This window comes from Heloderma suspectum, chromosome 4, assembly GCF_057233095.1.
Source record: "Heloderma suspectum isolate Gila_16-S chromosome 4, 16-S_ref, whole genome shotgun sequence".
NCBI lineage: Eukaryota > Metazoa > Chordata > Lepidosauria > Squamata > Helodermatidae > Heloderma > Heloderma suspectum.
Genome location: NC_139461.1, coordinates 14,556,867 through 15,030,276, shown reverse-complemented (window position 1 = coordinate 15,030,276; position 473,410 = coordinate 14,556,867). Strand labels below are relative to the sequence as shown.

At 46.6% G+C, this 473,410-nt stretch overlaps 2 protein-coding genes across 2 annotated transcripts; both read right to left on the bottom strand.

Moving 5' to 3' along the window:
• Positions 1-210,726: 210,726 nt before the first annotated feature.
• On the bottom strand, positions 210,727-211,515 carry LOC146346570 (uncharacterized). Its single transcript, XM_084847961.1, has one exon. The coding sequence runs from the start codon at positions 211,513-211,515 to the stop codon at positions 210,727-210,729; it is 789 nt and encodes a 262-aa protein (XP_084704087.1).
• Positions 211,516-219,965: 8,450 nt separating this feature from the next.
• COL22A1 (collagen type XXII alpha 1 chain) lies at positions 219,966-444,703 on the bottom strand. The gene is made up of 61 exons (XM_084847960.1): positions 444,598-444,703; positions 440,722-440,845; positions 439,073-439,348; positions 437,887-437,967; positions 432,985-433,098; positions 429,337-429,381; positions 426,075-426,119; positions 425,653-425,691; positions 396,213-396,266; positions 395,160-395,213; positions 384,679-384,732; positions 383,149-383,202; positions 379,684-379,728; positions 377,221-377,274; positions 374,738-374,791; positions 369,834-369,869; positions 367,491-367,520; positions 366,483-366,536; positions 363,373-363,426; positions 345,354-345,407; positions 338,318-338,371; positions 336,854-336,898; positions 332,152-332,205; positions 329,646-329,699; positions 326,069-326,113; positions 325,624-325,686; positions 324,675-324,728; positions 320,313-320,354; positions 319,238-319,270; positions 313,877-313,930; positions 311,773-311,826; positions 308,266-308,319; positions 303,004-303,057; positions 301,506-301,559; positions 298,569-298,673; positions 295,897-295,941; positions 286,567-286,644; positions 285,259-285,294; positions 281,833-281,886; positions 276,030-276,074; positions 275,577-275,624; positions 272,281-272,394; positions 271,755-271,808; positions 270,174-270,227; positions 265,403-265,456; positions 264,228-264,281; positions 263,049-263,102; positions 259,375-259,428; positions 258,119-258,172; positions 255,765-255,809; positions 253,427-253,480; positions 252,358-252,411; positions 250,797-250,850; positions 248,573-248,644; positions 246,901-246,936; positions 240,125-240,169; positions 234,068-234,247; positions 226,245-226,311; positions 225,672-225,854; positions 222,538-222,615; positions 219,966-221,033 (listed from the first exon to the last, which is right to left on the bottom strand). The coding sequence occupies exons 1-61, from the start codon at positions 444,696-444,698 to the stop codon at positions 220,846-220,848; spliced, it is 4,095 nt and encodes a 1,364-aa protein (XP_084704086.1). The 5' UTR covers positions 444,699-444,703; the 3' UTR covers positions 219,966-220,845.
• Positions 444,704-473,410: the final 28,707 nt, after the last annotated feature.

Here is a 473,410-nt window from a genome sequence, read left to right as displayed (position 1 = left end):
GATCTTAGCATTCACCAGGCACCAGTTGAAGGATCTCATTGAACTAGTATAACATACATACGCGTGTGCGCGCGTGCACACACACACACACACAGAGTAGATCCTGCAACTCTGATGTCTGCCCATCCCTGCCTTATGTGGCCCCAATGGCTGCTGTTTTCATCCATACATAACTGTTCCTTTGCTGAATCAGACCACCTAGCAGCCAGCCAATGACTCTTGGAGCTCATCAGAAGAACTTGAAGGCAAGGCAATGGGCATGTCTTGTCTGCCCTAGGTTCTGAGGCTGGAGTGATATGCTCTTGTTAGGGATGGGGGAGAAATTCATTCAGTTCACATTTTAATGCAAACTTATCTAATTTTGCACTTTCAGACCGCTATGTGAAGTGAAACTCAGTTATCCTTTGAAACGTTGCAGGTCTCCAAATTTCTCCATCGGGTTCTCCAATAACAGCAGCAGCAGCAACAACAACAACAACAACAACATTAATGATACGTACAAAAGATGTGTATATTAGGGAAAAAAGAATGTTCTAAAAAGTCTTATATTAGGAAAATTGCTTGAAGTAGTGCATGCATTGGGAGAAATGCTTATGAATCTCAAAGTACGAGACAGACCGAACTTAAGGTGTGGAAAAAAATGGGAAGTGAGAGAACTCAAAATTGGCAGATATGTCCATCTGTAGCTCCTCTATGTGTGCATAAAACCTGGGTGAGCCCAACTCAACTGAACCAAACATATGACTAGCAAGAAAACCATGCAGCTCATTCGTTATCAAGGTTCTGCCCATTCTCCCTTTCTACCCTTATACATGCAATTCCCTACCTGAACAGGTACTGCTGCCATCTCTCCCACTCTTCTTTCAAGTCCATCCTCAAAACTCACCTTTTCTATGTGGCCTTTGGCTTAAATGGAACCAAGTTTTAAGTTCATGCAATAGCATTTGCCCACATTCCCCCACTCCCTCTCTCTGTCATGTCCTCACTGTGTCTGTGTATTTAGTTAGATTGTGAGCTCTTTGGGGCCAGTGACCTCTCTCTTTGATTATGCCTCTCTGTATATTTGTCTGTATCATGTATGTATGTATGTATGTATGTATAAGTAAGTAAGTAAGTAAGTAGTAGTTAAGAACATATGTAGAATACAGGAGTTAAAAATAAACAAATAGCAAAGTTCTGTCTTAACAATGTCCCATGCAGACAAGCTGAGCAGTTTTCATTTGCCAAAGGCAATACATTCTGTCTAAAGAATGGGCCTAGCTGTCAGTGAAAAGCACGTGTGTGTGCGAGATGGATAAAAATGAATGCCAGTTCATACACCTGGTCTGGAACAACCTGCAAGATGCCAGTGCCAGACCAGGTTCAAGGATATGGGAGCTCATTTGGGGGCTGCCACACATTTCACTACATTTGCTTTGCCTCCACAAGCCTGCACAAGTGTTGGTGTGCATAAAACAAGCAGCTTGATTCGATGGTCATAGAAATTCCAAAGGTTGTAAAATACACATGTCCCTCCTGACACTCCCCCTTCCTCGAATGAAAACAATCAAGCAAACAAAATGGAACAAACACCATCCACTCTTGGAACGGTTTCGCGTTTGAGTTTTATGCATTTTCCCCAAATTACCCTGTCCACAGTACACCTGGAGTGAATGCGGGTTCTAGGTTTTTGAGGGACCTTGGGCAAAACACCCTCAGTGGTCCCTCTCCCTTAGTGAGTCTACCTTCTCACCAGCACTGTCACCAGCTGCTATGGCTCCCCATCTTCTTTCTCATCATTCACACCACTTGCTTGCTTGGCAGGCCTGAGAATCAGTGAGCAAGTAGGCAGAGACATCTAAGGACGCACGGGCTGTGTAAAACCTACTCAGTCTGTGTTTTGTGGATTGCCAGGTGCCTTTTGTTCCATCGTCCGCCCACAGATGGATGTGAATATGTTTTCCGTCATGCAGAAAAATATGCAAACACTTACATAACTATGCACATAAGTAGTTACATAATTTAGCTCAGTACGTAACATTTAGCGTATTGTCCCCCATTCGATTCAACGTTTCCTCAGCAGAAACTTAAGTATTTTCCTATGCATATATATGCGTAAATTTCAGGAAATTAAAAAAAAAAAAATCATTCAGAAGTCTGCAGACTCCATGCAGCCTGAGGGGGGCGCTCCGCAGAGGATTCCACAGGTCGGATTCTTAGAAACCCGAGCTCCTTTTAGTCCATCTTGAATTTCTCCAGCATCCCTAGTGGCATCTACTGCTTCTCCTCCACACTACCACTGTTGTTTGGGCCAGACTGAGAGGCAAGTGAACAAGCAAGTTGCAATCATGAAGAAGAAGAGAAAAAGTCCAGAGGGCTCTTGTCATTGGGCCCCTGCTCCAATGTGGGCCCTCAGCAGGTTTCCAACCATTTGTACTCTTGACGCTGGAGCTACAGTCTCGGTAATGCTTGGGAATGTTGTATCACTAAGGCCTACCTCACAGTGAAGTGGGAAACCAGTGTCAAGCTGTAACATTTGAGATGACAACAAGCATGGGCTCATAGGACTCCATCTCCCCTACACAGAAGGGGGGGAAATCTTCATTTGGAAATCTAACGTCTCAAGAATTCTAGGCAAGAACACTTCTCCATAATATCTAGCAGGGGAACTTTGGGCTTGAAGAATATTCCATTGTATCTACCTCACCTGTAGACTAAACTGGTACAATCCAATTTACCACCACAGTGAGAAGTAGGCTAGGGATGTGCGAACTCACCCCTGTCCAGGTTCTCTGGATGCCCGCTCAGACCCTGCCCCCTCTCACTGGTCTCTGGACTGCGCTCAAGCCCCTGCCATGCTGGGCAAGCAGCCCACACTCACCCCAGTGGCCTCGTTGAGCTCTGTGTTCATCATCTTTTTGAAAAATGAAATGGCAATTGCAAAAATGCATGTTTTTTATGCGCGCAAATGTGTATTTCTGTGAATGTGCATATTCCCATGTGTGAAATGCACATTTTGTGAAGGCTCACATTTTTGTGTGTGCAATAATGCACTTTTTTAAAAAAAATGCGCATTTTGTGCATATGCAAATACATGCATTTGCAAAAATGTGCATTTTTGCATTCACAAATATGTGCATTTTTGTGATTTCTCAAAAAATGGAAGCAGAGAAGCTCGATGAAGCCTCCCGAGTGAGTGCAGGGCATTTGCTGAGTGCAGGCAGGGGGCAAGCAGGGGCAGGGGCTTGGCAAGCGGGGCTCAGGGGCAGTGGTAGAGGCGGTTCCTCCAGATTCCAGTACTGAATCGGGCACCCATGCCATCCCTAAAGTAGGCCCATGGAAGAAGTGTCATATAAAAAGAACAGCCATGAATTATATCAGGGATGGCAGGGTCGGAATCCTCAGGGGCTGCTCTAGGCATTGATCAGGGGAGATACACGCCAGTGTTTTCTAGGCATTGATCAGGGGAGATAGATGCCAGCTTGACCAAATATGGTGTAGTGCAGGGGTAGTTGACCTTTTGGGCACATTTGAGAAACTGTCATAGGCACCACCAAAATTGACTGCCATGCGAGGGTGTGGCAAAGGACAAGTAACCTGCCCAGAAGACTGAGTACAAGGCCGAGGTGGGGTCTGAGCCCCAACAGACTAAACAACGTGTTTAAACCCAGTTTTTGGCAACAACCAAAAGGCATTTCACAGCAACCCTATCTACAGATAAGAAAATGTGTTAACTTTCTTTTAAAAAGTGGGAGGGTAGAATACCTGTCAGTATTCTCTGGAAGAAGTAAGGGAGAGGGACTCCTTCAGAAAAGTCTCTAAGAGTTCACAATTCCCTTGCTAAAGACCTGTGTTGAAACGTGTTGGGAATTCAATTGGCGCAGCTGTTCCTTTTTTAAATTTTGGTTTCCATCCTTACAACTGTCCCCCCCCCAATCCCTATTAGTACTGCATGTTGGCAGGTGCAAAGAAAGGTGTCTAAGAGCGAGGGATGGCAAGGGCACCCAATTCCATCTGGGAATCTGGAGGAATCCCCCCTGCCTGCACCAGTGAGCCCCATTCGCTGTGAGCCCCTGCTCACCCCTTACCTATGCTGGCGGCCTCATCAAGCTCTGCCATCGACATTTTTTGAAAAATAAAATGGTGATCGAAAGAATGTACATATATTCATACGCGCAAAAATGCACATTTTGTGAATGCGCATATTTGCGTATGAAACAGGCATATGAGAGTCTTCAGAAAGAGCTTCCAAGGTGGCTAACGAAAATAAAATGCCAGTACAATTAAAAAGAGCACCCCATATCAAAATAAAGCAGAAAGACAACCCCATTAGGTAAACTTCAAACACATTAAAAGCCTGTCAGAACAAGCTTGTCTTAACCATCCACCGAAAGGACAACAGTCAGAGCTACTCACAAAATATTGAACTTAATGCATGGCTTAATGCAGTACAGAAGTCAGACTTTGCCCACCCCTGCATCTGCAGCATCTCCCTCTCTCTTGGGAGGAGAGTAAGCAATGGCTTCCATAAAAATGGATTAGAGGGAAGGCTGGTTAGCTGGCGAAGACCATATCCTTAGTAATTTTGCTTATGATGCTAAAATGAGGAAACCTTTCAGATTTGGGGCGGCAGGGGGGTAGTTAATCAAGGAACAACTCCAAAGGCACTGGGATCAAAAGAAGGAAACTTAACTATCATCTAAGATCAGGAGACTTGTTTCTGGTACATAGAAGAAATGTTTTGATTGGAAATTTTGATCAAAAAGGAAGTAAACATAATTTCTAAGGTATAATGAACTGTAAACTAAAGATTCCATTCAACTATGATCAGTTAGAGTGCTGACTGATTATAGACTTGTTTTAAGTTCTGCAGTTAGGCAATCCTTGCAAACTCTTGAAAGATCACTGTATAAATATGCCCATTGAGTCAGAAGAAGAACACCTGCCCTCATCTTGATTTATCTGCTCCTCCCTTTGGGTCAGCCAGAAAGATCCTCTCTCTCTCTCTCTCTCTCTCTCTCTCACTCGCACTCTCACTCTCTCTCACACACACATTTAAAGCCGTAGTCCTTAAGAATCCTTAGAAAGTTTTTGAAATGTGTTTTTGCTTGTCACCATTAAGCTTTTCAGAAAGAGCATGTGTATGTGTCTCAGCTTAGTCTGATATACCAACAACATCCTCATCTGGACAGGGATAGCCTAGCTTCAGTTGTCCATGTTCTGATAACCTCTTGTCTGGATTATTGTAATGCATTATACAAAGGGCTGCCTTGAAAAACAGTCCAGAAATTTCAGCTGGTCCAAAACAGGGCAGCGAGACTCTTAATGGGGACTGGCCAATGTGATCACATGCCAGTACTTTTCCATCTGCAATGGCTGCCGGTCCATTTCCAGGCATGATTCAAAGTACTGATATTAACATTCAAAGCCCTTAACAGCTGTGGCCCAGGTTATCTTAAGGATCGTCTCCTCCAATACATACCTGTCCAGGGGCCCCAGCCAAAGGAAGTGAGGCGGCGGGTGTCTATCAAGAAGAGGGCCTTTTCTGCCCTCAGAATACTGTAATGTTGGAAACTGAAGATTCTGATTATGTTGTTGGTATTGTTTATTTCATTTATAAAAATAAAATAAAAATAGATTCAAAAAAAAGAAGAAAAAGAAGTCCTTTTCTGCTGTGGCACCCTGGTTGTGGAATGAACTTCCCAGAGAAGGTTGCCTGGCGCCTACATTGTGCTCTTTCTGGTACCAGATGAAGAGCCCCCCCCCCCCCAGGATTTTAGCCTTTTAGCTCTGTTGCTCTAAATTTGTTCTTGTATTTTAGATCTTTGCATTGCTGCTAGATTTTATTTTGGTTTGTATTTTTATATCGTAGTTTTACGCTTTTATATTTCATATTGTATTGTATGATGCATTTTGTGGTTTGAATTGTTGTAAACAGCCCAGAGAGCTTCAACTATTGGGTGGTATAGAAATGTAATCAGTTGATCAGTCAGTCAGTCAATATGTTCCATCCTCTTATGAGATATTCTATATAATATGTAAATATTCTGTTTGATTTGTTTGGGAGAATATATATATATTAGGGATGGACGAAAGTCACTTACCTGTCCTCAAAGCTTGTTCGCGGTGGGGGGGAGGCACTTCGCTGCTCCCCCCGCGAAGTTCAGGCCGGGGGGGGAGGCTTCCCGCCTCGCCCAGACGAAATTCAGGCCAGGGAGGAAGCGCCTCGCCTCACCCGGCCGCGAACTCAAAAGTTTAAAAAAAAAAAAAAACCACCCCCGTGATAGGCTACGTGATGATTAACGTAGCCTATCATGGCTAGATCTGCAAAGTCAGCCGTGATAGGCTACGTTAATCGTCACGTAGCCTATCACGGGTGACTTAAAAAAAAAAAAAGCGCGTACGCGAATGGCGGCCCCCATAGGGAGCCGCCATTTGAGTTCCTTATTTGGTCGCTGTAGTCTACGTAAATCTTTACGTAGACTACGGCGACCAAATAAGGAACGCGAATGGCGGCTCCCTATGGGGGCCGCCATTTGCGTACACGCATTTTATTTTTTTTTAAGTCACCCGTGATAGGCTACGTGACGATTAACGTAGCCTATCACGGCTGACTTTGCAGATCTAGCCATGATAGGCTACGTTAATCGTCACGTAGCCTATCATGGGGGCGTTTTTGTTTTCTTTCTTTGATTGGAATGGTGGCGGCGGCGGCAGCCGGTCGAAAGACCGGCTGCCGCTCCCGCCCCGGACGAACACCCGCCGAACCGCCGGCCGGACCCACGGCCTGGAGGGACATTCGCCAAAGGTAAGTCCCGTCCCAGGGGGGGTGCGGGGTGCGGGGGGGTGCAGATAATTTCTCCCCGAAACTTGTTCGGGGGGCCGAAGACGTTGGCGCTCAGCCCCCCGAAGTTTTGGGGAGAAATTCTCCGCCATCCCTAATATATATATATATATATATATATATATATATATGTACATATGTGTGTGTATATATATATATATATACGTATATATGTATGTATATATGTACATATATATATTGTGTGTATGTATGTGTATACATATATATATATGTGTGTGTTTATATATATATATATATATATATATATATATACACACACACACGCTGTGCACCGCTGCGGCCTGAGGCCTGAAAGGTCCTGAGTCAAAGAGGGCTGCTTCAGGCCACTTGGTGCCCCTTCTGAGGTGAAGCAGAGGGGATACGAAGCAGCCTGGAGCCGTTTGGAGGCTCGTTTGCTTTGGCCCGTGGCCCAGCCCCCCTGGCGCCTCCAGGTCCTTACCTGAGCCACCTTCTCCTTGGTGCTGCTGCGCCACCTCCTGAGGCCTAGATGCATGGCAACTCTTGTAGGGAGTTGCCCTTTTTAAAATGGCACCTTCCTGCAAGAAGATCCGCCACGCATCCCGGCCTCAGGAGGTGGCGGTGGCGGTGGCGGCGGCAGCAGCAAAGACAGCAGCAGCGGGTGGCAGCAGTGGCAAAGGTGGTGGCAGTGAAGGCAGCGCAAGAGAGAAGGCGGCGGGGGCAGAGGAGGAGGCAGCAGCCAGGTAAGATGGGGGGGTTGCATAGGGGTGTCGGGGGGGACCACCTTCGGGTTTGGGGCCGAGGCAGGTTGGGGTCCCCCCAAATCTGCCCGAGCTGGATCAGGCCCACCTTGGAAGCTGCAAAGTGGCTTCCAGGTCAGATTGGGAGGTCCCTGCACAGCCCTAATACACACGCACACACACCATCCATCCATCCATCCATCTCTATTTTTTTTTCCAACTCTTTTGGTCAGTGCAATCCTGTCAAACAACCCACAAGAAGGCAGGTGCACTGTCATAGTAGGAGATTTCATATTGTCTGTGGAGGGAGTAATCCTATGGCTGCCAGACTGCAGCTAGACAGCCATAGGATATGTTGTTTTCTGGGAACTGACCTCGGAGCCTGCGCTCAAAGTTTGGTTCCCAGAGAAATGACCTCCCCCCACTTCCCCGCTGCCTCAGAGGCAGCGCAGAACAGCCCCGTCCTCCGCACTCTCAAGAGGAGCGTGGAGTGGCTGGAAAGGGATGTGGCTGGGGGCGTTCTGGGATGGGGAGAGCATAACTGCCTGTACAGTGCATCCTATGTGTTGTATAGCAACCTCCTCCCCTGCTCTCCCCTCCTGTGGCTAGACAGCTGCAATTGGCTTTGGCTGTCTACCTGAAAATGCAGGGTAGGAGAAGTGCAGGGCAGGGAACGATCCCCTCCGTGCTTCTCCTGCCCTGCTTTGGATAGGCGGTTGCCTCCGAGTTGGGAGGCAGCTGCCTATCTGGATAGGATTATGCCCTTAGCTGAGCAATGTAGGGTTGTCTAAATTACCAGGAGTGTGAAAATTTCTCTTCAAGGGGCAAAACACGACAACTAGGAATAGGTGAGAATTTTGTTTCAGTTTAGTTTTGGTAAGAATTTACCAAAAATCCACAAATTTCATCATATTTAGGACAGCAAAAACCATGACTTCTCTTTTTTTTTAATTGAATGTGGGAGAAACCAAAACTGACAGATCCGTCCATCCAGGTCCAGGGCTTTGAGTGCTTTGCCCTTAAAAGTCTGGGGAAGAGTCCTTGTGTATTCAGTTGTGTTAGTGCTGAATGTCTTTTCTGACAGGGCTCCCATCTTTAACAGCTACATGGCAGAAAGGGACAGCATGGTCCTCTGTGCTGTGAATAGCTGCACCTCTTCAATTTGGCTGGTGCAGATGGGTGAGAATCCTATTCCAGTTCATTTTGAGGAGGATTAACCAAAATTAGCAAAGTTCTTCATATCTGAGAGAGAAAGAACTTGAAATTCAGAAAATTCAAATGTGGGAGAAAGAGAAACCGACCGATTTGTCCATCCCTAGAGACAACTAGCTTTTATTTATTCATGCAATTTTTATACCACCCAACAGACAAATGCTCTTAGTGCAATTTACATGCATAAAACCTCAAAGCAAGAATAGAATAACCACTGATACAGTAACACAACTAAAACATTAAAATATTAAAGAGCCAGCAATAAAGTTAACAACCAGAGCATCAGATTAACAATTAAATGACCGCTGGAACAGGAAGGTCTTAGCCAGTCATCTAAATGTGTTCAGTGAGGATGCCAGCTGGATCTTCCTCGGACAGGAATTCCACAGGCATGGGACCACTACGAAGAAGGCTCTTTCCCAGTTGCTACCCATTGCACCATTGTAGGCTGTGGCATGCAGAGAAGAGATTCTGAAGATGATCTTAACAGTCAGGCAGCAGGAACATTAGTGTTTCCTCATAGGAAAGGTACTGCAGCCCCTTGATCATTTTGATTTTCCTTTTCAGTATCTTTTTCGATAAAAAATCAACCCACACACCCACCTCAAATAACCTAGGAATTCTTTGGATTCCTAGGTTATTCATTAATGCTCTGTTCATAGCACACTTAGATCACCTGGGGCAGGCTGTGGTCACTGATGGACACTGCTGACAGTTCTCAAGCAATGACTTGCATGTGTGAATGAGTGTTGACACAGACACACATAACAGCTGGTCCTGGCCCAAAATGCCATCACCCTTTCCAACTCCATTCACAGGTCACAGTAAGGACGAAGGGGCACTTCATCTATTTTCGGAGGCATTCAGAGTGGGTGAAGGCAAACCTCACCAGTCCAGGCTGGTGCTTCTCCTGGCCATCGATAGCTGGTATTCACCATCCTGTCTTCCAAATTCACTGAGAATGGTACTGAAGCAGGACTTAGCATCACTCTGATGGGGGCTTCTGTGTAGAAAAAGGCTTCTGCTATCTGGCAGCCACCACACCAGACCAGTGAGTTTCATTCCCCCCATGTCCCCATCTCCAAAAGCTGGCAGGGAGGCACCTGCCTCTAATGGTGCAGTCGAGGCTGGACTTCCGAGTCAAAGTCCAGGACTCCACACCACAGGGAAGGCCAAGGGAGTGCCAGGTGATGAGGTGGTAGCAGACAGGCCCAACGTCAACTCCTGGATTGGCATGGACATCCTGGGACACAATGGCCCAGTTCACATGACCACGGTGGGGGAAATAAGCCATGGTGGTTTGCAGGCTGGGGAGGATTTGCATAATTATCCTCACTGACTCGGCTTGCTGTATCATGTGAACCTGGCAAGATTGGCTTGTTGTCATGATTAACTAGCTAGCTACCCCAGAACCCAACAACTGTCCATGGGTTCTGGATGACTTGTTAAACATGGCAACAAGCCACACTCGCTGGGTTCACATGACATGGCAAGCCACACTGGTGAGGGCAATTCTGCAGCTCCCCCTGGTATGTGACTAGCACATGTGATGGGGTGGGGGAGATATGCTACTGCAGGTTATTTCCCCCAGCAAACTGGGCCAATGGGTCTGATGCTGCTCATTGCAGCATCCTCCTTCTCTCTGTCTGTCTGTCTCTCTTTTAATGTTATAGTAAATGCTCATTTTGTAATTTTGTTTTTTACTTTAAAAATATGTTATCCTTTCCTAAAAAAATTCAAAACTGCACATGCTCAGTGTATTTTTCTTTTAAGTCCTGGCTGTCAAACAGTTTTTGTCTGCTCTAGCATATTAATAATATATAACCAGTTGTAATGTATGGGGTGGAGGGTGGAGGTGAGAAACATGAATTGTGTTTCATAACGGAAGTAGTGCACATAGCCATCTAACCCCCACCCCCACCGCAGTAAGACTATTATGTCCTGGGTCTAAAATTACCTCGCTCCATCACTGTTTGCCTCACTTTTGCTATTGAACTCCACTGCCCTTCAAATTTGGCCTGAAGTTGTCATTTCACCTTGCATCTCTTCAAATGTAAGATCTGTCTGTGGTGTGAGTCCATACACTCAGTTCCTAGTTATCAAGTGTAGAAAGATCAAATGCTTGCACACAGTGTGTGAACCTGGACAAGCAAACCCACCAACACACAACAAGAACCGGAAAACTGAACAAGAAACACACAATACCATTTACATTCCAAAAATCATCATAGAGCAACAGATGGCAAACCTGCTTACCAACCTGACTGTTAATCAATCCCTCCAGCATAGTGGAGTTACTCTTGAGCAAAAGTAAGAAGCCTTGCTATTTCTGTCACACTGTCTGTTTCCATCACCAAATTCAGCCCCCCAAAAGAAAGGAAAAATGGCAAGGACAAAGGGGCAAAACAAAACACCCCATGATCTGAGTAAATGACTCAAAAGGGGGTGGGGGGAGAGAGATTTGTTGCCTGCTTAGTAAGCACACAGGTCTTCATAATATATTTGGCAGTAACTGTGTTATGTTCAGATTTCCTAGGAGGCTGGAATTTGCTCTTTGGTGGAATATATATATATATATATATATATATATATATAATCGGGGGTCACGGTGGCTTAGTGGTTAAGAAGCTGAACAGCAGACCGGAGGGTCAGCAGGACAGCAGTTCGAGACCCGAGTGCTGCGTGACAGAGTGAGCTCCCATCTTCAGTCCCAGCTCCTGCCAACCTAGCAGTTTGAAGGCAAGAAATTGCAAGTAGATAAACAGGTACCGCTTCAGCAGGAAAGGCAACAGTGTTCCGTGCACCTCAGTGTTGAGTCATGCCAGCCATATCACCACGGAAGCATCTTCGGACAGCGCTGGCTCTTCGGCTTAGAAACGGGGCTGAGCACCGCACCCTAGAGTCGGACACGACTGGTTGGGGACACCTTTAACTTTATATATATAAAATCAACCCCCACCCCCCCATTACAATTATGAAATATGATCCTGGAAAAAAGAAAGAAAAAAGATTTCTCTGTTTCTCACTCTCTCTTTCTGACTGTGTGTTGCTAGCTCAGAAATCAATGAAGTCAGATCCAAAGGACCAAAATAATAAGCAGCCTCTGAAACAAAGGGCAACAGTGACTCATGCACTGAGACGTGCTCAGTTACAATAAAGTGTCTGAAAAACCAACCTGAGCTGGATACATAAGATGTTGCTGTTGTTATCATTAGCATTAATATTATGTTCTTATATCTCCTGTTTGTTAATCCTCCACAGAGGCCATAAATAGCTCTGCTGGTGGCCAGGCCAGCAAGGGCGGCCTCATTCTTCATAGAAGACAATTATGGCTCATAGCCACGTAGAGATCCAAAGTGATCTTCCATGTGCTATGGCACTGTACCACTGAACTCGAAATGTCAGGAACAAACCATGTCAGAGAAGCATGACGGAAGTAAGGTGGGGTGTGTGTGTGTGTGTGTGTGTGTGTACTACATAAATAAAGGTTAAAGAAATAAAATAAACGGCCTTTAAGAGTTTCTCGCTGCTGTTAACTGCCCATTTATTTAGGTTCCACTTATGAACAGCCTGTCGTGCCATGTCTGCTTCTGAAGACATCTCTAATTTTTCACTGTCATGTCCATTCCATGCCAATTTCTAGCATTTGGGGGTTTATTTGTTTTTGCAGACATAAATCTGTATAGATTTTTTTGGGGGGAGCACTTTATAACAATGCACATTTTTCAAATTGTACACTTTTTTGTACCAATCCACCAATTGGCTAAAGCATGCTTATGTACATTTTGAAATGTACACATTTTTCCTGGTTTTGTTCCATGAAATGCATCGCAAGTCCTGACATGTATGGGATTTTGAAAGCAAAATGCACCTGGTCTGTGTTGGTTTCTGGAGGCTGCAGAGAAAAGAAATCCATCTCTAAAAATCCATCAGAGTGGATTCCTCCCACATCCCCAGTTCCACCACCCTGAAAACAGAAGGCATTTCCTCCATCTTCTGTGAAGGAAACCCTTAACTGTATGTAAACTGTTGCTTAGGCAATTCAGGGCTTCATTAAGATGCTGCGGAACCTGTACAATCCATGTGCCAATGAATTATTTTTAGCCCAAGCAATCACGGGGGTTAGCAAGCACTTCTGTTACCCTATTGTTGAGCTGCTCATTTTGTTCTGTGAAGGAGAAAGGTAAAGGCTGCATGACATGAACAATTTCCTAACTCCCAAATCTCATTAATGTTTTCTCATCCTTCCAAGTTGCAGTATACTGCAAGCTTTGCCACAGCAGGGAGATCTTGAATAAGGAGATTAAAAATGCTAAGGGTTTTAGACAATTCCACTTCTCCTTCTCAGCTGCTCCATACGTTTTCAGAATGTGTGGAGGGAGGATCAGAGCCCCAGTGTCCCCGTCCGCCCCAGTTACAGACTCAGGGTCATGCCCCCTGCTGGAGGAATCTTTCTCAGAGGAATAAATAAAATAGATTACACAGAATAATTCCAAAAAATATAAATAAACCTCCCTAGCTTTGGGGGTGCCTTTTGATGCACTCTTCCTTGGGAGTGAGTCCCAAGGCTATTTTTGAGTAAGGATGCATACGGTGGATCTATAGACATGCGAACTCACCCCTGTCCAGGTTCTCCAGACACCCACCCAGCCCCTGCCCCAATTGCTGCTTCCCGGATCGTGCTTGAGCCCCCCACACACACACACACTGGGCAAGCAGCCCACATTCACCCCAGCAGACTTGTCGAGCTCCGCGGTCACCATTTTCTTGAAAAATAAAACGGTGATCGCAAAAATGTGCATGTTTTTGTATGCACAAAATTTTTTGCAAATGTGCATATTCTCATGTGTGCAATGCACATATGTTTGCAAAGGTGCATATTTTGTTGTTGTTCAGTCATCCAGTCGTGTCCGACTCTTCGTGACCCCATGGACCATAGCACACCAGGCCTTCCTGTCCTGCGCTCTCTCCCGGAGTGTGCTCAAGTTCATATTCATTGCATCGGTGATGCTATCTAGCCATCTCATCCTCTGTCGTCCCCTTCTCCTTTTGCCTTCAGTCTTTCCCAGCATCAGGGTCTTTTCCAGAGAGTTTTCTCTTCGCATTAGGTGGCCCAAATATTTCAGCTTCAGCTTCAGCATCTGTCCTTCCATGAGAACTCAGGGTTGATTTCCTTTAGGATTGACTGATTTGACCTCCTTGCAGTCAAGGGGACTCGTAAGAGTCTTCTCCAGCATATTAGGTGCATATTAGCTGTGTGCAAAAGTGTGCATATGAGAATATGCACGCTCGCAAAAGTGTGTGCTTTCGTACGTGCACAAATATGCACATTTCTGCGATCACCATTTTATTTCTAAAAAAAGGGTGACTGTGAAGCTCGATGAGGCTTCCAGGGTGAGTGCAGTCCATTCACCGAGCATGGGCAGGAGGTGAGCAACTGCAGGGGCTTGATGAGCGGGGCTTAGGAGTAGGGATGTACAAAAGTGACTTACCTGTTCGCGGATTATGTTTATGGTAGGGGGGAGGCGTTCCGTCCCTCCCCCCGGAATCCTCGGCGGGGGGGGAGGCGCTCCGTTCCTCCCCCCCGGAATCCTCGATGGCCGGCTGTGCTCCACGGCGGCTCCGTGGAGCAGCCAGCCAGGCCCAGGCCAGAGCTGTCCACAGCTGGATTTCCGGCCACAGAGGGCTCTGGGTAAAACAAACAAACCGCGTACGCAAATGGTGGTGGCTACGGCCGCCGCCATTTGCATTCCTTATTTTTGGCCATCTTAGTCTACATAAATATTTACGTAGACTATGACGGTGAAAATAACGGGAACGCAAATAGCGTAGCGTGCACTATTTGCGTCCCTTTTTGATTCGCCATTTTAGCCTATGTAAATAGTTACGTAGACTTACGTATAAACATTTACGTAGACTAAGACACCAAAAATAAGGAACGCAAATGGCGGCAGCCATAGCCGCTGCCATTTGCATACACAGTGTTGTTGTTGTTGTTTTTAAACCTAGCCATGATAGGCTACGTAAATCTTTACATTGCCGATCACGTCTTGGGGGGGGGGGAAAGATCACGTCTTGGGGGGCGGCTGCTGCCGCCCGGAAGATCCACTCCAGGGAAGTCTCACCCCAGGGGGGATCTGCGGGGGGGCGGGGGGGGCAGGCCGTTCCGCCACAGATTTCGGGGGGCCGAATGCACTGGCATTCGGCCTCACCGAGACCCGTGGCGGAATTCTCTGCCATCCCTACTTGGGAGCGTGGGCAGGAGTGGGTCACATCGGGAGCCCATACCATCCCTAGGCGGATCTGTAATTCATCTGGAGATGTGACATTTGCTGTAGTGGGTTTCATTCAGTGGAGTTTTATCTCCTGCCAAGGCTGGTTTTCTTCTTCCAACCTCACCTTTAAAAAGCATGGGATCACTTACAAAGAAAAAAATCTCCTGGGAATGAATGATTGTCTAAGGGCAAGCACAGCAGCAGCTGAAGGAAAGGCAATCGCCTTGTTCAGGTATTGGTTGAGGTCAAAAAGAATGCATGGGAGGGGCTGATTGGGGTCGCCCCTTCTGGGCCTGCTCCTACACACGTCCAAGTGTTCTGTTTGGACAGAGCCTGCACGTGTATGCTCAGCCAATTGTTGGTGAAGAGCAAATGCCAGCTGTCTCGGTGGTATGTTCATGGGGACAAAGGGATTTCCTCCCTTGATAGGCATGAGTGAGAATTTGGTTTGTATTTATTTATTAGATTATTTATTTATTAGTTTTATTAGCCACCCATCTGGCGAGGCCTAGCTACCTGGCTGCTCTAGGTGGCATACAATACGAATAACAACACAAAATACACCATAATCAACTGAACAAAACAGCATTGCTCTAAAAATCCCTAACCCACCCCAAATGCCTGAAAGGTTTTCAAAGCCCGGCAAAAGGTCATCAAAGAGGGAGCTTGGTGGAGGTCACTAGGGAGGGAATTCCACAAAGTGGGGGCCACCACAGAAAAGTTGTCCTCACCAGCCTAGCTGTCCTGGCTGATGGGACAGACAGAAGGCCTTCCAAGCCAATCTCATTGAGCAGCATCCCTGGTGTTGTTGGAGGCACTCCTTAAGATGGAGTGGACTGGAACCATATAGCATTTTAAATTTGGTTCAATTCAGTTTAATAAGAAATTACCAAAATTTGCACATTTCTTCATAAACAATATGGAAATATCTATGTATCCATGTATCCATGTATCTATCTAATCTCCTTCTCTATTCATCTAATGTTGTGGTGCTGAATTAGGGCTGCCACTTTTTCTTTTCTGGTGGGCTTCTTGCCTTTAACTGCTTGATGACAGGCAGTTTCTGCTACATGCTAGAATAGCAGAGCCTGTTGAATTTGGCTTGTGCAAGTGGGTGAGCATTTCATTCCATTCATTTGTATGATGCTTTAGCATCATTCACATGCGTCTTCATAAACTGCATGGAAATAATTTGAGGTGGGGAGGGTTAGAGATGTGTGCAAATGGCCTCTCAAAATTCCCCACCCTATCTGTGGGATGGGAAATTGGGAGGGGGGATTTCACCCAATTTCTCCAGGAGGAGGAGAAATTCTCAACAATTTCTCACAGGTAGGGCTCACCATTGGCAGGGGATGTAGCACAGCTTCTTCTTTTTACCTAGGAGGGGGTTTTTTTGCAGGGGGGTGGAGAGTTGTGCTTCTACTTCAAGTGGCAACAGCATCAACTGTGTTGGCAGGCTGGCTCCCATTTTGCATCCACCAGAATGCAGGTGTGAGGGTGTGTGTGTTGTGTCTAGCTCCAAGGAAGAGGTGAAGCTAGTGCTGTGCCAAAATCTGTCCTCACATTTGATTTCCTGAAAGTTTTCTCCTCCCATGAAAGATGCTTCCATTGATCTGCCTGATTCTCAGGCTGTTCTTGAATGTATTTTTGTGGTGTTTTTGAGCCTATCTAATCACTGCAAGGCAGCCAAGTGTGCACTGTGTGTTTTCTTTCTATTACACATCTCTCCACTGCTCTGCAGCCCTCCAGGCTTCCTGCTCTTCCTGAGCTAAAAAAGCCCTTTGGGAGGCCTTAGCTCATGATGTCTTCCCATGGGCTTTAATTGAAGTGTGGGAAGCTGAGGAGACTACAGGCTACCAGAGAGATGATTGTACAATGAAAAAAACAGGGCATTCATGAACACGCCTTGGCCACCTCCTAAGTAAGGTAAGCACAAGAGTCCTGAATCCAACCTATGAGAAATTCTCCAAAATGTTCTTCTCCATTGAATTTCTTTTCTAAAGCAATTTCTTTTCTATAAAATATAATGAGAATGGTCTAAAAAGATGTGTGGGAGCAATTTTCAGCACAGTGCTGGGTTTTTGGTTTTCTTTTCTTTTTTTTAAGCAAGCAAACATGGTAAGGCAAAACTGACAGATTCATCCATTCTGATAACCAGCAGTAGGCAATAGTGACATTTATTTATTTATTTATTTATTTATTTATTTACTATTACATTTATATCCCACCTTTATTCCATCATGGAACTCAAGGTGGCTACATGTGGTTCCCAGGTGGTCTCCCTTCCAAGCACTGACCAGACCCAAATCTGCTTAGCTTCAGCAAGGTGGCTGTCTCAAGTGCCTTCAGACTACGCCCTGGACCAGGGCATCAACAGCTTCACCCCACGTTAACAGCAGCTAGCCATTCAACAACTGAAGACTTGCTGGATGAAACCAAGCCTGCTTCCACCACTTCCTCCCAACAATTACCAACAAGGGCAGGAATTACTATTCGGCAAGGACAAATCTGTCAATTTGGGTTTCTGTTTCTCTCACTTTCTCATTTTTCCAGTCTTAGGTTCGCTTTGTCATGAACCCTGGGAATTTCTCCAGTCTTAAATTCAGTTCATCCCAAACTTTTACATTTTAAAAAAGTTTGCATGACTGTTCATAAGCATTTTTTGTGCACCTATCTTGTAATACATGCATTTTTGCCTAACACATGTTTTTGCAAACAAATTTCTGAATATAATGCATTTTAATGTTATTTACCCTAAAGTATGTGTTTTTGATCAGATAACTCCTTTGCCAAATTTTAGAAATACGAATTTCAAAGGCTAACTGAGTTTTGGTTCACATAGTGGTTTGAAAGCGCAAAATTAGGTAAGTTCACACTAAAATTGTGCCACCCCCTTTGATTTCCCAACACCAGTGATGATCAGTAGTTCTTTCCCCCTCATGAACCACTATTTATTTATATATCTATTTATTTATTTACTTTTAATTGAATTTATATCCCACCTGTTTTCCTCTTGCAAGGAAGCCAAGGCGGCTTACATTACCCTCTTCTCTCCATTTTATCCTCACAACAACAACCCTGTGAGGTAGGTTGGGCTGAGAGTCTGTGACTGGCCCAAAGTCACCCAGTGAGCTTCCATGGCCAAGTGGGGACTAGAACTCAGATCTCCTGGCTCCCAGTCCAACACTCTCACCACTACACTACACTGGCTCACCACTACGCTTTCCCACCACAGCAGCTCCATACATGATGGGGTATCCAATATCCTGGAAATTTCAGAATCCCAGATTAGGCAGATAGGAGTATTTCTGTATATGTGGACACATGGCATTGGGCCTGGCACCATGGAGGTGTGACTGGTGTCAGTACCATTGCTGTTTTGGCACCAGCCCAAATAATTTTTGTTTACCCAGGTATTTTTAATTGATTGATTTTGTCTTTTCAGTTGTATTTGCTCTCTTTATCATGATGTGGTGATCTTGAGTGTGTGTGTGTGTGTGTGTGTGTGTTAAAAAACATGTACTATTTAAACTTATATTTGTACAGTGTTCCAGGTTCCACAAGGATGAAGGGAAGTTTTTTAAAAAATATTTTAATAAGCGCTGCCAAATGCCTTCTCTCAGGCATTTGGCATTTTATAATGAGTCTCTTGATTGTCTCTGGCTTATTGTTTTAAATTGTTTTAGTTATATGTTATTGCTATGTGTGTTAATTATTTTATGTCACTATGTGAATGGTTTTTATATTTTATAAAATGTATTTTCATGGTTTTTAATTTTTGTGAATCGCCTTCGGCTACGGGGAGGTATGTAAATATATTAAATGAATGAACGGAATGAAATGAAATGAAATGAAATGAAATGAACAAAGTGGAGGTCTGTGGCAAGGCCAGCTGGTGCAATCATGATCACATGATTCAATGTCTTCACTTGTATCCCGATGGATGTCTGAGCAGGAGTATCTTTTATTTTTGATGCATTTCTTCCTTCCACCAATCTAGTCAAGCTTTTAAAGTTTGATTAGGTTTTCCTTGCTGGATTATATTCTTTCTTTCTTTCTTTCTTTCTTTCTTTCTTTCTTTCTTTCTTTCTTTCTTGATTTATGTTTTTCTTGTGAACTCCTTTAAGCACAATACATGCCTAAAAGTGATACACAAATGCAGTGACTAGGACTATGATGTGTTTGTGTGTGTGTGTTTGCTTGTTGTATCTTTAATTGTTGTAGTGTTGTTTCTCCTTCTCCTGTTGTAAGATGCCTTGGAACAGTCTTAATTTTTAAAGACTGATAAAAATCATAGAAGCATAGAATCATAGAATAGTAGGGTTGGAAGGTGCCTATAAGCCCATCGAGTCCAACCCCCAGCTCAATGCAGGAATCCAAGTCAAAGCATCCCTGACCAGTGGCTGTCCAGCTTCATCTTGAATGCCTCCAGTGTGGGAGAGCCCACTACCTCCCTAGGTCATTGGTTCCATTGTCGTATTGCTCTAAAAGTCAGGACGTTTTTCCTACTGTTCAGCCAGAATCTGGCTTCCTGTCACTTGAACCCATTATTCCGTGTCCTGCACGGAATAATGATCCTTGGGATGATCGAGAAGAGATCCTGGCCTTCCTCTCTGTGACAACCTTTCAAGTACTTGAAGAGCACTATCCTATCTCCCCTCAGTCTTCTCTTCTCAAGGCTAAACATGCACAGTTCTTTCAGTCTCTCTTCATAGGGCTTTGTTTCCAGTCCCCTGATCATCTCTGTTGCCCTCCTCTGAACCCTCTCCAGTTTGTCTGCATCCTTCTTAATATGTGGTGCCCAGAATTGGACACAGTACTCAAGATGAAGCCTAACCAGTGCTGAGTAGAGGGGAACTAGTACATCCCAGGATTTGGAAGCTATACTTCTATTAATGTAGCCCAAAATAGCATTTGCCTTTTTTGCAGCCACATCACATTGTTGGCTCATATTCAGCTTGTGATCTACAATAATTCCAAGATCCTTCTTGCTTCAAATCTAAAATAAAATAAAAAATGAGTGTAAAAAAAAAGCAAATAAACTAATGTGGAGGAACATACCTTTTTTTCCCCTTCCTTCAAGGGGAACTGAGTTTCCAGTGAAGTAAAGAAGTTCCATTACTCATAGAAGCAATACTCATGGTTAAATAACTCCATGATATCTCAGAATATAAGGTAGTAGGGATGTCCAAAACTTTTTCAATGGTGGCTTGAAATTATGTTTTTAAAGGACTGTTGACACTCAACATTCAGCTGGTGCAACTTTGTCTGCCCCCACCATAGTAATGAGTGCAATTGTTCTGGCCCACATGACAGAGCCTAGCCCATAGGGAGGAAAGAGCAGGGTGCTATAAAAACCAGCTGTGAGCCCTCCAAGACCTCTTTTTCCTGGTGCAGTTCTCCCACAGCCTGACCTTGGCTACAATAAGAAATTAGCCAGTCATCCATGTGGAGACTAAGTAGAAATTTGGGGGGCATTTCTGGACTAGCTATAGAAATGGCTACTCTTTATTTTCTTGACATGGGTGGTGGTTGCTTATTCGTAACAATGGGCAGGTAATGGTCACAAAGGGCAGGTAATGCTGGCCCCCAGTCAGCTGAATGGATTTTACCCTGGTGAGCAAACTGAGAGTAGGGATGTACGAAAGGCACTTATTTTTCACGGATTATGTTGATGGTGGGGGGGAGGCGCTCCGTCCCTCCCCTCAGAATCCTGGACGGGGGGGAGGTGCTCCGTTCCTCCCCCCCCGGAGTCCTGGCCGGCCGGCTGTGGTCCGCAGGGATTCTGCGGAGCCGCTGGCCGGCTCCGCCAGCAGCTGGACATCCGGCTGCTGGCTAGCAGGGACGCAAAGGGCGGCGGCCGTAGCCGCTGCCGTTTGCATCCCTGCAGTCAGCCGTGATAGGCTATGTAAATGTTTACATAGCCTATCATGGCTGACTTAAAAAACAACAACAACAACATGCGTACGCAAATGGCAGTGGCCACAGCCGCCATTTGCATATGTGCATTTGTTTTTTTTTAAGTCAGCCGTGATATGCTAAGTAAACATTTACATAGCCTATCACGTTTTGTTTTGTTTTTTTAACTGGAAATGGCGGCAGCGGCAGCCTGTTGGAAGACTGGCTGCCGCAGCCGCTGCCGCCAAACCGCCACTGCAGCCTCTGCTGGAGCGACCGCCGCCAGGAAGATGCGCCCCAGGGGGGTGGGGGGTGGCAGACCATTCCGGCACTGATTTCGGGGGGCTGAATGCACTGGCATTCGGCCTTCCCAAGATCCATGGCAGAATTCTCTGACATCCCTACCTGAGAGTATGGGTTGGCTTGGCCACCCTACACAATATTGCTGACTAGGGATGTCAGAGAATTCTGCCACAGATCTTGGTGAGGCCGATTGCCAGTGCATTCAGCCCCCCAAAATCCATGGCGGAATGAAGCCCCCACCCCCCAACCCATGAATGGCATGCAAAATGGAGCACTTACCTGCTGCCATCAGCACTGACTTGCGAATGGTGGCCACCCTGTGACCACCATTCGCTTCTTCATCATAGCCATGATAGGCTACCTAACTATTTATGCAGCCTATCAAGGCAAGCCAAAAAAAACACACACAACAGCGTACACAAATAGCATTGCCCTTATTTTCGCCGTAGTCTACGTAAACTTTACGTAGACTACAGCGACCAAATAAGGAATGTGAATGGCGGCTCCCTATGGGGGCCGCCATTAGCCGTACGCGCTTTTTTTTTTTTTTTTTAAGTCACCCGTGATAGGCTACGTGACGATTTACGTAGCCTATCACGGCTGACTTTGCAAATCTAGCCGTGATAGGCTACGTTAATCGTCACATAGCCTATCACGGGGGCGTTTTTTTTTCTTTTACTTTTATTGGAATGGCGGCGGCGGCAGCCAGTCAAAAGATCGGCTGCCGCCCCTGCCCCTGACGAAGACCCGACGAACCGCCGCCGGGACCCGCCGCTGGGAGCGACATTCGGGAAAGGTAAGTCCCGTCCCGGGGGGGGTGCAGGGGGGCGCGGAGAATTTCTCCCTGAAACTTCTTCGGGGGGCCGAACACGTTGGCGCTCGGCCCCCTGAAGTTTCGGGGAGAAATTCTCTGCCAACCCTATAGCCGCTTTTATAGCAAATTTAGCTGTATTAAACATCACAGGCTTCACCGTGCTAGACAACAGATATTTAATTTTATCCATGTCGCAAGGACTTTGTCTGTCATCTTCCTTCGTGGGAGTGGCAATGAATACAGTGCTATATGCTATATAAGTGCTGACATAACAGAATATTTGTGGCTGTGTGATAACGGTACTCCTACCACAGCCAACCTCCCTGTCCTCTTTGCTGAATTTTGCAATTTTGCTTACCTGACCAAGTCAGGAAGCAAAACATTTTCTGGCATGTATCATCGCATCTGTTGTGCCATCTGTTTGGAGGAACAAGGTGAGAAATGGTTTCAGGTAGCTGATCACTGGGGAGTTGGTTATGAAGAAAATGAAATTCCTGAGCTGGAACAGGTCCCAACCTCCAGGGTTGCAATGTGCAGTGGCTAAATACGCCAGAGATTTCAGTTCCGATTCTGAAGTGCAGTGATCAGGAGGCATAGGCAAGGCTAACTAGGGTGTACTCGCCAGATGTGATGCAAAATCAGATCCAGATATATGCTACACAGCCTACTAGAAGTGCGGAAACTGCTGTCTAGATGCACAAAAGGGCAGAAACTTTACCTGACATAACCGAATGACAGGAAGTGGGTGGGGAACCAGGTCATTAAGCAAAGCATGGAAGACCCCCAAATCGAATTGAATTTATCATTAACTTCAGCAGCCCATTTCCACCTTTGTGCTGAAAGCACAAATAAAATGTTTTCCTTGTAAGCAATCAATTTACTTTGTGCTCCAAATCATTGGACAGAAGCAAACACAGTAACCTATAGCTCTGGAAGAGATAAATTTTGAAGTCGCAAGAAAACCAAGCGTATCTATCTGCACTGTGGTATGTAACCCAATCCTACAGAGCAACGTAACTTCTGTGGTGCGAACAGTAGCAACTGAAGCCACTGTAGATATAGATACACTCTTATAAATGAACAAACAGAGTGATGTGAAGGCATGAAATGAAGCTGGCAAAATAATCTGCATTCTGGAAGTCTCATGTTTTATTTTAAGAATGTTTCTAGTAGGGATACGTGAGAAATTTGCTCCATCAAGTGTGTGTTTGTTTTTAATAGATTTATTAGGGATGGCGGAGAATTTCTCCCCGAAACTTCAGGGGGCCGAGCGCCAACGTGTTCGGCCCCCCGAACAAGTTTCAGGGAGAAATCCTCCGCCCCCCCGCCCCCCCCCCGGGACGGGACTTACCTTCCCTGAATGTCCCTCCCGGCGGCGGGTCCGGCTGGCGGTTCGTCCGGTGTTCGAGCGGGGCGGGAGCGGCAGCCGGTCTTTCGACCGGCTGCCGCCCCCGCCATTGCAATGAAAGAAAAAAAAAAACACGTCCCCTGATAGGCTACGTGACGATTCACGTAGCCTATCACGGCAAGATTTGCAAAGTCAGCCGTGATAGGCTACGTGAATCGTCACGTAGCCTATCACGGGTGACTTAAAAAAAAAAAAAAAAGTGTGTATCGATAATGGCGGCCCCCATAGGGAGCCGCCATTCCCGTTCCTTATTTGGTCGCTGTAGTCTACGTCAATGTTTACATAGACTACGGCGAAAATAAGGGCAACGCTATTTGCGTTGCCCTTATTTTCACCGTAGTCTACGTAAACATTGACGTAGACTACAGCAACTAAATAAGGAACGCGAATGGCGGCTCCCTATGGGGGCCGCCATTCGCGTACGCGCTTTTTTTTTTTTTTAAAGTCACCCGTGATAGGCTACGTGACGATTCACGTAGCCTATCACGGCTGACTTTCCAGATCTAGCCGTGATAGGCTACGTGAATCGTCACGTAGCCTATCAGGGGACGTTTTTTTTTTTTACTTTCGTGTTCGCGGCCGGGCGAGGTGGGAAGCCTCCTCCCCGGCCTGAATTTCGGCCGGGCGAGGCGGGAAGCCTCCCCCCCCAGCCTGAATTTCGGCCGGGCGAGGCGGGAAGCCTCCCCCCCCGGCCTGAACTTCGCGGGGGGAGCAGCGAAGCGCTCCCCCCCACCGCGAAAAAGCTGCGAGAAAAGGTAAGTGACTTTCGTTCACCCCTAGGATTTATCCAATTCACATCTCATGGACTTGAATGTGGAACTGGATGCAATTTCTGGTTCAAAATTTCTGAACTTATGATGCATTCCACACACAAAAAATGTTTTCGATAACACGCGCACGTTCAAAGAATATGCAAAGAGAAATACACATATTTCCGAAACACACACAAACACACTGTCGTCGTTGGGTGCATCCATACAAAAATGCATACACTTAAAAGTGTGTACATTTAAATTGCATACATTACAAAAATCCATACAAATTTCCCTATGGACTTAATAATAATAATAATAATAATAATAATAATAATAGCAAGTTCATGTGAGAATGGGAAAAGACAGAAACTGACAGATCAGTTCATCCCTAGTTTCTAATCTTTAGGAACGTAAACCTGAAGGAATTTAGAATACCGCTGTTTTATGGTGATAGTGTGATGTTAACTGTTGTAAGCTGCCCTTAGTGATGCATATGCATTAGAAGGGCAGGGGAGAAATTCTTACAGAATTAAAATAAAACAAGAATAATCTTGAAAACTTGTGAACTATGCTTGGTGAGGTCTTAGAATCTCATTTTCAGGCCTGCCTCCAAGACATTTTGCTGTGTGAAGCAGAGCACCCTTCATAATAGGGCCAACAGTCTCATCATTCAGAGATCAGTTCCTGATGCCATCTGTCCCACTGAAGTCTACCCAAAGTGGCCTGCTACACCTTGCTGCATTGTAGGAGTTAGTCATGCTCATTTTTTGTTGTTGTGTTTGTTCGTTTGAGAAAATCTCTCTAAGTGAGCCATCTGATGGCTGCTAGAGAGTGTCTGGGGTGCCATAGGATGCTGTGGATCTCCTCCTCTGTGCCCGTAGACAGGGTTATGAGCACGGAGGGAGGGGATCCAATCATGGATCTTCCCTCCCCCCTGCAGCCACTGAAGAAAGCTTCTCTTATGAAGCTGCAACTGTGACCTCATAAGAGAAGTTGGAGAGGCAGAAAAGGGGGTGGACAGGGGAGGGGAGGGGGGCAGCTGTGTTGTGCAGTATCCTCTGTCCTCTCCTGTCCCCTCTCCACCCACAGAAAGGTAAGTTAGTCAGCTATATGAGCTCAGAGGCCTATCCAGCTGCTTTTTATATGTTAAACAGAGAAGCAGAGGCAAAATCTTTTCCGACCTCCTTCTGCCCAGCTTGACTCTTGCTGGCAGGGAATAGGGTAGGGAGAGGACTTCAAGGTCTCTATCAGACAGATACCCTAAATGCCTAAAATGAATTCAAGGCAATTGGGGTGGGGACAGGTTTCTAATCCTCAGGCAAAAAACTGAAAAACATTGAGGGTGGCAAGAATAATTTTTGACTAGCAAACTGTGTGTGTGTGCTGAGGGAGGAGGGTTTCTGCCTACTAGACTACCACTGGATTGCACTTAAAGCAAAATTTGAGAAACATTTAGCAGAGACCAAACAGAACAATTTTCTACGGAGACGAAAAAAATATTCTTAACTTTTTCTTTCTTTTTTTTCAGGTAGGTCCTCTATATCCCTAGTTGGGACTGAGATTAATTTTCCAATAATAATAGATTCTGTGCACATGCACGCACACACGCGCGCACACGCACACACACACTTGACTTAAATGCTTTTAGGTTTACATACAAGGCATAAAACAAATAAAAGACACATTGAACCCAATATGATTTACTTCTGAGCAGACACATACAGGACTGCACTGTTAGTTCATCACTTCTTATTTTGTTACATTTTGAAAGTGTTGTGTGTGTTTTTTCAAAAAAAAATATCGTCCAAACAATGACCCAGCAAGAAAGAAAGCAACTGAGACATCAATTAACACCACAGGAAGTCAGGATACAAAGGAATTAGGAGAAACAATAACAACATGGAAAACAAAGCAGCATCACAAACCATCATCAGATAAAAATAAAACAAAAGAACTGCTTTAAGCCTCATAAGCCTTGTGTCTGACTGTCTGGTAGAATCAACATAATGCTGAAAAGGTAGCACTTTTCCAGAAAGAGGGGATTCAGCAATAGGATTTGCTTGATTTGTGACATTCAAACCTCTCTGTTACTTAAAAACAGCAACAGCGACAGACTTCCTCCAGGCCACCAGACATAATAAACCAGCAAATGCAAATGTCCACTTACAATTATCCAGCACTTGAAAAGTCCAGAAATGGTAGCTGAATGTTTATAATGCTGTGTGCAGTGAAACAACATTTCTCACAGCAGTTGGAGAAATACCTTGACTTTCCTGTTCCTCGAAGTCACCAACATTTATTGCCTCACTTTGCATAACAAACGATCAGTTGTCTTTGGAGTACCCATAACTATCTTGAACAAGCTGTACAATCCCACTGAGGTTCCTGTAGAGAGAGTATGCTGAGGGAGTGAGCCAAGATAGTTCAATTGATTAAGTCATGTTTCCCCCCTCTACAGCTTGCAGTGATGAGGCTGGGAAAATACACCACTGCGATGGAACCAACCAGCTTCTGGACAGGGAGCACTGATTTAGTGCATATTGAACTAGCATTGCCGAAGACAACTCTGCCAGCCAGCAATTGCCAAGCCTTTTAGCTAAGGCATGTCACAAAACTGCAAGATTTACATCTAAGCAACATTCCAGGTCCGAGCTATCTAGACAGGTAGAAAGACATGCATTACAGGTAGAAATTCAGGCAGGCAGAAAGTGATGTGGTACAGTAGTCCCCTATGACTGTACCATTTCAGATTTCATGTTTATGTAAAGAGTCACTTATTAGAAAAAGTACCCCAACTTTACACACAAAAGATAGAAATCACTGCAGGTCAACCAGGCTTCTAACCTAGACTTAAAGAATATAAGAAGAGCCCTGGTTGATTATAATACCCCCTTTCCCAACTGGTGAACCACATGCCTCTGGAAAGCCCACAAGCAGTGCACAAAGGCAACAGCCCTCAATGAGCAAAGGGCTGGATGTGCCTGATCTCATCTGATCTCGGAAGCTAAGCAGGGTCAGCCCTGGTTAGTACTTGGATGGGAGACCGCATTGGAATCAGGCTTCCTGGACTCGATGGTCTTGTAGGCCCCTTCCAACCCTAGGATTCTATGATTCTATGACTTCTATTGTTCCCCAGCAACTGGTGTTCAGAGGCATGCTGCATCTGATCTTGCAGGTAGTATATTATACAGTGGATCTGAATGAATGACTCCCCTAAATTTCTTAACATTCAGGGAGTTATTTGAGGGTGAACTCTCTCAAATATTGGGAGGGAATGGATGTTCGGGGAGGGCAACTTTCAAGTGGGGGTGTACTAATACTTGCAAATTCAGTACTATGTGGTCTGAGGGCTTCTTCCATTCCTGCCTTTTGTAAAAGCATAACAGGAGCTTGGATGAGCGCCCAGCAACAGTACAGCTCCTGAACACTTTGGAGATGGGGAGGCAAATGCCATTCACTGGCAAGACACAAGGTGATGACATTGTATCATTACCATGACATTGTACGGGGGCGGGGGGGAATGGTGGCTGTCCTGATGGTTTTCCTATGGGGAGTAGCTCTCTCTTTTTTCATATGATGCTGTGGTAACATGATTATCCCTGTCTTGCTTTAGGTGGTGCAAAGACAGATAAGCTAGAAACTAGGAATACAAGAAGCAAGGGCCCAAGGCAGTCCAAATAAACAGGGTCCTACAGAGAAGACAATAGCCAGGGAATGGAAGTCTGGGACCTGGGCTGGCAAACAGATAATTCTCCAGCAACTCTCTGCCTGGAGCGGACGGCACTTTAAGCTTTCAGAGCCCCACCCAGGGCATAGCCACAGAACATCAGAGTCACCTTAGGAAAGGTCCACTCATGAGGAAAGCCTGTAATCCAAAATCTATCATCATGCCACTGAGTCCAATTGGAACACATGGGACACACCCCTGGGTTGAAGTGGCCAGTTTATGTACCCACCTAGCAAAGAATCCTCTTCATATGGTGAGTCATCTTCATACCTGCCCTTATCATGCACATAAAGGATGTGTGGCACAGCCACTCCTTTCACAAGACTGGATATCAGTAGCTACAGTTGGTCCACTTCTTCACCCTCAAAAAGGAAAGGGAGATTCCACAAAGCAAGGCCATGTGGTTGTAGACCTACATATGGAATGTTATGCGCAGTGTGTACGGTGTGGGCATATAATAATTGGCCAGGTGAGTGTCTGTATACATCCTTGTAAATGTCACCACCTTCAGCCGTTCCACCAGTCCTGCTGAAAGGCTACTTAATGGGGGGTTGTTTTCCCTCTTCCCTCCCCATCCTTTTTTCCTTGTGTGTTGTGTCTTTTTTAAATTGGAAGGCTGCTGGCAGAGCCCATCTCATTTCACTAATTCTATGTAAGCTGCCCAGGAGCCATTTTGGTTGAGGATTAAAAATGTTTCAAACACTGGATCTGTACTTATGTCAGAACATAATTCAGAAAATGTAATATGGTGTGCTATAAACAGAGAAAATACATGCTGCAATCCAGATAAGAATGTTACCATAGCAAAACAGTGGCCGGAAAATCTCTCTCTTTAAACGGGAAAGTTTGTTGAATTTTGAAATCAATGAGCATTCTGATTGGGTCTCTCCTGTTGCTTGAAAAGATGTGCGCTGTTGACTCCCATGGTAAGTCCTTACCATTTAGGTAAATGCTTGCTTCCTTTCCATTAAAATTTAAACAGTATCCATATCCCTGTCATTCAAAATGTGATCTGCAAATTGGGGTCATTGCATCACTTGAAAAGTCAGCATTAGGCATTCATGATTAATCCCAGCACGTTCTAGCTTTTACTCAAGATGGAAGCTCAGTTTCTTTTGCCTTGCTGTGATTCCTGCTTATGCAGGAAGACTGAGAAAGGAAAAGCAGTTGGCTTTGATAATGTTGGAGTGTTGGACTTTCAACTTAATCTTTCTACATTTACGTCAATATGTAGACGTAAATATAAGACCCATGCAGCTGTAATAAAGGTTTCTTCACTAAGAAAAAAATATTTTCCCAAGAATCCTTTGCTCCAACATATATTTGCATTTGATGTTATATATAAGATCCATGTCCTTTTATTTATCTGCCCTGTTAAATTCAGATGAGTGTACCATGGATATGTCAACACCCAGTGGTATGCAAGGGGTGGGAAACTTGAGGCCCTTGGGCCCAATGTGGACCTCAGCCTAATTTCAGAAGCAACTCAAACAAGCAATTAGTTCAGAGTAGAGGTGGGTGAGAGTTTTACTTAGGTTTGGTTTTGATAAGAATTTACTTCAATTTGCACATTTCTCCATATGCAAGAACATGATATTTTGTGTTGTTGTTGTTGTTGTTGTTTTAAAAAAATGAATGTGATGTGGAGAAACTGAAACTGGCAGATTTGCCTGTCCAGAGCCAGGGCTTTGATTGTTTAACTCTTAAAAGCATGGGTTTGAATCCCAGGGTATTCAACCAGATCAGTGGTGAGGAATTATGGTTGTCATCTGTTCTTTTCTTTTTCCTGATAGGCTCCTCATCTTTAACAGCTTCATGGCAGGCAGGTACAAGACGGTCCTCTCCGTCCTGGAGCTGCACTTATTGAATGTGGCTAGTGCAGATGGGTGAGAATTTTATTTATTTCATTTTTGTGGGTTTGTAATAAGAATTTACCAAAATTCAAAAATTTCTTCATATTTGGAATGGAAAAAAAAGATACAGATACAGATGTATAGATATATGGGACAAAGCAAAAGTGACAGATTTGACCATTCCCAGTTCCAACCTTTAGCAACAGTGATCTGTAACTCCCCTGGCAGCCTTCTTGGTTCAGTGGGAGGGAGAGAGCGAGCAAGGGAGGGAGGGGGAGAGAGAGAGAGAGAGAGAGAGAGAGAGAGAAGGTAAGAAGGAAAGAAGGAAAGAAAGAAAGAGAATGCAGTAAGCATCCCTAATGTGATTTTCTCCAGTCTTCTAAAACTGAACTTTCAGATGTTGCAATGTAGATATTCACTGACATTCATAGGATGCTTATTGATATAGATGAGATATTCAGCACCCCTTCATGTTACTTGTACCTGACCTGTATGCCATGTCTATTAATAACATCTTTGCGCACCAAACTGCAAATAGTCTATGTTTCGACTGCCTGTTTTTATGTTGGTGTGCCACCTGTGTCCACTCTCCCACCCAACTATCAAACAGCTAGTGTTTGCTGAGCAAATATCAAAAACAAAGGATAGTCCACTGCACAGCAAAGCATGATGGGGGACTAGAGGGGGTTAACGTTTTAGGCCTGGTAGGTCCATCTGGCTGCTTGAAATTAAAACTCTGCAGAGACTGTTTCCACAGGATGACCTTGGAGAATTCAAGAAAGACATTGCAAGATTCAGAGCAAAGATAACCCTCTTCTGTGATGTGTAGATGTGTCTTTATTTGAAGATAATGGTGTGGTACCTGGGTTAGGTACAGTAATTTCTTGCATGTAACACTAGGGAGCACAGCTCAGTGCTAGAGTGCATAGGTTGGATCCAATCCTCACACAAGTGGAAGTCCTCTTGTGCAATGGGACTTCTACTCATGTGACAGGGATTCCTCTCCTCCTGGTGGATGTCCCAAATCATCTGGAACAGATTTCAGGTGAGCACTGAGGGCTCTAGGAGGTAGAGAAAATCGGTTCCAGCAGTGGTTCCCTCCCACTGGCAGAACAACACCATTGGATACAACCCCATGTTTGCATGCATAAGGTCTCCAGTCCAGTGCACAAAGTTTGAGAGGATCTCAGGCAGCAGATCTGGGAAGGACCTCTGCCTGAGACCTGGAAGAGCTACTGCCAATGGTGTAGTGGTGGAGGGGGGACACAGGAGAATGGAGCTCTGTGAGTCTTTCTCTCTCTCTCTCTCTCTCTCTCTCTCTCTCTCTCTTTTTTCACAGCAGGAACAATGCCATCATTTGCTGGAGGCATCCAGATCATTGGCTCCAGGTTTCTGCGGGCACTTGGACAAGATAGCTTCAACGGGCCCACACCCTCAGTGAGCATGGCTTCTCATCGCCATTGTCACCAGCTGCTATTGCTTCTCATTCCTTTTCTCCTCATTGCTACCACTTGCTTGCTGGACAGGTCTGAGGTCTGGCAATCAGTGAGCACCTAGGTTGGGAGCAGCATTTGCTTCTCTTCCTCCTCATCAACACCATTGTCTGGGCCAGACCGACTGACACACAGGTGAACAATCAGGTTGCAATGGTGAAGAGCAGGAGCAACTCCAGGGCCTCTTGTCACAGGGCTCCCATGGGACCTTGTCAGGGGCCCAAGCATGCCTACCTGGCTGGAGTGCCAGGGCAATTTGTGGACCAGACCCTTCTTGTTCTGTCAAGGGAATGACGTGATCATCAGACTTCCAAGTTTTACTATTGTTTGTGGCACATTAGGAAGTCAAACAATGAGAAAAATAAATAGAGGCTGGGTACTTCTTTCCTTGGGGGTGGGGGGAATGTGTTTCTACTCCATGCAAGCAATTTTAATGGTAACACTTCTTTGCAAGATTGGTTGCATTGTTAATTACAAGCTAAAGCTCGCATTTCAACTAGGGATGTAAGAACTCACTTGAGCCCACTGAGTGCGGGCACTTGCAGAGTTCTTGCTGCCACCCACCCCCATGAGCATTGGAGGGCTCGGCGAGCAGTCTGGGAATGTCCCGCAAGTTCTGCTCCTCAATGCGAGCCTCCTTTTTGCCTCGCATCGAGGCATCGAGCCGCAGGGGGGTCCCCGCTGCGGCTTCCACCACTGTAGTGGTGGGGGAGGAGAGGATAGGTGTTCCCTTCTTCTCTCCCCCCCTCCACCTCAGCAGCTGTGGCAGGGAGGGACAGGCTGGTGGTTTTATGTAAATGCAAGAGACTTGTGTAAATCGACCAGCCTGTCCCACGCTGCTGCCGCTGTAGGCAGGGAGTGCTCCTTTCTTTCCCTCTCAGCTATAAGCGGCTCGTTGAGGGACTGGGTGCCCACATGCTTGCCCAACTCAGCATGCAGCAAGTCGTTAAAGAGCGCCGGTCTGCAAACAGGCATCTAGGGGGCCAAAACCGGCAATTTCTCACCAGGCTTTGAGCCCCAACCTGATGCTCATGCCATCCCTAATTTCAACTGTCTGGTTGAAAGGTCTTTTGTTAAAGCTTAATGTGTTTTACAAGTTGAACCTATGCTGCCTGTTGGAAGTAAGCACCGTAGAGTCCAGTGGAGCTCATGCCGGGGGAATTATGCATAGGACTGCAATCATGCCCTGTAATATTAATTGTGAGATTTCATTAGGGTTTTGTTTGGTTTCAATGTTAATGTTTTATGATAACAAGACAATTCTTGTCACCATGGCTATTTGAGCTGTAGGGATGTACGGACTGTGTAAAATCCATTCTGTCTGTGTTTCGAGGATTGGCAGGTGCTTTTCATTCTGCCATCTGCCCACTGCCAGAATTGGGTGTTTTTTGTTTCCAAATTGTACAAATTCGTATTTGCACAAATGCACACGTGTGAAAATGTGCAAATTCCTCCAAAGTGTGCATTTTCACGCTTTAGCTTATGGAGGAAATGCACATTTGGGGGTGCTTTTTCTTTTAATTGCATATTTGTCTATGATTAGATTTGTACAAGATTTGGGAAAGTTGGAAAAACTGGTCCGCAAGTCTGCGGAATATGCCCAACAGGGAAAAAGCCAGTCCGGTGTGGACTATGAAATTTTCATGAAAATCTGAACTCATTTAATTCCATTGCAGATTTGTCCAACATCCCTAGTGAGCTGTCATGACGAGCTCCTGTATTTCAACATTTAGTGCTACATCAGACTGGGCAAGACTGGTCCAGAGGTCCAATAGACTTACTCACTTTGTAATTAGGGATGGCAGAGAATTCCACCACGGACTCCAGAATCTGGCCCCCCAGAGTCCATGGCAGAATGGAACAATCCCCTCCGCTACCCCATGAAACCTCCATGGGATGGACCCTACCTTTTGTCGGCCATCTGTGGGTGCGAATGGCGGCTCCGGTCTGCAGCCGCCATTTCCCTTGCTCCGTTAGCCATGATAGGCTACCTAAGTATTTATGTAGCCTATCACGGCAAAGAGCAGGGACGCAAATGGCATAGTGGATGCCATTTGTGTCCCTGCTCTTTGCCGTGATAGGCTACGTAAATATATACGTAACCTATCACGGCAACACAGGGATGCAAATGGTGCCCGCTATGGCAATCGCCATTTGTGGCCACGGCCCAGCAGCGGATGGAGGCCCAGCTGCAGGTGGCCCTGCCTGATGGCTCCATGGACTTACCACAGAGCAGAGCCGGCCGGGGAGGATTCTGGGGGGAGGGACAGATCGCCTCCCCCCCACCAAGGATCCCTGGAATGGAGCCAGGTAAGTGATCCGCCCACCCCTATTTGTAATGCCGTCCCACAGAAAAGTTGCAGCAATAGATCTGAATAACCTCTGCTTCTCTGAGTCATTGGGGAAACATCCATTAAATGTTTCTGAAGATATTAAATACTTAGCATTCATGTAGCACTTTAGAGTAACTAAACTTATGTGCTGCCTTGATCTCTTTGAAATAAATGTGGGATATAAATAATAAAGATAAAAAATATATAGAAATAATTGCAATCAAACACATCCTGCAAGATTAACTGTAGATGTTTGGATGTGAGGGAGGGCAGGGGATAGGGGTGTATGGATTCCCTACCATCTGTTCCAGTGGGGAATCCATGGGGGGAGGGGAGGCGATCTGTTCCTCCCCCCCCCGGAACCCTCCAGAGCAGCCCCGCTCCACTCAGATTTGTGGGAGGAAACTGGCTTGGGGGCCACTTACCTTCCCTCCTGCCAGCCAGAGCCGTTCGCCTCCTCCCTGTCCCTGCCGATTGCCATGTCTTTTCTTTAAAAATAAAAATGGTGATGGGGAGGATGTGCCCATAGACTTAGATGCAAATAGAGTCATGAAACTTGCATCTAAGTCTATATGTCCATGGCTTATATGCAAGATTCACAGCTCTATTTTGCATATAAGTCTATAGGCACATCCTCCCCATCGCCCCCCCCCTTTTTTTTTAGAAAAAACATGGCAATCAGCAGGGACAGGGAGGAGGTGAATGGCTCTGGCTGGCAAGAATCAGCCGAGTGCCATTCCACCTCCAGTCCTCCTGGAGTGGAGGTAAGTGGTCCCGATCCACTGAGGATTCCTGAGGCCGGATTCCAAAGAATCCAGCCTCATTTGAATCCACAGTGGATTTCTCTGATATCCCTAGCAGAGGATGAAAGGAAAAGGAATACATCTTTTGATTAAAAATAATAATGAATGCCCAAGGTAAACATAAGAACAAACTAAGGACAGTGAATTACTATGGATGGGTATTGTTACAAAGTAGCTCTCTTTTGCCCCTTCATGGATCACTGCCTTGTTGTGGCGAAGGGGCTTGCATAACTCAGTGAAGCCATAAGCTATGCCGTGCAGGGCCACCCAAGACGGACAGGTCATGGCAGAGAGTTCTGACAAAATGTGGTCCACTGGAGAAGGAAATGGCAACCCACTCCAGTATTCTGGCCAAGAAAACCCCATGGAACGTATCAGAAGGCTAAAAGAGATGACGCCGGAAGATGAGCCCCTCAGGTCGGAAGGTGTCCAATATGCTACTGGGGAAGAGCAGAGGGTATTTCCAAGTAGCGCCAGAAAGAGTGAAATGGCTGGGCCAAACCCGAAAGGACACTCAGCTGTGGATGTGTCTGGTGGTGAAAAGAAAATCCGATGCTGTAAAGAACAATATTGTTTAGGAACCTGGAATGTCAGATCAATGAATCAAGGTAAGCTGGAGGTGGTCAAACATGAGATGGCGAGATTGAACATCGACATCTTTGGAATCAGCGAACTCAAATGGACAGGCATGGGCGAATTTAATTCAGGTGACCATCATATCTACTATTGTGGGCAAGAATCCCTTAGAAGAAATGGAGTAGCACTCATAGTCAACAAAAGGGTGGGAAAAGCAGTACTGGGGTACAATCTTAAAAATGATAGAATGATCTCAGTACGAATCCAAGGCAAACCATTCAACATCACAGTAATTCAAGTCTATGCCCCAACCACTGAGGCCGAAGAAGCTGAGGTTGATTGGTTCTATGAAGACCTACAACACCCTCTAGAGCTAACACCAAAAAAAGATGTCCTCTTTATCATAGGTGATTGGAATGCTAAAGTAGGAAGTCAAGAAATCACCGGGATAACAGGCAGGCATGGCCTTGGTGTACAAAATGAAGCAGGACAAAAGCTAATAGAGTTTTGCCAAGAGAACATGCTGATCATAGCAAACACTCTTTTCCAACAGCACAAGAGGCGACTCTACACATGGACGTCACCAGATGGTCAATATCGAAATCAGATTGATTATGTCCTTTGCAGCCAAAGATGGAGAAGCTCCATACAGTCAGTAAAAACAAGACCTGGAGCTGACTGTGGCTCAGATCATGAGCTGCTTCTTGCAAAATTTCGGCTTCAATTGAAGAACGTCGGGAAAACCACTAAACCGTTCAGGTATGACCTAAATCATATCCCTGATGAATATACAGTGGAGGTGAGGAATAGATTTCAGGGATTAGACCTGATAGACAGAGTGCCTGAGGAACTATGGACGGAGGTCCGTAACATTGTTCAGGAGGCAGCAACGAAATCCGTCCCAAAGAAAAAGAAATGCAAGAAAGCCAAGTGGCTGTCTGATGAGGCTTTACAAGTAGCTGAGGAAAGAAGGGAAGCGAAAAGCAAGGGAGAAAGGGGAAGATATACCCAACTGAATGCAGAGTTCCAGAGAATAGCAAGGAGAGACAAGAAGGCCTTCTTAAATGAACAATGCAAAGAAATCGAGGAAAACAACAGAATGGGAAAGACTAGAGATCTCTTCAAGAAAATTGGAGATCTCAAGGGAACGTTTTGTGCAAAGATGGGCATGATAAAGGACAAAGAAGGCAGGGACCTAACAGAAGCAGATGAGATTAAGAAGAGGTGGCAAGAATACACAGAAGAACTATACAGGAAAGATCTGAATGTCCCTGATAGCCATGATAGTGCGGTCACTGAACTTGAGCCGGACATCCTCGAGAGTGAAGTCAAGTGGGCCTTAGGAAGCATTAGTAACAACAAAGCTAGCGGAGATGACAGTATTCACAGTATACACCTAAAAGATGATGCTGTTAAAGTGCTGCATTCAATGTGCCAACAAATCTGGAACACTCAACAGTGGCCACAAGGCTGGAAAAGGTCAGTTTACATTCCAATTCCAAAGAAGGGCAATGCCAAAGAGTGTTCAAACTACCGCACCATTGCGCTCATTTCACATGCCAGCAAGGTGATGCTCAAAATCCTACAAGCTAGGCTTCAGCAGTATGCGAACCGAGAACTACCGGAAGTACAAGCTGGGTTTCGAAGAGGCAGAGGAACTAGAGATCAAATCGCCAACATTCGCTGCATCATGGAGAAAGCAAGAGAATTCCAGAAAAACGTCTATTTCTGCTTCATTGACTATGCTAAAGCCTTTGATTGTGTGGATCACAACAAAGTGTGGCAAATTCTTAAAGTGATGGGAGTACCAGACCACCTTACCTGTCTCCTGAGAAACCTGTACGAGGGTCAAGAAGCAACAGTAAGAACCAGAGATGGAACAACCGATTGGTTCAAAATTGGGAAAGGAGTACGACAAGGCTGCATATTGTCACCCTGCTTTTTTAACTTCTATGCAGAGTACATCATGAGAAATGCCGGGTTGGATGAATCAGAGGTCGGAATTAAGATTGCCGGGAGAATTATCAACAACCTCCGATATGCAGACGATACCACCCTAATGGCAGAAAGCGAAGAGGATCTCAAGAGCCTCTTGTTGAGGGTGAAAGAGGAGAGTGGAAAAGCTGGTTTGAAACTCAACATTAAAAAAACTAAGATAATGTCATCTGGCCCCATCACTTCCTGGCATATAGAAGGGGAAGAAATGGAAGCAGTGACAGATTTTACTTTCTTGGGCTCCAAGATCACCGCAGACGGTGACTGTAGCCATGAAATTAAAAGACGCTTGCTCCTTGGGAGGAAAGCTATGGCAAACCTAGACAGCATAGTAAGAAGCAGAGACATCACCTTGCCAACAAAGGTCTGTCTAATCAAAGCTATGGTTTTCCCAGTAGTAATGTATGGCTGTGAGAGCTGGACTATAAGGAAGGCTGAGCGCCGAAGAATTGATGCTTTCGAACTGTGGTGCTGGAGAAGACTCTTACGAGTCCCCTGGACTGCAAGGAGGTCCAATCAGTCCATCCTAAAGGAAATCAACCCTGACTGCTCATTGGAAGGACAGATCCTGAAGCTGAAGCTCCAATATTTTGGCCACCTAATGTGAAGAGAAAACTCCCTGGAAAAGACCCTGATGCTGGGAAAGACTGAAGGCAAAAGGAGAAGGGGACGGCAGAGGATGAGATGGCTAGATAGTATCACCGATGCAATGAATATGAACTTGAGCACGCTCCGGGAGAGAACACAGGACAGGAAGGCCTGTCGTGCTATGGTCCATGGGGTCATGAAGAGTCGGACACGACTGAACGACTGAACATCAACAACAACAACAAGCTCTCTTTTGAGTGAACAGCACTGACTCCATTTTGAATGGAGCTGACTCCAAAGAGCTACGTGTCTTCATCCCCAACCTCAGGAAAGGTGGGAGAAAGGCACAGGAATGGGGCTGAGAGCAACTTGCAGGACCAGATGAAGCAATTCAGTTTCTGATGGACTTCTTAAAATGCCTTCCCCAAAGGCAAAGGCGGGGGGTCAAAATTCAGCAAAACATGGATGTGCTGAACAGCAAGAGTGATATCTGACAAGTTACCTAGTCAGCCACCAGCAATATGCTCCTATTGTTGAACTCCAGTCTTGACACCTGTCTTTAAGAAAGTCACTAAGATGCAAGGTCATCTCTTGTTATGTGACTAAGAGATAGTAAGTAGGACTTTTGTTTTTGTCAAGTACACCCATCAGCCCCAAGCACCCTCCTTTGTTATACAAGATGGGAGGCCCACTGAGTCCCATAACAAGCAGCACCATTTCCAGTGCCAATGAGCAGTGTCTGGCTCATCAGAGTTGTGATGTCACTGCCTTTCTCTGAACTGTATAAGAAGCCTCAAGCTGGGGCAGTCCTGAGTCCTCCTCGTCCCAGAGGTGGAGGAGCCATGCTGCTGAAATCACTACGTGATTGATTTTGATTTATTACATTTATATCCCACCTTTTTTCCTCTTTAAGGAACCCAAGGTGGTGTACATAATCTTCCTTCTCATCATTTTACCCTCACAACAACAACCCTGTGAGGTAGGTTGGGCTGAGAGTTTGTGATTGGCCCAAAATCACCCAGTGAGCTTCCATGGCCGAATGGGGACTAGAACCCGGGTTTCTTGACTCCCAGTCCAACACTCTAGCCACTACACCACACTGGCTCTCGTGCCTTGCCCCTACAGGGGTACGGTGCCACAGTGCTGCTGAAATCACTCAGAGTCTCTCCTTCCAGAGGAAAGGCTCCATGCTGAAATCACTGAAATTGCTAAGGTCCTTGCTTGCCAGAGCAAGGCACCAACAGTGGGTGCTTTGCCTCCCCTAGTCAAGGTTCTCTGCTTTCCTTCCTCTTCACTTGAGACTAGGGATGGGCAGATTCTGTACCTGTCATTCCACAGGGGGATCTGCCCGCAGGGGGAGGCAATCCATCTCTCCCCCTGGAATCCATCCAGGCCAGTTCTGCTCCACATCAATCCTGTGGAGCCAGCTGCCAGCTCAGCATCGCTGGCGCATTTCGTCGATATGGGCGGCCGGCAGCCATTGCCATGCCGTATCGCTGTATAACTAAGTCTCCGGATGCAAATGGTGTAGTGGGCACCATTTGTGGCTGTAAAGCTGGTAGATTAGCCTAACTGCAGCCATTTAAGATGGCATTTAGGCTAATCTACCAGCTTGACAGCTGCAAATGCATCCGGAGCCTTACTTATACAGTGATACGGCATGGCAATGGCTACCGGCTGTATTGACATTTCCCAGTGATGAGGAGCAGATGGCCTCATAGAATCATAGAATAGTAGGGTTGGAAGGGGCCTACAAGGCCATCGAGTCCAACCCCCTGCTCAATGCAGGAATCCAAGTCAGACCATCCCTGACAAATGGCTGTCCAGCCTCGTCTTGAAGGCCTCCAGTGTGGGAGAGCCCACCACCTCTCCAGGTAATTGGTTCCATTGCCGTATTGCTCTGACACTCAGGAAGTTTTTCCTGATGTTCAGTCGGAATCTGGCTTCCTGTAACTTGAGCCCATTATTCCGTGTCCTGCACTCTGGGATGATCAAGAAGAGATCCTGGCCTTCTTCTCTGTGACAACCTTTCAAGTACTTGAAGAGTGCTATCATATCTCCCCTCAGTCTTCTCTTCTCAAGGCTAAACATGCCCAGTTCTTTCAGTCTCTCTTCATAGGGCTTTGTTTCCAGTCCCCTGATCATCTTTGTTGCCCTCCTTTGAACCCTCTCCAGCTTGTCTGCATCCTTCTTAAAGTGTGGTGCCCAGAACTGGACACAGTACTCCAGATGAGGCCTAACCAGTGCTGAGTAGAGGGGAACTAGTACTTCCCGGGATTTGGAAGCGATGCTTCTATGAATGCAGCCCAAAACAGCATTTGCCTTTTTTGCAGCCACATCACATTGTTGGCTCATATTCAGCTTGTGATCGACGACAATTCCAAGATCCTTCTCGCTCGTAGTGTGGTTGAGCCACGTATCCCCCATCTTGTAACTGTGCATTTGGTTTCTTTTTCCTAGGTGCAGAACTTGGCATTTGTCCCTATTAAATGCCATTCTGTTGTTTTCTGCCCAGCACTCCAGTCTATCCAGATCACTTTGAATTTTGTTTCTGTCTTCCAAAGGATTAGCTATCCCTCCCAGTTTTGTGTCATCTGCAAATTTGATCAGCATTCCCTGCACCTCCTCCTCCAAGTCATTCATAAAAATGTTGAAGAGCACTGGGCCCAGGACTGAGCCCTGCGGTACCCCACTCGTTACCTCTCCCCAGCTTGAGAAGGTCCCATTGATAAGCACTCTTTGAGTCCGATTCTGTAGCCAACTGTGGATCCACCGGATCATTGTTTCATTTAGCCCACTTCGAGCTAGTTTGCTCATCAGGATATCATGGGGCACTTTGTCGAAAGCTTTGCTGAAGTCGAGGTATATGATGTCTACAGCATTCCCACGGTCTACAAGGGAGGTGACTTGATCAAAAAATGAGATCAGATTTGTCTGGCAGGACTTGTTTTTGACAAATCCATGTTGGCTTCGAGTAATCACGGCATTGTTGTCAAGGTGCTTCCAGATGGATTGCTTTATGATCTGCTCCAGAATTTTCCCAGGGATTGATGTCAGACTGACTGGTCTGTAGTTCCCAGGTTCCTCCTTTTTACCCTTTTTGAAGATAGGGACAACGTTAGCCCTCCTCCAGTCATCTGGCACTTCCCCCGTCCTCCATGATTTCTCGAAGAGAATAGACAGCAGTTCTGAGAGTTCTTCTGCCAGTTCCTTTATGACTCTAGGATGCAGTTCATCTGGCCCTGGAGATTTGAACTCATTCAAAGTAATGAGGTGTTCCTTGACCATATGCCTGTCGATCTCAAGCTGCAATCCTGCCCCTTCAGCCTGTACTTCGCCTTTGCCAGGGGGGTCATAGACCCTCTTTTGGGAGAAGACTGAGCCAAAGTAGGAATTGAGCACCCCTGCCTTTTCTTTGTCCTCTGTTATCATTTTGCCATCCTTATTTAATAGCTGAACAACCATTTCTTTCCTCTGCCTTTTACTATGCACGTAGCTGAAGAAAGCCTTTTTGTTGTTTTTAGCATCCCTTGCTAACCTCAGCTCATTCTCCGCTTTAGCCTTCCTGACGCCATCCCTGCAATTCTGTGCTACCTGCCTGTACTCTTCCTTTGTTACTTGGCCTTCTTTCCACTTCCTATATGTGTCCTTTTTTGTTTTCAGGTCATCCCTAAGCTTTTTGTGAAGCCACATTGGCTTCTTCTGTTGTCTTCCACCTTTTCTTCTTGTTGGAATTGTTTGTGATTGTGCCTTGAGAATTTCCTTTTTTAAAAGTTCCCACCCATCTTGGACTCCTTTTCTCGCTAGCATTGCTTGCCATGGGACCTTACTGATCATTGTTCTGAGTTTATGAAAATCAGCTTTCCTAAAATCCAGGGTACGCGTTTGAGTACACTCGGCTTTTGCTTCCCTTAGAACCAAGAACTCAAGTACAACATGGTCGCTTTCCCCCAGAGTTCCTGTAACTGCTACTTTATCCACTAAGTCATCTCTGTTGGTTAGGATCAAGTCAAGGATAGCCGATCCTCTAGTTCCTTCCTCTACTTTCTGTAGGAGGAAGTTATCCACCACACAAGTCAGGAATTTCCTGGAGGGGCCATGTTTTGCAGAATTTGTCTCCCAACAAATATCGGGGTAATTGAAGTCCCCCATTACTAATACATCATGCTTCCTTAAAACATTGGCTATTTGCTTTTCAAAAGTTTCATCCTTGTCTTCTCCTTGATTGGGTGGCCGGTAGTAGACTCCGACCACCAGGTTCCTTTTATTCTTTGCTCCATTTATTTCAACCCAGATGCTCTCGATGGGGCTACCAAGCTCCTCCTCCTGTATTTCTGTGCAGAGATATGTATTTTTCACATACAGTGCAACCCCGCCTCCCTTTCTGTTCCTCCTGTTCTTTTTGAACAAGTTATATCCTTCAACTGCTGTATTCCAGTCATGAGAGTCATCCCACCAAGTCTCAGTTATACCTATCAAGTCATAATTTCCCTCCTGTATTAAGAGTTCAAGTTCGTTCTGTTTGTTCCCCATACTCTGGGCATTAGTATATAGACATCGAAGACCATGTGCTTCATAGTCTGGCTTTCTTCCTACCTGTGTCTGAAGACTATTATTGGGCGCTATCAGAGCTGTTCTCTCCATTGCAGTGCATGCGCCTACGTCCATTCTAACCCCCAACATTACATCTCCCTTCCCCGTAGGATTCAGTTTAAAGCCCTCCTGATGAAGTTCTTCATGCTGTGGCCAAACACATTCTTCCCAGCCTTTGTGAGGTGCAACCCATCCCTAGCCAACAGCCCATCTTCCAGGAAGTATAGCCCGTGGTCCCAGAATCCAAATCTCTCTCGTCGGCACCACCTTCGTAGCCAGTCATTCACCCGGAGTATTTTTCGTTCCCTTTCTATCCCTCTTCTAACTACTGGAAGGATGGATGAGAAAACTATCTGGGCCCCAAAGTTCTTGAGTTTCCTTCCCAAAGCTTCAAAGTCTGACGTGATCTCTTCGTAGCTCCGCTTGGCGGTATCATTTGTTCCCACATGGATGAGAAGAAAGGGATACCTGTCAGTGGGCTTTATGAGTGCAGGCAACCTTTCAGTCACGTCTCTAATCTGTCCTCCCGGGAGACAACATACCTGGCGAGTCCACGGGTCTTCGCGACATACTTGGGTCTCGATCCCACGCAGCAAGGAGTCTCCCACTACTACCACTCTTCTCTTCTTCTTCTTGTAGGCCTGGGTTTCATCGCCTCTGTTTGACTGACCTTTAGCCTCTTGCTCACTCTGATTCCACAGGATCAACGTTGAGATGGATCCGACCCGGACAGATTCTGCAGGAAGGCGGAGGTGAGTGCTCCATTCTGCCACAGACTCCGGGGTAGGGATGGCAGGGAATTCCGCCACGGATCTCGGGGAGGCCAAATGCCAGTGCATTCGGCCCCCTGAAATCTGTGGCAGAATGGCCTGCCCCCCCATGCCCCCCCCCATGGATCACCCCAGGACGAGACTTACCTGGGGCGGATCTTCCGGACAATGGCGGCGGAAGCTGCGGCGGCTGGTCTTCCGACCGGCTGCTGCCACCAGCATTTGCAGGGGTTTTTTGGTTTTTTTGCACCGATGTGATAAGCTACGTAAGTTTTTACGTAGCCTAAAATGTCTGGGTAAAAAAAAAAAGGTGTACGCAAATGGTGGCGGCAAATGGCCTTTTTTTTTTTTAACCCAGACGTTTTAGGCTACGTAAAAACTTACGTAGCCTAAAACGACTGGTTTAAAAAAAAAAAAAAAGTGTACGCAAATGGCAGCTATGGCCGCTGCCATTTGCATACGCGTTTTTTGTTTTTTTTCCCCAGAGCCCTCCGCGGCCGGAAATCTGGCTGCAGACGGCTCTGGCCTGGCTGGGCCTGGCTGGCTGCTCCGCAGAGCCGCCACGGAGCACAGCTGGCCAAGGAGGATTCTGGGGGGGGAGGAACGGAGCGCCTCCCCCCGCCTAGGATTCCGGGGGAGGGACGGAGCGCCTCCCCCCCATCCAGGATTCTGGGGGGAGGGACTGAGTGCCTCCCCCCCCACCATCAGCATAATCTACAAACAGGTAAGTGATTTTCATACATCCCTACTCCGGGGGGGGGGGATTCTTTAGAATTCGGCCTATTGGAGTCTGTGGCAGAATTCTCCGCCATCCCTACTTGAGTACAGGAATTGCAATGCGCACTAGTTCCTGTCTGCAGGAAAGGGCTTCAGCCCAAGGAAAGCTATATCGCTTTTAGAGGTTCTTCATAAAAATTGTAGCTTCCACCCTCTCTTTCCCTTCTCTCTCTCTCTCTCTCTCTCTCTCTCTCTGTGTGTGTGTGTGTGTGTGTGTGTGTGTGTGTGTGTGTTTCAAGCCTTCGGAAGGCTCCTTCCCACAGTCTTGAAAACTACCTTTAGGCCTGGAGCTCAGCTTCACCAAGAGTGCAGCTAATTTCCCCACCAAAGCATAACTTGGTGAAGGCTGGAGCATCCCCAGTCAGTCCTAATCCATTTGCTGAGCTAATTCCCCCCAGACTAGCTTGTACATCTGAATCTTTGTAAACCCCAGTAAATGCTCCATTGTGGCATTATCCTCTCCAACAGCATCTGAGTGTGAATCTCTTTGGGTGGGAATCGCCACAGACGCTCTATTGCCAATGTCTAAAGATTCCTTATAAGTGGGTGAGCGAGTCTCATTAGAATGTGTGCAAAATTGTACAGAGGTCTAACTAGAGCACATCATGTACCAGTATCCCCCACCCCCCAAAAAGGACTGTCCCTGGAAAATAGGACACTTCGTGGGTATGGAGTACAAGAATTTAGGGATAGGTGAAAAATATATTAGGTTCACATTTTAATGTGAGATTACACCAATCGAGCTCCCAGAACCAAACATAGACCCAAACACAATTTGCTGTTGCAAATGTATACAATTCCAAGGTGACATTTCACAAGCCACACAAGTGTATTTGAGGAAAAAAAAGTGCTAATTTGGAAAATGTGGACAAAAAAATGCACTCAGACATGCTATACTGAATAGATCCATACCTACACAGATGCATACTTTTGAAAAATGCATACGAACATGTGCACATCTTAAAGAGAGAGGGAAAAAAAGATCAATAAGGCATAAACATTTCTGTGTGGGGGGAAGAAATCCAATACGAAACCTGGATGGAATGGGCTGAGTGCTGGAAAACTGAGATCCTGAATGAGCTTGATCTTGACAGATTGGCTCATCCCTCCTAGCCTTAGGGATGGGTGTGACAATTTGGTTTTTGCTTGCAAAACTTTTGACCATGCCCTGTTTGACACTCTGAAAGTGTACATGAGCACATGTCCACTGAAAATATTTGCACATTGTTGAACATGTGCTTGCATTTATCTTGTTCCCTTTTCCCAGTTGGATTTGTGCAAATTTCCTATTTTGTGCAAGTTTCCTCAGTGGGCTGAATCAGTCCCACTTTAGTCTATGGAGGAAATTTGCACAAATTAGGAAATTTGGGGAGATTTGTGCAAATCTCCCATTCAATTGCTGCTCGATTTACGCAAGTTTCCCATTTGTGCAGATGGCAAAAACAAAAGGAAATTGGGCACAAGATGATGTCTAGAGAACCCTCTACTTAACTAGGTCTATCACACAGAAAATGGCTGTAGTCTCAAAAGCTCCTTGAAGCTGAATAATAGAAACAGTTTTGACAGAGTAAGGTCTGCGTTTCATATCTGACACCAGCTTGGCATGTTTTCATGCACCTTCTTTCAACAGGCATATAGGGGAATCTCATAAAAAGATTTGTGGAATGTGCTCCAGGCAGAAAGGTGAGACAGAGACAGACTCCTTTCATCCCTTTCTGGGATGCTTCGGCTGGAATGACATGTTACTAAAAACACAGAGGTAGTCTGAAAGGTATGTTGGACCCACAAGACTTTGAGCTTGAGAGATTAATGCTGAATTGTGCTAACATGTTTTGGGATTTGGTGCTCCTGAATCACTGTTATAACATGTTCTTTGTGACTCATCCACATTGGGAAATGGGGGGGGGGTCATTTTCCATGCCAGCTGAAGCTTCCAACCAACCTTCAAGGACAGTCTCACATTGAGAGAATTTAACATTCCAGAATGTATAGCTGTATTTCTGAACATTTTGTCCTACCTACCCTGTCTGGATTTGTGCAAACAGCACGTGAGATAAAGGGCACATATTATGTACAGATTAACATGCATGCACACTGCCACCAGTACCTCCGCTGACCCACATTCTATGCTAATTAACAGAATTAATGTCCGCTGCAGAAATATAAAACACACGAAGCAACGAATGGCTGGAACACAGCCCAGCAGAAGGCTTATACAAAGAGGATGTTCTGAACCTTGCAGTCAACAAATTCTGCTCTGATGCCCAGAAAAAACAGGATTGGGGTGGAGGGAGGGAGAAGCAGAAATATCCTCAGCATTGTATATTGTTTTCAGATTCCCTCCTGAGGGTGATATATAAAAATGGAAGCTATTATCTCAACTATACACAGGGGCAGTTCTCTCTGCTGAGGCATGAGATGGACAAAACTGTCAGTTTCACTTTCTCCCACATTCAGATGTTTTGAATCTCAAGTTCTTTCCATCCCAGATATGAAGAAATCTGCAAATTTGGGGGAATATTTATCAACAACAAACGAAAACAAAACTCTCACCTCTCTGCACTGGCCACATTCAGTACATACATGAAAAGGACAGAATGAACCTGCCTGCCACATAGCTGCTAAAGATGAGGAGCCTGTCAGAAAAAAAGAGGTGGCAACCTGAATGAAGCACTAATGAAGTTGAATACACAGGGATTAAAACCTAGACTTTTGAGAATGAAGGACTCTGGGGAGAAGGAAATCCACACATCAGGTACCCCATAAGTCACCAACAAATGCCAATCAAGCTGGGCTATGGATCTGATATATCACTCATCACCACAGGCTATCCTGTAAGTCTAGCAAAGAAATTCCTCATGCAGAGGGCAAAACTGGTAAGACTTGTAAGTGGGGAAACCATTAATTTTTTACCTCGAGGAGAATTATGAGATGAATTTGGAAAAGCAAAATTATGGGGTAATCTGGAGTAAGAGGTGAGCAGTGAGGTGGCCAAGATTCCTGATAACACCATATTATGGGGGGGGGGTCAAAACAAAATAGGGTCACAAGGAGCTCCAAAAGGATTTCTCCAAACTGGGAGATTAGGCATCAAAATGGCAAATGTGGTTCAATGTAAGCAAGCGTAAGGTGATGCACACTGGGGCAAAATATGTAAACTTCACATGTAAGCTGATAAGATTTGAGCTGGCAGTAATTGACCAAGAAAGAGGCCTCAGGATTGTATTGGACAGCTTGAAGAAAATGTCATCCCAATGTGTGGGTGCTGGGAAAAGGCAAATCCCATGCATGATTGGGAAATAAACGAATAATACAACTGATAATAACATACTGCCCTTATACTCGCCTTACTAGGCGAGTTCCAGTCACCACACCTGAAAAGGGATATTTAGGGATGGAAAAAGTGCAGAAAAAAGCAATTACAATGATCAAGAGGTTGGAGCAACTCCCCTAGGAGGGTGAGGAAAGGTTACAAAATCCTTAATGTTTAGCTTAGGAAAATGTGAGTAAGTGAAGGCATAATAGAGATGTACAGAATTATGCATGGTGTGAAGAAAGTGGATAGGGAGACAGTTTTCTCCCTCTCTCATAGTACAAGCACCTGGTGGGGTCATCTCATGAAGCTGTTTGGTGGGAAAGCCAGGAGAGATAAAAGGAAGTACTTCTTCATGCAGCACATAGTTAAACTATGGAATTCACTACCACAAGATGTGGTGAAGGCCACTAGTCTGGATGGTTTTAAAAGGGGATTAGCCAAATTCATGGAGGAGAAGGCTATTGATAGCTACTAGTCATTATGGCTAAATAGGGATGGCGGAGAATTTCTCCCCAAAACTTCGAGGGGCCGAGCGCCAATGTGTTCGGCCCCCCGAAGAAGTTTCGGGAGAAATTCTCCGCCCCCCCCGCCCCCCGCACCCCCCCCCGGGATGGGACTTACCTTTCCCGAATGTCCCTCCCGGTGGCGGGTCCAGGCGGCAGTTTGTCGGGTCTTCGTCAGGGGCGGGGGCGGCAGCCGGTCTTTCGACTGGCTGCCGCCGCTGCCATTCCAATAAAAGTAAAAAACAAAAAACAAACGCCCCCGTGATAGGCTACGTGACGATTCACGTAGCCTATCATGGCTAGGTTTGCAAAGTCAGCCGTGATAGGCTATGTAAATCGTCACGTAGCCTATCATGGGTGACTTAAAAAAAAAAAAAAGCACGTACGGCTAATGGCGGCCCCCATAGGGAGCCGCCATTCACGTTCCTTATTTGGTCGCTGTAATCTACATAAAGATTACGTAGACTTAGGGATGGCGGAGAATTTCTCCCCGAAACTTCGGGGGGCCGAGCGCCAACGTGTTCGGCCCCCCGAACAAGTTTCGGGGAGAAATCCTCCGCCCCCCCGCCCCCCGCCCCCCCCCCGGGACAGGACTTACCTCCCCTGAATGTCCCTCCCGGCGGCGGGTCCGGCTGGCGGTTCGTCCGGTGTTCGAGCGGGGCGGGAGTGGCAGCCGGTCTTTCGACCGGCTGCCGCCCCCGCCATTGCAATGAAAGAAAAAAAAAAAACACGTCCCCTGATAGGCTACGTGACGATTCACGTAGCCTATCACGGCAAGATTTGCAAAGTCAGCCGTGATAGGCTACGTGAATCATCACGTAGCCTATCACGGGTGACTTTAAAAAAAAAAAAAAAAAGCACGTACGCGAATGGCGGCCCCCATAGGGAGCCGCCATTCGCGTTCCTTATTTAGTTGCTGTAGTCTACGTCAATGTTTACGTCAATGTCTGACTTTCCAGATCTAGCCGTGATAGGCTACGTGAATCGTCACGTAGCCTATCAGGGGATGTGTTTTTTTTGTTTTTTTTTACTTTCGAGTTCGCGGCCGGGCGAGGCGGGTAGCCTCCTCCCCGGCCTGAATTTCAGCCGGGCGAGGCGGGAAGCCTCCCCCCCCGGCCTGAATTTCGGCTGGGCGAGGCGGGAAGCCTCCCCCCCCGGCCTGAACTTCGCGGGGGGAGCAGTGAAGTGCTCCCCCCCACCGCGAAAAAGCTTCGGCGAAAGGTAAGGGACTTTCGTCCACCCCTACGTAGACTACGGTGAAAATAAGGGCAATGCTATTTGCGTTGCCCTTATTTTCACCGTAGTCTACGTAAAGATTTACGTAGACTACAGCGACCAAATAAGGAACGCGAATGGCGGCTCCCTATGGGGGCCGCCATTTGCGTACGTGCTTTTTTTTTTTTTAAGTCACCCGTGATAGGCTATGTGACGATTAACGTAGCCTATCACGGCTGTCTTTGCAGATCTAGCTGTGATAGGCTACGTTAATCATCACGTAGCCTATTGCGGGGGCGTTTTTTTAAAAAACTTTTTATTTCGCGGCCGGGTGAGGCGAGGCGCCTCCTCCCCGGCCTGAATTTCGGCCGGGTGAGGTGGGAAGCCTCCCCCCCGGCCTGAATTTCGGCCAGGCGAGGCGGGAAGCCTCCCCCCCAGCCTGAACTTCGGGGGGAGAGCAGCGAAGCGCCTCCCCCCCACCGCGAAAAGCTGCGAGACCAGGTAAGTGGCTTTCGTGCACTCCTAAATATTACCTCCAGAATCAGAGGCAGTACACCAGTTCCTGGGGAACGTATGTAGGCGCGGAGGGTACTGTTACACGGACTTCTCTCTGGTTGGTCACTATGGAAACTGTGCACTGTGCACTGTGCGCTATGACTAGATAAGCTTTTGATCTGATTGTGCATGGGACTTCTTATGTTTGTATGTTATGAGGAGGAGGAGAAGGAAGAGGTGGAGAAGGAGAAGGAATGAAATTCATTTTACTGCTCCCTTTCTTCAGGACTATACCACATAACATCTTAAGAATGTGATGGACTTAGGACTTAGAGGTTTTAACATCCACATAGTAGAAATTGTTGCAGTATATGCCCTGTCAGTTATCACCCCCATTGGTACAAGTGCAAACAGCTGGAAGATGGCGAGATGTTTGTAAAGCTTCAAGCTGTTGTAACTTCCAGACCTGGACTGGATATGTCAATGGCCTCAGATCTGGATCACCAAGATAGAAATTCTCAGACATAGAGGGAATCTCTCCAGTTTATTGTGCATTCATGGTTGCTCACTCACTGAATTGTGGGGGTCCATTGCATGATGTTGTTGTTGTCCAGTCATTATTCCACTACTTCCTCCCACCTATCCCATGTTTTCCTCTAACAGAAAAAATGGGGTATTTTTCCAGATATGTGCAAATGGAGCGCCATGTCCTCCCCGTGTACTTCTCCCCTAACGTGCATGAAGCACTGAGTGTGGTCGTTGGGGGCGTGGTCATGATGTCCAAGGTGGTGACGAAGGTCTGATGGGCGTTCAGCCTTCCCGTTCCTGCGCCATTTTGGCTCCTCCTCATTTTCAGCCTGCCTGTTCAAATCAGAGCGGTAGAACTGCAGAGTGGCAGAGCGGCAGAGTGGCAGAGCGGCAGAGTGGCAGCGAGTGGGGGTGGCAGAGCGGAGGAGCAGCAGAGGGGCTGAGTGGCAGAAACTGGCCAAAAGCATGGAAGTGGGAGGCGAGACCCGGGGAGATCAGTGAGGGGGCTGTCCATGTGTCAGTCCCCATCCACCAATAATGTGCAAGGGGAGGGAAAGGGGCAGGAACCCAGGGACAAGTATCACTGAACCTGGAGCGTGTGTAATGCCTCTTCACGGAAACATAACATTATGGGAATGGCCATCTACAGAGAAGGAAGCGCGTGTAAAGGGAATCAGTGGTGACCCTGCATGTAAAATGGAAAGCCCCATTTTAAATGCAGGATTTTAGGCTGATGTAGAAATCCCCTTAGACTGTTACAGATATTCTCTGCAATTCTTAGCAGTGCTGAAACACACACCTAAAAAAAGGAGCTAAAGTATCCATGGGAAAACTCTGAAGAAATAGAAACATGTCAAATATGTTTAAACATCATCAACAGTTACAATTTACAATGTTTCTTTGTAGGCAAGAGGCAAAAATTGGCTACAAGTGAAAATCCCTAGACTACATTTGCAGTCTGAAGTGCAATTATCAGAGAGTAGACCCCACTCAAACCGGTAAGGGTCTCTTCTGAATAACGATACTTAGGATCAGGCTGTTTGGATCACTCTGTACATAGCGTTGGGCAGATTATCCCAAGTGTCAAAACTTCAACATTAATTTTGAGGGGAGGGCAAGGGTGAATTAGAGGGAAACCACCTCCCCTCTTTCATATTTTGGGTAAGGGGTGTATATTAGAGTGGTGAAACTCACTGTATCCCTCTGATAGCTCCAGCTGGCTAACTATTGCCACCCCTCCATGCCCTATTTCAAGGGGCATTCTGGGACAAATGGTGGATACTACCCCAAAATGCCATCCCCCACTGTTGGATATCTTTATGCCTGGTGGTCACCACTTTTCCACCAAAATGCTCCTAAGAAAGTGCATTTTCCTCTTATCACTGGAGACAGAGAAGGCCTTCAATTGTGCCCCTCTCTCATAATACTAGACCCCAGGGCTACCCCATGAGGCATAATGGTAAGAGATTCAGAATTAATAAAAGGAAGTACTTCTTCACACAGCACATCGTTATACTATGGATATAACTACCACAAGATGTGGTGATGGCCACAATTTGGATGGCTTTAAGAGGGGATTAGAAAAATCAGTGGAGGAGAAGGCTATCCATGGCTGGTGGCTATATGCTATCTCCAGGATCAGAGGTAGTATACTTATATACAGTTGTTGGGGAACATGACCAAAAAGCTGTGGTTGCTTTCATGTCCTAGTTATGGGTTTCCCACAGGGAGCTGGCTGGCCACTCTGTGAACACAATGTTGGACTAGATGGACCCATGGTGTGATCCAGAATGGCTGTTCCTGTGTTCTTATGTGCCCATTGGAACTTTTCATTTGCTACCCTGCACAAATTAAACTTCCCTCTCCAATTCATAAATTGGATCTTAGCAGTGCACCCACGGTCTGAGCCCTGGCCAATGATCACTGGACAAAACCCATCCAATTGTGATGTCATGTACGTCAGAGATGCGTGGTGTCTCCAGTGCTCTTTGACTGATCCCTTGAGCTACTGGTGTGTGCCATTAGTCATACAGGGAGGATTAGGGATATAAGCATTACAGACCAGGAGCATCTCTACACCAGCCTAAAATCCCGCATTTAAAATGAGGCATTCCATTTGAAATGCAGGATCACGATGGACTCCGTTTACCCATGCTTCTCTCCCCTGCCCCCCCAATCTGAGTCTTCCATATGTTTCATTGGTCTAGTAGGAGTGCACGAAAGCCACTTACCTGGTCTCGCAGCTTTTCACGGTGGGGGGGAGGCACTTCGCTGCTCTCCCCCCGAAATTCAGGCCGGGGGGGAGGCTTCCCGCCTCGCCCGGCTGAAATTCAGGCTGGGGAGGAGGCGCCTCGCCTCGCCTGGCTGTGAAATAAAAAGTTTTTTTTAAAAAAAACACCCCTGTGATAGGCTACGTGACGATTAACGTAGCCTATCATGGCTAGATCTGCAAAGTCAGCCGTGATAGGCTACGTAAATCGTCACGTAGACTATCACGGGTGACGTAAAAAAAAAAAAGCGCGTACGCAAATGGCGGCCCCCATAGGGAGCCGCCATTCGCGTTCCTTATTTGGTCGCTGTAGTCTACATAAATCTTTATGTAGACTACGGCGAAAGTAAGGGCAACGCAAATAGCGTTGCCCTTATTTTCGCCGTAGTCTACGTAATCTTTACGTAGACTACAGTGACCAAATAAGGAACCTGAATGGCGGCTCCCTATGGGGGCCGCCATTAGCCGTACACGCTTTTTTCTTTTTTTTTTAAGTCACCCGTGATAGGCTACGTGACGATTTACGTAGCCTATCATGGCTGACTTTGCAAATCTAGCCATGATAGGCTACGTTAATCGTCACGTAGCCTATCATGGGGGCATTTTTTTTTTAACTTCTATTGGAATGGCGGCGGCGGCAGCTGGTCGAAAAACCAGCTGCTGCCCCTGCCCCTGACGAAGACCCGATGAACCGCCGCCGGGATCCGCTGCCGGGAGGGACATTTGGGAAAGGTAAGTCCCATCCCGGGGGGGGTGCGTGGGGCAGGGGGGCGCAGACAATTTCTCCCCGAAACTTCTTCGGGGGGCTGAACACATTGGCACTCGGCCCCCCGAAGTTTCGAGGACAAATTCTCCGCCATCCCTATGGTCTAGCTATTTTTATTGTGGCTTTTCCTTTTTCATGGCGGGAACTCCAGCGGAAATCAAGTGCTGTAATTTGATAGCTCATTATGTCCGATCTTTAAAAAAAAAAAAAGAAGAAAGGTCATTTAGTGCAGAAGACACCCTGGATGTTGAAAACGTCAAGTAAAGGATCCACAAACTTCCATGAGTAACCAATCTCAATAGCAGGATAAAAGGTCCATGTGAAGAACACCCAGGAAATTAGAAGTGCATTTGATGCTACTCCTTTCAAGCTCACAAAAATCCATCCCAAAAGTAATATATCTGAGGGACCATTTTAATCAGCTACCAGGCTACAAAATTAACTGGGAAAAGTCAGGGATTACATTGATAAAGGAAGCCCCATTCAGGGAGGATGCTGTTTCACTTATATCCTGCTCATGGGTTTCCTGAGGGGAAGCTGGTTGGCCACTGTGTGAACAGAATACAGGACTAGATGGACCCAGCAGAATGCTGGACTAGGTGGTCTGATCCAGTAGGGCTCTTCTTATGTTCTTAGCCATCTTACAAACTGACTTTTCATCTGGGAAAAAAGAGAACTTGAAGTACCTAGGTTTCCTCCTACCCAAGCAAACAAGTCAGGCTGTCAAAATCAACCTGGGGGAAAAATACTCCCTCAACCAGGGTTGCTGATTGCATGTACTGGAGGTTGGGCCCGAAGGATAGTCTGCTCATGTACCATCCACCCCTCTGCACAACAGACCCCCTTGCCAAGGTGCTTAAGGTGGTCTCTGATGTATGTGTGCCATCCCCTAACTTGTTGGTGCTGGGGGACTTCAATGTACATTCAGAGGCTATCCTTCTGGGGGCACCTCAGGACTTCATGGAGACCATGACTTCCTGGGAGCTGCACCCTATTCCAACTGGCCCACCCATGTAGCCGATCATGTGTTAGACCTTGCGTTTGTTTCCGAAGAGGCAGGGAGTGATCTCAAAATCGGGGCTATATCCATCACCCCCTTGTCATGGTCAGATAACTACTTGGTGGGGTTGGGCTTCTTGGTTCCAAAACCCCTATGCAGGTGTGGATGACCCATTAAGATCTTATGGATCCAAATGGATTTCTGACTGCACTTGGGGATTCTTTGGAGCACGCAAATGGCCGCTTGGTCAAGACCCTGGTGGATGGCTGGAATGCTGCAATCACCGGGGCATTAGACTGAGTGGCTCTGAAATGCCCTCTCCCCCTGAACAGAGCTCAGACTGCACCATGGTTTGCCCTACAGTTGCAAGCTCTGAAGTGGGAGATGAGACGCTTCTGCACCGGTGGTGGAAATCTCACTCCGAAGATGATCGGACATGGCTTAGACCTGTAGCTTCAGCCTACCATGTGGCGATAAGAGCAGCAAAAAAGAATTGTTATGCTGCCTCTATCACAACTGCAGAGTGCTGTCCCAGGAGGCTGTTCCAAGTGGTCTGGAACCTGGTCAGTCCAGTTGTTCCGGAACCAATGGAGCATTCTAGGGCCTCCTGTGATGAGTTTGCAAAGCACTTTGCGGATAAAATTGACTGGATCAGGAGTGCTATTCCATGTGCTGTGGATACAGTTAGTAAGCGAGGGGTGGCCAGTGGCAGACCAGTTGTGTGGGATCAGTTCCAGCTTCTTCCTTCAGAGGAAGTGGACAAGGTGTTTTCATCTTTAAGGCCGACCACCTGCTTACTCGATCCTTGCCCATCTTGGCTCAGTATGAGCTACAGGGAGAGACTCAGGGAGGGGATCAGGGTGGTGATGAATGCCTCCCTCAAGGAGGGAGCAATGCCATCAGCCCTCAAGGAGGCAGTGATAAGACCACTGTTAAAGAAGCCCTCCTTGGATCCCCGAGACTTGAACAACTTTCATCCGGTCTCAAATCTGCTGTTTGGGGGCAAGGTGATTAAGTGGGTGGTGGCGTCACAGTTGCAGGCATACTTGGAACAAGCCAATTACCTGGTTCCATTTCAGTTGGCCCTTCTCACTGTCCTGCCACCATAACAGGCACGTCTGGTGGGAACGAGGGAGAGGGCCTTCTCAGTGGCTGCACCAAGGCTCTGGAACTCCCTTCCCAGGCAGACAAGAGTGGCACCCTCCTTGGTATGCTTTTGCAGGCATGTAAAAACGTTTTTGTTCCAGCAGGCCTTTGGGGATAGTTAGTCTGGACCTGTGAGAATATGATGGATGGACACTATATATTTCTTGTTGTCTTTTAACGTTTTGATATTTTATACAATTTTAATATTATTGATGATTTAATAATTATATTGTTAACTTTTGTATACTTCTATTTATACTTCTACTTATACATTTTAATTGTACAAGTTTTAATGTTGTAAAGCCGCCTTGAGTCCCAGTATTGGGGAAAAGGCGGGACATAAATAAATATCTTCATCATCATCATCATCATCATCATCATCATCGGGCTTCAGGCCTGGACATGGGAGAGAAATATCCTTGGTCGCCTTGGTGGATGATATCAGGAAGGCTCTGGAAAGGAGTGAATGCTCATTCCTTATTCTCTTTGATCTCTCAGCGGTTTTTGATACCATTGACCATGGTATCCTCCTTGACCACCTGGAAGGGTTGGGCATAGGGGACATCGTATTATGGTGGTTCCATTCCTTCCTCTCTGGCAGGTACCAGAAGGTAGCTCTGTGGGAGGAGACTCCAGACCCTTTGCTGCTCACTTGCAGGGTGCCACAGGGTTCTATTCTCTCCCTGATGTTATTTAACATCTATGTGAAGCCACTGGGGGCTATCAGGGGGTTTGGGATGCAGTGTCACCACTATGCGGATGACACACAATTCTACCTCTCATTTAAATCCTCACCAAGGGTTTAAACTCTGTCCAAGTGTCTGAAGTCAGTGAGTGGCTGGATGGGAAGAAATAAGCTGAAACTGAACCCCAACAAAACCAAAGTACTTTTGGTGGGAGACAAGGGGAGGTTGGGGGATGTTGACCTGGTGTTGAATGGGGTGTGGCTGCCCTTGAAGGACCAGGTCCACAGCCTGGGGGTCCTTTTAGACTCCCAGCTGTCCATGGAGGCTCAGGTGTCAGCTGTGAGCTGGGCAGCACTGTACCAAGTCCAACTCCATCTGATATGGCGGCTGCACCCCTACCTCCCTAACCATCTGCTCCCATCAGTAGTTTATGCCCTGGTCTTCTCAAGCCTAGACTACTGTAATACGCTTTATGGGGGGGGGGGTTACCCTTGAAGATGGTTCAGAAGTTGCAGCTGGTGCAGAATGTGGTGGGCCCACCTGATTAAAAACAGCCATCTGCAAGATCACATCACCAGTACTGAAGGAGTTGTACTGGTTACCAGTTGTTTTCTGGGCCCAATTCAAGATGTTGGTATTGACCTTTAAAACCATATGCAGTTCCAGCCCAGTCTATCTTAAGGAGTGTCTCTAGCAACACCAGGGATGCCGCTCAATGAGATCGGCCTCGGAAGGCCTTCTGTCCGTCCCATCAGCCAGGACAGCTAGGCTGGTGAGGACTAGGGAGAGGGCCTTTTCTGTGGTGGCCCCCACTTTGTAGAATTCCCTCCCTAGTGATCTCTGCCATGCCCCCTCTTTGATGAACTTCTGCCAGGCTTTGAAAACCTGGCTGTTCAGGCAGGCATTTGGGGTGGGGTAGGGTTTTTTTAGAGCAATGTTGTTCTGTTCATGTTGTACTTTGTTTTGTTATTTGTATTGTATGACACCTAGAGTGTCCAGGTAGCTGGCCAGATGGGCAGCTAATAAATGTAATAAATCTAATCTAATCTAATTCCTCAAAGAAAGACAGACCTGTCCCATTGGTCAGGGCTACTAGTCCCTGGCGGAAAATAAACATCCTCAAAATGAACATCCTACCAAGATTGATGTACATCTGAAGGGTCCTCCCCCTCACAATCTCCCATAAATACTTTACACAAATCGACCAACTCCTTAGGAAATTCTTATGGGGCCCAGGGTAGAAGCTGCACATTGCTTACATTAAAGTACAACAGCCATCACAAGACAAGTTCAGTCTCCCAAACTTGCTTACTGACTATAATGCATTGCATACTGAATAGCACAAGTGAAATACTGGTGGGCAGAAGGAGAAGAAATGGGTCCAAATCAAGTAGTCTTCTAAATCAGTAGCTAACGAAGCCAACAGAAGGGGTATAGGTACCCCACAACACACACACACACACACACACACACACCCATTCCACCTATAATTAGAGGTCTGGAGTGAGTTCCTTTGAAAGTGGGTCATTCTGACTTTTATATACACACAAACCACTTCGAGAGTATCAGAATGAGGTGCATCCCATTTTGGTTCAGAAAACAACTGTGATTCCACTACCAGGAGTCAGGGTAATGCTGGTCTAACCATTGCTGGCATATAGTATTGAGGTGTCAAAATTTTATTATATTACACTTAATCAACTGGAAAAGGAATATAAATTTGCATCAGACACATCAATTTCCTGAGATGCTGTGTGTATATATATATATATATATATATATATATATATATATATATATATTTCATTTAATAATGACTCATGCAACACTCAGATTCACTTCTCAGCATAATCAATCTTGGCATTGTTTTTTTTTTTTTTTTTACTTTTTATTCTAAAGCATTTTTTTAAGGAAGCACACGCAAATGATATTCCGTTATATAAGACCTCACAAAATCCTCTGGAAAGTCTTTGAAGAGAAGAGATATAAAGAAGTTAAAATGTTATTCAATGTATGTTTACCAGACTAATGTATATTAGTACTGGAGTGAAAAAGTGAGGCTGAGCCAAAGCTTCCCCCCTGGGGGGGGCACTCTCAATTAGGCAATTTTTCATGGGGCTCAGAAATGGGTGAAAAGTGGTGGAAAATATTATCTGCTGCCCCAGATGGCAGGGCTAGATGAAACTGGTTTCAATGACAGGAAGGTAGATTTGGGTTGAGCATTAGGGGAAATGTTATGGTGGTAAGAGCAGTTTGACGAGGGATCCAATTATTTTGGGATTGTGTGGACCCTCCCTCATTGGAAAGGCCATACAGAGGCTGGTCAGCCATCTGTTGGGGTTACTCCAGCTCTGGATTTCTTTCACTGAGAAGAGGATTGGACTAGATTGCCTTCCAAGGTATCTGCAACTCTGTGATAGAGCAGGGGCAGCAACTGACAAGGGTACTGGAGATGGATAGAATCATTGTACCATCCATTCATTGATTGCCATATTCCTGTACTTCCTCCCTCTGACACCCATTAAGAATGAGGGGAATATCATAGAGGAAGGTCACCTTCACTCTGAATTGGCTTCAGTTGCCTTTGGTGATGTCAGGAGCAGCCCAGAAAAGTATTGAATAATACAGGAATAATAAATAGTGAAAAATGCACAATAGCAGTGCATAATGCGTATGAACCTATGGTCAATGAAGAGTTAATATTTGGAGGAAAGGCCACCTGCTTCCCAGGGACAGTGTGGGAAGAAGAACCATTGTGTGGTGATGGTGGTGGTGAAGATTCGGGGCAGTAGTTAGAGGCTCTGGGCCTCAATTGTGTTTTGTCCCAAAATAAACAGTTTAAGTTTGCTCATGAGAAGCTGCAACTGTTCTTGATGGAAGCTAGAGAACAACTCTGGATCTCTATTACAACAAATAGCTTCCAACTACACTAAAAATAAAATAGTATGCAAAAGAAGGACTACAAGGAGGCAGTTTGAGCTTTCTCAGAACAAACTTTCTATCCCAAAAAAACATTTGTGGGTGAACAACACTCAGCAGAGCTCTAGGTACAAGACTTTGAGATTCACTCAACTATTTACTGGGCAAAATATTAGGGTTAAAGTTAGAGAGCTGCATTCTTTAACATCATCGTCTTGTCATGGCCTGGGACTGAGAGCACTCTGACTGAGGTTTCTGGTTGCAGTAACTCCAAGGAGGGGACAGAACCACTTCCTGGGCCTTCGCAAGTGGCGAAGTGGCTTCCACCCTGCTCCCTCAATCCCTATGAGGCAGTGCTGCTCTCTGACTCCAACGAGTGGACCTCAGACTCCTCCACTGAGCAGGGAGGCTCCAGGGAGCACTCTCCAACCATCTCCTTGGTCCCCAACCAGAAGAAACCAGTGACTGGGGAAAAGGACATTGGCCCTTTAAGAAAACCAGAGGCAGTGCCTGAAGAATTGGAGCTCCCCGAAAGGTTCCCCTGCTCTGGCTCTAAAACCTAGGGATGGCAGAGAATTTCTCCCCAAATCTTCGGGGGGCCAAGCGCCAACGCATTTGGCCCCCTGAAATCAGCGGGGAAATTCTCCGCCAACCCCCCACCACCCCCCCGGGATGGGACTTACCGTAGCCGAATGTCCCTCCTGGCAGCGGGTCCCAGCGGCGGGTCGGTGGACTTTCGGCGGGGGTGGGGGCGGCAGACGGTCTTTCGACCGGCTGCCACCGCCGCCATTACAGCTGAAGCAAAGAAAAAAAACAACCCCGTGATAGCCTACATAACGATTAACGTAGCCTATCACGGCTAGATCTCCAAAGTCAGCCGTGATAGGCTACGTTAATCGTTACGTAGCCTATCATGAGTGACTTTGAAAAAAAAAAGCGCGTACGCAAATGGCGGCCCCCATGGGGCGCCGCCATTTGCGTTCCTTATTTGGTCCCGGTAGTCTATGTAAAGATTTACATAGACTACGGCATAGTCTATGTAAATCTTTACGTAGAGTACTGGGACCAAATAAGGAACGCAAATGGCGGCGCCCATAGGCCGCCGCCATTTGCGTACGTGCTTTTTTTTTTTTCCAAAGTCACCCGTGATAGGCTACGTAATGATTTATGTAGCCTATCACGGCTGACTTTGGAAATCTAGCCATGATAGGCTACGTTAATCATTACATAGCCTATCATGGCGGGGGGGTTTACACTTTTGCGGCCGGGGAGACAGGGCGCTTCTCCCCGGCCTGAATTTTGGCTGGGCGAGGCGGGAAGCCTCCCCCCCGGCCTGAATTTCGTCCGGGCAAGGCGGGACGGCTCCCCCCCTCACCTGAACTTTGGGGGGAGAAGCGAAGCGCCTCCCCCCCACCACGAAGCACCCCTGCGAAAAGGTAAGTGACTTTCCTACATCCCTGCTAAAACCCTGTCAATTGCACCAAGCTAATGCTGGGGTAACTTCTCAGTACTCTAGCTGCAGGAGTGCTCTCCATGGTGCTGAACTCACTAAAAGTCCCAGGCTGGCATGGTAGTGTTGACCGTGGTGCTAAAATTGCTCCTGTCCCAGCAGCCTGTCCCATGCTGTGCCTCCTTGCTTGAGCTCTAGCCTCTTGCCCAGCGCAGATGATGGAGTCCCAGATAGAGCAGGAAACAACCTAAGCTGGCAGGTAACGATTAACAAGGCTAATAGTACACAGTCAAACTATGCTTTGTGTCTCAGATCCATGATTGATATTCCAACGGTTTTTCTTATTCTTTTTTTAAAGAAAAACTGAAATGCAGCTACTGAGTCTACTTTTTTTTTTTCAGAGCAAAGGCAGAGGAGAAAAAAGATATTTAGTCTTGTCCTTGATGTGCCGTTTTCCCAGAGTCCCTCCGAAGCTCCCGTTTGCCCCACAGGGGAAATTACAGGCTATCTATCTATCTATCTATCTATCTATCTATCTATCTATCTATCTTTCACATTTGGTCAAATATCACCCCACATAGAACTATGGCATCTATGGAAAGGGTTAAATATACCCTGCTAAATGTCAATCAAATTGGCACACACACCCATTTGCAATGGTGCAAATTGGCAGCCTTCTACTGTATTTCATTTAGGGATGTACGAAAGTTCCGCCACAGATCTCGGCGAGGCCGAATGCCAGCGCATTCGGCCCCCCGAAATTGGTGGTGGAACAGCCTGCCCCCCGCCCCCCCAGGACGGGACTTACCTGGGGCGGATCTTCCTGGTGGTGGTGGCGGTGGCAGCTCCGGCGGCGGCTCCAGCAGCAGTTCGGTGGCGGCGGTGGCTGTGGCGGCTGCGGTGGCCAGTCTTCCAACCAGCTGCCGCCGCTGCCATTTCCAAGTTAAAAAAAAAACACATGATAGGCTATGTAAATGTTTACGTGGCCTATCACGGCTGATTAAAAAAAACAAAAAAAATGCACGTACGCAAATGGCGGCGCCCATGGGCGCCGCCATTTGCATTCCTTATTTTGGCACATCTTAGTCTACGTAAATATTTACGTAGACTACGGTGAAAATAAGGGGAACGCAAATAGCATCTACGCTATTTGCATTCCCCTTATTTTTGCCGTAGTCTACGTAAATGTTTACGTAGACTAAGAGTGCCAAAATAAGGAACGGAAATGGCGGTGCCCATGAGCGCCGCCATTTGCGTACGCGCGTTTGTTTTTTTTTGTTTTTAATCAGCTGTGATAGGCTACGTAAACATTTACGTAACCTATCATGGCTGACTGCAGGGACGCAAACGGCAGCAGCTACGGCTGTTGCCATTTGCGTCCCTGTTAGCCAGCGGCCAGATGTCTGGCTGCTGCCGGAGCCAGCCGGCGGCTCTGCAGAATCCCTGCAGAGCGGAGCCGGCTGGCCAGGATTCGGGGGGGGGAGGGACGGAGCACCTCCTCCCCCCCGGCCAGAATTTCAGGGGGAGGGACGGAGCGCCTCCCCCCCAGCATCAGCATAATCTGCGAACAGGTAAGTGACTTTCGTACATCCCTAATTTCATTTAAAAATCAAACCAGTCATGGGTCTCCTGTATAACTTCCAGTTTGGTCCTTAATGATTAGGGATGTGCAACAATTTTGTTCTATCCTTTTGCTTAGATGAGTTGACCTGCTCTGTCCTTCCTGAACTAATGCATTGTTTGCAACATTGTTAACCTTTGGGTTTTGCACTTTTCTGAATTTTTGTGATATGGTTCTTGGCTCAAATAACATACCAAATTGCATACAAACTGGATATTTTAGTTTGAAATGCACACAGAACTTCGTATTTTAGAGTAAAATGTGTACAAAAATGTATATTCCTTGGAGAGGAGGGAAACCCATTCAAAACACATTAGATAAAATGTAATTTTTTAGCTCTTTTTTTAATTACAGTTTCATGTGGAAGCAAGAGAGCATAAACTCATGAATGAACATATGCAAAACTGTCATGGACTGGAAATTAGAGCTGTGTGCAGATGGCCTCTCAAAATTCTCTTAAACAAAACCCAGGAATGCTAAACTGCATACAACTGGAACACACAAGTTGTTATATTTCTTGTCAAAATTTGTATGGTATTAAGTAATTTTTGTTTTTTAGTCAGCATTCTTTGGAAGAACTGGGTGATAATTGCATGCAAAGTCTTCTATTGGATAAACAATGTTCCAGTTGGGTATAGAGATTATTTTCACTCCCACATATTTATCTCGGCCATGATGGTGAATTTATTAAAGAAAAACTGAAGGAGGACAGATAGATTAGAGATGTGACAGAAAGGTTGCCTGCACTCATAAAGCCCACTGACAGGTATCCCTTTCTTCTCATCTATGTGGGAACAAATGATACTGCCAAGCGGAGCTACAAAGAAATCCCATCAGACTTTGAAGCTTTGGGAACGAAACTCAAGAACTTTGGGGCCCAGATAGTTTTCTCATCCATACTTCTGGTAGTTAGAAGAGGGATAGAAAGGGAATGAAAAATACCCAGAGTGAATGACTGGCTACGAAGGTGGTGCCAATGAGAGGGATTTGGATTCTGGGACCACAGGCTATACTTCCTTGAAGATGGGCTGTTGGCAAGGGACGGGTTGCACTTCGCAAAGGATGGGAAGAATGTGTGTGGCCACAGCGTGAAGAACTTCATCAGGAGGACTTTAAACTGAATCCTGAAGCAAAAAATAAAAGGAACCTGATGGTCGGAGTCTACTACCGACCACCCAGTCAAGGAGAAGATGAGGATGAAACTTTTGAAAAGCAAATAGCCAGTGTTTTAAGGAAGCATGATGTAGTAGTAATGGGGGAATTCAATTTCTCTGATATTTGTTGGGAGACAAATTCTGCAAAACATGCCCCCCCCAGGAAATTCCTGACTTGTTTGGCAGATAACTTCCTCCTACAGAAAGTAGAGGAAGGAACTAGAGGATCGGCTATCCTTGACTTGATCCTAACCAACAGAGATGACTTAGTGGATAAAGTAGCAGTTATAGGAACTCTGGGGGAAAGCAACCATGTTGTATTTGAGTTCTTGGTTCTAAGGGAAGCAAAAGCCGAGTGTAGTCAATCGCGTACCCTGGATTTTAGGAACGCTGATTTTAATATACTCAGAACAATTATCAGTAAGGTCCCATGGCAAGTGACAATAATGAGAAATGGAGTCCAAGATGGGTGGGAGCTTTTAAAAAAGGAAATTCTCAAGGCACAATTACTAGGGATGGACAAAAGTCCCTTGCCTGATCCTGACGCTTGCTTCGTGGTGGGGGGGAGGTGCCCCATCCCTCCCCACTGAAATTCTGTACTGGGGGGAGGCACCCCATCCCTCCCTGCTGAAATTCTGGCCTAGGGGAGGCGCCCCATCCCTCTGGCCGTGAAACCTTGTCTCCTGCCGGGACACAAATGGTGGCGGCCGTAGCCGCCGCCGTTTGCATCCCTGCAGTCAGCCGTGATAGGCTACGTAAATGTTTACGTAGCCTATCACGGCTGACTTTAAAAAAAAAAAGGCACGTATGCAAATGGCGGCGCCCATGGGCGCCGCCATTTCCGTATGCGCTTTTTTTTTTTTTCCAAAGTCAGCCATGATAGGCTACGTAAAGATTTACATAGCCTATCACGGTGTTTTTTAAAAATCTAGCCATGATAGGCTACATAAATCTTTACATAGCTTATCACGTTTGTTTGTTTTTGCTTTTGTTTTACTTGGAAATGGCAGCGGCGGCAGCCGGTCGCAAGACCGGCCGCTGCTGCTGCCACCGCCGAACCATCGCCGAACCGCCGCTGGAGCTGCTGCCGCCAGGGACATTCAAGCAAGGTAAGTCCCATCCTGGGGGGGCGGGGGGGCAGACGGTTTCTCCACTAATTTTGGGGGGCCGAATGCACTGGCATTCAGCCTCCCTGAGATTCGTGGAGAAATTCTCTGACATCCCTAACAGTTACAAACAATTCCCACAAGAAGAAAAGGTGCAAGACAACAGAAGAAGCTAATGTGGCTTCACAAAAACCTTAGAGATGACCAGAAAACAAAAAAAGGACACATCTAGGAAGTGGAAAGAAGGCCAAGTAACAAAGGAAGAGTACAGGCAGGTAGCACAGAATTGCAGTGATGGCGTCAGGAAGGCTAAAGCTGAGAATGAGCTGCGGTTAGAAAGGGATGCTAAAAACAACAAAAAGGCTTTCTTCAGCTACGTGCATAGTAAAAGGCAGAGGAAAGAAATGGTTGTTCAGCTATTAAATAAGGATGGCAAAACGATAACACATGACAAAGAAAAGGCAGACGTGCTCAATTCCTACTTTGGTTCAGTCTTCTCCCAAAAGAGGGTCTATGAGCCCCCTGGCAAAGGCGAAGTACAGGCTGAAGGGGCAGGATTGCAGCTTGAGATTGATAGGCATATGGTCAAGGAACACTGAATTACTTTGAATGAGTTCAAATCTCCAGGACCAGATGAACTGCATCCTAGAGTAATAAAGGAACTGCCAGAAGAACTCTCAGAACCGCTGTCTATTCTCTTTGAGAAATCATGGGGGATGGGGGAAGTGCCAGATGACTGGAGGAGGGCTAATGTTGTCCCTCTCTTCAAAAAGGGTGAAAAGGAGGAACCTGGGAACTACAGACGAGTCAGTCTGACATCAACCCTGAGAAAATTCTGGAGCAGATGATAAATCAATCCATCTGTAAGCACCTTGAAAACAATGCAGTGAAGACTCGAAGCCAATGTGGATTTGTCAAGAACAAGTACTGCCAGATGAATCTGATCTCATTTTTTGATCAAGTAACCTCCCTTGTGGACTGTGGGAATGCTGTAGACATCATATACCTCGACTTTCGACAAAGCTTTCGACAAAGTGCCCCATGATCTCCTGATGAGCAAACTAGCTCAAAATGGGCTAGATGAAACAATGATCCAGTGGATCCACAGTTGGCTACAGAATCGGACCCAAAGAGTGCTTATCAATGGGACCTTCTCAAACTGGGGAGAGGTAATGAGTGGTGTACAGCAGGGCTACGTATGTACGAAATTGCCCTTACCTGGCTCTGCCAGGTTCTGCTGGGCGGGGAGGCGCTCCGTCCTCTGCGGAACTCGGATTCCGTGGAACCGCCAGCCGGCTCCGCCAGCAGCCGGACATCCAGCTGCTGGATAGCAGGGACACAAATGGTGGCAGCCGTAGCTGCCGCCGTTTGCGTCCCTGTAGTCAGCTGTGATAGGCTATGTAAATCTTTACGTAGCCAATCACATCTGACTTAAAAAAAACGCTCTTACACAAATGGCGGCAGCGATGGCTGCCGCCATTTGCGTTCCTTATTTTGGGCTGTCTTAGTCTACGTAAATATTTACATAGACTAAGACAGCGAAAATAAGGGGAACACAAATAGTGTAGTGGAAGACCAGCCACCGCAGCCACAGCCATCACCAAAGCCGCCGCCGCAGCCGCTGCCGCCCGGAGGATCCACCCAGGTAAGTCTCGTCCTGGGGGGGATCTGCAGGGGGGCAGCAGGCCGTTCTACCACAAAGTTCCGGGGGCCGAATGCACTGGCATTCGGCCTCACCAAGATCCGTGGCAAAATTCTCTGACATCCCTACGCAGGGCTCAGTCCTGGGCTCAGTGCTCTTCAACCTTTTTATTAACGACTTGGAGGAGGAGGTGCAGGTAATGCTGATCAAATTTGCAGATGACACAAAATTGGGTGAGATAGCTAGGGATGGCGGAGAATTTCTCCTTGAAACTTCGGGGGGCCGAGCGCCAACATGTTCAGCCCCCCGAACAAGTTTCGGGGAGAAATTCTCTGCACCCCCCCGCACCCCGCACCCCCCCCGGGACGGGACCTACCTTTGCCGAATGTCCCTCCTGGCGGTGGGTCCGGCCGGCGGTTCGGCGGGTGTTCGTCTGGGGCAGGAGCGGCAGCCGGTCTTTCAACCAGCTGCCGCCCCCGCCATTGCAATAAAAGAAAAAAAAAACGCCTCCGTGATAGGCTACGTGACGATTAACGTAGCCTATCACGGCTAGATCTGCAAAGTCAGCCGTGATAGGCTACGTTAATCGTCACGTAGCCTATCACGGGTGACTTAAAAAAAAAAAGCGCGTACGGAAAATGGCGGCCCCAATAGGGAGCCACCATTCCCGTTCCTTATTTGGTCGCTGTAGTCTACGTAAATGTTTACGTAGACTACAGCGACCAAATAAGGAACGCAAATGGCGGCTCCCTATGGGGGCCGCCATTTGCGTAAGCGCTTTTTTTTTTTTAAGTCACCCGTGATAGGCTACGTGACGATTAACGTAGCCTATCACGGCTGACTTTGCAGATCTAGCCGTGATAGGCTACGTTAATCGTCACGTAGCCTATCACGGAGGCGTTTTTTTTAAAAAAACTTTGGAGTTCGCAGCCGGGCGAGGCGAGGCGCCTCCTCCCCAGCCTGAATTTCGGCCGGGCGAGGCGGGAAGGCTCCCCCCCGGCCTGAATTTCGGCCGGGCGAGGCGGGAATCCTCCCCCCTGGCCTGAACTTTGCGGGGGGAGCAGCGAAGTGCCTCCCCCCCACCGCGAACAAGCTTCGAGGACAGGTAAGTGACTTTCGTCCACCCCTAGAAATAGCTAATATTTTGGAAGACAGAAACAAAATTCAAAGTGATCTGGATAGACTGGAGCACTGGGCAGAAAACAACAGAATGGCATTTAATAGGGATAAATTGATCAATGCCAATTTCTGCACCTAGGAAAAAGAAACCAAATGCACAGTTACAAGATGGGGGATATGTGGCTCAACAACACTACAAGCGAGAAGGATCTTGGAATTGTTGTAGGTCACAAGCTGAATATGAGCCAACAATGTGATGTGGCTGCAAAAAAAGGCAAATGCTCCTTTGGGCTGCATTAATAGAAGCATTGTTTCCAAATCCCAGGAAGTCGTAGTTCCCTTCTACTCAGCACTGTTTAGGCCTCATCTGGAGTACTGTGTCCAGTTCTGGGTACCACACTTCAAGAAGGATGCAGACCAACTGGAGAGGGTTCAGAGGAGGGCAACAAAGATGATGAGGGGACTGGAAACAAAGCCCTATGAAGAGAGACTGAAAGAACTGGGCATGTTTATCCTGGAGAAGAGAAGACTGAGGGGAGATATGACAGCGCTCTTCAAGTACTTGAAAGGTTGTTGTCACAGAGCAGAAGGCCAGGCTTCTCGATCATGCCAGAGTGCAGGACACGGAATAATGGGCTCAAGTTACAGGAAGCCAGATTCCGGCTGAACATCAGGAAAAACATCCTGACTGTTAGAGCAATACGACAATGGAAGCAATGACCTAGGGAGGTGGTGGGCTCTCCCACACTGGAGGCATTCAAGATGAGGCTGGACAGCCATCTGTCAGGGATGCTCTGACTTGGATTCCTGCATTGAGCAGGGGGTTGGACTCGATGGCCTTGTAGGCCCCTTCCAACCCTACTATTCTATGATTCTGTGATTCTGTGATTATGACTATTAGGTTTATCCAGATTGCAACACTGTTATGTATTGATGTGCAACCTTACATGGGGATAATACTATTTACAGTGCACAGGGAACTGATATGGATATGTGATGTCTTTATTCTCAGTTTGAAATTTGAATGAGTTTCTGAGGAAGCCTGTTGCGAAAGAGGAGTATGTCAGATTCCTGTAAAAATTGAAGGGCACAACTTCCACGGCATGGTTTTTCTAGCTGTAATTAATTACTGTTTGCCAGTTTTATTTACATTGTGCAGTTCTCTCCTTTGTATCATGCTGTTATTTTTGTGGTCCTTTTTGTACACACACTGTTTTTTTGTCCCCTTATATTACAATATTATATAATTTATACTTCTGTGTTGTATGCAGTTTGGCATTCCTGGGTTTGGTTTGGTTGGGTTGGGTTTTGTGCCCTTTGGAGTAGGCACTCTCAAAATTCTTCACCTTATTTGTGGGCAGAGAAATTTGGGAGACAATTTCACCAAATTTATCCAGGGGAAGGAGAAATTCTCACCAGTTTCTCACAGATAGGGCTCCCCATTGGAAGGGATTGTAGTACCGCTTCTTTCACTTTTAGTAAGGGGCTTGGGGTTTCTCATGCTGCAATAGCATCAACTGTCTTGGCAGGCTGGCCCACAGTTTGCATCCATCACAATGCAGGTGTGTGTGTGGGGGGGGGCAGCGTTGCGTCCCCTTTTGATTCGTCATTTTAGACTACGTAAAGATTTATGTAGGCTAAAATGGTGAATGAAAAAGGGATGCAAAGGGATGCATTTGCGTACGCGGTTGTTTGTTTGTTTGTTTTTTACCCAGAGCCCTCTGTGGCCGGAAATCCAGCTGAGGACAGCTCTGGCCTGGCTGGGCTGGGCCTGGCCAGCTGCTCCGCGGAGCTGCCGCGGAGCACAGCCGGCTGTTCGAGGATTCTGGGGGGAGGAACGGAGCACCTCCCCCCCGGCCAGGATTCCGGGGGGAGGGACGGAATGCCTCCCCCCCACCATCAACATAATCCATGAAAGGTAAGTCACTTTCGTATATCCCTACCCAGGCTGCCTGCACTTCCTGATCAGAAAAAAACCCTAAGGGAGGAATTAGCTCATGATGGGCTTCAATTGCAGTGTGAGGAGGCTACAGGCTGCTGGAGAGATGATAGTGCAATGAAAGACAGGGCACTTGTGTTCAGTTGTGTTCGGCCACCTCCTAAGTAAGGTAAGCCCAAAAAACCCAAACCCAGCCCTTGAGAATTTCTCCAAAATTTCTTCAGTACTGAATTTCTTTTCAAAAACAATTTCTCTTCTATCAAATTGAATGAGAATGCTTGAAAAGAACTGTGGGAGAATTTTTTGGCACAGCACTACCCCTGTTGCATTAGAGCAGAGACATTAATAGATTGAGCTACGGTAGTGCAATTAACATGTCCTTTAGTTCAAGACAGTGAATTTCACACTTTGAAAACCAGACTTCAAACAGGTGAAGTGATATCTGGGTGTTTTTTTAGACTAGTAGAACAATGGATGTAGGTAGGTACAATATATTGTGATCCATCTATCTATCATCTATCTATCTATCTATCTATCTATCTATCTATCTATCTATCTATCATCTTCCTACACTTGATGCTCCACTTTCATTTCTAGCTTTCATACTCCTTTCCCTGATGTCCCTGAAAATGAAAATGGTTGCCTTAGTTCAGGGGTCCCCCAACCTTTTTAGACCTGTGGGCACATTTGATTCGAAAAACTGTTGTTGGCATTACCACAAAATGTTTCCCATGGAGGATGTGGCTAGTCACATAATGGCTGTCATGGGGTCCCTGTCAGAAGGACCTGAGTCAGAATGAGCTTCGAGATGGAATTCAGAGAACTTTGGCAAACTTGAGTTTTGCTGATCTGCACATCCCCAGCTGCAGCACGATGCATTGTTTTACAGCCTATCACAGTTGCAACAAATAAAATATACCAACTACGCCCTTATCTAGCCAGAGATAACCTCTTGTCTGGATTACTGCAATGTTTTATATGTGGGGATGCCTTTGAAAACAGTCCGGAAACTTCAACTAGTCCAAAATAGGGCAGAAAGATTGTTAACAGGGACTGGCCAACAAGATCACATTAAGTGAATACCTTTTCCTGCTGCACTTGCTGCCTGCATGTCTGGGCACAATTCAAAGTGCTGGTATTAACATTCAAAGCCATTAACATCTTGGGGCCAGGTTACCTGAAAGATCACCTCCTCCCATATGTGCTGCCCAGACCCTAAGATCATCCTCAGCAGTCCTTCGCCATGAGCCCCTGCCAAAGGAAGTGAGGCAGATGGCTACCAGGAAGCGGGCCTTTTCTGCTGTGGCACCCCAGCTGTGGAATGAGCTTTCTAGAGAGGTTCATCTGGCACCTACATTTAGGGATGTACGAGACCACTTACCTGTTCCATAAGTGGCATCCGCGGTGGGGGGGAGGAGCTCCATCCCTCCCCCTGGAATCCTCCCTGTTCCTGACATCCGGCTGCAGCAGGTCTGCGGACACAAATGGTGGCCTGCGTAGCAGCCGCTGCACTATTTGCGACCCCACTTTTGCCATGATAGGCTATGTAAATATTTATGTAGCCTATCACGGCTCAGCGAAGGGATGCAAATGGCGGCCAGTGTAGCGGCTGCCATTTGCAGCTGCAGCCCAGCAGCGGCCAGAGCTGCTGCTGCCGCCAGAGCAGCTGCCAGAGCCGCAGCCAGGTAGGCTCCGTTCCAGGGGGTGGGCACAGGGTGGTGGGGTGGGTTGCTCCATTCTGCCACAGATTCTGGGGGGCCAAATTCACTGGAATTCTGCCTCCCTGGGATCCGTGGAGGAATTCTCTGACATCCCCACCCACACTGTACTCCTTCCAGCACCAGGTGAAGACCTTTCTATCCTCCCAGCATTTTAGTATTTTAGCTTCCTAGTCTTTTAGCTTTGGTGTTTTAAATCTGTATTTTAAATCTCTGCATTGCCACTAGGTTTTTTTCTGGTTGTATTGTTATATTGTGGTTTTAATGCTTTCATATTTTATATTCTTTTATCCTGGGCTTTGGGTTTTAATTTTTGTGAACTACCCAGATAGCTTTGGGTATTGGGTGGTATAGAAATGAAAGAAAGAAAGAAAGAAAGAAAGAAAGAAAGACTCCCCCCATCTCAGAGCTAAGGAATAGGATGTTCCTGAATCTGGATCCTCTTAGCCACACCTCCTAGGACACCCTTCCCCAACCTGATGCCCTCTGGATGTTTTGGATGACCACTCTGAGCATTCCTCACCATTAGCCAGGGGGCAAAAGCAGCTTTGGGGTGGAGGGTAAGATCTGCTGGATCAGAGCAAAGGTCTATCTAATCCAGCATCCTGCTCTGCGGTCACCATTTATTTTTATTTTTTTGTGTGCAAAATAAAATGCTGATCACAAAGATGTGCCTGTTTTTGTATGTGGGAAAATGTACATTTTTGCAAATGTGCATATCTTCATGTACAAAATACACATTTTTGAAATATGTGCATTTTCATGCATACGCAAAAATGTGCATTCGCAAAAAATGTGTGTTTCGCAGGTGCGAAAATATGCACATTTTTGCGATCACCATTTTTTCCCTCAAAAACAGGTGACCACGAAGCTCAACAAGGCCACCGGGCTGAGTACAAGCCATTCACTGAGCACTGGCAGGGGGCAAGCAGGGGCAGGGGCTTGGCGAGTGGGGCTCGAGGTTGTGGACAGGGGTGGATCTGCTGGATTCCTGGACTGAATCAGGTGCCTGTGCCATCCCTACTCCTTAGTAGCTGGTATTCAGTTATGTTGACCTGGGAAACAAAGGAATGGAGTGATTAAACAACCCTCCTCTGCTCCCCATCAAGGCAACTTTGAATACACATAAACATGAGATCCAGCACTGGATTTCCCAGAATCTCATCTCTGGATGGGGGTTGTGATGGTGGTGGAGTGAGGGAGGGCACAGTATGTATATCAGATGAAGTTGCCAGGCCATCAGCTCCCTGACCCTAAGAGAGCCAGAAAAGAACATCTGGTTAGGCCTGTTGGAGGAGTCCAGTTGGGGCTCAAGCTCGGTGATTTCTTGCTGGTCCCCCCCCCCAACACCAGTCTATGGATCCCTTTGCTTGCCCAACTCGATGTGCGTTGAGATGGGCAAGCTGAGGGATCCCCACATGTCCACGAGCTGCCATTTTTCATAAAAATGGTGGCTCGGCTGTTTACGTAAATCATCATTTATGTAAAATGGCAGTTGTAAATAGCACCATTTATGCAAAATTACAGGTGTACATGATCTAATTGGACCATTTATACCTGTAATTTTGTGTAAGTGGTACTATACAGCTGCCATTTTATATAAATGATGATTTACAGTCACCATTTACATTATGTAAGTGATCATTTACAGCCTCCATTTATGTAAAGTATGATTTACAGCTGTCATTCATGTAAGCTCTGATTTACAGCCATCATTTACATTATGATTTACAGCCACCATTTTATGTAAATGATGATTACATCAACAGCTGAGCCACCATTTTTATGCAACATGATGGTTTGTGGGATGGAGGGTCACTGGGCACCAAGTGCCTGTGGGCCATCCAGCAGCTTGCCCAAACATGCCAAACAGGGGTGGGTAAGTGGTGGGTGGGTAAGTGGTGGGTGGGTGGCAAGTGGTGCATGAGATGGGCGTGGGGTGGTTCGTCCATCCCTACATCTGGGTTGCACAGAAACACAGAGAGTTTTGTATATCTTCTTCAGGTTGACATTACATTCTAATGAATCTCCTTTTTCACTTAACACTTACTTTGATCTGTCTCGTCACCCACATTGGTGTGACCTGTCCCTGTCTCTGCTTACTATAGTGTGAATGCACTGCTTTGCATAATTTTATATTTTTAGTAAACAAATTGCATCCCATTGTTTCCCCAAGTAATTGATTGCATTGTTAAATGGAGCAATTGCTGCTTCCTCCTAACACATGGCACATTGCTAATTCTCAAGTAACTCTTCCTTGGGTCAGATTAAAAACAGTCAAATTTGGGTTTCAGTATTAGACTCTCTGACTCACAACAATGTTTTCATGATTTTCTGGGGTTAGAAAAGGCTCATAACACCAAAGTTACAGACAACAGAAGACTAGAGACGGACAGATTTCTAGGGATGGCGGAGAATTTCTCCACGAATCTTCGGGAGGCCGAGCGCCGAGGCATTCGGCTCCCCGAAAGTGTTGGGGAAATTCTCTTCTGGCCCCCCGCCCCCCCCGGGATGGGACTTACCATGGCCGAATGTCCCTCTCGGCGGCAGGTCCCAGCGGCGGTTCGGTGGCAGTTTGGTGGGGGCGGGGGCGGTGGCCGGTCTCCCAACCGGCTGCCACCACCACCATTACAAAATAAAAAAGTAAAAACACACACACACACCCGTGATAGGCTACGTGACAATTTATGTAGCCTATCATGGCTAGATTTCCAAAGTCAGCCGTGATAGGCTACGTAAATCGTCACGTAGCCTATCACGGGTGACTTTGGAAAAAAACAAAAGAAGTGCGTACACAAATGGCAGCGGCCCATGGGCACCGCCATTTGCATTCCTTATTTTGGCACGTCTAGTCTACGTAAAGATTTACGTAGACTACGGCGAAAATAAGGGCAACACAAATAGCTTTCCCTTATTTTCACCGTAATCTACGTAAATCTTTACGTAGACTAGACGTGCCAAAATAAGGAATGCAAATGGCAGCGCCCATGGGCCGCCGCCATTTGCTTACGTGCTTTTTTTTTCCAAACTCACCCGTGATAGGCTACGTGACAATTAACGTAGCCTATCATGGCTGACTTTGGAAATCTAGCCGTGATAGGCTATGTTAATCATTACGTAGCCTATCACGGGGTTTTGTGTGTTTTTTTTCACTTTTTCTTTCGTGGCTGGGGAAACGGGGCGTTTCTCCCCGGCCTGAATTTCGGCCGGGCGAGGTGGGGCGCCTCCCCCGCCAGCCTGAATTTTGGCTGGGCGAGGTGGGGTGCCTCCCCCCCTCGCCTGAACTTCAGGGGGAGAAGTGAAGCACCTCCCCCCCACCGCGAATCACCCCTGCAAAAAGGTAAGTGACTTTCGTACATCCCTACAGATTTCTCTATTTCTGGCCCTTGCCTGTTTCAGATGTGTTAAGTCATAAGGCCATTCTATCCCAATGTTCTGCATTTTAAAAATAATAATAATGAAAATTCACATTTTCCACAATGATACACATTTTCCCCAAATTACAAATTTCCGCATGCATTATTTCCTATAATACGTATTTTGTATTCATTTCCCCCTAAGATACACATTTTGTATGCATATTTTGAGTCAAGAACTGCATTGCAAGTGTCAGGGAAGTGTGCAATCCAAAGGATAACTATGTTCCAATCGACATTTTATTCCTGGAAGTGAGAATTGGTTGTTTATGTGGACTGATGGCATCCCTAAAGAAGGGAAGATTGGTCTCCACAAAGGATATATCAGAAGTCCATTTCAGTTTAGTTTTGAACAGAATTTACCTATTCTGCACCTCCCCAAACCAAACATAGACCTGAACACAATCTGCGGTCCAAGTCTCTGCATTTCCAAGCTTGCAGTGTGATGCACAGAACAAAAAATACATTTAAAATGTGCATCCTTTTGAAAAATGCACATGAACAAATCAGCCTGGGTTTTAGGGGTGAACGAAAGTCACTTACCTTTTCTCGCAGCTTTTTCGCGGTGGGGGGGAGCGCTTCGCTGCTCCCCCCGCGAAGTTCAGGCCGGGGGGGGGAAGCTTCCCGCCTCGCCCGGCCGAAATTCAGGCCTGGGAGGAGGCTTCCCGCCTCACCCGGCCGCGAACACGAAAGTAAAAAAAAAAAAAGTCCCCTGATAGGCTACGTGACGATTCACGTAGCCTGTCACGGCTGACTTTGCAAATCTAGCCATGATAGGCTACGTGAATCATCACGTAGCCTATCAGGGGACGGTTTTTTTTTTTTCTTTGATTGCAATGGCGGGGGCGGCAGCCGGTCGAAAGACTGGCTGCCGCTCCCACCCCGCTCGAACACCGGACGAACCGCCAGCCGGACCCGCCGCCGGGAGGGATATTCAGGGAAGGTAAGTCCCGTCCCGGGGGGGGTGGGGGGGTGCAGAGGATTTCTCCCCGAAACTTGTTCGGGGGGCCGAACACGTTGGCGCTCGGCCCCCCGAAGTTTCGGGGAGAAATTCTCCGCCATCCCTACTGGGTTTTGCTGATTTGCACATCCCTAGTCACCAATGAAATTAATGGGAAATAGAAAACAACAGTAAAAAAAAACAAGTGTGGTGCTGAAAACATAAAGAAAAAATTCCCCCCCACCCCCGCTATTGGACATCTCTACTTAGAACAAGCTCATAAACCTGACACAAGCCTTCCCCAACCTGCTGCCCTCCAGATGTGTCAGACTGCAAGTCTCATCGTTTGCATTTGGAGGGGACCAAAGCAGAGAACTCTGCCTTACAGAATAGGCCTATTCAGGTGGCATATGTGGCTCTGTTAATATGTGGATGGGGGCCTGGGATTGTAGATGTTTAGGGATGTCAGAGAAATCCACCACAGACCCCAGTGAGGCTGGCTTCTATTGATAGGCTAGCCTATTGCAGGGAAAACCACAGTCGCAAATGGTGTAGCGCACGCCATTTGCAGCCGTAAAGCCCTTTGCTGTTGTTGTTCAGTCATTAAGTCATTTCTGACTCTTCGTGACCCCATGGACCATAGCACGCCAGGCCTTCCTGTCCTCCGCTCTCTCCCATTTACAGCTGCATTTAGCTTATTCTAAGAGCTTCACGGCTGCAAATGGCGTAGCGGACACCATTTGCGTCTGGAGTGAGCCCTCAGCCAGCGATACAGCATGGCAATGGCGGCCATATCGCTGGTGATATGGAGCTGGCCGGCAGCTCCATGGAATCGCTGCGGAGTGGAGCCAGCCGAAGAGGATTCTGGGGGAGGACCGGATTGCCTCCCCCCATGGGCGGATTCCCCCTGGGAGCAGCAGGTAGGGAATCCGCCTATCCCTATGCTGCTCCCATCCCATCATCCACATATTTATCCTAAACTGAAAGTCAACATGGGTTCAAATCCTTACTAAGACATAACACTCGCAGCACCCATAACAAGCCATAAGAGAATAACCCTATGGGTTGGCAAAAATTCCCAGGTCTGGGAACTGGACTGCTTACCTGTTCTGGATGGGGTTGCACTCCCTCTGAAGGAGCAGGTATGTAGTTTGGGGTGCTCCTGGATCCATCTTTGTCACTGGAGGCCCAGGCGACCTCGGTGGCCCGGAGCGCCCATTACCCATTTTGGTTGGTACACCAACTATGCTCATTCCTGGATGGGGATAGCCTAGCCATGGAGGCCCATGCACTGGTAACCTCACAATTCGACTGCTGCAATGCACTCCATTTGGGTCTGCCCTTGAGTGTAGTTCAGAAGCTGCAGCTAGTGCAGAATGTAGCAGTTAGGATGCTCACTGGGACACCCAAATACACTAACATATCACCTGTGTTAGAAGAACTGCACTGACTGCCTATATCTACCGAGCAACATACAAGGCTATGTTAATGTCATACAAAGCCCTAGGGATGTCAGAGAATTTCTCCACGAATCTTGGGGAGGCCGAATGCCAGCGCATTCGGCCCCATGAAATTGGTGGAGAAACGGTCAACCACCCCCCGCCCCCCCGGGACAGGACTTACGTTGTGCGAATGTCCCTGGCAGCGGCGGCTCCGGCAGCGGTTCGGCGGCGGCCGGTCTTCCGACCGGCTGTCGCCGCCGCCATTTCCAAGTAAAAAAAAAAAAAAAGTGATAGGCTACGTAAAGATTTACGTAGCCTATCACAGCTAGATTTTAAAAAAACACCATGATAGGCTACGTAAATCTTTACGTAGCCTATCATGGCTGAGTGAAAAAAAGAAAAAAACCCGTGCGTACGCAAATGGCGGTGCCCATGGGCGCCGCCATTTGCGTACACGCGGTTGTTGTTGTTGTTTTCCCACTCAGCCGTGATAGGCTACATAAACATTTACGTAGCCTATCACGGCTGACTGCAGGGACGCAAATGGCGGCAGCTACGGCCGCCGCCATTTGCATCCCGGCAGGACAGGATTCGCAGCGGGAGGGACGGGGCGCCTACTCCCGGCCAGAATTTCGGGGGGAGGGATGGAGCGCCTCCCCCTCACCGCGAATCAACTTTCGGGTTCAGGTAAGGGACTTTTGTACATCCCTACAAAGCCCTAAACAACTTGGGACCAGGATTCCTAGCAGGTGACATTTAAGATAGTCAGAGGAGGCCTTGCTGGTCATTCCGAAACTAACAGAACGTCACCATGTAGTACCTTGATAGCAGGCCTTCTTAGAAGCAGCACCCATCCTTTCGAAAACTTTCCCTCGTGAGTTCGAGAGGCAGAAAATGTGGCATCTTACAAAAATCTCCTAAAAATTAGAGCTGTGCACAAATGCCCTCTCAGAATTCTCCAGCCTATCTGTGGGAAGAGAAATTGGGGGAAAAATTCCTCCTAAGGGAGGAGAAATTCTCCCACAGTTTCTCACAAATAGGGCTCACTATTGGCAGGGGTTGTAGCACAGATGCTTTATTTTTTTCCTAAGGGTTTTTGGTTTACCGCACTGCTTCTGTAGGCAGCAATGGCATCAACTGTCTTGAGGCTTCCACTTTTTTGAGGTAGAATTTTGAATTTATTTTGCTGGTATTTTTAAGTTTACCTAATCCCTGTGAGGTGGCCAAGGGTGCTGTGTGTGTTTTCTCTCTCTATTTCACATCTTTCCATTGCTCTGGAGCCTCCCAGCCACCTGCAGTTTGTGACCTGAAAAAGCCCCAGGGGAGGAATTGCCTCAGTCATGAGTCACTAGGGGTGCACGAAAGTCCCTTACCTGGTCCCGCAGCTTGCTTCGCAGTGGGGGGGAAGCGCTTCGGTTCTTCCCCCCGAAGTTCAGGCCTCGGGGGGAGGCGTCCCACCTCTCCCAGCTGAAATTCAGGCCGGGGAGAAGCGCCCCGTCTCCCCGGCCGCGAAATAAAAAAGTAAATGTAAAACACACACAGATACACACACACACACACGTGATAGGCTACGTAACGATTTACGTAGCCTATCACGGCTGACTTTGGAAATCTAGCCGTGATAGGCTATGTAAATCATTACGTAGCCTATCACGTGTGTGTTTTGTTTTTGTTTTTACATTTACTTTGTAATGGCGGTGGCGGCAGCCTTTCGGAAGACCGGCCGCCGCCCCCGCCCCCGCCGAAACACTGCCGAAACGCCGCCGGGACCTGCCGCCGAGAGGGACATTAGAAGGAGGTAAGTCCCATCCTGGGGGGGGGGGCGGAGAATTTCACCACCAATTTTGGGGGGCCAAATGCGTTGGCATTCGGCCTCCCCGAGGTTCGTGGAGAAATTCTCCGCCATCCCTAGTCATGACGTCTTCCTCATGATGGCTTTAACTGAAGTGCGGGAAGCCGAGGAGGCTGCAGGCTGCCACTGAGATTACTATACAATGACAGGCAGGTCACTCATGCATCCTCCTCAGCCACCTCACAAGTAAAGTAAGCACAAGACCCCCAAACCCAACCCATGAGAATTTCTCTGAAATTTTTCATCTTTAGAATTTATCTTCAAAAGCATTTTCTTTTCTATCGAATTAGTTGAGAATGGTAAAAAAGAAAAAAAAATGGAGAAAATTTCAGCACAGCACTACTGAAAATACCCTTGCTTACCCAGGGTTTCCCTGGGCTGCAATTCGATGATGGTGCTCCATCTTGCTGCTCTTTGCATTGGTTTAATTGTTATTGGAATTGGTTTTAATGTTGTGTTTTTAATAGGGGTGTCAGAGAATTTCTCGCCAAAACTTCTGGGGGCCGAGTGCCAACGTATTCGGACCCCCGAAGTAGTTTTGGGGAGAAATTCTCCACACACCCCTGCCCCCCGCCCCCCCCGGGATGGGACTTACCTTTCCCGAATGTCGCTCCCGGTGGCGGGTCACGTTGGCGGTTCGGCAGGGCTGGGACAGGGGCAGGGGCGGCAGCTGGTCTTTCGACCGGCTGCCACCGCCGCCATTCCAAGAAAAGTAAAAAAAAACAAACATGCCCCCATGATAGGCTACGTGCCGATTAACGTAGCCTATCATGGCTAGATTTGCAAAGTCAGCCATGATAGATAATGTAAATCGGCACGTAGCCTATCACGGGTGACTTAAAAAAAAAAAAAAAAGCACGTACGGCTAATGGCGGCACCCATAGGGATCCACCATTCGCGTTCCTTATTTGGTCGCTGTAGTCTACGTAAAGATTACGTAGACTATGGCGAAAATAAGGGCAACACTTAGAAGGATGGCTACAGGGGTGTACACAGAATCAAGGTGAGAGGGATACTCAAGGTGAGTTTGATTCCCTGTGCAGCAATTTGAGCAAGGGTGTGTGTGTCAGGCATCCCCTGCATCAAACCACAGGAAAGCAGATTCAGCAGCTGACCTCAGGGACCATGGATGGAGAACATAGGTTTAGATTTGAGTCCAACCACTTACCTTCTAGCCATTACTGCCCATTGAGCTCCAGTGTCCACTGAGCTCCACATCTTTAGCTTTTATATCTCTCCATTTGGCTTGGGATATTACTCCAGCTAACTAAAGTGTCCATGAGGAATGGTGGATGAAGATGGGTCTCTTGAGATCACATCTCATCTGCGTGCTAAGTCTCTGGAGCCCTTTGTGATAAATCAGCAACATGTCATAAGTCACAGAAAGAGCATCATTACAGGAGCGATTTTTGCTATCCTAATAACGGAGCCAGTGAATGGCACCAGGCCAGCCAACTAATTGAATAGAGGAAAAGAGTACAAATGGACCACGGAAGGAGAATCAATTTTAATGTAATCCCATTTGCTAATCAAAATGGGAGTAAGGGATTATGTTGGCAAGCAGACGTCTGCACATACTTGTCAGGGTTAATTGACAAAGAGAGCTCTGTTTTAATTAAGATACAAAGCATACAGTCTCAGCTCTAATTTTAGCTCAAAATGATTACGTTGTTGATAGTGAATGTGTTAGAAGCTTTAACATCCCTGATGTATTACTTAGGTTGTAACTTTATTAATCTAGCTAGAGTCAGTTTCCAGCTCCATATTGGGTTCCCTATAGTGATGGCCCTCACGCTTTGCCTACAAAAGGCACTGCTGGTAGTTACAGTACCTTGCGAGATCTCATCTTCTTTCCTGGGCTATGAAAGCTAGGGTGGCAAAGGAGGTTGGGGCGAGGTCAAATCCTCATCTAATCGCAAAGCTTACTGGGTACACTTCAGCCACTCGCTACCTCGCAGCCAAGCCTACCTCGATCTTCCCCACAGTTACTTGGAAAGAACTACTTCCGTTTCCAGTGGATTTATCCCCAAGCAAGTATGGCTCAGCTTTATAGTGAGTGGACACATGTGAGCTGCTGTGCCAGAGGGCAGGACTGGATCTAATGAACTGAACTTACAGGAGGGAACATGGTTGGACATTAGGAGACATATCTTGACAGAAAGAGCAGTTCAGCAATGGAACCAGTGACCCAGAAGGGTAGTGGGCTCTCCCTTGCTGGTGGTGTTCAAGTAGAGGCTGGACAGCTGCCTGCTGTGAATGCTCTAGCAATGGAGTTCCTGCATCGAGCTGGGGAGGGGGACTATATGACCTACAAAGACCCTTCCAACACCATGATTCAATGATCTATACAGCTGTTCCACAAAAGCTTGTATGCTTGGGTATGGGTAGATTTAGATGCTGTTGCAAGTTTCTGTCCTGTACTCCCTAGTGCCAGGATTTCGTCCTTAATATGAGGTGTGGCCTCCCAGTCATGTTTTCCCAATACAGTCTCTTGAACAGCAAAGGACAGTGTAGAGAAAGCCAACCTACACATTTGCAAAGAACAGAGCTGACTGTGCAGACACAGAACTACCAAGAAAAGGACATTTTTGAAACCCTCAAGCCAAGCTGCCCTAATGATACAAGAAGCATAACACATGAGGCAGAAATAGATGGGATGTCTAGCCCCCCAAACACACCCATCTAGCTATTAGAGATGGAGAAGATTCACTTTTTCCCACATCCATTTAAAAAAAAAAAATCAAGATTTTTTCTTTCTGCTCTATGAACCTTGTGAATTTTGTAGGGATGGCGGAGAATTTCTCCCCGAATCTTAGGGGGGCCGAGCGCCAACGCATTCGGCCCCCCGAAATCGGCGGTGAAATTCTCCGCCCCCCCGCCCCCCCGGGACGGGACTTACTTTTGGCAAATGTCCCTCCCGGCGGCGGGTCCCAGCGGCGGTTCGGCAGCGGTTTGGGGCGAGCAGGGGCGGCGGCCGGTCTCCCGACTGGCTGCCGCCGCCGCCATTGCAAAAAAAACAACAAAAAGTAAAAAAAAACCCTGTGATAGGCTACGTAATGATGTACATAGCCTATCACAGCTAGATTTGCAAAGTCAGCCATGATAGGCTACGTAAATCATCACGTAGCCTATCACGGGTGACTTTGAAAAAAAAAAGCGCGTACGCAAATGGCGGCAGCCCATGGGCGCCGCCATTTGCATTCCTTAGTTTGGCACGTCTAGTCTACATAAAGATTTACGTAGACTACGGCGAAAATAAGGGCACGCTATTTGCGTTGCCCTTATTTTTGCCGTAGTCTACGTAAATCTTTGTGTAGACTAGACATGCCAAAATAAGGAACGCAAATGGTGGCGCCCATGGGCCGCCGCCATTTGCGTACGCACTTTTTTTTTTTCAAAGTCACCCGTGATAGGCTACCTGACGATTTACGTAGCGTATCACGGCTGACTTTGGAAATCTAGCCATGATAGGCTACATAAATCGTCAAGTAGCCTATCACGGGGTCTTTTTTTTTTTTTTACTTTTTGTTTCGCGGCCGGGGAGACGGGGCGCTTCTCCCCGGCCTGAATTTCGGCCGGGCGAGGCGGGAAAACTCCCCCCCTTCGCCTGAATTTCGGGGGGGAAAGCAAAGCGCCTCCCCCCCACCGCGAAGCCAAGCTGCGAAAAGGTAAGTGACTTTCGTACATCCCTAGAATTTTGGTAACTTCTTACCAAAAACGAACCGGAACAAAATTATCATCCATCTGCACCAGCCAAATTCAACAGGCACATCTATTCCCAGCATGGAGAGGACAATCATGTACCTTTCTGCCATATAGGACTTAAAGATGAGGAGCATGACACAAAAAAAAGAAGACAAAAAAAGAGGCAGTATCCCTAATTCAGCCCTAACATAGTTGAATACACAAGGATTCAAAGCCAGACTTCTAAGAGTAAAACACTGAGCACTCTTGGGCTAGGTGGACAAATATGACAGTTTTTGTTTCTCACACATTCAAATTATTTAAATCTCAAGTTCTTTTTGTCTTAAATATGGAGAACTTTGCAGATTTGGGTAAATTTTTATCAAAACTGAATTGAATAGTTTTTCACCCATCCCTATTAGCCATGCATCTCCTTTCAAATTAAGGATGCAAACCTACGAATGTTTGGACAGAAAAAAAAAAAAAAAGTTCTACAACTCCCAGCATTCCCCAGCTGGCCAGGAGTTGTAGGACTTTTTTCTGTCTAAACATGCATGGGATTACATGCTAAGATGTTTTTATTCTGTGGAATGTGGAACATGCAGAATGGACCTTTTCACTAGTGATGCACTTGCTATTCTGTTATTATTAATGGGCTCAATTTAGCCAAAGTTCTCTCTCTCACTGAAATTGATGGGGGTAAAAAAATAATAATAAAAAAGCTTAACATTGGCTGAATTGTATCAATGATTTGCATTTTTTAGTGTGGTTTTAATGAGTGCACTCAAATCCCATTTTAACTTTAAGTCTAAGTTTCCCAATGAAAGCAATGTCTATAACTATAACAGCAAAATTCAGGGCTACTCAGAAGTAAGTCCCATAGTGTTCAATGGGCCTTACTACCAGGTAAGTGTGTATAGGATTGCAGCCTAAAAAATTTAACTTTGCCCTTCCTGTGTTCAATGTTTTCTAGTGGTATGCATCCGGTGTTGTGCACAGTAATGGTTATGGGTGATTGTTAGCTGCATTGACGGCTCTATTTAGCAGAAAAAGTGGGATAACAGATTTCTGTGTTCTGCTATTAATATTGTGGTGCTCATCCAGTTATGGATGTTCCTTCACTCATGTTCCTTTGGTGCGTGGGGCACGCAAGGTATGCTGAGGGATGGGCAAACATGCAATGTTCAAGTTTGTTGATGTTCTCCAAATTCTTCCTCAAAGCTCTTTTAGCCTTGTTTGCGTTCCTGAACATGATCATCTCCCCACCCACCCTGTTCGGGATTAGGGATGTTAGAGGATTTTGTCTGGGGGGGAGGGTGAAGTCTGCTGAGTGTTCTGCAGCTCACACCCCCCCCCCCCGACTTGCCAGCCCATGAGCTGGCCTGACTTGATCTATGTGAGTTGGACCACCTTGGGATTCCCACTTTATTATTTTTCCTCTAAAAATGGCAAGTTACTCAAATTCCGGCCTCAATTTATGCCAATTCCAGCCTCAATTTATGCAAATTTCAGCCACAATTTGCACATGACTAGGCACTTCATGGCCACAATTTGTGCAAATTACTCTAATTATGGCTACAATTTGACCAAGTTACTTGCCAGTTTTAGAGGGGAGGCGGGAAATGAAGTGGAAATCTGCAAGTTCTGGGAAAAATTCTACGGCTCAGCTCACAAATCCAAGAGGGCCGGATTTCCCCACAACAGACAATTCTAATCAGGATACAATTTTCTGAATTGTTTTTTTAATGCACATTTCCCCCGACCAAGCACGTGCAGTTCCCCACATATGCTAAAGCATGAACATGCAAATTTGCAAAAATGTGCATTTGCACAAGTATACATTTCAGCAAATGTACATTTTCAGAAGAGCACCTTTGGGCAAGTGTGCAGTATCAGATGCAAAAGCAAGTTCAGGAAATTGTGAACATATCCTGAGAACTGTGTTCCTGCTCCTATTCACTTTTGGGGTTGTGAACAGGACACATTTGCATGTTTTGGAAACAGAAATGAAATTCTCATACATCCTTAACTGCAGTGGAGGTTGGTGGTTCCGATTTTGGTGGGGCTGTAATTCCATTCTGGATTTCAGTCAGAATCAGCCAGGACTCTAAAGGAGCTATCCAAGGTGGTTAACCCATTTGGGGGATAGGGTTCAGCACCTTGGATAGCTCCTTTAGAGTTCTGCCTGGTTCTGACTAAAATCCAGAATGGAATCACGGCCCCACGAACATCGAAGCCACCACCCTTTACTGCCTAAGTGTACTGCACCTATGAGTAGACTGCTTCCATGAGTGACAGGGAGCAGGGAAAGAGCAAGTAAGCAGCAGGATGTAGTAAGTGGATCAGCCATAAGCTGGAGCTGCTGAGAACATCAAAGGGGTTGCCCAAAGTCACGCAAAGCACATCCTGTGATTTTAACACCCTCATGTTCTCTCTCTCTCTGTCTCTCCCTTACAATGACATCATCTAGAAATATTAATCTGGTAAATCCCTTTGGCTGCCATTATCTTCCCATGCCTAAACCTTTAAAAAACAAACAAAGAAGGGGGGGCACAACATTTAATGTGGCTTCACAAAAAGCTTAGGGATGACCTGAAAACAAAAAAGAACACATATAGGAAGTGGAAAGAAGGCCAAGTAACGAAGGAAGAGTACAGGCAGGTAGCACAACAATTGCAGGGATGGCGTCAGGAAGGCTAAAGCTGAGAACGAGCTGAGGTTAGCGAGGGATGCTAAAAACAACAAAAAGGCTTTCTTCAGCTACGAGCATAGTAAAAGGCAGAGGAAAGAAATGGTTGTTCAGCTATTAAATAAGGATGGCAAAACGATAACAGATGACAAAGAAAAGGCAGAGGTGCTCAATTCCTATTTTGGCTCCATCTTCTCCACAAAGAAGGTCTATGAGCCCCCTGGCAAAGGCGAAGTACAGGCTGAAGGGGCAGGATTGCAGCTTGAGATCAATAGGCATATGGTCAAGGAACACCTAATTACTTTGAATGAGTTCAAATCTCCAGGGCCAGATGAACTGCATCCTAGAGTCATAAAGGAACTGGCAGAAGAACTCTCAGAACCACTGTCTATTCTCTTTGAGAAATCATGGAGGATGGGGGAAGTGCCAGATGACTGGAGGAGGGCTAACGTTGTCCCTATCTTCAAAAAGGGTAAAAAGGAGGAACCTGGGAACTACAGACCAGTCAGTCTGACATCAATCCCTGGGAAAATTCTGGAGCAGATGATCAAGCAATCCATCTGGAAGCACCTTGAAAACAATGCCGTGATTACTCGAAGCCAACATGGATTTGTCAAAAACAAGTCCTGCCAGACAAATCTGATCTCATCTTTTGATCAAGTCACCTCCCTTGTGGACCATGGGAATGCTGACATAATATACCTTGACTTCAGCAAAGCTTTCGACAAAGTGCCGCATGATATCCTGATGAGCAAACTAGCTCAAAGTGGGCTAGATGAAACAACGATCCGGTGAATCCACAGTTGGCTACAGAATGAGACTCAAAGAGTGCTTATCATTGGGACCTTCTCAAACTGGGGAGAGGTAACAAGTGGGGTACTGCAGGGCTCAGTCCTGGGCCCAGTGCTCTTCAACATTTTTATGAATGACTTGGAGGAGGAGGTGCAGGGAATGCTGATCAAATTTGCAGATGGCACAGAATTGGGTGGGATAGCTAATCCTTTGGAAGACAGAAACAAAATTCAAAGTGATCTGGATAGACTGGAGTGCTGGGCAGAAAACAACAGAATAACATTTAATAAGGATAAATGCCAAGTTCTGCACCTAGGAAAAAGAAACCAAATGCACAGTTACAAGATGGGGGAATACGTGGCTCAACAACACTACAAGCGAGAAAGATCTTGGAATTGTTGTCGATCACAAGCTGAATATGAGCCAACAATGTGATGTGGCTGCAAAAAAGGCCAATGCTCTTTTGGGCTGCATTAATAGAAGCATAGCTTCCAAATCCCGGGAAGTACTAGTTCCCCTCTACTCAGCACTGGTTAGGCCTCATCTGGAGTACTGTGTCCAGTTCTGGGCACCACACTTTAAGAAGGATGCAGACCAACTAGAGAAAGTTCAGAGGAGGGCAACAAAGATGATCAGGAGACTGGAAACAAAGCCCTATGAAGGGAGACTGAAAGAACTGGGCATGTTTATCCTTGAGAAGAGAAGACTGAGGGGAGATATGTTAGCACTCTTCAAGTACTTGAAAGGTTGTCACAGAGAAGAAGGCCAGGATCTCTTCTTGATCATGCCAGAGTGCAGGACACAGAATCATGGGCTCCAGTGGCAGAAAGCCAGATTCCGGCTGAACATCAGGAAAAACTTCCTGTTAGAGCAATACGACAATGGAAGCAATGACCTAGGGAAGTGGTGGGCTCTCCCACACTGGAGGCATTCAAGACGAGGCTGGACAGCCATCTGTCAGGGATGCTCTGACTTGGATTCCTGCATTGAGCAGGGGGTTGGACTCGATGGCCTTGTAGGCCCCTTCCAACCCTACTATTCTATGATTCTATGATTCTATGCTCTTATGAGTGTGGAGCCAGGGACGAACTGCACCTCTTAAGAGGGGTGGAAACTGACCTTGAAGTGCTGGCTCTGAGATCTGCTCCCAAAACCCAAATAATTACATGGCCATCTAGCCACTGTCTAGCAGCCATAGGATTGCACCCTTATTTACTGTTTAACATCTTACTGCTGTAAATAATAAGTATTTCTACGTTTTATAAAATCCTATGGCTCACTACCACAGGGAGGTAAAGTCCTAGTGGCTGTGTTACTGTGTGAGATGAAAGGTGATGCCTGCTGTGGGAAAGGCCTATTGGAAAGGTATTTTCACTGGCAAATTAGGCAATGACACTTCAGGCTCTTTCTGTGCAGAGCTTGGAGTGCTTGTTCTTTAACATCTGAGCATTCAGCTATGACAGCGCTGAGTTAGGGTTGCCATGTCTTTTTTTCTGACATGCTCCTCATCTTTGACAACAATGTGGCAGGTAGGTGCATCATTCATCATGGTCTTGTTTATGCTGGGAATAACTACACCTATGGAATTTGGCTAGTGGAAATAGATCCATTTCATTTCATTTTTGGTAAGAATTTACCAAACTTCACAAAGATAGAAAGAACTTGAGGTTGTTTGTGTTGTTGTTCTTGTTGTTGTAATGAATGAGGGAGAAAGTGAACATGATGGATTGACCCATCCGTGTTCCTGAGATCTACCTTGGATTTGTCCCAGTCCATCCTCACAGTCCTGCCAATGGTTGTGCTTCCAGCCCTCAGTTGCCTATGGTCTAGCACCAATATTGTCCTACGGTGTTATTTATTCGAAATTAGATCTGTGCACAAATGGCTTCTTGAAATTCTCCATGCTATTTGTGGGCAAAAAGGTGTGGGGGGGATTTCAGAAAGAGGAGAACAGTTTCTCACAAGTTGGGCCCACTACTGGTAAGAATGATACCACAGGTTGTTGTTGTTGTTGTTGTTCCTCTTCTTCTGTAAAGTTTTGGGCTGGGGGTTGGGCGTCAACTGCATTGGCTGGCTGGTCCCCCATTTTGCATCCACCACAATGTAGGTGAGAGGGGGCTGTGTTGCGTTCAGCTCCAGGGAAGTGGTGGAGCTACTGCTGAGCCAGAATCAGTCCTCCATTTTCCTGGAAATTTTCTTCCCCCATAGAGTCTTCTATTGTTCTACTTCATTCTCAGGGTGTTTTGTAATTATTTTTGTGGTGTTTTTGAGCTTTCCTAATCACTGCTAACCTCCCAGGCTGCCTGTGTTTCCTGATCTGAAAAGGCCCTGTGGGAGGAATTACCACATAATGTCTTCCCCTGGGCGTGAATTGAACTGTGGGGAGCCGAGGAGGCTACAAGCTGCCAGAAAGATTATGCACAATGAAAGACAGAACACTTGAGCACACTTTTCAGCCACCTCCTAAGTAAGGTGAGCCCAAGAACCCCAAACTCAACCCGTGAGAATTTCTCCAAAATTTCTTCACCATTAAATTTCTTTTCAAGTAATTCTTTTTCCATCAAACTGAATGACAATGTTCGAATAAAATGTGGGAGAAATTTTCAGCACAGCACTACCCCAAATGTAAATGCATTTAAATTCCTTCCTTAATAATATTAATAATACAATCTAAGGAAATTGTGAACCCCCGCCACAGGGAGTCCCACCTGAACTGGCATTATGGATGAGAGGCATTGTGCCGATGCTTCCATATACTGAGGATTTGCTACAGTCCTCCTGATACGGATGTACGAAAGTCACTTACCTTTTGACGAAATTGATTCGCAGTGGGGGGGAGGCGCTCCGTCCCTCCCCCCAAAATTCTGGCCGGGGGGGAGGTGCTCCGTCCCTCCCCCCCGAAATTCTGCCTGGGGGGGGAGGCGCTCCATCCCTCCACCCCTGAATCCTGGCTGGCCGGGCCCGCAAATGGCGGCGGCCGTAGCTGCCACCGTTTGCGTCCCTGCAGTCAGCCGTGATAGGCTATGTAAATATTTACGTAGCCTATCACAACTGAGTAAAAAAAAAAAGCTCGTACACAAATGGCGGCGCCTATGAGCGCCGCCATTTGCGTTCCTTATTTTGGCACGTCTTAGTCTACGTAAACATTTAAAATAAGGGGAACGCATCTATGCTATTTGCGTTCCCCTTATTTTCGCCGTAGTCTACGTAAATGTTTACGTAGACTAAGACGTGCCAAAATAAGGAATGCAAATGGTGGCACCCATGGGCGCCGCCATTTGCGTACGCGCTTTTTTGTTTTTGTTTTTTTTACTCAGCCGTGATAGGCTACGTAAAGATTTACATAGCCTATCACGGTGTTTTTTAAAATTTAGCCATGATAGGCTATGTAAATCTTTATGTAGCCTATCACGTTTGGGGGGGGGGTTGTTTTTTTACTGGAAATGGCAGCGGTGGCAGCCGGTTGGAAGACCAGCCACCGCAGCCACTGCTGCCGAACTGCCGCCGAACCGCCGCCGGAGCCACCACTGCCAGGAGGATTCACCCAAGGTAAGTCCCGTCCTGGGGGGGGGCAGGGGGGCAGACCGTTTCACCACCAATTTCGGGGGGCTGAATGTGCTGGCATTCGGCCTCCCCGAGATCAGTGGTGAAATTCTCTGACATCCCTACGCTCCTGATCATGCCAGTGCAGGCAGGCAGAGAGCATCCTGTGGCTTTCTAAGTCCTTCTGCAATGCTGTAAAGCCCTGCCTAGCACCTTTCAGATATGCAAGTGCTATTCAGCTCAGCAAGGGCTGTTTTCTATGCAGAGGGAACACCTGCTAGGGACCCCCAGAGTTAATCAGTGGAAGATCTCTTTCTCTTGAGAGGTGAGCATCTTTCCTGCCAGTACTATTGGTGATTATTCAGAAAACTGTACAAGAAAGGAAGACTTTAAATTGCCCTCACAGTTCTTACATCCACTCCTGCACTTGAAAGGAGACTTAAAACAGCTTTCTCCTGCCTTATGGAGCCTTGGGGGGCCAAATTAGATAATGCAGAAAAGCCAAGATTTAAAAAAAGTTAATAGCAGTTGTGTTGATGCTCCAAACTGGATTGGGGCTGTGACGCTGGAGGAAGAGGGGTTAAAAAAAAGTATGATTACCTTTTCACCATTTTCCAGATTAAAATTGCCTCTCTCAGTCCTCAAAAGATATGATAGATAGATGATAGATAGATAGATAGATAGATAGATAGATAGATAGATAGATAGATAGGCACCAGATGGTGATCTCTATGTTCCTCCAAAATCCATGGCAAGGAGCATTTTAGGACAGGGGAAGTTCACTTGGAATTGTGTGGGAAAGCATTAAACCTCCTGTCTCCATGCTGCTGCCCCAATCTGATTGGGTTGGTGGGTGGATTGGGGCTCACTTCCAAGTTAATCTGAATTTGGGTTGGCCAAGAAATGATCAGAGCTAATTCTTGATTTTGGATGAAGTAGCTTGGCTTATTTCTGGGTGAATCTGCCATGACCTGGTGGGGTGAGGGTGTGGGGGTCTAACCCATCACCAGCTGTAGTTCATAGTGACTTTGGCTCCTTTCCCATCAAATGCTTCCTTGTACAGGAAGAACTTGCCTTCAAATATGCTACATTTGGCATAGCCCTTTATTGAAGAGCCCCCTCCCCTTTTCTCAGTAGCCACATAAATGAATGCAACATTACCTATTCCCTTGGAAATTCCACTTGGGGGCGGGGGAAGAGAGATGGAGACTGTTCCTGTATATTTTCTTTGCAGCTTATAAAACTAACAATTAATTATTAAATGGTCAATTTGTTTTTATGAAAAATCCTCCCTCCCTATGGATCTCCAAATAGTTTACATATGCAACATCCACTCCTTAATCACTTTAAGAAGAGCCTTTCAGGCTAATTTAACTGAATTTTTTCTCTAAGTAATCTCTAGTGATTCCCAGCTTTCAAATACCTACAATCAATGACTTGGAACTTAAGGGACCAAATTCAGTTGGGTCCAACTCCTTACAAACTCACCTGTGTAAGCTAGATAGACTACATTATTCCAGAATTATATAGAAGTCTGTTGTGGGAGTCTCAAGACTACATCCAACGTTACGCATGTTCATCAACACACTACGCAAATATGCACATTTCTGCAATCGCCATTTTATTTTTCAAAAATTGGCAACCATGGAGCTCAACGAGGCCGTCAGAGTGAGTGTGGGCAGGGGGCAAGCAGAGGCAGGCACTCAGCGAGAGGGGCTTGGGGGTGGAGGCGAGGGGGTTCGGCCAGATTCCCAGACATAATCACGCTCCTGCACCATTCCTAACAATCAGTATTTGGGGGGGAAAGGGCTGAAGCACAAGGAAGTAATGTAGCCTTCTTGGCAACCTGAGAGGGCCAGATTCCGCCACAGAGCCTGAGGCTCTGCCTCTAATCAATAAGAGTTCAAAAAGCCATACATAGGCTTTTATATTACATCAAGCAGACATCTATTTTTATTGATGTTAAGGGGTAACATAATGCTATGCATTATCTCTTTGTCTGCAACTAGACCATCAGCCTTTGTCCACATCCCGTCATTCTTTGTTGTTTTCTTCACTGGTCTCATTGTTTCTCTTCTCCTTATGCAGCTGCAGATGAAAGTTCAGAACCGGGATGCACAGATAACCACAGAGAAATTGAGCTGCTTGATGAATTTCTAAAGAAAGCCTTCTTATGTTTGAAAACTGCCGCAACAACACAGAATTGAGTAGCAAAGATTGTTGTTTCCTGTCTGGCAAGGGAAAGTGTGTGTGTGTGTGTGTGTGTGTGTGTGTGTGTTTGGAAAATATAATTTGCAACGTGAAAAATATCTGGCAAATAGGAAAATATTTTTTGAGGGGCACTTATCAGCTGATATTCTTTTTTCTTTCTTTCTTTTTACTATTTAGATATGTGGAAATGATGCACCTTGCATGCCACATGTGACATCCAGCTCATCAAAGAAGAAGGGCCCAAAGATTTCTTAATGACACCTGTGGTAGAATTGGAAGCAGACGACCAGTCATGCTGGGTTACAGTTGGGGGGGGGGTAATTTCAGTGAGGATAGTAGCCAGATTCACAGCAAAGTATGCACTTCAATATATGTGAGAACAAATGCCAAAAGGGCTGTCTCTCTCTCTCTCTCTCTCTGTCTCTGTCTCTGTCTCTCTGTCTCTGTCTCTCAGTCTCTCAGTCTCTCTCTCTCTCTCTCTCTCTCTCTCAGTCTCTCTCTCTCTCTCTCAGTCTCTCTCTCTCTCAGTCTCTCTCAGTCTCTCTCTCTCTCTCTCTCAGTCTCTCTCTCAGTCTCTCTCTCTCTCTCTCTCTCTCTCTCAGTCTCTCTCTCTCTGTCTCTGTCTCTGTCTCTCTCTCTCTCAGTCTCTCTCTCTCTCTCAGTCTCTCTCTCTCTCAGTCTCTCTCAGTCTCTCTCTCTCTGTCTCTGTCTCTCTCTCTGTCTCTCTCTCAGTCTCTCTCTCTCTCAGTCTCTCTCTGTGAGGGGGCGGGGGGGGAGGCATAGCTTGTTTGACTTATCTGTAACAGCTATAGATGTGCCAGCGGATACAAGAACATTAATTAAGAGGGAGAACTTTTGGATATACACCCTTGACACAATGGCACCACATGGCCTTAACCTGGAGGACAGTACAAATATTGCTTAACATTCCATCCTCACAGCCACCTTGGAAATAGCATTTGTATTTTAGGAGCTGATGAAGGCAGAAGCTGAATCTTGTTAGTTAAATTGAAATCTCTGTTTGTTAATCACAATTACCTCTGTGTGTGTGTGTGTGTGTGTGTGTGTGTAGTGGTTACTTATTAAAATACTTTGTAACAGACACATAGGTAGGTTCTCTTATTATAACCCCTATTTGAAGGGGTCCTTTTCTCAGCACTGTGCAAGGAGAAGGTCTTATCTTTAATCAGCTGCTCATCAGAGATAAGACATTTTGCCCTGGAGAGAGAGGGGGTGTGACCGAGGGAAGGAGCTGGCCATCCAGATATGGCACTGGATATGTCCTGTGGTCTGGAGGTTCCCCGCATCTAGTCTATGAAGATCATAAACCCAGGGGAGGGCAACCATTTGGGGTTATGAATATATTTGACAATTTGAGAAATTTGTCCTGGGCACCATCACAAAATGACTGCTGTGGGAGGCATGGCAAAGGAGAAGTAATCTGTTCAAAAGACTGAGGACAAGGCAAAGGTGGGATCTAGGCCACACTAAACTACAGCACCAACATAATCTAATTTCACAGCAATCCCAGCTGCCAATAAAAAAATGTTGCTGTTATTGTTGTCATTGTTGTTGTTATCATTATTAAGTGGGAGGGGTGCAGCACCTTGTTCAGCACCAAGAAATATATCCAGGGGTGAATTGGTGCCCACAGTGCCATGTTGCCCACCCCTGTCATAAGCCACCAAGCCCCACCCTCTTACCCACAAAAGCTGATTCAAACTGTGCTACCAAACCTACAAGTAATTCCAAATGTATAGCTGTGGCTATAAATGCCACTTCCTGTCTTGCACAGTATTTGTAGCAGGTGCTAAATAACACAGCTCCTATTTTAAGGAGAAACACAGTTGGATCAGTTTGTTGTGTTAACAACATTTAGCAAATGTTACCTCTCCTAGGTACCAACGAGACACTGAAATGTAAGTTAATATAAAGTGAGCTTTCCTTCCACACCACCCACTTCTTTCATGCATGCATAGCTCTCAAAGATGTTGCTCCTGGGCCCACATGTTCAGGGCAAATGTGCACGATATGGGGATGGGTTCCCATTTCCATGTCACCAGGGACTGATTTAGAGATGTGATTTAGAGAAACCCACCCTTGGTTTCTCTACATTTATCACTGCAATCACTAGGGACCCACATCCATGCCGTACACCATCCTTGTCCCTTCTTCTGTGTGGTGTGGGTGTGTTGCATTGTATCACGTGTGTTAGTTTAATACACACAGAGAGTTGTGTGAGTGCATCACTGGTCTGTTTCATTGTATTCTACTGTGCAAGCAAGCACTGTTTCTAATAAAGTTATCTTCCTTAACACATCCAAGCAAGTAGCAATGATGAATCCAGCTCACAGTGTGGAGAAGCAGCAGGGGGAGAGGGAGAGGAGGCAAAGGGACTGAGAGAACTCTTGGCACATCACCATCAGTGGTGTAGTGGAACCAGGAGTTGCAGGGGAGCAGTGCCAGCACTTTTTTATTAGCAGGGACACGGATGTTATCTGCCACTGACCTGGGAATTCCCTGATCCTTCTGAGTTTAGCTGCAATCCTTCCATTAGCTAAGGGGGAAATGTGTTTTCCCAGCAACAATATATTGTTCCTTGTAACACAAAGTATTTTGGGGTGACCTGATTTGAATGGGTATTTAAGACCCATTGGCTTTACAAAAGACCCGCTGGTGGTGGAGTCATGGAGATGAAAACTGCTAGAACTGGTTTGTTGATATGGATCAACACAGCTGCCTGCATTTATCGTATAATCAAAGCCATAGTTTTTCCCAGTAGCAACATATGGCTGCGAGAGCTGGACTGTAAGGAAGGCTGAGCGCCGAAGAATTGATGCTTTCGAACTGGAGAAGACTCTTACGAGTCCCCTGGACTGCAAGAAGGTCACATCAGTCCATACTAAAGGAAATCAACCCTGAGTGCTCATTGGAAGGACAGATACTGAAGCTGAAGCTCAAATATTTTGGCCACCTAATGTGAAGAGAAAACTCCCTGGAAAAGACCCTGATGCTGGGAAAGACTGAAGGCAAAAGGAGAAGGGGACGGCAGAGGATGAGATGGCTAGATAGCATCACCGATGCAATGAATATGGACTTGAGCACACTCTGGGAGAGAGTGCAGGACAGGAAGGCCTGGCGTGCTATGGTCCATGGGGTCATGAAGAGTCAGACACGACTTAACAACTGAACAACAACAACAAAGAACATAAGAACATAAGAGCCCTGCTGGATCTGAGCAGGGGTCCATCTAGTCCAGCATTCTGTTCACACAGTGGCCAATCAGCTGTCAACCAGGAACGCACAAGCAGGACATGAGTGCAATAGCACCCTCCCACCCATGTTCCCCAGCAATTAGTGTACAGTGGCTCACTGTCTCTGGTACTGGAGGTAGCATATGGTCATCAGCTCTAGTAGCCATTGATAGCCTTCTCCTCCAGGAATTTGTCTAACCCCCTTTTAAAGCCATCCAGATTGGTGGCCATCACTACAACTTGTGGTAGCAAATTCCATGGTTTAGCTATGTGCTGTGTGAAGAAGTACTTCGTTTCATCTGTCCCGAATCTCCCACCCATCAGCTTCATAGGATAAACCCATTGGGTTCTAGTATTTTGAGAGAGGGAGGAAAATGTCTCCCTATCCACATTCTCCACACCATGCATAATTTTGTAGACCTCTATCATGTCTCCCCTTACCCTCCTTTTTTCCAAGCTAAACTATCTCAGCTGTTGTAGCCTTCTCTCATAGGGGAGATGCTCTGGCCCCTTGATCATTTTAGTTGCCTTTTCTCTTTGGGGAACTGTGGCAATGGAGACTGTCATGATGAGTCCCTGTGCTTCAAAATTTACTGCAACACCACCGGCAACACCATTAAAGGTGACAGATGAAGGCAGGAGTATGAATGGTGCAACATGGCTTTCTAAAAGCAAAAACCTGCGGCCTTCCAGATGTTGTTGGAATGCTGGCTGGGGCTTCCCATCAGCCCCAGCCAGCATGGCCAATGGTCAGTGCTGATGGGAGTTGGAGTTGGACCCCTGTTTTAAAGTGTTATGGCTTTTTTTTTTAGTAATTTGGCTCCTGGCAGTGAAATGTCTTGGGCTGGCACTGGGAAATGTGACATCTAAACTGAGCCAAAACCAGAGCAACAAAGCTGCCTCAGCTACAGACTACAGTCTCCTTGGGGACTTGACTATGGGGACGGTGTTGATCAGTGCCTGCACTTCAAAGTTTACCAATACACCTTGCTTCACCTCCCACCAAAGCTCACTCCTTTGCCACAGGCAGCAGTAGCAGCTTGGCTTCCTCCCAGAAGCTTTAACCCAGCTCTGAGGCTGGTTGAGGGAGTGAGATCCACCCCACCCAAACAGCAAAGTGGGCTGTCTTTCTAGAAGAGGCAGTGGGCAGCAGCACAAATGACTCCCCACCACCACAACACCACACCCCAGTGGCAGAAGAGACTGAGGATGACATTTTATTAGGTTCTGACATTTCCCAGGAGCTCTCCAGTGCAGTGGAGTTGTTCACTGGGGCTGGAGAAGCTGATCTTCTATTTGCCTACAGCTCTGTAAACCCGAATTATGGCATTATCTCCCTGATGAGGCCCACCTGGCACCAACATGGTTATCTTTTTGACACTGGGTTAAAACTGCAAAACTGTCCTCTTCTCTCAGGCATTTGGCAGCATGAAATGAGTTTCAAATCAGGTCCTGGATCGTCTTTGGTTGACTGTTTAAGAAGTGTTTTTAGATATATGTTGTCTGTGTGCGTGCGTGCGTGTGCTATCTGTATGCACACACACATATCTGTAACTGGTTTTGCACTTTGTATATTGTATTTTTAATGGATTTAATTTTGCTCAGAGAGCTTCAGCTCAGAGAGCTTCAGCTATAGGGTGGTATGGAAATAGAATATATGCCATGAAAAATAAAATGTGAACTTTAGCTCCTGTGCAGAAGGCAGTATCATCTCTACTTCTTTTGTGGTGAGCAGTGTGGAGGAGGAGGGGGAGGGAGGGAGTGGCATGATTGCCATGAAGAGCAGGTCCCCCTTCTTTTCCCCCTTCTCCTCCTGAGGAGGAGTTGTCACAGAGTTTAAGCAGTAGAATAACTTCCAAGAAACATAGTGTGGCATGTAGGGATATTGCAAGCACCTCATACAGGGGTGGTCCAATGAACTCCCTCCTACTTGGCCCTCAAACCCCCATGCACAGACCATACAGCACTCCCTGGACCCATCTGTCCACAAACTCTGAGTGGTCTGCAAACTTCTGGCAGCATGCCTGCTCCTTCCCCGAGCCGCCATTCTGTGTAACAATGGCGACTCAAGCATTTCCGGGAAGGGAATCTTGCATAGAGAGCAGCCGTAAACAGTGGTCTACGCAACATCACAGGTGCTAATGGCATATCCATGCCTGTAGGGCTCCATAGATCACCCTTTACGGCTGCTATCCAATCTATCATTCCCTCCTCAGAAATGCCTGAACAAAACACCACAACTCTGCTCCAGGGCTTCCAGAGGCAGCACCAGCCAGTGCTACTAAGGGCAGAAAAGTCAAAAGTCAGGAGTCAAGGGCTGTGAAGACAAGACTTTTGCTCTGGGGCAGAGTCAGTGTGAGCAGTGGAAGGCTTCCTCTGTCACACACACACACACAAACACACACACAAAGCGGAAGCTCAAGCAGGCCACTATGGAGGACAAGGGGTGGGCCAAATATGCCCTTTTCATCCAAAATGGGGGGGGGACCTGGAGGAGGGAAGGGGGAGGAAATCAATACCCCACATGTAAGGATGCAATTCACAGAACAAAAAAAAGAGTTTGAAAAACGTGTACATAAGAACATGACAGCCAAGCTGGAGCAGACCAAGGGTCCATCTAGTTTATCTAGTCCAGCATTCTGTTCACACAGTGGCCCACCAGCTGCCCACAGGAAATACAGAGGCAGAGCACAAGTGCAACAGCACCCTCCCAACCATGTTCCCCTGCAACTGGTGTACATTGGCATACTGCCTCTGATACTGGAGGTCATGCAGAGCCATCAGGACTAGTAACCTTTGATAGCCTTCTCATCCATAAATTTCTCTAATCTCCTTTTATAGTTGGTGGCTGTCACTGCGCCCTGTGATAACAAATCCCATAATTTAATTGTGCACAGTGAGAAGAAGCCCTTCCTTTTATCTGTCCTGAATCTCCTACCCATCAGCTTTATGGGATGGCCTCATTGGGTTCTAGTATTATGAGAGAGGGAGAAAAATGTTTCCTTATCCACTTTCTCCATGCCATTCATAATTTTGTACATCTCTATCATGTCTCCCCTTACTTACCTTTTTTTTTTTTCCAAACTAAACATTAGAAAAATGCACATAGGAAAATTTGACTTTTGAAAACTGCACACAGTCATGCTTTAATCAATGTGCAAAATCTACTCAATGGGAGAAAATACAGATTTTTTAAAATGCACACTTGTGTTGCATATATTTAGGGAAAAAGCTCACCAAAATGTGCACATATTTTCATCTGGAAAAGAAGAAGATAACACTTGCAACCTGATATGGACAGGAGTCGAAATGAGCTTCAGAGTTTATCTGATTCACATATCCCTAGGAAAAACATCAACACCCCCTGAAAAACCGCAATTGAAATGGATGTTGAATCTAACTATGAGATGACATTATTCCCTTAAAATAGAATCAGAGGGCAGCATTAGAAAGCCAGCTATCAGAGTGATCATAGTGACTGTCAAGCATGAAATGAGAGTAATATGTTAAAGACAGAAAATTAGAATATTTACTAAGACAACAAGCTATCTGACTGGAAGAGATGGGAAAATGTGGTAAAACTGATTTAGTCTAATGACAAATAACCCCAGCCAATTGTTGTTTTTTAAGTGCAACATATCCTTGCTGGATATATTTAAATGCATCTTGAAACACCACATTGAGTTTCACCATAAATGAATTGCTTTAACCTGGCATATTTGACTGATTGCATGAAAGTGATTTGGCTATAAACACACACACATGGTACAGATATATAGCTTTAGGCTGCAACACTATGCAATCTTACATGGGAGCAAGACCCACTGGACTCAATAGGACTTACTGTTAAGTAGACATGCATAGGCTTGCTCTGTTAGAAATAGAAATATTTTTCTGGGTTTTGACATCATTCTAATGAGAGGTTTTGCAGCCACAAAATACAAAAAATAATCAATGGATTATATCTCTGTGTCTCCTGCTCCTACATGTCTTCAGCTAACAACAAAGCAATAGTTTTATACACACACACACACACACACACACACTCCAATGTTATCTCTAGGCCACTGGCCACCATCACTGGCTTCCATCATTAGCGTATGCTGATGAAATGCTCACTTGGCTCCATCCCTCATCTCATACCCCTATGCATTTCTTTTATTATGTGGTATGGCTCTCTCCGCAATGTGCAGGAAGTGAATTAAAATGCTTCAGTTGATTTATCATGACCAGGAATGAGCCAGTGGTATGACATTTCTCTCTCCCTTTGGATTTATTTCACTGGGTAAGTGGGAGTGAAGCTTCCCTATTTATTTATTTTGTTAATGTTTTTCAGCCTTACAGATGGAAAAGCAATCCAGCACAAGGTGAAGGTGAAGGGCCATTTCAGTCACTGTTCTCAAGTGTGCCATGATGCAAGTGCATTTCCAGTCACTGCAAGACGTTCCCGCAAGTGGCTTTTCAGTGACAATGATGCAATATTCCCTCTGTCCATAATATATGCAGGAATGAGGAATGAGAGACTGCTCTTGATGCTTGGGATGGGAGGTGTGGGTAGTTATGCTGCTGCTAACCCCATATATATATTCAGGCATGAGTTGAACAGCAGCAAAAGTGCATAACCTTTTGCATCCTTTTCTAAAAGCTTTAAAAGAAATGTTAAACAAAAGAGTTCACAATGTCAAGCATCACCACTGCATTTCACCTAGAGTGAGACTGGATGCAAGGTACCTCATCAGGTGAAGCACCTGCGGACCAGGGAAGGAAGCCCAAAGAGTGTTGATAAGACCGGTAACATATTTTTAAGGGAAACCTTCACACTCCTAGGTGGTCACCAGGGCTAATCTACACTACTTCTTTTTAGCGGTATTGAAGTGCACTGAACTGCACATTGCGCATTGAGCATTCCATATACCACTTTTGTAGTCTTTTGCCTGCTTTTTATTCCACATTATCCAATATATTGCAACCAATGCCACTGTGCGTCCTGCGAGGTATGAATGCACAAGAGGGATATAGAGTGACCATGATGGGATCATAATGATATCTACAAGGTGTAGATCCCCTAAAGCAGAATCCAGTATAAGTGTGGAAATAATGGCACCCAAGTTCTTCAGGAACACTTGCTGGATCAGACTATCTAGTCCAGTGGTGGGCAACTGTGGGTGGTTTACTTTACAACTGGAGGAAGGGGAACAGGACACTATTGGTATGCACTATAGAGTATCTCCCCCTACATTGCTCAGCCAGCCTCTACAGGTGCTATTTGTGCATCAGTCTTGGCTAGGCCTTCAGTGCCCCAGGCAGAGTGCAATGGTGCAGCAACCTAGCCCAGAAAACCTGAAGGAGACCTTACTTAGCCCAGGCAATGGGGAGCTGGAATGTTTTGTGCATTTCGGGTGGGAGGATACGTGTTACCAAGTTTATTAGCCCAGGCAATGGGGAGCTGGAATATTTTGTGTATTTCGGGTGAGAGGATATGTGTTATCTAGTTGATTAAATCAGTTGAAAAATACATAATCTTGAGAGTAACGGTGCTCATTTGTTGTTCTTTCCTCTTTCAGACTGATTTGGTTGCTTCTTTGTGTAGCACACATGACTCTGGACAGTTAAAATTATACAGTACAAGTGCAATAGTATCAGTATGTACGTATTTGTGAAGCACGGACTTAGAATTTTAGTTCTATTTCACAAGTATGCTTTGTAGCTAACACTCAGGATCTGGCCGCCACAATAAGCTCTTCAAAGCAGTTCTGAAGTTGAACCAGTCTGAAAGAATTCTGAGAATTTGCTGACCTGGTGCTGACAATTTCTAGCCCACTCCCACAGAACTACAATTCACAAAACCATTTTCAAGGTGGTTCCACCTCAAAACCATGTTGCAGACTGTGGTATATCTAATGCCTTAGGTGAATTTCAAGTGAACAATTCCTCTGCGAATTGATGAGGAATCATGGTGCACTACACTTTATTAATGGTTCATATCGTTCTAGTAGGGTAACTTACACAATATTCATTTACTTCCACTGGTCAGTGTTACGTATTTGATTTGCAAAACTATTTTATATGTAGAAAATATTGCATTTTAAATAGTGATGGGTGAACTTACCCCAAATGAATTCATTATTTGCTTGGAAAATGACAGGTGCATCTATGTAACCTTGGAGAAGGGTTTTCCTTTAATTCAAGATCTCACCCTGTGTATGCAAGTTTTTTTCACAGGCACAATATCAAACTGTATCTTGGGAGCTGTAGTTTGTAACCATGTAATGTGTCATGATATGTGTCACCACACTATGTACCCATTCCTGATTGGTTCTTTCCACATAGCCTTCCTACGTAATGTAAGGAAAGGGTTAAACCAACTCACCAGTTCAGGACATGGGCAGAAATGCTATAGTTTAGTTGCAGACTATGTTTGCAGACTAAGTTTGCAATTTATTCCAAAGTTAATAATGAATTTGTAAGACAGCAATCTAAGCTCTCTGCAAAGGTGAACATTATGAATGCATGACTGTCAGTCAACAAGCCAACTAATTATGAAATTTGGTGGCATCACTGATTTTAAATTGATTTGCTTTTTGTAAACTTTGCCAGTTATAGTTCCGAATTAAAATGTATAAACTGGGCTTGTCATCATTACCTATCAAGACCCCCAATTTTTTTTTATTTTTTGATTACCTATCCCCCAACCCACCTTCCCCCGATGTTTTTATCTGCTCTTCCCCCAATGAAAAAATTCTTGCTATGTCCCTGCTGCTGCTTATCCAGTAACAGTCAGAGGGGAAAGCAGAAGTTGTGTCTTCGGGGGCTGTCAGGGAGGGATTTGGGGTGCAGTGAGGTCTGGCAGGGTTGGCCAGGTGGGAGCCAGGAATTCTTCCCCTGACTGAATTGTGTTCTCAGCTGGTTTGGGGGTTTTAAAAGCTCATTTGAGGCAGATTTTTACAAAACTCCAAAGTTTATATCCTAGCCCCGGAGAATCTCAATAGAATTTCTGCTGCTCAGCAATTGACATTCAGTGACCTACCATCTTTGAACATGAATGTTAAACATGAAATGAATGGGCACGTCTGATCTTGCACAGCTCTCATTCATTTAAATGGGGCACCCACAAGAGAACTTTCCAATGTGTAATGTCCAAAAATATCAGGCACAACAAAATCCAGCAAAACTTCATTATCTTGAAATCTTTCAAGCACTCTTTTATACTCTGGATCTAACTGGTAGGTAACAGGAAGCAAAGCTAGAACATCTTTCAGAAAAGAGGCTTAAAAGGCATGTTTTTGGCTCAGAAATATAAAAATATGTCTGCTGTGGCTATGCTAGAGGTTAAGATTAAGGATGGGTGAGAATTAAGTTTGTTTCATTTTTTTATAAGGATGTCCTGAAATTCACTTTTCTTTTCTTTTTTAATACAGAGCTTCAGATTAAAAACAAAGACAAAAATGTGAGGGAAAGCAAAACTGGCTCATTTGTCTATCCCTAGTTAAGATATGCAGAGAGCATGAATGGAGAGTATTCATACTCTCAAAATAAAAGATCATCCCCTGCAGCAGATAGACTGAAGGTTTATGTGTCATACAAAACACACAGTTAACAGACTGGAAGACAGGGACTTATGGACCCTAGCATAAACAGTTTTAAATCGGGCTTTGTTACATACAGAGAGCAGGTTCAACAATGGTGACTAGCCATGATAATTCAATGCAGCTTCGTGCGCAAAAACAAGTGTTCCTCTCACCAACAGGAACTGCAGGAACAGGGGTGGGTATCATCATATCTGAATGAGAATTCCCTCGTGGCATCTGGCTGATCACTGGAAGATGGCATGCTGAGCTAAACAGTTTATCCAGCATGGCTATGTTTATGATCTGGAACAGATGATTGCTACTATGCACACGCACACACGCGCGCGCACACACACACACACACACACACACACACGGGTTTTATATTCACAGTTGTTGGCAATTTAACCCTAAATACGTTTACTTGGAAAGAATCAAAGGAAGGAAGTCCCAGTTAAATCATTTGATAGGATAAAAAATCACACGCACACGCACAGGGCTTCATAACACGGAGCTTTTATCCTGCGATTGAGATGGCTCCTTCACGGAAGTTTGCGGGCTCTTTACATGACGCCGTGATTATCCAAGGCATCTCCTGCACTAAATGCCCTTTGTTCCGTTTTAAAACAGATTGCAGGTAATGAGCTATCAAATTACCCCCTGGTGTTCTGTTTGAGTTCCCTCTGTGAAAAGAGTTAAAGCTACAAGAAGAGAAGCGAGATCAATGAAAGATAATGGCAGACTCAGATATGGGGAGAAGGAGCGGGGAAGGGGGAAGGAAGTGGCTCCAGGGTCAAAGCACCAGGACTATTTGATTAGCGGTGACAATGCCATCATCTGCCATCCCCCTCAGCAGTGCCCTTGGGCAAGACACCCTTGCTGGACCACCAGCATTGTCACTGCTAGCTGCTGTTCCTCCTCTTCCTCATTATTGCCACCATTTGGAAAGGTGCTGTTGTGCTCGTGCCCTGCTTGTGGTTTCCTGGCTGACAGCTGGTTGGCCACATGCTGGACTAGATGGACCCTCGATCTGATCCAGCAGGGCTCTTCTGATGTTCTTAGGATTGCTGCCAGGCAGAGAGGCAATGAGCAAGCAGGCATCTCCTACTCCCCCTTCATCCCACCACCGTTGTCTGGGCCAGAGCGAGAGGCAGGTGAGCAAGCCGGTTGCAGAAGCTCTTGTCAGTGGACCCCCTGCTGGGGTGTGGTCCCTCAGCAGTTGCACGACTATACTGACCTTTGATGTTGACCCTGCCTCTCAGACTCCCCTGTTCCCTCTGAGCTTAGCTGCAAGCCTCTGGGGGGGGGGGATTTTCCCAGCAACAGTATATCGTTGTGAGCCATCCCTGTTACAATTTGAAGGATTTGGGGGTGGCTTGGTCTTGAATGGGGAATTAAGACCCATTAGCTTTACAAAAGACCTTTTCCTGGTAGGAATGAAAACTGCTACAACTGGTTTGTTGATATGGATCCACCCAGCTGCCTGCATTTTTGGGCTCTCCTTGCAGGCATGGCTATAGGGATTCTCATGATGAGAGCCCATGCTTCAAACTCACCACACCACTGTAAAGGTATCATTCAAACAACAAAACAACCTGCTTTATGTATTTGCATGGCAGTGGGAGAATAAAGTATTGCTCAGGGGAGTAAAAATATCTCACTTAGACATCCAGGAACAACCCATATGCCAGTTCTACAATTGTACCATCCAGTTTTCAAATGCTGGTGAAATGTAGAATCAATATGAATGCATAAACATGCATTCAAGCATGCATCTATTCTTTCATCCTCCGCTTTCTCTTTGTGCAATATGTTGTGAAGAGTGTTTAAGGCTGCAATCCTATACCAACTTACCTGGAATTATGTGCCATCCGACTCAATGGAATTTACTTTCTGAATAGACGTGTACAGGATTGCAGTGTTAAGCACAGATGAGTATTTGTCACTCCACTCCAGATCTTTTCTGGATTCGCACAGATATTTGGGATTAGCAGGTCCAGGGGGATTCACTTCAAGTTCTGGTTTAGGGAAAATTCTAGAGATGTGCAAAAACCCCATTGAGAACTGTTGCTGATTGTTTTGTAATCTCCTTTCAAATGCCTGTTGATGTTTTGCCTTTTCCATTTTGTCCCAAACTTTGCTTTTGGCGAAATGTAATGGCAACTCTAGGTTTAAGAATTTTTAATTAATATGTATCTGCTTTATGGTCTTGAATATGCAGCTCTAGATATGGGAAGCCAAAATGCACATTTCTCTTTGGTTTTAAACTCATTGCAATGGCTTTGAGTAAATTGCAATCATTAAACTTTGATTCCCCATCTGTAAAGGTGGAATTATTGTGAGGTTCAAGCTCAGATCAAGCACCTGACACATGAAAAGTGCCATGGGAAATGACCATTCTGAATAAATCCTATCGTCATCCTTGCAACTAAGCTAAATTTAGTCCACTAAATTATAGGAAGCTCAAGAGATCTGGCTGAACTGGTTGGTGAATCATAATAGTGGAAACATGAAACAATTTCAAGGTGGGAAATGATGTGCATGTTGCATTCACTCATATGGCACAACCTCATCTAAAACTTGGGAACATCCAAAGCAGTGGGATAATTTACAGGTTTGTTAAAGGGTAGTCCCTTCCATTTGCATAGGATGACAGCTTCATCATTCATAGGTCTACATTTGGATACAATAAGTTTACATTGCAATCCTATTCATGCCCTCTTGGGAGGATGTCCTACTGAGTTGCATGGGACTTACTCCCAGTAAGTGTGTATAAGAGTGCAGCTTTAGAAAGATAGGGTTGGAAGAAGGAGCCAAAGGATATCCAATGAGTTCCTTGCTCAGAGCCTGATGAATGCCTTACCCAAAGAATCTGCTCAGTACAGGACTGTCACCGATCATATCAGGCTGGATGTGCCCATAGCTCAGTGATAGGACACATGCTTTGCAGGCAGAAGATCGCAGATTCAGTCCTTGCCATCTCTGCTTGAAAGATCTCAGATGGGAGGGCTGGAAATAGCTTTTTCTTAGACCTTGGGAAAGTGCTGCCAAACTGAGTAGATAATACTGGGCAAGATGGACCAATATTCTGACCTGGTGTAGGACATGTTTCATCTCAAGCTGTGTAACCCCGAGATAACATGGGTTTCGTGAGCTCATCATCCCTAATTACATGGTAGCTTTTTTTTTCCACTACGTAATGCAAGCTTTTTGGAGAGGTTCCATCACCAAGTCACACGCGTGTGCGCACGCGCACACACACACACACACACAAACACGCACACGCACCTTGCTATCTTACAAACCTCAGCAGAACATTTTTTACAGTGATTTAATTGATGGATTGAGCATAGACCTAGATCATGTATTTATTTTTAAGGAGGGCCATCCACTGCTGTTTTAGGCTTTTAGCCCTTTATCTAAGCTACTTTTTAATAAATCTGAAGCACTCTGGAAGAACCTTTCTTTACCTCCTCAGTCCATTGCATCTCTTCATTACCTTCCCCCATCACCAGCATACATTTCTAATCTCTCTCTCTCTCTCTCTCTCTGAATATTTTTATTATTTTTCAGATGAAAGTGATGATGGCAAGAGGAGGGGGGATAATCCTTTTTTTGAAAACGGGGATTGCTGGGGGAAAATCATGTGAATTCCTTTAAAATGATTAGTCAGTAAATCAGAAAGACACAGACACATAAGTAAGCCAATCAAGGGCAGAGAGTTGGCAAGGGGGGGGGTACCTGGGTCTTCTTTGGTTCCTCTGCAGTGCACCGTCTTCAACTCTCTTTCTCTCCCTCCTTTTCTATCTGTCCATCTTCCAGAAAATGACAGCGTAGCAGTTGCTGCACCTCATAACGGCTGTGGTAGCTGAGGAGGTCTACAAAGCCAGCTTGTTAAATTGCAGTCAATGCTAGCAGGCTCTGGCTTCTACCGAGGCTGCTGCTGCTGTTCCTGGTACTGATGATGTTAAGAAGGAGGAGGAGTATGAGTGGAAAGGGGGAGGGGGAGGATGCCGCGGATGGTGCTGATGCTGTTGCTATGGTTATGGAACTAGGCAGCACTACACAGTGCAACAGCTGCTAGGACTCCTGGTTCTTTCACAGGCAGGACCTAGAGCTGGTTGCAGAACAGCCTGAAAGTAACACTGCATTTTTATTTTTATTTTTGTCAAACACTTACACTTACCACATCTTGAGTTCATGTAACAGTTATTGATCAGTGACTAAGTTCCTAATAGTGATCCTATTACTCAGCAAGATGCTAGAAACAAAAAGTAAGAGTAGAAAGAGACTTTGGAACAGAAACAGCCTCAGGGAAAAGTGCCTTGAAATGATATGCATGCTGTTCCCTAGAGGACAATGCCTAAGTCAAGAACAGTAATCTTTCAGCAGAGCCCTTTAGATGTTCCTGCAAAGCGGAAATCGGAAGCCAATGGGAAACCATGATTAAGAGAACAAAGTGAGTGGCACATTTGGTCTCCATAGGGCCAAAAGTGTCGGTACATGCCATGGACAAAGAAAGCTAGGAAAGAAACTCTGCAAGTAGGATATAGGAATCAGAAAAAAACAAGCTTGCTGGGGTTCTGAATTCCACCTCAAAGCTCATTCTAACTTTTGTGTCCATATCCAAGGGTGAGCTTTGTTTCTTTGTTTTCACACAATTTTTTTTGCATATTTTCATATGCATTTTCCCCGAATATATTCATTAATTGCTCACCATTTTGAAATGCATGCATTCTTCTCCCATTGATTAAAGCATGTGTGTGCGAGATTTGATAGATGATAGACAGACAGAGACAGAGACAGAGACATGCATTTTTTCATGCACATATTTCAAATGTATGCATTTTTTTATGTTCCACAAATCACATCACAAGCTTAGAAATGTACATAATTCATAGAGTGTGTTCTAATATTAACTGGGTAAACTCTGGTAAAAAAAAAAAGAAGTGAAGTGAATTCCTCTTCTCATACATCCATATTTGCAAGTAATGTTCTTCTCCCTCAAAAAGAGGGAATGAACAAATCAAAACAACAGAAGAGAATGTGGGTGGAACAAAAGCAGTGACTGCAAAGCCCCGTTGTTTCTAAAGGCATACATTACAGTCAGTTTCTAATCAGTGACTTCAGTTCAATGGGATCAGGGTTGCAGCAGGAGGGGAATGGGTATTGAACTCTTTCCCCCATGTGATTTTGACAACTTCAGTTGTATCCTGAATCTGCTGTGAGTCAAAAAGGGGGATTACAATAGGTATCTGTACTGCACTTGCCATGTTTCTCACCCCTGTCTAAAGCAGTTTCAGGATGGGAAGGGATTTAAGTTAGGGAACAGCATGGAGGTAAGTGTTAAACACCCCTCCCTCCCACAGTACCATGGCCCCAATCTCCCCTGCCCCCTGCTAGTGGCTGGTTTTAATCAAAGCACACATTGGGAGCTCTGATCACAGATCTCCCATCAGCTTTTGCCCCAATGTAGGGCCCTACAGAGCCCCTTGTGAAATTTCACTTGTCACTGCTCCCTTCACAAATTGCTCAGATGTGTGGCCTGACTGAGTGGGAATGTTCCAGTTTCAGTGAGAGTCAATGGCAAATTTGGACCTCACCGGCTGGCTTAAGTCTGTGGTCAGTGTCACCAGTCTTTTTGACAGCCCCCGGTGGTTTCTGGTCCCACTTGTCTGGCTACAAAGCATGATGAGGAGTGAAAGGCTGAGCTTGCTCCCAAGAAAGAAGGCAGAAAGCAGGCCTGATCAGATCCTCTGATGTTTTTAGTTTCCCTTTAAAGCAGTCATGGGGAGAGAGTGTTTCAGAAGTGCAGTTCATCTTTTCCCCATGCAATTTTCCTGATCTAAATAACAGAGGAGTGGGTAGAGGGTAGCTCTGGATCTACCAGTAGTTGCTCGGGTGATTTGGAGGAAATCAGCAAAGATTTCTGATTTCCAATTATGTAATAATAATAGCAACAAAATGACTCTCCTTCCCCCATGCCCCAAGCCTTAAATTATATTGCTGGAATGAAAAAAGCTTGGGGTAACCAGGGGTGGATGTTTGTGTGTGGAAGGATTGCAAGTCCCATTCCATTCAGGTACTCAAAACAGATTCATCAGCTCAAAATTATTGAATTCTAAGTGTGTATCTTTTGCACCCAGCTCTGGTTGGTAGATCTTTTGGTTCTATTAATAACATTGAAATAGCGCATACACACACACACACACACACAGAGAGAGAGAGAGAGAGAGTTGCTGTTAGCCACTTAGGCAACAAAATATAGGTACAGCATCTAAATTTCTCCCTGATCACAATTGGAGCCCCCGCCCACCTCTGTGGCTTCTTTAAAAGAAAAATCTGTTAGGAGATCTGATAATGGTTCTCCCACATGGCATGTCGTTTCAGTAGGGATGTATGAGAAATTCATTTCAGTTCATTTTTTATTAGGATTACCCGCTTCACTCCTCCAGGAGCCAACACAGAATTGAATGCAATCTCCGGTTGACGTCTGTACATTTCTGAGCTTGCAATATGATTCACAGACCAAAAAAAGAGAGTGTTGTTGGATGGTATGTGTAGGGATGTTGCAAGTGTCTGGTTGGGGCTTGAAGCCCGGTGAGAAATCGTCAGTTGCCCCCCCCCCCCCGACGCCAGTTTGCAGACCCGAGCTCTTGCCAGACTCACCGCGTGCTGAGTCGGGCAAGAGTCCGGGTGCCCAGTCCCTCAGCAAGCTGCCTATCGCTGAGAGAGAAGAAAGGGAGCAACCTCCCTTTCCAACAGCAGCAGTGGCATGGGGCAGGCTGGTCATTTTACGTAAGCCTCTTACACTTATGTAAAACAGCCAGCCTGTCCTTTGCTGCTGCCACTGTAGCAATGATAAGGGAAGGAGGAGACGTGCAGCCTTTTCCCCTAATCATCCCTGCTACAGCCATGCCAGCAGTGGCAAGGGACAGGCTGGCCATTTTATGCAAGTGTAAGAGACTTATGGAAAGTGACCAGCTTGGCCCTTGCCACTGCTGCTGTAGCATGTGGGGGCGGGGGGAAGAAGAAGGCACCTATCCTCTTCCCGCCCCCCACACCCTACTACAGTGATGGAGGCATCAAGGGAGTGGCTGGTTGTATTAGATAAGTCTCTTACACTTACGTAAAACAACCAGCCTGTCCCTCACCAACAGAGTGGAGAAGAAGGGAGCACATCCCCTCTCCCCCATCCCCAGTACAGTGACAGCAGTGGCAGCAGGGTCACCCCTGCAGCCATGCCTCAATGCAAGCCTTGCATAAAAATTAGGGATCCACTTACCTGGGCTCTGCAGCGGGGTCTGCAGGGGGGGGAGGCGATCCGTTCCTCCTCCCCCGGAATCCTTGCCGGCCGGCTCTGCTCCACAGTGAGTTTGTGGAGCCACTGTCCGGCTCTGTTCCGCAAGCGATACAGCCGCCATTGCTGTGCCGAATTGCTGGAAGTGACCCGGAAGTGATCCGGATGCAAAAGGCGTCCGCCACGCCATTTGCGTCCCTGTTTCTTCTTGCGATAGGCTACGTGTCTGTATTTACGTAGCTGTTTATGTAGCCTATCGTGTGAAAAAATGTCCCTGTTTTTTTCATGCAATAGCCTACGTAAATAGCTACATAAATACAGACACGTAGCCTATCGCAAGAAGAAACAGGGACGCAAATGGTGTGGCGGATGCCATTTGCATCCGGTTCACTTCCTGTTTCTCATCCGCAGCAATATGGACGGCAATGGCAGCCGTATCGCTTGCAGAATGGAGCTGCCGGCGAGGATGTTTCAGCTCCGCAACGATCCAGTGGGAGGTGGAGGTGAGTGGGAATGTTCTGCCACGGACTCCGGAGGCTGAATTCCCTGGAATTCGGCCTCATTGGAGTCTGTGGCAGAATTCTCCGTCATCCCTAATAAAAATGGCAGCATGCATCAAGAAGCAGGAGATGCAGGACATTCCCGGACTGCTCATCAAGCCCTCCAGGGCCCGTGCAGCCCAGCTTGTGGGAGTGGATGGCAACAGGGACTCTGTGAGCTGAATGCCCATGCTCAACAGGTGCAAGAAAGTTCTTACATCCCTAGGCACATGTGCATACTTTTGAAAAATGCGCACAAACATGGACTTGTGGACTGGTTTTTCTGCGGGGAGTGGGGGGTGGATTTGTAAGAAATGTGCACTTGCATCCAACATAGATGGAATGGATTTAACAAAATCCATATATCCCTATTAAAATACATTTAAGAAGCAACAATAAAATATATTTAAAATACATTAAAAATAAATAAATGCCGAGACCACTGATAAAGCCTAACTTCTACACGAAGCAGGAGATGTTAAGCAGGCAAAAGCCTTTCAAAACAAAACACTGTTCATTCAATATTGGTGCAGGCACTGAGAAGGCCTGATCAGCTTGTGAGACACAGAGAAGGGCAGCATGCATCAAGAAGCATTGTGCTTCTTTTGTGCATTGTGACCTTCTGATCATTTATTTATTTATTGCATTTATACCCCGCCTTTTTTCCTCTTCCAAGGAACCCAAGGCAGCTTACATTATCCTCCTCCTCTCCATTTTATCCTCACAACAACAACCATGTGAGGTGGGTTGGGCTGAGAGTCTGTGACTGGCCCAAAGTCACCCAGTGAGCTTCCATGGCCGAGTGGGGACTAGAACCTGGATCTCCCAGCTCCTAGTCCAACACTCTTGCCACTACACCACACTGGCTCTTACAGAGTACAGAAGAAGGAAAACCTTCATGTATCCTGGATCAAGCCATTTAGGGTGCAAACTTATGGCTGCTAAACAGTGTCTAGATGGCCATAATATTTTTCTATTTCTGGGAAATGAGCTCAGAGACGGGGCTCCAAGCTCGGTTCCCAGAACCTTACTCCCCACCACGTTCCTCACCAACTCATAGGCAGCACGGTTCGTCCCCATCTCGCACTTGTAAGTGCAGCATGGAGCAGGTGAAATGGGGACATTCCCGGGGGTGGGGAGGGGAGGAGACTGCAGAAGCATCATTATGATGCTTCCTATGCACCATCCAACCTCCCCCATCCCAGTCCGACATGACCCGGGTAGACAGACAAAATCGCAGATGCAGAGTGACTGGAGCATGGAGGAGAGGATTTCCTCCATGCTCCAACCACCCCACATTCAACAGACAGCTGCTTCCTAGTTTGGAGGCAGCCCACTATCCCCATAGGATTGGGGATTTTAGGTAACCATCAACACTTTGAATTATCTCCAGAAGCCAATCAGCAACTAGTACAGACATTGCAAGAGAGGTGCAATTTCCCATGCAGGTCCCATGTATCATTCACACTGCATGGTCAGTCATGATTGGATGTCCTAAATCTAAGGGTGTGTCTGCACTCATGACGATTCAGTGGACCATTTTAACATCACCTTCATGCTGTCCTGCACTGAACCATGCAATAGCACAGGCAATGCTATCCCTCTGTTCCCACTTGCACTGGTGTCAGAAGTGGTAACAGTAATGCGGGGTGCGTGCGTGTGGAATTATCCACACCACACCATTCGATGCAGCACATGAGTTTTCCTCCTACTCCCAGCAGTATTGTACTAAAGCTCCAAGTTGTACAGTCTAGAGTTAGGGCCAGTTCATGCTTCCATGTTCACCACTTGATATTAAGTTAAATTAAGTATTTACATAGCCTATCATGGCATGCCCCCCCAAAAAAATGGCGTACGCAAATGGCGGCGGCTACGGCAGCTGCCATTTGTGTTCCCTATTTTTCGCCGTTCTAGCCTATGTAAATATTTACGTAGGAAATAGGGATGGCGGAGAATTTCTCCCCGAAACTTCGGGGGGCCGAGCGCCAACGTGTTCGGCCCCCCGAACAAGTTTCGGGGAGAAATCCTTCTGGATAGGTTGTCTGGGTTAGGAGTTGGAGGCACTGCACTACAGTGGTTCCGCTCCTACTTGGATGGCCGATTCCAGAAGGTGGTGCTGGGGGATTATTGCTCTGTGCCATGACAATTGTGCCATGGGGTTCCACAGGGCTCTATCTTATCCCCCATGCTGTTTAAAATCTACATGAAACCGCTGGGGGAGGTTATCCGGAGGTGTGGGCTGAGGTACCATCAATATGCAGATGACCAGCTCTACCTCTCTTTCTCATCAAAACCAGGTGAGGCAGTGGCTGTTCTGAATCAGTGCCTGGGCACGGTAATGGACTGGATGAGGGCCAATAAACTGAAACTCAATCCAGACAAGACAGAGGTACTGTTAGTGGGTGGTTCGTCTGCCCGGCTAGGTGATATTCAACCTGTTCTGGAGGGGGTTGCACTCCCCCTAAAGCATCAGGTTCGTAGTTTGGGGGTGCTCTTGGATCCAGAACTGTCACTTGAGGCCCAGGTGAACTCAGTGGCACGGAGCACTTTTTATCAGCTTAGGCTGGTATACCAACTACGCCCTTATCTGACAGAGATAGCCTAGCTACAGTTATCCATGCTCTGATAACTTCTCATCTGGATTACTGCAATGCGTTATACGTGGGGCTGCCTTTGAAAACAGTCTGGAAACTTCAGCTGGTCCAAAATAGGGCAGCAAGATTGTTAACAGGGACTGGCCTGCGAGCTTGTATGCCAGTACTTTTCCAGCTGCACTGGCTGCCAGTCCATTTCCGGGCCCGATTCAAAGTGCTGGTGTTAACATTCAAAGCCCTTAACGGCTTGGGGCCAGGTTACCTGAAGGATCGCCTCCTCCCATATGTGCCTGTCCGGACCTTAAGATTATCCTCAGCGGCCCTTCTCCGTGAGCCCCTGCCAAAGGAAGTGAGGCGGGTGGCTACTAGGAGGAGGGCTTTTTCTGCTGTTGCACCCCAGCTCTGGAATGAGCTCCCTAGTGAGGTTCGCCTGGCGCCTACATTGTATTCCTTTCAGCGCCAGGTGAAGACCTTTTTATTTTCCCAGGCATTTTAGCTTTCTAAATTTTTATCTTTGCTGTTTTAAATTTGTATTTTAAACTCCTGCACTGCTGCTAGATTTTATTGTGGTTGTATTGTTATATTGTGGTTTAATATTCTATACATTTTAAATTGTTTTATTGTGTGTTGTTTGGTTTTAATTTTTGTGAACCACCCAGAGAGCTTCGGCTATTGGGCGGTATAGAAATTAAATAAATAAATAAATAAATAAATAGGGAGACATTTGGAAAGTGGATAGGGAGACATTTGGAAAGTGGATAGGGAAACATTTTTCTCCTTCTCTCATAATGCTAGAGCCAAAAGAGGTCATCTCATGAAGCTGATTGGTGGGAGCTTCAGGACAGATAAAAGGAAGGACGTCTTCATACAGGGCATAGTTGAACTGTGAAATTCATTTCCACAAGATGCAGTGACGTCCACCAATTTGGATGGCTTTAAAGGGGGATTGGACAAATTCTTGGAGGAGAAGGCTATCCATGGCCACTAGTGCTGATGGCTATATCCTCCCTCCAGTCTCAGAGGCAGTATGCCTATGAGCACCAGTTGCTGGGGAACCTGGGCAGGAGGGTGCTGTTGCACTCATGTCCTGCTTGTGGGTTTCCCATGGGCACTGGTTGGCCTCTGTGTCAACAGAATGCTGGACTGGATGGACCCTTGGTCTGATCCAGCAGGGCTCTTTTTACGTTCTCATATAAGACTGGAAATATTTCTGCCTGAAATCCTGGAGAGCCACTGTCAATCAGTGTCGACAATACTGGACAGCTTCATGGCTTCATTCAGCTTCATGGCTGAATGGGAACCAGACACAGTGCAATGTGCAGCCATTTACAGTAGCTGCACCTTTAAATGTTGATAGGTGACCTTTAGAGCCACAGCCCCAGTGAGTCCCATGACTCTAAGAGTGTGAACCACTTGAGCTTCAAAAGGGTTCCTTTCCTTGCCCCTGAGTCCCACAATCCTGGCTCGCACAGGAATTATTCTTCACTTTGCTTTCACTTCCAGCAGCTCACTGATGACTCGTGCCTATCTTCCCTATGTCTGAAGCTAATCTATGTAAGAGTAGTGATGCCACTGAATTTCATAATTGTTGGTTTGTTGATCAAAAACTCCTCCATTTGTAATTCTCACCTTTGTAGCAAGAATGGATGAATCTATTATGATTTCAGTATTAAGTTCAGAATTGATTGTGAGCTTCAGAGCATGCACAGTTTGCATCTAAGCAATGCCATTTCTGTGCATGCACTGCCGCTGAGACAGTTGCTTTAACCCTTGAAGGACCTGCTCCGTCCACCACTGCATAGGGGTGCACGAAAGCCACTTACCTGGTCTCGCAGCTTGCTTCGCGGTGGGGGGAGGCGCTTCGCTGCTCCCCCCGAAGTTCAGGCCGGGGGGGGGAGGCTTCCCTCCTTGCCCGGCTGAAATTCAGGCCGGGGGGGAGGCTTCCCGCCTCGCCCGGCCGAAATTCAGGCCGGGGGGGAGGCGCCTCGCCTCGCACGGCCGCGAAATAAAAAGTAAAAAAAAAAAAAAAGCCCCCATGATAGGCTATGTGACGATTAACGTAGCCTATCATGGCTAGATTTGCAAAGTCAGCCATGATAGGCTACGTAAATCATCATGTAGCCTATCACGGGTGACTTAAAAAAAAAAAAGCGCGTACGCAAATGGCAGCCCCCATAGGGAGCCGCCATTCGTGTTCCTTATTTGGTCGCTGTAGTCTACGTAAATCTTTACGTAGACTACAGCGACCAAATAAGGAACGCGAATGGCAGCTCCCTATGGGGGCCCCCATTAGCCGTACGAGCTTTTTTTTTTAAGTCACCCGTGATAGGCTACGTGACGATTTATGTAGCCTATCACGGCTGACTTTGCAAATCTAGCCGTGATAGGCTACGTTAATCGTCACATAGCCTATCACGGGGTTTTTTGTTTTTTTTTTACTTTTATTGGAATGGCGGTGGCGGCAGCCGGTCGAAAGACCAGCTGCCGCCTCTGCCCCTGTCAAAGACCTGCCGAACCGCCGCCGGGACCCGCCGCCAGGAGGGACATTCAGGAAAGGTAAGTCCCATCCCGGGGGGGCGGGGGGGCGGAGAATTTCTCCCTGAAACTACTTGGGGGGGCTGAATACGTTGGCACTCAGCCCCCCGAAGTTTCGGGGAGAAATTCTCCCCCATCCCTACCACTGCAGCCCTCATTGTCATCACCGAAGCTCTGGTTCTGCAAGGAGGAGGTGTCTGTGGATTCATCTTCCTCTCTCATACATATACTGGAGACAGTCGATGAGGGAAGTAAACATCACATCACACACACAGGCAGGTAGGCCAGCCATGCAAAAACAATCAATCAGGAAGGTGCTGCATAACATGGTGACACATGAGGTCATGCTGCACTATGTATTTCCAAACCACAGGTCCCAAGGTGCACTTTGATATTGTGCATGTGCAAAAACTCATACAGTATATATATGGAAAGAGAGTTCGTATTAAAGGAAAACTCTCAACTGAGCTAACATGGGTGAACTTGTTACTTTCTGAGGAAATAACAAATTCATCCAGGGTATGTTCACCCATCACTATTTAAGATACTACCACACCTAATAGCCAAGACCAAGGGTGAATCAAGCAGGCAAAAAAGAAAGAAAGAAAGAAAGAAAGAAAGAAAGAAAGAAAGAAAGAAAGAAAGATTGGACACCACCAGCCAATATTGGCATCTTGCAAAAGATTCCTACATGGCCCAGTTGCAACCAATACTGTCCTGTACTAGCGATGGTGCAGTGCCCGATCGGGTCTGGGAGTCCAGTGGACACCCCTCCCACCTGCTGCCCTGAGCTATACCTGCTGAGCCCCGTGCCCTGCTTGAGCTCCCCCCGCACTCGCCGAGCTGCCCACACTCACCCTGGGCTTGCCCACCAAGCTCTGCAATCACCATTGCATGGAAAAAATGGTGGTCATGGAAATGTGCACATGTGATCTTATGCAAAATGGTGCCGCACATGGCTGATATGTAAGATTACAGGTGTCAATGGCCTGCTTTCGCAAAATGGCGGCCTCAGAGCTTGGTGGACAGGCCCGGGGTTAGTGTGGGTGGCTCTGTGAGAAGAGGGGGGGCTCGGGCATGGCTACGAGGGTGCATGAGCAGGGGCAGTGGCTCAGTGGGCACCCAGAGAATCCCTATCCTGTACTGCCACTCAACTGGCACAGGAAGGTGAGTGCCAACAAAATACCAAGTGCAGACAGGCAAGGCCTGAATTATATAGCCAGTTTTACCCCATCTGAAAATCAGTTTTGGAGAGACTAAATGTATTTACACATCTGGGGCCGTTGCATGCATGCCCTTTCTCTGGATGTGGCTACACAAGCTGATTCTCCCCATCCTCCAGGGCAACACAAGCCCAGTTAGGGATGGCGGAGAATTCTGCCATGGATTTCCATGAGGCCGAATGCACTGGCATTCTGCCCCCCGAAAACCATGGTGGAACGGCCTGCCACCCCCGCGCACCCCCGCGAATCCCCCCCGGGACAAAGCTTACCTGGACCAGATGTTCTGGATGGTGGTGGCTCCAGCGGCGGCGGCTGCAGCTGGTCTTCTGACCAGCCGCCGCCACCACCATTTGCAGTCTGGTCTGGTTTTTTTACATTGACATGATAGGCTACGTAAAGACTTACATAGCCTATCACATCTGGGTAGGTAAAAAAAAAAAAAGTATATGCAAATGGCGGCGGCTATGGCCGCCGCCATTTGCGTTCCTTATTTTTTGACGTCTTAGTCTACATAAACATTTACGTACACTATTATGGCGAAAAGAAAGGGGAAAGCAAATAGCGCCCACTACGCTCTTTGCGTTCCCCTTTCTTTTTGCTGTAATAGTGTACGTAAATATTTACGTAGACTAAGATGGCGAAAAATAAGGAACGCAAATGGCGGCCGCCATAGCTGCCGCCATTTGCGTATGCATTGTTGTTGTTTTTTAACCTACCCAGATGTGATAGGCTACATAAATACATAGCCTATCACAGCTAAATACAGGGACGCAAGTGGCGACAGCTACGGCTAGGGATGGACGAAAGTCAATTACCTGATCCCGAAGCATTTGCATACACGCTTTTTCTTTTCTTTTTTCAAAGTCTGCCATGATAGGCTACGTAAACATTTATGTAGCCTATCACGGTGGTTTTTAAAAATCTAGCCGTGATAGGCTATGTAAATCTTGTATAGCCTATCACGTTGGTTTGTTTCTGGTTTTTTTTTACTTGGAAATGGCAGCGGCGGCAGCCAGTCGGAGCCGCCACCGCCAGGGACATTCGAGCAAGGTAAGTCCCATCCCAGGGGGGGCAGACTGCTTCTCCACCAATTTCGGGGGGCCAAATGCGCTGGCATTCGGCCTCCCTGAGATTCGTGGAGAAATTCTCTGACATCCCTAGCTATGGCAGCCGCCATTTGCATCCCTGCAGGCTGCCCAGCAGCTGGATGTCCGGCTGCGGGCGGACGGAGCCGGTTGGAGGCTCCACGGCTTGGCTGCGGAGCAGAGCCGGCTGGGCAGGATTCCGGGGGGGAGGGACGGAGCGCCTCCCCCCCATCAAGGATACCAGGGGGAGGGATGAAGCGCCTCCCCCACAGTGGAAACAGAACGGAATGGAAGGTAAGTGTTCCATCCATCCGTAGGCCCAGTGGGGATAAGTATTAGACTAATTTGATTAAGTATCATATCAGGCAGTTCTGGATATCCTCCTATGATGGAACTTCCAAAAGTTCTCCTGATAATACATTGTGGAAATGAATTAAGACAAACAGAGAGAGAGAGAACTGCAGGTCTCAATGGCCAAATATGAACCTGAAGATCTGGCAAAGAGCCTATAATTGTTGGATATTATTATTCACAAAGTGCAAAAGTTTTATTAGCTTATTGCATCTAACCATTTATCTCTGTTGGAAAGAATTTTGGCTGGATTTTATAGAACATTGTGATGACGGTGGCAGAAAAGAGAAGTTGGGTAGAGACAGTTGTTTATGAGCTGTTCCCATGAAAATAAAAGCATGATACTTTTTCTAAAGATTCAGCTTTTTGGGTTCTGGTTCATTCCACGACTTTATGCATCTAGAAATTAATGTATTGTACTTACAAAATGTGTCATTCAAAACAGCCCAGTTCATCTGGTTCTGTTCCTCTAATACCTACTTAGGAAAAAATAACTGGGATTACTGGGCCACAATTTTTACAGGCTTTCAATTGAAATTTAGAAAATTGAGCATAATTTGGGGCTAGCACAATATGTCACACCGCTAACTATACATGATGCTATGGAGGAGAAATTCCAGAAAGTGTGAATTATATGGGAAAGCTGGAGTTCACAGCAATCAGCTAAAGTTGCAGAATGGATTTGGGAATAGGGATAAACGAACTGTGTAAAATCCACTCCATCTGTGTTTTGTGGATTGTCAGATGCCCACAGATGGATGCAAATATATATACATATTTTTGTCATGTGGAAAAACACATAAGCATTTACGTAAGTATTTATGTAATTTACCTTAATATGTAGCATTTAGCGTATTGTCCCCTATTCCATTCAACATTTCCAAAGAAGAAACTTACGTATTTTCCTGTGAATTTATATGCACAAATTTCAGGAAAGTAAAAAAGAACTTCATTCCATAGTCGTAGTCCATGGACTCCACATGGCCTGCGGGGGTCCTCCACAGAGGATTCTGCAGGTTGGATTCTTAGAAATCTGAGCTTATTTTAGTCCATCTCAAATTTCTTCAGCATCCCTACTTGAGAATAGGGATGTACGAAATTTCCCTTACCTGTCTCCGCCGGGTTCCGCTGGGGGGGAGGCGCTCCGTCCCTCCCCCCGGGATCCTGGCCAGCTGGCTCCACTCCATGGGGATCTGGCCGCTGGCTAGCAGGGAAGCAAATGACGGCGGCCGTAGCCACCACTGTTTGCATCCCTGCAGTCAGCTGTGATAGGCTACGTAAATCATTACGTAGCCTATCATGTCTGACTTTAAAAAAAAAATGTGCATACATTTTGCATACGCAAATCATTACGTAGCCTATCACGTCTGACTTAAAAAAAATGTGCATACATTTTGCATACAAATGTGCATACGCAAATAGCGGCGGCTACGGCCGCTGCCATTTGCGTTCCTTATTTTGGCCCATCTTAGTCTATGTAAATATTTACATAGACTAAGACGGCGAAAATAAGGGGAACACAAATAGCGTCCGCTACGCTATTTGCATTCCCCCTTATTTTCTCCGTCTTAGTCTACGTAAATATTTACATAGACTAAGACGGGCCAACCGCCGCCATTTGCGTACGCGCATTGTTGTTTTTTTAAAGTCAGACGTGATAGGCTATGTAAAGATTTACGTAGCCTATCATGTTGTTGTGTTTTTTTTTAACCTAACCCATGATAGGCTATGTAAATCTTTACATAGCCTATCTAGGGATGGCGGAGAATTTCTCCCCGAAACTTCGGGGGGCCGAGCACCAACGTGTTCGGCCCCCCGAACAAGTTTCAGGGAGAAATTCTCCGCACCCCCCTGCCCCCCACACCCCCCCGGGACGGGACTTACCTTTGGCGAATGTCCCTCCCAGCGGCGGGTCTGGCCGGCGGTTCGGCGGGTGTTTGTCTGGTGGGAGTGGCAGCCGGTCTTTCGACCGGCTGCCACCGCCGCCATTCCAAAGAAAAAAAAAAAATGCCCCCGTGATAGGCTACGTGACCATTAATGTAGCCTATCATGGCTAGATTTGCAAAGTCAGCCGTGATAGGCTATGTAAATCGTCACGTAGCCTATCATGGGTGACTTAAAAAAAAAAAAAGCGCATACGGATAATGGCGGCCCCCATAGGGAGCCGCCATTCCCGTTCCTTATTTGGTCGCTGTAGTCTACGTAAAGATTTACATAGACTACGGCAAAAATAAGGGCAACGCAAATAGCATTGCCCTTATTTTTGCCGTAGTCTACGTAAATCTTTACGTAGACTACAGCGACCAAATAAGGAATGCGAATGGCGGCTCCCTATTGGGGCCGCCATTTGCATACACGCTTTTTTTTTTTTTTAAGTCACCCGTGGTAGGCTACGTGACGATTAACGTAGCCTATCACAGCTGACTTTGCAGATCTAGCCGTGATAGGCTACGTTAATCGTCACGTAGCCTATCATGGGGGCGTTGTTGTTTTTTTTAAAAAAAACTTTTGAGTTTGCGGCCGGGCGAGGCGAGGCGCCTCCTCCCTTGCATGACTTTTGGCCGGGCAAGGCGGGAAGCCTCCCCCCCCGGCCTGAACTTCGCAGGGGGAGCAGCGAAGTGCCTCCCCCCCACCGCGAACAAGCTTCGAGGACAGGTAAGTGACTTTCGTCCACCCCTAAGCCTATCACGTCTTTTTTTTTTAACACTGGAAATGGTGGTGGCGGCAGCCGGTCGGAAGACCGGCCGCCACAGCTGCCGCAGCCGCCCGGAAGATCCGCCCCAGGTAAGTCTCATCCTGGGGGGGATCCGTGGGGGGGCGGGGGGGGCAGGCCATTCCAACACAGAGTTTGGGGGGCCGAATGCACTGGCATTCGACCTCACCAAGATCCATGGTGGAATTCTCTGCCATCCCTACTTGAGAAAGCCATTCACATGCAGCTTAACTAAACAAAAATATTGGTTCTTCATATAGTTGATATCTGCACATCTTATAACCGCAATTGGGGCTTCAGAGCATTCTTTACCCATTTGACTTACAGTACTGCAGGGAAACATTCTCTGATGTCTTTCTAAATTATTATTTATTTGTCAAGCCACAGAAAATATACATATAAATTGGCTAAGCAGACAGATGGGGCTGTTTGTTTAAGGGCTTGTTTTCCCTGGTGGTTTTTAACTGCTCTTAGAGTTGACAATGTAAAAGTACCAGTTGGCACTGTATAATTATATCGTTCTTCCCACCAGTGTAAGTTTGCAGAGAAAGCATTCAAAAGCAATTTGCGCCACTAATTCCCAGCACCCTGATTAAATATACACCCATCATAGAGGAGTAAGAATGACTGCAGTCAGTGAGGTCCCTTCCACATTAACACCCAGGTCAGTCAGAGGGAGTTCTCTCATCATTCCCTCAAATAAAAAAATGCAGGTTATTGAGTGTTATAACAAGGCCACTGAGAAACAACAACAGCGACTTATGGAAGAATCCTGAGGTTTGCAAAAGTACCCCCCCCAAAAAAAAACCCTAATGCTCACACACACTATCTCACATGGCAGATACACATAGGGATGGGCATCAAGCTCACCTCAGCCTGCCTTGCATGCAACTCACCAGATCCTCACTGGCCTCCCAACCCTGCTTGCCAAGCATGCAGAGCTGTTGGGTGGTTTGCAGGTGCCTTGTGAGCCATGCTGTCAAGGGCTCCTTGGAGGCCTGTCTCAGTCTAATCCAGTAGCCAAGTCCAGACACAGACAAAGGGATTCTTTTCAAAGCTTTATTCTTCTTTTACAACTTAACAACTCTACAGGTAGCAACTAGATCTGAGCAGCAGAGTACCTATGCCCTAAGTTGGAACAGTTGGTCCCCGTTTGAAAGGGAATCACTGGCAGACCCCTGAACTTAAGGACTAGGGAGAGTCCCTCCCCTTTTCCCTTGGATCCTCGGGGCGCAGCTGTTGTTTGCGCGCCAACTGGGCACTACGCCTCCTTTCCGCACCCTCCGTCTGGCACCGCTCTCTGCGTCTGCGTCGCACATCCACCAAGTCTGCTATCTCTGCTCGGTCACTCCCTGGACTGCTTTCTAATCTAGGAATGCTGGTGGGAGGAATCTCCGTCAGCTGTGGGCCCTGGGAAAGAGTTCGCGCTCCAGGAGCGACTGCTCTTCCTCAGAATCAGAACTACTCTGGGATTCTATGGGCTCAGTGTCCACCCTGACACATGCCTGGCATCCCACTGCTCTGCCAAGTCACCATTTTGCATAGAATGGCGGCTTGTCTTTTTCCATAAAGGTTGATTTTACAAAAATGGCGGCTGTAAAGAGACCCATTTATGCAACTTTACAGGTGTAAATGGTCTATTTAGACCTGTAATGTTGTGTAAATGGACCTATTTATGGCCTCCATTTAGACAAAAGAGCCTATTAGAGAAAAGGCATCTGGCTGGGGCTCGAGGCTCAGTGACTTCTAGCTGACGCGGATGCCAGTCTGTGGACCCCCATGCTTGCCCAATTCAGTGTGTGGTGAGTTGGGCAAGCCTAGCGGTCCACACTGATCCATCAAGCTGCCATTTTGGCAGCTCGATGGATCAGTGTGGACTGCCAGACTTGCCCAACTCAGTGTGTGGTGAGTTGGGCAAGTCTGGCAGTCCACACTGATCCGTCAAGCTGCCATTTTGCAGAAAATGTTTCTGCAAAATGGCACCTCAATGGATCAGTGTGACTTGCTCAACTCACCACACACTGAGTTGGGCAAGCATGGGGGTCCACAGACTGGCATCCAGGGGGGTGTGCAAGCCAGTGAGAAGTCACCGAGCCTCAAGCCCCAGCCAGATGCCCACTCCTTCCCTAGTTACTCACAATGATGCTATAATCATGATGACTGTATTTCTCACACAGCCATCTAATCATTAGAAGCTTTTCTCAAGTTAAGGTTCACCACCTGGGACTCCCCCCTCCTAACTACTAAAACCAGCAGAAGAAAACCCACCCAGTGATGTTATCCTTTCATGGATAGGTTCTTGGCAGAACTTCTAAAACTAGCCAAAGAATGAAATGGACAGCTCTAAAATAGAGGTGCAAAAAGCATGGATGTACGAAAGTCACTTACCTTTCCGTGGATTATGTTCATGGTGGGGGGGAGGCGTTTTGTCCCTCCCCCCGGAATCCTTGACGGGGGGGGGAGGCGATCCAGTCCTCCCCCCTGGAATCCTCGACAGCCGGCTGTGCTCCGCGGCAGCTCCGCGGAGCAGCTGGCCAGGCCCAGGCCAGAGCCGTCCGCAGCTGGATTTCCGGCCGCAGAGGGCTCTGGGTAAAAAACAAAACACGTACGCAAATGGCAGCTTCCCATGGGCATGATTCGCCGTTTTAGCCTACATAAATATTTACGTAGGCTAAAACGGCGAATCAAAAAGGGACGCAAATAGCGCCCGCTACGCTATTTGCATTCCCCTTTATTTTTGCCGTAATAGTCTACGTAAATATTTATGTAGACTAAGACGGCGAAAAATAAGGAATGCAAATGGCGGCGGCCATAGCCGCCACCATTTGTGTACATGTTTTTGTGGTTTTTCTACCGGGATGTGATAGGCTACGTAAGTCTTTACATAGCCTATCACGTCTCTGTAAAAAACAACAAACAACCCCGACAAGACTGCAAATGGCAACTGCGGCAGCCGGTCGGAAGACCAGCCGCCACAGCCACCGCCACCGCAGCCACCGCCGCCCGGAACATCCGCCCCAGGTAAGTCTTGTCCAGCATTCTGTTCCCTCAGTGGCCTACCAGATGCCCATGGGAAGCCCACAAGTGGGACATGAGTGCAGTTGTACCCTCCTGATTGCATTCTGTGGCAACTTGCATTGAGAGACATACTGCCTTTAATGCTGAAGGTAATATATAGCTGGAAAGATCTGAGGCCTACAGAGGCAAGGAAAAGAAAAAAGGTCAGTCCTGAAGGCCTGGAGTTTTTTTCTTGGGAGTGGGTAACCCTGAAAGGAGTAGTTTCATTCCCCTGGTTAAGTTTCAGTTTAATTTCCCCAATTAAGTTTCATTTCTACAGGTTTGAAACAGTACTTCAGTTCTGGGGGAAGAGGGTATAAAAAGAGAAGTCAGAAAGACCAGAGTAAGTAAGAGGAGAGGAGAGGAAACCAGAGCTTGAAGAGGGAGCAGGAAAAAGCAGGTGGGAGAAGTCTAAGCACAACTGGGGTAAGGGCACCTGCATTTTGCAACTGTTATTTTCTCTCAGTATCTTTTGTATCACTCAGCTCTATTGTGTAAATACCTTTACTTGTAATTTACTTGCTTTAATTTACCAGTAAACTGTTGTGGTTAAACCCTGTGTCTAGAGTGTCAGTCACCCCATGCCTACAGCCAAAACCCCATGCTATTGGAAGGGGAAAGGGGAAATAAAGAAGGTGGGACACTTAAGGAGGCAAGAGATCCTTAAGAAGTTGTTCAGGGGGTCCTTGTCATAAAGGGCACCCTGACAATAGCTATAGGAATGTATGAGAATTTCATTTTTGCTTGCAAAACATGCGAGTATGGCCCAATGGAAGCTCAGAGTGCAAGCACAAATCCTCCAAAAATATGCTCAAATTGTCAAACACGAGCTTGTGTTTGTCTTGTTCCTGATTCCGAGTTCAATTTGCACAAATTTGCTAATTTGCTCACAGTTCCTCAGTAGACTGAATCAGCCCCACTTTCGTGTATGGAAGAAATTTGTGCCCATTCGGGGAGATTCACGCAAATATTCTGTTAGATGGCAGCTCAATATGTGCAAGTTTCCTGTTCATGTGAAACAAGCATCGGTCACAAACTTGAGCAGGGATCAGTCACGAGGCAAACAGTGAGGAAAGGGATGTACGAAACAATTTACCTGTTTCGTTTCGTACATCCGTGGGGGGGAGCGCTTGGTCCCTCCCCCCAAAATCCTCAACGGCCGGCTCCGCTTCACAGCAACTCCGCAGAGCCACCGGCAGGGGCAGCCTGCAATGATATCCAGCTGCTACTGGGCTGCACAGAGACACAAATGGCGGCCACTGTAGCCGCCACCATTTGTGTCCCCTTCTTTTTTGCCATGATAGGCTACGTGAATATTTACGTAGCCTATCACGGCAAACCCCTTCATGGATCACTGCCTTGTCGTGGCGAAGGGGCTTGCATAACTCAATGAAGCCATAAGCTATGCCGTGCAGGGCCACCCAAGACGGACTGGTCATGGCAGAGAGTTCTGACAAAATGTGGTCTACTGGAGAAGGAAATGGCAACCCACTCCAGTATCCTTGCCAAGAAAACCCCATGGAACGTATCACAAGGCTAAAAGAGATGACACCGGAAGATGAGCCCCTCAGGTCGGAAGGTGTCCAATATATTACTGGGGAAGAGCAGAGGGAATTTCCAAGTAGTGCCAGAAAGAGTGAAGCAGCTGGGCCAAAGCCGAAAGGACACTCAGCTGTGGATGTGTCTGGTGGTGAAAAGAAAATCCAATGCTGTAAAGAACAATATTGTTTAGGAACCTGGAATATCAGATCAATGAATCAAGGTAAGTTGGAGGTGGTCAAACATGAGATGGCAAGATTGAACATCGACATCTTGGGAATCAGCAAACTAAAATGGACAGGCACAGGCGAATTTAATTCAGGTGACCATCATATCTACTATTGTGGGCAATAGTCCCTTAGAAGAAATGGAGTAGCACTCATAGTCAACAAAAGGGTGGGAAAAGCAGTACTGGGGTACAATCTTAAAAACGATAGAATGATGTCAGTACGAATCCAAGGAAACCATTCAACATCACAGTAATTCAAGTCTATGCCCCAACCACTGAGGCCAAAGAAGCTGAGGTTGATGGGTTCTATGAAGACCTACAACACCTTCTAGAACTAGCACCAAAAAAAGATGTCCTCTTCATCATAGGGGATTGGAATGCTAAAGTAGGAAGTCAAGAAATCACCAAGATAACAGGCAAGCATGGCCTTGGTGTACAAAATGAAGCAGGACAAAAGCTAACAGAGTTTTGCCAAGAGAACACGCTGATCATAGCAAACACTCTTTTCCAACAGCACAAGAGACGACTCTACACATGGACATCACCAGATGGTCAATATCGAAATCAGATTGATTATGTCCTTTGCAGCCAAAGATGGAGAAGCTCTATACAGTCAGTAAAAACAAGACCTGGAGCTGACTGTGGCTCAGATCATGAGCTTCTTGTTGCAAAATTTCAGCTTAAATTGAAGAACGTAGGGAAAACCACTAAACCATTCAGGTATGACCTAAATCATATCCCTGATGAATATACAGTGGAGGTGAGGAATAGATTTCAGGGATTAGACCTGATAGACAGAGTGCCTGAGGAACTATGGACGGAGGTCCACAACATTGTTCAGGAGGCAGCAACTCAATCCATCCCAAAGAAAAAGAAATGCAAGAAAGCCAAGTGGCTGTCTGATGAGGCTTTACAAGTATCTGAGGAAAGAAGGGAAGCGAAAAGCAAGGGTGAAAGGGGAAGATATATCCAACTGAATGCAGAGTTCCAGAGGATAGCAAGGAGAGACAAGAAGGCCTTCTTAAATGAACAATGCAAAGAAATCAAGGAAAACAACAGAATGGGAAAGACTAGAGATCTCTTCAAGAAAATCGGAGATCTCAAGGGAACGTTTTGTGCAAAGACGGGCATGATAAAGGACAAAGAAGGCAGGGACCTAACAGAAGCAGATGAGATTAAGAAGAGGTGGAAAGAATACACAGAAGAACTATACAGGAAAGATGTTAATGTCCCTGATAGCCATGATAGTGCGGTCACTGAACTTGAGCCAGACATCCTCGAGAGTGAAGTCAACTGGGCCTTAGGAAGCATTACTAACAGCAAAGCTAGCGGAGATGACAGTCTTCCAGCTGAGCTATTTAAAATCCTAAAAGATGATTCTGTTAAAGTGCATCATTCAATATGCCAACAACTTTGGAACACTCAACAATGGCCGCAAGACTGGAAAAGGTCAGTTTACATTCCAATTCCAAAGAAGGGCAACGCCAAAGAGTGTTCAAACTACCGCACAATTGCGCTCATTTCACATGCCAGCAAGGTGATGCTCAAAATCCTACAAGCTAGGCTTCAGCAGTATGCGAACCGAGAACTACCGGAAGTACAAGCTGGGTTTCGAAGAGGCAGAGGAACTAGAGATCAAATCGCCAACATTCGCTGCATTATGGAGAAAGCAAGAGAATTCCAGAAAAACGTCTATTTCTGCTTCATTGACTATGCTAAAGCCTTTGATTGTGTGGATCACAACAAAGTGTGGCAAATTCTTAAAGTGATGGGAGTACCAGACCACCTTACCTGTCTCCTGAGAAACCTGTACAAGGGTCAAGAAGGAACAGTAAGAACCAGACATGGAACAACCGAGTGGTTCAAAATTGGGAAAGGAGTACGACAAGGCTGCATATTGTCACCCTGCTTATTTAACTTCTATGCAGAGTACATCATGAGCAATGCCGGGTTGGATGAATCAGAGGTCGGAATTAAGATTGCTGGGAGAATTATCAACAACCTCCGATATGCAGACGATACCACCCTAATGGCAGAAAGCGAAGAGGATCTCAAGAGCCTCTTGTTGAGGGTGAAAGAGGAGAGTGCAAAAGCTGGTTTGAAACTCAACATTAAAAAAACTAAGATCATGGCATCTGGCCCCATCACTTCCTGGCATATAGAAGGGGAAGAAATGGAAGCAGTGACAGATTTTACTTTCATGAGCTCCAAGATCACCGCAGACGGTGACTGTAGCCATGAAATTAAAAGACGCTTGCTCCTTGGGAGGAAAGCTATGGCCAACCTAGACAGCATAGTCAGAAGCAGAGACATCACCTTGCCGACAAAGATCCGTCTAATCAAAGCTATGGTTTTCCCAGTAGTAATGTATGGCTGTGAGAGCTGGACTATAAGGAAGGCTGAGCGCCGAAGAATTGATGCTTTCGAACTGTGGTGCTGGAGAAGACTCTTACAAGTGCCCTGGACTGCAAGGAGGTCAAATCAGTCCATACTAAAGGAAATCAACCCTGAGTGCTCATTGGAAGGACAGATACTGAAGCTGAAGCTCAAATATTTTGGCCACCTAATGTGAAGGGAAAACTCTCTGGAAAAGACCCTGATGCTGGGAAAGACTGAAGGCAAAAGGAGAAGGGGACGGCAGAGGATGAGATGGCTAGATAGCATCACTGATGCAATGAATATGAACTTGAGCACACACTGGGAGAGAGCACAGGACAGGAAGGCCTGGCGTGCTATGGTCCATGGGGTCACGAAGAGTCGGACACGACTGAACGACTGAACAACAACAACATCACGGCAAAAAAAAAAAAAAGGAATGCAAATGGCAGCGGCTACAGTGGCCACCATTTGCGTTCCCTTTTTCACCATGATAGGCTACATAAATATTTACGTAGCCTATCATGGCTAAAATGGTGAAGCGAATGGTGGCCGAAGACGTGGCCGCCATTCGCAGAGCAGCGTGAATGGCAGCAGGTGAGTGCTCCTTTCACATGCCTTTCATGGGGGGGCGGGGGGCTTTGGTCAGCCATGGGTTTTGGGGAGCCGAATGCGCTGGCATTCGGCCTCACTGAGATCCATGGCGGAATTCTCTGCCATCCCTAAGTGAGAAGATGTTTGGAGAATCCTAATGCTCTCTATCACTGCTCGTTCACCCTTCCCTGCATCACTCCGATTGCTAGTGATTTGTCAGGTGAAGCTTTTCCCTTTCCTTTTCTGGGATGACAAATGTTTCTGCATCAGGAACTAAGTGGAAAAAGAGACATTAAATCCATGTCTAGCAACTATAGGTTTTTTGTTTTGTTTTTTACTAAAGGAACTGGCAGAAGAGCTCTCAGAACCACTGTCTATTATCTGTGAGAAATCATGGAAGACGGGTGAAGTTCCAGATGACAGGAGGAGGGCTAATGTTGTCCCTATCTTCAAAAAGGGCACAAAGGAGGAACTGGGGAACTACAGAGCACTCAGTCTGACATCAATCCCTGGGAAAATTATGGAGCATCCATCCATCCATCCATCTATCATACAACATCCAAAGGAGAGTTATAATGTTAAAATATGGAATTGGTCTGTTTTTCAGAACATGAAAAATGTTTTCTGTTCTTTACTTAGGAAGAAAAGTGTAGGGAACCTTTTTATTCTGCTCACTTGGAATTTGGCAGAGCCCTCAAGGGCTTGACAAAATTGCTTCAGGGACTGCATCCAAAGACCCTGCATCCAGAGTCTCCAGCTGTCTGTCTCTGATCTAGGTACCAAAATGTCCCTGGGGATACAGAAGCTAGCCATAAATGCATTTGAGAGTTCTCCAAATGTCAAAGAAGCAACCCAGAGGAGATAGCAGCAGTTTGTTTACGAACGAGTATGGTGCACCAAACATTTGAAATGCAAAGGTGTTTCTTAACTTTGTTATTCTATAGTTGGGAAGAAAAGGGCCAAGGCCATGAGGTATTAAGTGGCAGGCTTGATTCTAGCTTGTGCTGACTCTTTAGAGGCTGGCTGATTTTAAAGAGTGACATTGTGCAATATCAAAGGCCCTGGTTTATTAGGTGTGTCCTTGGCAGATGAGAACCAAAAATAATAGCAAGCTTCTTTGACAACCAGACACAACCAAGTAATTATTAAGGCTGAGCCAAATCTTCTTTTTGGAACATTTTCAGTGATTTTTTTTTTTTGGAGGGGGGGAACAAGTTAATGAAAGGTTTCCGTCTTACCCTATTTTGCTGCTGCTGCCATGTTTTTCACTTTCCGGGCACAGCACCTCTTCCTACAATGGGATAGTTGCTGGTTTAATGAAGGGAGGGGCACAGAATGTGGGGAGGAAAAAGCTGGTAGGTAGAAGTAGGGAAGAGTGAACGAGCAATGTTCACATTCCCCTGGATTCTCAAAACATCAGCTTGATGTTATACTCATCTCCACATTTACCGTAGTTATTTGCAATCTCTGTTTGATTTGCTCAAATGGGAAAATTGCACAAATTTAATGTGATCAAATGGGAAAATTGACCAAAAGATTTGCATAGTTTCTAAAGTTGCACAACAACTTCCCCATAGACTTAAGCACTGCATAATTGTAAAGTTGCACAATTACAAACTTCTTGTTTGATTAAAAAAAAAAAACTGCATTTTTCTACACTGATTGCATGCTCGACAATTTGTGGACATTTTTGGAGAATGGGTTCTCAGGCTCACTTCCACATTTGGGGTTGTAAACAAGGCTCGATCAACTGTTTTGTCAGCAGAAACCAAATTCTGGTACATCCCTAGGTGGAACAGACAGGAGCAGAACAGAGTGGAAAGGAGTGAAGAGTGGAGAGGAGCAGCTCAGAAGATAAAGGAGAGAGCAATAGAGAAGTCAAGCATTAGAAGATAAGAGAAGGAGGCAGACAGACCAGACTTCTGCCATTGAGAAAGAGTGAAGTCCAGGACCAGAAGACAGAGAAGAACCACAGACAGAAGGAACAGTAGAAGCAACTGCTACTACTTTAGTAACTAAGGGCACAATCCTATGGGATCCACCCTGGAGACTTGTAAACCTCCGAACTCTGAAGCTTACAGGTATCTCATGCAGAACGGGAGGCACATCATCCCTCCAGCTCTGCATTTAAACTAGATGGGCATTTTCACCCATCTAGCAGAGGCTTTGGGGATGGGAAGGGAAGGAGGCTGGGGCAGCCATAGGATTTGTCTTATGGCTGCCACCCTGGTCTCCTCCACTCTGCTGCCTCGGGAATGCCCCCTTTCACCCCTATGAACTTGTGTTTGTGACCTCATAGCAGCAGCAACTGTAGTTCTCTCTGCACTGGTGCAGGGTGGGGTGTGTGTGGAGGGAGCATGGCTTCCTGGCTCCAAGCCTGTCTCTGAGCTTGGATCCAGGAAACTGAAATATCCTATGTCCCCCATACACTGCCTAGGGGATGTAGGATTGTTCCCAACTGAGTTAAGCAGTTAACTGTGAGTTGCAAGTTGAGTTATTTGTGTTTGGTTCTCATTTACTGCTTGTCAGTAGGGATTTCAAAGAAATCTGCAACAGACCAAAATGAGTTTGGATTTTTCATGACTCCAGCCCATGGATGCTCCAGCGGACTGATACAAATGGCTGTTGCAGGGGAAATCCAGCCCTTCTGGGGCTCCCTGGATTTGCATCCATTTGCGTCCCTGCTGCCAACAGGCCATTTGCATCCCTGCTGCCCAGTGGCCGGATGTCCAGCTGCGGGCAGAGCCGGCCGGCGGCTCTGCGGAATCCCCACGGAGTGGAGCCGGCCAGGCAGGATTCCGGGGGGAGGGAGGGAGTGTCTCCCCCCCACTGCGAAGCAGGTCTGTGAAATGGTAAGTGACTTTCGTACTTCCCTAAACACCAGCGATACGGCCGCCATTGCCTATCACATGCCTATCACGTGAAAAACCACAGATGCAAACAGAGTAGCAGACCCCATTTGCAGCTGTGAAGCCCTTAGTTTAAGCTAAATGCAGCCATTTACAGCTGCATTTAGCTTAATCTAAGACCTTTATCGCTGCAAATGGCATAGCGGATGCCATTTGTGTCTGGAGTGAGCCCTCAGCCAGCGCTACAGCATGGCAAAGGCGGCCGTATCGCTGGTGCTCCGGTGGCCGGTGGCTCCATGGAATCACCGTGGAGTGGAGCTGGCCAGCTAGGGTTCCAGGGGGAGGGATGGATCACCTTCCCCTAAGGGCAGATTCCCAGCCGTAATGACAGGTAGGGAATCTGCCCATCCCTACAGCCCCACCCCACCCCACCCCACCCTGAGAAACTTTCCTCCATCATTCCTAGATATGTACGGACTGAGTAAAATCTGCTCCTTCTGTGTTACGTGGATTGTCAGGTGCCTGTTGTTAGGGGTGTATGAAACCCCGCTTACCTGGCTCCGCCGGGCTCCGCAGGTGGGGGGAGGCACTCCGTCCCTCCCCCCGGAATCCTCGCTGGGGGGGGAGGTGCTCCACGTAGCCACCGCCATTTGCATACACTGGATTTTTTTTCCCCCTGCCGTGATAGGCTACGTAAATATTTACGTAGCCTATCACGGCCTCTGCAGGGACGCAAATGGCGTCCCTGCATTAGCCGTGATAGGCTACGTATGTATTTATGTAGCCTATCATGGCTGAAGAAGGAGGAAGTGAATGGTGGCCGCAGGACGGCCGCCATTCGCACAGCAGCGCGGATGGGAGCAGGTAAGTGCTCCGTTTCACATGCCTTTCGTGGGGTGGGGGCGGTGGGCACTTCATCCCGCACGCCTTTCGTGGGTTGGGGGGTGGGGGCTTCATTCCGTGATGGTTTTTGGGGGGCCAATTACATTGGCATTTGGCCTCACCGAGATCCGTAGCGGAATTCTCTGACATCCCTACCTGTTGTTCCATTGTCCACCCACAGACAGATGCAATTTTTTTTTTTTAGTCATGAGGAAAAATATGCAAATAATTATGTAAGTATTTATTTTATTTTATTTATTAGATTTCTATACCGCCCCATAGCTGAAGCTCTCTGGGCAGTTTACTAAAGTTAAAACATCAAAATACAATATACAAAGTTTAAAAACAATTGACATAAAACATACGGACAAACAACATATAACTAAAAACAACACTGAACTAAAAACAATTTGTCTAAAAAAATCAAACAATAAAACATAGCTTAAAATAACACTGCTTAAAAATAATATACAAAAGTCAGCAAAAGGGACAAGACAAGAGTTCTAAAGAGGGAAGGCCTGCCGGAATAACAGTGTCTTTAATGCCTGCTTAAAAGCCTTCAACGAGGTCAGCAGGCGGATTTCAATTGGCAGGCCATTCCTCAACTGAGGGGTGGCCAAAGGAAAGGCCCTCTTGCATGTGGCTGCCAGTCTCACTTTAGGCAGCCGCAGCAGAGAGCCCTCAGAGGACATTAGGTGGCGGACTGGGATGTAGGGGAGAAGATGCTCCCTAAGGTACCTAAGTATTTACATAAGTATTTACATAACTATTTACATAATTAACGTTAGTAAGTAATATTTAGCGTATTGTCCCCCATTCCATTCAACATTTCTTCAGCAGAAACTTACATATTTTCCTATGAATTTATATGTGTAAGTGTCGGGAAAGTAAAAAAAAATTATCCGGGATTCCACAGACTCCACACGGCCTGGAGGGGGGGGCACTCCACACTCGATTCCGCAGGTCGGATTCTTAGAAATCTGATCTCATTTTAGTCCATCTTGAATTCCTCCAGCATCCCTGGATAGCACCAGAAAACACTTTGGCCATTCAGCTAGAGGTAGCTTATGGCAACGCACCATAATTCACCTTGCTGCTTGTGCCAAATCAGATACTGCCACAGGCTGTTTTTCACATGAATTGCCATTACCAAGTATACATTGCTTAGACTGATAATCAACTTACAAAAGTTGTGTGTGGTCTTTCCCTTTAAAATGACTGCAATTAATGAGCCTAGAAATTTTGGGGTGAGGTGGACTGAATCTTGAAGAAGAAGGGGAAGAGGAGGAGGAGAAGATGACGATGATGACAGAATTAGGCCTCTTGGTTTTCTTCTACCTTTCACCCTGTTGGTGTGATGGCTCTCACACATGATGTGAAGACATCAACCACCTTATCTAGCACATCAGCACAGCTTGTGTAGGTCACACTGATGAAAACGATAACACTGTCTTGCAAACATAATTTAATTTAGTGAGCTTTGGCTATTGGGCAATATAGAAATGAAATAAATAAATGAATAATGCCATGAACCACTTAAAACAAACTTACTGTACAGTACAGGCCTGATTACCTTGCTCTGAAACAGAATGGGTGTATACAAAACACCTATTTGTCCTCCATATGAACCCAACAGCTTTCTCAAGTGTGTCCACACCAGAACACATTAGCGCTCTTGCATGCAAATCTATGAGAATTTAGGCTTGCTCTGCATAGTTACTTGTCCTGCTTATTTCTGAGTAGACAAGCAGAGGCTTCTCCTGCTTACTACTGAGCAGATACTGTTCATGTTTACTTCTAAATAGACAAAGAGCAGCTTGTGCTTTGGAATGCTATTTAAAAGTGCTACCAAGTGGTTTATTCCTGTTTACTCCTGAGCAGACATGGGGAGGCCTGCCCTGCTTACTTCAGAGTAGGCTTAAAATCAGTAAGGATCACATTCTGCCACACCCATTTTGCCTTTGGCTCCACCCACAGATGGAATGCTGCCCCTGAGACCTTTTCCAGATTACAATTTGGTCCTTGGACTGATAAAGTCGCCCTTAGGAAGAAAGGTGACGGTAGCTCTTAACAAAAAAAATGTCCATACCAGTCTACTGACCACAAATTACCAATCACAAATTCTGGCAGTTAAGGCATTGATGGATGGATGGTTAAATGGGCTGGTTGGCATGCTTTGTAGCCCACTTTCTATTAGGGATGTACGAAAGTCACTTTCCTTTTCGATGGGGTGATTTGCGGTGGGGAGGAGGCGCTCCGCACCTTCCCCCCAAATCCTAATCTGGCCAGCTCCGCTCCATGGAGATTCCGCAGAGCCACCGGCCGGGGCCGCCTGCAGCCGGATATCTGGCCGCTGGGCAGCCTTCTGGAAAAAAAAAACGCATACGCAAATGGCGGCGGCTACGGCGGCCGCCATTTGCATTCCCAGGTTTTTTTTGCTGTTATAGCCTACGTAAATATTTACGTAAGCTATTACAGCAAAAAAAAGGAATGCAGATAGCACCAACTACGCTATTTGCATTCCCCTTTCTTTCGCTGTAGTAGCTTATGTAAATATTTACATAGGCTAAAACAGCAAAAAAAAGGGAATGCAAATGGCGGCCGCCATAGCCGCCGCCATTTGCGTATGCTGTTGTTGTTGTTTTTTGCTTGCCGTGATAGGCTACGTAAGTATTTACATAGCCTATTACGGCAAAGGCAGCTACGCAAATGGCTTGGTAGCCGCCATTTGAGTCTGCAGCAGCCAGCCGAGAGACCAGCTGCTGCCGCCACCACCGGAACATCCACCCCAGGTAAGCGTTGTCCCGAGGGAGATTCCACGGGGGGCGGGGGTGGGAAGCCGTTCCGCCATGGATTTTGGGGGGCCAAATGCCAGTGCATTTGGCCTCACTGAAATCCGTGGCGGAATTTTCCACCATCCCTACTTTCTATGCCTGCAGATGCCAGTCTGCTATGGTCAGCCAGTCTAGGTAGATGGCTGAGCAATGGATGAATGGAAAGGCAGGGAGACTTTGATTTTCTTGAAGACATGTTGGTGAGGCCTGAGGAGGGCATGCAGACGGAGAGGCAGAGGACTCCACACATCAACAAATTGCCTCTACTGTTGCTGGAGACATGTTGTGGTAGGGCAATGTAGAGCCAGAGCCTCAGTAGCAGACAAGAGAGACTAGATGCCTCTGCCCCCTGTGGATGCTGTGTGAAAATACTAGTGTTGTGCCTAAAACTTTGATTATTCCATTTTTGGCATTTTGAAAATGAAAACTCTGGTAAAAGAGGCTGAGCAAGGTGAGAATTTCAGAGAATTTTCTCCTTGGGGAGGGGGACAGGGTTCCCATATACCTTTTGAAGTATAGGCAATTCTTGAGAGGTCTTCTTTCTTTTCTGTCTGTCTGTCTGTCTGTCTTTCTTTCTTTCTTTCTTTCTTTCTTTCTTTCTCTGTTTTTTCTTTTAAAAAACACACACACCCCTTGCACTTGCAGGAGCCCAGGACTCTTCTCCAGCCTAGCAGTTCTTTCTAAACTCCCAGGAGACCATGTGACCTCACCATCTCCAATAGGCATTCAGGGATAACTGCCTGGGCTCCTGCACATTCAGGGTGTGTTCTTTTTTCTTTAGTAAAAAATAGAAAGAAGACCCCTCAAGAATCACCTACACTAAAAAAAAAAAAAAAGTGTGGAAACTCTGTCCCTGTCCCTAAGGAGAAAATTCTCCAAAAATATCCCCCACCCTGCAAGAGAGGCAGAAAAAAAATGCCTTTTCCTCAGGGAGAGAAAAAGGATCCCCAAAATAGGGGGCAGGATTCAGCCCAGTACTACATATACATATACATTAAGCACTATATATACATATACACTAAGGAGGGAAAACTCAGTTTTACTTTCTCCTGTATTCAAATTATCAAGTAGCTTCTCTCCCCTGTATTAAGAACTTTGTGCATGTTGGTAAATTTTTATCAAACAATAAAATGAAACAAGATTCTCAGGCATCAGGACTGTCCAAATGCAGTTGGTACAGCTACTCCCATCCTGGGGAGGGCCATGATGTACCCGCCCACTATGTAGCTGTTAAAGAGGAGATAGCTGTCAGAAAAAAGAGGGGGGACCCTAATTCAGCACTAATGTGGTTGGGTACACAGTGATTCAATCCCAGACTTTTAAGAGCAAAGCACTCAAAACCCTCAGCCTAGATGGATGAATTAGGGAGCAATCCTATGGCTCCTAGACAGCGTCTAGACAGCCATAGGATATCCTGTTTTCCAGGAACCAACCTCGGAGCCTGCTCTCCGAGGTCGGTTCCTGGAGAACCAACCTCCCCCCATTTCCATGCTGCCTCGGAGGTAGTGCAGAACAACCCCATCCTCCACACTTGCAAGAGGAGTGCAGAGTGGCCAAAAGGGGCATTCTGAGGGCGCTAAAGGGCAGGGAGGGTGGAAATGCCTGTACGACACATCCAACGTCTCATACAGCAGCCTCCTCCCCCGCTCCGCCCTCCCGCAGCTAGACAGCCACAGTCAGCTGTCTAGCTGAAAATGCAGGGCAGGAGAAGCGCGGAGGGAACAACCCCATCTGCGCTTCTCCTGCCCTCCTTTGGATAGGCGGTCACCTCCGAGTTCGGAGGCGGACATCTAAATGGATAGGATTGCGCCCTTAGCCAGTTTTGATTCTCCCACATTCCATTAGTTTCGATCTCATGTTCTTTTTGTCTTTAACATGGATACATTCTTGAATGTCAGTACATTATTTATCAAAAGCAAACTGAAAGAACGTTCTCACCTATCCTGAGTAGACACACACACTATCAAAGTTAACAAAACGAAACACGTTTTGATTTTTTTTTAAAGAAAGAAAGAAAAGCTGGCATGGGATTGGGGTCAGGTACAGCCCTATGGCTTGCTCATCTGTCAACTGGTAAGAAAGCAAATACCCAGACTGGCCATATCCTCCTCCCCCTCAATCCACCACTTCTCCAACTAAAAAGATCAGGATGCAAGGGATGGGAAACACCTCTGCCTGAGACCCTGGAAAGCCACTGCTAAGCCACCTTGTTTGCTAGAGAGTCAGAGGAGAAAGTCACGAGGTACTTTGGGAAAAATTATCTAATTTATTGAAAACGTGTACCACCCTGAAACCTATTCCACTCATCTCAGTCAGTGCAAGGCAGCTTAACCTAGTCCACCATGTTATATATGTGTGTATCCTAGGGATGGCAGAGAAATCTGCCACGGACTCCAATGAGGCCGGATTCTTTAGAATCCACCCCCCCCCCGCAGAGTCCATGGTGGAATGGACTACTCCCCCCCTGCCACCCCTAAAATTCTCCCTGGATGGACACTACCTGCTGCCAGCTGGTCCGGGTCAACCCGTTGCCATCCGTCCACTGCCCCAGACTGTGGATGCAAATGGCATCTGGCGTAGCTGACGCCATTTGCATCCCTGCTGTTTTCAGTGATAGGGTACGTAAATATTTACGTAGCCTATCACAGCAAAGAGCAGGGACACAAATGGCATCAGCTACACCAGACACCATTTGTGTCCACAGCCTGGCAGTGGACGGAAGTCTGGCTGCAGCTGGGGAGGATTCCAGGATGAGGGACAGATCACCTCCCCCCACCCCGCGGACGCCCGAACCAGAACGGGGTGAGTATTTCATATTTATTTGGAATTAGGGTGGGTGGGGACATAAGAAGCTGCCTTATATTGAGCCAGACCAGCCTTTCCCAGCCCGGTGACCTCCAGATGTTTTGGACTTCAACTCCATCAGCACGGCCAATGGTCAAGAATACTTGAAGCTGTAGAAGAAAGCATATGGAGGGTGTCTAGATCAGCAGTGTCGACACTGGCTGGCAGCAGCTCTCGAGGGTTTCAGAAGGAGTATTTCCAAGTTCCAGCTGGAGTTGCCAAGACTGAACCTGGGACCTTCTCCATGCAAAGCATGTGCTGTACCACTGAGCTACAGTCCAATGTCATTCCCCCATTGTGCTCTGGGAGAAAGGAAGGGAGAGAGAGTATTATTTTTGGACCAAGCTGATTTGTAACAGTTTGGTGATGATGCTCAACTATAAAGAAGGAATATGAGATCTCATTGTTAAGGAACTGGATATATCATGGGCACACAATGTGGTCTTGCAAGTGCCAAATTTGTGCCAGACAGAGAGGAGTCTCTTTCAGTCATTGTGTTAGGGAAAAATAAATCAATCATTAGTCAGCACAGGCCCTTGTGAGCAGCCCGCTGAACTGAATTCTGCATTGTCTTGGCAGGTGACCGAGATCAATTTCAATTGAGTTACACCGTTAGCTAGCAGAATGGGACTATGTTTACATGGGCAGCAATATCTTTAATCTCAATGAGGATTTTGTCTTGCCAGTATTGGCAGCCTTGATTTAAAATTGTCTTTGCAGGGTCATTTAACAGTTGGCCACCTCTGAATGATAACTCGTGATAACAGCGTAAGAATTATCTTCCTCTAGTCCAGCATTCTGCTTCTGACAGTGGCTAGCCTGGTGACTCTGGGAAGCATGAAATCAAGACATGAAGGTGACATCCCATCCTCTTGCCGATCTCAATAAGTTCTCAGTTTTATTGACAAATTGAAAGTAAATAAATCACCAGGCCCAGATGGTATCCATCCTAGAGTTCTGAAAGAAGTCAAATATGAAATTGCTGAACTTCTAACCAAAATATGTAACATGTCCCTAAGATCGGCCTCTGTACCAGAGGACTGGAAGATGGCCAATGTAACACCAGTTTTTAAAAAGGGATCCTGGGGTGAAGGGTGAGGAAGATTCAGGAAATTACAGGCTGGTTAGCTGAAGGTCTGTTCCAGGTAAATTGGTTGAAAGCATTATTAGGGATAATATTAGTCAGCATATAGAAGGACAAGCCCTGCTGAAAAAGAATCAACATGGCTTTTGCAATGGTAAGTCCTGTCTAGGGATGTACGAAAATCACTTACCTTTCGGGGATTATGCTGATGGTGCGGGGGGAGGCGTTCCGTCCCTCCCCCCAGAATCCTCGCCGGGGGGGGAGGTGCTCCATTCCTCCCATCCCCTGGAATCCTGGCCGGCCGGCTGTGCTCCGCAGCGATTCTGCGGAGCCGCCGGCTGGCTCCGCCAGCAGACGGACATCTGGCCACTGGCTAGCAGGGACGCAAATGGCGGCGGCCATAGCCGCCGCCGTTTGTGTCCCTGCAGTCAGCCGTGATAGGCTACGTAAATGTTTACGTAGCCTATCATGGCTGATTAAAAAAAAAACGCACGTACGCAAATGGCAGTGCCCATGGGCGCCACCATTTGTATTCCTTATTTTGGCATGTCTTAGTCTACGTAAACATTTACGTAGACTAAGACGGTGAAAATAAGGGGAACGCAAATAGCGTAGCATCTACGCTATTTGCGTTCCCCTTATTTTCGCCGTCTTAGTCTACATAAATACTTACATAGACTAAGACTTGCCAAAATAAGGAACACAAATGGCGGCGCCCATGGCCGCCGCCATTTGCATATGTGCGTTGTTTTGGGTTTTTTTAAGTCAGCCGTGATAGGCTACGTAAAGATTTACGTAGCCTATCAAGGTGTTTTTTTAAAAAATCTAGCTGTGATAGGCTACGTAAATCTTTACGTAGCCTATCACTTTTTTTTTGTTTTTTTTTAACTGGAAATGGCAGCGGCGGCAGCCAGTCAGAAGACCGGCCGCCGCAGCCACCGCCGCCGCCGCCGAACCACCGCCGCAGCCGCCGCTGCCGCCAGGAAGATCCGCCCCAGGTAAGTCTCGTCCCGGAGGGCAGGGGGGGCACACTGTTCCGCCACCGATTTCAGGGGGCCAAATGCACTGGCATTTGGCCTCCCCGAGATCCATGGAGGAATTCTCTGACATCCCTAGTCCTGTCTCACTAACGTTTTAGAGTTCTTTGAGAGTGTCAACAGAAATGTAGACAGGGGTGAACCTATAGACATTGTTTACTTGGACTTCCAACTGGCTTTTGACTAGGCCAGTGCACAGCTTCAGCCTGAGGCCTGAACCCCAAGCAGGCTGCTTCAGGCCATTTTTGGCCCCTTCTGAGGTGAAGTGGAGGGGGCACAAAGCCACCTGAAGCATATCGGGGGCTCTCTGAAGTGCTCGGCCACACTTTGGAGTTTCAGCACCCCAGCCCAGCCATGCCAGCACCTCCAGCTCCTTGCCTGAGGTGGCTCACAGGAGTCACCACCACCTCCATCACCACCGTCACCACCATCGCCTCTGTTGCCATTGCCACCGCTATTGCTGCTCTCGCTGCTGCCACTATCACTGCCACCGCCGCCGATGAATTTGAATCTTTCGGTGAACACAAATGACAGTGCACATCCACAAAGCAATGCATGGGACGGATTTCACAAAATCCAGACATCTCTAATTATCCCTAGTGTTTGTTTGTTTATTTATTGGTGTGTGTTTTTCCAGCAATTGGCGAAAACCTTCCTGGTTTTTACCCAGGACTTTTAAATAGCCACTGTAGTCTGGGCCTCTCCATTTTTTTTTTAATGTGATTTTAATTTGGGGTGTTGTGAATTTGTTGTTGTCGTGTTTTATGTTGCTTTCAGTTTTATGCTTTGATGTTCTCTTTTGCATTTAAACTGTGTTTTATGGCTCTTGATTGTAAGCCACCCAGAGGACTTTATGTTATGGGGAGGAAAAGGCATACAAACTGCATGTTCTAAGTAAATAAATAAGCTGTAAATTAAAAAGAAATAAAACGTTTGCACTGAAACACAACTTTATTCAACATACCAGCTATGAAATAATAAAAAAATGCAACTGAACCACTTAGCTGTTACATGGACCTGCATGTTAGGTATTAAATATTAAGTGAACAGCAAGGAACACCATTGTTAACACTTGCAGGCACCCAGGGAAAGCAAGCTTCACAGTGCTAAGAAGCAGGCAGTTTGGATGAGATGGGAGGGAGAAACCTAAGTGTTGTTTCCAAGTGTAAAGAACATGTTTCCACATGATAATTTGCAGCATATGAACTAGAATGCATTTCTTATTCAGAATGGGAAGACTAAGTGGAGATATGATGTTTCTACAAATTACGATCAGTATGGAAAAAGTGGATAGGGAGGTTGTTGTTGTCATCATTTTCCCCCACTCCCATAATGCTAAGCCCCAGAAGCCCTATTAAGGCATTTGCCCAGTGACATAGGGGATCCAGCCAGGGCTCACAGGGAAGCAGCTCGAGCACCATAGAGGTATACAAAATGGTGCATGGTATGGAGAATGAGACAGAGAGACATTTTTCTCCCTCTCTTGTGATACTAGAACCCAGGGTCATCCCATGAAGGTGATCAGTGGAAGATTCAGGACAGATAAAAGGAAAGACTTCTACACACAGTGCATAGTTAAACTATGGAATTCACTTCAAGAAGAATATGGAATCCGCTACCACAACATGTAGTGATGGCCACCAATTTAGATGGCTTTAAAAGGGGGTTAGACAAATTCCTGGAGGAAAAGGCTAACAGTAGCTACTAGGCTCGATGGCTATATGCTACCTCCGGTACCAGAGGCAGTAAGCCTATGTATGGTAATTGGTGGGGAACATGGGTGGGAGGGTGCTGTTGCACTCATGTCCTGCTTGTGGGTTCCTGGTCGACAGCTGTTTGCTCGCTCTGTGAACAGAATGCCGGACTAGATGGACCCTTGGTCTGATCAAGCATGGCTCTTCTTATGTCCTGATCTGCCACCCCGCACAGACTTCCCTGTTTCCTCTGAGTATGGCTGCAATCCTCCCCTTCACTGGGGGTGGGAGGGAATGAATTTTTCCCAGCAACAATATGTTTTCCTTATTGTAATACAAAATATTTGGGGGTGGCTTGGTTTTGAATGGGCAATTAAGACCCATTAGCTTTGCAAAAGGCCTGCTTCTAGCAGAGATGAAAACTGTTAGAACTGGTTTATGGATATGGATCAACACAGCAGATGTAACGTTTGGACTTTCCTTGGGGGTGTGTCTATGGGGACCATCATGATGAGCATCTGCATTTCAGAATTTACCACTACATCACTGGGTTTACCTGTATCACGCATAAGGCTAAACTGAGGATGGAATGTGTGCTGGCATGCATGACCCACCCCCAAGCACCATTCACACTCAGCTAACTCAGAGACCTTCACACTTAGACAATGAAAGTCGGCAAAGGGGTTGCAGCATCCATAAAGAGGCAGAACTCCTGCTTTACAGATCTAACTCAAAAGGATATGGGTTGGATCTGAAAATCTGGTGCCCCCCAGATGCTTTGGACCACAACTATCAGCATTCCTGACCATTGGTCATACTGGATGGACTTGATGGGAGCTGAATAGGGATGCTGCAGATACCTGGCCTGGTGGTGGAGTCTGACAGATATCCACCCGCTTGGCCTCCCAGTCAGGAGTCCATGGACTCCACCGGCTACCCAACCCTGTTCGGTGCGGGGCGCAAGCCACTGGCTGGTCTGCAGGCACCTGAGCCCTGGCGAGCAGCCTGCAGCTGCCTGCTCCCTCGCCAAGCCACCATTTTGTGGAAAATGGTGGATTGTTCTCTTACATAAAGAGGCTTCTTACACAAACGTCTGCTGTAAATAGGCCCATTTACTCAACATTGCAGCCATAAATAGACCAAATGGTGGCTCCACAAGGGAGCCCAAGGGAGCCCTCCAGGCACCCATGGACTGGCCAGCAGCTCACACCCTATGCTGAACAGGGTCAGTCAGCCATCAAGGGTTGGTCAATCGGCACACATGGTGGACCCAAGTAAGTTTGCCCAACCCAGAACATCTGGAAGGCCCCCAGGTTTGGGAAGTCTGCTATAGCCCAAAGTTTCATCTCAAATTGCCAGCAGGAGTAGAAAGCAAAACTGTGGTTCCCATAGTGATTTCAATTTGATTAAGAAATCATGATGTAGAGTTAGTCAATACTGAGCAGGGTCAATGAGGATGCACTTGACATCCACGAGAAACAACAAGAGGTAGAAGTGACTTTTACCAAGCCTCTAAGCCTTGTCCCTGACCATATGTTTGCATGGAACACAAATAAATGCTATGCTTTGATTCAGCCATATGCTTGTGTTCAGTCTAGCATCCCTTTTCCCCACAACTATCTGCTTAATGCAGCAGCTAATGAGCAATATGATGGATGGAAAGATTAATTATGGATTCAAGCACACATAATTAGAGCTGGGTCAAAATTATCTATCAAAAATTCTTCTTGAGGAATGTAAAAACTCAACTGAAAAGGGGGTAAAAAGAATTATAACCATTCATGTCTGTTTTATCCCTGAAATGAATCTCTTGCAAAGGATTTATAGAATCACAGAATAGTAGGGTTGGAAGGGGCCTATAAGACCATCGGGTCCAACCCCCATAATCTTGAGCATTTCATATTTCATTTCTTTTTAAAGAAAGCAAAGAGAAGACAATCCATCATTCAAAACTATGATGGTGATGGTGATGCATTTGAGGGAATTCATTTTTTTGTAGTGCAGAGCTTGAGTGATCTTATTCTATTTCAGTGGGACATGGAGTATACAAAGCCCTAATTCCAGTACTCCAGGTTCTAGTCCTCACTGCAAAAATATCAGTGATCAATTCTGAACCCATTTGAAAGAAGGATGTCCCACTGGAGAATCTTTCTGGCCTTCCGTAGGCATGACAATATTCCTGCAAACCAGCAAGAAACAGAGATGAAGCTGATAGATCTTCAGATTTTGTACTCTGAGAGAGCAGAATTTAATATGATCAGATATTACACTTGACATAAAACTTGGCAAGTCAGCTCACTTTATACTATTCAGTAATTTCCATTATCACAGATTCTGGATTTGTGTGTTGCCGCACTGCCCCCCACACACATACCCTGGATCCTGCAATATGAGTTCTCCCATATTGTGTCTTCGCTCATTATTGCTATTAATAAGATCATCCCCAGTGATCCTTCTCTGGGAGCCCCTGCCAAAGGAAGTGAAGTGGGTGGCTACTAAGAAGAGGGTATTTTCTGTTGTGGCACCACGGTTGTGGAATGAGTTTCCCAGAGAGGCTCAGCTGGCACCTATGTTGTGCTCTTTCGGGCAACAGGTGAAGACCTTATTTTCTACAGCATTTCAGTCTTTCAGTTTCTGTTGTTTTAGATCTGTTATTGTATTTTAAATCTTTGCACTGCTGCTAGGTTTTATTTTGGTTTTTACTTTTATTTTATACTGAAGGTTTAAAATTTTATATTGCATCGTATGTTGTATTTTATGGTTTTAATTGTTGTGGACCACCCAGAGAGCTTCAGCTATTGGGTGGTATAGAAATGTAATAAATAAGTAAAATAATAATGACTCCCATCCAAATCTCTGAGGGGTCCCAGATTTACGCCCCAGCATTTGGAGCTAAAACGTTCTTCTGGAATCTCCCAGTGTCACCAACTTTTGAGAACTGGTTAGAGGAGGCAAAGGGTGGGCAACTTTGGAGGGTTGGGGCCACATTGCCACCTCCAGAACACTCCAGAGACCACACTCTGCCACAGCCAGTAGCACCACTGGGAGAAGTGAGAGAAGCACCAGTCACAGCAATAGAGCACTGCACAGGATGTGGGCAGACCCATTCTGCAGTAAAACAGAAGACATGTGTAACACTTTTCTTCAGAGTCTCTAAAGGGACTCACAGCAAAGGCCTTGTACAGGGACAATTAACATCTATCATGTTAATTTCTTAATTAAAAACAATAATAATGCAGATGTAATAATTTTACATGCATAACAATTCACTTATCACAAAAACAATAAAACAGAGCACCGCCCTCCTAAAGTTCTGTCTTTCAGCTTGAGTCCACAACAAAAAATATAAATAAAACCTCTCTCTGATGCTTGATTTTTCTGCTGGCCAAAGAAAGAAAACAGTCTCTATTCAGTTCACTCCAGGTCCACAGCAGTCTTCTCAAGGTGGAACAGGATCCGGCAACACAGGAACAACTTGTTAAACACCCTGTTATACAATATAAAAGAACATAAACAAACAAGGAACTCATAGTGTTTGTAAAACAATCATGACTCTTTAAAAAAATTCAAAAGGAGCCCTCCCTACTAAGGTGCCTCAAGGGTTCAGGGTCTTTCAGCGAGGAGAACACAAGCTTCTTCCACACTGCATTTTGGTAACTGCCTAAAATGGTGGCCACTCCCCATTTCACTTCCTTACTGAGCATGTGCAGGAATATTCCCACTCAACATTCTTAAAGAGAAATATACCAGTGGGTTACACATGCACATTGTTTCCCAGCAGAGAGACAAGGCACAGAGTCCCTGGGCATCAACTTCCCCAGGAAGATTGCTGCAGCCCAGCTGCAGCCATTTTTGGTGGCATGGCATTGGCCTTTTTCCAGAGCCTGGTGGCAGCAACTGCAGAGCATGCCACAAAGATGGCCTTAGTGGGATGTGTGCAACCTGAGGGCCACGTGTGGCTAAACTGTGGAGTAGGAAATACAAGGCTTGATAGACTACTGCCATGACTCAATGGCCTTTTTCAGAAGTGAAGTCCAGACCCAACTCGACTTCTGAAAGTGGCCATTGAATTTGCATGGGTGGTGATGTTTTTGCAGGAACCCTGTAGGTACTCAATGAAGTTAGGGAAGTCCCAGTGACATTCATCTGTAGATGACTGAATGCATACATAAACAATGTATGTGCAACAACTGTGATATAATTTCCCCTGTTAGTGAGAGCTCTACACATGTAAGGATATAGTGCACACAAAGGATTTCATCATGGAAGGTTCTGGTGGGTCCTCTTCTCATGCAAACTTTGGGTTCATCGTCACCCATGCTGCAATACCCACACTGCAGTTCTGAATCATCAAAACAAATCCATCCCATGCTTTCGATATGCAAACAAGGTTCTGTAATACTACTTGTCCTTCAATAAATATTCCCATTTCACAGATATGGAAGAAGAGGTTGAAAGTTACCAACTTCCTAATGCTACCCTGTGAGCCCATAGCTCAAGTCTGCACAACATTTAACCTACATAAGAACACAGGAAGAATGAACATAAGAACATAAGAAGAGCCATGCTGGATCAGACCAAAGGTCCATCTAGTCCAGCATTCTATTCACACAGTGGCTGACCAGCTACCCAGGAGAAACCCACAAGAAAGACATGAGTACAGTAGGACCTGCTCACTCATGTTCCCCAGCAACTGCCTCTGATACTGGAGGTAGCACATATAGCCATCAGGATTAGTAGGCAGTAATAGCCTTATACTTCATGAATTTGTGTGATCCTCTTTAAAAACCATCCAAATTGGTGGCCATTTTGACATCTTGTGGTAGCAAATTCCATAGTTTAACTAAGTGATGTGTGCTAACTTCAAGTATAGCCTGATGGGATCTGAGCTAGTGGTGACTGACCAGGAAAGAGATCTTGGGGTTGTGTTGGAAGCTCAGTGAAGATGTCAACCCAGTGTGCAGCCACTGTAAAAAAAAAAAGGCAATCTCCATGTTAGGCATAACTTGAAAAGGAATTGCAGATAAAACTGTCAATATCATACTGCCCTTATACAAATCTATGCTGCGGCTACACTTGGAATACCATATCCAGTTCTGGTCACCACACCTAAAAAAACAGAAATTGTAGAATTAGAAAAAAGTCAAATAAAATGATCAAGGGGCTGGAGCATCTCCCATATGAGAGAAGGTTACAACAGCTAGGATTGTTAACTTGGAAAAAAGGAGGGTAGGGTAGACATCATAGACATCTACAAAATTATGCATGGTGTGGAGAAAGTGGATAGAAAGACATTTTGCTTCCTCAGAATACTAGAACCTGGGGTCATCCTATGAAGTTGATTGGTGGGAGATTCAGGACAGAATGGCAGAAGGGCTTCTTCACACGGCACATAGTTAAACTATGGAATTGGATATCACAGGATGTAATGTTGGCCACCAATTTGGATGGCTTTAAAAGGGGGTTGGACAAATTCCTGGAGGAAAAGGCTATCAATAGCTACTAGTCTTGATGGCTATGTGCTACCTCCAGTACCAGAGGAAGTGAGCTTATGCACACCAGTTGCTGGGGAACATGGGTGGGGGAGTGCTGTTGCACTCATGTCCTGCTCGTAGGTTCCTGTTTGACAGCGGGTTGGCCACGGTGTGAACAGAATGCCAGACTAGATGGACCTTTTGTCTGATCCAGCATGGCTCTTCTTACATTCTTATGTTCTTAGGAGAGGAAATGGGAGGAAAACTGCATAAAAGCCAGGAAACCACCAAACAAATGATCTGTGTTTGGGTGAGAGAGTGTGGGGCCAAGGGAAGGGAGATGGGAACTGTAGCCCAAAAGCAGCTGTGGGGTGAAAAGTTCCCACCCCCACTCTGCTCCAGGAATTTAAGCCCTCTTTAAAGCCATCTAAATTAAGATAAGCCTCCTCTGTTTGCTGAATGTTGAGGACTGCAAACATCAAAGTGTGTGGTGGAATATCCGCCTAGTTGCAACTATGGAGCCAGCAGGTTGCACTTGGCATGGATTTGGAACTGAGCTCTTTCAAATTGAGTATATTATGTGTTGGACCATACATGACCTCACTATGTTTATTCTGCCAGGTTTTGTGTAAGGATGGACGAAAGTCCCTTACCTGGTCCCGCAGCTTGCTTTGCATTGGGGGGAGGCGCTTCGGTTCTCCCCCTGAAGTTCAGGCCGGGGGGGAGGCGCTCTGCCCCTCCTGGCCGAAATTCAGGCTAGGGGGGAGGCGCCCCATCCCTCACTGCTGAAATTCAGGCCGGGGAGGAGCGCCCTGTCTCCCCAGCCACGAAATAAAAAAGTAAATTTTAAAAAACAACAACACACACACATGATAGGCTACATAACGATTTACGTAGCCTATCACAGCTAGATTTTCAAAGTCAGCCATGATAGGCTATGTAAATCGTTACGTAGCCTATCACGGCTGACTTTGGGGGGAAAAGAAAAGTGCGTATGCAAATGGCGGCGCCCATGGGCGCCGCCATTTGCATTCCTTGTTTGGGCAGGGGTTGTCTACGTAAAGATTTACGTAGACTACGGCAAAAATATGGGCAACGCAAATAGCGTTGCCCTTATTTTTGCCGTAGTCTACGTAAATCTTTACGTAGACTACCTGGGCCCAAATAAGGAACGCAAATGGCAGCACCCATGGGCGCCGCCATTTGCATAAGCGCTTTTTTTTTTCCCCCGAAGTCAGCCGTGATAGTCTACGTAACGATTTACATAGCCTATCACGGCTGACTTTGGAAATCTAGCCGTGATAGGCTACGTAAATCGTTACGTAGCCTATCACTTTTTTTTTTTTACTTTACTTTGTAATGGTGGCGGCGGCAGCCGGTTGGAAGACCGGCTGCCGCCGCCGCCAAAACGCCGCCGAAACGCCGCTGGGACCCGCTGCCGAGGGGGACATTCGAAGGAGGTAAGTCCCATCCCGGGGGGGCAGGGGGGTGGAGAATTTCACCACCAATTTTGGGGGGCCAAATGCGTTGGCATTCGGCCTCCCAGAGATTCATGGAGAAATTCTCCGCCATCCCTAGTTTTGTGTTATCAGCTTCCTAAAGCTAGCTAATGACCCCGTTGCTCAGATTGCGGATGGCTGTGCTTGATCCAAAGTGGGGAGGGGAGCAAGTTTACTTTTAAGTTGACTTGGGAACAAACTAAAAAAAAAGTTGATATTTTCATCAAAGAACAAGGCGAGAAGCCAACGGGAAAATATAATTAATGGAAACAAATCTCTCTGCTTGAGTCTTTGACACCAGCAGGATTATAAAAATCCATGAAAGGTGAGAATTGGAACATCAAAATAGAAATTATGCCACAGGGGACTTTCACAAAGTGGCAGATGCCTCAACAAACACAAATAAGTTTTGGAATGGAACATGGCTGGGGGAGGGGGAGAGAGAATCATCAAAAATGATTGAGACTTTAATCACACAGGCTTCAGACCAAATGTCTACCCTGATTTAGCAGACCCTGGCAAACAGTCTAGACTAGGAACTGGGAGACCTGCTCACAGACTTGAAGCTCACTGGGTGACCTTGCTTGGACCCATCACTCTCTGCCACTCATCCTAGCCTACCTTTAAGGGTTGTTGTGAGGATACAAACCATGGAGGGGAAGAACTCATGTACACCATTGTGGGTTCCATCCTTGTAGGAAGGTTGTTGTAAATGTGGAATAGGTAAATAAATACCAAACCCCTTGAAGGATGGCCTTGTGGTTGATGAGGCAGCATTTGGCTTGGTGTGTCGCAAAATTGGTATGGGGCTGTGCAAGAGCAATAGATAATCTCCTTTCTGTACTCCAAGGAGGGGATAGGATGACGAGATCTTGAAGCAACACTTTGCTTGCATGCAAGAAACCCGTGTGAAGCTATTTTCCTAAGCGGTAGCATTAAAAGTGCTGCTATTTGAGTTTGCAGGCCCATTTTTCCTCCACTGCTGTATGTCTCAGAAAGGTTCTCATTGGTAATTGGTATTCTGCAGTGGTCCACCAAAGTGAGTGTTTTTGGCAGTCAGCCACACGTATTTCAACCATGAATCTCAGCACTAAAAGCATAAACACTCTGAATCAAAGTAATCCAAATTCTGTATCTAGAAAAGTTCAGTTCTCACATCTTATCATGGCAATGCCCTGTTCTCTTAGTGGAAGTGAAAACAGGCAAAATAGGACACCACCACCACTCCCTTTTGCTCTTCCCTTCCCATGGCTTTTTCTGCTGCCACCAGGGCCCTATCTACACAAGCCATTTACTCTGGAGCTGCTGCGATTCGAGGTTCTTTGGGATATATGATGCAGTCACCATTGCACAGCCTAACTGTGGTTTTCACCTGGAAAATGCGGATTTCCAAAGATGCATTTTGCTGCAATGTTTTTGGTTTGCTACATGTTTCCCTCAGTTTTGTGCTATTTGCCCCTTCCCCAAACCAACTTTTTTTTTATTTTTTCATTAAATTTCTTAATCACCCATCTGGCCAGTCACCCGACCACTCTGGGTGATGTACAACAGTACAATTTAAAACAGTAAAATTACACATTAAACGTTATTTAAAAATAACCTAACCCACCCCAAATGCCTGCCTGAATAATCAAGTTTTCAGTGCATGGCGGAAGCTCATTAAAGAGGGGGCATGGCGGAGTTCCCTAGGGAGGGAGTTCCACAGAGTGGAGGCCACCACAGAGAAGGCCCTCTCCCTTGTCCTCACCAGCCTAGCTGTCCTAGATGATGGGACAGAGAGAAGGCCATCCGAGGCTGATCTTGTTGAGTGGCCTATCTGGTGTTGCTGGAGGTGCTCCTTTAGATAGGCTGGGCCAGAACCATATAGGGTTTTAAAGGTCAAAACCAATGCCTTGAATTTGGTGCAGAAAACAACTGGTAGCCAGTGCAACTCCTTTAGCACCAGAGTGATATGATCACGCCAGTGGCTGCCTTTAATCAGGCAAGCCTGCTGTGTTCTGCACCAGCTGCAGCTTCCGAACCGTCTTCAAGGGTAACCCCACGTAGAGTGCATGATAGTAGTCTAGATGAGAGGAGACCAGGGAATGTACTACCGATGGGAGCAGATGGTCGGGAAGATATGGTGCAGCCACCATATCAGATGGAGTTGATACAACGCTGTCCAGCTCACAGCTGACACTTGAGCCTCCATGGACAGCTGGGAGTCTAAAATGACCCCCAGGCTGCAGACCTGGCCTTTCAAGGGTAGCCATACCCCATTCAACACCAGGTCAACATCCCCCAACCTACTTTGTATTTTGGGGTGGGCATCTGGTAGGCATGCCTAGTGCTTGTGTCACTCTGTGATGCCCCTTCACTTCTCCCCATTCCTCCACAGCTGCGCAGTTATGGAGGCATGGGAAAATGTGCTCATATCTTCAACCACACTTCCGCACACCTTTGCAGTTTCGTATCTCCACAATGACTGCTTTGGAGTCAGTGTCCAAGGGCTGGGGGTTCTTGGGGGAGCAGAAGGTCCAAGACCAACTTTGCTCTGGCCACCATTTTGGAATGATGGGTAGGCACATATCTCTCAAGGGCACACACCTTGGCAAACCATCGTGAGAGCCTCGGGCTGGAGAATTGCTGAATGAGGAATGGACAGACACAAAAGAACCCCTAAAACACAAAACAGCCACTAAAACCCAAAGTGCCACACCCCCACATGCCTGCACACCTGCACATTTAAATATAATGTTAAAAAACAGGGCAGCACGACTTCCGCAGTGTACTTTGTTTCAACAACTATGTGTCAGGGCACAGCATATGTTCCTGTTGGAGGAGTCTGCAGTAAAACACGCATGTGCCACAGTAGAAGCTAAGTCACAGCTGCAATGCTGCACAATTACAACAGAGTGAAAGTTGAAAGCAGTACTGTTAGAAAAAAGGAGACTCCATAACCGTTGGCGTCTCAAGTTACGTAAGAGCCCGAGTGGCGGGAAAATATAGGCGGAGCAAAAAGGGAATCATACTGACGCGCTCATGACTAACAGCTTGGTAAGCTGATACTGACTGTTTATTGGCTATTGACTTAGTGAGCCGATGTACTAACTGTTTCATTGGTTACTGGTAAGAACAATAGAAGCGATGTGATATAAAGGGCTTTTGCACACGTGTCTCGGGGTCCAGACTGCTCTGCACCCGTTTTGCAAAACGTTCAATAAAATAATAGTGTATCCACTGCTGCCTGCCTGGCATCCTTTTCTTCTAAACCGAAAGCAAGAACTTTTTATCTAACAATTTGTTGCCATGACTCGGACCGCGGAGGAGAAGTGGCCACAGGCAGTTGTTTTACACTGCCTTCTCCTCACGACGGTGGCAGCAGAGGCGCCTGGGGACCAACGCCAGAGGAAGAGGGAGACGTTATCACTCCTTTTAGGCACCGGCAGTGGATCAATAAGCAGCTGGACGCAGCTGCGGGCAGGACAGAAGAGGCTTTTGGGGTAAGTGAAACAGCTTACATTAGGGGATAAATGCGGGACGGTGGTGTGTTTGTGATTGTGTGAGACACCTACGGGCGAAGCGAGTGGGGAGCCCCGATCTGTATTTCCTTACCCCGGAGACGGGCTAGGTCAGAGGAGGACGAAGTGCAAGAATTGCTGATTGAAATTCCCACCGTCATGGGCGGGTCCCAATCTAAGTCTGCGAATAAGTCCCATACGCCCTTGGAGTGTTGTTTGCGCAATTGGTCACGTTTTAAGCAGGATTATGGAACTAAGATGACAAAGGATCGTCTTGTCTTTTTTTGCACCTGGGAATGGCCAATATTAGAACCCAAATGGCCACCCGAGGGGTCTTTTGACCCAACCTTGGTATCTGATGTGCGAACAATAGTAGCACAGAGGGGAAGTTGGGACCAGTTCCCTTATATTGATTCGTGGGCAACTTGTGTGCCCCTTGGCGGCAGGCCCACTCCGTGGGTTGTTAAATGCATGTCCCTTGCCCTTCCCATGGTGGTCAAAAGGAAACCACCAAAAGAAGGACCACCCAGGGTCGTGGCCACAGCACCGGAGGACCTACTGCTTCCTCCTCCCTATGGGACAGCCGTCGCAGGGCGACCACGCCCGTTGCAACCACCACCCTCTCCTGAGGGGCCCGCCCAGTGGTTAGATGCAGCCGAGAAGGACCCCTCTCACGAAATAGTACCAGAGGACCCCACCCCTCTAGTTGAACGCCGGGACACTCTCCAAGATCGTCTATATTCCCTAGAGGAATGATTGGAGGTCCTACAGAGAGAAGCAAAAGGGGGACCTAACTACAACCTGCAAAAGGACCCCCAACCACCGGTGAAGTTCACCTTCCCCATCAGAGAAGTCCCCGACCCTACCGCCCAACATCCTCAAGGGACGATGTTTGTTTATGTCCCATTCACAACATCTGATTTGTATAATTGGAAACAATTTAACCCCTCCTTTGAAGAGGATTCCGGGCCACTCCTGTCTCTGATGGAGAATGTGAGGCTTACTCACAACCCCACATGGGACGATACACAAATGCTATTGAACACCTGTTTTCTCAGCCAAAAGCCAACCATCCTTGCGGGGGCATGAGCCAAGTATAGGGAGGAAAATCCCCAGGCAACTGAGGAGGAGACGGCGGAGGTTCTGCCCACAGGGCGACCCAATTGGGGGGTGGCCACAGCAGCACATAGATGCTTACATGCTGACTATTTTTGACTCATTTTAACAGGCATGAAGCAAGCCATGAGAAGGGCCCCCAATTTGCCAAAAGTCCTGACTCTAAAGCAAGACAAAAACGAACCTCCTGCCGTGTTCCTCCAAAGGCTGAGGGAAGCCTTCGCTAAATATACTGACATTGACTTGAATGATCCAAATAATTTAAGGATCCTCACGACTCAGTTCGTGGGAAATAGCTGCCAGGACATCAGAAAGAAGATGCAAAAAGTTGAAGGAGGGTTGGCAGCTGACCTAGGAGTTTTAGTTGAAGTAGCTCAAAAGGTTTATGAGAGGCAAGAAGAAGAATAAGGAAAAGAAAAAGACAAGAGGCAGGCCAAGCTCCTTGCTGTGGTTCTTAAACCTGACAAAGAGGGAGCTAGAAAGGGGAGGAAAGAGGGAAGGAAAGGATCTCCCCTGGGGAAAGATCAATGTGCCTTTTGTAAGAAAATGGGGCACTGGAAGCGTGACTGTGAGGCTTTGAAGAAGAAAGAGAGAGGGGAAAATACAGGAGGAGCAGAGAGAGTTCTGTATGAACAGGAAAGAGATTAGGACAGACCAGGGCCCGGCCCCCTCTTAGCCGTTTCTGAGGCAAGACGGGACCCCATGGTCAAAATAAAGGTTGGGGGCCACTCCTACAAAGCCCTTGTGGACACAGGGGCCGCCCTGTCCGTCCTCCCCCTCAGTGAGCCCCCAACGGGAGGTGGGGGGTTCACGACCATAATGGGGGTCGAGGGAAGGGCAACCCAAGTGCCCCTCTCTCGTCCCCTGTTCACCAAGGTTGGGAAAACACACCTAGAACATGCATTTGTCTGTACCCCCTCCTGTCCGGTGGCATTGCTAGGAAGGGACTTATTGACTAAATTCCAAATTGTAGGGGTGCACGAAAGTCCCTTACCTGTCCTCAAAGCTTTTTGCGGTGGGGGGAGGCGCTTCGCTGCTCCCCCCGCGAAGTTCAGGCCGGGGGGGGAGGCTTCCCGCCTCGCCTGGCCGAAGTTCAGGCCAGGGGGGAGGCTTCCCGCCTCGCCCGGCCAAAATTCAGGCCGGGGAGGAGGCGCCTCGCCTTGCCCAGCCGCAAACTAAAAAGTAAAAAAAAAAAAAACGGTTAAAAAAAAATCTTTACGTAGACTACAGCGACCAAATAAGGAACAGGAATGGCGGCTCCCTATGGGAGTTATCCGTACATGCTTTTTTTTTTTTTTAAAGTCACCTGTGATAGGCTACGTGACGATTTACGTAGCCTATCACGGGTGACTTTGCAAATCTAGCCATGATAGGCTACGTTAATCGTCACGTAGCCTATCAGGGGGCGTTTGTTTGTTTGTTTCTTTTGTTGGAATGGTGGCGGCATTTTTATTGGAATGGCGGCTGCTCCCGCCCCGCATGAACACCTGACGAACCGCCGGCCGGACCCGCCGCCGGGAGGGACATTTGGCAAAGGTAAGTCCCATCCCGGGGGGGGGGGGTGCGGGGGGCGGGGGGTGCAGAGGATTTCTCCCCGAAACTTGTTCGGGGGGCCGAACACGTTGGTGCTCGGCCCCCCGAAGTTTCAGGGAGAAATTATCCGCCATCCCTACTGCTGAGTTACAGATGGCACAAGAACACGGAATAAGTCCCTGCGATGACGGATGGATCCAGATGACAGATGGAAGACTGCTTCTTCCACAGACCCTGCAGAGGGGTGTTCTAGAGGAAGTTCACCATTCTCTTGGACACCCTGGAGCATCAGCCATGATCGACTATTGCAAGAGGCTGTCTCCCCTGGCTTAACTGTATGCACCCACCGACTAGCTGCAACCTGTGAAGTCTGCCAGAAAACCAACCCTCCCAGGGCACCCCCTCCTCCAAAAGGAGGGCAACCATGGGCCTACTATCCTTTCCAGAGGGTGCAGATTGATTTTGCTGAGATGCCACCATGTAGGGGTTACAGGTATTTGCTTGTAATAGTATGTCAAATGACAGGGTGGGTAGAGGCGTTTCCATGTAGGAACTGCCAAGCTAAAACTGTTGTTGCTAAATTGTTACAGGAGGTGGTGCCCCGGTTCTCCCTGCCGGACGTTATAGAGTCCGATCAGGGCTCACATTTCACCTCAGTTATTACACGGGGGCTGGCACAAGCTCTGGGAGTAGAGTGGCATTTACATTGCCCCTGGAGGCCCCAGGCAAGTGGACAAGTTGAAAGAATCAATCGGAGCCTCAAGGAGACTTTAACCAAACTCCAACGAGGGGTGAAGCTCACTTGGGTTGAGGCTCTGCCAATAGCTTTAACGAAGCTTCGAAGGATGCCAAGAAAGGACATAAAATTGTCCCCCTTCGAACTGATGTTTGGGTTCCCGCCTCGGGTACACTGCGGAAGGAGGGAGGAAGTCAAGTGGGAGGTGGGTGATCAGATGCTAAGGGATCAGTTGACTTCTCTACAGTCTGTTCTTTCACAGCTACGAGCTTATTCCGTTCCATTTCAGAGACTGCCGTTAGATGCACCTATCCATCTCTTCCAGACGGGAGATGAGGTGTTGCTGAAAAAGTGGAATAAAGAAGCTTTAAAGGAAGGGTGGGAGGGGCCTTATTTGGTGGGACCAACCAGCCACTCGTGTGTAAAGCTTGTGGGTTCTAGTAAATGGACACATTGCAGCCGGATAAAGCCATTTAAGCGACCCTTGCTTCCTTCTGTCACCTGGAAAGAACAGGAGGACACGGGCAACGGTCCTTTGCTCCCTGGCACCCCTCCAGAAGCTGCCAGGGACACAGGCGAAGAAGCCATCCAGGAGCCACAATCGCCTGTAATATACAAGTCACAACATCTGGGAAAAGCTCGGGTTCGAATGATAAAAAACTTGTAATATGAAGCAAGTATTGTGGGTGGTGTTGGTAATGTTAGTTAAAGAAATATTAACGTGGATGGTGATACCTCAAGGACTTGGGCTTGACAGCTTTAAGATAAAACCCCAAAATGTCACACCAACACCCCTCAAACCACTTCTCGTACAGATCACCGAGAAAGAGAGGCGTCCCTGGAGAACCAGTTTAGGAATCCCAATAACAGAGGAAACTGATAATGTGTGGTTAGAGTGGATAAAGTATACAGCCAAGTCTTTAAATAAGTCTGACTGTTTTGTTTGTGCCACAGGGAGATGAGTAGCAAAGGTGCTGCCCTTTCCACTGGGGTGGGACACTCCTTCCCTCCTCACCTGCATGATCCATTTGTTCCAACACCCTGATGCATGGGGAGAGGAGGAATGCCAAACCCTCAATAAATTATACCCCCCACTCAAATTAAAGGATCGCATCAGACCTTCCACAGTCTTCCTGCAAAGAAGAAACCATACCGGATGCATACACCGAAACCTTGCAGACACAGAGGGGCGTATAGGGAACCTGATGAGTAAAGTAAGATGTGTTAATTCCACCCGCTTTAGGAATAATTCCCTTTCAATCCCACGAGCTGATCTCTGGTGGTATTGTGGTGGTCTAGAGTTGTATGAGGTATTGCCCTCCAATTGGTCCGGAGCTTGTGGGTTAGTTCAGTTGGCAGTCCCCTTTTCAATTGCATATCATCCAGCAGAGAAGACTGGCCAACCCCGGCAGAAACGATCAGTAACCCCTTTTGATGATCAAATATATATTGACTCCATAGGAGTACCAAGGGGAGTGCCAGACGAGTTCAAAGGAAGAAATAAAATTTCTGCAGGATTTGAATCTACCCTGTTTTGGTGGGTGACCATTAACAAAAATGTAGATTGGATCAATTACGTTTATTATAATCAACAGAGGTTTATAAACTATACTCGAGATGCTGTAAAAGGATTGGCTGAGCAGCTAGATGCCACCAGCCAAATGGCTTGGGAAAATCGGCGTGTTCTTGATATTATGTTAGCAGAAAAAGGAGGGGTTTGTAGGGGTGGACGAAAGTGACTTACCTGTCGTCGAAGCTTGTTCGCGGTGGTAAGGTGGTTCGCTTGCTCCCCCCGTGAAGTTCAGGCCGGGGGGGGAGGCTTCCCGCCTCGCCCGGCCGCGAACTCGACAGTTAAAAAAAAAAAAAGCCCCCATGATAGGCTACGTGATGATTAACGTAGCCTATCACGGCTAGATCTGCAAAGTCAGCCGTGATAGGCTACGTCAATCATCACGTAGCCTATCACGGGTAGACTCATGACTAACAGCTTGGTAAGCTGATAGTGACTGTTTATTGGCTATTGACTTAGTGAGCCGATGTACTAACTGTTTCATTGGTTACTGGTAAGAACAATAGAAGCGATATGATATAAAGGGCTTTTGCACATGTGTCTCGGGGTCCAGACTGCTCTGCACCCGTTTTGCAAAACGTTCAATAAAATAATAGTGGATCCACTGCTGCCTGCCTGGCATCCTTTTCTTCTAAACCGAAAGCAAAGACTTCTTATCTAACAGTACCATGCAGCTGGTCCTCAGGTGGAAATCTCCTCCCACCTTCTTCTCTGGTTGCTTCAACCAAACCAGCCTTAAAACACTCTGGGTCTCTGCTATCTGCTTTAGGCAGTGTGCGGGTTGGCTAGTAGACATGGGGTGGGTAACCCCATGCAGAAAAGAGACCACGAAGATTGAAACAACAAAGTTTAAATTTTGCTGTTAATAGTTATTGTTAATTGTTAATAGGAAAATGTTTTAAAATCTGAATGATACACAGAATGATACACAGATTCAATTAGGGATGGGTGGATTACTTACCCTGTTCCAGTCCGGGGCATCCGCGGTGGGGGGGAGGCGATCCATTCCTCCCCCTGGAATCCTCCCAGGCCAGGTCCACTCTGTGGCAAATCCACAGAGCTGCCAGCTGGGGCCGACCGCAACCAGACTTCCGTCTGCTGCCAGGCTGAGGCCGCAAATGGCGCCTGGCGTAGCGGGCGCCATTTGCGTGCCTGCGTTAGCTGTGATAGACTATGTATTTATTTACATAGCCTATCACGGCAAAGAGCAGGGATGCAAATGGCATAGCGGATGCCATTTGCGTCCCTGCTCTTTGCAGTGATAGGCTATGTAAATACTTATGTAGTCTATCACAGCTAAAGTAGGGAGGCAAATGGCAGCCACAGACCGGGGCAGCAGACAGACCGGACTGACTGACACCAGGTAGGGTCCATCCCGGGAAAGTTTCGTGGGGGGGGGCAGGGCAGAGTTCTCCATTCTGCCACAGACTCCATGGTGGAACAGAGCCGGAACAGAGCTCCATTACTCTCTAACATCCCTAGCTGCAATGCACACAAAACCATATGAGTAAATAGTGTAATAAAATAACCATGGATAAATGCATCCAGTTAACCTAACTAGACTGTGACCCTATTTTATCCAGGTCACGTATCCAAGCAGTACCTTACTGCCATAGGTCCAGCATTCTCTCAACCAGTCCTCCAGTTCTAAACTTCTTTCCTCCAGTCTGTCTCTATGTGTCTCTTCTGCCTTAGGCATTTATCTTAAAATTAATAATTTTCCCATCCCAACATCATCCAATTAGGAGGTAGTTTCTTGTTCATCTTAGCCCTAAATTGCTTTTCCTAAACACTTCTGGTGACCTTCTGTTGAACCTCCTGCATCCTCTTTTTCTTCCTCTGCAGACATCGTGGTGCCTATATTTATTAAACTTTTGACTTGAGCTTTCTGCAGGCCTTTGCCTTCCCGAGCAAACCTCCAGTCTCCTATAATCTATAATGAATCTTTGACCTTTTGGCTGAAACTGACACAAAAGATTTAACCCCATAATATCCAAAGAGTAAAGTAAATACAAAAAAGGAAGACAGTTTTCTTCCTTTACACAATATGCAGATATATACCATATGCAGATTCATATAATTCTTCTATTTACTGTTTAACATATGTTTTCTGGTTTAACTCATGGTGGAGACAAACAAGGAGCTATGTGGGGACCTGGAGCCCCATCTCCATCCTCTCGAAAAGTTAATCAGCCCCCTCCACCTTCTGAGATTTCAGCAGTCATTGTCCATGTGCATTAAAACACAGTTTTTGCATCTGTAAAGGCAAGAACCCTTCTTTAAAAAAAAAAAAAAATGAGGAAAAATCCTGCAACCAATACCATATGCTATTCTTTCTATATTTCCTGTGGAATTGTAGCATGCAAAATGTCCAGTGTTTTTTATTGGAAATTTAAGTAGCTCAGCATGATGGAACTACACTAGATAGGCTTAAGCAAATATTATTCTCAATCCTTGATTTGCATATTGGCTTACTATAAAGGGCTGTTGTAAAGCTTACCAGGGACACATACAAATGCTATATAAATAATAAAGATTGCAACTGTGGATGGAGCCAATGCACATATTCCTAATGTTTTCATCAGTTTTGTAAAAACGCCTAGAATTTATTCGATGAGGCATTTAATACATGTCATACATACATACATACATACATACATATGGGAGTGACCCTATGGCCCCTAGACAGTGACGGGGGGGGGGGCGGAGGGGGATAGGATTTTTCAGATTCTTGGATCTGAGGCTGGAGATAGTCCTGTGACCTCAGACCCAGGAGTCTGAGCTCCTCTCCCCTTTCCCTACCTCTCCCAGCTGGTATGGAGAGAACCGTGCTTGCTGCCTCTGTGAGCTCTGAAACACAAGCTCAGGGAGGAGGGAAAGGGAGAATAAGTCTATGTGCGCATTTGTGCGATCACCGTGGTTTTATTTTTTTGGCAACATGGCAATTACAGCACAGGAGGACGGGGCCCAGCAAGTACGGGTGGCTCGGTGAGCCAGCTTGGGGCTCGAGCATGAGTCGGGGGCATGGGGGGGCAGAGGCTGGGCAGGTGCCCAGAGAACACAGATGGGGGGGGCAACCATCCATCCCCAGCAAAAATGCAGTGCTCTGAATAGGATGCCTGTCAGCCTCCACATTCAGAGGATGATGTGCATCCAGTTAGGATCATGCCCTAAGTCACTCAGGCCCAAGGGCCAGCAGTGACCTTGAGCAGACTCACAGGCAGGTCTACCAAAGACAAGTAGCCTACCAGCACAGTGGGAAATGCAGGTGGTTTCCCACAGCCACAGTTCCCCAAGTTAGGAGGAAAGGCAACTAATCAAAGAGAGGGTTAAACCTTCACCCCACCCATTTTCCCTGAACCCCCAATGGAATCCATGGAGGCTTTTATTTTTATTTTTGGTACCCCACCTGGGGTGGAATTTGGGTGGGTGGGGGAAGGTTTAACCCCTTCCTCCCAGAATGGCATGGTCCTGATCCAAATTGGGGCTGCACACACTTACAGAAAGACAACTATGATGCATGGCTCCATGATGTGTGCTTGCCCAGACATGAAGTTTGGTCCTCAGTCAAGGCAGGAACACATCCTATTGCTGCTGTTCAGATAAGCAAGAAAGACTTGAGCATTTTAAGGTCTGTCAACAGAGGACTCTGCAACTAGGGATGAACGGACTCACCTCTGTCTGTCCGTCCCTGCTGGGTGCTTGTTGAACCACCCTCGCACTGCACTGCACAGCACGAGCCACCGCACAGCTCAGTGAATACCCAGAAAGTGCCCAGCAGCTGCCCGCCCCCTCGCCAAGGCTGTAATGTTGCGCAAATGGCCCCTTTACAGCCACTATTTACACAACGCTGCTTTTATAGAAAACCCTGAACCGCCATTTTTTTGCAAAATGGTGGCTTGGCAAGGGGAAGAGGCAGCCGTCAGGTGGCCGCAGACCATGCAGCACCAGGCAAATGACTGGGTAAGCCCATGGTGGCTTGGCTAGCAGGTAAGGATGGACGAAAGCCCCTTACCTGGTCCCGCAGCTGTTTTCGGTGGGGGGGAGGCACTCCGGTTCTCCCCCCAAAATTCTTGGCGGGGGAGAGGCGTCTCCCCGGCCACGAAATAAAAAAGTAAATCGTAAAAAAAAAAAAAAACACGTGATAGGCTACGTAACGATTTACATAGCCTATCACAGCTAGATTTTCAAAGTCAGCCGTGATAGGCTACGTAAATCATTACGTAGCCTATCACGGCTGACTTTGAAAAAAAAAGAAAAGAAAGTAGCGTTGCCCTTATTTTTACCGTAGTCTACGTAAATCTTTACGTAGACTACCCGTGCCCAAATAAGGAACGCAAATGGTGGCGCCCATGGGTAAATCGTTACGTAGCCTATCACGTGTTTTTTTTTTTTACTTTACTTGGAAATGGTGGTGACGGCAGCTGGTCAGAAGACCGGCCGCCGCCCCCGCCACCGCCAAAACACCGCCGAAACACCACCGAAACGCCGCCAGGACCCGCTGCCGAGAGGGACATTCGCACGAGGTAAGTCCCATCCCGGGGGGGGGGGGCGGGAGGTGGAGAATTTCCCCACCAATTTCGGGGGGCCGAATGCGTTGGCATTCGGCCTCCTGGAGATTCATGGAGAAATTCTCTGCCATCCCTACTAGCAGGGTCTGGGAGGCCAAGTGTGGGGAGCCCACTAGACCACTTGTTTTCTGGGCCAAATTCAAAGTGTTGGTTTTGACCTTTTAAACCTTATATGGTTTAAATGGTTTATATCTGGCAACACCAGACAGGTAGGGATGTCAGAGAATTCCGCCACGGATCTCGGTGAGGCCAAATACCAGTGCATTCGGGCCCCCGAACTCCGTGGCGGAACGGCCTGCCACCCCCCCACCTCCCATGGATCCACCCCCAGGACGAGACCTACCTGGGGCAGATGTTCCGGGCAGCAGCGGCTCCAGCAGCGGCTTTGGCAGAGGCGGCGGCTGGTCTTCCAACCGGCTGTCGAGGCTGCCGCCGCCATTTGCAGTCTTTTTTTTCCCCCATTCGTGATAGGCTACGTAAAGACTTACATAGCCTAACACGGCTGGCTTAAAAAAAAAAAAAAACACGTACGCAAATGGCGGCGGCTATGGCCGCCACCATTTGCATCCCTGCTAGCCAGTGGCCGGATGTCCGGCTGCTGGCAGAGCTGGCCGGCGGCTCCGCGGAATCCCTGCAGAGCAGAGCCGGCTGGCCAGGATTCCAGGGGGGAGGCGTGGAGTGCTTCTCCCCCCAGCAAGGATTCCGGGGGGAGGGACGGAGTGCCTCCCCCCCCCCAGCGGAACCCAGCGGAGCCAGGTAAGGGGGGTTTTGTACATCCCTACAGACAGGCCACTCAACAAGATCAGCCTCAGATGGCCTTCTCTCTGTCCCATCAGCCAGGACAGCTAGGCTGGTGAGGACGAGGGAGAGGGCCTTCTCTGTGGTGGCCCCCACTCTGTGGAATTCGCTCCCTGGGGAACTCCACCATGCCCCCTCTTTAATGAGCTTCTGCTACACATTAAAATCTTGGTTGTTCAGGCAGGCATTTGGGGTGGGTTAGGGTATTTTTAGAAATATTATGTTTTTACTGTAGAATTTTATTCTTTTAAAATGTTTTATTATACACTATGTACATCGCCCAGAGCTGCTGGGTGACCAACCAGATGGGCAATTGATGGATTGATTGATTGATTGATTGATTAAATAAATAAATAAATAAATAAGACCCCTCTTGGATTCCTGCAACATTCCGATCTGCAACCTGAGCAAGCTGTAAGATGAGCTGTTAAATGTTATGGCTCAGGAGGAAACAACCTGACCACCTGGCCCAGAGCCAAAAAGAGAGAGCAAACATCTGGACTGACAGAACGATCTTGACAGAGTAACAAGGGCTGAAGCGTTGTTGCTCTGGGCAGTCCGTAATTCAGATGGCACGTAACAGGAGCCTACTGTGATCATCAGACACTTCAGGGCAAGGAGTTAACATTCAGCATTGCTATCAGAATCATATTGGGGACCTGTGTGAATTGGACTTTATGTCTTAAGGTGGCGCGGGTGGGGGATAAGCTGTATTGGAAGGAACAACCGGAGCCTGCCTACATTCCTTCCTTCTGTATCCAGAACTAGTGGTCCTATGTTCTGTGCAACCCTAACAATGGACATGGGAGGGTATTCCTGATGGAGAGCACCTGCCAATACCTTTCCTGCAGTGGGGCTGCCTATTTACTGCCTTGAAAAATATAACCAGGGTAGATATACACTACCCCAAGGAGCAAGCCCTGCCTCCTTTGCAGGGCTGGCAAAAGACATTTTGCTCCCTGAGGCAGAAGAGCAAATGGATCCCCCTTCCCTAGGGCCACAGGTGGCTCAATGGCTTTGGCACATGAGAGAGAATATCTCACCAGCAATTCTACCTGGGAGTAAAAAAATACAATAATGAATGAATACATCCATCCATCCATACGTAAATTAATATTTCCTCTCCTTTCATGACACCCTCAATCAGCTGCCCACAAAGAACCACCTCACTCTGTGTATTGATAGGATTTGCACTGCATTGTTAAAGCAAGGAACTTTGGACCATCCTGAATTGCTTCCCTAGAAGTCTGAAATTGTACCCTTAACTATTTCCTGTAGTGTGTAAACAGATGCAACCAGACATTGTAGCACAGGCTGACTATTCCTACTGCCATTATAACTCCAGTTTGGTACTATAAACTTTGGTACGTGCCAACCATGTAGGTATGTACAAAAGTCACTTACCTTTCGCGGATTCTGTTCATGGGGGGGGGAGCCGCTCCATCCCTCCCCCCAGAATCCTCAGCGGGGGGAGAGGCAATCCTCGACGGCCAGCTCTGCTCCGCGACAGCTCAGCTGAGCAGCCGGCCAGGGACGTCTGCACCCGGATTTCCAGCCGCGGACTGGCTGGTGTGGACGCAAATGGCGGCTGCCGTAGTGGCCGCCATTTGCATCCAGCCAGGCAGCCGTGATAGGCTACGTAAGTCTTTAGGTAGCCTAGCATGGCTGGGCAAAAAAACCCAAACCCAGCATATGCAAATGGCAGCAGCTACGGTGGCCTCCATTTGCATTCCCTATTTTTTGCTGATTTATCTTATGTAAATATTTATGTAAGATAAAATGGCGAAAAATAGGGGAACGCAAATAGCATAGTGGGCGCTATTTGCGTTCCTTTATTTTTCACCATTCTAGCCTATGTAAATATTTAGCCTATATAAATATTTAGAACGGCGAAAAATAAAGGAGACTTCCAAACAGATGTTGCCGTCATGCCTGGCTAGTGTGCTTCCCAGAATATCTGGTTGCAAAACAGGCTGTTCCAGACTAGCCAAACATGGCCCCTTTGTCTGTCTTCTCAGGTTGAACGGAGTATGTCCCCCAAATTACAATCTGGGATGTTCCTGGCAGATCTATGCATCTTGGGAGAGGGGAGATTAAACCCCACCACCGAAACCCTAGTTAATTTCTTACTAGTGATGTCTCCGGTCAATTTGGTTTCTGTACCAGTTCCATTGATAGCCTGTGCATCATCCCTTTTGCTGGGCTGCACAGAAGATGTTTGTGTTTAATACCAAGGTTGAGGAGAGGGGATAAGAAATCTTTGTTGCCAGAGACAGACAGCTCTGCATGGCTGCTGCTGTGATTAAGAATCCAGGAGGCAGCACAGGCAAAGCCTACAGGCTGTATCGTACTGTCATCTCATAAATCACAGCTTTCGTTGCAGCCACTGCCGAGCTGAGTCCGGGTCAACTACTCCAGTTGCGCTTCTGGCCTGTTGTAATTCATGTCTGTGGTGTGGCTAATGGTGAAATCCATCAGCTTCCAATCAAAAATACATAGAATCATAGAATCATAGAATAGTAGGGTTGGAAGGGGCCTACAAGGCCATCGAGTCCAACCCCCTGCTCAATGCAGGAATCCAAGTCAGAGCATCCCTGACAAATGGCTGTCCAGCCTCGTCTTGAAGGCCTCCAGTGTGGGAGAGCCCACCACCTCCCCAGGTAATTGGTTCCATTGCCGTATTGCTCTGACACTCAGGAAGTTTTTCCTGATGTTCAGTCGGAATCTGGCTTCCTGTAACTTGAGCCCATTATTCCGTGTCCTGCACTCTGGGATGATCAAGAAGAGATCCTGGCCTTCTTCTCTGTGACAACCTTTCAAGTACTTGAAGAGTGCTATCATATCTCCCCTCAGTCTTCTCTTCTCAAGGCTAAACATGCCCAGTTCTTTCAGTCTCTCTTCATAGGGCTTTGTTTCCAGTCCCCTGATCATCTTTGTTGCCCTCCTTTGAACCCTCTCCAGCTTGTCTGCATCCTTCTTAAAGTGTGGTGCCCAGAACTGGACACAGTACTCCAGATGAGGCCTAACCAGTGCTGAGTAGAGGGGAACTAGTACTTCCCGGGATTTGGAAGCGATGCTTCTATGAATGCAGCCCAAAATAGCATTTGCCTTTTTTGCAGCCACATCACATTGTTGGCTCATATTCAGCTTGTGATCGACGACAATTCCAAGATCCTTCTCGCTCGTAGTGTGGTTGAGCCACGTATCCCCCATCTTGTAACTGTGCATTTGGTTTCTTTTTCCTAGGTGCAGAACTTGGCATTTGTCCCTATTAAATGCCATTCTGTTGTTTTCTGCCCAGCACTCCAGTCTATCCAGATCACTTTGAATTCTGTTTCTGTCTTCCAAATACCAGACACTAAAGCTGGTTTTGTTTGTACTATTTTGTTGGCACTATTGAAAAACTATTTAGTATGAAGGGCCGGTGCAGGCATCAAAGCTAGACATGGTTGGGCGTCTGCCAAGGTCCCATTCTGCAGTAGGGGCCCACTGACAAGAGCCTCCTGGAGTGCCTTCTGCTCTTCACCATTGCAACATGCCCGTTCACTTGCCTTTTGCTCTGGCCCAACAGTGATGGGGTTGAGAAAGAGAAGCAGGAGATGTCACTGCCTACCGGCTCACTGACACTTGGCTTGTCAAGGTAGGACTGATGAGAAAGAGGAAGAGGAGCAATTGCAGCTGCTGACAATGGTTTTGAGAAGGTAGACTCACTGAGGGAGGAGCCCATTGTGGGTGTCTTGCCCAAGGGCCAGGCAGAGAAGAGCCTTCTGTCAGGGTTGGATTGGAGCCCATAGAGCCCCAAAGCAGTTCTGATTCTGAGAAAGAGATAGAAACCACGAGAGAGGAACCTGTGCTGTTCAGAGGCACTGCCGGAGGGAGAGCCCCTCCCTGATTACATTCAGAGTGGTAGTGACACTGGCAGGCAGGGGGAGGGACAACTGGAGCTTCAGGACACGAGGTGCCAACGCAGGGACAAGCGGGAGATGGAGGGCACATAGAGGAGGCGCTCAGCCCGTTTGGCGTGACGTCAACAGCTGTGCCCCGATGCCCCACGGGAAAGGGGTGGACTTCCGCCTCCTAGCCCTTAAGTTCAGAGGCTTCCCACCTTTTCCCTCCAAACTGAGACCAACTGATTGACTAAGGGTAGAAACCTCTGGTAGGCAGTTCTCTAAAGTTTCCCTCATTAGGCTCATGCAATTAGCATCTGTAAGCGTCATTAGAGTGAATGGAAGTAAAGCCTTGGAAAAGAGCCCTATTGTCTGTGTGTTGATTCTGGCTACTTGAGGATTTCAGAAGGCAGCAAGGGCTCTCCTGACACCTTCCCAGGAGACATGCACAACTGGCTCAAATCAGCAAGTAATAGGGATGTCAGAGAATTCCGTGATGGATCATGGTGAGGCCGAATGCCAGTGCATTCGGCCCCCCGAAATGCATCGTGAAACGAAGCCCCTGCCCCCCCAACCCATGAAAGGTGCGTGAAACGGAGCACTTACCTGCTCCCATTCGCGCTGCTTTGCGAATGGCGGCCGTCCTGCGGCCGCCATTCGCTTCCTCCTCTTCAAGCAGTGATAGGCTACGTAAATACTTACGTAGCCTATCACAGCTAACGCAGGGATGCCACTTGCATCCCTGTGGAAGCCGTGATAGGCTACATAAGTATTTACATAGCCGATCACGGCAGGGGGAAAAAAAAAACAGTGTACGCAAATGGCGGTAGCTGCCATTTGTGTACGCTGGGGGTTTTCCCCCTGCCATGATAGGCTACGTAAATATTTACGTAGCCTATCATGGCTCAATACAGGGATGCAAACGGCGGCGGCTACAATGGCCGCCATTTGCGTCCCTGCAGGGCTGCCGAGCAGCAGGGATGTACGAAAGTCACTTACCTTTTGACGAAATGTGATTCGAGGTGGGGGGGAGGCGCCCCGTCCCTCCCGCCGCGAATCCTGGCCGGCTGGGTCTGCAAATGGCGGCGGCCATAGTCGCCGCCGTTTGCGTCCCTGCAGTCAGCCATGATAGGCTACTTAATGTTTATGTAGCCTATCATGGCTGAGTAAAAAAAAAAAAACCACGCGTACGCAAATGGCGGTGCTAGGGATGGACGAAAGTCACTTACCTGGTCCTGCAGCTTGCTTCGCGGTGGGGGGGAGGCGCTCCGTCCCTCACCCTGAAATTCTGGGTGGGGGGGAGGCACCCCATCCCTCCCCGCTGAAATTCTGGCCGGGGGGGAGCACCCCGCCTCTCCGACCGTGAAAGGTCTTCTCCTGCCAGGACGCAAATGGCGGCAGCTGTAGCCGCCGACATTTGCGTCCCTGGCCTGCAGTCAGCCGTGATAAGCTACGAAAATCTTTAGGTAGCCTACCATGGCTGACTTTGAAAAAAAAAAAAAGTGCGTACGGAATTGGTGGCATCCATGGGCGCCGGCATTTGCATTCCTTCTTTTGGCCCAGGTAGTCTACGTAAATATTTACGTAGACTACGGCGAAAATAAGGGGAACGCTATTTGCCTTGCCCTTATTTTCACCGTAGTCTACATAAATATTTATGTAGACTACCCAGGCCAAAATAAGGAATGCAAATGGCAGCGCCCATGGGCACCGCCATTTGCATACGTGCTTTTTTTTTTTCCAAAGTCAGCCGTGATAGGCTACGTAAAGATTTACGTAGCCTATCACGGTGTTTTTTGAAAATCTAGCCGTGATAGGCTACGTAAATCTTTACGTAGCCTATCACGTTTGTGGTTTTTTGGTTTTTTTCTACTTGGAAATGGCAGCGGCGGCAGCCGGTCGGAAGACCGGCCATCGCCGCCACCTCCGCCAAACGACCGCCGAACCGCCGCTGGGAGCCGCCGCCGCCAGGGACATTTGCCAAAGGTAAGTCCCATCCCGGGGAAGGGGGCGGGGAGGTGGCGGACCGTTTCTCCACCAATTTCGGGGGGCTGAATGCATTGGCATTCGGCCTCCCGGAGATTCGTGGAGAAATTCTCGGACATCCCTAGGTGGCGCCCATGGGCGCCTCCATTTGCGTTCCTTATTTTGGCACATCTAGTCTACATAAACATTTATGTAGACTACAGCGAAAATAAGGGGAACGCAAATAGCGTAGATGCTACGCTATTTGCATTCCCCGTATTTTCGCCGTCTTAGTCTACGTAAATGTTTACGTAGACTAGACGTGCCAAAATAAGGAACGCAAATGGCGGTGCCCATGGGTGCCGCCATTTGCGTACGCGCAGGGGGGGTTGGGTTTTTTTACTCAGCTGTGATAGGCTACGTAAATCTTTACGTAGCCTATCACTTTTTTTGTTTTTGTTTTACTGGAAATGGTGGCAGCGGCAGCCCATCGGAAGACCAGCCGCTGCATCTGCAGCCACCGCCGCTGAACCGCCGCTGAACTGCTGCTGAACTGCCACCGGAGCCACCACCGCCAGGAAGATTTGCCCAAGGTAAGTCCCGTCCCGCGGGGGGCAGGGGGGGCAGACCGTTTCGCCACCGATTTCGGGGGGCTGAATGCACTGGCATTCGGCCCCCCCAAGATTCATGGCGAAATTCTCTGAAATCCCTACCCAGCGGCCAGATCGCAAATGCAGATCCGGCTGCAGGTGACCGGAGCCAGCCGGCGACTCCACGGCTTGGCCACGGAGCGGAGCCGGCCAGGCAGGATTCCGGGGGGAGGGACGGTGTGCCTCTCCTCCATCAAGGATTCCAGGGGGAGAGACGGCACGCCTCCCGCCGCCGCGGATGCCCCTCAGCGGAGCAAGGTAAGGGATTCGTACATCCCTAGCAAGTAATCAGCCAGGGAGAGGGATTTTTCTTTTTTCTTCAGCTGAGCTCCAGCCAGGGGGTAGCTTCTCTCAGGCATCTAAACTTCATCTCGGGCAGGAGCAGTAAGATGGTTAGTCAGGTTCAGGCCATGTTTCAGCATGAAAACAGCCTTGGTTGCCCTGTATGATGACCTTTGTTGGGACAGAGGCAGGGGTAGTGTGACCTTGTGGATTCTCCTTGATCTCTCAGCAGCGTTTGTTACCATCGACCATGGTATCCTTCTGGAATAATTGTCTGAATTGGGAGTGGGAGACACTGTATTGTAGCAGTTTCAGCCCTACTTGAATAATTGGCTCCAGAAGGTGGTGTTTGGGCTACGTTGCTTGGCTCCATGGATTGTCCAGTATGGGGTTCTGCAGAATTGGTCCCCCCTCCCTGCTATTTCGTATCTACATGAAACTGTTGAGTGTGGACAACTGGAGTTTGTTGTCATCAGTATGCTGATGACATGCAGCTCTGTTTCTCCTTTTCATCTACATCAGGTGAGGCTGTGGGTGTGCTAGAATGCTGGCTGGCTATGACAAGGGATCAGATGAGGACTAATAAAATGAAACTCGATCCAGACAAAACCAAGATGCTGTTAGTAGGTAGGCAAACCAACACCAATGTAGGCAAACCAACACCTCAGGATAATACTAGCCAAAGTTCCTATTTCAGGCCTCCACAACCTGTGACCCCTGAAGCCAAACACACTACACTACACTACCCATGGATTACAAGCCATCAAGAGATGATGAAGAAGATGATGATGATGATTTTCTGTTTGCCTGGGACTGAAAAGGGGGGTGGTTGTCAAAGCTCTTGCATGCCACACTACATGGCTGGTGTGCTTCATTCAGCTTGAGACCCATCACCTTTCAGAGGCCTGTCCTATCCCACTGGCTACTTCGGGTTCACAAAGACTTCCTTCCCAATTGTCCCATTTCTGGCAACTCATTTTAACTGTGAAAGGGCTAAAGAGTTTGCAAGAGGGACACCTCGCAACCAGAGAACCTCAAACCCTCCTCTTGCCCAGATGTTAAGATTTTCTTCATAGGCCTTTCTTTGGAATGCGTGTGTGGGGAGCTTTACAGGGCAGATGGAGGTGACTTGAAATGGGGTATTTTCAGTTGTAGTGCTCCCGCCCAGCTCTGCAATGCTTCACTGAGTTTAATGTCTCTTCCATGACAGGTGAAGAAGACTTATTTTATCCATCTGGAATCACAGAGTTCAAGGTATGTGTGTGTGTGGGGGGGGGAGCTGTAGACCATTGATTGATGCAGGAATCCAGAGCTAGGGCACGCCGAGAGATGGCTGTACAGGTACTGCTTGAAAGCTCCCCCGAAAGAAAAGTTCACCCAGCTCTAGCTAGGGATGTACGGATTCCCCACTGTCCGTTCCAGTGGGGAATCCGTGGGGGAGGAGGCGATCCGTTCCTCATCCACGGAATCCTCACTGAGCAGCTCCACTCTGGGAGGATTCTGCAGAGCTGAGGGTAGGGGTGCACGAAAGCCACTTACCTGGTCTTGCAGCTTGCTTCGCAGTGGGGGGGAGGTGCTTCGCTGCTCCCCCCGAAGTTCAGGCTGGGGGGGGAGGCTTCCCTCCTCGCCCGGCCAAAATTCAGTGCGGGGGGGAGGCTTCCCGCCTCGCCCGGCCGAAATTCAGGTCGGGGAGGAGGCGCCTTGTCTCGCCCGGCCGCGAAATAAAAAGTTAAAAAAAAATGCCCCCGTGATAGGCTACGTGACGATTAACGTAGCCTATCACGGCTAGATCTGCAAAGTCAGCCGTGATAGGCTATGTTAATCATCACGTAACCTATCACAGGTGACTTTTAAAAAAAAAATCACGTACGCAAATGGCGGCCCCCATAGGGAGCCGCCATTCACGTTCCTTATTTGGTCGCTGTAGTCTACGTAAAGATTTACGTAGACTACGGCAAAAATAAGGACAACGCAAATAGCGTTGCCCTTATTTTCGCCGTAGTCTACGTAATCTTTACGTAAACTACAGCGACCAAATAAGGAATGCGAATGGCAGCTCCCTATGGGGGCCGCCATTAGCCGTACGCGCTTATTTTTTTTTAAAGTCAGCCGTGATAGGCTATGTGATGATTAACGTAGCCTATCACGGCTGACTTTGCAGATCTAGCCGTGATAGGCTACATTAATTGTCACGTAGCCTATCACGGGGGCATTTTTTTTTTTTACTTTTATTGGAATGGCGGCGGCGCCTCCATTCGCCTCTGCCCCTGTCGAAGACCTGCCAAACCGCCGCTGGGACCCGCCGCCAAGAGGGACATTCGGGAAAGGTAAGTCCCGTCCCGGGGGGGTGCGGGGTGCGGGGGGGTGCGGAGAATTTCTCCCCGAAACTACTTCGGGGGCCGAATACGTTCGCACTCGGCCCCCCGAAGTTTTGGGGAGAAATTCTCCCCCATCCCTAGCTGAGGGCCACACCATTCCACTGTCTGCATGCCCAGGATTCCCCTGTTCTTTTTCAGCTCCCTGACCTTACATAAATAATTCTGTAAGTACCGCCGAAAAATCCTTTTTGCACACACGCTGTTGGTCTCTATAAGAGTAAAGCCCTTCGCGGGGATTCCCCATGTAACTTCCAATCACCTGACCTCACCTCGCCTGACCTCACCGGACCTCACCTCACCTCCACAGACAATACACAGAAAAGATGGAGGATTTCCGTGGACTTTGCGACTCAGCCCCAGAGAAAGAAAGCCTTGGGAAAATGCCTCGTAAAAAGGATAAAGCCATTTGTGTTCTTCTTCCTCCATTTCTGATTTACAGATTTCTTTTTGTGATCACTTTCGTAAAATCTGCTGTTTGGTGGACACAAAAAAATGGGTCTGCATGAGCTCAGGGCTGCCCCGGGTCGACTGGGCTGCCCCGTTCCGAGTAGGATTCTGTGGACCAGATTTGTCAGAATTCGATCCCATTTAAAATTTGGGCAGAATTCTCTGACATCCCTATAGGTGACTGGTTCCATTGATAAACTCCTCTTACCATTAAGAAGAATCCCATAATCGTCACATTTTATATGCCCTCAGTCTTCTCTTCTCCAGTTTAAATGTATCCATTGCCTTCACATTTTTCTCATAGAATTTGTTTTCCATACGCTTGACCAACTTTGTTGACCTCTTCTGAACTTGTGTATATCCATTTTAAAGTGCAGCAACCAGAACTGGACAAAAACTCTATATGAAATCGGACTGGGTCTTCTGTTTCTTACATTTTAGGTTTATGATTTTAACCTGGTGTGACACTGACACACACTTATTTTATGTTATGTTGCTTCACTGTTTTTATTTTATGTATTATTGTTGTTTTCTTGCATTTTAAAAACCTAAGTATGCTGCTCTGAACATCTTTGGATGGATAAGAAGGCTATGAATGGTCCCATGTAAGAAAACAAGGTAGATAAAATAAACAAGTAAGGGAGTGAGCTAGCAATAGTTAGGCCCCATAAAAAGTGACCCACCAGAATCCAGAATGTTTCTTCACCTGGATTGCTGCTAGGGATGTCAGAGAATTCTGCAACGGATCTTGGTGAGGCCGAATGCCAGTGCATTCGGCCCCCCGAAATACATCACGGAACGAAGCCCCTGCCCCCCAACCCATGAAAGGCGCGCAAAATGGAGCACTTATCTGCTCCCATCCACACTGCTTTGCGAATGGCGGCTGTCCTGCGGCCGCCATTCACTTCCTCCTCTTCAAGCCGTGATACGCTACGTAAATACTTATGTAGCCTATCACGGCTAATGCAGGGACGCCATTTGCGTCCCTGCGGAGGCCGTGATAGGCTACATAAGTATTTACATAGCCTATCACAGTGGGGGGGGGAACCCAGCGTACGCAAATGGGGGTGGCTATCCCCATTTGCATATGCTGGGTTCCCCCCCCCGCCGTGATCAGCCATATAAGTATTTACATAGCCTATTATGGTAGGGGAGAAAAAAAACGCAGCATACGCAAATGGTGGTAGCTGCCGCCTTTTGCGTACACTGGGTTTCCCCCTCCTCCCACCATGATAGCCTACGTAAATACTTACGTAGCCGATCATGGCTCACTACACGTAAACATAAATACTGGGGGTTTTCCCCCTGTTGTGATAGGCTACGTAAATATTTACGTAGCCTATCACGGCTCACTACAGGCTCACTACAGCCACCATTTCCATCCCTGCAGGGCTGCCCAGTGGCTGGATGTCCGGCTGCAGGTGGCTGGAGCCGGCCGGCAGCTTCACGGCTTGGCTGCGGAGTGGAGCTGGCTGAGCAGGATCCCGGGGGGAGGGACGGAGCGCCTCACTCCCCCATTGAGGTTTCCGGGGGAAAGGATGGAGCGCCTCCCCCCACCGCGGATGCCCCTCAGAGGAGCAAGGTAAGGGATTCGTACATCCCTAATTGCTGTCTATAACTGACAGTTAATCTAGGCCGTGGGGGGGAAACCTCAGAGACTTGGGGGGACATGATGTCTCACCCAGAACCCTCCAAGGGTCACACTCTGCTGCCACCTGAAGTGGCTGTGCCACAGTTGGACATGGCTGTGCCACAGCCAGAACTGGCTGTGCCACCAGAATTCCAGTGATTCTGCTGGGAAACACAGTGTGTGGGAAGTGTGCTCCTCATTGCCCAGCGGAATCCCAATCCCAACAGACCACCAAAGAGCTTTTTAACAGGCTGTGGGGAGTCTGATTTTGCTAGAAATCAAGGTGTGCACTCCCCACACACCATGTTTCTCAGCAGAGTTGCTGCAGTGGTTTTCAGCAGCACAGCGGTGGCTACGGGGCTGCACAAACGTCCTTGGTAGGCTAAGTGCTGCTGACTGCTGGTCTAGCCTGTAATGGGTCTACAGAGGCCCAACGTAAGTCCAAGAGCCAGTGTGGTGTAGTCATTACAGCAGTGGACTGGGTCACAAGAAATCCCAGTTCTAGTCCCCACTCAGGCCATGAAACTCACTGGGTTCCTTTCGGCCAGTCGGGTCTCAGCCTAACCTATCTCAAAGGGCTGTCGTGATGATGAAATGGAGAAGAGGAGGACCCTGTTAAGGATGTCAGGCACAGGGAAATTGGGGTTTCCCCCAAACCCCCAGTTCAGCTTGCTTTAGTGGGCCAAGCCATGGCTCCCCTCCAGAACTCATGGGTGCTGTGAACAAATGGCTCCTTCTCCCCTTCCTGGGTCCTGGAAGGGGGAGAAGCAGCCATCTGCACATAGCGACAGGGCTGCTGTGTGTGAGTATGTCCTTTCTGCAGGCCCCAGAAGATGAGAGCGTTGGTCCCACTGCCCTCGCTGTGGCAAATGGCTGTTTCTCCCCCTCCTGAGACCCAGGAGGAGGAGAAGGAGCCATTTGTACATTGCAGCAGGGTCACTGTGCACGCCTCTTTCCTTCTCCCTCCCAGGGCCAGGAGGGAGGACTCGTGCACGGCAGCCCTGCTGTTGTGCTCAAAATGGAGTATGGGAGGGGAGTGCTGCCATTCCCCTCTCATCCTCCCGACCCACCACAGCACCTGTGGCTGCACCACCACCAGCACACTAGTGGTGGCGGGAGGATGAGAGGGGAGTGCCATGGCGACCACTTCTCATCTTCCCGCCCCCCACTGCCATGCCACCATGCCAAGGTGGAGAACTGGACTTGGTGCAGGCCGAATCATGCCAACTGGTGGATGTCAGACCAGAATCTGGGGGGTTGAGCTGGCAAAAGCTCACCTAGCTCCACCCCCCAAAACAGATTCCTCCAACATCCCTAGGCTCTATAATCTGCCACGATTTCCTTGCAAGAGGGGGGAAAAGGCAGACTATAAACCTAATAATAAATAAAATAACAAATAAATCGCTACCTCTCCTGAGCCTTGTGATGCAAGACCTTCATCCAGCCACAGAAGATGTGGGGGAACATAATCAAGAACAGGCCTGCCATCTGAGGAAGCTTGAAAACTTCATTTCATTTGCAAAAGATCCGTGAACTAGGGATGGGGGAGAATTTCTCCCCGAAACTTCAGGGGGCCGAGCGCCAACGCATTCGGTCCTCCGAAGGTTGTTCGGGGAGAAATTCTCCGCCCCCCCCAGCCCCCCGCCCCCCCCCGGGATGGGACTTACCTTTCACGAATGTCCCTCCCGGCAGCGGGTCCCGGTGGCGGTTCGTTGGGTCTTCGTCAGGGGCGGGGGCGGCAGCCGGTCTTTCGACCGGCAGCCACCACCGCCATTACAAGCAAAGTAAAAAAAAAAAAACGCCCCTGTGATAGGCTATGTAACGATTAACGTAGCCTATCACGGCCAGATTTGCAAAGTCAGCCATGATAGGCTACGTTAATCGTCACGTAGCCTATCACGGGTGACTTAAAAAAAAAAAAGCGCGTACGGATAATGGCAGCCCCCATAGGGAGCCGCCATTCGCGTTCCTTATTTGGTCGCTGTAGTCTACGTAAAGATTTACGTAGACTACAGGGACCAAATAAGGAATGCGAATGGCGGCTCCCTATGGGGGCCGCCATTTGCGTAGGCGCTTTTTTTTTTTTCAAAGTCACCCGTGATGGGCTATGTGACGATTAACGTAGCCTATCACGGCTGACTTTGCAGATCTAGCCGTGATAGGCTACGTTAATCATTACGTAGCCTATCACAGGGGCGTTGTTGTTTTTTCTTTTGAGGTTCGCGGCCGGGGAGATGGGGCGCTTCTCCCCGGCCTGAATTTTGGCCGGGCGAGGCGGAAAGCCTCCCCCCTGGCCTGAATTTTGGCTGGGCGAGGAGGGAAGCCTCCTCCCCCCGGCCTGAACTTCAGGGGGAGCAGCAAAGCGCCTCCCCCCGACCGCGAAGCAAGCTGCGAGTCCAGGTAAGTGACTTTTGTGCACCCCTACCGTGAACTGGAGTGCATTTGTTTTGCAAATTTTCACACAGTCCCAATGTGCTCACTCTCTCTCTCTCTCTCTCTCTGTGTACACACACGCACACACACACATGCATGCATTTTCATGCTTTAGTCAATGGAGGAAAAGTGCACACTTTTCAAAGCTGTGCACAAAAATGTACACTTTTCCCATTGGAATGTACTGAAAAATAGGTCACAACTGAAAACTGGAGTGAGCCCAACCAACTTCCAAGTGAATCTCAGAGTATTTCAGCAAGACCCAACATTCCTGGTTCTCCTATCTCTACTGTTACTGAAGATCTGTGAGAGGGACCGTTCATTTTCCAGGACTGGCCATTCTTCCTTAAGGGACCCAGGGGGGAAAGGGCTGTTTAGCTCAGAATTTTTGTCATACTTCAACGGCGAATGCTCTTAAGGGAAAACTTACTGGGAAAGCAGTTTGCAATAAGTGCTGAGATTGAAAATGTAATTAAGTGGAATTTGAATGGACAGGGCTTATAATAGCCACATCAGGGCTTCCCAAATTAGTTCATTATAAACGCCTCACTCAGGAACAGCAGTAGCAGCCTATATAAGGGAAAGATGGGGCGATTCATCTGGAGAAAGAGCAACGGTGGAGGAGGGAATGCTGAACTACACTCAGACTCAATGCTGAAATGCTGAATTTCAGGCTGAGTGTGTGTGGATCTCTCTCTCTCTCTCTCTCTCTCTCTCGGCCTTGCCTGGCTTTTGTTCTCATCTCTCTGATAGGCAGGATGGCCAAGGCACTGCTGACAATTGCAGCTTCAGTGCCCATCTTCATCTCAGCAGGTAGCACAGCATTATACAAGAAGTCACACTGCGCCAACCCCACATTTCCCAGCCAACATCCCAGAGGCAGATGGAGAGGTCTGTTTACGTGCTTTTCACTGGCACTTTCCCTGTACCTGCAGGGCTGTTTGTTGCTGTAGTCTGAAAAAAGGGAGCAGGGGAAACGTCCACCTTGGAGATTATAAAATCACAGAGGAAAGGGAAGCTGCACAATGAAAGAAAAGTGGTCAGTGCAGTTGCCAAGCAAGGATCTTTGGCTCAAACAGGCTGCAGGCATTCAACGTGGACAGGCCAGTTAGGCCGATAATCATGTGGGTTAAAGTCAGTCAGCAGAAAGTAGATCTCCAGATGTTTTGGACATCAACTCCCAGAATTCTTCACCATTGGCCCTGCTTGCAGGGATTTCTGGGAGTCAAAGTCCAAAACATCTGGAGATTTACCTTCTGCCCACCTCTGGTTTCTAGAGTTGTTTTGGGAGCTAATCTGCTCTGGTTTTGAAAATGCACCTTTTAAAGTAATGGAAACAAGTGGAACCTGCAACAAAATGGTGTAATTGGACTGCTCTTGTTCAGGATGCTCCTGCTCAGCGCATAGTTAAACTATTGAATTCACTGTGGTGATGGCCACCAATTTGGATGGCTTTACAAGGGGATTGGACACATTCCTGGAGAAGGCTATCAATGGCCACTAGTCCTGTTGACTATATGTTACCTCCAGTATCAGAGGCAGTGTGCCTATGTACATGAGTTGCTGGGGAACATAGGTGGGAGGGTGCTGTTGCACTCATGTCCTGCTTGTGGGTTTCCCCTGGGCAGATGGTTGGCCACTGTGTGAACAGAATGCTAGACTAGATGGTCCTTGGTCTGATCCAGCATGGCTCTTCTTATGCTCTCATGCTGGTCAGCATAAGATATGCCATTTTATTTCCCCTCCAAAAGTGAGCCACATTCCATGGCCACTGAACATGCTCAGTCCTCATTGCACTATTTGGGGGCTTCCCCCCTTAAGATTTCTCACCCCCTACCCAAATTAGTATATAGGATGGACTTCTTCAGAGTTACACAGAAGCCTTCTTGAGGAACAGCCACAGGCAATGATGAAAGGTGGTGTTATGGACGGATCAGAGCGCATGTTCCTTCTGCTCCTGGAGTCTTCAACATTGTTAGTCAAATCGACATTCTGTCTAGCCCAACACTTCATTCTGAAAAGCAGCCTGGTCTATACTTTTGGTAATTCAGGAAGAGGGAAGGAAGGCACCAACCCTTGCTGGTTGTCGGTCTGGAACATCTGAAAATGAGAGATGCACTGGCTCCGAACATGGGGAGAGGGCTTGTCATGTGGGTCACATCCCCAACGGGTGTCCCAGGCACTGACTTGATGGAATGTGCAATCATACCCCTGGCTCTCTAGGAAATGACCCAGACATTGGTTTAGAAAACAAGGGGACCAGGGATCACATAGTCCCAGTGGCTTAGAAGCCCTCTCTTGGGAGGAACAGATGTCAGACCAGTACAGAAGGAGCCCCCTGTGGGAATAAAATGGGACAGAACAAGGGACCTTCCTTTCAGTGCTGTGCAAAGGGTCTTGCTGAAACTGAGGAAGGCCATCATGTGCTGACTTCAGAAAAGAGGCCATTAAAACATGGAAACTGAGGTAGAGAAAGCAGGATGGAAGCTGATATTTCTTTGTAAATATCAAAACAAAACAAAAGAAGATGGGGGAGGGGAGAGGGGATAGGAGGAGGAGGAGGAGGAGGAGGAGGAGGAGAAGGAGAAGGAGGAGGAGGAGGAGGAGGAGGAGGAGAAGAAGAAGAAGAAGAAGAAGAAGAAGAAGAAGAAGAAGAAGAAGAAGTTAAAATACCAAAAGAACTGAGAAATGCTTATTTCCAGTGATTAGCTGAAGCAGGTGTGCAGAGACATGCAGAGCTTGGCCTAGCTTCATGCAGTCATTGGCCTAATTTCAAAAATCCCTCTCTGTGTGACCAGCTCAGGCCTCTGGCAAGAGTGATCTGTCCCTCCCTCAGCAGCCCATTGGGTGGGGAAGAAGAGGGAGAAAGAGAAGATGCTGTGTGAGAGAGGGAGAGCGAGAGAGGGAGAGAGAAAGAGAAAGAGAAAGAGAGAGAGAGAGAGAGAGAGAGAGGGTGGCCCTGCCCACTTTTCACTCTGTCCCCACTGCTTTCTTCAGACCCACTCACTGAGGTTCAGATCAGATCACCTGGTGCCTCTTTTTGGCACCGAGTGAAGACCTTCTTTTCCCAGGCATTTGGGTCTTTCCATTTGTGTTGGTTTAAACCTGTTACTGTAGATGAAATCTTTGCACAGCTGATAGATTTTATTTTGGTTTAGAGATGTCTGTTGTTGGGAAATCTGGCCCTTTTTGAGCTTGCTGGACTTCTGCCGTGCCAGCAACTCAACTTGTATTTGCTAGTTTTTTCCACGGATTCCAGGGACTTTTTAGGTGTGTGTTTGTTTCAATTTGTGGAAACAGACATTCGTGCAAATTGCAGCCACAATTTAAGTCATTTGCACCAATTTCAGCACCAATTTGCACAAATTGCACAAATCTCAGCTTCAATTTGCCCAAATTGTGCACATTGCAGCCTCAATTTGTGTCTATTTCCTGGAGAGAGAGAGAATATATATATATATATATATATATATATATATATATATATATATATATATATGGAAAATCCACCATCTGGCCTGACTCGCTGCACACTGAGCTGGGGCAGTTGGTGGAAGACGTAATGGAATCAGGGCAGGGGGAGTCAACAAAAGGTCATTGAGCTCCACCCCACATCCCTCTTTTGGTTATTTTTATTTTATATTGTAGTTTTAAAATTTTATATTGTGTGTTATCATGTTGTATTTTATGGTTTTAATGCAAACAACCCATGGACTCTTGGACAGTATAGAAATGTAATAAATAAATACATATCTCACAAATTCTAGGCCATGAGTGGGCAACCTCTGGAACTTGGGGGTGCATTGAGCCCCAAAATCCTGGGGGGGGCATGTCCTTCCCAGGCCACTGCTGGAAGTGGTTGCTGCCACCAAATCCCCAGCAGTTTTGAAAGTATGCCTTGCTTCCCAGCAGAATCATTCTCCCGACAGTCTGGGGGCCCAATTCTGCTGGGAAACAAGGTGTGCATTCCCCTTGGATGGTGGTGGCAGCATAACCCAGATTGGGGTCACATAAATAGCCATGGTGGTCTGCATGCAGCCTATAGGCAGTCCATTGCCACCCCTGTTTTAGGGAATGTCATGTTGTATAACCCAATTGCATAAGGGTTATATGGAACTTATTCTAAAGAGGCGAGGTGATTGGATCATATAACACCTATACTGCACCAGCTGCAATGGTTACTGGTGCATTTCCAAGCCCATTTCAAAGTGCTGGTTTGGCCTTTAAAACCTTAAATGGTTTGGGAACAACTTACTTGAAGGACCCCCTTCAACCATATCAGTCTGCCCAGACTTTAAGACCAGAAAGAGAGGCCCTTCCTATTTGCCCACCAATGAGAGCAGTCAGGTGGGTGACCACACATGAGAGGACCTTCTCTGCAGTGGCCCCAAACCTTTGGAACAAGCTGCCACCACAGGTCCACCATGCTCCATCATTACAGAATTTTAAGAAGGCCTTGAAAATGTATTAGTTTACCTTGGCCTTCTTGTGATACAACTGCTACTGTTTCTACTCCTGATGTTATCATTGCTGTTGCTGCTTTTAACATTGTTGTTGGTTTTATTGTTGGCTTTTATTGTTGCCTTTTATTGTTTTAATATTTTTATCACTTTTAATATTTAATTGCTTTTATGTATTTTATTGTTGTAAGCCCCCTTGGGGGGGCTTCTGCCCAGAAAGGTGGCCAAGAAATATTTTAAATAAATAAAAATAAATAAATAAATTTCATTAATGTGGCCAAGACCCCTTCATGGATCACTGCCTTGTCGTGGCGAAGGGGCTTGCGTAACTCAGTGAAGCCATAAGCTATGCTGTGCAGGGCCACCCAAGATGGACAGGTCATGGTGGAGAGTTCTGACAAAATGTGGTCCACTGGAGAAGGAAATGGCAACTCACTCCAGTATTCCAGCCAAAAAACCCCCATGGAACGTATCACAAGGTTAAAAGATATGACGCCGGAGATTGAGCCCCTCAGGTCGGAAGGTGTCCAATATACTACTGGGGAAGAGCAGAGGGGATTTCCAAGCAGCGCCAGAAAGAGTGAAGCGGCTGGACCAAAGCCAAAAGGACACTCAGCTGTGGATGTGTCTGGTGGTGAAAAGAAAGTCCGATGCTGTAAAGAACAATATTGTTTAGGAACCTGGAATGTAAGATCAATGAATCAAGGTAAGCTGGAGGTGGTCAAACATGAGATGGCAAGACTGAACATCGACATCTTGGGAATCAGCGAACTAAAATGGACAAGCATGGGCGAATTTAATTCAGGTAAGGATGGACGAAAGTCCCTTACCTGGTCCCACAGCTGTTTTCGGTGGGGGGGAGGCGCTCCGTTTCTCCCCCTGAAATTCTTGGCAGGGGGAGGCGCCCCGCCCCTTCCAGCCAAAATTCAGGCCGGGGGGGAGGCGCCCCATACCTCCCTGCTGAAATTCTGGCAGGGGGGGAGTGCCCCGTCTCCCTGGCCATGAAATAAAAAAGTAAATTGTAAAAAAAAAAAATGTGATAGGCTACGTAATGATTTACTTAGCCTATCACGGTTAGATTTTCAAAGTCAGCCGTGATAGACTACATAAATCTTTACGTAGCCTATCACGGCTGACTTTGGGGAAAAACAAAAAAAAGCGCATACACATTCCTTATTTGGGCACTGGTAGTCTACGTAAAGATTTACGTAGACTACGACGAAAATAAGGGCAACGCTATTTTTGACGTCTTAATCTACATAAATATTTACGTAAACTAAGAAGGCGAAAATAAGGGGAACACAAATAGCATAGTGGACGCTATTTTCATTCCCCTTATTTTTGCCGTCTTAGTCTACGTAATTATTTATGTAGACTAAGACGGCCCAAAAGAAGGAATGCAAATGGCGGCGGCCGTAGCTGCCGCCATTTGCGTATGCTTTTTTTTTTTTACCCAATCATTTAGGCTATGTAAACACTTACATAGCCTATCACATGGGTGTAAAAAAAAAAAAAAACACCAGCAAATGGTGGCGGCCGCCCAGAAGATTCGCCCTAAGTAAGTCTCGTCCCGGGGGGATCTGAGGGGGGGCTAGGGGGTGGGCCATTCCACCACAGATTTCAGGGGGCCGAATGCACTGGTATTCAGCCTCCCCGAGATCCATGGCGGAATTCTCTGCCATCCCTACCTGTAACATTGTTCAGGAGGCAGCAACTAAATCCATCCCAAAGAAAAAGAAATGCAAGAAAGCAAGGTGGCTGTCTGTTGAGGCATTATAAGTAGCTGAGGAAAGAAGGGAAGTGAAAAGCAAGGGAGAATGGGGAAAATATATCCAACTGAATGCAGAGTTCCAGAGAATAGCAAGGAGAGACAAGAAGGCCTTCTTAAATGAACAATGCAAAGAAATTGAGGAAAACAATACAATGGGAAAGACTAGAGATCTTTTCAAGAAAATCAGAGATATCAAGGGAACATTTTGTGCGAAGACAAGCATGATAAAGGACAAAGAAGGCAGGGACCTAACAGAAGCAGATGAGATTAAGAAGAGGTGGAAAGAATACACAGAAGAACTATACAGGAAAGATCTTAATGTCCCTGATAGCCATGATACTGAACTTGAGCCAGACACCCTAGAGAGTGAAGTCAAGTGGGCCTTAGGAAGCATTACTAACAACAAAGCTAGCAGAGATGACAGTATTCCAGCTGAGCTATTTAAGATCCTAAAAGATGATGCTGTTAAAGTGCTGCACTCAGTATGCCAACAAATTTGGAACACTCAACAGTGGCCACAAGACTGGAAAAGGTCAGTTTACATTCCAATTCCAAAGAAGGGCAATGCCAAAGAGTGTTCAAACTACCGTACAATTGTGCTCATTTCACATGCCAGCAAAGTTATGTTCAAAATCCTACAAGCTAGGCTTCAGCAATATGTGAACCGAGAACTACCGGAAGTACAAGCTGGGTTTCGAAGAGGCAGAGGAACTAGAGATCAAATCGCCAACATTTGCTGGATCATGGAGAAAGCAAGAGAATTCCAGAAAAACGTCTATTTCTGCTTCATTGACTATGCTAAAACTTTTGATTGTGTGGATCACAACAAACTCTGGCAAATTCTGAAAGAGATGGGAGTACCAGACCACCTTACCTGTCTCCTGAGAAACCTGTACGAGGGTCAAGAAGGAACAGTAAGAACCAGACATGGAACAACTGATTGGTTCAAAACTGGGAAAGGAGTACAACAAGGCTGCATATTGTCGCCCTGCTTATTTAACTTATATGCAGAGTACATCATGAGAAACACCGGGCTGGATGAATCAGGTCGGAATTAAGATTGCCGGGAGAATTATCAACAACCTCAAATATGCAGACGATACCACCCTAATGGCAGAAAGCGAAGAGTATCTTAAGAGCCTCTTGTTGAGGGTGAAAGTGGAGAGTGCAAAAGCTGGTTTGAAACTCAACATTAAAAAAATAAAGATCATGGCATCTGGCCCCATCACTTCCTGGCATATAGAAGGGGAAGAAATGGAAGCAGATTTTATTTTCTTGGGCTCCAAGATCACTGCAGACGGTGACTGTAGCCATGAAATTAAAAGACGCTTGCTCCTTGGGAGGAAAGCTATGGCAAACCTAGTCAGTATAGTAAGAAGCAGAGACATTACCTTGCCAACAAAGATTCATATAATCAAAGCTATGGTTTTCCCAGTAGTAATGTATGGCTGTGAGAGCTGGACTATAAGGAAGGCTGAGTGCCAAAGAATTGATGCTTTCGAACTGTGGTGCTGGAGAAGACTCTTACAAGTGCCCTGGACTGCAAGGAGGTCAAATCAGTCCATCCTAAAGGAAATCAACCCTGACTGCTCATTGGAAGGACAGATACTGAAGCTGAAGCTCAAATATTTTAGCCACTTAATGCGAAGAGAAAACTCCCTGGAAAAGACCCTGATGCTGGGAAAGGTTGAAGGCAAAAGGAGAAGGGGACGGCAGAGGATGAGATGGCTAGATAGCATCACCGATGCAATGAATATGAACTTGAGCACACTGCGGGAGAGAGTGGAGGACAGGAAGGCCTGGCGTGCTATGGTCCCTGGGGTCACGAAGAGTCAGACACGACTTAACGACTGAACAACAACAACAACAATGTGGCCAAGAATAGCCTTCTGCTGCTCTTTCCATTTCCTGGCATGACAAAGCTCTTTCCAAGCACTTATTGATCTCATGAAACAGGCAGGGATACAGTGAGGAAAAACTTCCTGACTCTTAGAGCAATACGACAATGGAACCAACTACCTGGGAATGTGGTGGGCTCTCCCACACTGGAGGCATTCAAGACGAGGCTGGACAGCCACCTGTCAGGGATGCTCTGACTTGGATTCCTGCATTGAGCAGGAGGTTGGACTCAGTGGTCTTATAGGCCCCTTCCAACCCTACTATGATTCTATGAGGACTCTTGACTCTTTAAACTGACTTCCCGCCAACCCAAAGTCACAAGGAGTAGCAAATATCAGAGCTGGAATTATAAGGTAGAATGCCCCCCCCGCCCTGTTCTCTGATGGAAAGAGCAATTCGGTCTTCAACACAGTGGGATAAATCTCATCAAGCAGTGAGAGGTTAATTGCCCAGGAAATAACCAATGGCAATAGATTATAGGGAGGACAGCGGCATCACCTCTCAGCATCAGGGATGGGAAAACCAGCGAAGCTGAAACTCTTTGAGGATCTCCAAATTCCATCACGTAACTTGATATGACTTGCTCCCATTTTCAATTACTATCTGTTAACTTTTTCATTCAAGGGGGGGGGGAATGCACATTCTGGAACACATTTTTTTGAACTTATGTACCCAAATCTGCATGCTCCTCACATAGACTAAAGCATGAAAATGTGCATTTTTTTTTTTAAAGGTGCATTGGTAAAAGTTCACTTTTTTTCCAAATGCAAACACAAGTTCAGGAACATGAGAGCTTTCCCCCCAAATGTTCATGTTTGTGTTCCCATTTAGAGGTGCAAATGGGACAAATTCAAGTAAAAAACAACACTAGCTCTATCCAGGTGTTTATGTACTGGGCATAATCAACGCATGAGGAGGGGGAGCTCATCAGCCACAGCCCCTTCCATCAACACATAGAGGGTGACTATGTGAAGAGGAGAGCCTCCTGTATCCATGAAGTCTCTCCACATGATCCAGAACACTGATTTTCCAGCATTCTGGATTGCGTAGAGAGCCTTCATGGATGCAGGAAGCTCTCCTCTTCACACTGTCACCCTCCACGTGTAGAGGGTGTCAAACACAGTGAGGGAGAGGGGCAGGGCTGGAGTGTCTCCTCCCCTTGTGTGTTTACCCTATTCAGTTTTAGAATGCCTGAAAAGGGTTTGTGGCTTCTCCATGCTGGGAATAGCTGTGCCTGTTGAATTTGGCCTGTGAAAATGGGCAAGAATTTCATTTGCTTCACTTTTGATAAGAACTTACCAAAGTTCACAAATGTCCTCAAAACTAGGGATGTCATGGGAGTCTGAGATGAGGTTGGAGTCTGGCGACCTCCCCCCCCCCACACTCAGCCTCCCAGACCCCATTCCGCAGACTGCCACCACTTCCCAGATCCTGCCTGGATCCCAGTTTGCCACACCGTACTCGCTCGGTGAGTGGTGCTTGGCTGCCCGACCCCTCAGCAAACTAGGGATGTACGAAAATCACTTACTTGTTCACGGATTATGCTGAAGGTGTGGGGGGGAGGTGTTCCATCCCTCCCCCTGGAATCCTGGATGGGGGGGAAGCTCTCCGTCCCTCCCCCCAGAATCCTGGACGGGGGGGAGGCACTCTGTCCCTCCCCCCCCCCGGAATCCTCCTTGGCCAGCTGTGCTCCGCCATGGCTCTGCGGAGCAGCCAGCCAGGCCCAGCCAGGCCAGAGCCATCCGCAGCCAGATTTCCGGCCGTGGAGGGCTCGGGGGGGGGGGGAAACGTGTATGCAAATGGCGGCAGCTATGGCCGCCGCCATTTGCCTTCCTTATTTTTGACGTCTTAATCTACGTAAATATTTACGTAGACTAAGACGGCGAAAATAAGGGGAACGCAAATAGCACAGTGGACGCTATTTGCGTTCCCTTTATTTTCACCGTCTTAGTCTACGTAATTATTTATGTAGACTAAGACGGCCCAAAATAAGGAACGCCATTTGCGTACGCCTTTTTTTTTTTTACCCAGATATTTTAGGCAACGTAAAAACTTATGTAGCCTATAACGTGGGTGTAAAAAAACAAAACAAAACCTGCAAATGGCGGCAGCGGCAGCCGGTTAGAAGACCAGCCACCGCAGCTGCTGCCGCCGGAGCTGCCACCGCCCGGAAGATCCGCCCCAGGTAAGTCTCATCGGGGGGGGGTCTGTGGGGGGGGGCAGGGGGGGCAGGCCGTTCCGCCACAGATTTTGGGGGGCCGAATGCCCTGGCATTCGGCCTCCCTGAGATCCGTGGCGGAATTCTCTGCCATCCCTACAGCAAACCGCCGTTTTGCAACAACAACAGAAAGGCAGCTCAGGCTTGTCCCTAAATGTAACATTACATAAATGGTGGCTGTAAAGGGACCATTTATACAACATTAGAGATGTAAACGGTCCATTTGTGCTGAGTACTGCTCTCTGAGTGACCACAGGTGGCACTGCAGGTTGCGTGGCATGGCAAAAAGGGGCAGGCAGTTCGTCAAATAGGTGGTGAGCACAGACAGAGATGAGTCCATCCATCCCTATTCAAAACTGGGATGGAAAGAACTTGAGATGAAACAAATGCAAATATGGGAGAAGGCAAAACAGACAGGCTAATTCATCCCTAGTGTTGGTATGTGGGGAGGCAGTCTCTGCAGCCTTGTGGCAGTTGCTGATCCAATGCCAGGCTCTTCACTTTAAGGAAGCGTAGATGTTGTTTGACTACAAGTCCCGCCACCCTTGACTATTGGCCATGCTGTCTGGGAGTCATGGGAGTCGAAGTCCAACAATACTCTAAAGCCTTATGTGGCCTGGAAATCTCTTGTTACACTTTACAAGTGGGGTATGGTAGTGACACCTACCTCTGTTGATAGCCCCACATAATGGGATACAGAGGCCTGAAGGTTAAGGTGCAGAAGAGCAAGTCATTAGTGAGAAGATGTGAGTGTTGCAGGCTTTGATTGATGGATTGCATTTACCTCCCGCCTTTTTTCCCCTTGCAAGGAACCCAAGGCAGCTTTCCTTATCCTCCTCCTCTCCATTTTATCCTCACAACAATGACCCTGCAAGGTAGTTTGGGCTGAGAGTCTGTGACTGGCCCAGAGTCACCCAGTGAGCTTCCGTGGCTGAGCAGGGACTAGAATCTGGATCTCCCAGCTCCCAGTCCAGCACTCTAGCCACTACTCCACACTAGCTCACTAACCACATGTTGGTGTCATGCGGGAGGAAGAAGTCTATTCATAATCTCAGATAATAGTCTTCTGCTGCCCCACTCCCCCCCCAGAGAAAGACAAGTTGCATCAGTGTAAAAATAAACAGTAGACGAATTCCCGTCTCCATCCCCTGCTTTTGAAAGGACAAGAATGCTGGGAAAGGCATGCATTGGCTGCACTTTAGCACCCCCTTGTGCCTCAGTGTTGCATTGCATATTTCTTTCCTCTTGTTTCCTTTGCAAGGGTGATGTTGAATGCCACTTTGCACATAGTGTGCTCATTTTAAAAAAAATGCAACTAGCAGCTGTTGGTGTGTGTGTGCATGTGCGTGTGCGCGCGTGCTGATGGTTATCAGCTGGTGGGTAGGAAGAGTTTAACTCTTCCCTTCTATGTTGAAAATCACTCCGTTGAAGTTGGTATTTGTATTAGGAGGAAATCCCCAGTGGCACCTGTGATGAAATGGTATTTTATTTTGTTGTTTAATTGTATATTTTGATGTTTGTTTGCTTGATTGATATGTTCTAACATATCCTGTCTCCTAAAGGCTAGGGTAAGTAGCTGGGGGGGGGGGGGGGAGTTAGAATGTTCAGATTTTAAATAGTGTTTAAAAAGCCTGATTGGCTTTTCCCTTTTCAGTTGGGAGAGCAAGCAAATAAGAAGCACTTGGTTTTCTTTAGAGGGGGAGATAGGGATTGGCTTTCTGAGGTATAGGATTAGGACTAGGGATGGCGGAGAATTCCACCACGGATTTCAGTGAGGCCGAATGCACTGGCATTTGGCCCCCCGAAACCCATGGCGGAATGGCCTCCCCCCCGCCCCCCCCGTGGATTCCCCCCAGGACGAAGCTTACCTGGGGTGGATGTTCTGGCGGCGGTGGCTCCGGCGGTGGCTGCGGCAGCGGCTGGTCTTTCGACCGGCTGCCACAGCTGCCATTTGCATCTGCTGTTTGCCGTGATAGGCTACGTAAGTATTTACGTAGCCTATCACAGCAAGCAAAAAAAAAACAGCGTATGCAACTGGCGGCGGCTTCAGCGGCCGCCATTTGCATTCCCTTTTTTTCGCTGTTTTAGCCTACGTAAATATTTACGTAAGCTATTACAGCGAAAAAAAAGGGGAATGCAAATAGCGTAGTGGGTGCTATTTGCGTTCCTTTTTTTCGCCGTAATAGCTTACGTAAATATTTACGTAGGATAAAACGGTGAAAAAAAGGAATGCAAATGGTGCCCACTATGCTATTTGCGTTCCCTTTTTTCCCCCCGCCGTAATAGCCTCCATAAATACTTATGTAGGATAAAACAGCGAAAAATAGGGAATGCAAATGGCAGTCGCCGTAGCCGCCGCCATTTGCGTATGCTTTTTTTTTTTTGCTTGCCGTGATAGGCTACGTAAATACTTACGTATTTGTGTCCGCAGTAGCTTGTCCACGGCCAGAACTCCGGCTGTGGACGACCCTGGCCAGCTGCGGAGCGGAGCCGCTGCGGAGCGGAGCCGGCCGGGCAGGATTCTGGGGGGGAGGACTGGATCGCCTCCCTCCCATCGAGGATTCTGGGGGGAGGGATGGAGCACCTCCCCCCCACAGCGAATCACATTCACGAAAAGGTAAGTGACTTTCGTACATCCCTAATTAGGACACTAGGAGTGGCTTTCTGAGGGGTAGATAGATAGGGATTGACTTTCTGAAGGGTAGATAGATACGGATTGGCTTTCTGAGGGGTAGGTGGATATGGATTGGCTTTCTGAGGGGTAGATAGATAGGGATTGGCTGTCTGAGGGGTAGGATTCGGACACTGGATTGTCTTTCTGAGGGGTAGATAGATAAGGATTGGCTGTCTGAGGGGTAGGATTAGGACCCTGGGATTGGCTTTCTGAGAGATACAGGTACAACACTGGGCTTTAGTTTGGGGGTGGTTAGATTCCCCTGGGAATTAGAGGGAGGTATATTATTTTAAAGTCTTATTAGTAGTAGAGGTAGAGTAGGCAAGGAATTAATAAAAATTGAAACAATGATTTTTACCACATAAAATTCAAACTGCATTGAATCATCTTATACCATGTGAATAAAGTTTCATTTTAACTTGTTCCTTCAAACCACACCATTCTTGGTCTATTTTTTACCAGTAAAGGGGTCAGAGGAAGCTAGGAAATATGTAACCCATGGTCTGTGAATCTACACCCACACACACATACAGAAATTGAAGGTTATCTCCTCACAAAGGGGGGGGGGTGGCAGCATCCTAATAAAGTCATTGCTTAGGTTGTAATTGATGTATTCCTTACACACACACACACCTGTTCTAAGATATTACGTCAAGGAAGAGATTGAGAGATTATACAGGTACTGAAATTCTGGAGCTAATCAGTACTTGGTGTTGTGAAAATATTTATGAGGAGTGGTAATGCTATAGTAATTACAGGAGGGCGAAGGGTGATATGTCACAGCACCAATGGGAGTTCCTTTCCAATGCAAATAGCAGCATCAGTAGAGTGATTTTCTTCAGGACCACAAGATGAAAGGGAAGGTTCAACTCTTCCTCCTTGTCTACTGTAATCCTTGAAATTATCATACTGCCCCATGGCTGATATTTGCATTTTTTTAAAAAAGAAGCATGGACATTGAGTGCAAAGACACATTAATGTGATGTCTAGTTTGCACCTGGGAAGAGGATTTTCAGGTATACTAGAAATTGCCAAGGTAATTGACATTATCTCAATATGAAAGTTAGTGAACCCCAAGTAACAGAGAGCTTCAGCTATTGGGCAGTAGAGAAATGCAATAAATCAATAAAAAAGAAAGCAATCCTATGCCAACCAGACAGCACTTGGGACAGGGGCATAGGATAGTTTGGGGGCCCTCACTGCCCCCACGCCATCCCCACTTGTAGCCAACATGGAGAGAACCATGCTGGTACCTCTGCGTGCTTGGAAAATACAGCATGGAGATAGGGGAAAAGGGGTGTTCCTGGTGTGGGGAGGGGAGGAGATTGGGGTGGCTGCCTTATGCTGTTTCCCATGGCTACTCCAGCCTCCTTCCCTCCCCCTCCAAGGTGCCGCTGCTAGACGGGCAAAATCGCCTGTCTAGCAGAAATGTAGGGCAGCTGTCCTCCCATCCTGTATTGGATACACGGCCACCTCTGACTTTGGGGATCAGACTCTGACTTTGATCTGGATAGGGTTGTGCCCTAAATAAATGAACTAGAAAGAAGCATAACGGAATGTGTCTCCATGCATTGCCTACACAGAGAAAGCTAGCTATCAAGGAGAAGGATGTCAACCTAGGCTATTTCCTGATGTGCTAGATGATTTTTTTTTTTTTTTAAGTGCAGGGATTTCTATTTTTATTTTTGTATGGACACACATTTTTACTCCTTTAAACTCTGCATACAATGGACTGGAACACAGCGTTATTTTCGAGAAATCTACCAAGCTAGGTTTTAGTATCAGCCAATGCATGGGCATACATATGTTTTCAACCAGCACCTAAACAGGATGACAGCTGATGCAGTGCACAGGGAGAGAATTCCAGAGGTGGAGCACCACAACAGAAAAGGCCCTCCCCTGGTTGCTGTCAGATATACCTGTTCAGGTGATGGGACAGCCAGGAGGTCCTGTACATCTCAGTGAATGGACAGGTTGATATAGGAGAAGGTGTAGCCTCAGTTAGTGCCCTGTAAAGAGATCTGTGTGAAGATTTCATGCCAGGCTTCTGTTGAAGTAGAGAGAGAAAACAGCCAAATGGGGGGGAGAGAGAGAGAGAGAGAGAGAGAGAGAGAGAGAGAGAGAATCATAGAATCATAGAATAGTAGGGTTGGAAGGGGCTTACAAGGCCATCGAGTCCAACCCCCTGCTCAATGCAGGAATCCAAGCCAGAGCATCCCTGACAGATGGCTGTCCAGCCTCCTCGTCTTGAACACCTCCAGTGTGGGAGAGTCCACCACCTCCCTAGGGAATTGGTTCCATTGTCGTACTGCTCTAACAGTCAGGAAGTTTCTCCTGATGTTCAGCCAGAATCTGGCTTCCTGTCACTTGAGCCCATTATTCCGTATCCTGCACTCTGGGATGATTAGGGATGTACAAAAGTCACTTACCTTTTCGAAGGGTGGCATTCGCGATGGGGGGGAGGCGCGCCGTCCCTCCCCCCGAAATTCTCTCCAGCCAGCTCTGCTCCACGGAGACTTCACAGAGCCCCCGGTCGGGGCCACCCGCAGCTGGACATCCAGCCCCCGGGCAGCCTGCACAGGGACGCAAATGGCGGCTGCTGTAGCCGCCACCATTTGCATCCCTGTATTTTACCATGATAGGCTATGTAAATATTTACATAGCCTATCACGGCAAAAAAACAAACAGCGACCGCAAATGGCGGCGGCTACAGCGGCCGCCATTTGCGTTCCCTTTTTTTTGCCATGTGATAGGCTACGTAAATATTTACATAGCCTATTACGGCAAAAAAAAAAAGGGGGGGAAACGCAAAGACATTTGCTCCCCTGTCTTTTGTCGTAGCCGCCACCATTTGCGTTCCCTTAGTTTTGCCGTGATGGGCTACATAAATACTTACGTAGCCTATCACGGCTTCTGCAGGGATGCAAATGGCAAGTATTTATGTAGCCTATCACGACTATATGGAAGAAGTGAATGGCGGCCACAGACACGGCTGCCATTCACAATGCAGCGTGGATGGCAGCAGGTAGGTGCTCCATTCCGGGCCCATTTCGTGGGGTGGGGGGTGGGGGGCTTCATTCCGCCACAGATTTTGGGGGGATCCGGGGACCGAGATCCATGGCAGAATTCTCTGACATCCCTAGGGATGATCAAGAAGAGATCCTGGCCTTCCTCTCTGTGACAACCTTTCAAGTACTTGAAGAGCGCTATCATATCTCCCCTCAGTCTTCTCTTCTCAAGGCTAAACATGCACAGTTCTTTCTGCCTCTAGGGCTTTGTTTCCAGTCCCCTGATCATCTTTGTTGCCCTCCTCTGAACCCTCTCCAGTTGGTCTGCATCCTTCTTAAAGTGTGGTGCCCAGAACTGGACACAGTACTCCAGATGAGGCCTAACCAGTGCTGAGTAGAGGGGATCTAGTACTTCTCGGGATTTGTAAGCTATGCTTCTATTAATGCAGCCCAAAAGAGCATTGGCCTTTTTTGCAGCCACATGTCATTGTTGGCTCATATTCAGCTTGTGATCGACACAATTCCAAGATCCTTCTGGCTTGTAGTGTGGTTGAGCCACGTATCCCCCATCTTGTAACTGTGCATTTGGTTTCTTTTTTCTAGGTGCAGAACTTGGTATTTATCCCTATTAAATGTCATTCTGTTGTTTTCTGCCCAGCGCTCCAGTCTATCCAGATCACTTTGAAATTTGTTTCTGTCTTCCAAAGTATTAGCTATCCCACCCAATTTTGTGTCATTTGCAAATCTGGTTAGCATTCTCTGCACCTCCTCCTCCAAGTCATTAATACAAATGTTGAAGAGCACTGGACCCAGGACTGAGCCCTGCGGTACCCCACTCATTACCTCTCCCCAGTTTGAGAAGGTCCCATTGATAAGCACTCTTTTGGCCCGATTCTGTAGCCAACCATGGATCTACTGGATGGTTGTTTCATCTAGCCCACTTTGAGCTAGTTTGCTCATCAGGATATCATGGGGCACTTTCTCGAAAGCTTTGCTAAAGTCAAGGTATATTATGTCTACAGCAATCCCACAGTTCACAAGGGAGGTTACTTGATCAAAAAATGAGATCAGATTCATCTGGCAGGTAGGGATGGTGGAGAATTTCTCCCCGAATCTTTGGGGGGCCGAGCGCCAATGCATTCGGCCCCCCGAAATCGGCGGTGAAATTCTCCGCCATCCCCCCGCCACCCCCCAGGATGGGACCTACCTTTGGCAAATGTCCCTCCCGGCGGCGGGTCCCGGCAGCGGTTCGTCAGCCTTTCGTCGGGGGCGGGGGCGGCAGCCGGTCTTCCGACTGGCTGCCGCCGCCGCCATTACAAAGTGTAAAAAAAAAACGTGATAGGCTACATAACAATTAACGTAGCCTATCACAGCTAGATCTCCAAAGTCAGCCGTGATAGGATACGTAAATCGTTACATAGCTTATCACGGGTGACTTTGAAAAAAAAAAGGTCCCGGTAGTCTATGTAAAGCGTACGTAGTCTATGTAAATCTTTTTACGTAGTCTACATAAAGCGTACAGCGTAGTCTGTACAGCGTACAGCGTAAAGCGTAGTCAGCGTAGTACAGCGTAGTCTATGTAAATCTTTACGTAGACTACCGGGACCAAATAAGGAACGCAAATGGCGGCGCCCATGGGCGCTGCCATTTGCGTACGTGCTTTTTTGGTTTTTTTTTCAAAGTCAGCCGTGATAGGCTACGTAACAATTTACGTAGCCTATCATGGCTGACTTTGGAAATCTAGCCGTGATGTTGTTGTTGTTCAGTCATTCAGTCGTGTCCGACTCTTCGTGACCCCATGGACCATAACACGCCAGGCCTTCCTGTCCTGCGCTCTCTCCCGGAGCGTGCTCAAGTTCATATTCATTGCATCCGTGATGCTATCTAGCCATCTCATCCTCTGCCGTCCCCTTCTCCTTTTGCCTTCAGTCTTTCCCAGCATCAGGGTCTTTTCCAGGGAGTTTTCTCTTCGCATTAGGTGGCCAAAATATTGGAGCTTCAGCTTCAGTATCTGTCCTTCCAATGAGCACTCAGGGTTGATTTCCTTTAGGATGGACTGATTTGACCTCCTTGCAGTCCAGGGGACTCGTAAGAGTCTTCTCCAGCACCACAGTTCGAAAGCATCAATTCTTCAGCGCTCAGCCTTCCTTATAGTCCAGCTCTCACAGCCATACATTACTACTGGGAAAACCATAGCTTTGATTAGATGGACCTTTGTTGGCAAGGTGATGTCTCTGCTTCTTACTATGCTGTCTAGGTTGGCCATAGCTTTCCTCCCAAGGAGCAAGCGTCTTTTAATTTCATGGCTACAGTCACCGTCTGCAGTGATCTTGGAGCCCAAGAAAGTAAAATCTGTCACTGCTTCCATTTCTTCCCCTTCTATATGCCAGGAAGTGATGGGGCCAGATGCCATGATCTTCGTTTTTTTAATGTTGAGTTTCAAACCAGCTTTTGCACTCTCCTCTTTCACCCTCAACAAGAGGCTCTTGAGATCCTCTTCGCTTTCTGCCATTAGGGTGGTATCGTCTGCATATCGGAGGTTGTTGATAATTCTCCCAGCAATCTTAATTCCGACCTCTGATTCATCCAACCCGGCATTGCTCATGATGTACTCTGCATAGAAGTTAAATAAGCAGGGTGACAATATGCAGCCTTGTCATACTCCTTTCCCAATTTTGAACCAATCGGTTGTTCCATGTCTGGTTCTTACTGTTGCTTCTTGACCCTCGTACAGGTTTCTCAGGAGACAGGTAAGGTGGTCTGGTACTCCCATCACTTTCAGAATTTGCCACAGTTTGTTGTGATCCACACAATCAAAGGCTTTAGCGTAGTCAATGAAGCAGAAATAGACGTTTTTCTGGAATTCTCTTGCTTTCTCCATGATGCAGCGAATGTTGGCGATTTGATCTCTAGTTCCTCTGCCTCTTCGAAACCCAGCTTGTACTTCCGGTAGTTCTCAGTTCGCATACTGCTGAAGCCTAGCTTGTAGGATTTTGAGCATCACCTTGCTGGCATGTGAAATGAGCGCAATGGTGCGGTAGTTTGAACACTCTTTGGCATTGCCCGTCTTTGGAATTGGAATGTAAACTGACCTTTTCCAGTCTTGTGGCCACTGTTGAGTGTTCCAGATTTGTTGGCATATTGAATGCAGCACTTTAACAGCATCATCTTTTAGGATTTTAAATAGCTCGGCTGGAATACTGTCATCTCCGCTAGCTTTGTTGTTACTAATGCTTCCTAAGGCCCACTTGACTTCACTCTCGAGGATGTCCGGCTCAAGTTCAGTGACCGCACTATCATGGCTATCAGGGACATTCAGATCTTTCCTGTATAGTTCTTCTGTGTACTCTTGCCACCTCTTCTTAATCTCATCTGCTTCTGTTAGGTCCCTGCCTTCTTTGTCCTTTATCATGCCCGTCTTTGCACAAAACGTTCCCTTGAGATCTCCAATTTTCTTGAAGAGATCTCTAGTCTTTCCCATTCTGTTGTTTTCCTCGATTTCTTTGCATTGTTCATTTAAGAAGGCCTTCTTGTCTCTCCTTGCTATTCTCTGGAACTCTGCATTCAGTTGGGTATATCTTCCCCTTTCTCCCTTGCTTTTCGCTTCCCTTCTTTCTTCAGCTACTTGTAAAGCCTCATCAGACAGCCACTTGGCTTTCTTGCATTTCTTTTTCTTTGGGATGGATTTCGTTGCTGCCTCCTGAACAATGTTGTGGACCTCCGTCCATAGTTCCTCAGGCACTCTGTCTATCAGGTCTAATCCCTGAAATCTATTCCTCACCTCCACTGTATATTCATCAGGGATATGATTTAGGTCATACCTGAACGGTTTAGTGGTTTTCCCTACTTCAATTTAAGCCGAAATTTTGCAAGAAGCAGCTCATGATCTGAGCCACAGTCAGCTCCAGGTCTTGTTTTTACTGACTGTATGGAGCTTCTCCATCTTTGGCTGCAAAGGACATAATCAATCTGATTTCGATATTGACCATCTGGTGATGTCCATGTGTAGAGTCGCCTCTTGTGCTGTTGGAAAAGAGTGTTTGCTATGATCAGCATGTTCTCTTGGCAAAACTCTATTAGCTTTTGTCCTGCTTCATTTTGTACACCAAGGCCATGCCTGCCTGTTATCCCGGTGATTTCTTGACTTCCTACTTTAGCATTCCAATCCCCTATGATGAAGAGGACATCTTTTTTGGGTGTTAGTTCTAGAAGGTGTTGTAGGTCTTCATAGAACCGATCAACCTCAGCTTCTTCGGCCTCAGTGGTTGGGGCATAGACTTGAATTACTGTGATGGTGAATGGTTTGCCTTGGATTCGTACTGAGATCATTCTATCATTTTTAAGATTGTACCCCAGTACTGCTTTTCCCACCCTTTTCTTGACTATGAGTGCTACTCCATTTCTTCTCAGGGATTCTTGCCCACAATAGTAGATATGATGGTCACCTGAATTAAATTCACCCATGCCTGTCCATTTTAGTTCGCTGATTCCCAAGATGTCGATGTTCAATCTTGCCATCTCATGTTTGACCACCTCCAGCTTACCTTGATTAATTGATCTGACATTCCAGGTTCCTAAACAATATTGTTCTTTACAGCATCGGATTTTCTTTTCACCACCAGACACATCCACAGCTGAGTGTCCTTTCGGCTTTGGCCCAGCCGCTTCACTCTTTCTGGCGCTACTTGGAAATACCCTCTGCTCTTCCCCAGTAGCATATTGGACACCTTCCGACCTGAGGGGCTCATCTTCCGGCGTCATATCTTTTAGCCTTGTGATACATTCCATGGGGTTTTCTTGGCAAGAATACTGGAGTGGGTTGCCATTTCCTTCTCCAGTGGACCACATTTTGTCAGAACTCTCTGCCATGACCTGTCCGTCTTGGGTGGCCCTGCACGGCATAGCTTATGGCTTCACTGAGTTACGCAAGCCCCTTCGCCACAACAAGGCAGTGATCCATGAAGGGGCTAGCCGTGATAGGCTACGTTAATCGTTACGTAGCCTATCACGGGTTTGTTTTGTTTGTTTTGTTTTTTTTAACACTTTGTTTCGCGGCCGGGGAGACGCGGCGCTTCTCCCCGGCCTGAATTTCGGCGGGGCGAGGCGGGATGCCTCCCCCCCCTCACCTGAACTTCAAGGAGAGAAGCGAAGCGCCTCCCCCGCACCGCGAAGCCAAGCTGCGAAAAGGTAAGTGACTTTCATACATCCCTACTGGCAGGACATGTTCTTGTCAAATCCATGTTGGCTTCGAGTAATCACGGCATTGTTTTCAAGGTGCTTCCAGATGGATTCCTTTATCATCTGCTCCAGAATTTTCCCAGGGTTGATGTCAGACTGACTGGTCTGTAGTTCTCAGGTTCCTCCTTTTTACCCTTTTTGGAGATAGGGACAACATTAGCCCTCCTCCAGTCATCTGGCACTTCACGCGTCCTCCATGATTTCTCAAAGAGAATAGACAGCAGTTCTAAGAGTTCTTCTGCCAGTTCCTTTATGACTCTAGGATGCAGTTCATCTGGCCCTAGAGATTTGAACTCATTCAAGATAATTAGGTGTTCCTTGACCATATGCCTATTGATCTCAAGCTGCAATCCTGCCCCTTCAGCTTGTACTTCACCTTTGCCAGGGGGGTCATAGACCCTCTTTTGGGAGAAGACTGAACCAAAGTAGGAACTGAGCACCTCTGCCTTTTCTTTGTCATCTGTTATCATTTTGCCATCCTTATTTAATAGCTGAACCACCATTTCTTTCCTCTTCCTTTTACTATGCACGTAGCTGAAGAAAGCCTTTTTGTTGTTTTTAGCATCCCTCGCTAACCTCAGCTCGTTCTCAGCTTTAGCCTTCCTGATGCCATCCCTGCAATTCTGTGCTACCTGCCTGCACTCTTCCTTTGTTGCTTGGCCTTCTTTCCACTTCCTATATGTGTTCTTTTTTGTTTTCAGGTCATCTCTAAGCTTTTTGTGAAGCCACATTGTCTTCTTTTGTTGTCTTCCACCTTTTCTTCTTGTTGGAATTATTTGTGATTGTGCCTTGAGAATTTCCTTTTTTAAAAGCTCCCACCCATCTTGGACTCATTTTCTCGTTAGCGCCGCTTGCCATGGGACCTTACTGATCATTCTTCTGAGTTTATTAAAATAAGCTTTCCTAAAATCCAGGGTATGTGTTTGGCTGCACTCGGCTTTTGCTTCCCTTAGAACTAAGAACTCAAGTACAACATGGTCGCTCTCCCCCAGAGAGAGAGAGAGAGAGATTTGATTAAGGCAACATGGCATAGGGAATTGACCTCCTGAGTTAACAAGCCATCCTGGGATTGAACAAGCCTCATTAATAATGTGAACTTTTATTGAAACTGAAAAGTTCTTAATTAAAGAAACCAAAGAGCATCCTTTGTCAATGAATAAATACATGCAAGTGACAGTAGGATCACTGGAGAACAAGGAAAGTTGAATTTCAAATGTGATACTCCGACAACCAAATGATATATTCAAGCCCCCAGCTCCCCCACTACAACCCCTCTGATGTGGAAGGGAGATTTTGAGTTTGAACATACAATCTGATGTGCTTCATCCAGGGCTGGTCCAAGTATTATGCCAAGTGGGGAAGATGTGTTTGGCTCGAGCATCCATACCTCAGAGGAAGACACATGGCTTATATAGATGCTTCAGTTAGGGATGTATGAGGGTTTTGATTTTGTTCCCAGAACATGTGGGCATGTCCATTTCAACACCCTGAACGTGACTGCGTGCATGAGCATGTGTCCGCTGAAACATTCGTAAAATGCCCAACAAGTGCTTGTGTTTGATTTGCGTAATTTTCCCAGTTGGATTTTCGCAACTTTCTTAATTTGTGCAAATTTCCCCTGAAGACTGAATCAGCCCCACATTCGTCTATGGAGGAAAGTTGTACAACTTAGGGCACTTGCACAAATTTCCCCATCTTTGCTCAAATTTCCCCATCTTTGCTCAAATTTCACATTGGCCAAAGTACTAGCTGGAGCTCCTCCAACTGGCGCTTCAGCTGGGCACCTGCCTTCACTCCACATGGGCTTCTCCCAGCCAGAGAAAGTCTGTGCAGTGAAGCAACTCTGGATGAGGCATTGGGATGATGATCCACACAGCCCCTTGGATGGGCCAGCTTGCCTTCCCCCCATGGGGAAGTTGAGGGACTTATGAAACTGAGCCAGCTTGGTTTCACTCCACCCCGGCTCTCCTTAGCCAAGGGAAGCCAGGGCGCAGCAGTCTCCTTTGCACCTGGCATGTATGCTGTCAGCAGGAAAGACTACATGCACCATACTCTCTGTGGCCAAGATGTTGGGTGGAGGATTGCTCCTCTAACTGGTGCCTTATCCAGGGAATCACTTAGCATGCTGGTTGCCCTCTGAATTGAGAGGGTGAGTGGTGCACTAAGTAAGAGGAATCCCTGATGTTATGTCTGATCTGTAATTGGAAATGAAGTGGAGATTTGTCCTGTTCAGCTCCTTGCTATATCCTTACTGAGGAGTTCTTCTGTGGAGTTGGGTACTTTGTCTTAAAGGAGCCTTACTGATCTGCCTTTTAATGTGATGACACTCTCTGGACTGGGTGGATGCTGAGCCTCTGCCTCTGAAGCAGAACTCCACTCTTCTGGCAGGGGCAGACCCATGGCCTTCTCTCCCTGGGCTGCCCCATGTCTCCTGACAGAGGTAGCTCCATGGCTTCATCTGTCTCAGGGAGTTCTAGCTCCTCAGAAGAGGAGGAAGATCCCTTCAGGGGGCAGATGGCAAGATTCCTCCACCTGCCTCCTCTCCAAGCACCGGTAGCCTCCAGCAGGTGAGGCTTGAGGAGGGTTCATAACCCCTGCAGGGAAACAAAGCCTCCATGTGCTGGATGGGAAAACTCCAGCGGCCGGCTGCCAGGTGGTGACACCATCATGTTATTTGGGGGAGGCAGGAGTACATTTCAACCACTGCACTTTTTCTGCAAGTGTGGGTACTAGCTATTATTGGTAGAGACTCTCTCATACCATCACCCATCCCATTGGGCACCATCAGATCCCCCCCTCCCCGATCTCTGTTGGAAATAGATTTGTTGCTGAAATATTTGGATTTCTTCCATTTTGCTTCCTTCCCCATCTGCCTTCTAAGATTGCATAGCCATGTGAAAGGACTGTACCATGCAACTGTACCACATGACTGTTTGAATCAGCTCTGATTAGCACCCAGAGATAACACCGGAGATAGCACCAGAGATAGCACTATAATTCCCCAGTGCTCCTGAATTATTTTTGTATTGTACAAAATTATTTTTGTATTTGTATTTCCTGTTTTCCAGGTTTTTTTCTCTTCCAGATTCTCTAAACTGTTTTCTTTACACATAACCTTTCCACCAGAAGTATATGTGTATAAGTGGAGGGTTTTGTTTTGTTTTTCTCAGAGCCCCTGGCAGGACCTGAAAGTAGCCTTCTTGCATTTAGTAGTGTTGCACAAAATGCTAGTTTCGCCCCTGGAGCCTAGTCCAATTTGCCCCAAAGAGGAGAGTCAACTTCAGGCTGGGTCCAACTCGATTTTATTGTTTGCAAACAGTTCGACAGAGGAGCTCACACTCAAAAGCAGAGTCGACCCTAGGCAACCCCTGCGCTATGGTTTTATCACTTAGCTTGCATTCCTCAGCCAGGGTGTTACTTTTGATTGGTTGCCAGCGGTTTGCCTAGCAACCTTATCTTAGGGTTACTGTCTGCTCATTCCAGGCATGCACAGCTCTTACAATACTACGTGCTGCTTAAGACACATGCAATGGCTTTTAGGTTGCATTTTTACTACAGTAAGAACAAGAAAAGGAGAGAGGGTTTTTTAAATCCCTGCTCAGCAAATAGTTTCACAGAGGTGCCACTTCTGTTCCCTTGTCGCTTACATTGTGCTCCTTCCAGCACCAGGTGAAGACCTTATTTTCCCAGGCATTTTAGTCTTCTGTTTTCTGTTATTTTAAATCTGTTACTGTGTTTTAAATCTTTCCATTGCTGCTAGGTTTCATTTTGGCTTTTGCTTTCATTTTATACCGCAGTTTTAAACTTCTAAGCTTTCATATTGTATATTGTGCGGTATTATATGGTTTTCATTGCTGTGGACCACCCAGACAGCTTCAGCTATTGGGCGGTATAGAAATGTAATGAACAAAGGATCTGGCCACTGACAAGGGCCCCCTAGGGTTGTTCCTTCTCTTCTTCACCACTGCAGCCTAATGTTCAACCTGCCTCTCGCTCACTGGCTTTCTGCCTGTCAAGCAAGCAAGTGGTAGCAATGATGAGGAAGAGGGTGAGGAGCAAGAACAGCTGCTGGTGGCAATGGCCGTGAGAAGGTAGGCTCACTGAGGGAGGGGGCCCATTGAGGGTGTCTTGCCCAAGGGCCCTCCAAAACCTGGAGCTGGTACTACTGTACTGTAATGGGCGAAGCTGTTTTATGGTGGCAGTGAGAATGGTTCTTGCAGCAATTGCCTGAGCTCCACTAACAGAGTGGAGTTGAGCAGAGAGCAGTGTCTCCAGCTGTCAGTGAACATCTCTGGTCTTTAAGCTTGTGGCTGCCGCTGTATGAGTTACCCAGATCCAAGACAAGGCAGAACCATGGAAGGGTCTAGAGAAAGATGGGTAAAAGAAATTGGGGTAAAGGAAATAGGACCCTGGGAAGGCTACAGGCCTTGGGAGACAGGGAAGAACTTAGGGAAGTAGGACTGAAAGGTGAGATGGGGCAGAGGAATGAAGAAACGTAAGAAGTCGTCTTATGCCAGGGCCCTGCTGGGGTGTGGGCAGGTGCTCCACCATGCCTAGGGATGCCCAGATTCTGTGCAATCCATCCCGTGTATGTTTTGTGGATCATGCGGTGTCATTTGTTCCAGCATCCATTCACAGACAGATTCAATTGTTTTTCCATCATGTGGAAAAATACGCAAATAATTCCATAAGAGGGTTTGCAACAATTTACATAATTTACATTAGTACATAACATTTAGCGCATTGTCCCTCATTCCATTCAACTTTTCCCCATGTATATTTACCAGACTCAGCAGAAATGTGTGTATTGTCCTATGAATAAATTTGCGTAAATTTGGGGAAGGTAAACAAAAACAAAAACAAAGATCTGAAACTCCATGGACTCTGTGCTTCCTGAGGAGCCCGGTCTGCAGCAGAATCCACAGGTCAGGTTCTTAGAAATCCAAACTCATTTTAGTCTGCCATGAATTTCGGCAGCATCCCTAACCACGCCTAGCCTTGACATCAGCCCTGTAGCACAGTATAGTGTTTCAAATGTGGGTGTCTTCTCTGTTATTAGTGGGGAATGACCAAAAAATCTGTAGTATAAGAAACAATTATAGGGATGTACGAAATCCCTACCTGGCTCCATGCTGGTCAATCCGCAGTGGAGGGGAGGCGCTACGTCCCTCCGCCCAGAATCCTCCCCTGCCGGCTCCACTCCGCAGCGCCTCTGCGGAGCCACCGGCCGGTTCCGGCTGCTGCGGCTGAAAATGGCGGCTGTCATAACGGCCACCATTTGTGTCCTTGCAGTAAGCTGTGATAGGCTACGTAAGTATTTACGTAACCTATCATGGCTTACTGCAAGGACGCAAATGACAGCTGCTACGATGGCCGCCATTTGCGGCTGCAGCAGCCCGGCAGCGGCCAGGAGAACAGCCGGAGCTGCCACCGCATCCGCCGCCAGAGCCGCAGGATCCGCCGCCAGGTACGTTCTGTCCTGGGGGGATTCCGTGGGGGGGGCGGGAGGCCGCTCCACCATGGATTCCGGGGGGCCGGATTCTAAACAATCCGGCCTCACTGGAGTCTGTGGCGGAATTCTCTGACATCCCTAAACAATTAGGAAGTCGGCTCGCATGAATCTGTCAATTTCAGTTTCTCTCAATTTCAGCATTTTCTAGCCTTCAATGCATTTCATCCTGTTTGTGATTTTTGTCATATAGCCTGCATGGAAATTTGTATGTACACATTTTTTTCCCCACCATACACCTTTTTTGTATGGACTTTAGCCTAATATATACAATTTTCCCAAATGTAATGCTTGTTTTGTATGTTTCTTTTGCTGATATATTTTGTGTGTGCATTTTTTTCCCTAACATACACATATATCCAGTAATATATGCATATTTTAATGCAATTTTTGTTCTGTTGGTTGTTTGGAGAACTGCATTACAAAATCCAAAGAAGTGCAAATACTGATGGACAATGATGCTGCAGTTTGAACACTGGTTTGCGAAGCACAGATTTAGTAAGTATCAATATGCAAACTGATCAAAAGTCTCCCCCATCCCTAGGGATGTGCAACAAAATGTTGCAGTGTGGGGTGCCCCTGTTTAGGGTTCCTGCCAGCCAGCCAGCTTCCAGCCTCTTCCAGGATGATGTCAGGACTGATTCTGAGTGCAGGGAGATAGTTAGCAGCTCAGATTCAGAAGAGAAGCCACCAGAACTGGGGAAGGCTTTTTCACAAGCCAGTTCAGTTATGGGTAGGCATGGCGTAGAATTCCGCCACGGATCTCAGAGAATTCCACCACCCAGAAATCTGTGGTGGAACGAAGCCCCCTACCCCCGCACCCCGTGAAATGGGCCCGGAACAGAGCACCTAACTGCTGCCGTCCGCGCTGCATTGCGAATGGTGGCCGTGTCTGCGGCCGCCATTCGCTTCTTACATATAGCCATGATAGGCTATGGAAATACTTATGTAGTCTATCACGGCTAACGCAGGGATGCCATTTGCATCCCTGCGGAAGCTGTGATAGGCTACGTAAGTATTTACGTAACCTATCATGGCAAAACTAAGGGAATGCAAATGGCGGCGGCTACAGTGGCCACCATTTGCATTCCCTTTTTTTCTACTGTGATAGGCTACATAAATATTTACGTAGCCTATCACAGCAAAACAGAGGGGTGCAAATAGCATAGTGGCTGCCATTTGTGCCCCTCTGTTTTGCCCTAATAGACTACGTAAATATTTACGTAGCCTATCACAACGGAAAAAAAAGGGAACACAAATGGTGGCCACCATAGCCACCGCCATTTGCGTTTGCTGGTTGTTGTTTTTTCCGTGATAGGCTATGTAAATATTTACGTAGCCTATCATGGCTATAGCGGGAACACAAATGGCGTAGGGGATGCCATTTGCATCCCTGCTTTAGCCATGATAGGCTACGTAAATATTTATGTAGCCTATCACAGACCGGCATAGGGACGCAAATGGCGTCCTCTACACAGGACACCATTTGCATCTGCACCAGCCCGGCAGCGGCTAGAGGCCCCACTGCGGGTTGGCCCGGCCAGCAGCTCCACGGCCTGGCCGTGGAGCAGAGCCAGCCGGGCAGGATTCTGGGGGGTAGGAATGGATCACCTCCCCCCACCTGCGGAACCCGGCAGAGCCAGGTAAGTGGGGTTTCGTACACCCCTAGAGATGGGTAGGTGTGCTTCTCGGGTTACCAACTCCCAGATGGCCAGTCACAACGCTTCTTCCTTACCCCCCTCTGTGAGAAGCAGCGAGCAGGTGGGGGAAGGGCTTGAGGACTGTGACCTAACAGACGCAAGGTGGAGATGCAGAGCCAAGAGGGGAATGTCAGGGGCGGAGCTCAGAGGTCGAACCGGTTAGCAATATGTGAGAGGATATGCAGGGAAGCAGCACGTGAGGAGCGGGACCTCCTTCCCTAAATTAGCCTAGCCAGATTGCCGCCCTTTCAAACTGTGGGCAACTTTTGGTGATTCCATTTGAATCCCCTGGAGGCATTCCTTTGTAGCCAGAGAGTCTTCGAGGATTTGCACCTGTAATAAACCTGTGAATAATGAATTAAAGGCATGAGACTGGAGCCTCTCCTTTTGTGTGTTTGTGAGAGCTTAAGGAAAGAGGGGTCCAAGGGAGTCGTGACAGCTACTCCATGACATTCCCCCTCCTCTATGGTTTCCCTTTTTCTCCGATATAGCATTTAGCATGCCCAGCAGCAGGCCTGGCATCAAGGGTAGGCATGGTTGGGCACTGGCCAGGGGCCCATACCTCAAGCAGGGGCCCATTAAAAGACCCCCCGAGTTATTCCTCCTCTTCACTATTGCAACCTGGTTGTAGGGATGTACGAATCCCTTACCTGGTTCTGGTCGGGACATCCGCTGGGGGCAGGGGAGGCGATCCATTCCTCCCCCCGGAATCCTCGATGGGGGGGAGGCAATCTGGTCCTCCCCCCTGGAATTCTGCCCGGCCAGCTCCGCTCTGTGGCCATGTCACGGAGCCGCTGGCTGGGCCGATCTCCAGCAGGGCCTCCAGCCACTGCCGGGCTGGTGCAGACGCAAATGGCGTCCTGCGTAGGAGACACCATTTGCATCCCTACGGTAGACCATAGGCTACATAAGTATTTACGTAGCCTATCATGGCTAAAGCAGGGATGCAAATGCTGGCCACTACACCATTTGCGCCCCTGCTCTTTGCCGTGATAAAAAGTATTTATGTAGCCTATCATGGTAAAGGCAGCCACACAAATGGCGGCCGCTATGCCATTTGCATGGCCGCCTTTACCGTGATAGGCTATGCAAATATTTATGTAGCCTATCACGGCTCAGCGAAGGGTTGCTCCATTCCGCCATGGATTCTGGGGGGGCGAATTCACTGGAATTCGGACTCCCTGGGATCCATGGCAGAATTCTCTGACATCCCTAGGGGAAAAGTGATGGAATGATGAGGAAGCCATGGTATCACACTGAAGTTGTGGGCTTCAAGCCTAACAGTCCCTGTTGGGCTTGAAGCCCACAGCTTGTGTCAAGTTATGATAGGCAGCATAGTTAGGCTTGTTTTTAGAGAATGAATGAAAAAGGTGATCAGCAGGATGTGCCCATAGACTTATACACAAAATAGAGTGGTGAATCTTGCATATAAGCCTATGGATACATAGACTTATACACAAGATTCATGACTCTATTTGCATATAAGGCTATGGGCACATCCTCCCGATCACTTTTTTTAAATACTTTTTTTTTAAGGCAATTGGCAGGGACAGGGAGGAGGCAAACAGCTGTGGCTGGCAGGAGGGAAGGTAAGCGCTCCCAAGCCACTCCCCCCCCTCAGAATCTGAGCAGAGTGGAACCACTCTGGAGGATTCGGGGGGGGGGGAACGGATCGCCCCCCCCACCCCACAGATTCCCCACCGGAACAGACGGTGGGGAATCCGTACACCCCTAAAAGTGTGCACTTTTAAACTTGAAAAAAATGTGCAGTTTTCAAGGCTCGCCCCTCCTAATGCACACTTTCCACCAATAGAATAAAGCATGAAAATATGGTTTGGGGGGAAATGCACATTTTCAGACATGCGCCCTTGCACAAGTGTGCATATTTGGACTTGCACACTTGCACAAGTGCACACTTGTGAATGAGAATGCAAATTTAGGAAATCTCCATTTTTTCCCATGAACTACATTCCTGCTCATGTTTGCATTCAGTGTTGTGAAGAGGATAATTTTGCATGATTTGTGAACAGGAACAACATTCTCATACATCCCTAGTTGCAGGCTGGGACTTTCGTCATCACGGGCAAAAATGAAGGAAGCAAAAAGAAACAGAGCCACAAATAGTCACAAACAAGCACAGGCTAAGCCAAGCGAGATTAGATTTTAATATAATTTTAATGACAGCATCTGAAGTTTGTGTTTGTTCTGTGTAATGATGCCATTTAGATTTATGGTATGATTATAACATTCATATCTTTCAACATCCAGGTCTTACACACTTATGACAGAGACAGTCAGGATGGATGGAGGTTAAGAGAACAATGGGAGGAGGGCTTGTCACAGTCAGCATGGGAAGGGTTGCCACATTATTGTTTTGCCGGTGCTGCTCCTGTGCTTTAAGCAAAATCCTAGCATGCAGAAATTAAGGGGGTGAAACTTCTTTTTAAAATTATTTTTAACAGAGATGAAATGAGTGGAAAACCTTCTTCTGCTCAATTTCTGTTTTTCAGCAGGTACGCTAAATGTTGACAAACACCACCAACCCCAAGTGCCATACTACAAATTGGGCCTGTTCAGACATGCATGGGGGTGGTGGGGGTGGTTAGGGTAACTATGGAGGGGGATCATTAGCAAAACAATGACACAAGCACCTGTCAAATGATTGTGACCTGGTGACCTTCCTGGCATGGTTACCAAGTATCCCATCATCCTCTGTGGCATGAACAGGCTCCCAGTGGCCATTCCAACAGCCAAAATGGCCGCATGACCATAGAGAATGTCCACAGTGGCTAAAGTGTCACCAGCAGTGCCCGACGCTCTAGCTGGCAGACTCTATGGTCACGGCCTGAAAGTCCTCTGGGGCCCATTAATTCTTTAGTGGGGGTGGCTTACAAACTACAGGAAATGTAGTTTTCTCTCCTCACAAGACACACAATGCCACCTTGGTTGGCAGAAATTCCCTAACCATCATGGCTTCGTGTTATGTGTGAACAGGACCAGTATGTTCTTGTTCTTTAACAGCATGTAAGTCATGGTAATTCCCCGACACGTTCCAAATGATGCATCATCGGGAAAACAAATGTAACTCTTTGAGTAGTACCAATGCATAGCTTCTGCATTACTCTGGTGTAGCAGAGCTAGGGCTTGAAGGGACGCAGCACCAGCACTTTTTGACTGACAGGGATGTTGATGTCATCTGCCACCCTCCTAAGAATTCCTTGTTCCTTCTGAGCTAAGCTGCAATCCTCACAATACAAAAACTTCTAGAACTGGTCCCTTGATAAGGATCAACACAGCTGCCTGCATTTTTGGACTGTCTTTGGGGGCTATGGAGAGTGCCATGATGAGCACCTGCACTGCAGAATTTACCTCTATACTACTGATGATCAGGATGGGGATTTTTTAAAAAAACAATTCTGAACACGGAAATGCTAGATATTATCAATCTACAATCTGAGTATGTAGGACAAATCCCATTACACTCCTAATGAGCCCTTCTCCTCTTCCCTGCCCCAGCTGGGCACATTTAGTGCTGGGCACATCACAGCATGGCACACCATTGCCTTCAGGGTGGGCCAAAGCTGACATTACTTGAAACCTGCATCTAGCAGCTATGTCGTATGTATGTATGTATGTATGTATTTATATCCTGCCTTTTTTCCTCCTTAAGGAACCCAAGGCGGCATACATAGGGATGTACGAAAGTCACTTACCTTTTCGCAGGGGTGCTTCGCGGTGGGGGGGAGGCGCTTCGCTTCTCCCCCCGAAGTTCAGGTGAGGGGGGGGAGGCATCCCGCCTCGCCCGGCCGAAATTCAGGCCGGGGAGAAGCGCCCCGTCTCCCCGGCCGTGAAGCAAAGTGTAAAAAAAACCCAAAACCCCTGTGATAGGCTACGTAACGATTAACGTAGCCTATCATGGCTAGATTTCCAAAGTCAGCCGTGATAGGCTATGTAAATTGTTACGCAGCCTATCACGGGTGACTTTGGAAAAAAAAAATAGCGCGTATGCAAATGGCTGCGCCCTAAGGGCGCCGCCGTTTGTGTTCCTTATTTGGTCCCAGTAGTCTACGTAAAGATTTATAAATTTATAAATCTTTACGTAGACCACCGGGACCAAATAAGGAACGCAAATGGCGGCGCCCCATGGGGGCCGCCATATGCGTACGCGCTTTTTTTTTTTTCAAAGTCACCCGTGATAGGCTATGTAATGATTAACATAGCCTATCATGGCTGACTTTGCAAATCTAGCCATGATAGGCTGCGTAAATCGTTACATAGCCTATCACGGGGTCTTTTTTTTTTTTTTTACTTTCGTAGTTCGCAGCCAGGGAGATGGGGCGCTTCTCCCCGGCCTGAATTTCGGCCGGGCGAGGCGGGAAGCCTCCCCCCCCAGCCTGAATTTCGGCCGGGCGAGGCGGGACGGCTCCCCCCCGGCCTGAAATTCGGGGGGAGAAGCGAAGCGCCTCCCTCCCCCACCGCGAAGCAAGCTGCGAGACCAGGTAAGTGACTTTCGTACATCCCTAGGGTCCTAAAGGGCCATTTCTGCAACCAAAGACTCATGAAAATCAAGAGCCGCCATCTTGTGTTAAAATGGCAGCCACAAAAGAGGATGGGTGAGAAAGGATGTGCGCGAGCTGATGGGCCTGCTAAGTCCTCCTGCCCCACCACTGCCACTGCCACCATGGTACCTAGGGTGTGGGGAGGAGGAGAAGGGAGCACCACTCACCTCTTATCTTCCCCCCATCCCGGCAACCGCACCGGTATCGGCAGGGCAGGAGGATGACAAGAGGGAGGCCCCGCTGGTGCTACTGCCCCCACAGTAGCCAAGCTGGGAAGGGTAGAAGGAAGCAGCAGTGTCAGCAGCGAGGGGCGAGGAGATCCTAGTTGCTGCGAAGCTCTGAGGCGCTTGGCAGCTGGGTCCGTCAGCGCCCCATGGCTCTGCAAGCAGGCTCTAGGAAGCTGAGCATGGCCTACTGGACCCATTTAGGTGCTGATAACAACCCTATCTACAGCAAGCACAGGATCCCAATCTGGACTGAGGCCCTCGTTGGTACACTAGAGCAAAGAGGAATAAAAAAGACACAGCTGCTAGATATGGATTCTGCGTGATGTCCGCTTCAGCCCTAAGAGCAGGGCTGGGCAAAATGTGTTCTGGTGGTCGCTGGTGGGCCCTGCTGGTCTTACCTGGCCATGGGTGGCAGTGGGTGGGCAGCTGCAAGCAGTACTTGCAGTCCAAACAGGGTCTAGCCACCATTTACATCCCCCTACATAGCATCACTCCTACATAGCATAGGAGTGGGAAACTAAATTAGCAAACGGACTCAGCTGCCTGACACTGCTTAGAATCATTTCTCAAAGTGGGGGTTGGGACATGTGTCACTGGTGACACTGTGGTCCCAGCATCTGCCCAAGCATGCTGGGTGCTGACAATGGTCTTGAATAAGAGGCCAATGTGCACATATAATAGGCCTGGGGTGCAGAACCTTTTTCAGCCCAAGGTTTGGAACCCATTTTGGAGAAGCTTTCAGGGACTGCATTACAGTGGTGGGCAGGGCCAAGAGAAAAGGGGCAGGACCACATTTCCAAAAATGCCAGCATATTTGAGCTTAAAGCTCTTACTGCCAGCAGCTAAGCCTCAGGAGAGGCATCTTCAACCCTTTAGAGTAGTGGAAAAAACAGCACAGAAGCTGTGAAATAACCTATCAGTGACTGGGGGGATGTGGACAGGGGCATGGCCATCTGGAGAACTTCAGAGGGCTGGATTTGGCCCCAGGCCTGAGATTTAGCATCTCTATTCTAGACAGATCCCGTGGGCTTGTTCTTTCCCCAGGCTGCAGGCAGAGGCAACCTCCTGCTCAGTAGTAATGTTTGAGTGTGTTGCAGTTTCAAACTTCAAAAATATAATTATCAGGGTATAGAATCCTAGGGCTGGAAGGGGCCTACAAGACCATTGAGTCCAGCCCCCTGCTCAGGAAGCCTGATTCATAGGCGGTCTCCCATCCAAGGACTAACCAGGGCTGACCCTGCTTAGCTTCCAAGATCAGACGAGATCGGGTGCATCCAGCCCTTCAACCTGCTTGTAGTTTCTTCCCCCAAACATGCCAGTACTGCAACAGCAGTACTGCAACAGCCCCCACTCCGTGTGCAGCGCTGTTGCATGTCACTCAGATGCAAGACACTACACAGACGGCAGCGGGTCACATGGAAGGGTCGCATAGAGCACTCTGATGCCCACAGTCTGGCTGATTTGCACTTTCTACCCTGTGGAAATTGGATGAGATGAGAATCTCAAAAGGTGGTGCCCACAAGAAAGACTTGGGAACCTGAGCTTTACACAATGCATCATTAGTTAGTCACACTCATAGATCATGTTCTTTATATAGTCACCCTCTTGATTTCTGCCAGCTGCAGCTTCAAGTGCTTTGCATATTAAAACACCCATCACATCATATCACTTTAAAGCTACCGTGTTTAAAACTATTCTTGCAAAGAGGGGAGGAACAGCAGTACACCACGGAGAGAACACATCCCCCGCAAAAGGGAAGAAAAAGGATCCAACCTTCTTTTTTAAAAGATTAGAAGGCCAAAGGTCAGTACTGTATCTGTATTGGGACTGAATCAAATAGTCCCCACGGTATACGTGTTCTCACAGCTGTTCTAAGCAAAAGCACGAGTTGCCTCATCCCAAACAATGCAATACATCTCCCACACAACATACACTTTCTATTCCCTTAGTGAGGCAAAATACCTTCTTATTGCAGCAGGCCCCCCACTACATACTTCCGGAGGTGGGTGCGTCAACAGGTTCCCTTCAAAATTGCACGAACAATAATTCAACCCCCAGTCCAAATTAACCAGCAGACCAAAGTTTGATGGAAGCTCCTTTAGTTTATTCTGGCCTAGCCAGAGGGTGCTCAAGGCCTTTAAAGTGCAGATGCCCCTTGGCAGGTGCTTGAGAGAATTGAAAAGCAGTAGCAATGTCTTCAGTTTTTGTAGCTGGGAGATGGCGTCAGGGATGGTGCTGATGTGATTATCAGTGGCATCCAAGAAAACCAGGTTCCTCAGCTGACAAAGGGGTGCTGGAAGTTCCGTCAGGCTATTGTTGGCCAGATGGAGGCTGCGGAGTCTTTCGAGGCCTCCAATTTCCTCAGGCAGAGAAGTCAAACTGTTGTTGCTGAGCGTAAGCCTTTCCAACTTGACCAAGGAGCCAATCTCAACTGGAATTTCTCTCAGGTTGTTGGAATCCAGGTACAGCAAGGTTAGGTTCCTCAAGCGACCAATTTCATGAGGGATGAAATCCATCCGATACCTCAGGCAGCTCTCTCGTTCCGGGCTCATTTCCAAAACCTGCAATCCTTCCAGCGCAAACAGCTGCTGGGGCACCGACGTCAACTCCTTGCCTGCCAGTTTGACCTTTTTCCCACCTTCGTACTGAGGATCATGTTCTGTCAAGTATTTCCATTGCTGGTCAGTGCTGAGAAAAGGTGAAGGGGAGTTGCAGGCTAGTTTCATATTTCTGCCCGTAGGAACAGGAGAAAAGGACTCATTTCCCAATGTCAGCCACTCTCGATACTTTCATCAGTCAGGCTGCCAGTGCATTTGAAACCTGCTCCAGTCCTTTGCATTAGCAATGCAAATACAGAACCTTTAGGTTGCTCAGCTACATCGGGAAGGTAAACACACATCTCTGGGGAGCTAAAGTTCCTCAACTTCAGTATAGGTTCTGACACGAAGTACACAGCCAAACCCACAGTCCTCTCTTTATTTACCTAGAGTAAACTTGCTAAACTGAAACTGTAGTTCTGCATTCCTGATTATTTTCACCATCTGTCATTGTCATTGCTTGCTTGCCTCTTACAACCTGTTCTCCTATAGCCCACAAGCTCAGGGTTGTTTCTTTCCCCTTAGTGGCTGGATTCAAAATGTGCTAGTATCTAGGGATGGACGAAAGTCCCTTACCTGGTCCCGCAGCTTGCTTTGCGGTGGGGGGGAGGCGCGCTGTCCCTCCCCCCAAAATTCTGGGTGGGGGGGAGGTGCCCCATCCCTCCCCGCCGAAATTCTGGCCGGGGGGGGAGGCGCCCCGTCCCTCCGGCCGCGAATCTCGTCTCCTGCTGGGACGCAAATGGCGGCGGCCGTAACCGCCGCCGTTTGCGTCCCTGCAGTCAGCCATGATAGGCTACTTAAATGTTTACGTAGCCTATCATGGCTAACTTTGGGGGGGGGGGAAAGCACATACCAAATGGCGGCACCCATGGACGCCGCCATTTGCGTTCCTTATTTGGGCACGTGTAGTCTGCGTAAACTTTTACGTAGACTATGGCGAAAATTTCGCCGTAGTCTACATAAATGTTTACGTAGACTACACTTGCCCAAATAAGGAACGCAAATGGCGGCGCCCATGGGTGCCGCCATTTGCGTATGTGCTTTTTTTTTTTTCCCCAAAGTCAGCCATGATAGGCTACATAAACATTTACGTAGCCTATCACAGTGTTTTTTGAAAATCTAGCCGTGATAGGCTACGTAAATCTTTACGTAGCCTATCACGTTTGTTGATTTGTTTTGTTTTTTACTTGGAAATGGTGGTGGCGGCAGCCGGTCGGAAGACTGGCCGCCGCCGCCACCGTACTGCCGCCATTCGACAAAGGTAAGTCCCATCCCGGGGTGGGTGGCGGGGGGGTGGCGGACCATTTCTCCACCAATTTCGGGGGGCCGAATGCGTTGGCATTCGGCCTCCCAGAGATTCGTGGAGAAATTCTCCGACATTATCAGTGAACAATACCAGTGACTCCAAGGGTTTCTGTTTCAATTTTATTTTCTATTACACAGAATCACAAGGCTGCTGTCTGCTTCATCCAGCCGAATGATCTCTCTCCAGCCAGTTACAAGAGCAGATGGTTTCCTAAGTAACTGATCTTGCAATTTTACCTGTGTATGTTGTGTTAGAAAATTCTTAGAACTGTAGTCATTTGGAGGGAAATTGGTGTGTGTGTGTGTGTGTGCGTGCATGCGCGTGCAGCACAATAAAAATGTACAGATAAATGGATTCTATGTTTTTACAAAAATTCTGCACTGTAGGGCAAGGGTGTTGATCCTCAGACCCATAGGCCAAATCAGGCCCATCAGTGATTCCAAACTGGCTCTCTTGGGTTCCCCGGCTGGCCATGCCCTCTTCCCCTGACTTGACCCACCTCCTTTTTACTGAGCACTGACTGGTTGTAAGTAGAGGTGTCAGATAAAACCACACAACAGAACCAAATGAGTTTGGGTTTTTATGAATCCAACCCACGGTTTATGCTTTCCTCCTGTCATGTCGATTCCGTGGACTTGTGGACCGTTTGTCTAACCTTTGGGAATTCTGAAAAAAAAAATTGTAGAAAAATATGCAATTTTTTTTTAAAAAAAACCTTGCTCGGAATGTTCAGTTCTCCCACACGCTAAAGCATGAAATTGTGCACGGGGGGGGGGGGATTTGTATATTTTGTGGGAATGTGCACTTTTTTGCACCTGTGAATTTGCACAAATTCATAAACTAAAAACAAAATGCAATTCTGACAATGGATGGATGAAGGAACAAAAAGTGACTGTCAACCCGCAAAACACAGATAGAATGGCTTTTACACAATCCCTAGCTGTAAGCCCTTTAAGCTCAAATATGCTATTATTCAGGGCATTTTGACCCCACTCCCATTTGCCTTTGGCCCAACCTCAGAGCTTCTCCAGATTTGAATTCCGCCTTCAGGTTGAAAGATGGTCAACATCCCTACAGTAGGGGTAGGCGCTGCTTCTGGAAGGTCAGATAGCAACGGTGGCCAAGAGTGCTTTTGCTCAGCTTTGCCTGGCATGCCACCTGCCCTCTTTCTTGGGAAAGAACATCTGGCCAGAGTGATTCATGCCTTCATCACCTCTTCTTTAGATTACTTCAGTGCTCTCTGTGGGGGGCTGCCCTTGACAAATCTCTGGGAATGACAGCTAGTGCACAATGCAGCCACTAGACTTTTTTCAGGAGTGTGCTTTGTAGACCACCTTAGACCAATCTTGCAACAAATTTACTGTCTTTCAATTTGCTTCCAGGCACAATTCAAGGTGCTGGCTTTGACCAACAAATCTCTAAAGGGTTTGCAGCCAGGATATTTGGAGGACCACCGCCTTACATATCAATATGCCCATAATTTACAATCATCGTTGTATAGGGATGTATGAAAGTTCCACCACAGATCTCGGGGAGGCTGAATGCCAGCGCATTTGGCCCCCCAAAATCGGTGGCGGAACAGCCCGCCACTCCCCCACCACCCCCCCAGAATGGGACTTACCTTGGGCGGATCTTCCTGGTGGCAGCAGCTGCAGCGGCGGCAGTTCGGCGGCTGCAGCGGCTGCGGTGGCTGGTCTTCTGACCGGCTGCCACTGCCGCCATTTCCAGGTAAACAAACAAACAAACAAAAAAACGTGATAGGCTACGTAAAGATTTACGTAGCCTATCACGGCTAGATTTTTAAAAACACCGTGATAGGCTACGTAAATGTTTACGTAGCCTATCATGGCCGACTTAAAAAACAACAACGCACGTACGCAAATGGCAGCAGCCATGGCTGCCACCGTATGCGTTCCTTATTTTGGCACGTCTTAGTCTACGTAAACATTTATGTAGACTAAGATGGCGAAAATAAGGGGAACGCAAATAGCGTAGATGCTACGCGATTTGCGTTCCCCTTATTCTCTCCATCTTAGTCTATGTAAATGTTTACGTAGACTAAGACATGCCAAAATAAGAAACGCAAATGGCGGCATTTGCGTACGCGCGTTTGTTTGTTTTTTAAATCAGCTGTAATAGGCTACGTAAACATTTATTTATGTAGCCTATCATGGCTGACTGCAGGGAGGCAAATGGCGGCGGCTATGGCCGCCGCCATTTGCATCCCTGCTAGCCAGCGGCCGGATGTCAGGCTGCTGGCGGAGCCGGACGGTGGCTCTGCAGAATTGCTGCGGAGCACAGCTGGCCGGCCAGGATTCCGGGGGGGAGGAACGGAGCGCCTCCCCCCCGGTGAGGATTCCAGGGGGAGGGACGGAACGCCTCCCTCCCCACCATTAGCATAATCCCTGAAAGGTAAGTGATTTTCGTACATCCCTATCGTTGTAGGCCCTGTTATATGCCCCACTACCTCGAGAGGCTGGGTTAGTGGGGCCTTGAAATGACGCCTTCTTGGGAGCAGCACCCTGAGTGTGGAAACCCCTCCTGGGAGAAGTAAGATTGGCTCCATTCTTATTTTGTTGCCAATAGGCATTAAAGGCTGTTCTGTTCCATCGGGCTCTTAATGCTGTATAATATTTTCTCTCTTCAAATGTAACTTTAATGCTGCTCTCTCATGTTATTGTGTTCCTTTGTTTCTTCTTTTTTATGAAATGTTTTCATCATATTTTTATTGAATATCACCATGGGCACCTGATGGTATGTTTTATAAAGCTAATAAAGAAATAAAAGTACTTGGGACCCAACTAGGGATGTGTGGATTTTTAAAAATCCATTCTGTCTGTGTTTTGCGGATTATCGGGTAGCTTTCATTCCATCATCCGGTCATTGACAGAATTGGATTTTTCCCATTTTCTGAATTTGTGCAAAAAAAGTCTGCAGAATCTCTCAGTCTGCAACTCAGGAAAAGCCAGTCCACTGCAGAATCTGTGGGTTGGATTAATAGAAATCTGAATTCATTTGATTCCATTGCAGATTTCTCTCACATCCCTTGACCTAATCTCTACTCCCTATACCTTAATATAGCTAAGCCCAAGACTGTGTAATTGAAATAAATAGCCTACCCTCTGGTGTACGCTTCTCTCCATCCCTATCCCTTTCCTCTGTTCTTGGCCCTTTGACAAATTATAAATTGTAAGTTTCTTGGGGCAGGGATCTGTCCTTGTACTTCATCAAGTGCCATGTTATTCATTTATATACATAAATACAACAACAAGAACAACCTACAACAGTGAGAATTGTGGGTATTGAGGAAACACTGAGCGATGATTTGAGTGCACAGGGGTTGGTGTGCATCAGAAAGAAGAATGAAATGACAGCAACAGTAAACAGATGATGAACCAGTTCTGAACTTAATTTTAGCCATGCTTCACGTTAAATCATAATGCAAGCAGGGTAGAATGCAGGAACACGGATAGACAAGGTAATCTGTTTATCCCTAATTGTCCCATGTATATGTGGTACTGTGCTGGGGGAATTGCATGTTGGGAGTTGTAGTAGAGACATGCAAAGGACCTGGGAGGAAGAAGAACTGGAGGGAAAAGTCATGTTGATTGCAGAGTGGTGATGATCCAGTTTTAGTGAAGGCCTAGGATAAAGACGCTTTTAGGTATCTGTTTCTGGTGTCTTGGAATTCTTGCCTAAAATTGTTCTTAGAAGCAAGGGTTTCACATTAAAAGAAAGGGCTTCAAATTCACCAGCAGAACTGAGCCCTAAAATCATTCATGTTAGAAATTAAGCATAGCACACAAATGAACAGGACAACTGGGTAGGAAAAGTTTAATAATCCCATTAGAAATTGCAGCAGCCACCATCTTAGTCGAATAGCACCACAAGGCAGCATTGCAAAAGGAACCATTCACAACAGACAGCAGAGAGAACAAAAACTCAACACCAATAAAAACTTTTCCCCTCTTTTTTTTTTCTTTTCAAAAATGGTTTAGCCCAACACAGAAGAGATGAAACTGCAAATCAAACAGCCTTAAATATTTTGGCAAATGTATGTATTTGCCCATGCTTCTGGGATTTCTCTTTGAGAGACAAAACAAGCATCAGAATAGTTTGGAATATAGCCTGTTCGCTACAATCACAATAATTTAGACACTTCATTTTTATTTATTTTTTTAAGGAAAGCAATGATGTCATGAAACCCACATAAAAATAGCACCATATGCACACACACACACACACACGTATGTATATGTATATGTGTGTGTATGTGTGTGTGTGTATATAATTTATTATTATTTATTTATTACATTTATATCCCGCTTTTTTTCCTCCTTAAGGAACCCAAGATGGTGTACATAATCTTCCTTCTCCTCCATTTTAGCCTCACAACAACAACCTTGTGAGGTGGGTTGGGCTGAGAGTCTGTGACTGGCCCAAAGTCACCCAGTGAGCTTCCATGGCCGAGTGGGGACTGGAACCCAGATTTCCCAGCTCCCAGCCCATCACTCTCACCACTACACCATATATATAATAGCATTTGTCTGTAGCACTATATCTTACGCAGGAGAGCCTAAGAGTTTCTCTTTTGAAATGCTGGACTTCTTTGTGTGAATGGTTGCTCCCTCACCCCAGAGGTACAGCTGCTGCTGAATAGCGGGTTGAATCTATTGTACATTACTGCATCAGAACCCACAAGTAAAGATCGCATCACCTCACAAAGGAAAACAAAACCCAACAACATGGCTGTCCCTGGTGTAATTCTAACAAGGAACAAATCTGTAAACAAAATGACAGTGCATGCTACAAGGTATTTATGAGATTCATGCAATTGTACAACCAGGCAAGCCCATAAACTCAGTGATAGAATAAACACTTTGCATGCATAAGGTCCCAGATTCAAACCTCCAGGTTTTGGTTGTTGTTGCTGTTTTATAAAAAAGTTTATTAGGGAGTAGTACTGGGAATATTCTTTGCCTGAGGGGCTAAACAGACCAATGGGCTGTCTCGGTATAACATAGTGCTCAGGAAAATCCTCATCTCCTGCAAATTATGACATGTGCCCCCCTCCCCCAATGAAGTGTGATCTTCTGCTAGTGAGGGAAGGGGTTTCCCGAAAACGGAGGAGAGAGTTACCATTTACTTTATCCTTACAAGGTGGGCAAGAGGTTTTTTGCTCCTTTTCAGGCAATTATGAAAAATGTCCCCATGCCTCTCACAGTGGAGCATGGCTCCCTCAGCTACTCCTAGCCAGCTGCACATTCTGGAATAGCTTGGGAGTGACGCAACGTGAATCCGAAAACATTCCAGGAAGTGTGTCCAATGGAAAGCACTGGAGAGAGGCTTCCACGTAGGGATGTACGAAACACCTACCTGGGTCCATGCTGGGCAATCCGCGGTGGGGGGGAGGCGCTCCGTCCCTCCCCTCAGAATCTGGCCCAGCCAGCTCCGGCCGCCCGCAGCTGGACATCTGGCCACTGGGCAGCCCTGCAGGGACGCAAATGGCGGCTGTCGTAGCCACTGCCATTTGCCTCCCTGTATTGAGCTGTGATAGGCTATGTAAATATTTACGTAGCCTATCACGGCAGGGGAAAAAATCCCAGCGTACGCAAATGGTGGTAGCCGACGCCATTTGCGTACGCTGGGTTTTCCCCCCTGCTGTGATAGGCTATGTAAATACTTACGTAGCCTATCATGGCAGGGGGAAAAAAAACCCAGCGTACACAAATGGCGGTAGCCGCCTCCATTTGCATCCGCTGGGTTTCCCCCGCCCCTATCACGGCCTCCACAGGGATGCAAATGGTGTCCCTGAATTAGCCGTGATAGGCTACGTAAGTATTTACGTAGCCAATCACGGCTATGAAGAGCAGGAAGCGAATGGCGGCCGCAGGATGGCCGCCATTCGCAAAGCAGCGTGGACAGGAGCAGGCAAGTGCTCCATTTCGCACGACTTTCATGGGGTGGGGGCAGTGGGGACTTTGTCCCGCGTGCCTTTCGTGGGTTTGGGGGGGCAGGGGCTTCGTTCTGTGATGGATTTTAGGGGGCCAAATGCACTGGCATTCGGCCTCACTGAGATCCATCACGGAATTCTCTGACATCCCTACTTCCACAGCTGTGAGTGGTACAGGACCCTTTTTTCAGTTAAAAAAAGCAAGGGAAAAATCCTCAGCCACTGTGTAAGGTTAAATTTAGCCACAGGCCCCACTGAGAATGTAGAGGAGTGTTTTTTTCTTCCCCCCGCACAATTTTGAGGCACTCTGATTCACCCCCGACTGACCAAATCGTGGAAGAAGAGCTGGCTGAAATTGTTGGCACAGCTGTAGTATCTCTGAAAAATCAGCAATGCAGTCCAGACTGTGGTGCCCCAGCAGTGCACAGATACCTTTCATAAAAGTACACATGGAGCAGAGAACTTGAGATGTGGAGACTGGACTGATCCATCCAGGAGATTCTTATGTCCTTGTGTTTACCTTAGCGTCACTTCAACTTTCTCCCTCCCCACAGCAGCCACCCACAGGAGCAAGTTTCCAGTTTGCTGGTGTAGGAGATAGTAAGGGTGCAATCCTAAGCACACTTGCTAGAGAGTAAGCCCCAGTGATCACAGTGGGACTTCCTTTTGAGCAAACATGCATAGGACTGAAGTGTCAAAGGACTTCCTTCACACAAATGGAGGGCGCAATCCAATGGGGATAGTTGGCCGCCTCCATACTCGGAGGTGTCCAACTATCTAGTGCAGGCTGGGTGGAGTGTGGAGCGGATCTTCTCCTCTGTGCTCCAGCCGCCCTGCATTAGCAGCTAGATGGACAATTTCAGCTGTCTAGCTGGGGTAGGTCGGGGGGGGGGAGGCCGGACGGTGCATAGAAAGTGTCATAATGACACTTCCACCACCCCCACCCCTCCCCGCCCCCAGGAATGTCCCCCTCTTCCCCCGCTCCTTGCTGCTCTTATGAGCATGGAGCCAGGGATGAACTGCACCTCTTACGAGGCAGTGGGGTCAGGGGTGGGGAGGCAGTTTTCTAGGAACCGAAAAATCCTATGGCCATCTAACTGCTGTTTAACAGCCATAGGATTGTGCCCTATGAGTGCAAACCTATGCATGTTTAGCCAGAAAAAAAAGCCCTACAACTCCCATGGGGAATGCTGGGAGTTTTAGGACTTTTTTTTCTATCTAAACATGCATAGGGGTGTGCCCTAACTGTGTTAAAACATCACCACCTACCCAGCGACCTTGGGAATTATGCCAAGCCAAAGAAAGAGAAATAAAAGATTTGGCATTACACAGGTGTATTTTACTGAACAAGCAAATGATCGTGACATACGTTCTCTCTCTCTTTTGGTTTGTTAGTTGACAACTGGATCAGGGTGGAGAGGGGATTCACTGATTCAGAGAAGACAAAGGGGGCTTGAGGAGTGATGAGGGCCAAGCCGATTTTCAGGCACAGACCCAGGTCTGGGAATCTGGCCTTCTGCTGCGTAACTAAAAGTGGAAAGGGTACAGAGGCAGCAGCCGAACAAGTGGGGGGGGGTTCACATACCCCCTCTCACTTGCCACATTCCCCTTGAACATCCTTCCCCCAGCCATCCGGGTTGCCATGAAGAAAAAAGCACCTGGCTAAGAAGCCTACATGGAAAGGCAAGTGGCCAGCAGAAGGACTTAAGGACCTCTCTTCTCACACACCTACCACGTCCCCACTTTAGAGTGCATCCCCTTCCCTCCACACTGCTCAATGGAGACAATGCCCAGGTCTCTGTTCAACATCTAGCCCAGTCTTGAGGAACAACAACAAAAATTCAACAGCCAATATTGCGTTCTTTTTTCTGACAACCTGGATTGTGTCTATACAATGTCTATGTCTCATTGTCAATATTTATATTTTAAAAAATCTTTCTTATCTTTTTTAAATTTACCCTGATATTAGAGAACATAAAAAAACTGAGAAAAAGAAATCACTTATCACCTCATAAAAGAATAAGAATTAATAGTTTCTTAATTATAATAAACTTGACCGACCGGCAGCATTTGATGGTTTTAATAGTCTAAAAGGCCTCTCATAAAAAAAGGAAGCAAAACAGCTGAGATCTCCTGACTTCCTTGTTCCATTCAAGTTTTCAGAAGTAGGTCCATAAGAGGTCCATGGGGGATTTGCCTTTTAGGGCCCCTTGACATTGCTTGGTCTGGCGGCCAGACTTGCATAGTAAGCACACTGAGAGGGGTCACACTGTCCATTGGCTCCTGGAGGTCCCTGGGGGCCCATAAGCCCAGGGACACCTGCTTCACCTTGAGGGCCTTGTGCTCCCGGGATTCCATCTTTGCCATAGCCAGGTTCACCTGGGACACCTACAGAATAAAGCATTGTGGGTAAGTGTCATGGCCATACTGCTCATAGTCTGAAGAGACAGCAATGTGCAAGATCAGGAGTAGGCAACCTGGTGCCCTCCAGATGTTTTGGACTTCAACTTAGGAATGTCCACTGCTGGGAAATTTTATTCTTTCTTGGCTCAATTGAGTTCTGTGGCATGTACAACTAGCATTGTGTCTGTCGGTGGGCTATGGGCTGTTCCCCAAACTCCAGGAACTTTTTTGCACATTTATTTTCATGGTTCTGCAATTTGCGCAAAATTCTGAGCAATTTGTGCAAATTACAGCTGAATCTGTGCAAATTATGACTCAATTTGTGCAAAATCCACAAACTGGCCCGACTCATGGTAGATTGAGTTGGGTTCTTCAGTGAGAACTGAAACAAAGTTTGGGGGGGCTGAGCCCAAGAGAAACTCATCGAATACCACTCCCAAATGGATTTCTCCAACATCCTTACTTCAGCTCCCATAATCCTTGGGCTTTGGCCATGCAGTCTGGGGCTGATGGGGGTTGTAGTCCAAAATATCTGGAGGTTGTTGACCCCTATGCTAGATGGTCTAATTGAGGATAAGAAAGCATTATGCATCCATATGTAAAACCACAAACAAGCCATTGCCCAAAACCATATGAAAACAAAATGTTACTAAAGAAATCCATAGTGCCCTCCTTGGCTATGTAAGTTAAACCAAACAAAACTGCTAAAAATCAGTCACATCTTCACCACTTTTCTAACAACCAAAACCTGCAGAGTTTCTTACAGTGCAATCCTGCACTTGTCTATTCAGAAGTAACTCCCACTGAGTTCATGGAGCCTACTCCTGGATAAGTGGGTATTTGTTTGCAGGGATAGTGAGAAAGCAGCTAGCAAGTAGACCCTATTTTTGATAGGCATCTGCCTCACTCCAGAACGCAGAGTCATTTTAAGCAGGGCCTCTTTGGAAGATCTTAAAGCAGCCTTCCCCAACCTGGTAACCTCCAGATATTTTGGACTACAACTCCCAGCATACCTAACCATGCTGCCTGGGACTGATGGGACTTGAAGTCTGGAGGGCACCAGGCTGGGACAGGCTGACTTAAAGCGTAAGGTGGGGAGAAATGTTTTCATGTTCTTAGAAATGTGATTGGTCATAGAAGGTGTTGGTGGTCTAGGTTGTGAATTCTGACAAGTAGCAATTTCTGATGGAGAGTGAATGAAACACAGACAACCCAAACAATGCCTGTCAAGATTGTGCTATCCTTTGACCAGAGAGGCAAGAAGACTGTAGTCTAGAGATGAAAGATTCTTGACAATTAATCTGGCACAGAAACATTTGCCTGCTTTTGTTACTCTGTAAAAGATGATAATGGTCCAAGGTGAAAATCCTGAAAGATAGATTTTATTTTATTTTTTTGCTTGATGGAGACTTGATCTCCAAATTCCAAATCTCCATTCATTATATTAGACATAGCAAGTCACATCTGCTAAGAATAAATCACCACCCACCTGGTATTCCTGGGGGACCTATTTCACCCCGCTGACCAATGCCAGAATCTCCCTTTTCTCCCTTGAGTCCTCTTTCACCTGGTGGGAGAAAATGCCATTATTATTATTATTATTATTATTATTATTATTTTAGAGTTTTAACATTCTGCAAATATAAAGGTGAAGAGGATACTTATCAGAAAAGTGTTGGGGCCTGATAAAGTGTTGTCAGGTTGGGACAAAACCTGTTGGGACAGGTTAGGACAAAAGTGTTGGGGCCGCCTGCATCCAGACATCTGGTCGCTGGGCAGCCTGCACAGGGATGCAAATGGCGGTCGCCGTAGCCGCCACCATTTGCGTCCCTGTATTTTGCCATGATTCTATACTTCTCTTGGCAAAGCATTGCACAATCACAGTGCAACCATTTGTGTAACCACCCAGACAGCAAATAGCGTTGCCCTTATTTTCGCTGTAGTCTACGTAAATATAAGGAACGGGAATGGCGGCTCCCTATGGGGGCCGCCATTATCCGTACGCGCCTTTTTTTTTTTTTTAAGTCACCCGTGATAGGCTACGTGACGATTTACGTAGCCTATCACGGCTGACTTTGCAGATCTAGCCGTGATAGGCTATGTTAATCGTCACGGAGCCTATCACGGGGGTGTTTTTTTTTTCTTTGATTGGAATGGCGGCGGCAGCGGCAGCCGGTCGAAAGACCGGCTGCCGCTCCTGCCCCGGACGAACAGCCGCCGAACCGCCGGCCGGACCCGCCGCCGGGAGGGACATTTGGCAAAGGTAAGTCCCGTCCCGGGGGGGGGTGCAGGGGGTGGGGGGGTGCGGAGAATTTCTCCCCGAAACTTGTTCGGGGGGCCGAACACGTTGGCGCTCGGCCCCCCAAAGTTTCGGGGAGAAATTCTCCGCCATCCCTAGTGGCAGCACACCTAGCTTCATGAGGCTGGGTGGATATGAAACAGTGCCCCAGATGAATAGACCATGTGGGGAGGAATGTAGGGAATAATAAGGAGAAGGTTCCCATGACTCAAGCCATTTAAATAGGGACGTTCAAAAGTCACTTACCTTTTCGACGGGTGACATTCACGGTGGGGAAGAGGCGCTCCATCCCTTCCCCTAAAATTCTCCCCAGCCGGCTCCACTCCGTGGTGACTCCGTGGAGCCGCTGGCCTGGGCCGCCTGCACCCGGACATCCAGTCGCTGGGCAGCCTGCACAGGGACACAAATGGCGGCTGCCGTTGCCGCCACCATTTGTGTCCCTGTATTTTACCATGATAGGCTACGTATATATTTACGTAGCCTATCACAGCAAAAAAAAAAAGGGAATGCAAATGGCGGCCACTGTAGCCGCCGCCATTTGCATCCCCCCCTTTTTTTTTGCCGTGATAGGCACGTAAATATTTACGTAGCCTATTACAGCAAAAGACAGGGGCGCAAATGGCGGCCACTATGCCATTTGCCCCCCTGTCTTTTACCGTGATAGGCTACATAAGTATTTACATAGCCTATCACAGTAATAATGAAGAAGAGTATGGCGGCCGCAGACACAGCCGCCATTCCCAAAGCAGCACAAACGGCAGCAGATAAGTGCTCCGTTTTGCGCGCCTTTCGTGGGGCAGGGGGGTGGGGGGCTTCGTTCCACCACGGATTTCAGGGGATGCCAGTGCATTCGGCCTCACTGAGATCTGTGGCGGAATTCTCTGACATCCCTATATTTAAGGGCTTTAAAGGTTAACACCAGGACCATGAATTGAGCCCAGGAATATACCAGCAGCCAGTGCAAATCAACTAACATAAGTGTAACATGATTAAAATGCCTGTTTCCACTAGCAACCTAGCTGCCACATTCTCCACCAATTGCATTTCTGGATGCTTCTCAATATGCCTGTGCAGGGACCCCTCCATCCAACTTGGAAGCTGCAAAGCAGCTTCTGAGGCAGGCCTGATTCGGCTCAGGCAGATTCGGGGGGCCCCCGGCCTGACTCGGCCCTGATCCTGAAGCGGGATTTAGATGTTGAACCCCACTTTGGGTCCCCCCCAATGCCCCCGAGCAAACCCCCCCACCTTGCCACCACTGCCTCCACCGCCACTTCCATCATCCTCGCCTCCGCCGCCACTGCCATCCTCACCACCGCCATTGCCATCCTCACCACCGCCACCATCCTTGCCGCCACTGCCCTTGCCGCCGCCATCCTACACCACTGTCCTCACCACCGCGGCTGGCCTAGCCACTGCCACCATAGCCATTCTTGCCGCCTTCTCTGCCACTGTCCTCGCTGCCACCGACTGCTGAGGACTGGATGCCTGCGGCAACTCTTACTGCAGGAAGTTGTCATTTTTAAAATGGCAACCTCCAGGAACTTCCAGGACGTTGCCATTTTAAAAATGGCGACTCCCTGAAGCAAGAGTCGCTGTGCGCATCCAGGCCTCAGCAGTTAGCAGCGGCGAGGAGGATGGTGGCAGCAGTGCAGCAGCAGTGAAGAAGGCAGTGGAGAAGGCGGCATCAAGGAGAAGGTGGTGGCGGCAGCAGAGAAGGTGGCTCAGGTAAGGACCCTGAGGCAGCAGGGGCTTGGCCAGGGTGACCGAAGCTCCGAAACACACCAAGTGCTTCGGAGAGCCCCTGACCCACTCTGGGTCATTTCCTGCTCCCTCTGCTTTGCCTCAGAAGGGGCATGAAGTGACCCAAAGCAGCCTGCTTTGACCTGGGGTTCTGGCCTCAGGCTAAAGCGGTACAGAGCCCTACTTTTCAAGGCATTAAATTTAGATGAATGCTCAACATTCTCTCCAATATATCCCTGAGTTTTCAGACAGTCATGAGATATTGGATATCCACTCTAGTGTATTTAAACATGGAGACCAAAATACATTTGGATCTAGCTTCAGTCTACTCTATATTCTACATCTGCCATGTAGATGTAGAATGGATATGGTAAGAAATTTCTGAATTTCAATTTTAATATGAACATTCCATGGGAGAAGGAGAAAGGCAATAACATCTTTTTAGTTGGTTATATTTTTAAGATTGACCTAACCTTAGAATGTAAGCATGTCATTACTTCATATTGCAGAAACTCTCCATAGTTCAGGAAGGATGTTCTGGATCTCAGAACAATCACTGCTCGCCATGCTTAAGGTTCACTCACCTTTTGGTCCTATTGGTCCCAATGGTCCTTCTGAACCAGGTTGTCCAGGCCTGCCAGGTTCTCCTGGAGGACCAACCCTACCTGGAGGTCCTTCTTTACCAGGTGATCCAGGAGGCCCTGGTCTACCTTGGGGTGCTTTGACATGGGCTGGCTGCATCTGACTCATGAGGTAGGGCAACCTGGCTGCAGGGGGGAAACACATCATAGATAATGTTATCAATGCATGGAGCCCTCAGACAGTGAGGGGGAAACTCTGGCTCTGATTACTGGGCCTAAAGCAAACTAAACATCCCAAGAATTGCAAGGGAAGCCAAAAGGGCCTTCATGAGTCTAGCAACTGAACATGGAATGAAATGGTTCAACTGCTTCTGTCACTGAAATTGGCCCCTGGAATCAATTGCACATAGGGTGATACATAAATGTTTTCAATAAATAAATAAATACCCCCTGCCATCTGAAATTCCATGAAAATCCACACACCCCTTCAATCTTGGTTTTGGACTGAGTCTCCAGTGAATTATGCATGTAGTAGTATCACAGTCACTCTGTGGGGTTCAAAGTTATAGTTCTCACCATCGAGTTGTTTTCCCAACTCTTCTTGGATGAGTCTCCGCAGAGTTTCCAGTGATGGAGGATCCCCCTAGGGGATAAAAGGAGACAATTTCAATGCTCCATTAAGATTTGTGTCTTATGTGATGCCCACAACCAAGCAGAGGTGGGTCATGGGGAGCATGACCAGTGATCCAGGGTCTGCACACTTTTTCTTATAGCAATCTAGCAATAATTCAAGGCATTATTTTTTATTTTTATTTTTTGGTAACCTATGAATTCCAAGTGGGCTTGGACTTGGCGTACTGTAGAGACTGCTTTCTCTCTCATATTAATACTAGAACTAGATGTCACCTAATGAAATTGTTTGACAGGAGGTTCAGGGTGACAAAAGGAAGTACCTCACATTCCTTATGAAGCTGCTTCATGGATATGGTGATGGTCCCTCTTAGAGGTCTTTAAAAAAGATTATATGAATTCGTGGAGGATTGATCAATTCGTATTCACCATGATAGCTAAATGCAGCTTCCACAATCAGTGGCAGTATACCTTTGAGTAGTACCAGATCCTGGGCACAAAGAACAGGGGCCATCACCTTCACCTGCTTTCAGGGGCATCTAGCTGAGCAGAGTGTTGGGAACATAATGGTGGACTTGATGAAACTGGTTCTGATCCAGCAACACAGTTGTTATGAATAATAAATAAAGTACCATGAGTAGGTTGGCCATATGCCTTGGTTTTTATAGTAGGGTCATGGACAACTTGCACCTTCAAGAGCTAAAGAAGGTTTTGGAGGGGAGGCAAATTAAACTTTGAGAATTACTTAAAATAGCCAATGGGTGTTAGTTGGGCATCCAGCCCAACTAAGATCCATTGGCTATTCTTGGTCTAAGTAATTCTTTTTTAATTTCAGCTCAAGAAACACCACCCACACCTAGCCTTTTCTGTACAGATTCAGACATATGGAGCATCATTGCTTAGCGCCCCCCCCCCCGAGATCTCTAGAGCTAAAAATAGGTCCTGTTGTCTTGGGGTGCAACTGGGCATGTGTGGAAATTTTCTCCATGTATTATGCCTACTGCCTTTTCCAATTTGCAGAAAGCCTCAGGAATCTTTCAGGGTAATAGATATCATTATCTATTACCTGTGAGCTCACCAGGTGCTTCTGAGAGCTCCAACTGAATTGGAGGGGTGTGGCCTGAGTACTCCCAGCAGCTGACTGGGCGGGAAGCTTCAGTCTGTTTCCTGCCTCCCAGCTGAGCAGAGCAGAGCAGAGCAAGCTGCTCCAGCTGGTCCAGGGACTACAGAAGCAGGCAAGCTCCCAGAGAGCGAGCGAACAGAGCAAGCGACCAGAGGGAGCAAACAGGAGTTGGCCAGGGGAGGTCAAGGAAGAGGTCAAGGGGGAGGCCCCTAACATTTTTTTTAATTATTTTTATTTTTTATTTTAACTAACTTTTTTCCATTTATTTGTCTTGTAACACACACTTTCACACCAGTGGGACTCTGCTTTTAACCTCTACTGAGTAGAGGAGCAGGCACAGGCTAGTCTAGAACAATCACAAAGCTAGACACAAAAAGAGAAAAGAGGCTATGGAAGGACAAGACTCCCCAGTGGTGGTGACCTGCGCGGTGTGTGCCATGTTTGTTTTCTTGCCTGAGAACAACATGGCCTACACCTGCAACAAGTGCAAGTTGATCACGCTGCTGGAGGAAAAAGTAAGTGGACTGGAGCGGCGACTGTCGACCCTCCGGGGAATAAGAGAACACGAAGAGTTCTTGGACAGAATGGGGGAACTACAGCAGCAAAGGGCAGACCAGAAGCTTGAAGAGCAACAGCAAGATGAGGCAGTGGGAAATGCTGAGGTGAAGAAAAATGGAATAGAGGATACTCCTTGGAAAAGAGTGACAGTTAGGAGAAGAAGAACTAGACGCCACTCTGCACCAGTGGAAGCAGTGGAGATGTGGAACCGATTCCAGGTACTTGTGGATGAGACTGGAGGACAGCCTGCAGAGGAAGAATCACAGGGGAACCTGCATGAGAGTGAGCAAGAGGCTAAAGGTCAGTCAAACAGAGGCGATGAAACCCAGGCCTACAAGAAGAAGAAGAGAAGAGTGGTAGTAGTGGGAGACTCCTTGCTGCGTGGGATCGAGACCCAAGTATGTCACGAAGACCCATGGACTTGCCAGGTATGTTGTCTCCCGGGAGGACGGATTAGAGACGTGACTGAAAGGTTGCCTGCACTCATAAAGCCCACTGACAGGTATTCCTTTCTTCTCATCCATGTGGGAACAAATGATACCGCCAAGCGGAGCTACGAAGAGATCACATCAGACTTTGAAGCTTTGGGAAGGAAACTCAAGAACTTTGGGGCCCAGATAGTTTTCTCATCCATCCTTCCAGTAGTTAGAAGAGGGATAGAAAGGGAACGAAAAATACTCTGGGTGAATGACTAGCTACGAAGGTGGTGCCGACGAGGGAGATTTGGATTCTGGGACCATGGGCTATACTTCCTGGAAGATAGGCTGCTGGCTAGGGATGGGTTGCACCTCACAAAGGATGGGAAGAATGTGTTTGGCCACAGCATGAAGAACTTCATCAGGAGGGCTTTAAACTGAATTCTACGGGGAAGGGAGATGTAATGTTGGGGGTAACAATGGACATAGGCGCATGCACTGCAATGGAGAGAACAGCTCTGATAGTGCCCAATAATAGTCTTCAGACACATGTAGGAAGAAAGCCAGACTATGAAGCACATGGTCTTTGATGTCTATATACTAATGCCCAGAGTATGGGAAACAAACAGAATGAACTTGAACTCTTAATACAAGAGGGAAATTATGACATGATAGGTATAACTGAGACTTGGTGGGATGACTCTCATGACTGGAATACAGCAATGGAAGGATATAACTTGTTCAAAAAGAACAGGAGGAACAGAAAGGGAGGTGGGGTTGCACTGTATGTGAAAAATACATATCTCTGCACAGAAATACAGGAGGAGGAGCTTGGTAACCCCATCGAGAGCATCTGGGTTGAAATAAATGGAGCAAAGAATAAAAGGAACCTGGTGGTTAGAGTCTACTACCGGCCACCCAATCAAGGAGAAGACAAGGATGAAACTTTTGAAAAGCAAATAGCCAGTGTTTTAAGGAAGCATGATGTAGTAGTAATGGGGGACTTCAATTTCCCTGATATTTGTTGGGAGACAAATTCTGCAAAACATGGCCCCTCCAGGAAATTCCTCACTTGTGTGGCGGATAACTTCCTCCTACAGAAAGTAGAGGAAGGAACTAGAGGATCTTGACTTGATCCTAACCAACAGAGATGACTTAGTGGATAAAGTAGCAGTTACAGGAACTCTGGGGGAAAGCGACCATGTTGTACTTGAGTTCTTGGTTCTAAGGGAAGCAAAAGCTGAGTGTAGTCAAATGCGTACCCTGGATTTTAGGAAAGCTGATTTTAATAAACTCAGAACAATGATCAGTAAGGTCCCATGGCAAGCGATGCTAGTGAGAAAAGGAGTCCAAGATGGGTGGGAGCTTTTAAAAAAGGAAATTCTCAAGGCACAATCACAAGCAATTCCAAGAAGAAGAAAAGGTGGAAGACAACAGAAGAAGCCAGTGTGGCTTCACAAAAAGCTTAGGGATGACCTGAAAACAAAAAAGGACACATATAGGAAGTGGAAAGAAGGCCAGGTAACAAAGGAAGAGTACAGGCAGATAGCACAGAATTGCAGGGATGGCGTCAGGAAGGCTAAAGCTGAGAATGAGCTGAGGTTAGCAAGGGATGTTAAAAACAACAAAAAGGCTTTCTTCAGCTATGTGCATAGTACAAGGCAGAGGAAAGAAATGGTGGTTCAGCTATTAAATAAGGATGGCAAAACAATAACAGATGACAAAGAAAAGGCAGAGGTGCTGAATTCCTACTTTGGCTCAGTCTTCTCCCAAAAGAGGGTCTATGACCCCCCTGGCAAAGGCAAAGTACAGGTTGAAGGGGCAGGATTGCAGCTTGAGATCAACAGGCATATGGTCAAGGAACACCTCATTACTTTGAATGAGTTCAAATCTCCAGGGCCAGATGAACTGCATCCTAGAGTCATAAAGGAACTGGCAGAAGAACTCTCAGAACCGCTGTCTATTCTCTTTGAGAAATCATGGAGGACGGGGGAAGTGCCAGATGACTGGAGGAGGGCTAATGTTGTCCCTATCTTCAAAAAGGGTAAAAAGGAGGAACCTGGGAACTACAGACCAGTCAGTCTGACATCAATCCCTGGAAAAATTCTGGAGCAGATCATAAAGCAATCCATCTGGAAGCACCTTGACAACAATGCCGTGATTACTCGAAGCCAACATGGATTTGTCAAAAACAAGTCCTGCCAGACAAATCTGACCTCATTTTTTGATCAAGTAACCTCCCTTGTAGACCGTGGGAATGCTGTAGACATCATATACCTCGACTTCAGCAAAGCTTTCGACAAAGTGCCCCATGATATCCTGATGAGCAAACTAGCTCGAAGTGGGCTAGATGAAACAACGATCATGTGGATCCACAGTTGGCTACAGAATCGGACTCAAAGAGTGCTTATCAATGGGACCTTCTCAAGCTGGGGAGAGGTAACGAGTGGGGTACCGCAGGGCTCAGTCCTGGGCCCAGTGCTCTTCAACATTTGTATTAATGACTTGGAGGAGGAGGTGCAGGGAATGCTGATCAAATTTGCAGATGACACAAAACTGGGAGGGATAGCTAATCCTTTGGAAGACAGAAACAAAATTCAAAGTGATCTGGATAGACTGGAGTGCTGGGCAGAAAACAACAGAATGGCATTTAATAGGGACAAATGCCAAGTTCTGCACCTAGGAAAAAGTAACCAAATGCACAGTTACAAGATGGGGGATACGTGGCTCAACCACACTACAAGCGAGAAGGATCTTGGAATTGTTGTCGATCACAAGCTGAATATGAGCCAACAATGTGATGTGGCTGCAAAAAAGGCAAATGCTCTTTTGGGCTGCATTCATAGAAGCATCGCTTCCAAATCCCGGGAAGTACTAGTTCCCCTCTACTCAGCACTGGTTAGGTCTCATCTGGAGTACTGTGTCCAGTTCTGGGCACCACACTTTAAGAAGGATGCAGACAAACTGGAGAGGGTTCAGAGGAGGGCAACAAAGATGATCAGGGGACTGGAAACAAAGCCCTATGAAGAGAGACTGAAAGAACTGGGCATGTTTAGCCTTGAGAAGAGAAGACTGAGGGGAGATATGATAGCACTCTTCAAGTACTTGAAAGGTTGTCACAGAGAAGAAGGCCAGGATCTCTTCTAGATCATCCCAGAGTTCAGGACACGGAATAATGGGCTCAAGTTACAGGAAGCCAGATTCCGGCTGAACATCAGGAAAAACTTCCTGACTGTAAGAGCAATACGACAATGGAACCAATTACCTAGGGAGGTGGTGGGCTCTCCCACACTGGAGGCCTTCAAGATGAGGCTGGACAGCCATTTGTCAGGGATGCTCTGACTTGGATTCCTGCATTGAGCAGGGGGTTGGACTCGATGGCCTTGTAGGCCCCTTCCAACCCTACTATTCTATGATTCTATGATTCTATGTTTACTTTCCAATTAGCTGAAATAACAACAATTGCAGTTCTCCTGAAACCTTCTGTGGCTAAAAAAAAGAATTAGTGCAACTTAATATTTTTTTCCCCATGTACACTCATGAAAAATTAACTCTAGAAAAGGCTCTGGAGTTTTTCTTTATTTGGGCCCTAAGGCCAGTAATCATGAAAGACTAGTCTGTCAATGTCAACTGAAACAGTCTCTTTCTTATTATTGTAAATCTATCTGGCTCTTATTCCAGCAATCTGTTCTGGGCACAGGAGTTCCAATACTTGAACATAATTCCCCAAACAGGAACAGAAATTCTGTTTCAGTTTGCAAATCATGCAAACATGTCCCGTTCGCAATCCTGAACTGAATGGGAACAGAAGTGCAAATGTTCTCAAATCCTCAAATTTGCATCTGACTTTGAAAAATGTGTATTATTTAAAAATGCACATTTTGAAATACACATTTTTAAAAATAAAAACCACATATTTTCACACTTTATTGACCAAAACGTGAAAATGTGTGTGGGGGTGTTTTTTTAAAAAAATGTGTATTGCAAAATGCGCATTTTAAAATAATACGCATTTTTTAAAAATGAAAATGGGAGCAAGCTGAAATGAGCTCCAAAATAATTTTCAGAGAATTTAGGCAAGCTTGAAAATTGATGGTTCACCCATCCCTACTCAGTCCACAAGACCTCCTCTGTTCACCTCCTTGGAGGATGTAGATCAACCTGTTAATCATTTGTGTGCAGCTGAACTTCTCTTCAATTGGCGTTAATGGGGGAGGCCATAATACAGAGCTCCTTGCGATGCAGATGTACTGCAATGCATATGAATGATGACTGGAGTGATGGCATTTCAGGCATTTTAGGATTCTGAGCTCAATTTACAGCTGCAATGAATTTCCTTCAAACCATCGTCAAAACCGTCTTCTGCAAATCCTGATGTTGTATATTCTCCAGATATCCTACTACTGTCCAAATATTCATGAAATATTTGACAATAGATAAATACTACATACACATACACACTATTCAGTGGATCCAGCTTTTCATGGGTACGACTAGCTGTTATTTATTTATTTATTTATTTATTTATTGCATTTATCTCTTGCCTTTTTTCCTCTTGCAAGGAACCCAAGGTGGCTTACATAATCCTCCTCCTCCTCTCCATTTTATCCTCACAACAACAACCCTGTGAGGTAGGTTGGGTTGAGAGTCTGCGACTGGCCCAAAGTCACCCAGTGAGCTTCCATGGTTGAGTGGGGACTAGAACCCGGATCTCCAGGCTCCCAGTCCAACACTCGAACCACTACACCATGTTATGTTGATATGGTGAAGGATACAAGCAAACTTACATAGCTTCCAGAGTTGGAACACACTGTGCCCACCCTGCCTGAGTAAAGCCAACCCTAGGCATGATCCCATGCAATGAATATGGACTTGAGCACACTCCGGGAGAGAGCGCAGGACAGGAAGGCCTGGCGTGCTATGGTCCATGGGGTCATGAAGAGCCGGACATGACTGAACGACTGAAAAACAGCAACAAAGGCATGATCCCTGGCATGGTGTACCACTATAGTTCCCTGAGGAAGAGGTCTTCCCACTCCATTCCCTGGGGTGAGGGTGGGGTTCACCCCAGCATATAACTCTGCCCCTTGGTCTACTACTCTCCCCTTGTTTCAAAGTTCAGCATAACATTGCAAAGCTATGTGCTGGTTAGGGGAGCCTGTCCCTAGTGGCTCAAGATGTTACTGCAAATATTGGGGGCCTCTTCTGTAACCAAACTGGTGAACACCACACCACTACCACCCCCCCACATGCACATAATCGAGAGGGGGAAGAGAACACACTCTAGAGCTTGACTTGGCAAATGTAAGTTAACAGCCCAGTTTCAGCCACATGGACACATTCAAATGATTTAAAAGGAATGAATGAGTTCTTAAATAAAATAACCCTTAGTATGTATGTCAAATTTCAGGTGTCTCGGTTTCTTGGTGCTATGGCACTGATGGATGGACAGATACCCATCTTCTTTTATTATGTATAAATGGCTTGTGTGACTCATTTGAATACTTGATAGAATTTGATGGTTGCCGTAATATTTGATAGCTGCCATACAATAGCTTTAAATATTTTGTTGTCTTTCGTAGCTGATATGCAAAGGTTAAAAAAAAAAAAACTGTTCTAAATGTGTGCACTTTTTAAAAAAACCTTCTAAAATTTAGTTTCCCTAGACTTACCCTGGGCCCAGGAAAGCCAGGCTGTCCTGGAGGACCAGGGGGCCCACCCTGTCCCGTGTCTCCTGATGGTCCTGGTTGACCCATTAATCCAGTGTGTCCTTTGCGACCAGGAATTCCAGGATCACCAGGTGGGCCCTTCTCTCCTGCTGGGCCTTTTTCACCATTTGTGCCAGGATCTCCCTGTTGGACAAATCAGCATAATGAGTGCACAGATTGGAACAGACATTGCTTCTGAGTCTCATGAAGGGTGATGGGTACTAAGGAAACAGCCATAGAAGGCATGGATGTGCCTGATCTTGTCTGATCTTGGAATCTAAGCAGGGTCAGTCCTGGATGGGAGACCACCTGGGAATCAGGCTTCCTGCACTGAGCAGGGGGTTGGACTCGATGGTCTTCTAGGTCCCTTCCAACGATGGACACTTGTGAATAAGGTAGGGATGTCAGAGAATTCTGCCACAGATCTCGGTGAGGCTGAATGCCAGTGCATTCGGCCCCCCGAACTCCATGGCGGAATGGCCTGCCACCCCCCTGCCCCCCACGGATCCCCCCCGGGATGAGACTTACCTGGGGCGGATTTTCCGCACAGCGGCGGCTCCAGCAGCGGCTTCAGCAGCGGCGGCGGCTGATCTTCCAAACGGCTGCTGCCACCGCCATTTGCAGTCTGTTTCCCCCCCCCCCATTCGTGATAGGCTACGTAAAGATTTACGTAGCCTATCACGTCTGGCTTAAAAAAAAAACGTGTATGCAAATGGCGGCGGCTATGGCCACCGCCATTTGCGTTCCTTATTTTTGGCCGTCTTAGTCTATGTAAATATTTATGTAGACTAAGATGGCGAAAATAAGGGGAACACAAATACCGTAGCGAACACTATTTGCGTTCCCCCTTATTTTCGCCATCTTAGTCTACGTAAATATTTACGTAGACTAAGACGGCCAAAAATAAGGAATGCAAATGGCGGCGGCCGTCGCCGCCGCCATTTGCGTACGCGTTTGTTTTTGGTTTTTTTAAGCCAGACGTGATAGGCTACGTAAGTCTTTACGTAGCCTATCACGGCTGACTACAGGGACGCAAACGGCAGTGGGTACAGCCGCCGCCATTTGCGTCCCCGCTAGCCAGTGGCCGGATGTCTGGCTGCTGGCGGAGCCTGCCGGCGGCTCCACAGAATCCCCACGGAGCGGAGCCGGCCAGCCACGATTCCGTGGGGGAGGCGCGGAGAGCCTCCACTCCCGGCGAGGATTCCGGGGGGAGGGGGGAGCACCTCCCCCACACAGCGGAACCCAGCGGAGCCTGGTAAGGGGGCTAGAACCTTATCATAACCTTATCCCTAGAATAAGGTTATGACATTGGTCCATTAGATTCAATATAGAACATTAAAGAGGAGATGTCAGAGAAATCCGTTGGGGGGTGGTGGAGTTCAATGAAATTGTGTAGGCTTGGACCGCTGGACTATGTATCAGTTCTCTCTGCTGTGCCTGACTTGGTCGGCAGCAATCCAGGTTCCGCAGAAGCTTTACAGGAATTCTGCGCATTTGGGGGAAGGTTCTACGCTCTGCACAAATTTCTGAGCAATTTGCACAAATTAAAGCTGCATTTGCATTATTTGTGCAAATTAGGCTGTCTTTTATGCAAATTTGGTCATAATTTGCACAAGGTCTGCCATAATTTGTGCAAATTGCTCAGAAATTTGTGCAAATTCCAGAACCTTCCAAAAATGCACAAAAAGTTCCTGGAAGTCAGGGAACAGCCCATAACGTGGCTTGCAGACACAAAGACAGCCATATATTCTGCAGAACTCCATTGAGCCAAAAAAGAAATGCATTTCCCAGTGACAGACATCCCTAATTTAAAGAGGCTGCAACTGCAAAAGCCTCTAGTGGGAGGAAAGGCGCCCATCTTGCCCAAAGGTCCTTTGCAGCTCACATTAAGGCCTTTTTTTTTTAACCCATGCAACCTGTTTACCTCAAACATGGCCAAGACAGATCTCCTCACTATGTGAAACTCAGTTGACAGCCAGGGATCTGAGAGGCTTGCAAGTAGCTGTCACGTTCCCTTGATCCCCTCCTTCCTCATGCACACACACAAGAAAAAAGGCTTCAGCCTCACATCTTTAATTCACTATCAATCAGGTTCCTTGCAGATGCAAATCCTCAAAGACTCTCAGGCTACAACGGAATACAGCTGCTTCATATATTTACGAATAGCTACAGGGGATCCAAACGGGAGCTATGACATTGCCTGCAGTTTGAAACAAGAACTTGCTGGCTAGAATAACTTAGGGAGGGATGCCCCACCCTTCCAGTGATGCTCCCCTTCGTTGAACCTCACGCATAGCCAACTGGGTCGAATGTCTGAGCTCCACCTCTACCTTTTTCCTCTTTGCTCTGCACTGCAGTCTAGCATCCCTCAGGTCACACCCTGCACACCCACCCTGTGGGTTCTCATGGAGGAGGGAAGGGGAGGTGGCTTCAGGCCCAGCCATCTCTGTGTTAGCATCCTGAGAAGCATGCCTATCCATAACTGAACTCACTCGGGAAGATGCCCCCCCCGGTTCTGGGTGTTCCTATTCTGAGTCTGAACTGCTAACTATCTCCATACACTCAGAAATAGGGATGTACGAAAATTCTGCCACGGATCTCGGGGAGGCCGAATGCAAGCGCATTTGGCCCCCTGAAATCGGTGGTGGAATGGCCCGCCCCCCCCCCCAGGATGAGACTTACCTTGGGCGGATCTTCCTGGTGGCGGCAGCTCCAGCGGCAGCTCCGGCGGCAGTTCAGTGGTGGCGGATGCGGCAGCCGGTCTTCTGACCGGCTGCCGCCGCCGCCATTTCCAGTTAAAAAACAAAAACACAAAACCGTGATAGGCTATGTAAAGATTTACGTAGCCTACCACGGCTAGGTATTTTAAAAAACCTGATAGGCTACATAAATATTTATGTAGCCTATCATGGCTGACTTTAAAAAAAAAAAAAAAAAGCACGTACGCAAATGGCGGTGGCCGTGGCCGCCGCCATTTGCGTAAGCGCGTTTTGTTTTTGTTTTTTTAAGTCAGCCATGATAGGCTATTAAACATTTACATAGCCTATCATGGCTGACTGCAGGGACGCAAACGGAGGCGGCTATGGCCGCTGCGATTTGCATCCCTGCTAGCCAGCGGCCAGATGTCCAGCTGCTGGCAGAGCAGAATCACTGAGGAGCACAGCCTGCCAGCCAGGAACGGAGCGCCTCCCACTCCGGCGAGGATTCTGGGGGGAGGGACGGAACGCCTCCCCCCCAACCATAAACATAATTCGTGAAAGGTAAGTACCTTTTGTACATCCCTACTCAGTATTAATCCTGACAGTAGCGATGTATGTAGGGATGTTGGAGAATTCCGTAGGGATGTCAGAGAATTCCGCCATGGATCTCGGTGAGGCCGAATGCCAGTGCATTCGGCCCCCCAAACTCGGTGGTGGAATGGCCTGCCCCCCCCCGCGGATCCCCCTGGGATGAGACTTACCTAAGGTGGATGTTCTGGACGGCGGTGGCTCCAGCAGTGGCTTCGGCGGAGGCAGCGGCAGTGGCTTGTCTTCCGACTGGCTGTTGCCGCCACCACCATTTGCAATCTTTCCCCCCCGATTCGTGATAGGCTACGTAAAGACTTACGTAGCCTATCACGCCTGGCTTAAATAAAAAAAACAACGCGTACGCAAATGGCGGCAGCTACGGCCCCCGCCGTTTGCATTCCCTATTTTTGGTCATCTTAGTCTACGTAAGACTACGTAAGACTACACTATTTGCATTCCCCCTTATTTTCGCTGTCTTAGTCTACGTAAATATTTATATAGACTAAGACGACCAAAAATAAGGAACGCAAATGGCGGCGGCCGTAGCAGCCGCCATTTGCGTATGCATTTTTTTTTTAAGCCAGATGTGATAGGCTACGTAAGTCTTTACGTAGCCTATCACATCTTGTTAAAAAAAAACAACCCCCCCCCGACAAGACTGCAAATGGCGGCGGCAGCAGTCGGTCGGAAGACCAGCTGCCGCGGTTGCCGCCACCACTGCCCGGAAGATTCGCCCCAGGTAAGTCTCGTCCCAGGGGGGGATTCGTAGGGCGGGCGGGGGGCAGGCCGTTCCGCCACAGATTTCGGGGGGCCAAATGCACTGGCATTCGGCCTTACCGAGATCTGTGGCGGAATTCTCTGCCATACCTAGAGAATTCCGCCATGGACTCCAGTGAGGCTGGATTCTAAAGAACCCGGAGACCATGGCGGAATGGAGCAATCCCCCCTGCCACCCCGTGAAACTTCCCCAGGATGGATATTACCTGTTGTAGGCCATCCGCTGCCCTTGCCTTCTGCCACGAATGGCGGCCCCACTCTGTGGCCGCCATTTCCCTCACTACATTAGCCGTGATAGGCTACATAAGTATTTACGTAGCCTATCATGGCAAAGAGCAAGGATGCAAATAGCATCCGCTACACCATTTGCGTCCCTGTTCTTTTCATGATAGGCTATGTAAATATATGTAACCTATCATGGCAACGCAGGGCAGCTGCACTATGGCAGCTGTCATTTGCAGCCGCAGGCCAGCATTGGATGGAGGTCTGGCTGCGGGCGGAACTGGCTGGCGGCTCCGTGGACTCACCGCAGAGCGGAGCCAGCAGGGGAGGATTCCAGGGGGAGGGACGGATTGCCTCCCCCCCCACTGCAGACTCCCCAGAATGGAACCAGGTAAGGGATTTGTACATCCCTGGAAATGTGTCAGAATGAGCTTAGAGGTAGAATTCGGAGAACCTCAATGAGCACACTTTTTGCTGATTCACACATCCCTACTTGCAAGGCATCACTGACTGTCAACCCGGGTAGGGGAGGGGGGAAGCGGTGTCCAAATTCAGATTGGCACAGAAATGTAATGTGCCACAGCAGTTCTTGATTTTTTAGCGAATTTCTGAGACAACACAATGTGTGATGTGCAGTGGGGGTGGAGGCAGTTGCCCATCTCTGGGTACTGTAGAGCTAATGACATATTAAAGAAAGTCTGTTGGCAGTATTACCTAGCCCACCACTAGGGGTGAACGAAAGTCACTTACCTTTTCTCGCAGCTTTTTCGTGGTGGGGGGGAGCGCTTCGCTGCTCCCCCCGCAAATTCCAGGCTGGGGGGGGAGGCTTCCCGCCTCGCCCGGCCGAAATTCAGGCCGGGGAGGAGGCTTCCCGCCTCGCCCGGCCGCGAACATGAAAGTAAAAAAAAAAAACGTCCCCTGATAGGCTACGTGACGATTCACGTAGCCTATCACGGCTAGATCTGGAAAGTCAGCCGTGATAGGCTACGTGAATCGTCACGTAGCCTATCACGGGTGACTTTAAAAAAAAAAAAAAGCGCGTACACGAATGGCGGCCCCCATAGGGAGCCGCCATTCGCGTTCCTTATTTAGTTGCTGTAGTCTACGTCAATGTTTACATAGACTATGGCGAAAATAAGGGCAACGCAAATAGCATTGCCCTTATTTTCGCCGTAGTCTATGTAAACATTGACGTAGACTACAGCGACCAAATAAGGAAGGGGAATGGCGGCTCCCTATGGGGGCCGCCATTATCCGTACACACTTTTTTTTTTTTTTAAGTCACCCGTGATAGGCTACGTGACGATTCACGTAGCCTATCACGGCTGACTTTGCAAATCTTGCCGTGATAGGCTACGTGAATCGTCACGTAGCCTATCAGGGGACGTTTTTTTTTTTTCTTTCATTGCAATGGCGGGGGCGGCAGCCGGTCGACAGACCGGCTGCCGCTCCTGCCCCGCTCGAACACCGGACGAACCGCCAGCCGGACCCGCCGCCGGGAGGGACATTCAGGGAAGGTAAGTCCCGTCTCGGGGGGGGGGGCGGGGGGCGGGGGGGCGGAGGATTTCTCCCCGAAACTTGTTCAGGGGGCCGAACACGTTGGCGCTCGGCCCCCCGAAGTTTCGGGGAGAAATTCTCCGCCATCCCTACCCACCACTGTCCCTTGTCTACTTTGCTTAAAACTCTTGGACATCAAGGCTGTACACACTGACATTTATGAAGTTCTCCAACTTACTCTGTCACCTTTGGTTCCAAGTTCACCTGGTTTCCCTGGAGTGCCCTGCAACAAGGAAATAAGAGGTCTGAACTAAGAAGAGCCAGCTATAGAATGAACTAGTGACAGCATGTGGCTTCTTTTCAAAATGTCCTTCTCTCTTATATAAACTATAGCACACAAAACAATCCATTTATACTGCATGCGCATATGTCCACACCAGGAAAATGGCCAATGCATTAACCAGTGTTGTTTGGCAGCCTTTGATTTCCCTTGCACAACATCTCCTGGATTGTGATGAACCAAGTTTGTGCAACGGGCTATGCATGCCAGAGTGCATTCTTCTGCATACAGCCACAACCATACTTGAGGGCATTTTGTTCTAGTTTCACACCTGAAAACTAAAGGAACATGGCCCAAATCCAATGGATCATTAACCAAAGAAATCTCTGTGCTAGCAGAGCTCCACTGTCTTTTCCTGTTGAACAAGCAGTTACACAAGTGGTTGTACAGGCATTAGTGGACCACGTCATAAAGGTAGGATCTGCAAGCAGTTGCACACATGGAATTTTAATTGGATTCTCCCCTTGCACATAATTCAGAACTTGGTTTCCACTAGTGCAATGTCATTTGCCTCCGTCATAGATCACTGCCTTGTTGTGGCGAAGGGGCTTGCGTAACTCAGTGAAGCCATAAGCTATGCCATGTAGGGCCACCCAAGAAGGAGAGGTCATGGTGGAGAGTTCTGACAAAATGTGGTCCACTGGAGAAGGAAATGGCAATTGGCAACCCACTCCAGTATTCTTGCCAAGAAAACCCCATGGAACGTATCACAAGGCTAAAAGATATGACGCCAGAAGATGAGCCCCTCAGGTCGGAAGGTGTCCAATATACTACTGAGGAAGAGCAGAGGGAATTTCCAAGTAGCGCTAGAAAGTGAAGCGGCTGGGCCAAAGCCGAAAGGACACTCAGCTGCAGATGTGTATGGTGGTGAAAAGAAAGTCTGATGCTGTAAAGAACAATATTGTTTAGGAACCTGGAATGCAAGATCAATGAATCAAGGTATCGACATCTTGGGAATCAGCGAACTAAAATGGACAAGCATGGGCGAATTTAATTCAGGTGACCATCATATCATACTGTGGGCAAGAATCCCGTAGAAGAAATGGAGTAGCACTCATAGTCAACAAAGGGTGGGAAAAGCAGTACTGGGGTACAATCTCAAAAACGATAGAATGATCTCAAGTGCGAATCCAAGGCAAACCATTCAACATCACAGTAATTCAAGTCTGTGCCCCAACCACTGAGGCCAAAGAAGCTGAGGTTGATCGGTTCTATGAAGACCTCCAACACCTTCTAGAACTAACACCAAAAAAAGATGTCCTTTTCATCATAGAGGATTGGAATGCCAAAGTAGGAAGTCAAGAAATCACCGGAATAACAGGCAGGCATGGCCTTGGTGTACAAAATGAAGCAGGACAAAGGCTAATAGAGTTTTGCCAAGAGAACACACTGATCATAGCAAACACTCTTTTCCAACAGCACAAGAGGCGACTCTATACATGGACATCACCAGATGGTCAATATCGAACTCAGATTGATTATGTCCTTTGCAGCCAAAGATGGAGAAGCTCTAAACAGTCAGTAAAAACAAGACCTGGAGCGGACTGTGTCTCAGATCATGAGCTGCTGGTTGCAAAATTTCGGCTTAAATTGAAGAACGTAGGGAAAACCACTAAACCATTCAGGTATGACCTAAATCATATCCCTTATGAATATACAGTGGAGGTGAGGAATAGATTTAAGGGATTAGACCTGACAGACGGAGTGCCTGAGGAACTATGGATGGAGGTCCGTAATGTTGTTCAGGAGGCAGCAACTCAATCCATCCCAAAGAAAAAGAAATGCAAGAAAGCAAAGTCTGATGAGGCTTTACAGGTAGCTGAGGAAAGAAGGGAAACGAAAAGCAAGGGAGAAAAGGGAAGATAACTGAATGCAGAGTTCCAGAGAATAGCAAGGAGAGACAAGAAGGCCTTCTTAAATGAACAATGCAAAGAAATCGAGGAAAACAATAGAATGGAAAACACTAGAGATCTTTTCAAGAAAATCGGAGATCTCAAGGGAACGTTTTGTGCAAAGATGGGCATGATAAAGATCAAAGAAGGCAGGGCCTAACAGAAACTAGGGGTGGACGAAACTCACTTACCTGTCGTCGAAGCTTGTTCGCGGTGGGGGGGAGGTGCTTCGCTGCTCCCCCCGCGAAGTTCAGGCCAGGGGGGGAGGCTTCCCGCCTCGTCCCGGCCGAAATTCAGGCCAGGGGGGAGCCTTCCCGCCTCGCCTGGCCGAAATTCAGGCCGGGGAGGAGGCTTCCCGCCTCGCCCGGCTGCAAACTCTTTTTTTTTTTTTTAAACGCCCCTGTGATAGGCTACGTGACGATTAACGTAGCCTATCACGGCTAGATCTGCAAAGTCAGCTGTGATAGGCTACGTAAATCGTCATGTAGCCTATCACGGGTAACTTAAAAAAAAAAAAAAAGCGCGTACGCTAATGGCGGCCCCCATAGGGAGCCGCCATTCACGTTCCTTATTTGGTCGCTGTAGTCTACGTAAATCTTTACGTAGACTACGGCGACCAAATAAGGAACGGGAATGGCGGCTCCCTATCGGGGCCTCCATTAGCCGTACGAGCTTTTTTTTTTTTTTAAAGTCACCCGTGATAGGCTACGTGATGATTTACGTAGCCTATCACGGCTGACTTTGCAAATCTAGCCATGATAGGCTACGTTAATCATCACGTAGCCTATCATGGGGGCATTTTTTTTTTCTTTTATTGCAATGGCGGCAGCGGTAGCTGGTCAAAAGACCGGCTGCCGCCCCCGCCCCGCACGAACACCCGCCAAACCGCTGGCCGGACCCGCCGCCAGGAGGGACATTCGGCAAAGGTAAGTCCCGTCCCGGGGGGTGTGTGGGGGGCGGGGGGGCAGAGAATTTCTCCCCAAAACTTGTTTGGGGGGCCGAACACATTGGCGCTCGGCCCCCCGAAGTTTCGGGGAGAAATTCTCCGCCATCCCTAACAGAAACAGATGAGATTAAGAAGAGGTGGCAAGAATACACAGAAGAACTATACAGGAAAGATTTGAATGTCCCTGATAGCCATGATCGTGCGGTCACTGACCTTGAGCCAGACATCCTAGAGAGTGAAGTCAAGTGGGGGTTAGGAAGCATTACTAACAACAAAGCTAGCGGAGATGACAGTCTTCCAGCCGAGCTATTTAAAATCCTAAAAGATGATGCTGTTAAAGTGCTGCATTCAATATGCCAACAAATCTGGAACACTCAACAGTGGCCACAAGACTGGAAAAGGTCAGTTTACATTCCAATTCCAAAGAAGGGCAATGCCAAAGAGTGTTCAAACTACCGTACAATTGCACTCATTTCACATGCCAGCAAGGTGATGCTCAAAATCCTACAAGCTAGGCTTCAGCAGTATGTGAAGCAAGAACTACTGGAAGAACAAACTGGGTTTCAAAGTGGCAGCGGAAGTAGAGATCAGAACATTCGCTGGATCATGGAGAAAGCAAGAGAATTCCAAAAAAAGTCTATTTCTGCTTCATTGACTACGCTAAAGCCTTTGATTGTGTGGATCACAACAAACTGTGGCAAATTCTTAAAGAGATGGGAGTACCAGACCGCCTAACCTGTCTCCTGAGAAACCTATACAAGGGTCAAGAAGGAACAGTAAGAACCAGACATGGAACAACCGATTGGTTCAAAATTGGGAAAGGAGTACGACAAGGCTGCATATTGTCGCCCTAATTATTTAACTTATATGCAGAGTAGATCATGAGAAATGCCGGGTTTAGGGATGTACGAAAATTCCACCACAGATCTTGGGGAGGCCAAATGCCAGCGCATTCGGCCCCCTGAAATCGGAGGCGGAACGGCCCCCCCCGCCCCTCCCAGGACGAGACTTACCTTAGGTGGATCTTCCTGGCAGCGGCAGCTCCGGCGGTGGTTTGGCGGCGCCGGCAGCGGCAGCCGGTCTTCCGACCGGCTGCCGCCATTTCCAGTTAAAAAAAACCACAAAAAAAGTGATAGGCTACGTAAAGATTTACGTAGCCTATCACGGCTGGGTTTTAAAAAAAAACGTGATAGGCTACGTAAATCTTTACGTAGCCTATCACGGCTGACTTTTAAAAACAAAAACAAAAACAAAAACGTGCGTACGCAAATGGTGGCGGCCATGGCCGCCGCCATTTGCGTTCCTTATTTTGGCACGTCTTAGTCTACATAAACATTTATGTAGAGTAAGACGGCAAAAATAAGGGGTATGCAGATAGCGTAGACGCTACGCTATTTGCGTTCGCCTTATTTTCGCCGTCTTAGTCTACGTAAATATTTACGTAGACTAAGACGTGCCAAAATAAGGAACGCAAATGGCAAATGTGCATACGCACATGTGTGTGTGTGTGTTTTAAGTCAGCCATGATAGGCTACGTAAACATTTACGTAGGCTATCATGGCTGAATGCAGGGACGCAAACGGCGGCGGCTACGGCCACCACCATTTGCGTCGCTGCTAGCCAGCGGCCGGATGTCCGGCTGCTGGCAGAGCCGGCTGGCGGCTCCGCAGAATCGCTGCGGAGCACAGCCGGCCGGCCAGGATTCCGGGGGGGGGGGGGAGGAACAGAGCGCCCCCCCGGCGAGGACTCTGGGGGGAGGGACGGAACGCCTCCCCCCCAGCCATAAACATAATTCGCGAAAGGTGAGTACCTTTCGTACATCCCTAGCCGGGTTGGATGAATCACAGGTCGGAATTAAGATTGCCGGGAGAATTATCAACAACGTCAGATACGCAGATGATACCACCCTAATGGCAGAAAGTGAAGAGGATCTAAAGAGCCTCTCGTTGAGGGTGAAAGAGGAGAGTGCAAAAGCTGGTTTGAAACTCAGCATTAAAAAAACTAAGATCATGGCATCTGGCCCCATCACTTCCTGGCATATGGAAGGGGAAGAAATGGAAGCAGTGACAGATTTTACTTTCTTGGGCTCCAAGATCACCACAGACGGTGACTGTAGCCATGAAATTAAAAGACGCTTGCTCCTTGGGAGGAAAGCTATGGCAAACCTAGACAGCACCCGTGATAGGCTACGTGACGATTGACGTAGCCTATCACGGCTGACTTTGCAGATCTAGCCGTGATAGGCTACGTTAATCGTCACGTAGCCTATCAGGGGGCGTTTTTTTTTCTTTTATTGCAATGGCGGCGGCGGCAGCCGGTCGAAAGACCGGCTGCCGCTCCCACCCCGCTCGAACACCCGCCGAACCGCCAGCCGGACCCGCCGCCAGGAGGGACATTCGGCAAAGGTAAGTCCCGTCCCAGGGGGTGCGGGGGAGGTGCGGAGGATTTCTCCCGAAACTTGTTCGGGGGGCCGAACACGTTGGTGCTCGGCCCCCCGAAGTTTCGGGGAGAAATTCTCCGCCATCTCTAATTACAAACAGGCTTTTCAACTGGCCATTACTTTTACTTCTACAGCAACCACAGAGTGTGTTTATATATGTTCCGTATAAGCTTCACAGAACAAATGTTATTATGGTTACCAATGTTTAAACACTGTAAACTATGTACAATCCAGCAATTTGCCTTGTCATTGGGCATAGTACATCCCTCCCCACCAAATGTATTTATTGTTATGGAAAGGCTTCTAGCTTCCCTCAGAATTCCTAAAAAAATGTTTTCTCTGAGGAGAAACTCAAATCTTTACTCTGATTTCTGTTTGAGGGAATAGTCCTTGGAATGCCCTAATTTAGCTCCTGCATGCAAGTGATGATGTAACAGAAGTGTCACCCTGACCAATGAGGGAACAAGCCTGAAGCAGAGAGAGAAACAACTTTGGAGGATTCTGAAAACATTGGGGAACTGAGAAGCTGTTGGAAGAGAACTGGGAAGGTATGTCTGCTAGAGTAAAAGCTGAAGATGGAAAAACATGGTGAGGAAGGAGGAGCAAGAGATAGGTTTGGAAACAGGACAATAGAGCTGATCAGCGGGTAACTTGATACGGGTAACTGGGACCAGATGCAAGGAATTGGAGTGACAGGCAGTAGCTTTTGTTTGATGTTGGCTGGAGGACTTTTTATAGGGCTGGGCCAAACGTTCTCAGTTAAGAACTTCAGGCCATATGCCACAGGGGGGAGAGGATGAAGCAAAATAGGGTGCTGAAACTACCTCCCCTCTTTTGCATTCATAGTGGGAGCAAATCTCAAACGCTGGGGCAAAACTCAACAATGTTCTCCTTGGCTCATCTGGGCTGACAGCCACCATTTTGTCTCCTTCAGAATGCCCTGGAATGATGCTGCATCATGACTTAATGCCAGTCCAGGGGATTTGGGGGGACAGAAAATGGCAGCCACCAGCCCACAATAGCTCCAATGGGTTCTGTGTTCCCTTCTTCTAACTATGCCCCTCATCACTGAAATCATCCACAATACTCCTCCCCTGAAATGGGGGTCATAGCCCAGCACCAGAGCAGGAGAAACTAATGTGGAGAAGGCCTCAAGAGTAACACTGTATGAATTGTGGAGTAGAATAACATGCGCTAATAGTTAACAGTTCTGCTATGTAGGCATCATGCAATATCGTTGTTGTACATTATATAGGTGTAGATAATAATTGTATGCATTTCATTTTCTCTGTTGGTTTTTAATAACAGATAGATTTAGGGGTGGTGCTACTCTTGTTCCCCTACACAACCTTAAGGAATCAGCACCTGTGTCTAATCAAGATATCAAAACACATACCTCTTTCCCTGGGAGCCCCTTTTCACCTTGCTCTCCCTACAGAACAGAAAGTATAAAAGGCATTACAGTTACACAGCCAGAAACCATGTCTGAAATGATGTCCATTTGAGCTTCTGTTCCCTATTTCACCGAGTTCCAACAGGCAGCACAAAGCAATCAGTGGTGGATGAGATTCTATTATTAGTCCTGCCTACTAAGTGCATGCTCTGAGCGCAAGATTCTGTTCTCAGACCCCAATTTTGTGATTCAGAAAACAGTCCGATTTGGACTCAGACGCTGCCCGCTTTGACTCAGGTTTGAATCAGAATCTCGATTCAGAAATCCATCTCTTCCAGCCTCCCATTGACTATCATTGGAAATCAACAAATGGCTATTAAGTAACCTGAAACATTTCTAGGGATGGCGGAGAATTCCGCCACGGATTTCAGTGAGGCCGAATGCACTGGCATTGGGCCCCCCGAAATCCGTGGCAGAACGCACAGCCCCCCCCGCCCCCCCCCGGATTCCCCCCGGGATGAGGCTTACCTGGGTGGATGTTCTGGATGGCAGCAGCTCCGACGGTGGCTCCGGTGGCAGCGGCTGGTCTTTCGACCAGCTGCCGCAGCCGCCATTGCCATCTGCCCTTTGCCATCAAAGGCTACGTAAGTATTTACGTAGCCTATCACGGCAAGCCAAGAAAAAAAAATTCCGCATACGCAAATGGCAGCGGCTACGGGGGCCACCATTTGCGTTCCCTTTTTTCTGCAGTTTTAGCCTACGTAAATATTTACGTAAGCTATTACGGTGAAAAGAAGGGGAAGGCAAATAGCGTAGTGGGCGCTATTTGCGTTCCTTTTTTATTTGCCATTTTAGCCTACATAAATATTTATGTAGGCTAAAACAGCGAATAAAAAAGGAACACGAATAGTGCCCACTACGCTATTTGCCTTCCCCTTTTTTTTCGCTGTAATAGTCTACGTAAACATTTACGTAGACTAAAACGGCGAAAAATAAGGAACACAAATGGCGGCCGCTGTAGCCGCCGCCATTTGTGTACGCTATTTTTTGTTTTCTTTTACCCAGCCGTGATAGGCTACTTAAAGACTTACGTAGCCTATCACGGCTCCCTGGCTGGATGCAAATGGCGGCCGCTACGGCAGCCGCCATTTGCATCTGCACCAGCCAGCCTGCGACCGGAAATCCGGCTGCAGACGGCCCTGGCCTGGCCAGCTGCTCCGCAGAGCCGCCGCAGAGCAGAGACGACCATCGAGGATTCCGGGGGGGAGGACCGGATCGCCTCCCCCCCGTTGAGGATTCCGGAGGGAGGGACGGAGCGCCTCCCCCCACCATGAACACAATCCGCAAAAAGGTAAGTTACTTTTGTACATCCCTACCGTCATTAGAAGGTGGATTTACCAGTCACAAAGCTATATTCCCCCTTTCCCCACCCTCGTGTTTTCCTTATATGGAGAGCCTGGTGAGAAATGCATCAGTTTTTGAGCACACATCTGCGTCTCTGTGTCCCTCAAAATCCTGAATCTTCAAGAGGAATCCTGTCTGATTTAGAGGAGCTATGTTTCCATTTGGACATCTTCCAAATATGTCTGAATCGTCCCATTTCAGTTCTGGATTCAGGATTTGGGTGAATCCAAAGCACCACCTACAGTGTTATCATCATCGATTTGCTACTTACAGGAGGTCCTCGTGGACCGATGAATCCAGGGAGACCTGGGCTGCCGGTTTCACCCTTGCTTCCTTTTGGACCCTTGAAAGACACACAAAAAGGAACACAATGCTAGGGTGTATTCTGATCAATATCATTAAGAAAGCCCACTTCAGTAACAACACTAACAATCAAGTCAATAATGACACTGACAATCAAGAAACTTCTTCTGCCCCCAGTCTGGCATAGCACTACAGTATATCGAGGCTTGGGACCTCTATATTTGAGGGAATGCCCCTCCCTGTATATGCCTACCCGAAAACTGAGATTGGAGGAGCTCTCCTCTGCATCCCACCAGTACGAGACATACACTGTGGTGGGAGGTGGGAGAGGGCCTTCTCTGCTGTGGCACCCTGGATGTGGAATGCCCTCCCCTTGGAGGACCGATTGGCGCAGAAATAGGTCTCGTTTCAGTGCCAAGTAAAAACATGGCTTTTTACCAAAGCCTTTGAGGGCTATATGCATTCCCTAGCACATTGTTTTAACTGTTTTAGATTTTAACTGGTTTTAGCTTGTTTAATAGTTTAATATGCTTTTAGGTGTTTAAATTATTTATTGTTGTATCCTGTTTAAATTGATTTTATCTGTATGCCACTCTGAGATCTTAATGATGTAGGGCGGGATAGAAATGTTTCAAATAAATAAATAAATACATACATACATACATTACCAAGTCACTTGCCTGACACGGGTGAAAGCAGGTAAGTGCAGCTGCTTCCTTACATGCTATCTCAACAGCTGTCCAGCATACCAGGAACCAATAGATTATCTATATTAGAGATGCTGGTGAATGTCTTCTTAGCCATGTCTTGGAGAAGAACTTGTTTGGGGATTTGTAAAAGCCTGCCTCCAAGAGCCTCCATTTTCCCTGCAGCTTAGTTAAAATCTATTTTCCCTTCTGCCCAGTCCTTCCCACCCCATTACATTTGAAGAGGCCCTAAATTGCTCTTTAGGCATAGCTGCGGTGATGTGGGAGCCACTTCTTCTCGAGACAATCTCGAGGGTGTGTCTGAATGAGCCAATGATGATGGGTTGGGTCATATGAGTCCTTCCCACAGAGCCAGTGCTCTGCTTGGGGTGGTATTGGCTTGTCTAGCTTTTTGGGATTCTTGTTTAGGGTGTAAAAGATCCCCAGTTCAAATTCCAGACATGCACAGGGCAGGGATTAGAGAGGCTGGCTCTACTTTTAAAATTCAGGAATGGGCCTAGTTCAGTGGCAGAGTACGTGTTCTGTGAGCAGAACATCCCAGGTTCAATCCCTGGCATCTCCAGAGGGGGCTAGGAAAGATAGGAAAGAGATGCCACTAGTCAGTGTAGACGAGGGTTGGGTCTGGATGTTTTGGCCTACAACCCCCATTATCCCTCACCACTGGTTATGTTGGCTAGGGCTGATGGGATCTGTAGGCCAGAACATCTGGAGGGCTACAAGTTTCCCATCCCTGGTGTAGACTGTGGCCTGACTCAGTATAAGGCAAATTCACAGGGTGTTGATTTTGTAGGAACTTCCCATACAACTAGCTCTACCTGGATCATTGGGTCATTCAGACATGCTCCCCTTCATGGATAAGCAGCTCCCACATAGCCACAGCTATACCTAAGGGGTACTGAAGAGAGGGTGATAAATAGAGTGAAGTTCCAATCTCCTTTTTGTTACAACTCTCTCCATCCACCCCCTCCAACTGGCAATGTCCAGAAAAGGGCAAAGTCACAGAAACTGAAAATAGATGCATTCTGTATTTCATCAAATGGTAGTGATAGTCAGTCTTAGGTGGTTTTCTGCTGACCCTTAGAAGTTATTTTGAAATGAAGAAATGAGAAAGCTTTCCCTGTGGGTGTTCTTAAGGTTCTGCTTTCCTGGAGCCTTGTCAAGGATAGCTAGTTTCCAATAGGAACATATCAGGTTCCATCACCTTGACTTGACCTTGCTAATGCTTTCCCTCTCACTCCTGCAATGTAAACCTGCCAGGTCCATTCTGGGCTGCTTTCCATCCTGCTTGAAACTCTCATCTGGTTTTACATTCCTCCTCTAGAATGTTTCCAGCCTGGACAGAATTAAATACATCTCAAGGATGAGACACTCTTTCCTCTCCCTTTGGTAATACATCATGGCCTGTAACTCTTAATACCTACTCTTATTCATCCAGTAGGGATGTGCAAGTCTGTGACAGACAGAAGCAACAAATTCAATACTTACTGAGTTACCTGGAGGTCCCGCTTCACCCGGAGGGCCTGGTGATCCATTCTTGCCCTGAAGGAGGGGAGGAAAACAGTCAAAATGGCAAACAGCAGGAATTAGGTCAGTGGTACCCAATTCTGTGGTGGGCAGAGAAGCAGTAGGTGCCATGTGAGAGGAATGAGTAAATCTGGAGATAGAAAACCTTCAGCATTAAAGACCCCACTTTTCTTCCTCTTCAGGCATACACAACTAAGCTGACTGGTGTCTAATATGAGGCCTCCCCAGGGTAGCATCCTCTCGCCTTTGATTTATCTTATCTTAAGTGTGTCAGGTGTCTCTCCAGCTCACACAATTAGAACTGAACTTGGAATGTAGGCAGTTTCAGATCTGATTCACTTTAGGTTATTTAAATATTGGTGCAGGCTAGTTCACATGAGTGAAGCCAGGCTCCCTAAGAAATCAACAGGTGGTTGATTTAGGGCCTCAGAAAAATCTTGGCTTTACAATTTCTCAAAATTGTTATTAAACTATGTTTTAGTGTGGAGGCTCTAAGAGCTTCTAGTTCTAATATAGGAAATATTTTTAAACAAAGATTACTAGATACCAGAGCACAGATGGACATAGCACAAGGTCTATGAAATGGTTAGCGAGGGCTAAAACCCAATTTCAGGAAGAAAAATGTCTCTTCCTCCCAATGAAAAGGGGTCAACACACGGCCTTTATTTCTCTTCGATTCAAGCAAATGGACTCAATGATGCAACAAGGAACGTTCTGGGGCATTCCAGTTCAGGACAGACTTTGTATATGTGATGCATCTGAAGTGGAAGATCTGGCCCACTATTTACTGGAATGCTTGTTATACTCCAATTGTAGGGAACATTATTTATCTTCATTTCTTGGGCATATGAGAAACTGGGCCGTTGAGGACAAGCTGAATTTTCTCTTATCAGGATCTAACCAGTTTGTGACTCAGAGGGTTGCCCTCTTTGCAGTTAAGGGGGGAAAGGGGGGGGGAGTCTGATTAAATGAGCCATGTAATATCTTTTAAATCATGTGGGGTCTCAATGGGTTCATAAAATCTAATTTTATTAAAAGATACACTTAAAAATATTGTATTATTTCAATCTTAGATTATTTTAAGTTAGTTTTTTACATTTTAAGATTCGTGTATTTGCTGTTTGTTTGTTTGTTTAGTGTACTTACTGTGTTTGAAATAGTCTGAAGATGTACTGAGTAAAAAAATAACTTGACTTGATTTATCTTACTTGGGGGACATTTCTCTGGTTCCCATCCATTAGTAATCAATGGACCTTGTGTCTGCCAAGACACCTTGAGTTTCTTGCTCACCCCAAAATGGCATACATTTGTACAATGGCTGCAACTGAGAGGTTTGTGCACAAACCCATGTGCACACTGGATTGTTTTCCCTAGGGCATTTCCCCCCTATTAGGCAGTTCCTCATACTGAATCTCATTTTGTGATTCCTCCTGAGCCCCCTGTACCATTTAGGTACTACAGTTGGAATCCAGTGAGATGTGCCAGGCCTATTACCCACAATTCATTGGGAGAAACTACTCACCATCACTCCTCTGAGTCCACGTGGGCCCTGAGGCCCTACAGGGCCTGGATCCCCCTGGAACAAAAGAGGAATAATTGCTCTTAATAAGCATATTGAAGAGAAAGAAATTCAATTGCCAGTGGGATACCTGGTTATCTCCTGACTGAGAACTGCTTGATTCCTGCCCCCCAAAATGGTCTAGATGATCATCAGAACTTTGTATAGCTCTTTGAGATGAAGCCTTGTTTTGAAAGTAGTAACCACCACCAATCCTTGACCATTAACATAAATTGCCTTACAAATTCAGGTGCCTTAAAATGTAATCTTCCTTTATCTTTGCCTCTGGAAAGTTTGGCTAAATTAAGACATCCTAAAGACCAAGATGCATCTCACACAGTTGATCTGTGAGAGTGTGACTAGATCTTCCATGGTTTAAATTTTAACTTAAAAGGCATCTTGGGGTGGGGAGTGGATTGATCAGGACAGCAGGACTGAGCACCATTTCCCTGGTCTAAATCACCCTCTGGAGCTATTCTTACCCTGCGGGAAGAAAGTTTTTAGGTATTTGCATTGTGACTACCTTTCTTTATCACCTGTGGCCATAATATAAGCTTCATGGTAGAGATTTAGATACTGCGGCCTGTTTCTCCTTTTGTTCTGAAGTTAGAATAGATAGAACTAAAGGGGGATGCAAAAATATGCTTGGGAAGATCCTGTCCCATGAGAAAATTAAGTCCTAATCACTATGATAGTCAAGGCAGCAACTCACTATATTTTGTACCATAGTAGGGAAACCCAAGCAGAAACTCTGTCTGCACCCTATCATGAGTGTGCATGGTCTACAAGCAAATCCAGTGCATGTCTCTTTAAAAATGCTTGGAAATCTGAGCCTGACTATTTCATGGTCACCAAGTGCTTGTTAAACTTCAGATTTTGTTAAACTCGCTTCCAAGTGCTTGTTAAACTTCAGATTTTGAAGTTTGGAATTAAGCTTCCAGATATTTTTTTTTTTTTAAGTTTATGCAACATTTCAGTTTAGCCCTACCTCTAACAACTCTTGCTTTTATTGTGTCCCAAGCATCACACTTACATCTTTTCCAGGTTGTCCCTCTCGGCCTGGGGTTCCTGCTTGACCTGGCTCTCCCTGTAACAGAGGGGGTGGGGAAGGAAAACAGAACTCAGGGCAATATGAAACCACACCATTTAACATTCCTAATGGTTGGAGTTCCTCTGATGGGCTTCCCAGGCCTGGATTTGAGCTATGGACTATGCCAGTGACAGAACGTCCAGCTCCAGTGGTTATCTCATCCCAGCCATCAACACTAACGAGTAATCAGTTATCTCCCCCACCCCAAAAGTAGAGCAACACTGCTTGTTGTTGTTGTTGTTGTTGTTTATTCAGTCAGTCACTTCCAACTCTTCGTGACTTCATGGACCAGGCACGCCAGAGCTTCCTGTCGGCCGTTGTCACCCCCAGCTCCCCCAAGGTCGAGTCCATCACCTCCAGAATATCATCCATCCATCTTGCCCTTGGTCGGCCCCTCTTCCTTTTGCCTTCCACTTTCCCTAGCATCAGCATCTTCTCCAGGGTATCCTGTCTCCTCATGATGTGGCCAAAGTACTTCAGTTTTACCTTAAATATCAGTCCCTCAAGTGAGCAGTCTGGCTTGATTTCCTGGAGGATGGACTGGTTTGATCTTCTTGCAGTCCAAGGCACTCTCAAAATTTTCCTCCAGCACGACACTTCAAAAGCATCAATCTTCCTTCGCTCAGGCTTCCTTATGGTCCAGCTCTTGCAGCCATAGGTTACTACGGGGAATACCATTGCTTTAACTATGCGGACTTTGTTGTCAGTGTGATGTCTCTGCTCTTCACTATTTTATCAAGATTTGTCATTGCTGTCCTCCCAAGAAGTAAACGTCTTCTGATTTCCTGGCTGCAGTCAGCATCTGCAGTAACCTTTGAGCCTAGAAAGACAAAGTCTGTCACTGCCTCCACGTTTTCTCCCTCTATTTGCCGGTTATCAATCAAGCTGGTTGCCATAATCTTGGTTTTGTTGAGGTTTAACTGCAACCAGCTTTTGCACTTTCTCCTTTCACCTTCGTCATGAGGTTCCTCAGCTCCTCCTCGCTTTCAGCCACCTGCTTAAGGGCAGTTAAAAGGGGGCAAGAAGACTGATGATAGGGATGGAAAAACTAATCACAAGAATTGACGTGTCAGGAGAGGCTGCAGTCAACTGCCACAGAGGCATTCTAATTGTTTGGGTGGCTGTAGACTTGCCCAGCACTTTGATTCTGAATGCCACTGCCCCACCACCCTAGTAAAAAATCCAAAAGAGTTGTTTTTTTTTTTTAAGGAAAAAAAGAAGGATATTAACAGCCAGTGTTAACACCTAGGGGCCTCAGCATTTGCCCCACAATACCAGACCTTAAAGAAGGTACTTTATAAAAATAAGGATTGCTATAAGGAAAAGTACCTGTAAAAATAAACTGCAATTATTAGGAATGTGCAAGATCGTCTCTATTTTTTCATAGATACTGGTGTGTTGTTGGAAAGTGAAATTACATCTTCAGGAGATTTATTTGAAAAATAAAGCTATTCAACAAGAGATCAGGTTAAAGTGCTTAACTCACCAATAATAACTATTCAATAATTAGCAGGAAGACAGGTGTTTGTTTTTTTCCTTTCCTTTCTTGTGGAGTATAGCTGTTTGGAAACCTGTTTTAATTTTTGTGATATTTCTGTGTGGCTGTTGGTATGTGATTTTTAAAACTATCAAGGATATTTGTTGCATCTCTCTAGATGGATGTGTAATTTTTGTACACAGGGCATGTATGTCCTGGCAACATCGTTGTCAGTTGAATTCCTGTTGGCTTGATGTTTGATTATGATGGCATTATGTTGTAAACATTGTAATTCAATATATGATTGAAATTAATACGTGATTCATCATCAGCATTATTATTATTATTATTAGTGTACTGCTTAATATAACAAAATCTGTAAGTGGTTGACATACATATTAGAAATGAAAATGAAAATGATTCACATGCATATTGGCTCTGACAAGGGATATGTTTTATTTTTGGCTTGGTCACCACATAGTTGACTTGTACAGAACCAGAACAAGGTCAGGGAGAGAGAGTTGGTCCCTTCTGGTCAGCATCCAGTTATTCCTTTTGCCTAACTAGAGCTGCTGAGGCTATCACAAATCTTCATGGACAGCCAAGAGCTATCACGGAATCTTTTCCCTGGCATGACGAAGAAAACACCATCACTCACATGCTGTAATTTTTCTGCTTCGAAAACCCGTAGCCCATATCTCCAAGATGACAAAAATAACAGTGGTGGAAAGCAAAGGTGGTATAGATTGGCAACTCTAGGACAGAAACCATTCTTGTGTCCAGGACATCATGTACATTACTTACTCTTGAGCCTGGGGCTCCTGCATCTCCTCTGGGTCCCTTAAAACCCTAGTGAAATGGAAATCAGTAAGTACCTTTCCTTCATATATACAGCATATTAAAAAAAGTTATCTTAATCTCTTCCCAGCTCAGGATGCATTTATTTGTTTGTTTGTTTGTTTATTTTAAACATTCCTTGCCCACCGTTCAGGACAGAAGCCCTCCCAAGGCAGCTTACAGCAATAAAATACAAAAAAACAGTTTTTATGTGATAAAATCATAAAAAAGATAAAAACAACAATAAAAGCCAACAATAAAACCAGCAACAACAACAGCAACAACAACAACAACAACATTCATATCAAGAGAAGGCCACAGTAAAGTAATATGTTTTCAAGGCCTTCTTAAAAAGCCTGCAATGACAGAGCATGGCGGACCTCCGATGGCAGCATGTTCCAAAGGTGTGGGGCCACTGCAGAGAAGGCCCTCTAACATGTGGTCACCTACCTGATTGCTCTCATGGGTGGGCAAATGAGAAGGGCCTCTCTTTCTGATCTTAAAGTGTGGGCAGGCTGATACGGGTGAAGGGAGTCCTTCAAGTAACTTCATCTCAAACCAGTCAAAGCTTTAAAAGTCACAACCAGCACTTTGAATTGGGCTCAGAAACGCACCGGTAACCAGTGCAGCTGCTGCAGTATAGGCATTATGTGATCAAATCACCTTGCCCCCACCAATACTTGGGTGGCCGCATTCTGCACAAGCTGGAGTTTCTGAACCATCTTCAAAGGCAGCCCCGTGTATAGCGCATTACAGTAGTCCAGCCTGGACGTCAATAGTGCATGGATAACTGAGGCAAGGCCCATCCTCTCCAGACAGGGATGCTGCTAGTGTACCAGCCTAAGCTGGTAAAAAGCACTCCTGGATACCACAGTCATCTGGGCTTCCCCTGTTAGCTCAGAGTCCAGGAGGACTTCCAGATTGCGCACTTGGTCTTTTAGTGGGAGTGCAACCCCATCTAAGACCAGTTGTAAACCTCCATCCAAAGTAGCTGGTTTCCCAACCCACAGTACCTTCAACTAGTCTGGATTATGTTTCAGCTTGTTCTCCCTCATCCATCCCCAAACAGCCTCCAGACACTGGTTCAAGCGTTCCACAACCTCCCTGGGATGTGCAGATGGAAATGAGAGGTAGAGCTGAGTATCATCCACATACTGATGACATTTCAGCCCAAACCTCCTGATAACTTCCTCCAGCAGTTTCATGTAGCTGTTAAAAAGCATGGGGGACAAGATAGAACCTTGCGGCACCCTACAGGCTAATGGCCATGAGGTGGAACAGAAGTTCTCCAGCACCACCTTCTGAGACTGCTCCCCCAGAAAGGACCAGAACCACTTTAAAACCTTGCCTCCCAAGCCCAATCCAGATAAACTATCCAGAGATACTATGGTCGATGGCATGGAAAGCAGCTGTAGGCACAATTCACACATTCCTGTCCTGTTTACAACCCACCGCTTTGTTCTGGCATTGCCAAACTGATCTCCCTACTTTTTCCCTCCACTACCCTTCCCTTGGGTGCCTTGATTTTTTTTAGAGAGCAATCATATGGCCCCTAGACAGTGTCTGGGAGGTCATAGGATGGTTCAGTTTACTGGATCTGGGGTCATAGCCCGTGCACAGAGAACTGCGATGGCTACCTCTCCGCAGTTGGAAACCTGAGTGTGGAGATGGGGGAAAGTGGGTGGTCCTGGGAGCAGAGAGGGGAGGAGACTGGGGAAGCTTGTTGGCCCTCATCCATCCCAAAACAGCCTCCAGACACTGGTTCAAGAGTTCCACAACCTCCCTGTGATGTGCAGGTGGAAATGGGAGGTAGAGCTGAGTATCATTTTGCAGCCTTGTGCAGCTTCCTATGCTCGCCCCAGCCTCCTTCCCTCCTGCTCCGAAGCACCATGGCTAGATGGGCGAAATCACTAGTCTAGCAAAAATGCAGGGCAGCCAGAGCACAGAGGCGGGAATCAAGTTTGGAGGTTGCCTACTATCTCCACAGAATTCATAACCCTGAGGGCAGGGCCTGATTCTCTCTTTAATTGATGTGAGCCACTTTGGAAGACTATATTGGTCTCTCTCTTTCTCTTTCTCTCACTAATATGCAGGCACACATGCAGCCATGTTGTCCATAAACAGATCTCCATTAAGAGAAATTGGCCTTCACAGAGTATTTGCACCATTCACGTTGCAAGTTGTTCTCTAGGTTTCTCAACTAGTACATGGGCATTCCATGCTATACAAAGCAGAACTAGACATCAGCCCTTCCTGCAAGTGATCTCAGTTGGAAAGGATAACACTTTTGATGGACCACAGTTGCCTGCAACAGGACATACCGGCAACCCCCTAGCTCCTTCTTGTCCTGGTAGCCCCGGCTCTCCTGGCTTGCCCTGGAAGAAACAAAGCATGTTTATAGTATGACAGTAGGCAGTCACATCACACATATGGCTCACTCAGAGTCAAACTGTACATGGCACCATTCACACAATTAATTAATTAATATATCCCCCCCCCCAAATAGCCATTACATTAATGGCTTTTAAAAAGTAAAGGAGTCCATTCAAGTTTCGCTCCCAACTCTCAAATGTTATTTTGCTCATTCCCTTTACAATCCTCAGTTGTACCAACTGAGCCTAGGAGTGTTCAGAAAAGCAAAGAAATGTGGACTAGAAGGGAATGCCACAACAAATTGGCCCTAGGTTATGGTGGCTGCATTACCATTTTGGTACGAGTTATAAATGGTGGGTGACATTATGTCATACCAGAAAGATATATTATATATAGATCCTCTGTTCAAATGGTCCACACATCACATTTTAATTAATAATGTATGTATTAGACTAAATCTGCGAGTTGAGCATTAAAAACAAAACAATGGCATGTGATACGGGGGGTGGGGGTGTTTGTGTGCATTTCTGCAGACTCCAAAAATCTGGTGTCCTAGACATCTCCTATCCCTCCATTTTTGGAACTCACAATCAAATCGGTCTGGTACACACGTAGCACAACTGCACAGACTGGCAGCTAGTAATAACGATTATTTTAAATTCAAAACTATGTATATATTATTATCCTCAAGACACCAATTTCTAAATTTCTGAAAGTAGAATGATCAGCTAGAGTAAAGTTGGCATGCTCCATAATGGTGATGACATTTCCTAGGCCTAGGGTGAAATAATAATAGTATTTCTAATATTACATCCAGTTTTCAGACCACAAAATAATAGCGACTAGATAGGCATCCGTCTAAAAACAAAATAGAAAAAAATGTAGCATTTTCCTGCTTTTAATAAAACAGTGGTGTTTATCATTTTGATGTGTTGCTCTAGTCTAAGTCCTAGACTGCCAACAGTCTTTGTTATCTACAGATTTCTTTTTGGGACAAAATTATGTTTTGCTTCTCTTATTGAGAGAAATGCTGTTTATGATAGCATTGTATAAACAGGCTCTTTCCCTCACTCAGTAGTATGGATATAAGCAAAAATTCAATGGCATCACAGAATCTCAACCAATAGTGGCCTCATGACTCACAGGGAATGTGACAAAACAGCCAGGTTTTAGGCCATTATATATGTAAAATATCTCTCCTTACTGGTTCTCCAGGAGGTCCTGGCTTGCCATCTTTGCCATCCTTTCCAGCAATGCCCTAGGATTGGGAGAAAAAGAAAAGAAAAGGGTAGGTGGTCAAGATTAGAGATGCATAGTATCTCACAGGTCTGAGCACTCAGGCTGTTGACTGATAGGTCCTAGAGCCCTGCAGTTCAACAGTCATGCATGCATCCCAATGGGATCCTGCCACACTGTCACTTGCCACACATATGCTGGTCCCTCTGCCCAAAAAGGAGCATTGTGTTTTTTGAAAGGGGTTTGGTGTTATGCTTGGAAAAACAATTTCCCAGCTTTTGTGTGTTCAGTTCAACCATAACTCACAAACCACTGTAAGTTTTGCCACTGATATCACATGTTTTATAAGGGAGTGTGTGGAGACTTTGGTGTTTATCAACACTGCAGTTGTAAAAGAAGATTTCCCCACATTTAGAGCATGGGGATACACCACCCCACCCCACACACAATGGGTTTGCCCAGAAGAATACCATAATCACAATAGATTCACCCTCCAAGGCATAGTTCATGCTGAGGGTGGGTCCCTGGGGGTAAAGGCTCATGTCTGGAGTAGGGGTCTGGAGGTGGGGGCTCCAGGCTGGGGGGCTGGGGGCACTGGTTTGGGGAGGGCCTCATGCCTGGGTCTGCTGGGTGGGGGCTTGTGCTAGGGATGGGTATCTGGGATTGGGGCTCATGCTAGTGGTGGACATCAGGGAGTGGGGGCTCCAGGCTGGGGTGGCAGTTGGAGAGCTGGTTTGGGGCAGGTTGCACTAGGTCTCTGCAGTGGCCAATCTAAGGGGGGGAGGTCACTGGAGGTGGAGCCAAGGGCACCTAGTTTGCTATATACAAGCCATTTCCTACACAGTTCAACCCCCCCACACCCCACCCCAGACATTTTTCCAGAAGAACAACACAGAGAAAGTAGTTTGTGGCATTAGTGCAAGTGTGAATGCGCATTAGCGCAGGTCTGCATCAGCACTAATGTGCATTAGCACAGGTGCAAGTTAGCACAAGGGCGAATTTGCACCCCCCCCCCGATAAAAACAGTGTACAAGTCCCTGGAATCCACATAACTCAGAGAAAAGATGCTCTGCTGTAGAATCTGTATGTCGGATTCATAGAAATCTGAACTCATTTGAATCCCTTGCAGATTTCTCTGACATCCCTAGTTACAATAAAGGCAGATAGCCTGGCTTGCTAATGTCAGGGTCCTCTCGCTCGTAGCTGCCATGAGACCCTTGCTCAAGCAAACCTTCCCAGAAGAATAGGCAGCCGGCTTCCATTCCTTGGTGCAGCCCAGTCGCACTGTGAGTGCAACCCTCTGTATGATTTACGGCTAGGGATGTCAGAGGAATCCAGGGGTGGGGGTGGGGGTGCTCGATGAGTTTCCGTTGGCTCCCCCAAGACTCTGTTTCGTCTTCTGCCAGCTGGCCTGACTTGGTGCGCAATGAGTTGGGCCAGCTGGTGGAATTTCCGAAAATTGTGTTGCTTTGCACACAAAAAATCTGCACCAATTTTGGCCGTAAGTTGCGCTAATTTGCATAACGTGTGCAATGTACAGCCACAATTCATGCAAATTTTGCAAATGTGCACAATTTGTGGCTGCAGTTTGCACAAATCTCCATTTGAAGTCCCTGCAGCCTGGGGAAACCATGCAGCTCAGCTCAAAAAAGCGAACCAGGTCAGGCACACTGCAGAAGTCTGGTGAGCCCCCAAAGGGCTGGATTTCCCAGGAATATACATCCCTATTTATGGGACAGTGCCGCTTGCCTTGTTCACTCTTAATATTTGTCAGTGAGCTGATTTCCCCATTTTACTGAACTACAGTGTACAATATACTGTGAGCACACCATACTACTTGTTGTAAACATGCAACTTCATGTCCAAATGAGGATATATGGCAATAGTGCACCTCTCAGGTCAGCAATAGTGTAACTCAGATTCTCAGATTTTTTGTAAAAAAGCTAAAACATTTTGGAAATGAATACAGTCTTTAGCTCAAAGAATATTAAAGACTACTATAGAATTAAAGCCAGAAACTTTTTTATTGGGACTAATAGATAAACACGTAAAAGAGAAGGGGGGAACCCTCTTTCTCTACATGACAACGGCTGCAAGGTTATTGTATGCACAAAAGTGGAAGAATAAAACACGACCAACTGTGAACGAGTGGATCATGAAAATGATGGAGCTGGCAGAGATGGCAAAACTTACTATTATAATTAAAGAAGGATCAACAACCAAATTTACATTAGATTGGAAACCTTTTATAGAATTTGTACAAGAAATAGAGAAAAATGATATCTATGTATGCGGATTTTGAACACTGAGATGGTTCTCTTTTTGTTGTTGTTAAAATTAGGAGAGAAATGAGATAATGTCTATGAACTCAATGTATGATATACAACTAAGATAAGAACTAGAGAATAAAGCATTTGTTGTGTAAGGGGAGCCAAAGGTAGATATCTTACAATCTTAAGAGATATTTTAGTGTATGTGTATTGTATGTTTATGTTGTTGTTGTGTTTTGTTGTTTTGTTTTTTAAAAAAAGATTCTCGTGTTCTTATAGTTGTGGAAATTTGACACATCCCAAGTTGGGTTACTACTCAATATAGTAAATCATTTCTTTTCTGACTCTAAATTGGAATAATTTCCCTGAACGAGCCTCAGATTTTTCCTGAAATCACATCCCTGTGGCAGAATTCAAAGGGGATACCTCCATGGCTTACAGAGCCATTCCATTTCAGCAGATGCGGGAGAATAAACATGTGCACACATATTGAGCAGGACCCAGGGGAGGAGCACAGGTAGATCTGCGTTTGCAGAGTGAATGGGCTCATATACTTCATCACTCACCCAGCCATCTTGAGTGCCATTTTTTGGTAGAAAGGCAGGGCATAAACCAAATAAAGAAATGTTTAGAAAAGGCAAAATATGCCTGGCGGAGGCTTGCCCATCCTTACTCATGAAACATCCAAGAAAGATGATTTCCTGACATGTTTGGGCTACCGGTGCCATTATTAACACATAAACACCTCACAGAACCGAGTCAGACTATTTGTTCTTTTAACCCAATAATATTGATTCTGACTGGTTCAAGGTTTTAGGTTGAGGTTCTTTCCTGTCCTTCATCAGTGGAGACACTGGGGATTGAACCTGGTCTCTCCTTCATGCAAAGCATGCGCTCTTCCACTGAACTATAGCATTGCCTTGGTTTCATAATGAATTCCACCCTCACCCCACCACTCCCACTGACTGGCAGCTTATATTTTCTTCCTCTAACATTTTCAGTCAGACAAATAACTCCTCTGTCTTTCTCATTAAAGACTGCATCACAATGTTCAAATCAGGAGAACTTTCATTTGATTTTGGGCATGGCAGTTGAATCAGAATTGCCTAAGAAGTCAAGCACAATGTGCTCCGCAGACAATCTCAGTATTACTGTGAGGGAGGAAACAATAGTCAAGAGGTGACAACCCATGTGCATGTCTGCCAGGACTGGAATGTTCTTGCATCTCTGGCCCAGCGGAAATCTTTCAGTAGAAGTCTGAAACATTGTGCGACAGAGTTGTGCGTGGGGATGGCCTTCATGATTGCCCATGATTTCCAGATCATGTCTACTGCTGATCCTTACAAATACGTGAATGATCACTCATACTCACCATAAGTCCAGGCAAACCTGGTGGGCCCTGAGGTCCTGGTGGGCCTTCTTTACCCTGCCAGAGAAACATAGATGTGAATAAAGTTGACAAAGAAATGGTCAAAGAATTAGCAGGGTTTTCTAAATTTACCACAAATATCACTGGGGGGGGGGGCACCCACAAAAAAATATCTTTACAGATGCACTGAGAATGCATAATAATCTCTCATTTCAACAAGGGTGGAGAACCTCAAACATGGGGTCCCAATCTGGCCCTCAGAGTTGCCCAGAAGTCCATGACCCTATCCCTCTGCCCCAGATATGGATTGTTTGGTGGGAGGCTTTTGTGCACCCCCCCCCAGACAAATGCCTCTCCTAAGCCTTCCTAATGGGCAGTGAGAGCTTTAAAATACAACATGCTGGTATTATTTTTATTTTGTGCATTTTGGCCCAATGCTTTTTGCATTTGGCCCTGCCCACCACTGAAATGTGACTCCCAAGAGCTTCTCCAAAATGGAGTTCGGCCATCAGGTTTTAAATGGTTCCCTACTCCTGTAGTACAATAAGCAGTTCAGTGAGGGAGGCAACCTGACTAAGTCTTCAAGCTTACTAGGATTTGTTTTAGAGGTGGGTGTGAAATTGCATTCATTCGTGAGTATTTTTAACAGATTAATCAAATCCACACCTCCTGGAACCGAATGTGGAAATGGATGCCATTTGTGGCTGGAAATCCATACATTTCCAGGTTTGTGATGTGTTCCATTAAAGAAAGAAAAATGCATTCAACAATACGCATACATTTTAAAATGTGCAACACACCCTCCCGCCAATGTGCACATACCTAAAGTGTGCACAAACCCACTTCAGTCAGTAGGTGAATGCATCCATCAATGCATACTCTTGAAAAATGCACACAAAAATATGGACAGAATGTTTTCTGTAAAAAAATAAATAAATGGATGGAACCAGAATAGACTTGGAGGTGGGAAAAGGAGGAAGTTCAGAGAAATGGACTTGAGCAGATCTACCCATCCCTGCTTCATTTGACTATCCTCATGGCTTTCAAACTCTCCAGCTTCATGGAACCTTTTCCATATTTACTTATTGATCTATGAATCTGCTATGGAACTATTCCAGCGAATGATGGCTCACTTCTGTGATTTTGTATTCCAAAAATTCAACAGACTGAATAGTGACTTACTATTTCCCCCGGGTGTCCTGGTGGTCCTATGGGTCCTGGAGAGCCCTCTGACCCCTAAACAAGGAAAAAGTGCAGCGTTGTTTGCCCATGGTGTAATTCTCTCCATCACTAATGACAGCTGTGCTGTTTTCTCCTTAACCTTTAATTATGTACATGCACACACAAATGACTTCCCTCTCTGTACATAATCAACACTTTTTATATAGGGACTGCTTATGACAGTCTTTAAATGGAAGTCACGAAGAGTCGGAAGCAACTGAACGAATAAACAACAACAACCTAATAGAGGCAGACAACCACTCACAATGGGACATTTCCTTAGTTACGCATTTGAGATCTGCACCACAGCATCCTATATAGCAGGAGTAGGAAAGCTGGAGCTCTCCAGATGTGTTGGGCTACAACTCCCACAAGCTCCAGCCAGCATGGCCAACAGTCAGGGATTATGCAAACTGCAGGCCAAAGATATTTGGAAGACACCACGTTGCCCAGTCCTAATTCATGGCCTTGAAAGGGATTGCCAGGAGTGGGGCAGAGAGATTCTTAAAGTGTGGCCAATCTTCTAAACATACTGCTTTGCTACTGAAAGCAGGGCTGAATTTTCATTCGAGTTGGACTTTGCTCTGTGCATATCTGTACATCTGTAAAACCTCTTGACAACACCTTCTTTCCCCAGATCTTCCATTCTGCTATCTCCTGATCATGCAATCAATCAATCAATCAATCAATCAAGATGACATCCTGTAGCTGAATAGATGATGTGAAACAAACAGATAAATATAGTAATTACATATTCTATATGATTTTTGTTGAATATAGCATATAGCCTATCTGGGTGCAGAAATCAGATGCAGAAAAGGAAAAAGACAGAAGTCTTTTCCCCCCTCTCCCTTCAAGGTAATTCCAGATTTTGAGATTCCTGTAGGATTAAAAAAACAAAAACAACCCCCCCCCACGAAAGTTGTAGCAGGGGTGGTTGGGGAGGGATTCTTGCTGATGCCCCGAAAAGCCAAATAAGATGTCCAGTCAGTAGGTGGATGTGTCTTCTGATACACAGTCCAATGAATGTATGCAACACAACACTTTGCTTTTTAATATAAGAGAGATTATCTATCTATCTATCTATCTAATCTAATCTAATCTAATCTAATCTAATCTAATAAAAAGCTTCTTACAGGTGGACCAGGATTTCCAGGTGGACCCATGAAGCCAGGTATTCCAGGATGGCCCTGCAGAAGACAACAACAGCTTTAGCATTCACCTGTCATTTCCATTCACAAACAAACAATATTCCCAGTGTTCTCACTGAAACCTAGCAAGCAAGCAAGCAAGCAAGCAAGCAAGCAAGCAAGCAGGCAACCAAAAGAGTGAGACACCAAAAGATAACTATTAGATCATGGACTTGAATGTTGTGGCAAACCCCTTTAATATATATATATATATATATATATATATATATATATATATATATAAACTTCTGGGATTGAAACACTTTACAGAAAACATCACAGGGCTGGTCGGGTGTGAGAGACTAACTAATCATGTACAAATGTGGGTAATGGACCATACTGCCTACCTACACCCTGAGTCATGCCTATTTGCCTCAAGAGAAGAATTGCTTTAACATAATCCAGCATGTCATTTTCTATGATGATGGCTAACACAGTCGTGACAATTTCAGAGTGAATGAATCTTTCCCTTGCATGTAAATGTTTGATTCAGGGCGTAACCATGCGTTATGGGCAAACATATGAGGCAGTATCCAATTGTTCCCATGAGCTTGCTCGAGCAACTGATGACGCATCAGGTATTTTGTGTTTCTAAAAGTAACCTGAAGTGAGTAGAAATGCTGGTTTCTGGAACAGGGCAGGTCAGCAGAGCTCACAGAGGGTACCAACTTCAACACCCCCCCCCCAGTGGATTCAAAACATGCATTTTGACCCCCACAAGAGGGGGGAGGACAATTTGGGGGTAGGACAATTGGGTCAGGAAAGCAGTGGATGGATGGGTCAAGCAAGTCTCCCTAACTTGATCAGGGGACTGGAAACAAAGGCCTATGAGGAGAGACTGAAAGAACTGGGCATGTTTAGCCTTGAGAAGAGAAGACTGAGGGGAGATAGGATAGCGCTCTTCAAGGACTTGAAAGGCTGTAACAGAGAGGAAGGCCAGGATCTCTTCTCGATCATCCCAGAGTGCAGGACGCAGAATAATGGGCTCAAGTGACAGGAAGCCAGATTCTGGCTGAACATCAGGAAAAACATCCTGACTGGTAGAGCAATATGACAATGGAACCAATTACCTAGCGAGGTGGTGGGCTCTCCCACACTGGAGGTGTTCAAGATGAAGCTGGACAGCCCTCTGTCAGGGATGCCTTGACTTGGATTCCTGCATTGAGCAGGGGGTTGGACTCAATGGTCTTATAGGCCCCTTCCAACCCTACTATTCTATGATTCTAACCCACCAGACTCAAGTTGGAACAAACTTTGAGATGGAAATCTAGGGATGTACGAAAGTCACTTACCTTTTCGAAGTGTGACATTCACGGTGGGGGGGAGGCGCTCCGTCCCTCCCCCCGAAATTCTCTCCAGCCGGCTCCACTCCACAGAGATTCTGCAGAGCCACCGGCCGGGGCAGCCTGCAGCCAGACATCCAGCTGCTGGGCAGCCTGCAGGGACGCAAATGGCAGCTGCCATAGCCAATACCATTTGCATCCCTGTATTTTGCCATGATAGGCTACGTAAATATTTACGTAGCCTATCATGGCAAAACCCCCCAAAAAAACAGCGAACACAAATGGCGGTGGCTAGGGCGGCCACCATTTGCATTCCCTTTTTTTGCCATTTTAGCCTACGTAAATATTACAGAAAAAAAAAGGAACGAAAATGGCGGCCACTATGCCATTTGCGTTCCTTCCCCCCCCCCCGTAATAGCCTACGTAAATATTTACGTGGGCTAAAACGGCAAAAAAAAAAGCGAACGCAAATGTAGCTGCCGCCATTTGCGTTCCCTTAGTTTTGCCGTGATAGGCTACGTAAATACTTACGTAGCCTATCACGGCTTCTGCAGGGATGCAAGTGGTGTCCCTGCATTAGCTGTGATAGTGTCAGGGTGGACACTGAGCCCATAGAATCCCAGAGTAGTTCTAATTCGGAGGAAGAGCAGTCGCTCCTGGGAGAGGAGCGCACCCCTTTTTCCCAGGGCCCGCAGCTGACAGAGTTTCCTCCCATCCACATTCCTAAATTAGAAAGCAGTCCAGGGAGTGACCCAGCACCAATAGCAGACTGGTTAGATGCACGGCGCAGACGCAGAGAGCGGCGCCACATAGAGAGGACGGAAAGGAGGCGTAGCGCCCGGTTGGCGCTCAAAAAACAGTTGCGCCCAGAGGATCCAAGGGAAAAGGGGAGGGATTCTCCCTAGTCCTTATATTCAGGGGTCTGCCAGTAATTGCTTTTCAAATGGGGACAAACTGTTCTAACTTAAGGCACAGGGATGCTGCTGCTCATATCTAGTTGCTACCTGTAGAGCTATTAAGTTATAAAAAAAAAATAAAGCTTTAAAAAGAATCCCTTTGTCTGTGTCTAGACTTGGCTACTAAATTAGACTAAGAGCCCTCCAAAGAGCCCTTGACAGATAGTATTTATTAGGGATGGCGGAGAATTTCTCCACGAATCTCGGGGAGGCCGAATGCCAACGCATTCGGCCCCCTGAAATTGTTGGTGAAATTCTCTGCCCCCCGCCCCCCCCCCGGGATGGGACTTACCTCCCTCGAATGTCCCTCTCGGCAGCGGGTCCCGGCGGGAGTTCGGCGGCGGTTTGTCGGGGGCGGCTGCCGGTCTTCCGACCGGCTGCCGCTGTCGCCATTACAAAATAAAGTAAAACAAAAAACAAAAACACCCGTGATAGGCTACGTAATGATTTACATAAATCGTTACGTATGTAGCCTACCATGGCTACATGGAAGAAGTAAATGGCGGCTGCAGACGTGGCCGCCATGCGCAAGTCAGCACAGACGGCAGCAGGTAGGTGCTCCGTTCTGGGCCCATTTTGCGGGGCGGGGGGGCAGGGGGGCTTCGTTCCGCCACGGATTTCAGGGGGCCAAATGCACTGGCATCCATGGCGGAATTCTCTGACATCCCTATGAAAATCAGAGAACTTTGGTGAACTCAGGTTTTGCTAATTTGCACATCCTTACCCTCTCACATGTTACCTGTTTCTCCTTTGAAGGGCACAATCGTCCTTACAGCTACACCTTCCAACTCTTCCAAGTTTGGCACCAGAAGCCCCCAACCCACACAACCACTACCACCATCCTTGTTTTGCTTCAAGCAAATGGTATTCCAATCGTCAGACTGGGTTCCTTAAGCACGTTGCTTAAGTGCCAATGCTGCTCTGCAAATCCAGGACAAGCCTCCTCCTTCATAAAAGCAGCATTTGTGTCTGCTCTGAGTTTCCCATTAGTATCTGTATGAACACTTAACCTCACACCTGCTCTATCATGTGTTTCACTCTGGCTGTGATGTATCTGGAAGCATCTCTACCCCACAAGCTGGAGGAATTGGAATGAGCAGCAGAAGTTGGAATACCAAGCATTGCAGACATGGCTGGCTTTGGAGATATCTGTGGCCTGAGGACGTTGGACAAAACTCTTAAAAGAAGGCATCACATAGAATCATAGAATAGTAAGGTTGGAAGGGGACTATAAGAAGGTCGAGTCCAACCCCCTGCTCAATGCAGGAATCCAAGTCAGAGCATCCCTGACAGATGGCTGTCCAGCCTCACCTTGAATGCCTCCAGCGTGGGAGAGCCCACCACCTCCCTAGGTAATTAGTTCCATTGTTGTACTGCTTTAACAGTCAGGAAGGTAATCACATTACCTTTGGTTTTGTTTTAGGCTCAACTAGGCTTACTATTCCCCTCAGTCAGGGGAAAATGAATGATACTGCAGCCAAATGTGTATATAAATATCCAGATCAATGTTCTATATGTTATGGTGGAGCTGCAAAGTTTATCTGTTGACTCCATTAAAAAAAGGCCAAAAATGTTATAATAGAATAATCACACAGATAGACATTTCTGGATAGTGTATTGTCTTAAAAGGAAATTCTTATTTCTCTTTCCTCTACATTTCCCTCCCATGAGATTTATTACTTATGCAAAGTGAATCATGTACTACTAGTTCTCTTTGCATTGAAGCCATGCCTAGAACCCGGGGTTATCCCATGAAACTGAGTGGTGCAAGATTCATGGCAGTTAGAAGGAAGTCCTTCTTCACGTAGTGCATAGTTAAATATGGAATTCACTTCCACAAGATGTGGTGATGGCCACCTGTTTGGATGACTTTAAAAAGGGATTGGACAAATTCCTGGAGGAGAAGGCTATCAATGGCCACTAGTCCTGATGACTATATGTTACCTCCAGTATCAGAGGCAGTATGGCTTTGTATGCCACTTGCTGAGAAATAAAAGCAGGAAGGTGCTAAATTCATGGAGGATAAGGCTATCATGGCTACTGGTGATGATGGCTATATAGTACCTGAGTATGGGAGGTAGTACGCCTCTGTATTCCAGTTGCTGGTGAACACAGTGGGAGGGTGCTATTGCACTCATGTGCTCCTTGTGGGCTTCCCACTGGCAGCTGGTTGGACAGTGTGTGAACAGAATGTGGGACTGCACTGGGTAGGCCTTTGGTATGTTTCAGCATGGCTCTTCTTATGTTCTTAATGCCCTTCATGGTTACAGCCTAGTGATGGCCTCTTGCTTAGAGGCCCCTGACAATCCTGACACCAGACAAGTCTGTGAGCGTTCCATTGATTAGCACTGTTTTTGATATGATGGCTAATGAGAAGGTCACATATCTTACTTGGTGAGCTAGGGATGCCCAAAGGAGGAACCACTGTTGCTTATGGTACTGCTTCAAGAAGCATGTTTCTTCCTCATTTTCTCTTACCTGTTCACCCTTCAGTCCAGCCTCACCAGATGTCCCATGGTCTCCTTTAGCACCCTGATAAGAGACAAAGCCATTTCAATCTTGGACCTCAAACACACAATTACATTTTAAGTATCTCTTATAGCTGTCCCAATGGCTTTCTCAAGACAAGAGGAAGGCATGGAAACAAGCACATTTCAGGGTTTTTGTTGGCAAAGAAGGGCTTTTGACTTCATCCTAAAGCAGTGGCATGACCCCCTCCCCTGCTTGTTGTCTTGCACACTGGAAACCCTGATCAGGGCCAGCTCCAGGCTTGAGAGGACACTGGGCAAAGTGCTGTCTTCTGGGTCACCTTGTCCATAGGTGTGTCCTGGAGGACATATCTAATGGTGCAGCGTGCTGGGCACCTGAGTTTGCCCACCATTTTTAATTTCGAACAATGCACCCAATGTAGCATTGCTCTGGGGTATTGTGGGAGATTCAGAAGACGGCTAGACCCAGCTTCCCAGTGAAATAAATAAACAGTGGACTACAAGGCAGCCTCCCAAGGATGCCAAGTGTTATGATGGATCTTCTTCACACAGCACATAGTTAAAATTTTGAGACCACTTCCATAAGCAGCCTATACACATCTATTTAGTATCACGTGAAGCTGAATGGTGGGAAATTCAGGACAGATAAAATGAAACAGTTCTAACAGAATGCATAGTTAAACTATGGAATTCACTGCCACAAGGTGTAGGGAAGAAGGCTATCAGTGGCTACAAGTCCTGATGGCCACAGGCTTCCTCCAGTATCAGAGGCAGTATGGCTTTGTATGCCATTTACTGAGAAAAGAGAGCAGGATGGTGCTAAGCTGGTTGGCCACTATGTGAACAGAATGCTGGACTTGACGGTCCTTGGTCTGATCCAGCAGGGCTCTTCTTATGTCCTTGGTTCTCATGGTCGTACTGCTAAGCAGTGGCCCACAGCCATCAGCTTCCACAAGTGCCATTTGCTGCACAAATGGCAGCTCGTTCTTTTCCATGAGAATCCCATCTATGCAAAAGGAGGCATTAAAAGGGCAATGTCCGCAACATTATTGCTTGGGTTGGGTAAGTACTGGGGGTTTGGAGAGTGCTATGCAGGACGAGCACTGGGTGATCTGTCCATCCCTATTGAAATCTCATCTGTGACATGAAATCACAAGGTAATGTTAAACAAAATACTTTCACCCAGCCTCACCTGCAGAGTTCTAGAAATGCCCCCCCAATATCAGCCACAATCCTTTATTTATTTATTTATTTATTTATTTATCTCTCTCTCTCTCTCTCTCTTTGGAATTTGCTTCTTGCAGTACCTAGTTCAATTCCTTTTCTGGACTAGGAGAAATAAAAGAAATATTCACATAGCCAGACCTTGGTTAAATGGAAGTACTTTGTAGGTTTAGGGCTTGGTGGACTTTGGTAGGCAGGGCTATTCCCTCCTTAGATTTGCAGTTTTTTATTGGCCCAAAAAAGTCATCCCCCCCATTATGGCAGATATTTCATTCTGTTATGCTGTTTCTTTAAAAAAAAAAAAAAAAAAAGATCTGAAGTCACAACAAAAGAAGGTACAACTGACCTTAGGACCTTCCACACCTGGTGGTCCAGGGGGACCTCTAGGCCCAGACTCCCCCTGAAAGACAAAGGAACATCATTTGTTCATTTGTTCATCATTTGAACATCAAAGGAACATTGTGCTCTTTTGTTAATGCATGATTATTTAAAAACAAATCCCTGCCAATAGGGAACTAGATGTTGTAGGCCAACCTTCAACTTGACACACTAGCCTCGAGAGCAAAAGTACACATGATGTTAATTTAGTGCTGGGCTGAAACATTTGATGTAGGTTTTTTGGCAATTTCGAGATGGGGTGGTCCAAACAATACACCCTGGCATCACCTATACAGGGTCAAGAGATGATCAACATAAATGCAAGACCAATCTGCCAAGTGTCCCAAACAGAAAATATAACTCACTTATACCTAGCAGGATTTGTCCATCTCTCTTGTGATCAGAGCAAGAAAATGTAAAAGTATCTGGAATAAAGCCACTGATCCTGACAACCATGATGAAGAATGCAAGTGCAGTAGTGTTCTTCCGCTTACCGTCTTTCCAACTGGGCCTTCTCTGCCAAGTGGGCCTGGGGGCCCTCTATCACCCTTGAATCCTGGCATTCCAGGAAGTCCAGGTGGTCCAGGTGGGCAGTCACTGCAAACGTCCTAAAAGAGGAGAATGAACACTTCACTGATACTTCTTTCTCCTTCTTGATTTATATCCCTCCCTTCCTCACAAAGACTCCCAGGCAGTGAACAACCTATATAAATCACAGCACACCACATAAACAACATTAAAATCATAACTCTATAATCACAAATATATGATAGAATACAATAAAACCATCAACACAGCCAACTGATTAAAAATAATAAAAAATAGAGCAGTTGTCTATGCCCCCAAACCCAGCATGAATAAAGAAATTGTGAACTGCTGCCTAAACGACAATGGTGTGGGAGACTGCTGAATCCCTACAGTAAGTAGGGATGGCGGAGAATTTCTCCCCGAAACTTCAGGGGGCCGAGCGCCAACGTGTTCGGCCCCCCGAAGAAGTTTCGGGGAGAAATTCTCCGCACCCCCCCGCCCCTGCACCCCCCCCCCCCGGGACGGGACTTACCTTTCCTGAATGTCCCTCCCGGCGGCGGGTCCGGCCGGCGGTTCGTCGGGTCTTCGTCGGAGGGGGGAGCGGCAGCCGGTCTTTCAACCGGCTGCCGCCGCCGCCATTCCAATAAAAAAAAAAAACACGCCCCCGTGATAGGCTACGTGACGATTAACATAGCCTATCACGGCTAGATTTGCAAAGTCAGCCGTGATAGGCTACGTAAATCGTCACGTAGCCTATCACGGGTGACTTAAAAAAAAAAAACGCGTACGGCTAATGGCGGCCCCCATAGGCAGCCGCCATTCCCGTTCCTTATTTGGTAGCTGTAGTCTATGTAAAGATTACGTAGACTACGGCGAAAATAAGGGCAACGCTATTTGCGTTGCCCTTATTTTCGCCGTAGTCTACGTAAATCTTTACGTAGACTACAGCGACCAAATAAGGAACGCGAATGGCGGCTCCCTATGGGGGTCGCCATTTGCGTACGCGCTTTTTTTTTTTAAAGTCACCCGTGATAGGCTACGTGACGATTTACATAGCCTATCACGGCTGACTTTGCAGCTCTAGCCATGATAGGCTACATTAATTGTCACGTAGTCTATCACGGGGGTGTTTTTTTTTTTTAACTTTTTATTTCGTGGCCGGGCAAGGCGAGGCGCCTCCTCCCCGGCCTGAATTTCGGCCGGGCGAGGCGGGAAGCCTCCCCCCCGGCCTGAACTTCGTGGGGAGAGCAGCGAAGTGCCTCCCCCCCACCGCGAAAAGCTGCGAGACCAGGTAAGTGACTTTCGTGCAACCCTAACAGTAAGGGACTTCCACAGCTGGGGTGCCACCACAAAAAAGGGGCTGTCACATGTGATGGTCCAACAGGCCATGTTCCTCAAGGGCACCACAAGCAAATCCTTCCCACCAGCAGGTCTTAAATCCTGGGTTGGTCAGTACTTGGGAAGGCGGTCCTTCAGGTATTTGAGTCCTGAACCATTTAGGACTTTGTACACTAGTACTAACACCTTGAATTGGGCCTGGTAGCTCATTGGCAGAGATTTCAAAACACATCTTGTTGTCACTGTCAGGAAATGGGCAGCAGCATTCTTCACCAGCTGCAGCTTCCGGACCTTCTTCAAGGGAAGCCCCATATAAGCCAAACCTCCATGGTAATCCAAAGTTTCCTGGAGTCATACTCTTGCTGATTCCCTATGCTTTGACCATACTCTTCAGTTGTGCCATTTCTACATTGCCAATTTAAATCAGTTTTGAACCAGGATCAAATTAACCCTCAGGTGCATACTTCTGTGAGGCTGCTAAGAAATCTTTGTTAGAGACCATTAGGCTGTTCACAGAACTATAGTTGCTTGTTACTTGTGGAAGGCCATTCAGTAAATCCATGGCTAAGCATGCATTTGAATCCAAATCTCCCATAACCTACACTGTGTCCACATCCAATGCTATGAGAGACTAGCATGAACTTAGGTGGCTGGCTGCCTCCAAACTTGGAGGCGACCGCCTATCCAATGCAGGGCATGAGAAGCATGGAGGGGATCATTCCCGCTGCACTTCTCCTGCCCTGCATTTTCGGCTAGACAGCCAACTGTGGCTGTCTAGCAGTGGGAGGGCGGGGGAGCAGGCTGGGGTACAACACATTGGATGTGTCGTACCAGCATTTCCGCCCTCTCTGCCCCAGAACGCCCCCAGGGAATGCCCCATTTTGGCCGCTCCACGCTTCCCTTGTGGGCACGGAGCATGGGGCTTTTCCATGCTGCCTGCAAGGCAGCGTAGAAGTGGGGGAAGGTCAGTTCTCTGGGAACCAACCTTGGAGCATAGGCTCCAAGGTCAGTTCCCAGAAAACACGATATCCTATGACTGTCTAGCAGGTGACTAGCGGCCATAGGATTGCTCCCTAAGTCTGATAACTGCACTGCCATATTTTATCTGAAAGGAACTTCCGTAGGTCACTCTGAATTCCTAGAACACATCACAATCCATGATAGCTAAATGAAGCATCCACGTTCAGAAACAGTATAGCTCTCAATACCAGGTGTTGCAGCAAAGAATAGGTGCCTTTGAGCTTTGCTTATTGGATTCACATAGCTAAACTATTCACATAGTTACACTATGAAATTCCCTGCCAAAGGATGTGGTGATGGCAATATGCTATCTCATTAGAAGCAGCAGGAGCAGGCATTTGCCTGAGGTCCCACTTGAGGTCTCCCCAAAGACATGTTGTTGGCCACAGTGGGAAACAGGATGCTAGACTAGACAGGGCTTTGGTCTGATCCACCAGGTTTTTTCTTTTTCCTGGAAGCTTTCTGTGAAAGAGACGAGATGGGTCTGGATGAACCCTTAGTCTGTTTTCATATGTTGCTATGAGCTTTCTGGGCTGGTGCATGTCCCTTTGCCCATGGAGAGTGTGGCATGGGGAAACCTCAGCTTAAGCCACTTCAAATGTTTGATGGAAGAGTTGATAAAGAAAGCATGAGTGACTTGCACATCCCCTCCCTATGCTTCTAGGTCCATCTGAAAGGTGGATATATGCATCATTTCTTTCCAGGTAGACCTGAAAGCCAGGGGAGAGGAAACACAAATATGTCACACTTCCTATCTCACTATGACTCTCCTCCCACCACTACCACCTTTTCTCCCAACATGGCCATCCTTAACAACTGTGTGCATTGCACATTTTGCAATCATCCACAAGGTTTGATTTCTCTTGAGCATTAGGTTCTTGGGCACCCCAGACAAAGATCTTACCTTAACTAAGAGACTGATATCACCAGGAGAAAGGAGAGGAGAGGCACCCTGAGGGGAGGAAAAAAGAGAGAGATCCCTGTTCTTTCATACTATTTTTGATGTGCTGTTTCAGTTAATCTGAAATCAAAGGCAAAAGCATGAAAGAGCTCATGAAAGAGATCAGCCATGCACTGGCCGGAGTTCAATGGATTAAACACATCTTTTGAGGGACAACATCACTGAATCACCTCCCGCCAGGGGGAAGCTGCTCCAGTACCACTGACATAACATAAGACGGAACTTCAAAGAAGTCTACAGCATGGTGTTTATTTAGTATCTTTGATATATTAATTTGGTCTGTTCATTTCTCAACCTGCAGGAAAGGAGGATGCATGGAACAAAATCGTTGACTCTTCTTGGGCATGAAAAAGTACCAAAATTTAAGAGGGAGAGATGGAGAGTATGATGACATACCGGCTTTCCTGGAGGCCCTCTTTCACCAGGACTTCCTGGTAAACCCTACAGACAAGAAAGAAAAAGAAAGAATTGTCCTCACATAGGCCTCAGATAGGCACACTACATCAGGCACACATGGGATACAAGGGTGTTGGAGTCTCCCTGCAGAATGTGGGCAGTCCAGTTGTTAATGAGTGCCACTGGCAGGAAGCATCACACACCAATCCTGAAGGAGCCCATTCAGCTTTCAGTCAGCTTCCAAGCCTAATTCAAAGTACTCTTGTTAACTTTTTCAGTCCTAAATCATTTTGATCCAGGACAGCTTAGCACACCTTTGTCACTCTGTGTGGATGGTGTTGGTTACCAGTCGGGTACTTATAACATGGGATGCTAGCTCAGTGGCATGGACTCCATGTGTCTATTCCAGTGAAGAGACAATTTCAGCACCCAGCCATTATGCATCTCCCTTCTTCCTTGTCAGCCCCCCAGAAGGGAGAAGAAGCACAGTGACAGGCAATGGGCAATTCTACCACCCATCATTGTGCATTAAAGCCTCTCTTCTTCTCATTGCTGGGGCACCAACAGTGAAGAAGGGAGGCTTTTCCGCACAATTACCAGCGGCGGTAGGAAAGGCAGCACCATGGCTGCTTCCTTCCCTTCCTCCCTGCCACCTCCTCCTCCAATGGTAGCTTGCTAAAGAGTAGGGATGTGTGAAAGTCACTTACCTTTTTGAAGGGGGTGATTCGCAGTGGGGGGGAGATGCTCCGCACCTCCTCCTGAAATCCTAACCCAGCCGGCTCCACTCTGTGGCACATCCACGGAGCCGCTGGCTGGGTGCATTTGCAGGTGTGCAGAGCCTGCGGATGCAAATGGCGGCGACTACAGCGGCTGCCATTGGCATTCCCTTTTTTTGCTGTGATAGGCTACGTAAATATTTACATAGCCTATCACGGCCTCTGCAGGGACGCAAATGGCGTCCCTGCATTAGCCGTGATAAGCTACGTAAGTATTTACGAAGCCTATCACGGCAAAAATGGGGAAGCGAATGGTGGCCGCAGATGAGGCCGCCATTCGCAAAGCAGCACAAACGGCACCAGGTAATTGCTCCATTTTGCACGCCTTTCACGGGGTGGTGGGGCGGGGGGCTTCATTCCGCCACAGATTTTGGGAGGCCAAATGCACTGGCATTCGGCTTCACTGAGATCCAACACATGGCGAGCAGGGGCAAGCAGCAGCAGCAGTTGAGTGAGTGCCTGGTGAAACTGGATGGAGGGGAGTCCATCCATACCTACAGGCAAATCTGGGCCTTTGGTCCATCACTCTGCCACTGACCATCCAGCTCCAAGGTAGTGGTGAAACTGGAAGTAAGCCCAGCACAAGATCCTGTGCCATATGCATATTGCCTAATATGGCATGGCCCTTAACAGCTGTAATTTCCCAGCATTCTGGAGCTTGAGGGAACATGCAAAACCCTTCATGTAACATGTTAAACCAAAAGGGGTTTTGTTTATTGAATTGAAATAGAAATATAGTACGTGTCACCGTACTGTGGGAGGGTGTGACCAGGTGATCTGCATGCTTGCCTGTTCAGTCTGCTATTTAGGTCCTAACAGATGATAGGCCACAGTTCTTATGGTTCTTAAACTGGAATTGGACAGGGCAGCCCTTCAAATAGAGGATACCTTCCACTAGAAAACAGATCTCTGGCAGCACTTCAGATAGAGGACAGTCCTCTGTAAAAGAGGTCACTTGGCCAGCATAGGGCCTGGGGAGTGGCTACTCTTACCAGTGCTGGCTGAGTCCTTCCATGCCGTGAGCAGAGCCCTTGTGAGGATGACACACGCTGCACAAAGGCAGAGACTCAGCCACAGAGAAAGGCAAAATGGGTGGGGTGATGATGTCAGTGGCTTTGGCCATGCCCACCAACATCATCCAACCCATGGAGGTCTGGTTCTGCACCCCTTAGAGAGGTGAAGGGGCTCTTGTCTGGAGTTCCTTGCTCAATGCAACGATGTCATAAAGGCCCAGAGCCCAACCTTAGAGTATCACCTCTGCTGCTTATCCACTCCTTATCCTCTATCTCCTACCAAACTTGATTTTTCTACTGCCGGATGACTGCTCCAGTCATCTCTGTTTGAAAGATGGCTGAGCCCAGTTGGAATGGAGGAGGAGGACTGGGAGGGGGAAGCAAGAGGGAACCCACCGATTATTCCCTTTTATACGTTTGTGTGCTCCTACTGTTCCACTCTCCCGTATCAACAGAAAACAAAGGCAATGAAGCCTCACCAGGGGGCAACTGCCAGCTTCCAGAAAGCTATGGCTTTGCTGATTGAGAACACTGGGGAAATGAGGTATGACTCTGGCATTTCTCTTGACATTGTTCCTTGGGGAAAACGCAGGAAGGAGCAGCGTCTGGGCAGTATGAAGCAGTCCTGGCCTCGTTAGAAGCAATGGCAAAAGTGTGAGTGGGTTGTTTCTTTGGGGGCTAATTAAAAATCATATGCGAACGTGCTTATTAGAGCCTGTTGTAGCAATGTCTGAGGAATGTGATCTGGGTTGTTATGAACTGGTGTTTTTTTTTAATATTTGGAGATTTGTTTTAACAATGAAAGAAGGTCCCCTCCCTCCTTCCCACTTATATTTTCAATGGTACAAAACAGAACTATAAGCCACAGAGGGCCACACTTATTGCCAAATGTATCATACTAGGCACCACACTTTAAGAAGGATGCAGACAAACTGGAGAGGGTTCAGAGGAGGGCAACAAAGATGATCAGGGGACTGGAAACAAAGCCCTATGAAGAGAGACTGAAAGAACTGGGCATGTTTAGCCTTGAGAAGACTTAGGGGAGATATGATAGCACTCTTCAAGGACTTGAAAGGTTGTCCCAGAGAGGAAGGCCAGGATCTCTTCTTGATCATCCCAGAGTGCAGGACACGGAATAATGGGCTCAAGTTACAGGAAGTCAGATTCCGGCTGAACATCAGGAAAAACTTCCTGACTGTAAGAGCAATATGACAATGGAACCAATTACCTGGGGAGGTGGTGGGCTCTCCAACACTGGAGGCCTTCAAGACGAGGCTGGACAGCCATTTGTCAGGGATGCTCTGACTTGGATTCCTGCATTGAGCAGGGGGTTGAACTCGATGGCCTTGTAGGCCCCTTCCAACCCTACTATTCCATGATTCTACTGCAGAGGCGGAAAGCCACCAGGTCTCCTGATGTAGATTGATGGGAGGAAGACCTGTTGGAGCTCCCAGTTCATGATCCAATTGTTTAAATAAAGAAAAAAAAAGTGGGGGGAGAAATTCCAAAATGTCTGGCAGAATTTTTTAGAACTCTATGCTGGCTGAGGAACAGAGGCTATGTTCATCCCCATTAGGGATGTCAGAGAAATCCACAATGGAATCAAATGAATTCGGATTTGTATGAATCCAAAATGTGGATTCTGCAATGGATGAGCTTTTCCTGAGTCACATGGATTCTGGGGACTTGTGGACTGTTTTGTTTGTTTGTTTTTGTTTTAACTTTCTGGAACGTTATGAAAATAAAATAGACAAATTGAAAAACAAACCAACAAAAAAAACCTACCAGCTGAAAATGTTCATTTCCCCCATAGGTTAAAACATGAAAATGTGCATTTGGGGTGGGGGGTTTGCACATTTTGCAGGTGATTTGCACATTTTGCAAGTACAGATTTGAGCAAATTTGGAAAATTTAAAAAACAAACAAACAAACAAGATTCTGTCAATGAGCGGATGATGGAATGAAAGGCACTTGTCAATCAGCGAACCACAGACAGAATGGATCTTACAAAATCCATACATCCCTACTCTCCATCACACGGCCCACCGTTCTGTACTGTCAATGCAATGCACTTTTAGTTTTTGTTACCTTCCTTTCTTTTCAAATGTTCCCTTTCTTTTTTCCTTCCCCCATATTGTAAAGGAGGTTTTACTAAAAAGACTGAGCTGCCATTTTTAAACAAAATGGTGGTTTGGTGGACCAGCGGGGTCAACCGTGCTTGCCCGCCTTGGTGTACGCTGAGTCTGGCAAGCGTGTTGGTCTGCAGACTGGAGTCTGGGAGCCTGAGCAGGGGAAGTCCACTGGACTCCAGCCCCTTCCTGGAGTCCAGCAACATCCCTAGGAACAGACTTATGGATGAGAACATGCAAAAGTGATATAGACCTGAAACTGATTGAGTCACCCTTGCTTTGACTTAGATTCCTGCAGTGAGCAGGAGGTTGCACTCAATGGTCTTATAGGCCCCTTCCAACCCTACTATTCTATGATTCTATAATTCTATGAAATATAATACCATATCAAGCAAATCAGCAGAGGAATTTGATATTTACAAATTTCAGTATCTCCTGATCAAATCTCCACCTTGCAGGTTAATGTGTGTGACTTGGACTTAGTCATGAGATGGCTATCACACGATCCAAATGTAATGACAAACTTATCGGCTCACAAATGTTACTGAAAAACATATACAAATTTGTATTTTGAGTGGAAAATGTATTTTGAAATATTATTTAAAAGTATTTTTTCATATGGATTTTTAAAAATTCAGTGTGGAAACAGGATGGAACAGATAGGGATGGTCGAACTCACCCCTTTCTGTGCCGTGCACTGCACACCGGACCCTCGCCAGTTGCCCAACCCTGTTTGACGTGTGTGGTGAGCTGTCAGGCAGGCCACAGGTGCCTGGCGAGTGGCACGCAGCTGCCCAACCCCTTGCCAAGCTGCCATTTTGCATAAAAATGGCAGCTTAGCCTTTTTCACAAATCCCCATTACGCAAATGGCAGCTGTAATCTGGCCATTTACACAAAATGACAGGCGTAAATGGTCCATTTATGCCTGTAATATTGCATGAATGGCCCCTGTACAGCCACCATTTGTGTAAAGGAGGTTTTACTAAAAAGACTGAGCTGCCATTTTTAAATGAAATGGTGGCTTGGTGGACCAGTGGGGACAACCGTGCTTGCCCGCCTTGGTGTACGCTGAGTCTGGCAAGCTTGGCGGTCTGCAGACTGGAGTCCGGGAGCCTGAGCAGGGGAAGTCCACTGGACTCCAGACCCTTCCTGGACTCCAGCAACATCCCTAGGAACAGACTTATGGATGAGCACATGCAAAAGTGACATAGACCTGAAACTGATTGATTCACCTATCTCCAATCCTCACGCCATTTTGGGGAAGAGATAATTTCAAATAAAGAAGCAGCGAAGGGAGGATGTGCTTAATCCTTTCCTGCTCACAACGTATCTACTCTAAGTTGCCCTCCAGATGCATTTCTTACTGGCAAACCCATTTTAAACTGTGTGGAGAAAAACACATGTTAAAGAAGTGATTTGGAGAAGAGAAGCTACAAGTGGGGAAAGGTTTAATTGTCTCCTCCCAATTTGCTTCTCCACTCAGAAGTCCCCCCTGCCACAGCTAGCTACTTTTCTTTCAGCTAAATAGCACTGGGGCTCTTAATACATAACATGTGGTTAGCTTCACTATGGCAAATCCTTTAAGGGAGATTTTATGGTTTGTTGGTTTTAAGACAATAGGACACCTGAGTGTAGATGAGTACTATGTGTACTCGTCCTCAGTGTATTTGGATCCTTGGACTGGAGGCTACATTTCAAATTCATGTTATATAAGGATCAAATGTTCCCTGTGAAGGTATTTCATTTCTCTGATATGTGTTACAGCAGCAGGTTAAGCTGCAAGTATTGGGTTTGGGGGGCTGGGGGATGCTGCTCCTGGAAACCTTCCTGGCCCACAATGCATCGCATCTCACAAACTTACCAAACACCAATCTCTTTACTTACATCCTGACCAGATGGTCCAGGTTGTCCTTGGATACCTGGCAAACCACGGGGACCCTGGTCAAAGAAATTAAAAAACAAATATTTCTGAGATATTATTTCATCAAATTCCATTTCAGGGGAAATTCTCTGACCTCTTTGCTGGCCTTCATCTGCCCCCCCTCCCAACAAATAAATACACACACCACAAAAACAATGAATTTCCTGGATTAGCATTATTCCTAGACATTCTGTGAGAAAATGGTGCCGCTGTCCGGCACCATTTTTGAATGTGGCAGCAGCAGTCCCATACCCCCGCAATTCCCAGAAAAATGTAAACTTTGGGCATTGCGGTGGGAGCAATGTTGCCCTCCCCAGTCAGTGCCTACAAAGAGAAGCTTTAGGGACTAAAATAGTTACAAAGAGAAAAGGACCACCACACTACTGCCATCCCAAAGAGTAATTCTTTGAAGTATTATTGGGGGGGAGGGAAAGCCCCCTAACTGCACTTCCAGTTGGGAGGACCTGAATTTCTACATATGCTCGTACGCGCGCATGCGCATGCGCACACACACACACACAATACACGCTGTCCACCACAAATTTGAGCTGAAAGGTCTTGCTTAAGAAGCTTTGGCTCAGCCTTACTGAACCACAGGGATGTACGAAAGTTCCGCCATGGATCTCGGGGAGGCCGAATGCCAGCTCATTTGGCCCCCCGAAATCGGTGGCGGAACGGCCCCCCGCCCCCCCCGAGACGGGACTTACCTTAGGTGGATCTTCCTGGTGGTGGCAGCTCCAGCAGCGGCGGCGGCAGCAGTTCGGCGGCAGCGCCGGCAGTGGCTGGTCTTCCGACCAGCTGCCGCCACCGCCATTTCCAGGTAAAAAAAACTAGGGGTGGACGAAAGTCACTTACCTTTCGTCGAAGCTCGTTCGCGGTGGGGGGGAGGCGCTTTGCTGCTCCCCCCGTGAAGTTCAGGCCGGGGGGGAGGCTTCCCGCCTCGCCCGGCCGTGAACTTCAAAGTTTTTAAAAAAAAAAAAAAAACGCCCCCGTGATAGGCTACGTGACGATTAACGTAGCCTATCATGGCTAGATCTGCAAAGTCAGCTGTTGTAGGCTACGTTAATCGTCACATAGCCTATCATGGGTGACTTAAAAAAAAAAAAAAGGCGCGTACGCTAATGGCGGCCCCCATAGGGAGCCGCCATTCGTGTTCCTTATTTGGTCGCTGTAGTCTACGTAAAGATTTACGTAGACTACAGCGAAAATAAGGGCAACGCAAATAGCGTTGCCCTTATTTTCGCCGTAGTCTACGTAAATCTTTACGTAGACTACAGCGACCAAATAAGGAACGGGGATGGCGGCTCCCTATGGGGGCCGCCATTATCCATACGCGCGTTTGTTTGTTTTTTAAGTCACCCGTGATAGGCTACGTGACGATTGACGTAGCCTATCACGGCTGACTTTGCAAATCTAGCCGTGATAAGCTACGTTAATCGTCACGTAGCCTATCACGGGGGCGTTTTTTTTTTCTTTTATTGGAATGGCGGCGGCAGCAGCCGGTTGAAAGACCGGCTGCCGCTCCTGCCCCTCACGAACACCCGCCGAACCGCCAGCCGGACCCGCCGCCGGGAGGGACATTCGGCAAAGGTAAGTCCCGTCCCGGGGGGGGGGTGCGGGGCGTGCGGAGAATTTCTCCCCGAAACATGTTCAGGGGGCCGAACACGTTGGCGTTTGGCCCCCCGAAGTTTCGGGGAGAAATTCTCCGCCATCCCTAAAAAAAACAAAAAAAACGTGATAGGCTACATAAAGATTTACGTAGCCTATCACAGCTAGATTTTAAAAAACACCGTGATAGGCTACGTAAATGTTTACGTAGCCTATCACGGCTGATTAAAAACAAAAACAAAAATGCGTGTACGCAAATGGCGGCGCCCATGGGCGCCGCCATTTGCGTTCCTTATTTTGGCACGTCTTAGTCTATGTAAACATTTACCTAGACTAAGACGGCGAAAATAAGGGGAACGGAAATAGCGTAGTGTCTACGCTATTTGCGTTCCCCTTATTTTCGCCGTCTTAGTCTACGTAAATGTTTACATAGACTAAGACGTGCCAAAATAAGGAACGCAAATGGCAGGGCCCATGGGCACCACCATTTCCGTACGTGCGTTTTTTTTTTAATCAGCCATGATAGGCTATGTAAACATTTATGTAGCCTATCATGGCTGACTGCAGGGACGCAAACGGCGGCGGCTATGGCCGCCGCCATTTGTGTCCCTGCTAGCCAGCGGCCGGATGTCCGGCTGCTGGCGGAGCCGGCCGGAAGCTCCGGGGAATCCCTGCGGAGTGGAGCCAGCCGGCCAGGATTCCGGAGGGGAGGAACGGAGCACCTCCCCCCCCAGCCAGGATTCCAGGGGGAGGGACGGAACGCCTCCCCCCCAGCATCAGCATAATCCACAGAAAGGTAAGCACCTTTCGTACATCCCTACTGAACCATGAAATTTTGCCACTCACGTAGCTTGGCTCATAGCGAATGAGGTTGCCGTTACTCTCCTCATACAGGATGAGTCTGAGACTGTCATGGCACAATACTCTACTCTGATCAACATCAATGTAAGCCAAGAATTGCAAATTATTATTTTCGACCGCTTCCATAAGCAACCTATAGATACACCCCTTCGGTGTATTTAGTATCACATGAAGCTGATTGGTGGGAGATTCTGGACAGAAAAAAGGAAAAACTTCTTCATACGGCACATAGTTAAACAATGGAATTCACTTCCACAAGATGTAGTGAACTTAAGCTATTGGGTGGTATAGCAATGAAATAAAAAAAGAAAGAAAGAAAGAAAGAAAGAAAGAAAGAAAGAAAGAAAGAAAGAAAGAAAGACAGCCATTTGGATCGCTTTAAAAGGAGATTGGAGAAATTCATGGAGGAGAAGTCTATCAATGGCTACTAGTCCTCATGCCTCTATGCTACCTCCAGTAAAAGAGGCAGTATGCCTATGTACACCAGTTACTGGGGAACATGGGTGGGAGGGTGCTGTTGTGCTCATATCCTGCTTGTGGGGGCACTGTGTGAACAGAATGCTGGACTGGATGGACCCTTGTTCTGATCCAGCATGGTTTTTTTATGTTCTTAATATTCATTTTATCTTCCCTGCAATATTAAACTTACCTATGGCTATCAAATGGGTTCTCATATCAGCTCCTTTTATAAAAAGTATGCTGCATCTGGCATTTGAGCAGCATAACAAGGTAGTAAATTTGGAAATGAGGAACTAAGAAGCCAACATTTCTGTATTACTGTTCCATTAGCTTCAAAAAGGTGTATATAATTTTCCTCCATCGCCACACCACACAAAAAGGAAATAATATGCTAGCACACACTCTTTTTTCCTTCCCATTCCCCACCACAAGCTGCATATAGTTAGAACGACATACTGTACCGATGGCCCTTTATCTCCAGGAGGTCCCACGGGTCCCTGAAAAACCACAAATTTAAGATAAGCACACATACAGATGAATACTATGAATAAGCTAGACACATATCATACAATGCATTTTACAACACCTGAACATGTATATTTTCTCATGGATATTACTTGGTCCCCAAAACCTGAGTTTCCTCCAACCCCAATTATCCTGAAAAGCATTGATCCTAACAGGTCTTAAGTGTTTAAGCTGCTGCATTTTAGCTTTATCTGCTGTTTTACCCTGTATTATTTGTTATCTTAGTGCTGATCATGTGTTTGTGCTGACTGTAAGGAAGCCTGAGAGTACAGATGTGCTGAAGATGCAAGATAAAAAAAAGGAATGCAAGATAAATAAAAATAAACTGTAACCTAACTATGTTTTATTAGGGGGAGGGGTCATAGCTCATTAGTAGAGCAGATGCGCTGCATGCAGAATGTTCAGTCCCCAACGTCTTCAGGTAAGGATGGAAGAACTCCTGTTTGAAACCCTGGAAAGCCTCTGCCAGGTGATGTTGACAGTACTGGGCTAGATGAACCAATAGTCTTACTCAGTCACCTGGTTAGCATGATCATGGGGTAGTTGATAAGCCATGGTGGCTTGTTAACCACCCTGCGCATGCCAATTGCATGCTGACCACATTTACATAATTACCCTCCCCAGAATGGCTTGTGATGTCTAAACCCAGTGAGGGTGGGTGGGTGGGGTAGTTAACAAGCTACCCAGAACCTAGGTTCAGATGTCACAACAAGCAGTGCTGAAGAGGGTAACTATTTAAATCTGGCCGGCCTGCAACCATGTGCAGGCATGTGCAGGGTGGCTTATTAACCACCGCAGCTTATTAACCACCCTGCGATCATGAAAACTAGCCCAGTATAAGGCAGCTTCCCATGTTCCTGTTGACAGAGCAATCCTAACCCTCTTGGCTGACTGGTTGAGGGTGGCTGGGATGGGGCAGGAGTATTGTTCTTTGGTGGAGAGGAGCTCTGTTGGCAGGGAGGCATTGGAATGCCCACTTGAAAGTTCTGCAGGCATGAAATACCACTGGTGGTAGACCCCAAAATGGGGCATTCCAGAGACAGGTTGGAGGTGGTCCTGGACCTGCTGAATCCAAAGCTCCTTTGTGAGGTGCCAGGATCATAATCTGCACCTACACCAGCCTGGCTGAAGGTACAGGAGAAGAGCCGCTCCTGCAGATCTTATGATGGGCAGGCTGATGGACAGGCCATTGACAGAGATGCATCTTGCACAATAGATTAGAGGGCAGTGGGTTTGGTACTTACAGGTGGCCCAGAAAGTCCCAGACCTGGTGCCCCTCTGTCTCCTGGCTGACCTGGCACACCAGGAGCACCCCGATCGCCCTAAGAGAAAGCAAATGAAGAGTTAAGGCAGAAGCTGATTGGTGGGGGATTCAAGACAGATAAAAAGAAGGACTGCTTCACACAGTGCATACTTAAACTATGGAATTTGCTACCACATGACGTACTGATGGCGACCAATTTGGATGGCTTTAAAAAGAGACTGGACAAATTCCTGGAGGAGAAGGCTCTCAATGGCTACTAGTCATGAGGGCTATGTGCTACCTCCAGAACCAGAAGCAGTGAGCCTACGTACCCCAGTTGCTGGGGAACATGGGGGAGGGAGTGCTGTTGCACTCATGTCCTGGTTGTGCTTTTCGAATGGGCAGCTGGACGGCCACTGTGTAACAGAATATTGGACTAGATGGACCCTTGGTCTGATCCAGGATGGCTGAACTTATGTTCTCAAAGGTATTGTCTTTTTGAGAGGTGTAGTACTATTGTAATTGTTGTTCAGCCGTTAAGTCGTGTCCGACTCCTTGTGACCCCATGGAGCACAGCACGCCAGGCCTTCCTGTCCTCCACTCTCTCCCGGAGCGTGCTCAAGTTCATATTCATTGCATCCGTGATGCTATCTAGCCATCATATCCTCTGCTGTCCCCTTCTCCTTTTGCCTTCAATCTTTCCCAGCATCAGGGTCTTTTCCAGTGAGTTTTCTCTTCGCATTAGGTGGCCAAATTATTTGAGCTTCAGCTTCAGTATCTGTCCTTCCTAGGGATGTACGAAAGTGACTTACCTGTTTGCGGATGTGAGTCACGGTGGGGGGGAAGCGCTCCATCCCTCCCCCCTGAATCCTCGAGAGGGGGGAGGCTATCCGGTCCTCCCCCCCAGAATCCTGCCTGGCCGGTTCCGCTCCGTGGCGGCTCCGCAGAGCATCCGGCAAGGGCCGTCCGCAGCGGACGCGCAGCTGTGATAGGCTAAGTAAGTATTTACGTAGCCTATCATGGCTAACCCCCCCAAAAAATATTATATTATATTTTATTTATTTATTTATTTATTTATTTATATCCCCCCTTTTTCCCAATACTGGGACTCAAGGCAGCTGGTTTGTACTTCCGGTAGTTCTCGGTTCACATGCTCCTGAAGACTAGCTTGTAGGATTTTGAGCATAACCTACCTTGTTGGCATGTGAAATGAGCGCTATTGTGCAGTAGTTTGAACACTCTTTGGTGTTGCCCTTCTTTGGAATTGGAATGTAAACTGACCTTTTCCAGTCTTGTGGCCACTGTTGAGTGTTCCAAATCTGTTGGCATATGGAGTGCAGCACTTTAACAGCATCATCTTTTAGGATTTTAAATAGCTCAGCTGGAATACTGTCATCTCCTCTAGCTTTGTTGTTAGTCATGCTTCCTAAGACCCACTTGACTTCACTCTCGAGGATGTCCGGCTCAAGTTCAGTGACCGCATTATCATGGCTATCAGGGAGGGACATTAAGATCTTTCATGTATAGTTCTTCTGTGTATTCTTTCCACCTCTTCTTATCTCATCTGCTTCTGTTAGGTCCTTGCCTTCTTTGTCCTTTATCATGCCCGTCTTTGCACAAAACGTTCCCCTGAGATCTCCGATTTTCTTGAAAAGATCTCTAGTGTTTCCCATTCTATTGTTTTCCTCGATTTCTTTGCATTGTTCATCTAAGAAGGCCTTCTTGTCTCTCCTTGCTATTCTCTGGAAATCTGCATTCAGTTGGATATATCTTCCCCTTTCTCCCTTGCTTTTCGCTTCCCTTCTTTCCTCAGCTACTTGTAAAGCCTCATCAGACAGCCACTTTGCTTTCTTGCATTTATGTTTCTTTGTGATGGATTAAGTTGCTGCCTCCTGAATAATGTTATGGACCTTCGTCCATAGTTCCTCAGACACTCTGTCTATCAGGTCTAATCCCTTAAATCTATTCCTCACCTCCACTGTATATTCATAAGGGATATGATTTAGGTCATACCTGAATGGTTTAGTGGTTTTCCCTACGTTCTTTAATTTAAGCTAGGGGTGCATGAAAGACACTTACCTGGTCTCGCAGCTTTTCGCGGTGGGGGGGAGGCTCTTTGCTGCTCTCCCCCCGAAGTTCAGGCCGGGGGGGGAGGCTTCCCACCTCACCCGGCCGAAATTAAGGCCGGGGAGGAGGCGCCTCGCCTTGCCCGGCCACAAAATAAAAAGTAAAACAAAAAACAAAAAAAATGCCCCTGTGATAGGCTACGTGACGATTAACGTAGCCTATCATGGCTAGATCTGCAAAGTCAGCCGTGATTAGGGATGGCGGAGAATTTCTCCCCGAAACTTCGGGGGGCTGAGCGCCAATGTGTTCGGCCCGCCGAACAAGTTTTGGCGAGAAATCCTCCGAACCCCCCCGCCCCCCGCCCCCGCCCCGGGACTTACCTTCGCCGAATGTCCCTCCCAGCGGCGGGTCCGGCCGGTTGTTCGGCGGGTGTTTGAGCGGGGCGGGAGCGGCAGCCGGTCTTTCGACCGGCTGCCGCCGCCGCCATTGCAATAAAAGAAAAAAAAATGCCCCCTGATAGGCTACGTGATGAGTAACGTAGCCTATCATGGCTAGATTGGCAAAGTCAGCCGTGATAGGCTACGTCAATCGTCACGTAGCCTATCACGGGTGACTTAAAAAAAAAAAAAAAAAAGCGCGTACGGATAATGGCGGCCCCCATAGTAAAAAAAAAAAAAAAGTAATAAAACAAAAACATAGTAAAAAAACATAAAAACATAGTAAAAAAAAACAAAAAACATAGTAAAAAAAACCCCAAAAGCTATTTGCATTGCCCTTATTTTCGCCGTAGTCCACGTAAAGATTTACGTAGACTACAGCGACCAAATAAGGAACGCGAATGGCGGCTCCCTATGGGGGCCGCCATTAGCGTACGCGCTTTTTTTTTTTTTAAGTCATCCGTGATAGGCTACGTGATGATTGACGTAGCCTATCACGGCTGACTTTGCAGATCTAGCCGTGATAGGCTACGTTAATCGTCACGTAGCCTATCAGGGGGCGTTGTTTGTTTTTTTAAAACTTTCGCGTTCGTGGCCGGGCGAGGCGGGAAGCCCCCTCCCTGGCCTGAATTTCGGCCGGGGCGAGGCGGGAAGCCTCTCCCCTGGCCTGAATTTCGGCCAGGGCGAGGCGGGAAGCCTCCCCCCCGGCCTGAACTTCGCGGGGGGAGCAGCGAAGTGCCTCCCCCCCACCGCGAACATCCTTCGAGGACAGGTAAGGGACTTTCGTCCACCCCTAGCCGTGATAGGCTACGTAAAAATAAGGGCAACGCAAATAGCGTTGTAGTCTACGTAGTCTATGTAATCTTTACGTAGACTACAGCGACCAACTAAGGAACGTGAATGGTGGCTCCCTATGGGGGCCGCCATTAGCCGTACGGGCCTTTTTTTTTTAAGTCACCCGTGATAGGCTACGTGATGATTTACGTAGCCTATCACAGCTGACTTTGCAAATCTAGCTGTGATAGGCTACGTTAATCGTCACGTAGCCTATCACGGGTGACTTAAACCGGGCGTTGTTTTTTTTTCTTTTATTGGAATGGCGGCGGCGGCAGCTGGTCGAAAGATCGGCTGCCGCCCCCGCCCCTGACGAAGACCCGACGAACTGCCGCCGGGACCCGCCACCGGGAGGGACATTTGGGAAAGGTAAGTCCCGTCCCGGGGGGGATGCGTGGGGCAGGGGGGCCAAAATTTAATTTAAGCCAAAATTTTGCGATAAGAAGCTCATGATCTGAGCCACAGTCAGCTCCAGGTCTTGTTTTTACTGACTGTATAGAGCTTCTCCATCTTTGGCTGCAAAGGACATAATCAATCTGATTTCGATATTGACCATCTGGTGATGTCCATGTGTAGAGTCGCTGTTGGAAAAGAGTGTTTGCTATGATCAGCGTGTTCTCTTGGCAAAACTCTATTAGCCTTTTTCCTGATTCATTTTGTACACCAAGGCCATGCTTGCCTGTTACCCCTGTTATTTCTTGACTTCCTACTTTAGCATTCCAATCCCCTAGGATGAAGGGGACATCTTTTTTTTGGTGTTAGTTCTAGAAAGTGTTGTAGGTCTTCACAGAACCGATCAACCTCAGCTTCTTCGGCCTCAGAGGTTGGGGCACAGACTTGAATGACTGTGATGTTGAATGGTTTGCCTTGGATTCGTACTGAGATCATTCTATCATTTTTGAGATGGTACCCCAATACTGCTTTTCCCACCCTTTTGTGGACTATGAGTGCTACTCCATTTCTTCTAAGGGATTCTTGCCCACAGTAGTAGATATGATGGTCACCTGAATTAAATTCACCCATGCTTGTCCATTTTAGTTCGCTGATTCCCAAGATGTCGATGTTCAATCTTGCCATCTCATGTTTGACCACCTCCAGCTTACCTTGATTCATTGATCTTGCATTCCAGGTTCCTAAACAATATTGTTCTTTACAGCATCGGACTTTCTTTTCACCACCAGACACATCCACAGCTGAGTGTCCTTTCGGCTTTGGCCCAGCCGCTTCACTCTTTCTGGCGCTACTTGGAAATTCCCTCTGCTCTTCCCCAGTAGTATATTGGACACCTTCTGACCTGAGGGGCTCATCTTCCGGCGTCATATCTTTTAGCCTTGTGATATGTTCCATGGGGTTTTCTTGGCAAGAATACTGGAGTGGGTTGCCATTTCCTTCTCCAGTGGACCACATTTTGTCAGAACTCTCTGCCATGACCTGTCCGTCTTGGGTGGCCCTGCACGGCAGAGCTTATGGCTTCACTGAGTTATGCAAGCCCCTTCACCACAACAAGGCAGTGATCCATGAAGGGGACTATTGTAATAGCCAGGCTCAAATTCACCCATTCCACATTCTCCCTATGCTCTCCCTAGACTATGAATCAATATTGTATTATAGTAGTATTAATTAATTAACTGAATTTTTATCCCACTTTTCAGACAATTATTGTCTCCAAAAGGAGCTCACATCAACTAAAAAAAGCAAAGAAAGACTGGCCCTGGTATCAGGCTTACAAACTAAAAGGGCAAGACACAACGGAAAGGGAAGGGGAGGGAGGAGAGTTTTTGAGGCCAAACCAAGGTAGTGAGCCATCAGCTGACATTCTAATGCCCAATGAGCCAGGCTGATCTTCCCTTAGGGTGGCCTTGGCAACCCTTGGCTGCCAACTCTGCAGAAGAAGCAAGGTCCACCTTTCAGCTTTTATCTTCTTTAGCTCCACAACAGAGAGTCCAGCCAAACCCTCAACAGGAGATCTGGAGATCTCCTGAGTGGCAGCAAGTCTGGTTGAGGAGAGGCTTTTATTTCTTTTTATTTGTACTAGTGTAAAAAGCCCTAAACAACTTGGGACCAGGACACCTGAGAGAGCGCCTTCTTCTTTACCAACCTGCCCGGTCACTGACATCATCAGAGGGCATGTTGCTCTGGACCCATGGCCCAGTTGGAGTCCACAAGGAAGAGAGCCTTCAGCGTGGTGGCCCCCTTCCTGTGGAATTCCCTGCCTTTGGAAGTCAGCCAGGCGCCAATGTTGTGTTGCTTTCTGCACCTCCTGTAGACATTGTTATTTTAAGAGGCTTTCCCTGAGTGACCAGCTGAGTTTTATGTTCAGAATCTGTTCTTTTAAAATGTTTTAATTGTTTTAATTATGGGGTTTTATTCTTTTATCTTGTGGTTCACCACTCCAAAATATTTGATGTGGAGCAATATATAAATATTATAAGCAAATAAGTAATTAATTTAATTTTCTCCAGATTCTACCTTGAAGCTTTAGCTCTTTGTCCCATCCTCTCCATGCATAGGGATGGCAGAGAATTCCGCCACGGATCTCAGTGAGGCCGAATGCCAGTTCATTCAGCCCCCCGAAATCTGTGGTGGAATGGCCTGCCACCCCCCCGCCACCCCGTGGATCACCCCCGGGATGAGACTTACCTGGGGTGGATCTTCCGGGCAGCGGCGGCTCTGGCGATGGCTGCAGCGGCGGCTGATCTTCCGACCGGCTGCCGCCGCCGCCATTTGCAGACTTGTGGTTTTTTGTTTTTTTTTTCAAGATGTGATAGGCTACGTAAAGATTTATGTAGCCTATCATGGCTGGGTAAAAAAAAAAAAAAATTGCATACGCAAATGGCGGTGGCTATGGCTGCCGCCATTTGTGTTCCTTATTTTTGGTGTCTTAGTCTACGTAAATATTTACGTAGACTATGACGGCGAAAATAAAGGGGAACGCAAATAGCGTTGCGGGTGCTATTGGTGTCCCTTTTTGATTCACCGTTTTAGCCTATGTAAATCTTTACGTAGGCTAAAACGGCGAATCAAAAAGGGACGCAAATAGCGCCCGCAACGCTATTTGCGTTCCCCTTTATTTTCGCCGTCATAGTCTACGTAAATATTTACGTAGACTAAGACAGCCAAAAATAAGGAACGCAAATGGCGGCGGCCGTAGCCACCGCCATTTGCGTACACGGTTTTGTTTTCTTTCTTTTTTTACCCAGAGCCCTCCGCGGCCGGAAATCCAGCTGCGGACGGCTCTGGCCTGGCTGGGCCTGTCCGGCTGCCACCGCGGAGCACAGCTGGCCATCGAGGATTCCGGGAAGGAGGAACGGAGCGCCTCCCCCCCCATAAACATAATCCCCGAAAAGGTAAGTACATTTCGTACATCCCTATCCATGCATAATCTTCCCAATCCCCACCAAGGCATCACCCCAGCCCATTCCAGCCCCCTCCCTGACCCCATTTTGAAAGTTCCTGCCTCCTACCCTCCGAGTTATTATTGATGCTATTAGATGGGGGTGGGTGGGTAGAAAAAACAAATAAGGGCCCTGATCTAGCTACATAGAACTATAGTTTAATCTATACCCCACCTTTCCTCCAAGTCCCTCCCCCATTTTATCCTCACAACAGCCATGTGAGGTAGGTTAGGCTGAGAACTGGTGATGGGCCCAAAGAGCTTCATGGCCAAGTGGGGATTTGAACCATCATCTCTCCAGTCCTAGTCTGACACTGTAGCCACTACACCACACTGGTGTTAAATGCAGCCAGTAAGATATTAGAAAAAGGACAAGTTGCTGTGCAATACCCCATTTCACAGCTGTTTGGATGCTAAGTGTGAAAGTGGTGTATTTGACACTTTATGATACCAATGTAAAATTATCAGCAAGATCTAAGATTGAAGATGTTCTAAGTTATTTTTGAAAGTATCTGTCAAAGCTGAATTCTAAAAGCCAAATGTTCATATTATATATATATATATATAGAGAGAGAGAGAGAGAGAGAGAGAGAGAGAGAGAGAGAGATCCACATTATGAAATTCTGCCAAATTTTAAATTTCCTGAAGTTATTCATCTCTGTCAATAATTTCTGGGGGATAGGGTGGTTCTATATTCTGCAGTAAAATAAGTCCCAAAGCCTAAACAGAAAACTCACATTTCATCCTCACCAAAAAAATAAATAAAAAAATAAAAAATAGGGAGGTGGGTGGGGGGGAATAGGGATGGGCGAAGGTCCCTTACCTGTCCTCGAAGCTTGCTTCGCAGTGGGGGGAAGGCGCTTCGGTTCTCCCCCCGAAGTTCAGGCGAGGGGGGGGAGGAGCCCCGCCTCGCCCGGCCGAAATTCAAGCTGGGGGGGAGGCGCCCCATCCCTCGCCGGCGAAATTCAGGCCGGGTAGAAGCGCCCCATCTACCCGGCTGCGAAAAAAAAGTAAAACACACACACACACACTCACACCCGTGATAGGCTACGTAATGATTTATGTAGCCTCTCACGGCTAGATTTCCAAAGTCAGCCGTGATAGGCTATGTAAATCGTCACGTAGCCTATTACGGGTGACTTTGAAAAAAAGAAAAAGAAAAGCGCATACGCAAATGGCGGCTCTCATGGGGACCGCCATTTGCGTTCCTTATTTGGGCACATCTAGTCTACGTAAAGAGTTACGTAGACTACGGCAAAAATAAGGGCAACGCAAATAGCGTTCCCTTATTTTCGCCATAGTCTATGTAAATCTTTACATAGACTAGATGTGCCAAAATAAGGAACGCAAATGGCGGCGCCCATGGGGTCGTAACCGTGATAGGCTACATAAATCGTTATGTAGCCTATCATGGGTGTGTGTGTGTTTTTTACCAATTCACTTTTTTTTTTTGCAATGGCGGTAGGGATGGTGGAGAATTTCTCCCCGAAACTTTGGGGGGCCGAGCGCCAACGTGTTCGGCCCCACGAACAAGTTCCGGGGAGAAATTCTCCGCACCCCCCCGCACCCCGCACCCCCCCCCCCCGGGACAGGACTTACCTTTCCCGAATGTCCCTCCCGGCGGTGGGTCCGGCCGGCGGTTCGGCGGGTGTTCGTCCTGGGCGGGGGCGGCAGCCGATCTTTCGACCGGCTGCTGCCGCCGCCATTGCAATAAAAGAAAAAAAAAACCACCCCCATGATAGGCTACGTGACGATTAACGTAGCCTATCACGGCTAGATTTGCAAAGTCAGCCGTGATAGGCTACGTCAATCGTCACGTAGCCTATCATGGGTGACTTAAAAAAAAAAAAGCGCGGATGGATAATGGTGGCCCCCATAGGGAGCCGCCATTCCCGTTCCTTATTTGGTCGCTGTAGTCTACATAAAGATTTACGTAGACTACAGCGACCAAATAAGGAACGCGAATGGCGGCTCCCTATGGGGGCCGCCATTAGCGTATGCGCTTTTTTTTTTTTTAAAGTCACCCGTGATAGGCTACGTGACGATTGACGTAGCCTATCACGCCTGACTTTGCAGATCTAGCCGTGATAGGCTACGTTAATCGTCACGTAGCCTATCACAGGGGCGGTTTTTTTTTAAAAAAAACTTTCGAGTTAGTGGCCGGGCAAGGCGGGAAGCCTCCCCCCCAGCCTGAATTTTGGCCGGGCGAGGCGGGAAGCCTCCCCTCCCGGCCTGAACTTCGCGGAGGGAGCAGCGAAGCGCCTCCCCCCCACCGCGAACAAGCTTCGAGGACAGGTAAGTCACTTTCGTCCACCCCTAAATGGCGGTGGCGGCAGCCGGTCGGGAGACTGGCCGCCACCCCTGCCCCCAACGAAACGCCACCGAAACGCCACCGGGACCTGCCGCCGAGAGGGACATTCGGCCACGGTAAGTCCCATCCCGGGGGGGCGGGGGGCCGGCGGAGAATTTCTCCAACACTTTCGGGGGGCCGAATGCCTCGGCGCTCGGCCTCCCGCAGATTCGGGGAGAAATTCTCCGCCATCCCTAGGATCTTGTCCCAATTTCTGATGGTGGACCACAACAGAATGGCAATGCTTACCTTGTGTCCATACAGTCCAGGTAAACCCGGTGGCCCTCTTTCACCCTAAGAATGGACACAGTAATAAAAGAAAATGTCACAATTGTATTCCCAATTGAGAAAAAAAGATAAATTCCAAGCAAGCCAGTACTGGGTTTCTGCAAAGGAAAATTGTACTTCCAGCCATCCTTTTGTTGTTGTTAAGGGGAGCAAATCCCAGTTATGCTCCTTAGTAAGGTGAGCTATGATAACATTCATGTATCCCCACAACCTGAACATTACAGGGAGGTTGGGTAGATCCATTTAGAATAAGGAAGGATTTGAATTGCGAAATATGACTGCCCACATGTCAATAAACATGTGGACAGTGGTGATCCAGTAGACATTGTTTACTTGGACTTCCAAAAGGCTTTTGACAAAATCCTTCACAAAAGTCTCCTGAGCAAACTTAGCAGTTTGGAATAAGAGGACAGGTCCTCTTTTTGATCAGTAACTGGTTAAAGAACAGAAAGCAGACAGTAGGAATAAATGGTAAATTATCCCAATGGACGGATGTAAACAGCCCCCCCCCCCCGGGTCTGTATTGGGACTTGTGCTTTTGAACCTGTTCATCAATGATCTGGATTTAGGAGTGAGCAGTGAAGTGGCCAAGCTTGCTGAAGGAAGCAAATTATTTAGGGTGGTTAAAACAAAAAGGAAGTGCAAAGAGCTCCAAAAGGAACATGTGGTTCAATGTAAACAAGGGTAAAGTGATGCGCACTGGGGCAAAAAATCCAACTTCAAGTATAAGCTGATGGGACCTGAGCTAGCAATGACTGACCAAGAAAGAGATCTTGGTGGCTGACTCATGGGAGATTCAGGACAGATAAAAGGAAGGACTTCTTCATACAGTGCATAGCTGAACTACAGAATTTGCTACCATAGACTTCATGATGGCCACCAATTTGGATGGCTTTAAAAGGAGATTGGACAAATTCATGGAGGATAAGGCTATCAATGGCTATTAGTCCACTGATAGCTATATGCTACCTCCAGTATAAGAGTAGGGATGGCCATCGTGGGGAAATCCAGCCTTTTTTGGCTTGCCAGATTTCCCCAAAGACGAAAGACCTCAGCTCAGCTTGCATCTGCAATGTGCACACTTTAAGCATATTACAGCCACCATTTATGCAAATTAAGGAAATCACAGCCACAATTTGCATAAATTACTCAAATTGCAACTGCAATTTATATAAATGCTGATTTCACCAGGGGTGGTGGTGGGGATGTAAATCTGCAAGCTGGCCTGACTCAGACAGATTGAGTCAAGCCAGATCATGGGTTTGCGAGATGGAGTCCAGGGGGCTGAGCTGCTGATAGGTTGGCAGACTTCACCCTTGGGCAGATTCTTCCAACATCCTTATATAAGAGGCAGTATGCCTGTGTACACCAGTTGCTGGGGAATATGGGTGCTGTTGCTTGTGGGTTTCTCACGGGCAGGTGATTGACCTCTGTGTGAGTGTGAACAGAATGTTGGACTAGATGGACCCTTGGCTCTTTTTATGTTCTTATACTGAGTTGAGTAAGCATGTCAAGATTAATTTGTGGGCAAAAGGACAAAATCAGAGAGGTGGGAAATAGAGGGACTCAATAGAGTGCCTCAGCTAGCAAAGAAATCTTGTTTTCACCAGGGGAAGCCATTCTGAAAACACTGTGTGCTGGTATAATTGAAAAAGAAATAAACACACACCTGAATTTGAGGGTGTACAGGTCTTCAACCAGGAAACAATTTCAGCTCTGTCATTAATAGGCAATTGCAAATTATGATGTGAAAATGCTTGAAAAGACTGTGTAAAATTATCCTTTTTTTTATTTGTTGTCTGAGACCAAGAGAGAATGGCTGACTAATGCTTTTCTGTTGTTCCACACCATCAGAGATTTTTTTTTGTTTTTTTTAAGGGACATACTCGGCAGAAACCTCAAAATTCATAGATACTATACGTGTACATGACTGACTGCAGATGCAAATGGCATCCATTTACAGCTGCATTTATCTTAAACTAAGGCCTTTACGGCCGCAAATGGTGTCCTGGATGCCATCTTCTGCAGACAGTCCCCTTCAGCCAGCAATATGGCATGTAGGGATGTTGGAGAAATCCTTCATGGACTCCAGTGAGGCTGGATTCTTTGGAATCCAGCCCCCTGGTGTCTGTGGCGGAATGGCCTCCCCACCGCCATCCCCTCCATCCCCGCCCCCGGGATGGACCTACCTGGCGGCGGTGGCGGAGTCACCGTGGAGCGGAGCCAGCTGGGTTGGATTCTGGGGGGAGGGACAGAGCGCCTCCCCCACACCGCAGAAGCCCCACAACGGAACAAGGTAAAGGATTCGTACATCCCTAACAGCATGGCAGCCATATCGCTGGCAATCCGTAGCCGGAGGATCCGGCCAAAGAGGATTCTGTGGGGAGGCGGTGGTAAGTCTTCCATTCCACCACAGATTCCGGGGGGCCAGATTCTTTAGAATCTGGACTCATTGGAGTCTGTGGAGGAATTCTCCACCATCCCTACAGTTCAGCCAAAAAACAAAGTGTAGAATGCAGTTCAATAACATGGTGATAACCCACAGAACAAACACGAAATGTAACAGGGCACTTTTGCTGATTCTTAATTTGAGAATGATCTGGCCGAGCACAGAATTTAGGAATGGGACTTACCCTTTCTCCATCTCGACCCTTGCCAGGTAATCCAGGTTCTCCAACAGGTCCTGGCTCACCTGTAGGCCCAGGGACTCCTTGTTTCCCTTCCTTTCCAGGATCTCCCTGCAGAAGGCATGACAACATCAGTCATTAATTAGGAGAACTGAGGAACTTATCACACAGGGGGTATCGCCGCATATCAAACTGAGTAGGAAGCTGCCTTTTACTAGGTCTGACTATTTAGTCACCTAGCTCAAGATTGTTCACAAAATACAGCATCCTAGAGAAGTATGAATCCCTTACCTGGTTCCAGTCGGGGCATCTGCTGGGGGAGGGGGAGGTGATCGTCCCTCCCTCCTGGAATCCTCCCCGGCCGACTCCTCAGCGAAGCTGCGGACCTGCCAGCCAAGGCCAGCCGCAGCCAGACCTCTGGCTGCTGCCACACTGCAGACTCAAATGGTGTCTGCTATGCCAGCCGCCATTTGCGTCCCTGCCTTAGGCCGTGATAGGCTATGTAAGTATTTACATAGCCCATCACAGCAAAGAGCAGGGACGCAAATGGCGCCTGTTACGCCATTTGCGTCCCTGCTCCTTTCGTGATAGGCTACGTAACTCATTACGTCGCCTTTTGTGGCAAAAGGCAGGGATGCAAATGGTGCAACGGGTGCCATTTGCGTCCCTGCTCTTTGCTGTGATAGGCTACGTAAATATTTACGTAGCCAATCACAGCCACGGGCAGGGATGCAAATGGCGGCCGCTACGACGGCCACCATTTTATTCTGCAGGCCGGCTGCGGAAGGAGGACGACCCGATCCGGAGCATCCGCCGCCAGATAGGGTCTGTCCCGGGGGGATTTCGGGGGGTGGCGGTGGGGGGGTAGTCCGTTCCTCCACGGACTCTGGGGGGATGGATTCCAAAGAATCCGGCCTCACTAGAGTCTGTGGCTGATTTCTCCAACATCCCTACAGCATCCCAATGTCACACTGTATGCCTGTTCTTCTTAGATCAGTGTGATAGAGCACATAGTCTGCATACGGACGGTCCCAGGTTCAATCCCCAGCTTCTCCGGGAAGGGCTGGAAAAACACCTGTTTGAAACCCTGGAGAGCCATTGCTGCCAGTCAGTGTCAACAATTCTGGGCTAGACGGACCAACTGTCTGACTCACTAGAAGGCAGCTTCCTATGTTCCTGTGTTCCTGTGTTTGTTTATACTGCATCATTGAGGCACACTCCCTTTGACAGCATATGAAAGTCCGCCCCACAGAAACACACACACACAGAGAGCTCAGGATAGTTCTTTCTACATTGTTAGCAAGTACATCCATAGACCACCAGGGAGCTCTATAGGTTAGTTCTCTGTTCTAAGCCTGAAAGGAAGGGACTGCCTTATTATTAATCTGTGTAAGCTGCTCTGGGAATCTTTTTTCTCTGAAGAGCATGGTAAAAATGCTTTATATCAGGGGTGCAGAACCTCTTTCAGCCTGAGGGTCAAATTCTATTTCAGAGAATCTCTCAGAGGCTGCATTCCAATGGTGGGCAGGATTGAAGGCAGAAGGGGTGGGACCAAATTATCCCAAAATGCCAAAGCACGTACTGCCAGTAACAAAGCCTTAGGAGAGGCATGTCAACCTTTTAAAATGGAGGGGGGGGGAGGAATGCACAAAAGCTGCAAAATGACCAAATGATTGGTGGCTGGGAGAAAGGGGGTGGCTAACAGGGGAACTCTTAGCTTCTGCACCCCAACATTAAATAAAGCACAGCTTTGTGAGAAACACAATTCTTCACTTACAATGGAACTTGGGTCTAATTCTCACCAGCAGCAGATCTGGTGGAGGACTAACTCTTGGTCAGGAGACATTGCCAGCTGATTATATCATAGTAGGGATGTACAATGCTGGAAATTCCATTACATTTAAGCCCAATGGGATTTCACAGTGTTCCCATCCCGATAAGCAGCGGTGGACTACAGCGGATTTTTTTTCTGATTTCAGAAGTGTGTGTGTGTCAAAGGTCTTGCGCAGGTCCACCTGTCCACTATGTAGTCCTGCAGAGGCATATTCCCATTGTGAATATTCTTGTCAGTTTCATCGCCGCCACACACCACTTCATTCAGCCCAGCAGAGCCATATTCCATCTTGGTCAAAGAACTGGTCAGTTTCATCCTCCACTTCACTGGTTCCTAAGCCCAGCAGGGTGGGGTGGGGGAGTGCCGAAGCAGAGATGAAACTGACAAGTTCGTTGACAAGTACAGAACATGGCTGTGCTGGGCTAAATTAAGTAGTATGTCGAGATGAAACTGACAAGGATATTTACAACGGAATATGCCTCTGTGGGGCTACATAGTGACAGACGAACTTATGCAAGTGCATTCTTGCACAAGACCCCTGATTTAAAAAGTATTTAAACATCATGACCCAATTTGCGCAAATTTACAGACGTGAAGGAAAAAACTTTTGCGCAATTTGCTGCCACCATTTTAAAAAATCTGAAATCCACATATTGGATCAACCTGCTACAGATGAAGTCAATAGCAATTGGGGGGGGAGAAATGGGGGGGAATTGCCAGGATGGAACTGGTAAAAGCTGTTGAGATTTTACTCCGAAATGGAATTCTCATACATCCCTATGCCTAGGAATGGTGTGGGCGCCTGTCTCGGTCTGGGATTCTGGCGGACCATCTGTGCCCCCTGAGCTCTCCTGCCAAACCTCTGCCCCGCTTGACCCCCCCCATGCTCACCGATCTGCCTACACTTACCTAGGCCCCATCCACCTCTGCCACGATTGCCATGTTTTGAAAAAACATGGAGATCGCAATACTGCACACATAGACATATACGCAAAATGGTGCCGTGAATCTTGCATAAATGGGTGATGCCATTTTGCGTATCAGTCTATGTGCGCATTTTTTACCCGCCCATCTCTACCTACGCCTTAGCTATTAAAGTAGTTTTGTACCTTATCTCCTTTTTGTCCATTATTTCCTGGTTGGCCAGGATCTCCAGGTATACCCTGTAGAGAAAACAAAACACACCGCTTTAAACTTTTCCATGGAAATGGGTGGTAGGAAAGTACATGGGATTCATTAAACCCCCTGGAAAGATGAATGGTTTCTTTGCTGTCAACTTTCATACTTGCTTTTAATCCAAGATAATAACATTCCTGAGATAAAGAATCTAATATTGTATACAGTTCATTGGAAAAAAACACACACATTTCATGTGTCACTAGAAAATTATGCCAAAAGTGAGATGGTGAGATGAATTCTGAGGTTTCTTCTTGGGCAAAAATATAAAGTAAAAGTATGAGGAACTTTGAGGAAAGCCAGAATTGCAGTAAGACTAGTAATGTTTCTCATAGGGTCTGCTGCACATCCCTGTTGAGACTCACTTCTTAACACAGTCTTGCCATGCCCCAACTGGAGGGGTCTTCCTCAGAGGAGGAGCTAGAGGCCCCAGAAGCCCAGAGTGCCCCAGACCAGGGACTGCCACCAGACCCACAGGAGCCTGAGCCCTCAGGGGAGGTAGCTGCAGGGCCATCCCTGTCAGGAGAGAGGGACTCTGTCTCTGAGGCTGAGCCACCCCGGATCCCCGGGAGCATGGTCGCCTCATGTGACATGTTAGCAGGGCTCCCGTGCAAAGGTGTGCTCGCCTCCAGAAAAGGTCTCCTCAGGAGAAAGGGACTCCTCAGGAGTAGGCCCTGGAAAGGGAGCTCTGATTGCTGCAGTTGAGCTTTGGGTGGGGCCCCGCTGGCTTTGGGCTTAAAAGCCTTCACTGGAAACCCAGCCAGTGTTGGAACAACTGGTCCATCCAGCCTCCTCCATGTACCTTGCCTCCTGAATTGTGCTCTGTGACTGATGCTCTGTTTCCTGACCTTTTGGACTGCTCAACGACCCTGTGTCTGGACTGTGTAACGTACCTGACTGATATCCTGTGTTTGACCTCTTGCTTCTTACCTTGACTACTCCTGCTGCTGCCTGATCCTTGCTGTCTGCCTGCCTGTGTTCTGACCTCTGCCTGGATTTGACCACTCCTGCCTTAGCTTAAACCTCCTTGCACTGAAACCTGTGTGCTTGATCATTTGCTTGCAACTTGACTACTATATTGCATCACTCCCTGTACTTGCTTGCAAACAGCCAAGACTTGATCTAGAGCAGGACAACTCTCAAGCTAAATCTCAACTGCTAGGAGCCTTTCCAGGTGTGATAGCGCCAATGTGACAGTGGAATGCGCACTTGCCTGTGGCGCAGAAGCATCATGTCTCAAGGGGGAAGTTGCACAAGCTGTATGGGCAAAGTACAGATGGCACACTGCTTGCAAAAAAAAAAAAAATCCCCTTTGGAGAGGATTGTCCTGTGCCACCCAGAAAAACAACAGTGTGTTTAGCTGGCTGCCACATTCAAGGTTGCCCATGTCTCAGATGTATAACCATTTGCCAGGCTGTTATATGTACCTACCACATTTCCAGGCAATCCCCGTGGGCCTGGGGGCCCTGCAGGTCCAGGAGCACCCTGTTGAAATAAATCCAAAGCATGTTTCTGATGCTAATTTCATATTAAAGGAAACCTATCACCACAAGGAACTCGCAAAATACTGTGCAAGCTTTCAAGATATCCAGCACTCTTCATCAGACAAGATGCTAAATAAAGCGAAACTGGGGGTGGGGGGGGGGTGAGGAAGTGTAGGTGACAGAGTATGCATGCAGTTACGGGTTTAAGATGTAAAGTGGGACTGGGCTGCAGATGTTCCAATTATGTTTTCCAGGGGTTGATATGGTTTCAGGTTGTGCCTGAGACCCTCCCAAGTGTTGTGTAATATGGAATTTGAATTGGGTTTTTTTTTGGGGGGGTTAATATGGCTATGATCACTTTTAATATAAAGAGGTTGACATTCATTAAGTGTAATTAAAGTATTGACTACAGACAGCAGCATCATAATTCTCTGATCATGAGCTGGGAAGCAAACTTACTGAAAGTGTGGTGCAAACAAGAGCTGAAATGAATCTTCACAAGCCTGGGTTTCTGTAGCATCATGTGCATTTTTGATGAGGGAGAACCCTTCCAGCCCAGCTCTAGTCCCAAACAGAGCAAGGCAGGGAGGGAAAGCATTTGCTCATATGGAAAGGGTTTCCTATTGGAAGAGAAACTGATCCTGGGAACTGAATCCAAGGGTTACTTTAAGGGTAAGATCACTGTTTGGCAGAAGGATACAGTATCTCGAGGGAGGGCAGACCTCAGGCTTGCACAGTCTATTATGTGTTTTTTACTAGGACCCTGAGGTCCACTAACTGGACCTAGACTAGGGATGTACAAAAGTCACTTACATTCTCACGAAATTGATTCGCGGTGGGGGGAGGCACTCCGTCCCTCCCCCCCTGAAATTCTGGACGGGGGGGTGCTCTGTCCCTCCCCCCAAAAATTCTGGCCAGGGGGGAGGCGCTCCATCCCTCCTCCCCGAATCCTGGCTGGCCGGGTGTGCAAATGGCGGTGGCCATAGCCGCCGCCGTTTGCGTCCCTGTAGTCAGCCATGATAGGTTACGTAAACATTTACGTAGCCTATCACGGCTGAGTAAAAAACAAAAAACCGCGCGTACGCAAATGGCGGTGCCCCTGGGCGTTCCTTATTTTGGCATGTGTAGTGTAGCTACGTTATTTGCGTTCCCCTTATTTTTGCCGTAGTCTACGTAAATGTTTATGTAGACTACACGTGCCAAAATAAGGAACGTAAATGGTGGCGCCCACGGGCAAAGCGTTTTGCGTACGCGTGGTTTTTTGTTTTTGTTTTTACTTAGCTGTGATAGGCTGCGTAAACATTTACGTAGCCTATCATGGTATTTTTTAAAAATCTAGCTGTGATAGGCTACGTAAATCTTTACGTAGCCTATCAAGTTTTTTTGTTTTGTTTTGTTTTTTACTGGAAATGGCGGTGGTGGCCGGTCGGAAGACCGGCTGCCGCCGCACCGCCACTGCCACCAGGAGGATTCGCCCAAGGTAAGTCCCGTCCCGGGGGTGGCGGGGGGGGTAGCAGACCGTTTCGCCACTGATTTTGGGGGGCCAAATGCGCTGGCATTCGGCCTCCCCGAGATTCGTGGCAAAATTCTCTGACATCCCTAACCTAGAGGCCAAACGATTACCCAGTAGGCAGAGCCTATTACCAACTGAATCCTGTGAGTCATAAATGCTGGCTGCTTATTCGCTACCGGGCCAGGTTTAAGGTATTAGTACTAGGGTCCAAAGCCCTATGCAACTTGAGACCAGGATACCTGAGAGAGCGCCTTCTTCTTTACCAACCCGCCCAGGCACTGAGGTCATTGGAGGGTTTGCTCTTGGTGGTTTCACATGGGCCCATGGCCCAGTTGGAGTCCACCAGGAAAAGGGCCTTCAGCCAGGTGGCCCCCTTCCTGTGGAACTACCTGCCTTTGGAGGTCAGGCAGGCACCAACATTGTGTTGCTTTTGGTGCCTCCTGAAGATTTTGTTATTTTGAGAGGCTTTCCCTGAGTGACCAGCCGCTGTTTATTACATTCAGAATCTGTTTCTTTTACAATGTTTTAATTGTTTTAATATGGTGTTTTATTCTTTTATCTTGTTTACCACTCTGGAATCTTTGATGTGGAGCAGTATATAAATATTGTAAATAAATGAATAAATACATCAGGATTGCCTTCATAGACAAGAACAAATCTACATCCGGGTTAGTACAGATCAGGGATTCTAAGTCTAACTTAGACTAAAAATTGCTATTCTTAAACAATTGGGAGTTGGGGAAACCCTTGCTGAACAGCCAAAGATCTGCCCCATCTACCTTCTGGCCAACCCTACAGTGCCTTACAGTACCCTGTGATAGGGATGTCAGAGAATTCCGCCACAGATTCCAGTGAGGACGGATTCTTTAGAATCCAGCCCCCCCCCCGGAATCCATGGTGGAACGGCCTCCCGCCCCTCCCCCGCAGAATCCCCCCAGGATGGAACGGGATGCGGCGGCGGCGGCTCCGGCTGGTTTCCCGGCTGGCTGCGGCAGGGCTGCTGCGGCCGCCATTTGCGTTCTTGTAGCCATGATAGGCTAGATAAGTATTTATGTAGCCTATCACGGCAAAGAGCAGGGACACAAGTGGTGGCTGCTATGCTATTTGCGTCCCTGCTATTTGCCATGATAGTTACTTATGTAGCCTATCATGGCTGCTTGCAAGGATGCAAATGGCGGCCGCTACGATGGCCGCCATTTGTGGCCACAGCAGCCCAGCTGCAGCCGGAACCGGCTGGTGGCTCCGTGGAGTAAGCCGGGGAGGATTCTGGGGGGAAGGACAGAGCACCTTCCCCCCACCACGGATGCCCTGGCGCAGAGCCAGGTAAGGGATTCATACATCTCTACCCTAGGAGTCATAGCTTAGTGGCAGATCAAGTGATTTGCATATTGACAATCCCAGGTAGCAGTGCAGGAAAATCTATTATTGGGACCTTGGACAGTCATTGTTTATTAGGGTAGACAGCACTGGACCATTGGTCAGACATTTTATAAGGCAGCACTTTAGGCTTATTATTGTATACTGACAATGAGCATCACCTGCAGGCGTTTTGGACAATCAGTTCAAATTAGTGCTGTGCTGAAAATTTCTCCCACTTTTTTTTTTTTTACCTTTCTCATTCCATTTAATAGAAAAGAAATTGCTTTTTTTGGGGGGGGAATCAACAGTGAAGAAATTTTGGAGAAATTCTCATGGGTTGGGTTGGGGTTCTTCAGCTTACCTTGCTTAGGAGGTGGCTAAGGAGTGGGTGTAAATGTCCTGTTTTTCATTGTACGATCGTCTCTCTGGGAGCCTTTACCCTCCTCAGCTTCCTACATTTCCATTAAAGCCCAGTGGAAGGCATCATGAGGTAATTCCTCCCATAGGGCCTTTTCAGATCAGGAGGTGCAGGCAGCCTCAGAGGGTAGCAGTGATTAGGTAAGCTCAAAAATGCCACACAAAAATTATAAAAAAAACTCTGAGAATGAGGCAGAACAATGGAAGCCTCTTTCATGGGGGAAGAAAACTTTCAGGAAACTGGAGGACAGATTTTAGCTCGGCACTAACTCTACCTCTTCGCTTCAGCTAGATAGAGCACTGCCCCCCCCCACACACACACATTCACACCTGCATTGTGGTGAATGCAAAATGGGGGCCAGCCTGCCAAGACAGTTAATGCTGTTGCAATACGAAAAACCCAACCCCCCTTCTGAAAAACAAATGAAGCTGTGCTACAAGCCATGCCAATGGGGAGCCCCTCCTGTGAGAAACTGTCAAGAATTTCTTCCCCTGGAGAAATTTGGTGAAATTGTCTCCCAAATTTCTCTGCCCACAAATAAGGTGGAGAATTTTGAGAGACCATTTGCGCACAGCTCTAGTACAACTATGAATGTGTGCACTGCATTGTATAATGACACATTGTGCTATGCACATTTGAACACTTTCAGAACTGCTTCTCTGCCTCCCTCACCTCTCTTGATTCCATTAGCTTGTCTGCTCTGGTCTGATGTCACAGGAGGGCCTGGCAGGGAAAAGTAGCAGAGTCCCTCTAACTGCCACTGCCTTAACTCAGGGGTATGCAACCTTACTGGGTCTGTGGGCACAATTTTAATTTAAAATGTGTCCGTGGGCCCCATGAAAAATTGCTGTCAGAGGTGGATGGGTGGCACCTCCTCCTTCTCCTCTCCCCCACTTGCAATTTCCTCTTCTCCCCATCCTGCTCACGATTTTCCTCCTCCCTTCTCTACTCTCCCCCACTGCTTCTGCTACACTCACCTTAGGAAAAGAAAGGCCATGGAAGAAAAGGCCATGGTGGGGAAAGTAAAGGCCATGGCGACTGGAAAGGTCACAGCAGTGAAGAAGTAAAGGCTGTGTGGTAGTGGCAACAGTGACTGAAAAGACTGTGGCAGGGGTGAGGAGAGGCAGTGGTGGGGAAGGAAAGACTGCGGTGTGGGGGGAGCAGTGGCAGCTGGGAGGAAAAGGCCACAGCAGGGAGAGGAGTAGGATCTGGCGAGTGCCCTTGGGGGTCTTAGTGGGCTGTGCCCATTGGTTCTAGGGTGCCGACCCTGGCCTTAACTCTCCGATGTCATGGAGGCAATAGGATAAACAAAATAAATTTACAGGAGATTTCAGAGAGCTAGAGATACATCTGTGAAATCAAATATGCATGGGCTTCCAACTGATACCTTCTCAGGGCAAATCAGTTGAGCGATTTTGTGCTGGGGGGGGATTTCAACGGAAACCACTAGATTTACACAGGGACAGAAACCGTTTACTGTTCATGGTGCCTAACGCAGAAGAACACTTTGCTGCATCTTTGGAGACAGTGAACTTGATGGAATTCCACCATGTTGAAATGACCTGTTGAATTGTTCCTTAGCCTAAGATGTCTTGGCCTAATCCAACATGAAGATCTTCTGAGCTGCACCCACCTCTATTCCATTCCAGTGTGGCTTGAGGAGGAGAACTTTCTGATGGATTGAACCCATCAACTTTTTCTGCAGGAGGCCTATTTGCTTACTTAATTGCCTGACAGCTGAACTGCATTTGGCTGATGATGCATGTTCCAAATGTCTCTTTGAGGGCATGCTGACTCCGAATCTGTGGGTGACTCAAAAAGGCATAAAGCATAGGATTGCACATGAAATGGCTCATGTGGACCTGGGGTACTTTGTACGCCTTCTGGCTGTCTGGGAAAACAACAGAGCAATTACTTACAGTCTCTCCGAGGATTCCAGGTTGTCCTTCTGCTCCATCCTGTCCCTTCATACCCTAAGGAGCAAGGAACAGGGTTTCAGTCTGATGAAAGAACAGACCAAATTACATTCATGTACATTCATACAGCCATGCAGACAAGAGCAGTCTGCTCACACGGTGGGGGCCAATCCAGCTTTAGTGGCTGAACGGACGACAACAACAAAACACTTCCTACTCTTTCCATTCACCGAAAGAGAATAATAATACCTGATCATCAAGCTGAGATGCACAAGACAGATGATTAAGGCTTCATCATCAGAGCCTGAGGTTCTGATTCAGACCTGGATTAGGGCCCTAATAATTTCTCTCTGCGTGAGCCAGATTTACCAGGGAGGGGGTGGGGTGGGGGTTTCAGAGTGTTATTTCATTTTGCTCACTCATCTACCAGAGCAACCCAAATTGTGGGTGTGCTTGTTTTGAGATATTGGGTGAAATGAATGTTCTGTAAGTTCGTTTTTTGTCCATTGAGGCTGACTTGGAGGTTACCCATATATATTGGCTTCTTCCTCTGTGGGAAGAGGGGGAACTGTAGGCCGTTCTTTGAGTTGCATTAGTTCAGTGCTGCAACAGGGAGGGGATTATTCACAACTTGAGCCAAATCATGCCTTCCCTGCAACCTTCAAAAAGCAGGAGTTAAGGGGGCATCACAATATATTAGGGGTTTACCCCCCTCTGGCCCACTTGTAATTCAGAACTAGGTCACCTGCTCTTTAAATCATGTTAGACCCTTTTGCATACACATATTTGCTCCTCTGAAATCAAGAACTTTGCCCAGAAGAATAATGTGGCAATAGTGGTGGTGAGAATTTTGAGATTCTTTTAGTGATGCAAAGTAATCAAGCTGGTGCTAGGATAAAAGCAAACAGAGGAACAAGCAATATATGTTGATTTCAGAATATGTGAATGTATGCTAGGGGTGTACAAAACCCCACTTATCCGCAGGGGGTCTGCCGGGGGGAAGGAGGCAATCCGTTCCTCCCTCAGGATCCTTTATGGGGCAGGAGTTGATCCATTCCTCCCCCCCGGAATCCTCCCCAGTTGGCTCCATGGTGAGTCCACGGAGCTGCGGGACAGGGCCGCCAGCAGCCAGACCTCCATCTGCTGCCGAGCTGAGGCCGCAAATGGTGTCCCACATAGGGGACGCCATCTGTGTCCCTGCTTTGCCATAATAGGCTACGTAAATATTTACATAGCCCATCATGGCAAAGAGCAGGGACGCAAATGGCATAGTGGATGCCATTTGCGTCCCCGCTTTAGCCGTGATAGGCTACGTAAGTATTTACGTAGCCTATCACGAAAAGAGTAGCAACACAAATGGCGTAGCAGATGCCATTTGCGTCCCTGCTCTTTGCCGTGATAAGCTATGTAAATATTTACATAGCCTATCACAGCTAAAGTGGGGACGCAAATGGCGTCTGCTATGCAGGACACCATTCGCGGCCGCAGACCAGATGGTAGACAGCAGCGGCTGGATCTGGACCCGCTGGAGGCAGGTAGGAGTCGGTCCACCAAGACTTCCAGGGGTGGCGGGGGGGATTGCTCCATTCTGCCATGGACTCTGGGGGGCCGACTTCACTGGAATTCGGCCTCACTGGAGTCCATGGTGGAATTCTCTGCCATCCCTAATATATGCAGCATCATTTTGTCCTCTCTTTGAGTTATAGGCCCAGTTCATAACTGCTCTAAAGTCACTTCACCACAGGTGTTGTGGAAGCTTCAATTCTGTAGTAATCACACCAAACCCATAAGCTGTCTGATGTAGCCACATATACGGCCAAATATACGCTATCTTCTCAGGATAAGGTATCCCAGGTCATCTGTGCACAGAACTGGGAAAAATACTACTGCTTTATTTTTAATGTATACTGCTGCATTTAACATAGTCTTTGTTTTTAGCTTTATCTTTTCAATGCTGAATTTGTGTTACTATTTTAATAAGTAATACTTTTAGGGAGCAATCCTATGGCCACTAGACAGTGGCTAGATGGCCACAGGATATCTGGTTTCCTGGGAACTGACCTCAGAGCCCGTGCTCTGAGGTTGGTTCCCAGAGAACTGACCTCCCCCCATTTTTGTGCTGCAGAACAGCCCTGTCCTCCATGCTTGCTAGAGGAGTGTGGAGCGGCCAAAATGGGGTGTTCCTGGAGGGCGTTCCGGGGGCAGGGGGGAGGAAATGTCATACAGCAGCATCCTCCCCCGCTCTGCCGTCCTGCAGCTAGGCAGCTGCAATTGGCTGTCTAGCAGGGCAGGAGAAGCGCGGAGGGAATGATCCCTCTGTGCTTCTCCTGTCCTGCATTGGATAGGTGGTCGCCTCTGAGTTTGGAGGCGGCTGCCTATCTGAACAGGATTTTATTTTATTTTATTTTTATTTTATTTATTTCATTTCTATACCACCCAATAGCCAAAGCTCTCTGGGCGGTTCACAAAAGCTAAAACCACAAAGCACAGCACAAAACAATATACAATATGAAAGCTTAAAAACCATAATTTAACAGTACAACCAGAATAAAACCTAGCAGCAATGCAGAGATTTAAAACACCAGAGCTGAAAGGCTAGGAAGGTGAAATGCTAAAATACTGGGAGAATGAAAAGGTCTTCACCTGATGCTGGAAGGAGTACAATGTAGGTGCCAGGTGAACGTCACTAGGGAGCTCATTCCACAGCTGGGGTGCCACAGCAGAAAAGGCCCTCTTCCTGGTAGCCACCTGCCTCACTACCTCTGGCAGGAGCTCACGGAGAAGGGATTGCTCCCTTTACGTGCTATATTACTGCTTTTTATCATTGGTTGCATTTTGTTTTGATTTTTTTATGTATGTCGCCCTGAGAGCTTTGGCTATAGGCAGACTCATAAATTAAATGAATAATAATAATAATAATAATAATAATAATAATAATAATAATAATAAAAAATACTGCCCTAAGTGTAGTGTGAATACATGCAGGGACATTCACGCTTCCTCACCAAGGGGGAGCCAGTCGAGGTGACTGTATGAAGCAAGCCACTGTGATTAAGAAGTTGGGCCCTGGCCAGAATGAGAGATGCTGCAAGACTTCTATCGGAAGTGTAGATGGCAAAAGACTAGAGATGAACATGACCAAACACAGGTGAAATCTCATCTTAGGGCCTCTTCTGTGGCAGTGACAGTGGGGGGAAACTGCACCGCTCCACTGCCATTTCATTTGCACAATGTCAGCCTGTGTGTGTTGGAGCTTTTTTTGTGTTGTTAGGGACCTGCACTAAGCAGGTATAGCAGGACAACGTACTGACCCCTCGAGGGCCCACTGTGACCAATATCCATTATATGTTGCGGATAAAATTGCTCATGACTTAGATGCCATAGTTTGGGCAGAACTGGAGATGGACGAAGCCAGGGCGCTGTCTGGTCCTGCCATAGATACTTCTCACCTTGTACACTCTGAGGATGTGGACAAGCTGCTTGGAGGGCTGAGACCCATTGCTTGCTTACCTGCTGCCCTGCAGGTCCAGGTGGTCCCTGTTCACCTGGAATGCCTTGTTCTCCCTGTCGAAAGGAGGGGAGATGGGGGGGAAAGTAAAACATAAGTGCTCTGGGCTATATGTGATCTTTTAAATCTCTCCAGGGAAATGAGTATCTTCAGCTAGCCCCAAGGAAAGGAATCCCATCCTTTCCTTGAACATTTGGATAGCCTCCCCATTCCATCCCACCCCCCCACCCCAGCCACAATACAGAGTTGCACACATGGTTGTTCTGATTCTGAAAGCTAGTCACAGGGGGACTTTAGCCCATTGTTCAGCATTCATCACTACCTACGTAACCTCAAATGTACAGACAAGTATAGTAACAACTTCTCTCCTTCTCTCTGTGGACACCCGGAGAGAGGTCATGGCAACCTGCTTGTCTATGAGCTGCCATTTTGTGCAAAATTGTGCGTAAGCTATTTACAGAAGCCTCCATTTTGTGCAAAATGGTGGTTATAAATAGTGCGATTTATGCAAAATTGCAGGCATAAATGGTATAATTAGAACATTTATGCCTGCAATTTTGCGTGGATCATGCTATTTATGGCCACCATTTTGTGCAAAATGGAGATTTCCGTAAATAGCTTACATGCGACTGTATGCAAAATGGCCACTTGTGGACAAGCGAGATGTCATGAGCTTGCCTGACTCAGCACACATCACGCTGGGTAAACTTGGACATCTGTGACCTGTGTCCAGGGGGCCAAGCTGGCAAAAACCCACTGAGCTTGACCCCCAAACCAGATTCCTTGACATCCATATATTCACTTCAACTTATTCTTACTATTGACTATAATAACCAAATGTTTAAAATCTGATATGCACTGAAATCCTTTATTATTATTTTTCAAAATAAATCAGGTTTAGGGTGAAGTATAGAAGGCAGGAAATAAAAGCCAGGTGGAGAGAGAAATCTGCTCCAAGATGCTGCCCAAGATGCTGTTTATTTCAACTGATCATCCCACTAGTTTTCCAAATTCCTCAGACCTCAAGAAGACTAGGAACGTTATTTAGGGTGCATTCATATGCATGTTCAGGCAGAAACATGCAGGCTTGGGAATGGTGGGAGCTGTAGGACCTTTTTCTGTCTAAAAATGCTTAGGATTGGACCCTTAAAAATGAAAGCTGATTTGATCAGTAATACACATGTGCGTACGTACACATTGTGGTAGACATAGTAATAATGAAATCTGATAACGACAGGATTCAGGAATAGGGATGAATGGACTCACCAGTGCCCGGCTTCCTCGGGTGCTTGCTGAGACACTGCCACTGCCTGCCCCTGCTGGCAGAGCTGTGCGAGCTTCTGAAGAGCCCCGGCGAGCACCTGAAGAAGCCACGGGGCCACCTGCCCTCATAGCGAGCCTGCCGAGCCACCATTGTGCGCCACAATGGTGGCTCTGGAATGTCCATATTTTTAATGTTGCATAATTGGTGGCATACCAAAGGCACCATTTACTCAACATTAAAAATACAGACATTCTGGGGCCGCCATTGTTGTGCACAGTGGTGGCTGCCGGAGTCCCCATCAAGGAGACCAAGGGGTTAAGAGCGACTCCTGCCGCCACCGCCTCTCAAAGCTTGCTAGGCCTCATTAACCCCTTGTTCTCTGCTCCTTGCAAGGAGGGGGGCAGGGGGCTGCTCATCAAGCAGGTCCAGGTGCACAAAGAGTCTCTGTGAGCCAGTCCAGGCGGCGTGAGCGAGGGGAAGTCCGCCAGAGTCCACCTCCTACCCGGACTCTTGCGACACCCCTGTTCAGGAATAATGCCAAATCAACAATGTGCATGATGAGAGGGGGAAAGAGAGAGAGATCATTTAAAAGACTGCCAGTCTTTGACCATAATAATTTCTCTCTCTCTCTCTCTCTCTCTCTTTAAAATACTATCTACACTGTCTACAAACCTCAACCCACCACTTTTCCTGTTTAGATGACTGCTAGTTCTTTTGTGGTCTTGAAGAAGTAAATGAACAAGTATCTTCAGCCTCCCCCCTCCCAACCTTGCCCCCCACTCACCCTTTGACTTCTGGTATTTATAGCAAGGAAAGAAAGAAGATTACAATAATGTGCTTACGGGTTCACCTCTTTCTCCTTGATCACCTTTTTCACCTTGTGGCCCTTGTTCTCCCTGGGAACAAAACAAAACCAAACCAAACCAGAACAGAAGAGAACAGAACAGAACAGTTGGGACAGCAGGAACATGCTCAGAAACACCACGTTGATCTACACAGACAGAGTTGGGGGTGGATGTAATAAATCCCCTTGTATGCAATGATCTAGTTTCCCAGTACAGGCAATTTTGCTTTGGGAATCGAGCAGAGGGTCCCTTCAATTGAGTTCCTGCGCTTTTCTCCTTTTGCCTGAATGAAACTGACGTTAAACCAAAGTGGCACTAGCAACTGTACAAGTGACAAGAACAGCAGGCTGTTTCCAGATCAAGTCATACTTAAAGAAGACCCATTTTAAGTTTCGAGATTGTTTTAGAAACATCAGAAAACACTATGGGCTGTCATCTTATGTGAACTGGGCTGGGCTGTGGTATCTCCATTCTCATACCAGCTATCTGCAAGGGAACAGACATCCCTGGCTTCATATTGTTGTCAGCACCCATGGCAAATACATCAATAATGACTGTTTTACATGAACTGGCAACCAAGGATTGAGGTGCTCAGCCATTTTGATACAATACATAGAAGCAACCCTCCAGTGATAACCACTTATATCTATATGGAGAATTTGTAAACAACCCCAAGTTCAAAAAGTATTTCCTACAGGAAACTGATCACCAGCAATCAGATTTAAAAGAAAATGGAAAGAGAGGTTTTTGTTGCAGTTGCTGTTGTTGCTGTTAACTGGACTATAAAAAGCAGGGTGGACAACAAGGCACCTGAAGGCTACATGCAGGGGATTTTTGCAGCCCGCACTGGGTCCCCTGCCTTAGTGGCACAGCCCCCACCACAGCCACATAGCCCGATTCTCAGAGATTCTGCTAGGAAACAAGCAGGGGTGTAGTGGCAAATTTTGAAATGCAGGTGCTCATCATGACATCCCCATAGCCACACCCCCAAGGACAGTCCAGAAATGCAGGCAGCTGTCTTGATCCATATCAGCAAACTAGTTCTAGCAGTATTCAACTCCACCAGGATCAGGTCTTTGTCACTGTAATGAGTCTCAATTGCCCAGTCAAGACCAAGCCACTCCAGCATAATTTACATTACAACTAGGGATGATGGAGAAATCCGTAACGGAACCAAATGACTTCAGATTTGTATGAATCCAACCTGCAGATTCTGCAGCGGACCGGCTTTTCCCATCAGGCAAATTCCATAGGGATGTCAGAGAAACCCGCTGCGGATTCAAATGAGACTGGATTCTTTGGAATCCGGCCTCAGGAATCCGCAGCGGATCGGGACCACTTACCTCTGCTCCAGGAGGACTGGAGGCAGAACGGCACTTGGCTGCTTCTTCCAGCCAGAGCCGTTCGCCTCCTCCCTGCCGATTACCTTTAAAAAACTGTCTGGGTTTTGTTTGTTTTTTAATAGCAATCGGGGGGGGGGGGATGTGCCCATAGACTTATATGCAAATTGAGTCATGACTCTTGCGTATAAGTCTATATGTCCATAGGCTTATACGTAAGATTCACCGCCCCAATTTGGGTATAAGTCTATGGGCACATGTGATCAGCAGGATGTGACCATAGACTTATACACAAAATAGAGCAGTGAATCTTGCGTATAAACCTATGGACACACAGACTTATATGCAAGATTCATGACTCTATTTGCATATAAGTCTATGGGCACATCCCTCCCAATCGCTATTTTTTTTTTTAAGAAAAAAAAGACCTTTTTTTAAAAGGCAGTCGGCAGGGACAGGTAGGAGGCGAATGGGTCTGGTTGGAGGAGGGAAGGTAAGCGCCCCCAAGTCAGTTCCCCCCCCCCCAGAATCCAAGCGGAACCACTCTGGAGGATTCCGGGGGGGGGAGGAATGGAACACCTCCCCCCCCCATGGACTCCCCACTGGAACAGATGGTGGGGAATCCGTACACCCTTAGAATTCCACAGACTCGAGGATGGTTTTTTCTAACCTTTGGGAATTCTGTACAAATTTTGTTGTAGAAAAATACACAAACATTTTTTTTTTAAAAAGCCAAAAATGTGCATTTCCCCCATAGGCTAAAGTGTGAAAATGTGCATTTGGGGGAAGTTGCGCATTTTTGCACATGTGAATTTGCGCAAATTTGGAAACTAAAAAAAAAGCTGATTCCGTCGATGGGCGGATGATGGAGCTAAAGGCGCCTGACAATCTGAGAAACACAGACAGAACAGATTTTACACAATCCTTGCATCCCCAATTACAACTCAGTACTGTTGCTGAAAAAATGGTTCCCCCAACTCCTGCTACTGTGTAGTGCGCAGCTAAGAGCAGAGGGATTACAGATATCTAATGGGGGTGGCAGATGACATCAGAGTCCCTGCTAATCAAAAAGTGCTGCATCCCTGCAAGCCCTGGCTGCACTATACCACTGGAAACAAGGCACATGCTCCCCAGGAGCCTTTTTCCCCAGCAGAATGGCCAGTTGTGCACAGAAACAGGCCACACAAGGAACACAGGCATAGCTGCTCTACAGAATCATGCTCCCCAGCCTGCCAAATAACTGTTTCGTAGGCTGGAGGGAGTGCAATCTGCTGGGAAACAAGTCCTTCCAGTTGCAGTGGTGGCAGGGGAGGGGTTCAGCCCCTGGGCGGCTCCAGGGTTTAATGCACCCTCCCTCCAACCTTCTGAAGTTGCCCTCCCCTGACATAAGGAATCTCAGGGTAGCAAGGATGGGGAAGTTGGCTGAGCCCCTGCCCATCAAAGTAGACCAGCCATCCCCACCCTTATGCCCCCTGCATGTGTTGGACTGTAAGTCCCATCATCCCCAGCCAGGACAACCAATGGCCTACTAGCTTAGCATGCTAGATATTGTAGTCCAACACATTCAGAGGGTGCCAGGCCAGGGGAGGCTGTCATCGACAGCACTGGACTTGATAGATCAATAACCATTTAAGTCAGCTTCGTACACATAACTCAGTCACTCCCCCCCCCCCCCGTTTTAAGTTCGGTTCATCTAGAACTTTGAGAATTTCTCCAGCCTTAACTTCAGTTTATCCCAAACTTCGAGGATTTTTTTTTTAAAGTTTGCATGGAAATTCACATGCTTTTTTGTCACAATTTTTGCCTAATATGCACATTTTTGCAATGTGTGTTATATTTCCTGCATATGAGAACATCATTTTTTCTAATATATGAATTTTTGATCAAAATTTTTAACTGAAGAACTCCATTGCAAAGTTTGGAGAGTGCAAATGTTGAAGGATAAGAGAGTTTCAGTTGACATAGTGGTTCAAAACAGCATTAAACTGTGAACTAAACCATTTTTTCTCCATCCCTATATGTTAGACAACATGATCAGTCTTGTGTGAAGAATCTATGCTGTCATCTAGTGGCTGAGAGAAAGATGACAGGATGGTGTGAACTACTTTAATAAAGAACTTCTCCAATTTGCTAACACTGATTGCTCATTTGGGAAAATATTAATAAAATCATTCAAAGCTTGCAGCCTCTTCTTAAACAACAAAATTGCTTGAAATGCAATGTTATGGGTTAATTAAATTAATGAGAAGGATAATCTTTAATAACTGCAAATGAAAGCCACTATCACCATGGAAACCGAGGCTGCCAATTAATTTTAGGAACCTTGGTTGATATTCTACCTCTTCAGCTGTTTTCTTGCATAGTTTGAACTGCAATTTTAAGTGGATTGAAAGGAACTATGAGAAATGTATATATCATCAATTTATTGAAAAAGCCAAAAGAAACGGCAGAAATAACTGGACTTGACAACTCTAGTACCAAGAGGGGCTTCTTTCTGTACATTCTACAGAAATAATCCATCAAGAGAACATAGTCCTCCTTCACAACTCAACCTGTTGTGTTCCAGCAGTAAACCTAGAATCATGGATGGTATGTCTCAGTAAGAAGAAAGGACTGTGTTACATAGAGACAGATTTGGAGTACTGACCCAGCAGGGTGTTGGGGCCTGTTGTGAGGCAAAGGGGGGCACTACCTCAGTCCAGATCTGGAGTGTGCATTATAGGAACAGAGGAAACTGCTTTGGTCCATCTAGCCCAGTGTTGTCAGCACTGACTGGCAGCAATGGCTATCCAGGGATTCAGCCAGGATTCCTTCCTAGCCCTACCTGGAGAAGCAGGGGACTGAATCTGGGACCTTCTGTTTACCAAGCGTGTGCTCTGCCACTGAACCATGGCCCATTATACAACCCAGGTCCCTGAGGCCATTTGCTGGAGCTAGGTGACTTCAGCTGAAGCCTGAAGGTACTGCTCTGTGGACCTCGGTAGCCCTAATATTTATACCACTAAGTATTTAGTAGTATAAATATTAGGACTACCTGGGTCCACAGAGCAGTATCTTAGTATTTAGTGCCCATCAAAATGTGCCCATCAAAGTAGACCAGCCACCCCCAACCTGACGCTAAGTATTTAGTAGTATAGTATTATAATACTAGTCCTATGAAATTATAATATTAGTACCATAATACTATAGTACCAATAGTACTATAATACTGTAGTAGTATTATACTATAGTATAATACTGTATAATACAACACTAGTATTAATAGTAATATAATGCTATAGTACTATAATACTACATAACTCTAATGTAAGTTTTATAATACTATAATACTAGTATTTATAATACTAAGGTAGTCCTAATATTTATTCTAGGCCTGACCAACTCAGAGGCTGTATGTTGCCTTCCAACTGATGTGACTGAAGAAACACCAAGGCCTAAGCCAGGGTTGTTGAACCTGAGGCCCGCAAGCCAAATCTGGGCTTCCCGCAGTCTCAGCCTGACCCTCCAGGCTTCTCTGTATGACCCCACCCTCTCCCCCTACCTCCACCCCATTTTGTCTGACTGATTGTTCGGTGGTTTGATCGTTTGCTGGTTTCCTGGCTTTTACGCAGTGCCCCTGCCCCCACCTGCTGATAGGTTGATATGCCTCTGTTAAGGCTTACTTATTGGAGGTAGGAACCTTAAGCTAAAATATGCTTGTATTTTTGGTATGTGCAGTCTTGTTCCCTTTGCTCCACCCACCACTGGAATGAAGTCCCTGAGCTCTGAAACTGAATTCATGGTCTCAAGCTCCAGTTGGTGTCAATAGGAACCCCCTTTCAAATGCAAATAGCAGCTCTGTAGTTGCAGTTGCTGTCCCCTCCCATCTCCCTCCCAGCAGCTGCTATTTGTAGTTTTAAAAAGATGCATGTGATGTTAAACAATGTTGTTAACATTGTGTGTAGTTAGGCCCCATGAGCATGACTTCGGTGTATTACAGCAACACGGGAGAGGTCAAAGAATTAGATATGTGACTTACAGGAACACTAGGATGTGGAGTAAACACAGAAGTCTAGAAGGGGAACAAAGGAAAAGGAAAAGATTATTTCAATGTTTTTTTAAAAAAAAAATAAGCAACATCCCTGATACTATGATGGAAATCAATGGATGGTAATTCACTATCTCTGTTATCTTTTTTATATTATTCCATTTTTCAAAAGCATCCCATAGAGCAAAGAATTGGGGCAGGGGGGATCTGTAAAAGATCTCTTGGAAGTTTGCAAAATAAGGCATACGAACACTACACCTCAAATTCCAAATTCTGATATATAGTCTCTAAATAAAAGTAAAACAACTGAGTAGAATTGACTTGGGAATTCTCTTTTGCAACCCTCACTAAAATGAATGGAAGCTATGCAAGAACATCGTAAGACAGAATGCTGAGTGAATGATGCACATTAGCTTTTTGTCTTCCATCAGCAGAAATCTTCAGGCTCCCTGCTTCAGGCTGCTTAATATAATACTTTTTCTGTACACACCAACAGTCCCACCCATCTCTGGATAAACACACACATACATGTACGTGCACCCCCCCCCCCGTAATATGCAATCTGGAGGATTTTCGATACGCCAGTTGCATCAGTTCCTATGATCCTAAGTGGAATTGCTGCCAGCTGCATTTGTGACACGTATTTCCTGCGTTGGATTTGTTGTGACAGGAGCACAATTCGGGGCTTCTCGGGTACACAGCCCCCAAGCCTTTGCCCACCTCTTATCTCAGTTTAGCACCGAGCCTGGTTATTTCTTCCACTTTATGCTAACATTTCAAGGTTTCTACAGGAGTGCATCTTTCTGCCCAAAGTTCCACAGGCAGGCTGCAAGATAATGAGCAGCTATCAGGATGTAGTAATAAAATTAATTTCAGTTGTGGGGCAGACTCTCCTACTTCCGGAACAAGAGCACTGAATGAGGTCACCTGCTGATATTGCACAACAACAACAAATACACTTTGACTCTTACGAACCATTGGTGCCCCCCTCCCCATATTTAGGTACCGATTCCATTTATAGCCCACTTAATTATCACCACAACACTCTAAATGCAGTGCTGCTTACCGTTCCTGGTAGGCCTGGGAGACCAGGAGGGCCAACATCACCCTAAAAAAGGAAGCGGGTGGACAGGGGAGTAAAAGCAGGAAATGATCACACAGCACAGCATCCATACCGGTGGGATGCAACTACCCCAAACAAGCTCATCTGACAAGAATTATTCTACCTTAGAGCAAAACTAGGCATGATATTAATTCATGTGATTAGCCCTACAATGATTTATTATTACTTTAAAAAAATAGCAGCACCAATGGAAGCTTTCACCCCAGGGTAAGTTGCAGGTGTTGGGCACTCAATTTGGATCAGGACCATTAAAGACTCCCCTCTGGTCCAAATTTGGTTCCCCCCACCCTACCCCAAACATACAACTGCTGTCTATTTTATTTTATTTTATTTTTTGATACCGATCACTCAAGGCACTCACATTGATTAATTACTCCGGTAATCACGGATAAAGAACCACATGTAGAAAAATTAATATGACCTGGTAGTACTATACATGTGTGAATGAGGAAAACTGAATCGCCTCTGAAATCCACCTTGAAACTCATTCCAGTCATGTCTAGGGATGGCGGAGAATTTCTTCCCGAAACTTCGGGGGGCTGAACGCCAATGTGTTCGGCCCCCCGAACAAGTTTCGGGGAGAAATCCTCTGAACCCCCCTGCCCCCGCACACACCCCCGGGATGGGACTTACCTTCGCCGAATGTCCCTCCCGGCGGCGGGTCCGGCCGGCGGTTTGGCAGCTGTTCGTGTGGAGTGGGAGCAGCAGCTGGTCTTTTGACCGGCTGCCGCCGCTGCCATTCCAATAAAAGAAAAAAAAAAACGCCCCCGTGATAGGCTACGTGACGATTAACGTAGCCTATCACGGCTAGATCTGCAAAGTCAGCCGTGATAGGCTACGTAAATCGTCATGTAGCCTATCACGGGTGACTTAAAAAAAAAAAAAAAGCGCGTACGGATAATGGCAGCCCCCATAGGGAGCCGCCATTCCCGTTCCTTATTTGGTCGCTGTAGTCTACGTAAATCTTTATGTAGACTACGGCGAAAATAAGGGCAACGCTATGCGATCTGACTTTGCAGATCTAGCCGTTATAGGCTACGTTAATCGTCACGTAGCCTATCACGGGGCCTTTTTTTTTTTTAACTTTCGAGTTCGCGGCCGGGCGAGGCGGGAAGCCTCCTCCCTGGCCTGAATTTCGGCCGGGGCGAGGCGGGAAGCCTCCCCCCCGGCCTGAATTTCGGCCGGGGCGAGGCGGGAAGCTTCCCCCCCTGGCCTGAACTTCACAGGGGGAGCAGGGAAGCGCCTCCCCCCCACTGCGAACAAGCTTCGGCGAAAGGTAAGGGACTTTCGTCCACCCCTAGTCATGTCTGTACCAGACTGAGGGCTTCATTTGATTGTATTATTTTCAAATGAAAATTCATGCACATTTTCCCAAATGTATGCATCGGTTTTTGAAATGTACACATTTTTTCACCCATTGATTAAAGCAAGTCTGTGTGCATTTTTCAAAGGAGTGCATCCTTTCATTCGCCTTTTTCAAATGTACATCTTGTTCAAATTCATTTTCTTTGTTCCGCGAATGACATCGCGAGGGCAGGATCCAATGGGGCTCTTTTGCCCCTGCCAATATCCTTGCACTCTGCAGATTCTCCTGCTGCCGATTTTGTTGCACAAGCAGGACCCACCACTTGCACAACAGGGATTTGATGCTTCCTAGAGGAGGCCCTGAAATGAGCAGAAATGCTAGTTTCTGGATCGGGGCAGGTCAGCAGAGCTCTCTCATGTGAGCTCCACCAACATGCCCCATTCCAGAAGTGAGTGTTTACACTTATTTCTAGTTGTCCCTGGAAGTGTGGAATCTTCATTCCGCAAGCAGTGAATGAGCACTGCTTGTGGTTCAGAATTACCAGGGTGAAAGCGAATTGGCGGTGATATTAGTTCCCCCAGTGGATTCTGCTAGGGATGTTGGAGGAATCCGTCCAGGGGATGGAGTTCACAGAGCTTTCATCAGCTCAACCCCCCAGACTTCAGCTCACTTTCCTGAGAGCTGATTCAACTCTATCTGCATCGAGTTGGGTCAGGTTGCAGATTTTCTGAATTTTTCTCTCATAAACAGAATGTTGCACGTATCGCAGCTGCAATTTGCATAATTTCTGGAAATTACAGCCTTACTTTCCTAATTTGTGCTAATTACAGCTGTAATTAGCACAAATTATGCAAATTGCAGGTGCAATTTGTGCCACTTTCTATTTATGGGAAAATACCCTAAGAAAACTCCTGGATTTTGGGAAGTGCCCTCAGCTCAGCTTGCAAATGCCAGCCAAGCCAGGTGCGCAGCGAGAATCCGTCGGGACCCTAAAGGGCTGGATTTTCAAATAATGGCTATTCCTAGATTCTGCCCCAAGTTCAGAAAGGTACGGAGTTTGATCACAGGTTTCTTCAGATCCGCATTTGTTTCCTGGAGGTGAAAACTGGGTAAATTCTAACCCAAAATGAATTTCTTAGACATCCAAAGAGAGCACACATAATGAAACATCTCTCGCTGCTGACTTGTTTTATGCTAAAATCCAAAGGTCTTTTCAGACTATACAGTAATAGGAGATGAGCTAAAATAGTAATTAAAAAAACACACTTAGGGAGCAATCCTATTGAGATAGGTAGCCGCCTCTGAACTCGGAGGCGACTGCCTGTCCAAAGCAGGGCAGGAGAAGCAGGGAGGAGATAGTTCCCTCCGTGCTTCTCCTGCCCTGCTTTTTCAGCTAGACAGCTTATTGCGGCTGTCTAGCCACGGGAACACACAGCGGGGAAGGAGGCTACTGTACGACACATTGGATGTGTTGTACAGGCAGCTACGGTTTCCCCACCCCGGAACACCCCAGCCACACCCCTTTCCAGGTGCTCTACTCTCCTGTTCTGAGTGCAGACGATGGGGCTGTTCCACGCTGCCTTACAGACAGCATAGAAGTGCTGGGAGGTTGGTTCTCCAGGAACCAACCTTGGAGCGTGGGCTCCAAGGTCAGTTCCTGGAAAACACCATATCCTATGGCTGTCTAGCCACTGTCTAGCAGCCATAGGATTTCTCCCTTAAAAACCCACATCTTCCTGCCCGGAGTTTCTCTGATTGTGTGCTTCCTCTCTGCTTTCTAAGTTCCACGCTATGTCTCAGGAATGAAACCATCACAAACTGGGATCTTTTCCCAACCATTACAAACAAAAACAAACAACTTGTAGGGATGGCAGAGAATTCTGCCACAGATCTTGGTGAGGCCGAATGCCAGTGCATTTGGCCCCCTGAAATCTATGGCGGAATGGCCTGCCACCCCCCCGCCACCCCACGGATCCCCCCTGGGACGAGACCTACCTGGGGCGCATCTTCTGGGCGGTGGTGGCTCTGGCGGCGGCTTTGGTGGCAGCGGCTGCAGCAGCCGGTCTTCCGACCAGCTGCTACCGCCGCCGCCGCCATTTCCAGTGTTAAAAAAAAAAAAGACATGATACGCTACATAAAGATTTACGTAGGCTATCATGGCTAGGTTAAAAAAAAAACCCAAACCCCCGACGTGATAGGCTACGACGGAGTGCAGCCAGCCGGCGAGGATTCCGGGGGGGAGGGACGTAGCCTCCCCCCACCCAGCGGAACCTGGCGGAGCCAGGTAAGGCCAATTTCGTACATCCCTACAAACAAGCAAGCAAAAAACCCAGTAGGGCTACACTCAGCAAAGTTTGCCTGGGGAACAGTTCCTCTGGCTGTCGTGCTCATGGCATTGGCTTTAGTTCTGCTCACAGCAGCTTTCGTGGCGGCTATCTTTCATTTTAGTTTTTACCCATGAATGCCCAAAGGAATGATGGTACTTGGTGACATAACATTCAATTCCAGATTTCAAAGAGAATGCCACCAGGCTGCCGAGGGCAACTGAGCTGCCGCTTGGAGCATCAGCATTTTGTTCTTGTTAAAAAAGAAACAAGCCACTTTTGTCTTTAAAGATAAACCCACTTCCACCTGAAACGTCTTTAATCCCCCCCTATTAAAGTAGCTCCCCAACTTTTGCAGGAGATTAATGGTCTCAGAAAGGCGTGAGGAGAAATATATTTGGCCCAGCTAAATTGGGATGCAATCGTTCAACTGTTTCTATGCTCTGACAGTGCAATCCTGTACACGTCTCCTCAGTAGTAAGACCCATGTAGTTCAATAGGGCTTCCTCTGAAGTGAGTATAGGATTGCATCCGTATCTATCATGCTTAGTGGTTATTTTATTTTGTGCCTTGTGGGCCTGGCACAATCTCTCTGCTTGTGTATGCATAGGGGGGGTAATTCAGTTCTCTTTGTGTGAGCCTCTGAATTCTTTCAGTTGTTATGTTGAGGCTCACCTTGTCACCTCTTTCACCTTTGAATCCATGAAGTCCGGCTCTTCCTTTTTCTCCCTGTAAGGCACAGAACAAACATGGGTGCTTACTTTATTACTCTGGGCAGTGCCCCAAGTGTTTGCTGCTACACCATAGGTGGTCAGCAGGAGGCAGTAAATCAAAGTTCAGCAGGAGGCATCTTCAATCAGAGTGCAAGCAGTAAATCAAATAATGATAGCCATGAGCAAATGATATTGTAGAGCTGGAAAAAGTGCAGAAAAGGGCAACTCAAATGATCAAGGGGCTGGAGCATCTCCCCTATGAGAGAAGGTTACAACAGCTGGGATTGTTCAGCTTGGAAAAAGGAGGGTGAGGGGAGACATGATAGAGGTGTGCAAAATTATGCATGGTGTGGAGAATGTAGATGGGAGACATTTTTCTCCCTCTTTCAAAATACTAGAACCCGCTGTCATCCCATGAAGCTGACTTGTGGGAGATTCAGGACAGATAAAAGGAAGGAATTCTTCACACAGTACGCAGTTAAACTATGGAATTTGCTACCACAGGATGTAGTGATTTGGATGGCTTTAAAAGGGGGTTGGACAAATTCCTGGAGGAGAAGGCTATCAATGGCTACTAGTCTTGATGGCTATGTGCTACCTTCAGTACCAGAGGCAGTGACCCTATGTACACCAGTTGCTGGGGAACATGGGTGGGAGGGTGCTGTTGCACTCATGTCCTGCTTATGGGTTCCTGGTCAACAGCTGGTTGGCCATTGTGTGAACAGAACGCTGGACTAGATGGACCCTTGCTCTGATCCAGCAGGGTTCTTCTTATGTTCTGAAACATCTCTAGTGCTTCCAAGCTACATTCTAGAGACCATCCCTAGCCCGAATCAACCTGCTCTTTAAACAGAACCACCATTTGCTTTGAGGCCCAAAACAAACTAAGCAAACACCCCAAAACTTCACACCTGGTCTCCTTTTTCTCCTCTCAGTCCTGGCAAACCTGGTGGCCCAGGAAGGCCAGCTTCACCCTAAGTCAAGAAAAAACAACAACAACAAAAAATCAGAGTGGAACAAGTTCCCAGGACACTAGATTGCATCTGCCAAGCTTCCAGTTTCAGTATCCAATAGAGACACAGCAAATGCCATTCTGTTATCCAGCAACCACACATCTAGCCCTTGCATAAGTTCTGTGAGCACTCTTGTTAAGATTATTGTAGGTAGAAACCCCTATGGAGTTCCATGTGGCTGAACTGCTAAACTGGTTTGAAGGGTTTTTGGCTGAGTGAAGTGCCACTCAGATCAGCTTTCAAGTGGTCCCATCTTGAATAATTGGTTCCTCAGAGAGATGCTGCTCTAATCTGGCCTTGTTGCTTCTCTGGACTGGAATGATGCTACATGCACAATACTCACCGTTTCACCCACAATGCCTGGTAGGCCAGGCTCTCCTGTTTCACCCTGAAAAAGCAAAGGGAAAATAAGTTTTAGGGTGCAATCCTATGCAAGTTTAGATGGGAAAAAGGCCTACAACTCCCCGTATGCCCCAGCCAATTGGCTATTGGCTACATTGGGCAGCCAATTTCTCTGTTATTTCTTAAAATTCTATACCATTTTTTATTGAAAGCTCTCAAAGTGATAAGAAGGGAACACTACTCTTCGTTTCTTCTGTTCAAGAAAGAACCTATTACAGTATTCTGAAGTATTCTGAAGGCTCCGTATGACTTGTATAAATACCATGGAAGAAAAAGGAAAGATGCTATATATGAAGTTAAAGATGTCTTCGCATCTAACATGCAGATTTTCTAAAATGCAAATTGCATCAGCTGGGGGGGGGTAATATTTAATAGGATTAGAGGAGGCATGGAAAGGAACCCCCCCCCCCCGCCCCGGCTGAACTGGGTGGATTTTTTTCCCAATGCAAATACCAGTTTTCCAGACACACTTGTAAACTTGCTAACAACTGGATATGTTTTGCTAATTGAGAGGAGAACCTTGGACAGTGGAATCATAGTATGGATCTTCTCTCTGAGTACAGAAATAAAGCAGGTTGCTTGCGGAACCCAAGGATATGATAAGTTCTGGGATGGAAAAAAAGGAGTTGGAAAATGAGGCTTGGAGGAGAGGAGGAGCAATTCTTTGAAACCTGCCTGTTGGCTAAGATGGTTGGCTAAAATACAGCAAGATAAAACATAATATAAAAGTTTGTAAAAGTTTAAAATTACAGTATAAAGCCAAAGTTAAAAAAACAAAAACAGCAGCAGTATAAAGATTTAGAAATGCAATTACAGATTTAAAAATAGCAGAAACGGAAAGATTAAAAGGCTTTGCCATAGCATAAGGATAACGGCTTTCAACAGAAGAAGCTTCCATCCCAAATTACTGAGCATGAAAAAAAACAAAACCCTAAAGGTTTGGGAGTTGCCTCATTCGTTTTACTGATTCATCTCTCCTCAGAATGAATAAAAGACTTCAGATGAGGGATTTTCCTTGCACAGCAGGGTAGGAAAGAGTTAAATTCCCTCTCTATGCCTGCTCTGATAATGTTAATTATCATCACCATGGCTCCCCGCTGAAGCAATTTAGATTCTAAAAAATGCTTTATTACTCATTTAATGTCTCCTGTAGTTTGGCCCACGGGTGTACAGGATGCATGCACAGGGCAACCTGCTATTTGGAGATTTCCAAAGGAATCTTTTTCTGCTTAGTGGCTAGAAAAAGAAAATGTTCCAATGTACTTCACAGTTGACTCAGCACTTGATTTGACAATGTTGATATTTTTGCAGGAAGTGGGCACCCTTTAACTTATTTTAAAAATTTATGGGCATGATCCAGCTAACATTCAGTGCTATTGCATTCTAGCGATTGCAGCTGGTTAGCTGTGGATGTGTTTAAATCTTGCTTCTTGTAATATGTGGGACCAAAAAGCGCTTAAGTTCGTAATTGGTGTATCCTGTCTTATATCTAGCTCCCTTCAAAGAGGTTTGCATGAGCATCAGAAATGAACTGTGAGGTTTTCAAAACTTTCCAAGAAACTGTCCCTTCAACAGAAATATGAACCATCATATTTCATAAAACAGTTCATAAAATATGAACTCTTTACCTTTTGTGGACCAGTCAGCCAATGAGAGGAATTGGTTAATTTGCCAATATAAAATACTGTAATCTTATAATTTTAATTTGCCTTGAAGCCATTTACTGTCGATTGCTGGAACTGTTTCTATTTTATTATACTTCATTTTATTGCTCTTACTCAGTACAATTCATTAAAATTATTCCTATGTATTTCTGTCAATGCCATCATTGCACAAGCCTGAAATTGCACATTAAAAATAGATTAAAGGCATCAGACCAAATAAGTGCAATTTCAGATTACCATACAACCTCTCTCTCTTCCCCCACTCCCAGCGTCCTCTCCACTTAATGAACTTCATTACCTTTTACATTATAGAAACTGAAGAATAAAGGAAACTATAGTAGAAAAATGGGGGAAGGGACAGGGACACTTGAGGACACTTGATTTTTGCAATTCAGATATGAATTGGCCTAATCCAAACCTCCCAGACGAATGTGCGGATTAGAATGTAGCTGTCCTTCAGATTTTGCACTTCTCAGAATTTTGTGATGCTGTTCTTCACTCAACAGTGTATCAAAATATATTTACAAATATGTATTCTGAAAGATACATATTTAGATGGCAATTCTATCCAATTGTTCCTCTTTAGAGGAAGAGTTCTGACAATGGAGTCTTCTGCCCAGCCGGCAAGATCCAGGCAGTGTGGGTGGAACAATGAAGGCAAAAACTCCTCCCTTAGGGATGGACGGACTCACCTCAGTCCATCCTTGCTGAGTGCTCACCAAACTGCTACTGCCCTCCCCTGCCCACCTTGCGAACCACTGGATGACCCAACAAGTGCCCAGAGAATACCCAGTGGCTGCCTGCCCCCTTAGCAAGCTGCCATCTGGTGTAAAAATGGCAGCTCAGTTTTTTCTGTAAAAGTAATGTTGAGTAAATGGAGGCTGTAAAGGGGCCATTTATGCAACATTACTGTATTTTCTCACAAATAAACATTTCTAAATGTATTTTCTCTCAAAATTCTCATTTCTAACACAGCAGTCCTACAATCCCTAGACAGCATTTGTGGTGCTATAGGATGATGCAGTGTCCTTCTCTACATCTGAAGACAGAGCTATGAGCATGGAGGAGGAGGAGATCTGAACATGGATCTTCCTCCCTCACAGTTACTGTAGAAAACTCCATGGCTGGAAGGTGGAAAGGGGGCATGCTGCTGGGTGGGAAGTAGAGACGAGAGGCCTGGATCCACTTGATCCATCCTAGAGCCTCTCCATCCCCTATCCTGCTCACCAAGAGGTAAGTCAGCTAGACAGGCCAACGTGCAAGCCAACAGTCTAGTTATAAATATTCCTTAAAGAGAAATGGGAGGTTACGGATGTCACAGGAGTCCGAGAGGGGGGTGGAGTCTGGTGGCCCCCAGTCACTGAGCTGCCCACTGCTTACTGGCACATTTGCTGAGCATCACATGGTGTGCAAGCACCTGGCGGCCACCCATTCCTTTCCTGAAAAAAATGGCAGCTCGGGTCTTTCTGTAAAAGTAATATTGCATAAATGATGACCATAAAGGGGCAGGAGTCCATCCAGTGGTGTGCAAGGTGGACCATGGTGAGTTCACCCATCCCTAACTGGAATGGGTGAGGCAAAGAGAATCCTTGGATGAAACTTGCTTGCTTGCAAAGGGATGTTGAGGATGTGTTTGGACCCACTCACACACCCAAATCAGTAGTTTTAGCCTGAGTATTGGAAGGCTTTGGCTGAAAGACTGCCTATAAAACCTTTAAACCAAAAAATACTGAAAAGCGAGAATGTTTGGCCTGGTATATGTTATCTCTGACTGAATCATAGGAGCAGAATAGATGATTTTTTAATTATTATTAATGTGGCTGACATCAGCTGTAAGAAATGCAGATTTTTTACCTTGGGTCCAGTTTTTCCAGGGAACCCCTGTTCTCCTCTTTCTCCTCTATCTCCCTGTAAGAAATTAAAACATGAGACAGATTTTATATAATAAAACATTTGACAAAGGGCAGAACTGGATGTTTCAAGGAAACTCCATTTATCCCTTGGAACACTAGTATTGGTGTGTGGAAATTTAAGGCACAATCCAATGCATGTTTAGATGGAAAAAAAGTCCTACAACTCCCATCATTCCACAGCCAGTCATGCTGGAAATTGTAGGATTTTTTTCCACATCTAAACATGCATAGGATTGCATCCTTAGAGAGGAAGAGGTGTGGGCTGGAAGGAGGGCTCTTAACCATTCTGAAAAAAATAAAAAGATAAGACAAGGTAAACCCCTTAGGCACTGAAATATGTATTTATTTTCAGAAGCATGCCAAGATTAATTTAATTCCGGGTGCATTTTGAACAGTGTATTCTTTTTCAAGATGGCAATGTTTGCTTAGGGATGTGAAGACTATCCACGGGGGGAGGTGGAGTCTGATGGACTCCCCCGTGCCTGCCCCCGGGGCCCCACTCACTAAGCTGCAGATCATTCACAGATCTGCTCAGCGAGTGCCCTGGGGCTCAGCGAGCATCTGGCAGCTGCCCGCCCTTGTTGCAAGCCACCATTTCTGCACAACAGTGGTGGCTAGGGCTCTTCCAGGAAGGGAATGTTACAGATTTGGCAGCAGTGAAGGGGCCATTTGCGCAACATTACAGGTGTGAATAGAACATTTTGTTGTGCAAAATAGTGGCTCACAAGGGCAGATGGCCCCATGACCTCACTGGGCTCTCACCAAGGCAATGAGAAGCTCGCACAGCACCACAAGCAGGGGTGGGTGGCAGCAGCAGCTCAGCAAGCACCCGATGAAGCTGGTCACAGGTGAGTCCGCTCATTCCTATGTTTGCTTGCTGTCAAATACATATTTCATTCAATGCAAGCAGTTTTCAGCATGTTGAGTATCTTAGCAATATTCATTATTTCTTATGGTCTGAGCTTTCCCCTGTCACTCAGGATTGACTCTGAGCATATGGAGATAGTTAGCAGTTCAGATTCCAGATTCAGAAGGGGAACAGCCAGAACCAGGGGAGGCATCTTCCCGAGCGAGTTCAGATATGGATAGGCGTGCTTCTCAGGATGCTAGCACCCAGATGGCTGGACCTGAAGCCCCCCCCCTTCCCTCCTCCATGAGAATCCAGGAGGAGGAGGAGGAGGAGAGTGTGGGGCGTGACCTGAGGGATGCTAGACCGCGGTGCAGAGTGAAGTGGGAAAAGTTAGAGGCGGAGCTCAGACGGTCGACCTGGTTGGTGATGCGTGAGGGTCAACATAGGGGAGCATCACTGGATGGGAGGGGTTTCCCTTCCTAAGTTATTCTAGCCAGCAAGTCCCTGTTCAAACTGCTAGCAACATCATAGATCCCATTTGGATTCCCTGCTGTTATTCCTTTGTAGCCTGAGAGTCTTCGGGGATTTGCACCTGTTGATAGTGAATTAAATGTGTGAGACTGAAGCCTCTCTTCTTGTGTGTGTGTGCATGAGGAAGGTGGGGGCCAAGGGAATGTGACAACTCCATTCTCTAAATAATAACCCCAAGCAATTAGAAGCTTACACCAGTAATGGGAAGTGTGTAGACATATCCCCACTTACTTATCCTCCCCTGCAAATATTCCTAGGTCATTGTAAAAGATTCTCCTATCCCCAAGCTGGGCTCAAAAACTGGAAGTGGGACCAGCTGAAGAAATAATAGGTTTGAACCAGGGATCTATGAGAATTTCATTTATGTTTGCAAATTATCCGAACATGCTATGGTCAAAACTTTGAATGAGGAAATGAACAGAAGCATGTGTTCTCCGAAAATGTTTGCAGATTTTCAAACATGAACACGTGCATTTTTCAAAAATATACACATTTTCACACTGTAGTCTATGAGCAACAGTGTGTGCACTTTGGGAAAATTGTACATTTTTTGCATATTTTTCCTTTTCGTCACTTTTGCACAGTTTTCCTGTTTGTGCAACATGAACAGAGATTGCAAATGAACGTGGTGAATGAGGAAAGACAAACATCAAGTTGATGTTCGGAAAATCCTGGTGAATGAATGCAAACATCACTTCTTCACCCATCCTAGTTTATGAGCATTTCATACAAAAGAATCAGAGAGCATGTAACAGGTTGAGCAGCCCACTTTCCTGCTGATTGATCCTCCATAAAGGACCATTTCCACCTTTTTTGTATATCTAATGTCATGAAAATGGCCCTTTAAAGCTGCCGTTGTGTACAACATCAGATATACAGAAAATCTAGATCCCCATCTTCTGTAAAAATGGCAGCTTGCATGGAGCAGCGGGCAGCTTTGGGGTGCGCCCAGACCAGTCTTTGAGCACCTGCTGAGTGCAGACTTGGGTGTGCCCATCCATCCCTAAGCATGAATCAACTGAATGTTGTGATCAGCATTATTTTGCCAAATGTTAGCACTGATTACCTTTGAGCCAGGAAGTCCAGGTAAGCCATCCTGTCCTGATGTTCCAGGTAAACCCTAAACAGAATTGAAACAAAAACAAAATGCACAAATCAATTCTCGGGGCTGGGTATGATTTGGTTTACTTTACACGAGATGGCATATATCTTCCACATTTCAAGAAGAAACACATGGTCACTCTGATTCAGTTCCATTGCAGTCAAAGAAGCAAGAAGCATACAGAGGCATTCCTTACACAGGGATCCAAGTCTATTCTCTTCATTCCTGAGGGATGTTCCATATGCCTTCATGATCTCTGGAGCATACGGGAGATTGGGCTCATAGTCCATGCCGAGGTAACACAATTGGATGTTCTCAGAGATTGCCCTGGATGTGGCATCTACTTAAAAATTGACTAGGCATGACAAGGAAGGCTGGCTGATAACCCAGAGAGAGAGAGCCCAGGGAGAGAGGTGAAGAGTGGATGCTAAACCCCCTCTCCCCTGAATCCTGAAGTCCAAGAAACAGCAACAGAGGAAGAGGTGGGACTGGATATGCCATGACCATCACCACTACACTGAGGCAAAACAAGATGGGGGGGGGCATCAGCACAGATCAAGTTCAGTGACATCCCTAGTAAGGGATTCCGAAGAAAAAACAGGAAGGGCAGTAACTCGTAGAGGACTTCAGTGTTGATAATGATAATTGAGATCTACTGGAGGAGCCCTCTCTGCATCCCACCAGTGCAAGACGTACACTATTGTGGGATGTGGGAGAGGGCCTTTTATGCTGTGGTACCTCTCTCCTTGGAGACCTGATTGGCACAGACAATGGTTTCATTTCAGTGCCAAGTTAAAACATGGCTTTTTACCAAAGTCTCTGAGGGCTAATTGGTTTCCCTGAGGTTGCACACTGTTTTAACTGATTTATTGGTTTTGATTTTGAATTGGTATTAGCTAGCTTAACAATTTAATATGTTTTCAGCTGTTTAAATTATTTATTTTTAATGTGGTTTAAATTGATTTTATCTGTACACTGCCCTATCTTAAGGATATAGGGCAGGATACAAATGTTTTAAATACAACAGACAAACAAATAAATAAATAACTGGGAGTTTAGAGGGGTGGTAAGAATCTCCAGGAGAAAGTGTAGGCCAAAAAAGATGGTGAAATACACGTGATTTTGTAAGGCAGAATTTCTTGCAGCCTGAGGGCCAAATTTTATTTTGGAGAAGCTTTCAGGGGCTGCATTCCAGTAGTGGGCATGGCCAAAGGCAAAAAGGGCAGAGCCAAAATACTACTACTACAACAACAAAATAACAGCATGTTTTATTTTCGAACTCTCACTGCCAGTAGTTAAGCCTCGGGGCGGGCATTTTGGAATTGGGAAAACAGGACAAATGCCAGGAAAGCATCAAATGAATGGTGGTTGGAAAAAGGGGGTGGAGCCATTTGTGGAAGCTTAGAGGACCAGGTTGGGACCCCAGGAGAGCAGGATGTAGCCCCCAAGTCTGAGGTTCTGCACCCCTGTTGTAAGGCATTCATAACAAATAAACCCCACCATCAGTATTGGGGCCAAACAAGCTTCCCATGGTAGGGTTCCAAAGTTCTATGTTATAAGATGTTTTAAGAGTATTCTCTTTCACATTTAAAAACAAATGAACAAAACTAGCAGCCAGCATTAGGGATGAACGGATTATGTAAAATCCATTCTGCCTGTGTTTCACAGATTCTCAGCTGCCATTCATTCTGTCGTCCCCCCCCCCCCAACAGAATCGGATTTTTTTTAGTTTCCAAATTTGCACGAAGTCACATTTGCACAAATTTGCACATGCAAAAATGTTACCCCCCCCCCGTGCACATTCCTCCAAAATGCAATGCACATTTTCACACTTCAGCTTATGGGGAAAATTCACATATTTGGCTCGCCTTTTTTAATTTTGTGTATTTTTCTACAGGCAAAATTTGCGCAGAATTCGGGAAAGTTGGGAATCCGCTTGACATGGGAAAAGCCAGCCCACTGCAGAATCTGTGGGTCAGATTCATTGAAATCCAAACTCATTTGGTTCCATTGCAGATTTCTCCAACATCCCTAGCCAGCACACAAATAGGGATGTACGAAAGTCACTTACCTTTCACGGATTATGTTGATGGTGGGGGGGGAGGTGTTCCATCCCTCCCCCCGGAATCCTCAACGGGGGGGAGGCGCTCCGTTCCTCCCCCCCCGGAATCCCTGGTGCTGAGCAGCCCGCCAGGCCCAGCCAGGCCTGAGCCGTCCACAGCCGGATTTCTGGCCGTGGAGGGCTCTGGGGAAAACAAAACAAAACAAAACCGCGTACACAAATGGCGGCGGCTTTGGCCGCCGCCATTTGCGTTCCTTATTTTTGCCCTCAATCTACGTAAATATTTACGTAGACTATGATGGCGAAAATAAAGGGGAATGCAAATAGTGTAGCGGGCGCTATTGCGTCCCTTTTTGATTCCCCGTTTTTGCCTACGTAAATATTTACGTAGGGGAATCAAAAAGGGATGCAAATAGCGCCCGCTACACTATTTGCATTCCCCTTTATTTTCATCGTCATAGTCTACGTAAATATTTACGTAGACTAAGATGGCCAAAAATAAGGAACGCAAATGGCGGCGGCCATAGCCGCCGCCATTTGCATACATGTTTTTTTTTTTTAAACCCACCCAGCCATGTAGGCTAAGTAAAGATTTACGTAGCCTATTATGTCGTGTGTGTTTTTTTTTAAGCCTAGCCATGATAGGCTACGTAAATCTTTACGTAGCCTATCACGTGTTTTTTTTTTTTTTTACAAGACTGTTAGTGGCGGCGGCAGCGGCAGCTGGTCAGAAGACCAGCTGCTGCAGCTGCCGCCGCCGCAGCTGCCGCTGGAGCTGCCGCCGCCGCCCGGAAGATCCGCCCCAGGTAAGTCTCGTCCCGGGGGGGGGATACGCGGGTGGGGCGGGGGGCAGGCCATTTCACCATGGAGTTCGGGGGGCCGAATGCACGGTCATTCGGCCTCACCGAGATCCGTGGCGGAATTCTCTGACATCCCTACACACAAATATTGGAAATGATGGGCTGTTGGTTGGAAGGGGTGCAGAGAAGGAAGGAGGTGGTACCATTAATAATTGTGTCTTTGTCTTAACAGGCATATGTGTGTGTGTGTGTGTGTGAGAGAGAGAGAGAGAGAGAGAGAGAGGGAGAGAGAGAGAGAGAGAGAGAGAGAGAGAGAAGGGAGTATGTGAATGGAGTATGTGAGTAATGCGTATGGGTGAGTGTGAAATAGAGAGAGAAAATGAGGAAATAAAGAAAATGTATTGCAAATTAAAACAAATACAGTTTTTTTAAGGGCCTCTACTTGTACTCATAATGTATTTCTATTGTTTATATCCTGCTCATCTTCCAAAATATTCTTGGTACCAAAAATTAAAACAAAAAACTAAAAGTACATGTCAGACAATAAACTAAAGCCAAGAAACCCAATAAAACCTAACGATCCACCACCGGAGAGAAGTTAACATAAATTATTGTGTTGTAGGTGATACCCAATCCTCCCACAACTCCATCAAGAGACGAAACAACAATCTGAGGGACGCACAGCAGTTTTCGACCATTACGTCTGGCCCACATCAATCCATGCGTGAAAACAGGACAACAATGATATAGCTTTCTGTTCAACAGAGCAGTCTCAGAAATGGCCACGAGATGTCAGCAGTGCCAAAGAAAAAGTCCCAAAGACATAGGTAAACCTAAATACTTTGTTCAAGGGTTGCACTGCAGGATGTACACTTAGGGTGCAATCCTATGTAGGGCTAGACAGAGAAAAAGTCCTAAAACTCCCAACATTCCCCAGGTGGGGCATGCTGGGAGTTGTAGGACTTTTTTCTGTCTAACCATGCGTGGGATTGTGCACTTAGACAACAATGCTTTTTGTTGTCTACTGACACTACCGGTGTCAGTAGGACAGTGGAACTGCCAGTGCATTTTACTTAAAGGGAAAATTGTGATGCTACTTTGGAGAAAAGATGGTTCCTGCTTTTGTAAAACATTGTGCAGCAATGAGAGTTAGCTGACCTCGCCAATTCAAGGCAAGCACAACAGGTCTTTTTAAAAGGCTGAAGACTGATTTATGTGAAGTTCACAGGAGACAAGACACAGAAAGAATGCCATTTCCATCATGGATTGGCAGGTAAGGTCTTGGCTCCCCAGATGGTCACACCACCTCCCCCTGGTTCCACCCCCTTTCACCTGACTATCAATCATTTGGTGGTTTCCTGGCTTTTGTGTATTCCTCCCCCCCCCCATTCTAAAAGGCTGAAATGCTTCTTTTAAGGCTTCGTTACTGACAGTAAGAGCTTTAAGCTACAATACACTGGTATGTTTTGTATCTTTTGCATTTTGGGCCCCGTCCTGTTTTCCTTCAGCCCCGCCCACCACTGGAACGTGGCCCCCAAGAGATTCTCTAAAACTGAATTTGGCCCTTGGGATGAAAGAGGTTCTGCACCCCTGGTCTAGAAGCAGAGGGGCTTCTGAAAGGACTCACACTGGCATGTTCAACCCATATTTGCCATCTTGGAATTTTAACATCCTTAAAGGTTGCTGATGTCTCAGTTGCAAGGTAGGAAAGTCCCGTCCCATCAGAATGAGAGAAATGGCATGCTGTCCATTCACCCTCCCCTCCCACCTTTAAAATTCTATCTTAAGCCCTGAAACAACTTACAGGTGGTCCAGGCTGCCCATTGCTGCCAATTTCGCCAGGTGGCCCCTAGAACACAAACAAGCCAACAAAGTTATCAGAGCTTGGCTTTTGCAGCAGCATGATATTTGCCACCCACCAGCCGTTCGTAGTAGTGGGCCAGCCCAGGACATTTTGCGACTTGTGGAAAAGGACAAGATGGTCATGCACACACACAGACACGCACACCACATACAGAAGCCAACTGGACTGGCAGATGAATCGTACATCAACACTGGCAATGGGACAACATCCCTCACCACATCTGCGAGCAGAAGCCCCATTTAGGGGGTGCAAGACAGGCTATGTGGCACACACACTTTTATCTTCCAACAGACGGGAATGGCCAGGGAGTTCAGGAGGAATGGCTGAGAGGCTGCTGCCCCCCCTGCCCAGCATCTGCCACCAGAGGTGATTGCCTCACTCTGCCTAATAGTAGGGCTGGCCCTGTGATTAAAACAATTACCTGTGAATAGAGAAGTTCCCAGTTCCAATTTTACTGTAACCAGAAACTAAGTGGAGTAGGGTCTCAGGAAAGCCATTCTTCACTGAGCCTCAGCCTCCCACCCCTAAATCAGTAATATAGGGATAACAATACTGACTTCCCTTACATGACGGTTGGAAGGATTTCCAAAAGTTATGTTCATATATATTGCTATGTATCAGGGGTAGGCAACATGCAGTCCATGGGCCACATGTACCCCCCCCCACTACTGCCAAATTCATTTTTAAAGGGGAAAAATGGCATCTGTAGTGGCTATGGATCACCAAAAGGGTCAAAATTCGCTTGTTTGCACGTTTGATGCTTTTGGTGTTCTGTAGCTGCTATGGAGGTAATTTTCAAGTAAGCTAATTTTGACCATTTTGGTGCTCCGTAGCCAGTACAGATATGATGTATTCATTTTTTTAAAATATGTTTTTCATCTGAGGGGGTCCCCAGTGGCAAAATGCCCCCCCCGACCTCCCAAAGTTGCCCACCTATAAGAGAGAGAGAGATTCTAATACAGTTTCTACTAACCATACTGTTTCTGTGCTGACATTTTACAATTACCCAGTGCCTGGCCAAAGAGGTTTTGTTGTTGTTGTCCTTTCTGTCTGAGGTGGAAAACTTCAAATGACACCTCCCTCCATGCTAATTAACATGCAGTTCAACCCAGAGGGAACATTCTCCTGCATAGTCTCAACTCATATGTGGGAGCTGTGACAAAGCAATCTGTGTGCTGGCTTATCTTCCACTTATTTCATTGGAGCTTGTGCCGGAAGAACCCCCACCCCACACTTGGGTCAAATCCATCTGTCTTCCATTCTGAGACCTGTAATGGCACCCCCAAAATTGTCACTTGAGGCACCCTCAGAATAGGGGGACGGCTCTATCTGTGGTAAAGTTAGGAAGCCCTCATGCTGTCTGACATTGCCAATGTCAACTTTTTATGAAAGAAACTTTCTTACTGGGGGTCCAGCAAGCCCAGGAGGACCAGCAACTCCAGGAGGTCCAGGGGAACCCTGTGAGGGAAAAAAAAAACATGAGAAGAATGTTACATAAAACCCCATTGACTTATTATCTCATCAGCACAGATCGCCTCTCTTTACTGACAGAAACCCCTGTTCCTTTAACAGCTATCTTATGCCAGGAGGGAAGTTCAGTGCAGCTTTTCCCATCACTAGAGCACCATGGTGGGAAAAGTTCCACCTCTAGAGTTTCTTCCTTGAATGCCACCTGTCTTTGTCAGAGGAAGAAGTGGCAACCTAAAGAAAGTGAACATGTAGCATCCTTCCTCTGTGAACAGGGTGGAGGTGAGATCACATGAATGCAAAACCCATCCGTCAACAAGCAAGTTTTATTGTGTTCAGTTCTATCTGAAGAAGAAAAGAAGTGTCAACATAATTATTCATCTGTCCCAAGAGAGCCATGGTCACCATGACAACAAATGAACATGCAGATTCTAAGGTCCATTTCTCACAGAGGCAAGTCATCTGTGTAAGGGCTATACCATTTCAGACTCACAAGGTTGAATTAACCTTTATATCAAATAAAGAATCTCCTGGCTTATAGAATCAGGGAGAAAGCTAGGATATGATCCTTCTCCCTGGCATATTGGTTTTCTATGTGCAGGGAATGTTTTGTATGAAAGAGAATTCAGTAATGTGAGTCTTCAGTTGCAGATGGAAGTGGTACAGACCAGCCCTAGGAAACCTTTGAATTGTAGTTCTGTGAGAATGCCCTATTTGAGGGCCTTGGAATCTCACCAAACTATACCTCCCATATTTCCTTGGGCAGAAGCCATGGCAGTTGAAGCAGGGCATACATAAAATCTGGTTCTGGATTTGAGAGGACTTTAGCAACAATCCTCAATAGCACCAAAGATAAGAGAATCTGAGATTAAATTTCTGCAGATAAATGTATAAGCACATAGACACATCAAACAAAATAAGTAAATGAAAGGGAGGCAGAAGGGGGGAAATAAAAAAAATGGGGAAAAGAAAGGAAAATTGGGAAGTTATCTGAAACAATTTAGAGAAAATAAGAAGTGCAGACATGTAAATCGAAAATAAATGTTATGCGATGCTGCTTCAAATCATCTTGCCAATAGAGGGGGCAAAATGACCAGAAATAGGAACAAAATCATTATACCTAATGGAAGAAAAGTTGTCCAATGACGAACACACACACACACACACACACACACACACAGATTTTAGCCCTATCCAGTTGTTCAGCTACTCACACGTAGGGTGTGGGGGATGTGGGCACACATATGAGCCCTGTCCCCAGTGTCCCCATATGTCTGGCTTCCATTTAGATGTCATGAAAGTCTGAAAAGGGGTCTCTAAGTTCATTCGGCTGAATGCACTTAGATAGCTCCCATTATCGGAAACCCTGATTTGGCAGAATTCCTGATCATGAGAGCTCTGTAAGCATGTTCAGCCAAAGACGCGAACAGGGTCATTTTCAGACCTTCATGCTTGAGAAGATCTAAATGGAAGCTGGGCAGATGGGGACACTGGGGCCAGGGCTTATGCGTGCGCCCACATCCCCCTTCCCACATTAGCCCAATACATGAGCATGCAAACATAGAGCCCTCGAGTGCTGAAAATGTCTGATATGCCTAGAACAGAAGCACTAGCTGGAAAATGGACATCTGCATTTGAATTGCCACTGTTTTTGCCTAATGGAAATTCTGAGGCAAATTTGAAGGTTCCTGCCCAGGAAAAAATGTCCAAGGGATTTTAATTGAACCAAAGAGAGTTTTAATGACAAGTGAAATTTCTCGGGTGGGTCGCTCTGCACTGCCCAGAATCAGCCATAGAAAGCATTGATGAAGTTTGTTGGACAAGCTGCTCTATTTATAGAGGATGAGGCTATCAATGGCTACTAGTCATGATGGGTATATATTACATCCAATAGGAGAGGTACTATGCTTCTGTATGCCTCTGGGTCATGTTCTCTGTTGGAGAACATGATCAGGAGAGTGCTAATGCACATGTCCTATATTTGTAGACTTCCCATAGGTATCTAGTTGGCCACAGTGGGGACAGAGTGCTGATCTATATAATGAAACTTTGTAGACTTCCTGAAGTGTGCATCATGTGAAGGCAAATCATGTGCAGAACAATGCTGCAGGATTGCACCTCTGGCCCATCCTCCCGCATCTATGCATTGGGTGTGAAAGTCTGCAATGGAAAGACTATGCATATAGACCGCTAAGCACAAGGCTTTTCCCCATTCTAGAATGCCAATCACTTTCTTTTGCAGACATGCAGGCCTAACACATGGCCCTGGGGTGGGACCATCAATGCCACCCACTGGAAGCTGGTGGCTCTGATTTTGGTGGGGCTGTGTATCCATTCTGGGTTTCAGCCAGAACTAGCCAGAATTCTAAAGGACCTATCCAAGGTACTGAACCGATTTGGGGGATAGAGTTCAGCACCTTAGATAGCTCTTTTAGAGTTCTGGCTGGTTCTAACTGAACCCCAGAATGGATTCACAGCCCCACTGAAATCAGACCCACCAGCCTCCACTGGTGCCACATGAGCTCAGGATGGCGCTACAGGGAAAGCTGTCTGTCCCCCCTGTATACATGATTGCCCTTCATCTGATGCCTTGTGACATCACTACTTCTGAGTAGACATGCACAAGAATGGGCAGCAAAGTGGCCATCCTGTGCATCCTTACTTGGGAGTAAGCTCTGCTTCCCATACTTGGGGATCGTACTTCCAAAAAAAAACCATGTCAGGCTGTAAACCTCAAAGGAATCTGGTGCAAACATTCATTTTGAGAAAGCGTCCCTCTAATTCCATCTAAACCCTGTGAAACATGTCAGTTATGAATACAAAGCTGCCTTTGCATATTTTTTTAAATACCTTTTACCTCACCAGGGAGGTTGCATGGCGGTAACCGCATTAGATTTGTGTGGTGCTTGGATGCTTATGCTAATGGGACGCCACAGAAAGTACAATAGGCATTGTCTCCTCAAAACTGGCCTTGAACACTAATATAATAGTAGGAAAATTACAGGAAAATGCTAAGTACTTGGCCATTACACAGCAACGGCACAATGGAAATGGCTCCTTTGCCTTTCTGATCATCTGAAGTGCTTGCTTTATAATGCCACAAACGAGCCAAGTCCCAGGTTATTAAGTGAGGCGGCCCGACGGGCTGAGGGCCAGCATTATTTTAGAAAATAAATAGCTTTCTCAACTAAACAAAACAAAGCAAAGCTGCTCTGAAGTGCCCAGAGGCTATCAGAATGCAGAGCATGGCCAGATCTCTGCACAGCACACGCCTCTGGAGAGTATCGCAGGCTTTCAGCATGAGGGCAAGGAGCTATTTGTTTAAATTAGTAACTTAATAGAAGGGCACAAGTTTGGGATTTCTTGTCTCATGATGAAAAGGTTTCATTTTCTTTTTTGTTACTTTTCAACATGGTGCCTTGAAGCAAAGCAGCATACAAAAAAGGTGGGGGGGAGGAAAAAAACCAAACAAACACAAACAACGTTCACCATAAGTCTGCTAAACCTAAAGTGTGTGTGTATATCCATATATAGCAGACTAAGGGTTCTCCTTCCCCCTCCTTTTTTTTCTCATTTAGATGAATTCTCCCTATAGGAAACAAGGAAGGCTCTTATGACACCTTGAAGATTATCACTTTAAGGAAGCAATCCTATAGATAGGCAGCCGCCTGTGAACTCGGAGGCAACCGCCTATCCAAAGCAGGGCAGAAGAAGAACGGAGGGGATCATTCCCTCCGTGCTTCTCCTGCCCTGCTTTTTTGGCTAGACAGCTAATTGCGGCTGTCTAGCCACGGGAGGACGAAGCGGGGAAGGAGGCTGCTGTACGACACATAGGATGTGTCATTCAGGCAGTTACGATCTCCCCACCCCAGAACTCCCCCATCCACACCCCTTTCCGGCCACTCCGTGCACCTCTTGCGAGCACGGAGGACGGGGCTGTTCCGCAGCATGGAAATGGGGGGAAGTCAGCTCTCCAGGAACCGACCTTGGAGCGCAGGTTCTGAGGTCGGTTCCCGGAAAACAACATATCCTAAGGCCATCTAGCCACTGTCCAGTAGCCATAGGATTGCTCCCTCCAGGTTCTCCTTGCCCCTCCTTTCCTCATTTCTCATTCAGATGAACTCTCCTTATGGGAAACAAGGAAAGCTCTTATGACACCTTGAAGATTATCACTTTTACTATTGCATAAGCTTGCATGTTTCCCAGTAGTAATGTATGGCTATGAGAGCTGGACTGTAAGGAAGGCTGAGCGCCGAAGAATTGATGCTTTTGAACTGTGGTGCTGGAGAAGACTCTTACGAGTCCCCTGGACTGCAAGGAGGTCAAATCAGTCAATCCTAAAGGAAATCAACCCTGAGTGCTCATTGGAAGGACAGATACTGAAGCTGAAGCTCCAATATTTTGGCCACCTAATGCGAAGAGAAAACTCTCTGGAAAAGACCCTGATGCTGGGAAAGACTGAAGGCAAAAGGAGAAGGGGACGGCAGAGGATGAGATGGCTAGATAGCATCACTGATGCAATGAATATGGACTTGAGCATGCTCTGGGAGAGAGCGCAGGACAGGAAGGCCTGGCGTGTTATAGTCCATGGGGTCATGAAGAGTCGGACACGACTGAACGACTGAACAACAACAACAAAAGCTTGCATGGCCCAGAGCCCATTTTATCTGATACTCTAGCCCAGGGGTGTGCAACACATGGCCTGTGGGCCACAATACAGCCTCCCTGCTGCTGACATCACCAAATTTCCTTTGCTGCCAAAATTCGCTGGTGGTGGAGCAGCAGCAAAAATGGCCGATTAAGCTTCAAAACAGAGCTAAATAAGCCTCCTTTTTGCCACTGCCACTGGATTTCACAGCAAACCACTGTTCTATTTCCTGTCCTTGCAGCAAATTCAGTGGTGGAGACCGGGGTGCAACCCCTGATGGGTCGTGGGGGGCTAAAATGGCCCCAGAAGTTGCTCATCCAAGCTCTCTAGCTCATGAAAGCTCAGACAAAATAAATATGCATTATGTTGTGCAATCCTATGCATGCCTACTCAGAAGTAAGAACCACTGAGTTCAGTGGGCTTTACTCCCAGGTAGATGTGCAGCACAATCTTTTACATGTCTACTCAGAAATAAGTCCTATAGATTTCAATAGGCCTTACCCCCCAGGTAAGAGTGCATATGGTTGCAGCCTTAGGGAGCAATCCAATGTATGTTTAGACAGAAAAAAATCCTACAAATCTCAGCATTCACCGTGCTGGCTAGGGAATGCTGAGAGTTCTAGGACTTTTTTCTGTGTAAACATACACAGGAGTGCAACTTTATTCCTTTGGGTGACACAGGACGCTTGGATGATTTTGCAGCAACAAACTAACCTGGCCACACTTCTAGAATTCATCATTATGGGGCCTTTACAATACATTTCCTGGAAGCAAGCAGAAGCTTGCAGAGCAAAGTACACTCAAGTGGCACATAATTATTATTTTTTTTTGGTGAGTTCTGAGCAGGCATGTGTGAACCCCTTTCCATCTCCCTGAGAAATGTTGTGAGTCTCCTTGAAACGTTTTTGCTTCCCTTGGATACTTTTCTTGGACAGAAACATCCAAATTCACCCCAAATTTCCACATTAAGGCTTGTCACCTGGTCATGATCTTGTTTGGAAACATCAGTGGACATTTCACTCCAGGTTTTCATTGTTCCTTCATGCAACCAAGATGCCAGGACTTTAAAAAGTGAGTCAAAAAAATGTGGAATCTACCACTTGAAAAAAAGAAGAAAAGGTTTTGGATATACTAAAGTAAACTCAGGTAGGGAAAGGTTGGTATCTTATTAACATGAAGAGCGAAGGCCCAGTCAGTTTTCCATTCCTTGGCTTAACTGGGGTTCTCTGATTTTTTGGGTTAACATCAAATTTCAGGCTGTATTGAGTGAAAGGCAAAGCAGATGCTTCATCAACCTCTTCTTTTTTCAACACTAAAATAGCACAGCTGGTATAATATTTTCTATTAAAAATGTAACTCCAAAGAGCTTGGGTTAGCTGGCTCTCCTTGCACATTTAATGCCAAACCAAGTCTTTTCAAAATGGCTTTATATTTCATACACCTCCTTCACTTTACATAATGTTCTACAGGGTGTATTAGCATCCTATGAGAAAATGTAGACAAGGGATGGGAAACCTCAGGACCAGGGGCCAAATCCAGCCCTCCTGTGGTCCCAATCTAGGTATCCAGGATTTCCCAGATGGCCATGACCCATTCCCCTGGCTCCACCCCCTTTCCCCCAACCACTGATAGTTTGGTGGTTTCCCAGATTTTGTGCAGATTTTTGTTTTTTCTCATTCTAAAAGGTTGAAATGCCTCTCCTGGGTCTTAGTTACTGGCAGGAGGTAAAAAGTTACTGGTTACTGGTAACAGTAACTGGTTACTGGCTACTGGTTACAGGTAACAGTAACTGGCTACAGTAATGGGATCCATTACTGGTTACTGGTAATAGTTACTGGTAACTGGTTACTGGTTCCCAGATTTTGTGCAGGCTTTTTTTCTCATTCTAAAAGGCTGAAGTCCCTTTCCTAGGGCATAGTTACTGGCAGTAGCTGTAAGTTCTAAAGGGCTTGGGCCTGGGGCGGGGGGGGGGGGCGCTGATGATGCCTTCAAAGAATTTTGTATACCAGTGGTGATGCCCAATGCTGCTAGTGGGTCATACACCTCTCAAAGGGCAGATAGTAAACAACTGGCTTTTGAGATGTGCCACAAATAAAGGGCAGGTGCCCTTTGCGAAGGTAGTTACAGGGGTTCTATGCAAATAAGCCAAGCTAGACATTACATGGGGGTGTAAATAAAAGAAAACAGAACAAAACCTACATTAACCTATCCACACTGGAAGGAAATTACTTCTTGTCCTTAAGTACGGCAAGCAGTTGTATTAAAGTGTGGGTTTCATGCCCTTTTGATTAACATCAGATTTGTAAACTGTTAAGGATTACTTACTGGAGGTCCGGGCAATCCATCAACTCCTGGGAGACCAACGTCACCCTTCTTACCCTGAACGTGAAACAGAATATTAAAATGTTAGTAACTACATCATAAGAACATAAGAAGAGCCCCGCTGGATCAGACCAAGGGTCCATCTAGTCCAGTATTCTGTTCACACAGTGGCCAACCAGCTGTTGACCAGGAACCACAAGCAGGACATAAGCGCAACAGCACCCTCCCACCCATGTTCCCCAGCAACTGGTGTACCTAGGCTCACTGCCTCTGGTACTGGAGGTAGCACATAGCCATCAGGTCTAGTAGCCAGTGATAGCCTTCTCCTCCAGGAATTTGACCCCCTTTTAAGGCCATTGAAATTGGTGGCCATCACTATGTCTTGTGGAAGCAAATTCCATAATTTAACAATGCTGTGTGAAGAAGTATTTTATTTTATCTGTCCTGAAACTCCCACCAAGCAGCTTCATGGGATGTCCCCATTGGGTCTGAATATTACGAGAGAGGGGGAGAAATGTCTCCCTCTCTACATTCTCCACACCTGGCATAATTTTGTACACCACTGTCATGTCTCCCCTTACCCTCCTTTTTTTCCCCAAGCTAAACAATCCCAGCTGTTGTAACCTTCTCTCACAGGGGAGATACGACATCCCCTTGATCATTTTAGTTGCCCTTTCCTGCACTTTTTCCAGCTCTACATCTATTGTTTTGTTTGTTTGTTTGTTTTTAGGTGTGGTGACCAGGAACTGTACATGGTATTTTAAGTGTGGTCACACCATAGATTTGTATAAAGGCAGTATGATGTTGGCAGTTTTATTCTCAATTCTCTTCCTATGCCTAACATGGAGTTTGCTGTTTTTACAGTGGCCGCACACTGGGTTGACATCTTCATTGAGCTGTCCACCACAAAACCAGGATCACTTTCCTGGTCAGCCACTGCTAACTCAGATCCCATCAGGCTATACTTGAAGTTGGGATTTTTTTTTTTCATTTTTTGCCCCAACGTGCATCACTTTACACTTGCTTGCATTGAACCGTGTTTGCCATTTGAATGGCCTGTTTGGAGGCTCTTTCGATCAGTGGACAAGTGGGCTCAAGGTCTGACCTGTTCTGGTTGGGGTTGTACTCCCTCTGAAGGACCAGGTTTGCAGCTTGGGGGTACTTTTGGACTCAGCTTTGCTCCTGAAGAGCCAGGTGGCTGCTGTGGCCAGGAGCACCTTGCACAGTCTCAGCTGGTACACCTTCTTCACACCTTCCTGGGGAAGGTGGATCTGGCCACAGAGATTCAGACCTTAATTACCTCTCATTTAGATGACTGTAACACACTCTATGTTGGGCTGCCTTTGAAAAGTGTTTGGAAACTAAAGCTAGCACTATACTGTTGTCTGGTGTGTGCTTTAGAGAGTATATAACACTGGTCTTGAGACAATTGCACTGGCTTCCATTTTGTTTTTGAGTCAAATTCAAGCTGCTTTGGTTTTGTTCTATGAAGCACTAAAGCGCTTGGGGTCTGGATATCTGAAAGACCACCCTTTCCTATATGAGCCTGCCCATACTTAGTTATCTTCATCAGAGTCTGTGCTGTATGTCCCACCAACAAGACAGGCTAGTTTGGTGGGTACAGTACACAGGGCCTTCTCTGTAGCTGCACCCTAACTTTAGAACCCCCTCCCAAGGAAGATCAGGTTGGCTTCATCCCTATTGGGTTTAGGTAGTCAGTGAAAACTGTACTGTTCCACCAAGCCTTTGGTTTTTAAAACTGTCTTAGCCTGTTAAGAATGTGTTTGTTTTTATTCTGTTTCAATTTTATTGGGTTTTATTAATTGTTTATCACCTTGAGAGCCTCGGTGGGCAGAAAAGCAATGAGCAAATAAAATATTGTACATACATACATACATACATAAATGATAGTTGATAGATAGTGTCAGGGTTGGATCGGAGCCCATAGAGCCCCAAAGCAGTTCTGATTCTGAGGAAGAGATCGAAACCATGGGAGAGGAGCCCACACACTGTTCAGAGGCACTGCCGGAGGGAGAGCCCCTCCTTGCTCACATTCCTGAGAGTGGTAGTGACCCTGGCAGGCAGGGGGAGGGACAACTGGAGCTTTGGGATGCTAGGCACCAGCGCACAGACAAGCAGGAGATGGAGGGTGCCGAGAGGAGGTGCTCAGCCTGCTTGGCATGATGTCAACAGCTGCACCCCAATGCCCCATGGGAAAGGGTGCCTCCTAGCCCTTAAGTTCAGAGGCTTCCCGCCTTTTCCCTCCAAATGGAGACCAACTGATTCCCTAAGGCTAGAAACCCCGGATAGGCAGCTCTCTAAAGTTTCCCTCATTAGGCTCAGGCAATTAGCATCTGTAAGCATCATTAGATTGAATGGAAATAAAGCCTTGGAAAAGAGCCCTATCATCTGCATGTTGATTCTGGCTATGAGGATTTCAGAAGGTAGCAAGGGTGCTCCCGACAGATAGATCCAAAGAGAAATATATGGTAGACATTCCTGTTTGCACACAAACAATAAGATTATTATTATTATTATTATTATTATTATTATTATTAATAATTTATATCCACCTTTTCCCCAGTACTGGGACACACGTGTCATTCCCATCAGTGAAGCAAAACATACTCTTCAAATATTGTACCTTTTGTATTTGAACAAGAGAATGCCCACCAGCACAGCATTTAATTATTCTAGTAGAGATGGAAGAAAGGATAATTTCATACCATGAGCCCCCAAACTGGGGAAACTTTAAAATAAAATACAGCAATATGCCAGCTTATATAAGAGGGATTTTTCCCCCTAGATTACAGTGGGAAGTATACCTGTAGATATAAAGCTCTGCAAAATGACATACTGCCTAATAGCAGGCTAGACACAGCCGGCAATTATGCAGTGCTACTCACAGTGGGTGTGTGCACCCTTTAAATAAACAAGAGGTGAATTAATTGTCTCAATCAGCCATGTGAATAATAGCACACTTAGAGTAATGTGTTGTGTTTGGAATGAATATAACTTATCTTTGCTGGTAAGAAGCAGAGACATCACCTTGCTGACAAAGGTCCGTCTAATCAAAGCTATGGTTTTCCCAGTAGTAATGTACGGCTGTGAGAGCTGGACTATAAGGAAGGCTGAGTGCCGAAGAATTGATGCTTTCGAACTGTGGTGCTGGAGAAGACTCTTATGAGTCCCCTGGACTGCAAGGAGGTCAAATCAGTCAATCCTAAAGGAAATCAACCCTGAGTGCTCATTGGAAGGACAGATACTGAAGCTGAAGCTCCAATATTTTGGCCACCTAATGCGAAGAGAAAACTCTCTGGAAAAGACCCTGATGCTGGGAAAGACTGAAGGCAAAAGGAGAAGGGGACGGCAGAGGATGAGATGGCTAGATAGCATCACCAATGCAATGAATATGAACTTGAGCACGCTCCAGGAGAGAGCGCAGGACAGGAAGGCCTGGTGTGCTATGGTCCATGGGGTCACGAAGAGTCAGACATGACTGAACGACTGAACAACAACAACAACAGTTTCACTCTTGATTTAACCTAGACCATCAATCAAACACTTGCTGTTGACAGAATATGCACACTGGACTGAAGTCCATATTTTCTCATAGGGGTGGTGCTCATAAGAACATAAAGACAGCCCTCCTGGACCAGGCCAAAGGTGCAATCATCAAGCATCCTTTTTCCACAGTGGCCAGCCAGATGCTTCTGGGTGTCTTGTTATGTGATTACTTGAGGCTTGTGGTGAAGCTGGTAGCATCTGTTGGCAGTCAGACTGAGGCAGGCAAAATCCTATCCGGTAAGTAAAGACGGGTCAAGGCACAACAAGTAGTGTCAAGGAAGAAGAAAACAGGACCTTGGATAGCTCCACATGGGTCCTCTGCTGGCTGGAACTCTCCCCTATTAGAAATGGGAGCACATTGTCTCAGCAGGGAGCTAAAGCCAACTGAAGTCTCATGTAGGCTGACAAGAGCTGTAGTGTGGTCAACTCTGCCCCAACAAGAGAAACTATCTATACTGTTAAAGAATTATATGACTTAGACTTCTGTGAGGCTGGGGAGATGGAGCTTCTGTAGGAGACCTCTGAATTAGCGGATGATGGCAGGGCTGCGTCCTTTGGCTGAGAAGGTCCTGAATAAGGCACTGACAGTCCTAAACCTGAGGAAGCAGCCTGTGCCTTGTCCTCATCAGAATCCTCTGCTGCACACTGGAAGGTCTGAGGGCCAGGGGTCATCACACCAGGAAGCCCCCCAAAAGGGCACAAAAGGAGCAGAACTTCCTGCTGACTGTCCCCAGCAACTTGTATTCAGCAGCATATTATCTCTCAACCTAGAAATTCCATATATCCATCATGACTAATAGGCACTGAAAGACCTATCCTACCTTAACTTGATTAATCCCTTCCTAAACTTGTGGCGGTAAATTCCAGACATTAATTCTATATTGTGTGAAGAAGTGTTTTCTTTAGTCCATCCTGAATCTACCGTTTCATTGAATGGCCCCAAATTTTCATATCTCCACCATGCTACCTCCACCTTTTATTCAGGCATGTACCAAAAGGAGCCACTTCCAGCCCATTTCAATAACATGTTTACAGATACTGTGGGGATCTCTACACCTCACGTTTATTGTGCATTCACGGTTGCTCACTCACTGAATTGTGTGGGTCCATTACATGATGCTGTCATTGTCCAGTCATTATTCCACTATTTCCTCCCACCTATCCCATGTTTTCCTCAAATGGAAAAAATGGGATATTTTTCCAGATATGCGCAAATGAAGAGCCATGTCCTCCCTGTGTATTTCTCCCCTAGCATGAATGAAGCGCTGAGTGTGGTTGTTGGGGGCATGGTCATGATGTCGAAGGTGGTGATGAAGGTCTGATGGGCATTCTGCCTTCCTGTGCCTGAGCCATTTGGCTCCTTGACATTTTCAGCCTGCCTGTTTAAAACAGCAGCAGAGCAGGAGAGCGGCAGGGACTGGCCAAAAGCATGGAAGAGGGAGGTGGGGCCCAGGGAGATTGGTTGGGGGGGCTGTCCGCATGTCAGTCCCCATCCACCAGTAATATGCAAGGGGAGGGAAAGGGGCAAGAACCCAGGGAAAAGTATAGTTGAATCTGGAACATGTGTAATACCTCTTCACAGAAACATGACGCTGTGGGAATGGCCATCTACAGAGAAGGAAGTGCATGTAAAGGGAGTCGTTGGGATCCTGCATTTAAAATGGAAGTAGAAAGCCCTGTTTTAAATGCAGAATTTTAGGCTGGTGTAGAAATCCCCTGTGTCACAGAGAAATACAATGGAAAGGATTCAACCAGACTATAACAGAAGCTCTGGGGTTCAGAGATTACACAGATCGCAGCTACCCCATTGTCACCATGCACAACTAGTTGTGCATGGCAGCTTGTGGGCCCAGAGCTGCATGTCAAAAGATGCATCCAGCTAGTTCAATGGGTCCTAGATAAGCACTTTGATACAGATGTGGGAAATTGCACATTGGCTGAGCACATGTCCACCCTTGTTGAACAGCAGCACTGATGTGCAAATGTGTTTAAGGGAACTTAAACATTTCGAGTAGTTGTATGGATTGTACCACTTCAGACTGAAGGAGGGATCTCACATGATCACATGATGCTTCCCCCCCACACACACACACACACCCTTCCACACAGAAAACTACAAAGTCAGGGTGAAGGGTAGCCTTCTGCTAGGGATGTATGAATCAACAGAACTTGAGCTCAACAAAGTTCCCTGAATTCCATCCCAAAGCTCATTCTGATTTGAATCCATATGAAAATTTGTGCGTATTTGCACCTGTATTTTTCCAAATGTACAGATCAATGGTGCGATCTTTGAAATGTCTGCATTCTTCTCCCATTGATTAAAGCATGCTATGTGCATTTTTCAAAAGTATGCATGCTGTCGAACACATGGAAGGTGGGGGCCATGAACCATATTGCAAGCTCGGAAATATACAGACCTTGACTGCAGATTGTGCTGGAGTCCGTGTTTGGTCAGGAAGGTGAGAACTGGCTCAATCCTGAACAAAAATGAACTGAAACAGATCTATCACACAACCCTACCTTCTGCCTAACATGCTAGTTTTCTATGTAGAGGGAATGTTTTTGTACAAACGATGTTCAATCTATCACAGAAAACTTCAACTGCAGTCTGAAGTGGCATAACTCAGATGTGGATTTCTCACCTCAGTTGGAACTAGGCCTTAAAGGGGGAACCTCAGCCACATAGGGAACTGCCTTATTTCACATCATACAGACTATTTGCCCATTTAGCCTAGCACTGCTTACTGTGACTAGCAGACATTGCCCAGAGTTACAGGCAGAGGCAGGTTTTTCCCATCACTAGCCACCTCATCCTTTTTAACTGGAGATGCATGAGATTAAACCTGGGATCTTCTACATACAAGTCATGTGCTCTGCTATTGAGCTACAGTCTCTTCTTGGCAGGAGCATCCCCCTGCCTTCGCTCTTTCCCTTGAATGCATCCTCCTGCATCCATCCTCTGTCTTTCCCCTCTCTGTGTCCCTGTTACATCCAGCAAAGGAGCTGGGGAGGGCTGCCACTTAGTGTGGGGGAGCCTCTTGGGAGCATTTTTCTTAAGGAGTGGGCTTTAGCAGGGAAGCCCACTACTATGAATGACTACAACTCTCCCAAGGAGGTGGAAAGCTGAATTTCAGCGATAGCCAGCAACACTAGCAATTAGAGGGATGGTGTTGGGAGGATGACCCAGGTGATGGCTGGGGAACCTCTCAGTGCCTGAATGCCACCTTTAATTTCAGACAAGCGCTTGGGGGCCACATTCAGATGGTGGATCAAAGGCAAAGGCAAAAGGTTTGGGCCATTTAAAACAAACAAACAAACAAACAAACACCCATCCTATTGTAGCTTAAAACTCTTACCTCCATTAACTAAGTCTTAGGAGAGGAATTTCAAAAGCCAGTAAACCATCAGTGGAGGCTGGTGGGTCTGATTTTGATGGGGCTGTGTTTCCATTCTGGGCCTCAGCCTTCAGCCAGAACTCTAAAGAAGTCACCCAAAGTGCTGAACCTCTGTTGGGGTGAGGGTTCAGCACCTTGGATAGCTCCTTTAGAATTCTGCCTGAAACCCAGAAGGGACTCACAGGCCCACCGCAATCAGAGCCACCAGCCTCCACTGTAAGCCACCAGACGATGGGTGGTTGGGGGGAAGCGATGGGGCTAGGGGAAAGGGAAGTGGACATCTGGTGAACCCTAGAGGGTTAGACTGATACCCTAGGTTAGAGGGGCAAGATTTGGCCTTGGTCCTGAGGTTCTCCACCCCTGCCATATAAGGGCTACCAGCAGTTAGAAACTCCAAGGGCTGCCATTGAGAATGACTCAGAAGCTGCAGCTGGTGCAACATTCTACTGCTGTCTGTGGACATTTGGAGGCAGGAGGCCAGCCAGGCAGTTTTGTAATAACTGCACTGGCTGCCAACCTGCTTCTGGTGCTCCTCTAGAAAGCTGCTTCTCCCTATATGAGCCCATGTGCTCTGAGTATGGAAACCCCTGTTCCAAGAGCTTTGGTTTCATGAGGCAAGAACTTCAGAGGAAAGCAACATTCTTCCAGAGTTTGCAGTTATATTACTGACTGTCATTTTGCTGGTTCCAGGTTCTCCCACTGAATGTTATTACTGGATTGAATTCTAATGATTTTTGTTTTTGTTTAATGTTCGCTTCCTTGATCCTGGGTAAGGAAATATTTTAAATAATTATGCCAAAGAAGAAGAAGATATTAAGCACCATGGAGGGGTAGGGCTGGAGAGGAAGAGAACGTTGATGGAAGGGGATGCAAAGGGAAGTCATAGGCTCCATCAAAGCACTTCCAGACTTTCTGCCTTTAGTAGTTGATCTTGCCCTGGATCCAACGGATGTGCTTCTGTGCTCTCTTGCGGCTGATGGAACAAGGCAGCTAATGAAGGCACACTGAAGGAGCACATCACAGTGGCTTGTTCCTCAAGATTTATGCTTCAGCCTTCACGGAATCTAATTGTCAGTCTGTGTGATTAGTTTGTTGGAAAATAACTTTCTGGCAAACCTTGGAGTGTCACCATCTGTGTGGTTTGTTAGCTTTCTGCTTAAGGCGCTTTTGTGCAGGTTATGTTCCAAATGAGCAATGTGAGCTCGAGAAATAATTAAACTCCCTTGGAAAAAGGAATGTGCCAATCTCATAGCAAGCAATTTGATCTGGCTTCCATTGCCCCTGGTAAAGTGAACTAGCAAGGAAAAAATCGACCTATCATTCAGTATAGATTTATAATCCGCTAGGCGTGGTATCATCTCATTTCTGAATTTATTATCTCAGGGTTCATTACATTATTTCTTTCTTGGATACCTTGTAAAATGTCCATTACTGGAGTAGAGTGTGCCAGGATAAATGATAATTCACATTTTAGATCCCAAAGAGTGAAGAACAATAATGGTTCCAGCGTGGTTTATATAACTGATGCAGGGAATAAAAACATAAGAAGAGCCATGCTGGATCAGACCAAGGGTCCATCTAGTCCAGCATTCTGTTCACACAGTGGCCAACCAGCTGTCGACTAGGAACCCACAAGCAGGGCATGAATGCAACAGCACCCTCCCACCCATGTTCCCCAGGACCTGGTGTACCTAGGCTTGCTGCCTCTGGTACTGGAGGTAACAGATAGCCATCAGGACCGGTAGTCATTGATAGCCCTTTGCTCCAGGAATTTGTCCAACCCCCTTTTAAAGCCATCCACATTGGTCACCATCACTACATCCTGTGGTAGCGAATTCCATAGTTTAACTATGCGCTGTGTGAAGAAGGGAAAGATATACTAGGCCAGGGTTGGGGATCTCAGTCCCAGAGGCCAAATCCAGCCCTCCTGTGGTCCCAGTCTAGCCCTTCCACAGAAGTCTATGGGCTCCTTCACATGGAGCTTTTATGCTGCTATTGAGATTGCTCCCTCATGGAAGTTTGCAGACCCTTTACATGATGCCGTGAACCATCAGGGCATCTCCTGCATGTCCTTATTCTGTTTTTGAATAGATCAGAGATAATGGGCTATCAAATGACCCTGTTTGTGTTCTGCTTGAGTTCCCTCCATGCAAAAGGAAAAGCTCCAAGAAGAGGAGTTAGACCAATGAAACATATGCAAGACTTGGACAAGGGGGAGAAGGAGGGGAAAAGGGGAGAGGGGAAAGGAAGCATATGTAAAGGTAGTTCATTGTGATCCTGCATTTCAAACGGAAGCAGAAAGCCCCCTTTTTTAAATGCAGAATTAGGCTGGTGTAGAGATGCTCTATGCTCCCTTCCCAAGGCCCAACCACATTTTCCCCAATCACCAATGATTGGGCAGCCAATAAATAAATAAATAAATAAATAAATAAATAAATAAATAAAATGTGGTGTTTTCCTCAGTTTTTGTGCCGCTTTCCCCCATTCTAAAAGGTTGAAATGCCTCTCATAAGGCATAACTGCTAGTAGTAAGTGCTTGAAACTAAAATATGCCGGTATGTTTTTAAAATATTTTTGGCCCCACTTCTTTTGCATTTGGCCCTGCCCACCACTGGAATGTGTCCCCTGAGATCTTTGCTGCAATTGAATGTTCCCCAGGCCGAAAGAGGTTCCCCACCCTGGGCTAGTCCTAAAGACTTGAATTCTCCCAACGGCGAATGAATTCCAAGTGGAAAAACACTCAGTGAATCACTCAATTTTAGATTGAATCTGATATTCAGTTCCAAGATAGTTCTAAGAATTTGGGAGGAAATCCCCTAAACTCATGCAGTGTTATGGTCACCATTTTGCGGTGTGTATTATGCAATCACTGCAAACACCAAGTACAAATGTGGCCGCCAGGTAACCTGGGGAGGAGGACAGATCTTGGCTGATTTTGGTCACATGTATAAAAACCCTATGACCATGTTTATACATATGTGTGTTTGTGCACCATAACATAACTACTTTGGAATTACTCGGTACTTTAGGAGCGCCTTCTCCCCTATGTCCCAGTCCACTAGGGATATCAGAGAATTCCGCCATGGATCCCAGGGAGGCCGAATTCCAGTGAATTCGCCCCCCCCAGAATCCATGGTGGAACGGAGCAACCCACCCCACCACCCCGCGAAAGCCCCATGAAACGGAGCCTACCTGGCTGTGGCTCCGGCGGCGGCTCTGGTGGGGACTCCGGTGGTGGTGGCAGCTCCGGCGGCGGTGGTGGCTCCAGCCACTGCCGGGCTGTGGCCACAAGTGGCAGCTGCTACACCAGCCACCATTTGCGTCCCTTCTCTGAGCCGTGATAGGCTACGTAAATATTTACGTAGCCTATCACGGCAAAGAGCGGGAATGCAAATGGCGTCCGCTGTGCCATTTGCATCCCTGCTTTTGCCGTGATAGGCTATGTAAATATTTACGTAGCCTATCACGGCCCAGAGAAGGGACGCAAATGGCGGCCGCTACGCCGGCCACCATTTGCGTCCACAGACCTGCTGCAGCCGGATGTCTGCCTGCGGATGCACCCAGCCGGTGGCTCCGCAGAGTTGCTGCGGAGCGGAGGCGGCCAGGGAGGATTCTGGGGTGAGGGATGGAGCACCTCCCCCCCTACCGCCACTTATGAAACAGGTAAGTGGTTTTGTACATCCCTACAGTCCGCCACCTAAGGTCCTCTGAGGGCTCTCTGCTGTGGGCTGCCTAAAGTGAGACTGGCAGCCACACACAAGAGGACCCTTTCCTTGTCCTCCCCTCAGTTGTGGAACTACCTGCAGGTTGAAATACGCCTGCTGACCTCGCTGAAGGTTTTTAAGCAGGCATTAAAGACTCTATTGTTCTGGCAGGCCTTCCCTCTTTAGAACTGTTGTTTCTTGTGCTGACTCTTGCATACTGTTTCTAAGCTGTGTTGTTTTTAAGCTGTGTTGTTTTAATTGCTTGATATTTGTGAAACTGTCTTTAGTTCAATGTTGTTTTTAGTTATATGTTGTTCGTATATATTGTGAAGAAGTACTTCCTTTTAACTCAGGACAGGTAAAAGGAAGCACTTCTTCACACAGCGCATAGTTAAACAATAGAATTCACTACCACAGGCTGTAGTGAGGGCCACCAGTTTGGATGACTTTAAAGGGGGTTAGACAAATTCCTGGAGGAAAAGGCTATCAGTGGCTACTAGTCCTGATGGCTATGTGCTATCTCCAGTACCAGAGGCAGTGAGCATATGTACACCAGTTGTTGGGAAACATGGGTGGGAGGTGCTGTTGTGCTGTTGGGTTCCTGGTCGACAGCTGGTTGGTTGGCCACTGTGTGAACAAAATGCTGGACTAGATGGACCCTTGGTCTGATCCAGCAGGGCTCTCCTGATGTTCTTATGTAAATGGCTTTTAGACTTTGTATATTGTATTGAAATGTTTTAACTTTTTTAAAATTTATTTTTATTTTATTTTTATAAATGAAATAAACACTACCAACAATATAATCAGAATCTTCAGTTTCCAACATTACAGTATTCTAAGAAAAAGAAAAAAGGGAAGATAGAAAAAGAATGTTTTAACTTTTGTAAACCGCCCAGAGAGCTTCAGCTATGGGGCAGTAGAGAAATGTAATGAATAAATAGATACAAAGATTAGTGTTGTGGTTAAGTAAGGAGAATTGGGTTATTCTGAAGATAAGCCCTGATAAATGTATATTTTATATTGTACCCCCACACACACACAGACACACAGATGCATGCACGCACGCATGCACGCACACACACACGCACAGCAGCCCTATTTAAATACACATTTCTCCTACTTCTCTTCTGCTCTCAGGTCTTTTGAGCCTGCAGGTGTGTGAGAGTGAAACTTTCCAGTGGAAACACTGACAAGGTGGATTAACCTGCCAGCTTGTAGTTCCAAAGAACCAAGCTTAGTGTTAGCATAACAGGCAGATGAATTTCATTGATATCTGACAACTGAGAGGACAGGTGAGAGGGCTCTACATGTCAGAGCATGGGCAAAAATATTATGAATGGCTCTCTGGGAAGAAGCAATATTGAGCTTTTCCTTGTTAAATTGCTATGATATCTGACAGTGTCCAAGTCAAGAAATTGATGTAAATTTAATTGCAGACCTTTCCTTCTCTAGGTCACAAGCAAAACCTCAGCTATAGAATCACAGGATGATCCATTGATCCAGAAGGGCCATCAAATGTCATCAAGTCCGAATCTTTCCCCCAACCAAGATCCTCCATCTTCCCTAAAGAATAGCTCGCATGATCCAAATTTGGGGTTGATACAAACAGAGGACAAGAATGAGTGAAGTGTATGAAAGCAAAAGTGCTCGAAGGGACTCCAAAACTGGGATTTACTGGGATTTACTGTGAACTGAGTGCACTCAGGTCTTTAGGCACAGAAGAAAATAGGAATGTGTAACATTGTCCCTTGTGATTGGCTGGCAGTATGAACCCTATGGATTGGCCAAGTCTGGTATAAGAGCCAAGCCTCCTGTCTTTTGCCTGGTCAATGTAGCAGTACTTTCTCCAGGTTCCAGCTTTTCCCTCCCTCCAGGGGTTGCACATTTCTTAGAGTGAGAAAGTAGCTAATTTTGGGTATGATCTTAAAGTATCACTGGCTAGGAAAAATAATATGTTGTCTGTACTCTAGAAATAAGGTTGCTTGGAGTGGGAATGATAAGATACTATCATGATTAGAGATGTATACAAAATTCATTTCAGTTTGTTTTTGATCAGAATTTACCCACCCTGGAACCACACAGCAGACCCAAAGGCAATCTGTGGTCAAAGTCCCTATATTTCTGAGCTAGTGATGCGATTTGTGGAACCAAAACCAAATCCTGTTCAAAAACTGCATACATTTGAAAAAATCACATGAAAAATGCATAATCTTGAAAAAAAATGTGCACAATCATGCACAGAAAAAATATGCACATTTCAAAAATGTGCACAACTGATGTGTCCTGTACATTTTGAAAATTGCTCAAAAATATGCATGGATTTTCATGCAAAAAGAAAAAAAAACAATGCTTGCAATCTAATATGCTTACAAGTGAAAACAAGATGCAGCTGCCATTCGCAAAGCAGCACGAACGACACCAGGTAAGTGCTCCGTTTTGCACGCTTTTCGCGGGGTGGAGGGGTGGGGGGCTTCGTTCTGCCACGGATTTTGGGGGGGCCGAATGCACTGGCATTCGGCCTCACTGAGATCCATGGTGGAATTCTCTGATATCCCTACATTTGGTCTTACACAAAATGGCACCAAGAATTCCAATATACATAAGATTACAGGCATAAATGGCCCATTGGATATGTCAGCCATTCACGGTGCCATTTTGTTTAAGTTCAAATGTGCACATTTTCGTGACTACCAGTTTTTTCACAAAATGGCTATTGCAGAGCTCACCAGTTGGGCCTGGGGTGGGTCCAGGCGGCTTGGCGAGTGGGTGGGGGTCTTGGGCATGCATCTGGGGGTATGTGAGCAGGGGCAGGGGCTCTGCAGGCTCCTGGAGAAGCTGCATGGGGGGGTGCCTGTCTATCTGTACTGCTCACTCAAGTAGGGCCAGCTCCAGGTTTCAGGGGGCCCTTGATGAAACACTGTGTTGCCATCCCTGTTTTACATCAGTGGGCACCCTAATGGGCAGTAGTGCTAGGCAGCCGAACCACTGGGCCACCACTTTAATTTCCCACAATGCCCTGAATATAGCATCACTCTCGGGCACTGTGGGAAATTAAAATCCCAGCCCCCAAAGGAGGTCTGGGAGCCTTAGGGACTACCGTTTTATCTTCCCACAATGCTTTGAAGCAGTGCTGTATTAGGAGTGTTGTGAAAAATATATATGGTGCTTGTCAGACCCAGCTTCCCAAAAGTGATGAGGGAGCAGAAGGCAAGATCAAATTGTTTAAAGCCGGACCCAGGGAAGACAACAGGAGTGGACCACATGGGGGTCCTAGCAGGTACCCAAGGTGCCATGTGCTGATGTTGATGCCTGTACTCAAGCTGCAAGTTCTAGATTCAGGTACCCATTGCTGTAGCCTGGTTGCAATGATCATAGGCCTCTCCCAGTCCCGGAAATCTTATATAACTGACACCTTTTTTAAATAAAAGGTGATGCCACCATGTCACATTTTTCTTTTCATGGAAGTTCCCTTCTGACAGATGAGGAATACACATAATAAAGCTAGGAAGACATTACCCTGAATGACACATTCAATCATAGGGGGGCCATTATACCCCCCATGATTGTGGCAAATAGTGCTGTGCCACAGACTCTTTGATGGAATGTTGCCTTCTAATGAACCAAGACTACAAAACTTGCTTGAGCAGGTAATTAATGGAACTACTAAGCCAGGGAAACTCAACCATGATGCACAACTAAATTATGGAGCTGTGTGCTGCTTTGCTGAATGCAATACAGGTCTGCTTCCTAAGCACTGGCAGTAATGTAAGACAAAGGAATAACTCATTTCTCATTAGGGTAATTTTAATAGAGTTTTGCCAAGAGAACACGCTGATCATAGCAAACACTCTTTTCCAACAGCACAAGAGGTGACTCTACACATGGACATCACCAGATGGTCAATATCGAAATCAGATTGATTATGTCCTTTGCAGTCAAAGATGGAGAAGCTCTATACAGTCAGTAAAAACAAGACCTGGAGCTGACTGTGGCTCAGATCATGAGCTTCTTGTTGCAAAATTTCAGCTTAAATGGAAGAACATAGGGAAAACCACTAAACCATTCAGGTATGACCTAAATCATATCCCTTATGAATATACAGTGGAGGTGAGGAATAGATTTCAGGGATTAGACCTGATAGACAGAGTGCCTGAGGAACTATGGACGGAGGTCCGTAACATTGTTCAGGAGGCAGCAACTCAATCCATCCCAAAGAAAAAGAAATGCAAGAAAGCCAAGTGACTTTCTGATGTGGCTTTACAAGTAGCTGAGGAAAGAAGGGAAGCGAAAAGCAAGGGAGAAAGGGGAAGATATATCCAACTGAATGCAGAGTTCCAGAGAATAGCAAGGAGAGACAAGAAGGCCTTCTTAAATGAACAATGCAAGGAAATCGAGGAAAACAACAGAATGGGAAAGACTAGAGATCTCTTCAAGAAAATCGGAGATCTCAAGGGAACGTTTTGTGCAAAGACGGGCATGATAAAGGACAAAGAAGGCAGGGACCTAACAGAAGCAGATGAGATTAAGAAGAGGTGGGAAGAATACACAGAAGAACTCTACAGGAAAGATCTTAATGTCCCTGATAGCTATGATAGTGCGGTCACTGAACTTGAGCCGGACATCCTAGAGAGTGAAGTCAAGTGGGCCTTAGGAAGCATTAGTAACAACAAAGCTAGCGGAGATGACAGTATTCCAGCCGAGCAATTTAAAATCCTAAAAGGTGATGCTGTTAAAGTGCTGCACTCAATATGCCAACAAATTTGGAACACTCAACAATGGCCGCAAGACTGGAAAAGGTCAGTTTACATTCCAATTCCAAAGAAGGACAATGCCAAAGAGTGTTCAAACTACCGCACAATTGCGCTCATTTCACATGCCAGCAAGGTGATGCTTAAAATTCTACAAGCTAGGCTTCAGCAGTATGCGAATCGAGAACTACCGGAAGTACAAGCTGGGTTTCGAAGAGGCAGAGGAACTAGAGATCAAATCGCCAACATTCGCTGCATCATGGAGAAAGCAAGAGAATTCCAGAAAAAATCTATTTCTGCTTCATTGACTACGCTAAAGCCTTTGATTGTGTGGATCACAACAAACTGTGGCAAATTCTTAAAGTGATGGGAGTACCAGACCACCTTACCTGTCTCCTGAGAAACCTGTACAAGGGTCAAGAGCAACAGTAAGAACCAGACATGGAACAACCAAGTGGTTCAAAACTGGGAAAGGAGTACGACAAGGCTGCATATTCTCACACTGCTTATTTAACTTATATGCAGAGTACATCATGAGAAATGCCGGGTTGGATGAATCACAGCTCGGAATTAAGACTGCTGGGAGAATTATCAACAACCTCCGATATGCAGACGATACCACCCTAATGGCAGAAAGCAAAGAGGATCTCAAGAGCCTCTTGTTGAGGGTGAAAGAGGAGAGTGCAAAAGCTGGTTTGAAACTCAACATTAAAAAAACGAAGATCATGGCATCTGGCCCCATCACTTCCTGGCTTACAGAAGGGGAAGAAATGGAAGCAGTGACAGATTTTACTTTCTTGGGCTCCAAGATCACCACAGACGGTGACTGTAGCCATGAAATTAAAAGACGCTTGCTCCTTGGGAGGAAAGCTATGGCCAACCTAGACAGCATAGTAAGAAGCAGAGACATCACCTTGCCGACAAAGGTCCATCTAATCAAAGCTATGGTTTTCCCAGTAGTAATGTATGGCTGTGAGAGCTGGACTATAAGGAAGGCTGAGCGCCGAAGAATTGATGCTTTCGAACTGTGGTGCTGGAGAAGACTCTTACGAGTGCCCTGGACTGCAAGGAGCTCAAATCAGTCCATCCTAAAGGAAATCAACCCTGACTGCTCATTGGAAGGACAGATACTGAAGCTGAAGCTCCAATATTTTGGCCACCTAATGCGAAGAGAAAACTCTCTGGAAAAGACCCTGATGCTGGGAAAGACTGAAGGCAAAAGGAGAAGGGGCCGGCAGAGGATGAGATGGCTAGATAGCATCACCGATACAATGAATATGAACTTGAGCACGCTCCGTGAGAGAGCACAGGACAGGAAGGCCTGGCGTGCTATGGTCCATGGGGTCACGAAGAGTCGGACACGACTGAACAACTGAACAACAACAACAGTCTTTTCTGTCTTTAAATCTTCACCTTAGATCTACATAACCTAAACATAGCTGGAGGTTTACAGCAAAACCTTCTCTACTGTAACAGTTTTTACCCACAACCTCCACAAAGGCTGTTTCCCATGTTGCTTTTACCACTTATCTCCAAGCCTAAAGAAATATTGCTAGAAGGGCTGTAGCAAACTCTTGTGTGTCCCATCCCAAATTATAAGAATGTTAATAATTTAAGTTTTGCAAGGCTGGTCTGTTTCTAAAATCTAATTAACAGCTCACACGCACACGCACACAACTGGTGTAGTGAAAAGTAGGGATGGGCGAACAGGCAATGTTTGAGCTTGTTGAGGTTGTCTGAATTCTTTCTCAAAGCTAGCTTTGCCTTGTTTGTATTCCCAAAAGTCAGTGCCTTTCCCCCCTGCTCCTCAATAAGGAAAAATGTGCATTTTTAGAAGTGCACATTTTTACCAATTGAAAAAAAAAAACATTTTTTTTAATTCACATTTTTCCTGATCAAAAATGCACATTTCCCCCCTTAGGCTAAACTGTGAAAATGTGGAGGGGGGGATTTACACATGTGTGCAAGTGCATATTTTCAGAAGAGTGCACTTATGCAAGAGTGCACTTTCAAGCACAAACTCAAGTTCATGAAACAGTGAAAATTTCCCAAGAATTGTGTTCCTTTTTTCTGTTCACATTTGGGGTTGTGAAAAAGACATGTTCACATGATTTGCAAACACGAACAAAATTCTCATACACCTCTAGTGAAAAGTGCTAGGTAACAATAATTATTAATTTTACAACATTGCCCCCCCCCGACACACACATTTTACATATAAGCATAAGAGCTCACGGCATTAAAAAAACAAAAACAAAACCCTGAATCAGTCTAATCTAATGGCTTGGATCCAAATTGGTGTGTGTGTGTGAGTATGGGCAAATCTGCCCCTTTCAGTTTCTTACATCCCCCCCCCCCACAATAGTCTCAAGTTTTTTTCCATCCCATTTATGAAGATATTTGTTAATTTTGGTGAGTTCATATGAAAAAATAAACTGGTCAAATTTCTCAACCACACCTATTAGCTACCATATTCAACACAGAAAAAAAAAAGTGTAGAACTGAACAAAGCTGTGGGGGAGTAAGAAAAAAACAAAACGCCGCCGAACACAGCCAAACAACCTGGTGAATATCAAGTTGAGACATGCAAATTAGAAACGTTGCTCACCCTTTGACCTTGTAATCCAGCAGGTCCTGGCTTGCCTTCTAGTCCTGGGGGTCCCTGAAAACAAGATAACATTTAAACAAAATCATCAAATGAAAGAAGTGTTACAACATTTCCACATACAATGTTGCTTTTTCTTACTAGAGAGAGAAGATGGTCGCATGGATGATCTGTAATATGTCTTAGAAGCCACTGACACATTTTGGAACATGGCTTGATTCTCCTGGATTCACCACCTGCCCGCGCTTGGCGAACGGCTTGCACTCACCACGGCAGCCTTGTCAAGCTTCGCTGTCACCATTTTCTAAGAAATAAAACGGCAATCGCAAAAATGCATTTTTGTGAATGCTCATATTCACATATGCACAAATGTGCATTTTGTAAATGCGCATATTTTACTAAAAATGCACAATTTCGTACACAGACTAATGTGTGCCTTTGTAAAAATGCGCATTTCACACAGGAGATATGCACATTCACAAAATGTACATTTTCATGCATACAAAAACAGGCACATTTTTGTGATGGCTGTTTTCTTTTTTTTAGCCATGGCAACTGCAGAGCTTAACAAGGCCACTGGGGTGGCTGTGGGCTGCTTGCCAAGAGTGGGGGGGGGCTCGAGCTCCATCCAGGGACCAGCGAGCAGGGGCAGGGGCTGGGCAGGAGTCCGGAGAACCCAGATGGGGTGAGTTCGCACATCCCTAGTTAAGGGCACAGTCCTATGCATGTTTAGATGGAAAAAATCTTACAACTCCCAAAATTTCCCAGTCAGCCATGCTTGAAGGCACAGGAAATTGCCCCTGTGCATATGCGGAAGCCTTTTTGCTACTGAGTGGGGTTAAGGTGGCATAGGTTCTGAAAGGCCCACCACTTCCTTAGAAATTTGAACACGGATACCGATTATATCTGAAGTTCTTACAACAGCTAACCTAAGAACCTAGGAAGCTCCACTATAGTAGATCAAACTGTTTTTCCATCCATCCAACAGCATTCTATGGTCTCAGGCAGAGGTCTTCTATCTCAGCCAAATACCTGATCTTTTTAGCTGGAGATGAGACGACTGAACCTGAGACCTTCTCCATGCAATACATGTGCTCTACCAGCAGGTTATGGTTATTCCAGCCCCTGGTTATATTTTGATTAATCCTGCAATGACCATCATATTTGATATGGCATTCTGTATTTGCTATATGCTGGAGGACACCAGGTTGGTGAAGACTGATTTAACCCATTAGTCGCAGTGGTCCTCCAAGATTTCAGGTACAGGTACTTCCCAGTTGGGATGTCAGAGAAATCCGCTACGGATTCAAATGAGGCCGGATTCTTTGGAATTCGGCCTCAGAAATCCACAGCGGATTGGGACCACTTACTTCCGCTCCAGGAGGACTGGAGGCAGAATGGCACTAGGCTGTTTCTTGCCAGCCAGAGCCATTCACCTCGTCCCTGCCGATCACCATGTCTTTTTTTTTTTTTAAGGCGATTGGCAGGATGTGCCCATAGACTTAGACGCAAAATACAGCCATGAATCTTGCATATAAGCCTACAGACACATAGACTTAGACACAAGATTCATGGCTCTATTTGTGTCTAAGTCTATGGGCACATCCTGCCAATCGCCTTAAAAAAAAAAAAAGACATGGTGATCGGCAGGGACGAGGCGAACGGATCTGGCCGGCAGGAGGGAAGGTAAGTAGTCCCCAGGCCCACTGTCCATTCCTCCCCTCCTCCGGAATCCTCATGGAGCGGAGCTGCTCCAGAGGATTCCGGGGCAGGGGGAGGAATGGATCGTTCCCCACCGGAACAGACGGTGGGGAATCCGTACACCTCTACTTCCCAGGCCTGGTACCCAAGATCTTTTACCTTGAACCTGGGACTTTGTGCATCCAAAGAATAAGGCATACTCTTACCACTGAATCAAGGTCCCACCCCCAATGAAAGACATCCCAAAGCACAGAAGATTGACACAATTGTCTGAATGGGTCTGTGACCAGTGTGGCTGGCTATCACCCTGCATTGTCTCTAGGTATAGGGGGCTCTTCCTAACCCTGTGTCCTGAGAGCCTGTAGCAAAGGTCCTCTTTAGACTACACCCAATGAGCTACACTTTTCAGGTTATGCAACTGGTGAATTCTTTATACCAGTTGCATCAGCTGGTATGAGATTTGAACTTAGGACCACTCACATCCAAAGTAAAGATGTCCAACATTTGAAAGAGTGGTAGATAGGCGAAGCTTGCAGATGGACTTATATGTGGATACTTGGTCTGTTTTTACTGGAGTCTATGTGTAACCTATTTTTTCCCTTTTTTATTTCCTTCTCGAATATTGTAATATTTGAAACTTAGGATATTGGAACATGTTGTTGTATTTTTATTATTATGTTGTTCTTTTTCTTCTTTGGTTTTGTCATGTTTTTGTTTCATTTTTTTAAATTCACAGTAAAAAAAAAATGGGGGGAAAAGATGTCCATTGCTGGAAATCCAGTTCTTTTTTGACTCAATTGAGTTCCTCAGCCTGCCTGGCTCAGTTTAGATTTCAGGCCAAGCCACAGGTTTTTCCCCGAACTCCTTTGCATACTTTTTTGTGTCAAGTCATAATTTGTGCAAATAGAGACTTCCACAAATTGTGGCCAAGATTTGTGCAAATTTGCGCAATTTGCAGAAATTACACATGCTTACACAAAATTCAGCCATAATTCACATAAATTGAAAATCATGGGAAATCTGCAAAACGGCCCAACTCTCTGCAGACTGAGTCAGGATCCACAGCAGAGAACAGACCAAAGTCTGGTGGGGCTGAGCCAAGGAAAGCTCATCAAGCTCCACCCCATAACCGGATTCCTCCAACATACCTAATCCAAAGCAAGATTCATGCTAGTCTAGACCAACAAGCCTCTCACCTTCAAGGTACAGCCACCTTATCCTGTGGACAGGTCTTGTCCAGCATTCAAACCTGGGATCTCTCATCATGCCCCAGTTAAGAATCACACCCTTGGGGCAACAAGCCAGACCTAAGCCCATTCAGGGCATTGCATATTTCCCTCAGTGCATAGGTCAATCAAGACTGCTAATACATGAGCATCTCAGAGGGGGTGTGATGGAAGCAAGTTACTTACTGGACTACCTGGGGTTCCAGGAAGGCCTACTGATCCTCGTGGGCCAGGAGCTCCCTGTAAACAAATTTACATTTTAAAAGTTAGGATATTAAAAAAAAGTTAAAAACTAACAAACATACACTTTAAAAGAATCCTTCCACAGTGCATCTTATTGAACTGAGCAAGATGGCTGGAGATCCTCAATTATGGATGGCTACCTCAGTTTAAATATTCTCATAAAAATTGGTGATTCAAAACAATAAATAGATGTGTACAAGATTTGCACATCCTTCCATCCATACACACTTTTCTCTATTACCTCTGTTGTGCACTCCTGAATTTAAATCCGGAAGTGAAGCCCATGCAGTCTGTTCCTATACATCAGTGTGTGCATGTGCGGGGGGGGGGGGGCACACATGAACCTTCAGATGTGGTGGGAATACAGCTCCCATCAGCCCCAGCTAGCAGAACCAACCCACAACCCTGCAGTATGTGTTTACTCAGAAGTTCCATTGTGTCCAATGGGTCTCACACCCAAGAAAGTTTGCATAGGATTACATCTAATACAGTATTTCTCTGAGCAAACCTTTCATTCCTCTAGATGTAAAAGGGGGAGCCTAAAATTTGGAGCAAGTAAAATGAACTATAGTCAGACAGACAGTACAACAGCCCTGAAGGGGATCTTCACTTCCCACCCCACTCCCCTGCTCTCCTTAGGTAATGAAAACAGACAAAGCAATTTTATTTTGGAGTTCTCATGAACTACGAGGAAGTGAGTGGGTTGGAAGACTGTAACCCTTGAATAAAAGCTATTACGGGGAAGATAAACAACTTGCCAGTATCTCTTTTGATTTAAAATGAAGTTTATTCATAGTGGAAAGGTTTTGAGCCAATCAACCCTGACTTATTGTTTCTGCAAGTTTTCTTGACTTTACCACTGACTTTGACAGTTAAGAGTCAGGACTGCTGTTCTTGAAAAATCTTTCTCTGTCTTTATTGCTAGTGCAAACGTTGTTATGAAGACCTTACCTGTTCTCCTTTCAAACCTTCAACCTGCACCTAAAAAAAAGAAGTTACATATATAACACAGAAGAGGGGAGAGCAATCTGTGGTTTGTCTTTGTTGTTTTCTATATGAGATAGACCCATGAGTCTCAAGCTAAACTTCAGCTGTGAAGAAGCCACAGAATGTACATGGTGGTCACAAATGAGGACGCGGTACGTATGTGCTGGTGGCTTCAAAGGCATTCACAACATACTCGTGTCCCAAACAGGACAATGGCAGCAGTCCTGCTCCATTTGGGATTCCATCATCTGTTCTGGTCTCAGATGAGGAGGCATGACATAGGACAGGCAACTGGAACAGGAGCAGTTTTTGTACCACAACCAGCACTCCGGGTAACTGGCCCAGGACTTGTCATGAGTTCAGGACCGTAGAGAGCAGCTAGGGTGCTGACAAGTTCCCCCAGCACTGGCTTAGAGCACCTGGCAGGGTTTTATAGCTAGGCCCGGAGAGTTCTTCTGGGAGCTCCACCTCCTCAAGTGCTTGTTTTCATAAAGGGCCAGTGTCCTTTTCCGCAATTGCTGCCTTCTTCTGAGTGGTGAAAGTTTGGAGAGCTGGTTGGGGAATGCTTCTCAGAGCCTCCCTACTCACTGGAGGAGAGAGAGGTGTAATAAATGAATGAATGAGGTCCACTCCTCCGAGGGCAGCAGTGCCTCCTTCAGAGTGAGAGGACAGGATGTGGGATCCCAGGTGGAGGGCCCCACTTGGGAAGGTCCAGGAGCTAACTCCTTCTTGGAGTTGCTGCCACTAGAAACTTCAGTCTGAGAGGGTTCTTGGTCCTGGGGCATGAGACTGGCTGCATTTGACAAATGATTTCTGTATATGACTTGGCATCAGTCAAAATGGCCAAGTACTGAACTTGAGGGACATGTTACCTCACACACTATACCAGCCTTCTGCAACCTGGTGTCCTACAGATGTTCTGGACTACAACCCTTAGCATTCCTTACCATTGCCCACACTAACTGGGGATGATGGGAGATGGAGTCCAAGGCATCTGGAGGGCACCAAGTTAGAGAAGGCTGCACTACGGTAATTGCCAGAGACTGCAAGTCAATAATCAGGGATATGAAATTGAATTGGAAAGTGGGTATCACCTGCATCACAATACTCTGGGGCATGCCTCCAGAATCTTCTTGACTATGTCTGGAAGTTCATAGGTTCTCTCATGAGAATTTATCCCAGATTTTTAGGCACAGACCCCAGAAGCTACAGCTGAAATCCTCTGCTTTGTCATGAGGCACAGGCATTGCTTAAAGGCTGGCCAGAGGCTAGACCTTAAAATTGTTTTCCAGCGAGCAGACAGACTCTTGAATGGCAATTATGCCTGCAAAAGGCTTGGGGCAATTCTGCTTTAGTCCTATAGACTGGACCATGCCTTGGACTTGTAGCTCTTTTTATAGGTACTAGATTAACTTGATTGAGAGATTTCTTTGGAAAATAGACAATAGTCTCCTTGATACAGTACTGAGATGTTCACCTGGACTGTAAACTTCCAACAGTTAAATGGCCTTAAGCCTAGGGATAGGGTGCAGCTCTTCCTTCACTTGGAATCCAGGGAGAAACCTGTGTCTTCTGTACTGATGCTGTCCAACAGGTTCCAGTCTGCTCCAGAAATATGGGGGAGAGATGAGCCCCTCATCCCAGTGCCCCTCAGATCCAGCCAGGCAGATGGTTTATTTTTTAAAAGCCTACCTCTCTGGGACATTTCTTCTTGTGATGCTGAGAGCTCTCTGTATTGTAAGAGGGAAGGCTTGTTATGCAGCCATGGAGGCTGACAAAAACCCACGGTATTGCAAAAGGCCCATCAGAATGGGAGACGGTGGAGTATTGTATTGTTAGATCTCCACTGCACTTCCTGAGGGCCCTCTGATCCAGCAGGGAGTTGGCAAAACATCTACCCCACCCCACTGAGCTGTGGAGTGGAGCAAACTGTGGAAAACTTTCACTTCCACAATCTGCTCTGAAGTTTTCGCAGAGTGGAAGGTTTTTGTTTCTCTCTCCAGCAAAATGCCACAGAGTGAAACTAGCTACTTCCACTCATTCGAACTTCAAAGAAATCCCTCAGTAACTGTGAGCGGGTGCTCTGAACATAATTCATTTGTGCCATACTTTTCTGAGCACTGGTCTTTACAAATCTATATATTAAGCTCTCTGCAAGCATGAACTCTCTGTATTTTAGCATCTCTATATGGGAGATCCTTGTAAGGTTTCTAGATCCTGCACATCCACACATTTATGTATTATTTTGGTAAACATGATTTTTCACCATCAGGCACAAAACACATATCCCACAAGAAGAGTTCTTACTGCTGAGCCTGGTTTTCCTGGAGGTCCTATTTCACCCTAGATGGGAAACCAAATGAGAGGAAAGCAATTAACTGACTGCATGTCCCCATATTGATTTTAGCAACCACTTCTTCCCTTCACAAACAACTGCACCATTCTGTCCAAGATGTGACTTCTGCACAGGGGGGCAAGGGCTAGGCCCTACACAACCCTTTCAAGGCCAAAACAGGCATTACTTTAAAACTGTGCCCTTTACATTTTATTCTAGAATATATGCAGGGTATTCAAACTAGATATTAAGAGACCATCTACACCCATGCTAGGGTGCCAATTTGTATTGTGGGCCCTGTGCCTACTCTAGTGTAAAACTGGAAATAGTTGTCACTGCTAGATATGGATTTAAAGTAATATCTGTTTTGGTCCTCAGTTCCTCTCCTGTACACACACACACACACACACACACACACCGTTTTGTTTCAGTTCACACATTCTTCAAAAATTCCCAGTGCTCAGTCCTGACTGTGAACATGGATGGGAGCACATTTTCTCTGAAAATGTTCACAAAATCCTGTCTTGCATTCACATTTGCAAAATGTGTACTTGAAAAATGCACAACTTTCTCAAAATGCACAACTTTTAAATCAGCCTATGGGGATTTTTTGTGCAGCTTTCATGTTTGATAGCTATTGGTTTTGCGCAATTTTCCCATTTGCGCAAAACGAACAGTGATCGCAGACACAAGTGCACATGGAGGAGAGATGAGCAGCAAGCTGATTTTCAGAGAATCTTGCCAAGCTCAAACATAGCTCATTCTCCCATCCCTCACACACACACACACACACACACACACACACACACACAGCACCTCTCCCACACTGTGGAGTTGATGTCATCAAGATTTAGCTCTGCAGTTCTGTATTATAACCTGTGATACTGTGATACCACTCCCTGACATACCAGAATATTGATTGATTGATTGATTGATTGATTGATTGATTGATTGATTGCATTGCATTGCATTGCATTCCTATACCACCCCATAGACAAAGCTCTCTGGGTGGTTTGCAAAAGTTAAAATATGAAATACAATAGAAAAAGTTTACAAGTCATTTACAAAAAAGCACACCAACAATATACACAAACAACATATAATTAAAAACAACACTGAACTATCAGACATAACTAAAGACACATCCAGGACCACCTAAAACTCATCATGTGTTGCCTTGAACTGAGCTCGGAAGCATAGAGGCAGCCAGTGCAAGCAGGCCATAGTCAGTCTTGTATGTTCGAACCTTCTGGTCCCTGTTAGCAACCTGGCCGCTGCATTTTGCATGAGCTGCAGCTTCCAAACTGTCTTCAAAGGCAGCCCCATGTAGAGTGCATTGCAGCAATCTAACTTGGAGGTTACCAGCACATAGACAACTGAAGTCAGGTTATCCCTGTCCAGATAGGGACATAGCTGGACCACCAACCTAAGTTGGTAAAAGGCACTCCGTGCCACTGAGGCCACCTGAGCTTCAAGTGACAAAGATGGTTCCAGGAGGACCCCCTTAGGGATGTACAAATCCCTTACCTGGTTCCTGTCGGGGCATCCGCTGAGCGGGAGAGGCAATCTGTTCCTCCCCTGGGAATCCTCGACGGGGGGAGAGGTGATCCAGTCCTACCCCCCTGGAATCCTGCCCGGCTGGCTCCGCTCCGCGGTCATGCCACAGAGCCACCAGCCGGGCTGATCCGCTGCAGAGCCTCCAGCCGCTGCCAGGCTGGTGCAGACGCAAATGGCATCCTGCATAGGGGATGCCATTTGCATCCCTATGGTAGCCTGTGATAGGCTATGTAAATATTTACATAGCCTATCACGGCTAAAGCAGGGACACAAATGGTGGCCGCTACGCCATTTGCGTGGCCGCCTTTACTGTGATAGGCTATGTAAATACTTACGTAGCCTATCACGGCAAAGAGCAGGGGCGCAAATGGCAGCTGCTACGACAGCTGCCATTTGTGGCTGCAGCAGCCCGGCAGCGGCCAGCCGGGAGACCAGCCGGAGCTGCTGATGCCAGAGCCTCCGCCACATCCGCCCCAGGTAAGCTCCGTTCCAGGGCAATTCCATGGGGTGGCGGGAGGCTGTTCCACCATGGATTCCAGGAGGGGCGGATTCTAAAGAATCCAGCCTCACTGGAGTCCATGGTGGAATTCTCTGACATCCCTATTGCTCCTTCACAGGGAGTGCAACCCCATCCAGAATAGGTTGAGCACCCTCCATCCGGTCAGCAGAACCACCCACCAACAACATCTCAGTCTTGTCTGGATTGAGCTTCAGTTTATTAGCCCTCATCCAGTCCATTGTCGCAGCCAGGCACTGATTCAGCACATCCACAACCTCACCTGAAGAAGATGAAAAGGAGAAATAGAGCTGTGTATCATCAGCATACTGATGACAACATGCCCCCAAACTCTGGATGACCGCACTCACCTGTTTCATGTAGATGTTGAACAACATGGGGGACAAAACTGACCCCTGTGGAACCCCATATTGGAGAATTCACGGGGGCGAGCAGTGCTCCCCAAGCACCACCTTCTGGAGCTGACCTTCCAAGTAGGAGTGAAACCACTGCACTGCAGTGCCTCCCACTCCCAGCTCAGAGAGCCGTCCCAGAAGGATACCATGGTCGATGGTATCGAAAGCCACTGAGAGATCAAGGAAAATCAACAGGGTCACACTCCCCCTGTCTTTCTCCCAACATAGTCATCATACAGGGTGACCAAGGCTGTTTCTGTGCCAAAACCAGGCCTGAACCCTGATTGAAAGGGATCCAGATAATCGGTCTCATCCAAGAGTGCCTGGAGCTGGTTGGTAGGGATGTCAGAGAATTCTGCGACGGATCTCAGTGAGGCCGAATGCCAGTGCATTCAGCCCCCCCCCAAAATCCATCGCGGAATGGCCTGCCGCCCCCCCCGCCCCCTGCGGATCCCCCCCGGGACGAGACTTACCTGGAGCGGATGTTTTGGATGGTGGCGGCTCCAGTGGCGACTTGGGCGGTGGTGGTGGCAGCGGCTGGTCTTCCAACCAGCTGCCGCCGCTGCCATTTGCAGTCTGTATTTTTTTCTCCTTTTTCCCCCCCATAGACATGATAGGCTACATAAAGACTTACATAGCCTATCACGTCAGGGTAAAACAAAAAACAAAAAAAAACCATGTACGCAAATGGCGGCAGCTATGGCTGCCGCCATTTGTGTTCCTTATTTTTCGCCATCTTAGTCTTAGGGATGTACGAAAGTCACTTACCTTTTCTCAGCTTGGCTTCATGGTGGGGGGGAGGCGCTTCGCTTCTCTCCCAGAAGTTCAGGCAAGGGGGGGAGGCGTCCCGCCTTGCCCGGCCGAAATTCAGGCCGGGGGGGAGGCGCCCTGCCTCGCCCGGCCGAAATTCAGGCCGGGAAGAAGCGCCCTGTCTCCCCGGCCGCGAAACAAAAAGTAAAAAAAAAAAAAAAAAGACCCCGTGATAGGCTACGTGACGATTTACATAGCCTATCATGGCTAGACTTCCAAAGTCAGCCGTGATAGGCTACGTAAATCGTCACTTAGCCTATCACGGGTGACTTTTGGGGAAAAAAAAAAGCGCGTACGCAAATGGCGGCACCCATGGGGCGCCACCATTTGCGTTCCTTATTTTGGCATGTCTAGTTTACGTAAAGATTTATGTAGACTACGGCGAAAGTAAGGGCAACGCGAATAGCCCCATGGGCGCCACCATTTGCGTGCATGCTTTTTTTTTTCTTCAAAGTCACCCGTGATAGGCTACATGACGATTTATGTAGCCTATCACGGCTGACTTTGGAAATCTAGCTGTGATAGGCTACGTAAATCGTTACGTAGCCTATCATGGGTGTTTTGTTTTTTTTTACTTTAGTTTTTTTTTTTTTTGTAATGGCGGCGGCAGCAGCCGGTCGGGAGACCAGCTGCCGCCCCCGCCCGTGACGAACCGCCGCCGAACCGCTGCTGGGACCCGCCGCCGAGAGGGACATTCGCCAAAGGTTAGTCCCGTCCCGGGGGGGGTGGGGGGCCGGCGGAGAATTTCCTAACCAACTTTGGGGGGCCGAATGCGTCGGCGCTCGGCCTCCCGAAGATTCGGGGAGAAATTCTCTGCCATCCCTACGTTGTCTACGTAAATATTTACGTAGACTAAGACGAATACAAGAAAGGGGAACGCAAATAGCGCCTAGTACGCTATTTGCATTCCCCTTTCTTTTCTTCATCTTAGTCTACGTAAATATTTACGTAGACTAAGACTGCAAAAAATAAGGAACGCATTTGCGTATGTGTTTTTTTTTTTACCCAGAGCCCTCCGCAGCCGGAAATACAGCTGCGGACGGCCCTGGTCTGGGCCTGGCTGGCTGTTCCGCGGAGCCGCCACAAAGCACAGCCGGCCATCGAGGATTCCGGGGGGGAGGACCGGATCGCCTCCCCCCCGTCGAGGATTCCGGGGGGAGGGACGGAATGTCTCCCCCCCACCATGAACAGAATCTGAAAAAGCTAAGTGACTTTCGTACATCCCTACTGGTTGGTAACCACTCACTCAAGGACCTTAATCGTCACATAGCCTATCAGGGGGCGTTTTTTTTTTTCTTTTATTGCAATGGCGGCGGTGGCAGCCGGTCGAAAGACCAGCTGCCGCTCCCGCCCCGCTCGAACACCCACCGAACCGCCGGCCGGACCCGCCGCCGGGAGGGACATTCGGCGAAGGTAAGTCCCGTCCCGGGGGGGGTGCGGGGGGGGTGCAGAGGATTTCTCCCCGAAACTTGTTCGGGGGGCCGAACACGTTGGCGCTCGGCCCCCCGAAGTTTCGGGGAGAAATTCTCCGCCATCCCTAGCCCTAACAGCACCACTGCACACAGCAAATGTATTTCCCCCTCTATTTTCACCTTACCTTTTCTCCCCTGGATCCCATGAGGCCAGGTTGGCCTTGACTCCCTTTGGTGCCCTGAAATCAGATTAAGCAGTTGTCAGAAATGTATTCAGGAGGGAGAGATTTACAGGTCTTAGTTAAAGAAGACAAGGTTCAAGAGAGTTGGACATCAAAATCTCAGTCTTTTATTGTGCAAGGCTAGCTGGGGAATGCTGGGAGTTGTAGGCCTTTTCTCTGTCTAAACATGCATAGGATTGCACCCTTAATCAAGCAGCAAAGAAGGATGATCACAAGATATATTAAAGGCCAGAAATTACTCCATAATCCTCAAAGGAGTATGGTCCTTCCTTCCTTCCTTCCTTCCTTCCTTCCTTCCTTCCTTCCTTCTTTCCTTCCTTTAAAAACAACAACAACAACAACAATAATAAACATTCTTAAGATGAGAGAGGGGTAGCAGAAATAGAGGCAGCTAAATAACTGAATTATAAGAAAGCAAAGGAAGACAACAAATAATGGCTCAAAGATCGATGTGACACTATGAAAAAAAATTAATACAGGACGTGTAGATAAGGCTATATATTAGCACTGCACCAAGTTTTGCAAGCTATTTATTTTTGACCATCTGTTGGGTGGGGAGGGGCAAAAAGAAATTGCACCCGAAAATTGGGAAGGGCTGAGAATTTTGGAGAAATGTCTCAGGGTGCACAGCTTTGGTGCTTACTTTACTGTATGGAGGTGGCTGAGTGGGGGTGCTCTTTCTTTTACCATAACCCCCACCCCCATCCTTGCAGCCTCTCCAAGCTGCTTGAGCTTCATGGAAAAGCCCCAGGCCACGGACTGTTACTGGTCTGTGGCCTGTTGGGAACCGGGCCGTACAGCAGGAGGTTAGCGTAGGGGTGTGCGAAACCCCCTTACCTTGGGTCTGCAGGGGTCCGCGGGGGAGGGGAGGAGATCCATCCCTCCCCCCCAGAATCCTCGCCAGCCCCGGCCAGCTCCACTCCAAGTCCGCAGAGCTGCCGGCCAGCTCCGGCTGCTGGCGGATTTCCGGCCACTAGGACGCCATTTGCATCCCTGTTCTTCAAGTAATAGGCTACGTAAATCTTTACGTAGCCTATTACTGTAAAGTAATAAATGTAATGAGCTTGAATCATCTTGAAACCATCCCCCCCGGTCCATGGAAAAATTGTCTTCCATGAAACTGGTCCCTGGTGCCAAAAAGGTTTGGGACAGCTGCCCTAGAGGCCTTAACCAGGACTTCTTGCCTTGGGGCTTCCCTGTGCTGCTGCCTGCGGAGTAGGGTTGGCGGAGAATTTCTCCCTGAAACTCTTGTGTTCGGCCCCCTGAACAAGATTCGGGGAGAAATTCTCCGCACCCCCCCGCCCCCCGCACGCCCCCGGGACGGGACTTACCTTTGGCGAATGTCCCTCCTGGTGGCGGGTCCGTCTGGCGGTTCGGCGGGTCTTCGTCCGGGGTGGGAGTGGCAGCCGGTCTTTCGACCGGCTACCGCCGCCGCCATTGCAATAAAAGAAAAAAAAAACGCCCCCGTGATAGGCTATGTGACGATTGACGTAGCCTATCACGGCTAGATTTGCAAAGTCAGCCATGATAGGCTACATAAATCGTCACATAGCCTATCATGGGTGACTTAAAAAAAAAAAAACGCGTACGGATAATGGCGGCCCACATAGGGAGCCGCCATTCCCGTTCCTTATTTGGTCGCTGTAGTCTACGTAAAGATTTACGTAGACTACAGCGACCAAAGCAGGAATGGGAATGGCGGCTCCCTATGTGGGCCGCCATTATCCGTACGCACTTTTTTTTTTTTTAAAGTCACCCGTGATAGGCTACGTGACGATTTACGTAGCCTATCACGGCTGACTTTGCAGATCTAGCCATGATAGGCTACGTTAATTGTCACGTAGCCTATCAGGGGGGCGTTGTTTTTTTTTTAACTTTTAATTTCGCGGCCAGGCGAGGCGCCTCCTCCCCAACCTGAATTTCGGCCGGGCGAGGCGGGAATCCTCCCCCCCGGCCTGAATTTCGGCCAGGCGAGGCGGGAAGCCTCCCCCCCTGGCCTGAACTTCGCGGGGGGAGCAGCGAAGCGCCTCCCCTCCACCGCGAAAAGCTTCGAGGACAGGTAAGGGACTTTCGTGCACCCCTACTGCGGAGTACCTGAAAGCCGAGTGCAGCATTTTTAGCTGTGCTTTGTTGTTATTAAAAGCCCTTTTAACAACAACAAGAAAAATAATAAGAATAACAACTCCTCTCTCAGCTTTCAGGCACTCAGTGAGTAGCACCTCCTACCCTCCATCCCGTCCCCAAGAAACCCTGTTGTAATATTCTTCTGAGTAGACATGAATAAGATTGCACTGTGAAACACATGATGATGTACGTCTATGCAGGGGATTCATTTCAGAAAACCATTTCCATTTCTAAACCCTTCTCTGCGCATTCACAGCTAATTCTTGGAAATAGTTTGTTAGCACTTAGAATTGTCCACATACCTGTTTCCCATCCACACCAGGCTTTCCGGGGAAACCATCAAGACCTGGTTCACCCTGAACAAAGAAACAGAAATAGAGAATTGACTCATTTATTTACTTACTTACTTATTACATTTCTATACCGGCCAATAGCCAAAGCTCTCTATTGGATGTGTTGTTCTGTGAGGCAACTTTGGAAGAGGTAAGAAAGACAACTGAGGCCGCAATCCTATGCATACTTACCTTTGAGAAAGCATGTAAGTGCAACTAGAGATGTACGAAAGCCACTTACCTTTTCAAAGGGTGACAATTTAGGGATGGACGAAAGTCACTTACCTGGTCCCGCAGCTTGCTTCGCGGTAGAGGGGAGGCACTCCGTTCCTCCCTGCCGAAATTCTGGCCCAGGGGGAGGCGCCCCGTCCCTCTGGCCAAAATTCTGGCTGGGGGGGAGGCGCCCTGTCCCTCCGGCCAAAATTCTGGCTGGGGGGGAGGCGCCCCATCCCTCCGGCCAAAATTCTGGCTGGGGGGAGGCGCCCCGTCCCTCCAGCTGCGAATCCTCCTGGCCGGCTGGGACGCAAATAGCGTTGCCCTTATTTTCACCATAGTCTATGTAAATGTTTACGTAGACTACACGTGCCCAAATAAGGAACGAAAATGGCGGCGCCCATGGGTGCCGCCATTTGCGTACGCGCTTTTTTTTCCCCCCCAAAGTCAGCCGTGATAGGCTATGTAAGGATTTACGTAGCCTATCACGGTGTTTTTTGAAAACCTAGCCGTGGTAGGCTACATAAATCTTTACATAGCCTATCACGTTTGCTTGTGTGTGTGTTTTTTTTCACTTGGAAATGGTGGCGGCGGCAGCCGGTCGGAAGATCAGCCGCCGCCGCTGCCGAACTGCCGCTGGGAGCCGCCAGCGCCAGGGACATTTGGGAAAGGTAAGTCCAATTCCGGGGGGGTGGCAGGGGGGTGGCGGACCGTTTCTCCACCAATTTCGGGGGGCTGAATGCGTTGGCATTCGGTCTCCCAGAGATTCATGGAGAAATCCTCCGACATCCCTAGGTGCCATTCGCGGTGGGGGGGAGGAGCTCCGTCCCTCCCCCCAAAATTGTCTCCGGCTGGCTCCGCTCAACGGAGATTCCGCAGAGCCGCTGGCCGGGGCTGCCCGCAGCCAGACATCTGGCCGCTGGGCAGCCTGCAGGGGTGCAAATGGTGGCTGCTGTAGCCACTGCCATTTGCGTCCCTGTATTTTTATGTAGCCTATCATGGCGAAAAAACAAAAAAACAGCAAACATTTTGTTCCGCCACGGATTTCAGAGGGCCGGATGCATTGGCATTCGGCCTCACCGAGATCCGTGGCGGAATTCTCTGACATCCCTAAGTGCAACCAATACATTAGTCATTCAGTACAATGATGTGAAGTGAGGTGGCCTCGCCTTGCCTTGCCATATCTTACCTCATTTCATGTCATAGGAACATAGGAAGCTGCCTTATATTGACTGGTAGTTGCTCTCCTGGGTTTCAGGCAGGAACATTTCCAGCCCTACCTGGAGATTCCAGGGACTGAACTTGGGACCGTCTGCATACAACGCATTTGTTTTACGCCCTTCCCCTAGAACCTGACCTTCAAACTGTCTTGACTACATTCCTGCTTCTTACGCTTTCATTTTCATCTGCCCAGCCTAATATCCAACCACCAGCCCATCTTATGCCTCTGCTCTGACCCATTTGACTCTCATCTACCTTTCTCAGAATCGGATCCGGTTACACCCTTCCACGTAGGCCCCTGGCCTGGTAACTACAGTGCATTGTTTGGGAACTTTCAGAAAGGCACTAAAGGCACTGAATTAGTCATTTGTCAAACTCCCGTACAAAATTGCCCTTGATTTCACTTGTATCGTTACTCCCTTGTATATAGAGCATGACAGCACGGCAACCTGAAGGTCTCATTTCCCATGTAATTAGATATGGTTACAACCATATCTACAGTGTAATTCAGGTCAAAATGTGGGGTTTTCATATTGCTGGTCTGAAATTATGGAGGGCTTGCTAAAAAAAATCAGCATTGCTTTTGTAGGATTTACTGCACTCCCATGCAGAAAATGCTGTTCATTCTTGTAATATTGCAGAACAAATTATTGTTATGGAACTTTTAAGACTAAAAAGCTATACAGCACAGCTATGACCAAAATATACAGGTCTGTGAACTATGCAGTCATAAGACTGCTTAAGTCCCAATTCACAGCAACTGTTATCAAATCACGTATTTTCAAAAACATATATGTACTTGCAGCAGAATTAGGAAATCACTGTCATAGCTAATGTGATCATATGAAATTTGAAAGATGGATTTCCCACAGAAATCTATTGAACCTGGAAAGCTTAACACTGGATGTCCTCCATTTCTCAGTCCTGTATTGCATTTTGGAGAATTGAATCACTTCTGCTCACATTGTTGACAAAGTATTAGACACATATTATCTGTACCTTGTCTCCTCGGGGTCCCTTTTCTCCTCTCTCCCCCTGAAGGCCCTAAAAATAAATGACAGATGAAATTAGAGGGTTTTCATTGACCTCACTACCAACCCAGAGCAAAACTTGGATGAGTCACTACTCTTCTAGGAACTTGCACAAAGTGATTCATTACATGATGAGCAGCATGGAAGGGAAATACTGATTTTGGGCTCTGCCTATTAAATAGCTGTCTAGAATGTAACAATAATGTTATTCCCAAGAACTCCCATTGCATATGCTAATTGGTCTTGGAGCACTCAACAGCCTGCTCAGTCATCGGGATTTGAGCTCTTCCAGTACCCCAAAGGAATGATTGTGAAGTCTTTATAACCAGGATAATAAGGCTGGGGAAAGTTGAATGACCTTCTCCAGTGCAATGTATATCCCTGGACCCTGACAAAGAGCAAAAGATTTCAAGAAGTAAGTGGTGAATGTTTAAGCAGGGATGGACATGGAATCCCATGTCAAGCACAAATGCATGAATTAGCATTGCACGATCAACACAAATGAAAACACCTGACCATGGTATTTGGTGCACACGGTACAGCTGCAACAGGGGAGTTACCTGAAACACATATTGATGTAATGCATTGTTTGTGTTCTGCAGCTAAGAGTGGTGTAGGTGTCCAATTGGGTCCTGGAATCCAGTGGACACCCCCTGCCTGCTGAGCCCCCTGCCCCACTAGAGCTCCCCCATGCTCACCGAGCCACCCACACTCATCCCAGGCCCATCCAGCAAGTTCTGTGATTGCCAGTTTGCAACAAAAATGGTGATTGTGAAAATACAGACTTTTGATCTTACACAAAATGGTGTCATTTTGCATAAGATCAAATGTGCGCATTTTTGTGATTGCCATTTTTGTCGCAAAATGGCAATTGCAGAGCTCACTGGACAGGCCTGGTGTGAATGTGGGTGGCTCAGTGAGTGGGGCTGGGTCTCAGGTGTGGGTCCAGGGACAAGTGAGTGGGGGCAGTGGCTTGGCAGGCACCCAGAGAACCCAGACAGGTGGTGATGGGGCTCCCTTCCATCCCTAGCTGCAGCACACCATACACATCAGTTCATGTACATTAATAGCTCAGTGCACGGAGATCACTACCACATAGAACAATTTAATTCATTTCTGAAAGGTCTTGTTATAAAAGTTCAAGCTGGTTCACATGATAGGACTGGCTAGCCTGCATATTGTAATTTCAGTGGAATATGGTTATGGGTTGAGGCCAACCAGGGAACCAGGTTTGTATGTTTTGACTTCTTTTGGCTTTGTGGATGAGTGTTACATTGTGAATTCAGTCATGAGAAATTTACTCTTTGCATGGAACAGGTACTTCCCAAATCTCACTATGCAAGGTATCTGCAGTTGGGGAGGGCGGAGGGGGGAATGTATGACTAAGATAAAGATCTGCATCCTTGCTCTCTTCTGCACTGTCTGGATCAGAGAGGTACCTGAGACAAAGACTAGAAGACCAAGAGGTTTTTTAACTGTCCCCATTTCTCAAGCTGCAGGGAATTTTGCCCTGAAGACTTTGGGATGCTGAGAAATGGAAGTTTTGAGATGCAATTTCAGAGCTACTGATATGCCAAGACATTTCTAATCATATGGCATCTGCTCACTATAATCATATTTCATCCATCATCTTAAAATACTTTTAAAGAAGAGGACAAAACATGACCAATGCTTGTTGTACATCCCATATTACTTAGACAAAACTGCTATAATACTGGAAGGATAAAAGCTCACTGCCTACAATTCAATGGACTGAAGACTTAACAACACCAGCAACATTTGTAAGAGCAGTATATGGGTGTCACTTGCGAATGGACTTATGTTTGGATATCTGGTCTGTTTTTACTGACGTTTATGTGTATTCTATTCTATTCTTTCCCCTTTTTTTTCTCCCTAGAATGTTGTATTATTTGAAACTAAGGATTTTAGAGTATGTTGTTATATTTTCTTTCTTTTTTTTGGTTTTGTTATGCTTTTGTTTGTTTTGTTTTGTTGAAACTCACAATAAAAAATGATTAAAAAAATTAGATGACACTGCAGGGAGAATGGTGATGCTTTAGTCTGGAAGACAGTCTGCAATGCATCAGAAGCAAATCAATGCCCAGTCTGCTTTTCTGGCTAGTACAGGTTTTCCCTGTACTTGCCCTGCATTTGGAGATGGTATATATGCTGTATATGTGGATTCTTCAACAATTCTTCTAGGGATGTATGAAAGTCACTTACCTTTTCACGGATTGATTCGCGGTGGGGGGGAGGTGCTCTGTCCCTCCCCTGGAATCCTCGATGGAGGGGGAGGCAATCCAGTCCTCCCCACCCCGGAATCCTGTCCGGCTGGCTCCACTCCGCGACGGCTCCTCAGAGCAGCCGGCCAGGGCCATCCACAGCCGCAGTTCTGGCCATGGATGGGCTGCTGTGGATGTAAATGGCGGCCGCCATAGCGGCCGCCATTTGCGTCCAGCCAGGCTGCCGTGATAGGCTACGTAAGTATTTACGTAGCCTATCATGGCAGGCCAAAAAACAACAACAGCATACTCAAATGGCAGCGGCTATGGCGGCCACCATTTGCATTCCCTATTTTTTGCCGTTTTATCTGATGTAAATATTTACATAGGCTATTATGGCAGGGAAGAAAAGAGGAACGCAAATAGCGCCCACTACGCTATTTGCATCCCCCTTTTTTTTCGCTGTAATAGCCTATGTAAATATTTACGTAAGATAAAACGGCGAAATGGGAAGGCAAATGGCGGCCACCATAGCCACCGCCATTTGCGTACGCTGTTTTTTTTTTCTTGCCATGATAGGCTACGTAAATACTTACGTAGCCTGTCACAGCCTCCACAGGGACGCAAAAGGCGTCCCTGCATTAGCCGTGATAGGCTACATAAGTATTTATGTAGCCTATCATGGCTATGATCAGGAAGCAGAGCGGCTGCCATTCACAAGTCAGCACAGATGGCAGCAGGTAAGTTCTCCGTTTCGCGCGCCTTTTGTGAGTTTGGGGCTCTGTTCCATGCACCTTTCATGGGTTGGGGGGAGCTTCATTCCGCCACGGATTTTGGGGGGCCGAATGCACTGGCATTCAGCCTCACCGAGATCTGTGGCAGAATTGTTTGCCATCCCTAGTCTATGGACACAGACTTCCAATCGCGATGTTGTTAAAAAAACTTGGTGATCGTGGCAGAGGCAGATGGGTCCAGGTAAGTTACAGGCTGCTCGCTGAGCATGGGAGGGGCTTGAGCTGGGGGGAGGTCATAGTGGGTGCAGCAGGTGTGGGCATGGGCGGTTCAATGGATTTGCAGACTGAAACAGGTGCCCACGCCATCCCTACTTACCACATGAGCAAATTTTACAAATTACACTGAATACTCATATAGCATTGGTTGACTTACTGAACACTGGGCAGGTTAAGTAAAAACATAGAATCATGACTCACTGGTGCTCCAACATAACCTTGACGTCCTGGGGGACCTGGCTGACCGTCTGTCCCCTGTGTGGAAAAAATATAAAGGAAGGTGGTGGGAAGGTCAGAATCATCACTGAAACCTAAGGTAGCTTATATGCAAGGGGAAATAAAGAAAGTGCATCTCCTCTTCTGACCCTTATCAGAATAATCAATCCTGTTTGAATGGTAATTCCACAACCCAGTGAGCAAAGGCACAGCTCTATTGTTCCTGAAAAGCAAACTGTTTGAGTCTTAAAAACAGCTGCAGCAATACAGGGAGAGAGGATATTTATGTGCCACACATCATTAGTATATGCCCCTGGATAGTGGCCAAACAATTAAGGGTCAGTTGATGGAAATATAGAACACTTTTTTTCTCTCTCTCCATGTGACTGTATTTCATTATTGCAACTGTGTAGAAAACCTTCAGAATGAAATGTCCATTTATACAGGCACAGCCCCGGGCCCTGGCTAGAGGAGCCTTCCCCACCTTGGTGCCCTCCGGATGTTTTGGACTACAACTTTCGGTATTCTTCCCAATGGCCAATCTGGCTGGAGCTGCTGGGAGTTGAAGTCCAACACATCTGGAGGGCACCAGATAATAACAGGAATAACAGAATGATACAGCATCCACTTGATCTATGCTGTAACTAGATAAAGAAAGACACATCTGCTATCTTGGTTTATCCCATCATTGGAATAAACCAGGATTGGGCATCACATGGCCTGCAGACTGCATGAGGCTCCTATCACCTCTGGTGTGCCCTCTGCTGCCCCCCCCCCATTGACAAACTCAGCAGTGTCTAAAACTGTGTGCGGGAGGCATGGTGCTTTTAGTGGTATGAAGCTCTAAAAGGGTCACATGTAACCCTTTTAGTGCTACCAAGCACTATGAAGTGTTTGTCACAAAATTTGGGCAGCAAACCAGTGATCTTTTAAAAAAAAGGGTAGGGCACAGAGTGCGTGGTGCCGATGAAGGGGGCCCTTCCAGGGGAGCAAAAATGGTCCTCAGACCTCCTGAAGTTGCCCCCCTCCCCGGAATAAAACAACAATTAGCATTCAGGCAGGTGAAGGAATAGTTTTTTAACCTGTTATTATAGTTGTAATGAGCATATTTGATTGTTGAAAAAATAATACAAATGCATTTAAATGACTCTATTGATGGAAGGGATAGTCATAGGACAAAGGGATGGGATAGGTGCAATGGTAGCTCTTCAGACAATGGTTGGCATGGATGGCAGTAACCAACAGGGGCAGGTGTTTTGTTGTTGAAGTTGGAAGCCACCCTCAGTCTAATAACCAAGTAGATTAATCACTGGTAAAAGTGCCAGTGCGAAATGAGGATTCTGGATCCAAATCGGAAGCTAAGCAGGGTCAGCCCTAGTACATGGAAGGGAGACTGCCTGGGAATCAGGCTTCCTGCATTGAGCAGGGGGTTGGACTCAATGGTCTTGTAGGCCCCTTCCAACCCTATGGTTCTATGATCTATGATCCTTTTTAAATAAATGTGCATCTGCTCACCTTTGGCCCAGCTGGCCCAGGGAGTCCAACTGCTCCAGGAAGTCCAAGATCTCCCTCAAAAGAGAAAGCAAAGCAGGTTTGTTGCAAGGACTTGCTATAGATGTTTTAGAAATCATTTGATGCTGAAATTATTGCCTAGTTCACATGTGAAGCAAGAGGAGCTGCCTTATTCTGAAACATATTCATGGTTCATTGTCCTGTTCTGTTGCCTCTGACTTGCAAAGTTGCAATCTTTCCAAGGACTCAGGCAGAGAGGTTTTTTTTTGTCCCCCATCCTTGGATCATAATGTGGTCTTTCATTTAGCTATGTCCAATGACCAAATTAGGGATGCGAGAACACATCCCAGTTGGTGTTCTCCGGCGCCCCTGAGCTTTCCCCATGCTCGCTGGCCGTCTGGGCTGCAGTCGAGAGCACCCCCCCCCATGCTCGATGAGCAGCCCTCAGTTTACCTGGACTTGTTCGTCTCTGTGTCGATCGCCTTTTTTTTTTAAAAAAAAAGGTGATCGGCAGCACTTGCCCATAGAGCTATACGCAAAATAGCTCTATGAACTAGATTCTATGGGTGATTCACAGCACTTTTTGCATATAAGTCTATGTGCCCACATAGACTTATACACAAAAAGCGCACAGAATAATTCTGAGGGTACTCTCTTTTGGGGCGGAAATCTCAATAAACAATCAGGGGGTTCCTCCAACATGGCCATCAAAATCTGATTCTAAGATTTCAATTTTAAAAATATGATTTCAAAGGAGACTTTTAGAAAATTCATCCTTGTCAATATTATTTATTATTAATTTGCCTAATCCTAAGTTTATACCCACCCCCACCCGCCAAACAACACCATAGATGTAACAGCATTGGTAATAATTATGGAAATGGACTTTAAACACACACACACACACACATGCCCTACCCCTACCCCCATGTCTGGCTTGCCTGGCCACGGGGGTGGGGCATTGCGGGAGGGGGGAGAGAAAACATGCTCCGCTGTCATTGGCGAACCTTGGTGGTGCCACCAGAGGTAGGAGGGGGTGGAGAGAGGTATCTTAACTCCCCATGCCCCTCCCAACTGCCTCTTGCTCTCATGGCTGCTGGGCGTGTAGCACGTGCTCTGCAGCCGCAAAAAGGAGAGGTGGAGGCGGCCCGATCGGCAGCAGTGAGGCCTCCTGGCAGCATGTCTCCTCTTGGGCTGAGGATTGGCCAAAGTTCCTGATGTGGTGGTGGCAGTGTGTTCTTCTCGGCAGTGGTGGCAGTGTCCAGGAGCCGGCGGGCAGCTGCTCCACCTTACAAGAGCGGCAGTGCCTTCGCCGCCACTGGCCATTGGTCAGGCTGCCCAGTTGAGTGGCAGCCCTGTTCTTCGTCTCCCTCCCGGGATTCCTTCCCAGGATGCAGTCCCACGCCTATTCTTCTAGGGCCAGTTGGCCCAAGGTTTGATACAGGTGCCTTGGGGAGACAGGGGAGGGGGCAATCCTAGTTCTGGCCTTCTGGGTCTCTGTCAGTCCCCTTCAGAACTTCTTCAACTGGCACTCTTTGCCGAGGGAGTAGTGTGGTGGCTAATTTGGAGCAACAAAGCAGGAGGTACCAGGTGCCTGTTCCGGGGGGGGGGGGTAGACAGCCTGTCCAGACCTCTGGACACCCTTCTTCCCTGAAATCCTTTGGCAAGGCGGGGCTTCCTTGCTAAGCTTGGCATTTGGGCCCAATGATTTTGGGGCCTGTTTATTGGCACCAGACCGGCGGGTTTGTTGGCCTGTCAACATCTCCAGCAGTTCACAGGTGGAGCCTCTAAGTTGGCCTCTGAGAGTTCCTTTCTCAGTAGTAGTAGCAACATTTTGATTGTGTTTTGGTTGTTGGGGGTGTAGTGTTAGAGTTTTTGCCTCGCCTGGGTAAGGTCGGCAGAACTTTCTTCTTTATTCACTCTTCGGATCATAATTTAATTTGGCAACATGCCTCCAAAAAGGGGGCAAGGGGGCAAGAAGGGAAAGGGTAAGGCCCCTCGGCCACCCACCAAGAGGCTGAGAGGTAGGCTTGACTCTTCCTCTGAAGAAGAGGTGGGTCTGGATTTGGCTACAATCCTGGCATGCCTGGAGGCTGTAGAAAATGACAAAGGGGTTGCTCCTCCCTCTCCTGCCAGACCAAGTAAGCCCAGTGGCTCATAGCTCAATCGAACGAAGTGGAAGAAACAGCGCACATTATTGCTCTCTATTGCAGCACGTTTGGATGCCATTGAGGTGACTTCCAGCCCTCTCCCATCTCAAATTTCCCGACCGGCTCTTCTGCCAGTGGAAGGACTAACACCTGCAACATCACAGGCAGCAGTGGTAGGGGAAACATCATCCAGTATGATATCAGGAAACCCAGCTTCAGCTGTCCTAGATACAAGTGAGACAGCATTTCACTTGGCCAGGGTGGGGCCCGATGGGGCCTTGGGGGTGGTTCCCCTGATTTTCTACCCCCAGATGGCCTTTTTCCCCACCTTCCGGGAACAGCTTATCCTGAATGCAATGGGTCCTGGACCCCTACCTGAGGCCCCCATGCAACCCCCACCCATCACGGTCCCAGGATCAGCCGCCGTGACGCCTTCCACTCCATATTCCTCTATGGCCACTGGCATGCTGGTAGCTCCCACCTCGCCTCCGGTTGGATTAGCTATCAGCTCTCCGCCCCTTTCAAGCCCAGTGGCAGCATCATCAGTCTCTCCACCGGATGCAAATTTACAGCAGCCCTCGACTGTAATCGCAGCCAGTGCACCTGTCTGGCAGGGCCCAGAGGGACCTACACAGAGAATGCAGCTTTTACTTCCCCCAGTACAAGCGGATCCATACGCTAACATAGGAAGAGATGTGATACCCACTGGTGCTACTCCCTCACCAATAGGCTTCCATCTGACACCTGCCACAAAGGGATAAGATTCTCCGTGGGGAATTCATTGACGTTTTTTCCTTGTTATTCTGGGAACTGGAATCCAAAGACAAAGACAAATCTGGGGACAAACAGCAGGATAGAGGCAGGAGGAAAAAGGTTGCCTGGGCCTGGGCCAACTGGCTGCCTGGTTTTCTGATCTATGCAGGTATAGTGCAATAAAAATTTCTGGAACGTGGGTGGATCCTCACCAAATATATAGGTATCATTTAAAGGGCATACTGAATATGAGGGTGGGGCTTGGCTGGCCTATTATGAGGCCTTTCACTGGAGGGCCACCATCGACCCATCCATGCACTGAGACCTTAAAGATCAGGACCTCTGGCTTCAGTTTATGACCCCATCTAGACCAGGTTTAGGCGACAGATCTAACAGCGGTCACATCCTGGCCAAACAGCTACCCACACTGGCCATCCAAATGCAGGGCAGGTGGTTTAACCCCACTGGCTTTGCTGGGAGTATAGTTCTAGAGGTTCTTGCTCCTGAAACCTATGCAGGTTCCGCCATGAGTGTTCTTTCAGTGGTGGACAGCTAGGGGTGTATGGAACTCACCTTTGAGTCTGCCGGGGGGTCCGCGGGGGGGAGGTGATCTGTTCCTCCCCCTGGAATCCTGCCTGGCTGGCTCTGCTCTGTGGCGGGTCCGCAAAGCTGCTGACCGGGTCCGTCTGCTGCCGTCCTGCCTGTCTTCGGATTTACGTAGCCTATCACAGCGAACGACAGGGACGCAAATGGCATCTGCTACGCTGGACTCCATTTGCGTCCGAAGACAGGCAGGAGCAGACAGGACAGGTGGCAGTGGATGGCTGGCAGAAGGTAGGATCCAGCCCCGCACGGATTCCCCCAGGTGGCGGAGGTTAGTCTTTCGTTCCACTGTGTACTCCAGGGGGCCGTATTCTTAGAATCCGGCCTCATTGGAGTCCGTGGTGGAATTCTCTGCCATCCCTATGGACAGCACCCCTGCACCTCTTGCCCTAGAACTAAGGGCTGGCAGGGACCCATGCGGGATGGACAGGGCAGTAGGAAATCTGGGGGTGGGCAACAGCCTCCTCCCAAAGGGACCCAGCCCAGTTAAATCTGGGCCCCTTCAGCAGCTGTTGAGGCACTACCCATGGAAGGAAGATGCCATCTACCTTCAGCAGGGTTTCTTTCAAGGACGGTTTTAGGATTCCTTTTCAGGGTCAACGCAGGGGCCAATTTTCCAAGAATCAGATTTCTGTCCTTAGCATGGAGCAGTTGGTAAAGGCCAAAATTGATAGGAGGTAATCACGGGAAGGGTTCTTGGGCCATTTGCCACCCTGCCAATCCCTAACTTATGGGTTTCCCCCCTGGGTATCGTTCCAAAGAAGACTTTGGGGGAGTTCAGGTAAATCCATAACCTCTCCTTCCCTGAAGGTGGGTCAGTGAATGACGAAATCCCCAATCATCTGTGTTCAGTGCCCTACTGTTTCGATGCTGCAGTGTCCATGGTCTGTGCTTTTGGACATGGGGCCCTGATGAGTAAATACAATCTAAAATCTGCCTTCTGCATATTTCCCATCAACCCCTTGGATTTTGACCTTTGGGGGGTTTGTTTCCACGATAGGTTCTACCTGGACAGGGCCTTCCCCATGGGGTGTTCAATCTCTTGTGCCTTGTTTGAGAAGTTTAGCACCTTTCTGGAATGGGTAGTGAGAGATAGGACAGGGCACAGAGTGTGGTCCATTACCTTGACGATTTTTTGTTTGCTGGGCCCCAAAAATTCCACTCAATGCACCGACTTGATGCAGGCCTTTTGCACCTTGTCGGAAGAGCTTGGTGTCCCATTGGCACACGAGAAAACAGAGGGTCCGTCTGCAGTTTTAACATTCATGGGAATTGAGCTGGACACCATTAATCAGTGTTGCCGGCTCCCAAAGGACAAGCTCTCCATCCTGCATGAGAAGATCCTGGCAATCATGCATTCCCATAAAGTTACCTTGCATGCTGTGCAAGAGGTGGTTGGGCATTTAAATTTTGCTTGTAAAAAGTGGCTCCAGGCTGAGCCTTTTTGAGTTGGCTATGCTGGGCTATGCAGGGATTACAGCTAGGGATGTCAGAGAATTTTGCCACGAATCTCGGGGAGGCAGAATGCCAGCACATTCGGCCCCTCGAAATTGGTGGCAAAATGGTCTGCCACCCCCCCCCCCGGGACGGGACTTACCTTTGGCGACTGTCCCTGGCGGCAGCGGCTCCAGCAGCAGTTCGGCAGCGGCAGCCGGTCTTCCGACCGGCTGCCACGGCCGCCATTTCCAGTAAAAAAAAAAAAAAGTGATAGGCTACGTAAAGATTTTCAAAAAATACCGTGATAAAACGCGCGGTTTTTGTTTTTGTTGTTTTCACTCAGCCGTGATAGGCTATGTAAACATTTACGTAGCCTATCACGGTATTTTTTGAAAATCTAGCCGTGATAGGCTACGTAAACATTTACGTAGCCTATCACGGCTAGATTTTCAAAAAATACCGTGATAGGCTACGTAAATGTTTACATAGCCTATCACGGCTGAGTGAAAACAACAAAAACAAAAACCGCGTGTACGCAAATGGCGGCGCCCATGGGCGCCGCCATTTGCGTTCCTTATTTTGGCATGTGTAGTAAACATTTACGTAGACTACAGCAAAAATAAGGGGAACGCAAATAGCGTATTTGCGTTTCCCTTATTTTCGCCGTAGTCTACGTAAATGTTTATGTAGACTGCACGTGCTAAAATAAGGAAAGCAAATGGCGGCGCCCATGGCGCCGCCATTTGCGTACGCGTGGTTTTTTTTTTTTCACTCAGCTGTGATAGGCTACGTAAACATTTACGTAGCCTATCAAGGCTGACTGCAGGGATGCAAACGGCGGCGGCTACGGCTGCCGCCATTTGCGTTTCCGACCAACCGGGATTCGCGGCGGGAGGGACAAGGCACCTCCCCCCCAGCCAGAATTTCAGGGGGGAGGGACAGGGCGCCTCCCCCCCGGCCAGAATTTTTGGGGGGAGGGATGGGGCGCCTCCCCCCCGGCCAGAATTTTTTGGGGGAGGGACAGGGCGCCTCCCCCCGGCCAGAATTTTTTGGGGGAGGGACGGAGCACCTCCCCCCCACCGCAAAGCAAATTTCGTCAAAGGTAAGTGACTTTCGTACATCCCTAACAGCAACCCCGTCACCGAACCAGGGTTACTTCCGCTATACGCTTGGATCTCGGGGTTTGGCTGCAGTTTTCAAGGAGTTTAATGGTGTCTCCCTTTGGGGGCGCGTGAGTTGCTCCTCAAGGCTGGCCTGCAGTTTCACTCGGATGCTGCCGGGGCACTGGGCTTTGGTGTCATCTGGCAGGACCATTGGTGTATGGAGCCTGCGAGCTGGACTGCAGATGGAATTTGCAAGGATCTAAACTTTCTAGAGTTCTTCCCCATTTTTGTAGCAGCACATATTTGGGCTGACCAAATGGCCAACTCAGTGGTTCATTTTTGGTGTGACAACCAGGCTACCATCCACATCATCAACATCCCATCTTCCAGAAATTGCAGGGTTATGTTTCTGGTGAGAGCATTCACGCTTCATTGCCTACGACGTAATATCTGGTTCCGCACCCAGCATGTACCTGGCTTGGACAATCCAATTGCCAACGCTTAGTTGCGCAACCAGATCAACAGATTCCGGGAGCTGGCCCCGTGGGCACATCTGCTGCCAGACCTCATCATGCCCGCCGCACTATGGGAGATCGGTGGACTGAAGCAGAACACGCCATGATGAACTCCATAGCTCCCAGCACTACAGCCGCTTACGACAAGGCAGGTAGGGAGTTCCATGCTTGCTGGTGTGACCTCCAGTTGCAGCAATTGTGGCCCATCCCTGTGGATCATCTTTTACAGTTCTGTGTGCATTCCAATAAAAGGGGCTTTTGGACAGGACATAAGCAGTAAGCTTGCTGCGTTGGCCTTTTGGTCCAAATTCAAGAGTGTGAGGGATACCACTGCAGATTTCAGGGTGCAGCGTACCATTCAAGGCTGGGCCAGTGTATCACCTACATCAGTGGACTCCAGGCACCCCCTTTCTCCGGATTTCCTTTTGGGACTCCAGAAACAGACTGTGGCCATCCATTTGTGCCTCCCCCTATGAGGCATTGCTGTTCCATGCGGCTGCCTTGACAGCTTTCTTTGGGGCCCTCAGAATTTCCAAACTGGGCATCCAGAAGTGATGTATCTGGGCGGGACCTGAGATTTTCTGACGTCAAGCCCATTTGTATGTTGTATGGCTTCAGATCAGGAGATCCAAGACTGACTAGCTGGGCTGGGGTGAGACAGTGTCCCTCCTACCTGCTCAAGTAGAGGAGTTATGCCCTGTCAGGGCATTAGCTGTTCTCTTGGACCTAAGGAGGTCAACAGGTGGCCCATTGTTTTGCCATTCTGATGGTTCCCCCTTAACTAAATATCAATTTTGGACCATTACTAAACTAGCACCGGATGCTCTTGGTCTGGGCAAATTCCGATTTGGGACACATTCCTTCCGAATTGGAGCTGCTTTGACAGCTGCAACTTTGGGTTTTTCACATGATCAAGTGAAGTGAACGCAGTGGGGAGATGGCACTCCAAGAACTTCCGGATGTACGTGCAGGTTTTTTCCTTAATGCTGTGAGATGCCCCCCGCCCCGCTTGCTTGTTCTTATTGTTCTCTTTTATTTCCTTAGGTTGATGGAATGGGCATGAACCCATGCATGTGCTCATATGTGGACACAGCATGGTGTTCTGGGCTGGTCGGAGGGCTTCCAAGTCTGGCTGTGGATCCCAGCTCAGACTGTCGTGGTGTGCCTGTGTTCAGTGGCTTGGTAGACATGGCATGCGGTGGGACTGCCTCCTTCCCACACTATTCCATCGAGGTTTGGTCTGTGTCCCCCCACAGGTTTTGGAGCTGCATTGGGGGGGGGGACGATCTGGGTTGTTTGAAAGTCAAGGACCTCATTTTGCAGGCCTTGGCTGATTTTCAGGTTATCTGGCACAGTTGGCCAGGGATAACTATTATTTGGTCTTGCTTGCTTCCAAGAATTAATTGGAATGCTCAGAACCAGAGGGCCATGGAAACTAAAGGGCCCACCGGAAAGTGAACAGGGAAATAGCCTTAGGGCTATTTAAGTATGGTGATGGGATCATCATTCACCTGGACATTCTTCGGACAAGCGGGGAGCTGTATAGACAGGATGGTGTGCACCTGTCTGATCTAGGGAATGATATATTCTTGTTGGATCTGAAAAGGGGTCTGCATGAAGTTCTTTGGCACAGGTGGAGGGAGTTTGACAAGCAATAGGCTTGAACTCCTGGTGGCTGCTAGGATGGGCAAGGGGGATGAGATTAAGGATGGTGAGCATTCAGAGGCACTGTTCTGGTGACAGGTGATGCCTGAGGCCTCCCGTTCTGGGTTTTGCAGCCTGTCAGGGGGATAAGGGTTACCTGTGAGGCTGACTCACCTCACCCACCTGGTGTTTTGTGGCCCGGGAGGGGGTGACAGGGGAAGGCCTACCTCCCCCTTAAGGGGTAGACCTGAGGGGTGTTGTTGACACGCCATTCCCCAGGCTTTGAATATTTTCGCCCATTGGGTACCAGCTAGTGGTTGGCACAGTTCAATGCCCATCCTGGTTTTCCCTTTTGCAGATATTCCAATAAACGTGGCCCAATTTCAATCCAAGCACTTGTGTCTGTCTCTTTATTACCCATCTCCACTTGCAAACACACACACAGTACTGTATTAGGATAAGTAGATCTGAATTGTTTCACAGTAGGGAAAATGTCTGAAGAATGCTACCCCAGGTTTGTCTCAGTTCTGACTTTGAGAACAATGGAGAAACATGTTCCAGTCTGAGGTACAGAGAATGGTCCGCACTGCTGCCTAAGACAGTGCTCAAATGGCAAAGGGAGACCAGACCCACATTTTGTAATGCCCCATTAACTACTGATATGTTTGTTTTGTAGAAGGCTATGTATGGGGCTATGATTTGACTAAAATTGGAAGAAGTCCAGTGTTGGGACTTGTGGGTTTCATAAAGGAACCTCTCCCTTTCCCTCCCTCCCTCCCACCCCATCAATCAAATATTGTCCAGAGATCTCACAGAACCACTATTACCAGTTAGGCTGCCCAGAAAATGGTCAGAAGCCCCATTCTTTCCATATCTAGTGCTGAAGCTAAGGAGATCTGGACCTAAACACTGCCAAGAAGGGAGGCCACATGTGACCCATACACAAACCATTTTTCTGGTGTTCCCCTGAGGAAAAGAATGGTAGAAGTGCAATAAAGAAATATTACACTTGAGTGATATTTGGGACAATTTATGTCTTGGCATATGGAAGATAGAAAATATACCAAAATATAGCTAAAATAATATTATCAGATATTTGTGGGCATTTTCTATCTACTTCACCAGTTTGCCTAGGGATGTGTGAACCCACCCCCATCCAGGTTCTCTGGGCACCCCCCTGCCCCTGCCCCCACTTGCCCCAGACTGTGCTCAAGCCCCTCCCATGCTCAGCAAGCAGCCCACACTCACCCCGGCGGCCTTGCTGAGCTCTGCGGTTGCCATTTTTTGCAAAATAAAACGGTGATCACAAAAATACACATATTGGTATATGTGCGAAATGCACATTTTTTGTGTGAATGTGCATATCTGCTTTTGAGTGAAAATGCCCATTCACAAAATGTACATTTTTGCACACATTAATATGTGCATCCACAAAAATGTGCATTTCGCACATACACAAATATGCGCATTTTTGCGACCACCATTTTATTTTGCAAAAAATGTTGACCGTGGAGCTCAACAAGGTCAGTGGGGTGAGCGTGGCCTGCTCACTGAGTGTGGCCAGGCGGCAACTGGGGGAGAGGCTTGGCAAGTGGGACTCCAGGGTGCGGGCAGTGGTGGTTCCGCTGGATTCCCAGATGGAATCGGGCGCCCGCACCATCCCTACATTTACTTATCCCAATTGGTTTATCGCTATTTCGCTTATGTCTGGGATACATTTCCATTTTGTCAGGGATATGGAAGACAACACTCAGCCTAACAAGGCTTCACTGATCCTCACCATCCTTCTTTTGCATTCTGTCAATTCTGCTTCATTGTTAAAAATGGGTCCTTTGATCGCTTGAAGGTGTAACACTTTGATCGCTTGAAGGTGTAACACAGATCCCATCTGAGCCCTATTCACCTCAATCCCTTAAATTTTAGCTGGCAAACTCTTGTTTGAGTTGAAATAAACACCTGAGCTTTGCGGAACTGATTGCCCCCACCGCCACTGTGAAGTCTCTAGCCACAGAATAACTCTCTACCAGCATTCTAATGAATGGCGATACACATTCCACCTCTGAACATGCAAGAGCACTTAATCCATATGAAGTCTGCCATCTGCCTTGGCCCAGAGACAAGATTGCTGAGGTTATTAACCTGCTGCCATTTGTTTCAGCTGCAGTCAGAATGGCAACACTAATCCCCAAGACATGCTCTGTTCAATACACATTGATTTGCAGCATCTGGCTTACGCTATGAGGAAAAGGGGATTACAAGGAAGGAAGATAAAAGCTTACAGCTTCTCCTTTGGCACCGTCCCTCCCTGGAATGCCAGGTGCACCGAGGGAACCCTAAAAGAATAAGAATTACCATAATAGCATTAATGGGTAACCGTCATCAGAATAAAATTAGCACTGACTGAAAGCAGAAGAGTATGAATAATATACACGGCAGGTCTAATAACTTTTGCCCCAAGCGACATTAACTTGTGGGCTCAAATGGTCATGCCCAACCCCCAATTTCTGGTATTAAGCACTGAATTAATTACTAGCTAAATGCTTTCAGAGTGACAGCTGGGACTATGATGGTGTCCTGGCCTGGCAAGAGACCCTCTCCCCTTTCTCTCTCCAGCATGGCCAGGTCTAGACAAGACCACTTTACCATCTTGTTGGACTGATACTCTTTGGACTGCAGGTGGCAGATGGAATTTTTGAATCCTCCCTGTCCTTGTGTATGTGCGTCAGTCTGGCTGCACACACACAGTCATATTCATGGGAGAAATGGCAGGTCAGGAAGAGGGCTAGGTTACATTCCTAGTCCTTGAGATCTAGGTTTGATAGTGAAGGGAGTTCTTAGAGAATATATAAGAAGTAACAGTCTGTTATGTGTTCCCTCACTGTATTTGGAAGTGATACTATCCAAATGCTGCAGAGGTGGGCAACCTGTGGCCCTCTGGATGTTGTAGTTGGCCTACAATTCCCAGCATCCTTCACCACTGACTATGCTGGCTAGAGCTGAGGGAAGCTGTAGGCCAAAACATCTGGAGGACCACAAGTTGCCAACCCCTGATATACAAGAAAGGTTTTCATGGAAGCTCAAGTAGCTGATTATCAAACAGATTATCTATACTAGGATTTATTGTTAGTGTATATTGTAATTTGTGTCATTTATATGTTATGATTTGTTGTTGTGCTAAAACCTTTGTGATGGACCAAGAGGCTGAACTGGCTGATTGGAGATACTTTGGAAAAGTCGTTCACAGATTGCAAGTATTATTATTAGCCCACAGTTGTGTAGCCAGAAACTAATGACAAATGTTTTCTTCTGCTACTTTTTGAATGGATTGTTACCTTTTCTCCTCTCTCACCCATCAGTCCAGGTAACCCTTGGGCTCCTCTTTCACCCTAGAAAAAGAAAGCGGGGGGGGGGAATGATGACATTCATATAAAATATAATACTACCCTAGAATGGATTGAAGAGAGAGAGAGAGAGAGAGAGAGAGAGAGACTGGGCTTCCTTTAAAGGAAAGCTGCAAACCTCAGGATGCTGAATACCAAACTCCATACTTACGGAACTTATTAGCACAGCCACAGACATGACACATAACCAAGAACACCAAAACATGTACAATAGTTCAGGCAGCAATCACAAATTCTCTAGGGAACAGACTGAATCTTGGTCCCCTACAGGACACAGAGAAAGATTGTGGGACTGGAATGGGTTATATACAGTCTGCCTGATCGGCTTTCCACTCTCAACCAGCCACCTTACATGCCACTTTTGGTTGAAAGGTGGGATATAAATCTTTTCAAAAGTTTTAATTGTTTTAACATTGTGTTTTATTCTTTTATCTCTGCTGTTCACTGTTCCAAAATCCTTTGATGTTGAGCGGTATATAAATATTATAAATAAATAAATAAATAAATAAATAAATAAATAAATGGGGCAGGGGAGTGATTTGATTTCCTTTCCTCCTTCCTATTTTTTTTTTTGGGGGGGGAGGGGAATTGTATGAAAATAGCAGACCCCATAGAGGTCTCCAGGCAAGAAACCTGCAAAGTTTCAAAAGGATAGGTGCAGGGACTAAGAATAATGCTGATTGAAATCCAGTTTGAAATGTGTAAAAAATAAGTGAACCATAGTGGTGCTGGAAATACGTATGGTTTGGTTTTGGTTTTCCCACTGCAAGAGAGAGGAATTGATTTAATAACTGAGAAAGGGAAAAGAAGGATTTTAAAATCATGAACAAATTGAACTTGAAAGAACCCCAACCCACCCTCAGCTTAGGAAGCTGCCTTATGCTGAGTCAGGCCATTGGTCCATTGTGTTGATCTGGGGTTCTGATTCTGTCAGTTCCGAGTCATCAATCAGATTCTTTTGATTACCAAAAGGAAACAAGCCACTTGTGCAAAAAGAGGACAGTTTATTGGATCCAGAATAGCAAAGAAAGTTCACACCTCCCTTCTGGTGACAAAGCAGTTGCCACACCCTGAATGTCTATCTGGGTGCCCAAGATAGATGAAGGCTGTTCCTCAAGACCATAAGTTTCTCTAGGCCAGTAGCATGCATATTCCTCCTTAGAGTGAGACCAGAGATCAAAACTAGCCTGCTTCATTTTATAGCTTTCTCCCTCCCCTCTCTCAAACCAACAGGCTGGCACATAGAAACACACTCTCCTCCTAGAAGTGGGGGCCCAGGCCTGCCTCCCCCTCAAAGGTTTTCGAAACATCCCAGCCTAGGAAACTAATAAGAGAGAGCTTCTAGCTTTCCTACATAGGAATGAAATCCTTCCATCTGATGGGTGAGATAAGACACCACTCTCTTTGAGAAAAGAGTGAGGTAACCAGGGTGAGGTACACACAGTTGCTGACATATGAAACTGCACTTGCTTGATACCAATTAAAAGTATGTGAGAGGCTCACTCTAGAAGCCCCCCCCCCCATCAAGGGGCCTATTTGCGTTAGCTAAAGCCTGCTAAGCTCTACAAAGGCAGCAATCCTATGGCAGCTAGTCAGCGGCTAGATGGCCATGGGATATGTCAATTTCCAGGAACTGACCTCAGAGCCCACGCTCTGAGGCTGGTTCCTGGAGAATCAACCTTCCCCCCCCCCTCCCACACTGCCTCACAGGCAGCTCAGAATGGCCCCATGCTCTGCACTCAGAAGAGGAGCACAAAGTGGTGAAAACGGGGCATTCAGGGGGCGTTCCGGGGTGGGGAAGGTGGAAATGCTAGTACAACACATCCTATGTGTTGTCCAGCAGCCACTTCCCCCGCTCCGTCTTCCTGCAGCTAGACAGCCAAAATTGGCTCTCTAGCCGCAAATGCAGGGTGGCTGAAGTGTGAAGGGGACGATTCCCTCCGTGCTTCTCCTGCTCTGCATTGGATAGGTGGTCGTCTCCAAGTTTGGAGGCAGCTGCCTATCCTCATAGGATTGTGCCCTATGTTAAACTACACAGGTCTCTAGGCAGTCTGTGAAGCCCACATTTTCTTCTCACCAACACACTACATCCATCTAACCCAGTATTGTTGACACTGACAGGCAATGGCTCCCCAGGGTTTCAGATAGGATCCCTTCCCAGCTGTATCTGGATATAACAGGGATCAGACCTCTCATATGCAAAGCATGTGCTTTATCACCCTGAACTATGGCCCCTCCAACCAAACACAGAACCTCTGAATTCTTACTTGCTTGCTATAGAACAACTTAGCAATTGAAAAAAAGGAAGTTGAGAGAAACAGGTCTATATAACTCACAGTCCTTCCCCCGAAGTATAGTAATTGGAAAGCTCCTGGTAAAATGTGCCTGAGAATTAGGTGGACCAGTCAGTCAGTCAACCACACTCCTTATCAGTGTTTACAGAGAAAGAAAACCAAAAGGCTCAGTGTTTGGAGACTGACTGCCTTTCTGAAGTCCAAATCACTGACAAAGCTTCATGTGGGGTCCAGCTTCAGTTCTGGCCACCTCAGAGACCACATCACTTTGGGAACCACCAGAAACATCTAAAGGATTCCGATTTGGCTCAGGCCAAAACCTATGCACATCCCTAGATGAGAGTGTGCAAAACATCACCTGAAATGTGCCGCCAAACTTATCAGTACTCTTTTTCCTTCCTTTGACATTTCTCAAGGAGGAGTTTGCCTGAGGAGGAACATCTAGGTTCATGAATTTGCTTTAGGAAAAATCAGGTGGTGACATAGGGATGTGCCAGAGTCCACTCCCAAAATGTTGCTGATGTTCCAGAAGGGTAACTCCTCTAATTCACTTTGCTTTTTGCTTTGAAGTGAAAATTTGGTGGCAGCTCAAGAGAAGGGAGACATTTACTAATTAAAGTAAGTTATAGAACAGAGTTGCGTTCTCTGGCTGTTTTTCATCCATTCTGACTTGATTTCCTTTTGATGGCCAGTTTTCCTCTATTATTACTTTGTCCATCCTCAATGGAGATGTAATGCCCATCTTCATAAAATCACAGAGTTGGAAGCAGCCTTGCAGGCTCTCTATTCCAACCCTTTGTTTGATTGAGAAAATTAAATGCAACCAGCATTCGCATCTTTTCATATGCCATGCCCTCTGCTTTTCCCTTTTGTAAAATTAATGAGGATCAATATTTTCTTGGATGTGAATAAAAATGAAGGAACTGATTTCCGCCTCTTCCCAAGATCAAGTACATTATTTTGGCCATGGAAGCCGTTTCAAAGGAGAGGGCAGGCAAGAGCTGATGAACTGGGAATGAAAGAAGAGTCAGCTAAGGGTGCTGGAGAAATTCAAGATTGATTAAAATGAGCTTGGATTTCTAAGAATCCGACCTGCGGAATCTTCTGCAGAGTGACCCCTTCAGGCCATGCGGCGTCCGTGGGCTTTCGGACATTTTTTTTACTTTCCCGAAATTTACGCATATAAATCCGTAGAAAAATACATACGTTTCTGCTGAGGAAAAGTTGAATGGAATGGGGAGACAATACATTAAATGTTACGTACTGAGGTAAATTATGTAAGTACTTACATGAATACTTACGTAAATATTTACATAATTATTTCTATACTTTTCCACATGACGGAAAAAAAAAATTCACATCCGTCTGTGGGCAGAAGACAGAATGAAAGGCACCTGACAATCCGCGAAACACAGACAGAGTGGATTTTACACTGCCCGTACATCCCTAGAGTCAGCTAGTGAGTGACAGAAGATTCTGGCAAAAGAGACCTCCCAGGAGCCTTAGATAACACAGCTTTGTTTCCGAGACCATTCAAGGCTACAGGAAGGTAATTGGTCTTGCTTACGGCTGCCAGAGTCAAAACCAGGAAAATCTCTTGGGCCTTTCACAGCTGAGCTAAAAGGAGAATTTTGGCAGGTTCAGCTTACACCATGATCAAAAGAGTTGCACTTGTTAATATCTTCCTCTTAGTACTATATTTTTCTCTTACTCCTGCCCCATATTGTGCATATTTCAAATCTACCATTGTTGAAACATTAGTACCTTGCTATACATGGGAACAATGAAAGGGGTGCCCATTAGTAATGTACGGACTGTGTAAAATCTGCTCTGTCTGTGTTTCATGGATTGCCAGGTGCCTTTTGCTCCATCAGCCACTCACAGACAGATGTGAATGTTCTGTACTGTTCCCCATTCCATTCAACCTTTCCTCTGCAGAAACTTACATATTTTCCTACGAATTTATATGCGTAAATTTCAGGAAAGTAAAAAAAAAAAAAATCATCCAAAAGTCAATGGACTCTGCGTGGCCTGAGGGGTTCGCTCTGCAGCAGATTCCACAGGGTGGCTTCCTAGAAATCCAAGCTCAGTTTAGTCCATCTCAGATTTCTCCAGTGTCCCTAGTGCCCATCAGACCATTAGGTCTATAACAGGGATGGGAAATTTTGGAGGGCCTGAGGCATACTTTCTGTACCCCCCACCAGACCTTCCCATGGGCCACACTCCTGTCACTGTGCTACCAAATCTTCAGCAGCACGGTGGGAGAAAATTGGCAATTTGCCACCCAAATTCAGTGGCAAACAGCTACAGAGCCTTTGTGAAAACAAAGCCAAATTTGAAAACAAGCCAAATTTGTCCGTTGAAAGGCTCCATAGTGGAGCTATTTTTTTTCTCTTTTTTTGACATTGGAGGGTCCATGTTGCCCACCCCTGTTTTAAAATTACCCAGCTGCACTACTGCTTGGAACCAATAGAAGAAATACCCTCATGTCATTTGTAGAGCGAATAAATACAGCATATAGCAGGTGGTCCAGAGCCTTCAGTGAGGTGGTGTAGTGGAGGCTCACAGAGATGCGGAACTGACACTTAAATCATCACAATAGGTGACGGGGAAATGAGTTTACCCAGCAACAATATATTATTCCCTATTGTAATGCAAAGTAATTTGAGGTGGCTCAGTCCTGAATGCACAATTAAGACTCTTAAAATTAATGACGATAAAACTAAAATTATGATGCTTGCCAAAAGACCCCAGAGACATAAATGGTTCTTGGATAATCATTGTATGCACAAGGCCCAACATAGAAGTATTTGGTTATACATTTCTCGGAGGTGGAAGACACATAGATTGTTGTCTTGGTTGCTTCTAGATTGGCAAACGCTTCTTATACCTGCTTCCAAACCAAGGGAGGCCAGCACTGAAAATACTTGATCTTAGCACAAATTCTGTATGGTGCAGAAATTTGGGGGCTCAGTAAAAGTTATACAGAATATATTTCTCAGAGGCATTCTGGCCCTTCCTCCTAAGCACTCTATCTGCTCTTCTTCATGCTGAAGCGGGGCTACCATCAATGTCTGGCAGAGTGAACAAGATCATTTTCTTTTATCTGAAAAGATTCATTAGCATGTTTGACTATCATTTGGCTAAACTCTTCTATCTAGAACAGAAGAACAGGGGTAGTTGGACTTCCTGTTGTTTTGAAATACTAGCCCATTTTTCTCTTTCATTGGCTTCTTTTCATCTTAGTGGGTCTGTTAAAATTAGAGATGGGTTGTACTTGCAGGATGCCATTAAGGATGTTGAAATCATTCAGCAAGCAGGATTTAGCAGGTGGTACAATCTTTACAAGGGTGAGCAATCTTTCGCTAATTATCTTAATTCCTTGACTCACTCGGAGCTAAGGAAGGCATTTATGGAATTATGCTTCCAGACTATGACTTCGGCATATCTGGATAGGAGGTATATAAATGTTCCCATATTTCAATGTCTCTGTTTATGTGGGGCTCCACAAACAGAGGATATTAATCTGTCTGTCTGTCTGTCTGTCTGTCTGTCTGTCTGTCTATCTATCTATCTATCTATCTATCTATCTATCTATCTATCTATCATCTAGAATTTGTGAACTGTATGCCAGTCCCAGGAAAAGATTTCCTGTACAATTGCTGGGAGGAATGTCTGATAGAAATTTGGCTGAGCAGATGTGTAAACCACTTGTACATAAAGATCCTTACATAACTAACCAATTAGCTTTATTCACACAGTGGCTGCTAAGAAGATTAGAGCAAAGGTACTAAAAACTATTGCCACAGATTGTGCACACAGTGAGATGTTTGGAGCAGCTTGTTCAACCTTTTTCTTTCAGTGACTGTCATTGCAAAATTGTACGAACCTACAGTTAGGGATCTCACAAGCACCCATTTGGGGGCTTGATCTCGGTGAGTTCCTGCCAGTCCGGCCCCCTGGATACCAGTCTATGGACCTCCACACTTGCCCAACCGGGCATGCTCCAATTGGGGCAAGTGCGCTGGCCCCTGCTCCTTGCCCAACTGGCAGCTTGACCTGTTCCATAAAATCAGCCTTATTAATGATTATGTGAAATCGGCCTTTATCGAAAAGGCCCCCTCCACTTGCGCTGTTAACCCTTCCTGCTCTCCCCGCCAGGAAGGACAGTGTGAGGGGCAGCTGCCACAGGCCGAGTGACCATGCTTCCCTCTGCCAGTGCCCAGTTGTCTCAGTGTCAGCAGTGGCAGGATGGGAGCCAAGTGGGAAGCACCATGGTGCTTGCCCCTCGGTTCCCATCCTGCTGCTTCCACTGCTGCAGCCGCCAAGCAACCCTGCCACCCTCTGCCAGTGCCTGGCAGAGAGACATGTGATCGCTCTTGACAGCTGCAGCTGGGGAACAATGGGAGCTGAGAGGGAAGTGGCATGGCAGTTCCCTCTCAGTGCTCATCCTGCTGCCTCTGCTGTCGCAGCTGCCGAACAACCCCACCCCCCTCTGCCAGTGCCCAGCAGAGAGCGGCGCGGTTTCTCAGTGGCCGCAGCAGGATCGGAGCCAAGAGGGAAGCACCATGCCACTTCCCTCTTGGTTCCCATCCCATCCTGGTGCCTCCACTACCCCAGCGAGCCGCCATTTTGTGCACAATGGTGGCTCATCGTGGAAGTGGACTGCCGCTCACTGGGCATCCGCAAACCACCAGGTGGCTCATGCCCCAGCGCAAGCAGGGGCAGGCAACCAGCGGGGGACTGTCAAGCAGGGCATGGGGTGGACCCAGGTGAGTTTGCCCATCCCTACCTATAATTATATGCAATAGAATTGACTGGCTGACTGACTAACTCATTAGTTTTACAAAAGACCTGCTCCTGAAGGAGACAAAAGCTGCTAGAACTGGCTTGTTGATATTCATCAACATAGCCACCTGATTTTGGACTCTCCTTTGGGTTGTGGCTATGGGGAACTGTCATGATGAATGCCTGCACTTCAAAATATATCACTATATCACTTGGGCTCAGGCAGATATCTTTAAGGAGAGATGTGACGGCCAAATCAGCCTTGACAGGGCCAAGGTTGTTAGTTATGTAAATAGCAAGCACAGGGAAGACAGATGAGCTTTGGGGCTGGTGTAATGAGGAGAAAGATTATAACTGTTTTTGCCCCTGCCATGGTCCTGGGGGAAAAAACAACAACACCCCTCTTAAAGCTCTCCTTGCATTTCAAGGGAAACTCCCATTGGCACCAACAGAGGCTTCTTTTGAAACGCAAATGGCAGCTTCAGAGATGCAATCTGGGGGGACCATGGCAGGGACAGAAACAGTTAAATTTCCACTCCCATGCACTCACACATACACACCTTAATAATGTGCACATAAATAGCATTCATGCAATTACCATCATGTCTAGTTTTGCCCTGAGCTGTTACAAATATCCCTATTTTCTTGTGAAAAACACTGGAGGACATGCATGAAGGTATCTATTTTCTCCCAAGTCTGAATAGGGAAGTTAGAGAATTCCGCCACAGATCCCAGGGGGGCCGAATTCCAGTGAATTTGCCCCCCGGAATCCGTGGCGGAACGGAGCCCCCCGCCCCACCACCCCGGAAAAGCCCCGCGAAACGGAGCCTACCTGGCTGCAGCGGAGGCGGCGGAGGTGGCTCCGGCTGCTGCGGCTGCAAATGGCGGCCATTGTAGCGGCTGCCATTTGCATCCCTATGCGGCCCGTGATAAGCTATGTAAATATTTACGCAGCCTATCACGGCTAAAGCAGGGACACAAATGGCGTCCTGCATAGGGGGCGCCATTTGCGTCCCTGCTTTCGCCATGATAGGCTACGTAAGTATATACGTAGCCTATCATGGGCTTGCGTAGGGATGCAAATGTCATCCCCTATGCAGGAGGCCATTTGTGTCCACAGCAGCCTGGCAGCAGCTGGGGGCCCCACTGGGGGTTGGCTCAGCTGGCAGCTTCACGGCCTGGCCATGGAGTGGAGCCGATTGGGTGTCAGGAGCACCCTAGCTGCCTCTTGCAGTCCCCTCCAATAGCCAACTCAGGACACAGACGACTAAGATTCTTTCCGAGGCTTTATTCCTTTATTACTTTATGATAGGGATGTACGAAAGTTCCGCCACAGATCTCGGGGAGGCCGAATGCCAGCGCATTCGGCCCCCCGAAATCGGTGGTGGAATGGCCCGCCCCCCCCCCCGGGGATAGGACTTACCTTGGGCGGATCTTCCTGGCGGCAGCGGCTCCTGTAGCGGCTGCAGCGGAGGCGGCTGCGGCGGCCGGTCTTCCGATCGGCTGCCGCCACCACCATTTACAGTTAAAAAAAAAAAAAGTGATAGGCTACGTAAAGATTTACGTAGCCTATCACGGCTAGATTTAAAAAAAAAACACCGTGATAGGCTACGTAAATCTTTATGTAGCCTATCACGGCTGACTTAAAAAAAACAACAACGCGCGTATGCAAATGGCGGCGGTCATGGCCGCTGCCATTTGCGTTCCTTATTTTGGCACGTCTTAGTCTATGTAAACATTTATGTAGACTAAGACGGCGAAAATAAGGGGGATGCAAATAGCGTAGACGCTACGCTATTTGCGTTCCCCTTATTTTCGCCGTCTTAGTCTACGTAAATGTTTACATAGACTAAGACGTGCCAAAATAAAGAACGCAAATGGCGGCGGCCATGGCCGCCGCCATTTGCGTACGTGCATTTTGTTGTTGTTGTTTTTAATCAGCCATGATAGGCTACGTAAACATTTACGTAGCCTATCACAGCTGTCTGCAGGGACGCAAACGGCGGCGGCTACTGCCGCTGCCATTTGCGTCCCTGCTAGCCAGCAGCCGGATGTCCGGCTGCTGGCGGAGCCAGCCAGCGGCTCCACAGAATCCTTGCGGAGCGGAGCCAGCTGGCCAGGATTCCGGGGGGGAGGAACGGAGCGCCTCCCCCCCCAGCCAGGATTCCAGGGGGAGGGACGGAACACCTCCTCCCCAGCATCAACATAATCAGCGGAAAGGTAAGTCACTGTCGTACATCCCTACTTTATGACTCTTGCAGATACTAATCACTAGCGACTAAGCAAGGAACTGCACTGGGGATAGATAGCAGAGTAGCCCAAGCTCCAGGTAAGGCAGTTGGTCCCCATTTGAAGGAGAACTGCAAGAAGATTCTGAACTTATGGACTATGGAGAGATCCTCCCTCTTTCCCTTGGGTCCTCGGGACGCAACCGTTGTCTGAGCGCCAAACAAGCGGATTGCCTCCTTTTCGCGCCCTCCATCTGTCGCCGCTCCCTGTGTCTGCACCGAGCATCCCGCAAGCCCCCCTCCAGTGCTCTCTCACTGCCAGGGTCACTATCTATCCCAGGAATGCTGGCAGGAGGAATCTCTGCCAGCTGCTGTGCTTGTGAGAGATGAGCGCGCTCCTCTCCCACGGATTGCTGTTCTTCCTCAGAATCAGAACTGCTCTGGGGCTCTATGGGCTCAGTTTTCACCCTGACACTGGGCAGGATTCTGGGGAGGAGGAACGGATGACCTCCCCCCCTGTCGAGGATTTTGGGGGGAGGAACAGATTGCCTCCCCCCACCTGCAGAACCCGGCGGAGCCAGGTAAGCGGGGTTTTGTACACCCCTAAGTCTGAATCAGGTCCAAAGCTTATGGCTCATTAGGCCATCTTTAAACGTTCACCCCATTAGAGTCATTGACTCTTAACTACATCCTGATCATAAAGATTCCCTCCAGATTTCAGATCCATGAGCTGATTCACATCTCTCTTTTTTGGCCTATACAAAACTGCAGTCCTGTTTGCAAATGTACTATGTACTCAACAGCTGCTGCAATAAACATTAATGATGAATGCTTGAAAGTGCTACACGGAAGCTACACAAATCATTGTCCTCTTGAAAGCTCAGGTGCAGATGCCTATTAGCTTAATTAGATTAAAAACCTATTAATACCTTGGCAGAAGTGGTACCAAAGTGGGGGCTGAGTTTTGAAAACAGGTAAAGCAATTCATCACACCTAATATTTTGCCTTAGAACATTTGTCAACAAAGGGGGCAGAGAGGGAACGTCCCGTTTTGCAACCATACTGTATTATCATTTAAGCAATTAAGGAATACAGATGCCTTATGAATCTCCATCTGAAAGGTCAATCAACATACAAACATGAGATAAACAGAATAGAAAGGACTCAGATAAAAGGACAAGGACTATTATTATGATTCTAATTATGAAATAATTATGAAATAATTAGTGTGTGTGTGGGGGGGGGGGAATTCTTAAGCAAATTCTCCTAACTCATTTTTAGTTGTTAAAGAAAATCAAATTTATATCCCCTTGATTAGAAATTCCTCGGTAATCTCAATTATGGAATGTTGAAATATGAATTTATATGCTTATGAATGCTGGGTTTAGAGGGTTTAGAGTTAAAAAAGGGGGTAAAGTGGAGTAAAGTTGGGCAATCTGATGAGTTAATATGCAGCACTGTCTCAAAATCGGCCAAAAAGACTTAAGACTTAGGTATTATTATTATAATTATAAAAAACTTTTAAATCAGTTTTAAATGGTGCCATTTTGGGTGACATTTTATTTCACCTCAACCTAAGTCTCTTCATTTCTTTAGATATCATGTCACCCTACCTCAAAACACAAGGCAGCCTGTAACATTAAAAATCAACACACACACACACAAAAATAAGCTGGCTTGCAGAAATTGTGACTCACCAAAACAGAAGCAGCTCACCAGTCACAAATAATGGCCCACCAGGGACTCAAAAGTCACCCTTTTTCGAGATATTCCAAATTCTCCCCACTCATATTTCTCCCAGAATTTTTGGTTTCCAAAATGAACAATGTGCGAGGAATCCTTTGTCATTCCATTAGCAGTAAAACAACACACAATAAGAATCTTGACCTCGTTTAAGGCTGCTTTACTCAGTGTGCCCACCTGCATTGGTAATTTAGTCATGGGGAAAGATGCAAATGAACTGAATGGATCTGAAACTGTGGCAAACTGTGCATGCTCCAATTCCAGCAACAGCAACAGCTGGATTTTCAGACTGCCTTTTAGGATACATTATTTTAGGATTAATTTTAGGATTAACTAGAAACTCTCCTAGTTAAAGCAGAATTAGGGGGCACAGTACAGAGCAAATTTCTAGATCAATAAAAGAATGGAATGGAAGAAATGTCCACAAACCTACCCATTCTTGCTGTCCCATGGAGGCAGCAAAAACGGGAGTTGTCAAGGAAATAGGATGCATGGCTGGTGCTCAGTGTTCTGCTCAGTGAGTCAAGCTACACAAACCTCGATAAAGGCCTGTCGGAAAACCTGGGAGTCCATTAGAAAACAAAAATCAACAGCGACAGACCACAAAGCAACTGTCCCATCTGCTTAATTATTTACAGAGTCTTTACAGCCACAGAGCCTTGCAAACAAATAAATAAATGCTGAAACCCATCTTGATCTATGATGAAATCCTACGCAAATCAATCTGATAAAAGGGGCAGGGTGGACTGTAACAGAAGAACCCCAATTTCTGGCAAGGATTGATGAACTGCAGTGACCAGCTTATATACCACTCCCTGCACATGACCGTGACTCGGTACACCAGGAGAAATTCCTAGCAATATTTACATCAGTATCTGGAGTCACTTTCTGATAATAGGGATGGGCAGTTCTGACAATTTTGGTTTCTCTCAGTTCCTCATTCTTCCAGTCTTAAGCTCAATTTGTTCTGAGAGATTGAGATTTTTTTTTACAAGTTTGCATGAAAATGTGCAAACGTTTTGTTGACATTTCTCCTAATATATGCCTCCTCACTTGCGGCACTCACCATGTGGAAGCATCTCCCCAGAGAGATCACGCAGGCTCCTAAGGCTTCCACTGACAATTGAAGACACACTTCCATGACTGCTAGCACTGTCAGCTACCCTTGATTATTTAAATGGGATTTAGGGAGCAATCCTATGGCCACTGTCAAGGTGATGCATGCCATATGCCAGCAAATTTGGAAAACACAAGAATGGCCAACAGATTGGGAAAAAATCAACTTATATCCCCATACCAAAAAAGGGAAGCACCAAAGAATGTTCAAACTATCAAACAGTGGCACTTATTTCACATGCCAGTAAAATAATGCTCAAGATCTTGCAAGGCAGACTTCAGCAATTCATGGAACGAGAATTGCCAGATGTACAAGCTGGGTTTCGAAAAGGCAGAGGAACTAGAGACCAAATTGCCAATATCCGCTGGATAATGGAGAAAGCCAGGGAGTTTCAGAAAACATCTATTTCTGTTTTATTGACTATTCTAAAGCCTTTGACTGTGTGGATCATAACTAGAGACCAAATTGCCAATATCCGCTGGGTAATGGAGAAAGCCAGGGAGTTTCAGAAAACATCTATTTCTGTTTTATTGACTATTCTAAAGCCTTTGACTGTGTGGATCATAACTAGAGACCAAATTGCCAATATCCGCTGGGTAATGGAGAAAGCCAGGGAGTTTCAGAAAAACATCTATTTCTGTTTTATTGACTATTCTAAATCCTTTGACTGTGTGGATCATAACAAATTGTGGCAAGTTCTGGTGGTATGGGGATACCAAGTCATCTTGTCTGCCTCCTGAGGAATCTTTATAACGACCAAGTAGCAATGGTAAGAACAGACCACGGAACAACGGACTGGTTTAAGATTGGGAAAGGAGTACGGCAGGCTTGTATACTCTCACCCTACCTATTCAACCTGTACGCAGAACACATCATGTGACGTGCTGGCCTTGATGAAGCCAAGGCTGGAGTTAAAATTGCTGGAAGAAACATTAACAATCTCAGATATGCAGATGACACCACTTTGATGACTGAAAGTGAGGAGGAGCTGAGGAACCTTATGACGAAGGTGAAAGAAGAAAGTGCAAAAGCTAGGTTGCAGTTAAACCTAAAAAAAACCAAGATTATGGCAACCAGCTTGATTGATAACTGGCAAATACAGGGAGAAAACGTGGAGGCAGTGACAGACTTTGTATTTCTAGGTACAAAGATTACTGCAGACGCTGACTGCAGCCAGGAAATCAGAAGACGTTTACTTCTTGGGAGGAGAGCAATGACAAATCTTGATAAAATAGTCAACAGCAGAGACATCACACTGACAACAAAGGTCCACATAGTTAAAGCAATGGTATTCCCCATAGTAACCTATGGCTGCGAGAGCTGGACCATAAGGAAGGCTGAGCGAAGGAAGATAGATGCTTTTGAACTGTGGCGTTGGAGGAAAATTCTGCGTGTGCTTTGGACTGCAAGAAGATCAAACCAGTCCATACTCCAGGAAATAAAGCCAGACTGCTCACTTGAGGGACTGATATTTAAGGTAAAACTGAAGTACTTTGGCTACATAATGAGAAGACAGGATACCCTGGAGAAGATGCTGATGCTAGGGAAAGTGGAAGGCCAAAGGAAGAGGGGCCAACCAAGGGCAAGATGGATGGATGATATTCTGGAGGTGACGGACTCGACCTTGGGGGAGCTGGGGGTGGCAACAGCCGACAGGAAGCTCTGGCGTGTGCTGGTCCATGAAGTCACAAAGAATCGGAAGCGACTGACTGAATAAACAACAACAACCTATGGCCACTAGACACTGTCTAGAGGGCAGGCCATAGGATATGCTCTTTTCTGGGAAACGACCTCGGAGCCCACACTCTGAGGTCGGTTCCCTGAAAACCAACTGCCCCTCCTGTCCACACTGCCTTGGAGGCAGTGCAGAGAAGCCCCATCCTCCATGCTCGCAAGAGGAGCGTGGAGGAACTGAAAAGGGGCGGGGCGGGGGCGTTCCAGGGTGGGGAGAGTGGAGCTGCATGTACGACATGTCCAATGTGTCGTACGGCAGCTTCCTCTCCTGGTCAGCCCCCCCCCCTGCTGCCGCTAGACAGCCGAAAATGGCTGTTTAGCGAAAAATAGGAAGGCAGGAGAGGCGCAGAGGGAACTATCCCCCCCGCATACTTCTCTCGCCTTGCTTTGGATAGGCGGTCGCCTCTGATTTCGGAGGCAGCCACCTATCTAGTTAGGATTGCACCCTTATAGTTTTTAATTGGAAAAATCCATTGTAAAATTCATAGAAGTGCACATTTTGAAGGATCACAGAGTTTCAGTTCACTTATTGGTTTGAAAGTGCAAAATTGGATACATTTACATGAGAAAGCGAACCAAAGAATATATCCCCCATGCCTATCCTATAACAGGAAAGACTGACACAGAGCTGATAATAATTTGGTTGACCTCGCCTCCCTGTGCCCAACCTCCCATAAGTCCCTCCAGAAGGAAGCTGCTTGTAAGTTGGTGTGAGTGTTTGGCCAATGATCTGACTGCTTCATATGTGCCTGTGTGTGCCCCTCGTCCTGTGTGTGCCTTGCTTTGTCTTGCATTCTTTGTGAGCTGGACTCTGCTACATCCCCTAAATTTCTCTTCCCTGTCTGGCTTCATCTGACGTGATGTCCCTGAACACAATCCTGTCTCACTTCGGCTGTAGATCTGATCTCACTTTACCTCCTTCTTGGATCAGATTCCACCCCAGAACAGATGTTGCCAAGTCTCTTCATCAGCCTGGAATATCTAGGCTGCAAACCTATACACCATTTACTTGGGATGATGCTCCAACTAAATCAATGGGAATTATTACTAAATGGTGCAGAGTGCTGCAGCCTTGCCCCCAGTACTCGACATAAAACCTGGACTTGTAGCTTCTGCTCATGACATAATAACAAAGTGTTGTAATTATAAATTAATTTATTTGCATTTTCCAGAATTCACCTTTTCCTCCAGGGTCATAGACCCTGTGTCTGAGAAGTGTTACCCTATAGACACTGCACAGTACCAACATAAGTTTTACACTGCAGCCAACACACTTACTATTTCTTTATACAGGATGGCAGATGCCCTCTCTTTTTTTTCCAGATCATCACACCAAACCTAGAAGGATCTGTGTGGAGAGTTGAAGGAAGAGGCAAAAAAGGCCCGTCTACTGCAGAACTAGACGTTAACGTTGCTATGCCCAGCCCCTAGGAAATGAAGGTTAAATATTGAATCCTAATTAAGTATCTCCCCTCCTTTTTCCTCTTTAGCAGGATTAGGAACACAGCAACTGGTCCTATACTGAGCCAGTCCATCAGTCCATCTACCTCAGTGTTGTCTACACTGACTGGCAGCAATTTTCTGGGGCCTCAGCAAGGGGTCTTTGACTGCTCTGCCTGGAGATGACAGGGATTGAACCTGGAACCGTCTGCATGCAAAACATGTGCTCTGTCACTGAGCTATGACTCATCTCCATGGACTGCATCTCATTTTATTCATTCATTCATTCATTTCTATACCACCAAATAGCCGAAGCTCTCTGGGCTCCCTCATTCCAGATCAGCAGCAGTTCCTAAATATATTTGAGAACATCCCCCTGCCTCCTGACAATGTTCACCTGGGGGCTTGGGGGGCTGCAGTGATGGGGGAGCAGACATCTGTTGGATTATGATGGGCCCAGCTAGTGGTGTGGCTCAGCCCCATTGAAGAGAACCTCACAATTAAATCATGAAATTTGAAAGCCAATATCTTGCCTCGCATGGCCTGGCCTCATTCTGGCCTGGTTGGCAGCATGAATGGATCTTCTCTGGATGAGATAAAGCAATAGGTATAGTGGCCTCCAACTCTCCCCCCCCCCGCAACCTTTTTATAGTACCTGTAATTAAATAAAGTTCTGGCCAAGTTTTAAGACCAGTGTATGTTTCTTCCTTATGGAATGCAACATTTCACACCACACCAACTGTCACTTGAAAGACTCATGTGGGAAACATCTTTGCAGTACTGAGGCAGCCAGCAGATGTCAGTGCATCCCAATAAAAAGTTGCCTGACCAACCAACTAATGAAGCAAGAAAACAGAACAGAAACAGCTGCACTGCTCTCCAAAATGATGTAAAGCAAAATAAAACTGCAAGCCCGCAAGCCCTGTGATTCCTGCAGTGCTCAGAGATCGGCTGCTATGATACACAATTATGTGATCTTGAAACAATTATGTGCTCATTATTCTGGGTCAGTGAATAATAAAAAAAAAACCCTGTAATTACAGCATTTAAAAGAAAAAAAAAACTCAACTAAACCTTGGTTCTCTTATCTAAGTATGGAACTGTGACTCTTAAGCAAGAGAATTGTTATTCTGAAAACTAGAGGCCTACAACAAGGACTGCTCCCCATGTCACAACAAAATGGCATAGGGATTCACCTGAACATGATTCCTTTGTCTGAAAATGCAAGGTGAAAAGAAAAGGAAAAAAAAGATTATGTATAACTAGCTCACAAGAGAGTAGAGGAAAGATGCTATTTAAGCAGCCATATGTGTCAATGGTGGAACAGGCCTTAAGTTGCATCATGATTGCAATGTTGCAATGTGCTCCATGTTAGGGATGCTGGAGAAATTCGAGACGGATGAAAATGAGCTTGAATTCCTAAGAATCCAAGCTGCGGAATCTGCTGCGAAGCACCCCCCCCTCAGGCCATGCGGAGTCCATGGACTTCTGGATGATTTTTTTTTTCCTCAAAAAATTTGTTGTTGTTCAGTCGTTCAGTCGTGTCCGACTCTTCGTGACCCCATGGACCATAGCACGCCAGGCCTTCCTGTCCTGCGCTCTCTCCCGGAGTGTGCTCAAGTTCATATTCATTGCTCCCCCCAAAATATACACATATAAATCTGTAGAAAAATACGTATTTTTCTTCTGAGGAAACGTTGAATAGAATGGGGGACAATACACTAAATGTTATGTACTGAGGTAAATTATGTAAATACTTCCATAAATGTTTAAGTAAATGTTTACTTAATTATTTCTGTATATTTCCACATGACGAAAAAAAAATATTTGCATCTGTCTGTAGGCGGATGATGGAACAAAAAGCACCTGACAATCCATGAAACAGACGGAGTGGATTTTACACAGTCCGTACATCCCTACTCGATGTAGGGTTGCCTTTGAAAACTGTTTGGAAACTTCAGCTGGCCCAGAATGCTGTGGACAGATTTAGAGTCAGTTATCATCTGAGTTTGGTTCCATTACGGCAGCAGCTTCTGTTCCTGCCATTGGTAGTATGCTTGTTATGATGGCATTTAAACGGGGCAACTCTGGCATCAATGTCAGGGGTGGGGTCAAGAAATCCATTTGCTGATGGCCCACAGCCCACCAGGGGCACACTGTCTAGAGCCCCATTAACGTACTCCTCCTCTGCACCATTGCAACCTCTCACTCTGGTCCAGAAAATTGAATTGGTGAGGAGGAGGAGCGGTAAATATCACTGCTTACTTGCTCACTGGCTCTCTGACTGTCAAATAAGCAAGAGGTAGCAATGATATATTTTGGCCACCTAATGCGAAGAGAAAACTCTCTGGAAAAGACCTTGATGCTGGGAAAGACTGAAGGGAAAAGGAGAAGGGGACGGCAGAGGATGAGATGGCTAGATAGCATCACGGATGCAATGAATATGAATTTGAGCACGCTCCGGGAGAGAGCGCAGGAAAGGAAGGCCTGGCGTGCTATGGTCCATGGGGTCACGAAGAGTCGGACACGACTGAACAACAACAACAACAAAAGCAATGATGAGTAAGAGGAAGAGGAGAAATAGAAGCTGGTGGCAACTGCAGTGAGAACTTGGACCCACTTAGCGAGGGGGCTCCTTGGAGGTACCTTGTCCAAGGGCTCTCAAAAACCTGGAGCCAGCACTGACTTGTGTTATGTAGCAGGGTGAAGTGACCTTCTTCAGGCCGTACCACAGTGAGAGATAGATGAAGGCAGAAGCTGATGTCAGAACGGAGCAGGAGTGGGGGCGTTTGGGCTCTGCTTCAGGCAGTAAAAGGCCTTGAGCCAACATTGCCTTTAAACATAAAGCTCTAAGCAGCTTGGGCACAGGATTCCCAAATGTTTAAGTCTCCTGTGAGCGTCTTTGAGATCTTCAGTAGAGACTCTCATTGAGGTCCCACCAATGTCTGAGTTTTATTCAGCTGGGATGCTGGAGAGGGCCTTCTCTGTGGCGATGCCTAGGCTTAGACTCTCTTCCAAGGGAGAGTGCTCTCTTTTTATAATGGCCCTCCATTGCCATGTGAAGGACTTCCTATTTCTGCAGGCTAGGTTTTTACAAGGGATGGATGGATCACCCCACACAGCACTCACTGGACCCCCAGCATTTACCCGACCCAGGCAAGCAGCATGGGGTGAGCTGCTGGGTGGTCTGTGGTAAGCTCGGCAGTGGTACGCAGTTGCCTGCTCTCTCAGCAAGCCACCATTTTCCACTCAAATGTCTGCTCATTCTTTTCTGTAAGTATCCTAATTTTGCAAACATGGGCCTTAAGGGGGCCATGTCTGCAACATTACAGGCATAAATACCTAGAATGTTGCAGACATGGCCCTTTTAAGGCCCCTATTTGAGTAAATGGGATACTTATGGAAAAGAACACGTAGCCATTTGAGAGAGAAGGCAACTAGGTGAAGGAGCAGACATCTGCGTGCTTGCCTGGCTTGGTGCATGGGTACCATGGATCAGCATCTCAGGGACCGAGCTAGTGATATCTTGCCAGGCACTGAGCCCAACCGGGTGCCCTGCCATCCCTAGTTTTTACATCTGCCTTGTACATTTAGTTCTGAAATGGTTTTATCTGCTGTTTTCACCTTGTTACAGATAGTAATTTGTGCTTTTGATATATTATTAATTTGTTATGATGTAAGTCGCCTAGGGTGGTCATGTGTCCCCTATCACAAAGGGCAGTCCTCTACTTGAAGGCTCGCCAGCTCTATCTGAAGGTGTCCTCTATTTACAGGCCTGTCCTGTCCAATTCTAGTTTAAAGATGAAGAACCAAAAGTACTGTTGCCCATCCACAGTTAGCACCTGAACAATAGGCTGGGCAGGCATCTGGGGCACCTGGTCACAGTCTTCCAAACTATGGTGAGATATCCAGTACTTCTATTGAAAGTATAATAGTGATTTCTAAATTTGCATCTATACATATAAATCAGCCTACACACATTCTATGAAAATTGCTGTCCTCTTTTGTTCTCTTTTGGGGCAATGTATAAGCGACCATATGGACTTGAGCATGCTCCGGGAGAAAGCGCAGGACAAGAAGGCCTGGCGTGCTATGGTCCATGGGGTCACGAAGAGTCGGACATGACTTAACGACTGAGCAACAACAACAACATATAAGCGACCACCCTCCACCTTGAACAGGGTAAAAATATAAATACGTATTAAGTTCCCTGGGGTGCTACTCATGTAGTGGCTCTGAGCTGGTGGCAAGCCTTTGTGAATGGCTGATACGTGCGCGATGGGATGAAGCACCGGAAACAACAGACTCTCTCCTCTCCTACAAATCTATGATCAGCCTTCCGTTTATTTGGCAGACCCTGACTGTAACAGTTCACAACATGAAAAAGTGACAGAACATTGGCAAGGGGATTGTTTATTCTTTCTTTCTTTCTTTCTTTCTTTCTTTCTTTCTTTCTTTCTTTGTTACATTTCTATACCACCTGTGATGCTCCTGCCCTGGGTTTTACCTTCTCCAGCTTCCCCTGATGAAACTGAAAAGAAAACCCCTTGAGGACGTCTACCTCTGCTGGGTCAGTTGTACTCACTGACACACACAGCTTCATCCTCTTTTACTCTCTGGGTGAAAGAGATAGAGAGCGGAGGACAGGAAGGCCTGGCGAGCTAGAAGAGTCGGACACGACTGAACGACTGAACAACAACCCAATACAGCAGAAGTAACAAGGAAATATGTTTTTTGTTGTTGTTGTTTTCCTAACGGTAGTGCAATAAAACAAACCAAGACATAGGATTTTGTAGTTAAAAATAAAGATTTATTTAATACAAGAGGAATTATATATTATCATTAATCCATCTATGCTTGGTCTTAACCTACCTACCTACTCTATTCCTTCTAAATTCTAATCACAAAACCCCACTCACTAGATATAGCTTCCTCAATCTCTAAGGCCCTATCTGACTAACTGACTGCCAGTGCTCTCCTTTTATAACCTCAGAATACACACACACACACACACACACAATCCCTTCCCACCTTTCACTCACTCCCTAACACTCCGGTTACCCTATCTTACCTGGATCTTATTTAACGATGCAAACACATCCATTAATATAATAGGCATCTGCTACACCGCCCAATAGCAGAAGATATGTATAAATCATTGGCAAGACTATCATCTGACCCCCTCATGCCAGAACCTGGACCCTTGCAGCCCAACAGGATCCAGCAACGCCGATGCTGACCTGCCTTGCCTGGCTCATGGCACCCCACTGCTAACAGCAGGCTAACCTAATCACAGTGGCACACTTCTGACAGGAGCCAAGCAACTGCTCACCTCCCACAAGCTAGGGGTATATGAACCCCACCTACTTGAGTCCACCGGGGGGTCTGCGGAGGGGAGGAGATCCATTTCTCCCCCCCCCGGAATCCTCCCTGGCCAGCTCCGCTCCTCGGCAAGTCCGCAGAGCCGCCGGCCAGGTCCGTCGCCTGCCAAACTGCTGGATTGCGGACACAAATGCCATCCGGCATAGTGGACACCATTTGCATCCCTGCTCTTTGCCATGATAGGCTACGTAAATCCTTACGTAGCCTATCAAGTGAAGGGACAGGGACGCAAATGGCGTATTTGCATCCCTGTTCCCTTGCATGATAGGCTACGTAAAGATTTACGTAGCCTATGACAGCAAAGAGCACGGGCACAAAGGACAGACCCAGCAACGGACGGACCCAGACCCAGCGGCAGCAGGTAGGATCCGGCCGGTGCGAACTTCATGGGGTGGCGGAGGTGAGTGGTCCATTCTGCCACGGACTCCGGGGGGCTAGATTCTAAGAATCCAGCCTCATTGGAGTCTGTGGCAGAATTCTAGGGATGTTCAAAAGGCACTTACCTTTCACGGATTATGTTTATGGTTGGGGGGGAGGCGTTCCGTCCCTCCCCCTGGAATCCTTGCTGGGGGGGGAGGCGCTCCATTCCTCCCCCCCCCCGGAATCCTGGCTGGCCGGCTGTGCTCCGCAGGGATTCTGTGGAGCCGCCCGCCGGCTCCGCCAGCAGCCGGACATCCGGCCGCTGGCTAGCAGGGACGCAAATGGCGGTGGCCATAGCCACAGCCATTTGCGTCCCTGCAGTCAGCCATGATAGGCTACGTAAATGTTTACGTAGCCTATCACGGCTGACTTAAAAAAACAACACAACAACAACGCGCGTATGCAAATGGCGGCGGCCACGGCCACCGCCATTTGTATTCCTTATTTTGGCACGTCTTAGTCTACATAAACATTTACGTAGACTAAGACGGCGAAAACAAGGAGAATGCAAATAAACACTATGCTATTTGCTTTCCCCTTATTTTCGCCGTCTTAGTCTATGTAAATGTTTATGTAGACTAAGACGTGCCAAAATAAGGAATGTAAATGGCGGCGGCTGTGGCCGCCGCCATTTGCGTACGCACGTTGTTGTTGTTGTTTTAAAAAAAGTCAGACATGATAGGCTACGTAAATATTTACGTAGCCTATCAGGTTTTTTTTTTTAAACCTAGTTGTGGTAGACTACGTAAATCTTTACGTACCCTATCACATGTTGTTGTTTTTTTTTAACTGGAAATGGCGGTGGCGGCAGCCGGTCGGAAGACCAGCTACCGCCGCCACCAAACCACTGCCAGAGCCGCCGCCGCCAGGAAGATCCACCCAAGGTAAGTCTCATCCTGGGGCGGGGGGGCAGGCCGTTCTGCCACCGATTTCGGGGGGCCGAATGCGCTGGCATTAGGCCTCCCCAAGATCTGTGGCGGAATTTTCGTTCATCCCTACAGAATTCTCTGCCATCCCTACCACAAGCACTAGATGACCGCTATGTTAAATTTCCCAGAATGCCCTAGGGAGCAGAATGCTCCCACCCAGCACCAATGGGAAAAGCACCACCATCAACTCACTGGTGGGGAGGCAGCTTCATGAGCAGGAGGGTGGCCACTCAACTCCTATCTGAAAAATGACATTATCACCATCAGGTGAACCCACTGGGTGACGGCATGAGATCATCACCAGGAACACTCGGGGGAATGGGGCTCGCTTGGCAGTATGGAAGGGCAACAGCCTCATCAGAGACTGGGGCGGGGGGGGGATCAATGGCCACTGTGCACAGTGTCTATGTTACAATGAAGAAATGCTATCCCAGGCAAACTCTGTGTGTGTGTGTGTGTGTGTGTGTGCGCGCACATGCGCGCATGCGTGCATGCGTGCGTGTATGTAGTACCATCTCCCCAGCATTCACTCATGTATGCACCAGGTTGTGTTATGATTTTATTCAATGTTAGTTGTCACTTCTGCCTAATTCTAAGATGGCCTTGTGGTATACCATGATTAAATTTAATCCAGCAGTGGGCTGGAACAGCGGCAGTGTGGCAGCAGAGCTCTGGCTGTTGACACCACCATTCTTCCTTCCCAGAATGCCTCTGGGAAGCATGGTAGCCCCACTCACCATAATTGAAAGTACCTTCTCCTTACACCTTTCCTTTTGGGGATTTCCTTCAATATGCCCTTCAGATCTGGGCAACCCTAAAAACATAATGGGTTATATCCAATGAGATCGTTCCACCTGAGGAAGGGAGACTGCTGGTGGAACAGATTTCTCCTTCCATCCCTGAAGCCCCCCTGTGCCCCTAAAATCTGTTTTGGAGGGTTGGGGGACACTCCAAAGCAAATCTAGGGACATGTGGGGGGGGCTGTGGGTTGGAGGAAAAGATCTGGATGTCCTTTCTGTGAGCAGAAGACCCATTGGTCAAGTGTACTTCTGCTCACATGAAGTTGGCCACAAGCCAATGAAAGGAGACTGGCCCTAATTTTATCATGCGTTCAAAATGTATTGTTCAGAGCTTTCCAAAATTCCTCTGATGAAAAGGTTTACCTGATTTAGGATACAACAGATATCCACATGTACTTTAGATGGATGTTTTCATAACATTCCTTTAAATCTCCTCTATCTTATTTGCAAAAAAAAAAGAGGTAATGGAGGATCATCCTCATGAAATGCAATATTGCCCCATTTCTGAAGACACTAGGCAAAAGTTTGTCTCTTGAGCTCATTACTTGCCAATAGTAATAATGTATAATGTAGCTAATTTTGCTACAGCAGCAGTGAAATGGCAGACAAGGCTTTATGATGTTCATGTTGTAGACTGCAAATTGGATTTCTGACGTTTTAATATTGTTGTAGCTTTATGATTTCTGACATTTTAATTCTTCCCATGTTTAAATAGCTCACACTGTTTTGTAGCTCTCTTTCTTCAACTTTGTTATGGCCTATGGCTAAAACAAATAAAAGTGAAACTAAAATATACTCACTGAAATATTTGCTGTTTGAGTTGCTGCTGTTGCCGATCCAAATGGCAAAAAGTAATGTATTTTGACAGACATTCACAAAATAATCTCTTACATTTACATTTACACATTCAATACATTTAAGAATATGCATTGTGATGTGAGAAGTGGGAACCTATGATAATTCGCGAAGGTGGAGTAGAGGAATCAACCTTGAACTTATCACATCTGCTCCCCTCTTCAAAAATAAATAGCTTTGAATATATTTTCTCTCAAATTATGCACTTTAAAATGCGCTTGTTATACTTTTTTGACCTGGGAATTGTATCACTAATTCAGAGAAATGTGAAATACAATAGACTGCTACATTCTGATCCACACAGAGGTGTAAATTCACACTGGAATTCACAAGGATCCAGTTCATCAAGCATCATTATGTTGCTTTAAGCCCAAATGGTAGAGGGCAGGGCAGAGAGGGAGAGACAGAGTCAGGGATGGTGGAGCTTCTTTGTGGGGTGGTCACAGGAGGTAGCTCTATAATCTATAACATTCTTCTTCCCCCTGCCATTAGAGCTGAAAGCAGTGGCAATCCAAATGGTAAAGCAAGGGAGGTTATTGGGAGGGTAAATTGGTAGCCATCCTCTGTACTTGGAGTTTTCATAGAATCATGGAATAGTAGGGTTGGAAGGGGCCTATAAAACCATCGAGTCCAACCCCCTGCTCAATGCAGGAATCTAAGTCAAAGCATCCCTGACAGATGGCCGTCCAGCTTCATCTGAATGCCTCTATTGTGGGAGTTAGGGATGGCCAAATCTATCAATTCTGGGTTCTCTCATTTCCTCAGTCTTCCCCTCTAAAGCTAGGGATGTGAGAACACATCCCAGCTCGGGTTCTCCAGGTGCCCTCCAAGCTCTGCCCCTGCTCGCTGGCCCTCTGGGCTGCAGTCAAGCACCACCACCCCACTCTCGGTGAGCAGCCCGCAACTTACCCGGGCCTGTTCATCATTATCCCGATCGCCATGTTTTTAAAAAACATGACAATCGGCAGCGCTTGCCCATAGACCTGTACAGAAAAAAACACTGTGAATTGCCCATAGACTCTAGTTTCACTAGAGTCTATGGGCAATTCTCCTGTCTTTGAGAATTTTCCACTATTAAGTTCAATTCCTCCCAGACTTTGAGAATTTTTAAAAAACATTTGCATGGAAATTCATAAGTATTTTTATGCTTTTTTCTCCTAATACATATATTTAGTATGCATTTCTGCCTAATATACACATTCTGGGCAAGGAATGTTCCTAATATAATACATATTTCATAATATGCAAAATTTTGCATGCATTTTTTGATTGGGAGCTCTATTGCGATTAGGGATGTTAGAGAAATCCGCCACGGACTCCAATGAGGCCGGATTCCAAAGAATCCAGATGTCAGGGTTGGAACTGAGCCCTTAGAGCCCCAAAGCAGCTCTGATTCTGAGGAAAAGATACAACCCGTGGGAGAGGAGCCTGCTTGTCTCTCAGAGGTGCAGCTGCAGGGAGAGCCCCCCCCCCGCTTGCATTCCTGAGAGAGATAGTGACTCTGGCAGCGAAACAGCAGGAGATCAGTTGTTGCTAGACGCAAGATGCCGGTGCAGAGAGAGGCGTGAGATGGAGGGTGCCAAGAGGAGGCTTCAGCCTGCTTGGCGTTACGGCAATGGCTGCTCCCCAATACCCCACGGGTAAGGGGGGGAGCCTCCCCTCCTAGCCCTTAAGTTTCAGAGCTTTCCCGCCCTTCTCCTCCGAACAGGGACCTACTGCGTACATGGAGCTTAGGATACTCTGCTAAGATACCCTTTGCAGTTCCTTGCTTAGTTGCTGGCAATTAGCATCTGAAAGAAGCATTAAGTTGTAAAGGAATAAAGCCTGGGAAAGAGTCCCTTTTGTCTGCATCTTGTTTTGGCTACTGGAGGGGACTTTAAGAGGCAGCTAGGGTGCTCCTGACACCGGCCTCCAGAGTCCATGGTGGAACGGAGCATTCACCTCCTTCTCCCTCCAGAATCCATGTGAAGCTGGACGGTGATCCTGCAGAGCCAGCTGCCGGCTCCATATTGCCAGCGATACGGCCGGCTGCCATTGCCGAGCCATATCGCTGGATGAGTGAGGGCTGACTCTGGACGCAAATGGCATCCGCCATGCCATTTGTGGCCGTAAAGCTCTTAGATTAAGCTAAATGCAGCCGTAAATGGCTGCAATTAGCTTAAACTAAGGGCTTTACGGCCGTAGCGGATGCCATTTGCGGCCATAAAGCCCTTAGTTTAAGCTAATTGCAGCCATTTACGGCTGCATTTAGCTTAATCTAAGAGATTTACAGCCACAAATGGCATAGTAGATGGCATTTGTGGCCGGAGTCAGCCTTCACTCAGCCAGCAATACAGCACGGCAATGGCAGCCGGTCGTATCACCAGCGATACAGAGCTGGCAGCCAGCTCCACAGGATCGGCGTGGAGCCAGCAGAAGAGGATTCTGGGGGGAGGGAGGGACCACTTCCTGCCTGGGCGGATTCTCCACCAGGATGGAAGGTAGGGAATCCACCCATCCCTAACTGCAATATTCAGAAACATGTCAGTTTTGAATGATAACTGAGTTTCAGTTTGTGCATTGGCTGGAAAGTGCACAATAACAATTTGGTATGTTCACATTAAAATGCACACTGAAGACTCTTCTCCCACATTCTTACTTGGAGAAAGCTGGCATCACGTATCCAACCCAAAAGGTTAGGGAACATCTTTTGCTGCTTCAGTGAGGCAGGTGTGTGTGTGTGTGTGGGGGGGGGTGTTAGTTGCTGCTCGGAAGAAACTTCGGAAGAATTTCAAAGGAAGAACAAAGAGTTCCATTAAGACTAGCAAAATGTCTCATTTTTTTAAAATTAATCCATCCATCCCTAGAAAGTAGAAGAAAGTCTCTTTCAAAGTAAAGCAAACACCCACACCTGGTGTCAGAACAAAAGAACAGGTCAATAGTGTTAGGTAGTAATTCAGCCAGAAAAAGGGTGAGAACAGGGCTACATTACAGCTACAGATGAATGCACCACAGATCCAAAACCTCTTTGAGTTTTGAAGAGGTGCTCAGTTCTTTTGCCAGCAAAAAGAGAGAGAGAGAGAATGTAGCAGTAATTGGCATACACACGTCTTTGCATTAATGTCAGTCTTGTCAGACAGGCACAGACCAAATGTGGCCAGGAAGTGCACATCTTCTCCAGCTACTGATATGCCAGAATTGTTACCTTTGCTGTTGAAAGATGGCCCCAGGAGCTTTCAAGAGGTGGGAAGACCAAACCGACACAACAGACTGCTTGGAAATTGGACCACTTTACCCCTTTTGCTGCCCAAATAAAGGGAATTTTGTTCACAGCCAGCAACTGGTACCCAGACAAAATGCCATATTTGATCTTGGCCAGTTTTTGAGGTAATCTGATTAATCACCCAGGTCTTAAAACACTGTGTTGGCAGGTGACTAATAGAATACATGGAGATTTGCTAATACACAGCATTTCAGATTTGCAGGCCAATCCCTACAGATGCCTATAGTACTATTCACTAACTCTTCCTCTGGTGCAAGCTAATTGGCACCAGTTTCCTTGATTCTTTGAGGAATTCAGTCTGTGTACTTTCTGAAGCAAACGGACCTGATCTACACCTCCTGCAGATCAGAACTTAGTTATCCCTTCACCTTTCCACTTCCTCAGTGCTCCAATTCAGGTCTCGGCTCAAAGAAAGTATCAAAATGTGCTTTGTAAATGTCGGGGACTGGATGAGAATTTATGCAGAGTCAACTGCACTGATGGAAGTGGAATTTCCTGCCCCCTCCCTCCAATGGCAGCCTCTCCACTCCTCTGAAAATGCTACACAGAGAGTCAGGGAACCCTGTTGAATGGGGTGAGCTGTTATGGTTTCCTCTCCCAGAAGGTGGATTCTGCATCCAACTCATGTGTTTTGAGACAAAATATGTAAAAATATGCATAAGAATGTGAACTTTCATGTAGACAATTTATAACAACAGCAGCAGCAGCAGATTAATGCAGGAACAGGACAGAACAGGTGAACAGTTACAAAAGTGATACATAATAGAAACAGAATGATTTATTCATCTGTATTTGTAGGTGGCATTGTGTAATCTGAGCTAATCTATGCCCTATGCATATATCATTCATATACAACATGGATGCCTTCCAAAGCCTTGTCTGTACACATAGCTCCAAAATATCTGGCTGCTTCTCAGCTGAACTCACTGCTGTCTCTTCAAGGTTCCACTGATTTGTAAAGTCTATCAACACATCAATGAGAACAGACAGGTACCCAGCACTTTCATGCCTTGCTGCTGCACTTTGTATCCTCACCATACAAGGGCACCAACTCTGCAGAAAATGTATGAATTAGGCCCAAAAGTGTGAGCCTACATACACTTACCTAATGCAATGGAATAACAATGTTTTAGATGTGTATAATCTAATTTATATGTTCATGTTGTATAGTGTGATTCCAAGAATACAGAATGCATGCACAGAAATTGGTATAGTGCAAAGAATTCATATCCTGTGAAACTAAACTTTGTTCTTTTCTTTTTAAAAGCAAGCTTCTAGTAACCAACAGAGAAATCCTACAATCCAATTATGGCGGTGGGGTACGGGGATTGAGATATGCTGTCATTACACTGGTGGTACTGGATTGGCCCAGCAGGTGACGTGAAATCACACAACACAGAAAATCCTGAAATGGCGTAAAAATGGCAGACATGGCCCCCAGCATCCCTCGAACAGGGATGCTCATGACGTACCCACCAATCACAGATTGTGCTAGCAATGCCACCTACTCACAGAGGGAGCCAATGAACATACAATGATAAGGAGACAACCCCAGCACACAAACCATGCATCACCACATGAACAACAATGCTGCAGCATCCCAGTCCATCAGACATGGCTAGAAACAATTCTGCTCCTGCAACTCTCTAAGCATCTCTACAGGCAGGGTTTTGAATCCTCTTATGCTGCTCTCAAGGCAGGAACTGAAGCTTCAGGGGTCCTGTATGACTCAACTCTAGGGATGGTGAGTGCACCCAGTTGGGTCTGGGTCTCGTGCACGCCCCTCTGCCCACTGCCCTGAGCTGCACCCAGGCCCCCTGCCCCTTTCGAGCTCCCCCCACACTCGCCGAGCTGTCCACAGTCACCCCGGGCCCATCCGGTGAGCTCTGCAGTTGCCATTTTGCAAAAGAAAATGGTGATCACAAAAATGTGCACATCTGATCTTATGCAAAATGGCATCATGAATGGCCCATATATGTAACATTACAGGCGTAAATGGCCCATTTAAATGGCCCAGCATCAGCAGCTGGTGGGCATCTGGAGGACCCGAGCTGGGGGGCATCCGGCCATCCCTACTCAACTCCCCAATGATGACTAAAAGCAAATTAAGCCAGTGTGGTGCAATGGTTTGGGTGTTCTGACTAGGACCAGCAAGATGTGGGTTCAAGTCATGGCTCAGTCACACAGCTCACCAAGGGACCTTGTGCCAGACACCATCTCTCAGCCTAACCTATTTCATAGTACTGTTTTGAAGATAACTGAGACAGGAAGAACTATACATGCCACCCTAAGTGAGCTCCTTAGAGAAAAAGCTGGATAAAAACATAATAACCAAACAAATGCATAAATAACATTTGCCAGCTCTGAGTATGACCATACCTTTTCTCCTTTTCCTCCTTGGTCAAATGCTCCACCACCCTAAATGGAGACAATAATTCCAGAATTAACCATAACAATGCAATAAGAATTCAAATAGATGGGAGTAGTAGCTCCCATCTTAGTAGCTTAGTAGCTCCAAGTTGAATTCCTGCTGCAGGACAGAGGTTGGATGTGAGAACGATTTCTTCAAGTGTTTGAAGACACTTCCAAACCCAGTATTCTATGTTTCTATTTTATAATGCTAGTTGGCACTACAACTACAATTCACAGATAACTTTTGAGTCACAGGTCTAGTATCTAGTTTAAAGTAAGTCAACCAGGTGCTATTCTCAACATTGGTTTAGTACTACATGTCTGTTCTCATGAGCACATGCTTACGTCAGGCTAAAGAAAAGTGACTGGGCTCTGATATAATTTCTTACCGTTTCTCCCTTTGGGCCAGGAAGTCCAATTGGTCCAATTTCTCCCTTGACAAAAGGAAAGGATTGTTAGCTCCAGAGTACAAGATACGATGATTTTTTCCCAATTGTTAGTAGACCAACTAGTCATTGAAATGTTTGTGAATTATATTCTTCTTCATCCAGCACAAGGTTTCAGAGCAAACAAAGAAATGAAATGACAGAGATCTTGTTTATACAGCTAAGATGGTGTTTGTTTCCCTACATAAATAGATTGTAAGTAGAATCCAGAAGATGCAAACAGAGAACATCGGAGGGAGCAATTATACAGTTTACAATGTCATCTCCATGGGGCATCTATGTGCTGTGTGAAGTCCTCTGCTGGTGCTTGGAAGGGTGAACACTCACCTCAATGCTGGCTGGGTCCCTGGTTTTGCACAGCACATGCTGTCCCCATGGCAGGTGGGATGCGCCATGCAAAACCACTCAGCCAGTGCTGGGAAGAGCACCCCCCCCTCCAGCATCAGCCGAGACTAGGGATGTGTGAATCAGCAAAACTCGAGATCACCAAAGTTCTCCAAATTCCATCTTGAATCTCATTCTAACTCAGATCTGTAACAGATTGCCAGCTTTTTTTCCACATGAAAATCCATGTGCATTTTCATGCATATTTTTGCCCAACTGTGCACATTTCCAACAGGGCTGGACTAGCCACTAGAGAGCATGTGCAATCCTTGCCAGTTTTTTTTCCACATGAAAATCCATGTGCATTTTCATGCATATTTTTGCCCAACTGTGCACATTTCCAACAGGGCTGGACTAGCCACTAGAGAGCATGTGCAATCCTTGCCAGTTTTTTTTCCACATGAAAATCCATGTGCATTTTCATGCATATTTTTTTCCAAATGTGCATATCAATTGTGCACATTTCCAACAGGGCTGGACTAGCCACTAGAGAGCATGTGCAATCCTTGGTCCAGTGTGGGACTCAGACCCTTCTGGTGGGGGCCCTGTGGCCTGAGCATTCTACTACCTTCAGAAATAAAGTAGCAAAGAAAACAAGCAGTGAGTAAAATATAGTAACACAAAACTTGATCACCCAGGCATCACTCTGGAGAAAGTTAATTTGTCTAACTTTTTTGTTTTTCAGGTTTGTCAAAAGGGAGAGAAAAACAGTAATGTGTGCAAATGTCCTTTTGGAAAACAAAAAGCCTTCTTTATTATGTTAACGTTACAGAAACCACTCAAAGCAACTAGAGGGATATGTAGGCAGATAATCTACTCAGTGTGCTAAGCACTGACCCTGGCACAATTTTAGAGGAGACATGAGAGTTCTAAATAGGATCAGCTTCTAAGGGCTCACTTCCAACCCACGCATCCTACTTAGGGATGTCAGAGAATTCCGCAACGGATCTCGGTGAGGCCGAATGCCAGTGCATTCGGCCTCCCGAAATCCATCGCGGAACGAAGCTCCCACCCCCCAACCCACCAAAGGCACATGGGACGAAGTCCCCGCCGCCCCCATCCCATGAAAGGCACATGAAACAGAGCACTTACCTGCTCCCGTCTGCGCTGCTTTGTGAATGGCGGCCGTCCTGCAGCCGCCATTCGCTTCCTCCTCTTCAAGCCGTGATAGGCTACATAAATACTTACGTAGCCTATCATGGCAGGGGGAAAAAAAAAAATTTCTATGACAGCTGCCATTTGCATCCCTGCAGGGCTGCCCAGTGGCCGGATGTCCAGCTGCGGGTGGCTGGAGCCGGCCGGCAGCTCCGCGGCTTGGCTGCGGAGCGGAGCCGGCCGGGCAGGATTCCAGGGGGAGGGACGGAGCGCCTCCCCCCCACCGCGGATGCCCCTCAGCGGAGCAAGGTAAGGGAGTCGTACATCCCTAATCCTACTAAAGAATTGCATTTCAGTTACAGTATATTAAACTGGCTGGGCATTAGCATTTTTAGAGTCATCTGTGGATCCATTCACCAGGGAAGATGGTGGCTATGCAGAATATACCCTTTCCATTGTTGCCAGCCTATAGTTCTATTCTTACCATAATTTCTCATGTCATTGTGCAAAAGGCCCCTCATCAGTTAAGCTGTCACCGATTAAAATGGGAAGCTTCTATTTATAGGGCCAGAGAAATGCAATGCCTTGTTCTCTGGCTGCTCTAAATAGAAATGGGGCCAATTCAGACAAAGATACAGCTCTATAACATTTTCAACCATATCAGAGTTCTCAAAGTGTATAGTTTAGTGTGTGCGTGTGTGTGTGCACGCACACACGCTTTATTTTACTTTTTTGTCCAACAAGTTTAGCTCATATGTTCATACCTTCTGCTAAAGAAGTCTTTGAAGGTAGAGCTGTGTTCAAATGGCCTCTCACCTATTTGTTGGCAGAGAAATGGGGGGTTGGGGATTCACCATGTTTTTCCAGAGAGATAAGAAATTCTCCAACTATTCACCAATAGTTGTAGCACAGCTTCTTTCTTTTTTCCTAAGGCTGGTTCGTTTGTTTTTGCTGCCATTACAAGTGGCATCAGCAACACCTGTGTCTGCAGCTTAACCACCATTTGGTGCCCTCCATGGTCCATTCTGTGGTACTGGGCAGTGGGGAATGATGGCTGCCTGTCACACACACAAAAACCCAACCATGGATACCATTCAGAGAAAATTCAGCAATGTGGCCTTGTTCTAGCAGAAGCAGACAAAGAAAAACCTCATACATTTTCTCAGGAAAACATCTGAGACATTTTGTCTCAGCTTTGTTTTAGGGCCAACTTCTCACGCTCACTGCATCCCAGTGTGGCACAAGTGGGAGAGAAATGAGTGCATGACAGTATGGGCTAAAACAAAGGCTTGTATCTTTGTGTCAGGCTTGTATCTCCCCTTGTATGTGTGTGAAAGCTTTGGGGGTCTGTATATTATACATGCCTGGATGATCTTTGGGATATATAAGTCTGCAGGACTACCAGACACATGATGCAGTATGGATGTGATGAACGTATGCATATATGAGAGCATCCAGGGCCTTTTTTCTTTTTCTTTTTAATAGTAGAGAGCAATGAGCATAAACAAGACCAGAGAGAATACATAGATGCAAGGCAGTTATCTGTAGGCTCCTCCCAACGCACAACCAACTTATAGCACAATTAAATCCCAAATTCTGTTTTTGATCGCATTCAGAAGCAACGTACAATTTCACGTATGGATTTTTAAGCTATTACTTTATTTTTTTAGAAGGGGGAAACAACAACAAAACAAACAAACCCCTCTGACCCTCAGACAACACTAACCTTCTGGCCTCTCAAACCTTCAAACCCAGGCAGGCCTCTCTCACCCTGAAATGAGAGACAAAGATTATTTATCAAGAAAAAACGATAATTCGTAAAAATTGATAAAAATTAGGCAAATAGAGTCATGAATCTTGCGTATAGGTCTATGCGTCCATAGGCTTATACGCAAGATTCACCACTCTATTTTGCATATAAGTCTTTGGGCACATGCGATCAGCAGGATGTGCCCGTAGACTTATATGCAAAATAGAGCAGTGAATCTTGCGTATAAGCCTATGGACGCATAGACCTATACGCAAGATTCATGACTCTATTTGTGTCTAAGTCTATGGGCACGTCCTCCCAATCGCTTTTTTTTTTTTTAAGACATGGCAATCGGCAGGACAGGGAGGAGGCGAATGGCTCTGGCTGGCAAGAAGCAGCCTAGTGCCGTTCCACCTCCAGTCTTCCTGCAGCGGAGGTAAGTGGTCCCAATCCGCTGCGGATTCCTGAGGCCGGATTCCAAAGAATGCGGCCTCATTTGAATCCGCAGCGGATTTCTCTGACATCCCTACAGATCAGTCTAAATGCAGCCTTCCCTAACCTGGTGCCCTCCAGATGAGTTAGACTTCAACTCCAAAGTTTGTAAACCCGTTGGAGCAGGAACCTGTGTTTCTTTGCTTGTGCACCACTAGGGATGGCGGCGAATTCCGCCATGGATTTCAGTGAGGCTGAATGCACTGGCATTCGGCCCCCTGAAACCCATGGCAGAACAGCCTCCCACCCCCCGCCACCCCTCGGAATCCCCCCAGGACGAAGCTTACCTGGGGCGGAGGTGGAGGTGGAGGCGGCGGCAGCGGCTCTGGCGGCAGTGGCTGGTCTCTCGGCCGGCTGCTGAGGCCGCCATTTGCATCCTGCCAGGCTGCTGTGATAGGCTACGTAAGTATTTACGTAGCCTATCACGGCAAAAAAAAAAGGGAATGCAAATGGCGGCCGCCATAGCCACCTCCATTTGCGTTCACTGTTTGTTTCTTTTTTTGCCGTGATAGGCTATGTAAATATTTACGTAGCCTATCATGGCAAAATACAGGGATGCAAATGGCGGCGGCTACGGCAGCGGCCATTTGCGTCTCTGCAGGCTGCCCAGTGGCTGGAAGTCTGGCTGCAGGTGGCCCCGGCCAGCGGCGCCGCAGAATCGCCACGAAGTGGAGCCGGCCAGACAGAATTTTGGGGGGAGGGATGGAGCGCCTCCCCCCCACTGCAAATGTCACCCTTCGAAAAGTAAGTGACTTTCGCACATCCCTATGCACCTCATACATTGTTAATACGTTATACACAATATCAACCAACATACCATCAAGGAAGCACCCATGATGCAATCCTATGAATGCTTACTTATGAGCAAGCCCCACTGAAGTCAATGGGTCATACTTCTTTTTCTTCTTTTTTACAATTTAGTGTGCAATCCTATGCCTGTTTAGACAGAAAAAAGTCTTACAGCTCCCAGCTTTCCTCAGCAGTCAAGATTAATAACCAAATCTTTTCTAGGTAATTGCACAATCTTTTCAGTAAAAAAGGGAGCAATCCTATGGCTGCTAGTCAATGGCTAGACAGCCATAGGATATCCTGTTTTCCAGGAGGAACCGACCTCGGAGCCTGTGCTCCGAGGTTGGTTCCCAGAGAACCGACCTTCCCCCACATCTGTGCTGCCTTGCAGGCAGCGCAGAACAGCCCTGTGCCCCGTGTGCACAAGAGGAGCACAGAGTGGCCAAAACGGGGTGTTCCAGGGGGCATTCCGGGGCGGGGAGGGTAGAAATGCCAGTACAACACGTCCTATGTGTCGTCTGGCAGCCTCCTCCCCCACTCCGCCCTCCCGCAGCTAGACAGCTGAAATCGGCTGTCTAGCTGAAAATGCAGGGCAGGAGAAGTGGGGAGGGAACAATCCCCTCCGTGCGTCTCCTGCCCTGTATTGGATAGGCGGTCGCCTCCGAGTTCGGAGGCAGCCACCTATCTGCATAGGATTGCGCCCTAAGAAGGGTCTTACTTTGCATAGCATGGTGCTACCAAAAACCTAGTGCACCTGTTACCCTGACAGAAGCAGAAGAGTCTGGAGATCTGCTGGAGATTTCTGCTGGACAAGATCCCCACCCCCGCCCCCGGCAAATTCTGCATACAGAAGCCAACTATTCTGGCATTTGAATCTTAATTTGAATCTTTATTCAACAGGACAGAATCCATCTTTGCAACTGAGGGAATCAGGCTAGCTTAGGGTGTGCAGGACATACTGAGTTCTGTCCTTCTGCACCCTGCTGCAAGTCCCTGTTCCCCAGGCAGCCTGAGGTAGTTGCCTAACTTGGTCCGATGGTAGGGCTGGCCCTGGATCATTTCCAAAACATCGCAGTGCACGCACTGCCTCATGGACTGGGTCAATTTTCACTTGGAAAGATCTATTGTTGTCCAACCCCAGGGGGAAAAAATCCAATCTACCTTGGCAAGCTATGTTGAAGTCACCCAAGAACATAATGCTTGGCATCCTCAACAGCAAGGCAGCATTGTACAATGGGAAGTCTGAAGCTAGGTTTCAAAGAATTGTACATGGAAGAATAACCCGCCAAGGGGTTAAGACAGAAGTTCTCTGCCTGAGTTTCCCATTGGTAAATGGGAATACTAGTGACCTACCTCACATGGGTGCTGTGAGGATAAATACAGTAAAGATTGTAGAGTAGCTCGCAAACTAGGGACTACAATCCTAAACATATTACCTATTATTAGGGATGCTGCGGGTGTCTGGCTGGGGCTCAAAGCCTGGAGCAAAATCATTGGCTCGGACTCCCAGACATCAGTGCACAAATACCCCCACTTGCTCTGCTCCGTACACACCAAGCCGGGCAAGAGCATGGCTGCCCACTTCCTCTCCAAGCCACCATGTTGCAGAAAAATGGTGGTTTGTCCTTGTTTGTAAACGTCCATTTGTGCAAATAGTGGCTGTAAAGGGCCCATGTATGCAAGATCACAGGTGTAAATGGACATTACAGGCATAAACGGCAGAGCGAACAGGGGCAGCCAGCCGGCCAGGGTCCAGCAAGCAGTGTGCGACCCGGACTGCGGTGAGTTTGCCCGTGCCTACCTATTATTGATAATTATATCGCACTTCTACAGCATGATCCTAATGTTTGTTGGGGAAATCAGATTCGTTGGTTTCAGTCAGATGTACTTCGAGGTGAGAATAATTAGGATGGCAATCATAAAATACAACCCAGTGCCCACTCCACATGCACAGCTGTCACATCAGCACAGTTCTCCATGTGTGGGGAAACGATGCTTAGTAGAGGAATCCCTACATGAACCCTCCTGCACAGGAGGAGGAAAGAAGGAAGTGGCAAGGTATTGTATCATACCGATGGCTAATCATATTAACCATTTTAATATCAAAACAATAGCATTCATTTATTTTGTTATTAGTATTAGTAATAATAACAGCAGTGGTAATATTTATTATTACTACCAGTAGTAAGATTTATTATTGCTACCAGCAGTAAAATTTATTATTACTACCAGTAGTAAGATTTATTATTACTAGTAGTAGTAATATGATAACTACTAGTAGAAAATAACTTGTTGAAAAAAATAACTTCTAACCTCCTCCCCACAACTGGTTCAAATATTTACCTTTTCTCCAGGGGGACAGGAGCAATTGACCGTCTTGATATGCCCAACCTGTTCACTTCCAACAGTGGAAGGTATTTCAGGGAGAGGAGCTTCCGTAATGACAGTCACTTGGCACTGTATCCAGAACAGATCAGGGACAGTATATATTAGGAATGTGATTTTTATTTTTATGCTATTACTTTTTTATCAGTTTTAGTTCAATCTTCCCAATAACAGGAGTTCTCTAATTATGTGCATTATAATTAGCGCTCAGCAGAAACCCACTCATGGTTTTTACTAACATTTTCACCAGTACTACAAATATAAACAAACAAAAATGCCCCTCCCCTTTCTGTGATTTTTTTCCAGCACTTGCTAGTTGAAACAAAAAGCCAGGGAAAAACAATGGTACCAAAAAGGATAGGTTTGGGGGGGGGGGGTTAAGAAGAAGAAAACAAACAATGACTATTAACACAATCAAAATGTTTTTTGGTGCAAAAATCTACCAAAATTGCTATGCTTGCATAAAAAAAATAAAATGGGAATATTTGGCACTGCTCTAATTTCATTCCAAAGGCTCAGTAATCATCCTGAACAACGTCACCACAACATAATACTACCATAATTACTCTGCATCTCATTTTTTTTCATAACAGAATAAAAACTGCACCACGATTGTGCTTTTAATATAGAATTTGCTCAATACATCTGGAGCATGTGGCCGAGATTATGTATCTCTCCATTTTGGATAATGGATTTCAGGGAGTCATTGGAGCGGACTATGACTCAGATCATGAGCTTCTTATTGCAAAATTTCATCTTAAATTGAAGAACGTAGGGAAAACCACTAAACTATTCAGGTATGACCTCAATCATATCCCTTATGAATATACAGTGGAGGTGAGGAATAGATCATTGGAGTCATTGTCAGATCATGAGCTTCTTATTGCAAAATTTCATCTTAAATTGAAGAACATAGGGAAAACCACTAAACTATTCAGGTATGACCTCAATCATATCCCTTATGAATATACAGTGGAGGTGAGGAATCGATTTAAGGGATTAGACCTGATAGACAGAGTGTCTGAGGAACTATGGATGGACCTCCATTGTTCAGGAGGCAGCAACTAAATCCATCCCAAAGAAAAAGAAATGCAAGAAAGCCAAGTGGCTGTCTGATGAGGCTTTACAAGTAGCTGAGGAAAGAAGGGAAGCGAAAAGCAATGGAGAAAGGGGAAGATATATCCAACTGAATGCAGAGTTCCAGAGAATAGCAAGGAGAGACAAGAATGCCTTCTTAAATGAACAGTGCAAAGAAATTGAGGAAAACAACAGAATGGGAAAGACTAGAGATCTCTTCCAGAAAATTGGAGATCTCAAGGGAACATTTTGCGCAAAGATGGACATGATAAAGGACAAAGAAGGCAGGGACCTAACAGAAGCAGATGAAATTAAGAAGGGGTGGAAGGAATACACAGAAGAACTATACAGGAAAGATCATAATGTCCCCGATAGCCATGATAGTGCAGTCACTGAACTTGAGCCGGACATCCTAGAGAGTGAAGTCAAGTGGGCATTAGGAAGCATTACTAACAACAAAGCTAGAGGAGAGCACAGTCTACCAGCGGAGCGCTATCTAAAATCCTAAAAGATGATGCTGTTGAAGTTCTGCACTCAATATGCCAACAAATTTGGAAAACTCAACAGTGGCCACAAGACTGGAAAAGGTCAGTTTACATTCTAGGGATGGACAAAAGTCCCTTACCTGTTCTCGAAGCTTGCTTCGCGGTGGGGGGGAGGTGCTTTGGTTCTCCCCCCTAAGTTCAGGAGAGGGGGGGAGGCACCCCGCCTCGCCTGGCCGAAATTCAGGCCGGGTAGGAGCGCCCCGTCTACCCGGCCGCGAAAAAAAAAGTAAAAACACACACACACACACACCTGTGATAGGCTACGTAACGATTTACGTAGCCTATCACGGCTAGATTCCCAAAGTCAGCCGTGATAGGCTATGTAAATCGTCACGTAGTCTATCACGGATGACTTTGAAAAAAAAAAAAAGCGCGTACGCAAATGGCGGCTCCCATGGGGACTGCCATTTGCGTTCCATATTTTGACACGTCTAGTCTACGTAAAGATTTACGTAGACTACGGCGAAAATAAGGGCAACGCAAATAGCGTTCCCTTCTTTTTGCCGTAGTCTACGTAAATGTTTACGTAGACTAGACGTGCCAAAATAAGGAACGCAAATGGCGGCGCCCATGGGCCGCCGCTATTTGCGTACTTGCTTTTTTTTTTTTTTCCAAAGTCACCTGTGATATGACTTTGGAAATCTAGCCGTCATAGGCTACGTAAATCGTTACGTAGCCTATCACGGGTGTGGTTTGTTTTTTTTTACTTTACTTTTTTTTTGTAATGGCGGCGGCAGCAGCCAGTCGGGAGACCCCTGCCGAAACGCCGCCGAAACGCCGCCGGGACCCGCCACCGAGAGGGACATTCGGCCATGGTAAGTCCCATCCCGGGGGGGGGGGAGCGGAGGGCCAGCGGAGAATTTCCCCACCAATTTCGGGGGGCTGAATGCGTTGGCATTCGGCCTCCTGAAGATTCATGGAGAAATTCTCCGCCATCCCTATTACATTCCAATTCCAAAGAGTGTTCAAACTACCGTACAATTGCGCTCATTTCACATGCCAGCAAAGTGATGCTCAAAATCCTATAAGCTAGGCTTCAGCAGTATGTGAGCCAAGAACTACCGGAAGTACAAGCTGGGTTTCAAAGAGGCAGAGGAACTAGAGATCAAAACGCCAACATTCACTGGATCATGGAGAAAGCAAGAGTATTCCAGAAAAATGTCTATTTCTGTTTCATTGACTACGCTAAAGCCTTTGATTGTGTGGATCACAACAAACTCTGGCAAATTCTGAAAGAGATGGGAGTACCAGACCACCTTACCTGTCTCCTGAGAAACCTGTGCGAGGGTCAAGAAGCAACAGTAAGAACCAGACATGGAACAACCAATTGGTTCAAAATTGGGAAAGGAGTACGACAAGGCTGCAAACTGTCGCCCTGCTTATTTAACTTATATACAGAGTACATCATGAGAAATGCCGGGTTGGATGAATCACAGGTCAGAATTAAGATTGCCGGGAGAATTATCAACAACCTCAGATATGCAGACGATACCACCCTAATGGCAGAAAGCGAAAATCTAAAGAGCCTCTTGTTGAGGGTGAAAGTGGAGAGTGCAAAAGCTGGTTTGAAACTCAACATTAAAAAAACTAAGATCATGGCATCTGGCCCCATCACTTCCTGGCATATAGAAGGGGAAGAAATGGAAGCAGTGACAGATTTTATTTTCTTGGGCTCCAAGATCACCGCAGACGGTGACTGTAGCCATGACATTAAAAGACACTTGCTCCTTGGAAGGAAAGCTATGGCAAACCTAGACATCATAGTCAGAAGCAGCAACATCACCTTGCCGACAAAGGTCCGTCTAATCAAAGCTATGGTTTTCCCAGTAGTAATGTATGGCTGTGAGAGCTGGACTATAAGGAAGGCTGAGCGCCGAAGAATTGATGCTTTCGAACTGTGATGCTGGAGAAGACTCTTACGAGTCCCCTGGACTGCAAGGAGGTCAGATCAGTCCATCCTAAAGGAAATCAACCCTGAGTGCTCATTGGAGGGACAGATACTGAAGCTGAAGCTCAAATATTTTGGACACCTAATGCGAAGAGAAAACTCTCTGGAAAAGACCCTGATGCTGGGGGTTCACGAAAGCCACTTACCTGGTCTCGCAGCTTGCTTCGCGGTGGGGGGGAGGTGCTTCGCTGCTCCCCCCGAAGTTCAGGCCAGGCAGGGGAGGCTTCCCGCCTCGCCTGGCCGAAATTCAGGCCGGGGAGGAGTCGCCTCGCCCGGCCGCAAAATAAAAAGTTTTTAAAAAAACGCCCCCGTGATAGGCTACGTGACGATTAACGTAGCCTATCGCAGCTAGATTTGCAAAGTCAGCCGTGATAGGCTACGTAAATCGTCACGTAGCCTATCACGGGTGACTTAAAAAAAAAAAAAAAGCGCATACGCAAATGGCGGCCCCCATAGGGAGCCGCCATTCGCGTTCCTTATTTGGTCGCTGTAGTCTACGTAAATCTTTACGTAGACTACGGCGAAAATAAGGGCAACGCAAATAGCGTTGCCCTTATTTTCGCCGTAGTCTATGTAATCTTTACGTAGACTACAGCGACCAAATAAGGAACGTGAATGGCAGCTCCCCATGGGTGCTGCCATTTACGTACGTGCTTTTTTTTTTTCCCTCAAAGTCACCTGTGATAGGCTACGTGACGATTTACGTAGCCTATCACGGCTGACTTTGCAAATCTAGCCGTGATAGGCTACATTAATCATCACGTAGCCTATCACGAGGGCATTTTTTTTTTTTACTTTTATTGGAATGGCGGCGGCGGCAGCCGGTCGAAAGACCAGCTGCCGCCTCTGCCCCTGTCGAAGACCTGACAAACCGCCGCCGGGACCCGCCGCCAGGAGGGACATTCGGGAAAGGTAAGTCCCGTCCCAGGGGGGTGCGGGGGGCGGGGGGGTGCAGAGAATTTCTCCCCGAATCTACTTCGGGGGGCCAAACACGTTGGCACTCGGCCCCCCAAAGTTTCGGGGTATAATTCTCCCCCATCCCTACCTGATGCTAGGAAAGATTGAAGGCAAAAGGAGATGGGGACGGTAGAGGATGGGATGGCTAGATAGCATCACCGATGCAATGAATATGAACCTGAGCACACTCCAGGAGAGAGCGGAGGACAGGAGGGCCTGACGTGCTGTGGTCCATGGGGTCAGGAAGAGTCGGACATGACTTAACGACTGAACAACAACAACAGTTACACACACACATACAACCCTAAGACACAGGTATACATTGAAACTTACAGGCCCAGAAGGAATGTCACAGCAAGTTTCCAGCTCAGCATGTCGTGAATCACAGTAAATAACCATCCGCTGCAGGTCAAACTAAGGAAAAAAGGAAATCATGGAAGTCACCTCTGAGGGAAGGTTCCCTTGTTCCCTTTTATACTGTGCTTGTGACACAATCCTCTTAATGATGCATGATAGAAGACTACTTTATAGATGTCACTTGTCCTACACTCAGATTATCTCTGCACAGGCAAAAACATGTGAAAGGATATGTGTAAGGATGGGGGAGAAATTTGTTCGGTTAGCGTTTTAATGTGGAATTACCTAATTCACTTAGCACTGTGATCAGGGACAGTACATATGAGGAATGGGGTTTTATTTTTATTTTATTATTTGTTAATTCTATTTTGCGGGTGCAATGTGCACAAAATTAAGCATATTATGGCCACAATTTGCACCTGCAATTTCCGTAAATGATGATTTAAGGTAAGGAGGGAAACGAGAAAGTTCCTGGATGTCAGGAAAAAGCCTGAGACCTGGCTCACAAATGCAAGCCAAGCCAGCGGCTTCAAGGAAATCTGGCGAACCCCCAAAGGGCCAGATTTCCCCGCGATGACCATCCCTAGCAGGGATATCATGCAGAAGGAGTCTGAGGACAGCAGCAAGCATTTCCATCATCCAACACTCTGTGATACTGCTCTTTTGAAATCCATGCCAAATTATTGAAAACAACAGCACACTAAAACTTTCACCACACTGAAAATGTTCCTCTCGTTTATTTATTTGGTTGTTTCTTTGTTTATGCATTGATTCTGTTTAGCCATTTTGGATCTGATGTGTCATTTTGCCTGGATGTTTCCATGTTCCCAGATTTCTTGAAACAGAACTTGTTTTTAGAAAAAAAAAAAAAAAGCTTACACTGGTGCCTCACAACCTCACAAAGGTTTTTCATATTGATTTTCTTCAATATGTATATCTGCTTAAATTTAATTGAATAATATTTTTCACACACACACACACACACACTCGATGATCAATCTCTTAAAACATCATTAATGGACTGACAGCTCTAGAAATCAGTTATGCCAATCAAGGAAATGATTTTGCAACTAAAGCTCGACAAAAGAATGAGCTAGAATCTAGAGTCTGTGGCACAGCTGATCCCACTTTCCAGGTGGCCAACGACACCCTTGATACCTACATCAATTGGCACACTGTCGTAGAGGCGCTTGCCAATCACTGTCTTCCCTTGAATGTTGATATTTTCTCGGTCTTCAATAGGCAATGTCTGAACCAGTTTGCAGTCGATGTACAGGGAGACACTCTGGGACTGGATGCTTAAAGCGATCTTATGCCAGTTACGGTCAAACAGGTCATTAACACGGCCATTTTTAAAGACCACTCTCACCGCATCTTTGGTCAGTCCAATTGCATTGTATTCCAAGGCCTTGTTTTCACCATCCAGTCGGATGGACACCTTTAAAAACAAACCAACAAAAAAGAGATTATAGATTCGAGATTGTCTAAGATAGGGATATCTGACTGCCTAACGTGGGTCATAAGTACTTTTGGAAAGATCTGCTGACTCAGGCCAAAGGCCCATCCCCTCCAGTATCCTGTTTCTGACAATGACCAACTAGCTGTCTCTGAGATGGCCCCAAGTTCAGCAGGAAGGCAATAGCCCTCTCCTGTTGTTCTCCCTAGGAATTGGCTTCCAGTAGCATATTGCCTCTGAACAGAGGTTCCATATAGCCACCATGACTCCTAGCCATTGAGAGACACATATCCTCCACCATGAATTTCTCCAATCCCCTTTTAGGGCCATCTAGTCACAGTAGTCATCACTTACTGTGGCAATGAATCAATAAATGAATTAATCATTGTGTGAATAAGTGCTTTCTTCTCTCTGTCCTTAATTACTACTAGAGGTTTATGGATATTGTAAAATCCGTTCTATCTGTGTCCCATGGATTGTCAGTTGCCTTTTGTTCTGTTTTCTGGGCATTGACAGAATCAGATTTTTTGCAATTTGCTGAATTTGTGCAAATGCGCATTTGCGCAAATTCAGGAAATTGCAAAAAATCTGATTCTGGGCAAATTCACACTTGTGAAAATGTGCAAATCCTCTCCCCAGTGTGCAAATGTCCCCACAAATGCACATTTTCAGGCTTTAGCCTATGGGGGAAATGCACATTTTGGGCATAGATAGATAGATAGATAGATAGATAGATAGATAGATAGATAGTGTATTTTTCTATGACTAAATTTGCATAAAATTCTAGAAAGTTTTTTAAAAAAATGGTCTGCAAGTCTGCAGAATCCATGCAGAAAGCTGTTCACTGAGGATTTTGCAGGTCGGATTCATAGACATCAGAATTCATTTCCTTTGTGGATGTCTCTGACATCCCTAAGTACAGTAAGGGTTCAAAGTACATAGAGGAATATATAATCTTATTCTGACCCAAGACATTTTGCTACCTCAAGTTGAGCCACACTGGCACACCCACCACCAGTAAGGTCAGCACATTAAAAGTCTTGCTTTTCCATTCAGACACCAATTCCTGATTTCATCTACACCCTCCTCCCACCCCCATGGTACCACCTGAAACAGGTCAATTCATCATGCTGCATGGCAGGGCCAGCCCTGGATTTGAAACACAGAAAAATGCCACACACACCCCACCTCACCTGCGCGTCATGTCACAAATGCTGCTGTGGAGAATTGCCTGGTTTTAATAAAATCAAGAGTTTTATTAATTAACATGGAAAGCACAGCAGGAGGTGAACAGTACTGTGCAGTCAACTGGAAAGGATTTCACAACTCCCTAAGGGTCAGACAGAAACCCCTACCTGAGGTATGCCGTATTTGTCAATGATCTGCCAAATATACCAGTCCTCTCGCCTGGAAGTCTTGCGGAACTTGAAAGTGGTTACAAAGGCATATTCATCAGGAAGGCCTTGTGGGAAGACATCTCTGGGGGTGGGGAAGAAAAAGATATTAGAAGCATTTGGGTGACAGTTTTTCAAAGTCTTGAGGTGCTATAATGGAGCCCATGTGCCCATGGTACACACAGTCATCGTCATCATCTTCCTTCTTCTACATTTTGGGGTCCCTTTTATGGTTCTGATCAAACAGGTTTTTAATGTTTTGGAAGCACTACTAGTTTCACCATTGTTCATAGCAGAACAGTAAGTAAGTAAAGAATGCACATACCATGGGCAGCAATGGCCTTAAACATCAACAAAAAGAGGGTTTAATTAGAGCTGTGTACAGCACACTAGTGAAGAATAATCTTGTATTAGCATTAATTTTCCAAAAGGCTTTGGACTAGAGTGGAAATACCCCCCCCCCCATTTCACTAGCTAATTGGCAGACTGGCAGACTACACAGTTGGCAGGGGAGGAGTAATTCATCAATTTCATAGGGATGAAAAGGCTCTGCTTTGACTCAGCTGGACATTTTTCCAAAGTTCCTTCCATTCCTTCCTCTCCAGCATTACATCGTTCTTCTGATTAACAACTGCAGCCTGTAACAAAATGTTGCAGGACGGAGTGCTCTGTTCAGGGTTCTGGCCAGCCAATTTCCTCTTCTAGGATCCAATGTTCTATTCCTTCCTTTTTCCATTTCCCACTGAAATCAGTAAGCACTCCATGGCCACTGAGCATGCTAAGTTCTTATTGGGCTGTTGCCCGGGGGGGTGGCGGGGGGGAGAGAATATCTGCCCACATAGGCATCTTTTCCCCCAGCAGATTGTTTGTTCTTCTGCAATGCTGCTGATACTAGGGATGTCCATCACTATGGAATCCAGACCTTTTTGGACTCGACCGACTCCTGATGAATGCCTGACTAGGCTCACATCTGTGGGCCAAGGCACAGGGGTTCTCCCTGAAATTTAAGAACCATTTCCATTTTATATATACTCTGTGTGTGTGTGTGTGTGTGTGTGTGTGTGTATTATGTAAATAGAATGTGTGCACATTTTGGCTGCCATTTGTGTAATTTATGCAATTTTGGTTGCTCATTGCTCAATTTGCTCAAATTATGCAAATGATGGCCAACATTCACATAAATCATGCAAATTGCTCCCTGAAATTTGCACACATTTCTATTTATGTAAATTTAAAAAAACCTGGAAAAACCCACAAGCTGGCCCAACTTGATGCAGATCGAGTCAGGCAAGGAAATGATCTGAAGTCTGGGGGGCTGAGCTGACAAAAGCTCAGTGAGCTCCTTCCCACTAATGGATTCCTCCGACATCCCTAGCTGATACCTCTCCCTTGAGTTTGCTAATAGGATGCCATCAGAGCAAGGGCAGAAAAAGGAAACAGAAGAACTGAACTTGATAAACACCATCCAGTAGCAGTAGGGAGAGCCATTGCTTACAAGGCTTCAGGAGAAAGAAAAAGTGAGTGGGGGTGACACAATTTGTGAAAGATCTCTAACTCCCTACCCCCCCATCCCTCAATTTGAGGCCAAAAGTTGCTTTGAGAATTGTCATCTCAGCTCTCCATCTAAGAGCAGTCTCTGTATCCTGCTCTGTTGGGCAGCCAGGAGCAACTGAGCTACGGCCAGCCACAATTCTGCAGCTCCTGCTACTCCCTTCCTTGGAGGATCCTTCTCCGTTTGCACAGTGAGGGATCCCTTGTTCCTTGATTTAAATTCCAAACACTTGGATGCTTGCAGACTTGCTAAGCTGGCTGCCAAACGGCTTGGAGCCTCCTCTGATGCCATGCCAGATCAGCCATCGGGTGTTTTAACACATCCTGTTTTGGCCACTTGCTACTTTAATGGAGGCTGGAAGCTTGAGCTGGAAAGTGGGATGTTGAAATGGGTGGGCCCTGTACAAGTCAGAAATCGAAGTGGCAGCAAAGTGCCCATGGCCATGGAGACACCGTTTGCACAGCTTGCTGCAAGAAAGAGGGTTCAGAGGAGGGCAACGAAGACGAGCAGGGACTGGAAACAAAGCCCTATGAGGAGAGACTGAAAGAACTGGGCATGTTGAGCCTTGAGAAAAGAAGACTGAGGGGAGGTATGACAGTGCTTTTCAAGGACTTGAAAGGCTGTCACAGGGAGGAAGGCCAAGACCTCTTCTCGATCATCCCAGAGTGCAGGACATAGAATAATGGGCTCAAGTTAGAAGCCAGATTCCGGCTGAACATCAGGAAAAACTTCCTGACTGTTAGAGCAACACGACAATGGAACCAATGACCTAGGGAGGCGGTGGGCTCTCCCACACTGGAGGCATTCAAGACGAGGCTGGACAGCCATCTGTCAGGGATGCTCTGACTTGGATTCCTGCACTGAGCAGGGGGTTGGACTCGATGGTCTTATAGGCCCCTTCCAACCCTACTATTCTATGATTCTATGAAACCCAACTGTTGCTGTTGGCTTCTCGAACCAATGGGCTCATGTGCAACAGAACTGACAAAATGCTTCCCTCCTCCTAGAAATCTGCATCACGTAAATCTAGAATTACAGGAGCTCCTAAGTCATGGAAATGAGCGAGAGTCACCTGCTGTATAAAACTCATTGTCTCTGCTAACTCTAGTAGCCAGCCAAAAATTAGGATATTGAAGAAGGCATTAGTCAGTTACACTCCTTGGGCGGTATCCAATGGTACTCTTACACAGAGTAGACCCACTGAAGTGACTGGACCTAGCCTGCGTAGGATTACCATTGGATGCTGCCCCTTGACTTCAGTAGCCAATGATGGCAAGTGCCACACAGGTGGCTACCTGGCTTCATTCATCCTACAGATGAAGGGGAAGGATGAACCAAGATCACTCATCCAGCACTTACAGGAAGCTCTGCAAGTGTCAGATGCAGACACAGCTGCTGCTCCCCCAATCTCCTTGTTATCTCTGATCTGTGATGGGAGATAACAAGGGGATTCCCCTGTGTGCCATTTGCCCTCCATTGGGAGGGGAGCAGAACAATAGGGAACCCCCTTGTTATCTCTGATTACAGATTGGAGATAAGAAGGAGATACTACTTCCTGCCTCCTCCACAAACCCCTGGAAGTCTCCTGGGGGCTTGGGCAGCAGAGGGAGCAGGGCCCACGGAGAGTGCCTAACACTCAGTGGGCTGGATTGGGAACCACTGTGGGCCTGAAGGAATACGTTACTTTTACATGCCCAGATTTCATGAAAAAGTTGTTTTCTTCCTTAAATAAAAGCAATGGCACAATAAGAAAGCTTTACCGTATGCCAGTGATGCATCTATGCCACCAGAGACTTTTATCCAGATGTGATATCCCTTACCTCGGTTTAAAGCAGGGGTGGGCAACATGCAGCCTCCACTGTCCCCTGTGAACTCCACTGCTCCCTGATGCTCCGCACTACCCCCCCCAAATGGTGTCTGTATTATTTCTATTTATTATTTATTTCATTTCTATTCCACCCAATAGCCAAAGGCTCTCTGTGTAGTTCAAAACAATGTAGCGGCACATCTGTAGTGGCACATCTGGGTGGTTCACAACATCTGTAGTGGCTGCAGAGTACCCAAAGGCTCAAATTCTACCCTATTAGAGCTCTGTAGCCACCATGGATGTCACCTTTATTTTTTTCTTTTGTATTTATGTACTGGCAACCACGGGGGGGGGGGGTGCGAAGGTGGGTGGAAGGTAAAAATGCCCACCCAGACCCCCACACTTGTCCACCCATGATTTAAAGGGACCATGAAATGCTTGAGCAGAAGGCAGGCCAAAAGGAAGAGGAGGAGCTTACTCTGTTCTTTGCACAATGGGAAAGCTTCCAAGGCGAACGTAAGAGCTGTGGATTCCGTTGTCCTTCATGCCAAATATCTCCCGCACACTGAATTGTTCCATCAGGTCAAACCCTGTCAAAAATGAACATACAAAGAAGGAGAGAGGATGGAAGAGATGTTGGGGTTCTGAGAATAGAGTCCAGGTTAGTTCTTTTTTATTCTACTTTCACATCCTAAATGCAATGCAGAGGGGTGTAATCTCAGATTTCAGTACGTGATTGTCAACGGAGATTCTCAGAAAGTTTTAAAAGGCCTGTTTCTAACTTTTTCAAGATTTTGTTTAAAGCTAATTGTGGGGGCTATTTATTTATTTTAAACCAAACTCAAAATTAGTAGGGGTGGATGGATCAGTCAACCTCGGTCATGCCAATATTGTCTTTTTTTTCTAGGTCCAGACTGTTCTGTGCTGTTTCCACATGGGCTTGTGATTTTTTAAAAACGTGTATGGAAATTTGTATGCCTTTTTCATAATGTACACATTAATGTATGCATGTTTGTGCACATTTTGGTCATGTATGCATTTTTTAAATGCACACCTTTTTCTTTGTGCATTTTTCGAATGTGTACATGTTGTCAAATGCATTTTAGTGTTGTTTTGTGGAATGCATAGCAAGCTCAGAAATGTACCAATTTTCAACCACAAGTTGAATTCCATGAGGGAGGATTGCATGAATCCATTTAAAACAAAAACAAGTCTGCAGAGTGAATTTCTCACACATCCCTAATAATAAGTATAGCACTGTCCCCAACACAGGTCAAACAATCATCCTCCTTTGGTTTTAACAATGGGATTTCTGCCTCTGGGAAGGCACATTTAAGCCAAATTTTATTGTTCAAACCAATGGTCACAGAATGTGGAACCAGTGAATTGGCCAGAGATGGAGCTCCTGAGGAATAATAATATTTAGTTTGAAACACAGAAGGAACAGTGCTGCTCCCACCCACTCTCCCAAAACGGCATTTTGCAGGATGAACTTGGAATGTTAATTCATTTCATTTCCTCCAGTGTGGGTGAGAGTAGAACCAAGTCCCAGCAACATTTTTCTCAGATCAAATCAACTCTGCTTCCCTTATTAAAGGTAGGATAACCCTTCAACCCAATTAGTGGAGTCCATACTTTGCATCACTATATCCAGAATGAACCCACAGGATTAAGGTTCCCCATATATATATATATATATATATATATATATATATATATAGCAGCAGTAGTATTTATTAACATTTATATACAGCCTTATTTGCTAAAAAAGCCATCAAGGCAATTTATAACAATTTAAAACAATAAAAAGCAAGAACATTTGGGGTGTAATTCTAATGCATGTTTAGACAGAGAAAAGGCCTACAACTACCTGAGAGTTCTGAGAGGGCAATTATAGTTTCTGGAGCAGTGCATATGTACACACTTAGAAAGAATCTCCCCCCACTTTTTTTTTTTTACCTGTGGAGGTTTCACTATGGCTTTGCTCTTTCAATCAAGGGTCATTGGTTATATTGGGATTGTGCTTTCTCTGCACTGACAACCTCTACGCAAACATGGATTTCCAGGGTATTAGCCTGGACTATCGCATCATTTAGTGTGATCAGGATGTTAATCCAAGGGAACAATTAACTTTTCCCGCCACCAGAGCCATCAACTACCAGCATCCTGCAGCCAGCATGGCTTACTTGGGGGTACTGGAAGCTACAGTTCAACACATCTGGAGGACATCTGGCTGGGGCAGGCTGTTGTACATAGGGATGTTAGAGAATTCCACCATGGATCCCAGGGGGGCCAAATTCCAGTGAATTCGCCCCCCTCGGAATCCATGGCGGAATGGAGCCCTCTGCCCTTCCACCCTGCGAAAGCCCCGTGAAACGGAGCCTACCTGGCTGCGGCTCCAGCGGTGGCGGCTCTGGCTGCTGCCAGGCTGCTGAGAACGCAAATGGTGTCCTGAGTAGGGGATGCCATTTACGTCCCTACGGTAGCCCGTGATAGGCTATGTAAATATTTACGTAGCCTATCACGGCTAAAGCAGAGACGCAAATGGCATCCCCTACGCCATTTGTGTTCCCGTTTTATCCGTGATAGGCTACATAAATATTTATGTAGCCTATCACGGGCTACCATAGGGACGCAAATGGCGTCCCTTACTCAGGACGCCATTTGCGTCCGCACCAGCCCGGCAGCGGCTGGAGGCCCAGCTGCGGGTTGGCCCAGCTGGCAGCTCCGTGGCCTGGCCGCGGAGCGGAGCCGGCCAGGCAGGATTCCGGGGGGGGGGGAGGAATGGATCACCTCCCCACCCGTCGAGGATTCCGGGGGGAGGAACGGATCACCCCCCCACCTGTGGAACCCGGCAGAGCCACGTAAGCAGGGTTTCGTACACCCCTAACTGTACACAGATTGAGCAGCCTACACTAGAGCTTAAGCTGCCTTCCAAAGCATCTATTTCTGGGGGACAAACAAAATTAATACTGTTGGGCACAGTAGAAGGTGCATTGTGATCCTTGGCAAAGCTTGTAATTGCATTTATATTATAGGTTGCGGTAATTGCCTTGCAAGTATTCCCTTTGTTTCTTGGAACTCTTTCTTCACTATTAGTTCCATTTTCAATCAGGAGATGTAATAAGGCATTTCATACTGCCCAGTGTCCCTATGGAGTCACTTCCTGAAGAAAGAAAAAAACAACAACAACCCTGGAAACAACTTTAATAGGATAGTTTCCTCACATGCTGCCACTGTCCCCAGCTGTTCTTGTAAACTGAAGCTACTATATTATTTACCACTATTTGTATTTGAAAGATCCCTACTGGCTCTAATACACACACAAGCACGCATGCACACACACACACAATAATAGCAAGGCTTGGCTACAGAAACTCTATGATAGCATTTGTGAGCAGGAGATATGGATTTGTTGAGTCACCTAAACAAGGTGGCATGGGGAAAGCTCTGGAGTGTTTTCTGACAAATAGATAATTCTTATTGGCCTGAAAGCTTCTTAGTGTCAGAATTGGATCGTCCTTCTCCCTTTGCAGTCAACACCAAAAGGAGACAAAGCTTCAGGCTAATACTACTTATATTACTAGAGACTAGCCTCTTTACAAATGCAGATTCTAGGAAACTCTCAGACTGCCCCAAGCCCCTAAACAACTAATCTGTGATCCCTAATTAGAGGAGATGAACTGGAGGGTAGTGAAGTTGTCAACAGTTTGGGAGTGAACCTCATGGCCAGACTTGCTTCACAGTGATGCCCCTCCCTTAGGTGGCTCCCTCCTACACTGGCTTCCACGAGTGGCTATCCTAGTAGAGCATCTGAGCCCTGCCCCTAACTTTTCCTGCTTTGCGACGTGCCCTAGCATCTCTCAAGTCACGCCTCTCTTCCTCCTCCTCCTTGGAAACTAGCGTTCTCAGAGTGGAGGGAGGGGGCAGGGACTCAGTCTGGGCCATCTGTTTGTCAAGGTCTTCAGAGGAATCTCTCCCAGCATCTTGGCTCACTAGGGAGGGTCCCTCCACCAGCCTCTGATCTAGGTGCTCCAACTCTGATTCAGAATCAGAGCTGTCAGACATTTCAAGGCGCTTGGACTCATCCCTAATATTTAGCTCATTAAAAAGCTGATTGGGTAAAACCTTGGATGATTCATTTCCAAGTCCATTGATCCAATTCCAGTACAACTCTACAAATAGCTAGAATTTGAGGTGGGCATCCATCGTGGCAATGAGCAAAACTTAGGGTTGGCGGAGAATTTCTCCCCGAAACTTCGGGGGGCCGAGCGCCAACGTGTTCGGCCCCCTGAACAAGTTTTGGGGAGAAATCCTCCGACCCCCCCCGCCCCCCGCACCCCCCCCCGGGACGGGACTTACCTTCGCCGAATGTCCCTCCCGGCGGCGGGTCCGGCCGGCAGTTCGGCGGGTGTTCGAGCGGGGCGGGAGCGGCAGCTGGTCTTTTGACCGGCTGCCGCCGCCGCCACTGCAATAAAAGAAAAAAAAAACGCCCCCTGATAGGCTACGTGACGATTAACGTAGCCTATCACGGCTAGATTTGCAAAGTCAGCCGTGATAGGCTACGTCAATCGTCACGTAGCCTATCATGGGTGACTTTAAAAAAAAAAAAAAGTATGTATGGATAATGGCGGCCCCCATAGGGAGCCGCCATTCCCATTCCTTATTTGGTCGCTGTAGTCTACGTAAAGATTTACGTAGACTACGGCGAAAATAAGGGCAACGCTATTTGCATTGCCCTTATTTTCGCCGTAGTCTACGTAAACATTTACGTAGACTACAGCGACTAAATAAGGAACGCGAATGGCGGCTCCCTATGAGGGCCGTCATTAGCGTATGCGCTTTTTTTTTTTTTTCAAAGTCACCCGTGATAGGCTACGTGATGGTTGACGTAGCCTATCATGGCTGACTTTGCAGATCTAGCCGTGATAGGCTACGTGAATCGTCACGCAGCCTATCAGGGGGCGTTTTTGTTTTTTTTTTAACTTTTGCGTTCGCGGCCGGGCAAGGCGGGAAGCCTCCTCCCTGGCCTGAATTTCGGCCGGAGCGAGGTGGGAAGCCTCCCTCCCCGGCCTGAACTTCGCGGGGGGAGCAGCGAAGCGCCTCCCCCCCACCGCGAACGTCCTTCGAGGACAGGTAAGTGACTTTCGTACATCCCTAGCAAAACTGCCCATATTATCTTAGCAAATATTCTTGCTTCATGAAAAAGTGAGCAAATTTTCCAGGAAAAGTTTTCTCTGAATGATTATTCTCCACATTACAGCCAAACTAAGGAACTGAATCTGAGGGTGTTATTTTGATTTGTGCTGCTGTCATGCTGGGGGAGGGGAGATTAACACTTTCTCCCCATCCCATTTTCTCAATTAAAAACTTCCTCCATGGACACTTTTATTTGTTCTGCAGAGAAACTTTACCAGTACATCGATGTGGTGGAAAGGGTTAGAGTGTTCAAGGGTGAGATCTTGTTCCTACAGAAGCCCTATGCAGGTGTTCATAAAATGTGTATATGAAACATGGGAGACATGGGAGTGCACCAGTCTTGACCTTGTCCTTGTGTGTTTCCATCATCTGCTACATGTGGAGGGCAACATTTTGAATAGGAGAAAAAAAGAATTTACAAAAATTCACAAAATTCTCCATATTTGGGACAAGTGGAACTTGAGATTTTTTTAAAAAGAAATTGAATGTGGGAGAAACCAAAACCGACAGACTTTTCAGATCCAGGGCCTTGAGTGCTCTGCTCTTAAAAGTCTGGGTTTGAATCCCTGCATATTCAACCATGTCAGTACTTAATTAGTTGCCACCTTTTTTTCTGACAGTCTCCTCATCTTTAACAGCTATATGGCAGGCAAGCAGCACATCAGGGTCTTCCCTTTGCTGGGTACTGCTGTACCTATTAAATGTAGCTGGTGCAGATGGATGAGAATTTTTTTCTTGATAAGAATTTACTAAAATGTGCAAAGTTCATATTTGGGAGAGAAATAATTGGAGATTTTAAAAATTTGCATGTGTATTTGGATTCCCCTTACGACCTAGACCCCCTGATCAACTTCTTAAAGATCTCTTGCCTCCTTAAGAGTCCCACCTTCCTTCTTTTAAATATCCCCGTCCTCAATAACGCGGGGATTAGGCTGCAGACATGGTGTGACTGGCACTTCAGACACCTGGGTGTTAACCACAACAGCTTACTGGTAAGTTAAAGCAAGCACATTACAGCTAAAAGTATTTACAGACCAGAACAGAGGGATACAAAAGGCATTACGAGCAAATAAAGGTTGCAAAAATGCAAGTTCCTCTACCCTAGCTGCACTTAACGCTTCTCCAAACCGCTTCTTCCTACTCTCTCTTCATGCTCTGGGCTTCCTCTCTCTCTGGTCTTCCTCTCTCTGGCTCTCTCTCCCTTTATATCCCCTCCTTCCCACAAACCAAAAGTAATGTTTCAAACCTGGAGAAATGAAATCTAACTCAGGAAAATAAAACCTAACCAGGGAAATGAGGCTACTCTTCCCAGGGTTACCCCCTCCCAACAGAAAACCACCAGCCCCCGAGGCCTCACTTTTTTTCTTTGCCTCTGTAGGCCTCAAACCTGCACAGGGAGAAAGCAAAAGTGACAGATTTGGCAACATATAACCAGTCCTTTGATCAGGTCCTGGATGGTCTCTGACTGATGGTTTTAAATTGTTTTAGATATATGTTGTTGTTGTGTGTGCCGTCTGTTTTACACCCTGACATGAATGGTTTTATGCTTTATATCATGAATTTTTAATAGTGTTTAATTTTTGTGAACCCCCCCAGAGAGCTTTGGCTATGGGTATAGAAATGAATGAAAGCTTCCCGAGACTACTGGAAGTGGAACCAAATAAACAAAATAAAATGAATGCAGGATGTGTTACAGAAAATTGCAGCTATGTATACACAGGTGATTGCTCTTACTAGGAAGATCAGCTAAGGAGACTATGATATTGAAGGCTTCCAGCACAGAGTGCAAAGGAAGGACAGAATTAATATTGATCCAAAGCAGTGGGAAAATAAGCAGAACAAATATATGCTGCAGGACAACCCTTGTTTAATGTGCCCGTGTCTTTGAGGATAAATAGACTGCTTGCTCCTCTTTGCCAGTATAAAATACATACAACTCCTTGGGAATGCTATAATTAGCTGGTGACTCACAGGCATCCTTGGAATCCAATCCTCTCGTCTGCGGACCACAGGCCAACAGTGAGAGGCACCGACAAGCAATCATAGCCATCTCTGGCTATAATTATAGGCTCTTCGGTTTTACAGACTGCCCTGGCATCCCCGGGTTCAAGGCCCCGACCATCCCATAACAAGCTATAAATACGTGGAGAGGCCTATGGGCAGACGGCTTATTTTCTTGTTTGTCTTTGGATTGCATATTTGAGAGCAGCTTATGGTAATGCTGTCCCACATTAAGAAAGCTCTCTAGGTTAAGGAAGCTAAGTTCAAAACAAAACAAAACCAATTCCTCCCTGGCATGCTAGCTCCCCATGACTAGTGGAAGTGGAACCAATTATTAAAACAAGCAAATCTATGCAGAAATTCCTTAATTTGAATAATGTGTATACCTGTTGTAGAATTCTGCTTTTCTGGGCAAAGTATTGAAAGTGCCTTGGTGTTTGTTTTATTTTTATTAAAAAAAAGTTCTGTCTACACACAGTCCCTCTTTTAAAAGCTCTTCAACAATGGAATAAGTTGCTAGGAGGAAGGAAACCCTTTTTGGTGGGGTTTTCAACAACAGGAGATGGAATATCTGGCAGGGATGCTTTAGGCCTTGGAGAAGTGGAATCCTCAACTATGGGTTTGATATCCAGTTGGCATTCAATCCTCACTGAATGCCTTGCATATCTGTTCTTCTCTGTTTAGTCACTAAGGATGTGTGAGATGTGCCTCTTTTTTCCCTCTCAGGATTTTCCTCTTTTCATTCTCAGAATCTGAGAAATTCCTGGAGAAACTGGAGCATTTCGGTTCTATGAATCAACAGTGTAAATTGGATATGTATCACCCAATGCACATCCAAACATGTATGCCACCGAGCTACTCCATTAGTTTCACCAGGATGCACATTTCGATATGTATTGTAATGCACATTCCATAAGCATCCTTAAAATCCCCAATTAGATGTTTCAAACATTTATGCATTCAGCTGCTGTTCTTTCCCCCTTTGAGAAGTTGTGCAAGAATTTGTACTTGCATATTCTACTAATGTTTCTTTTCTTTTTTTTACCCTTATGGAAGGCAAATTGGATAGAGTCAGACATAAGGAAATTGGGAGAGTTGTCTGAAGAGCTGCAACATCTGGGTGAGAGATTTAACCCACCAGATTACTGTGGCATCCCTAGCCAGTAGACACATATATACATTCATCATTCAAAATGATGGCTGTAAAATCAAGGGACAGCTTATGTATGTGAATGAGCCATGGCAGATCATCATGGAACATTCACAGTGCCTTGCATCGCAAGAAATGAAGATGATCAGGGGACTGGAAACAAAGCCCTATGAGCAAAGACTGAAAGAAATGGGCATGTTTGGCCTTGAGAAGAGAAGACTGAGGGGAGATAGGAGACCACTCTTCAAGTACTTGAAAGGTTGTCACAGAGAGGAAGGCCAGGATCTCTTCTCGATCATCCCAGAGTGCAGGACATGGGATAAATGGGCTCAACTGACAGGAAGCCAGATTCCGGCTGAACGTCAGGAAAGACTTCCTGACTGTTAGAGGAATATGACAATGGAACCAATTACTGAGGGAGGTAGTGGGCTCTCCCACACTGGAGGCATTCAAGATGAAGTTGGACAGCTGTTTGTCAGGGATGCTTTGACTTGGACTCCTGTGTTGAGCAGGGGGTTGGACTCAATGGTCTTATAGGCCCCTCCCAACCCTACTATTCTATGATTCTATGAAACACTAGGCTTTTTAAAGTCAATAGCTGCAAGCTAAATGAACAGTGCGTGCATGCATGAACCAGTCCTAACTGCTAGTCGACACATTCCCTCTCAGCAAGAGATTCTCGCCTTCATGACAAAGTATAGGTTATAGCCCCTTCATGGATCACTGCCTTGTTGTGGCAAAGGGGCTTGCGTAACTCAGTGAAGCCATTAGCAATGCCGTGCAGGGCCACCCAAGACGGACAGGTCATGGCAGAGAGTTCTGACAAAATGTGGTCCATTGGAGAAGGAAATGGCAACCCACTCCACTATTCTTGCCAAGAAAACCCCATGGAATGTATCACAAGGCTAAAAGATATGACGCCGGAAGATGAGCCCCTCAGGTTGGAAGGTGTCCAATATACAACTGGGGAAGAGCAGAGGGTATTTCCAAGTAGAGCCAGAAAGAGTGAAGCGGCTGGGCCAAAGCTGAAAGGACACTCAGCTGCGGATGTGTCTGGTGGTGAAAAGAAAATCCAATGCTGTAAAGAACAATATTGTTTAGGAACCTGGAATGTCAGATCAATGAATCAAGGTAAGCTGGAGGTAGGGATGGCGGAGAATTTCTCCCTGAAACTTCGGGGGGCCGAGCACCAACGTGTTCGGCCCTCCGAACAAGTTTTGGGGAGATATCCTCCGCACCCCCCCGCCCCCCGCACCCCCCCCGGGACGGGACTTACCTTCCCTGAATGTCCCTCCTGGCAGCGGGTCCGGCTGGCGGTTCGTTGGGTGTTCGCGCGGGGCGGGAGCGGAAGCCGGTCTTTTGACCGGATGCCGCCGCCGCCATTGCAATAAAAGAAAAAAAAAAACAAAAACGTCCCCTGATAGGCTACGTGACGATTAACGTAGCCTATCACGGCTAGATTTGCAAAGTCAGCAGTGATAGGCTACGTGAATCGTCACGTAGCCTATCACGGGTGACTTTAAAAAAAAGAAAAGAAAAGTGTGTACGGATAATGGCGGCCCCCATAGGTAGCCGCCATTCCCGTTCCTTATTTGGTCGCTGTAGTCTACATAAATGTTTACGTAGACTACGGCGAAAATAAGGGCAACGCTATTTGCGTTGCCCTTATTTTCACCGTAGTCTACGTAAACATTTACGTAGACTACAGCAACTAAATAAGGAACGCGAATGGCGGCTCCCTATGGGGGCCACCATTCGCGTACGCGCTTTTTTTTTTTAAGTCACCCGTGATAGGCTACGTGACGATTCACGTACCCTATCACGGCTGACTTTGCAGATCTAGTCGTGATAGGCTACGTGAATCGTCACGTAGCCTATCAGGGGTCATTTTTTTTTTTTTTTTTACTTTCGCATTCGCGGCCGGGCGAGGCAGCAAGCCTCCTCCCCGGCCTGAATTTCGGCCGGGTGAGGCGGGAAGCCTCCCCCCCGGCCTGAATTTCGGCTGGGCGAGGCGGGAAGCCTCCCCCCCTGGCCTGAACTTTGCGGGGGGAGCAGCGAAGTGATCCCCCCCACCGCGAACAAGCTGCGAGAAAAGGTAAGTGACTTTCGTCCACCCCTAGCTGGAGGTGGTCAAACATGAGATGGCAAGATTGAACATCGACATCTTGGGAATCAGCGAACTAAAATGGACAGGCATGGGTGAATTTAATTCTGGTGACCATCATATCTACTATTGTGGGCAAGAATCCCTTAGAAGAAATGGAGTAGCACAGCACTCATAGTCAACAAAAGGGTGGGAAAAGCAGTACTGGGGTACAATCTTAAAAATGATAGAATGATCTCAGTACGAATCCAAGGCAAACCATTCAACATCACAGTAATTCAAGTCTATGCCCCAACCACTGATGCCGAAGAAGCTGAGGTTGATCGGTTCTATGAAGACCTACAACACCTTCTAGAACTAACACCAAAAAAAGATGTCCTCTTCATCATAGGGGATTGGAATGCTAAAGTAGGAAGTCAAGAAATAGCCGGGATAACAGGCAGGCATGGCCTTGGTGTACAAAATGAAGCAGGACAAAGGCTAATAGAGTTTTGCCAAGAGAACACGCTGATCATAGCAAACACTCTTTTCCAACAGCACAAGAGACAACTCTACACATGGACATCATCAGATGGTCAATATCGAAATCAGATTGATTATGTCCTTTGCAGCCAAAGATGGAGAAGCTCCATACAGTCAGTAAAAACAAGAACTGGAGCTGACTGTGGCTCAGATCATGAGCTGCTTCTTGCAAAATTTCGGCTTAAATTGAAGAACGTAAGGAAAACCACTAAACCATTCAGTATGACCTAAATCATCTCCCTTATGAATATACAGTGGAGGTGAGGAATAGATTTCAGGGATTAGACCTGATAGACAGGGTGCCTGAGGAACTATGGACGGAGGTCCATAACATTGTTCAGGAGGCAGCAACGAAATCCATCCCAAAGAAAAAGAAATGCAAGAAAGCCAAGTGGCTGTCTGATGAGGCTTTACAAGTAGCTGAGGAAAGAAGGGAAGCGAAAAGCAAGGGAGAAAGGGGAAGATATATCCAACTGAATGCAGAGTTCCAGAGAATAGCAAAGAGAGACAAGAAGGCCTTCTTAAATGAACAATGCAAAGAAATGGAGGAAAACAATAGAATGGGAAAGACTAGAGATCTCTTCAAGGAAATTGGAGATCTCAAGGGAACGTTTTGTGCAAAGACGGGCATGATAAAGGACAAAGAAGGCAGGGACCTAACAAAAGCAGATGAGATTAAGAAGAGGTTACACAGAATACACAGAATAAGAAAGAATACACAGAAGAACTATACAGGAAAGATCTGAATGTCCCTGATAGCCATGATAGTGCGGTCATTGAACTTGAGCCGGACATCCTCGAGAGTGAAGTCAAGTGGGCCTTAGGAAGCATTAGTAACAACAAAGCTAGTGGAGATGACAGTCTTCCAGCTGAGCTATTTAAAATCCTAAAAGATGATGCTTTTAAAGTGCTGCATTCAATATGCCAACAAATTTGGAACACTCAGCAATGGCCGCAAGACTGGAAAAGGTCAGTTTACATTCCAATTCCAAAGAAGGGCAACGCCAAAGAGTGTTCAAATTGCCGCACAATTGCGCTCATTTCACATGCCAGCAAGGTGATGCTCAAAATCCTACAAGCTAGGCTTCAGCAGTATGCGAACCGAGAACTACCGGAAGTACAAGCTGGGTTTCGAAGAGGCAGAGGAACTAGAGACCAAATCGCCAACATTCGCTGCATCATGGAGAAAGCAAGAGAATTCCAGAAAAACGTCTCTTTCTGCTTCATTGACTACGCTAAAGCCTTTGATTGTGTGGATCACAACAAACTGTGGCAAATTCTTAAAGTGATGGGAGTACCAGACCACCTTACCTGTCTCCTGAGAAACCTGTACGAGGGTCAAGAAGCAACAGTGAGAACCAGACATGGAACAACCGAGTGGTTCAAAACTGGGAAAGGAGTACGACAAGGCTGCATATTGTCACCCTGCTTATTTAACTTATATGCAGAGTACATCATGAGAAATGCCAGGTTGGATGAATCAGAGGTCGGAATTAAGATTGCTGGGAGAATTATCAACAACCTCGGATATGCAGACGATACCACCCTAATGGCAGAAAGCGAAGAGGATCTCAAGAGCCTCTTGTTGAGGGTGAAAGAGGAGAGTGCAAAAGCTGGTTTGAAACTCAACATTAAAAAAACTAAGATCATGGCATCTGGCCCCATCACTTCCTGGCATCTAGAAGCGGAAGAAATGGAAGCAGTGACAGATTTTACTTTCTTGGGCTCCAAGATCACCACAGACGGTGACTGTAGCCATGAAATTAAAAGACGCTTGCTCCTTGGGAGGAAAGCTATGGCAAACCTAGAGAGCATAGTCAGAAGCAGAGACATCACCTTGCCGACAAAGGTCCGTCTAATCAAAGCTATGGTTTTCCCAGTAGTAATGTATGGCTGTGAGAGCTGGACTATAAGGAAGGCTGAGCACCGAAGAATTGATGCTTTTGAACTGTGGTGCTGGAGAAGACTCTTACGAGTCCCCTGGACTGCAAGGAGGTCAAATCAGTCCATCCTAAAGCAAATCAACCCTGAGTGCTCATTGGAAGGACAGATACTGAAGCTGAAGCTCCAGTATTTTGGCCATCTAATGCGAAGAGAAAACTCTCTGGAAAAGACCCTGATGCTGGGAAAGACTGAAGGCAAAAGGAGAAGGGGACGGCAGAGGATGAGATGGCTAGATAGCATCACCGATGCAATGAGTATGAATTTGACCACGCTCCAGGAGAGAGTGCAGGACAGGAAGGCCTGGCGTGCTATGGTCCATGGGGTCACGAAGAGTCGGACACGACTGAATGACTGAACAACAACAAGGGTTATAGACTGGAAAGTTCTGAATTCAACTCTCCCCACTTGGCCAAAAAGCTTATGGATGACCTGGCCACTATCTCCCAGAGGATAAACATATGGTATATAAACCACCCAGAGCTCCCAGGAGGAAGGGGAAGATTAAAACAAACAACAACAACCACCACACACCCTAATAATAGTACTTCTGTGTAAATATAGTCCTGATTTTCACAATAATCTCCCCCTCGCCCAAAGAAAGTTAATACTATATGAGCTGGGAATATATATATATATATATATATACACACACACACACACACACACACACAGCCTCTATATGATGTCCTTGAGACCTAGTCCAGTCTAGTGGTGAAGAGACTGGGCTGTACCGTGGAGTCCCCAATTCAAATCTTGCCTCTTTCACAAACTCCCCAAATTGCTCTCTCTCTTTCCCTCTCTGCTGTATGGGGATAAGATAGACAGCCTTCCTGTAAGTATTAGTGAGATCATGTCCATGAAATGCAGTGAACAACACTTTAAATGTTACGTGACATATATTTGTATGCAAAGTGTCTCAGATTGCCTTGTATGTGCAAATGGATGTGGCAGAAAATGCAATCTTCCCATGTAAACAGGGGCTCACCCAGGTGGGAATCTGAGTCAGACCTAGGATTGCAGATAATGCAAACATTTTTTGATATGTGACATTACAAGCCCTATTCTCTTTATCATTATATATACTATTAGCGAACTCATTCTCCAAGTGTAGATCCTTATATAGCCAAAATGGCACCATCCATACACAGGAGGAAGATATCAACAGGATGGGTGGTGGTGGTCAAGATTTGTAGAAGTACAACAATATTTAGGGGGGAAGCACAAATGGGGTGGAGAACCAAGATCAGTTGGATGAGGACTGAGCACGCTCCGTAGCCACAGATTTCTGATTGGCCAGGGTCTGGGAAACACTGGAAGAGGGGCAGGTCTATGGAACTGAGTATCCTGGAAAAGGATACTCAGTACTAGTTCCCTTCTACTCAGCACTGGTTAGGCCTCATCTGGAGTACTGTGTCCAGTTCTGGGCACCACATATTAAGAAGGATGCAGACAAACTGGAGAGGGTTCAGAGGAGGGCAACAAAGATGATCAGGGGACTGGAAACAAAGCCCTATGAGGAGAGACTGAAAGAACTGGGCATGTTTAGCCTTGAGAAGAGAAGACTGAGGGGAGATAGGATAGAGCTCTTCAAGTACTTGAAAGGTTGTCACAGAGAGGAAGGCCAGGATCTCTTCTCAATCACCCCAAAGTGCAGGACACGGGATAATGAGCCCAAGTGACAGGGAGCCAGATTCCGGCTGAACATCAGGAAGAACATCCTGACTGTTAGAGCAATACGACAATGGAACCAATTACCTAGGGAAGTAGTGGGCTCTCCCAGACTGGAGGCATTCAAGATGAGGCTGGACAGCCATCTGTCAGGAATGGTTTGACTTGGATTCCTGCACTGAGCAGGGGGTTGGACTCAAAGGTCTTATAGGCCCCTTCCAACCCTATCATTCTATGATTCTATGGTGCTAAGGGTGTGGCAGACTCACTGGCCAGCTGTGGTCCTGAAGACCACTCCACACTGCAACAATTTGTTGCAGATGCCACTTGTATATTTGAAAACAAATTTAATAAAGGAAATCAACCCTGAGTGCTCATTGGAAGGACAGGTACTGAAGCTGAAGCTCAAATATTTTGGCCACCTAATGCGAAGAGAAAACTCCCTGGAAAAGACCCTGATGCTGGGAAAGACTGAAGGCAAAAGGAGAAGGGGACAGCAGAGGATGAGATGGCTAGATAGCATCACTGATGCAATTAATATGAACTTGAGCACACTCCGGGAGAGAGCGCAGGACAGGAAGGCCTGGCGTGCTATGGTCCATGGGGTCACGAAGAGTCAGACACGACTGAACGACTGCACAACAAAGACTAGTGCTGTTTCTTACTGGGGTCTCATGCATCCTTAGGTTGTTGTCAGCTTTTGCCTAAATCACAGAGCCACTCAGCAGAAGGATGACGTGTCCAAACATGTGCATGTGTGTTTGTGTGTGGAGAGGGAATAACTTCCCAGATGGACTGTGTCATTTGATTTGGCAGACTGTCCCCACATGGCTGAAGGGGTTGAATATAATGTGGCCAACAATTCAAAGCAAATATGGGTCATTCCTTCCCAGATTCCTGTCAGGTCTCTTGGTCCTCTCCCTCCACAATCACACACTCTAGGATACCAGTCTTCGGGGTCACAACTTGATTAGTTAGCTACCATGTTCTCTACTAGGGATGGCGGAGAATTTCTCCCCGAAACTTTGGGGGGCCGAGCGCCAATGTGTTCGGCCCCCCGAACAAGTTTTGGGGAGAAATTCTCCGCACCCCCTCCCCCCGCACCCCCCCCCGGGATGGGACTTACCTTTGCCGAATGTTCCTCCCAGCAGCGGGTCCGGCCGGCGGTTCGGCAGGTGCTCGTCCGGGGCGGGAGCAGCAGCCGGTCTTTCGACCGGCTGCCGCCACCACCATTCCAATCAAAGAAAAAAAAAACGCCCCCGTGATAGGCTACGGGACGATTAACGTAGCCTATCACGGCTAGATTTGCAAAGTCAGCCGTGATAGGCTACGTAAATCATCACGTAGCCTATCACGGGTGACTTTAAAAAAAAAAAAAGCGCGTACGGATAATGGCGGCCCCCATAGGGAGCTGCCATTCCCGTTCCTTATTTGGTCGCTGTAGTCTACGTAAATCTTTACGTAGACTACAGCGAAAATAAGGGCAACGCTATTTGCGTTGCCCTTATTTTCGCCGTAGTCTACGTAAATCTTTACGTAGACTACAGCGACCAAATAAGGAACGCGAATGGCGGCTCCCTATGGGGGCCGCCATTTGCGTACGTGCTTTTTTTTTTTTTTTAAGTCAGCCGTGATAGGCTACGTGACGATTTACGTAGCCTATCACGGCTGACTTTGCAAATCTAGCCATGATAGGCTACGTTAATCATCACGTAGCCTATCACGGGGGCGTTTTTTTTTTCTTTGATTGGAATGGCGGCAGCGGCAGCCTGTCAAAAGACCGGCTGCCGCTCCCGCCCCGGACGAACAGCCGCCGAACCGCCGGCCGGCCCCGCCGCTGGGAGGGACATTCGCCAAAGGTAAGTCCCATCCCGGGGGGGTGCGAGGGGCGGGTGTGTGTGGAGAATTTCTCCCCAAAACTTGTTCGGGGGGCCGAACACATTGGCGCTCGGCCCCCCGAAGTTTTGGGGAGAAATTCTCCGCCATCCCTAGGAGGGTGCCTCCCCCGGTTCTGGCTGTTCCTGTTCTGAGTCTGAGCTGCTAACTATCTCCACATGCTTAGAATCATTCCTGACAATTCCCAGTTTAGGAATTTCAATTGAGGCAAAGAGCTATTGAGACCAGTGAAATTTCTCAGAGGGGATTTGCACATGTCTACCTCTGATGTCCTCTGAAGAAGAAAGAAAAACAACATTTCCAGAATATATAAAAAAATAAACCTTAACCTCGTTATATAATGTCCTAATAAAAAAATTGTGATGCAGGTATTATTGTTGTTGTTGGTTGTAACAAATAAATTATTATTATTATTATTATTATTATTATTATTATTATTATTATTCTATACTGCCCCATAGCCAAAGCTCTCTGAGCAGTTTACAGAAGTTAACACATTAAAATACAATATACAACATTTAAAAACCATTTACATTAAAAACATATGGACAGTATACACAAACAAATATAACTAAAAGCAACTTTAAAGTAAAAAAAAACATTAAAAAAATCCAACAATAAAACACTGCTTAAAACAACACTGCTTAAAAAATAGTATAAAAAAACGGCAAAAGGAATGAGTTCTAAAAAAGGAAGGACTGCCAGAACAATAGAGTCTTTAATGACTGCTTAAAGACCTTCATTGACGTCAGCAGGTGCATTCCTTCATTCCTTCACACAATCTCTGGAGTTCTGCAGATGTTCTGGTTGGAACCAGCATCACTAATAAATGCTGTATTGCAACAACTATGGCAAACAAAAATGGTAGAACTACTTTCCAACCCATTTTCCTCAGTCCCAGCTTTGATCTCTTGCCAGGATTTCAGCCTGAGTCACGACTCAGCATTGCTATGTTTATTAATCTGTAGTGGTAGGTCTTTGTATTGGATCAAAAACACGAGAGTATGTTAAATTTGCCTGGAGGTTGCTGCACGATACTCTGTCATTAACACTGACTCAGACTTGTTATTATGGATTTCTCTATTTATTCATCCACAATAAAACAATAATAAAAGTAACTTCTGAGTACTATGTGTTTCCATTTGCTTCCACTTTAGCTCCATTATTCCTCCCTTGCTTTGTGTAGAGTGCAAAAGCAAAGGAAGAGGTCAGTGCCTGCTCCAAGAAAACATCACATGTTTATTTACTTAGTTGCACTGCTTCCATCCCCAAAATTGTACCTGTTCTGTATAGGGCTGCTCTTTGAGACTAAACAGAATCCAAATCTCAGTAAACATCCCATTGTCTCCTATTGAGCATTCTCTCTCTACTGAAGCAATTCCCCACCACCACCTAATTTTGCTATCTTTTAGAAAAGGATGTAAAGTTTAGAGATGCCACCTAATTTGGTTTAAGAGAAATCTCCAGCGAAGAGAAATCTCCAGACGTCGATTCAGGCAAAAATCTATTGAATTTGTCAAGTATATGGAAAAAAAGAAAAACCAATGAGAAACCTACTACAGGTGTTAAGTTAGCCTAACTAAACAAGCGAGACTGTGAGATCACCAATTATTATTATCAGGAATGGCCATTATGCTTATCTTGTGTACCTTTGACCTTTGCATAAAATGTTACAGACTGTAGCCCTGTTCAGCCATTCAGGATGAATGATTGGAGGGGGAAGGGGGTTGTATAGCCCCACCCTCACCATCCCCTTGCAAGTGGGCTCCATACCTGACCTTCCTGTGCTCAGTAGAATGGTCTAAAGAGGGATTCTTCACATGTTTGGCTGAATGTTCTCAGAACCCTCCCTGTGACCATGAACCCTGCACTATGAGAATTCCAACTTGAGGGTGGGGTGGGGCTCTAAGCATGTTCAACCAAATGCGCTTAGAATTTCTGCTCAATGCAGGAAACTCAGGGGTAGAGGCAGCAGGAGTGGGTAGGGGAATAGGGCTTGCATCTCTTGCATTTCATGGCCTTTGAGCACCTCTGTTTACTTTTCCACCCCTTTTATACAGATGTGCATAAGTGTATCTATTGTTCTGCCAACTAAGGATAACACTTCATGCATTAGATGCACAGCCCCTCCTAGTACAGAAGAGTTTCAGCAACAGAAAAACCTGTCCGTCTTTCAGTCTTCCCACAAGACCCTTTTTTCTTTTTCTTTTTTGCTGTAACAGTCTAACTTCCACGCTCCTAGTATTTGTCATTATTCAGATGTGTTGACTTCTCTTTTTGAAACTCTCTTGGAATTCTTTGATTTTTGCATCAGGTAAAAAAATCCGGAGACAACCTAAAAGTATCTGGAACCCCCCTGCCAAGAAATTACTCTAATTATTTTGATTTCATTGAGGAGAATCTCCCCAAAATTGCCTACAGTGAAAGCCCAACAATTCGCCTTACATGTCCACATTAAAGTTTGCAGCTTGTGGATTTGGACTCTTTGCTAGTTTGTTTCTCTAATGCTTTTTGTCACTTCTGATTGGCCAACAGAAGCTGGAACTAGCAAAAACATTCTCCCAACCCCAGGGTTGCTGGATAATGGAGATGTGTTAGTGGGCAGCATTTACAGGTAAGCAGTTTTGCAGCCAGAAGGAGCGATTAATAACTTTAATAAATAAATAAATTTAATAATAAATAAAAGTACCAGGAAGGTGCATTCCCCCGCCAGCTGCTTCCTTGTCCCCTATCCACTTTTCCTTCAGACAGGCAACTTTCTAGTCTTAGTACTAAGGTTGGGGGAGACGAGCGAGAGTAGGAACCCCTGTCCCTTCTGCTTCTCACCTGCAAGCCCTGCACATTCATGCATACATGTTATAGAGCAAATACTGGGCTCAAGGATGGTTGTTGTTATTCTTTTGGTATCACTGAGAGTTTAGGGCTTGAAGTTCTTGGCTTATTTAGGAATTATTTCTATAACATGAACATGGTGGTAGCAAGTGTGAACCTGAGCTTGGCTTTGCCATGTTCTTTGATTCACAGATCCTCCAGCACTTCATGCCACCCCTGGTTAAAATTTACTTAGGTGAAAACATAATTTATAGTATTAGTTACCATTATGACAATGAAGGGAGGCCATAATTTCACATAGGAGTTGTTATCCAGGACAGGTACAAAGGGAAGAGACCATGAAGTTTCTGTTATTGAAAAGCTCTCATAAATGTCAGCTTGCTGAACAGCTATTGATAGCTTTGTTTTCACTTCATATCAAAAGAAAGAAAGTCCAGCTAAAGGCTGTCCTCTCACATGCATTTCTCCAGGTGCATTGCATCGTTCTTCATCTGTTAAGTGGGAATATGGAATATTGACCAACTGCTTGGGGCAAGTGAAAGATAGAGATGAGGAAACGCAGAACTTTGGCGTAGAAGTGGGAATGCTCTTGGCTGATTAAGAAAAAAATATATACTTTTGGCAGGGAAGTACTGAAATGGAAACAGATTTATATTTTAAATAATAAGTCTATGATTCTTTCTTGGCACCTTGGTGGAGGCGGTGGTTCTTCATATACCTACGTTTGTCACTGGATTTCATCTAAAGCAAAGTAAGTCAATAAGTCCATAAGACCAAACAATAAAACTTAGAAACTCCTCCTCCAGTAAAACACCTGAGAAACAAATGGAAAGCCAAAAAAAGGGGGGGGGGAAGGGGATCCAAAAGGCCAGTGAAAACTCTCCAGAGTTTGTGTGTGTGTGTGTGTGTGTGTGTGTTGCATAATCCCTATGGCACAGAGGAGAACTAGGGCACTCCCATTTTCACAGTCATTTCCAGTTTCCATAGACTGTTGAAGTGGAGGGCCCACACGGGCAATTTCTCTGGGGTGTAGGATAATGCTCATGGACTTATAGGAGGGCTTTGTGGAATTGTGGCAGGACAGCCTTTTCCTCTTCCTCAGCTTTCTTTAAACTTTTCTTTTGTCTCTACTTGGATGGGCGAATTTGTCAAGCTCAATTTTGCTCTGGTTCTCATTTTTCCAATGCTAAGTTCATCAGATTTTGAATCTTTTCTCTTTCTTTAGTCTTCACAAAAATGTGTACATAATTTTGTGTATATTTTAACCATCCACCTTACTGTATATATTTTTTAAGTTGTGCATTTTTGTGTGGACTTGTTCAAATTATGTATTTTCCAAGTGAACAAAGTGTTTGTGTGCATTTTTTCAAATATACACAGTTTTGTGCACATTGTTAAAATGTACACATTTTTGTGCACAAATGGCAACACAAACTTAGAAAACGCATGGATTTTGATGGAGAACTGGTTCCCAGTTTGTGTGTAAGTTTGGGAAGCACAAACTGGTAATTTGCAGGCATAAAGGTAGAAATAAAGAGACGAGACGTAAGTGATTGGTATCAAATTGGGCCACATTTATTGAACAACCTGCAAAGGAGAAGACCTGGATGGGCAACTAATCTGTGCCAGCAATGAGCTAGGCACTGAATTGGGCAAAACATTCAAAGCCTGCTGAGTGGCGTCTATGGGATCACCACCCCCAGGACTACCACTTTGGGGAGAGGTAGGCCTTCCTCTGTCACCCCCTCCCAGCCTGCAAAACACCACGTGGGTGAGATGAGTTGGCCTCACAAGTAACCCTTATGTGGCTGGGGCCACAAAAACCAGAGCAGGAGGCCTCAGGCACCACCTGTCACCAAAACAGTGCCCCTGAATGCTCACCATCCCTGTCCTCATCCGCATTGCCCATCCCTAACAGCCTACCTGAAAATGTGACCAGATAACTTGACCATAAAATAAGGCCCAAATCACCTAATGGACACACCCTCCCCACTTATAGTGTGAAGTAGGCAAAAAGACCCACAGCCCTGGCCAATCAGACTATGAGCCAAAAATTCCTACTCGACCCCCAAAAGGGTGACCAGCAGAACCCACAGGGAGGGTGGGAGGGTGCCACGCTTCCAAAGAGGCATTGAGGAGGGGCCTGGAGAGCTAAAAGCACCTCTCAGCCCCCTCCTACACCTAGTGGCCCCAGCTGGAGACCACCAATGGCAGTCTCCCACATCTCCACACACACACACACACTGCCTGCAAAGACCCCCACCCCAGGCGACCAGGCAAGCCAGACGTGGGGCAGGGCATTTTCCACTGAAATTCAAACTCAATGAATTTCCCACCCATTCTTACTTACCCTTGGCCACTGGGGACTGCCATCTTTTCTTTCCAACAATGCACCTTGAACAACATTAAGTTATTGAAGAGCATCACTCCAGAGGTCATTGTTGAAGAAAAGGATTGTGTGTAGAAGCAGCACTACCACTTGCAAGCAATAGCAAAACCAAAAAAAAAAGAAGAAGAAGAAATAAAGGGAGTAGATCAAAAGCTATTCCTGCCACTAGTCCTGGGTAATCCTCCCTGCTCCAAAAGAACTTGTCAGTGGCTTCCAGCTCCCCTGTTTCTCCCACCCCCACCAATCATAATGATGGCAAAAGCTTCTTCCCCAAAAATCTTTGGATCAGCAATACAAAAATCTTCGGCTATGAATAACCAGACCCAGACTCATACATACACTGCTCTGCTCCTTGCCTGATAAAGGAATTGTGTTGCTCTTAAATAGCCACGCACACACCCCATTCCAGGAAACAATGGCATACTGGCTTATATCAAAGGGCACTTTCTATCTTGATATAATCCCGACTGTAAACAGGAGCCCTGCTTTTATTTAAAGGAACCTCAAAGCATGACAGGAACTTATTGCAAATAGCATCCCAGTACCTGGAATATCATCAGTTTCTCCATTGGTGTGTTTGAACCTGTCTCCTTCTACATGGACACTAGGACACAGCACATCTGAAATGAAAAGACAAAAACAAACAAACAAAAAGGCTTAGTTAAGAACTGTGTGTTTTATTTAGACCTTCTTTAAATAAAACGTTCCTTTCCCTGATTGAGCCTTGCGTTCCTCACTGACAAACTGTGGGCAAGGCAGACCAAAAGTGAAAAGTTAAGCATTTTTAAATAGCTTTGATTACATTGGGAGAAGGCAAATATCTGTGATAATAGAATCATTAAAATAGTACTGTAGTCATCCACCTTTTGCTGTTGCCTAGCTCCACCATTTTATACAGGATATATCTAGCAATGGTGCCATTGACTCCTAACACAGTGACGCCAACCGATTATTTGTGCAACCATAGGTGCTTTCTGATGGCAATGCAAGAGGTTTTGACATTGTTTTCCTAGATCAATAGCTAATTTCACATTTCTATACCAAATAGATTAAGAGGATGATTTAATGAACTATGAGAAATGGGAACCAACTGGGTTTCCCACCAGCAGTTAGCTGGTCACCATGTGAACAGAATGCTGGACTAGATGGACCCTTAGTCTGATCCAGCATGGTTTGTCTTACATTCTTAACCATGTCCTCATTTGTATCTTACTTACCCCACTTTATTTTCTAAGGTTCTAATGAATAGCCTGATAGGAGATGGAGCACAGGTAAGTTTTATTCTATTAATTGACTATTCTGGTCCTGCACTCTTGTCATCAATATTTCCCCATAATCACTGTGCAGTCTCTGTCATCCCTTGCAATACAAGTAGCAGGGGGACCCATTTATTTCTTACATTGATTTTGCCTCTTTCTTTCTTTGCAAACACCCTTTCCTTAACACTGGAGTTTTCCAGCTAATAAAATAACTCTGCCACCAAAATAGATTCCCATACCTATGGTCGCTGGCTATAGGTATTCTCCAAATCAGGAAAGTCATTATTAAGTAGGTCTGTTGTGAGAACACCTCTAGGCATGCCATTAATGCCTGGGAGACACAACACCAAATTGCACTAAGTTATTGTGGGTGGATGAATTCAGCTCAGGGCTGCGTAACAGGATGTTCTTGCAGTGTTTCCCCAAATGTGAGAAACATTTGCCATATTGTCAAGAAATATCCCCAAAAACATAGCTTTATTTATTATAATAGTTGCTTGGTAGGATATGATATTCATCTACTTTCTCCTATAGGGCGAAGGTGTTGTTGATGATGATGATAATCCAAAACTACTATGCCAATGCAAAGAAGCAAAGAGACGATGGCTATAGATATTGACAGACGTAAGACTCAGAAACATGTTTCCAGCCCAGTATGAAGTACTGTGCCTGCAGTGTGGAGTAGAGGCAGAAGGAACACCTCAAGACTCTTTAAGGAAGGTTCCCAGTGGGGAGAACACCTCTACCTAGCCCTGCTATACATGTGGCTGTGAAGGCTTGAGGCCTACAGAGGCAAGGGGGGTGGAAATTGAGGCTTAGAGGCCTGCAGTTGTTGTTCAGAGGGAGTATCTCTCAGAGTAGGGTTGGCAGAGAATTTCTCCCCGAAACTTCGGGGGGCCGAGCGCCAACGTGTTCGGCCCCCCGAACAAGTTTCGGGGAGAAATTCTCCGCCCCCCACAGCCCCCCCCCGGGACGGGACTTACCTTTGGCGAATGTCCCTCCCGGCGGCGGGACCGGCCGGCGGTTCGTCGGGTCTTCGTCAGGGGCGGGGGCGGCAGCCGATCTTTCGACCGGCTGCCGCCGCCGCCATTCCAATAAAAGTAAAAAAAAAAAAACGCCCCCGTGATAGGCTACGTGATGATTAACGTAGCCTATCACGGCTAGATTTGCAAAGTCAGCCGTGATAAGCTACGTAAATCGTCACGTAGCCTATCACAGGTGACTTTAAAAAAAAAAAGTGCGTACGGATAATGGCGGCCCCCATAGGGAGCCGCCATTCGCGTTCCTTATTTGGTCACTGTAGTCTACGTAAAGGTTTACGTAGACTACGGCAAAAATAAGGGCAACGCTACGTAAACCTTTACGTAGACTACAGCGACCAAATAAGGAACGCGAATGGTGGCTCCCTATGGGGGCCGCCATTTGCGTACGCGCTTTTTTTTCTTTTTTTTTTAAAGTCACCCATGATAGGCTACATGATGATTTACGTAGCCTATCATGGCTGACTTTGCAGATCTAGCCGTGATAGGCTACGTTAATCGTCACGGAGCCTATCACGGGGGCGTTTTTGTTTTTTTTTTAACTGTTTAGTTCGCGGCCGGGCGAGGTGAGGCGCCTCCTCCCCGGCCTGAATTTCGGCCGGGCGAGGCAGGAAGCCTCCCCCCCGGCCTGAATTTCGCAGGGGGAGCAGCGAAGTGCCTCCCCCCCACCACGAAAAGCTTCGAGGACAGGTAAGGGACTTTCGTGCACCCCTATCTCAGAGGAGTAGTTTCACATCCCCGGTTAAGTTTCATTTTCATTTCTCCAGTTAAGTTTCATTTCTTCAGGGTTGAGGCAGTACTTTCGGTTGGGGGGTATATAAAGAAAGTGAGAGAGCCAGTAAGAGCAGAGTTAGGAAGGGAAGAGCCTGAAGAGGGAGCAGGAAGAAGCAGCCTGGAGATGTCAAAGTACAGCTAGGGTAAAGGAACTAGTGTTTTACAACTTTTATTTTCTCTTAAGGCCCTTTGTATCACTCAGCCTTAAGTGATAATATCATTGTGTAAATACCTTTAGTTGTGATTTGCTTGCTTTAATTTAACACTGAACTGTTGAGGTTAAACCCTGTGTCACCCCATGCCTACAGCTTAAACCCCACGTTATTGGAAAGCAAAAGAGAAAAGAAGGAAAGTGGGACTCTTAAGGAGGCAAGATCCTTAAGGAGCTACTCAAGGGGTCCAGGACATAGGGGGAACCCTGATAGTGGCACAGTGCTTCACGTACCTCCAAAGCAGTTTGACAAAAGTGTAGTGTAACTCAGTCGATCAACCAAGAAAGAACATTGCTTTGAGGAAGACAAAACCGCCACATTGCTAAGCCCATCATGAACATCGGTAAAATTCCTTCCCAGCCTTGTCAACCTTTTGTATATAACAGGGGTGGGCAATGTGTGGCGGTCCAGATAGTTTGGCCTACAATTCCCATTAGCCCCAAAATAGCCAGTAGTGAGGGGTTGTGGGAGTTGTAGGACAAAACATCTGGAGGGCCAAAAATTTATCACCCTGGTCTATAACAATGTCAGGGTGGACGCTGAGCCCATAGAATCCCATAGTTCTGATTCTGAGGAAGAGCAGCCGCTCCTGGAAGAGGAGCGTGCTCATCCTTCCCAGGACCAACAGCTGGCAGAGATTCCTACCATTGGCATTCCTGGCAAGGATAGCAGTCCCGGGAGTGAGAGAGCGTGGGAAGCAGACTTGCTGGACGCGCAACACCGACGCAGGGAGCAGCGCCAAATGGAGGGCACGGAAAGGAGGCGTAGTGCCTGGTTGGCACGCAAGCAACAGTTGCGCCCAGAGGATCCAAGGGAAAAGGGGAGGGACTCTCCTTAGCCCCTAAGTTCAGGGTCTGCCAGTGATTCTCCTTCAAACGGGGACCAAGTGTTCCAACTTAGGGCATAGGTACTCTGCTGCTCATAGCTAGAGTTGTTAAGTTTAAAAGAGGAATAAAGCTTTGAAAAGAATCCCTTTGTCTGTGTCTGGACTTGGCTACTGGATTAGACTGAAAGAGGCCGCCAAGGAGCCCTTGACAAACAAGGTGGTTGATGAACTCTTCTAGACAAGGCGGGGGGGGGGGAGTAATCAGCAATGCTGAAGTCTGGGCCAGGCCTCTGATTTATAGCACAGGAGAAGGCCAGAGATGGGGCTAACCATTAGCACAGCTTTTTCCCCCTTTTTTCCCTAAGGTATTTTGGTTTTCTTTTTGCTGCCACTGCAAGTGGCAGCAGCTGCAACTTGCCTCCTCCATAGTGCCCCATACCTGGCATCATTCTGGGGCACTGAGGGAAGAAACTGGAGGCTGCCACAAAAAGAATGTATTCAGAGAAAAATCTGCAAAGTGGCCTTCTTTTTCAGGGAGTGTGTGTGAGAGAAAAAGCAGCACCTCAGTAATTGTATCTGAAAAATGTATTCTGAAACAATACAATTCAGCTCATCTCTAATTCAAAGCCATATAGGCTAAACTCACGAAGTCCTTCCTTATCCAGTATGCAACAGTAGGCACAAGGTAGAAATATGGGACAGATCTCTCCTGCCTCTGTTGGATGGCAGGTCTCTCCTTCACTTGTCCCAAAGTGCTTTTTGGATGTCTATATGGGATCACCCTCAGAGTTTCTATGTTTTTTAATAGACATGTTTACAACTTCTTCTATTGACCTTCCTGCTGAAAGGCAATCCGTAGAATGGGAGCTATCACCCCCATCACATACTTCTGCAATGACTCACCATACAGGAAGAAGCCATAGAAACAGGCGACAAATCAATCAGTGCTAAAAGACTGGCTTTGTCTCCTGTTCCAATCCTATTTTCTCTTCTAGTGTTTGCATCTTCGTCATTTAGCAAGAGTTTCCTTTCCCCGGGTGCTCAGGGCAATTGATGCAGTGTCGCCATGTTCTTCTTGAATCTTGAACAAAACTTGAATCCCATTAAGGTCCAGCTCACAATTGGCTTGCATCCCTTTAAAGTCCAATTCACACCTTATCACAGGAGGCATGTTTGCTCCGTTTATACCAATGTTCTTCATGGGCAATCACCTTCTCATGTTTGTATGGAGAACGTGGTGAGAAAAATTCTGAACTATGAGCCCTAAGTAGTCCAGAGTTCCCGCTATGCTTTGGTAATTGGTACAGCCTCTGAACAAGTGCTAACTCAAACCAACTCAGCCCACAGGGCAAAAGAAATTCCCTGCCAAGACACTGAGAACAGCTGCATAAATTTCTGGGTTTCATACACTTCTGGGAACACGCACAACTGAGCAGCAAACCAGCCAGCAAGGTCACTGTTATCATCACAAAGTGATGCCAAAGTGGTGGGCTTCCACTATGTGAAGAAAAGCTCAGAGCTGGCACTGAATGAAGCCTGCCTATGTAGCAACTCTTGTCAAGGTTGAAACACTGCTAGGGAGGATGGTAGCTTGGACATAGGGATGTCAGAGAATTTCGCCACAAACCTCAGGGAGGCCGAATGCCAGCACATTCGGCCCCCCGAAATTGGTGGCAGAACGGTCTGCCCCCCCGCCCCCCCCCTCGGGATGGGACTTACCTTGGGCGAATCTTCCTGGCGGCGGTGGCTCCGGCGGCGGTTCGGCAGCGGCGGCGGCAGCGGCCGGTCTTCCAACCGGCTGCCGACACCGCCATTTCCAATTTAAAAAAAAAAAAAAGTGATAGGCTACATAAAGATTTACGTAGCCTATTACGGCTAGATTTTAAAAAAATGCCGTGAAAGGCTACGTAAATGTTTACGTAGCCTATCACGGCTGATTTAAAAGAAAAAAAACATGCGCGTACGCAAATGGCGGTGCCCATGGGCGCCGCCATTTACGTTCCTTATTTTGGCACGTCTTAGTCTATGTAAACATTTACGTAGACTAAGACGGCCAAAATAAGGGGAACGCAAATAGCATACAATCTACGCTATTTGCGTTCCCCTTATTTTCACCGTCTTAGTCTACATAAATGTTTACGTAGACTAAGTCGTGCCAAAATAAGGAACACAAATGGCGGCGCCAATGGGCGCCGCCATTTGCGTACACATGTGTGTTTTTTTTCTTTTAAATCAGCTGTGATAGGCTACGTAAACATTTATGTAACCTATCATGGCTGACTGCAGGGACGCAAACAGCGGCGGCTACGGCCGCCGCCATTTGCTGAGCCGGCCAGCCAGGATTCAGGGGGGGAGGGATGGAGCGCCTCCCCCCTCAGCCAGAATTTCAGGGGGGAGGGACGGAGCACCTCCCCCCCACCGCGAATGTCACCCTTCGAAAAGTTAAGTGATTTTCGTACATCTCTACTTGGACAGAGTCCTTGGCAGACAACTAATGAGAAAGGTCCACTAATGAGAATTAGTGGACCTCTTGAGTTGAGGAATGTGAATTGCAGGTTGATAGTCTTGACAGAAGGGAACCCTAACAGTGTAATCCTAAGCATGCTTACTCAGACATAGGTCCAAGTGAGCTCAATGGGGCAACTCCCAAGTACATTTGCATAAGATTGTCAAGGAGATTACAACAACAACAACAGTAATAGCAGCAGCAGTAGTAGTAATCATCATCATCATCCCAAAGGATGGTCAAATCAATCTGTTTCTAGTCTGTATCACTTTTATGTGAGAAACTAGCTGAACTAATGTTGTACAGACTGTATTTGGTCACAGTTGTAAGATGGAGTACCTTCCTTGCTATGCTAACTGAGCAGATATAGCAGGACTCATTTTAGTGGTAAGCCCATTGTTGATCTTATTTGACTTATCTGGGAGTAAGTCCCATTGAACTCAATGGGACTTACTTCTGAGTAGACCCATTTAGGATTGCTTAATAACCAGTCTAATTTAGAGTTCTGGAGATCTCAAAAGCTTGCTCACTATTTTGAAATACATTGGTTGGTCCTAGGGGATTGCCCGACTGTGCATTTTGGAATTTTCCTTATGGCTTCCTTTGTTGTGTGTTTAGTTCAAAGAACAACCTTTGAAGTTAAATCCTATCAATTGTGCCCTCAAGCTCCCAAACCTGGAGGTATCTGATCATCCAATGCAGGCGGGGATGAGCAGCAGAGATGATCTTCACCTCCCCATCCTCCCGCACTGCAAATTTCACTAGATGGGCTTTTTATCCCATCTAGCAAGGGCGCTTTGGAGGGGGAGGGAAGGAGGCTGGAAGAAGCTCAGATTACCTCGTATCCTGGCCTCTCTGGTCTCCTTTCCCCACCCATCAGAATACCCCCTTTCCTCTTCCTCTGAGTTCATTTTGTGACCTTGGATGGCAGCTGACATGGTTCTTTCTATGCCAGCTGTGAGGGGGCAG

What these genes read in the sequence shown, in the direction of transcription:
- COL22A1 (XM_084847960.1), bottom strand. Translation starts at nt 444,698, where the DNA reads ATGGAACAATTCAGTGTGCGGGAGATATTTGGCATGAAGGACAACGGA. An exon ending in CTGGACTGTATGGACACAAG is followed by an intron (nt 286,645 to 295,896) that starts GTAAGCATTGCC and finishes GCTTTCTCTTAG; the next exon opens with GGCGATCGGGGTGCTCCTGG. An exon ending in GTTGGGAAAACAACTCGATG is followed by an intron (nt 225,855 to 226,244) that starts GTGAGAACTATA and finishes TCCCCCCTGCAG; the next exon opens with CCAGGTTGCCCTACCTCATG.
- LOC146346570 (XM_084847961.1), bottom strand. Translation starts at nt 211,515, where the DNA reads ATGAAACTAGCCTGCAACTCCCCTTCACCTTTTCTCAGCACTGACCAG.